Raw genomic sequence first — 440,000 nt, forward strand, 5'->3', positions numbered from 1 at the left:
AACAGATATGCAGCTTTGGGGTACACGGGCCTCTGTTTAGAATTATAAACTCGATAAGCTGCTTTTGAAACTGCTATCAGAGCCAAACAAGCTCAATCCTGTTTGTCAGAGAGCAAAGTCCGGGGTTATAAATTTATCCTAGGAAATTCTCTGCCTCTCCAGATAAACAACCTGCCAACAGATTAAAAAGGAACAGGCCCTAACAAAGGTGATCAATTGTAGCTATTCCACCATTTTTTCAGGAGCAATATCTTGAGATTTCTATGGAGATTCTCAGTCATCTAGGTCATCGTTGTCCCAAAGATGTTTTTTTTTTCTTCAAGAGGCAAGTGGACTTTCTGGTTTTTAGAATAGAATAGAATAGAATAGAATAGAATAGAATAGAATAGAATAGAATAGAATAGAATAGAATAGAACAGAGGAGAGGAGAGGAGAGGAGAGGAGAGGAGAGAAGAGAAGAGAAGAGAAGAGAAGAGAAGAGAAGAGAAGAGAAGAGAAGAGAAGAGAAGAGAAGAGAAGTAACAGAGTTGGAAGGAACCTTGGAGGTCTTCTAGTCCAACCCCCTGCTTAGGCAGGAAACCCTACACCACTTCAGACAAATGGTTGTCCAACATCTTCTTAAAAACCTCCAGTGTTGGATCATCCACAACTTCTGGAGACAAGTCGTTCCACTGATTAATTGTTCTCACTCTCTCCTCAGTTCTAAATTGCTCCTCTCCTTCATTAGTTTCCACGTTTTCTTTGAAGATGTTTCGCTTCTCATCCAAGAAGCTTCTTCAGCTCTGGCTGGACGGTGGGGGAGGCTGAAGAAGCTTCTTGGATGAACCAGAAAGTCCACTTGCCTCTTGACGAAAGAAAGAAAGAAAGAAAGAGAAAGGAAAGAAAGAAAAAGAAAGAAAGGAAAGAAAGAATGAAAGGAAGGAGGGAAGGAAGGAAGAAAGAGAGAGAGAAAGAAAGAAAGAAAGAAAAAGAAAGGAAGGGAGAGAGAGAGAGAGAGAGAGAGGAAGAAAGGAAGGAAGGAAGGAAGGTTTAGTGCACCCTGTTATTAACACAGCTGCCTGCAATTTCTGCTGGTTCGAATCTCTCCAAGGCTCAAGGTTGACTCAGCCTTCCATCCTTTCTAAGGTAGGTGAAATGAGGACCCAGTTTGTGGGGGCAATAAACTTTGTATAAATATACAAAAGGATGAAGGCTATTGCTTAGCGCATTGTAAGCCGCCCTGAGTCTCCGGAGAAGGGCGGCATATAAATCAAATAAAAAAAAAAGAGTGAAAGAAAGAAAGAAAGAAAAAGAAAGGAAAGAATGAAAGAAAGGAAGGAAGGAAGGAGGGAAGGACGGAAGAAGAGAGAGAGAGAGAGAAAGAAAGAATGAAAGAAAGAAAAAGAAAGAAAGGAAGGAGGGAAGAAAGGAAGGGAGAGAGAGAGAGAGAGGAAGAAAGAAAGGAAGGAAGAAAGAAAGAAAGAAAGAAAAGCGCCTTTGGGACACAACCGGGATCATTTTCCCCCTTTGGCCCATCTCAGCCGCCGCAACCCGCATTCTGCTCTTCAGCGCCAGCAGCAGATCCCCCTCGCTCCCCCCCCCCCGTTTGAAAGCCGAGCCTGGGTTGGTTTCTCGGAAATCAGCCCTGCCTTCCCCGCAGCCAGAAATCGAAAGTGGAAGTCGCGGCGGGCAGAAGTGCGCCTGCGCTGGAAAGTCCCGAACTCCTTGAGCAGACCCCTGCGGGAAACCTCGTGCCTAGCGACCAGTGACGACACGACCCTTTCGATTTTTTGATTGGGCCAGAGACGAGTTTTTTTTTCTTCTTTCTCTTAGAGGCGTTGTTCCCCCAGCTCCGCAGAGTCACTTCACTTTCGGGATCCGAGGAGCGTGGAAGGCGGTTTTCGGGGCTGCAAAAAACCCAAAAACCCAAGAACTATGGCAAACTCCAAAGAACTTCTCCTCTGGTGCGTCGTGCTGGTGTGCATCTCCGGCCTGACGGAAGCCACGGAAAGTAAGACCACTTTTCTGCTTCTCGCGATTGCGAATTCGGCGTTCCTGCCCCGAGTTCTTCTTCTGTCCGGCGGGGTTGGCAGCTGTTTCCTTAACCCGGGTTAGAAACGGGTGAATTGAGAAGCTGCTGTGCTTAAGATTTCCTCCCCCCCCTTTTTTATTATTGGTTGCATTTTTTCCCCAAGAATTTTTCTTCAAGAGTGGGGAGGGTCTGGAGGACCCCGAAACTCGCTGGGGACTTTGAAGGTGGGTTGGCAGGTCTCCTGGGTCTGTCCCGGGTTAGCCCAGAGGTTTGCGGGAAGATCGGCGGAGACGTCTTGCCTTCTCTTTCTGCGGCCTTGTATAATCTTTTGTTTCTTTTATATCCTGTTTTTGTTACTTTTACGAATAAGCTAGGAAATTCAATTTGCGTTTCCCGGGTCTGTCCCGGGTTAGCTCAGCAGTTTGCGGGAAGATGGGGGGGGTTGTAATGTTGAGATCAGCAGAGACTGTATCCTTCTATAATTTATTGATAAATCGCCTTCATGATGTTTTATAAATAATCTTGTTTCTTTTATATCCTGCTTTTGTTACTTTTACGAATAAACTAGGAAATTCAATCTGCGTTTCCAGGGTTTGTCCCGGGTTAGCAGGAAGATGGTGGTGGTGGTGGTGGGGTTTGTAAGTGTTGAGATCAGCCGAGACTTCTTCCCTCTCTTTCTGTAGCCTTCTATAATCTTATTTATTGATAAATTGCCTTCATGATGTTTTATAAATAATCTTGTTTCTTTATATCCTGCTTTTGTTATTTTTACGAATAATCTAGGAAATTAAATTTGTGTCTCCTGGGTCTGTCCCCGGTTAGCCCAGAGGTTTGCGGGAAGATCGGCGGAGACATCTTGCCTTCTCTTTCTGCGGCCTTGTATAGTCTTGTTTCTTTTATATCCTGCTTTTGTTACTTTTACGAATAAGCTAGGAAATTCAATTTGCATTTCCTGGGTCTGTCCCGGGTTAGCTCAGCAGTTTGTGGGAAGATGGAGGTTTTAGTCTTAAGGAGGTGAGCGGAGACTTCTCCCCTCCCTTTCTGTGGCCTGGTATAATCTTATTTCTTTATTTCTTGCCTTTATTATTATTTTTTTTTACAAATAATCTAGGAAATTAAAAAGAAAAAAACTGACTCCCTTGTAATACTTATGGGGACGGATGGACAGATCCGGTTGGAAGAAAAATAGGAGAATTGAATTTTCATTTTGCTTATTTTTTTTTTGTATTTCTGTTGATTGGGAAGTACAGGAAGGAAATGGGAGGGTTCCCTTTGTTTATTCTTCTATTTTTATTGCGTTTTAAAGCTGCCTAAACTTCACAGGATGGCTTAAAACTATTCCAAATCAATAAAAATCCATTTTATTCCCTAAAAGGCAGAGGTTGTGTATGATGAGTGAGGAACACGGAGGCCTGCGATGGCTGCCATCTTGTCTTTTGTTATAAACTTCATTTGTTTTTCTTCCCTTGGTCAGGTTTCTGATTTAGTGGTGCGGCTCAGTGCCCCAGATGCAAAAGGGAAGAAGGGGAAGACTTGAGTAGCAAGTATTTTCTTTGATTTGAAAGGGACGATGGTGTGCTGGAAAGAGGTCTTTCTGATACGGTGCATTTTCCGAAAATAAAATAGCCATGAAGTGCTCCTCTAGAGTTTCGCAGTAGTTGCTAGATTTATTTAGGAAAATAGAGAAAAACTTAAGAGTCTGATAAATTAATAGTGAAAAGAAGCTTGGGCCGTTAATTTTCTGACACTCAGCTGGCCTTTTTTTAAAAAATTTTGCTTTAAAAATATTTATTTATATTCTACTTTTATTATTTTTACAAAGAACTCAAGGGGATGAACATACCCCACACACTTTCTTCCTCCCCACCTCAACAACAACCCTGTGAGGGGGGGTTGGGCTGTGAGAGAGAGTGACTGGCCCTGGCCCAAAATCACTCAACTGCCTTTCATGCCTAAGGCGGGACTAGAACTCACTGTCCCTTGGTGATTGGCCCAAAGTCATCCAGCTGGCTTTCATAGCTAAGGCCAGAACTTGAACTCAAGACCCTCTGTTTCTAGCCTAGTAACAGAAAAACCAAAGGAACAAAACACAATTGTGATGGATACGTTGTCAAAGAAAACAACAACGATGCTTTAAAAAGGCGCTTTTCAAAATGTGACAACCAAAAAACAAAACAAAACATTTTGTTTGCTTTAAAAATCATTGGGTTTTTTTTAACTTGGGAACTTTTAATATATGTGGGTTTCAACTTATAGAGTTCCTCAGCCAACATGTTGACTGAGGAATTCTGGGAGTTGAAGTCTACACATCTTAAGAGTTGCCACGGTTGGGGTAAAAAAAATCTGCCCTAAAATGTATGTCATACTTTTATTTATTCTTTGTCTTTTTTTTTTTTTTAAATTTGATTTATATGCCGCCCTTCTCCGGAGACTAAGGGCGGCTTACAATGCGTTAAGCAATAGCCTTCATACTTTTGTATATTTATACAAAGTCAGCTTATTGCCCCCACAAACTGGGTCCTCATTTTACCTACCTTAGAAAGGATGGAAGGCTGAGTCAACCTTGAGCCTGGCGAGATTCGAACCTGCAGTAATTGCAGGCAGCTGTGTTAATAACAGGGTGCTTTAAACCACTGTACTACCAAGGCTCTTCCCAGAATTTGAGGTGGGGATGTGATCGCCATTACAATGATGGCAGCGTTCTGCGGTCACATGATCTCAGGGTGAATTTGATTTAAATCAAGTCGATTTAAATCACGATTTAATCAAGGCCCTGTGGGCATGGTGGAGAAAATATGGGCCAGATGGACCTGGATTTACAACATCTTCTCTTGTGTTTTTTCTCCCCCCCCCATCAACCTTGGTAAAAAATATATATATATTTTTTAAGACAAGCAAACATTTAATACACCAATCCTCCCTTCCCTGTGACACCTCGGTGTTATCTTCTAGGCTTCTTCTCCATCTTCCATAAGTTTCTTCTATCTTCATATTCATCCAAGCCATTCTAACGTTTCATTTCTAAATCAATATTATAGTCATCATTTGTACACTAGTATCAGCCCTTTATATCTCTTTTCCAACCAACTATAAAAATAATTCCATATGTTAAAATATTCTGATTCCTCCTTATCTTTAAACATCAAAGTTAATCTATTCATTTCTGCATTTCCCCCCAACCTTTAGAAGCTCCTTCGGTGCAAGTGTATTCCCGCCATCCTATATCCATTGGCAAGGAGAATGTTCTGCACTGCTTTGTGGAGGGTTTCCACCCTCCAAAAATCAACGTTACCCTTCTGAAGAATAATGTTGAAATACCCGAAGTCAAGCAGTCCGACCTCTCTTTCAAGGAAGACTGGACCTTCCAGCTTCTGACTTACGTTTCGGTGGTTCCCAATGGAAAAGATGAATATTCCTGCAGAGTGAGCCACCAGGCACTCAAGGAACCCAAGATCATGAAATGGGGTAACTACTTTGACTTGGCTTTCTATTCCGTTTCTTCTTCCCCCTCCCCATCCTTCCTCCATTTGAAACAGGAATAGTTAAGACGTCCTAGTCCAGTGATGGCAAACCTATGGCACGCGTGCCCGAAGTGGCACATGGAGCCATGTTGCCTGGCACGTGCGCCGTTGCCCGTTCCTCTTCTGGGTTTCTGGCACGCATGTGAACGGGATGATCAACTGGACTTTGTGCGCGCAGCAGTGCCGGAAACCGGAAGAGCTGGTCTTCTGTTTTCTGGCGTGAGTATGAGCGGCGGCCAGCTGATCGGTGCGTGCGCGTGCATGGCAGTAACCAGAAGTCTTTTCCTCTTTTCAGAAGAACCTCAAGAGAAAATGTACTTCTGGTTTCCAGAATGTGCATGCGTGCCGGCCAGCAAGATTGTTGATTGTTTTTATTATTACGGATTACATTAGTACACTGCCCAATTTCCAACCATTTTGGGCAGTTCACTTCTAAACATCATGGAATCTGTTACAGATCTGCTGTGGATCTATATGCTACTGCCGGATTCTGTTCTAGCCTTCCCTTTCCCATCACTTCCTTTTCTTTAAGACAATTTCTCTTGAGGTTCCTCTGAAAAATACTAACTCATTCTAAAAAAGCCTTGATAGAAAATGCTACCAGAAAGGTTTGCTTTTAACCATTTAAGACAAAAAAAAATAAAATAAAAAAAAAATAGGAGGTGTATTTCGTGTAGAGCATGCAAAGCACTAGCAAAGAATTAACTTAGCATCTGTAGGCCCTGAATGATTTGTTATATATTTGAAGAAATATGTGCTGAAAGTTTATTCTCTTTGTGTTCCACAGAGCAGGATTACTGATCCAGTAATCGCCAGCAAATAAGGTAAGAGATGGCTGTTTCACGAAAAGTATACTTCACAGGAAATACGAAAGTGTGTGTATTATTTTAATGTGTTGTATTAATACTCTGGAAGTAAAAGATCAGCTTGCTGTCACAAAAGACAAAGCAGTAAGCAAAATGAAACCAACGCGGTTCAGCAAATATTTCAAACCAGTATTTCTCAAACTTGGCTACTTTAAGACGTGTGGACTTCAACTCCCAGAATTCCCCTGCCAGCATGCATGTATATTTATTTTATTTATTTATTTATTATATTTCTATACCGCCTTTCTCCCATAGGACTCAAGGCGGTGTACAGTCAAGAAAAATATAGACACACAAACATCATAAAATTGCTAATTAAAATTATTATTTAGTTTGGTCAATTAAATAAAACCCAGAATTAGATAACATTTAAAAAAAAATCATTCACATGTTCATATGTTTAGCCCCGCCTGTTGGAACATCAGGGTCTTGAGGGCACGGCGGAAAGCACGGAGATCGGGGATATTCCGTATCTCAGGGGGCAGTTCATTCCAAAGGGTTGGAGCCCCCACAGTGTGCATGTGTGTGCAGAATCCATATGATATACCAGTGACAGTGAACCTTTTTGGCACTGAGTGCCAAAACTGGAATCCACATGCATGCACATGCGTCAGAGCCCAAAAACCTGAAGCCAGCTGGCTGGTGTGGATGTGCGCTGGCCAGCTGATCTTCGTGTGTGCTGGAAACCGGAAGACCAGCACGCCATAGGTTCACCATCATGGTGATAATACTGTCAAACCTCCCCCCCAGCTAGCCACGCCCATAGGAAAAGGTAGATTTTTTTTTGGAATTTCCACCTATCTATCTCCGCACTCCCTTCGCCAGTTACCCCCATTTCCCTTCCTTTAGCGGCCCCAGCCCTAGCCCCACTTCCTCCCCCCCCACCTCTTTGTTTGGGCTGCTTACCTTCTGCGGTGGCTGGTCCATAGTCTAGAAGGCAAGCTGACCGGTGTTTTCGACAGCCCCCAGCCAGCCGCCACTGCTGGAAAGCGGCTGGCAAAAAGGAGGTGGCTGGCCACAAGCCGCCGAAAAGTACTGGTGGAAAAAACTGCTGCTGTTGCCGCCATGTTCTTCACACATGTGCATCCCATTGGACTTGCAAGGCAATGGGATGCGCGTGTGCGAAGAACATGGAGACAAACATGGCGGCCGGGGTGGACAACAAGGGACCAGTTTGGGGGCGTGGCCAGCTGGCCATCGCTACCGGTTTTGTTTTTAATTATTTTTTTTAAATTTTTTTTTTATTTGATTTATATGCCGCCCTTCTCCGGAGACTCAGGGCGGCTTACAATGCGCTAAGCAATAGCCTTCATACTTTTTGTATATTTATACAAAGTCAGCTTATTGCCCCCACAAACTGGGCCCTCAATTTACCTACCTTAGAAAGGATGGAAGGCTGAGTCAACCTTGAGCCTTGGAAAGATTCGAACCAGCAGAAATTGCAGGCAGCTGGTCTTAATAACCAGCTTAATAACAGGGTGCCTTAGACCACTGTACTACCAAGGTTTGGTGACCTTGGCCAAATTTCTGCCAATGGTTTGCACAAACCGGCTGAATACCACCTCTGGTTCATGTGCCTCGAAAGATTAAAACGTGGCAACTAGATCAACGTCTGTTAATCTGAGATGTTTCGCTTCCCATCCAGGAAGCTTCACCAGTCATGTGTCCTTACCCAAAGAAAGAGGTTGAAGAGGTTGTAGAAAAAATGCTTTTAAAAGTTAAAAAAAAAAAGTTAAAAAAATGCTACCCAGTCACATTACCCCACCACCAAGCCACGGCCACAGAACCGGTAGTAACAAATTTTACATTTCATCACTGCCTTGCACCATCTTTTGCAATCCTTAACAAGAACCCTGAACAACTCTTGCAATACTTTTAAAAGTACTTTCCCTGTATTTGCATGTTTTTATATTTTCAATATAGCCTTGTTAAGAGAGGCTCAAACACAGATGCAAATAAAAACAATTTATTTGGCTTTCCAATCCAGCCTAGAGTGTACTGTACCACATTTCTTGGGGGTTTTTTTAATGTAAAAATAATCTTTTTTTTTCCAGATTTGATGAATGATGCTTTAAACTACTATTTCTGCTGCTGATCTTTCTGAATGCTGTTTCTGCTTATCAATGACTGAAGAGCTCCAAATTCAACTTTTTAAAGCAATGCATTTTCAAGAAAGGATCAAAGATAGACATCACATCTTTATATAAATCAGCATTTGAGGCATCATGATTTTATAAAATGTTTTCTTTATTTAGAGTCATGGTCCATATAGAGTTACCATCATAAATATAATCACTCATAGAGTCTATTCTATTAGGGAGATAGGCAGTTCTTAAATATGACTGACCAATCAGTTAATTAATCTGAGTGTGAAAAAGTCATCACTTTTGCTTTACTGCTATGTTAACTCTTTTAGGAGTTAAGAGTATTTTCTTGTGTTATTGTGGAGATAAGAATGGAAAAAACTGAATTTTCTAAAAATGATAATTAAGAGTTTCCTTTTATAAATTGCTACCTGATAGGCTAGCTCAGTTGATAGTTTTACCTAACGTGTAAGTCCCTTTTGCTTTCCTCCACTAATGTACACATAACCCTCAATAAAAGTTGTCTAACAATGTTTTCTTTGGAAGTTCTTTGTGGCTTTGAATGGTTGAGTGAAGCATCTCAAAAGTAGTTTACAATAAAACATTAGGCTACATACCGGTAGTAATAGCAATAGCACTTAGACTTATATACCGCTTTACAGTGCTTTGCAGCCCTCTCTAAGTGGTTTACAGAGTCAGCCTATTGCCCCCAATAATTTGGGTCCTCATTTTACCCACTTCGGAAAGATGCAAATTTGAGTCAAATTGCTGGTAGCTGGTAGTCAGCAGAATTAGTCTGCAATACTGCATTCTAACCATTACACTATCATGGCTCTTAACCAATACATTAAAACAATATTCAGTTTTTAAAAATCATTGAGATGGGAAAAAGCGGGGCAGGGAAGCCAACATAAGCTACATGAGATCTGGCCAACATTCTCAGCTAAATTTAGCACACAGCACATGTTTAGGCCTTTAACAGCTGATGAAATAGGTTGCACAGACAATAATTTAGCAACGATATTTCTCAGAGTTGCATTGTATGAGGAATTTTTTTTGTCAGTAAATAATCCTAGTGGTATTTAGTTTATAAATAAATGCCTCGAAATCATAACGGTTTCACAAGATTTGAGGAGGGCTTTTTTTCCTGATGTAAAATTATAAAAAAAAGAGGTGTCAAATTTGTGCCTCTCTGGGAATATTGGATTACAATCAGTTTGGAAAGCAGTGCCAAGGAAAGAATAAAATAAGGGCCGTTTGACAGCTGTTACTCAGTTTGTTCTTGCTCTTGAGAGCTTCATGAAGAGGTTTGAGACTAAATCATTTCATAGGAAGCCAATGGAATCTTCTGGAAGAAGAAGACAGTTGGAGAGTGGCAGTTACAAGGCAGGACACTTGAAAGCAGGTTGAAAGCAGGTTAGTGAGGAACGTGGGCAAAGAATCAAAGTTTCCTCTGAACAATAACGCAAAGACTTTATTCTGCAAAATAGGTGAATTCCTTGAAATGCTATAAATGATAGATCATTGTAGAAATGGGTGGAAATTGGAAGCCGGGCTCACCAGGTCTTCTAATGCAACTTTTCCTACCTGGTGTCCACATGTGTGAAGATTGTTGTTGTTGCTACCCTGTTTGCCCCAAAATAAGACATCCCCTGATAATAAGCCCATTCAGACTTTTGAGCGCATGGCAATAAGACCAAGCGCTGATTTCAGGGTTCAAAAAAATATAAGACAGGGTCTTATTTTTGAGGAAACACGGTAAATAGACAAGCAGGGAGATAGACAGACAGACAGATATAGATTAGGTAGATGATAGATAGATAGAGACAGAGATAGATAGATAGATAGATAGAGACATGGATAGATAGATAGATAGATAGATAGATAGATAGATAGATAGATAGATAGATAGATAGATAGATAGATAATAGATAGATAGATGCAGTGGTGGGATTCAGCCAGTTTGCACCACTTTGGGAGAACCAGTTCTTAACTTTCTGAGCAGTTTGGTGAACTGGTTGTTGGAAGAAATCATTAGGGCAGAGAACCGGTTGTTAAATTATTTGAATCCCACCATTGGATAGATGAATAGATAGATAGATAGATAGATAGATAGATAGATAGATAGATAGATAGATAGATAATTAGATGGAAGATAGATGATAGATGATATAGCTACCCTGTTTTCCCCAAAATAAGACATCCCCTGCTAATAAGCCCAATCAGGCTTTTGAGCGCATGGCAATTAGGCCAAGCGCTGATTTCAGGGTTCAAAAAAGTATAAGACGGTCTTATTTTCGGGGAAACACAATATTATTTGTTTATAGTCATACCTTGGTATATGACTACTTCAAAACTTGTTGAATTTGGTATGTGATGCGTTTTGAAGTGAAAATGTTGTCCCGGTACTTGTCATTTCTCCTGATATTATTTCCGGCCGAAATAAAGGATCACGTGATAAGTCACATGGTTTGCTTGGGACTCATCATTTTTAGTACTCATCACACGGAATGAATGATGAGTGCCAAGGTAACCACTGTAACTTATAAGTCACCTGAATCATCCAAGCTCTGTCACTGAAGTTTTAAAATGGCTGAAGATCATGAGAATTAGGCAGCCCAACACATCTAAAGATCTCCCGGTGGGGGAATGCTGGTCCAAAGTAAATTTTAAACCCCACATGAAGGGACTACTTCACTTCCATATCAAGGTCAGCATCTTGCATCCTGGGAACATCCTGTCATTCTTAAATACTGGCATTGGTGTATGTGTGTTTTTTTTTATAACATTGGGACACTGAAGGACTAATAGAGTAACTCTGGCTATATTATTCCCATTTGTAATATGTAGCCAATCAACTGGCCAAATTTACCAGTGAAACCTTTTGATGGTTTACAAAGGTGACTTTGTTTAATTGGGCTGCGGGTTTTTCAATCGTTAAAAAACAAACAAACCAGGCATGAGAATTTAAAAGGAGACAGCAAACATCAGCCTTCCTCAATTGACCACTTTGGTAAGGGTGGGTGGATGTACTATCTCTCAGGATTATCATCAGAAGGACTTAACTGAGTCGCCATGGGCGAATAGGCAGCAATATAAATCTAATAAATAAATAAATACATAACTAACTAACTAAGTAACTAACTAACTAACCAACCAACCAACCAACCCTGGGAATTATACTCCAACATATCTAGAGTTTTAGAATTGGCAAAACTAATTTTACCTATTGTTGAATCTATCTCCCTCCCTCCCCCTCCCTTTCTCTCTGTTTCTCTCTCTCTCTCTCTCAATCATCTATCTTTCTCTCTTTCTCTCTCTATTATCTGTCTGTCTGTCTGTCTGTCAGTCCGTCCGTCCATCCATCCATCCATCCATCCATCCATCCATCCATCTATCCATCCATCCATCCATCCATCCATCCATCCATCCATCCATCATCTATTAAATTGAGTTACCTCTCATCTCATATCCAACAATTCTAGCTGAAATGAATCTAGCGAATTCATCAGATAATCAATTTTATTTTGGTTAAGGATTGTAGATTCCTTCAGTGATGGATTTGGAGGTGACCCCAGGTAGATGATCTACTAATCCAACCGTTGTCATTTAAGACCATCGTTCTCATGCATACTTTCTTCCCTACTTCTGATTGTTGCTTTAGTGTTTGCTCTTTCCAGTACAATGTCCACTTCCACCAGCAAAAATCCGTCCTCTTCCTCGCTCATTTCCCTAAACGATCGAGCAGTGAGCCCGATTCTTGCCAGCTCGTCAAACACCTCGTGGGACCTGAATGCAGATGACTTCACCAAGGAGTTGTCCTGTTCTCTTTGCCTCGAACTGTTTAAAGAGCCGGTCATTCTACCTTGCGGCCATAACTTCTGCAAACCTTGCCTGGAGGCCATCTGGAATAGAAACGGCGTTTTCTGCCCAGAATGTCACGTCAATGTTCCTGACCGTAAGTTCATAATCAACCAAGCCTTGGAAAAGATGGCGGAGAAGATTAAGACTTTTCACGTGGGAGGCCAACAGCAGAAATGCATGGAGCATGGAGAACCACTGACTCTCTACTGGAAACCCCAAGGGAAATTAGCTTGCTTCACCTGCCGAGAAGCTCAGATGCCCAAAGACCAATGTACTCAGTTTCTCCTCATCCCTGATGCAGTGCAGATATATACGGTAAATGACATGCTGAAACCTGATTTCACAAATGGTCCTGTGACCCAGTCAAAGGCCCTTTAGATGTTCCAGCACAGGGGTCTCCAACCTTGGCAACTTGAAGCCTGGAGGACTTCAACTCCCAGAATTCCTCAGCCAGTTTTGCTGGCTGAAGAATTCTGGGAGTTGAAGTCCGCCAGGCTTCAAGTTGCCAAGGTTGGAGACTCCTGTTCCAGCAGATTCCCCTCTTAATGTTTTGCAGTATTTCTCAAGCCCTGTAACTTTAAGCGGTGTGGACTTCAACTCCCAGAATTCCGCAGACAGCATGTTGGCTCTGGAATTGTGGGAATTGAAGTCCACACCACTTAAACTTGTTGAGTTTAAAAAAAAAAAACACTTGCGTTCTGTTCGAAATGACCCACGTTTCAAGGATGATGACCCACTTTTGAAGGCTAAGGATTTGGGGCTGAGAGAAGTTGCTTTTTAATCTAGTTAATCTGGAGCTGTAACTTCCCATTATGTCTACAGGAAAGGCTACTCACGTTGAGACTTCAGCTCAGGTCTATCCTGGTAAAACTGGAGGTGTTGAAGAATGCTCAGGAGGAGAAAATATCTAGTCATAAAGTGAGTATGCATGCGTAAAGTGAGTATGAATGATAGCAGTGTGTCCCAATATTTGAGGGGCTGCCACAAAGAGGGGGTCAACCTATTCTCCAAAGCCAGAGGTCTGCAACCTTAAACACTCAAAGAGCCATTTGGACCTGTTTTCCACAGAAAAGAAAACACCGGGAGCCACAAAACTCTTCCCGTGCCTGACTATTTCTTGAGTGGCCACAAAACTAGCATATGTTGTTGAATTAAACATTCTGTTTTCTTCTGAAGCTTTTCTTTTCTTGCAACATATTTATCCCCTCCCCCCATTTTGAACCCAAATAAATATACTGCAAGCCAGTAAAATCAGAATCATTTTTCTTTCTTGGTAGCCATTATTAAAAAGAGGAAATAAGTCAAAAGCAATGTTGCAAAAGCTCATTTACGGTGTAATTATTGTCCCATGGTAAATAACAGATCAACAATCAGAATCCATATCACTAGCGTCCGTTAATTGCATGGACTTTATTTTCAATCTCTCTCTCTCCCTCCCTCCCTCCCCCTCTCTCTCTCTCTCTCTCTTTAATTTTCAGGAAAACAAATTACAGCTCCAGTACCATATCTCCTTGGAGTTCCTAAAGCTGCACCAGTTTCTTCACACCAAGGAGAAAATGCTAATTCATCAGTTAAAGGAAGAGAGCGAAATCCTTCTGCAGGAAATGGAAGGAAACCTAAACAAACTCCAAGACCGATCACAAACTGCAAAAGACACTTTGGTCTGCATTCAGGCTCGGTTGTACCAGCAAAATTCTGCCGGTTTCCTAAAAGTAAGATTGCCAGATTACATAGTTGCATGTAGTTTGGGATGATGCTTGCTGGAGTGTTAGACGTGTAGGACTCAGGGGCATCTGCTTAGCATGGAGAAGAAGGACATAGTTGAGAATTACGACGTCAAGTAGACAAGGTCAGAGATGAAGCTGGCAGCCCATCTGGCTTTAAACTCATTTCATATAGATTTTAGATAGGTATGAAGTAGGGGTGAAATCCAGCAGGTTCTGACAGGTTCTGGAGAACCGGTAGCGGAAATTTTGAGCAGTTCGGAGAACCGGCAAATACCACCTCTGGCTGGCCCCAGAGTGGGGAGGGAATGGAGATTTTGCAATATCTTTCCCCTGGAGTTGGGTGGGAATGGAGATTTTGCAGTATCCTTCCCCTGCCACGCCCACCAAGCCATGCCCACAGAACCGGTAGTAAAAACATTTGGATTTCAACAACTGGTATGAAGATCCCCAGGTGCCTTCAAAACTGTGAAGGCCACTGAGAATTTTGAAATCTAATCTTTGCTTTGCTGAATTATATTTATACTTATAAATGGGTCGAAAGGGAAGGTAATTTAGAAATGATCCTTCTTCCTTTTCTCTTGTTTTTTTTTTTTTTTTCTGACAGGGAATAAAGCCATTTGTAGAACGGTGAGTACATGTCTATAAGGAAATATTTTGAAATGATCATAGCAGAGTTCAAGAGTAGGAAAAAATATGAAGATAAACCACAAAATCTGGACCATTCCCATTGGTTGACCTGATTTGTATGCGGCTGCATATTCTGCTCTGTGTGAAGGACCCAAACAGGCATAAATACATAAGGTTCTTCTCTTTAGATTGGGAATCCTAACATTCAACCCTTCAGCATCTATGTACTGTTTCTTCTGTCTTGATGCAAACACATGTATCAGTGTTCAAACAATGAATGGGTTTCAATAGAAGAGAATAGTTCTGTCTGTCTGTCTGTCTGTCTGTCTGTCTGTCTGTCTGTCTGTCTATCTATCTATCTATCTATCTATCTATCTATCTATCTATCTATCTATCTCTGTCTATCTATCTCTGTCTATATCTATCTCTGGCTCTATCTATCTCTGTCTATATCTATCTGTCTATCTATATCTATCTATATCTATATCTCTGTCTATCTCTATCTATCTATCTATCTATTTATGTCTATCTATCTATCTCTGTCTATATCTATCTATCTCTATCTGTCTATATCTATCTATCTATCTATCTATCTATCTATCTATCTATCTATCTATCTATCTATCTATCTATCTATCTATCTATCTATCTCTGTCTCTCTCTCTCTATTTATCTATCTATCTATCTATCTATCTATCTATCTATCTATCTATCTATCTATCTATCTATCTATCTATCTATCTATCTATCTACCTATCTCTTTCTGTCTGTCTGTCTGTTTGTCTGTCTGTCTATCTATCTATCATCTATCTATCTACCACATTTCAGTCATCTCTAATTTCTAGATTCTGTCCACATTTTGCATCCTTTTCGGTATTCAATAAAGGAGACAATTTGTAGCTCAGGTTTGAACTAAGGGATCCTTCGTGCTCTCTGAGCTTGGTGTTTTCTTGCAGACGTTTCATTACCCAACTAGGTAATATCATCAGCGCATGGATGCTGTTATCTAGTTGGGTAATGAAAAGACTGCAAGAAAACAACCAAAATCAAAGAACACCAAGGGCCCTATAACAAATAAGTTCATTGGCCTGTGTTGCCACTTCATTTTTTCCTCCTTAGTTCCATGCATTTATATCAGACAGGAGGAAATTCCAGGGATGATGTTGCATCAAACACAGCTCTTTCCCATATAGTAGTTTGAGGACAACGCATACAATTCTTTGAGGCAGGAAGTGTTCCTCAGTGCGTTGCTCTTAGCCGGTATATCCCAAGGGAATAGTCGTTTCTGCAATTACAGCAATAGCATTTATATACCGCTTCATAGTGCTTTTACAGCCCTCTCTAAGCGGTTTACAGAGTCAGCCTCTTGCCCCCAACAACCTGGGTCCTCATTTTACCTGCCTTGGAAGGAGGGAAGACTGAGTCTGAACCTTGAGCCTGGAGAGATTCGATCTGCCAAATTCCAAGCAGCCGGCAGTCAGCAGAAGTAGCCTGCAGTACTGCACTCTAACCACTGCGCTACCACAGCTCATTATGTGCCAGATTGTTAAGGATATTGTTGTGTTAACCAACCAGCAGAGCAAGTGCACAGAGAAACGGTACTGAGAGCAATGAATACAATACATACAAACTGGTTTAACAAAGCTTTTACTTTGTAGTGAAAAACAATTGCATAGTCTTTTAGTCAATCCAAGTCTTTAGCCATTCAAATCAGTCCGAAGTTACAGAGTTACAGTTATCCTTTTACCATACAAACAGCAATTCAACGCTGGTAACAAATCACGATGGTAGCATATCCATCCACGTCTTCACACACGACAGTAACAGTTCCAACCAACAAGCCAAGCAGCAAGTCAAGCAATGATGAGAGCAGGTCCAACAATGACTATAGCTCGGCTTCCTTCTTATATACAGTTTACACTAGTAATTATCCACTTAAGATAAGTGAAGACAGCAGTGCAATGACTCAACAGTACAATTATGATAATTGCAGTCAGCAGTTAGTCAGCAGTCAGTTACAATGACTCAGCAGTACAATTACTCAGCATTACATCTTATAGTTACAGAATACATTTAAAGTTATAGAACACATATATTGCCTGGACAACTTGTTAGACTTACACCATATCCTAACACAGATTATCCCACATCACTGCCACATTTAACTAAGTCTACAAATGTCTTGTGTAGGATGGAGAACAAAACCGAAAGTTCATCTCTGGGACAATTAGTGACCGGGATGCTGAACTCTGGAGAATTCAAGGGCCCCATGCATTATGCGATGTGGAAAGAAATGAGAACCATCCTTAATCCAGGTAAAGAAACAACCAGATCCAGTTTCTTGATCTTAACTGAAATTGATTCCCCACCCCACCCCACACACATTCCTATTATAGAAGAAGGGATGGGGAAGCTAATGCAACTGCTTGAGATGGTGAAAGAAGTTATTCTGATTAAGGAAAATCTAACTTTGCTTCCCCCCGTTGGGCTTCTTGCTAGTCACTGAAAGAAATGCACGTTTAATTTTGGGATTTGACACTTGGAACTGTTTATGATGATATAAATACTATAGCTCTTGATTTTAGAATAAGAGGTTAATGCATTTCATATCTATACCAAAGAAAGTTAGTATATTGTATACAGGGGGTTCGCAGGGGTTCGGGAGAACCTCTAGCTAAGATTCCATGCAGTTTGGAGGACCCCCAAATCCCACTCCTGGCTAGCCCCCCACCCCCACCCCGCCCTGCCCATCCCAGGAGCCCCATGGGGCCCGTTTTGGATGCAGGTAAGTGCAGGGTGCGGGCGGAGGCTCGGGGAGGGCGAAAAACGGGCCTACTGGAAGTTTGGGAAGGGCCCATTTCCGGCCTCCAAAGGCCTCTGGAGCCTGGGGAGGCCGTTTTCACCCTCCGGGAGGCCCGAGAAAAGCCTCCGGAGCCTGGGGAGGACAAAAACAACCCCCCGCCCCCGCCGTGGTGCAGGAGGCGAATTAGGCCATGCCCACCATGGCCACACCCACCCAGCAACCGGGCAGAGAACCCCTTGCTAAAATTTTTGAAGCCCACCCCGATTGTATAGATAGGGCTTGTTTATTGCGTGTCAAGTCTTTGGGAGGCATCTCCCAGGCTTCACCGATCATATTCCTTCCTTCTCCAGACATCACCTTCGTCACCTTGGATCCTAACACAGCCCACCCCAACTTGATCCTCTCCGAAGAGTTGACCTGCGTCTGGCATAACGACATAAAGCAGATTCTTCCAGATACTCCCGAAAGATTTGATTGCAGCGTTTCGGTCTTAGGTTCTGAAGGATTCACCACCGGGAAGTACTATTGGGAAGTGGAAGTGAAGAAGAAGAGCAAGTGGACTTTAGGGGTTGTCCGGGAAAGCATTAACCGGAAAGGGAATTATCCCCTCTCGCCCAAGGAAGGCCACTGGTTGATCAAGCTGAGGAATAAGATCGAGCTAAAGGCCGTAGATGTCCGTCCCAAATGTCTAACCTTGCTTGGCCGTCTGTCCAGAGTGGGGATCTATTTGGATTACGAAGAGGGCCAGGTATCCTTTTATGATGCCGTGTCCATGTCTCACCTCTACACCTTCATGGACACTTTCACCGAGAAGGTGTACCCCTACTTTTGCCCATGTCTCAATGACTCTGGAGAGAACAAGGAACCACTGAGAATCATAGCTTTCAATATGTAGAAGCACGGTGAAGATGGAGATGTCTCCTCAGCTCTGAGCCTGGCTCTGTGGGAGCTTATAGGATTGTGGGTTACAACCCCAGGGCCGGTAGAAGGACCCAGCCAGTTCCCTTGGACTTCTGATGGGGTTTACTCCTCACTCTTTGAAAGAGTAGAGTAGTTCCGTTGTCCCTTTCTGTGGTTCAGCTAGGACAAGCGTCATGTTTTGAAAAGGTAGCCAATGCCTCCTTGACCACTTAAAAGAGCATCTCCAATGGGATCATCCGATTTCTTTCCGGGAGAATTTCCGACTGTAAGGTTGAGCAGAAGGATGTATCCCAAGCTATTAGTGTTCCATTCCATAAAATAATAATAATAATAATAATAATAATAATAATAATAATAATAATAATAATAATAATAAAGGTATCTTGATCAAATCAAAATAAAATGTTAAATTTAAGCATGGATTTTTTTCCCCCCACCGCCGCCTCTCCTCCTGATGTTTGATGGGAAGCTCCCTTCCTTCTTCAAAACTGGTGTGAAAACAGGCAAATGTTCAGAAACTCGAGGAAATAATAACTGGCCAAACATCATTCCCCCAGATTTTTTAAAAAATCGGTTGCACAGGTAGTCCTTGACTTAACGCCGCACCTGGGGCCAGATTTCCCATTGCTAAGCGAGACGGTTGGTAAGTGAGGCACGCACGTTTTTACCTTTTTCCGTTTTACCTTTTTCTTAGCACCTTTCAGCAAATTACCTCACTTGTTAAGCGAATCGTACGGTCATTAAGCAAGTCTGGCTTCTCCCATTGACTTTGTTTGTCGGAGGCTGGCTGGGAAGATGGTGCCCACATGCCAGCTGCCAAATGCTCGAATTGTGTGTGTGTGTGTGGGGGGGGGAATGCTTTGACAGGGGTGTGATAGTCGTAAGTCACTTTATTCTGTACCCTAACTTCAAACAGTCACTAAATGAATAGTTGTAAGTCAAGGACTACCTGTATTGGTGAAAAGTCATCCAGCCTAAAGAAAGGCCCAAATCTATTATTGCAGTGGGTGGATTTGCTGTTTCAAAAAAGAAAAACAAAAAAGGAACACCCATAAATATTTATATATTTGCAATCACTTTTTGTGTTTGAGATCCATGGTTACTGTCAGGAACTCAGCAGTTGTGATGACTTCACAGCTCCTGCACAAATTCAGAAGCCTGACAAGCACCATTCCAGCTAACCAATGTTATTAACAGGCAGACATTTTCATCAGATCTCTTTTTAAATAAAATGTGTTCGTTGGAAAAGGACTCCTCCTGATCTTACCGCCCCAGAACCTGCAACATCTGGAACTACAGGTAGTCCTCAACTTACAACAGTTCATTTAGCGAGATTTTAGTTCAAAGCTACCACGGCACTGAAAAAAGCGACTTACGTTTTTCACGCTTATGGCCTTTCCAGCATCCCCCACGGTCACTAAATTCGTGACTGTGGGGGATGCTGGAAAGGCCTATGAAACTGACTCATAGTTATGACGGTCACAGAGTCCCAGGGTCCCCTTTTGCGACCACCTGACAACCAAATTCAACAGGGAAGCCAGATTCACTTAACAACCGTGTGTGCAAGTAACTCAACAATGCAGCGATTCACTTCACATCCGTGGCAAGAAAGCTCGTAGAACAGAGCCAAACTCAGTGAACGAATGGTTCGCTCAGCCACACAAACGCTGGCCTCCATTAGGGTCGTAAGCCGAGGACCCGCCTGTACTCCAAAGCGAAAACCAGCTGTCGATCTGAGTTACTCTTTGCCTTCTGTTGGTTTGAAAGATCGTTCTTAGCACGGCGGCTGTTCGCATGATTGACATGTTGCAAAAGTCGGTGTTTGGAATCTGCCGAGCTGGTTTCAGGGCCTCTTTTTACGCCTGGATTTAGCTGCCCTTGGAACATCCCGACCGGACAGGAGACCCCCATCTCCCACCCCCCACAATGAAGAAGGAAACACAGTCTGTGATTTGCATGCAACCTCCATGCATATTAATGGGCTCCCGGGTGCAAATGCGTGCAAGAAGACAGGACATGTGTGCAAACCACTTTCTTCCATGGGTGGGCGGAGACATTTTTGGGGCCTTCATTTGGATGGAAAGGAAGTATATGGAGCTTTGGGAGGCCCCCGCTCGGCCTCACGGCGGGATGTTTAGGGGCCGCAGCGCCTGGTTCTCGCAGAGCGTCCCCCCAGGGATTCGCCGCCTTTGGGGTGAGGGAATCCCTGCCGGTGGGGGGGGGGAGAGGGAGGAAAGCAGGGAAAGCCCCCATTGGGAGTGATGGGGCCCAAGGCTTCCCCCAGTTGAAATTAAGGGCTGCTGGTGATATCGGCTAGGGAGAAGTCAAAAAAGTCAAAATGGCGCCCATGCCATTGAAGCCCCCTCCCCCCAAAAAAACTTTTGAATTTTGTTCATGGCGGCTGGGGGCATGGACCTAGAGCCCCCGCAAAGCCAGAGGAAAATTTCTCTGCCTGGAAACGCTGAACCTGGAACAGCTGGTAATCTTTTTAAGAACCATCACAGGTAGTCCTCGAATTATGTCCGCAAAAGAGGACCAGAATTTCCGTCCCTAAGCAAGGCGGTTATTAAGTGAGCCGCACCCAACTTCGTGACTTTTTTTTTTTTTTTTTTTTTTGCAAACCACTGCCGCTGTTCAGTGAATCATGGCGTTGTTAAGCGAATCCAGCTTTCTCCCATTGACTTTGCTTGCCGAAAGCCAAGCAGGTAGGCCGCAAATGGCCACCAGATAACCCTGGGACGCTAAAAGCCTGTGCCCAAATTTTAATCACGTGTCCGTGGAGATGTTGCGACGGCCGTAAGTGCAAGGAGCGGTTGCTGAGTCACTTTTTTTTCGGGGCCACCGGAACTTCAAACAGTCACTAAACGAAAGGTCGCAAGTCAAGGACTATCTATATCAGGGTTTTCCAAAAAATCTAGATTTTTTTTAACTTTTCCGTCTTTTTCCGAGAAAAAACGAACTCTTGGAAGACCATGTCATTTGCAAAGAATATACCCTACAGGTAGTCCTCGACTTACGACTACAACTGAGCCCCAAGTATCTGTTGCTAAGTGAGAGGCTTATTAAGTGAGATTTTGCCCCATTTTACACCTTTTCACCGTTGTTAAGCGAATCCCTGCTGTTGTTAAGTGAGTTAAACAGTGGTTAAGTGAATCTAGCTTCCCTGTGGACTTTGTTTGTCAGAAGGGGGTCGTATGATCCCCGGGACAATGCAACAGTCATAAATATGAATCACTTGCCAAACCGTCTGAATTCTGATCAGGTGACCAAGGAGATGCTGGAACGGTCGTAAGTGTGAAAAACGGTCATGAGTCACTTTTTTTCAGTGACGTAACTTCGGTCACTAAATGAACTGTTGTAAGTCGAGGACCACCTGTATTGTGACTTCACCTTTTGCGTTGCATGATCAAGGACCTTCCTTGTGATCTTTTTCTGCAGTTGGTGAAGGAGGGGTGATTGTGAATTTGGAAGCTGCCGATTATCTCTTCAGCAGCAATGCTTCTCACCCGGATACAAAAAGGTATCGCAACTCCGCTTGGATCAGTATCTTTTTTTAGATTAGATTAACAGAGCTGGAAGGGACCCTGTAGGTCATCTAGTCCAACCCCCCCCCGCCCAAGCAGGAAACCTTTCACCATTTCTGAAAAATGGCAGTCCAATCTTAGAGGATCTTATTTTTCTAATCCAGTTTTTAATCTAGTTTTGGTCACCACAATGTAAAAAAGATGAGGAGACTCTAGAGCACGGGGAGCACGGGGGAGGGGGCGCACACGCATGCATGCCCACACCCATAATTCAATGCATCCCGCCCCCCCATGCATGCACACGTGACCCCACCTGCGCTCCCCTGGTTTTGGCATGGTGGCCCGTTTTTCATCCTCCCCAGGCTCCAGAGGCTTTCTTGGAGCCTGGGGAGGACGAAAACGGCCTTCCCCCCTCCGCCCCCGGAGGCCCTTTGGAGGCTGGAAATGGCATGTTTCCCGATTTCCAGTGGGACCGGAAGGCCGAAAATCAGGTGGCTGGTGCGCTCTTGCGCGCTGGAGCTAAGATAGGGCAACGCTCGCGTGCCCACAGATATGGCTCCGCGTGCCACCTGTGGGACGCGTGCCATAGGTTCGCCATCACGGCTCTAGAAAGAGTGCAGAGAAGATCAACAAAGATGATTAGATGGCTGGTGTTTAGAATTTGGTTATTTAACTAAGAGCTGCGAGTGAGCTGCGTGGTAGCCTAGAGGTGAAGACGCTTGCTTTGCACTCGAAAGGTTGCGAGTACAATTCAAGGCAGCGGCAAATGTTTCTCTAGCAGGGCGCAAAGAGAAAATATCTGCTGTGAACTCCATGCAGGTGTCAGGAAGGGCATCCAGATAGTAAATGCTCAGCTCTATTCAGCTTCACCCGACTGTACCACGAATAAAAGGATTAAGAGGTCGTAAAAAGAAAAAAAAATTAAGAACTGTGAGTCTTCTAGAGTCTTGTGTCGTATAGATAATAACGCATATACATAAATGAACACACACATACCCACTGCACCACAAAAATGGACACCACATTGTAAAAAATGCCTGCTGCAGGTATTTAATAGAGACAAAGAAATTGCTTTATACTACTGACTCACGGACTTACCAGAAATGTTCTGCTTTCTGCAAATCTTCACTTCCTTCCCTTGGGAAGTTGAGATCTAACGCAATGTAAGCAATAAATAAATAAATAAATAAATTGTTTCACAATTTAATAATTTTCCTTCTTCTTTTCCCAGAATACACCAAAGTTTAGACTATCTGGAGGACCGAGTCATGGTTTTTCATTCCTGCTTTCTTACTGCGAATATCAAGGCCAAAACAAAACATACCGTAGCTCTAGGACATTTCGTTCTCCTACCAGCCAGCTTGCAACAAGGTAGTACGCATGGACCAGAATGAGTAATAGGTTTAATAACAACATCAACATCTGCCTGTTCTGGGTCCTTGGGGAGGACTCAAAAAGTGGACAAAAATGCCAGACATCTGTCTAACTGCACATCCTTGTTCTTATATGTGTCCCATGGCATTCCTTAGCCCTAAATTCAACAGATGATGTTTTCTTTCTTTCTTTCTTTCTTTCTTTCTTTCTTTCTTTCTTTCTTTCTTTCTTTCTTTCTTTCTTTCTTTCTTTCTTTCTCTCTCTCTCTCTCTCTCTCTCTCTCTCTCCTTCCTTCCTTCTTGACTTCTTTCTTTCTTTCTTTCTTTCTTTCTTTCTTTCTTTCTTTCTTTCTTTCTTTCTCTTTCTCTCTCTTTCTCCTTCCTTCCTTCCTTTCTGACTTCTTTCTTTCTTTCTTTCTTTCTTTCTTTCTTTCTTTCTTTCTTTCTTTCTTTCTTTCTTTCTTTCTTTCTTTCTCTCTCTCTCTCTCTCTTTCTCCTTCCTTCCTTCCTTCCTTCCTTCCTTCCTTCCTTCCTTCCTTCCTTCCTTCCTTCCTTCCTTCCTTCCTTCCTCTTTCTTTTGCTGTCACCAGAGAGCAAACAGGAGTTCTAGGAAATTCATATCCTTTGTCTCTGTTTATTATTCACCCTGAAATGATTGCAAAAGCTCGTTGTGAGGGGTGGGAGGAATAACTCTCTAGAAATAAGTGTAAAATTGTCAGTGCGATCAAGATGTTCAAAGTACTTCCTTCCGCTTTCTAATGGATGCCTGCATGCTTGCGTGAAATGTACACCTTGCTTTTTGCTCTGGGTGGACTATATTAGAGCACCAGGTCCTGCAGAAAAGAACTATTGCTGAGCACATTGTAAGCCGCCCTGAGTCTTCGGAGAAGGGTGGCATATAAATCAAATTAAAAAAAAAAAAAAACCTGTATAAAAGAACAGCTGATATGTTTAGCAAGAAAACTCCTTCAAACAGTTGCAACTACATATATTATAAACAGAGATATAATGGAGTGTGGATTTGCACATTTATAGCTATGCGTGCAAGTGAGCTCCATTTGTTTTTCTAACTATATCAGGTTTGTGCCATATTGTAAGCATGGGATGAATCTCTTTAGAAATTTCCCAGGTGGGGAGATAAATTTCCAGTTAAGGCTGGGAAATAGATGTTGTTATTCTATTATAAATGATGCATCATATTTAATTACTGTGCATAAATTTGGCAGCCAGTGTAATTGCTAGTACAGAATGACTCTGTTATTACATTAATAATGGAATAACTTTTCCCTTCTTGAGCGGTTTTTCTTTTTCTTTTTCTTTTTTCCTTTTGCCTTCACTGTAGAAATTAGAAAAAAAATTGGCCACTTTATATGGGAACAGATAACCAGTCCAGTCCAGGACTTACACTACAGTCCACTTACACTCCAGGTAAGAAAAATATCTAGAAGGCAACAGTTAACAATATTATTATTATAAAACCCAAACTTTCTACTTTAGAATAATATTATTGCCTGGTATTTTGAATTTTCTTATTTTTCATCAGGCAAAATTGTTCATAGAAGGTGACTACTGCCCCATATAAGAAAATAAGATTAATGGGGCTGATTGAATTTCTTTTATAAATTGGCATAGCCAGATGGAGTAATGAGAAATTAGAAATTAAGGTTGTTTTTCTGTCCACAGTCTGGTCCAACTCCTGAGTCAAAAAACATCAAGAAGCAAGAACAGTTAAGAGACAAGAAAGAACTGGAGAAATGGTATAAATTTGAATGGAATCAATAATAGGAGATTGATATGTATTGAATAGTAATGTATTGACTGAGAATGACTAATTAATCTAATTAATGACTAATTAATCTAATTAATGACTAATTAATCTAATTAATGACTAATTAATCTAATTAATCTGTTGGCTCTTGAAAATGATTAATCGGAGCAAAGCCTATATCCTTGATCCTTAGTTAGCAAGATGATAGATAAGAAAAATAATAAACTGAAATTAAAAGCATCTCTTCTCACTATATTTCTCCATAGAGGGGTTGGACTAGAAGATTCCAGCCCTAGGATTCTAATATTTATGTTTTTTTGCAGCCAAGGTCCAAGGACATCTGAAACAGGAAAGCTAACATACATTCCTCTTCAAGATTATCCATCAAGTAACATGGTGACAGGTAAATAAAATATGTGATGAATGAGTTATTAAGACACATAATTCAGAAGATCAATGACTCGGTGCTGTATTCTAATGTCTCATGATGCTGGACAAATGTTAGAGGATGTTGTGGGAGACATTCATCTCTTCCTCTCTCTCTCTCTCTCTCTCTCTCTCTCTCTCAACTCCCCTTTTATGATCCTGTAATCCCTTAATTCGGGATAGAGTCGGGATGGAGTTGAGCATTTACTGGCCAGATGCCCTTCCTGACACCTATGGGGAGTTCACAGCAGATATATTTTTCTTTGCACCCTGATAGAAAAACATCTGCCGCTAGCTAGGATTGAACTCTCAACTTTCTGAGCGGTGGCGAATGTCTTCACCACTAGGTCTCCATGCTGTTCTATCCCCCACCTTTCTCTTCTCTCTCTCTCTTTCTCTCTCCCCTCTTTTCTCTCTCTTGTTTGTCTATCTATATTATCTATCTCTATCTAGCTGTCTGTTTGTCTATCTATCTATCTATCTATCTATCTATCTATCTATCTATCTATCTCTATCATCTACCTAATCTATATCAATCTATCTGTCTGTCTATCTGCCTGCCTGCCTATTTATCTATATCATCTATCTTCCATCTAATAACTATCTATCTATCTATCTATCTATCTATCTATCTATCTATCTATCTATCTATCTATCATCCATTCATCCACCCACCCACCCACCCATCCATCCATCTATCTACTGGTATCTGTCTGTCTGTCTGTCTTTCTGTCTTTCTGTCTGTCTGTCTGTCTATCTATCTATCTATCTATCTATCTATCTATCTATCTATCTATCTATCTATCATTATCTGTATAATGTATATTTATTAGCATTTCTTTTCTAGGTTATACTTCTGAGAAAGTGTTGAAGAAATTTCTCGGGGAGATACGAGATTTCATTCCTGGTTGTTCTGGTTATTTAGCATACTGGATTCCAAACGAAGCCAATGTTTTCTCTGATGTGAAGATGAAATTAAAGAGGAAGTCATGAATAACTTTGGATCCTTATGAAGAACAAAGTTTGTTTCTCAATTAACTTCCCTGCAGTTTTTATTCCTTCTTCTTTTTTTACAGTAGAGTTTGGAACGTTATTCTTGCAAAAGCTGTTAAGCGCAAATGTTGTGAAGTTTCACACTGCTGTTTGTGTGGATGATTCAATCCGACCAATTTAGGGCGTATCCTGTTCTTAGAATTCCAGTTATTAAAATGTTGCACTGTTTAATGAAATCGATGCGTTTTCGATTCGTTGTGTTTTGACTTTTGCTCTGCCATGAAATATGAATGTTTTTATTTATTTAGATCCCCCCTTTATTATTTTTATAAGTAATGCAAAGTGGATAACACATTTAATACTCCTTTCTCCTCCTGTGTTCCCCACAATAACCCTGTGAGGTGGGCTGGGGTGAGAGAGAGAGCAACTGGCCCAAAGTCTCCCAGTTGACTTTCACGCTTACGGCGATACTAGAACTCACCGACTCCTGGTGATCGGCCCGAAGTCACCCAACGAACCGGTTTTGATTAATGATTGGGAATATCAATTGTTGGTTTCATCCATATTTATTGCTCACAGAGGTCTTTTGGAAAGGCACAAAAGGATCTAAATTGGGAGCAAGTCATTATTTTTAAAATATTAACTTTCTCTGCCAGTGGTGAATTAGTGCCAGTCTTGTCCAGACTATGCCAGAAGGTGGAAGCATTGAGCCAGCCATAACTGATCTCCAAAAAAAAAAAAAAAAGAAGAAAAAGAAAAAGAAAGAATTAAGCAATATAAATACTTGAGTTAGAATAGAATAGAATTCTTTATTGGCCAGGTGGGATTGGACACACAAGGAATTTGTCCTTGGTGCATATGCTCTCAGTGTACATAAAAGGAAAAAAAAATACATTCATCAAAAATCATAATATACAACTGAGTGAAAGTCATAGGTGACTAATAAACAATCAAATCATATTAGGAAACAAATAAAGGTAAAGGTAAAGGTGCCCCCTAAAGGTAGTCGTTCCCAACTCTAGGGGGCGGTTGCTCATCTCTGTTTCTAAATCGAGGAGTCAGCACTGTCCAAAGATGTCTCCGTGGTCATGTGGCCGACATGACTAAACGCTGAGGTCATCTTTTAGGTCATCTAGTCCAAACCCCCCTCGTCCAAGCAGGAGACCCTACACCAGTGGTCCCCAACCCCCGGTCCGCGGACCGGTGCCGGGCCGTGGAGTACCTGGCACCGGGCCGCGCAGCGGCCGGGGGACAGGAACGCTTCAGCGCAAAGGCTCCTGGGCCGTGCGCAATGGGCCTGCGCAAAAGCTCCTGGGCCGTGCGCAATGGGCCTGCGCAAAGGCTCCTGGGCCGTGCGCAATGGGCCTGCGCAAAGGCTCCTGGGCTGTGGCCCCACCCCTGCGCGCGCTTAGCAGGCCGCGGCGATAAAAAGGTTGGGGACCACTGCCCTACACCATTTCTGACAGATGGCAGTCCAGTCTCTTCTGGAAAGCTTCCACTGATGAAGCTCCCACAACCTCTGAAGGCAACTGGTTGATTGTTCTCACTGTCAGAAAATTTCTCCTTATTTCCAGGTCGAATCTCTCCTTGATCAGTTTCCATCCATTGTTCCTTGTCTGGCCTTCGGGTGCTTTGGAGAATAGCTTGACCCCCTTCCTCCTCTCTGTGGCAGCCCCTCAAATATTGGAAGATTGCTATCCTGTGTCCCCTGGTCCTTCTCTTCACTAGACTAGCCAGGCCCAGTTCCTGCAACCGTTCATTGTAAGTTTTAACTTCACGACAATGGCAAAAAAAAAAGAGTCATCAAACAAGGTGCAACTCAACAATCGCCTGGCTTAGGAAATGTTGGGCCCAGCTGTGGTCGTAACTCCAGGACTATCTGTATAATATATTTATGGGACAGCTGGGAGGGGGGGATCTAAAGAGAGAGAGAGAGAAAGTGATAAATCTGTAAGGACACCCGTTCTTACAAATAAGTGGTTTAACGCTACTCAATCCATTGTGATTCTTTTCCTGGAGCGTGAGCCAAGTGATGTGGTCAAATCTGTTTGTCTAGGAAAGAGTTATGGTGAAACCCATTTGTTCTTTTCACCTGTTCTGTACTGTTGGCAAGGGTGTTTCATAACATTTGGCAAGGGAGTTCATTGTAGAACAAGAGCCAAGTCAGAAATACGTTCCCTTCGCAGAGGTGCTTTAATTTCATCTTGATCCCTTTTTAACACTGCAAGCAAATAACCGCAAAAAATGAGACTGCCCTTTTCATGGACCAACCGCATCCCCTGTTTACCCAAAAATAAAACCCAACCGGAAAATAAGCCCTAGCATGGGTTTTCAGGATGCTCGTAATATAAGCCCTACCCCCCAAAATAAGCCCTAGTTAACATTGTCAGCCAGATGGAAAAATTTAGAATGGTGTTTATTTGGTAATGAAAGATTGCATACAAAAAGGAGCTGCGTTTATTTGTGATTTAAGATTTATGGTGATACAATAGAATGCCGAGTGTTTAGAATAAGATGTTAGAATGTATGATAAAAAATTGGTGATTTGATGTCTTTTTTCTTTTTAAAGATGTCAATGGATGAGATTTGGAATCAAATTGGTTAAAGAAGTGTGGGCAATTGTACTTATCTAATACCGGACCAAACCTTTGCTCTTAAAAGATGTATTTTATGTTTAAGATGTTTAAAAACAAATAAAATATTTTTTTTAAAAAGATTGTCAGCCAGATGGGTGCATTTAGTACCGTATAAAGGTTATTATTATTATTATTATTATTATTATTATTATTATTATTATTATTATTATTATTATTATTTCCCCCAAAATAAGACCTAACCAGTAAATAAGCCCTAATGCATCTTTTGGAGCAAAAATGAATATAAGACCCGGTCTTATTTTGGGGGGAACACAGTAATTAGGAAACATGACAGCACCGTTCCAATATTTGAGGGGCTCCTACAAAAACCAGAGGGGTCAAACCATTTTCCAAAGCACCAAAAGGCAAGATGAAAAAAAATGGTTGGAAACTAACCAAGAAGAGAAGCAACTTAGAACTAAGGAGAAATTTCCTAACCGTGAGGACAATTAACCAGTGGGACATGTTGCCTCCAGAAGTTGTGGTGCACTTCATCACTGGAGGTTTTTCAGAAGAGACTGGACAGCCACTTGTCTGAAATGGTATAGGGTCTCTTGCTTGAGTAGGGGGCTGGACTAGAAGACCTCAAAGGTCCCTTCCAACTCTTATTATTCTATGTTCTATGAATTTGGAGTCCCATGGTGAATTTTCTAAACGTTTAGTAAAACCTCCAGGAGGAGCCCTTTGATAAAACTTGAACGTGTGATGGAGAGCGAGGAGGAAGTGGGCGAGACACATGTGGTTTCAATTCAGCAAAATGATAACTAGGTATGATTTCACAAAGGAGATTAATGGTTTTAAATCTCTATGGCACGACAGCCGCTGTTCTAAATTATTAAGCTAATTTACAGACGTAAATTATGCAAAAATGCCACAAATTCCTCTTTCAATTTAAAAGGCATCCGAATCTTCTCTTCTCTCTCTCTCTCTCTCTCTGGAGATTGGGAGGAATTGAACTACTTCTATTAGATTGGATTACAGGATTGTTTCATTAATTAATGGGACAGATCACAAAAGCTTCTGCCATCAGAATTAATTAACGACTACGCTAGGTGCCATAAAACCCTTTGACTGGAATTAGCATTGTGATTTCTTTAATTTATTTTAATAGAAATCTAATAAAATGAAAAAAAATGAAATGAAATGAAATTTCCAATACACAGTGCATAGGAATTGTATTATTATTTTCTTAATTTCCAGCATCAAATGCAGGTTAAAAAAAAGGGGGCAGGTTTTGATTAAGTGGCTATGGATGTTATTTAAATTAAAAATGTCCATGTATTGGTGCATCCCATTGAGATAGCATGCTGGGTAACTCTGATTGCAGCATAGTTCAGTGTGTGAAACATGGGTCTATGGTGCTCTTTGAGCTTTTCTTAGCTGACATTTCATGACCCAAGTGGGGAATAGCATCAGTGCCAGAAGGGAGTGGGGTTTGCAGAGTGGAAGAGGAGGGGGAGGATGATGGGCTCCTGGGTGAATTCTGAACTTGGTGGTTTTCTTACAGACATTTTATTAGCAAACCAGGTAACATCATCAGTGTTCCAATGATGTGTATGATGATCAGTGCACTGACGATGTTACCTGGTTTGCTAATAAAATGTCAAAGACCCATGTTCAACCCTGAGCTACAAATATTCTTTTATTTTTATTTTATTTTTTTATTTTTATTTGATTTATATGGCGCCCTTCTCTGGAGACTCAGGGCGGCTTACAATGCGTTAAGCAATAGCCTTCATCCTTTTGTATATTTATCCAAAGTCAGCTTATTGCCCCCACAAACTGGGTCCTCAATTTACCCACCTTAGAAAGGATGGAAGGCTGAGTCAGCCTTGAGCCTGGTGAGATTCGAACCTGCAGAAATTGCAGGCAGCTGTGTTAATTACAGGGTGCTTTAAACCACTGTACTACCAAGGCTCCTTTTCTATTGATAGTTCAGTGTTCTTCCAAAGAGACATCATGGTGTGATGGCCATGGATGGTGTGAGTAGTTTTTAATGTTTTTAATTTTTATAGTGATTTTTTTAGTGTATTGTGAGCCGCCCTGGGTCTTTCGGAGAGGGGCGGCATATAAATTGAATAAATAAATAAATAAATCAACATCTGGCCAATTTATTCTTCCAACAATCCCTTCTACAGGTATAAGGCTGGTCTGAGGAAGCTCAATGACCTTCAGGATGGAACACAGAAGGAAGCCTGGATTATTACTTGTCTGATTCATTAGTCATATCTTCCGTAATTTGGTTTCTTCTACAAATTCTGGACCACAATTCCACCTTCCCAACCACCACCTCTGATGGGACGATGGAAATTAGTGGCAGAAACTTGTTTCTCGTTCTGTTGGGCATTGGCCCCAGGCACTGGCCCAGGAGGGTGTGATTGTTAAGATGAGATTTCTCCACGGAGCCAATCGGCTCCTGTGTCATCCAATTAGAGAAAACCCTGGCATGGGACATAAGATTCTTGTGGCCTTGGTCTTAATCCCTTTGTCTTCTCTAACTCATCAACCCCAACATCTGTTTGTCACAGGGACAGAAGCTGGCAAGGGCAGCCTTTGAACGTTACGTCCCTGTTCTTTATGAAGTCTACTTTTCTGAATGGTTACTCAATAATTCTGCAAGTTACTCAATAATTCTGCAAGCACCAGGCTGGGAACGATCATGGAAAATTAATAGGCAGGAGAAGGGAATGATGTTACTTTGACTGGAAGTATTTGAGGGCTTCACACTCTGCAAAAAGTCAAGATGCTTTTTTCCCCTCTCTTCCTGCAACAGGGCGATTAAGCTGCCTTCAGATAACGATTTATTTATAAAATCTGCTGTCAACGTCCATATTCGGTGGTTTTGCAGATGTAGTGTAAACAGGTCACCTTGTGATCTTGAGAGCCATCAAGATGTTTGAACATCTTCCGTCTCGTTTCATCAATACTTCATGAATCGCCAGAAGAATGTACACTGTTTTATCCTCAAGTACTTGACCTCTTGACTTTACATTTGTAATATTGAAATCCTGTACTATTTCAGTTACTTCACTGCATGAGCTCACCCTCCCAAGATGTTTCCCCATACTTACCTTTATTAACAATGCCCGTCTCTTTCAAAAAAATAAATTCCTTTATGTTCTTCTAATTTCTCATGAAACTACGGGCTAAAATTGAAACTGAAGGTGATGGATGGATATATGGGTGGAATGCATTGGTGGCTTTCAAATTTTTTTACTACCGTTTCTGTGGTTGTGGCTTGGTGGGCGTGGCATGGCTTGGTGGGCGTGGCAGGGGAAGAATACTGTAAAATCTCCATTCCCACCCCACTCCAGGGGAAGGTTACTGCAAAATCCCCATTTCCTCCCGATCAGCTGGGACTTGGGAGGCAGAGAATAGATGGGGCGGGGCCAGTCAGAATTTTTACTACCGGTTCTCCGAACTACTGTATTTTTCAGAGTATAAAATGCACTTTCCCCCCCAAAAAAAGGTGAAAATCTGGGTGCGTCTTATACTCCGAATGTAGCCCCACCCAGCTTCTCAAATGGAGGTTTCAGAGGCTGAAAAAAGCATCAGAAAAGAAGCTTCAGAAAAGAAGCCCCCAAACAGAGCTTCAGAGGCTTTTTTTCTGAACCTGTTTCGGAGGCTTTCAGAGGCAGGAAAAAGCTTTTTTCTGAAACAGAGTTTCAGAAGTTTCAGAGGCAGAAAAAAAAGCAAAAAAAAAAACAAAAAAAAAACCAAGGCACAGAGCTCACAACCAAGGAACCTGTTGCTAAAATTCACCTCTGGAAACAGCTGATTGGGGATATTCCGGGAGGCCAATCCACCTGCCAATCAGCATTTTTCTTATTTTCCTTCCCAAAAACTAAAGTGCGTCTTATACACCAGTGCGTCTTATACTCCAAAAAATACGGTATTCAAAATTTCCGCTACCGGTTCTACAGAACTGGTCAGAACCTGTTTGAAACCCACCTCTGGTGGAACAAAGGAAGGAAGGAAGGATGGATGGAAGGAATGAAGGATGGACATGTTTTCTTCTTTTCTTGGAGATTTTTGTGATGCTTTCTTGAAAGAAGTGAAGGGGGAGAAAAAAAAGAGGATTTGATTTTCTGAGTTGGCCCTTCCCCCAAACCTTCTCCTATTTGATGGGTAATAGGTGACTAATTGCGAAGTTGTGTTGATCCAGTGGCTTTGTGGTCCATTGGCTACGATTAGTATTAACGGGAGAGTCTCAGCTGTGAGAAATAATAAGCAATGAGTAATAGATAACTAGCTATGTAAATCATCGGAGTTAAGCATGGATGCTGAACTTGGCCTGTCAATTTTAACGGCTCACTTAATATATTTCTCACCTCGTTCTCCCTCCCTCTCTCCTCAAAAATCTTTCTTCGTTTAATGATGCAGAGAACCCAGTTTGAATGGCCCTCCGTGACCCTGGACAGAACATTAACGCAGGTAGTCCTCGACTTATGACAACAATTGAGCCCAACATTTCTGTTACTAAGCGAGACAGGAGTTGAGTTTTGCTCCATTTTACAAGCTTTCTTGCCACAGTTAGCACTAGCACCAACACTTAGATTTATATACCGCTTAATAATGCTTTACAGACCTCCTCTAAGCGGTTTACAGTCAGAGGCGGTATTTACCGGTTCTCTGAACTACTCAAAATTTCCACTACCGGTTTTTCAGAACTGGTCAGAACCTGCTGAAACCCATCTCTGATGCATGCGGCTTAAAAACGTGGCTAAATAGGATGGCATAGCGCTGGGGCAGGTGGGCTGGCCCACCCTCAGTTCGCAACTACAGGTTTCACCCGAACTGGGCTGAGCCCACTACTGGTTATAAGTTGAAGTCTACCCATATGCATTGGTGGGATTCAGCCAGTTTGCACCACTTCGGGAGAACCGGTTGTTAACTTTCTGGGCAGTTTGGCAAATTAGTTATTGGAAGAAATCATTAGGGCAGAGAACCGGTTGTTAAATTACTTGAGTCCCACCACTGCCCGTATGGTCCTAATTTGGTGTCTGTACAAGATCTAACTGGGCCTGTTTACCTGCATCTATGTACACAGAGCCCATAATTATTTTTCTCTCACCTGGGTATCCTTCGCAACTGAGCCATAAAACAAATACTTTGGAACAACCAGTTGTATACCAGGCCATGGGTTAAAAAAATAGAGGCATCCCCAAGAAATTTCGTACCAGCTTTGAACTCATTCTGGAAGGAAAGCCACCATTTATTTTTCATCAAATTTGGTCATATCACATAAACCACCAATTTTTAGCCTTTTCTTTCTTTAGTCCTCTAAGCTTACACAGTTGTCAAATTTATTGGATTCCCCACCTCCAATCCCACGAAGAGTTAACTTCCTTTAAGCCTGTGGGTTAAATCTGCTTAAACAGTGTAAAACCAGGCCTTCCAAAGTTTTTGTAAAGCCCACCCAGTAATCGGGAGGAAAAACTTAATGTATAGTTACATTTTAAGCTGGTTAATCTCCCCAATTAGTCAACTAACGGTTAAAGTCTAAAATTGTTGGTTCCCAAGGCTGATTCATGAGGAAGCGACCAGATCTTTCCCTGCACAGCATCCTGGAAAAATCTTATCCTCAAACAGTTCAGTTTTAGCCTCTTTGGTGTCCATTTTTTAAAAAAATAATTAAGATATGACTTTGCACCCAGATTTTCAGGCACCCCTATTTTTAAAGTTCGTAATGAAATTGTATATCTAGGTAGGTAGGTAGATAGATAGATATAAATATGGATGGATAGATAGATAGATGAATCGGTAGTTACATAGGTAGAGAGTGAGGGATGGATAGATGGATGGATGGATGGATAGATAGATAGAGATGATGATAGATAGATAATAGATGATACATAGATATATAGATATAGATAGATGAATCAGTAGTTACATAGGTAGATAGAGAGTGAGTGATGGATAGATGGATAGAGATAGATAGATGATAGATAGATAGTTAGATAGGGATGGATGGATGGATAGATAGATAGAGATAGATAGATAGATGAATCAGTTACATAGATAGATAGAGAGTGAGGGATGGATAGATGGATAGATGGATAGATGGATGGATGGATGGTAGATAGATAGAGATAGAGATAGAAATAGAGATAGATAGATGATAGATGATGGATGATAGATAGATAGATGATAGATAGATAGATAGATATGGATGGATAGATAGATAGGTAGACAGATATGGGTGGATAGATAGATAGATAGATGAATCAGTAGTTACATAGGTAGTTAGAGAGTGAGGGATGGATAGATGGATGGATAGATAGATAGATAGATGGATACATAGATTTTATTTCATGTGGGAAGAGGAAAGAGAAAAAGAATGCAGCAGATAGTATGCTTATTATGTAATAGAATTGAATATTAGAAATTTTTTCACAGGGCTTAGAATATATTATGTGCTTTATTTATTTATTTTTTTACATTATTTATATGTCCACCCATGTTAAATCTAGAACTCTTGAGTGGCTCCCTATCATAAGATTAAAACATTACCCTACAAAGAATCACAATAAGTAAATAAATAAATAAAAGATATGCTGCCATAACCAAACTCCCTTTGAGGCACTTGTCATCATACGGCACTGAAAACTTTATGTCAATTTTTTTTTTCTTTTGCAACTGTTTTGTTATTCAGGGCCTTCCACCTGGGACTTTGACTTTTTTTTACACCCCCAATCCACCTCCCCCTGCTTCTGTCCAATGGAAACTACCTGGTACTTTCCCTGCTCGATTTGACACCATAAAGTTTTTGCTAATTTTGCTTCAGCTAAATGTAGTAACTTGTATTTCTCCATACTGGTTTACCTAAATTATGAAAGCTTTTTGGGTGTTGCCTAAACCTCTTCTTTAATCTGCTACGAAATTGTGCCTTCTCATCTTTATGGAATGGTAGAATAGCTTGGATTTTTCTCCCCACCCCCTGTATCATTCTAAGATTTGATCTGACATTTAATAATCCTTATTCTTAATGTCCTGCGTTATTTCCTTTCTTGTGGTTTCTTTACAGAAACTGTAAAGAAACTGTAAAGAAAGGTTAAAGCCACCTGTATTTATTTTGGAAAGGTGCCTCTTTATGGGCACAAGCCATACAGTTCGGTGGCTCTTTCCAACATTATGCGAAACAAACCATTGTTTGCTGAGATGAAAAACCCTGGACTTAAATCTTTCCCTGTGTCTAGTGGAATGCCAAATGCCAGTTTTCTCTTCCAATTTTAACTACGACTTATTGTTTGATGATCCTGACAAACTCTAAAGTAATTGCAAATTATGGTTTATTTGAAAACCAAGCCAAGTTCAGATCGTGGTGCTATAGCTTAAGGCAAGCCTTTTCTTAGAAATGCTATTCCCTGTGCGTTCAGTTAATATGTAGGCACCAAGATTTAAACCAGGGGTGAAGAGCCTGAGTGGCGTAGGAGGTTAATGCCTCCTAAGGCAGCATTTAACATCCAGCTGCCTGCAATTACTGCGAGTTCAATTCTCACCAGGCTCAAGGTCGACTCAGCCTTCCATCCTTTCTAAGGTGGGTAAATTGAGGACTCAGTTTGTGGGGGCAATAAGCTGACTTTGTATAAATATACAAAAGTATGAAAGCTATTGCTTAACGCACTGTAAGCCGCCCTGAGTCTCTGGAAAAGGGCGGCATATAAATCGAACCAATAAATAAATAAACAATAAATAAACGGTGTGATTAATTTAATAACTCCGGTGATTCACTTAACAACTTTGTGGCAAGAAAGGTTGTAAAATGGAGCAAAACTCACGTAATATATATCTCACTTAGCAACAGAAATTTTGGGCTCCATTGTGGTTGTACGTCGAGGACTCTCCTTTCAAATTTAAGAAAAGACTCCAACACAACTTCTATAACCTTGTCATCTTTTATTAATCCATCCATTTTCCTGAACAACCTTCTTATTGTTGGGAGAGAGGTTGTCTTGCAGTTTTTGGTATATTTGGGTGATTAGAGAATAAGGTTTATTTTTATTCCAGGAGCTGAAGGTGAACCTACTATGTCCTAATTTGGACGATTCTACAAAGCGTGGTTTATCATAAACTGCTCTAAGATCTTCGATTGAAAGTGGTCAATATATAAATGATTAACATTTTACAGGAAATATTGAAAAGAAAATATCCTCTTCCATAGAAATAAGCATGCAAATTTCTTTGCAAGGGTGACGTCCGGCTCAATAAAAGAGCAAGACAAGAATTCTGAAAAGATGAATAGTAACTTATGATTGCTCCAAATAAGCAATTTATTATCTTGCAACCTGCACAGGCAATAAAAGAATGAAGTAAACAGGCCTTTATAGAAGGTGACTAACTTCTGTATAAATGCTGTACAGTTGTATGCAGAAGAAAAAGAATTAGGTAAAAGTTGACCGATTACTTAATGCTGAAAGTAGGGATTAACCGATGAAGCAACATTAGCCAAATGCAGAGAGAGACCAATTAAGATGATGTTATGAATAATAAAATGTCCAAGCAGGATTGCAAAATGAGTTCCAGAGAAGAAATGACGCTAATAAAACCAAGAGCTGACAACTGTGGTGGAATGAAGAACCTGTGAGTAGACTAGCTCTTCATCACTGGAAGCTTTCAAGAAGAGACTCAACTGCCATCTGTCAGAAATGGTGTAGGGTCTCCTGCTTGGGTAGGGGGTTGGACTAGATCAGGGGTCTGCAACCTGCGGCTCTGGAGCCGCATGTGGCTCTTTCATCCCTCTGCTGCGGCTCCCTGTCACTCAAAATATGCGTCACAACCGCCAATGTGCTTCACCCACCGGCACATGATTTATTGAGCTTTTCGACCCATCTTTTTTTTCAGAGTTCAAAATGTTTTTGTTGCATGCAGAAATAAAAATGTGTTTTCTCTGTAGCAGGTCATTGATTTCATAAATGCAACACACTATAGTTTTTTTTATACATAGCATAAAATCAGGGATGAAATCCAGCAGGTTCTGACAGATTCTGGAGAACTGGTAGCGGAAATTTTGAGTAGTTCAGAGAACCGGCAAACAACCACCTTTGGCTGGTCCCAGGAGTGGGGTGGGAATGGAGATTTTGCTGTATCCTTCCCCTGCCACGCCCACCAAGCCACACCACGCCCACCAAATCACACCCACAGAACCGGTAGGAAAAATAATTGGATTTCACCGCTGCATAAAATGATATATCCAACGTTTATCTTCATTTTAGATATCAAAAGGGTTTTGTGGCTCCCGGTGTTTTCTTTTCTGTGGGAAATGGGTCCAAATGGCTCTTTGAGTGTTTAAGGTTGCCGATCTCTGGACTAGATGACTTATAAGGTCCCTTCCAATTCGATTCTCCAAAATTACTTTCTGGACAAGGAAAGGATTTGGGATTGCCGACACGTACTCCATACAGTTGTTTCTGTTAGGAGATCACAAGACAGCAATCTCTGGCGGTTTTAGAATCTGGGCGATAAGGACCTAGCTGTTTTGCTCAACCCATTTAATTGTAATTGCTTAATAAATCACTATAAAAAAAAAAGGAATGCTGAAGAATAGGTTCCATTTTAAAATGTGAAGCCATGCCTGAAATTCCACAGTGCAAATTGTGTATAAATTGTACCTGTTATGCAACGTATACAGAGAGAGACATACATAGCCACACATTTATCATTACCTTTGACATATGACGGTTACTTAGACAATGATGGAAACCTTTCCAGTTAAGAGAGAGAGATGTAAATCTCTGCCCCAAAATGTGTACAGTACATAGAGAGAGTCACTAATCACAGCATGGCTGAACAATTACACGACGGCAGAAATGAAGAGAAACTGGCAAGTTGCCTTGAAAGATTTATTAGAATTTGGCCAGGATTCACAGAGGATTGTGTGAACATGGAAGATGCTCAGGTCAACCCAGGTTTCCTTTTTTTTTAATGGGGGGGGCAACTGAAGCTTTGAAGCTAACTAAGTTCAACTGGAGCATTGGTGGGTCATTTTCCATCTGCCCAACAATACTTAACAGGTGGATTCAAATTAGAAATGAGGGGGAATTTGATTGACATCAACACCGAGGGTCAGTATTGATGGTTAGCAGTTGCAGCCTGCAGGACAGGCTTGTGAGGAGGGGGAGACGGATGGGGCATGCCCGTTTGGCCTTCTGGAATTAGGAGAAACTGGTGATAGAAAGGCCACTGATGTTCACCATTTGGGGGCCTGTGGCACATCAGTCTGATTTTCACACTGGATTAAACTGGTTTGATTAAGGATACGTTAGATGGGTCCACTCATGTCCCCGTCAGCAAGGTTTAACCAATCCAAACCCAATGACTTCAGTATGTTGTACGAACACTTTGACTCCACATGCACAACTTTAGATGCAAGGCCCTTCCAACCCCCCAGATGTCCTCTGCCTGAACTGAGAAGGGGGGGGAGGGAGAGAGCCATGGAAACAATGGATTGATGAATTCTTCTCAAAGAAAGCTTGGCCCATCTTCTCCTCCGCCTTTTCATCTTCCTCCTCTTCTTCAGCATCTTCTTCCCCCTCTATATCCTCCTCCTCTTCTTTTCCTTCTCAACTTTGTCTTCTCTTGTTCCTCCTCCTCCTTTTCAGCGTCTTCTTCCTCCATCCCTTCTTCTCTTCCTCCTCGTCTTCTTCCCCTTCTCCTCTTCGTCTTCCTCCTCTTCTTCCACTCTGTTTTCTTCTTCTTCCTCTTCTTCAGCATATTCTTCCCCCTCCCCCTCTTCTTCTTCTGCGTCTTCTTCCCCCTCCTGCTCTCCTCCTCCTCCTCCTCATCGTCCTTTCCCTCTTCTTCTTCTTCTCTTCCTCCTCTTCTTCCCCCTTCCTTTTCTTTGTCTTCTTCTCCTCTCTTTTGTCTTCCTCTTCTTCTTCCTCCTCCTCTTTCTTCTCGTCTTCTTCCCCCTCCCCCTCTTCTTTGTCTTCTTCCCCCTCCCCCTCTTTTTCATCTTCTTCTCCTCTTCCTTATCGTCTTCTTTCCCTCTCTTCTTCTTCTCCTTTTCTTCCTCATCTTATTCCTCCTCCCCCCTCTTGTCTTCTTCTCCTTCTCCTCTTTGTCCTCCTCTTCTTCCTTCTCTTCTTCCCCCTCCCCCTTTTCTTTGTCTTCTTCCCCTTCCTCTTCTTCCTCTTCTCCTCCTCCTCTTCTTCATCTTCCTCCTCTTCTTCATAATCTTCTCCCCCCTCCTCCTCTTCTTCCCCCTCCCCCTCTTCTTCATCTTCCTCCTCCTCTTCTTCATAATCTTCTCCCCCTCCTCCTCTTCTTCCCCCTCCCCCTCTTCTTCATCTTCTTCTCCTCCTCCTCTTCCCACCCACCCCTCCCCTTCTTCCCTCTCCTCCCCCACCCCCAGCTTTTATTGACCCCCTCTCCCCCCCCCCAGCGTTGGGAGGGAGGACGATCTTTGCTCTCTCCGGGAGGGCTTAACGCTCCCCCCACCCCCAACCTTGGGACCCTGCCAGGGCAGAGTCCGACCCCCCCCCGCCTCCTCCTCCTCCTCCTCCTCCCCGCTGAACGCAGCCTCGACCGGCCGGATAAAGTTCCCTGCCGAGGCGGAGAGCAGTCGGGGCGATGGCGGCGGCCAACTTGGCCGTGGTGGTGCGGGCAGCCGGCGAGCTGTGCCTGGTAGGGCGGCTCTGTCTCCCCCGGGCCCGGCTGCAGGGAGGGAGGGAGGGAGGGAGGGAGGGGCGGGCAAGCGGCGGGCGCCTGCTTGGAGAAAGAAGCTGCGGTTCCGGAGAGGAGCTGCCCCCCCCTCCCCACTTTTGCAATGACATTGCAAAGGGCTGGCGTGGAAATCGGCCTGGCGCTGGGGAGGGGGGGGAGGGGGGGTGGGTGGGGTGGGGTGGGGGGTTTTGGGGGGGGCGGTCGCTTGGCTGGCTGCCCTGGCACGAGCAGCCCTCCCCCCGACCCAATTCAGCAGGGATCTGGGCGCCGGGAAGCTGGGGTCTTCTTGGGGGGGGGAGGTGGTGGTCTCTGGCCCCTGGGTCAGCCTGGGCTCGGGGCTTTTAGCCAAGGAGTGTCTGGAGTATTTGGGGTTAGGAGACCCTCCTGGTTTCATGCGAGAGACCCAGGAAAAAGGAAAAAGCGGTTGTTACTGAAATTGACTGGCTGTTTGTCAATGTCACTTTCTCTCTCTCTCTCTCTCTCTCTTCCTTTCCTTTCCTTTCCTCTTTCCCCTTTCCCCTTTTCTTTCCCTTCCCTTCCCTTTCCCCTTTTCTCTTTCCTCTCCTCTCCTTTCCCTTTCCTTTCCTCTTTCCTCTTTCCTCTTTCCCCATTCCCCTCTCCTCTCCTCTCCTCTCCTTTCCTTTCCTTTCCTTTCCTCTCCTCTCCTCTCCTCTCCTCTCCCTTTCCTTTCCTTCAATCTAACCTTCCCTTCCCTTCCCTTCCCTTCCCTTCCCTTCCCCTTTCCCCTTTCCCCTTTCCCCTTTTCTCTTTCCTCTCCTCTCCCTTCCTTTCCTTTCCTTTCCTTTCCTTTCCTTTCCTTTCCTTTCCTTTCCTTTCCTTTCCTTTCCTTTCCTTTCCTTTCCTTTCCTTCAATCTAACCTTCCTTTCCCTTCCCTTCCCTTCCCCTTTTCCCCTTTCCCCTTTTCTCTTTCCTCTCCTTCCCTTTCCCTTTCCTTTCATTAAAAGGCAGCTTTAAAATAAATCACCAAGAAGAATATTTCCCCCCCCCCTCCGCAGGTTTTCCCTTTCCCTGTCCACCCCTGTGCAAAAGGCTCTTACTGAACCACTGTGTCCTTCAGCAGATTAGATATTCCTGGGGTTATTATTTTTTTTTACCAGATGAAAAAAATCTGGGGGTGGAGGAGGCCCATTATTAATAATTTTATGGCGGTGATCTGGTTCCTACATATTGCTAAACCACGGTTGGTTTAAACATGGCTTCTCATCTCAGGTTGCCCTACAAAGCCATCACTCCCCCAAGTTTGCTATTTGACATCATATGAAAAGTAGACAATTGACACTCTGGCTTCATTTAAAGAATGCATCCTGTCTGCGTCTGGTTTGCAGAAAGCAAATGTTTGCCAAAACGTCATAAAAAGAAATTGCGTTTGTAAATTTCTGCTTTTAAAACTAGGGAGCAATCAGAGTTGGGGTTTTGCATCCGGATCTTAATGAAAAAGTCGTTTATTGGCAGTTGTGGAACATTGTTTTTTATTTGTTGAAAAGGGAAGGGCTTATCAATAAAAGAGCGAGATATCAAAATTCTTTTTTAAGAAAACCAAACCCATGGAATTACCATTTTTAAGAGGAAGCAAAATAAATAAATAAATGGGAAATTTGTCCCTGTTGTATGATTTGGTGGTTATTGAGATCTTCTCGTTGTGTGACATTTATCTGGTTCCAGAATCAAGACTCACAAGCTAATCATTAAACAGACTTAAGTATTTTATGGCCACAGCCGTTTAAGATATATTATCTCACCTTTCCCCAGTTAGTACAAAGTTATTATCTTTAAATAATGCCCATATCAGGCTTTATTTTCTCAGAGGATTTAAAATATAATTTTAATTTTAAAATATAATTTGTTTCTAAGTGGTGCTTGTGTTTGTGTTGATAGAAATAGTGGGGAATCCGATTTCAGCCTTTGTTGAATTAGGCAAAGGTATTATATATGGCATTGTTTCCGTTGAGCGCTTATTTTCTTTAGAAAGTGATGCACCATCGAAAGTGATGTGAAAAATGGACGAAATCTTTTCCCATTTCTCTTTGGACTTTTCCTACCCTCTCCCTTCACGATTGTAAATTATTTAGAGTTTTTTCCAAGGATTTACTCCTAAAAAGCTAAAAAACCCTAAACCCTAAAAAAAGAAAAGAAAAGAAAAGAAAAAAGAAGAAAAGAAAAGAAACCAATGCAATGCAATGCAAAGCAGTGCACCCCTATCCTTGGTAGAGAATAAATATTGGAATTTTAAGTTGTTGGCAAGCAAGGGAAGAGCAGGACATGAAATAAGACTGCAGGTTTTGTCTTATGAAAAGAAGTGAAAAGAAGGACCAGGGGTGACATGATAGCAGACTTCCAATATTTGTGGGGCTGCCACAAAGAAGAGGGAGTCAAGATATTCTCCAAAGCACCTGAGGGCAGGACAAGAAGCAACAGGTGGAAACTCATCAAGGAGAGAAGCAATTTAGAACTAAGGAGAAATTTCCTGACAGAACAATTAATCTTTGGAATGGCTTCTCTCCAGAGGTTATGGGTGCTCCAACACTGGAGTCTTTTAAGAAGAGATTAGACAACCATTTGTCTGAAATGGTATATAGATCTCTCCTGCTTAAGCAGCGGGTTGGACTCAAAGACCTCCAAGATCCCTTCCAACTCTGTTACTCTATTATTATTAGTCTTATTTGCATTTATCCTAGCCACCCCAATTCAATCGTGTCTAATTCTCAACACTTCCTGGACAAGTCCCTGCAGCTTTCTTGGCAAGGCTTCTCAGAAGTAGTTTGCCATTGACTTTTTCCTAGGGCTCAGAGAAAATGACTGGCCCAAGGCCATCCAGATGGCTTCCTCTAAGGCAGGACTGGAACTCACAATCTCCCTTAACTATGACACCAGTCTCTCTTTCTCTATTTGTAATTGCTCACCCATAAATCCTTTATAGAATTTACCTTTCTGCACACCAGCAATTCTACCAATGCTTTTTAATTTTTTAATATGAAAGAGGAAAAAAATGGGAAAGGAAGCCCTTTCATGTCCAAACAGAACTCCCCTTATCAAATTATTCAATTAAAACATTAACAGAAGTGTACAAATTAGAACAGGAACAGAACAGAACAACAGAATAGAATAGAATAGAATAGAATAGAATAGAATAGAATAGAATAGAATAGAATAGAATAGAATAGAGTAGAATTCTTGATTGGCCAAGTGTGATTGGACACACAAGGAATTTGTCTTCGGTGCATAAGCTCTCAGTGTACATAAAAATACATTCATCAATAATCATAAGATACAACACTTAGTGATAGTCATAGGATACTAAATAAGCAATCAAAATTATACTAGGAAACTAAATATAACAATATAAACTGTAAAGATACAAGCAAGAAGGTTATAGTCATAGGTAGAAGGAGATAGGTAATAGGAAGGATGAGAAGAATAATAGTAATACAGTCTTAATAAATAGTTTGACAATGTTGAGGGACTTAGTTGTTTAGCAGAGTGATGGCGTTCGGGGAAAAACTGTCCTTGTGTCTAGTTGTTCTGGTGTGCAGTGCTCTATAGCGTCGATTTGAGGGTAGGAGTTGAAACAGTTTATGTCCAGGATGTGAGGGGTCTGTAAATATTTTCACAGCCCCCTTTTTGACTAGTGGAGTATACAGGTCCTCAGTGGAAGGCAGGTTGGTAGCCATTGTTTTTTCTGCAATTCTAATTATCCTCTGAAGTCTCTGTCTGTCTTGTTGGGTTGCAGAGCCAAATCAGACAGTTATGGAAGTGCAGATGACAGACTCAATAATTCCTCTGTAGAATTATAGTAAACTAGTAGTATGTACAGTTTATACTTTTTAACTAGTTCCTCCAGGTGCGATCCTGGAAAGGAGCTTGTTTAATTGTAGAACGAGAAGCAAATTCTTCATAACCGTTGATTCTTGAATTGGCAAGGAATTTCCAGGGCAGACTAGCTGATTTAATTTTGGTATGAGCTGCATTAAAGTTTCGTCTGAACCTTCCCTAAAAATTTTTTTTCCTTCTTTCTTTCTTTCTTTCAGGAAAACAGACCTGTTCCTGAACCTGGTCCTAATGGTAAGTTGGGATATTCACTTTTTGGAATATCAGCATTTTATTTTCAACTGGTACGGTCAACGGGCATGTTGAAGGAAGGTGATGAATAGCTTTGGACGGTGAAGGTCGTGTTCCAGGGCACAGTTGTTACTAAACCGGTCTCATTTATTTGCCAGATTTTATCTTCACCCTGGTTTATTTATTAGGCATCCTGCATTATAAATATTGTTCAGTGAAATGTAAAAATCTGAAGCATTTGAGGGCTTCCCCAAGCTTGGTTGGGATTTTTTTTGCAGATGTTTCATTACGCAAATTGGGTAACATTATCAGTGCTAGGAATGAAATGTCTGCAAGAAAATAATGTAGCTCAGAGAGCACCAAGGACCCTTCATTTCAACCCTGAGCTATAAATAGTCTCCTTTAGTGGTAGGAGTGTCTTGGGATTCTATACCATACAAAGCATATAGAAAAAAAGAAGGCCAAAGAACATGAGAGAGGCTTAGAAGAAGACGAAGAGACAATATGAAAGAGATGCCTACAACAGCATCAAATAACCATGGTTGAGGCCACCAGAAATGCTAAGAACAGAACTTTGTATTTCCCTCGACACCCAAGTGGTAAAAGAGGAGGAGGAGGAGGAGGAGGAGATAAATATAAAGTTCATTGTCATTGTATGTATATACACAGTATACCCACATAACACCAACCCCAACACACATGACAATCCCCAAACACACCCCCACCCACCACAAACACACCCCTAAACCACCCAAACATCCACACAACAGATTAAGTAATGCTGTCCAACAGCTCACTGATGGTGGCTCTTTAGTTCATTGTTGAGGGCAATTATAGCTCTGGGATAAAAACTATTCAGAAGACGTCTGGTCCGAGTTTTAATTGTTCTGTATCTTCTGCCAGAAGGCAACAGTCCAAAAAGATTGTAAGCAGGATGGGAAGAGTCTCTGAGAATGTTATGCAACTTCTTCAAACAGTGAGATTCGAAGATGTCGCCCAGGACTGGTAGCTGGAGCCTGATGATATTCTGGACAGTTTTAATGATTCTTTGTGGAGCTTTTTTGTCCCACTACAGAGCCGCTCCCATACCATGCAAGAATACCATATGTCAGGACACTCTCAATGGTGCTACAATAGTAGGACAGAAGTAGATGCTGAGATAGATTTATTTTCCTGAGCATTCTCAGGAAGTACAGCCTCTTCTGTGCCTTCTTCACAAGCATCTCAGCATTCATAATCCAAGAGAGGTCCTCCGAGATATAAATACCCAGAAATTTAAAACTACCAACCCTCTCCACCTCCTCACTATTTATGTACAATGGTAAATGTACATCTCTCTTCCTCCTGAAGTCAATTATAAGTTCTTTAGTTTTTTTGGTGTGAAGAAGAAGGAGAAGGAGAAGGAGTAGGAAAAGGAGAAGAAGGAGGAGGAGGAGGGAATCCTTGGTGTTCTCTAAGCTTCGTTGTTTTCTTACAGATGTTTCATTACTCAACTTAGTGCTAGAAGGGAGTGGGATGTGCAGGGAGGAGGAGGAGGAGGAGGAGGAGGAGGAGAAGAAGAAGAAGAAAGAAGAAGGAGGAGGAGGAGGAAAAGGAGGAGGAGGAGGAGAATGTAGCCTTTCTTTAACAACAAAATATTGCAACTCCTCCCCCTTTTTCTAATCCAGTCCGTTAGGGAGATGTTTGTCTGAGCTGCTTCCAGATGTTACCTGGATGTCCTGAATTTTAAAAAAACGCCCCAGTCCCTTTTGCCTCCAGTCCCTTTTGCCAGCACCTCGATATGTCCATCAGGGTCATCTTATGTCTTCAACTCTACATATTTGTTTCTTTTTATCATTGTGATAAAATTGCCCCAGCTCTGGATGCCAAAGAACTGGATGAAAGGTTCAGCTAGGAAACCACTTGCCTGGAGGAGTCTTAGCAGCTTACATCGGTGTGAACCGACAAAGCATGGCCTGAAGTGATTAGTCTTGGTGCAGGTATTGCAAAACCATGTGACTCTTGTACACGATGGGCTTTCCAATTTCCTTGATTATGTCTCTATGCCCACTCAGTGTCCGGTAAATTGGAGTTGCCCCAGGGTCATCAGTTCTGCAAGAAATAGGACACAGGTGGATTTTAGGGCATGCTTTTATAGGTAACGTGAGCCAAAAAAAATATCTTCTAAACCATGTATTTGCTCGTGACTGATAATTCTATCTCTGCAATGTTCTGTCAATGTCCTGCAAGACTTAAGGACGAGAACAGTCAACAGTTTCTCCATATTTATTTATTTTTTTAAAAAAAGTTTTTTATTTTATTTTATTTTTTTTACAAACATATCAGTGCGTAAACAGTGTGACGCCTGGGTGTCATACATTCTAATACAAATAAAGTTAATAGCATTAGTCATAGTTGTTGCTTTCAATCCATCTAATATATTTCTAATAGCGATATGAAGTTGCATTCTATCCTTATTCAATTATTCCATGTTTTCTCTTATTATTACTACTCTTGTTATATTCTAATGCAAATAAAGCTAATAGCATTAGTCATAGTTATTATTTTCAATCCAATATATATTTCAAATAGCGATACATATTTATATGAAGTTGCAATGTTTCATTATTCAATTATTCTGTTTTCTCTTATTATTACTCTAATCATATAAAAATGTCAACAGGTTCTTAATTTATTAAGATATATTCTGATAGCTTTGTAAATATGTCACCCTTTTGCTATTTTCTTGGAACTGGATTGGATCCGGGCTCATTCTTTCAATAGACTCTTGAGATTTAAGGAAAAGAAGGACTAGGGGAGACATGATAGCAGTGTTTCAATATCTCAGGGGCTGCCCCAAAGAAGAGGGAGTCGAGCTATTCTCCAAAGCACCTGAGGGCAGAACAAGAAGCAATGGGTGGGAACTAACCAAGGAGAGAAGCAACTTAGAACTAAGGAGAAATTTCCTGACAGTTAGAACAAATTAATCAGTGGAACAACTTGCCTCCAGTTCACTACCACAATCTGTAAATGAATGCAAGTTGAGTTTTCTTGGTCTCACACTCTTGTGTTTTTGATATAGGTAGTCCTTAATTTGCAATTGTTTGCAACAGAACAACTGTGGAAAGTTACACTTGACTCTCCTTGGGTCAAATTTATGACCTGGATTTGAAGTTCCGATGGTTGGATCCCCTGGTCATGTGACTGAACTTCAGGTGCTTGGTAGCACAACTAAATTAATGGCTTTTTTGTAGTGTCTCGTGGCCATGTGACCGGATTGTACAATGGTTTTGCTGAAAACTAGCCCTTCTGGTTTTGGGCAAAACTGCACACAGCAAACCACTGGTTTCTTAATGCTCTTTTAAAAAAATCAAGTTGATCATGTGATTGACCAATTTTGCAACCTCACGACTTGCAGGCTCCACTGCAGTCATAAATCGAGGACTACCTGCATTGTTATTTGGGCTTTTAGCTCTTCAGTTTTTAATCTCATTTACATAAATAGGGCATGTCAATCATAGCGATGCATGGATCCATATTTACTTAAAGGGATTTAGATGAACCAATCAGTCACATTTCTGTTGCTTCTAAAGTCTGCACCTCTTTAGAGTGTATGTAACGTTGATTTCTCTCTCTGATTCCACTCTTTCGTAACAGAAGTGCTTTTGAAAATGCACTCCGTGGGAATCTGTGGGTCTGACGTCCACTACTGGCAACATGGGCGAATTGGAAATTTTGTGGTGAAATCTCCAATGGTGCTGGGCCACGAAGCTTCAGGAACCGTTGTTAAAGTAGGGTCTTCAGTAACCGAGTTAAAGAAAGGTGAGCTGAAGCTGTTCTCAAGTCACCTCCATCTTTCCTCTTAGTAGCTGATGAGTAAGGATTGAACAGCATGTACAAACACCTGGAGGTAGGGACTTCCAGCTCCATCTCAATTGCTATGGATTTGGGACAAATATAATCGAATTGTTGGCTTTAGGACCAAAATCAGCTGGAAAAAATAGTGGAATCAAGAAAAACAATAGTTTTATTTTGGGCAGATTTATTTATTTATTTTCTGTGATGGCTGTGCCAGACTCTCTCTTGTCCCTTTCTCTACAATCCCTCCCTCTGTCCCTGAACTTCTAAACCACTCCACAAAGTATTATTTGGCCTTTGACTTAAAAAAAAAGTTGGGCAACCACGATTTGTAGAAATGTTTATATACTGCTTTTAGATCCAGCCTCTCTTTCATTAATGCAGTAGAGCCATCTGTCTTCTATCTGTCTCCTAATATCTTTTGTGTAAAATGTGACAGATCCTCACAGAGCAGAGATTTTCAAAGATCTGCCTTATCGGGTTGGAACTGAGGGGAACTTAATGCTAGAACGACATGATTTTGTGGGGCCTAGCAAATCCAGAAGTTTCTAAATTATATCTCGTCCTCTTCTGAGTAGGTAAATTCTTGTCATTTGATTCTTACCTCAGCTTGAATGTCTGTAATATGACTGGGCTGCTCTAATGATTACAAGAAAAGCTCTAGGGCTTTTAGGTTTCATCAGCTTTCAGGTGATAAATATTTAATATTAATACTTAATAATAAGTATTTCAGAGTATCTGTTTAGAGTTAAATAATGCGAATGGGTCTCCTAGATACGCAAATCTCTTTAGTGGGTAATTTCCCCCCCCTGCTTTCTCTCCTTCTTACATCCTTGTGGTCTCGCAGGTGATCGGGTAGCTATTGAGCCTGGTGTTCCTCGAGAAATCGACGAATTCTGCAAGATTGGACGTTACAACCTCTCTCCGACCCTTTTCTTCTGTGCAACCCCTCCTGACGATGGGAACTTGTGCCGATATTACAAACACAATGCCAACTTTTGCTACAAGTGAGTTTTGGGAGAAACCATATCATGAAGCTAACCAATCCAGAACAATAATGTAGGGTTTTTCCTGGGTTTAATTGACTTTGAGCAGTGTAAGGTAAAGGTAAAGGTTCCCTTTGCACATATGTGCTGGTCGTTCCCGACTCTAGGGGGCAGTGCTCATCTCCGTTTCAAAGCCGAAGAGCCAGCGCTGACCGAAGACGTCTCTGTGGTCATGTGGCCGGCATGACTAAATGCCAAAGGCACATGGAGCGCTGTTACTTTCCCACCAAAGGTGGTCCCTATTTTTCTACTTGCATTTTTTACCTGCTTTCAAACGGCTAGGTTGGCAGAAGCTGGGACAAGTCACGGGAGCTCACCCTGTTATGCGGCGCTAGGGATTCGAACTGCTGAACTGCCGACCTTTCAATCAGCAAGCTCAGTGTCTTAGCCACTGAGCCACCACGTCCCCCTTGAGCAGTGTGAAGTTCTCTAAATGTGCAACTTGGGGTTACGAACAGGCAGACTCTCAACCATATAATTGAAATTGAAACCCTAAATCACCCTAAATCACAACACACAGCCATAGATAAATTGGGAATCTTTAGCATTCAAAACCAAAGAATTAGCCCATGAATCTGAGATCTTTACAAGCAAAGCAAATGTTCTTTTTAAATCACAGCCCTTCCTTTCCCTAATGGATAGACATAGCACTATTCCAATTTTCTGCTCAAATCACTGGTTTTTTTTCCCCCTTGGATCATTTCAGTGGTCTGGAAAGAAAGAAAAAAAAAACCAAATTTAATCATAAGATAGTAAGAGTTTTTATGCATATTTCTAAAGTGTTCAAAACCAGCAGGCTGTAAAATTTAGGGATTAACTAACACGAGAAGTAAAATACTTACTTAGTTTTGCAGGGGATGGAGAATTTAAAAATGATCACAAATATTTATTTATTGAAAATTATTTATTGAAATTTATTGTTTATATGGCTGCTACATCCCACAGCAATGTCCCTGGGAAGTGCACAACGATTAAAGCGAACAATTAAAAAACAACACTCGTTCATTAAGGCGTGTTTTGAGTTCACGGAAATAATTCTGACCACAACCAATCAACCCGTAGAGCTAACTCAGTCTTCTGCTCTGATGCTTGGGATAATAGGTATGGATAAGTTTCAGATATAACTGAGAGATTAGTCATGAAGAAGCAAAGAAACTCCTATAAAGGAGAATATTTGTAGCTCAGTCTTGAAATGAAGGGTTCATAGTGCTCTCTGAGCTTGCCTGTTTCATTACCCTAACTACCGTATTTTTCAGAGTATAAGACGCACCTTTTTCTCCCCTAAAAGGGGGTGAAAATTTAGGTGTGTTTTATACACCGAATGTAGCCCCGCCCACCCACTGTCCCCCACCCTTTGGCCTCTGCCCCCCAGCAGTTTACCTCCTTGCAGCAAGCAGCAAGAAGAAACAGCTCCTTTCAGCTTTAACACAGCCTAATTAACACAAGTCGATTGGATAGGCCTCCCGACTCTCAGCTGTTTTGTTCTCAGCTGTTTTGCGCCAGCCTCTGCTGCTTACTGCATGGAGGTAAATTGCTGGGAGCAGATTTTGTTCCTTGTGCTAATTAAGCTATACTGAAAACGAAAATGAAAGTAAAGCAGGCTGTTTGCTGCAAAGAAGCAAAATTGCTGGGCGGCAGAGGCAGATTTCTTTTTCTTCTTTTCCTCACCAAAAAAGATAGGTGCTTCTTATAGTCCAGTGCATCTTATACTCTGAAAAATACGGTAGGTTAACATCATCAGACTGATGATATTACCTAGTTGGGTAAGGAAACGCCTGCAAGAAAACAAGCAAGCTCAGAGAGCACCAAAGAAACTCCTTCTCAAAAACGCATTTTTATAATTCTGTGAGAGGCAGCAAGAGAATATTATTAAATATCCCCTTTCCACCGTTAACCCTTTTCCTCTGCGGTTCTTAATAATTCTTTGAAAGTTGTAATAATTTTTGAATATTTTTTGAACTTGGAATGATTTTTGAATTCTTTGCATATTTTAATCATTCATTGATTTTTTTCCCCTCCCTCCAATATTGTCTAGAGCAGTGATGGCTAATCTTTTTGCTATCGTGTGCCAAAAGTGGGAGGAGCGCAGGGGGTCATGCACCCATAATTCAGTGCACCCCATCCCCCTGAACTCCCCCCATGTTTGACACATAATGGCCTGGTGGGCCCAGTAGGCCTGCTTTTCGCCCTCCCCGGGCTCCAGAGCCTTTCTAGGCGCCTGGGGAGGGTGAAAACAGCCTTCCCCAAACCCCTGGAAACCCTCTGGATGCCAGAAACAGCCTGTTTCCCAACTTCCGATGGGTCTGGAAAGCCTGAAAATCAGTTGGCCAGTGGCGCCGGACCTGAGCTAGGGCAATGCTTGTGTGCCCACTGATATGGCTCCGCGTGCCACCCGTGGCACGTGTACCATAGGTTCACCATCACGGGTGTAGAGTTTTATTTTCTGGGCTCCAAAGTCCTGTGGCAAGTAAAGGGGACTTTCCCCATCTGTAAGTTAAGAGATTGGGAGTTGCCAGCAAGACAAAAAGATTGGGTACCTGTTTTCTTGTTATGTTTTCCAAGGAACAGTTTTCAGACGCTGGAGTCTGCACTAAAGATTAAGACTCCTCTTAAAATAGCAGAACTCTTGTGCATGCCAACAGCAACGCCCTCAGGCAGTTGGGACTGGCTGATCTAAAAGCACGATAATGCCAGCAAGATTAACTGCAGCTTTGAAATAAAGGAAGTAACAGTCTTACTCCACACCATTTATTGGCAGAACCTCTTGTGGTGGAGAGTTTTGAAGAAGTAATTGTATATGTCAGTTTCAGAAGGCTTAAACGATTGGCCTGAAATTCATCCTTTTTCAGAGGAGGTTAAAAAAACCTCTAATTACTGCTAATCAGTTACAGGATGAAGGACCGTCACTCAATGGCCTTTGACATGCTTACCTAGAAAAAAAAAATACATTACATTACATTATATTAGAATATTAGAATAACAGACTTGGAAGGGACTTCGGACGTCTTCTAGTCCAAGGCAGGACACCCTATTCCACTTCAGACAAATGGTTATCCAACGTCTTCTTAAAAACTTCCAGTGTTGGAGCATTCACAACTTTTGGAGGCAAGTTGTTCCACTGATTAATTGATCTCTCTCTATATAATGTTCTATAGATACATTATTATGAATTATCCTAAAAATGCGAGTTCCAGGTATAGTTATAGAAGAGGCGATAGACATCACGATCTCCGGAACGTTTAAAAGTTTAAAATTTTTTATTTTAAAACTTGTGCTAAGCTTTCGTTCCGGAGATCGTGATGTCTATCGCCTCTTCTATACATTATTATATATTCGCCTCTTCTATACATTATTATATATTCGTTTTCTTTTCGTAGGCCTTTATGTGTATTTCTCTTTAGCCAGGTTCTTCCTATGTAAACCAAGATTTTTATGTAGCCCTAATTCAGTGAAATCACAATCCACTAGTTTCTAGTCTTTTTTTTTTCTGGCAGCCAGCAAGCACTGGGCAGCAGAGTTTCACCCCTGCTTTAGCATCTTGGGTTTGTGCTTAATTTATGTTAAGCCATTGTTCTTAGGTTTTTAATGTTTATGCTTTGGAGATTTGGAGATTGGTTAATCCTGACGGGGGGGAAGGTTTTGGGGATGCTTTCTATGTGTGATTTTCACGCCTATTGCCTCAGATCTTACTTTCCTTTGGTTGCATTCAGATGACACTCTGACACTTTGGTTTCTGCTTTACAGACACTAATGGAAGTTCTTTGGTCTGTTTGGTCTCCTTGCAGACTTCCAGACAACGTCACCTTTGAGGAAGGCGCTCTTGTAGAACCTCTTTCAGTTGCAATTCATGCCTGTAGAAGAGCCGAGGTGACCCTGGGTAGCAAAATCTTCATTTGTGGTGCTGGTATGGAAAACTTCGGCGTCTCTTTGATTTTTCTAAAACTGATGTATTTATATTAGTCCCAATGGATGCTTCTTCCCAGACACCAAAATAGCTTCCATCATCTTCATATCTGAATTGGGGGCCACTTCAGATGTGGCATCCACAGTTCTCTTCCCAAAAGGTTCACCTGTGATTCTGTCATTGCTTTTTTAAAACAAAGCAAAAACCATGTTTATTGTGGCGCTTTTATTGTTTCCCACCGGTGCTCTTTTTATAATGTAGTTTTATCCAGGGGTGAAATGCTACCGTTTGGGCAAACCGGTAGTAATAAAAGCTACCGGTTCGGGCGAACCGGTAGAAAAAATAAGCTACCGAACCCTGTATTTCCGAAGATCAGCTGTGTCGTGCGATTTATATTCGATTTATATTTATATTTCCTGCTTTCTAGTGAATCTAAATCATGCGGCACAGCTGTTCCCCTCCCCTTGCTGTTCTACTTACCTTCAAAAGGCTCCTTTTCCCATGCGCAGAGGGCATCTGGTGTGCACTGCGCACATGTTCGTGCAGCATGTTTTTGGTGTGCACTGTGCGTGCGCACACAGTGTGCATTTGGCCTGCACTGCGCATGCGTGCAGAGCGTGCATTTGGCATGCGTGCACAGCATGTGTTTGGCACACACTGTGTATGCACTCACACACGGTGTGCATTTGGTGCGCACCATACATTCACGGGGAGCGAAGTGGTGGTAACCCGCGGAGGATTTCACCACTGGCTTTATCGTTTAAAAAAGAAAGATGTTCCTTAGAAGAGCCCGTTGGCCATCAAACTCTGTGCAATAAATAACCAGACTTCGTTTTGATGTTCCCCATCTCTCTGTCTTCTTAGGACCCATTGGGCTCGTGAATTTGATTATTGCTAAGGCGATGGGAGCTGCGCAAGTGGTGATTAGCGGTAAGATCAATTTACAAACTGAATGTCTAATTTTTTGTGTCTGTGTTTGCAGTTCAGCTTTCCAAGTTTACATGAGATAAAGGACTAGTGTTGCCTGGGTAAATACAGAGCTGTTAAATTTATTTATTTTATTTATTGGTTCGATTTATATGCCGCCCTTCTCCGGAGACTCAGAGTAATGTGAGCAATAGCCTTCATACTTTTGTATATACCTACTTAGTAGGGCTTTCGGCCCCCCCTAAGTGGTGTTCTTTTTTATACAAAGTCAGCTTATTGCCCCCACAATCCGGGTCCTCGTTTTACCTACCTCGGAAGGATGGAAGGCTGAGTCCACCTTGAGCCTGGTGAGATTTGAACTCGCAGTAATTGCAGGCAGCTGGCAATGGGACAAAGGAAGAAATATTATTCAAGGCATGAGGCAAATCTAGCAAGCTTCAAGTTTTTTCTTCTTCTAAACCTTAATGGTGTCTTTTGCATCGATCATGAAGAACGACTGTTCAATATAAGTCTAATATGACTCTCTGTGAGTCCACAGACACATCTGTAAAGTCGTCTTGTCATCTTCTGGGATGTGTTTTTGGCTTCCCAATCAAAATCGCCACTCGGAGATTTCTTGATGGACTTCTCAAACAAATATAAACCAGGCTGATCTTGCTCTAGGTTTAGAGATCATCAGAGATTGGCTCGGTCCCACTATATAGTTGGGCACTTTGAATATTGTTCCCTTGGAGGCAGTGATGAAATGCAAAATTTTTTGCTACTGGTTCTGTAGGAACCAGTATGGTGGGCGTGGCTTGGTGGTGGTTGGTCATGTGACTGGATGGGCGTGACCAACATTTTTTTTTTTTACTTTTTAAAGCATTTTTTACTACCTATTCACCTGAACCGGTAGTAGTAAAATGCTTTTAAAAAGTAAAAAAAAAAAATGTTCCGAAGATTGCGGTGCACAGCTGATTGACAATCAGCAGTACCGAGCGATCGTCAGAACCTTTTTTTAAACTTTTTTTAAAGCATTTTTTAAACTACCTATTTGCCCGAACCGGTAGTAAAAAAATGCTTTAAAAAAGTTAAAAAAAAGTTTCCAATGATCGCGCGGCACAGCTGTGATCGTCAGAACCTTTTTTAAAAACCCTTTTTAAAAGCATTTTTTAAACTACTTATTTGCCCGAACCGGTAGTTTTTATCACTACCAGTTCGCCCAAACTGGAGTGAACTGGTAGCATTTCACCCCTGATAGAAGGCACTTCATGGATTCTCCATCATATACCCACTTCCAGGTGACTATGGGAAAACAAAATGATGCTACTGTACAAGATACAGCAATGTCTCCAATCTTAGCAAGTTTAGGATGGGTGGACTTCAACGCTCAGAATTCCCCAGCCAACATGGGGAGTTACTTTATTTTGCTTTTCCTGAATTCTGCTAGCCTTCCGAGATCTTCTCCCACCTTCTCAGCATTTCTTGGCCTTCTGAATGTTTTCATGGCAGAGCCGAGAGTTTTAACTACCTTGGGAAAGTGTTTTTGGGTAAACACTTTAAAGACGATCCCTAAAATTCTGTTACAGTACATAACCAACTTATCCTAGCTTATGGACTTCTGCAGAATTGAAGTGTGTTTAAGATATGGGACTTGCTTTTAATTCTTTCTAAATGTAAATGAAACCGAATTTGACCTTTGTTTTACTTCTGCTTGATTCTGGAGCCTGGCCTTCCCTTGTCAATCAACATTTGCTTTGAAAATGTTGCGTAGCCCTGGATAAAAATCTATTTGTCGATGGCTTTGTTCGCTACTCACGTTAGGGGTTGTAGGAAAGTGAGTGTAAATAGAATAGCTTGGAATGCAAGAAAGAGAGTTGCTCTCTGACATCGGTCAAATGTATCCAAGGTAGGAACAATTAATCAGCAGGAAAGAATGCATTCTTTCAAACCGTGAACTTTTTTGAGAATTTGCAGCACCTTAAAGACTAACAGAGGAACTGCTGCTAAAAGTCACGCTAAATGAACTCTGAGATACAAGGGTCCTTCAAAAGTCTTCTCCTTAAGTCATAACGTTGCTTATGCAGATCAAGTTCTGTTGGCTTAAGGCAGTGTTTCTCAACCTTGGAAGCTTGAAGATGGGTGGACTTCAACTCCCAGAATCCCCCAGCCAGCGCTGCTGGCTGGGGGATTCTGGGAGTTGAAGTCCACCCATCTTCAAGCTTCCAAGGTTGAGAAACACTGGCTTAAGGGCTTCATGAGCCACCCAGGGGTAGGTTCTACTTACCCAGAGAGCCTCCTCACCAGCTCCGCGGGCTGCTGGTAGACCACAACTGCCAACAGTTTCCAGGGATCCTGGAGAGACTCTAAAAGCCAAATGTTCTTAAATCTGGAGTGGACAACCTTCTATTGACCAGACTTCCTTCTATGCTTACTAGCAAGGAATGTTGGAAGCTGTTGTCCACAATGTCACGTCAAGCTTAGTTTCTTATCCTGTCCTAGAAGCACTTCAGAGAAGGAAAGCATGGCTGGTAGTGGGCCATCCTCAAAACTCTCGATTTGGTCATACCGAGAGGCGCCACTCCTCTCAGATAATAATTAAATTAACCTCTTGGGATCCTATTTATTTATTTATTTATTATTTATTTATTATTAAATTTCCATACCGCCCTTCTCCCTGAGGACTCAGGGCGGTGTACAGCCAAAATTAAAAAACATGCAGTACAAATATTAAAAAAAAACAATTAAAAGATATATAAATTTGGCCCAATTAAAACTCACTACCAATTAAAACATTTAAAAATTTCTTCTTAAGCCAGCCCGGCTTGCTTGAAAAAATGGGTTTTAAGGGCACGACGGAAGGCACTGAGGTCTTGGATTCTCCTTATCTCTGGGGGCAGCTGATTCCAGAGGGTAGGTGCCCCCACAGAGAAGGCCCTCCCCCTGGGGGTCACCAGCCTGCACTGTTTGGCGGATGGCACCCCGAGGAGGCCCTCTCTGTGGGAGCGCACGGGTCGATGGGAGGCCGTCGGTAGCAGCAGGCGGTCTCGAAGATAGCTAGGCCCTATGCCATGGAGCGCTTTAAAGGTGCTTTCATTTTTTTTTATGATGGCTATGATTTATTTTTTTTTTTGCTTTCTTTGCCTTTAGATTTGTCTGCTCCCCGACTGGAAAAAGCTAAAGAAATCGGGGCTGATTTCACCATCCAGGTTAAAGGGCAGAGCCCTGAGGTGCTGGCCAGTATGGTGGAAAGCTTGTTGGGGTGTATGCCAGACATCACCTTGGAATGCACTGGGGCCGAATCCTGCATCCAGACTGGAATCTACGTGAGTGTTTCATAGCTTAAAGGCATCAAGAATAATTTTTATCATGTACGAGATAACAGGTGTAAGTATAAACATGGACATGAACATAGGAAATGAGAACATAGGAAATAAATGGGGACAGTAGGACAGGGACGGTAGGCACGCTGGTGCACTTATGCACCAGAGGTGGGTTTAAGGAGGTTCTGACCAGTTCTGGAGAACCAGTAGCAGAAATTTTGAGTAGTTTGGAGAACCTAGTAGTAAAAATTCTGACTGGCCCCGCCCCCCATCTATTCCCTGCCTCCCAAGTCCCAGTTGATCGGGAGGAAATGGGGATTTTGCAGTATCCTTCCCCTGGATTGGGGAGGGAATGGAGATTTTACAGTATCCTTCCCCTGGATTGGGGAGGGAATGGAGATTTTACAGTATCCTTCCCCTGCCATGCCCACCAAGCCACACCCACAGAACCGGTAGTAAAAAAATTTGAAACCCACCACTGTTATGCATGCCCCTTTTACAGACCTCTTAGGAATGGGGTGAGGTCCACGGTAGACAGTTTAAGGTTGAAACTGTGGGGGTTTGAGGATGTAACAATGGAGTCCGGTAGAGCATTCCAGGCGTTGACCACTCTGTTGCTGAAGTTGTATTTTCTGCAATCGAGTTTGGAGCGGTTTACCTTGAGTTTGTATTTATTGTTTGCTCGTGTATTATTGAGGTTGAAGCTGAAGTAGTCATTGACAGGTAGGACGTTGTAGCAGATAATTTTATGTACTATGCTTAGGTCAGACCGTAGGCGGCGTAGTTCCAGGTTGTCCAGGCCCAAAATTTCGAGCCTGGTGGCATAAGGTATTCTGTTGCGAGCAGAGGAGTGGAGGAGTCCTCTCATGAAATACCTCTGGACTCGCTCGATTATATTAATGTCCGATATACAGTGCAGATTCCAGACAGACGAGCTGTATTCAAGAATTGGTCTGGCAAAGGTTTTGTATACCCTAGTTAGCAGTACAATGTTACCAGAGAAGAAGCTTCGCAAAATTAGGTTAACAACTCTTAATGCCTTTTTGGCAATTGATATTTTTGGCAATTGATAATTGAGAGACTTGATAGTTGGACTAGAAAACCTCCAAGGTCCCTTCAAACTCTTGTTATTCTATTCTATTCTGTTATTCCGTTATGACAGAGGGAAAGATAGTCCTGGCATGTTGGCTTCTGGAGAAGTTGGAAATGAACTTGGATCACCTTATTTCTTCTCAGGCAACCCGTTCTGGCGGGACTCTAATTTTGGTGGGCCTGGGCCCAGAAATGGTCAACTTGCCCATCGTGAACGCAGCGGTGCGTGAGGTGGACATCCGTGGGATATTTAGATACTGCAACACGTAAGTATTAATCATGGGTCTAGGGGGATTCTGGGAGTTGAAGTCCACCCATCTTCAAGCTACCAAGGTTGAGAAACACTGATCTAGAGGAACAAATAGAGATTTATTTTCCTCATACCTGGCCTGGGGGATGGGATGGGATGATGTTTTATTGATCTTGGACACTGAATCGAGGACTGTGAACTGTTCTAAGACTTTTGTCAACTGTATTTTTTAAAAATTAAAATCGAACAAAACATCAATCTTAGAAAGTTCTTGAAATCTGATCAGTTCGTCACTGTGCCGCACAAGGAAGACAAATAGGCTTTCATTGTGTAGCAGCTATTTTGTTTTGTCGTCAAAAAATGATGTGGCTGAAGAAATTCTATACCTAAATTATAATCGCTTTTATCAAGAGGGTGTGGACGAGTTTGAAACGGATAGAAAATATTGTACAATATAGATAATTTAGGTACAGAATGTTTGGTGCTTCATCTAAAACACAATTGCGCAAATGTCTGATACCTTGAACATAATTAAAAAGAGAGGGAAAAAAAATCTTAAAACGTGATTTAAATACAAATTTAATTCATTTAATTGATGTAATTTAAATACATTCAAATACATCATACTGGGTTTCCAGTTGTGACACTCTGAAATTTCCTGATTATTTTTGTTTTAACAGAACGCAATTGCGCGTAATCCTCGAATTACGACCGCAATTGAGCCCCAAATTTCTGTTGTTAAGTGAGACAGTGAGTTAAGTGTTCAGTGAGTTTTGCCCCATTTTACAACCTTTGTTGCCCGAGTTGTTAAGTGAATCACTGCAGTGTTTAAGATAGCAACCCAGCTGTTAAGTGAAAATTCGTTTGACTTTGACTTTGCTTGTCAAAAGTTTGTAAAAAGAGATCACACCGTCACTAGACACTGCAACCAATATGAGTCAGTTGCCAAGCGTCTGAATGTTGATCTCGTGATCGTGGGGATATGGCAGTGGTCGTAAGTGTGAAAAACGGTCATACCTCACTTTTTTCGGCTCCATTGTAACTCTGAACAGTTAGTAAATGATCTGTTGTACCTATATATTTGTATTTAGAAGGTGAAATCATCTTTGTTCTTTGATGGGTCTTGGAAATCTCTTTCTAAAAGTAATCCTCTGATCTGGTTAAATGAGAGAAACAGTGGTTAGAACTCCTAAAATTACAAGAGAAAGATTAATTTTATTATTAGAGTTGATTACTGTAACTTGAGACGTGGTGGCTCAGTGGCTAAGACGCTGATCTTATTGATCGAAAAGTCGACAGTTCAGCGGTTCGAATCCCTAGTGCCGCGTAACGGGGTGAGCTCCCGTTACTTGTCTCAGCTTCTGCCAACCTAGCAGTTCGAAAGCACGTCAAAAATGCAAGTAGAAAAATAGGGACCACCTTTGGTGGGAAGGTAACAGGATTCCGTGCACCTTTGGCGCAGGGGTGAAATCCAGCAGGTTCTGACAGGTTCTAGAGAACCGGTAGGATAAATTTTGAGCAGTTCGGAGAACCGGTAGCGGAAATTTTGAGTAGTTCGGAGAACCTACAAATACCACCTCTGGCTAGCTCCAGAGTGGGGTGGGAATGGAGATTTTGCAATATCCTTCCCCCAGGAGTGGGGAAGGAATGGAGATTTTGCAGTATCCTTCCCCTGCCATGCCCACCAAGCCACGCCCACAGAACCGGTAGTAAAAAAATTTGGATTTCATCACTGCTTTGACGTTGAGTCATGCCAGCCACGTGACCACGGAGATGTCTTCGCACAGCGCTGGCTCTTCAGCTTTGAAACAGAGATGAGCACCGCCCCCTAGAGTCAGAAACAACTAGCACATATGTGCGAGGGGAAACTTTACCTTTTACTGCAACTTAATTAATTTTGATTAGTATTAACAATTAATATGCATCAATATTCTGGGGGAAAAGCACTGTCATTATGAGATTACTATTAGAGAATACTATTATTATTACTACCATGATGAATATTCCTCAAAAGAATTGCAACTAGACAACACACTTGTCTATATGGATTTTGAACATGTTGCTCTTTCTATTTCTATTAATAAAATAATAATAATATTAATATTGTTTTTTTTTTAAAAAAATAATTCTTGCCACAATCAGCCATTCAAAATCTGGGTATGTGTACAATTCCCTTTTTTTTTTGTTTTTTTGGTCTTTTGCTTTCTTCGCAGGTGGCCCATGGCGATCGCGATGCTCGCATCGAAAAAAATCAACGTGCAGCCACTGGTGACTCACCGTTTCCCTTTGGAAAAGGCCATGGAAGCATTTGAGGCAACCAAGAAAGGGATCGGGATCAAAATTATGCTGAAATGTGACCCAAATGATCAGAATCCCTAAAAAAAAAAAAAACCCAAGTCATTGTATCCCATTCTACTTTCCTGTTAGGGAGAATTAAGTCCACGGAGAAGAAAATACAAACAAAGTGAATCAGAGCCTTAAACTGATGATAATGTCGAGCCCTCGTCAAGGAAACAAATGCTATGCAAATTATTTGGAAACTTGAACCTAAAAGGAAACCTTGAAGTCGGATGAATAAATGACCTCTGTCATGACAAGTGAAATGTGTCATTGGAACCAGTGCAGAACTGTAAAATTAGGTCTCCATGTTTAATGTTCGGCACAGCGCAGCTCTCTGGGTCTCTGAAAGGCATCGGGGGGAGGGAAGGATTTCCTAGGTGAGACGTCAAGGACTGAAGGTTCCAATTTGGCATTCTCAGGGATGTGTGTGGTCCATCAGGAGCCGTTCGGGATTTGAAAGAGCGTGTCCCTCGTGATTGTTCCGATCCACTTCTTGCAGACTTTGAAGCTGCTACACACTTTTTCCATCCGTTCAGAAGTTAGTATGAAGTTCTATCCAGACCAGTTTACATGAAGACATGGGTACCTACAAACTGGGAATTTTGGATTATAATCTTGTAAGATCGTCTAAAGTGTGAATGAATGGCACAGAAAGTAGGGCTATCAATTCTCCATCCCTTCTGAAGGAAACTTCCTTCCTTCCTTCCTTCCTTCCTTCCTTCCTTCCTTCCTTCCTTCCTTCCTTCCTTCCTTCCTTCCTTCCTTCCTTCTTTCCTTCCTTCATTCCTTCTCTCCCTTTCCCCCTAATCCTTCCTTTGCTCCCCCTCTAATCAATCCTTCCTTTCTTCCTTCCCTCCCTCTCCCCCTAATTCTCCCTTCGCTCCCCCTCTAATCCTTCCTTCCTTCCTTCCTTCCTTCCCTCTACCCCTAATTCTTACTTCGCTCCCCCTCTAATCTTTCCTTTCTTCCTTCTTTCCTTCCCTCTCTCCCTCTCCCCATAATCCTTCCTTTGCTCCCCCTCTAATCCTCCCTCCCCTCTCCCTCCCTCCCTCCCCTTCCTTTTCAGATACAAAGGTAAGGGATGCTAGAAACCTGCTGCAGTTCCATCCTCCTACCTCCGTATCTCCTGGAGACTCTTGAGGTCATGGGTTATTAGTTACCACTAGTTCCTTGAACAATGTCATTACTATACCTTTTCTAGCCCTCACTGCTTTATGGATGTTTATTTGTGCATGTATGTGGAAAGAGAATCCTGGTTGCTCCATTGCTCAGTTCCTCTGCAAATACAACTATTGTACCGGAACATCCTGGTTTTGTAACCCACAGGGATGGCTTTACCCCTCGCTGTTAGAACAAGAACCATTTCCTTGTAAAGCCATACCCCCCCCCTTGTGGGATGTAGACATGTGCCACAAAGACACAAAGCCACGCCTCCTTGGGGCATGTAGACAAGTGGTCCAGGTAGAGAACTTTAATTTGGAAGGGCAAGGTTCCTGTTGGACCATTGGCACCAGAGGTGGGATTTACTTACCTTCCCTACCGGTTTGCAAATGTGAGCGTGTGCTTGCTTGCGCTCGCTTTGCTCACATGTGCCACCTCTGCGCATGCGCAGTAGTCACACATTACGTCCGGGCGAGTGGGTGGAACTTCCCACGGTCGCCGCTACTGGTTCGCGCGAATCGTCTGAATCCCACCACTGATTGGCAGCCCTAAAGCCCAGGGTTTTCCCTAGGAGGCGAATATGGTAACCCCAGGGAGAACTTTCACTCACGAGGCCCTGGGGTGTTATGTTTGTTCTTCCTTAGTTCAAAATGACGTTACCTGAGCAAATAAAAGGAGAAAGTAACTTATGTTAAAGTCTGTTGAAATGGCTCAAAGTCTTTCACGGGTCGGTGACTCTGCAAGTTGATTCTGTGGCGTTCGGAAATTCAAGGAAATAAAATGCTTTTTCCCTCCCCCTACCACTTTATTCCTATTCTGGTCTCTTGTCATTTGAGGCGCTGTTTGCCTCTGTGTAAGGGTGGCGCGACAAGTTCAGCAGTATTTGATTGGATTTAATTTGATGTATTAGATTTCTGTACCGCCCTTCTCCCGAAGGACTCAGGGCGGTGTACAGCCATATTAAAACACATATAAATATACAAAATTTAAAACAATTTAAAATTGAATATATAAAAATTTGGCCCATAGATTAAAACACACATACACCCATTCTAAAATTCGTATTAGGCCAGGCCGGCTTGTTGGAACAAGAGGGTCTTCAAAGTGCGGGGAAAAGTACGCAGGTCGGGGATGAGACGAATCTCAAGGGGCAGCTCATTCCAGAGAGCTGCTGCCCCCACAGAGAAGGCTCTCCCCCTGGATGTCGCCAGTCGGCATTGTCTGGCCGACGGCCCCCTGAGGAGCCCCTCTCTGTGGGAGTGTATTGGCCGGTTGGAGGCTGTTGCTGGCAGCAGGCGGTCTCATATATACCCTGTGTCAGCATTCTGATGCTGCCATAAAAAGATGAGGTTTGACTTTTTACCTACTTATTTTCTCTGTAGATAATATCCCCTAGGGGATGGGAGGGGGGACATTCCTGTGGGTTGAGGTCAGAAGCTGGGGAGACTGACTTGGAAGATGGCCAATGAGAAGATGAGAATTGGGGAACGGAAAGGGAAGGTTTGGGGGTCAGAGGGTTAGTATTGGCTACGATAAAGTTGGGGCCAGATCTGTCGTACTCAATAAATGGAATATTTCAGCAAAGATTGTTTGGGAGTGCAATTTATTTGAAATGACATCGAAACCTGACACCCTGGTCCTAAGCCATGGAGCGCTTTAAAGGTGATGACCAACACCTTGAATCGCACTCGGAAGACCACCGGGAGCCAGTGCAGCTCGCGCAGGAGGGATGTTACGTGGGTGCGCCGAGTCGCCCCCATAACCACCCGCGCGGCCGCATTTGCAGACGGAATGGGACTTTTCGCCTCGGTCTCTTCGCCTTGCCTGTTTCACCTTAAGGTTTTTGCCTCTGCGTTATTAGCCACAAATTTTTCTCTTCGGCTGACGCGCCCCCAGTCTTTCGCCCCAGCACATCGGCCACGGCCCCTCCGTCCCAGTCCCTTAGCCGGGCCCATTCGTCGAAGTACAGTTCACATCGGGCTTTTGGCCTCCCAGGACAATTCGCATCCAGTCAATCAGTGCAGGGACTTGGGGGGCTTTGGGAGTGGAAGAGCGGGGGGCTGCGGTTCAGAGGGAGGCTCAGGAGGGCCAACAACCCCTCCCCCTTTGTCCAATGTGCCTGAGACAAGAGCTAGTTTGCATCGCCACGAGCTGCTTGCCTGTCAGTTCAGAGCCTCCCAAGGCTGCCGAGAGCAGCGCATGAGGGATCCATTACCCCAAATGGGAAGAGAAGAGGGAGGGGAGAGAAAGAAAAAGAAGGAAAAGAAAGAAAGAGAAAAAGAAAGAAAGGAAAGAAAGAAAGAAAGAAGAAAGAAGGAAAGAAAGAAAGAAAGAGAAAGAAAGAAAGAAAGAAGGAAAGAAAGAAAGAAAGAAAGAAAAAGAAAGAAAGAAAGAAGGGAGAGACAGTTCAGAAACAGGCAAGACGAAGAGACCGAGGCGAAAAGTCCTACACCATTTGCAGATAGTCAAGAGTTCTAATCTAAACATTGAAAGGCAATGCTTCAGTATTTCCAATTTTTTCTCCCCCTCCTGAAAGCCAGGCTTCTATAAAATACACACTGCTGTGTGTTTATCCGGCCACAACCTTCCTCTTTATTCCAACGAAGGGTGCTTAGAACTATAGAATAAGTCCCTTAATAAGAATAACAGAATGACAGAGTTGGAGGGGATCTTGGAGGTCTTCTAGTCCAGCCTCCTGCTCAGGCAGGAAACCTTATACCAGGGGTCAGCAATCTGCAGCTCTGGAGCCACATGTGGCTCTTTCACCCCTCTGCTGCGTCTCCCTGTCACTCAAAATATGCATCGCAACTGCCAATGTGCAACACCCACCGGCATGCAATTTATTGAGCTTTTCAACCCCCCCGGTAGGCCAACCATGGATAAATTCAACTACATATGCTAGTTTTGTGGCCGCTCAAGAAATAGTTAGCACGGGAAGGGTTTTGTGGCTCCCGGTGTTTTCTTTTCTGTGGGAAACAGAACCAAATGGCTCTTTTGAGTGTTTAAGGTTGCAGACTCCTGGACTAGACATATACAGTTGTGCTCATAAGTTTACATACCCTGGCAGAATTTATGATTTCTTGGCCATTTTTCAGAGAATATGAATGATAACACGAAAACTTTTCTTTCACTCATGGTTAGTGTTTGGCTGAAGCCATTTATTATCAAATCAACTGTGTTTACTCTTTTTCAATCATAATGACAACAGAAACTACCCAAATGACCCTGATCACAAGTTTACATACCCCAGTTCTTAACACGGTGTATTGCCCCCTTCAAAATCAATGACAGCTTGAAGTCTTTTGTGGTATGTGTGGATGAGGCTCTTTATCTTCTCAGATGGTAAAGCTGCCCATTCTTCCTGGCAAAAGGCCTCCAGGTCCTGTAAATTCTTGGGCTGTCTTGCATGAGCTGCACATTTGAGATCTCCCCCAGAGCGGCTCAATGATATTGAGGTCAGGAGACTGAGATGGCCGCTCCAGTACCTTCACTTCATTCTGCTGTAGCCAATGTTTAGGATCATTGTCATGTTGGAATGTCCAAGTATGTCCCATGCGCAGCTTCCGGGCTGATGAATGCAAATTGTCCTCCAGTATCTTTTCATAACATGCTGCATTCATCGTGCTGTCAATTCTGACCAAATTTCCCGTGCCTTTGTAACTCACACATCTCCAAAACATTAACAATCCACCTCCGTGTTTCGCAGTAGGAATGGTGCACTTTTCATCATAGGCTTTGTTGACTCCTCTCCAAATGTAGCATTTATGGTGGTGGCCGAAAAGCTCAATTTTGGTCTCATCGCTCCAAATGACTTTGTGCCAGAAGATTTGAGGCTTGTCTCTGTGCTGTTTGGCATATTGTAAGCGGGATACTTTGTGGCATTTGCGTAGTAATGTCTTTCTTCTGGCGACTCGACCGTGCAGCCCATCTTTCTTCCAGTGCCTCCTTATTGTGCATCTTGCAACAGCCACGCCACATGTTTTCAGAGAGTCCTGTGTTTCACCTGAAGTTATTTGTGGGTTTTTCTTTGCATCCCGAACAATTTTCCTGGCAGTTGTGGCTGAAAGTTTAGTTGGTCTACCTGACTGTGGTTTGGTTTCAACAGAACCCCTCATTTTCCACTTTTTGTTTAGAGTTTGAATACTGCTGATTGGCATTCTCAATTCCTTGGATATCTTTTTATATCCCTTTCCTGTTTTATACAGTTCAACTACCTTTTTCTGCAGATCCTTTGACAATTCTTTTGCTTTCCCCATGATTCAGAATCCAGAAACGTCAGTGCAGCACTGGATGAAGGATGCAAGACCCTTCAGAGTCTTCAGGAGGTCAGAAACTCATTGACCTTTTATGCACACACATTAATTAATTGCATGCAAACAGATCACAGGTGAGGATGATTACCTTTAATAGCCATTCACACCCCTTTGTGTCAACCTGTGTGCATGTTATCAGGCCACAATCACCAATATGATTGTGTATGTAAACTTGTGATCAGGGTCATTTGGGTAGTTTCTGTTGTCCTTAGGATTGAAAAAGATTAAACACAATTGATTTGATAATAAAGGGCTTCAGCCAAATGCTAACCATGAGTGAAAGAAAAGTTTTCTGGTTATCGTTCATATTCTCTGAAAAATGGCCAGGAAATCATAAATTCTGCCAGGGTATTTAAACTTATGAGCACAACTATATAAGATATATTTATATATTTTTGTACCCTGCACATTTATTTAGCAGGGGAGGAAGAAGAGTTTATCGGTGATTTAGGGTTCTAAAACCTCAATTGAGACACAGGATTTCTGCTGGGGGGGGGGGGGGAAGGGGTGTATCTGGATCACTTTATCCTTTTTTGGTGGCATCTCTTTACAGGACTAGAGATCTTGAAAAGCGTTCCGTGACACCGTTGCAGCTGGGAAATGAGCCACCTAATCTGCAGGTTGACAATAGCCCCATTCTGGACCTGCATTGATTAATATTTCACTTCTAGTCTATATTTAAGCTGCTTGGTTTAGTCATTTTTAAAGCCTTAATCTGCAGTCAAAATCATCTTCTAGGTTGGGCCTCTGTCTGGTATTGAGTATCTAAGGCAGTGCTTCCCGTTTGATGATGGGTAAACTTTAAGTGGCCAAGATTGGAAAACACTTCTAAGGAAACGCTAGAATCTTGGCACAAAACCCTACATTCCTTAGTGAAAATATGTGGACTTTAATGCCAGCTGCACACATCTTCAAGAAGTCAAGATCGGGAAACCCTGTTCTAAGGAAACGCTAGAATCTTGGCACAAAACCCCATTAATGAAGATAGCAATAGCAATAGCACTTTTATTTATTTTTTATTGATTTTATTTTACTTCGAATTTATATACCGCCCTTCTTCCTGGAAACTCAGGGCGGTGTACAGCCAGATAAAAACACATAATATAAACATTAAGAACAAATTAAAAGGATACCTTTTATACCTCTTCACAGTGTTTTACAGCCCTCTCTAAGCGTTTTACAGAGTCAGCCTATTGCTCCCAACCAGGGGTGAAATCCAGCAGGTTCTGGAGAACCGGTAGCGGAAATTTTGAGTAGTTCAGAGAACTGGCAAATGCCACCTCTGGCTGGCCCCGGAGTGGGGTGGGAATGGAGATTTTGCAATATCCGTCCCCCAGGAGTTATTGCTACGTGTGCCACCTGTGGCACGCGTGCCATAGGTTTGCCATCACGGCGTTAGAATCTTGGCTACATTTGCGAGGTCAACGTTGGAATTCCTCAGTAGTTCAGAGATGTCCTAGTTTTGTTCTTCATCATTCCGGGCAGAATCCTGGCCCTGAAAAGAACGAAGGGAACTGGGTTCAAGGCAACGCTTCTCTGCAGTTGCAGTTGTTGAAAAAAATTTAGGCCAGCAAGATAACTTGGAGGCCCTGGGGGGGTGGGGACGGGGTGGGGACATCTCATTCGGCTGCTAAGTCTTGAAGGGATCCTCCTCCCCCGCATTTGTCTAGAGTTGCTTCAGCGTTGGACTTTGACAATTTCTTGTAAAGCCACCAATTTCCTTGTTGACTTTCCTTCAAGAATAGAGAGGGCCTTTAAAAATGTAAATGGGAAATTCCACACATGCAGAATTGTGCAATCAGTTTGCAACTTGGCACAGTGTGGTGGGTCTCCCCCAGAGCTTCTAATTTTCAGAGAAAGACTGGCCTGAGGTTAACCAGGAAATTTCCATCGCTAGGGAGAACCTCAACCTAGATTTTTAGGTTATGAATAAACGATTGGACGAATTAATAAATGTTTCCTTTACTACTGTCGCTGTTTGCCTTTGTTGGAAGAAATGCCCATCTGGGTTCAGTTCCAAGTGGGGAAAAAGACACTGGAAACCTGGAGACTGTTTGGAAAGATGATTTAATGGTGGACAGGATCACGTGGCTTGAGATCCCGGGCAAAAAACATATGGTTGAGAGAGAGAGAGAGAGAGATTTATACCCTCTGTTCAGCTTTGAATTTGAGCTTGTATTCTGATTGGTTGTCAGACTCCCATGGGGTCATGCAGGGTAACTTTGTAGGTTGTTTATATCCCAGGCTTGGTTGAGCCTTGCTGGGTGATGATGTAATGAAGGGGCTTTGGGCAATTCCTACTATGGCTCTGCCTGAAGGAGGTAGATCTTTGTTGTGTAGAATAGACTGGCCCAGGCCTTAATGACCCATTGACAAAGCGGGGAGGGCTGAGTTTCTGCCTCCCTTTTAGGGGAAATATTCTGCCCTTTTAATATTTCCTAAAATATCTCATTTTCCTAGGAGAGGGGTGGGTGCTAACTTCCTACACCTTAGAGGGATGTGTCCCTTTCCACAAGGGCTGGAACCCACAAACGATGCTTAGATCTTATCTTTCCAAAACACGGTTATTACTCACGGTGCCTCGCCAGGATGCCTTTTCCGTTTTGCAAAAATGGAAAGCGCAGATTTGAGCACCAGTGTTTTTCTCCCTTGTTATACATAACATTTCCACTTCAGAAAAAAACTTGCTAACAAATCTGCAATACGTCGTTGTGGTTTATATCACACTACTAGGTGGCAGACACTATTAGGAGAGGTTTAAAAAAAAAACTTTGCACACGTATCTCAGATGGTTGGGTAGCTGTGAAGCTCAGAAAATAAGTAGGCAGTTTATATACAAGCGGCTTAGGAATTTAGCAAATCTGTAGACTGCTGGCTCTATTCAGTTCTCTGTTCAGCCTCAAAAAAAACATATCCTCCGGTGGTAATGCTGGTTGGAACCCACCACTGAACATTTTTTTTGAATATTCAGATTTTTCTGCTGGGAGATTGAGGTATGAGGTGTGTAACAGCATACACAGCAATTGATGCAAACACAATTCAACTCTCAATCCAACCTTCTGTGTACATGAAATCCTCAACCATATTGGTTTAGTGACCAAAGTTACAACAGCACTGAAAAAGTGAGTTAGGACAATTAATGTAATCAAAATTCAGTTGTTTGGTAACTGGCATGTAGTTATGACGGTTACAGTGTCCCGGGGTCATGTAATCCCTTTTTGCGACCTTCTGACAAGCAAAGTCAAGGGGGAAACCAGATTCACTTAACAACCAGATTCCTCACTTAACAACTGCGGTGATTCACTTAACAACTGTGGAAAGGTCGTAAAACAGGGCAAAGCTCTCTTCATAACTGCCTTGCTTAGCAAGGAGTCCACTTTTGATATGTTGAGAGCCTCACAAACACTCTTCCCAATGTTGGACAGCGTTGGAATTCAGGGTTTAGTGATCTCCTGATCCACAAGATCTCCTGATGTTTCACCAACAATTGTGGTTTGCATCTTCTAAGGCTGACTGGACACCGGTCTTTCCATATCGTCCTCCCAATATGGAACAGAACAGAATAACAGAGTTGGAAGGGACCTTGGAGGTCTTCTAGTCCAACCTCCTGCCTAGGCTGGAAATCCTAAACCACTTCAGACAAATGGTTGCCCAATCTCTTCTTAAAAACTTTGAGTGTTGGAGCATTCACAACTTCTGGAGGCAGGTTGTTCCACTGGTTAATTGTTCTCACTGTCAGGAAATTTCTTTTTAGTTCTAAGTTGCTTCTCTCCTTGATTGATTTAAATACTTCCAACATTCTAAAAGCAAAACAACCTTTTAAAAGAAGAAACACAATGATTCACTTTTCTTCAGAAACGAAAACACCTAGAAGATAATTTTTCCAGACGAATCACATGGTGAGGTGTGGCAAAAACGTATGCAAATTTATTGGGTCGAGCAGTTGGGTATATTATGTATTCTGAGAAACGTGATTATAAATGTTTGGTTTGAGATAAAAAAAAAATAAACCCAACCCTATTCCCTGTTTTCTCTCTAAGAAGTAAGAATCAATATCATCTCAATGAATGTTACTGAACCCATGACTGATACAGAAATGGCAGTGAGGCGATTAATAATCCTGTATGCAAATAACGGCAGTCTTCCTTGTGGTAGTAAATACTAACATCACAGAAAAGACCAAACTCTTCTCAGTTGGCTTTTTTTTTTTTTTTAATTTGATTTATATGCCGCCCTTCTCCGGAGACTCAGGGCGGCTTACAATGCGCTAAGCAATAGCCTTCATTCTTTTGTATATTTTATACAAAGTCAGCTTATTGCCCCCACAAACTGGGTCCTCATTTCACCTACCTTAGAAAGGATGGAAGGCTGAGTCAACCTTGAGCCTTGGAGAGATTCGAACCAGCAGGAAATTGCAGGCAGCTATGTTAATAACAGGGTGCACTAAACCACTGTACTATCAAGGCTCTGCAGTGCATTGGCCTCACATGCATTCATAACCTGTCAGAAAATTCCCAATTCAGGTGAAGAATGTTGAACACCAGCAACTACTAGTGATAATGGCTCATGCTGATGGGAAAAAGAGAAAAAAATGAGGTGGGGTGGCTGTATGTCCTTGACATGCTGAACAGGCCTTCAAAGGCATGTGGGGTGATGCTATGGAGTAGGACAGCCTGAAGCCCCAAATCATTTATGCTTCACCTACTTGAGGATCTACACCAGGCTTGAGCTGGCGCTGCTTCTCAATGGACCCCTCAGGAGGCAATGGGGTTGGCCTTCTAAGTTGCTTCAATGGGGTTGAATGACAACTTAATCAATTCCTTTTATCTCCTTGCGGTATGTATTTTGTTCTTAGCTGCCTTTGCCAGGGAAAAGGCAAAATATAAATGATCTCTGTTTCTTGTCCATTAATCCATCCATTAATCCATCCATCCAATCATCATTCACCCATCCAACCATTATATCCATCCATCCATCCAACCATTGTATCCATCCATCTATTCATCATCTATCCATCCATCCATCCTATCCATCCATCCATCCTATCCATCCAATCATCATTCACCCATCCAACCATCATATCTATCCATCCAACCATCATATCCATCCATCCACCCACCCACCCATCCATCCATCCAATCCATTCATCCATCCATCCATCCATCATATCCATCCAATCATCATTCACCCATCCAACCATTATATCCATCCATCCAACCATCATATCCATCCATCTATTCATCATCTATCTATCCATCCATCGATTGATCATATCTATCCAATCATCATTCACCCATCCAACCATCATATCCATCCACCCACCCACCCACCCATCCATCCATCCATCAATGCATCCATCCATCCATCCATCCATCCATCCATCAATCATATCCATCCAATCATCATTCACCCATCCAACCATTATATCCATCCATCCAATCATCATATCCATCCATCCACCCATCCAATCCATCCTCCTGGCATCAGATAGTTCAGCCAAACATTAGGTTTTCTTCCTTGTTTGGGAGCGAGATCTTTCCCACCTACCATTACCAACCCCTTATCTATGGCTCAAGTTGACTTAGGCTGTGTTGAACAAGAAAGAGGGAAAACCTCACAGGCTAAAAAGGATTTGCACGATGTTGGTAGGAGTTCATTCATATCGCCACAATGCAAATATAGACCTAAATGTAACGTAAATACAGGAAGGAGATAGTTGGCTTTATGGACAAACAGTGACCAGGGGATGAACTTTAGAAAGTTTCAATCTCCTTCCTGGACATTGTTGAAAGATAGTTCCAAGGTCCCCCAAATTCTCCTAAATTTTCCAAGTCTCGTCTTCACCCAAGACCAGGAGAGAGAGACAGAGAGAGAGAGAGAGAGAGAGAGAGAGAAAGAGGGAGAAGGGAGGGAGGGAGGAAGGGAGAGAGAGAGAGAGAAGGGAGGGAGGGAGGGAGAGAGAGAGAGAGGGGAGGGAGGGAGGGAGAGAGAGAGAGAGGGGAGGGAGGGGGAGAGAGAGAGGAGGGAGGGAGGGGGGAGAGAGAGGAAGGAGGGAGAGAGAGGAGGGAGGGAGGGAGGGGGGAGAGAGAGAGGAGGGAGGGAGGGAGAGAGAGAGAGGAGGGAGGGAGAGAGAGAGAGGAGGGAGGGAGGGAGAGGGAGAGGGAGAGGGAGAGGGAGAGGGAGAGAGAGAGAGAGAGAGAGAGAGAGAGAGAGAGAGAGAGAGAGAGAGAGAGGAGAGAGAGCTGAGTATGAATCCAGATCAAGTCCTATGCAGTGGTGAAATCCAAATTGTTTTACTACCGGTTCTGTGGGTGTGGCTTGGTGGGCGTGGTGTGGCTTGGTGGGCCTGGCTTGGTGGGCATGGCAGGGAAAGGATACTGCAAAATCCCCATTCCCATCCCACTCCTGGGGTAAGGATATTGCAAAATCTCCATTCCGACACCACTCTGGGGCCAGCCTGAGATGGTATTTGCTACTTCTCCGAACTGCTCAAAATTTCCACTACTGGTTCTTCAGAACCTGTCAGAACCTGCTGTATTTCACCCTTGGTCCTATGCCACCAGCTTGTAAGAACTGCCCCTTTCTCCAAAGACAAAAGCAGGATTTCTGGATTTCTTTCAATTGTGACTCCACGCTCCAGTTTCCAATGTGATGCTATGATCACGCATGTTCCTTTTTTGGCTATAAATCGCAGTGGAAGAGATCTTCCTGTTCCATCTTTGGATGACAAGCCAAGACACAAATCTTGTGTGTGAAAGCACCCAACCTCCCCTTCTCACTCCTCTAACCCTCCCCTCCCCTTGTGGATTCGAAAGGATTACTGAGAGCTGATCTGGTGTCTTTCTGCAGAGCTCAGAGTAGAACCAGCTCAACTGCGAGTTGCTGCGAACCAAGGGCTGTATTAGTCTAGACAATAATTATAGCTTTGCCTTCTTGCAAAGAGCCTCCAGGCTTATGAAGTGACTTAGTTCGGAGTCATCAAACTTGGCAATCAGCTGAAGAGGGAGCAGCTGACCTGAGCAAGAGCCCGCAGGAGGGATAGGGCAGATGTCCTTTGCCAGGGAAGAAACCAGTTTAAGGGGGGATTGGCCAAAGCTCCAGAAGTGTCAGATGCCACTTCTCACTTGCCTTTTGCTATTGCCCAGTGCCACACTGCCATGAACTCTAGGCGGACTGGATGGGAGGGGGGAGGATTCAGGGAAAACGAAAACTTAATTGCACCTCTCTGACATGTGGGTTCAAGGTCGACCGGCTGGGAATGGAATACAGCTGCATACCAACCTATTTGAAGCGACTGTTCCTAAAACATCTTCTTTGAACTTGATTGGACATTGGGGAGGGGCAGGGGTGGGTCCTACTAACCTTTACTACTGGTTCTCAACGGGGCCATGCGTGCGCTCTTCTGCACATGCTCAGAAGCTTCTGCACATGCACAGAAGCATTCTGATGATGTTGGGGTCGGTGGGCGGAGCCTCCCACTGGTTTTACCACTGGTTCTATAGAACCGGTGCGAACCAGGGGCAACCCACCACTGGGTGAAACGGGGGGGCAGAATAAGGAGGTACTCAAGGGAAGGGAAGTTAGACTTGGAGATTTTGGCCCACGGATTTCAGTTCTGGCTTTGCACTACTGTATTTCACTCGGCCTCTAGTAAACTATACCTTTCTCAACACACGGAGTTAAGGATCTTCCTTCTTAGAGGCTCAAACTGAGGAGGTTTGACAAGAGATTTCAAAGGAAGAATGTTGGAGAGTGTTTACTATTTCCTTGCTTTTGGGTAGAATGGATGAGTGATAAGATGGCCTAGTTTTTTTCCATCTCGGATGCTTGAGGAGATGCAGGAGAAGAACATTTCTAGCCCAAGCCTTTAACCACTACGGCAGGCTGGTTCTCATAATTGATTTAAACATGTATATCTTTGCATGACATTTGAGGATAGAGTTGAGGGGTTCAGTCCCTATAGCTCTCAATCTTCAGTGTAGTCCAGCATTTCTCAGTCTCTGGATTTCCTAGAGTTCCTTGGCCAGCATACTTGCCAAGGGCTGGACAAACAGCCAGCCAGATCTTCAAGTCTCTTTGGAATACCAGTAGAGTGGGTGACATTGGAGAGAACCTCAATCTGAAATGGTGTAGCAGGGGGTTGGACTAGAAGACCTCCAAGGTCCCTTCCAACTCTGTTATTCTATTCAATTCTATTCCCAACAGATGAAAAAAAAATTGGCTAGTAGATTGTACAAAATAACTGGAGACTCCTGGAATCCATTGTTAAACTAACAAAAAATTGATTCAAGAGAATATCTTTAAATTCTTTAATATAAGCACTGCATACATACATACATACAATTAATGCACTCCATCAGCTAAACCAAAGTGAACGAAACAAATCTTAAAGGAACCAACCAAGCTTTAAAAGACTCCACCAAGAAGAGTTTGCTCCATGAAGAGTTTGCTCCATAAAAAATTCTCTAATGTTTTAATTTCTACCACCTTCGGCGATAACAGCGGTCAAGTTCTAATCTACATTAGTAGCGACATTTTCTGAGTAGATGTTTGCATTCAACTTCAGTGTATAAACCCCTACTACTTCCTCAGCGTTTTATAGTGTGGAGATACAACAATGCATGCAACCTCCCCATTTTTTCTCCCTCCTTTCACAAAAAGAACCATTTGGAAAGGTAGAAGAGGAAAAAAAAAATTAGATCTACCGTAGCTTTTGATCTAAACAAGGTTAAACTTGGTTAGTATGTGAGTGGGAATCTGTAGAGTTGAAAAAACAATCCTCTGGAGTCAAACACTTTTAAGATGTGCCAAAAGTGCTTTTTCGAGAGGCAACTGAGCTTTCTTTGTTTTTCCTTGAAGAAGTTCCACTTCTTATCTAAGAAGTTTCTTGTTCAGGAGAAGTGAAGGAGCTTCTTGGATGAGAAGTGAAATGTCTTCAAAGCAAAACGAAGGAAGTCCAGTTGCCTCTTGAAAAAACACCTTTGGGATAACCATGAACCTGGATGACTAAGAATTTCCATAGACTTTAAGATATGTGGACCTCAAACTCCTAGAATTCCCCAACCAGCATGCTGGATATCCTTTATTTGACCCACCTTCTATATAGAATTTTCCACTCTATGTTTATCGTTATCTATTTATGCTGCCTACTTCTCTGTGGCCAATGTCACCTGTAAAATCAGAGCAACCTTTAACGTAAATCCAACAGGTTCACACATGTTACTGGAACTCAAGATTCAAGACACTGTTTAAGCTTACCCTGATAAACAGTGAGGTTAAATTGGGTTAAGGGAAGAATAACTCATCCCTGTCCAACTTTAGGGACTATAATTGTTGGAGTGAATTAAGGATTGTTGAATAAATAATTGACAGGGAGTGTTACAAAGCTGTAATCTAGGAAGTTTAGTCACCTGTTAATTCTGAGCCAGTCTGCACTTGTAACGAAAGGGCTGCCTTAGTGTCAATGATAGCATATCACTCTGTTTTGTAGTTTTCAGACAATTCTTTCAGGAGATGCAGACTTGAGACCTGCAGGCGCTGATCAAGCATGGGTTCCCGATTATCATTGTCAGCTGTGAGACCTCAATTAAAGTTCTCGACAGGACAAAAAGCATGGCTTTCTGAACATCTAAAAGATATCGTCCGAGACCTTGGTGAAAATAAGGCTGTTTCTCCCTCCTTCCCCGTTGAGAGAAAGAAAGGAACACAGCCAATGGTGACCTCTAATTATATACTCGCAAAGCACAACCGAGTCTTCGAAAGAGAATAACTAAAAATTCTCATAGTGATGTATAAAGTGAGTTTGGTCCCGCTTGTTGATTTTCTGACATGCTTTCTCCACGTTTTTGGTCATGCCAGGTGGGCCACAGCTAAAAACACCAATTTTCCGTACCTGGAAACAAAAAGCAAAAAAAAAAAGGGCTCAGAATCCCAGAGATGCAAAAGAAAATAAATGAGGGAAATAATTAAATTTTCCCCTGCTTCAACATCTAGACCAAACTTGGCACAGCTTTAATATAAGTGGATTTCAGCTCCCAGAATTCCTCAGCCATCATGTTGAAGTTGAAGTCCCAGAATTCCTCAGTCAACATGATGGCTGGGGAATTCTGGAAGATGAAGTCCACTCATATTAAAGTTGCTAAGTTTGAAAAACAGTGATCTAGATTAAGGGTCTCCAACCTTGGCAACTTTAAGACTTGTGGACTTCAACTCCCAGAGTTGAAATCCACAAGTCTTAAAGTTGCCAAGGTGGAGACCCCTGATCTAGAGGAGTAAGATGGAGGAGCAGCCTTGGGCTAAGGCAACAGTTATCCAAAGTTCCCATCACATTTCTCCTCTGTTTTTAGCTGTAAAGAGATGTGAAGATTCCCATGGCCTTCCTCCTCTGTGCAATGTCTTTCAAATAATTTGAGCTGGGTCAAGGAACCTTTGGAGGCTCCTTAAGAAGTTCATCTACATAGCTGAGAGTCCCTCTGATCCATGCATACATGTTCCTGCCTGCAACAGATCGTCACACGGAACCCACAGAAGTTCAGTCTTCACCTCCTTCCCCAACCTGCAAAGGTAGCCACTGACCTCAGGATGAACCTCTTGCAAGGAGCAGAAAAAGGGCACAAATGGCGGTCGTCCAAAGTGGGTGATGGAACGCAGGCCTGTGAACAAGCTCCGGTTGAGGACCTTCTGGAAGTGACGTTCACAGATGTACTGGAAAGAGATCAACCGATCATTAGAACAGATCTGTTGGGGATCTGGAGGACAAGGAACCTCTGTTCCATTGAGGGATCAACCACTAATCTGGTCACCATGAAGTTATCGATTCTCAGTGTGGAACTAGACTCATAGGTACTTTCAGAAACACTGGTCCCAGACTGAAAGTGAGGAGATCCAAAATTACTGGGAATGACTTGTTTAAAGGCACACAATAGTCATAATTAAGATCAAGATGAGTTGGACGCTTCCTCATCTGCCCAACCTTATCCCACCTTCATTTTTTAATTGCACCATTTTTAATGGCGCATACCCAATCCCTTTGGACCCATTGAAGAACTGGCAGACGCTCTTGGACAAAACTCAGTCTCTGTACTTTTTGCTGCTAACACTCCAGATTAATAGATGAGAACTTGACTTCTTGAATTTTATTTCTTGAAGGCGCCTCGATATAGAGCCCCAAGCAGGGGTGAAATCTACCGTATTTTTCGGAGTGTAAGGTGCACCTTTCCCCCCCTAAAAGGGGGTGAAAATTTAGGTGCGTCTTATACAACGAATGTAGCCCCGCCCACCCACTGGCCCCCCACCCTTTGGCCTCTGCCTCCCAGCAGTTACCTCCTTGCAAGCAAACAGCAAGAAAAAACAGTTCCTTTCAGCTTCAGCACAGCTTAATTAGCACAAGTTGATTGGATCGGCCTCCTGACTCTCAGCTGATTTGCTCTCAGCTGTTTTGCGCAGGGTTCTGCTGTTTACTGCAAGGAGGTAAATTGCTGGCGCAGATTTTTTTTCCCTTGTGCTAATCAAGCTATGCTGAAAATGAAACTGAAAGTAAAGCAGGCTGTTTGCTGTTTGCTGCAACGTTGCAAAATTAGGCAGAGGCAGAGGGAGATTTCTTTTTCTTCTTTTCCTCAGCAAAAAAGGTAGGTGCATCTTATACTCCGGTGTGTCTTATACTCCGAAAAATATGGTACTTACCTTCCCTATCAGTTTGGAAGTGCACATGCGGGTGTCAGGTGCTCACTTGGACCCTTTGCGCATGCGCAAACCCTTCTGTGCATGCGCAAAGGGTAAAAAACAGGTTACTTCCTGGTTAAAACCAGGAAGTAATGACAACCGGGCGGATGGGCGGAGCCTCACGCTGGCGCCGCTATCAGTTCTCTGAACCATCTGCCGCCGTTGCTACCAGTTCAGCCAAACCGGTCTGAACCAGTAGCATTTCACCCCTGGCCCCAAGTATATGGAGGGGGGGAGGACAGACTTACTAGCATGGTGGTACGCAGATCGAACTTCTCAGCCAGCTGGGTGATGTAGATGTGGACAGAGACCAAGTCACAATGATCGTTCTCCTCCACTTCCCGGATAATGTCGGCCACCCACTCAAACTGCCGCTGTGTCCGGGTTACCCAAATGAAGTAGATCTGAGAAAAACAAGAAAAAGGCCGAAAGCTCCTTATAATTTTTCAATAGTGGAATTGTCCTTCCCATGTTTTGTATCAAAATTTGAATTCTATGTTTTTAAAAAATCCCATGAAACCGTACACTCATTTCCACGTGCAACATTTCTAATATATCCCCCTATGTATATCCTTTTGCCCAGAGTGTCCATGTTTGTAAACAATTGTCTCTAATATAACTTCTGCAGGTTATTTTGACATTAAACCTTATTTTAGGGTGTGCTCTTTCCTCTAATGCAAATGTTTTTCAACTTTGGCATGCTGACTGGGGAATTCTAGGGCTTAAAGTCCATGCATCTTAAGGTTGCTAAGATTGAGAAACAGCACACCAGTGTTTGCTTTTTTGTATTCCCCCCCCCCAAAATTGAAGAATTGTCGAAAAGTGGAAATACCACATAGGTAAATTTTAGTTCAGATGTATGAGCCCGTCTTTCCCCATCTGTGTCAGGAGGGATGCAGTGGCTCACTGGCTAAGACGCTGAACTTGTCAATTGAAAGGTCGGCAGTTCAGCAGTTCGAATCCCTAGTGCCACATAACGGGGTGAGCCCCCGTTACTTGTCCCAGCTTCTGCCAACCTAGCAGTTCGAAAGCAGGTAAAAAATGCAAGTAGAAAAATAGGAACCACCTTTGGTGGGAAGGTAACAGCGTTCCGTGCGCCTTTGGCATTGAGTCATGCCGGCCGCATGACCACGGAGACATCTTCGGACAGTGCTAGCTCTTCGGCTTTGAAACGGAGATGAGCACCGCCCCCTAGAGTCGGGAACGACTAGCACATATGTGTCAGGAAATGTGGAATGAAGCACATATGGCAAAGTCTACAACTCCACTGTCTGCTTTAAGTAGCGCAATTCATCGTTAAAGAAGTCCTACCACCTGATGTTAACACAAACACTGATGCCATCGCATGTGAGTGGTGTACAGCAGCCCCACCATCTGTTCATCCAGTCTCACCTTCTTGCACAGGATTCTGGAGCCAACTGAAGACTTGAAGACAAGGTCCTTAAGGATGGAGGCAAAGGGGGTCACTCCAATGCCACCGCCCACCAGGACCGACACTTCAAATTTGTTCCATTCCTGGTGTCCCTCTCCAAATGGGCCATCAAGATAGAGCTACAAAGAAACGGGGGTAAAGAATGAAGTTTGTTGGCTTGGACAATGGAGTTCAGATGGTTTCCATTGAGTACAGCAAGGATTGGATTCTATACTTTTACGAACTATTTACAGGGGGGATTGGAAGAAAAGCAATCTTAGTGTTGGAACCAGAAAAGTTGGTTGATGTTGATCAGCCATATTTGTTGGCCGTGTGTCCTCTAGTAACATCTACACCAGGAGAAAAGCAAGGCAAGACAAAATCCAGTTTTACCTTGGGATATTTGCCAATTTCCGCGAGGCTTTCTTGCGAGTAGAGTTCCCGCAGGCGAGTTGTCCAAGGTCCAGCTGCTCGGATGTGCAGAGTTAGCAGGTCTTCATGGGGAGCAGATGTCAGAGTGAAAGGATGGTACTCGTTGGTCCCCAGGGACAAACATGCAATCCGTACCCATTGTCCAGACCTGTAGTCAAAGTCCTGGGGTCTCTGGAACTGCAGGTTGGTGACCCCTGAATCAAGAAAAAAAAATTCCTAAAGATTCACTATGAAAGGTCAAGTCAACAATGCTATCTACAATGATCTGGGTACGAGCAAGTTTCAGAGAAGGCAGACCTACACTGGAGGATTATCTTTGAGAAGCTAGAAACAGTAAAGACTATGTTGGACCAGCAAGATACTTCTCCAGGTCATATGTGGCCTCCAGAACCTAGCGAGTCTCTTTAGATATCAACTTTCTTCAATGGGTATCCTTTAGATCAGGGGTCTCCAACCTTGGCAACTTTAAGACTTGTGGACTTCATTCCCAGAATTCCTTCAGCTGGCAGAATTCCTCAGCCAGCAAAGCTTTGCTGGCTGAGGAATTCTGGGAGTTGAAGTCCACAAGTCTTAAAATTGCCAAGGTTGGAGAGCCCTGCTTTAGATACATTGCCTTCAACTTTCATAATCTCCCAGGCTGAAAGACCATTCATAAGAATTCTGGAGGTCGAAGTCCACACGTTGGAAGGGTTGAGGAGGAAGGAGCATGCAGGACAGCAAAATTACCTGAAGGGAGCAGCTCAGCCTTAATGACGCTGATTTCCACCTTCTTCCTGCTAAGGCTGATGAGTTTATCTGTGACATAGAAGAGCGCTGGGACAATGAAGTAAATATGAAAACGGGGCTGTTGGATCAGAGCGTAGCTGCCATGAATGACCACCTGGGAATATATTACACATCTTTTTAGTCCATGATAATGAATCAAAAGGAGAAAATTCTTCTCTGATGGTGTAGACTCACCAAGAGTGAAAGCATCTAAAGATAGTTTGGAAGTCCTCAGGATCCCATAAACTTGCCTCAACTGAGCTCCTACCAGTAGTTACCCCCCCAATCAATAATAGTAAATCAATAATAGTAAAACACTTTCAATTTTAATTCTTTTTCAACTCTATCAGGAGATTATGCTCTTTTTGTGTAGAAAATCCTATGTCAGCATTCGAAGCCATATTAGGCCGGAAGCTTCCATGCTGCCACCTTCTCCTGTGTGGGAAAGTAGGAAGGGGGACTTAGTAGAGGGACTGCCTGTAGACATCATAGCATTCTTCCTCTCGGTCAAGGTGAGGGCGATCCTGCATCTGGAGAAGGAGTGGTTGGAGTGCTGTCTCGAGATGGGATGGCGGTTGATTGGAGTATGTAATCGACTGAGGAGTGAGGGGATGGTTTTGGGGGTTTTGATTTACTGAGGGAAAACCTGGACCTCTCAGATTCGGGTTTTCCCAGATGGGCCAGTTTACCTATTCTAGTAAATAGAACTTTGAAAAATGCTTGCTTCAGATTCTTTACTTGGAGTTGGGATTTTTCTGGAACGCTGACATCCTACTATTAAACTCTCATCCCTCTTCATATATAGTATGAAGATAGTATCTATCAAGGGTCTCCAAACTTGGCAACTTTAAGACTTGTGGATTTCAACTCCCAGCAAGGCCTGCTGACGAATTCTGGGATTTGAAGTCCACAAGTCTTAAAGTTGCCAGGTTTGGAGGTGCCTGGTATATATGAATGGTATGAATCTTCCTTCATCCATGGATGATTTTTATTTCTGAATCATCGTAGGCTGTAATGGTCGCTTACCAGAATGTAGAGAACCACATAGAGATGATGGGTGATCCAGAATCCTTGAAAACTGATTCGTCGGAAATAATGAGTGGCAAATACATACATGATCGCAAGGATGACCAGTAATAGCACTCCGGTCATGCCTGCAGAAGACCAGGAGAAGACAAGGGAATGTCAACTGAAGAATGGGAACACGTGATGTTGTCTTGCTTCACCATTATCTCCACCTGCTTCAGAGGTGGACAACCTGAAGCTTTCTATTTAGGTCAAGTGATGACACAACATAGCACAAACAGCACAAATATTTCGTTTGCGTCATTTGGGCCACGATGTCCTGCTCCTTATGTCATCATTATGATACAATCACAGCTTTTAATAGATGCCAATGCTTGAAGTTCCAATGTTCTGTTCTACCCAACGTCACTTCTTCAGAACCGAGCTGAGACCGCACTCAAAGGCTAGGGTAAACTCTAAAGTAAGCTTAATGCACTAAACAATTTCCCAGATTGTCATCTACCCAACCCCCCCAAATGTTAACTGCAATCTGATCACCAAAAGCCTTTGATATTTGAACTTTACCTGGTACCGTCTCAAAAAACCACCAGTAGTATTTGGGAGGAAATTGTGATCTGGAAAGAAAAACAAAACAGGGGCAATTCTCAGTAGAACAACTCACAATGCAACCTGGTTCATACATTTGTGCTAAGCCAGGGGTCTAAACACAGCAACTTTAAGACTGATGGACATCCGCTAGCTGGGGAATTCTGGGAGTTGAAGTCCACGTCTTAAAAGTTTCCAAGTTTGGAGACTCCTGTGTTAAGCCATAGTTGATTGAACGCTGGATATTTCTGAATAATATAAATTGGCTGAATTTACCGAACCCACCACTGCCTGTACAACTGCTACGCTACTTCCAAACTACATGGAGTTTCTTCTAAATTAAGAGTTTCCATTCTTTCTCCAGCCACCTGGAGGTTAAGAGTATTTTTGGAGTATAAATTACAGTATGTTTTGGAGTTTAAGATGCACTCCCCCACCTAAAAGTGGGTGAAAATTTTGGTGCATCTTATAGATCAAATATGGGCCAGTTTTTGGCCTCTGGAACCCTTCGCACATCGTGTTTTCGTCCTCCTCGGCCCCCAGAAGCATTCTGCGGTGCTCCACGTGTCCCATTTTGCCAAAAATGGACCGGTTTTTGCCAAAAAATGAGCTTGTTTTTGGCTTGGGGGCCGGGGAGGGCGAAAACGAGATGCGCAGAGGCCAAAAACTATTTTTTCTTGTTTTCCTCCCCCAAATCTAGCATCTTACAGTCTGGTGCCTCTTGTAGTCTGCAAAATATGGTAATTCTTTGCATTCTTACGTTCATAAAGGAACACTCTCTACTCACCCATCATTCGTAAATACGTGTGAGAAAAGACACGACAAAATGCTGAGAGGAGTCACGGAAAAGATGTAGACATTCACAATATGGCCCAGAGTATGCAAAACTGCAAGAAACACAAGACGATGAGGTTAGGTATCCATGTCACCAGGTTTAATTGCAATTTCGCATCTCTTATAACTACAGTATAAACATTTCCTGTCATGGAATGCCGCCGAACAATAAATAGCAGTGTGACTTAGTAGTAGGAACCCAAGCTGTTAAACCCAGCTTTGAACTGGGCAAAGTTCAAGAGTTACAAAAATACAAATATTCTGTGCCCATCTTGGTGTTTGCGTTACGTTTGTAATTTCCTTGATGTGAGTTTTTTAAAAGACTGAGCAATCTTGATTGGCACGAGGAAGTGTTAGGCGGTGCCTTTTGGGATCGGATTGCTAGAAAATCCCCTCAATTGAAACACCAGATTTTTCTGGAGTTGATTTCCGCTACTGTTGCCAATTATTTCCCTTGCACATTTGCTGGGTCACGCATGGCCAAAATTCATGCAAGTTGCAGCAGTGAGAAATTAAGAGAGAATTTGTTTTTTTAAAAAATGTTTCATCTCCATCACGCTGTCCACAGAAAACTAAGCAGTGTTCTCCAGGTAGTCCTTGACTTGCAACGATTTGTTCAGCGACCGTCCAAAGTTACAACCACACTGAAAATAGAGACTTGGGATGAGTCCTTGACTTATGACCGTTGGCGCATGGCCACGGTCTTGTGATCAAAATCTGGATGCTTGGCAACAGGAATGTATTGACCAGAGGTCTTCAAACTTGGCAGCTTTAAGACTTGTGGACTTCAACTTCCAGAATGCTGGGAGTTGAAGTCCACAAGTCTTAAAGCTGCCAAGTTAGGTACCCCTGGTATTGGACCATGGTTACAGCATCCTCGGATCATGTGATTCGCTTAAGAACAACAGTGATTTGCTTCTGCAACCCTGGCAACAAATGTTGTACAGTTGGGTGTGACTCACTTAACTTAGCAATGGAAATTCTGGTTCCCCACTGTAGTTGTAAATTGAGGACTACTTCCAATTCAGAGAGTTTCTAAGGTTTCTGATTTCAGCAATTACTAAACCATTCTATTCCAAGTCAGATCCAATTGTCGGCTTGTACCACAAACTGTTTCAAAGGATCGCAACATTCTAGCTCAGCTAGTCAAAGATTCAATCTGTTTCCGTCTGTTTAGATCTACCTGAGAAGATCAAAGCTCCAGTTGCGATCCATCGGTGGAAATCCACGGCCGAATCAAAAGGGATGTAGCGATTGAAGAACGTTTCTCGCAGGAACGTGATGAGGTTCCGGCACATGGTGAGTAAGATGAAGGAGTACATGAAGGAGATGCTGGCGCCAGCCCCCCGAGAGATCAGGATACCCACAAAAGTGGTGTCAGCAATTCCGGTGGGCGGAGATGCAAATCCATAATCTGCAAAGCAAACGGATTGAGCGAGTCCCAGAGGCTGAGATTGTGACCAAACCCTTCATTAACTGGGTTACTCTACTTTTTTTTCTGGGCTGAGACCTGTTTGTGTCCTTCCGGTGGTGTCCTGCAGACCAAGCCATGCCCCCAAAAGGAGACAGACTCAGAATAAACTCAATGGGAGCAGGTTACAACCCAACTGGATTCAATGCTATGTCTGTTTCAATGGGAGGATTTGGAAATTAAATGGAGGAGGCACCATTCATGAGATTCCTCCATGTTCACCACGTCTATCCAATGAAAATAACCATCCAGAAGACACTTTGGGAGAAGCTCTCGGCAAAGCTTTGGAGGAAGTCCACCCACAGGTCTGCAGCCTCAAGATATATCTGCCTTTCCATAAGTGCATCTCACCTCCAACATGCTCAGATGATAAACACGCTTGCATGCCCCATACGAGGCAATGCAATGCAACATCAAAGGGGTCCAAGGCACTAGGGAACACATAGTAACATGTACAGATTTGGAGCTCCCCTCCAGATCTCTACCTATGTGTCCAATGGAGGGGGGAGGGGTTAGGTTACAGTATAAGATTGCAAGGAAGATACTCAGGTCTTCAATGGTTCAACCACAGCCTTGCCAGTAATGTTACGAACCATCTCCTACAGATCTGAGTCACTAAAGCAGCCACTATAAAAGCCATACCAGGAAGTTTGGCAACAAACTTCCCTTGTTAACCACTAATGCAGCTCTACTTGCAGCGGGAGTGTCTTGCTTTACACCGGCGTTAGTCTGGGCTGCAAGGAGATACGTACGTGGTATGCTTAGTGGTGGCTGCCACTGGTTGCCCTCCCTGGAGACGGGCGCCTCTCCTTCCTCATGGCATGAGGAAGCGGAGTTCTGAATCAAGTTAGCCGCCTCAGCTCTTGAGCTGTGCAGCCGGTTCGGTGGTGCTAAGTAGGCTGGTAACTCACAGTATGCCCTTTCTACAAAGACGCCAGCGGTGATGGCCGAGAATATCACCACGCAGATAATGTGGCGCCGGAAGTTCTCAATGAACCGCTTGAATTGCTGGATCTTCTGGTGGACTTTGTTCCTCTGGTACCGCTCCCTCCGTGCCTCCGTGTAGAGATGAGGTTCTGGGAAGGCCAATCTGGAAAATGGGAAATCATAGCTCAGGAAAATCTTGAATTCTGATCTTCCAACTTCAAACAATACTAGTCTCATTTCATGAGGACCCAGATTGTGGGGGCAATAAGCTGACTTTGTATAAAAAAGAACACCGCTTGGGGGGGGCGAAAGCCCTACTAAGCAGGTATATACAAAAGTATGAAGGCTATTGCTTAAGGCATTGTAAGCCGCCCTGAGTCTCCGGAGAAGGACGGCATATAAATCGAACCAATCAATCAATCAATCAATCAATCAATCAATCAATCAATCAATATTCCTTTTACATTTTTCCCTTAATTCATTTAAGCATAAATAACATTTCTTCTCACCTTGTGTTTATTATCCCTTAGTAAATGTTGCCATTCAATATTTTAAAAATCACTTATGATTCCACCATAACATCAATATTGCAAATGTATAGGATTACTAATAACACCAAATATTAACAATATTCAATCCATCACGGGAGTATATCTCAAAGTGCCCACCATTTCTAATCCTTAATATTTTAAATTCACAATATCTTTTAACACACTGTTAATATTAGTACTTCAGTTAAATTGTCAAGTCTTAAATCACCAGGAACAAAAGCATTTTTGAGCACATGCAAAACTTAAGGATTTACCAACTTGGTTTTGCTTTCCTCCCATAAATGCTCTCCTAGTATTTGAAGAATGATAGCAGGAATTGGGTATGTCTCTTTTAATGAAAAGAAGGACTAGGGGAGACATGATGGCAATGTCCCAATGTCTAAGTGGCTGCCACAAAGAAGAGGGAGTCAAGCTATTCTCCAAAGCACCTGAAGGCAGGACAAGAAACAACGGATGGAAGCTAATCAAGGAGAGAAGCAACCTGGAATTAAGGAGAAACTTCCTAACAGGGAGAACAATTAATCAGTGGAACAACTTGCCTCCAGAAGTGGTGATGCTCCATCACTGGAGGCTTTTAAGGATTTATCTGGAATGCTATAGGTCTCCTGCTGAAGATATACTGAACTATATGACTTCCAAGCCAGGTCTCTTCTAATTCTGTTATACATTGATAATTCCTTCCATCATAGCAACTTGATTTGGTCTGGAAAAGCCAACCCAGTTGCTTCTACCTGAGTGTCCTACACCTCTGGTTCTTAACTTGGGCTGGAATATCCAGAGGTATTTGAGCCTACGGAGGCCATCCTGGAAGCCTGAATTTCCACTGCTCTCATGCCAGTGGCATCGCTCTCATGGACTTTGCTGCTATAAAGACAACAGTGATGCTTGGATTTCTTTGAAAGACCGTTTTTGCTATGTTGCCTGGAAACTAACCACATAGTAAACAAATCAACAACAGAATGGGCTATTTATAATGTGTACAATGGTGATCATGAAGGTTGGGTCAGACAACCTTTGCTGATAGTTGGCCTCATTGATACCCAGAGTCACTTGATAGTAAGAAGGGTGGCGTATAAATTTAACAATCATCAATCAAGCCATAAAACATACAAGAGTAAAGCTGCAGAGATAGCTAGTTGAAGGGTGTTTACACTTCTGCGGAACTGACAGTTGTTTAAGTTCTGAATCTGTACACTGGAGTTGAATTACGGAGATGAACTAGGCAACAGAAAGAAAATTTGAAGTTCTCCAGACTCCTGAATCCCTTGTAGCTTCTAGCTCGGTTTCCTTCTGAAGTGCCTGATTCTGCTATGGTGACAAAATGACTTGCAGCAAGAGAAGAGGGATGGCCACAGATCTTCATAAATACGATGAATTACGAGTCCACAACCTCTTATGAATATGATTCCTCCTATATAACTGCTTGTCTTCTTATACAGATACTGTCAGTGTTCCAAGTAATGCACCCATAGAAAGAAGAACTCTGTAATTTTGTTGCTTATATCCTTACGATTTATATTGATATTGTTTCCTGATTGCTTATTTGTACCCTATGACTATCATTAAGTGTTGTACCTTATGATTCTTGACGAACATATCTTTTCTTTTATGTACACCGAGAGCATATGCACCAAGGCAAATTCCTTGTGTGTCCAATCACACTTGGCCAATAAAGAATTCTATTCTATTCTATTCTATTCTATTCTATTCTATTCTATTCTATTCTATTCTATTCTATTCTATTCTATTCTATTCTGAGGCAGGTAGATTCCTCAAAGAATAATTTATTGGATACATCATATTGGCACAACTGCTGAAAACCGACTCTGAGAGTTCCTGCGGTTTTCAACCAGTTAAAAGTGAAAGTTCCCCCTTTCCCACAAGTCATCCATCACATTGTCCAATAGAGGTGCTGACTGGTTGCTCGGTTACTTTCTCCTCCTCCTCCTCCTCCTCCTCCTTCCAGCCTTCCTTGGTTCTCACAGGAAACTTTTTTGTTTTGGTTACAAACCGCCAGCTATCTATTTTCCTTCCCCTCTCCCATCCAGTGGCAACCCTGAAGCCGTAAAGATGTCCTCAGCCAGGTTGGCTTCAGGGTTGACAGGTAACTTTTACAGGAACAGAGATGAAGGTGCCAAAAAAATGGGATTACCTGTGATCTGCCCTTGAGTTTCCCAGAAACATCTATCGTGCATTAGCCTAAACGCTTGGATCTGATCCAGCATGGCTTCTGCATAAGAAATGGTGCCATTCCTACCTAAACTCTACACAGATATTATTTCAATGCCTCCAACCCTTACCTGATCCCTCGTCAATGTCCCTCTTATGTTCAGAGAAGGTGGTAGGTTGAAGATGGACAGTTCATCGTCCGTGTTTAGAATGAGTGACACATTTCACAGACTTACTTTTTCCCCTGCCTTTTCCGCAAGTCGTGTCCTATTCCTTCGCCAGGTAGCCAGTCTGAACCCAGGATTAGGGGGTTCGCTCGAGTTAGGAGAAAACTGCAAGGGAGCAGATCATCAGCTTTTAAATAGGACACTCGGTCTACGATGCTGGAAGCGAGCAAGGTGCCTTGAGGGTTTGATCGTACTTTTAACTCTAAAATCATCATGAAAAATGCCAGCTGATCCTTTCTTTCAAAAGTTTTGGCATTAAATTTTCTCTGGAGTTGGCTTCCAGTCAGCCCCAATCTCAAGGGTGGAGCGCAAATTTGACGTTACTGTCTACATTTCAGTGGGGAAAAAAACCCTCCTTTTCGTAGGAATGTTTTTCCCACCAAAACTCTACCTGGGTTATTTTAAAGATAGGGTCCAGTCCTAATCAGGGCCGGATTTTCCTATAGGCTAACTAGGCTTCAGCCTAGGGCCTCAAGATCAAGAGGGGCCTACATTCAAATTGTTAGCAAAATTAAAATTACACTTTCACTATAGGTGAAAGGGCCTCATAAGTGGAATAGCCTAGGGCCTCTTTTCATCTAAATCCGGCCCTGGTCCTAATAATTCATTTTACTCTGGTTTAGCATCTTGCATTTGGGACTGTGTGTACCCCATTAAAACCTGAGTTACTGTAAGTCATTTTGAATGATGCCATTTCAAGTTACATCAAGCTATCTAAAGATTATGGCACATATCCACCAAGTAGAATACCCAAGTCCGGGCAAAGTATTTTGGCATCTGAGGCATTTTTTTTCCTCTCTGGCAGGACAAATACAAAATTTCTCAAGCCTGTCTTTGCATGTTACAATCCTCTGCCTGAACCACCTATTTTTCTGAACCCAACGATAGGGCCGGCTGAAAGTAGATTTCACTAAGTTTAGAAGTTATTCTCTAGGAAGAAGAGAAACTCACAGAAGGAAAATTGTGGGTATGAAACCTTCCCTCCTGATGTCTTATTTCTGCAGGTGGAAGTAACAATCATGAGACTTCACAAGTGATTCTTCATGAGGTTTTCAGAATTGGTTGCCTTTCACAATTAAAAGGCGGAAGAACTTGATGGGTTTGTTGAAAAAGTTGAAAAACTTTTAGGAAAAGTTATCGCGTGGGACATTCAGAGCACCCTTAATGTTTAAGCTTCTAGCTGTACTACTATAGTATTTAAACCTTTTTACACTTAGGTAAAGGTAAAGGTTCCCAGTATTGAAAAGGAAATATTTATTTCCTTTTCATTACTGGTTATTTGGTGATCCCAAGGATTGGGCAGAGTATGGGAACCGTAAACATGCCACAAATCTTTGCAAAGAAACTGTGATTTTTGGTTGGGGGCAAAGTGGGACCTGGGTCACATATGAAATCCACCCAGGCTTAGGCAGGCTGCATGAGAAGGTGAGTAACTGGGAGATGGCTTACTTGTTATCTCGATCCTTGTTAATGAAGGACACGCGATTGATTTCATTTTGTTTGAGTTTCTCTGGAACTCCTGGGAGGAAGATAGAAAAGAAAGTTCAATTGGTGACCATCTACAATATACTCTGGGAACTAATAAAGAGGAGCCATCTCCACCCTCTTTTGTTCAAACATGATATCTGGGCTGAGTTGCCTCTTATTTATCTGGAACGCACCGTTCCCTCCTGGAGATCCACTTCCTCGTTCTATTCCATCACACTTAATGACCCATGAGAAAAGGAAGCACAATATAATAAGAATGAGGATCTCTACTTCCTGGAGATCTTGAGCTGTTTGCTGCCAGAAGTATGGCTTCCTTGCTCCTACCCAGCCAGAAGGCTCTGTGTGAATTGTCTGTTTTGGATTCTGCTGACCTTTAACGCAAAGTTGAGTGCGCTGGAGTGCATTGTCGTGATCCCTCAACATGTAGTGAAAATCTTCCCAGGTGAGGTCCTCCTTGTCCTGGAATCCTGCTTCTTTGAACAAGGATTCGATCACCTGCTCGGTCTGATCCCGTGAGAGACAGTTGTTAGAGATCTCAATGAAGGATCTAGAGGAGGTTATAAGAAATCCTGAGATAAGACTACTGATGGGTAACTGCAGAGTCTATGGCAGAGGTGTCAAACTCAAGACTCAGATGAACTTACAAAAACTGTGGGTTGGATGGAGGCATCGGCTGAGGTTGGTCTGCAATAAGACCAGTCTTACTCTGCAAATCTAGGGAATCATTTTCCACCTCCTCCAAAATGCTGGACTGTGCATTATGAGGTTGTGCTTTACTGTTGGTGTCAACGTTCCCCCAGATGTATACAGACTGAATTTCAGATGAGGAACTGACCAGAGGTACAATATAGCATTCTAGCAAATGGAAATTCCAGCATTTCTCCACCAAGAATCAGTTACGACAAACAAAAGCCAGCAAACCAGCAGAAGATACCTCAGCATCCGAAAGAATTCTTCCTTTGAAAGGAAGCCGTTTCCATCGATATCGTACATGGCAAACATCAGTTTGGACTTCTCTTGGGGGGTTCCTGGTTGGGAGAGATAGAGAAGAACATGAAACATGCCTCATCAGCACATCTCAGCCCCCAATATTTGGAAAGATCCTTGAAGCCTCTGACAATCAGAAAGGAAGGAAACACTTAGTTCTGAGATGATCAGTGTGTAGAGTATTCAAGAAATAGGTGGGGGATAAAATAGAGCAGAAGTTGTAGCAACTCAAAAGTTCATGGAGTGTGGTGATAGATACCCATAAAATCTCACTACTCTGAAGTTCATCCTGTTGGCTGAAAGGCTAACACAACCTTCACACCTCCTATGGGTAAAGAGTAAGACTCTGTTACAGGTCTCTGCTATAACAGTGGCACCCACTTCCAATCCTTATGTTAGGTTCTCCAGGAAGAGGGGAAAGGATCCTGCCCCCTTTAACCAACCCCATCTATTTGTTTCTGGAACTGAAGGGAAAGACCTCTATCATCTTCCATCTTCTTTATCATCAATGGATGGATAAATTGATATAATATTCAGTTGGGTATTCATAATTCGGTTGGGTATCAAATGTTAGGGTTGCCCACACACAACATGCTTGACTTGTTGTGTTATTTGACTCAATCAATCTTCTCAGGTTGCCCAAGACTTTGAATCATAAAAAAAATTAAACATGCACTCCAAAATAAAATAAAAATCCTCTGTAACATGCACTAAGCTTAACCGGTTACAAAAAAATGCAGCTTCAAATCAACTGGATTTAGTAAAGTGTCCTCTAACGCAAATAGTTTGGTGTTGAGGTCTTGACTGTGCTTAGCTCTATCCCATCCCCTTGCAGTTGAGAAATTTCAAATTTCACCTTTCATAAAGACCACCAAGATGTCGAGGAATTCCCGAAAGGAGAGATATCCATTTCCATCTTTGTCGGCGAGAGAGAACATGGAGTCCACAAATACGGATTGGGCTTTAAGACCCAAAGCATCAGCAAATTCCGCCCGGCTCAGTTCACACTTTAAGGCTTCCTTGGCTTTTTGAGATGTTTCCAAATTGAGTTCTCCAGCGTCCAATCTGTCAATGTTTAGAACCTAAAAGAGTAAGACCACCGATCACATTCCCGCCAGGAAGGAAGTCCACTTACTTTCCACCAGAAAGACAAGACACTCTAAACAAAACTGGGATAGTTCTTGCACTTGCTGTCCTACCATGCAGCCATGATGTAACATGAAGTTACAAGAGGAGATCTGATCTGGATTTCAGTCATTTTAACTGGCAATAAAATCATTCCGTTAGGCAACATTACCTAGCTGACTTTATTTCTTGTTCAGCAACATACATATGCAATGTTCTAATAGGTCAGAAATCGATAGAAAAGAAATACAATGTTTTCCAACGTAAGAGAAAGAAACAACTGTTTAGTGGTAGAATTTAAATAGGGAAAGGTGAAGGAGATGGAGGAAGAGGTGGAGGAGGAGAAAGAAGAAGAAGAGGAGGAGGAGGAGGAGGAGGAGAAGGGGAAGGGGAAGGGGAAGGGGGAGGAGGAGGAGAAGGAGAAGGAGAAGGAGAAGGAGAAGGAGAAGGAGAAGGAGAAGGAGAAGGAGAAGGAGAAGGAGAAGGAGAAGGAACAGCTTCCCCACTTACCTGAGCAAACGAATGCCGGAAAAAAATTTCCAGGATTTCTTTTCTCTGCTCCTTGGTTACTGCTTTTTTCAGCAGCTGCTGTTCCTTCATCATGGACACTTGGAGAGTCAATTCATTCCTCTCCAAGTAGGTTTTCAGATGTCCGAGGAAGTCCCTGCACTCTGCTTCTACCTTAAACTGCAACACCTAAGAACAACAGTGTGATAAGAGACATTCACAGCGGAGGGAGAGAATCTTCAGACAATTGGGAATGCTCTATTGTTCACAACATAACTCTAGCACCTAAAAGGCCATCTTGTTCTATACTGTTCTTTCATATTTTAATTTTTAAGACACTTAAGATATTCAGAAAACTTTGGATAGTTTGTGATTTCATCAATGACCTAGATCAGGGGTCTGCAACCTTAAACACTCAAAGAGCCATTTGGAACCATTTCCCACAGAAAAGAAAACACCGGGAGCCACAAAACCCTTCCCGTGCTAACTATTTCTTGAAACTAGCATATGTCGTTGAATTAAACATTCTGTTTTCTTCTGAAACTTTTCTTTTCTTGGATTTATCCATAGTTGGCCTACCGGGGGTTGAAAAGCTCAATAAATCACGCGCTGGCGGGGTGTCGCACATTGGCGGTTGTGACCCATATTTTGAGTGACAGGGAGCCGCAGCAGAGGGGTGAAAGAGCCACATGTGGCTCCAGAGCCACAGGTTGCTGACCCCTGACCTAGATACTTATAACAGCGTCTTCTCCACAGTGACATGGACCATGGATAGCTTTTCCAGCCATATACCCATTGTTGTTAAGCAATTGGAATAAAATTATGGGTTTTATGGAAATAATCCTGGATGCTATTTTAGTTTTCCTAAGGTTCCTGGGGGTTGAGAAGAAGAAGAAGACAGAAAGGGCAAGATGGGAATCTTTCCAGCATAGAAACGAGAACATGAATAGTTGATTGTCATCCTCTCTGGTACATACCAGGTCATATTCTTTAGGAATCTTCAGAAGTATAGTCTTGCTGCCTTTGTTGTTGGACATGATGGTCTCCACTTTCTGCTCGCTTCTGAGGGTTATGCTGCGAACCACAGCCAGCTTGCTATCAAGCACTTTGATCACTTTGTCGTCCTTCAGTTGGATGTAGACAAGTGAACTATCTGTCTTGAAGCCATGCCATTCAAGCGCTGGGGGAAAGAAGACTCTGTATTAGCCTTTCATTTTCTAACACCCAAGGTTCCCTTCCCCAGTGAATCTCCTGTCCCCTTTGAAGACATCTAGGTTGTTATCCTAGAGGAGATCAACCCTGACTGCTCTTTAGAAGGCCAGATCCTGAAGATGAAACTCAAATACTTTGGCCACCTAATAAAAACGAAGGACTCCCCTGGAGAAGAGCCTAATGCTGGGAAAGATTGAGGGCAAAAGAAGAAGGGGACGGCAGAGAACGAGGTGGCTGGATGGAATCACTGAAGCAGTCGGCGTGAGCTTAAATGGACTCCAGGGGATGGTAGAGGACAGGAAGGCCTGGAGGAACGTTGTCCATGGGGTTGTGATGGGTTGGACATGACTTTGCAGCTAATAACAACAAGGTTGTTATAGTTCATTCATCTATTTACACCAATATAACTCACGTCCAAGTTTTCATAGCTTTTCTCCATCACTCTCCCATCTCCAAGAATATAAACCCAATAGTATAACCCCCAGTGAATAAAACACAAGAGTGTGCAATTGTTTAGCAATCAGGATAAAAATTCTCCAGGAACTGAACATTTGATTCATACTGTGTCTGAATGGAATCTCTGAGTAGTAGACGCTTGGGTAGAATTGCTCCTCACCTTGGGTTCCTTCAGCAGTTATATCTGGACGAGTGGTGGGATTTTGCCTCTTCTGCAACTTACGGAAAGACCTCCTCCGGAAAAAAGCAACAATCCAGGCAATGAAGAGACTCACTGCAGAAAAACCCACAAGAAAAGCATTGGCTGATGTTGCAACAGCTGGAGTTGTTCACAGATGCCAGTCCTGAGCATTGAGGATTGTTAGAAAATTCTTCCTCTTAGCTCATGACATTGATAACTCCATGCTACCTTTCTCCAAGTTGGTGTCCTTCAAAGCTATTGAGATAATAAATCACAGTTTTCTTCACCACCATGGACAATGGTCCTGCTACCTGCATATTCCATGACAGTCTCAATTGCTACAGCCTTCTCCTGATCGTCTTAAAAGGCAGAGGGCATAATGGAACCCAAAGGGGCTAAAATTAAGGACTGGCCAAAGATTGCAGATCCATACATATTACTTCTCATTCTCTCAGTCTTTACTTTGTTCAGAGACAGCATTTAAGTATTGTTGGAACGATGCATGCTGCATCGCCTAATAAACCATGGATCCAACTTTTGTACCACCAAAGTTGAACGACTGATTTTTTTGGGGGGTGGGGAAGTGAGCAAACACAAACATTGTACAGTACTTATAGAGATGCTCTATTCCAGTTTTCTACACTCCCAGGACATGTCAACAGTTGAATCCTACATTGGAACATAAAGCAAAACTTCAAGTCAAGCTGTTCTCCAAAGCACCCGAGGGCAGGACAAGAAGCAACGGGTGGAAACTCGTCAAGGAGAGAAGCAACCTAGAACTCAGGAGAAATTTCCTGACAGTGAGAACAATTAATCAGTGGAACAACTTGCCTCCAGAAGTTGTAAATGCTCCAACACTGGAAATTTTTCAGAAGAGGTTGGACAGCTGTTTGTCTCAAATGGCATATGGCAGTGATGGCTAAACTTTTTGCCATCGCGTGCCAAAAGCGGGGTGTGTGTGTGTGTCACGTGCATGCATGCCCACACCCATAATTATATGCTCCCGGCGCATGTGCGCGTGACACCCCCCCGTGCTCCCCCGCTTTTGGCACGCAATGGCCCGGTGGGCCTGGTAGGCCCATAGGTCCCACCAAAAGTTGGCAAAGGGTTGTTTCCAGCCTCCAGAGGGCCTCTGGGGAGGTGGGGAAGGCCATTTTCGCCCTCCCCAGGCTCCTAGAGAGGCTCTAGAGCCTGGAAAGAGCAAAAAATGGGCCTTCCCCACACCCCCAGGCTCTCTGGAGGCCGGAAACAGCCTGTTTCCCTACTTCTGGTGGGCCCAGAAGGCCTGAAAATCAGCTGAGCTTGCGTGCCCACCAATATGGCTCTGTGTGCCATAGGTTCACCATCACGGGCATAGGGTTTCCTGCCCGAGCAAGGGGTTGGACTAGAAGACCTCCAAGGTCCCTTCCAACTCTGTTATTTCAAACCTGGATGGAAACAAACCTAATGGAAAGCAACACAAGGCAGCGATGAGGATTCCGAAGCCTGCAGCGCTTCCTTTGAAGTAATCTAGGACGGTCATCATTTTGCAGGAAGGGAGGCCCTGTAAGTCCATCTGCCTGGGCTGCGGGCATGGATCACCTGGGGGTGGAGAATGCAATGAGACAGGGAATTCCATTCCATTCCATTCCTTTTGTTCCTCCGTCTAGCAAAAGTTTCTTAGGACTCTCTACACAGGTACAGTGATCCTTGCTTCATAACTGGTTGCTTAGCGACCGTTCGAAATTACGATGGACCTCCCCGGGGCAATTTACAACCCGTTTACAAAGTTCCAATGGCCACGCCCCTTTGCAGTCACAGTTGTGTGGGTCATGCCCACAGAATCGGTAGTAAAAAAATTTGAAACCCACCACAGGTTCTCCAGAACCTGTCAGAACCTGCTGGATTTCACCCCTGCTCCAGAGATGCTGTGAGCCTTTTGTATACCATTTACTGTATGCAACGCCCTGCGTTCAAAAGTCTAGGAGTTGCCAATATTGAAAAATAAACAAAACAAATTAAGCTTGGAGAAGAAGAGCATACTGTGACGTTCTTTCTAACAAAAAAAAAAACCCCAAAATGTTCTTATTTATGTGTAATCCTAAACGATGGTTTGGTGCCTTGTGCAAAACCTCTCAGGTTCATTCCCTCTACCCCATCCCTCCTTTAGATAATGAATCCAGAATTTTCTGCGTGTACTGGGGGCATTCAACTTTTGAGATACAGCTTGTCTTCTTTCCTCTTTGTTGAAAGACTTCCAATATTCCTAATGTGGGTGAAAAAATAATGGATTTTCTTCGTAGGCACGCACAGTGATGACAGCAACGGGGGAGGGTGAGAATGAAATGTAATTAGGATTCCTACTAGAAGCTCTGCTCCTTGGATACTTGTCAGTGGTGGGTTTCAAAAATTTTTTACTACCAGTTCTGTGAGTGTGGCTTGGTGGGCATGGCATGGCTTGGTGGGCATGGCTTGGTGGGCGTGGCAGGGGAAGGATACTGTAAAATCTCCATTCCCACCCCACTCCGGAAGAAGGATACTGCAAAATCCCCATTTCTTCCCAATCAGTTGGGACTCAGGAGGCAGAGAATAGATGGGGGCGGGGCCAGTCAGAATTTTTACTACCGGTTCTCTGAACTATTCAAAATTTCCGCTACCGGTTCCCCAGAACTGGTCAGAACCTTCTAAAACCCACCTCTGATACTTGTGTGCAACACTGCAATGGACGTATGAAAGGGTAGAACTTCTTCGTGATGCCATTTTCATCAGGGATGGAAATGGGCATCAGGGACTATGGTTGTTTTCCCTTGAAGGCGTCTCGTCCCATGCACCTCCCAAGAACATAAGCCACTACTCACCTTTATTCCAGACAAACACATTTTTTTGGATATTTTCTGTGTACATGACAGTAGCGAGAACATCGTGGAGGGTCGTCTTCTTAATGGCCACAATCTCCTCGGAAGTGAATAGTCTACAAAAGGGATGAACGAGACTCAGCAGGATCTTCAGTGCGTTAAGCATAAGTACAATCGTAAGCTGTGGTTAGAATGCCTGCTTACAACGGGGAGGCTGAAGTTCAAATCCTCATTCATAGTGGCAGTCAAAAGACATGATGAAAAGTCTTTCATTTCACAACATACAGACAGATTTAACCCTACTTTCAATTGGGAAAAATGTGACCATCCTAGAGCAAGCCAAGTCCAAAAATGCCAGTGTTAGGAAATGGCAATTGCCTAACTGGTTGGGTTGGCAATATATATAAACCATCAATGCATGTTTGCAGTCAAAATGTATTGTAACTTTAAGACTGTAATGTTGCATTGCATCATATTGTATTCTGATTGGCTAGGTCTGTAGCCAATGTACTTAAGAGGAAGCTTGAATCATGGCTTATTGTTCTTTTTACATTATTATTGCTACCTCGGCTCCTCTCTGCCTGTTCTCTCTGCATGATCACTGCCTGATCATTGCTACTTGTTGTTTTCTACTGTTTTACTGATTGTTTACTGCTGTACTTGTTTCTGTTTGCAACTCTAAAAAGAACTGTTTTATTGCATATGAGTACAACAACTGGTAAGAAGACTTTGTTCTTGGAATATCCCTGGATTGACATTTTAACTATCTTTATATGTCTGGATTGTTTATTGGACTTTGCTTTGCTTTTTCCTAAAAGTAAAAGAATATCACAACTCAGTGTATTTGTATCGACAGTGCTTATTCTTAATCACTCTCAGCCATTTCTTATGTGCACACCCTTGCTACTCAAGGGGCACTCTGTGCATATTCCTCAACAGCCAGGGAATTTCTAGAAGCCTGGCAGTCTGACAAACCAGCCATCAATTGGCACATGGACATTAACAACATCTACGGACTGTGCAAAAGAGACAATCAAGCAGCCCAAAAGAGAAAAAGACTCCATCACCTCTCCACCAGCAATCAGCACTCGGATCTGCCTAGATTAACTCCAAGGTCAACTTTAGACCAACAACGAAGGAAGCAAAACCCCAACCAAGAAACTGCCAAAGAGCCATCAGTAAACAGCCCAACCAAAGAATCCCTACACCCACACAGACAGGCAAGACACAAGAATATAAAAGGTCAGCAAAGAGCACTCCTTAGTAGCACTGATGATGTTATCTAGTTGGGTAATGAAATGTCTATAAGAAAACAAGCAAGCTCAGAGAGCACCAAAGAATCCAGAATTCAACCTCGAGCTACAAATATTCTCTTCTATCGAAGACCCCGTATTTGGTTTCTTTTTCAACAGATGGGATGAGAACTCTTCCTTTCAGGGCTTCAGGCAAGTTGTTTTCTATTTTTTTAAAGGAGGGGCTGGAGGAGCACCCCAACTTTTGATGGTGAGAGGGATCCAACTGCCACCTTGGATCCAAAGTCTGCCAACCTTCTATGTTCTAGATCAACCTTCTATATGTTCTGGATCTATTGACATTTCCATCACCCCTGTTGAGCTTCCTGTTGGGTGTCCAACATGAAATATTTGGGGTGGCTTTGGGATCAGTCACTCTTTCTCAGCCCCATCTGCCTTTTCAAGTCTTTGTGAGAATAAAAAGAAGGCAAGAAAAGAAACGATAGAAGGATAGAATCAGAAGGATGGAATTAAGGATGGTGTTCTAATGGGATGCCTTACCCGTTCTTGGAGTTTTCAAACCAGAACCGGTCACCATCTCGTAGGCGAACAAACTGGTCCTCAAGGATGGCTCGGAAGAGGGTCTCATCCTCTTCCAGCATCCCTCCAAGAAGCAGCTCCAGGCTTTCAAGTCTGTGCCCATAGAGATCTGCGGTTGATTGAAGGATCTAGGAAGCAAACAGACCATTCGGCTTGAAGGTTGAACGAGCTCAAAGGTGGGCTCAAATAGTTAAAAGAAGTGGGGAGATTTTTGTCCCCTTTTGGGTTTGGTGCCGGGTACAAAATGGGACCATAAGGAAGGTTGAGCTAGGTAATATCATCAGTGCTATGATGTTACCTAGTTGGGTATTCAAATGTCAAGAAAACCACCAAGCTCAGAGAATACCAAGGACCCTACAGTTCAACCTACAAATATTCTCGTCTATGATGATACGTCAATTGTGTAGCCCAGTCTTCCCACAATTGGTTTAATGATCAACATGCAGTACAGTGGTGGGTTGCCCCCGGTTCGGACTGGTTCGCAAGAACCGGTAGTAAAACTGGCGGGTGTTGTGTCCCGTCAGCGGCCTGTGCAGCTAGTAGCTGATTCCGACAGTGAGGAGGCTGGTGTGGTGCTGCGCCAGCAGCCTGTGCAGCTGGCACTCGAGTCAGACAATGAGGAGGCTGGAGACGATGTGGTGACAGAGGCGGGGATTCAGCCAGGGCCTTCAGAACCTCCAAAAGCTCCCTTAAGTGAAGAGGACGAAGAGGAGGAGCCTCTTCTCGATGCACGGGCATGTAGAGTTGCCAAAAGGCAGGAGTGGCTCCTCAGGAGGAGGTCTCCTCGAGAGTAAAGCTTGGGGCTAATTAGCCACTCCCTTAGCCTATTTAAGGAGGAACGCCGACTGAAGCAATTTGCAGGGAACAACTTCGTTCACATACCTTCGTGTCTTGTCTTGCTTATCTTATCAGCTTCCTGCAAATTGCTTCTGGGCATTCTGCCAACCACAGTAAGCTTTCAGTATTATTCTTTGAATTCTTGGCGGCTGTTAATGCAGTTAATTAACAGCCGTTGTTGTAAAAAACTGGTTTATTTAGTAAACTAAGGTTTGAACGGACTTTGTGCGTGCTGTGTTCTTTGGGGTCCTTAGCTGGGGCAGAACAGCGGGAGGCTTCACTCACTGACCAGGACGTCATCATAGGTGATCTGTGCATGCGTAAAAGAGTGCACTCACGTGCGGGCACAATGCAAACCAGTAGTAAAGGTAAGTAGAACCCATCCCTGATGCAGTAGCACAATAGGCATTTTTTTTTCCTATGTGGAGTGGTGGATGCTACACTGAGCTCAGACTAATGTCAGACACGGTTCTCGTATGTAAAGAAAAGCTCCTCCTTTTTAGCTTCTACAGCTGTTTAAGCTTTAAAGGGAAGTTGCGGTAAACCTGCTATCAATGGACAAGATGCTGCTTGTCTTCTATCTGCCTTCCACCCCATCCCATGCTTATATTAGCTCCTGTGACATGGTACCGTTTTGTTCCTCTGGTTAATATCTGCCCATTTCTTAGCAGGCTGAAGTCCAAAGTACTCTCTGACTTTGTTATAGGTAGGTAGTCCAATATCTCTTCCTCGCTGGATCCAACTCGCCACGAAATCCATTCGGGAGTATTTCACTGTCCCATACCAGTAATCTTAAGAAGAACAAGACAGAACAATCCATAGTGCAGGGGTCAGCAACCTGTGGCTCCGGAGCCACATGCGGCTCTTTGGGCTCTCTGCTATGGCTCCCTGACAGGTGATCCCACCACTGGCTGGCCCCACCCCTCGCCCTCCCCTCCCAGTCACTCCTTGCCTGGCCTAAAAAGGTAAGGGTGACGGCGGGGGATGGAGAAGTGGCCAGGGCAGAGACAGAGAGATACAGAGAGAGTGGGGGAGAGAGAGAGACATAGAGAGATACAGAGAGAGAGGAAAAGGGGTGTGGAGAGAGGGAGGGAGGGGAAAGAGAGAGATGTCAAAAGAATTTTGTGGTTCCCGGTATTTTTTAACAACTGGTTCTCTGCCCTAATGATCGACTGGGTAGGCGTGGCTAGGGGCTGTGTGTGTCTTGTGACTGGTGGAAGTGAGTGACATCTAGTTGGCTATGCCCACCCAGGTTTTGTGGCTCCCGGTGTTTTCTTTTCTGTGGGAAACAGGTCCAAATGGCTCTATGAGTATTTAAGGTTGCAGACCCCTGCCGTAGTGGAGCAAAATGGAAGGGTGTCCACAAAAGCAACCAAGGAATCATGACACCGAAGGGCAACCGTTAACTGAAAAGCAGGAAAGCAAAGAAAGTTCACCCCAAATTTTTAAGGCTACAGTACCTTTCCCCTCCCTTAGCTTTGCCAAAGAAATGAAACCTCCTGTTATTCTTCCATCAAAAGAGAGAGCCCAATAAATGGATGGAAAGATCTACCTCGGAGATCTTCAACCACAAAGTTGTCTTCCTTCTTGGTGATTTGAGAACTCATTCCCAGAAGAAGATCATCTACGTCTTTAGCTGTCTGGAGGTTAGGATTCTGACCAAGACACAAAATACTTAGCATGAGCTGCAAGGCAATTGCAAAGTTTACCTGGTCGGTTCCAAGATGCACCAAATCCAATCTTTGGAGCAATTGTAACAGTGATAGGAACTATCGAGGTTTCATTGCTTAAGTGTCCTGAGTTCTTGGGAACGGTGGTCCCTACCTTTGTGACATCACCAACTGAATTAGACATACAACAAGGTACCCATTTTTTTTTAAGATGCTCTGGACTATAAGACACACCTACATTTTTGGGGAGGAAAACAAGAAAAAAATATCTGCCTCTGCCTCCCAGAAATTTGCCTCCTTGCAGCAAACAGTAAACAGCCTGTTTCAGTTTCATTTTCACCACAGCCTGATTAGCACAAGAAAAAAAATCTGCCTCTGCCTCCCAGCAATTTGCCTCCTTGCAGCAAACAGCCCATTTCAGCTTCAGCTTCAGCACAGCCTTATTAGCACAAGCAGCTGATTGTCGGTTGGATCAGCCTCCCGAAGATCAGCTGTTTCCGGCTGCAGGGATTGCCATAGCCTATTGTCGCTTCTGCGCGCCCCATTTTCAGGGGTTGGGGGGCTGGCGGGTGGGTGTGGGGTTACATTCGGTGTATAAGACACACCCAATTTTTTACCCTCTTTGGGGGGGTGGGAAGTTCATTTTATACTCTGAAAAATACAGTGTCTTGCAAAGAAGCAGGATATTTAATAACCTATTCTAGTACTTTCTGTATTGATGAAGGCTATTCAGGACTTTTGACAGGTGACCTATTCGGACCTACCTGGAGATGCCAAAGTGGGACTGTGGGACTGTTGCACGCAACCCAAGTGCTCTACTTGGGTTACGCTTTGAGTTATATTTTTTATTCATACGACATGACTATTTCACCATGAAGCCACACCCTCAAGACATCTTCTTGCAATCTCCATCCTTCAATGAGAAACGTATGTTTAGTTGCTCTTGGATGGCTGTGAAGCTCCTTACCTGCCGACTCCAGTAGTTGTTGCATAGGCGGAGGGCTGGAGAGGACTGTCCATCTACGTCAGTCACGTTTCGGAAAGAACAATTTGAATTCCTAAAAAGATTTTTTAAAAAATGAGATAGAAAATAGAGTAGAGTAGAGTAGAGTAGAGTAGAGTAGAGTAGAGTAGAGTAGAGTAGAGTAGAGTAGAGTAGAGTAGAATAGAATAGAATAGAATAGAATAGAATAGAATAGAATAGAATAGAATAGAGTAACGGAGTTGGAAGGGACCTTGGAGTCCAACCCCCTACTTAGGCAGGAAACCCTACACCACTTCAGACAAATGGTTATCCAACATCTTCTTAAAAACTTCCAGTGTTGGAGCATTCACAACTTCTGGCAAGTTGTTCCACTCATTAATTGATTTAGGATTAGAGAATAACAGAGTTGGAAGGGACCTTGGAGATCTTCTAGTCCAACCCCCTGCTCAGGCAGAAAACCCCATACCACTTCAGACAGATGGTTGTCTGATCTCTTTTTAAAAACCTCCAATGTTGGAGCATTCACAACTTCTGGAGGCAATTTGTTCCACTGATTAATTGTTCTAACTGTGAGGAAATTTCTCCTTAGTTCTAAGTTGCTTCTCTCCTTGATTTGTTTTCACCCATTGCTTCTTGTTCTGCCCTCAGGTGCTTTGGAGAATATCTTGACTCCCTCTTCTTTGGGGCAGCCCCTGAGATATTGGAATGCTGCTATCCTGTCTCCCCTGGTCCTTCTTTTCATCAAACTAGACATACCCAGTTCTTGCAACCATTCTTCTAGCCTCCAGTCCCCTAATCATCTTGGTTGCTCTTCTCTAAATTCTTTCTTAGAGTCTCCACATCTTTTTTACATCGTGGCGACCAAAACTGGATGCAGTATTCCAAGTGTGGCCTTACCAAGGCTTTATAAAGTGGTATTAGGACTTCACGTGATCTTGGGTTCAAGATGTGTAGGGTTCTCTGTGGGGGATCAGTATAATGCCTAGCCCCTAGCTAAAGAGAATTTCCCCTCCCTCCCTCCTCCTCCTCCTTCCTTCCTTCCTTCCTTCCTTCCTTCCTTCCTTCCTTCCTTCCTTCCTAAGCTAAAGAGAATTTCCCCTCCCTCCCTCTCTCCTCCTCCTTCCTTCTTTCCTTCCTTCGCTAAAGAGAATTTCTCCTCCCTCCCTCCTTCTTTCTTAAATATTGCAGTTCTAGGCATATTTCAGTACTGGCTTCACTATTTTTTTTAAAACCCCTTTTTTTCTTACCTCATATAGACTCCAGATGGGACTTGAGTGCCAAGGAAGAGGGCAGAAGCCACAAGGAATTCTGGAGAGATCCGAGAATCCACATGCTGCTTGTAACCTACAACATAGAGAGTGATGCAAGAGAGGTATTTTACTGAAGCTAAGAAGATGTAGAGAAGGGAGGGCCTTGAAACTCCCTGTGATATTTTGAGTTTTAGATGGAAGAACTTAGAATGCAAATGCGCTTTAGCATTCCTCTACAAAAGGAAACCCTAGAGAGCTGCCAATACAGATAGGCTGGGAAATGATCATGGATTCCGGCCTTCTCTACATAAAATTATAAAATCGAGAGAAATATGGCTAAGGCAGTTCTTCAGATCCACAAGAACCCCCTTTAGCTTCCATCTCCATCGTGCAGCTGCTGAAAATCTTTTGTCCTTTTTGACCTTTTCCCTTTGACGTCTGCTCTGTTCTGTTGATGTCCCTCACCTTCATAACGTTTGATGCTCGTCTTCTCCAAAACGTTTGGCAGCCACTCATAAAACACGATATTCTAGGAGAACAATGAGAAGATCATGAAATGCATGGAAATAAGCTGATTATTCAAGAAGCTAAACATGATTTCCTATTTTTTTTTCCTCTGTCTCTCTCTTCCATGCTCTACCTACCTGGTAAATGGCAATGACTCTCTTGCGTGCATGTTGGAATAAATCCTCATCTGACCAGTTTGCGTTCTCCTTGGCTAGTTTCTCTGCCCAGTGGTTGTGATAGCGGAACCATACGATGCTCATGGCTTGAAGGAAGACGTTTTCATTTCCTTTGGCATTTCCAAAGTCTGGGAGGAGGGAAGGAAGAAGAAGAAGGAAAGGAAGAAGGAGGAGGAGGAAGAGAAGGAGAAGGAGAAAGAGAAGGAAAAGGAGAAGGAGAAGGAGAAGAGGAGGAGGAGGAGGAAGAGGAGGAGATGGAGAAGAAGAAGAAGAAGAAGAAGAAGAAGAAGAAGAAGAAGAAGAAGGAGAAGAAGAAGAAGAGGAGGAGGAGGAGGAGGAGGAGGAGAGGAGGAGGAGGAGGACAAGGAAGAGGACAAGGACAAGGACAAGGAGTAGAAGAAGAAGAAGAGGAGGAGGAGGAGAAGGAGAAGGAGAAGAGGAGGAGGAGGAGGAAGAAGAAGAGGAGAAGAAGTAGAAGAAGAAGAAGAAGAAGAAGAAGAAGAAGAAGAAGAAGAAGAAGAAGAAGAAGAAGAAGAGGAGGAGGAGGACAGGAAAACAAGGAAGAGGACAAGGACAAGGACAAGGAGTAGAAGAAGGAGGAGGAGGAGGAGGAGGAGAAGAAGGAGAAGGAGAAGGAGAAGGAGAAGAGGAGGAGAAGGAAGAGGAGGAAGAGGAAGAGGAGGAGGAGAAGAAGAAGAAGCAGAGGAGGAGGAGGAGAAGAAGAGGAGGAGGAGAAAAGAAGAAGAGGAGGAGGAGGAGGATGAAGAGGAGGAGGAGAAGGAAAAGGGATCATTAAAAAGAACCCAAGAGAGCTGTAAAAATCCTAATGGTCAATTATCAGATCACAAGATCACTATGTTTTGTGTTGACCTCCAGATTTCTTCCCTTCATGAAAGGAGGAGGCAGTAAAGTTAGACACTGATGGAAGTATGCGTTCAGAGATCATCCCCTATTAAGGAAGCTCTAGCACAAAGTAGTTGACTTGCTTGTGACCTCCAAACGTTCTAGTATCCTCAAATACACACCCAACTTTCTATTATTTTCTATTATTATTATTATTATTATTATTATTATTATTATTATTATTATTATTATTATTATTATTATTATTATTATTATTATTATTATTATTATAGAAAACTGAACAAAAGCCTGAAAAGAAAAGCTCTTAGGTTCCATCCATCTCTCTCCTTCTTTTAGCCTCTTGAAGAGCAGGCTTGCTTACCAAAGATGCCTTGGGTTCCATCCTTCCCAGTAGCTGGATCGAGAGCTTTCCACATTAAGCTGTTCTCTTCCGTCTGCTTTGGGAAGCCTCTTTTCTTTCCAGAGAGTAGATTTCCTTGGGAGAAACTCCTTAGAGAATCACTCCAGGCGTGCGATGAGCCATAGATGGCGCTTCCATCTAACCAGCCAGTCACCCCATTTACCTGTTGGGGAGCAAAAAGGAAGATGGGATGGAGAGAGTAAGGGAACCGGGTAACTCCTGTTCAGGCTCTGAACTTCTTGGATTGGATGAATTGATAAGATGTCTGTGTCAGGGTTCCCAGTAACACCCCCAACGAAAAAAAAAAAAAAACCCTGAGGCTTGAGTTTCCTCAAAGCTACATTTTATTAGAGATGTTGCATTGGCACATCTGGGAAAACCCGAATCTGAAAGTTTCCAGGTTTTCCCCACCCAAAGAAAAGTTCAAGTCCCTTCCCCCTGCACCCACAAATCCATCACATGGTCCAATCGAACATTGTCCCAACTGGGGATGCCTCCCAGTTCCAGCCAGTTCCAAGTGCATACATGTCAGTTTCCCAGCACCCAAATTTGACCCCGTGATGGTGGGGATGATGCAATGGTTCTTAGTGCATGTACCAGTGTTAAGTCCCTTTTTTCCAGTGCCATTGTAACATCAACCAATCGCTAAACAAATGGTTGTAAGTTGAGGATCACCTGCACACGTGTCCTTACAACGGCTCCTGTTAGGTTGCCGCAGGCTCAGTGGCGGTATTCAGCCTGTTCTATCCGGTTCTGGTGAACCGGTAGCGGCGGCTGTGGGAGGCTTGCATGCTCACATGTGCGAACCGGTAGTGAAGGTAAATCAATACCACCCCTGCACAGGCTTAATATTAATATTAACAGAGCCTTGGTAGTACAGTGGTCTAAGGCACCCTGTTATTAAGCTGGTTATTAAGACCAGCTGCCTGCAATTACTGCAGGTTCGAATCTCACCAGACTCAAGGTTGACTCAGCCTTCCATCCTTTCTAAGGTAGGTAAACTGAGGACCCAGTTGTGGGGGCAATAAGCTGTCTTTGTATAAATATACAAAAGAGTGAAGGCTATTGCTTAGCGCATTATAAGCCGCCCTGAGTCTCCGGAGAAGGGCGGCATATAAATAAATAAATAAATAAATAAATAAATAAATAAATAAATAAATAAATAAATAAATTTATTTTGAGAGTTGAAATCCACACATCTTGAATGTTGCCAAAGTTGAGAAATGCAGATCCAGAAAATAGCAGATTGCAAAAGTTGCTATAGCGACTATTCAACTCATTTCAGGCCACTAACTTCATCTGGCTTTTCTATTGCCTTAAATGTAGGTGTAGTCCTTGAGTCATAGTTTTGAAATATATCTTCCAGAGAAAGCAGCCAAACAAACAAATCCTGAGCATTCCACCCTTGGTGACAGAAGTTGGCTCAATCTCCTAGGAAATGCCATCCTAGGGAATCTTCTGTCGCACCCCTTTCCTGCCCTTTTCACTGGAATTCTACCTGCAGAGGGACGGGTGGAGGTGGCACAGAGAGCAAAGGGCATTTTTACCATCTCTCGGGGGTTGTTGGGGCTTCGTCCTGTTCCTGCAACCCAACTCATTCGCTGGAAGGGCAGGACAACCTTTTGAGAGTTGCTGGGGTCAAAGACGGGGTCTCCTTGAGGGATCACCAGGTTGAGGAATTCAGCTGGGCAGCCCGGATTGTTGGGTTCTGAAATCTCTGCCAGCACGTGGAAACCTGCCAGATATCCAAAACTGGGAAGGTTAGAGAAATGAATTGCAATGGATGATGTATAAGAGAGAGAAAGAAAGAAAGAAAGAAAGGAAGGAAGGAAGGAAGGAAGGAAGGAAGGAAGGAAGGAAGGAAGGAAGGAAGGAAGATAGAAAGACAGACAGACAGACAGACAGGAAGGAAGGAAGGAAGGAAGGAAGGAAGGAAGGAAGGAAGGAAGGAAGACAGAAAGAAAGAAAGAAAGAAAAAAGAAAAGAAAGTACTCCAAGGTCCTTGACAGATTGAGGGTTGTCTACAAGGTCGTATCTGCCCAGCTTCTATTTGGTGTTCTGATTTTTTTTGCCAGTGTTGAAGACAGAGCATTTGTTGGTTGAGATTTGGAGTTGCCAATTGTTTGACCATTCTGACACATAGTCAAGGTCTCTTTGTAGGGCAGCAACATAAGATCTAAAGTCTTCTAAAGTCCAAGATCACAATCTAAGTTTCAGTTGGTGGAAAGACCCTTAGCAAATGCTTTCCCTTCCAGAAAGGATCAAAGACATGAGGGAATGTCTGGATCAAAAGGCTGCCTCTTACCAAAGAAAATACCAAGCACTGTTCGGTTCTTTTGGGAAGGTAGACCTGAATCTCCTTGGGCCACCACGTTGCTAAGCCTGCGGGCATTGGGCACACGAGGTTCCTGCAGGGCCTGGAATACCCCATCTGCATAATTAGCAGGGAGTAGACGTGACAATCGTGAACCTATGGGGGGAAGAAATCAGCATGTCAATATGAGGTGGGAATGGGGCAAAATATGGCAGAAAGTTTATGAAAAGTAGCTTGAGAACACTTTGGACAGACAAGAAAAGAAATGGTTGGATCATTGAACCTTCTTCAAGGCACAAAACACCTGACCCAAAATATCTTACTTTAGGCAATGACCCAGCTGTCTAGAGAAGATAATGCCCACTAAGATCAATAAGACTCAAATTGAGAACTTCAGCCTTAAATAACCAACAATTCATCTAGATTGGACATTTAGAAGATCAGATAAGCCTTGGTGACGCAGTGGTTAGAGTGCAGTACTGCAGGCTACTTCTTCTGCTGACTGCCGGCTGCCTGCAATTTGGCAGTTCGATTCTCACCAGACTCAAGATTGACTCAGTTTTCCATCCTTCCGAGGTGGGTAAAATGAGGACCCAGATTGTTGGGGGCAATAGGCTGACTCTGTAAACCGCTTAGAGAGGGCTGTAAAAGCACTGTGAAGCGGTATATAAGTCTAAGTGCTAAGTTGCATCTTGCTCACCTGCTGAGTTGTGTTTGTGATACATGAGGTTGTTGTACCAGCCATCATAACGTTGAATTTCCCAGTGGATGTTTTCTTGGGCACCTGGAAATAAAGCAGGCAAGGAAGAACGTATTTTGGAAAACAAAGCAGTTGGGAATAAAGTTGAATTCCAGTGAAAATCAGGGCCAGTTCTCACAGTGGAATCAACATTGAAAATCCAATAACGATCCCTTCTGCTTAGAAAGATTTGGCTACTTCAAGTGAGTATTTTCCCAACTGTATTCTCCTCACTGGGGATGCCCAAAAGTCAACCATAATGCCTCTTGAAAGAACCAAGCCTATTTCTAACTAGCTTATATCTCTCTCCCACTTCTCCATGCTAATGGATGGAAACTTCAACACTACTATCTGTGTTTAATCTCAATCTAATTAAATATAACTCAAGCCAAGACACAGACAGACCTCATCCCAAATGTCAAGAGATTACTATTGAGATCAAGTTGGTCATTCGATCTCCAGTTTAGGTCCTCCAAAAAAGGAAATAAAATGTTTATGGGATTGAACTGAGCTTCCTCTTTCTTTAAAAATATAATAAATATTAAATATCCTAAATTTGTTAGCCTTCCTTCCCCCTTCCTGAGGAGGGAAGGCTCACATCCTTAGGACTATTTAATAATCGCATTTTTTTAAAAAAAATGCAACTCATGCAAAGAATATATAAAAAGATACAGAAGATACAGAAGAATCTGGCAATTGAATGGTGGGAATATTAGGAAAGTCAATTATAAACTTCTTCATGTATGTACAAAATGAAACTATGGGCTTTTCAGATTTTGTATGAAATTTGGAGCCTACATTTCAATACATCTCTATGGAGGGTGGCAAGGAACTTGTACAGTTTTCAAACTGGACTGGATGATCTTCACCAGTGACTGGTAGCCATGTCAGTCCCTCTACTGTTGGAGGCTGAGAAAAAAACGGAGGACAGAACAATTATTCCCACATTCTGCGTGGGATTTTTTTCAGAAGAAGGTGGATGACATCCGTGGGAACATTGTGCTAAAAGTGATGGTGCATCGTCTCCCACACATCTCCTCTAAGATTCTCAGCAACGCCTTCAGTGGATGATGGTGCTGGCCCTTCTGGAGATGGTGATGAAATTTGTTCTGATTCTGGGAACTAGTTGGTAGAAAAAAAAATTAACTCACCTGCATTGTGCCATGAATGGGTCAAAGCCAACAAAAGGCCCATAAGAAGACCGGGCATTTTTTCAATTGTCCCCATGTCTTGAGATGGGGAAGAAGCTGGACGTCTTCCTGAAAGTAGAAAGAAAAAAAATTGCAGGTAACCAACTTGATATTAAATAAAATAAGGCATAAAGTCATTGCTTGCACAACTCTTGACCTTCTCACCACCCCAGAGCAGATCACCATTTTCCAAAGAAATGATTTGAAAATACGTTTTTCGATCTGCTTCATGATGCATGCCGGTAGATGTTTCAATATCTTTCCCCTTTGCCCTAAATCTTTCCCCTTTAAAATGTAAATTTTAATTTGTTTTTAAAATTATTGGGTGTTTTAAATTTGTCTCAGCCAAATTCGGTTTTATTCTGTTTTTAAATTTTGTATTTATGTGTTTTATTCTGTGGCTGTTCACCGCCCTGAGTCCTTCGGGAGTAGGGCGGTATATAAATCCAATAAATGAAATGAAATGAAATGAAATAAAATGAAATATGGGTTGCAACTAATTGCCAATTGGCTACCAATTCTTGCAAATCTAGACCTACATCCGAAGGAGAAAAATGGCCAAGAAAGAGACGGTCACGTTTCTCCATGGACTTTTTTTTTTTTTAAATTTGATTTATATGTCGCCCTTCTCCGGAGACTCAGGGCAGCTTACAATGCGTTAAGCAATAGCCTTCATACTTTTGTATATTTATACAAAGCCAGCTTATTGCCCCCACAAACTGGGTCCTCATTTAACCTACCTTAGAAAGGATGGAAGGCTGAGTCAACCTTGAGCCTGGTGAGATTCGAACTTACAGTAATTGCAGACATCTGTTAATCACAATGCTATCAGTCTGCTGAGCCACCAGGCCCGTGATACCCCATCCAAGGACGTTTTCTCACTTTCCCCCAGAGACACCATGAATGTTCAGATAGGGTTTATCTTACAAGTCCTAGCTTGCAAAACATTCACAAAGAAACAATAAAGTTGGTCTTTCCTTCTACAAATCCTTAGGAATTATTATAATGGGAGTTGTGAATGATACCACCGTCCAGTTTTGGCCCACTTCTATACGGTAGACATAAAGCATTTTTTTTTGTGCTCCAGATTTAGGTACACATGTTTGGATCAAGCTTTTTCAGAAGGGGGAATTGAGTAGAAATAACAAGAGGTAGTATGTTGACTCTAAAAAAAAAAAAGGAATAATGATGGGTACTTGAGTGGAGAAGTGGTTGGCTGATTGTTCACCTTGGTCTACTAGGGAGTATGTGGTTCTTTCTAAGCCCTCTTGGGGTGGAGAAAGAGATTGAAGGAGATGCTTTCCTTTGTCCTCTCTGCCAAAAGAGGCCATCCCATCATTAAGAATCTGGAACGTTTCAAATGCTCACGGAGGTAAAGAGACGATTTATTTTGGAGGGAGAAGAGGGATTGGAGTCTGTTCTTGTGAGACGAGTGGTCATATAAGCTTGATAACGAAATAAAAAATATTCTATCATTGTGTAAACCATAAACGTCCCTGTGGAGGTATTTGTGAATTGTGATGCAAATGCAGATAGTCCCCGGTTTAGGATGATTCATTTAGTAACCATTCAAAGTTACAATAGCGCTCGGAGGGGAAAAAAAATGTGATTTTACAACCCATCCTCACACTTATGAATGCCAGTCTCCCTACAGTCACATGATCAAAATTTGGGCGTTTGGCAACCGGCAGGAATTTACAAGGGTTGGAACGTCCCGGGGTGTGTGTGTGTGTCACGTGATCGCCAGTTGTGACCTTCCCAGCCGGCTTCTGACAAGCAAAGTCAATGGGGGAAGGTGGACTTGTTTAACGACCGCATGGTTCATTTAATGACTAATATACACTTAACAACTGTAGCAAGAAACTTCTAAAATCGAGCGCGCTTAATCACTTAACTCCCGCTTTGCTTAGCAACAGAAATTCTGGACCCGATTGTGGTCATATAGAAGGCCAGATCCTGAAGAGGAAACTCAAATACTTTGGCCACCTAATGAGAAGGAAGGACTCCCTGGAGAAGAGCCTAATGCTGGGAAAGATGGAGGGCAAAAGAAGAAGGGGACGACAGAGAAGGAGGTGGCTGGATGGAGTCACTGAAGCAGTCGGCGTGAGCTTAAATGGACTCCAGAGGATGGTAGAGGACAGGAAGGCCTGGAGGAACGTTGTCCATGGGGTTGTGATGGGTCGGACACAACTTCCCAACTAACAACTAACAACAACACTGTACTTTTGCACTAGATGTAATATGTCGAACGCATTCAGAACCATTGCACAGTTCTTGTAAAACCCACGGCCAGGCATGTGTGAGTTTTGCAAGCGGTGGAATGTATGTTTAATCTGCCTTTTCCATAGCTCCACCTTCTTCTGATTCCAGTCCTGCTCATTGGAGACCCTGGCCTCTGACTCATCCCACTTTTCACCCTTCGGTCGAAATGCCAGATCTGGATTTTCCCCAGTAAACAGAATATTTTCTGGACCCTGTCAGCAAAGGACAATGCTTGGCTTGCTGTTCAAGACATTGAACATCACATTTTAAAAGCCCCAAATATTTGCTGCAGGCAATTCCACCTCATCTCACACTCCCCCACCCCTCTGCCCCCCACTGTCCTCTGGCCACCGTTTGGCACCTCACTTATACGAATACACCCCATATGTGGGAAACGGTTGGGTCACATTATTTCACAAGGTTTTGCTCAGACACACTGCCGGGAAGAAGGCAGCGAGGCCCATCATTACCTTTGAAAAGCAATCTCTACCCCACTGAAATCCTGCACCGCAGCTACCGTATCTGGAACGGATCTTCCTTGCATCAACCACGTTCTGGGAAATAGAGATCCATCTGTGGTTTGACGGCGATGGAAGCGGATTACGGAATAGAAGCTGCCCGATTACCCGTAAAGAAAAACAGGTAGGGAGTGCAGAAAAAAAATATATATATCGAGAAACAGGAAGACAAAACCAAGGGGAAAGGAGAAAAACTGGTTTTTTGCCAGAGGAGGAAGAAGGGAGTTCTGGAGGATACACAGGGGTTTCCCCCTTTTGCTAAAGATAGGAACCGGAGTCTAAAGGTATTTGGATGCTGTAATATTTGCAAGCAGGAGAAGAGAAGAAGAAGAAGAAAAAAACGCAACGACATCACAGGATCTGCCCTCTGGTTTGGCAATTGGGGAGTTGTTTCCTCGCCAACTGCAGAGGCCAAACCACCAGGACATGAATACAGAACAACAGAGTGGAAGGGACTTTGGAGATCATCTAGTCCAACCCCCTGCTCAAGCAGAGGGGTGAAAGAGCCACATGCGGCTCCAGAGCCGCAGGTTGCTGACCCCTGCTTTAAGCTAGAAGCAGGACCTTTCAGTGATGGGAACAGAATTTAGAAATATACTAAACAGTGCTTAATAAGTGTTCTTAATGCTTTGGTGCTCCCTGAGCTTGGTTGTTTTCTTGCAGGCCTTTCGTTACACAAACTAAGTAACCTCATCACTGCTAGTGGTTAATAATATTTAAGAAGCGAGCAGCTCTTGCCTTCCAACCATGGAGATTTAAAGAGGAAAGTCAAAACCCCTTGAAGGACCTTTCCCCACTGCTGACTTAAAGAGCTCTCCATCCATCCTTGAGTGGGCCGAAACCTAAACCGAGGTGACGTTGGCTGTTCTTGATGCCAATTTCTCTATTTTCCTCTGTTCTCAATTGCTACCAACCTGCCTTCCATGGAGGACCTGTATACTGCAGGAGTCAAAAAGAGGGCTGTGAAAATATCTACAGACCCCTCGCATCCTGGACATAAATTGTTTTAACTCCTACCCTCAAAACGACGCTATAGAGCACTGCACACCAGAACAACTAGACACAAGGACAGTTTTTTCCCAAACGCCATCATTCTATTAAACAAATAATTCCCTCAACACTGTCAAACTATTCACTAAGTCTATACTACTATTAATCTCATCGTTCCTATCACCCATCTCCTTCCACTAATGACTGTATGACTGTAACTTTGTTTCTTGTATCCTTACAATTTATATTAACTGTTTCCTAATATGATTTGATTGCTTATTTGTACCCTATGACTATCATTAAGTGTTATGATTCTTGACGAATGTATCTTTTCTTTTTATGTACACCGAGAGCACATGCACCGAAGAGAAATTTCTTGTGTGTCCAATCACACTTGGCCAATAAAAAATTCTATTCTATTCTATTCTATTCTATTCTATTCTATTCTATTCTATTCTATTCTATTCTATTCTATTCTATTCTATTCTATTCTATTCTATTCTATTCTATTCTATTGCCAGTAACTTTAGTTCCTTGACTTCCCAAGAGTTTCCCTGTGTTTCTCTTTTGGGAGGGGTAAGTATGGTGCAAGCACATGCCACTTCCCCACCTTGATCTAGATATGAAAAGAAAATTCCCCGGTCTTTAAAAATTGTAAACTTTGCTTGTCGTCAACTCTACTGAAAAGTTACCGGTTTTTCTCTGTCGCCGGTAACTGGATTCTGAGAATTTCCTAAAGTTTGCTTCAAAAGCACTGATTCATCCTATCATTTACAAGATCTAGAGAATTTTTTTTTCTTTCTCAACTCTGGACTTTAAATTCGCCTTGCATCACAGACGGTGAACTGGCCGTTTCTCTTGGGGGATTCATTGCAGAAGTGGAGGGGAATTGGGGGGGGGGTGTAACCAGGAGATTGGGAGTTAAAGATTAATGTCATAAGGTTGAAATTGAATGGCAGGTACAAAGGGGCACATCTGACGTTCCTTTTCTCCCCTCCAAACTGTCAAAGGATCAAAACGGTCCCATTTATTCGTACTCATTTCTTATGTATCTACTGATACCTGTTTATACTTAAATGTTTATAGGTTATGTTCATACTTATACTTGTTTTCTCATACATGCTTGACAAATAACTAAAATAAATAAATAAATAAAAATAAAATCCCAAGATTCTGTTTTGTGGGGATGCCTCGGGCAGATGGAAGTGGCGACAAACTTTTCAGTTTTCAGAATTATGAAAAAAAAGCATTTTTCATTATTATTATTTTTAAAAAAGGATCTAAATCTATGTGCTTCTTCCCAACTCAACTATCTTTTCATTCAGCTCCTATGGCAAAAGTCGTGGTTGCTTTGCTTTATCCACCCAATATTGTCATCGGACTAAGAAAAATGATTTTGCCAAACACACGGACCATAAGCATATGCCCTGGGTACATATTTTTGCTTGCCTCTGCTTACTCTCCCGCCACCCTCTCCCCACCCAACCTCAAGCAAACAATTAGCAACTGAATGTGGAAATAGACTTTTGGATCTTATTTGTGCTCATTTCTCTTTTCTGTGTATTAATGGTTTAACAAAAGAAGCTCATCGTGTTCAAACTTAATGCAAGACCGGCCTCAAATGTTGCAGGGAAATATTGCAGCCTAAACGGTCCTTCCGGAGTTCCAGCCTTTTCCTTTTCCCTCTTCCAAATTACTCCATTCCATCTTAAATAACAGAATAACCAGAATTGGAAGGGGCCTTGGAGGTCTTCTAGTCCACCTCTCTTGCTCAAGCAGGAAACCCTACAGCATATTCGGACAGATCGTTGTCCAATCTCTTCTTAAAAACCTCCGGCGAGGGGGCACCCATGGTCTTTCTTTTTGGCAACGTTGCTGGAGGTGGTTTGGCTTTGCTTTCTTCGAACATAGGAGGACAGAATTGGAAGGGTCCTTGCTCAAAGCAGGAGACCCTACATACCATTTCAGACAAGCGACTGTCCAGTGTCTTCTTGAAAACTTCCACTGATGGAGCACCAACAGTTTCTGGAGGCACGCCATTCCACTGACTGTACTAACGCTTAGGAAGTTTCTCCTTATTTCTAGGTTGCTCCTCTCCTTGGTTAGTTTCCATCCATTGCTCCTTGTCTTGCTTTCTGGCGCTTTGGAAAATAAGTTGACTCCCCCCTCCCCTCTTCTTTGTGGCAGCCCCTCAAATATTGGAACACTGCTATCACGTCTCCCGCAATCCTTTTTCCACCCCCTTCCTACTGGATTGAGCTAGTTATTCATCTGGCTTCATGCTAAATCAGGACTAATTGAAAAGGTAAAGGTAAAGGTTCCCCTCGTACATATGTGCTAGTCGTTCCCGACTCTAGGGGGCGGTGCTCATCTCCGTTTCAAAGCCGAAGAGCCAGCGCTGTCCGAAGATGTCTCCGTGGTCATGTTGCCGGCATGACTCAACGCCAAAGGCGCACGGAACACTGTTACCTTCCCACCAAAGGTGGTCCCTATTTCTCTACTTGCATTTTTTTACATGCTTTCGAACTGCTAGGTTGGCAGAAGCTGGGACAAGTAACAGGAGCTCACCCCGTTACGCAGCACTAGGGATTCGAACCTCTGAACTGCCGACCTTTAGCTCCACAAGCTCAGTGTCTTAGCCACTGAGCCACCGCATCCCTTCTAATCTTCTAATTGCTAAACTTCTAATCCAGCGTTTTCCCCACCTCACCATATCAGCTTTTGGGCCGAGAAGGAGGAACTAGCTAACCTAAAGCCATCCAACTGTCTAGTCCAGGCAGGACTAGAACTCATGACCTCCCGGTTTTTAATCTGATGCCTTTAACGACTAGCCCAAACAGGTTCTCAGCAGTTCTACTTAGGTGGTTTAAATTTCCGTGCACCCACAACGGCTAATCTTTCCCTGGTGTTAATGACATTGGTTTGGCTGTACAAGCACCGACATGCCAGGTTTGCAGAGTCTAAATCCGCAAGATCGAAGAGCAAAATTACTTCCTTTTCCTCTAAGGCAGGGTTTCTCAACCTTGGAAGCTTGAAGATGGGTGGACTTCAACTCCCAGAATCCCCCAGCCAGCGCTGCTGGCTGGGGGATTCTGGGAGTTGAAGTCCACCCATCTTCAAGCTTCCAAGGTTGAGAAACCCTGCTCTAAGGTTACTGCCTAAGTCCTCAGTGAGACACCTGGCCATGCACTTTGGATTTCCTGGTCTGCTTTGTTCAGAAAGTCTCTTCTGCACATTGCATTCGCTTCTCCTAGCTGGGCACACACATGCTCACACCCCGTGAACATACACAAAGCGATCCAGAAGGGTGTATAGGGAAGAAAACACCGGCCGTCTGTTTGTGTTGGATAAACACATTCTAAAAGTAATAATTGTAAAAGAACAAGCAAGGTATGAATCACCCCGAGATAAACGTACATCGGTCATTACAAAGGCAAAAATTCGAAATTTCCCAGCATTGGGAACATTCTTGGATGGGTGTTATCAGATCTCCGATTGTCAATTTGACTTCCTAGGGTCAGAGGTTTAGCCTCGGGGCTCACGTCATTTTGTACCTAACGCAATCTGGATTTTTTATTTTTTTTGTTTTAACCAGGTGAACTCTCCAACAGGGACAGCAAGATCCTCCCAGCTTCTGCGCCAGCGAGACAGGTATGGCGCACCTGTTCGTCACTGTCGCTTTGAAAACACGCTCACTTGTGGTCCTAAGCACATTTCTCGCCCAGGGATGGGTTTCACTTACTTTTGCTACCGGTTCGCTCAGGCACGCGTGCTCGCTTCGCTTGTGTGTGCACCACTTCTGCACATGCGCAGATCGTATTTGATGACATCCGGGTGGGTGGGTGGAGCCTCCTGTCACTGCCGCTACCGGTTCGCCCAAACCAGGGCGAACTGGTAGCAACCCATCAATTTCACTGGGTGAGACACCAATGCTCTCACCCAGTGGTGGGTTTCAAATTTTTTTACTACCGATTCTGTGGGTGTGGCTCGGTGGTTGTGGCACGGCTTGGTGGGTGTGGCTTGGTGGGCATGGCAGGGGAAGGATATTGCAAAATCTCCATTCCCACCCCACTCTAGAGAGAAGGATATTGCAAAATCCACGGAGTCCAGACGGGGGTCTTGCCAGAGACATCTTGGAGCGGGAGGGCATATATTTCTACACAAATCTACATCAACCCAAAGGGATCTTATGCAAAATAATCTACTTCCTGTAAGAAGCCACTTCTCCACTTGGACAATTTGGCAATGTTCCATCAACAGGGATTTTTGCTCCCAATTCTTTTAAAAATGGCCTTGGGGGTCTTGGGATCTCCAGCCTCCCCATCCCCTTTCTTGCCATTTTTATTATCATTTTTCATCGCTGTTACCTGCTGGTGCAGGTTGTTGTGGCCACAGTCCGAAAGCAAAGGCAGGGGTGAGTAATTCTGATTTTTGGTGAGTAGTTCCACCTCCTATGGGGCAAGCCACTCTTCTTCCCCTAACCTCCAGCAAAGGAATTAACAATAAAAATGGAACCCGCAGTTACTTGGCACAGGTTAAGCCAGTCCTGGGTCAGCCGTCAATGACACCGCAGGAGTAAGTTAAACGGATTCAGAATTTAGGCCGATCTACCCAACAACAACCTTCTTCAGCTGCTGGAGAAAGTGTCCAAATGTCTCAAGACTACATTAGCCATCATCCCCAGCTAGGAAACATACAAGTAAGTATCTGGGCTGGAAAAGCTGAATACGTTTTCTTGATTCGGGAGTAAAATCTTTCCCAACCTAAAATGGTCCAGTGCCCAGACTAAATCTAGTTTTTGCAGGAAACTGCAAAACAATTTGGAGTCATAAACTCCCTGCCAGAAGGCAAACCGGTTAATTAAATTGCTCCAATCCAAGGAGCCTGACTAGGTGGCTCAGTGGCTAAGACACTCAACTTGTCGATCAGAAAGGTCGGCGGTTCGAATCCCTAGTATAGTTCTCCTGCGTGAGCAGGGGGTTGGACTAGATGACCTCCAAGGACCCTTCCAACTCTGTTACTGTTAAACCATCCACTTTTGGGTGGGTTTAAACAAGCGCCGGGCACCCATTCCCGCTTTACGCCCCACATCCTCCGCCTGGCACCCTCCAAAATTCCGATCTGCGGAGATCCCACAAGATTAGCGGGGTCCAAACTCTGGCGGGTATCAGAAATGGGAACGTGGGGACTTTTTCTGCCTTTAGGGCAGGGCAAGCGCCAGGGACACGGGTGGGTGCGTTCACACCTCTGCTGGGGAATCCTGACACCGCAGGAGTCCTTCGGGGAACCGGAGGATGAAATGCGGACAGAGAAGATCCCGAATCGGGCTCTTGGCTCCCCACCGTCCGCAGTTCAGCCCGGAATTCAACCCCGAGACGGGAAGAGTTGTGGGGTTTTTTTTCTCCCACGCTGGGAAAGAAGCTGGGAAATCATAGCCCGCTGCCAAATTCCAAGAGGCTGGATTGGGTTTGGGAAGGTGGGGCTGCCTCCAGCAGGCGGACAGGACCGTGTGGAGGGATGCTTCTCTCCAACCGAAGGTGCTCCCGGGGAAGAGACGGAGAGGAGTCGGTCCGCGCAAAACCCCGTCGCGCGCGTGGATTGGCAAGCGGGGCGGTGGGCAGCGTGGAAAAGCAGGGCAGGAAAGCCTCGCGGGACCCCCAGCCGGACTTCTCCCCCGCCGCCCTCCCGCGGCTTGTCTTCTCGAGATCTGGCCCCGGGAAAGCCGCCTGCTCACCTGGTCAGGTGCGATCCCGGCGCCGCTGCTGCTCGCGGTGCTGCTGCTGCCGCTGTCACAGCCGCCCTGAACTGCCACCCGCTCCGGGGCCGCTGTCCGAGGAGCCAGCTGTGGTGTGGGGGGGGGGGTTGAAGGGGGCGTGGCCGAGGACCTCCCTCATTTGCATGCCACCTGCGCGCGACCCCCCGCTCCGGCTGTATAAGGACCGAGCGCAGCTCTGGGCGCCGGTATTGCGCTCCGAACTCCTTAGAAGGCGCAGGTTGAAGCCTTGCGAGGTAAGGCTGCCCAGTGGCTGTTGCCCTCAAGCCTGGAGGCGCTGGCTGGAGTCAGGCTGGAGTCAAAGCCTTTGGGTCTGGCCGGAGACTTTCCTTCTCTCCGGCCACCTGGTCCCAGAGAGAGAAAGAGGGAAAGAGAGAGAAAGAAAGAGAGAGAAAGATAGAAAGGGAAAGAGGGAAAGAGAGAGAAAGAGAAAGAGATGGAAAGAGAGAGAAAGGGAAAGAGAAAGAAGGAAAAGAGCCTTGGTAGTACAGTGGTCTAAGGCACCCTGTTATTAAGCTGGTTATTAAGACCAGCTGCCTGCAATTACTGCAGGGTTCGAATCTCGCCAAGGCTCAAGGTTGACTCAGCCTTCCATCCTTTCTAAGGTAGGTGAAATGAGGACCCAGTTTGTGGGGGCAATAAGCTGACTTTGTATAAATATACAAAGGATGAAGGGAATATTGCTGAGCACATTGTAAGCCGCCCTGAGTCTTCGGAGAAGGGAGGCATATAAATCAAATTAAAAAAAAAAGAGAGAGAGAGAGAGAGAGAGAGAAAGATGGAAAGAAAGAGAAAGAGATGGAAAGAGAAAGAAAGAGATAGAAAGATGGAAAGAGGAAGAAGAAAAGAGAGAGAAAGATAGAAAGAAAGAGCAAGAGATGGAAAGATGGAAAGAGAGAAAGAGCAAGAGAAAAAGATGGAAAGAAAGAGAAAGGGAAAGAGAGAAAGATGGAAAGAAAGAGAAAGAGATGGAAAGAGAGAGAAAGATGGAGAGAAAGAGATAGCGATAGAAAGATGGAAAGAGAGAAAGCAGGAAAGAGAGAGAAAAGGAAAGAGAGAGAGAGAGAAAGGCGGAAAGAGCGAAAGAGAGTCGCATGCCCCTGCGCATGTGAAGAGTGCTTCTATCTTCTCCCAGCCGTCATCTCCGCAGCCTCGAGCTCCGGCCGGATCTCTTCTTTTCAGAAGCCCCGGCTGGGCTGAGGCTGCTGCGGATGGAAAGCCGTAGCGATGCGGCGGTGCCATCCGACGGTCTGGGGAGCGCGTCTGACGATTCCCTCGGAGGCGGCCGGCAGGCGGGGGGGGGGCGGGGGGGCTTCAGGAAGAGAGTCGGTCCTGTGTGGAGCCCTTTTCGCTCCGGATTGCCCTTCTCCCTCGGCTCCCCTCGCTTCGAAAAAAAAAAAAAAAGCTGGCTTGGAAAGGGTTCCCTTGGCTGTAGCAGCGCCTGCGGAACGCCTGGACACCAGGCGGAGGAGAGTTGGGGCAGACTGGAAACCTGGACCCCACCTGGGGGTTTTGGAGACTTCCCCAGCCTCGGAAAGCCTTCAGCTAATCCCCCCCCCAGAAAAAAAAACTTCAAAGAAGTCCTCCTAATCCTTTGCCAGGACCACCGACCCAGGTTCTGCTGATCTTCTTCCTCCTCCCATTCACACGACCACTTTCTCGCCTCTTTTCCAGCATCCGCAGCAAACATGACCTTCTTTGACGGCATCTACCCCTTCTACCCCCAGTCCAAGAAGCCCTTCGTCTTTGATGTGGACCTCATCATTGTCATCATTGTCTTCCTGGTCATCGCCTTCAGCTTCTTGCTTATCCTGCCTGGAATCCGAGGCAGAGCGGTGAGTACCGATCCCCGGGCTGGTTTCAAACCCGGCGTGGGGCGAAGGAAGAGTCCCGGGACAACTTCCCCCCCACCCAGCACGTTTTTAGCCCGCCGGAGCGAAGACTGGCATGGCTCAGGTCTCGAACGTTTGCCTGGATTCAGCTGGCGGGCAGTTTAGTATATAATAAATCGTGCAAATTTGGCCAATTGGTTGTTGGATTGAGGTTCAGTGCAGGGATGAAATCCAGCAGGTTCTGGTGAACCGGTAGCGGAAATTTTGAGCAGTTCGGAGAACCGGCAAATGCCATCTCCGGCTGGCCCCAGAGTGGGGTGGGAATGGAGATTTTGCAGTATCTTTCCCCCTGGAGTGGGATGGGAATGGGAATTTTGCAGGATCCTTCCCCCAAGAGTGGGGTGGGAATGGGGATTTTGCAGTATCCTTCCCCCAGGAGTGGGGAGGGAATAGGGATTTTGCAGTATCCTTCCCCCAGGAGTGGGGAGGGAATAGGGATTTTGCAGTATCCTTCCCCCTAGAGTGGGATGGGAATGGGGATTTTGCAGTATCCTTCTCCCAGGAGTGGGGAGGGAATGGGGATTTTGCAATATCCTTCCCCCAGGAGTGGGATGGGAATGGGGATTTTGCAGTATCCTTCCCCCAGGAGTGGGGAGGGAATGGGGATTTTGCAATATCCTTCCCCTGAAGTGGGATGGGAATGGAGATTTTGCAATATCCTTCCTCCAGGAGTGGGATGGGAATGGAGATTCTGCAGTATCCTTCCCCTGGAGTGGGGTGAACTGAACGGCAGAGAGGAACTTTGAGGAGGATGGGTGATTTCTAAATTTGATAAATAAATTAAATGAAACAAGTGCTAACTCTGTGAAACTTCACTGGCCACCAGTAATTTGCTTTCCTTAGAACAATCTGTGCCATAATTTTTTTTTTAAAAGGGGGGGGGTGGATGGAGGGGGAATGGAAGTGTTTTTCCCAGCAAGAATTTTTATTTTATTTTATTTTAAGAGAAATCGTGTGTCTTTCTTCTTGTGGGGTGGCTTTCCGCTTAAAAAGCCAGTTCATTGCTTGCTTTAACCTAAAAATGTAGAATTGTTCCAATTTTTTTCCTACCCCCCCCCTCCCCGAAGTGGTCTTTAATGCAGCAGATTAAAACCACAAGAATTATATAATTGGAGGGATTGGGGTGAGAAAAATACCCAAGAAACTCTTAGGAAAAGAGAGTGAAATAGGGATTGGGCTCTAGATGGGGAAAGGGAGACCTTTTGCAAACAAAAATGATGTTTTAGCTTAAAGAATCCAAAGTAAGATATTTTTTTTTCTTTTAGAGAATTGGAGGGGGGAGGAGAAAACTATTGTTACATGTTGATAGAGAAACCAGGATCTGTTTGAGTAAATTCCTAAATGGGATCCTGGGAGATCATAGATTGAGACTGGGGTGAAATCCAGCAGGTTCTGACAGGTTCTGGAGAACCGGTAGCAGAAATTTTGAGTAGTTCAGAGAACCGGCAAATGCCACCTCTGACTGGCCCCAGAGTGGGATGGGAATGGAGATTTTTCAATATCCTTCCCCCGGAGTGGGGAGGTAATGTGGATTTTGCAGTATCCTTCCCCCAGGAATGGGGTGGGAATGGAGATTTTGCAGTATCCTTCCACTGCCACGCCCACCAAGCCGCACCATGCCCACCAAGCCACGCACACAGAACGGGTAGTAAAAAAAATTTGAATTTCACCATTGGATTGAAATTGCCTTTGCTGTGCTGGGCATTTCAAAAACTGGATTTATTGCATTTTTATCCCACTTATCCTTTGGAGAGATCAGAAATGTGTATGCTCTCCTCTCACTCTACCCCACCTCCCAAAACGACAGTCTTGTGAGGTAGGCTGGGCTGGGAGAGACTGACTGGCCTCCCATGAGCGAGTGGAGAATGGACGGTGGGTTTTGTGGTTTGCAAAGTCCTTTGTGTGATCCCTGATCTCTTTGTCAACAGAGGCTGTATTGGCTTGTTCGGGTTATCTCAAGCCTCTTTATTGGAGGAGTGATTGTTGGTAAGTTTCCTTCTTCTTTTTTATATCTATCTTAATTTGGTCACCCTCAGGGGTGAAATGCAGCAGGTTCTGACAGGTTCTGGAGAACCAGCAGCGGAAATTTTGAGTAGTTCGGAGAACCGGCAAATGCCACCTCTGGCTGGCCCCGGAGTGGGGTGGGAATGGGGATTTTGTAATATCCTTCCCCCAGGAGTGGAGTGGGAATGGGGATTTTGCAATATCCTTCCCCCAGGAGTGGAGTGGGAATGGGGATTTTGTAATATACTTCCCCCAGGAGTGGGGAGGTAATGGAGATTTTGCAATATCCTTCCCCCAGGAGTGGAGTGGGAATGGAGATTTTGCAATATCCTTCCCCCAGGAGTGGGAAGGGAATGGGGATTTTGCAGTATCCTCCCTTGGAGTGGGGTGGGAATGGAGATTTTGCAATATCCTTCCCCCAGGAGTGGGGAGGGAATGGGGACTTTGCAATATCCTTCCCCTGCCGCACCCACCAAGTCACACCCACCAAGCCACACCACACCCACCAAGCCATGCCTACAGAACCGGTAGTAAAAAAAAAATTGGATTTCACCACTGGTAACCATGCTACAAAATAGATGTGGAGACTCTAGAAAGAGTGCAGAGAAGAGCAACCAAGAGGATTAGGGGACTGGAGGCTAAAATATATGAAAAATGGCTGCAGGAACTGGGTATGTCTAGTTTAATGCAAAGAAGGACTAGGGGAGACATGATAGCAGTGTTCCAATATTTGAGGGGCTGCCACAGAGAAGAGGGAGTCAAGCTATTCTCCAAAGCACCTGAAGGCAGGACAAGAAGCAACGGGTGGAAACTAATCAAGGAGAGAAGCAATTTAAAACTAAGGAGAGATTTCCTGACAGTGAGAACAATTAATCAGTGGAACAACTTGCCTGCAGAAGCTGTGAAGGCTCCAACACTGGAAGTTTTTAAGAAGAGGTTGGACAACCATTTGTCTGAAGTAATGTAGGGTTTCCTGCCTAAGCAGGGGGTTGGACTAGAAGACCTCCAAGGTCCCTTCCAACTCTGTTATTCTGCATTCTGATCTGGATTAGTCTTCTGGATTAGGACATGGAGCCCTTATTTCCTGGTGCTCAGTCCCAAGCATTTGCTTTCTACAGTAGGATTCTCGGGAGGTGAGAAGATGGACTAAGGATGGGCCTAGAAATCCCGTCCTTCTCAGCTAGTCCCTTCCGGAGATTCACAGGGAAGTTTCTGTCTTTTGCAGCTGTTCACTTCTCCTCTGACTGGCAAACCGGGAAAGTGGCAGCCAACACCACCTACAAGTCCTTCAGCTCCGCCATGGTCCATGCTGACATTGGACTGCATGTTGGCTTGTCGGGAGTCAACATCACTCTGGTTGGTGAGTTTGCAGGGCTGCCAAGAGAAGGAGCTCAAGAGCCTGGGTTAGGCCCCTTCTCCCTCCCTCCCTCCCTCCCCCTCCCTTCTTTCCTTCTTTCTTTCCTTCCTTTTTTGTTTCCTCTCTTCCTTTCTTCCCTCCCTCCTCTCTCCTTTCTTTCTTTCCCTCCTTCCTTCTCTCCTCTCTCCCTTGTCTTTCTTTCTTTCCTTCTTTCCTCCCTCCCTCCTCTCTTCCTTTCTTCCCTCCCTCCTCTCTCCTTTCTTTCTTTCCCTCCTTCCTTCTCTCCTCTCTCCCTTGTCTTTCTTTCTTTCTTTCCTCCCTCCTCTCTTCCTTCCTTCCTTCCTTCCTTCTTTCTTTCTTTCTTTCTTTCTTTCTTTCTTTCTTTCTTTCTTTCTTTCTTTCTTTCTTTCTTTTTTTTTCTTTCTTTCTTTCTTTCCCTCCTTCCTTCTCTCCTCTCTCCCTTGTCTTTCTTTCTTTCCTTCTTTCCTCCCTCCCTCCCTCCTGTCTTCCTTCCTTCCTTCTTTCTTTCTTTTTTCTTTCATTCCCTCCTTCCTTCTCTCCTCTCTCCCTTGTCTTTCCTTCCTTCCTTCCTTCCTTCCTTCCTTCCTTCCTTCCTTCCTTCCTTCCTTCCTTCCTTCCCTCCCTCTTTCTCTTCTTTCCAAAGACCTGATTCAATTGCTTAGCAGGGACTTGGGAGATTTTGACCAAGATCTTTTGAAATTGAGTCGAAGGAGACGTAGCGGAAGCTGTCAGTGTCCCATCCTTTTCCTGGTCCCAGGGAGATCAGGATCTGTCAGCTCTCCAATGCTGGAGGATGCAGTCCTTGAGGGGATTAGAGAGACAGCAGCTTCTGCAATTATTTGAGCCTGATCACTATAGCTCCGTGATGGAGATAAGCCACCCTGAAGCTCCAGTGGGAAGAAAACTCACACGTGGGCCTCTGGGATCTTTTTACCCCTTTCCAGTTCTCAATCCTCTTCCTCTTTAGTGGCTCACCACCTTGCCTTTTTGCAGGGAAACCCGTGGAGCAGCTCAACGAAACCATCAATTATAACGAAGAGTTCTCTTGGCGGTTCGGGACCGACTACAACAAACAGTTTGAAGAGGGGCTGCAGCGGGGGTTGCCCAGGCCCATCCTGTACGTGGCCGAGAAGTTCACCGACCACAGCCCCTGCGGCTTGAACAAGGACTACCGCATAGCGGGTCACTACGCATCGGCAACTCTCTGGTAAGGGGGCCTTGTGTTTCTCAAAGGTGGATTCATCCAGGCAGAAGCTAGAAAGATGGAGAAGTTTGGGCCCTGGACATTTCTGACCATCCAACCTCAGCTTAAAGAAGCTTTGGAAGCCATCAAGGGTTTCTCTGTTGAACGGTCCCTAGAGTTAGGAGTTTCTCCTCTTTCCACCCCATGCAATTCTTCCAGGAGGGGGCTGTTGAGGGTTCTCAGGGGTTCAGGAGAACCTCTAGCTAAGATTCTGTGCAATTCAGAGAACCCCCAAATCCCATTCCTGGGATTCATTCCCCATCCACTCCACTCCACCCCTCCCAGGAGTCCCCACGCAGCCTGTTTTGGATGCAGGTAAATGCAGGACACGCATGGAAGCTCAGGGTGGGTGAAAAACAGGTCTACGAAGTTCAGGAAGGTCAGAAATGAGCCTGTTTCTGGCCTCCAGAGGGCCTCTGGAGCACCAGAGGTAAAACAACTGAGAGCAAAACAGCTGAGAGTCGGGAGGCCGATCCAATCAACTTGTGCTAATTAGGCTATGCTGAAGCTGAAACGAGCTGTTTCTTCTTGCTGCTTGCTGCAAGGAGGTAAACTGCTGGGAGGCAGAGGCCAAAGGGTGGGGGCCAGTGGGTGGGCCTGGCTATATTCGATGTATAAGACGCACCTAAATTTTCAACCCCTTTTGGGGGGGGGGGAAGGTGCGTCTTATACTCCAAAAAATACAGTAGTTGGCAGAGAACTGGGTGGGGCAGAGAATTCTACCCAACGCTAACCCTGTTTCCAGCAGAAGCCCCACCTGAATCCCAGACCTCTTCTGCCCCCCTAACCCTCCTTGTGTCTTTCTTCTTTGCAACGGCAGGGTGGCCTTCTGTGCGTGGCTCATCTCCAACATGCTCTTCTCCATGCCGGTCCCGGTTTATGGCGGCTTCATGCTTCTCGTCACGGGAGCCTTCCTCATCTTCGCGCTCCTGTCCTTCTCCACAGGGAGGAACGCCTGGTGTGCCATCCAGTTTGGGTTGGCATCCCTGCAGCTGGCCTACGGGGCATCCTTCTGGCTCACTCTGGCCGCCGGTGAGCTTCCCAAAGGGTTTTTTTTTTCTTGGCAGCGAAGATATTTCAATCGTGGCCATTCCTCTCCATGCAATTATTTCATCCATGGAGCTCCTAGCCACAGCTGTTCCTTGAGGGTCACGTTGACCTTGTGAAGTAGGCTCAGTAGACCATCAGTCTTCTTTGGGACAGTCTCCTCTGGGAGGGCTTATCTACCTGAAGCAGGGGTGCAGTGGTGGGGTTCAAATTTTTTTACTACTGTGGGCGTGGCTTGGTGGGCATGGTGTGGCTTGGTGGGCATGGCTTGGTGGGCGTGGCAGGGGAAGGATGCTGTAAAATCTCCATTTCCACCCCACTCCAGGGGAAGGATACTATAAAATCCCCATTCCCTCCCTACACCACTAACCTGCTTTCCAGCTCCGTTGTCCTGTGCAAGGCAACAAAAGAAGACCCAACTGATCAGCTGGGACTCGATCAGCTAGGACTCAGGAAGCAGCCAATAGATTGGGGGCGGGGCCAGCCAGAGGTGGTATTTGCCGGTTCTCTGAACTACTCAACATTTCCGCTACCGGTTCGCCAAAACCGATCAGAACCAGCTGAATATCACCTCTGCAGGGGTGTCTCTACAGGTTGTGGGGAAGAATATCAAAAGGCCAGCCATGATGGTGTGCATCACAACAAGGCTGGGTGCACACAACTCACTAAACCCCAAAGCAAGCCAGCCTCATAACTCTTTAGCAAGGTTTAATTTAACCATAGTCAGCAAGTGGTGCAAATAGAATGGAATGGAATGGAACAGAACAGAACAGAACAGAACAGAACAGAACAGAACAGAACAGAATAGAATAGAATAGAATTCTTTATTGGCCAAGTGTGATTGGACACACAAGGAATTTGTCTTTGGTGCATATGCTCTTAGTGTACATAAAAAGAAAAGATACATTCGGCAAGAATCATAAGGTACAACACTTAATGATGGTTATAGGGAACAAATAAGCAATCAAATCATACTAGGAAAACAGTATAAATTGTAAGGATACAGCAACAAGTTACAGTCATACAGTCATAAGTGAGAGGAGATGGGTGATGGGAACGATGAGAAGATTAATAGTAGTGCAGCCTTAGTGAATAGTTTGACAATGTTGTGGGAATTATTTGTTTAGCAGAGTGATGGCGTTTGGGAGAAAACTGTTCTTGTATCTAGTTGTTCTGGTGTGCAGTGCTCTATAGCTTCGTTTTGAGGGTAGGAGTTGAAACAATTTATGTCCAGGATGCGAGGGGTCTGTAAATATTTTCACAGCCCTCTTTGACTCGTGCAGTATACACGTTCTCAATGGAAGGCAGACTGGTAGCCATGGTTTCTTCTGCAGTTCTAGTTATACGCTAGTTAACTTTTTTTCCCTGGACTGTATCATGTGTTGGCACAGCCCATGTATTGGAGTGATGTTTTGGGGGCTGCCCCTGTTTCATGCTGCTGGTCTCCCTCTCTTCTAGGTCTCTTCTGCTTCCTTGTTGGCTTTGTGGTGATCGCCCTGCACTTTATCCAGCCCAACCTTCTGAAAGCGTTCTTTGACCTGGCTGAGGATGAAGAGGACGATGAAGGCATCCTGGGCGAGGTGTACGTCAACCCCTACTTCCACCAGACCCAGACGCTTTCTTCTCAGCCCGATTTCAAACTGACCTTCAAGAACAGCTAAAGCCAGACTTGACCCTGGGACTTGCTTGAAAGGGCTCTTTCAAGAAGGACATGGAAGTCGCGATGTCCTGGCCAAGCCGCTGAGAAGTAATGAGGCCCTCTTGCGAACTGACGTCAAACGTGGCCACTTGGTGCCATCGTAGGCTTTTGATAGGACAACCTCATGAATGCATTGTTTGGGTCCAAAGAACACTCAGGAAACGCTTCTCTCGAAGGATCTGGTGCCGATGCCAGCCACCCCAGGAAAGGAGTGGTGCCAGGAAGAGAGATGGTCCTAATGTTAGCAGGAGGGGAGTACTCACAGTAGACCCCATTGGGGTGGTGGCACCCTGTTTGCTAGGGTTCCTCTTGGCTGCCACTCAGGGCCTTTCGTATCATTAGATAGAGAGAGAAGCAAATGCTTTGGCAGATAGCAAAAGGGGAAGGAAGATATGGATGCCATGTACAGTGGGCAACCTGCCCTTGGCTTGGGGCACTCAGAAGCCCTGGAAGATGCTGTCCTGTCCCAACAAAACTCTGATCCAAACTTACCAGGGAGCTTCTGTAGCTTGGTCTCAAGGCTGGTTCTGTTGGATGGAGATCCTTTCTCGTGCCATGGACCCAACTGAATATTTATTTTATTTGACTTAGCTGACTCTGAGAGGCTTTGGAGCATACACAACCAACACATCAATAAGCAATAAAAAAAAAAGTGAGGGAGCAGAAATGTTTAATGGAAGGTAGCTATTTCATCTTTACAAAGTGGTCTCCAGCCAAAGGCCTTTTGTCAATCGGCTTCATGTTATTGGAAGGCACCATAGATGTAGAAAAGAAACCCCCAATCATGCCTGTACATCTGCAGATTACCTTAGCCTACATTTTAGGTTTTTCTCTTCAGTATCTGGCTTAGCAAGGGACACGGTGGCTCAGTGGCTAAGATGCTGAGCTTGTCGATGGAAAGGTCGGCAGTTCAGCGGTTCGAATCCCTAGTGCCGCGTAAGGGGGTGAGCTCCCGTGGCTTGTCCCAGCTTCTGCCAACCTAGCAGTTTGAAAGCACGTAAAAAATGCAAGTAGAAAAATAGGGACCACCTTTGGTGGGAAGGTAACAGCGTTCCGTGCGCCTTTGGCATTGAGTCATGCCGGCCACATGACCACAGAGACGTCTTCAGACAGCGCTGGCTCTTCGGCTTTGAAACGGAGATGAGCACCGCCCCTTAGAGTCTGGAATGACTAGCACATATATGCGAGGGGAACCTTTACCTTTTACCTTATCTGGCTTAGCAGATAGTGTGGAGGCAACATACTGTACATGTTGGAGCTGAATCCTCCTTCTCTTCCTTAGGAGCTAAGCATTCTAGCCACAAACAGAAGATTTGGAGTTGAGGGCTGGGTTAAATATTCATCGCGAAGCATTAGCAACATGTACCTTTGGAGGAATATCATGCTTGATTACGATCCCTGTTTTATTTTGTTAAAAGTCTTTATAGGTGCCTCCAAGCAGAGTGTCCTGGCTCCCAGTCAGGTGGGCTTTTCAAGCTACCTATGGGGTAACTACACACCTCTCTGGCTGTTGTAGCTAATCTTGTGTTCTTCTGGGCTGAGCACAGCTCCCTTAGGAAGCAGCCAAGGTACCTTAGGCAATTTCGTCACTGACCTGGGTGTAGCTTTTGTTGTGTTTTGCCAACAGCATTGTACTGTAGATGTATTATTTATTAATAAAATTCTGGAAACGATTCATGTCTTTGAAGACTTGTGGATTTGGGGACCGCAGGCTGCTATCTTTACTGACTTATCTTTGACTTATCTCTTGGTCAGAGAGTTTGAACGGGGTCTCCAAAGTTGCCCCCTCCCACCCTGAATCACCCTCCCCCCAAGATCATCAAGCTGCACCATAGCTCCGTGGCATGACTTCATCTGGCTTCATCTTTACTTCTCTTGAAGTAAATACCTTTTTTTGCAAGCCAGGTGGGTTGCATTTACCAAAAAAGGAGCAAAGAATCCGGAGTCTCGGCTAACAGAGGAATAAGGATGACTGGTTTTTAGACATCTCTTCTTTTAGGTTCTGCTGCAGCAAATCACAACTCTCGTTTCTTTGACCTCATACCCAAGGCTTGGAAAAGCTAACAAGTACAGCTTGACAATCTTTTGAGTTCTTCAGCATCTCAAGTGAGCATCATCTGAAGTGATGCTGGAGTGTTGATTCTTATTACAGGATGTACCTGCATACTAGGCTTCAAATGAGTAAAGATGGGCCTTTACGGACAATGTCTCTCTCTCTCCCCCCTTCCCTTCCCCTCCCCAGCAACCATAGCACATGGAATCAGTAGGTGTTTTTCTGTATTTTCCACACAGAACCCTTATTTTTTTTTTATTTATTTTTTTTTTTTTACATCTGATTGAGAAAAGTCTCCAGGAACACCTCTAGCTTTCTTCCACAGTCCATCACGTCTTCCTGGGTTCTTTGCCATTAAACGTATTTCGAGAGCAACTTCATTAACGTTGGCATTTCCTGCAATGGGAAACGAGAATAGAAGAGGACATAATTAGCGACATAATAGGTAGCATATTAACCACCTCTGGTGGACTCAAAGAGGTGCCCCTCTCCATCCTGCCGGAGGAACGGAAGTGGGTTTTCCCACTTGGCTGTTTGTGGCCTCCCTGCACATCAGGATCCCTTCAGGTCAAAGAAATCTCAGGAGGGTTTTATACAACACCCAGATCCAGCCTCCACTGTTTATCCTGTAGGACGATAGCAGTAAACAAAGAAAGAAATCCATAGTAGTGGACCAATGTGAGATAAAGCAGTCAGTGATTTACCATTTTAAGAGCATGAAGATACGTGATCTAGGACTAAAATAGAAGAGGAGAACTTGGGTTATATTGTGCTCTGCACCAAGCTCTTGGGTCAACTCCCACCTTTAGAAAGAACGAGTCAAATGGTGGGCTGAAAAAAATGGGGAGGGGTGGTTCTTATCCAAAGAACCAATACCTCGTTCAGTATTTCATTCAGGGACCTGGCGACTAGAAACTCCACCCTATTTTGGGGAATAAGCAACCTTCAACCTCTTCCAAAATTCCTGCAAAGCTCCCCACATGTTCCTTTTCAGCCAGTTCCACTAGGAACAAGCTCTATTATGAAGCTTAAGGAAAACAAAAGATACACTTAAGAGATTTGTATTGGTCTCATAGCTGGGCAATTCTTTGCTTAGGAAGAGTTGAGGGAGGGGAAGGAGAAAGAGGAGAAGGAGAAGGGGTGGGAAGGGTAGGAGGAGAAGGAGAAAGAGAAGGAGAGAGAGGAGGAGGAGGGGGAGAAGGAATAGGAGGAGAAGGAGAAGGAGGAGGAGGAGGAGGAGAAGGAGAAGAAGAAGGAGGAGGAGGAGGAGAAGGAGGAGGAGAGGGAATAGGAGGAGAAGAAGGAGAGGGAGAAAGAGAAGGAGAAAGAGGCCAGCCTACATGTTGCAGCAATAACTGATGATGATGATGATGATGATGATGATGATGATGATGATGATGAAGATGATGATAATAATAATATCAACAACAACAACAACAACTTTATTGTCATTGTACGTATATACACAGTATACCCATACAACGAAATTCACTTAACACCCAAAGACCAGGTTCAACAGACATAACAAATCCCCAAACACAAATGAAGACCTAACTGGAGGTAGCTGGTCAAGTACCTGCCCTCCAGCATTTTGCATGGCAGTCAATCAGCTCCCTGAGAAAGGGCCCGGAGGTGGGGATGGGGAGTTCTAAGAGAAATGTGCAGTGAAGGAAGCTGCACGGAGGCAGAGAAAGTAAAGGTGGGCATCATGACAAGCTCTGTGGAACCTTACCAATTGCACATTCCTTCCAAGAGGAAACTGGAGGAATCTCACCTGCTCTTCAGGATCCTGCTTGCCTTGGTTCTCCTCCAGAAGCTTCTGTTGCAAAAGGATTTCGAGAAGTTCTCTGGTCAATAGGTCCTTCATACTGTCTATGATGCTTGTGATTGATGGACCGAAGGCTCTGGGGCTATGATTGAGCTCTGCTCTTTCCAAGGACGATGAGCGGAGAGAGATGGGGCTCAGGGGACTTTTCTTCCCCATGAAATGCCCTGGAATGACACATACACACACACAGAGAGAGAATTTTAGATTAAATAAATCAAAAGGCTGAACATCCTTTTATTTGTGTTGGCATTTTGGAGTCAACCAATACAGTTGTTCTACAGCTAAAGAGAATTTCTCTTCCTCCTCTCCCTCCCTCCCTCCCTCCCTCCCTCCTTCCTTCCTTCCGAAGCTAAAGAGAATTTCTCCTCCTTACCTCCCTACCACCCTCTTTCCTTCCTTCCTTCCTTCTTTCCTTCCTTCCTTCCTTCCTTCCTTCCTTCCTTCCTTCCTTCCTTCCTTCCTTCTTCCTTCCTTCCTTCTTCCTTCCTTCCTTCCTTCCTTCCTTCCAAAGCTAAAGAGAATTTCCCCTCCCTCCCTCCCTCCCTCCTTCCTTCCTTCCTTCCTTCCTTCCAAAGCTAAAGAGAATTTCTCCTCCTTCCCTCCCTTCTTTGCTCTTTCCTTCTCTTTAATCCTTTGTTTCTCTACCCCCATCCACCAAAACAGGATTGCTGCTTAGGTGGTTATTGATCAGATATCTGAAGAAACAGCATTTCACTACCTAACTGAAGGACTGAAGTATTGCTTTTAGCATTCAACCACTTTTAAATTTGGAGCTACTAAGGAAGAAACCCGCGTCCCATCTATTCACTCACTATTGGCATTGATTTCAAAGGGGGTTGCATATTCAGGAATAAAATTATTAGTGGGTCCATTTTAAAAAGAAACAGAGATACATCCGGCACTCACAGTCACTCCTGAAAAATATGTGCTGCTTTCCTACCCTAAGGAAGCAGGTTGACAAATTCAGGGGACCCTCCTGGGGTCTGTGAAGGGAGGAGCTGTCCTATCGGTCAGGCTGGAGTCGAAGATATTCCACATTTTAGCCGCTCCTCTGCCCAACCCTTACCCCACCGCAAATAATAATCCTGATTTAGGCTCCACCAAGGAGCCTTGGTGGAGCAGTGGACTAAAGTGCTATTAAATAGGACTTAGCTGCCAGCTGCCTGCAATTACTGTGAGTTCAAATCTCACCAGGCTCAAGGTTGACTCAGCCTTCCATCCTTCCGAGGTAGGTAAAATGAGGACCCGGATTGTGAGGGCAATAAGCTGACTTTGTATAAAAAAGAACACTGCTTTGGGGGGGGGGCAAAAAGCCCTACTAAGCAGGTATATACAAAAAAAGTACGAAGGCTATTGCTTAACGCATTGTAAGCCGCCCTGAGTCTCCGGAGAAGGGCGGCATATAAATCGAACCAATAAATAAATAAATAAATAAATAATAATAATCCTAATGTTTCCTCTATTTGTACCTATTTTATGTATTCAATTCATGCTTATACATATATAGATTACCTAATACGTTCTTGACAAACAAAAACAAAGAAAGAAAGAAAGAAAGAAAGGAAGGAAGGAAGAAAGAAAGAAAGAAGAAAGAAAGAAAGAAAGAAAGAAAGAAAGAAAGAAAGAAAGAAAGAAAGAAAGAAAGAAAGAAAGAAAGAAAGAAAGAAAGAAAGAAAGAGAGAGACAATCCATCAATCTTCCCTATCTCAAAGGATCAGGCTTCTTTGCGGAGCTGTCCTGCCATTCGGGTGCTGAATTTCCCCCGCGCTTTTGAACCACGCCGTCCCCATCCCAAAGGTGCAACGAAGCGGGCATTAAACGGAGCGCCGTTTTTCCGGCGCTCTTAAGAAAGGCAAAAAGGATGCCAAAGCCCTGAAATATAAGGGGGAAAAAAAGCATCTTGGCCACACCGGTGAGACGCACCCAGCCCAAGGGAGGCTGCGACGGGGGCTCACCTGTCTTTTTGCCGAGTTTAGGCGGGGATCCTAAAGGATCGCTAGCAAGTTCTTGTCCTCCCCGGTTTCCCCGGGCATGTTCTCCGAGATTTAGGGGTACCTGGCTGATGTCCAAGAGCCCCCCTCGACCTCCCCAACCCGCAGGGCTGAAGGACCCACAAGTGTTCAGAGTGCGTTGGAGGGCAGGGGGCTATTGGGGCTGTTAGCCCCCCCCTCGCATCAAGCAAGGAGCTGCGCTGTTCTTGGAAGGTGCCCAGCAGGGCTGATGGACGGGGAGCCCTACCTGTGGCCCAGAGGTTCTCCCTGAGCCGGATGGGCCCGTTCCTCTTCTCGGCGGGCGAAGGCGAGACGGCGAGGGCGGAGAAGAGGATCAGGAAAGCCACGCCGCCCACCCGCAGGCTGCGGCTCTTGGCTTGTCCGCCTCTGGCCATGGCTCGACGGAGGAGGGACGCCCTGCCGGGTCTCGTCTTGCCACCGGGGGGCGCCTTTTCTGCCCTGCTTTTCCCAGCCCGTCTCGGGGCTTCGCCGTCTCCTCCCTCGAATAACGGCCCCGCTTTTAAGTAGCCCGGCAAGCAGGGGCGGGGACTGGAGCGCAGCACTGGTCGCCCCCCGCCACGTCTTGGAGGGAGACGGGTGAGACCCCTCTGGAAGGACCTGTGGGGCTTCACAAGGAGCCTGGGAGGGAGGGAGGGAGGGAGGAAAGAGGGAGAAAGGAAGGGAAGGAAGGAGAGGGAAAGGAAGGGAAGAAGGAGGGAGGAAGGGAGGAAGGGGAGAGGAAGGAAAGGAAGGAAATAAGGGAAGGAGAGAAAAAGGAAAGGGAAGGAGAAGGGAAGAGAAGGAGGGAAGGAGGGAGGGAGGAAGGAGAAAGGAAGGGAAGAAGGGAGGAAGAAAGTGGAAAGGAAGGGAAGGAGGGAGGAAAGAGAGAAAGGAAGGGAAAAAGGAGGGAGGAAGGGGAGAGAAAGGAAGGGAAGGAAATAAGGGAAGGAGAGAAAAAGGGAAGGAAAGGAGAAAGGAAGGAGAGAGAAAGGAAGGGAAGGGAAGGAGGGAAGGAGAAAGGAAGAGAAGGAGGGAAGAAGGTAGGAAGGAAGGTGAAAGGAAGGGAAGAAGGGAGGGAGGAGAGAAAAAAGAAGGGAAGGGGTGGAGGGAGGGAAGAAAGAGGGAAAGGAAAGAGGAAGGAAGGAGAGAGAAAGGCTGAGAAGAAGGAGGGAAGGGAGGAAGAAAGGAGAGAGAAAGGAAGGGAAGGAGTGTCTAAACAATATTGGATCACCACCAGGGGTGAAATCCAGCAGGTTCTAACAGGTTCTGGAGAACCGATAGCGGAAATGTTGAGTAGTTCGGAGAACCGGCAAATACCACCTCTGACTGGCCCCAGTGGGGTGGGAATGGAGATTTTGCGGTATCCTTCCCCTGGAGTGGGGTGGGAATGGAGATTTTGCAATATCCTTCCCCTGCCATGCCCATCAAGCCACATCCCACAGAACTGGTAGGGGAAAAAAATTAGATTTCACCCCTGATCACCACTCTCCAAAATGTGACTCTCTTGTTAAATGTTGAGGTTCAATCTTGGCATCAACAAAGGAACAGAGCGCCTCTGAGTGTACACAGAGCAACTAGGTAGCTGTAAGAGGGCTAAATAGCCAAGACCTTTTCCAAATTAGTCCCTTGAGTGGAGATGGCCCTCTGAATGACCATCTGGAACTAAAACCCCCAGGGAACCCCTCCTCAAAAGATCTGAGTCTACGCAGGATGCCTGAGAACAGACAGGTCCTTGAAGGCTGATGCTTGGAAGCAGGGCTGAAGTGGGGGAAATGTTAGCCCAGGGAAAATTAGTCCTATCTCTCCTTTTATAGACTGTAGCTGGGCAGAAAATCTTGATGGATCCACCTAGCTGAGCTCAAGTCAAGAGAGATTTAATTCTTTGCCAGGGGCCATCAGTAAACTCCTCGCCGTGAAAACATCATCTTGGAGGGTGCTCCATCATTGGATATTTTCAAAAATAGACTGGACTAGCATTTAACTGGGGTGGTATAAAGCTCCTGCTTTGAGCAGGGGGTGGGACTAGAAGATCTCTAGGGTCCCATCAGGTCCTTTGATTTTCTATGTTGTAATAAATACATTCCCCTTAAAAGTTGCTTGTTTTTGCAATTAATTGACCGTATCAATTAATACTGTACAACCTCCTAAATCATGGATTCTTCTGGTCAGAAACCTCTTCGTCACTCTCTTGACATCCTGGAGATACTTTCTCACCTCCTTTCCCATTTCTGAAACCTCTTCCATTGCAGCAGATAAAGTTAAAAGGTAAAGGTAAAGGTTCCCCTCGCACATATGTGCTGGTCGTTCCCGACTCTAGGGGGCGCTGCTCATCTCCGTTTCAAAGCCGAAGAGCCAGCACTGTCCGAAGACGTCTCCATGGTCATGTGGCCAGCAGGACTCAACAATGAATGTGCACGTAACGCTCTTACCTTCCCACCAAAGGTGGTCCCTATTTTTCTACTTGCATTTCTTTTTACGTGCTTTCAAACTGCTAGGTTGGCAGAAGCTGGGACAAGTCACGGGAGCTCACCCCATGATGCGGCACTAGGGATTCGAACCGCTGAACTGCCGACCTTTCGATTGACAAGCTCAGCATCTTAGCCACTGAGCCACCACATCCCTTTTAGATAAAGTTACAGTACACTTATTCCTACGAGCGCTCTTTCCAGACAATTAAATTCCATGTTAGCAATGTTGAAATCCAATTTTTTTTTTACTACTGGTTCTGTGGACGTGGCATGGCTTGGTGGGCATTTCAGGGGAAGGATACTGCAAAATCCCCATTCCCACCCCACTCCAGGGGAAGGATACTGCAAAATCCCCATTGCCTCCCCACTCCTGGGGGAAGGATATTGCAAAATCTCCATTCCCACCCCCCTCTGGGGCCAGCCAGAGGTGGTATTTGCTGGTTCTCTGAACTGCTCAAAATTTCCGCTACCAGTTCTCCAGAACCTGCTGGATTTCACCTCTGCATGTTAGGCTTCATTCAGAGGCGATGCCTGGGGCAGACTTATTGTCTTAAAGAACGCACTACTCCGCTCTGAATTTTAAAAGCTGCCAAATTGCACAAAGATCAAACGACGCAAGAGGGCATTATCCGTTCTTTAAAACTGTGTTCTGGAAGCCACGGATCCGTTCGAATTCGGGATTAGGCTGTGCGAGGGCTTGCAGGGTGCAGAAGAGGATTAAATTCCTGCAGGGTTTTTTGGGGGGTGGGGGTGTTTTCGGAGAGGTTTAACTGTCGGAAGTGGCTTAGCTAGCATCAAAGAGGGCCAAGACCCCCCCCTGCTCCGAGGATTATAAAGAGGAGGTGGAAGGAATGGAATGAAGGGACCCCAGTTTTGGCAGCTAAAGCAAACCCAGATTTCCAGTCCTGGATTGTGGCACATCATCCATTTAAACATTTGGGAGGCTGAAGGATGCAAAAGCAAGTACAAGTTAAGTCCTTGATTTATAACAGTTCATTTAGTGACCGTTCAAAGTTACAATGGCACTGGAAAAAAATGACTTACAGTATGACCGTTTTTCACACTTACGACCTTTCTAGCAGCCCCATGATCATGTGGATCAAAATTCAGATGCTTGGCAACTGGCGTCGCAGTGTCCTGGGATCCTGTGATCCGCTTTTGCGACCTTTTGACAAGGCAAGACAAAGGGGGAAGCCAGGCTCACTTAACAACCGGGCTCCTAACTTATCAACTGCGGTGATTTCACTTAACAGCTGTGGCGAGAAAGGTCGTATAATGGGGCAAAACTCACTTAACATAACATAAATTTTAGGCTCAATTGTGGTCCAAAGTCCAAAACCACCTGTACATCTCCCCAGGGGTGGGCTTCAAAAATTTTAGCAAGGGGTTCTCTGGCCAGTTGTTGGGTGGGCGTGGCCATGGTGGGCCTGGCCTAGCCAGCCTCCTGCACCCCAGCAGGGTGGGGGAGGGCATTTTTGCCCTCCCCGGGCTCTGGAGGCTTTCCTTGAGCCTCCGGGAGGGCAAAAATGGCCTCCCCAGGCTCCGGAGGCCCTCTGGAGGCCAGAAACAGGGTTTTGCACCCTCCCCGCGCCTCTGTGCATGCCCTGCACTTACCTGCATCCAAAATGGGCCGCGTGGGAACTCCTGGGAGGGGTGGGGCGGGGCCAACCAGAAGCGGGATTTGGGGATTCTCCGAACTGCACAGAATCTTAGCTAGAGGTTCTCCCGAACCCCAGCAGCTCACCCCTGCATCTCCCAGAAGACTCCCTGCGGTGGGCAGAAAATATCCCTTTTCGTCTTTCTGAAATCCTACATCTTAGAAGCGAAATGGGTGTGGAGAGATGTTGGGGGGGTGGGGAAGTTGTTTTTTAATAACATTTTTTTTTAAAAAAAAATCCATTAGCATTCAGCCGTTTTTGAGGGGCAACACCTCTTTTCACAGCAATTAGCTGTGCCTTCTGCAATAAAAAAGGATAGCAGCTTTTCCATTTTTTAATGCCGCAAAGGTGTTGATTAGCAACATTTGCATTCCAACCAAGAAAAAAAAAAAAAGAGACACAAAAGAAAGGTAGCACCTCTGGAATTTAGAAGAGGGAAAGACACGATTAATAAATGTCGTCCTCTAACCAGCTGACTCTGGGGTTAAATTTCTGGGGTTTTAAATTGAGCCGAATTATTTAATAATTTTAAATGATTTTAATTGATGTTTGTTTTGTGCTTTTAATAGGCTGTACACTGCCCTGAGTCCTTCGGGAGAAGGGCGGTATAGAAATAAAATTATTCTTATTCTTCTTATTCTGACTCCACAAGGGTGTTGGAAGAATAAAATCCAGGCGGTCCAGGTAGCACATTCCTCGATTTGTCTTCAGGTCAGCTGTAAGGATTGGGCAGGGTGGAGGGGCAGGTATCTTACAGGTGGATATTTATTCAACCAATCCCTGTTGGTTGGATTATTGCAACGTGCTCTACATGGGGCTACCCTTGAAAAGTGTTTGGAGACTACAGTTGGTCCAGAATGCATCCGCGCGAGCTATCGTGGGTGCACCTAGATACACCTACATTACACCAATTCTCCGCGAGCTGCACTAGCTCCCTATCGGTCTCCGGGCGCAATTCAAGGTGTTGGTTATTACTTTTAAAGCCCTACATGGCTCAGGGCCAGGCTATCTTCGAGACCGCCTTCTACCGCATAGCTCCCAACGACCGGTAAGAACCCACAGAGTTGGTCTCCTCCGGGTCCCGTCAGCTAAACAATATCAGCTGGCGGGCCCACGGGGGAGGGCCTTCTCTGTGGCTGCCCCGGCTGTCTGGAACCAGTTACCTCCTGAGATCCAGACCATCCCCACCCTATTGGCCTTCTGGAAAGCGGTGAAGACCTGGCTCTTCCAGCAGGCCTGGGGCCGTTGATCTCGCTATAGTGATCTTACGAGACCCGGCCACGAATTGGAGTGTATGGGTTTTAATGTTTTCTTTTAAACTTTTGTGTGGGATATTGTTCATATTGTTTTATTCTCTGTTGTAAGCCGCCCAGAGTCCCTTGGGAGTTGGGCGGCATAGAAATGCGACAAATAAATAAATCCTAAATAAGATTATTCCCTGGTTGGGTGGCTGAGTCAATAAAACTGGGTCCCACTAACCACTAATTTCCTGGCCTGACCCAGTTATGCCTCTTGTGCTGGCAAGGCATTTTTTTGAGTCAGTAGCAATTGAAGGAAAAAGTGTTGAAAGCCTCCTCAATGGCAGTCACAATAGGATAAAATTAAGCCACCCACGGGGCTGTGTTTTACCGCGACTTTGCTAAAAGCGGAGGTGGTTGAAGAAAACAAAACAAAACAAAACACGGATATCAGAGGTTGCACAATCACCAGAGCTAAAATGCAGCGAGAACAGCGATGATGCTTGGATCCTGAACTGTCTCTCGTCCCAAAGGGATGGACTCTCTGCCCCATACCCGATGGCAGAAGGGACATGCTGTGCCCCCCCATTGGTTAAGAATTCCAGGAGAAGAGCCTTTCCTGCCATCTAGAACCGTGATGGCAAACCTGCGTGCCAGAGGTAGCACGCAGAGCAGGGGTGAAATGCTCTCGGTTCGGACCGGATCGCCCGATCCGGTAGCGATGGAGGCGGGTGGTTCGGAGAACCGGTAGCAAAAATCCCTGCCCTCCCCTCCCCCATGCCCAGCTGAGCCGCACAATCATCAGAGGCTTTTTTTTTTTAAATTTTTAAAAGCATTTTTTCTACAACCCCTTTGGCCGAAAAAATGCTTTTAAAAGTAAAAAAAAAAAAGCCTCTGATGATCGCGCGGCTCAGCTGGAATCGTCAGAGGCTTTTAAAAGCATTTTTTCTACAACCTCTTCGGCTGAAGAAGTTGCAGAAAAAAAGTGCTTTTAAAAGCCTCTGACGATCCCAGCTGAGTTGCCTGATCGTCAGAGGCTTTTAAAAGCATTTTTTTTTACAACCTCTTTGGCCGAAGAGGTTGTAGAAAAAATGGTTTTAAAAGTTTAAAAAAAAAAAAAAGTTGGCCATGCCCACCCAGTCACATTACCCCACCACCACCAAGCCACGCCCACAGAGCCTTCTCTGTGGGCACATGTGCCGTCGCCAGCTGCTCTTCTGTGCCAAAACTGGAACATGTGCATGTTCACAGAGCCTGGAAGAGAGAGGTGCCACACGCCTAAAACTGGGATTTATAGTTGCGATTCGCTGGTCCTAGGATGACTTAATTCTTATTTGGAAGGAGACAGCTCTTCCCTGGGAGCATCTCCAGCTATTAACTAGAAACAAGATTTTCACACTTTTCAACGGAGTCAGTTGAAAAAAAAAAAAGGACCAGTAAGCTCAGAAAAAAGCAAAAAAAAAGCAAAAAAAAAAAAGAGGTTTTTGGCTTAATTTTTTTTCTTTTTTTTAATATAAAAATTCACCGAGGTACAAAAATGCTAAAGTGTGACAAACTTTTTCAAAATACTGAGATCAACCTGCCCAGGACACAGCAGTCGTAGAAAACAAAAAAACAAAACAAAACAAAAAAAACCACGCCCAAATCCGGATTAAGAAGCAGCGAAATGGACACACTTCACATCCCAGCCTACTCGGAGGGGGTGGTCTTCGCCTCCGCCGGTGATGGGTTACTCTCGATGGACGAGGACGAACAAGCCCAGGAGGAAAAGGACCGTATACTGGTGGGGAGAAAAGAGTAAGACAGAAATATTTGGAGCGTTATAGCACTAGCATTAGCACTTAGATTTATATACCGCTTCATAGTGCTTTTTTTAAAAAAAAATTGATTTATATGCCGCCCTTCTCCGGAGACTCAGGGCGGCTTACAGTGCGTTAAGCAATATAGCCTTCATACTTTTGTATATTTATACAAAGTCAGCTTATTGCCCCCACAAACTGGGTCAGAAATTTACCCACCTTAGAAAGGATGGAAGGCTGAGTCGACCTTGAGCCTGGTGAGATTTGAACTCACAGTAATTGCAAGGCAGCTGGATGTTAAATGCTGCCTTAGGAGGCATTAGCCTCCTACGCCACTCAGGCTCCTTAGAGAGGGCTTTACAGCCCTCTCTAAGCTGTTTACAGAATCAGCCTCTGGCCCCCAACAATCTGGGTCCTCATTTTACCCACCTCGGAAGGATGGAAGGCTGAGTCAACCTTGAGCCGGTCAGGATCGAACTGCTGGCTGTGGGCAGAGTTTGCCTGCAATACTGCATTCTAAGCAGTGAGCCATCATGCTCGCTCCTTCCTTCCCACTTAGCAATAGCACTTAGACTTATATACCGCTTCACAGTGTTTTTACAGCCCTCTCTAAGTGGTTTACAGAGTCAGCCTCTTGGCCCCCAACAATCTGGGTCCTCATTTTACCCACCTCGGAAGGATGGAAGGCTGAGTCAACCTTGAGCCTGGTGAGATTCGATCTGCCAAATTGCTGGCAGCCAGCAGTCAGCAGAAGAAGTAGCCTGCAGTACTGCACTCTAACCACTGCGCCACCGCGGCTCATTAAATGGTTTCAAATGCGATGCAGGAATTTTACAGTGATTCCAATCCCCAATTTAGGCATGAAAGCAAAATCATAAAACACCCCAAACGGCACAATCTTAGGCATATGTTTGCCAGTTCTGGGGGTGGGTTCACATCATCCTTCAGGCGGCTTCCTTTTCATCTTTCAATCAAGATTTCTAGAATAAGCTCACGTCAGCACACCGCTAACGTGTAACTAATTCTGCGAACTTGAATGCATGGTTATGCTAAGATGAAAGGAAAGAAACCCAAAGAGGATCTGTCGGATGGATGGGCTCAGGGAATAGCGAAAGCAAGCTTGGGACAAGGCAAGGCCGGTGGTTCAAACAGGCATCCTTTCTTGAAGAGTTTAAACATTAAAAAAGAAAAAAAGTTACAGGGGTTTGGTGTGCCTTATCTATTCTACTTGAAGCTCAGCGTTTATTTTTTTTTAAATTCAATTCATTTCAAGTCTTTATTGTCAGTGCACAACATTATGTACTATGAGATTGGTTGACCTCCCTCAATGCATCCCCCCCCCCGTCAACACAATACAACTCACAGCGAAGACAGAAAATCCCTAACCCAATAAATCATATTAACAAAACACCCAGTCCTATTGCACCAGTGTAAACACGTTACACGTTGCCCCGGCCCTGCAGTCCCATCATACTACGTAGTTACGATGTTATTTCTCATTCAGGAGTCCTCTGACAGCCCACGGATAAAAACTGTTCTTCAGTCTGTTTGTGCGGCTGTCTATACTTCTATATTTCCTTCCCGATGGTAGGAGGCAGGGGTGGGTTCTAATTTTTTTTACTACCGGTTCTGTGGGCGTGGCTTATTTTGTGGGTGTGGTTTGATGGTCACGTGACAATTCTTTAGGATTTAGCAGAGGTACTGGTCTACCAGGCTTTTAACTGCTTGCAGAGCTGTACCGGTCTACCCATTTGTTCTTGGAGGCACCAGTCTACTCATTTGTTCTTGGAGGCACCGGTCTACCCATTTGTTCTTGGAGGCACCGGTCTACCCATTTGTTCTTGGAGGCACCAGTCTACCCATTTGTTCTTGGAGGCACCGGTCTACCCATTTGTTCTTGGAGGCACCGGTCTACCCATTTGTTCTTGGAGGCACCGGTCTACCCATTTGTTTTTCGAGCGTACTGGTCTACCACCACACTGCCTTTTAACACTGATCAGCTGTAGGGTGGCCCTTTGAAGCTCCGCGGCAAGAGTTTTTTTCCTTCTAGCCGATCAGCTGGGACTCAGGAGGCAGCGAATAGATTGGGGGTGGGGCCAAATAAAAGGTAAGAATAATGCAGGGCCAGGAGGACCCAGCTCCCAAACAAAGAGAACCGGTTCGGTGACGTCATATCGTCACCGCTACCGGATCGGCCGAACCAGGTCGAACCGGGAGGAACCCACCACTGGTAGGAGGGTAAAGAAGTGATGGCCAGGGTGAGAATCGTCCCTGTTCTCTGGCATTTCTGAAACCCCAATCTATGTCTCAAACCAATCTCCTAAGACTTAGAAAAGCCAGAAACAGTAGTTGTTTGCATCAAACCATCATTGCCTGCTTGAATGTGGTTTTGGGACGTTTCAGCAGGAGTTTGATGAGAAGAGAACCCGCCCGCTTCCATGCATTGTCTGAATGGTGGTTTTGCTTTGCCGACGACAATGCGTCGCTTCAAGAGAGCAAACGAACCCAAAGTCTTACCTTGAACTTAGGGTAATCATTCATTAGGATGGTTACTATTCCAATGTACGGCACAAACCTAAAACAGAAACAAAATCATCCAGTTTAGACACTATACTGGCTGAAATAATAAAAGTCTATGGAGATTCTCAGTCATCCAGATCATGGTCGTCCTAAAGATGCTTTTTCAGGAGGCAACTTGACTTTTCTTGTTTTGCCTTTGAAGATGTTTCGCTTCTCATCCAAGAAGCTGAAGAAGCTTCTTGGGCAAGAAGCGAAACGTCTTCAAAAGAAAAAAACGAAGTCCAGTTGCCTCCTGGACTTCGCATGGTTATCCCATGCTTTTCAAAAGGCAATTAGACATCCTTGGTTTTTTTTCCCCTTGAAACCCAATCTTCAGAGTGCTCATGACTACAGAACTCCAAAGAATATACCGTATTTTTCAGAGTATAAGACGCACCTTAGTTTTTGGGGAGGAAAATAATAAAAAAGCTAATTGGCGGGTGGATCAGCCTCCCGAAATACCCCCAATCAGCTGTTCCCAGTGGTGAATTTTAGCAACAGGTTCCTTGGTTCTGAGCTCTGTGCCTTGCTTTTTTTTCTGCCTCTGAAACTTCTGAAAAGTTTCAGAAAAAACTTTTTTTTCTGCCTCTGAAAGCCTCCGAAACAGAGCTTCAGAAAAAAAGCTTTTTTTTCTGAAGCTCTGTTTTGGAGGCTTTTTTTCTGAAGCTCTGTTTTGGAGGCTTTTTTTCTGAAGCTCTGTTTTGGAGGCTTTTTTTCTGAAACTCCGTTTGGAGGCTTTTTTTCTGAAGCTTCATTTCTGAGGCTTTTTTCAGCCTCTGAAACCTCCGTTTGAGTGACTGGGCAGGGCTACATTCGGAGTATAAGACACACCCAGATTTTCACCCACTTTTTCGGGGAGAAAAGCTTTGTCTTATACTCCGAAAAATATGGTAAATCTGTCCATTCCCACCATTCAGTCAGATCTGAAGAAGCTTCTTGGATGAGAAGTGAAATGTTTTTTTAAGGAACTCCTTACTCCCCTCCCCAAGAAAGTCCAGTGGCCTTTTGAAAAAACACCTTTGGGAAAACAGGAAGATAATAACCAACTGCGGGGGACAGGACTGACCTCTGCAAGAGAGAGGTTATGCCAGGAAGGAATGCCCATTTTTACAACGCCCGCCTGCTGGCTGGCGCCTCACTCACCCTCTTGCTCTTCCAACCACATCTTTCTTCTCCAACCAGTGTTGTCCTTGTTTGTATAAGCCTCGATCATCAACTGCATTATTGTCGCCTTTGGTCAAAAACTTGATGTCGCCGTTTTGTCTGGCATGGTGGGGGTTGGGGAGAGAGACCACAATTAACGAGTGGACAAAACAGAATGCAAATCACATCGTGAGGAGGGACGAAGATGCCAAGTGAATATGTTACCTTACACCAGTAGGCAGGCTCAAGCTTTTAAACTGGTTTCTTCCTCCAAGTTTTGTTAGGGGGGTTGCGAGATGTGGATGCCTGTGGTTACCCCCCTTTTTCCTTCCACAAAGTTAAGCCTATTTTAGGATCCTAGGCCCAGAAACTGATCCCACACTAAAATCCAGGATTGTAAACATTTGGCAAAGCTAGTCTAAAGTTAGCACCCCACTCCCTTCCTCAAATAACACCCTTCCTGTCAGTTCTTCCACATCATTTCCAAACCATATTAATATGCATTCAGATGTTAAACCTTCCTTAATCTTCTGCTCTCAGTCTCCAAGTGTGATGGACGGATCCTTGTTTAACTGAACCACGCTTTGTAGCAAACTCTGGCTTGTACTGCCCCTCCTAACAAGATTCCACAAATGGTGCTTTGTTTACAAATCTTGCCTGGAGAGGTTCATTTAAACCAGTGTTTCTCAACCTTGGTAGCTTGAAGATGGGTGGACTTCAACTTCCAGAATCCCCCAGCCAGCGCTTCCAAGGTTGAGAAACACTGATTTAAACCATAGTTTGCTGGTTCAAGTAAAATATAAGTTTCCCCCAACATGCACAAAGGGTGATCAGAATTATGAATAGCAAGAGAGAAGAAATGGACGAGGATAAAACCCGTTTCCAATTCTCCACGCCATCATAAAGACTGGGACAGGGACAGCACTTGTGAAAGGACACAGTGAAAACGGACATAACAAGAGACGCCCGCGACTATCAACATTCCAAAGCCCGTGACGTACTTTTCATGGATTTTCAGGACCCGATGCACGATTGGAATTTCCCTCCCTTCTATCCTAAAGACCACGATTTCCCCCACTCTGATCGGCTCTTCAATGCGGTTGGTCAAGAACAGGAGATCTCCTCTGTGAAAGGCGGGCTCCATGCTGCCACTGGAAGATAAAAAAACATCGGTTAATTTAAAAAAAAATACCCCAAATTCTGCATTTTGCCTTCAGGTGAGTATTGGCTCTCTCAGTTTTCAAGGATTAGAGACACATACAGTAGTGTCTAAAATTGTGGAAACCTTTTGGGAAAAGTGTATTTTTGAGGTTTGATGGCTAATAACACCACTTTTTTTTTTTTTTTTTGGAGTTTCAAGATAATCCTATTCCACTGCTGGAATGGCCTGGGAATAGCCCAGACCTTCACCCAATTGAAAATCTATGGAGCCGACCAAAGAAACTTGTGAGTCAGAAGCGACCCAGCAATAAAACCCACTTAATAAGTTTTATTCAGTCAATCTTGGTTTCACATTAGAACAGCTGCAGAACGAAAAGACTTGGTTCACTCTATGGGAAGATTTCGTAAGGCCGTAATTCATGCTAAAGGTTACCCAACTAAGTATCAACTGACATGGGGATCATTTTTGTATATCTCGTTTTTTCTAGGGTGATAATTTTTGCATATCTCATTTTTTTCTACGTGTTTCACTTTTCTTCTTTATACTGTAACTGCTATTCTAATAGCAAATCCTTCGTAAAAGTGATTGCATTACACTCTTGGTATATAAATCTTACACTCCACGCCTGGTTTTTTGGCATTTTTCAGGCGCTCCAGTGCCCGTGAAGATGCGCAGCGGAAATCAGAAGAGCAGCTGGCGACAGCGCACATGCCCACAGAGGCCTCTGCGTGCCACCTCTGGCACGCATGCAACCTCTGGCACGCCTGCCATAGATTCACCATCACGGTCCTAAACCATGCAAGTGGACTTTAGGAGTTGGAAGAAACACTAGAAAATTACACCCTGGGTACATTTACTAGAGGAATTAGACAAGAAGGCTGCTTTCTGGTTTTCTGGCACAAAGGCGTGCAGCCCACTCTGTACTGTAGGTGCCAAGTGGTTGCACACGGGATTGTATCTTTCTGCCTTCCCCACCAGCTGCCTTCCCCGACAGATGGAAGCGTTTTGCTTGCTCATTTTGTACTCGATAACAGCTCCTCGTTTCAAGCATGCAAAGAAGTGCTTTCTTTTCTATTCTTGCCCATCTGTTTTCTCTCTGATATCACGTCAACTCAGTTGCAAGGTAAGGAGTACCTTACCTTTTCATTTCTATAAAAAAAAAAAAGGTAGGGGGGAGTATGGAGCTTTGTGCTGAATGCACATTAGGTTTCTAGAGGCTATAATCTGGAATGTATTTGTATCACTGTCCCTTACAAGACTAGCAGCTGCTTCAAAGGCAGCTGCCTACAGATACTCTTGCTCAGAATAAACGGGAAACAATCAACTTTGCATTGATTATTCAGTGAATACAGGTAGTCCTTTTGACTTACAATCTTTTGTTTAATGACTGTCCAAAGTTACAGCAGCACCGAAATTTAATGACTGCATTATTCGCTTAATAATCCCAGGGGTTTACTTGGTGGAAAAAAAAAAAAGGCCGTAAAATCAGGTGCAATTCGCTAACAACTGCCTTGCTTAGTAATGGAAGTTCTGGCCTCAATTGGGGTCGTAAGCCGAGGACTATTTATATTTGAAAACAGATTCTCTGACAGAAGGATGGCCGTGTTACTCCAAGTAGGGCCCATAAACCAAGTCACAAGACCAAGCTGTAAAAACCTAAACTTTGCCCTCGTCAAGATCATAATTGTTCAAAGATTATGCTATGTTAGCAGACGCCATGCCCCCCCTTCCAAAAAACTATGATGGCCGCCCCGTCCTTCCTAATCTCACACAATAGAATGGATTGAGCCCGAGATTACCAGAAATATTTTACCTCAGGACAACGACGATGGGACTCTCGCTGCCCGTTGCCACCATCAACCCCTTCCAGATCATCAGCGCTGAGGAAACGATCATCCCAAAGTTCAGAACCTGGTAGTACAGCTGGGAAGAGGTGAGGGGGGGGGGAAGGATTATGATGGGGATTCAAGACAGTCCTTTGCAAAACACAAAGACCCCCCCCCCACACACACAATGCATAACACTTTTCTTTGGGTGTATCTTCAAAGGCAATGCCCCCCCCCCTTTGCAAAGGAGAAGCCACCGCTTAAAAGTCTTGTTACGGTCAATAGTACCCACTCGGGACTGCAAGCAGACATGTCTTTTAGTTGATTTCTTAAGTATAGCTAGAAACCAGGTGAGTTATGGTCCCACTTTAGGCATGAAAGCTGGCTGGGTGACTTAGGGCCAATCACCAGGAGTCTTGGGAGTTCTAGTTCTGCCTTAGGCATGGAAGCTGGCTGGGTGACTTTGAGCCAATACCAGGAGTCTTGGGAGTTCTAGTTCTGCTTTAGGCATGAAAGCCGGATGGATGACCTTGGGCCAATCACCAGGAGTCTTGGGAGTTCTAGTTCTGCCTTAGGCATGGAAGCTGGCTGGGTGACTTTGGGCCAATCACCAGGAGACGGTGAGTTCTAGTCCTGCCTTAGGCATGAAAGCTGGCTGGGTGACTTTGGGCCAGCCCTCTCTCTCTGTCCAACCCACCTCACAGGATTGTTGTTGTGAGGAAAAGAAGATGGCCCAAGCATTAAATAGGTATGTTCACTGCCTTGAATCACACATAATGAAGATGGGGGTTCAAGAAAAATCCTTTTGGTAAAATTTGGATTAGGAAGGCGACAAGCCCCTGGCTTCTGTTATCCGTCTCCTTCCTCCCATCCACGGCCCTCAGCCTGCCTGCTCTTTTTTGCTGTGCCATTCAAGCTCCGTCATAGCACTCACACATCAATCATATTACTATTCCTTTTTATTTATAACTCAAGGCGAGGAACATACTTAACCGTTGTTATTTTACCCCAAAAATGCAAGACTCCGGCAGCCGGACAAGAAGCAACGGACAGAAACGAACGAAGGTGAGAAGCAACCTTGAAATTAAGGAGAAACTTCCTGACAGTGAGGACAATTGACCAGTGGAACGACTTGCCACCAGAAGTTGCGAATGCTCCAACACTGGAGGTTTTCAAGAAGATGTTGGAGAACCCTTTGTCTGAAGTGATGTAGGGGTTTGCCTGCCTGAGCAGGGGGTTGGATAGAAGACCTCCAAGGCCCCTTCCAACTCTCTTATTCTCTAATCCTAAATCAATTAGCCAGTGGAACAACTTGCCACCAGAAGTTGTAAATGCTCCAACACTGGAAGTTTTCAAGAAGATGTTGGACAACCCTTTGTCTGAAGTGGTGTAGAGGTTTCCTGTCTGGGCAGGGGGTTGGACTACAAGACCTCCCAGGTCCCTTCCAACTCTGGTTATTCTGATACACAATACAGAATAAAGGGCAGAATATCAGCCCCTCCCCCTCTCCATTGGTTCCTTTGCAACCCCCACCCCCCACCCCTTTGCGTCCTCCTAAGTATCTTGCACGGGATCTGGGACCTTCCAATGCTCCTCAGCCACGCCTGCTGGGGAGGATGGGATCTGTAGTCCCAGCCCTCCTGTGGAAGGAAGGAGCCTGGGCTGTTCTTGGAGCAGAAAGAGGAGGGGGGGGGAAAGTCCCTCTTGGTCACGTGACGTACCCAGCATGCACATCGGCTTTACAAACTCAACGGGCGGGGGGGGTGGAGGAGAGGGGGGGTCCAGCAGCCCCCCCCACCCCCCCCACCGGAGAGCAAAGCCTTCCTCCGCGACCACCGCCCCTTCCTCCTCCTCCTCCCTTGCGAACCTGCCGCTTATTCATCCGCCGAACATCGTCCAGAAAGTCCAGCGACAGCATCCCGGCGTTCGTGGTGTGGCTGCAGCCGGGAAGACCCCGACCGTCTCACCCTGCTTCCGCTTCCGGCCGCCGACACCAATATCCGGCCAAGCTGGTCTCCGTCTCTGTGTGTGTTGGAATAGAGATCTCGTGGCTCGCCTAGACCGGCCCGAATTGAGCCGTGTTTTGAGGACTGCAGGGGGGGACGACGTCACTTCCGGTTCTGCGCGAGGGGTGGAGCGTGAGCAGGGGTGGGGTGGGGGCAAGAGCGGCATTCTTTGCTAAGGAGAGCTTGATGCGAAGTCCTCCTGGGGAGGTTTTTTTTTCTCCTTTAATTTGAAAATCGGATTTCAGATGAAAGGGGAATTATTATTATTATTATTATCATTATTATTATTATTATCATTATTATCATTATTATCATTATTATTATTATTATTATTATTATTGCAGATTTCCAGGCGAAACTGGCGTGCCTTGTTGCAATGCAATAAAATTTCCCTGCAAAATTCTTAATGACTCCAGTTTCAAGTGTCTTTTAAGTGAAAGGCGAAAATTGTCCATTGAACCAGGGGTCTCCAACCTTGGCAACTTTAAGCCTGGAGGACTTCAATTCCCAGAATTCCCCAGCCAGCTTTCCTAGTATGATTTATTTGCTTATTTGTACCCTCTGACTATCACTAAGTGTTGTACCTTGTGATTCTTGACGAATGTATCTTGTCTTTTTATGTACACTGAGAGCGTATGCACCAAAGACAAATTCCTTCTGTGTCCAATCACACTTGGCCAATAAAGAATTCTATTCTATTCTATTCTATTCTATTCTATTCTATTCTATTCTATTCTATTCTATTCTATTCTATTCTATTCCATTCTATTCCATTCCATTCCATTCCATTCCATTCCATTCTTCTATTCCATTCTTATTCTATTCTATTCTAATTCTATATCCTTACAATTTATATTGTTTTCTAGTATGATTAGATTGCTTATTTGTACCCTATCACTATCACTATCATGAAGTGTTGTACCTTATGATCCTTGACGAATGTATCTTGTCTTTTTATGTACACCGAGAGCGTATGCACCAAGACAAATTCCTTGTGTGTCCAATCACACTTGGCCAATAAAGAATTCTATTCAATTCTGTTGTCTTTGTGGTTGACTGCCATATGAATGCAGTGTGCAGAAAGCACCTACTTCATGGAAGATCCGTCTTCCAGTGGTGTTCTTGTGAAAGGCTACACAGGAAGTTCTCAACTTACGACCAAAAGTGAGCCCAACATTCCTGTGGCTAAGCGCGAGAGTTGAGTTTTGCCCCACGTTATATCCTTTTTTGTCACAGTTCTTAAGTGAATCACCACAGTTAAGTTAGGAACATGTGAATCTGGCATTGACTTTGCTTGTACAAGGAGGTAGCAAAAAGACTCCGGGGACACGACAATCGTCATGAGTCAGTTGCCAAGCATCTGAATGTGGCTCACTGACAGTGAGGAATGCCGCAACATCGTTAAGTGTGGGGAAAAAGGTCGTAAGTCACCTTTTTCAGTGCTGTTGTAACTTTGGTCACTAAATGAACGGTTGTAAACCGAGAACTACCTGTATTCTGCATTACAGCCTCTAAGCCAGGGGTGTCAAACTCTATTTTATTGAGGGCCGCATCAGGGTTGTGTTTGACCTTGGGTGTCTATGTGTGTGTGGCTGGGGGTGGGGGGGCATGGCCAGTTCGTCATCACTTGTGTCAGGGTCTGTTGTGACCCAGGTCCATGTAGTTGATATTAAATGCAAAACAGTTCCAAAAAACAAACAGATTTTATTAAAACAGCTGAGAATTAACTCATTCTCAGCATATTCCAAATTAAATAAAAGCAAAGTCCTCAAAACACTGTTCTTCAGTTTATCTCTGACCTTGGGATAATTAGGCAAACTGCCAAAGGCTTTTCTTGGCAACAGTTCAGGAACAGAAGAAATAACTACAGCCAAACATGAAGCAAATCTCTCAACGGTTGTTTTCCGGCAAAGAGGCCAAGAGCCGTTGCTGGTCTTTTAAGCCTTATGGGAGGGGCCAGTCATCTCTTGGCCTTCCTCCTGAGTCGTCCTCTCTGCTTTAACTGCTCCTGCCTTCTGGCAGCTCTTCTCATGCATGCACTAAGAACAGGCTCCTCCTGTTCCTCTGCCTCTCTGCTGTCAGCCTCTGGAGGCTCCGAAGTCTGCACATCACTCCCAGATGGCCCTGGCCCCATCTCTGCCTCCGACGCAGAGCCCTCATCTGGGATTTCCCCAGACTCCAGGACTGGCCCATGTTCTTCCTCAGCCTTAGCGCTGTCCGACTCCGATGCCAGCTCCGCAGGCTGCTGGCGGACCACAACAGGGTCACCTGTGGTGGCCTAAGTACTCTGCCAAAGAAAACAGGCTCCCGAGCTCCATTTTCAGCTGCGGTGGTCTCCCGCAACCCTCTACAAGCGAAAACAAAGCTGTTTTTGCTGGTAGAGGCACTGCAGGCCGGTCCTTTGCTGTTTCCAGGGCGGCCCTGCTGGCCAGATCTAAGCACCCGGTGGGCCGCATCCGGCCCGCGAGCCTTGAGTTTGACACCCCTGGTCTAAGCACTGAGATCAAGTTAACTATGGTACTTGAGGCTCTGTTATGAATGTCCAGCATGGGGTCTGAAACACGGATGGTTTCAACTTACCTTTGCTACCGGTTCGCAACGGGAGTGTGCGCGCACTCGAGATGCTTCTGCACAGAAGCTTCTGCGCATGCACAGAACATCCGTGATGACATCCGGGCAGGTGGGTGGAACCTCCCGCTGCCGTTACTACCAGTTTGCAAGATCCGGACCGAACCTGTAGCAACCTACCACTGGTCTGAAGGGTCATTGTGGATTTGGGAGAGAGCTGCAAGGTCAGAGAAGGGAGGTTGGAAGCCACTCCATTATTAGATGGTTTTATTTGAAATACTTTGAAGTAAACATTATAGCAAGGCACAGATGCCACTGCAGATTAAATAGATATGTGATGGCTTGGGAGGAATGTCCTCCCTGCCCCCTGCTATTTGTTAACTATAGCTAGGCTAACTTGTAAAACATTCCCCTAGACTAAAATGTACACGGTATCAAAAAATACAAAGGGTTTTATCAAAACACGTCCGGACGAGAAAGTGAGCAAATTCAAATGGCCATATGATAAATAGGGTAAAATATTTTTTTTTTTCCTTTTTAAATTATTTATAGTAAACCATGAGCAGGGTGTCCGACTTGAAACATAACAACCATATTAAAACAAACAAACAAACAAACAAAAAGTAAATATTATACGAAGCGTGAGGAAAAGCACATGAGGCGAGGCGGGAGTGGGGCGGAAGCCACAGATGGGGGGAAATGAATCAAGGTTAAAGGGGAGGAAAGCAATCTCCAATTAATGTGGGGAGGGGGGGGCAACCGAGATTAAAAAAAAAAAACCTGGAAAGGGGTGAGGAGGGAAAAGGTGTGCTTTGGAAGAGCAGGTGTATTTGAGGAAGGATCGGACTGCAATTTCCCCTCCCCTTCCTCATGGAATAAACTTCATCAGCCCCAAATTCTTGTGTTTTCTGAACCGACAAGCAGAGGACGTTCTAAAGGGCAGCAGTGAGCAACTACGGGGACGTTAGGACCTGTGGACTTCAACTCCCAGAATTCCTGAGCCAGCTGGTCCTAACGTCCCCGTAATTGCTCCCCCCTGATCAAGAGAGACTTCTGGCTTCTTTTATCTTCCAATTTTTGCATCCCAACTGATATATATATATATATATATAAAATCTTCTGGGACCATACTAGAAGGAAAATAAGGCAAGCCAATCTGTCCCTCTCCTGGCCCTCAATACTTTTCAACCAGGACTGGAAGCAGCTCTGATCACTGACAGTCAGGGGAGCGATGAACATTGCTCCCCGGATCTGAGGAAGGAGGGTTGCTAACCATGGAAGAGAAGAGACTGCCCAAAGATCCAGAAATGCAAGCCTCACAATTTTTTTTTCCTGTTCTTATTCTTTCTTACAACAGATGTCAATCTTTACTTGGGCAGGTTTTTTTAAAAAATACCTGTGCCTCCAACTTTTAGCAAATCCTCAAGTGGATATGCAACTGATTTTCCCCTACAGCAAAGATTTAGCAGCCCCCCCCCTTTATAATGTTTTCTCAGAAATGAAAAAAGAAAACCTGCTACTGAATAGTGCTGGAAATGTGTCTTCGGGGGGGGGGGGGGAGGATGCAGGTTTCATTCAGAGTATCTGAAAGGTAATTTTTCAGGCTGGGTGGAATTTTTGCTTTGAAAAGAAATCAGCGAGTGATGGTATGGCCAGAAGCTTCCTGGCATCCTGGGGCTAAGGGAGTGGGGAAGGGAGGGGGCTGAAGAGGGTGGGAGAAAGGACTGTATTCTTAATTAAAAAATCTGAGCTAATAGGCAAAAAGTCTTGGGCAGCAGGTGAATGCTTCATTTTTTTTTTGCTGGGGAAAACTTGCCACGATTATCCTATCTGCCAGTCTTTTTCAATCTTGGCCGCTTTAAGAGGTGTGGATTTCATCTTTGAGCAAAGCTTGGCTGGGGAATTCTGGGAGCCGAAGCCCACACCTCTTAAAAGCATCCAAGATTGAGAAAGACTGTTCTAATTTCTCTCTCTCTCTCTCTCTTCCCTCCCCTTCTCTTTAGTGCTAGGGAGATGGTGGCAATTGGGTGCGTTGTTAATTTCCCTCCCCGATCAAAATGAACTGAACCTTATGCCCATCCAATGAACAACCTCCCTCCCTCCCTCCTTCAAGCAAGGTTTCTGGGGCAGCTGAGCGGACTCTTAAATAGAGGGAGACTTTGTGGGTTTGTTCTGAGAACTGCTTTTCTCTTTGCTGCAGGGCGCGGGGTCGCGCTCCGAGTCTTTGTTCTTGGAAGGATCTCCTTTTGCCCTGCTGTGGCTGGTCTCACTGTTGGCTTCACCCAGTCCATTCTCTCTCGTTTCCATTTCCGGAATCTTTTTTGCACTCTCTTGTTCTGGCTCTTCTTCCTCCTCCTCCTCCTCTTCCTGCTCCTCCTCTTCCTCCTCTTCTTCTTCTTCTTCTTCCGGATCTTTGACTTTATGAACGATAAAGAGGTGCCTGTTCAGAGACAGGTGCGACGTGTAACACAAGCCGCAGAGCAGGCACTGGTAAGTGGAACTGTCTGACTTGTGCCGAGGTATGTGTTCCAGAAATTCAGTCTCCGTGGCCGTCGCAAAGCCACACTTTGCACATTTCCAGCGGGTTGCCTTCAGTTTCTTTGCTGGTGGATCGTCTGATCCAGATGCGGCTGCTTCCATCGGACTCGGACCATCGGCGGTTACTCTCTTTGGAGATTTTGTCTGAAAAACAAAGCCGTACGTATGCTTATCGTACCCATCAGCCCACCAGCCAAACGATGCCCGCTAAGAGCAATAAGAACCTTATCTCTTCCTCCTCCTCCTCGCGCCAAGCTGTCTATGGCTTGGTCAGGGGTGTCGAACTCAAGGCCTGGGGCCTGGATCCGGCCCATATGGGTGCTTAGATCTGGTCCGTGGGGCCGCCTGGAAACAGTGAAGGATTAGCCCGCCATGCCTCTGCCAGCGAAAACGGGCTCCCAAGTTCCGTTTTTGGCTGGGACAGCCTCCTGCAGCCTTCTGCTAGCGAAAACAGAGCCCCAGAGCACTTGGGCCACCACAGGCGCCCCCGACACAAGTGAAGGGGGCCACGCACCCCCGGGGTCAACCCTGTCCCATACCTTCCCATTTGGGGTGGGAAGGAATTTAGATATAATTAACTGAATAATTGCCCACAGCGCTTTGCTAGGAAGATAACCAGAATCAAATGCAAATACAATGCCTTAAGGATTAATTTTTTTTCCAGGCTGTATTTCTTCATATCACTGGTTACCACTTGTTAATCTCGGAGGTTTTTCTAGGATTTTCATTTAATTAAAAGAAAGATCTAACACGGGTCCCTTGAAATAAAGCTGCATCTTTTATGCTGGTGGTGTTAAACTACAAGGGGTTTCAGACAGTGAGATGTAATATAGTCTTTAAGTACTCTGGGTCTGCCTGGAACCAAATATCTTGGAATGTAGCAAGGGATTTTTTTTTAAAGGCTAGAGTTAAATTACACCCAAATGATTGCAGGAACGGATAAATTTTCATTACAGTACAAGAAATATCTTTTGATAGGGCTGGCACTGTCTTCAGCACCCACAAGGGAAAGTAGTCTATATTTTATTTAAAGGCCTGTGGTCCTCTTGGAAAGAGAACCAGAGGGCGTCTCTTGGAAGGCAGCTTCCAAACGAGACGGCAACTCAAAAGACAGAATGTGATCTACTCCGCCTCCATATCTTAACTAAAGCACTGCAGATTACTTTTGTCAAGTCTTTGGATATCTGGGAAAGATCTGGATTTTTGATGCCATGCATGAGGCTCATGTGACTCTCCAGCATCGATGGCTGAGGAAATGTCTGGATTTCGTCTGTGCAATACCTGCAAAATACACAACAACAACAAAAAGTGCCATCAATACAACTGGATTGCTCCGTCTCTCTCCCTGCTACCCCATCTCTTATTTTCACTCTGCAGCCCGCCCGCCCCAATTTTCACAGAAGCCCAGAGTTAGAAGGAACCTGGGGACCGTTAAATCCGTTATGCTGATCCAGATAGGAGTGTTGTGGCCCGCAACGGCCAGCAGATTCGGACAGTGAGGAGGTTGGGGAGGAAGATGGGCCAGTCCTGGAGTCTGGGGAAGGCTCTGATGAGGGCTCTGCGTCGGAGGCAGAGTGGGGGCCAGGGACGGATGCCAGTTATCAGCTGCCTTCGGAGTTGGACATCAGTGAGGCAGACAAACAGCTAGAGCCTGTTCCCAGTGTGCGCATGTGCAAAGTTGCCAGACGAAGGGAACAGCTAAAGAACAAGGGTCGACTTGGGTGTAAGGCCACAGGTGGACGTTGAATGGCCCCTCCCAGAGGGAATAAAAGAGGAGCGAAAGGGGAGTCGAGTTTGCAGGAGACAATTAAGTTCGCCTAATTGGTTTGTGACTCTCCAAGACTCCTGGCCAAGTTTTGAAGATATCGACCTGGCAGCTCTCCAAGCCAGATAAGGTCTGTGACTGTAAATTCTCCCTTGAAAAGACTTTGCTGAAGGTGAATGAGAGGAATTCACTTGTTTGTTTAATACAGGGGTCTCCAAACTTGGCAACTTTTAAGACTTGTGGACTTCAATTCCCAGAATTCTTAATTTTGGAAAAGCAGTGTGAAATGCAAGATGACAGGGTTATCGTTTGTTTTTTTTTTTAGAATGTGACATCCTTGTCTCAATCCTAGATAGGGAACGTGCATTTTACGTAACACAAGCTTACTGCAAATAAACAAATCTTAAGACTAAGCCAATATGTGGACCGTGACTTTGCCATCTATTCTGAATCTTCTGAATACGTCCTCGAAGGACATTCGTGTAACTTTCTCGACAGATGAACTGGCGGACTAAGTTTTGTTTGCAAGAAAGTCTTTGAGCACAAATGTTGTGATTTCACAGCAAAAGCTCCCAGGAACAAGATCTGTTTTTTCAAAGACCTACGTACCGAAGCAAAGATTCTACCACTAGTAGCTGGGAAGCTAGCCTTGAATTCCAGGGATATCAAAAGCGACCTTGGATCACAGCTTCAGAGCTGATAAGAACGGCTTCTTTTCCAGAGGGAAATCAAAGGTTTGCCATGGGAAGGTTAATGTTTCGTCTGGGGTCTTGGTGGGAACCACAATTTTACATTTCTTAACAACATGTGGCAGGAATGTAGGAGGCTCCCCCGAGAGGAGGCCTTTAAAACCCCAAGATTAGATATGAACCGAGACATGCTCAGTTCGCATGCACCAGTTAAAGCAACGCTTAGAATTCCCCATCTGTAGTTCAATTAAAATAACAACTTTTTTCTTCTCCTTAAAATGCTTTTCCAGAGGAAGAATAGCAGGGACCAACTCTAACCTGAAACAGCTTCCACAGAAAATAACTTGGCACGGTTTTTCTAGGTTAGTCAGTTGTCAGTGAAGGAGGTTTAAATGATGTCTTGGTATGGGATTTAAACTCCACAAAGAATCCCCATTAGCCAGACTGACTAACATGAATGAAAATCCCTCTAGCAGTTAGAAAAGGAAATGTACAGAAGTACAAAGAAACAGTTGTGGGCAGTGAGCGTTTGATGTGAAACAGCCTTTCTTAAACTGGAATCCTTTGTAGCCAAGGTAGGTTTTCTAAGACTGGCTTCTGATAGTCTTTATTTCTCGTTTGAAAGGGTAAACTAAGGGAATGCTAAAACCACAAAAGGGATCAGTGATGGAAAGCAGCTTTTTTGCTGCAAAGAGAACGACTTGTGGTATATAGGAATAATTGCCAGAAAACACCCTGTTTTCTGTTGAGTAATTAAGATGTACTAAAAATATATAGTTTTAATTAAATATTAAAAACAAACCATTAATCGAAGTGCCACCTGCTTCCTGGAAATATGCTTTCCTGGAGATTAATTTGAATGGAAAGATTCCTTGTGTTCTTATTTTCTTTTTCTTTTTTTTTTTTTTTTTGAAACCGTGAGTGCTTAATTCTAAAACTGCAAATGTTTCACTTGCAATCGGTTCTGAAATTAATAGCAATAGCACTTAAGACTTATATACCGCTTCACAGAGCTTCACAGCCCTAAGTGGTTTACAAAGTCAGCACATTGCCCCCAACAATCTAGGTCTCAATTTTACCAACCTTGGCAGGATGGAAGGCGGAGCCAACCTTGTGCTGGTCAGGATCGAACTGCTGGCAGTGAGCAGAGTTAGCCTGCAATACTGCCGTCAACCCTGAAGCTGACCTGACCGAAGCAATTTTGAAGCTTTAGTGTTGCCACACTGGAGCTGAGGGATAAGGAGGAGGGAATAGAGATAACTGGTTTATAGTGAAAACAAAATACTTTCTCTTGGGAACCAAGGACATTCTTACGGGTGGTCAGAGACAGGAGGAGTGATGTTACCAGGCAACCGGATGACACCTTGATTGGACCATGTAACTGTCTGTTTGGGGAAGGGGAAAAACTTTTACTTGTAATTAGGTGAAAACTGCGGGAACCTTCAGAGTCGGTTTTCATCAGAACTGTGCCAATATGATATATCCAATAAAACTATTATTTGAGGAATCTACCTGCCTCAGAGTTTTGTTTGCTATGGATGCATTACTTGGAACCTGACAACTGCATTCTAACCACTACGTCACCAGGGCTCATTAAGTTAAGCGGAAAGAGCTGCAGCTCCCATTGAAATAGGGCGAGCGCACACGGAACGCATCGTAGTTCCTCCAGAGGTAGTTAGAATGCTTCCATTATTAGGAACACACGGTGATATCATCGCGGGATCTCCTGGAAACGAAAACGATCCACGGTAAATAGCATGTGATCCCTCAGTCGAACAGGCAGGACCAGGCAAGACCCTGTGATGCGTGCAAGGACCGTTTCTTCCCTCTCGGACTCACCAGCAAGGGTACAGTTTCTTTGCTGTGTCGTGATTATTGCGAACGTGTCTGTGCAGACTGTTGGAGGCACCGAATGACCTCTCGCACTGCCGGCAGGGAAACCTCTTCATGTTCTGCAAGGGGATCGGAAGAGTCAGTTTAGAAATAGAAAGACAAGAGTTGGAAGGGGCCTTAGAGGTCTTCTAGTCCAACCCCCTGCCCAGGCAGGAAACTCTACACCACTTCAGACAAATGGTTATCCAATCTCTTCTTAAAAACTTCCAGTGTTGGAGCATTCACAACTTCTGGAGGCAAGTCGTTCCATGGATTAATTGTTCTAACTGTCAGGAAATTTCTCCTTAGTTCTCTCTCTTTGATTAGTTTCCACCCATTGCTTCTTGTCCTGCCTTTTGGTGCTTTGGAGAATAGGTTGACCCCCCTCGTCTTTGTAGGAGCCCCTCAAATATTAGAAGACTGCTATCCTGTCACCCTTAGTCCTTCTTTTCATTAAACTAGACAGACCCAATTCCACCAACCATTCTCTATGTTTTAGCCTCCAGTCCCCTAATCCTCTTACCAAGGCAATATAAAGTGGTATTAATACTTCACGTGATCCTGATTCTATCCCTCTGTTTATGCAGAGGGAAAGAAGCTTCTTCAGTTCTGACTGGATGGTGGGGAATGGAAGGATTTATACTTTCTTGTTTTTCCTTGAAGACATTTCGCTTCTCATCCCAGAAGCTTCTTCAGCTCTGACTGGATGGTGGAGAATGGAAGGATTTATATTCCTTGCAGACAGCTGGTCATTTGCATCCTTTTAGAGAGTCGTTGAGGCCACTTGGAGATTTTTCTGTGTCACCCTGAGGAAATCCTTCCATTCCCCACCATCCGGTCAGAGCTGAAGAAGTTTCTTGGATGAGAAGCGAAACCTTTTTCAAAGAAAAACAAGGAAGTCCAGTTGCTTCTTGAAAAAAAGCAACTTGGGGACTTGAGAATCTCCAAAGGCATTCAGCATAAGTACCGAAAATAAAAATGACCCTTAATGCTGTATTTTGTCATGCCATATGAAATAAATAAAACAACTAGGAGAAAGAGGAAGAAAGAAATAAAAACAACACTTAATACTGTATTCTGTTAAAATATCATAAATATAACATAAAATAACAGCATAAAATAACCAGAAGAAAGGGGAAGAATACAAGCAGGCATCTTCTCCTCATTCCCGTTTCCACGGCATTGCTACGAAGTGAGGAAGACGCAACCGTATTAAAACGACGGGGAGAAAGTCCAAATGCTCCTACGCTTCAGGAAGGCCGGTTTACCTTTCCGTGGCTTTTCCTCATGTGGGACACGTAAGTTTCACGATCGGGGATCCACTGCGAGCACACCCGGCAAGTCCAACTGCCCGTTTTGGACTTCGGCTTGGATTCCGGGCTTACGCCTTTCGTGGGCAAAGAGGTCGGCTGAGAAGTACCGTTGACGATGGACAGTTCCTTGGACGTGGGAAGGACGGGACTGCTCGTAGTGGTCGTCTCAACCTTCTGCCGAGCGCTGGTGAAATTCTCGGGATTTTCCGGGACTCCGTGCATGCTCTAGTACAAAAGTCAAGGAATCGAGCTCAGTTAGCAAGCAGATCCACACGGAAAGGCCGGAGTGTGGAACGACCCAGCCAGCAACGAATTGCTGAGGATGTCAGTAGCCTCTCTATTTCTAGATCTATCATCTTGACCAGCCGCTGGCCCCTCCAGCAGCCGAATGAGAGGAGGAGGAGGGGTGGGAGTCAGGGCCAGCGACAAGGCAACCTGAGAGCTCCGAGGGGGGAAAAGGGAATGGAGCTGGCAGAGAGAGAGAGAGAGAGAGAGACAGAGGCGGAGCCTGGGCTGTCCATCAGCCCTCAGATGGAGAGTCAACAGCCCCCAGGTCTGGAGGTGGCTGATGAGGAAGAGGAAGAACAGCTGGGTCCAGTGCCTGATGTACGGATGCACAGAAGGCAGAGGAGAGGAGAGCAGTGGAAATCTATGGGCCGGTCCTTGGGACGGAAGAGCCACCGCTGCTAGCGAAGCCCCACCCTATCTCTGGGGATAAAAGGCAGGGGGCAGAGATGAATAGATGTGGCAGACAACTATTCATCTCCCCTGCAGGACAGACATGTTAGCCTGCGGTGAGAGAGAAACCTTTTGCCGGGGTTGCCGGTGCTCCTAATAAAGGAATCATTGATTTAACTACAGAGGGTTTGTCGTGTTTGGGGAGCTGGGTCAGAACACTAGAGTTGGGTGTTATGACCGTATTACGCATATATTGTGCCAAGTGTCCTGATTTCTGAACCCAGGTTCAAAGTTCTGGATGATCTTTTAAATCTGAAATCTTCCAAACTTGACAACTTTTAAGACTGGTGGCCTTCAACTCTGCTGGCTGGAAGTTGAAGCGCACAAGTCTTAAAGTTTGGAGACCTCTGATTTAAAAGGTCATCCAGAACTTTGAACTGGGTCCAGAACCGGCCCGGGAATCAGGACAGTTGGCACAATATATGCATCATATGATCGTAACACCCAGCTCTAATTGGTAACTCCCTGTTCAAGATCCATCACAAATGCAGAGAATTGAAGGGCGTTTTGAGGGCAACGAGGGTGAGATTTATAAATTGCAGGCTGCTGACACAGAGATGTTAAATAAATAAATAAATTGCAATAGCACTTAGACTTATATACCGTTTCACAGGGCTTTAAAGCCCTCTCTAAGCGGTTTACAGAGTCAGCCTCTTACCCCCCAACAATCTGGGCCCACATTTTACCCACTTTGGAAGGATGGAAGGCTGAGTCAACCTTGGGCCCGGTGAGGCTTGAACTCCTGACTGTGGGCAGTTAGCTTGCAATACTGCATTTTAACCACTGGGAAGGAAGGAAGGAAGGAAGGAAGGAAGGAAGGAAGGAAGGAAGGAAGGAAGGAAGGAAGGAAGGAAGGAAGGAAGGAAGGAAGGAAGGAAGGAAGGAAGGAAAAGCACTTAGACTTATATACTGCTTCACAGTGTTTTACAGCCCTCTCTAAGCTGTTTACAGAGTCAGCCTATGGCCCCCAACAATCTGGGTCCTCATTTTACCCACTTTGGAAGGATGGAAGGCTGAGTCAACCTTGGGTCTGGTGAGGCTTGAACTCCTGACTGTGGGCAGTCAGCTTGCAATACTGCATTCTAACCACTGGGAAGGAAGGAAGGAAGGAAGGAAGGAAGGAAGGAAGGAAGGAAGGAAGGAAGGAAGGAAGGAAGGAAGGAAGGAATAGCACTTAGACTTATATACTGCTTCACAGTGCTTTTACAGCCCTCTCTAAGCGGTTTAGAGTTAGCCTATTGCCCCCAACAATCTGGCTCCTCCTTTTAGCCACCTTGGAAAGAGGGAAGGCTGAGTCAACCTTGAGCCTGGTGAGATTTGAACTGCCAAACTGCAGGCAGCCAGCAGTCAGCAGAAGTAGCCTGCAGTACTGCATTCTAACCACTGCGCCACCAAGGTTCTTAATAAATAAGTAAGTAAGTAAGTAAGTAAATAGGTAGGTAGGTAGGTAAGTAAGGTGATTTTAGGACACTGTCCTGGTTGTACTAAGTTGTAATGCATCTGGTCTAGACTAGCAGGCTGTGCCAACTCAGCCACTGTGCTCTGCAACTTTAATCCAGTCAATTGTGGTTGACATTTAAATTACAGTTAAGCAACCTAAACCTTCAGAGAGGCAAATAGGAGGAGAGGCTGCCGAGGAGGAAATGTCAGTCAGATGTGGGGAAGTTAAAAGGCAGCCCAAGAGTTTCCAAGGGATGAGCCTGACTACGTACCTTGACATGCTGCATTAACTGCAGCTTCTGCATATACACCAGTGGGCACTGTGGGCACTTAAATACGCCCACCATCAGCCGGTTGGCGTTTTGCTGGAAGTGCTCTTGCAGAAGTCTCTTCTTGTTGAAGACCGTCTCGCAGGAACATTTGTAGATCACCCTGGGACAGTCGGATGTGGAAAAATGAGAAACCTTCGTGAACGAATGAATCAGGGAAAGCAAACAGACCAATACTTGAGAGGCCGCTGGAGTTGGGCAACCGATACATTTAAATCATCATCATCATCATCATCGTAAATTTTTTTTAAAGAAATGTTTAGACTGGATTTGCCACTTTCATCTATCTGCTGCAGGGTGGATTTGATTTAAATCGAGTTGATTTAAATCACAATTTAAATCATGACTTAAATCACTAGTAAAAAGGCTTGATTTAAATCAACTCGATTTAAATCATAATTTTTAAAGAGCAACTGTCATCTCTGCTACTCCTTTGACCCACTGTTGACTCACCGATAGTCCCAGTGTTGCAGAATATACAGCCTCATGCTACATAACTAAGCTCCATTTCATGCTGAATAAACTAAATTATTTATGTATCTTAAACAGAAAACTATTTTACGATAGATTTTTACCCCAAAAGTTTTTTATTAAAATAAATTCGATAAAAATAAAAAAAATCCGATTTAAATAAAAAAAATCCGATTTAAATTAAAAAAATCTCATTTTTTTTTATTTTTTTTAAAAAAATCATTGATTTTTATCCACCCTGATCTGCTGAGTCCTTCCTGGGATAGGCAGATGTGGTTGTGTAGCAAAAGAAAGGAAAGACAGCACCAATACTCATAGGCGCACTCGGTGCAATTCTAAAACCTCTGGTCACCATTGGCATTGACAAATTCACCGTCGGTCAATTGCAAAAGGCAGCTTTACTCAGAACACCTTATACCCTGAGAGGATACCTTTAACACCATCAAACAACATCTGTCTGTCCCAGGTCCTTGGACTCAATAGGTGCCAAACCTAGTATAAACATCTGGTGGACAGTGAGACAAACCATAATAATCATAATTTATGTTAAATCGAGTGCCAATAGGCATATGCACTTTGGATCCAATCACAAAACATTTGGGGTACCCAGATGTTTACATACTGACCCCAACAATCTGGGTCCCCATTTGACCAACCTCGGAAGGAAGGAAGGCTGAGTCAACCTTGAGCCGGTCAGAATTGAACTCCTGGTGGTGGGCAGAATTAGTCTGTAATACTGCATTCTAACCACTGGGGAGGAAGGAAGGAAGGAAGGAAGGAAGGAAGGAAGGAAGGAAGGAAGGAAGGAAGGAAGGAAGGAAGGCTGAGTCAACCTTGAGCCAGTCTGAATCGAACTCCTGGTAGTGGGCAGAATTAGTTTGTAATATTGCATTCTAACCACTTGGAGGGAGGGAGGGAGGAAAGAAGGAAGGCATAGTCAACCTTGAGCCAGTCTGAATTGAACTCCTGGCAGTGGGCAGAGTTAGTCCGTAATACTGCATTCTAATCACTGGGAAGGAAGGAAGGAAGGAAGGAAGGAAGGAAGGAAGGAAGGAAGGAAGGAAGGCAGGCAGGCAGGCAGGCAGGCAGGCAGGCAGGCAGGCTGAATCAACCTTGAGCCAGTCAGAATCGAACTCCTGGCAGCGGGCAGAGTTAATCTGTAATACTGCATTCTAACCATTGCGCCACCATGGCTCAGATGAAGGAGGCAAAGAAACTCCAGAACTGTAGAATGATGGGAAAAAAAACAAGCCCACGGATCCGGGGCAGACCACTTACTGAGATGTCTTGTGAGGCTCTGCAGGGTGCTGGCTGTTAATGTGTGCGGTGGTGCTGTCTGCAGACTTGAAGGCCATGGGGCAAAACGAACACTTGTGGAAGACTTCGCAGTGCTTCTCGTGAATGTGGACTTTCAGCATAGCCTGGGACATGAAAACCACACCGCAGTGGCTGCACCTGGAGAGGAGGAGAGGACGACACTCAGGTGGAGGCACAACATCTGCCAGTATCATTTCTAGACATAAGTCAGGAGATGGGGAACAGGCCCAGATTTACTTTACTGGATCATCCGTGAAGAATCCGTGAATGTTCACCAGTTGGAGGATAGCAACCTAGATAGCTTTCTGCAGATGATGACTCGACATCAGAGGGTGAGATATGGCCAGTTGGAGTAAGAGGGAAGGAAACAATGAGATCCACCCCACCGTATCAATTCTCTGAAGCCGGAAAAGCAGCCAGACCGAAAAGATTAATCTGAGTTAATTAAGCCTTGCTCCTTCTTCTCTGCTGGCCATTCCTGCACCAGGAGAAAAGAACTTTCATTTGCCACAAACGAGTAACTGTGAGACATGGTTCGCTCGCTGCAACATCGGGGGTTTCTGAGAAAGTCAGCTGATGAAAAATGTAAGCAAAAGCCCCTTTTCACAGGTGTTAAGGCTGGCAAAATCACCTGTGACGGAACTACCCTGAAGTTTCTTCTAGTTGTGGTCAGCTAAAAAAATAGATAAATTGAAGATAAGTCAGTATCACTACTGAAAAAATATAGGAATGGATCCTTAAGCGAGGCTCCTGCAATCTGCCCCAAAAAGCTCAGTCATTTGGAGAATTTTTTTTTTTAAAGCCAACTTTCTTGCATCTTGGCTCTAGAGCAGGGGTGGGCAACTGTGGCCCTTTTACGACCTGTGGACTTCAATTCCCAGAATTCCTGAGACAGCCAAGCTGGTTCAGGAATTCTGGGAGTTGAAGTCCACCGGTCATAAAAGGGCCATATTTGCCCACCCCTGCTCTAGAACAGTGATGGCAAACCTTTTCGGCACCGAGTGCCCAAATTGGAATGCGCGGGCATGTGCGTGTGCCAGAGCATGGGAAACCTGAACATCAGCTCGCCGGTGAGCATGCCTGTTTTTTGTCCATTTTTGGGGCCATTTCCAGGCTGTTTTTTGGGCTGTTTTCGGCCTGAAAAAAGGCCCAGAAACAGCCTGTTTCTTTGGCCGTTTTCTGGCGCTCCAGTGCCCACGAAGAGCAGAAGAGCAGCTGGCGATGCCTCTGGCCCCCGTGCCATAGGTTTGCCATCACGGCTCTAGAATGTGTCTCTGCAAAGGGTCCTTAAAAGTTCCAGGGGAGGAGAGAGGAAGAATTGAGGTCCTTCTCTCTGGTTTTTTCCTCTTTTTAAATGCATAAAACAGCATCTTGCTTCCCCACTCCCCCACCCCCCACCCCCGGGTTCCTCCTCCTCGGACTTAGCACTGACCTGTAACCGACTTTGCGGGAGTAATGCAGGCAGTTCTCTTTGACGTGGGTTTGGAAGTAGGCTGACCGGCAAATGGCCCCGCACTCAGGGCAGCAATAGGGAGATTTATGGGTGTGGATTCTTTGATGAGCACAATAACTGCATTTGTTCGGCAGCAGCATCTGACACACTTGGCATGTCTAGGAGAGAGGAAACAGAGAGGCAACCTTGATTGACTGATTTGCACCGCCGGCTTGGGGGGGGGGAGGGAATTCTGGGAGTGGAAGTCCACCTAGCTTAAAGTTGCCAAGATTTGGGGAACTGTCCTAGAGGGAGACTCCAGGTCTTATTCGGCTATCCCTATGGGATGCTAGCTCCAAGAGATGAGAGCATTTCTAGTTCAGGGTTGAAATGAGAGATCCTTGGTGCTCTTTTGAGCTTGGTTGTTTTCTTGCAGACATTTCATTACCGGACTAGGTAACATCATCAGGGCTAGACTGTGGATAATGAAAGGTCTGCAAGCTCAGAGATCACCAAGAGATCACCAGAATGGTAGCTATCCACCAGCAGGCCCTTGCTGGCTGGCGGAGTTGTTACCTTCAGACTTCTACATGAAGGCGGGAGACAGGGTGGATTTGATTTAAATCACATCGATTTAAATCACGATTTAAATCAACTCGATTCAAATCGTAATTTTCAAAGAGCAACTGTCATCTCTGCTGGGTGTGAATGGATCGATGCAGTGCAGGTTATCTCAGCTTGCAGAGCTTGGATTCATTGAATGAGTTTACCAAAAAATGTAAACACTGCAGAATATACAGCTTCATGCTACGTAACTAAGCTCTAATTCACGCTGAATAAACTAAATTATTAATGTATCTTAAATAGAAAACTAGTTGAGATAGATTTTTATTCCAAAAGCATTTATTTAAAATAAATTTGATTTAAATAAAAAAATCTGATTTAAATGAAAAAAAATCTGATTTAAATTTTTAAAAACCCATTTAATTTTTTTAAAAATCCAATTTTTTTTTTAAAAAAAAATCATCCATTTTTATTCACCCTGCCGGGAGATGCTTGAAAAACCACTTCCTTGTTTGACCAAAAAATCCTACCCTGCCTGTTAAATAGTCTGCTGCAAGATAAGACTTGGAAATAAAACTTCTGACTGCCATTTTTTTTGTGTTCCCAAACTGCATGAAAACGTGCCCGGTTCAGAGAGGTAGATGAGAACTCCCAATTTATTAGGGGAAGTTTTCCCTTCTCTGAATAAATGCCAAAGCTGCCTATATATCTGTTTATGCCCCTCGAGAGCAAACACACTTCTTCCCTACCACTCTGTATGTCTGGGATGAGGAAAAAAAAAAAAACCCTATCTGTTTAATCAGATATTTAATGTTAACCTTGACAGGGGAAGGGGAATGCATGACAATGATAACCCAAATACAAAGTGATCCTGCCAGCCCGGAGTTTAAGGGCAGAATAATCAGCCGGAGAATTATCTGCTGAAATTACCCTTTCATTGACATTGTTGTAAATTGGTATTTCGATTGACTGGCTGCCTAAACAATCTTCGGAGTAAGGGTGTAGTTATGTAATATCTATTTAACCTGCGGAACATTAATAACATTTTTTTTTGGGTGGGGGAAGTGAAAAGTCAACATAACCCCCCCCATCCCGAGTTCTGCAATACTCTCCAAAACATATCTAGCTTTCTATTGTTTTTGCTACCGTATCACTGGTGGTTTTTTTTTTTTTAAAAATCCCAGAACACTTAATTCTTTCTTGTACTTTGCTGCAATAATCTTACGATGCATTATTGACGTGTTTCAGTTCCTTTGCCCACCAAAGCCGGCTGATAAACCAAACCCTCCCCAAATAAAGGTTGCATAGAACATTTCCCTAGACAAAATAGCAACAGGCTAAAACTGGCTTGGCTAAAACCTAACAAAAAATACAGCCCAACGCACAAGAAACATTCCTTAAAGCCAGTTCGAAATGTGTGGCTTGTTTTGCTCTAGCTCTGCTGTTTTTCCTTTGCGATGCTTCGAGCAGATTGTTCAAATTTATGGCGTTATTTTGTCCCTTTGTATTTATTTTTTCACTGTAGATTTTATTGCAAGCTCCCCGACGGCTGCTATTAGAAAGTCAACACATACACTGTTGTGTAAAGGTAAAGGTTCCCCTCGCACATATGTGCTAGTCGTTCCCGACTCTAGGGGGCGGTGCTCATCTCTGTTTCAAAGCCGAAGAGCCAGCGCTGTCCGAAGACGTCTCCGTGGTCATGTGACCAGCATGACTCAATGCCAAAGGCGCATGGAACGCTGTTACCTTCCCACCAAAGGTGGTCCCTGTTTTTCTACTTGCATTTTTTACCTGCTTTCGAACTGCTAGGTTGGCAGAAGCTGGGACAAGTCACGGGAGCTCACCCCGTTACGCGGCGCTAGGGATTCGAACCGCTGAACTGCCGACCTTTCGATCGACAAGCTCAGCGTCTTAGCCACTGAGCCACCGTGTCCCTTTTACGTCCTTTAACTGCAAAATGTAAAAACTTCTTACATTTTACGTCCTTTTTTACACTGTTGTGTAGCATGGATTAAATCAAGGGCATTTGCACGCAGCACCATCTCCCCTTCCTACCCCATCGTTTTCTAAATTTCAGAATGAATACAGCTTTCCAAATTGTACAAAGGAGGCTCATAAGCATTTCTACCACAAGTTGTCTTCCCGCCCGAGACCTTCAGATTGACAAGACTTCTTCACTGCATGGTCCTGGGGTAGTAGCTAAGTTCTGGGGTCACTGTATTTTTGCCCAAATGCAAAAGGGCGTAAGTCCCCTTACTCCATACACAGACAACCCACGCTGTCCCACCGAGTGGCAGCTGCCTGCCCATCACAGTACAGGAATTCCTCGACTTATGACCGCAATTGTACCCCGAATTTCTGTTGCCGAGGGAGAGATCTGTTAAGTGCGTTTTGCCCCGTTTTACGAGCTCCCCTACCACGGTTGTTAAGTGAATCGCTGCAGTTTGTTCAGCGAATCTGCTTTCCCCGTCGGCTTTGCTTGCCAACAGGTTGCAAGAGGGGATCACGTAACATGGGACGCTGCAGCCGTCATAATTGGTATCAGTCGGTATCAAGCATCTGGATGTAAGTCACGTGACCATGGGGATGCCGCAACAGTCATAAGTGTGGAAACAATGGTCCCAGGTCATTTTTTTCCCCAGTGCTGTCGTAACTTTGAAACGGCCACTGAACGAACGGTTGTAAATCGAGGACTATGTGTAAAAGCAACAGCGTTTAAAATCTGTCTTTGCGCCAACTGGAAGGGTCGCCGATGAATGCTCCAGCTCCCAATCCTTCACCAGATGAGATATGAAAAGCCCTCTGGACTGAAGCAGAGGAAAAGAGAAAAGGGAAAACAAAACGAAACGAAACGTGGGAGTGAAACAGCCTTCAAGGCTGCAGCTTCTAAGGATCTGGAGCTTCCCAGATGTAGGAGCTTCAAGGGAGGGAAGAAGACAAAAGACAGATGTTCAGCCGTTCCTCAGGATATCACATATAGTCCTATGCCAACACGGCCATCTGCATTTTCCCATAAAGTTGCTATAAATGTCAGGCCTGGGGAACAAACAGTCTATTCCTAATTGTTCTCTTAACCATTTAAATGAAGATCTATGAAAGACCCTTTAAATGTTTTTTTTTTTTTTAAAAATTCATGGACAAACGTACCGATTTAAATCAGTACGCCGGTGTCTCAACCGAATAGGCTGGAAACGTTTTAAGCAGCTTCACTCCATTAGGAGTGCTCCCTTCTCGGTGTCTTACAGGTAGTCCCCGACTTACGACAGTAACCGAGCCTCCAATTTCTGTTGCTGAGTGAGATGTTTGTTAAGTAAGTTTTGCCTTCATTTTACGATTTTTCTTCCCACGGTTGTTAAGCGAAATCGCTGCAGCCGACAAGTTAGGAACCCGGTTGTTAAGTGGATCTGGGCTTCCCCATTGACTTTGCTTGTCTGAAGGTGGCAAAAGGGGGATCACGTGACCCCAAGGCACCGCGACCGTCATAAGTATGAACCAAGATACCAAGCGTCTGAATTTTGATCACGTGACTGTGGGGAATGCTGGAAAGGCCGTAACTATAAGGAACAACCATATGTCATTTTTTTCCAGTGCCATCGTAACTTTGAACGGTCACTAAACGAACGGTTGTAAGCCGAGGACTACCTATACAGCTGCAACGGAAATCTTCAGCCTTGTGATCTCCCCTACTTATTCTATACAGAATTTGGATTGTTCGCCAACACCCATTTGGCTGTAATGCTCATTTTGCCTTAAAGGTAAAGGTTCCCCTCGCAAACATGTGCTAGTCGTTCCCGACTCTAGGGGGCGGTGCTCATCTCCGTTTCAAAGCCGAAGAGCCAGCGCTGTCCGAAGACGTCTCCGTGGTCGACATGACTCAATGCCAAAGGCACACGGAATACTGTTACCTTCCCACCAAAGGTGGTCCCTATTTTTCTACTTGCATTTTTTACCTGCTTTCGAGCTGTTAGGTTGGCAGAAGCTGGGACAAGTCACGGGAGCTCACCCCGTTACGCAGCACTAGGGACTCGAACCGCTGAAGTGCCGACCTTTCGATCGAAAGCCACTGAGTCACGGGGTCTCTTACTGTTTTGCCTCCCTGTCGTTTTTAACCTCATTTGTACAAATTTCTGAAGAATCGCAATACGGGCTCTTGGCTCTTCCTGTAAACGACGGCGTTCTTGAAGCTGATTAGCCTCAGCGAGGCCACAATTATAACATTGAACTGCTACGCAGACGGGGGGGAGGGGGGGACTGGAGGGGGGGGGAAACAGGGCGGGAAAGGAGTTGCACGCGAGCCCCACACATTTGCACAGCTAATTGAAGCCCGCTTTCCACCAAGAGGTTAACTTTCAAGGTGCACACTCAAGCACGAACAGGAAATTGGTCAAAACCATCGGAACCCGTCACCTGAAGGTTTCGCTGAAAAGGAAGCAACAAATGCAAAGGGGCCGACTCACAACCACCCTGCAAACTGACAACTCGAGGGTGGGAGGGGCTGCTGATTTATGTCAGCTGTAGTTCTTGGGGCCTTAGCGAGGAAGGCTGCCTGTTTTTTTCATGAGCATCGGCGCTCCGGACGCTTTCCGTTGTTGGCTAACTCCGTTATCTATGGATTGCGCTAAACGAGTTCGCCCTTTTTTTCTCCCCCTCTCCCAAATATATATTGAGGAGGGTCGGCACAAAAACACGAAATAAAACTCGGAAAGGCTTCCACGCGAAACCCAACGGCACAGGAGGGGCTGCAGGGCAGCTGTTTTCTAGAACAAACGGAATCACGTCATGAACAGCTGCGCTAAATAGCATTAAAGCCAAATTCAGATCCATCCACAATAGGTACACTAGATCACACCTGGAAATTCATCTCCTTTCTTGTAAAAGTGCACATTTTTATTTTTTACCCTTCCGGGCTTAAGGTAGATAGTCCTCGACTTACAACAGTTCGTTTAGCGACTGTTCCAAAGTTACGATGGTGCTGGAAAAGGTGACTTTATGATCCCTGTTCACACTTAAGACCATGACAGCATCCCCATGGTCACGTGATCAAAATTTGGATGGTTAGCAAAGGGTTCAAATTTATGACAATTGCAGGGTCCCGAAGTCATGTGATAATCTTTTGCGACCTTCTGGTGAGCATTACAGACTAATTCTGCCCACTGCCAGGAGTTCGAGTCTGACTGGCTCAAGGTTGACTCAGCTTTCCTTCCTTCCTTCCTTCCTTTTCTCCCTCCCTTCCACCCTTCCTTCCTTCCCAGTGGTTAGAATGCAGTATTAGAGACTAACTCTGCCCACTGCCAAGAGTTCGAGTCTGACTGGCTCAAGGTTGACTCAGCCTTCCTTCCTTCCTTCCTTTTCCTCCCTCCCTTCCACCCTTCCTTCCCAGTGGTTAGAATGCAGTATTAGAGACTAACTCTGCCCACTGCCAAGAGTTCGAGTCTGACTGGCTCAAGGTTGACTCAGCCTTCCTTCCTTCTTTCATTTTCCTCCCTCCCTTCCTTCCTTTCCTCCCTCCCTCCCTTCCTCCCTCCCTTCCCGGTAGTTAGAATGCAGTATTACAGACTAATTCTGCCCACTGCCAGGAGTTTGATTCTGACTGGCTCAAGGTTGACTCAGCCTTCCTCCCTCCCTTCCTTCCTTTCCTCCCTCCCTCCCTTCCTCCCTCCCTTCCCGGTAGTTAGAATGCAGTATTACAGACTAATTCTGCCCACTGCCAGGAGTTTGATTCTGACTGGCTCAAGGTTGACTCTTCCTTCCTCCCTCCCTCCCTCCTTAGCAACAGCACTTAAGACTTCTATACCATTTCATAAGTGCTTTACCATAACCTCTCTGGGCAGTTTACAACGCCAGCCTCTTGCCCCCAACAATCTGGGTCCTCATTTCACTGACCTCGGAAGGATGGAAGTCTGAGTCAACCTCGATCCGGTGAGGCTCGGACTGCCGAACGGCTGGCAGTCCGCAGTCAGCAGCCGAATGCAATACTCCGTTCTACCCACTGCGCCACCAACGGCTGTTGCCAGCAAATGCGGCAAGAAAGATCGTAAAATGAGGCAAACAAATGTCTCACTCAGCAACCGAAATTTCAGGCTCAGTTGCAGTGGTAAATTGAGGACTACCTGTATGTGCTGGTGGTCCTTTCCCAGTGATAAGAAACCGAAAGGGTGGGTGGGTGAGAGGAATTAACTCGGAGCTCCGAACATGACTTACCAGGCCCTCATTATCGTCCGATGTCCTCTGATAGTGTGCTGCTAGGGCGATATAGTCCAAGGCCTGTTTATTACATTCAAAACACTTTAATCCATAACGAATAAGTCTCAAAGGGTCTGTGTACAGAGGCAGGGCCGGCTGGGTAGCGCTCGTGCTGCCCGCCCCACTTCCTGGGGCCGCGCAGGGCTTCTGGGGCAGAGAGGACAGCCGTGCGGTGGGCGGGCTCGACGAGGCCGACGAGCTGGTGGGGGACGGTGAGAACATTTGGTCTACGTTAATGGGTTTCATGAAGAGTTGCGAACACTGCATGATGAAGCCTTTGCTCTTGTGATCCCGGGCGTGTTTGAGCAAGCTGCACTTGTTGAAGAACAGCAGTGTGGCCGAACACTGGGTGCACATGACTTCGATATGCACGCTCCTCCGGCTGTAATGTTGCGTCAGGCTTTTTTCTAAGGCAAACGAATCCCCACATTCCAGGCAGCCATAGCCAGCAGCAGGAACGTGAATACTGCTCTCGAGGGGAGGGCTGAGGTTGGGTGTGTAGATTGGCACTGGGTTGGCACCGTGCAACACTTTGTTGAATGCCTCGACCACGAGGGGGGCGGTCTTCTTGACCTGCTGCATCAGCGGCACGGTCACCTGGGTCGGTTGGGACTGGCCCCGCCGCTGCACGTTGGACCTGGCCGCCACCGATGCGGCCACGCTGTGGGGCACCAGGTTGAGATTGGCCAGGTGCACAGCCTTGGGGAGGAGGCTGGCGGGGTTGCAGAGCTGGGCTGCGGTGCCCGGCTGCTGCTTTTTGCCCAACGGCTGTCCCACAAGGCCTACTTTCGTCATCCCGCTGTTGGCCAAGTGCGACGCACTGGGGATGTCGCTTAAGGGAATGTCTGAAATCAAAGGGTTGATTTGGGGGCTGGCTAAATTTGGTTCCGGGGTGGTTGCTTTTGCAAAATCCTTGCCCGGCTCGGCTTCCAGGGAAGAGGCTGCTTCTGGAGAAGGGAAGGATTCGACCATTGAGCCATCCGCAGGCGAATCGTGAGGAGATTTGCCCAGGTCGTCTGCTTCGGGCAAGATTCTCGTGACCATCCTTTTAATTTCCCCCGAAGAGGTTTTGATGGTCTTGATCCGGACTTTGGGAATGGCCGGAGGGGAGCCAGTGGCCACCGAAGGAGAACCTTTGCCGCTGCTGTCGCTACACACGCTCCGAGGAGAGTCGGGCTGCTTGTTGACCTTTCTCACTATTTCCAGCGGGCTCCTGGGGCTCTTGGGCGATTTGGGCATTTTGGGGCTCCCCTTCATGCCATCCTTAAAGGAGGCGGGAGGCTCTCTGGTCACATTCACCTGATCCTCCTTGGATATACCCGCCACCTTTTTGGCCTGGAGGGCTACCAGGGCAGCGACGCAAGAGGACAGCTTGGAGTGAGTGGGCTTGAGACGCTGGCGAGGTGGGACGGAGGAAGAGAAGGTCATCTCGGGCACAGAACCTTTACCTTCCCCCAGGTTATTGCCATGGAAGTTGCCAAGAGGAAGCCCTTCACCAAAGGAACCGTGGGTGTCCGTGAGATCTTTGTCAGCCCCGTCACATTTCTCTGGGCTTTTGTCACGCTCTCTCTTGGTGGCGACATCGGCCCTGTTCTCCTGAAGGCCGTGTATGTCGATCTTTGGATCTCTTTTACAATATTGATCAAACATACTCAGCTCTGGTTCGGGCAGTTTCTTACTTAAGAGATCTAGCAGCGATGGGCCAGTGGATATAAACCTACTGAATTCCGGCTCCGGCAGGGTCCTACTGAGCAAATCTAACACGGACGATCCCGATGGGATATACATGGGATGGGGTGGGAAATAAGGAGTTTGGGCAAGTTTAGGTTTGTCCACAATACTGTTTTCTTTGAGGACGTCGTCCGGCTCCGGGCTGGAGATGGGACTGAACTGACTAAAAGTCGGTAAAGGCTCCGATTTGGCTGGTTCCAACTTCTCCGGGTAGTTCCTCAAGCCGTCCCCATTGACAAACGTCGAATCGAATTTCCTATAGCCGTGAGTCTCCAGTGGCAGATCCGAGCCGCGGAATCCGTTGTGCAACAGGCCCGGTGCGAGGTGGTTGCCATCCTTTTCTGCCTCGAATGACTCCTGGCGACAAGTGTTTTTCACAATGACGCTCACGACAGGAACGTCGGAAGCCGGAGGGGCGGCATGGGACAAAGCGGCGTTTTCGTCTATGCCGATGCCCGTCTGCTTAAGGTGGTTGTCGTTCTCCTCGCTGGCTGTCTGGATGGCTTCCTTGGCGTCAAGGCTGGTTGGGTCAGGAATGTCGAAAGCAGCCAGCAGGTCATCGAAGTCGGGAGTTTTCATGTCCCCCATGATGAAAACTACAAATCAAAAAAAGTCCGTCAGAAGTGACACTGGGAATGTACATTTCCTACAAATACAGGCAGTCCTTGACTTACAACCATTCCTTAAGTTCGAAGTTACAACGGCACTTTAAAAAAAGTGACTTATGACCGTTTTTCACACTTACAACCACTGTAGCATCCTTGTGGTCGTGTGATCAAAATTTGGACCCCTTGGTAACTGGCTCATATTTATTTATTTATTTATTTATTTTAAATTTATATACTGTCCTTCTCCCTGAGGACTCAGGGCGGTGTACAGCCAGAATTAAAAAACATAAAATACAAATATTAAAAAACAATTAAAATATATATAAATTATAATAAATATAAATATATAAATTATAATGTTTGCAGCGTCCCGGGATTGTGTCATCCCCTTTTGGGATCTTCTGCCAAGCAAAGTCAACAGAGAAGCCAGGTTCACTTAACCGCCATGTTACTAACTTAACTAAGTGCGTTTTGTTTCATAACTATGGCAAGCAAATTCGCAAAATGCGGCAAAACTCATTTAACTCACTGACTTGACAACTATTGCTTAGCAACAGGAATTGGGGGCTCAATTGTGGTCGTATGTTAAGGACTACCTGTATAGCATTTTAGGCTCCACACGCCCATTTGCACTATTCAGGTGACCCTGAGGGCACAGATAAAGTTTGAATGACTCTCTGAGAGGGTGCTAACAACCAGATGGCTGCAAGGAATATAAATCCTTCCATTCTCCACCATTCAGCCAGAACTGAAGAAGCTGCTTGGATGAGAAGCGAAACATCTTCAATGAAAAACCAGAAAGTCCAGTTGCCTCTTGAAAAAGCACCTCTGGGACAACTGAGGATACAGATTAAACCTCCAAGTGGCCTCAAAGACTCTCTAAAAGGCTGCAAATGACCAGCTGTCTGCAAGGAGTATAAATCCTTCCATCCTCCACTATTCAGCCAGAACTGAAGAAGCTTCTTGGATGAGAAGCGAAACGTCTTCAAGGGAAAACAAACTCCGGTTGCCCTTTGACAAAGCACCTTTGGTATAGCGTCTTGGGGTTGAAAGCAACCCGGACAGATGCGAGTTCTAGGGAGTCAAGAGCTGCATTATCAGCTCTCGTATTTTAGCAAAAATGTTCCCTACCCGATACCTTCCAGATACGCCGGCTTTCAATCCCTATAACTGCCAGCTGGTAGGGCTATTAGCATCGAATCCTGGTTTAGGAGAATTGCTCCCACACTTCAAATTGTTTTCAGGGAAACTAACTGCCTCTATCTTGTAACTGGAGAATGAAGATGATAAACTACCAACTGTTGACTACTCCCCCCCGTATCCTGCAGGGCTATAATATAGTTTATTTGTTGTTGGTTTAGCATGCACATTAAAATCTGCTTCATTAGAGGCACCGGATTCCAGCCTACTAAAACTTGAACTCCGCCACAATAAAAAATTGTTTTATTCGGCAGTCTTTTTCAAGCTAAACAGCTTTTAAGACGGGTGGGCTTCAATTCCCCAGCCAGGAGGACACATTAGAAGAAGGGTGTCCAACCATGGCAACTTCGAGACCTGTGGACTTTTAAGACCTGTGAAATTCTGGGAGTTGAAGTACACAAGTCTTAGTTGCCAAGGTAGGACAGCGTTGCATTAGCGCAGTGATGGTTAACCTTTTTGGTGCTAAGTGCCCGAAGTGTGCTTGCACGCACGAATGCAAGCATGCGTGCCCGGACCCCCAAAATGCAATGCGAGCAACCCTGCACATGCGCATCCCCCCGTATGTGCGCACGTCCCCACACATGGATATACGTCTCCATGCATGCGCCCCAGCCCCTCCATACGAGACCACCTTCTGCAACCGATAACCTCCCACCAACTAGTACACTCCCACAGAGTGGGCCTTCTCAGGGTGCCGTCACTAAAGCAATATCGACTGGTGGTTCCCAGGGGGAGAGCCTTCTCTGTGGGGGCACCTACCCTTTGGAACAAGATACCCCCAGGGATATGAATGATCCCAGATCTCCGTACTTTCCGTCGTGCACTTAAGACCTTTCTGTTTCACCAAGCCGGGCTGGCATAAATTTTCAAATTGTCTAAATTTTATGCTGAAGATCTTAACTGATGAGCCAAATTGGTTTAATTATTATTAAACCAATTAATTATTTAATTATTATTTAATAATTAATAATTATTATTATTACTTGGCCAATAAAAAATTCTATTCTATTCTATTCTATTCTATTCTATTCTATTCTATTCTATTCTATTCTATTCTATTCTATTCCCATTCCCATTCCCTTCTACAACTGTCCCATGGCGTGTTGGCCGTGGCAACTTATCCAGCAGCGAGTCGGCCGTGGTGAGTTGGCCCATCTGAGAAGGATGGGAAACAAGGACCATAAGATGACCTCTCTCCACATTGCCAAGCAAGCTCCTGAAGCATCTCTTTTTCAATGAGGACGTAAACATGGCTGGGAGATGTGAGCAGCAGAGACTGACGCTGGAAATTTTCCCGTAGAAGGGTAGATTGCTGCATTATATAGGAGGTCCTCGACTTATAACTCTTTGTTTAGTGACCGTTCGAAGTTACAACGGCATTCAAAAAAAAGGGACTTAACGACCGTTTTTCACAATGACGACCGTTGCGGCATCCCTACGGTCATGTGAGCGAAATTCAGACACGCTTGGCCACGGATTCATATTTATGACGGTTGCAGTGTCCCGGGGTCACGTGATCCCTTTTTGGGACCTTCAGACCAGCAAAGACAATGGGGAAGCCAGATTCACAACAACTGCGTCAAGAAAAGTCATAAAATGGGAGCGAAGCAAAAGTCACTTCCATAACGGAAAAGGGGAACGGAAGTACAAGTAGTTCTCGACTTACGACCACAATGGAATCCAAAATTTCTGTTGCTAAGAGCGACAGAAATTTTCTCTTTCCATTACAACAGACATCTCCCAGTTTAAACACCCCCCCTCCCTCCTTTCCTATCATTAACCCACACGTCCGCAACTTTTTCGTTGCTGGTTTGGGCCAAAGCGAAGGAGTGAAGAAAGCGAAGTGTGAGTTGCGTACACAACTGACTTTTGGCAGTTGGGCGCAAGCCACGAGGGAAGCCCTGCCAAAATCTGCATCAGAGCAAATTCCCTCTCGGCTGCCAGAGGGCTGCGAAACAATGGGGACGCTTGATCTTCCCCGGGGTTGCATGCGCAGGGGGAAAAAACCAAAACAAAACAAGTTAAAAAAAAAAAATCTTCGGCCCTGGATGGTACAGTACAAAGGTCTTGGACAGCCATCCAGCCTCTGCGACCTTCCTTCCGGAACGGTCAACGCTGACCGCGCACAGGAACAAGGAAGTCTTCCATTTTCTTGTTGCGAACTCACCAGGCGCTGGAAGGGCACGCTTAAGGTTTCACTTCATGCCAGGCAATCACTAAACAACCGAGTTGGGATTCTAAAAATTAAAAAGAAAGAAAGAAAACAGGAAGGGAGGGAGGGAGGGAGGGAGGGAGGGAGGAAATGAGCCCTCAGCATTCTGCCTAATGGAGAGAGAGAGAGCTTTAAACTTTCTCTTGTTTTGAAATTTTCATTATCACCACTAACTCAGCGGGATGATATCCCCCGGAGGCCCAAGGAAGACCTTTTCCCCCACTCCTAATGGGTGAGAAGGGAAGACTTAAAACCTGAGCATCCTGCAGGACAGGGTGCCAGCGATTTAAAGCTCCTGTCTTTCTGCGTCTCACATTTCATTTACTGTAAAAAAAAAAAAAGAAAATAAAAAAATCCCTCGATTGCTAATCTTGTCATTAATATCAGAGGTAATGCAGCTTTTATGCGAATATCAGAAAGGCTGAGGAGGGAGTCAGCATCCCGTCTTCCACTTTCCCACCAAACTCTGGTCGATGCAGTTGAAAAAAAAAAAAACATCACCTGAATCTTAACAAATGAACAAAGCCAGCTGGATGAGTTTTGGGTCTGTGTCTCTCTCTCTCTCAGCCCAATCCACTTCTCAAGGTTGTTGTTTTGGGGAAAACCGGAGGAGGGAGGTGTATTGCAGGGGTCCTCAAACTTGGCAGCTTTAAGACTTGTGGACTTCAACTCCCAGAATTCCCAGCTATGCTGGCTGGAGAATTCTGGGAGTTGTAGTCCACAACTCTTAAAGCTGCCAAGTTTGAAGACCTCTGGTGTATCGGATATGTCTGCCACACCTTTGTTATTTGCAAAAATAACAAAGGCAGGATACGAATAAATAAATAAAGATCCCAAGTCCACTCCAAAACTTAAACCAATTTTGATTTCATGGATCCCAATGGTCATTAACTGTATTTCTGAATATGCACATCTGCAGCTGGGCTCTACCCCACTCCTGTAACTGTATATTCTCCCGTGTTTCCTAAATTCTGAAATTGAGGAGGGGAAATAAATCCGTCTAAAAAGTCTCAGGGTGGCTACTCAGGGAGTCTCGCCCTTTCACTAAGCCATAGTTACCATGCAGTCTGTTTGATTTTAGATCAGCATGTTGTGTCAACCCAGATATACAGAATCACAGAGTTGGAAGGGATCTTGGGGGGGGAGGGGTCTTCTAGTCCAACCTCCTGATCAAGCAAGAGACTCTATACCAGGGGTCTCCAACCTTGGCAACTTTAAGACTTGTGGACTTCAACTCCCAGAGTTCAACCATGGAGTTGAAGTCCACAAGTCTTAAAAGTTGCCAAGGTTGGAGACCCCTGCTCTATACCGTTTTAGACAAAACAGCCTCTTCTTACAAACCTCCAGTGATGGGGCACCCTCAACCTCTGGAGTTGTGTGTGCACAACTTTGCACATACAGACTCATTAACATGTAGTGGTTGTTATTTTCAGTGAACGATGTTTAAAACAAACCACAGCTTAATGTGATGCAGGAACTCGAGTCAGAAGGAGTAGTTTTCTGAATATTCAAACGGTTAACGGTTCCCTATCCTGCCTGGAGATGCTTCTGATGAAGCTGGGGCTTTCGAGCACCCTACCAAAGAATCCCAGCTCATTCTTATTATATTTATTTATTAGTTCGATTTATATTCCGCCTTTCTCCGAAGAATCAGGGCGGCTGATGATATTTGTTCTGCCAGGAGAGTTTTCTTATCACTCTGTAGGGACTCTATAGTTTCCCACCTATCAAATAAGACTCATGAAATCCAGTGCAAAATTGAACAGAGTTTATGGATTGCCCAAAACAAACAAACAACGCCTATGGCCCAGCAAGAGGAGACACCAATTCCTTCCCCCACAACTGAGCCCCACAAGAAATGGATGGAACAACTTCATCGATGCATTCATGCCAGATAAGCTGGTTTTAAAAATCTCCATCGGGCTTAGAGTTTCACGTGTGAAATTGTTTGTTTTTATAGAGAATTTTCAGGTGAAGCAGCAACAGAGATTTGATACTGTCAAATGTAAGAGGGAAGGAAAACACCGAATAGCAAATGATGCAGAAACATCACAGCGTTGTTGTTGTTGTTGTTGTTTTTTAAATAAACACTAGCCATCTTCACTTTCTGATTGTGTTCGCATAAAGCTTAAGATTTTATAAGTGCAATTTGATGAACAGGCCATAATGGGCTGCACATTACGCACTAATCCATAATGGGGTAATTTCAACATCAACCTAAAACCACCAAAAACAAACAAACCACATTATAGCTCACAATTTGTGTGAACCCAAGCATTTCTCACCATTTGCCAATTTCCCCTCAACAACAGAAGGGCCGAAAAATACAACAAATCTCATCCAGGAGGAGGCTGGAAACATGAAAAAGTGCTGCCTAGTGAAGGACTGCTTTGTGGTAGATAATATTTTATCAACACAAATCTAAAAGGACCAGTTCAAGGATAAAATCGTAAACAGGAGAAACATTCCTTGTTCAGAAGCGTTTCGGGTTTATTTTTAAAGCTGAATTCACCAGCAGCCAAGAGTAAAGATATTTCCTTACACTTTTTGCCTATTGCTGGATTCAGATCTGTTTTGCTTCACTATGCTGTGTGAGCCAACCATTGTGCTCCTGAACTGTGGTTTACTGCTTGCCATGATATACAATCCAAATCATGATAGCTTGTTCCATAAATCATCGCTTACGGTGATATGTAAATAGGGTCAGCGTATTTTAGACAAAGGTCCTTCTGCTGCATGAGTCTGTCTTCCTGTGACAATCACATGAAAACTGTGATAATGCCACCTTGCTGAAGTTGAACACATCTGGATATGTTCTACCAATGAAGGGGTGATCTGCTTGGAAACTCACAACAAGCACTTCCTCCGACTACCCAGAAAAATAGTGATATAAATATAATATGCCCCTGTGCTTTAATCTACTTACTTGGGAGCAAGGGACAATGAACATTTAGAAGAATTAATCAGTGGAACAACTTGCCTCCAGAAGCTGTGGGCGCTCCAACAATGGAGGTTTTAAGAATAAATTGGACAACCATTTGTCTGAAATGGTTGAGGGTTTTCTGCTTGAGCAGAGGGTTGGATTAATAAGTAACTCAAGGAGGTGAACATACCTAATACTCCTTCCTCCTCCTATTTTCCCCACAATAACAACCCTGTGAGGTAGGTTGGGTTGAGAAACAGGTACTGGCCCAAAGTCATCCTGCCAACTTTTTTTATGCCTAAGGCGGGACTAGAATTCACCGTTTCCTGGTTTCTAGGGCAGCACCTTAACCAGTACAATCAGTTCATGAGTTCCCAAACTGTAGTTCAGATTGCAGACCATCTTAGCCTCATGTACATCCTCACCTACGATTGATATCGCACATACTGGGATAATATAATGCAGCTACCTAACATAGATTAATAATAGTCCTATGCTGTGTGCAAATGCATTGAGCTAAGAAAACAGTGGTTCATTTCAACAGCTGGAAGGCAAATAAAGGAAAACCCAGCACTGTTTACAAGATTTCATATTCCATCAGATCTAACTGATCTTTCTGCAGAAATACAAGAACTCTGAGAAGATTTCAGTTGATGTTGGAAGGGAGGGAGGTTGGCCTCTTCCAAGTTATTTTCTACTAGTTGATGTGAAAAGCTTTGCAGCCTGCGAACTGAAGTCCATTACATAACAAGTTCCCTTTATGGGGGCAGGAAAAAAAACCACTCCACAATTATCGTGGTCTCTTGTTCCTCTGCTAAGCCCACATAAACATTAGAGGCTGCAGCTCTAAAACGCCATGCACTAAATCGGAAGGAGTATTCCAGCATATTTACTATGAGCAGAAAGAGAGAAACATTGAATAAAAGATGACTTGGGTTGAAAAAGAAAACAGGGGGACAAGAACAAGCCGAATATGGACAGCTCCCCTGGGGTTTCCCCTCTACAGAGCTGGAAGTCTGGATGAGGGCATGGCTTTCCTTGGCCAAATCCGCCTTGGCCAGAGCCCGCTGGGAGTTGGGTGGCCTAAACAGGCCATCGGATCAGTGTGGGTAACCATCAGTACACCTCGGTGCGCGCCAAATGGGCCAATGCCGTCTGCAAACTGTTCTTGATCTTCTGCAGATAGCAGGCCGTTAAAGGAGGCGGAAGCAAAGCGATGCCCATCGGAGCCACAGCTGACCGAGGTGGCGCGATACAAGTGTATGGCAGGAGAAGAGGCTGTGATGCACGCACACACGGGGGTTCCTGGTTAGAAATGCATTTCAGCATGGGATGAGGGGGATGGGCTGGGGCATGGGAGGAGGGGTTTGCAAACGGGGGTCCTGGTTAGAAATGCATTTCAGCATGGGATGAGGGGGATGGGCTGGGGCTGCAGTGCACGAACATGGGGGGTTTGCAAACGGGGGTCCTGGTTAGAAATGCATTTCAGCATGGGATGAGGGGGATGGGCTGGGGCATGGGAGGGGGGGGTTGCAAACGGGGGTTCCTGGTTAGAAATGCATTTCAGCATGGGATGAGGGGGATGGGCTGGGGCATGGGAGGGGGGGTTGCAAACGGGGGTCCTGGTTAGAAATGCATTTCAGCATGGGATGAGGGGGATGGGCTGGGGCTGCAGTGCACGAACATGGGGGGTTTGCAAACGGGGGTCCTGGTTAGAAATGCATTTCAGCATGGGATGAGGGGGATGGCCTGGGGCATGGGAGGGGGGGGTTGCAAACGGGGGTTCCTGGTTAGAAATGCATTTCAGCATGGGATGAGGGGGATGGGCTGGGGCATGGGAGGGGGGGTTGCAAACGGGGGTCCTGGTTAGAAATGCATTTCAGCATGGGATGAGGGGGATGGGCTGGGGCATGGGAGGGGGGGTTGCAAACGGGGGTTCCTGGTTAGAAATGCATTTCAGCATGGGATGAGGGGGATGGGCTGGGGCATGGGAGGGGGGGGTTTGCAAATGGGGGTTCCTGGTTAGAAATGCATTTCAGCATGGGATGAGGGGGATGGGCTGGGGCTGCAATGCATGCACATGGGGGGTTTTTGCAAACGCGGGTCCTGGTTAGAAATGCATTTCAGCACTGGTGGGGGTGTGCGTGTTGGGGAGGTGGGTTGGGGACACCCCTCCTGCTAAGGAACGGAGAGGCTCTGCGATGAGGAGGATGGTCAGGAGGATGAGGACAGTAGCAGGAAGAAAGGGGCATCAAGTGAGCCGCCTGGCAGCTGCCACCAAAGTTGGCGCAGGTCTTGCAGCACCAGCCTGGCACAAATGCCAGCCTGGCTGCAGGACGAAGCTGCTCATGGGGGTCCCATATATTGAGCGGGGTGGGGGGGTTTGCAGAGGTTTATAGTGCCCAGGAAGGAGGGACAGGCCTCCCCACAAAGACCCCCCCCCCCACACACACACAGCCGGGGCAGAGGCGACCCAGCCTGGCACCGCGGCCGCCGCTTCCCCGCAGACACGGAGGGAGGGAGGGAGGGAGCGAGGCCGCCTCTGCCAGCCTGGCCCAGCGGGTCGGCCGGAGCCGCCACAAAAAGCCCGGCCGGGGTTCCTGCCAGGCGCCCCCATCCCCACCGCCGTTGCCAGCCTCCCGAGGCCGAGCGCTCCGCCGCGGGCTGGGCTGCCAAAGCGGCCGGGCCCCGTTGCTTGTCCCGCGGAAGGCCCCGAAGAGAGGCCACGCCGAGCCCCAGGAAGGCTGTCCCGCCGCCGCTGCCGACCCTCGGGCCCAGCCGCCCGCCCCGCACTTACCGACCGGGCTGCTCCGCCGCGGGCTCCGCCGCCGCCCGGGCCCGCGCAGGCCTCACCCAGCAGCGCCGGGCAGCGACCGCCTCAACATGGCGGCGGCGGGCGCGGGAGGGGCGGGCGCGGGGGAGGGGCGGGGCCTCCCAGGCCAGGACAGGGCCGCTCGCCTCAGGGACGGCGCCGCGCCGGGCCGCAGCTCGATCGATCGATCGATCACTCGATCGCCCGCTCGATCGATCCATCGATCTCTCTCTCACACACACACGCGGCGCCCCGTCCCCCCAGGGCGGCCCCGGGTTGGGGTGGCCGCCTCCCCCTGAGGTGTTTTGGGGCCCCGGGATTGCCTCAGGATGGAGGAGGTCGGGGGGGAGAGGGAGCGCCGCCGGGTCTGGCAGCCTCGGCTCCGTCCGGCCTTGGGAGGAGGGCATGGCGTGGTGTGGTGGTGGCGTGGCGGCCATGGCCTGGCTTGGTATGTTATAGGGCCGGTATGGCGTGGCCCTGACTGGCATGGCAGGTATGACATAGTATGTTATGGTGGGCATGTCATGGCCCTGACTGGTATGGTATGCCTGGTATGGTATGGTATGATATGGTATGTTATTGCAGGCATGACATGACTATGACTGTCATGGCATGGCATGTTATTGCTGGTATGGCATGGCTCTGACTGGCATGACGTAGCTGACTGGTATGGCAGGTATGATATAGTATGTTATTGTGGGCGTGTCATGGCCCTGACTGGCATGATATGGCTGGTATGGTATGTTATTGCAGGCATGACATGACCATGACTGGCATGGCATGGTATGGTATGTTATTGCTGGTATGGCATGGCCCTGACTGACATGGCATAGCCCTGACTGGCATGGCATAGCCCTGACTGGTATGGCATGGCGGGTATGGTATGGTGTTGCTGGTATGACATGACCATGACTGGCATGGCATGGTATGGTATGTTATTGCTGGTATGGCATGGCCCTGACTGGCATGGCATAGTGGGTATGGCATGTTATTGCGGGCCTGGCCTGGCATTAGAGGCATGGCATGTTATTGCAGGCATGGCATGTTTTTGTAGTCAAGCCATGGCATGCATGGCATAGACCCGGGCCATAAACCCAGCAAAACATGGGTATCCTGCAGAGCAGCTTCGTCCACCTTCTCTGCACCCAGCATGGCTGCTGAAGTTCTGATCCATCCAGGGCTCAAGGCATCCTTTCCTCCTCCCTGAACCCAACTTGGTCCTGAATGGATAACCAAAAAGGTCTTGGGAAAATCTCCCGAGAGACCCATATGCTGCCAGCAAAGACCCTGATGCTGTGGGAAGTGCTAGGTTTTGTAGCCCAGCACCTTTGGTGTTCACTCCAGAAGGTGGAGAGCCACACAAACTGTAGAACGTGCGAAGATGGGTGGTAGTAACGATGCCAGCTTTCCAACAGTCCTAGCAGTCACTGAGTCTTTGTTTGACCTCAGGAACATTGTAAGGTGATGAGTGTCACATTGAACCCGGTTGCACTTTAAAAAATGTGAGGACCACACTACCCTTGGCCCCAGTTCCTGACTCCACCATGGCATGAGTCTGTCTTAGTCATCTTTGGAAGCCGGTGCCTCCCCAGCTGCTCAATTATCTCTGGTTGTGAGATGGGGTATGGTTTACTTTCATCATTACTGGATTTTTATATTGGATTTTATTATTGTGAGTTGGCTTGAGATGTTTGATATGAGCCAGTCTATAAGGAAAGCAGAGGCGAAATTATTCTGAGTAGTTCTAATTCCCCAATTTATTTGCATAAGCTATCGTAGATAATATTTCAATTATCAGCTGCAATTTGTGCCAAGAAGCCTCCTGAAAATTCCAGACAGGTGGAGGCTACGCAGGTAGCATCTTGCAATTAAAATCTTAAGTGCTCTCGTGATTTCTTTTGAGGGATTCTGTTTTAGTAAGATCTTCAATTATTACCAAGAACTCATAATAAACATCTTTTTTTTTGGTCATAATACACCTCTCTTTCTCTTTCTGTCTCTCTTTCTGTCCAGTGCAGAAAGTTTATTGTAGATACTAAGGCTTGATTCACTTATGAACAATACAGTTTGTAGAAAGATTTTTTTGGAAACGGATGTTATTTATTTATTTAAGAATTTTTATATGGCTCACTCGCAGTGACTCCTGGAAGCTTATTAGAATGTATATTGAGAATGCCTATTTATTTTGATTGAAAAGAACAGAGCTGGAAAGCTTATGTTATCTTTTATTACAGGGAGTCTTCGATTTGCAACAGTTCATTTAGTGACCATTCAAAGTTACGACGACACTGAAAAAAAGTGACTTATGACCATTTTTCACACTTACAACTTTTGTACCATGGTCATGTGATCAAAATTCAGACAGCTGCTTCATACTTATGACCATTGCTGTGTCCAAAAGGTCAAGCAGAGTCAACGGGAAAGGCAGATCCACTTAACAACCGTGTTCCTAACTTACCAACTGCAGTGTTTCGCTTAACAACTGTGGCAGGAAAGTTCGTAAAAGGGGACAAAACTCACTTAACAAATGTCTCACTTAAGAACAGAAATGTTGGGCTCAATTGTGGTCGTAAGTCGAGGACTACCTGTAGTTCTAGTATTGGGAGCGTGAATGGTTTTACACACTTCGTGTTGCTGTAAGCATTCTTCTACACCTCCAGTGTGCAGCTTCTGGAAGCTAGGCTTTGCACATCATGTCAAAGAGTGGACTCTCAAGAGTGGTTGGGGATGGGGCCCCGGATCCATTTGGGAGTGGGATACTAAGGGGAGAAATGGATATCTTAATCTTCTTCAGGGTGGGGTCAAATGTTTATCCCTTGGGATCTGTGTTTGAATGAGGTCAATGGCCGCCTCCATGCTACGAACTGCCTGAGCAAGCCAGATTAGGCATGCCAAGGATTAGACGGAACAGAACAGGATATTCCCAAAACGTTTCATAAGAAATCCAGATCCAAGATCCAGAAATATAACCCAAGTCCCAGAGATAACGATCCAAAACAAATAGCAAGGGAAGAACCACATGCTAACAAAGCAGAATTATATTAGAAGAGGATAATTGTAGCTTAGGGTTGAATTGTGGCGTCCTTGGTGCTCTCTGAGCTTGTTGGCTTCCACACATTTCATTACCCAACTAAGTAACACACAAACCAACTATAGTTCTCCAAAACACGGGTCTCCAACCTTGGCAACTTTACGACTTGTGGACTTCAACTCCCAGAATTCCTCAGCCAGCGCATGCATGCACTGGCTGAGGAATTCTGGGAGTTGAAGTCCACAAGTCGTAAAGTTGCCAAGGTTGAAGACCCCTGCTCCAAAACATCTAAGTAAATCAAAAGACCCAGTAGCCCAAGAAGAAGAAAACAACAGGAGACATCTGTAACAAGCGGAAAATGACTTGATGGCTCATAATCAAACAATCATTGTATACTAATGGCAATAGTTACATTAAGTTTATACAAAGTCTTCTCAAACTTTTCCCTTGCTGAGAAAATGCAGCTGGGATGCTTTGCAAAATAACAAAACCAAACCCCAACCTCTTGGTAGGTTGGAGCGGACTCCCTGTTCACCCCAGGCTCTCTCAACGCTGTTGAATATCAATTCTGAGATAGTAAATCAGATAATACTTTTGGCCTTTCTGCCAAGACAAGAAGCAGCATTCTTTTTAACTATCTGCTCAAAATGCCACCATTTCCCCCCCTGAAAATGCTAATGGGATTATGTAAAAGGTTATTCCATTCATTTCAAAAGAGAGGCACATTGACATAATTGTGATGCCCTTTTGTGCCTCGCTAATGACTTCTTTTATCTCCGAAAATGGAGGGTTTCTGGGGGCTAGGAGAGAAGGCTGGCATCATGTCAGCTCCAGCCTCTCGCTTCAAGCCTCTCTCTCTCTCCAACCCATCAAGTGGCTTTCAAGAAGACACAATGGGGGTTTAGAGAGTTCTGGTGTGGCCAATGGTCCCCGCAGCGAAGAAAGTTTCTGATTTCTAAATGATGGGATTCTTAATCACTCCGGTTTTCACAGGTGGCAGGGCCAGTCATCCTAACAATGAAATGTAGCTCGTTATTGGTTTGGAAAACTTGCCTAGGCTTACTAGTCTTGTTGGTAAGGTTTGCCCAACCTCTTGCTTACTAGTCTCGGTTAGGTTTGCTCAACCTCTTGCTTGTTGGCCTATCGGTAAGGTTTGCCCAACATGCTAAACCACAATGGCTTGTTTGTGGTTTAGCGTGCTGTGTGTAAACTCGGCCATTCTGATTTCTCAGCTGTAGCTTTATAGTTTCGTCGGCTACGTGACCTAATCGATCGTGCCTTGGGTAAAACACACACTTAAGCAGACTATGCCAGTGTGTGTTTGTGTAAACATAGCACCCTCAAAAGCTCACGTGCCTCTTCTGATCTCTGTTATCATTGGAGGCAGATCTGGGAGTCAGACCAATGTCTGTCTGTCTGTCTACCTGCCTACGTGGACAATTCATAAGGCCAATGATTGCCCAAAGTGACTCTAGTTACGGTAGTTTATAGAGGTAAAAACCAACAAGAATTTAATAAAAACTAACCATTCGCAGCCATGAACACAACCCTATAAAGAATAACATTAACTACCATTAGGTCCAGGGGTGAAATCCAGCAGGTTCTGACAGGTTCTGAAGAACTGGTAGCGGAAATTTTGAGTAGTTCGGAGAACCGGCAAATGCCACCTCTGGTTGGCCCCAGAGTGGGGTGGGAATGGAGATTTTGCAATATCCTTCCCCCAGGAGTGGGGAGGGAATGGGGATTTTGCAGTATCCTTCCCCTGCCACGCCCACCAAGCCACACCACACCACACCATGCCCACCAAGCCACGCCCACAGAACCGGTACTAAAAAAAAATTGGATTTCACCACTGATTATGTCCTTATCTCATGCTTTGGCAGTGTCGGTTAGAAAGGTTGGCAGTTTGGCGGTTCGAATCCCTAGTATAGGGGGTTGGACTAGATAACCTCCAAGATACCTTCCAACTCTGTTACTGTTAGTACTGTTAATAATCAATCAATCAATCTCCAAGGTACCTTTCAATCCGTGCATTCTGTGATTCTATGATATTAGATTGTCCAGATGACATTTAAAAGCACGTAAGCGTCGTTTATTTATTTATTAAATTTACATGCCCCACCACCACCACCTCTCAGAGATAAGGCAACTCTGGGCGGCTTACAAACAGTAAAAGATAAATATAAAAACAATGAGAATTACAACTACAATACTATCTGGAAACCAGAACCAAGGAGACTCCTATAGGTAGGGAGATGTCGCCACTCAACGTGGGAAGTTCCGGGCCTAGCTGGATGATTTTAACACGGAAATAACTTGTTGCTACCTTTGTTTTCTTCGTTTTTTTAACAATTTAATGCAAGAAAGATTCTGGCAACGCATTGGGCTCGATAAACCTCCCAACCGTACACTCTGCGGTTCATTTTTATCTGTTCAACAAGGGGAGATAAGAAATTCGTGCTTAGCTGTGCACCTCGTGGCGTGGTGATTAGGAATAGAGAGAGATCGAGGTCACAGGAATATGCCTCTCCTGCTTACTGAGTGAACCTGTTTGAGGTGTATTGTTGCACAAGATGTTGAGAAATCAACTAAGTGGGTCTGGCTTTGAACAATGTGCCAAGCCACACAGAATTAACTAAGCTGAACTCTCGGAGCTCATCGTGCTCCTCTCCAGCTCTCGTTAGTTATGCAAACCCAGCCAATAAGTAGACGTACAGTTTAGTATATACAGACACACTCATGGAGTTTCTGCAAATGCCCTAAGGAAATCTCTTTTAACCGGGATGTTTGAATAAGGCATTAAAAGCCTGCCATGCATATTGTGCTGAGCTGTAAGTACAACACTATCATTGTTAACTTCGCATAGTATGATTAAAAACAACAATAACAACTCCTAGTTATGGCTTACTTATTTATTTCAACTCTTACATGCTCTCCAGCCTGGAGAGCATAGCTGGATGGAGAATTCTGGGAGTTAAAGTCCACAAGTTTTAAAACTGCCAAGTTTAAAGACCTCTGGTTCACACAGTAAAATGTAACAACCACATCAAAACCTTCCAAGCAGTCATCTGATTTAAATGCACATCTTCCCCAGATATTAAAACAGACAAGGAAAACAAGTCCAGAAAGATGATGAAAAGACAACACAACAACATCTAATGTTGAAACGAGATTGGCTTTTTTGGACTTTCTAGAACAGTGTAATGCTCATGCTGATGAGGATGAACCAGGGGTGAAATCCAGCAGGTTCTGACAGGTTCTGGAGAACCGGTAGCGGAAATTTTGAGTAGTTCAGAGAACCGACAAATGCCACCTCTGGCTGGCCCCAGAGTGGGGAGGGAATGGGGATTTTGCAGTATCCTTCCCCTGGAGTGGGGTGGGAATGGAGATTTTGCAGTATCCTTCCCCCAGGAGTGGGGTGGAAATGGGGATTTTGCAGTATTCTTCCCCTGCTATGCCCACCAAGCGACACCATGCCCACCAAGCCACGCCCACAGAACCAGTAGTAAAAAAAATGAATACGCTCAGACTTCTAGGAGATTATAGAACAGTGCCCATTGACAGGGATGTGGTAGATTAGTGGTTGTAATTTATCGCTACCCTGTCAATGGGCATTGTTCTATAATTTGGTTCGCCTGCAAAAAATTCCCAGTGTGGCTTATTTCTCCAGGTAAGAATGCAAAGGAAGAGACAACCACGTAAAGAGCTGAAGTGATGGAGAATGAGTTCCAATAAGTATTGCAGTTGTCAGATGAGTTCAGGACCATGGAGAGCAACTCTGCAGCTACTGGATAGACGTTATTCCAGCAGTGTTCCCCAATATTTCATATTTTTAATCTTTCATATCTATGGATTTCAAGTCCCAGAATCCTCAGCAATGGCCCTACTGGCATGGAAATTTTGGGTACTGATCAAGTTTATAACTTGGCCAGGATAGTCCTCTGAGGAATCCCTCTCAAGTGCTGAAGCCAGCTTTAAAAAAACCAGGTACAGGTATTTCTCAACCTAACGATCCCAACTAAGGCCAAAATTTTTGTTCCTAAGTGAGATAGTGGTTAAGTGAGTTTTTCCCCATATTACGACTTTTCTTGCCACAGTTGTTAAGCAAATCACTGCAGCTGTTGTTAGTAATATGGTTGTTAAGTAAATATGGCTTCCCATTGACTTGGCTTGTCAGCACATCGTAAAAGGTGATCAGCTGACCCCAGGACACTTCAACTGTCATAAATATGAGTCAGTTGGAAAGTGTCTGAATTTTGATCATGTGACCAGGCGGAGGCTGCAATGGTTGTGTGAAAAATGGTCATTTGTTTCAGTGCCGTTGTAACTTCAAATGGTCACTAAATGAACTGTTGCAAGTTGAGGACTACGTGTATCCCATTCTTGGTGGTTCTTGATATCTCAGGTGGCAAGGACTGGAAAGGTGAATTGATTTAGTGTCCTTCTTTGGCAAGATTTGGTTAATCAAGAATCCCACCACTGTTAGAACCAATATAATTAATTAAATACATTTTTGAAAAAACTCAAGTGGTGCAGTGGCCCAGAGGTGGAGCTTTCGCCTTGCAATCAGGAGGCTGTGAGTTCAATCCTAGGCAGAGACAGATATTTCTCTATCTGGGCGCAATGAGAATATTATCTGATGAACAAAACTCCTCATTGGCGACAGGAAGGGCATCCGGCCAGTAAACACTCAGTTCCATTCAGTTGCCCAGAACTCCACTTTGCAAGAGATTATGGACTCATTAAAAGATTATGCTGATTTTTGAAGAAACTCACCACCAATAATTTATCTAGATGCTAAAGTAACAGAACAGGGGGAATAGATTTAACATGGTAAACGTAGCAGACAAAACTCTAATTATGAGATTGAAGCAAAGTTCCTTGAAATATTGTCACATCAGTGTTCATTTACCACCACATGCTGTCAAAGTCAGTAACAATTATTTAGAATGCTTTTGCCCTACTAAAAGAAACAGCATGGAAATTAGCAGACACATTACAAAAGGCCACATTTAAAAAGTTGGGTCTGCACCAATTTCGCTTCTTTGACTGTGAATGCTAATGCTCTCACCGCAGAAGGGCATGGTTTTACGATATGTTTTAACGACAAATTCTCCAAGATATTGTATGCACATTCTGCATCTAATAAGACAGCTTTGAATCCAATATAGACATAATATTAATGCGATCCCGTGTGCATTTATTCAGAGGGAGCCATACTGAAAACAGTGGAGTTTATTCTCAAATAAATGTATGCAGGAAGTCTTTGAGCTGTGACTGTATGGAGCCTGATCATCATGGTTGTAATTCGTGAAGCTCATAAACTGAGTCACTCACATACTCCCCATGTCCTTTGAAGAGTCATGACGCCCACATATGATTTATCACTAGACATAAGGGCAACATGCCCTCCTCGTGAGGCATCGAGAAAACTTTCAATGTTAACCAGATTTCACTCAAACACAAGCACAGATGGCAATTTCAGAAATACACACACACACACACACAAATTAAAATCTCTCTGGTTTTCTGCTTGCATTGAGAGTTTTGTGTCTGTGTACACGCACCTCAGTGTCAAGCTGATGAAAGAGGAAAGCGATTAAACCTTACAGAAAATTGAGATTAAATGTGTTGCAAGAGGTCCCTGCTAGGATGTTCTCATTTTGGGCAGAAAAACAGTCTAATGAACTGCAGTTTCGACCTGCAGAAAAAAAAAAGCTCTGGGAGTTGAAGACCACAAGTCTTAAAGTTGCCAAGGTTGGAGACCCCTGGTCTAACTGTTGATTAGACACGCCTCCTTTTTGGAGGAGCTACGTTCCTGCAGCTGCCAGCTGGGGTCAGCACATGCTAATTCTTGGTTTGGAAAAAAAAAATGACTTGGATTGAATCGTTCCAGGCCTCGGTCGCATTGGGACCCCAACTCACTTTAACATCCCTATGACTGTGGGAACAATACAATGAGAGAATCTCTCTAAGATAGAGATACACTTACCTAGTTTTAGGCAGGACACACCTGCCTAACTTCATCCTGATTTTTTTTTTTAAAAAAAACAAATTTATTTTTTGTTGTTGTTAGTTGCAAAGTCGTTCCCAACCCATCACGACCCCATGGACAACGTTCCTCCAGGCCTTCCTGTCCTCTACCATCCTCTGGAGTCCATTGAAGCTCATGCCGACTGCTTCAGTGACTCCATCCAGCCACCAAGATCTCTGCCGTCCCCTTCTTTTGCCCTCAATCTTTCCCAGCATTCGGCTCTCCTCCAGTGAGTCCTTCCTTCTCATTAGGTGGCCAAAGGATTTGAGTTTCCTCTTCAGGATCTGGCCTTCTAAAGAGCAGTCAGAGTTGATCTCCTCTAGGACTGGCCGGTTTGATCGCCTTGCAGTCCAAGGGACTCGCAGGAGTCTTCTCCAGCACCAGAGTTCAAAGGCCTCAATTCTTTGGTACTCAGCCTTCTTTATGGTCCAACTTTCACAGCCATACATTGCAACTGGGAAAACCATCGCCTTGACTGTATGCACTTTTGTTGGCAGGGTGATTGATGTCTCTGCTGTCAGCTTTGGAAGCCATATGAGGCCGGAAGCTTCCATGCTGCCACCTTCTCATGCGTGGGAAAGTAGGAGGGGGGATTTAGTAGAGGGGTTGTCTGTAGACATAATAGCATTCTTCCTGTCGGTCAAGGTCAGGGCGATCCTGCATCTGGAGAAGGAGTGGTCGGAGTGCTGTCTCGAGATAGGACGGCGGTTGATTGGGGTATGTAATCGACTGAGGAGTGAGGGGATGGTTTTTGGGGTTTTGATTTACTGAGGGAAAACCTGGACCTCCCAGATTCGAGTTTTCCCAGATGTGCCAGTTTACCTATTCTAGTAAATAGAACTTTGACAATGCTTGCCTCCGTGTCTTTACTTGGAGAAGGGGGTTTTCCTGGAATGCTGACATCTGCTTTTTAGTATGCTGTCTAGATTTGCCATGGCTTTCCTCCCCAGGAGCAAGCGTCTTTTAATTTCTTGGCTGCAGTCCCCACCTGCGGTGATCTTGGAGCCCAGGAAAATAAAATCTGTCACTACCTCCATTTCTTCTCCATCTATTTGCCAGGAATTGAGAGGGTCAGATGCCATGATCTTAGTTTTCTTAATGTCGAATTTCAAGCCAACTTTTGCAGTTTCCTCCTTCACCCGCATCAAGAGGCTCTTTAGTTCCTCTTTACTTTCTGCCATTAGAGTGGTATCATCTGCATATCTGAGGTTGTTGATATTTTTATGGCTGCCCAACTCACACATAGTTAACGATTTAGTGCATTCGTCCCACTCTCTGGATTCAGACAACACAGCCTGAATGATAAACTCATCACTCAAGCTGGATTCGTAAGTAGCACATTGGGTTAAAATGCAGTTACTGATAAAGGAGAATGTTTTGGAGTTTGGGATTGAAATGAGGGACTCCTTGGTGCTCTTGGAGCTTGGTTGTTTTCTTTGCAGACATTGCATTACCCAACTAGGGAACCTCATCAGTGCTAAAACTTTGTTACCCAGTTGGGTAATGAAAAGTCTGCAACAAAACAACCCAGCTCAGAGAGCACCAAGGACCCGCTAAATTCACCCAGTTTGTGGTTCAAGGCATTGTGTGTTAATAGATTGGGATAGGGAGGGGTTGTAGTATTTGCACTGCGGTGTATATTCTTATATTGTAGCATATACGCATATTGAAGTATGGATCCCCTTCCAATTACCGTATTTTTTGGAGTATAAGACACACCTTTTTCCCCCCTAAAAGGGGGTGAAAATTTAGGTCCGTCTTATACACCGAATGTAGCCCCACCCACCCACTGGCCCCCACTCTTTAGCCTCTGCCTCCCAGCAGTTTACCTCCTTGCAGCAAACAGCAAGAAGAAACAGGTCCTTTCAGCTTCAGCACAGCCTAATTAGCACAAGTTGATTGGATCGGCCTCCCGAGTCTCAGCTGTTTTGCTCTCAGCTGTTTTGCACAGGGCTCTGCTGCTTGCTGCAAAGAGGTAAATTGCTGGAGCAGATTTTTTTTTCCTTGTGCTAATCAAGCTCTGCTGAAAACGAAAATGAAAGCAAAGCAGGCTGTTTGCTGTTTGCTGCAAGGAGGCAAAATTGCTGGGAGGCAGATTTCTTTTTCTTGTTTTCCTCACCAAAAAAAGTAGGTGCATCTTATGCTCCAAAAAATACGATATATTACAGAGCCAGCTGTTATTGATCATGCTTCTCTTACTTGAAGACACCAGAAGCCAGTCCTGTTCCATTTGGGATTCCAAACATCTGCCAAAAAAGATGACACCACTGCCCTTCACAGTGTTATGCGCGTGTTTGTGTATGAGTGCGTGTAGAGGGGGAGGATAGGCTAAGAGTTCCTTCCAAAGGAAGATTCCTAAGAGTGAAGAAACTTTTCCAGAAATTGGCGTTCCCTAACGCAAACCCACGCCAAAAACTGATTTGCTCCAACATGACTCAGCGCGCTTTGCAAAATCTATCTGCTGCAATTGGCAAAGGATGGTTTTTGCTTTGGTAAGGTTGCAGGAAGCCGAGTCGAAATGGCAAGGAGTTTTGTAGGGTAGAACTCAGAGAGGAAAGTTTTGCTTTGATTCTGGAGCCAAGAACAGTTTGAGACTTTTATCACGCCCCGGAGACGAGGGAGATTAAATTTGGACCAGTGTTCCCTTGGAGGAAGGTATCTTTTTTTTAATAAAAAGAAGGATCAAGATCAAAGCACATGTTGTGTGAACTGCGTAATTCCTCCCTGATTTGCGAGAGAAGTTTTATCATACCTGCTGCCTGCACGGACTCTTTTAAATAACCTCCATTTCTCAACCCCACCATGACGGACACGGCTCATAAAAGTGCCACGCACAATTAAGCTGTAGGAAAAGAAACTCTAGTCTTTTTTTTAAAAAGTTTTTTATTTTATACACAAACAAACATTTCATACATCATTCTTCCCTTCCCTATGACCTCTCGGTGTTTTCTCCATGACTTCATCTTTGTTTTCGTTGTTGTTGATTCTTCTGTCTTCATTTTTACCTTTCTCCAAATGTACAATATTTTAATTATACTGAGTTTTTTTACATAACTATTAATTTACTTATCTATATCTCTTTTCTAACCAATGGTAAAATTGATCCCATATCTTAAAGTATTCTGAATGCTCTCTTTCTTTAATCATCAGAGTTAATCTATTCATTTCTGCACAGCCTAATTTTAATTACTTCTCCTTCCAGAGGTATTTTCTCTGCTTTCCAATTTTATGCAAAAACAATCCTTGCAGCTGTTATTATATGTATAAGCAAATAAGTATTTTCTTTGCCAGTTTTCTCTGGAAGGATACCCAGCAGGAACAGCTCTGGTTTTAAATCAATACATTATTGTATAATTTCTTTTAACCAGTGGTGGGATTCAAGTAATTTAACAACTGGTTCTCTGCCCTAATGATTTCTTCCAACAACCAGTTTGCCAAACTGCTCAGAAAGTTAACAACCGGTTCTCCCGAAGTGGTGAGAACTGGACGAATCCCACCACTGCTTCTAACCATCTCTTAATATTATTCCAATAGTTTTTAGCTTCGGAACATGTCCACCACATATGATGATAAAATCCTGGTAACTGGTAACATTTCCAACATTTAACTGATTTATCTTTAAACATTTTTGCCAGTTTCTTGGGGGCATATGCCATCTGTAAAACATTTTATATTGATTCTCTTTATATGCAGTGGACATTGTTGGATTGCAATTCCTTTCCCATAACTGTTGCCATTTATCTAAACCAATTGAGTGTCCAAAATTCTTTGCCCAAGCTATCATTGTTTTCCTTTACTTGTTCTTCCTCTAACTCGATGCTATGTAAAAAATTATAAATTTTTAAAATGAATTTATCCTCTGTTCCTGTGAGTATCCTATCCAAAAGTCTAGTCTTTTTAATCCGCTAGAAAAAGAAGCCGTCCGGCATCCTAACATTTACAAGTGTACCAGCCAAAGGCAGGGAATCCGGAGAGGTAGATCCAGGGAAGGCAGATAGCCAGGCCGGTGACGCAAAAGACATTCTGCTCTGCCCTCTCTCCAGCATACCCCACGGCACATGATGCTGCTTAAAGTGGGACTTGTTGAATCAGATTGTAATGCAAGAATTAAAAACAAACAAACAAACAACAGGAGCTGAAAACACTTCCTTGGGGGCCTCTCGCACCCATGGAGTTAACCTCACAGCCGAACAGGTCATCTGGTCATTTCACTGGCTGGATTGCGTGGCCTACTACTGGATCCCAAAGTAGCCAATCCCAGCCAGAAGTGCGAAGGTGATAGAGAGGCGGTTGGGTTAATGGGAAAGGGGCCAAGTGTGAGGTTATGGAAGCTGGACCCTCAGCCCTTGGCCATGCTGGCTGGGGCTTATAGGTTTAGGGTGCACAACAGGAGGGTCATAGGTTGGCCATGCTAGCTTTAACCCTTTTATCCCCAGGTAGTCCTAGATTCAGAGAACAACTCCAATTATCCCAAAAGAATAGGATCTGGGCAATGCTCTGTTTTGCATTTTGAACACCGAAGGAATACAAAGATACAGGCTCTTCTCCTCCAAATATCTTCAAGGCTACTGTTCCATTACAGCAGGACCTCATCCCATTTTCCTTGCAATTTGTATTCTCTCTCTCTCTCTCTGTGTGTGTGTATGTGTGTGTGTGTGGTGCATGTGTGAAGTTTGTCTCCTAGAGAACTCTATCAGATGTTTATTTATTTATTTATTGGTTCGATTTATATGCCGCCCTTTTCCGGAGACTCAGGGCAGCTTACAATGTATTAAGCAATAGCCTTCATACTTTTGTATATACCTGCTTAGTAGGGCTTTGGGCCCCCCCTAAGCGGTGTTCTTTTTTTAAATACAAAGCCAGTTTATTGCCCCCACAATCCGGGTCCTCGTTTTACCTACCTCGGAAGGATGGAAGACTGAGTCAATCTTGATCCTGGTGAGATTTGAACTCGCAGTAATTGCAGGCAGCTGGCCGTAAGTGCTACTTAACAGCACTTTAGTCTGCTGCGCCACCAAGGCTCCTAATGTTCTCAATCCATTAGGTCATTACAGTTGTGTCAGCCAAGGCCTAGGTGCAAAATCTGGACATTTCTCTCCAGTGAAAAGAACCTGAAGATCAGCTACCCGGAGCTGATCTTGCCTCGATCCAGAGTTCTCTTGGCAGCGAGGATTGGGGTGGGGGTGGGGGTGGGGAGAGAGGTGGAAACAGTGGTGGGTTTCAAATTTCTTTTACTACCGGTTCTGTGGGCGTGGGTTGGTGGGCGTGGCAGGGGAAGGACACTGTAAAATCTCCCTTCCCACCCCACTCCAGGGGGGGGAAGGTTACTGCAAAATCCCCATTTCCTCCCTATCAGCTGGGACTTTGGGAGGCAGAGAATAGATGGGGGCGGGGCCAGTCAGAATTTTTACTACCAGTTCTTCCAACTACTCCAAATTTCTGCTACCGGTTCTCCAGAACTGGTCAGAACCTGCTGAAACCTACCTCTGGTGGGAGACCTGCTTCAGTGGGGACGGTCCGTTTTCTTGCCACGGAACAAGCGCTGGGAAAAGGAGAGTCCAAGACCCCCTTTAGGCGACCGGCGGGGACCTCCCTGCAGCGCAAGGGACCACCCACCCATCCACCCACCCACCCTCGACGGTCTCTGTTGCCTCGCGAGGGTCCCATCCTAGCCCGGCCCTGCCGACTGGCCGAGCCCCCAGCCGGGCAGCCCCCTCGGCTCCGCCTGAGTGACGGCCCCAAGTGGGCTGCCTATAAATAGCCGGGTCGCAGCCCTCCCGGGGTGATTGACGGCTGCGGCGCTGGGGCTGCGCGGAGCGGCCCCCGCAGCCCACTCAGCCCCGACTGGGAGCCGCCCGGGACCCCCCGCCTGTCTATCTGCCTGCCCTGCTCCCCGCTCGCCGGACTAAGCGCCTCGGCCGTTCCTTTGCGCAGCTGGGCTGATCGCGATGGGCTCCCGCCGGAGACCCCTGGGCCGCTCCCACTCGGGCAACGGGTCTTCCGTGGGGTATTGCCCCGGGCCCGGCAGCGATGGCGAGGATAACGGGCCCCTGGTGGAGTACCGGCCGGATAGGCGCAGCTACCTGCTTAGCGTGCGCCCCGAGAACAGGTAGGGCTCCGCTGGGGACGAGGAAGCTCCCGGGCCCCCTTGGAAGCCAAAGGGCGCTGCGCTCCCTTTGCCAGGCGCCGGGGAGGGGGTCTTTTTCAGCAGGAGAGGCGCCTCCCGGAGGGTCCCAAGGTGGCCCTCGCTTGGGAAGCCTCTGTGCCGGGCACCAGATCAGATTGGAAGGCGGTAGGACGGAGCGAGGACTCCTTTGGAAGAGCCGTGGCTTGCGGAATTCGCGGCCACAAGATTCAGGGGTTGAGAGGTGTTGGGGGGGGGTCGCTGGTCTAGTTTCCGAAGGAGGAGGAGGAGGTGGAAGAGGAGGAGGCCGATTCAAGCGGGCGGAAGAGCTCCGGGTAAAAAGCCCAAGTGGCCGAAATGGAGCCCCACCCCCTCCCCAACTTCTTGCAGGGGCAGGTTACCCCCGAGTACACAAGGCGTTGGGAGGGCTGGAACCCTAAAAAAAGAGAGAAAGGGGCTATTTCTGTCGGGCTGGGGCTGCTTGTAGAGTAGAGTAGAGTAGAGTAGAGTAGAGTAGAGTAGAGTAGAGTAGAGTAGAGTAGAGTAGAGTAGAGTAGAATAGAATAGAATAGAATAGAATAGAATAGAATAGAATAGAATAGAATTCTTTATTGGCCAAGTGTGATCGGACTTCCCACCCCCAGAAACACGACCCTGGCCCAGTTCCTGGGTTCCAAGACCCCCTCCCTCCCGCAGTCCCATCAAGGTTTCACCCAACTTTTAAAGAAATGGGGAAGGGGTGAGGATTCTGGAGTTGGAACCATCAGGCCCCCAATTTGAAGGGGAGAGGGAGGAGGGCGAGGCCAAGAAACAGATTGCTGAGGGGTCTACGTCACAGAGCTGGAGGGGGGGGAGGACTGGGGGAGAGGAGGGGAGGGGAGAGAAAGGTGAGGGATGGAGGAGACCAGATACTACTCTGGGCTTCTGAATGAAGCTGTAAACGGGTGTCTGATTTTTTTCCCCAGCCTCTTAGAACCCCAGATAGCTAAAATGCCCCGTGTTTCTATTCATTCTTGGAAGTCTTAAGGGCTCTTCTGAACAGCGTGGAAGAGTTTCTTGAATTAGCTGCTTCCCACGGAAACCGGCTTTTCGTCTGTTTTTCTCCCTTGACAATCTTTTGGGAAGGAGCTCTGAGCTGCACAGCTTGGGGGGGTGGGGAGGATTTCTTTCGTACAGTTTTGAAGGCTGGTGTTTCTCTCCCAGCTGAGCCAGGAGCAATAAATTGGTGGCACTGAATAGACCAGAGGTCTTCAAACTTGGCAGCTTGAAGACTTGTGGACTTCAAACAGAGGTTTGAAGACCTCTGGAGTAGACCAAGAGAGATCTTCCCTTTAAAGTCTCCTTTGTGAAATTGTTAGGGGAATAAATCCCACCAAACTGGATGGGTTATAAACTTAGGAATCCATTTGGCTAGAATTGTGCAAAGTTCTTCATCATTTTTGACCCTTTTGGGGTCAAAAGGCACCAGGCTAGAAACGAGAGCTGGGAATTCTAGTCCTTAGACAGCAAATCAAACTGGGTGACTTATCCTCTTTCCCATATATTGATCCAGGCGCCTTCGGGAAAGTCCACAATTTCCCACAGGATAGGAAAACAATGGGGCTGTCTAGGCCCTTGCGTTCCAAAATAGACCGTGTGATCTTGGTACCGAGAGTCTCTTTAGTGGTTAAAGTCATCAGGAGTCCTCAAGTGCTGGTCCTTCCAAAGAGACAAAGCCAGTCACCCTCTCTCAGCCCTAGGAAACAGGCAAGGGCATCCTGGCTTTGAAAAAGTTGGGAGGAAAAAAAAATCTGCATGGATTTGCCTGTGTGGATACAGACATAAACAAACAGACACCATCCTTGGCAGCTTTGGTGTCAACTGCAAGCGACAAGTCGTATCCAAGAGTCATTTTAATTTAGGCATGGATTAGCATTGGGTTTGCTTGCTTCAGAATTGAATTTCCTTTTTTTAAAAAAAATATATATATGATGATGAGGGTACTTTCTGCTCAGTTACTTTTGGACCGATATTGTCGGATAGGTTGAAGTTTTAAGAATCAGGATAGAGCTGGAAGGGACTTTGGAGGTCTTCTAGTCCAGCCCCTTGCTCAGGCAGGAATCCTTATACCAATTCAGACAAGTGACTGCCCGGTCTCTTCTTAAAAACCTCCAGTGATGGAGCACCCACGATTTCTGGAGGCCAGCTGTTCCACTGGTTAATTGTCCCCATTGTTAGGAAGTTTCTCTTTAATTCCAAGTTGCTTCTCTCAAATAAGAATAGAATAGAGCTGGAAGGGACCTTGGAGGTCTTCTAATCGAGCCCCTTGTTCAAACAGGAGAACCTATACCATTTTAAATGGTATAATAAGGCTTATTTGAATTAAGAACAGGATCTATTTATTTATTTATTTATTGGTTCGATTTATATGCCACCCTCCTCCGGAGACTCAGGGCAGCTTACAATGCATTAAGCAATAGCCTTCATACTTTTGTATATACCTGCTTAGTAGGGCTTTCGGCCCCCCCCAAGCGGTGTTCTTTTTTATACAAAGTCAGCTTATTGCCCCCACAATCCGGGTCCTCATTTTACCTACCTCAGAAGGACGGAAGGCTGAGTCAATCTTGAGATTTGCCTGGTGAGATTTGAACTTGCAGCAATTGCAGGCAGTTAACAGCATTTAACAGCACTTTAGTCTGCTGCACCACCAAGGCTCTTGTTAATCTAGTTCAGCTCTTGGACTCCTGTTGATCCAATAGTGGATCTACTTTGAGCTTGGAAGGGACACTCCTTTATGTTAAAGCAGTCATTAACATGTAAAGGTTCGTGGGTGACAAAGTTCTAATGATCTGGGGGATCATGATATCGTAGGAAGTAGCAAATAAATCTAGTAAACAAGGATTGGAAAATCTGGATTTCTTCCTCTGACCCTCATTTACTGACCTTGGGCCAGTTTTTATATCTCACCCTAGCCTACCTTAAAAGCCTGTTGAGAGGATAAAGCAGGAATAAAACAAACGCAGGTGTATGCTTCCCTCAATTAAGGGGTGGAAAATCAAGATAGAAGTATAAAAATGACTGGATGTTAATCCCGTTATGGCATGATTTACCTACAGTACTTGGAGCCTTGCTGAGTATCTGAGCTCCTTAGAGATGCCGTGTTCACACACAAACACACGGTCACCATGGGGGAGGAAATGCTGCAAAAGCTTCTTGTATTTCCGGATAGGAAAGAAGCCACCATTTTTCCTGCCATCTGTAAAAAAAGATGATAACGAGTGGGAAAGTGCAAAGAATCCTGAGTCGGTTCACTGTGAAAATGAATTAGGAATGTATTGGCTGTAAAGCAGATGGTGGGGTGTTTTTTTTGGGGGGGGGTTGGTTTTGCTGTATTAGCAGAAGGGGAAAACTAAGCAAAAATGTTTAGAGAAGAATCTCTTCCAAATGGTTATTGAAGGTTGCATAATTCCCATGAGTTTTACACAGTCCAGGATGCCTGGTCCTTATAGTCCTTTTCCTACTTTTCCTTCCCTCTTTTTTCATTTTTATTTCTCTCTTTCTCCCCACTTCTCCTCCTCCTCCTCCTCCTCCCCCTCCTCCTCCTTCTTCTTCTCCCCCTCCCCCTCCTCCTCCTCCTCTTCTTCTTCTCCCCTTCCTTCTCCTCTTCTTCTTCCTCCTCCTCTTTTTCTTCTTCTTCTCCCCTTTCCTCTTCCTCCTCCTCTTCTTCTTCTCCCCCTCCTCCCCTCCTCCTCCTCTTCTTCTCCTCCTCTTCCTCCTCCTCTTCTTCTCCACCTCCTCCTCTTCTTCTTTTCCTCCTCCTCCTTTCCCCCTCCTCCTCTTCTTCTTCTTCCTCCTCCTCCTTTCCCCCTCCTCCTCTTCTTCTTCTTCCTCCTCCTCCTCCACTTCTTCTCCACCTCCTCCTCTTCTTCTCCTCCTCCTCCTCCTCTTCTTCTCCCCCTCCTCCTCCTCTTCCTCCTCCTCCTCCTCTCCCTCTCCCCCTCTTCCTCTTCTTTGCCTTCTCCTCCCCCTTCTTCTCCCCCCTCCTTTTCCCCCTCCTCCTCCTCTTCTTCTTCTCCCCCTCCTCCTTCCTCCTCCTCCTCTTCTTCTTTTCCTCCTCCTCCTCCTCCTCCTCCTCCTCCTCCTCCTCCTCTCCCTCTCTCCCTCTTCCTCTTCTTTGCCTTCTTCCTCTTCCTTGCCTCCTCCTCCCCCTTCTGCTTGTTGTTGTTATCATGTTGTATCTTTCAAACCAGGCAGAGACTGTCCCAGGCTCTTGTGATAAAATCCATACTTTTGTGAATTCTATAGTTCCAGTCCACCCTGTGACACCATTCTGTCTCTTCACTCTTCACCCCAGCATCCTGCCTCCACCCTCAAATCTCACGGTTCTAAAAACATTGAGTGACAAGATGGCATCGTCTCTGTCTCCCTTAGGCTGAAGCCAGAGCTATGGCAGTTGCCCCTCTCTAGCCAAGCGGACACGTCCTTCACCCCTTCCAAAGCGTCCTGCTGGTTTAGAAAGCAACCCTTCCTTCTAAGATAGGAAACGCCCAAAGAGATCACATGGGACCTAGACTGAAGATTGTTGTATTCCCCCCTTGCAAAAATATGGGACAATCTTCTCCCACTTCCTAAACCTGGACCTGTTGTGTGTTAGTGTCACCGGATCTCAATCCTATTTTCCATCCCCTTGGCTGTCTAGCGATGGCCCTGAGATCCGGTCAAAGTTTTTGGCTTTTGGAGAAGGACTTTGGGATCCATTCGAAGAAACGAATTAAGAGCAGGGCATTTCTCGCGACGAAGGGGGTCACAGTCTGGCGCGCAAATAGGCCAGTTGGAGGAGAGAAGTTGGAGAGCTGGCTAAGGAAGAACAGACGGGCTATTTATATGCCTGCTTTCCGGAATGCTGCACTCTGACGGGGCCTCCACCAGATAGTGTTCAACTCGCTCTCTGGTTTCCCAAGAGGGTATGTTGACACCTAGGAACCGATTAAGGCCGAACTGTCATGTCACGGCCAACGCTGCATTGTTCCTCATGTCTCAGCACTCCATTCTGCACTAAAGGTGCTTTTTTCAAGAGGCAACTGGACCAGGGTTGAAATCCAGCAGGTTCTGACAGGTTCTGGAGAACCGGTAACAAAAATTTTGAGTAGTTTAGGGAACCGGCAAATACCACCTCTGGCTGGCCCCAGAGTGGGGAGGGAATGGGGATTTTGCAATATCCTTCCCCCAGGAGTGGGGAGGGAATGGGGATTTTGCAGTATCCTTCCCCCAGAAGTGGGGAGGGAATGAGGATTTTGCAATATCCTTCCCCCAGGAGTGGGGAGGGAATGGGGATTTTGCAGTATCCTTCCCCCAGGAGTGGGGAGGGAATGGAGATTTTGCAGTATCCTTCCCCCAGGAGTGGGGAGGAAATGGGGATTTTGCAGTATCATTCCCCTGCCACACCTACCAAGCCACGCCCATAGAACCAGTAGTAAAAAAAAAATTGGATTTTTACCACTGAACTGGACTTTCTGTTTTTTTTCTTGGAAGACGTTTCGCTTCTCATCCAAGAAGTTCTTTTTCTTCCAGGAAAAAAAACCCAGAAAGTTCAATTGTCTCTTGAAAAAGCACCCTTGGGACTGTTGTGATTTTTCAATAGTCTCAGCCAGAGCTTTTGGAGTTCAAGAAAGCTGAAGTCATTACAAGGGTTTCGACTAATCCTCTTGCGAGTGATTGTTTTGCTGCCGCTGCCGCTAAACACTGAGTGGGCTTTGCTGGTGGTTGGGAGGGAAGGAGGGAGGGAGACATTGGGCCTTGTGATAACTGCCTTACGCTCCTCTCCATGAGGTTCTTCATTCACAGCTTCGGTTACCATGGTCAACCTCCTTTGCTTATCCTCACTGGTCGTCAAAAGCAGCTGAATTATATTAATATCCTTGACCTCGGCCAGAAGAGTGGTTTCATCATGTATGCTGTGATTTCATTTCTTTTCTCTGCTTCTCTCTCTCTCTCCCCCCCTCTCTCTCTCCCATTCCCTCTCTCTCTCCCTCTCTCTCCCTCTCTCTCTCTTCCTCTCTCTCCCTCTCTCTCTCTTCCTCTCCCTCTCTCTCCCACTCCCTCTCTCCCTCTCTCTCCCTCTCTCTCTCTCCCTCTCTTTCTCCCTCTCTCTCCCTCTCTCTCCCTCTCCCTCTCTCTTCCTCTCCCCATCTTTCTCTCTCTTCCTCTCTCTCTCCCTCTCTCTCTCTCTCCTTCTCTCTCTCTCCCTCTCTCCCTCTCTCTCCCTCTCTCTCCCTCTCTCTCCCTTTCCCCCTCTCTCTCTCTTCCCATCTCTCTCTCCCTCTCCCTCTCTCCCTGTCTCCCTCTCTCCCCCCTCTCTCTCTTCCTCTCCCTCTCCCACTCCCTCCCTCTCTCTCTCTCCCTCTCTCTCCCTCTCTCTCTCTCTCCTTCTCTCTCTCCCTCTCTCTCCCTCTCTCTCCCTCTCTCTCCCTTTCTCTCCCTTTCCCCCTCTCTCTCTCTTCCCATCTCTCTCTCCCTCTCTCTCCCTCTCTCTCTCCCTCTCTCCCTGTCTCCCTCTCTCCCCCCTCTCTCTCTTCCTCTCCCTCTCCCACTCCCTCCCTCTCTCTCTCTCCCTCTCTCTCCCTCTCTCTCTCTCTCCTTCTCTCTCTCCCTCTCTCTCCCTCTCTCTCCCTCCCTCTCTCTCTTCCTCTCCCTCTCCCTCTCTCTCTAATGCCTAATTCTTTTGTTTGCTGTTTCTGCTTAGCTTGCTCCCCCGCCGGGTGTCCCCCAGCAGCTATGGAAGGTAAATCTTCTCCGACGTCTTGCCCAACTGCGACTCGGCGGCATCCAAACTTTTGGTGTGGCTCACTGTCATCCAGGTGTACTAACAGCTCTGCCTACTTTGCCAGGGAGCTTACACCCACCCCCTCACCCCCCCTCCCCGCGCCTGCTTCTGTTCAGTGGTACCTTCCTTGCTAAGTGTTGGTTAAAGCCATGTGGTGTTTGCTCAAGGACCAAGAGCCCAACCACTTCACAGACACGGAGCTCAGTTTGGAAAGAGGTCCTTGCTCAAATCTAGCAATAAGATTTATAAGCTCGTTTGGGCTGGGAGAAGGGGATCGGTTAAGTTCTCCTGGATTGAGTGGAGATTTGAATCCAGGCCTCCTGTGTCTTAGTCCAAGTAGTGCCAAATAGAAGAGAATATCGGTAGCTTAGACTTGACCTGTCGGGTTCCTGGTGTTCTCTAAGCATGGTGTCAACCCTGAAGTGAGCCTGGCTGAGGCCTCAGGGTTGCCACACAACAGAGGGAGGGGGGAAATAGCCAGATGGGGTCTTGTAGCCAAAACAATAAAAGTTTTCCTGTGGGACCCAAGGACGTTCTCACAGGTGGCTGGGCAGAGGAGGAGCGAAATAACCAAGCAACCGGCCAGCAACTGGATTGGACAGCATGACCAGTGACTTGGGGGGAAAAGGGGAAAACTTTTCCCCTTTAGGTGAAAGCCGTGGGAACTTTCAGAGTCGGCTTTCACCAGTTGTGCCAATAGGATGTATCCGATAAATTGTTCTTTGAGGAATTTGCCTGCCTCAAGAGTTCTGCTTTCTATGGGTGCATTACTTGGAATGCTGACACATGGGTTTTTTTTTAAAAAAAATTTGATTTATATGCCGCCCTTCTCCGGAGACTCAGGGCGGCTTACAATGCGTTAAGCAATAGCCTTCATACTTTTGTACATTTATACAAAGTCATCTTATTGCCCCCACAAACTGGGTCCTCAATTTACCTACCTTAGAAAGGATGGAAGGCTGAGTCAACCTTGAGCCTGGCGAGATTCGAACCTGCAGTAATTGCAGGCAGCTGGTCTTAATAACCAGCTTAATAACAGGGTGCCTTCGACCACTGTACTACCAAGGCTCTTGGTTGTTTCCTTGTAGACGTTTTATTACCCAACTGGGTAACATCTTCTGCTTGTATCGTAGAGAGGGGCTGTTGATAGTTCCAAAGAGACAATCCGAAAGCTAAGAAGCAGACAAAAAGACCAAAACACTCATTTATTTATTTATTTATTTATTTATTTATTTATTTATTTATTTATTTATTTAGTCGCATTTCGATGCCGCCCCACACCCAAGGGACTCTGGGCGGCTTACAACCAAGAATAAAACAATGCAACAATACCCCATACAAAAGTTAAAAGAAGAAAAGAAGACATTAAAACGTTAAAACCCATACACTCCAATTTGTGGCCAGGTCCAATTTGCAAGATTACTATAACGAGATCAATTGCCCCAGGCCTGCCGGAAGAGCCAGGTCTTCACCGCTTTCCGGAAGGCCAATAGGGTGGGGATGGTCCGGACTTCAGGAGGTAACTGGTTCCAGAGAGCCGGGGCAGCCACAGAGAAGGCCCTCCCCCGCGGGCCCGCCAGCCGACATTGTTTAGCTGACGGGACCCGGAGGAGACTGACTCTGTGGGATCTTACCGGTCGCTGGGAGCTATGCGGTAGAAGGCGGTCTCGAAGATAGCCTGGCCCTGAGCCATGTAGGGCTTCAAAGGTAATAACCAACACCTTGAATTGCGCTCGGAGACCGATAGGGAGCGAGTGCAGCTCGCGGAGAATTGGTGTAATGTGGGTGTATCTAGGTGCACCCACTATAACTCGCGCGGCTGCATTCTGGACCAACTGTAGTCTCCGGACACTTTTCAAGGGTAGCCCCATGTAGAGCGCATTGCATTCAGCAATCAACAAGCATGAAGATTGACACTAGACCAACAATCAAACAGTAAACAATGCTCCAATCAAGGAACTACCAAGAACTCTCCTACCAACACTGACAGGGCAAACTACTTATATATAAACAGAGAGTAAAGCTCACTCCCTCCCAGCACTGATGCTGTTCCCTAGTTGGGTAATGAAACGCCTGCAAGAAAACAGCCCACTTCTCAACAACTAGACTACATTGGCCAAGAGCTTCACTTCACGGAGCACAGAACTGTTTCTCTTTTGCAGGACATTCCAGTCCTTTCTCCTTTAGGTGGCCTTCCACCTTTTAACAGGGTGGACAAGGAATGGAAAAGGGAAAGGCTCTCTAATGGATCTATCAGCCAGATCAATGCTTGTCCTTTACAATCACCTTGGATGGGATTATTGGCAAGGGGGCAGAGGTTAGGCGTTGCTGGGATTCCTTGCCAACCTTATCCTTCCCCCCCATCTCACTCCTTGTTACAAAATAAACATGGCATTGCTGGAAATCTAATGGGGACAGGCAAGATGAAACTAGGGTACCATGGAGCAGAGCTGAATTTCTAGAGGGGAGGAGATAAACCTTGGAAACTCCCCTAAATCAGATCTGGCCGACGGGTCTGTTGTTCATCCAAACTGGGTGTCAGTTCTTAAAAGATCCTGGGCAAGCATACTTTTCTGTCACCTGTTGTGCCATCCTTCAAAGCGGAGATGCCAAGAGTTGAGCCCAGGATCTGCGGCAGGCCAAGCATGCGATCTGCGAGTGGGTGACGGAATCTTCTCCAAAGGGAGTAAAGATAGGAAATGAAACCCTAGAAAATGTATTATCCCGAAAGCCGATAATATGTTTTCATTCGATCTAGCCAGGGAGGTCTCGGTGCAATCTGTTTCCCCCTACCCACCCGCAAGCGATCTTCGATAGCCCACCCCGCGACTTGATTTCTGTCCCTGTTTGCGCACGACCTCTCACTGTGTGGAGTGTGTGTAGATTTGCACCAAACCGTAGGCGGGTTTTTGTTTGCACCGTGGATGTAGACTGTAGCCTGATGTGGTTTCTTGGATCATCCAGCATTTCCGTCTGAGATGAATTTGCACCCGTGCACGACCCTTCTTTACGTTAGCATAGCTGCATAAGCAAAGCCTGGGATTCTGTGATCTCATCTCCCCCTCCCCCTCTCTCCCTTTATTCCCCCCCTCCCCACAAACGGAGTGGGCGTGTGCACACAAACGCATGAAAGCAACTGGAACAACGAACTTTGTATTAACGCAAAACCAAACTTTGGGCTGCAAATTCCCAGAGAACATGCTATAAGCGTGGAGGGAAAAAAAAAAAAAAAAACAGGGATTAAAACCAGGAAAAAGAGAGGAACAAGGAGACATAACATGGGAAGCATCTCCTTTTTCCTTTTTTTCCCCCAAGGCTGTGCTATTCATATCTTCCACTTCGGTGCGCATTGCATTGTGTGGAAACCAGATACGGGATGAAGAATTGGGACTTCGGAGAATTTCAATGCGTCTCTTTCCTCCTGAAAACACATGTTTAGTCCTCTAGTTTAAGGTTGAGAAATATTTAAGATTCCTATCTCCTAGCGTCAAATTACTGGGGCCCATTCAGTTTCCCAAGTGCAGTTTTTAAAAGGTTATTACTGTGTTGATTGACAAAACCAAGCCTTGGCCAGAAAGAGTTTCGATATTATTATTATTTTTTAAAAAAGATAATAGCTTGAATATCCTACTTTCTATGGTTTTGCCGCCTTCTATACTGCAAAATATTCTAAATTCTATATTCCTATAGAATATAATATAATACAATTCCTATAGTATAGTATAGTATAGTATAGTATAGTATAGTATAGTATAGTATAGTATAGTATAGTATAGTATAGTATAGTATAGTATTAGTTTGATTTATTTTATTAGTTTGATTTATAGGCCGCCCTTCTCCGGAGACTCAGGGCGGCTTACAATGCTTTTAAGCAATAGCCTTCATACTTTTTGTATATACCTGCTTAGTAGGGCTTTTGCCCCCCCCCCCCCCCCCCCAGCAGTGTTCTATTGTATACAAAGTCAGCTTATTGCCCCCACAAACCGGGTCCTCATTTTACCTACCTCGGAAGGATGGAAGGCTGAGTCAACCTTGAGCCTGGTGAGAATTGAACTCGTAATAATTGCAGGCAGCTGGCAGCTAAATACTACTTTAACAGTAGTTTAGTCCACTGCACCACCAGGCTCCTGGTGTATATACTATACTATACTATACTATACTATACTATACTATACTATACTATACTATACTATACTATACTATATACTATACTATACTATACTATACTATACTATACTATACTATATAGTATAGTATAGTATAGTATAGTATAGTATAGTATAGTATAGTATATATAATAATATAATATTATATTATACTATACTGTACTATACTATACTATAATAATATAATATAATAATATAATAATATAATATAATATAATATAATATAATATAATATAATATAATAATATAATATAATATAATATAATATAATACAATTCCTATAGTATAGTATAGTATAGTATAGTATAGTATAGTATAGTATAATAATATAATACAATACTATACTATACTATACTATACTATACTATAATATAATACTATAATATAATACTATAATATAATACTATACTATACTATACTATACTATACTATACTATACTATACTATACTATACTATAATATAATATAATATAATATAATATAATATAATATAATATAATAATATATATTCCAAAGTGTCATTTCAAGTAAAATATTCCAATGGAGTTTTAAGGCCCTTGTCCTCCATGTGGACATTTAACAGACTAGCAAAGTTGAAAGGGACCTTGGAGGTCTTCTAGTCCAACCCACTGCTCAAACAGCAGACCCTATATGCCATTGTGGGAAAATGGCTGTCCAGTCTCTTCTTAAAAACCTCCAGCGATGGTTTTCTCCCGATCCATTTTGTAGGACCCTCCACATGGCTGTGTCTAATATTTCGCTTACAAGCCCAGCCCCGTTTCTTTTGATTCTCTTGAGACCAACAACGCCAAGTTAGTACCAAACTAACTGCATCAATTTTAAAGACAAGAGACCCTAATCGGCGATGTTGGCCCCCAGTTGCCTCTTTCGATGTGTGTGCTATGTTAGAGCTCCTGGGCCCACTGGCAACATCTGTCCCGTGGAGTGACCAGGATGAGTTTGTGTGTTGCAATGTTTAGGTAGTTGTTCAACTGTCCACGTCTGGAATGAACTTGGAGTTGCTTCATTGCAGTTATTTGCCTCTTAAGTTCTCCGGAACTGGGGTGACCAACCTTGGCTTTGCTGGCTGAGGAATTCTTGGAGTTGAAGTCCACAAGTCTTAAAGTGGTTGGAGACCCCTGCTCCAGAAGGTTTCTAAGAGAGGGGAAAGGCATTTTCCAACCACTAGAAATGTGTGAGTACTCAATGGAAGCATCTGGAGAGAAGATGGCTCTTCACGTTTTCCTTAACCGGATTGCTCATGTTCTAATTGGGGTCCTTTGATTCTTGTAGGGGCACTTTTTGTGCCATCATTGCTCAGCTGACCGAGGAGACCCAGCCCGTCTTTGAAACAACCCTCAAATCGTATGCCGTCTCGAAGGACGCCGATGCCAAATTCACGTGCATTGTGATAGGTGAGTTGACACAACTCAACATTTGCATGGATGTTCTCAAGAGCAAGCGTTGAATTCTTCCTTTGGACTACCACAGGGCTGATACCTATCCTAGCTGGCAGACGTTATGTCCCGATATATACATATATTTAGAATGATATCTACCTACCTTCTCCAACATGCTGCCTCTGAGCCCAGATGTTTGTGGCTTTCCGAACCTCTCCGATGATACGATGGCTGAAAATATGATGATAGGATTTGTGTGTGCATGTGGGTATAGGCATAATGGTTATCTTTTGAGAGCTGAATGCAACGAAATGTTCATTTTAATGTATGCTGATTAGTGTACATTTAAAGTGACAATAAGGTTTTTTTTCTATTCTAAAAATAATAGTACATTTCTTGTCATTTTTAAGGAAAAGGGACTGTTAAAAATTGCCTCCTCCTCCTCCTCCTCCTCCTCCTCCTCCTCCTCCTCCTCCTCCTCCTCCTCCTCCTCTAGTGTATCGTTGCTGTTGTCTCTCCATCTTCTTCTGGATCTGCTTCTTGTTCTTTGAACTTCTTTCTTGTTCTTTGAACTTCTCCTTATATATATATATAATCCCTAATTCAGTTTTACTCCAAAGTGTCTCTGGTCCGTTGCAACTTTCTTCCTTCATGTCCTCAGCAGGGCTCTCTCCTTGCCCTTTTCCTGGTCCTAGAATTCTTCTGAGGACTGGAAACTCTGTCTTCACCCTCGTTGCGTTGATCAGTGGCTGATATTTTAAGCTCTCCGCTCTGCCCATCCTCATGTAAAAATAACACCTTCTGGATTCATGTCTGACCTCTCCCTCGTTTTTCCCAACAAGTTATAGATTTGGTACCCTGTTCATAAACAGGATTCCCTTCTGTTTGGATAGGAGGCGAAGTTCTCCCTTGAAAAATTCAGAATCACAGAGTTGGAAAGGGGCCTTGGTAGCTTTCTAGTCCAACTCAGGCAGGAAATTCTTACTTCCATTTAGTAGACCTAGAATAGAATAGAATAACAGAGTTGGAAGGGACCTTGGAGGTCTTCTAGTCCAACCCCCTGCTTAGGCAGGAAACCCTACACCACTTCAGGCAAATGGTTATCCAACATCTTCTTAAAAACTTCCAGTGTTGGAGCATTTACAACTTCTGGAGGCAAGTTGTTCCACTGATTAATTGTTCTCACTGTCAAGAAATTTCTCCTTAGTTCTAAGTTGCTTCTCTCCTTGATTAGTTTCCACCCATTGCTTCTTGTCCTGCCCTCAGGTGCTTTGGAGAATAGCTTGACTCCCTCTTCTTTGGGGCAGCCCCTGAGATACTGGAACACTGCTATCATGTCTCCCCTGGTCCTTGTTTTTATTAAACTAGACATACCCAGTTCCTGCAACCGTTCTTCATATGTTTTAACCTCCAGTCCCCCAATCATCTTTTGTTGCTTTTCTCTGTACTCTTTCTACCTACCGACGTCCTTCAGTGAAACAATGAGAAACGATGAACAAGGACAGTGATATATTTATGGTGATCACAATCACAATAGCTTGACTCTTCCTTCACTTCTAAATGAAAATGTACAAACAAACTATTTTTTGAGCAGACCTCCATAGATTTGGGATGGATTTCATCCGCACACAAGCTGCTTGCTGATGCCACCTACTCTTCACAGCATCTGTGCTTAGTGGTATTGGGCTTGGGATAGGTAACCGGAGCTCCTGTTGGGAAAGACACTAATCAAGTTCTTGGATAGCTCCTCTTGATAACGAATCTGGAGCAGAGTGAGAGCAAGCCAGATCCTATTTCATTCTCTTGGACCACGTCACTCCTCTGATCTTTGGCCAACATAATCGCTGAAAAGGTACGGATGGCAAACCAGCTGGCACGTCTCCTTCCTCCAGCTTCAGGGCTGCTTTCGGTAGCCTCCTTATTGTGATGGGTCAGCGGCCACTGATGTCTAAGGGACGAGATGGGTGGTGCAGAAAGCAGTGCATCACAAGGACTCATGTCCCAGATCCGTGCCTGGAAGAGCTGGTGAATTTAATTCTGCCCCCATTCTTTGGATTTGGGGATGAGGGCAGAAGTCAGGAATGGAGCTTTGTGTCTTTCATGTAAGACGTTCTGGGTTTGATCTGCCCTAGGTGGAGAACTATTGGTAGGACAGTCTCCATCTCCACTTCTATCTCCATCTCCATCCCCACTTCTATCTCCACCTCCATCTCCACTTCTATTTCCATCTTCACTTCTATCTCCATCTCCACTTCTATCTCCATCTCCACCTCCATCCCCACCTCCATCTCCACTTCTATCTCCATCTCTACCTCCACCTCTACCTCCATCCCCATGTCCACCTTTATCTCCACTTCTATCTCCATCTCCATCCCCACTTCTATCTCCACCTCCATCTCCACTTCTATTTCCATCTTCACTTCTATCTCCATCTCCACTTCTATCTCCATCTCCACCTCCATCCCCACCTCCATCTCCACTTCTATCTCCATCTCTACCTCCACCTCTACCTCCATCCCCATGTCCACCTTTATCTCCACTTCTATCTCCATCTCCATCTCCACTTCTATCTCCATCTTCACTTCTATCTCCACCTCCACTTCTATCTCCATCTCTATCTCCACCTCTACCTCCATCCCCATGTCCACCTTTATCTCCAGTTCTATCTCCATCTCCATCTGCAGAGAGGTTCACCTGAACCGGTATGGACCAGTAGAAACCCACCACTGCTAGCCATGCCCAGTTCCTGCAACTGTTCATTGTATGTTTTAGCCTCCAGTCCCCTAATCATCCTGGTTGCTCTTCTCTGCACTTTTTTTCTAGAGCCTCAACATCTTTTTTTATAGGGTGGTGACCAAAACTGGATGCAGTACTCCAGCTGTGGCCTTACTAAGGCTTTATAGAGTTGGTATTAGTACCTCCCTTGATCCTGATTGCATCCCTCTGTTAATGCAACTCATGTAGGCTCATGCTTTTCAGAGATGGACTTCTCTTCCCACCTGAAGCCTCAGTTGGTGCGAGCTGGACCACAATGGGAGGTGGATCCTTTTTAATTTTGCTTGGAGAAGACAGTCCTTGAGCTAGACAACCCCTCCCTTGAGCTTGGCCCTCTAGGCATAGAGCACACAGGACCCCTTTTGGCTCAGGCACAAGCAGTCAGGCAGATGGTATGATATCATTGTCCTGAAAAGGCATCTGCTGACCAAAGGCACTTAAAGGACACAAGAGGGCTATGATGCAACCCTTGTTGCTTTGGCCCAATGGAAACTTTGGGTTCAGTTTACAGGCTGTGACGTGTGGCTCTCTATGGAGAGACTGGCCTTCCACCAAGTGTTTGTTTTTTAACCTCGGATTTAAATCCACCAAAGCGGTCTCACTTCCTAGAATGGTGGAGATGTTCTCATCTCCTGCCTATGTTGAGGGTGAGAAGGAACGATCACCTGATTCTACTGCTCTACAAGTCCTGTTAGGAAACAGGTGGGTTTTTTTTTTTTTCCTCCAAGGAATGTGAAATTGGCAACTTCTCTTCCTGGTTTGAATGAAGGAGACTAACTTTCATGGGTTATCGTTGCATCAGGCGAAGTCCTTCTGCAGCTGTGTTCACACAGGAGACTTAATCTCAGTGCTGATTGAACGTGCACCGAGAATAAACTAACCCAAGCGCATTAGATGCATTCCCAGTGTTGGCCATCGCTTTGCCAAAAAATTAAAAATGCAAGGGTTCAAACTTTTCCTTGAACTTCTTGTCCTCTTTATTAACAGTCGCCCTATTGTTGATACAGATTAATTGCAATTTTGTGATTTTGCTCCTTTTAAAAGTTAGTTTTCTATTTCACTGAAGTTGTTTGTAAGGTTTGCACAAACCACTTTGACATTTAGTTTTAACGAAAATTGATAGTGCAGTATTCGAAGTACAGGAAAAGTCCATCTTAGTGAAATCCCTCTTAACTTTGGTTGGTAAACCTGGTTTTGGAGACCTTCCTTCCTCCCTCCCTCCCTCCCTCCCTCCCTCCCTCCCTCCCTCCCTCCCTCCCTCCCTTAGAATAGAATAGAATAGAATAACAGAGTTGGAGGGGACCTTGGAGGTCTTCTAGTCCAACCCCCTTCCTTTCTTCTTTCCTTCCTTCCTTCCTTCCTTCCTTCCTTCCTTCCTTCCTTCCTTCCTTCCTTCCTTCTAATCTATATGCAGTTTTAACATTTTTTTCTAACCATGTACAGTATGTATTTTTATCCAATAATTCTTCAGAGCAGCCTGTCTTTGTGTATAAAGGGCAGTAGTATGGTAGCTCAGCAGTTAAGACACTGGGCTTGTTGGCTGGAAAGCTACCTGCCCAGGTTCAAGACCTGAACACCATGTGATGGGGGTGACCTCCCGTCTTCGCTCCGGCTCCTGCCAAACTAGCAGTTCGAAAGCATGCAAATGCGAATAGATAAATAGGTACCACTTCAGTGGAAAGGTGACAGTGTTCCAGTGGTGGGTTGCCCCCGGTTCGGACAGGTTCGCAAGAACCGGTAGTAAAACCGGTGTGATCTGTGCATGCGCAGAAGCTTCTGCACACGCGAAGGGAGCATGCGTGCACGTGTGCGATGCGAAACAGTAGTAAAGGTAAGTAGAACCCACCCCTGCAGTGTTCCCTTACGTCATACTGGCCACACCACCGCAGAAATGTCTTTGGACTGCGCTGGCTCAATGGCCTTGAAACAGAGATGAACCTCAGTTCCCAATAGTCGGCAACAACTAGCGGAGTAAAATCCACAGGGAGTCCTTTACCTTTTTTTAAAAAAATCTTGGTGTATATCTAATGTGTTGAAATTCCAATTCCCAGAATTCTTAGCTAGCAATTCTGGGAAAAGGCTTTGTCAATAGGCATGGACGCCTGCATTCGGGAGGCATCACGTTGGAGAAGGTTATTCAACAGTTTCTCGACATTATTCTCAGCACGCTTATTCGATTCGGATCTCCCTTTCGGTGGCTGGACCGGAAGTATCAGTTTTCAACATTCCTTGTTTTTTTTTCCTCCCCCCCCCCAAACCAAATTGACCTTCCTGTTGTGTCCAAAGTCAATACAGAAAAAAAGGACAACTTGTTTAAGCTGGCCTCGCAGGCAAAAAGACTGTGGTTTCCATGTTTGTTTTGGAACGGGATCATGTTTCTCCAGCACAAATGCTCCTTGATTCTGCTAATGTGTAATGTCCTAATCAGGATACCCAGCGCCAGAGGTGACCTGGTACAAAGATAATGAAGAGATGGATCGATACTGCGGATTGCCGAAATATGAGATTTTGCGACATGGGAACAGACACACCTTGCAGTTATACAAGTAAGGAAGGAGGAGAGCGTCTATGCCTTGGGTGACACCCAGTGGTGGGTTCCTCCCGGTTCGGCCCAGTTCCGCTGAGCCGGTAGCGGTGATGATATATCTTACCTTTTATTTGGCCCCACCCCCAATCTATTGCTGGCTCCTGAGTCCCAGCTGATCGGCTAGAGGGAAAAAAACTGTTTAAACTCTTGCCACCAGGCTTCAAAGGGCCGCCCTACAGCTGATCAGTGTTAAAAGAAAACAAATGGGTAGACCAGTGCCTGCAAAAATACATGAGTAGACCAGTGCCTGCAAAAATAAATGGGTAGACCAGTGCCTGCAAAAATACATGAATAGATCAGTGCCTGCAAAAATAAATGGGTAGACCAGCGCCTGCAAAAATACATGAGTAGATCAGTGTCTGCAAAAATACATGAGTAGATCAGTGCCTGCAAAAATAAATGGGTAGACCAGTGCCTGCAAAAATACATGAGTAGATCAGTGCCTGCAAAAATAAATGGGTAGACCAGTGCCTGCAAAAATACATGAATAGATCAGTGCCTGCAAAAATAAATGGGTAGACCAGCGCCTGCAAAAATACATGAGTAGATCAGTGTCTGCAAAAATACATGAGTAGATCAGTGCCTGCAAAAATAAATGGGTAGATCAGTGCCTGCAAAAATACATGAGTAGATCAGTGCCTGCAAAAATAAATGGGTAGACCAGTGCCTGCAAAAATACATGAGTAGACCAGTGCCTGCAAAAATACATGAGTAGTCAGTGCCTGCAAAAATAAATGGGTAGGCCAGTGCCTGCAAAAATACATGAGTAGACCAGTGCCTGCAAAAATACATGAGTAGTCAGTGCCTGCAAAAATACATGGGTAGACCAGTGCCTGCAAAAATACATGAGTAGACCAGTGCCTGCAAAAATAAATGGGTAGATTGATACAGCTCTGCAAGCAGTTAAAAGCCTGGTAGACCAGTACCTCTGCTAAATCCTAAATAATTGTCACATGACCATCAAGCCACGCCCACAAAATAAGCCACACCCACAGAACCGGTAGTAAAAAAAATTAGAACCCACCCCTGGTGACCCCCATTCACCAGCTGTCTCTGGGGAGAGGAGAGGAAAAGCCTGCAGTATTGTTCAGTTAAGCCCGGAATGATATCATTCGTAGAGCATCTGTCCAAACGTCTACCGTTTCCTAAGCACAAGGTCAAATGCCCTGTTACAAACAAGCAGACGATTCCAGGTATTCTAAGAAAGGTGTTCTTGCAAGCCAGGGGGATTTAGCAGCCTAATTTCTTGTCTCCTGGCCAGGTTGGAGGGGGTGCCCTGGAAAGCCAAAAAGCATCTTTGTACAAAACGAGAAGGTGGCTCATAATCTATTTTCATAATCTATTGCTCTAGAGCCGGGGTCTCCAACCGTGGCAACTTTAAGCCTGGAGGACTTCAACTCCCAGAATTCCCAGCTGGCTGGGTGGGGAATTCTGGGATTGAAGTCTTCCAGGCTTAAAGTTGCCAAGGTTGGAGACCCCTCCTCTAGAGATATGTGGAATATTGCTGTTCCCTTTCAGAGTCCAGACTCCCTCAATTATGGCCATTCTAATTGGGAGGTTCTGGGAACTGAACCCTGATATTTATTTATTTATTTATTTATTATTTATTTATTATATTTCTATACCGCCTTTCTCCCGTAGGACTCAAGGCGGTGTACAGTCAAGAAAAATATAGACACACAAACATCATAAAATTGCTAATATTGCTGGAGAGCATCAAGAAAAAGAAGGTTGTTCATTTGTTGTTGTTGCGAAGTCGTGTCTGACCCATCGCAACCCCATGGACAACGCTCCTCCAGGCCTTCCTGCCCTCCACCATCCTCCGGAGTCCATTTAAGCTCACGCTGACTGCTTTGGTGACTCCATCCAACCACCTTGTTCTCTCATCCCCTTCACTGTTCATTACTCATAGCAAATTCAACTCTCTGTGTCCAGAGTTCTCTCAAGGTTGGTGTTTCTTTTTTACTCACAGGTGTCAAGAGGAAGATGCCGCTATTTACCAGGCTTCGGCAAGAAACAACAAGGGCATTGTGTCGTGTTCTGGGGTTCTGGAGGTTGGAACCATGACGGAGTACAAAATTCACCAACGGTGGTTTGCCAAGCTCAAGAGGAATGCCGAAGCCAAGCTGTATGAGATAGAGCAGAGCAGGAAGCGAGGGAAGGAGAACGTGGAGATGGAACAGCTGAGACGAGTCAGCCCAGACAGATTCCAGAGGAAGAGACGGTTGACGGGGGATGTGGGGATGCGTTCCGGGTCCTCTCTCTGGGACACGGAGGAAGCGGCCAAGGTGCGGATCCCAGATGGGAAGGCCTGTTTTGGTGAAGACGAGAAGGCCAAGAACAGAGAGGCCTCTCTGACCGGCCCCGCCCTGTTCCCCAATGACTTCATAGCAGGACATCTGGAAACGGAAGGAGCCACCACCAACGGGGACTCTTCTCTGGAAAGCGGGGAGGAAAATGGAGAGAGGAACGACAACGGTTTTCTTCAATATATTTACGAGACGGCGGGGATTGTGCCCAAGGAATATTCAGCGAAGAAGAAAAAGAAAGAGGAAGATAAGGCAGCTCCACCAAATGCAAGCCAAGGTGTTTCCCAACTGGAGGATGGCATGCAACCAAGGAGAAAGGTCTCCATGCAAAAGGAGGCTGGGCCTGCTGTGTCATCCCCAAAAGTCGCATCTCCTATAGTCAACGGAAGGCCAGTGGAAACCCAACCTCAAGAAAAATCCCCGCTGCATTCCTCCCCTTCCAAACCCGAGATGCATTTTTCGTTGAAAGAGATGTATTATGACGCCGGAGCAAAGCCTAAAGCGGAGAAGAAGAAGGTGCCGGAAAGTAAGGCGAAGGCTATGGAGAAGACTCTTCCCACCAGAGACCTTTCCAATGTAGACGCTCTTCCGACAACTTTGAAAAGGGCCAAGGCAGAAGAAGAAAGAAATGAAACCCTAGCCAGGCAGAAATCTCAGGGAGTGAAGACAAAGCATGGCAAAACGGAAGCCCCTGGGACGGACAGGGAATCGAATCTCCAGCAATTCCATCATCCCAGGCGGGCAGCGGAGCCCACGACAGAGATCCTGATGGGACCTAAGATGGAATGTCCAAGAAGCAGTGCCCCGGAAAGAGATGTTCTGCAGCCAGGCCAAGCTGGTCCGCCAAGAGTTGCAAGACCACCTCTCTTTGAAAAGAAGAACGAAGAAGGGGAAGTCCTTCTCATCCGTGAAACGGACTTGCTGGACTCTGCTCTCCCTGAAGCTGAGCCGGACTTGCAGCTCCCAGAGGCTGGACCTGTGGATTGGCCCCGGCCTTTGCAGGAAGGGAGTGAAGCCCTTACCCCAGTAGCCTTGGAGGAGGAACAGTTGCCTGATCCAGGGCCTTCTGAGGTACTGTAAGTTCTATTTTTCTTCTTGGGTGAGGCTGACCTCATGCAAAATGCTTGCCAACCAGCTCTACAGCAACTGCCCGAGTCCTGCCCGCTATTTATAGCAGGGACATGCAGGAGCTGGCAGGCCAGGGAAAGATGAGAGTGAGTGGTCTCCTGGAAGGCCAGGACTGATCCCTGGCTTTGAAGCAACCAGAATAGGTAGCTGGCTTCCTCGGTTCTTCCGTAGCCTGGCAACCAGACGGACCAAGTACAGGCATAGAGAGAGGGCAAAGGCCAGTTTTGGTGTGCATGTGGGTTGGTATTAGAAGATTGGATTAGGTTAGAATTTTTTATTGGCCAAGTGTGATTGGACATACAAGGAATTTGTCTTTGGTGCATACGCTCTCAGTGTACATAAAAAGACAAGATACATTCATCAAGAATCATAAGGTACAACACTTAATGATAGTCATAGGGTACAAATAAGAATAGAATAGAATAGAATAGAATAGAATAGAATAGAATAGAATAGAATAGAATAGATATTGTAATGAAGAATAGAATAGAATAGAATAGATATTGTAATGAAGAATAGAATAGAATAGAATAGAATAGAATAGAATAGAATAGAATAGAATAGAATAGAATAGAATAGAATAGAATTCTTTATTGGCCAAGTGTGATTGGACATACAAGGAATTTGTCTTTGGTGCAGAAGCTCTCAGTGTACATAAAAGAAAAGATACGTTCCTCAAGAATCATAAGGTACAACACTTAATGATAGTCATAGGGTACAAATAAGCAATCAGGAAACAATATCAATATAAATAGTAAGGATACAAGCAACAGAGTTACAGTCATACAGTCATAAGTGGAAGGAGATAGATACTAGTAAGGAAGAGAAGAATATTAGTAATACAGACTTAGTGAATAGTTTGACAGTGTTGAGGGAATTATTTGTTTAACAGAGTGATGGCGTTCGGGGAAAAACTGTCCTTGTGTCTAGTTCAGGAGTCAGCAACCTGTGGCTCTGGAGCCGCATGTGGCTCTTTCATCCCTCTGTTGCGGCTCCTTGTTGCTGGTCGGCTCCACAATTGATAAGGCTTTCGGTTAGGACAGGTAGAAGAAAAACGGCACTGTGCTAGGAGCAGACTATGATGGGGGAACCGGACTTCCGGTCAGCAGAGAAAAAAGGATGCCATGCTAGGAGGAGACTATGGTGGAGGAACCGGACTTCCGGTCAGCTCCAGAATTGAACGGGGGCTTCTTGTTAGGACCTTTGTGGCTCTTTGAGTGTTTAACGTTGCTAACTCCTGGTCTAGTTGTTCTGGTGTGCAGCAGAGTCAGCACTCAAAGCTGTACTCTTGACTTCTCCACCAGCATGTTCACCGTGCCTGCCAGCCCAGCCCCAGCTGTCTCTGACACTCACCAGCCTGCTTCACCCAGCATCTATTTCCATCGCTTTGATGCACGTTTTTTCCATGCGATTCTGCCCGTAGGAAAGAAGGGGCGGGTGGGTGGCTGTGCATGCATTAGTCACTCTGGAGTTCCCTGACTCGGGGTCTCACGGGGCAAGGTTCACGCTCCTGTCTGTCTAGGCATCCAAAGAGCTTAACCAAGGCATGGAATGTGTGTGTAGGTGGGCCTTCATGGTATGTCAAGCAACCTGCCGGAGGAGGAGTGGGAGGCGTGTAGGTGGGCTACTTTTGGAAGTGGAAGGCTGAAGCTGCAGAAGGAGGCTTGTCTCGTGTTTCTACAAGATGCAGGATTTCCTTCCTGGGGAACTCCAGATTTCCACGGTGTGTGTGTGTGTGTGGTTGGCAGACCTCTGGAATGTGAACAGATGCTGTTGTTTGTCCTGAGTTAGATAATTGACTCATCTGTTCGAGGCCAATTGAGAAGATGTCTGGCTTTGGAATGTCCTTTGTTTTCAGTTCCAGAATTGGGTCCCAAACTTCTTTAAACCAAGAAAAAGGAGAAGAGGCAAGTAAAAAAACCCCTTCTCCATTGACTACAGGTAGTCCTCAACTTACAGCCACAGCCGAGCCCAACGCTTCGGTTGCTAAGTGAGACATTGGTTCAGTTGAGTTTTGCTCGATTTTACGACTTTTCTGGCCACAGTGGTTGAATGAATCCCTGCATCAACAGAGGGATAGTATCAAGATCAGAAGGGTTAAGACCGTTTTATAAAGCCTTGGTAAGGCCACACTTGGAATCCTGCATTCAGTTTTGGTTGCCACGATGTAAAAAAAAAGATGTGGAGACTCTAGAAAGAGTGCAGAGAAGAGCAACAAAGATGGTTAGGGGACTGGAGGCTAAAACATAGGAAGAACGGTTGCTGGAATTGGGTTTGTCCAGTTTGATGAAAAGAAGGACCTGGGGGGACATGATAGCAGTGTTCTGATATTTGAGGGGCTGCCCCAAAGAAGAGGGAGTCCAGCTGTTCTCCAAAGCACCCGAGGGCAGGACAAGAAGCAACGGGTGGCAACTCATCAAGGAGAGAAGCAACCTAGAACTAAGGAGAAATTTCCCGACAGCGCTTTAATCTACTTACTTGAGAGCAAGGGACAATGAACATTTAGAAGAATTAATCAGTGGAACAACTTGCCTCCAGAAGCTGTGAATGCTCCAACACAGGAAGTTTTTAAGAAGAGATTGGATAACCATTTGTCTGAAGTGGTGTAGGGTTTCTTGCCCGAGCAGGGGGTTGGACTAGAAGACCTCCAAGATCCCATCCAACTCTGTTATTCTGTTCTGTTCTGTTCTGTTCCGTTCCGTTCCGTTCCGTTCCGTTCCGTCCCGTCCCGTCCCGTCCCGTTCCGTCCCGTCCCGTCCCGTCCCATCCCATCCCATCCCATCCCATCCCATTCTTATTCTATTCTATTCCATCCCATCCCTAACCCTAATCCTTCGTTTCCCGTCCCCTCCCTTCCTTTCCCCTCCCCTCCTCTCCCCTCCTTTCCTTTCCATTCCATTCCTTTCCTTCCCTTTCCCCTTCCCCTCCCCTCCCCTCCCCTCCTTTCCTTTCCTTCCCTCCACTCCCCTCTTCCTTCCCTTCCCTTCCATCTTTCCTTCCTTTCCTTTCCTTTCCCTTTCCTCTTCCTTTCTTTTTCTTTCCCTCTTCCCTCTTCCCCCTTCCCTCCTCCCTTTACTTCCCTTCCCTTTCCCCTTCCCTTCCCTTCTTTCTTATTATCCTTTTTCCTTATTTTCCTTTAACTTTTTAACACTTCTATTGTATGGAAAAAACACAAATTAAAATGGATAATTAATCTTATAAGGACGTCACCCTCCCTCTTGCCCAGGAGCAGTTTGCTTGGGTAGAGTGGTATGTGAGCAGGAGCCCCTCACCCTGTGGAGGGACTATTCCGTTGACTTCCTTCTTCTTATCGCTCTCTTCAAGCAGCTTTCAGCACCTGGGTGTGTGCTGGTGATTGGAGTGCAGTCTCTTTGGAATTTGTCTGGCCTGTCACCATTTTAGGAGATGCAGGAGAGCTTCAGCCTTTGATGAAGACCTGAAGCTAAGAATGGGAACAGGCATAACCATGGAAGGGGGAGCTAATTCCAGGCTTCGGACATTTTTGTCCGTTTCCAGCAAAAAGCCCATAAAGGGTTTCCAGTCTTTTTATCGAAGTAGTTGTTCTTCCTTTTCTAACCAAATAAGCCAATTTAGCCTATTTTTTTTTTAACCAGCTAGGCTTAAAACACACAAAACAAAAGTCTCCTATTAAAGGGGTTAGTCCTAGTTACATTATACGTTGTGATACTCATTCCTGAGTCGATGCACAAAGAATTGCGCGAGCAGCCAAAGATGCCCCAAAGCAGTGGTGAAATCCAAATTTTTTTACTACCAGTTCTGTAGGCATGGCTTGGTGGGCGTGGCAGGGGAAGGATACTGCAAAATCTCCATTCCCTCTCCACTCCAGGGGAAGGATACTGCAAAATCCCCATTCCCTCCCCACTTCTGGGGGAAGGATATTGCAAAATCTCCATTCCCACTCCACTCTGGGGCCAGCCAGAGATGGCATTTGCTGGTTCTCCAAGCTACTCAAAATTTCCGCTACCGGTTCTCCAGAACCTGTCAGAACCTGCTGGATTTCACCCCTGCCCCAAAGTCATTGGATGCCTTTCATTGGAAGAGAAAAGGATTTTTTAATAATAAGAGAAACTGTGGAGGAGGTAGAATGCTGCACGGTTTCCAACTGATTCAGTTGCCAAATAATATATTGCTGATTTGTGAGGATGTTCTAACCTAGCACACTAATTCCCAGCAGCTAAAATGCAAAATTGTCAAGATACTTAAATTGCAATGACCTCGTACCTTTAACTGAGATTTGCACCAACCCCAATTAAAAGCTTGGCAGCTTTATTCATGCATTTATTCAATAAAACTTGGCTTAGTTTTAACTCGGGTTAGTTCTTCGAGGGCATAGCGGGTTGTTCAAACCCAGCTGGTCAGTTTACCATTAAAATATATCGTGCAAACCAGAAAAAAAAGGATTGATACAGTGCCTTGTATGTGAGTGTGCTTTGTGTAAGCCATGTGCTCAACGGAGGGCTTGGATGTCATGGCTTGCTAGTTCTTGATCCGTCCATCAGCTTAAGAGTTGTCAGCAAGGTTAATTTGGGTTCTTGGAACCAAATGTTAAAGAGAAAAAGGTTATTAAAGGGCTTTGGGGAAAGCCATCTGATCCCCACTGAACTTGGAGAGGGAAAATATAATTTTCTGTTTCTGGTGCAGAATGGAGTTTACTCTGCTCCCAACACCTGAATGTAAGGTAATGTTGTGGCCAGTCAGCGGCCTGTGTAGTTAGTAGCTGATTCTGACAGCGAGGAGGCTGGTGTGGTGCTGCGTTCTTTGGGGTCCGTAGCTGGGGCAGAACAGGTAAAGGTAAAGGTTCCCTTCGCACATATGTGCTAGTCGTTCCCGACTCTAGGGGGCGGTGCTCATTTCCGTTTCAAAGCCAAAGAGGCAGCACTGTCCGAAGACGTCTCCGTGGTCATGTGGCCGGCATGACTAAACACCAAAGGCACATGGAACGATGTTCCCTTCCCACCAAAGGTGGTCCCTATTTTTCTACTTGCATTTTTTACCTGCTTTCGAACTGCTAGGTTGGCAGAAGCTGGGACAAGTCACGGGAGCTCACCCCGTTATGCAGCACTAGGGATTCAAACCGCTGAACTGCCGACCTTTCGATCGACAAGTTCAGTGTCTTAGCCGCTGAGCTACCACGTCCCTTTCATACATACATACATACATACATACATACATACATACATACATACATATGTATGATACATACATACCTGAATGTACCAAGATCCAAATTATTTCTGAGGTTGCTTTCTCCCAAGTGCAACTGACATCTAAGAATTAAATTAAAAATGCGTAGCATTTCAAAGAACAGTTGAGAAGAAGGAAAAGACAATTTTTGATAATGATACAAGCAAAACAGTTTGCTATGACGCAATCCAGAGGGGTATCAAAAGTGAGGAAGGGATTGGAGAGGAGAAAAGAGGTAGCAAATGCAAAAAAATTTTCAAATGCAGAATTGAAAGAGGGAGGAAGGTTTGCTGGTCTTGATTCCTGGTTTTTGAAATCATGACTATTCTTCTTTGCAGGGTTCCGAAAACTCACAGCCAAGCTTATCCGTGACTTCTGTTTTGCAGTCCCCAAATTCCAGGTTTGGGGAAGAAAGGAAAGATATCCCGGAAGATTTAGGAATAAAGTGGTCAGAGAAGAAATCTTGTTCCAGCCCAATCATCCAGGACTCAAGTATGGGAATGCGACACCTGGAAGATCACCAGCCAGCAATTTTCCAGAATCGTCCGGTGACTTCTCAGAATATCTCAGGCATTTCTTCTGGTGTCCCATTTCCAAATGGGATGGACAATCGGATTCAGAAGGAAGATATGGAGAAATGTTCTCCAGATTGGGGCCAGGATGAAATCCGACGTGGACTACCTCCTAATCGTGAGAGTAAACAGCCAATTACTCCTGCATTAGCAGCCCAAGAAACCCATTTTCAGGGAAGACCCATGGATGAGTTGGACCAAGTTGCTCCTTGGACCGAAGGCACAAGAGGAGAAGAACAACAACAAGGAGAAGCCCCTAAATTATTGAGAGACAATACACCCAGCCCCCAAATGCCTTTCGTTCCTGAGAGGAAGAGATCATCTGAAGCAGTAAAAAAGTCACAACTGATCTCAGAAGTTGCCACCACAACCCCAGGTCTTTCTCAAGTGGTTTCAGAAAGTCCTCCTCCAGCTTCAACCGTGACGATCCCTCACGTGCTTCATGATTCCCAAGAACCAGCTCTGCTTTCTCCAATCAAAGGAGACGTTGTTGAGAGCAACCAATCCGTAGCCCACTTGCTAAAAGATATTAAGAGAGAAACGGAATCTCGGGAACCTGGTAAGATGGTGGCTTCAGAAGAACCAGACCAGCAAGTCACCAAGGAGATCTGTGTGCAGAAAGAATTCCTGGTTCCTCCAAGGAGTAAAAAAGAGAAGCAAGAGTCTAAAACCTACACCAAGAAGATGGAGGTTAGAGATAAGGAAAAGGACACAATGGCTCCTGATATTCTTTCAAGAGAGAATTCTCGTCCTCCTGAGGTTGTAGTGGAGGAGAATCGAACCCCGGAGAAAGACCAGAACAACGACCTTGTGTCTTCTTTGAAAAATTATTTGCTTTTGCTCTTGAAGATCACCTCTGAGTCAGACAAAAGCAAAGCAAGAAGCCCCAAGCAAGAAGCCAAGATGATGGAGGAGAAGACTCCACTGAGCGCTATTCCAAAACATCTGCCAGATGTGGGCATTGCGGGATTAACTCCCAGGACTTCCAGGAAGATCTTTGAACAGGTGGAGACCGATAAACTTTTCCAAAGTGCTGAGAACTTGCAATTGACTCCCAAAACTTCTCGGAAACTCACAGGAATGATCAACCAAGAACTGCTTGCTTGCCAGAAGAACCTAAATGTTGAACTGGAGATACCTCCTTTACCTTGTGTTCCCTCAATTGTGGTAGGGGGCATTGGAGGTGAACCAGCAGGTCTCCCCCATCTCCCTTCTTCCGAGACGGTTAGTGAGACCCCAGCAGCTCTGCCAAGTGCCACACCTGAGGAGCTAGCATCTGGAGCCCGTCGGAAGATCTTTCTCCCCAAAACCAAGACAGCTGATGAAATGGAAGAAGGGGCCCTGGAGGGCCAACCGTGGCCCAAAAGAGACAGTCCCAGTGTGTCTCCACAGCAGGGCCGTAAGAGCCAGGCTCTCTTGCAGACCTCGGCCCCAGGTTCTCCTCCTGTAGAGAAGCGCTCCCCGAACTTGGCCAGGAAGATGGCGACTCTGGAAGTTCCCAAGATGTATCAGGAGACGGCGGAAGAAAGCCAAAAGGAGGATGACAGCTGCTCCCCGTTGGCTCCGGAGAGTGTGGAAGAAAGTGGGCCCAAGGTGGGAGAATCTAGGAAAACCAACGATCCATTTAAAGGTAGGTGTGCATACCTCTTTCTAGGAGAGTCAGACCTTGATGACTATTCTGACCAGTGTTGATTTTCACCTACCTGTCGTGATTTAGGCCCAAGTAGTTATTACTAGACACAATCAGTCCTAAACAAACCTATTTTATTACAACAGCTGAGAATTACTTCATTCTCATCTTAGTCCAAATTAATTCCAAAACAAATCCTTCATAAACAGTCCTTCGGTCTTATCACCAACCTTTGTCTTCTTTGGCACCCTGCCAAAGGCTTTTCTTGGCAAAACCCCACAAAGTTCAGAAACAAGAGACACCGACAAGAAACAAATGTAGCAACGTTGGTTTCCTACAAAGATCCCAAGAGCCGTTGCTGCTCTTTTAAGCCTTCTGGGAGGGGCCAATTATCTCCTGGCCTTATTCCCGAGTCGTCCTTTTTTACTTTAGCTGCTCTTGCCTTCTGGCAGCTCTTTGCATGCGTGCACTAGGAACAAGCTCCTCCTGTTCCTCTGCCTCTCTGCTATCCGCCTCTGGAGACTCTGGAGTCAGTGCATCACTAACAATGTTAGTATGAATTGGATCAACATGAATGATACCTTGCCAAATTTGTTCATATACAGTATAATAGAGAAATGTTCAGATTGAACAAGAAAGACATAGATGAAGATAGAGACAAAGATGAGGAGTTAAGGCATTTCTTGCTTATATATGTTTGAACAATATAATGAGGATTACTTAAATTTGATAAATGTGATAGAGATTACTAGTACTGTTATTGAGAATTGGCTTAATATGAATGATACCCAGAACCAACTCTGTTCACACACAATACGGATGTATATTTTAGAATCCAAAATGTTCTTTTCAAAGCCAAGCGAGTTGAGGACTTGCAACTCATTTAATCCCAACCTCACATTTGGTGGACTTTTGAGAAATGACTGCTCTAATTTGTCATCTTTTCTTAGCACCGCAAGTCGTTCGCAAGATCCGAGCAGAACAGTTCTCGGATGCCTCTGGGAACTTGAAGCTATGGTGTCAGTTCTTCAATATCTTGAGTGACTCCAAGCTTATCTGGTACAAGGATGAGGTGCCCATAGCAGAGGTCAAAAGAAGGTGAGCCTTGCGGAAACGTCTCCAGTGGGCTGCAGTAGAAATGTGATGGACTGAGCAGTGTCTCCCGCATAATTCTTGCCCTGTCTTACGTTTCCCCACCACACCCCTAACTCCTATCTTCAGTCCTTCTCCAACATTCTAAATAGATTAGGGATGGATTTCATCCCCCATAATTCCCAGCCATCAGCAGATCATGCTTGTTAAGAATTCTGGGAGTTAAATCCCACACCTCTGGCAGGTAGCAAATTGGAGAGGGCTATTACTGAATTCAACCAGAAAGTTACCTTGATTCACAATCTATTTTTATTTTGTTAGCCTTTTGCCCTAACAGTAATTTCAGGGAAGAAAGTGTCAACCACAAGCCAATTAGCCTTTTCTGAAAGCCAAATTTTTTTTTCAATGCCTGCAGGAGTTTTGATATAATAAAATATTTATATGCCATACATATATAATGCCCAACTTCAATAGGACGTTGTCGATTGTTTTTTTTTAAAGCTCCTTTTCTTGTTTGTTTCTGAAAGGGCTGGACAATCTTTTGAAGGACCAGGAGCAAATGAGGCCAGTGATGAAATGGAAATAGGGACAGGATCTCCTTTGGGTTTTCTTTTCTTAACAATGTTGAACTTATTTTGGAGTTAGACTGTGTCTTTCGAATGTTTCCTCATCTCAGAATGACAGGAAGCCATGGTTGAAGGTGGTTTTCGCAAGCCAGAGGATGGCTTTGAGGCCCCACGTTGTCCATCATCCCTAGTTTAGGAGGGCAGTAGTTCTCTTCCTCCTGAGAACTTGGAAAGGTCCACTTTGGATTTAGAGAGGTTATGGTAGCTCCATTTTGTCTTCTAGCTTTTTGATCCTCGGAAAGGAGCCCTAAAAACTCTCCTTGCTACTTATCTCCTACTTACCTACCAAATGGTGGAGAAGAGGAAATAGCCATAGCAGCTAGGAGCCCCCCACCAGTGTCACTGCTATTCTCTCTGTCAAGGTGCTTCTACCAATTCCCACCCCTTGCCTCACTCAGCCTGGTGAGAAGCTAGTTGCACCTGGCCAGGGATGGGCTGCTGGGGGTTCGTAAGGGTTCGGGAGAACCTCTAGCTAAGATTCTGTGCAGTTTGGAGAACTCCCAAATCCCACTCCTGATTGGCCTCGCCCACCCCTCCCCTCCCCTCCCAGGAGTCCCCATGTGGCCTTTTTTGGATGCCGGTAAGTGCAGGGTACTCGCAAAGGCTCAAGGAGACCAAACAACGGGCCTACCGGAAGTTCAGGAAGGCCTATTTCCTGCCTCCAGAGGGCCTCTGGAGCCTGGCGAAGCTGTTTTCACCCTCCCGGAGGCTTGAGAAAAGCCTCTGGAGCCTGGGGAGGGCAACCCTCCTCCCCCCGTGGTGCAGGAGGCCAACTAGGCCATGCCCACCATGGCCACGCCCACCCCTGCACCCGTCCCGATGGTTGTGTTCCACAAAATGGTCTCCCACCACGGCCCCCATAAATTGGATTAGGCCCAGCTTCATTTCTTTAATTTTTTTTTCGATGAAAATTTTGAAGCATCTGGTTAGTCACTCCTGCAGTGTGTACTCTAGTTTTCATATCTTTCAGCTCTGGAGATGAAGGACAGGCAGCTCTGGCTATTGTGCAGATGTCCCTGAAGGATTGTGGGGTGTACCAGTGTACCATCCAGAATGAATACGGGGCTGACAATACTGACTTCCTGCTGAGCTCTGAAGGTGAGATTTAGTCGCTCAGTAGATCCCTCGTGGGCATGAAGGGACTCGAGGCTAATGACTTGCTTGACCCCTCCCTCGGCAATCAGCCTACATTCTAAAAGAACAAGTCCAGGAATGCAGTTTGGATCCAACTCTATTAAGATCTCTTTACCCCTTTCCGATTTTCTTCTAAGTAAGAGAATAATCATAATATATCTCTTTCCCTATCTTGCTCTTTTTTCCTAGTGCTGTCCGGATTTATCTCCAAAGAAGAAATAGAAGGTAAAGTACACCAGAAAAAGGTATGGTGAGTCAATGCCCTTGGAGATAACCTGACCCCCATCAAGCTCCTCCCCACGGATTACTTTCCAGTTGAAGGAAAGAGCTTGAGGTGACCCTGTTCCATACTGAGGCCAAAGATCCAAGCAAGGAAGATATTTTTATTCATGGATGTTTGGAGCAAAATTCTGTGCCTTTTTCTTGTTTCATTGGTTTGGTCCAGAGGTGGGTTTCAGCAGGTTCTGACCAGTTCTGGAGAACCGGTAGCGGAAATTTTGAGTAGTCCGGAGAACCGGTAGTAAAACTTCTGACTGGCCCCGCCCCCATCTATTCTCTGCCTCCCAAGTCCCAGCTGATTGGGAGGAAATGGGGATTTTGCAGTAACCTTCCCCTGCCACGCCCACCAAGCCACACCCACAGAACCGGTAGTAAAAATTCTGACTGGCCCCGCCCCATCTATTCTCTGTCTCCCAAGTCCCAGCTGATCAGGAGGAAATGGGGATTTTGCAGTATCCTTCCCCTGCCACACCCACCAAGCCACACCCACAGAACCGATAGTAAAAAATTTTGAAACCCACCACTGGTTTGGTCCATACATGGGCCAACATTGCAGACAATGTTGTTTATGGAATCAGACCAGCAAATCTTGGTGGTATCAACCCACGCCTGATTTCCTACTTCAGCCATTGCTGCAAGCAGTAGACATGGCCCCAGATGACCACCTGGTGGCTTCTTCTCCTTCTTCTCCTCCTCCTCCACTGCTAGGAATCCCAGTCTTAAAATTAAGGCACTTCTTCTATTCTTTTCAGCTGGAGAGGAGATCGAGATGACCCCCATGGTGTTTGCCAAAGGTCTAGCTGACTCTGGCTTCTGGGGGGATAAACTCTTTGGTCGGATCATGGTGGAGGACCTGGAGGTTGGAGAAGGATTTCTACGCAAGGCTTGCCGTGCCCGTGCCATTTACGGCCTTGAGCCAGTCTTCGAGTCTGGGCACACTGGCATTATTAAAGTCCACAACCTCGTTGCATTTGGTGGACGCAGTGAGAACACGTTGGTGGAGAGGAATTACGATATCACCATTCAGGTGGGTAGAAGGGGATCCCTTCCTTGACCCCAGTTCTGTAGTCAAGCAGATCTTCAAGTTCAGTCATCAAGAATTAGACAAAGTACAGGTGGTGCTTGACCCTATGAACCGCAATTGAGCATGGAATTATCGTCATAAGAGCCGTGGTGGCGCAGTGGTTACAATGCAGTACTGCAGCTAATTCTGCTGATTGCCAGCTGCCAGCAGTTTAGCAGTTCGATCCTGACCGGCTCAAGGTTGACTCAGCCTTCCATCCTTCCGAGGTGGGTCAAATGAGGACCCAGATTGTTGGGGGCAAAAGGCTGACTCTATAAACCGCTTAGAGAGGGCTGTATAGTACTGTGAAGCGGTATATAATTCTAAGTGCTATTGCTAAGTGGGAAGGGAAGGAAGGAAGGAAGGGGCATGGTGGCGCAGTGCTTAGAATGCCATATTGCAGGCAAACTCTGCCCACAGCCAGAAGCTCGATCCTAGTTGACTCAGCCTTCCATCCTTCCGAGGTCAGACAAATGAGGACCCAGATTGTTGGGGGCAATATTTATTTATTAAGAGCCGTGGTGGCGCAGTGGTTAGAATGCAGTACTGCAGGCTACTTCTGCTAGCTGCCTGCAGTTCAGCAGTTCGAATCTCACCAGGCTCAAGGTTGACTCAGCCTTCCATCCTTTCGAGGTCGGTAAAAATGAGAACCCAGATTGTTGGGGCTGATAGGCTGACTCTGTAAACCGCTTAGAGAAGGCTGTAAACACTGTGAAGTGGTATAGAAGTCCAAGTGCTATTGCTTCCTTCCTTCCTTCCTTCCTTCCTTCCTTCCTTCCTTCCTTCCTCCCTCCCTCCCTCCCTCCCTCCCTCCCTCCCTCCCTCCCTCCCAGTGGTTAGAATGCAGTATTGCAGGCAAATTCTGCCGACAAGCTTGGGTTCAAGAAGCCGTCTCTTCTTGAAAGCTTCCAGTGATGAAACTCCAATAACTTCTGAAGGCAACTTCTGTTCCATTGAATATAGAATAACAGAGTTGTAAGGGACCTTGTAGGTCATCTAGTCCAACCCCCACCCTCCGCCCTAGCAGGAGACCCTACTACACCATTTCTGACAAATGGCAGTCCAATCTCTTCTTGAAAGCTTCCAGTGATGAAGCTCCCACCACTTCCGAAGGCAACTTCTGTCCCATTACCGTCTGGTTAGATGTCAAGAGCTGTCTGTTACCTTGCAGGAGTGTAAAATCCAGAATTCAAGTCGGGAATACTGCAAGATCTTTGCGGCAGAGACGAGAGCCATTGCTGACTTTGGCTCAGTACCTGAGTAAGTTGTTTCTTTCTAGGGCTGTGAACTGCCTGTTTAAATCTTCATAGGTTTGCAGGTGGTCCTAGACCTCTGACCAAGGGACCACCTTTCGTGGGAAGGGAACAGCGTTCCGTGCGCCTTTGGCGTTGAGTCATGCCGGCCACATGACCACGGAGACGTCTTTGGACAGCGCTGGCTTTTCGGCTTTGAAACGGCGTTGAGTACCGCCCCCTAGTGTTGGGAACGACTAGCATATATGTGCAAGGGGAACCTTTACCCTTACCTTTAATAGGAGCACTCTTTTTCTTTTGACACAGGATAATCCCACTTTACCTAATCTATCGCCCAGCCAATAATATTCCTTATGCAACAATGGAGCAAGACTTGCCCGGCTCATTTCAGTGCTACTGTGGACGAGAAGGAGACGGCAACAGGTTGGCTCCACCCAACCCCTCCGAAATTGGGCAAAAATGCTCTGCTTTCCAGCACTGGCTTTACCAGTGGACAAATGGCAATATCTTGGTGACAGACCTGGAAGGTGAGGTTCTTGTGTGGGCAACTAGATGCACCTTCTAAGAGGGAAGCTTCTCTAGGTCAGATCGCTAGATAGATAGTCTGTTGTCCTCCTGATGTTCTGAGGAATGCTGGGAGTTGGAGACCCTGTTGGAGGTCAGCAACAGTGGGAGGAATCAAGGGTGAAATGTTCCCGGTTCGGACCGGATCGCCTGATCCGGTAGCGATGGCAGCTGGTGGTTCGGAGAACTGGTAGCAAAAATCCCTGCCCCCCCCCCCATGCCCAGCTGAGCCGCGCGATCATCAGAGGCCTTTTTTATTTTATTTTTAAAAGTATTTTTTCTACAACCTCTTCAGCAGAAAAAATGCTTTTAAAAGTAAAAAAAAAAAGCCTCTGATGATCACGCGGCTCAGCTGGGATCTTCAGAGGCTTTTAAAAGCATTTTTTTTACAACCTCTTCAGCCGAAGAGGTTATAGAAAAAATGTTTTTAAAAGGAAAAAAAGCCTCTGACAATCAGGCAACTCAGCTGGGATCTTCAGAGGCTTTTAAAAGCATTTTTTCTACAACCTCTTCAGCCGAAGAGGTTGTAGAAATAAAAATGCCTTTAAAAGCCTCTGACGATCCCAGGTGAGTTGCCTGATCGTCAGAGGCTTTTAAAAGAATTTTTTTTTCCTGCAACCTCTTAAGGTTGTAGAAAAAATGCTTTTAAAAGTAAAAAAAAAAAAAGTTGACCACGCCTACCCAGTCACATTACCCCCTCCCCCCCCAAGCCACGCCCACAGAACCGGTAGTAACGAATTTTACATTTCACCACTGGGAGGAATGTAGATTTTTGCACCTCTGCTGTAGATGAATGGATTGAGGCTGGCTTCAATGTGACTCTTCTAAGAGTCAGCCATGATGTTGTCGCTGAAAGAAAGATGAGGAGTGGTGGACCTACCTTACGATTTCATCAGAGTGTCAGAGTTCCAAGGAACACCTCCAACGAAATAAAGCTCTGAGGCCTGAGGTTCCTCAAAGTTCCAATTTATTAGAGAGGTCATGTGGGCACATCTGGGAAAACCCGAATCTGAAAGCTTCTGGGTTTTCTCCACCCAGCTAACAGTTCACAGCCCCGCCCCACACCCACAAATTCATCACATTGTCCAATCAACTCTTCGCACTCCGCCGGATACAATCTTCAGGCAGTCTCCATCAGATGCAGGCAAAAGTCCTTGAAGACGGAATGTTGTTATGACTAACTTTCTACCGCTCCAACAACAAGCCCCTCCCAACTTCCCCAGCTAAAATAGGTGGCAGTTAAGAAGCCAAAAAGAAAATTGTCTTCCAAAACTGACACAGAGCTTCTCTTGCAGGAGTCGGGTGGAAAGTCACCAACGTGAAGATTGCTACCAAAACCAAGGGGTAAGTAATCACATTGTGTAGCTTGCATTCCAGGCTGGATAAGTGGGTTCAACCAGAGCGAGCCAAGAGCCAAGAGCTTCGGCAAGGGGTTGGACTAGAAGACCTCTAAGATCCCTTCCAGCCCTATAATTCTCTATTTTTGGCACATAAAGGAATCTGCCAATATCGCTCACTAACAGTTTCTATCTTCCCGCCAAATAATAAACAGCTTTGGCACCTTTTTTTACTCAAATCTCAGGGTATCTCAGGGTATCCTTAGCTTCCTTCTAGGTTGAAACCACGATAGTAATCTCTTGCTGTACCAGATTTCCCTGCAGCTCATACTCCTGAACTGGGAATCCATGACATCTTTGTCCATCATGGCTTAGCAAAAGACAAAGATTGGCCAGCTCCATGCTAAACTCTTGTACAATCCAGGCCAGGAGATCTGATGGGATCATGTGGGCATTTAAACCTTGATTAATCACCCACAGGTCTCCTGTGTTGACCTGAAATCTTTCTCCAGATACATCCTTTGCAATTTTCTATGGTGCCTACTAACGCAGGGGCTGTCTCTCAGATGCCAGCTGATCAGCGGTGAAATGTAAAATTTGTTGCTACCGGTTCTGTGGGCGTGGCTTGGTGGGTGTGGACATTTTAATTTTTTTTTTATTTTTTTCAAGCAATTTTTACTACCTATTCGCCCGAACCGGTAGTAAAAAAAATGCTTTAAAAAAGTTTTTAAAAGGTTCTGACGATCACAGCTGGGCTGCGTGATCGTCGGAACCTTTTATTTTTACTTTTTTAAAGCATTTTTTTTTACTACCGGTTCACTTGAACCGGTCGTTTTTATCACTAGCGGAACTGAGCAAACTGGTAGCATTTCACCCCTGCAGCTAATCCATTAATAGATACAAGACCAGGGGGAAGCATCAGTGACTCCCATAATTTACAAGCATGTCAAAGATGGATGGGGAATTTATCTTGGGGAGTAACCTTCTTTCTCTGCCAGGTACCAAGGCCTGAAGGAGAGCTGTTACCCCAACCTCCTCAATCACTTTGTTACCTCCCATCAATGCAACCGTTACTGTGAGCTCCTGGCTCTGAGAAGCCTTGAGGTTCCTCAACCTCCGCCGAGAAGCAAAGGTTCTCGAAGCCCCAACGTGGGCAGAAAATCCTCATCGGCTCAATCCAGCCCTCAGCTCCAGAAAAAAGGCCTCTCTAGTCCCCAGGCTTCCAGAAAAGGGTCTGTGAGCCCCAAGAATGCCCGGAAATGTCCAGAACATGTGGCAGAATCACAATCGACGGCATGGCCCAAAGGAAGAGACAGCGACAAGATAGGACAGCTGCAGTGATGATGGGCAGTGGGGGCACCTTGTGTGTGCCTGAGGAAGGGGACAGGGTCGCCTTGTCCTCCTGTGGCTCCCCCCACCTTTCCTTGTGTGAGGTCTGTGTGTGGTGTTTGAGGGAAAGAGCCATGCTGATCATGGCTCCCTGGGCAGGTTTAGATGCCCTCAGGAATGATGTGTGAATGCAACGTGTGGTCACTACTGCTGACCCTGCAGAGAGTGACGTCTGTCTTCACAGTCCCATCACACGAGGCAGGAGCCTGGCACCCAACTTAAGCGCCCGTGTGATTCTGTTTCTCCTTGGTGCTTTGAATATTGAGCCTGTCCTACAGCTCCCAATAGATTGAAGTCCAAGATGGGGACTGGATGCCAGGTGGCCAGGTGGACCTGTGCTCTGCTGGGCTGTAATTCAGGACTTTGACTGCAATACGTCCCTTACCAAAGACCCAATGCTCTCTGTTTTTTCCCCATGATGGTGTGGGCCACCACAACCCCAGTGAGACTCTTGAGAATTAACTTCGGCCCGATCCTCTCTTCCCGTCCATCCCCAAAACAGCGCCTAGGAGAAGAGAGTTGACTTCTCCCTTCTCCTTCGGAGGGAGATGCTGCTTCCTTGACGGGACTCCATGTGACGTGGCTGTGGTGGTACCTCCTTGCACCTGTGTTCGGGGACAATTAAAGTGTCAAATATGTCACGGAGAGGACATTTGGTCAATCAAGTGAGGCTGCTGAGATTAACGGAAGATTAAACGCTTCTTGCTCAACTACCCTTCCTGTTCCATCCACTCAGGGTGCAGATGGAGCACATATTTTGCACACCGAAAGCTCTGATTTCAGTTGATGTTTTGGTCAACCAGTCAAGAGATCCAAGAGTAAGAGAAACCTTGCTATCCGAGACTCTGGAACTTGCTGCTGAATATTCAAAGCAGTTCTTGTTATATTTCTTACCCGTTAATGACCACAGATAGCTCGCATTCATATAACGGGCTTAACTTGGTTACTGAGCTAACTTTCTTTTTCTGGATTCACATCACACACGGACCCATAAGTTAACCAAAGAAGCTGGATTCGCACTCCAAATTCCCCGCATTAACCGGGTTAACAGGAACCAAGTTCAGACTGTATGAATGCAGTTCCTAAATTTACAGCTGACAAGGATATTGTATGAACCTAGCTATAGTGTGCAGTCTTCCTCAGCCTAATTTCTTCTAGATGTGTTGGGATTAGCCAGGATTCAGAACCCTAGGAATTCTGGAAGTACAGGTCGGTCACCTCTTGAGGATGTAGAATTAGGGAAGGCCTTTTAGATAGAAATATCTCTCTTGAACAACATTCTCTTGATTCACTTTATATATTTTGCTTTTTTCCCAAATTTCTCCTTAGCAGATAAATGTAGGCTGTGTAGCAATTGGCTGCAACCAGCAAGATTTTAAGCACCCCCTACTGTCAAATAATGGCACGCGGTGGCTCAGTGGCTAAAACGCTGAGCTTGTCGATCAGAAGGTCGGCAGTTCAGCGGTTCGAATCCCTAGCGCTGCATAACGGGGTGAGCTCCCGTGACTTGTCCCAGCTTCTGCCAACCTAGCAGTTCGAAAGCACGTAAAAAATGCAAGTAGTAAAATAGGGACCACCTTTGGTGGGAAAGTAACAGTGTTCCGTGCGCTTTTGGCGTTTAGTCATGCCGGCCACATGACCATGGAGACGTCTTCGGACAGCGCTGGCTCTTCGGCTTTGAAACGGAGATGAGCACCGCCCCCTAGAGTCGGGAACGACTAGCATGTATCCTAACCTTTATCTTTACCTTTATCTTTTACTGTCAAATAAAATTGCCCTATAGCTGTGAGCTCAATCGAATTACAGGTAGGATGGAGATGTCACTGAGCAAGAAAACAGCCTATAGAACATAGGTGCCCGATCAGCTGTTCCTTCACCAAAGACTACTGTATAATCCATCACCATCTGGAGACTTGTGAATAAATCTCTATTGTCCTCTATCACAACCTTAGACAGAGAACACCTTAGGAACCCCAAAGGGACCTCCGATACGATGTAAGGAGCAGAGCGGGATGAGTAACATCAAGGAGTATGGGTGGTCCTTCTAAAATGTTACCTTCACGTGCCATTCAATTCTAAAACAAATTCATTCTCAATATGGCTGCTTGATAGTCGTGCTTGAGTTGCCCCAAGCCAAAGAAGGGAGCCGAGTTCCCCTTGTGGACTCTTCCCCCACGGCGGGTCATCCAACAAACCTTGTAGAACCTCATTTGATGTATCGGAACTTCTGTTGAAGCTGTGATGTCGAAGTGGCAGGGCCAAAACCTTGTCTTCGAAGCTCCTTCAGGTGCAGGAATGAAGCTGCACGCCTTCCTAGAGGACAAGGGTTTACGACAGGGGTGTCAAACTCAATTTCATTGAGGGCTGCATCAGGGTTGTGTTTGACCTTGGGGGTCCGGAATGGACGTGGATGTGGTGGCCGTGGCCAGCTCGATGTCACTCATGTCAGGGTCACCTGTGGTGGCCCAAACGCTCTGCCAGCAAAAACAGGCTCCCGAGCTCCGTTTTCAGCTGCGATGGCCTCCTGCAACCCTCTGCCAGCGAAAACAGAGCTCTGTTTTCGCTGGCAGAGGCTTCCATGGCCCAGAACATTGCTGTTTCCAGGTGGCCCCATGGACCAGATCTAAGCACTCCGCGGACTGGATCTGGCCCCCGGGCCTTGAGTTTGATACCCCTGGTTTACAAGAATACCAAGAGAAAAACAGGAGCCTGGTGGCGCAGCAGACTAATAGCCTGTTATTAACATTCAGCTGCCTGCAATTACTGCAAGTTCGAATCTCCCCAGGCTCAAGGTTGACTCAGCCTTCCATCCTTTCTAAGGTAGGTAAATTGAGGACCCAGTTTGTGGGGGCAATAAGATGACTTTGTATAAATATACAAAAGAATGAAGGCTATTGCTTAACGCATTGTAAGCCTCCCTGAGTCTCCGGAGAAGGGCGGCATATAAATCAATTTTTTTAAAAAAAATTGGGACTGATTGGGTTGTGTAATGCTGACTCAATAATAATATTAATATTCATAATCATAATAAACCACCTGGGGTTCAAGAGTTGCTGAATAAAGTGAAACAGGATGTAACTTGTCTGTGGAAGCAGCTGAGATCGTCTCTGAATTTTACGTACTGTATGTGCACATTTCTCTGTTGAAATCTGGCTGGTGGCCAAGACTTTGGTAAGCGTAGACTTGAGAACACGGTTTTTTGGAAAATACGAATGAGGACATTGGTTTATTTCCAAAACAAGTAATTTTGCCATCTGAAAGTTTGAGGGTTTTTTTTTAAAAAAAAATATTATTATTACTTGGGAAGAAACTCCCGTGGTGTGAGTGGGGTTTTCTCTCGAGCACAAATCTCATTGAAATTCAGTGGGGCGTATCCGTGGGTAGACACGCGTGTAGCAGTGGTGGGTTTCAATTTTTTTTTAATTCCGGTTCTGTGGGTGTGGCTTGGTGGGCGTGGCATGGCTTGGTAGGTGTGACTTGGTGGGAGCGGCATGGGAAGGATACTGTAAAATCTCCATTCCCTCCCCATTCCAGGGGAAGGTTACTGCAAAATCCCCATTTCCTCCTGATCAGCTGGGACTCGGGAGGCAGAGAATAGATGGGGGCGGGACCAGTCAGAATTTTTACTACCGGTTCTGTGGGTGTGGCTTGGTGGGCATGGCATGGCTTGATGGGTGTGGCATGGGAAGGATACTGCAAAATCCCCATTCCCACCCCAATCCAGGGGAAGGTTAGTGCAAAATCCCCATTTCCTCCCAATCAGCTGGGACTTGGGAGGCAGAGAATAGATGGGGGTGGGGCCGGTCAGAATTTTTACTACCGGTTCTCCGAACTACTCAAAATTTCCGCTACCGGTTCTCCAGAACTGGTCAGAACCTGCTGAAACCCACCTCTGGCGTGTCGTAGTCACCTCTGCAACTGAAGAGCCAACAGGAAATGAGTGCAAAGAGATCAAAGGAAGGCTGGATGAACTCTTGGGGTTCAATTGCAAAAAAATAAAAAATAAAAAGTTGGCCATCTCTGCCAGGAACAACTTGACTGCTTCAACCCTTTCTCGCACGGCCACAAAACTAAACCGCTGAAAGGAGTGTTATATTTGCATGATGTGTGGCCTGGAGTACTTCCAACCCCCCGAAAACGGAGGATTTCTTATTCATACATCACAGTGCAGCTTTGAGCCCTTTGCATTCTTCATTGGCGTTGATAAAAAGCCTTCCTCTTACAGTCGAAGGTGAAATGTTGCTCCTCGCTCTTTCCCCCCAAACCCCTCTTCTTTCTCTCACAATCCTGTGAACTTTTTCAAAACTGCCACCTCCCTCCTTTATTCATCCTCTACGTATCCATCCAATGTGCTCTCTTGTGCTCCGCCATCTCGTTCTTCATCCGTTAAGGCTTGGGACATACGGGGGAGGTATAATGACCGCAGCATTCCTGGAGGTAGCCCTGCGTTGTGTTGGCGTGTAGGGTTTCCCAGATGCCACCGAAGGAGAGAGATCCATTAAAACTGGGTAAGGCACTGCGGAAAAGAAAAGTTGAGAGTTTAGTTTATTTAGTTTATTTGATTTGTATACCGCCCTACTCCCGAAGGACTCAGGGCGGTGAACAGCCAAACAATAAAATACATAGATACAAAAAATTTAAAAACCAGATAAAATCAATTAAATCATTTTGGCCCAGACAGATTAAAACACCCCAATAATTTAAAAACAGATTAAAATTTACATATTTAAAAAAGGGAAGAGAATAGGCCAAGCCCGCCTGATGGAATAAAAAGGTCTTCACAGCGCGGCGGAAGGTGCGCAGATCCGGGATCCTCCGTATCTCCGGGGGGAGCTCATTCCAGATGGTAGGTGCCCCCACAGAGAAGGCTCTCCCCCTAGGGGCCGCCAGCCGACACTGTTTGGCTGACGGCACCCGGAGGAGCCCCTCTCTATGAGAGCGTACTGGCCGGTGGGAGGCTATTGGTGGTAGTAGGCGGTCCCGTAGATAACCAGGTCCTAAGCCATGGAGCGCTCTAAAGGTGGTGACCAAAACCTTGAAGCGCACCCGGAAGACCACCGGGAGCCAGTGCAGCTCGCGCAGGAGAGGTGTTACATGGGAGCGCCATGTCGCTCCCATTACCACCCGCACGGCCGCACTCTGCGTCAGTTGGAGCCTCCGGGTGCTCCTCAAGGGGAGCCCCATATAGAGAGCGTTGCAATAGTCCAGAGGGTTTAGAGGGTTAAATAGCAACAGCACTTATTTACTGACCCATAGTGCTTTTCTGAAGGGGACTGCAACTCCTGGGCCAGGGACCAGCACCAGAGAGAGGAAAAAAGAGGAACACAGCACATATGTGCAATCAGGGTGCCAGCCAGGAGTGGGCTTCAAAAATTTTAGCAAGGGATTCTCTGCCTGGTTGCTGGGTGGGCGTGGCCTAGTTCGCCTCCTGCACCACGGTGTGTGTGTGTGGGGGGGTGTTTTTGCCCTCCCCAGGCTCCAGAGGCTTTTCTCGAGCCTCCGGGAGGGCGAAAACGGCCTCCCCGGGCTCTGCAGGCTGGAAACAGGCCCGCTTCTGGCCTTCTTGAACTTCCAGTAGGCCTGTTTTTCGCCCTCCCAGAGCCTCCACACGCAGCCTGCACCTACCCGCATCCAAAACGGGCCACGTGGGGACTTCTGGGAGGGGTGGGGTGGGGTGGGCAAGGCCAGCCATGAGTGGGATTTGGGGGTTCTCTGAACTGCACAGAATCTTAGCTAGAGGTTCTCCCGAACCCCTGCGAACCCCCAGCAGCCCACCTCTGACCGCCCCCACAGTCCATGCAAAAATCAAACTGAACTAGTCCTCCAAGTTTGGGGTTGCATGTGATCTGATTCACAGTCCTCTCTGAGTGGTTTCCCCAACAATCTGGGTCCTCATTTTATCCAACTCAGAAGGATGGAAGGCTGAGTCAACCTTGAGCCAATAAGAATCGAACTCCTGGCTGCGGGTGTCAGGGTGCTAATTAATCCCATTCTGCTTTTGGGTAATCGCACCTTGATTTAGAGACGTAGATCGAGACTTTTCCTTGAAGCATACTTTTGCAAGAAAATAAACCCCGAAGATCTTTTTTTCTAAGAAAAACTCATTTATTTGTTCGAAAGAAAATAAAATATCTCACTAGCTAAATAATTACATTTTGGCAACGTTCCTGCCGGCCACCTCTCTGCAGCCGGACCTCTTGGCAGGAGAACAAAGAAAAGATAGAAGGAAAGTGAAGTGAAGGAAAGCGGACATGCGTAGTTAGCTTACTGATAAGAAATTTGGCAAGCTACGGAAAGTCTGAAAGTCCAAAAATATGAGCTCATCTGGTAAATAGAAAAACGCAGTGACAGCGGGCAGAGTTAGGCTGCAAATATTGCATTCTAACGACCGTGTCACCGGGGCTCTCTGCCTTCTCCGAAATGCGGTTCTCCAGCCTCTCATTTTCCACGGATAATGCCGACGTAAAAAAATAGGAGAACCTGGCATGCAGGTCATTTCACTTAAAAAGAAAAAAGGCAACCAATGTGATGTGGAAATCTATTCGGCGCTTGATAGATTTGCAGTATTTCTTTCTGGAAATTAAATGACCGGCCATAGTGATGCCAAACCGTTTAAGCCACTACGAAGTTGAGTATCGATTTGCTGTGAGTTTTTTTTTCCCCCCAAGGCGAAAGGGTGCCATCTCATGGTCATTTAAAAAAAAAAAATAAGGATTTTTAAGGAAATGGAAGACCACGTACACAACAGTCGAGGGATTCCTAGGGCTGCATTGATGGCCAGGATTTCAAAAACACAGTTTTCAAAGATGGGAACCTCCAGGCATCTTGGAAGCTGTGGATCAGGGGTGGGTTGCTACCGATTCTATCCAGATCGGCGAACTGGTAGCGGCGGCGGCGGCAGGAGGCTCCGCCCACCTGCACCGGACGCTTCTGTGTATGTGCAGAAATTTCTGCGCATGCACAGAAGCATTGCACATGCATGCAAGTGCACAGGCCTGCACGAGCGAACCGGTAGCGACAGGTTTTGCAACCCACTGCTGATGCACGTGCCGGAAATCCGAAGAGCAGCTGGCGACAGCGCGGATGCCCACAGAGAGGGCTCTGCGTGGCATAGGTTCGCCATCACAGGGTGGGGGGGGTCACTTCTTTCACCGCGTATTTCACACGCGCCACACCTGGAAGCTCTCACCTGCTGAACAAATCTTTACAGCATTCATGGAGAGAGTAGCTGGTAGAGTTGATGGTGGTACTGCTGAAGAAGTCTAAACAGTCGGGGACTTCTCTGGGCACATAAAGGATTCCTGTGGGTAGGAAATTCAGAGCTTGTGGGAAAAGCCACACCTTTGCTTAAAGAGAACGGAAGTCACTAACTGGGGGGTCCAAACAACGGGTGCGTTCCACTTGCCTTTACTACCGATTCGCAGCGGGAGCTCGCACCTGCGTGCGCTTGCTTCACTCTCTCTCGCGCGCTTCTGTACATGCGCAGATCACCCATGATGACGTCATGGCGGGTGGGTGGAGCCTCCCGCCGGTTTTACTACCGGTTCTATAGAACCGGACTGAACCGGGAGCAACCCACCCCTGGTCCAAACCCACCGGTCTGTCTTGTTGCAAAGAAAACCGCGTGCAGAAAAAAAAACACGAGCTTGTGCTGAGAGAACGTAAGAACCCCATACAGGTAGTTCTCCACTTACGACAGTTTCATTTAGTGACCGTTCGAACTTAACAACGGCACTGAAAACAGTGACTTGTGACCGTTTTTCACACGACCGTTGCAGGATCCCCATGATCAGGTGATCCAAATTCAGACGCTTGGCCAACTGACTCCTATTTATGACGGTTGCAGCGTCCAGGGTGGTCACACGTGATTCCCCTTTGACGACCTTCTGACAAGGAAAGTCAGTGGGGAAGCCAGGGTTCACTTAACAACCGGGTTACTAGCTTGACAACTGCAAGTGATTCGCTTAACAGAAAAGGTTGTAAAATGGGGCAAAACTCACTTAACACATAGCTCATAACACATGTTTCACTTAACACACATTTCACTTAACACATGTTTCACTTAACACACGTTTCACTTAACACACGTTTCACTTAACATGTTTCACTTAACACACGTTTCACTTAACACATGTTTCACTTAACACACCTTTCACTTAACACATGTTTCACTTAGCAATAAAAATGTGGGGCTCAATTGTAGTTGTTTCCCTTTTAACCCTGTCCCCCCCCCCCAACCTCCCCCAGGCAGTACCTGCGATGCAGGCGTTGATTAGAGAGACGCAGGCCCCGGTAAGCAAAGCTCGTACAACGATGCTGGAAAATTCACCCTTGCGTTGTGGTGCCATCGAAGCTTCATGTTAAAAGAAAAGCAGAGGGAAGACGTGAATAGCTATATAACTTTGAAATTGCTCTCCTCAGGACCTGGTAACTGGGAATAACCAAGCCTTTGGTTGGGAGGAGAGGTTGGGATGCTTAAGCCCCAGAGGACGTAGCTATGGGGCAGTCCATGCCTTCCCCGCCCCTGGCAGCAAAGAGAATTGCTCCCACCATTTGTTGACTTACTCAAGCCACCCAGCATGATCCCAATAGAGCTCAGGTTGGCAAATCCGCACAGGGCAAAAGTTACAATGGTTTCGGCTCTGGGCTAAGGAGAGAGAGAGGGAGGGAGGGGGAGATACGGGGTGGGAGGAGAGGGAGGGAGAGAGAGAGGAGGGAGAAAGAGGGAGGGAGGGGGTGGGAGAGAGGGAGGGAGAGAGGAGGAAGAGACAGGAGAAAGGAGGAAGAACGAGAGGAGGGAGGGAGGGGGAGCAAGGAGGGAGAGAGGAGAAGGGAGGGAGGGAGAGGGAAAGAGAGGGAGGGAGGGAGAGAGAGAAATCAGTGTTGTGATAAAGAATAAATCCTCTACCCATTCATTCCTCCTTCAGTCGGCATCTTCCAGTTTTCCTTGCTCGGCACTTGCTATTGGGTACTCAACCAAGGATAGTCAACTTTAGGGGTCTATGACTATTTGCCGTGGCCAACTCACCACAGCCAACTCGCAGCAGGACAAGAGTTACGCTAATCTCAAAGATATTACATGGCGAGTTGGTCGCAGCGAGTTGGTGAGTTGTCCCATTCCGCGACTTTAGGATGTGTGGCAGTGGTGAAATCCAATTTTTTTTTTTTTACTACTGGTTCTGTGGGCGTGGCTTGGTGGGCGTGGCAAGGGAAGGATACTGCAAAACCTCCATTCCCACCCCACTCGGGGGCCTGCCAGAGGTGGTATTCGCTGGTTCTCCAAACTATTCAAAATTTCCGCTACCGGTTCTCCAGAACCTGTCAGAACCTGCTGGATTTCACTCCTAATAGGGTGGACTTTCTGGATGCGTGGAATTCACTCCCAGAATTCTCCAGCCCGCATGGGGAAGTTGAAACCCACTTATCTTAAAGTTGCCAAAAGCATTGGTCTTAAGAAGAAAAGCCCACTGAACCTCCTGTAACCACATGGCAATCGGGATGTCCAGGACTTTTGTTTCTGAGATGGCTCCCACCAAATGAACAAGAGGGCAGGGCAGGTGGGCTAGGAGGAGAAGGGGCAGGGGCTTTCTTTTCCAGACACTATTATGACCCGGGTACTTACCGAAATCCACTGCTTTTGAGAACCATCCCACTCGGGAAGACCCGTCAGACGATTCTTTTTGTAGATGGACAATTGCTGGTAGGCCACAAATTCATTTAAGAAGAACTTGACTCCCAGCATCTCAGCGACCAGGGAGGCCTCTTCCCAGCTGGCCCCTAACAAGAAGGCTAAAGGCATCAGGACGTATGAGCAGATCAGCTGAAAGCCAGAAGACAATTTCTTTTAAGAAATCGATGTTTTCATTATCCTATCATAAACAACTTGGGTGTCTTGTGTGGGAGATACCTGGAAGGAGAGTTGGGGCAAGTTAACCATGCCTCCTAGCCAACTGAGGGCAGCGTCGATGAAGGCCAGCACAGCCAGGAAGGCAATGAGGTTGGCTGCAATGTTGGCCACCAGTCCCACAGAGACAGAGGCACCGTTACCAGCAGCTTCCAGAATATTCTTTTCCTCCCTGCAGGAAGGTACAAAGAGAGAAGGAAATGGAGAGATGGTCCAGAATATTCCCTCCCTCCCTCCCTCCCTCCCTCCCTTCTGTGGTAGCGCAGTGGTTAGAATGCAGCATTGTAGGCTGACTCTGCCCACTGTCAGGAGTTCGATCCTGACCAGCTCAAGGTTGACTCAGCCTTCTGTCCTTCTGAGGTTGGTAAAATGAGGACCCAGATGGTTGGGAGAGGGGGCAATAGGCTGACTCTTCAAACCGCTTAGAGAAGGTTGTAAAGCATTGTGAAGTGGTACATAAATTTAAGTGCGATTGCCCTTCCTTCCTTCCTCCCTCCCTCCCTCCCTCCCTCCTTCCCTCCTCTCCCTCCCTCCCTCCAACTTCCTTCCTTTTTGCCTTCCTCTCTCCCTTCCCTCTTTCTGTTTCCTTCCTTCCTCCCTTCCTTCCTCCCTCCTCCTTAAATTTGTTTGTCGTCCATACCTTTCTAGACAACTGAGATGCATGCTGAAAAAAGCATGCTATACAGAGCCAGGGCCAATCTAATCCCACTCAGAGGCTGTGGAGTTTCCAAAGGCAGGCTCTGTGACAGAGAGATCCTGCTAGGTGGCATTCCTTAATTGATGGGACCTGAGCCATAGCCTTCCTGCCAGCCCAGGTAAAAATAGCTGGGAAGCTGGGACCACACCTTCTTCCCTTTGTAGCTCTCCAACCTTCTCCCCACCCAGTTGTGCTTGACACATTGGTCTTCTCGTCTTTTCTCTCCATCTTCTCCTTGAAACCTGCTTCCTAGATCCCTCTATACAAGCCATGGGAACCTCATGGATTTTAGCTGCTTCTTACCCGCAGGCAATTTTGATGCCTTCTTGGCTTTTGAATTGGGACTGTTCCACTTCTGGATAGACCAGTTTGGCCATAGCTAAAGCGCAAGGTGCTGCCATTACGGAGGCTGCAATCAGAGACGAGGCATCAATCTGCAAAAAGGATCACAAATTGTCACAGAAGAGTCGACAGATACGGTGTTCTTTAATCCAGGAATTGAGAGGGCCGGATGCCGTGATCTTAGTTTTCTTAATGTTGAGTTTCAAGCCAACTTTTGCACTCTCCTTCTTCTCATGCATCAAGAGGCTCTTTAATTCCTCTTTGCTTTCTGCCATTAGAGGGGTATCATCTGCATATCTGAGGTTGTTGATATTTCTCCCGGCAATCCAACTTTTCATTCATCCAGCCCCGCCTTTCTCATGACGTGCTCTGCCTATAGGCTAAATAGGCAGGGTGACAGTATACAGCCTTGTTGGACTCCTTTCCCAATTTTGAACCAATCAGTGGTTCCATGTCCAGTTCTCACTGTTGCTCCTTAACCTGTATACAGGTTTCTCAAGAGACAGATAAGATGGTCTGGTACTCCCAACTCTTTAAGAACTTGCCACAATTTGTTGTGATCCACACAATCAAAGGCTTTAGCATAGTCAATGAAGCAGAAGTAGATGTTTTTCTGGAACTCCCTAGCTTTCTCCATGATCCAGCGTAAGTTGGCATAGAGCCAGAGCATAGGGCAACTCAAAGAAACAGTGCAAGATCAGAAGAAGTGGAGAGACCTGGCCCATAGAATCGCCAAGAGTCAGATACGACTGAATGGATATCATATTTCATCAGACTCACCCCAAATGAAATGTATGCACCCATCACACTACCAGCAATCGTAGCAAAGCCACCGGTCATCACAGCATGGACTTCTGAAAGTGTCATGTCCCCCAGGTAGGGGCGGATGAGCAGGGGTGCTTCGGTCTGGAGGATAAAAGATAAAATCAAATAGAGGTTTTCCAAGACATCTGCAGACCCCTGAAATATATCTCAGAAACAACAAGGAGATAGCATGATTCGATGTTTTGCTTAAACCCACAGCCCAGGAGAATAAAATACTCAATTCTGGAATAAACGATGAGAAAGAGAGTGTCCAGTTTTGTGATTGTTTCACATTACAAAAAAAATGAAAGAGAAATCCGTTTGAATGCAAACCTAACCTCGTTTTGCACTTCAGGACCAAAATGCAATCCAAACATTAGCCACTTCTAAAATCTGCATTTCTTTAAATGTTGCAAAGCAGAATAAAAGGAAGAATGGTTATATCGAAGAAAAAGGCAAAGATGCAGGTATTCGGAGAAAATCCATGTATGTATGTATTTTCAAATCAAAAGTACGTATCCCTTTTCCCAGCAATTTTTTTCCCCCCAAATCGTCAGGGGGGAGAAAAGAGACTATTCTCGAATGCAGAAACAAAATAGCTTCGGAAAATGAAAAACAGAAAGAAATTAGAATGGAAGTCTGTTCCCTCTCTTGTTTGGAGAGGAGAAGGTTGAGAGGACCATTCATGGGCATTCACGGAGGAAGTCAAGATCACTTACCACTTACCATCCCCACAAATACATTCCCCACCACACTCAGAGATTCGGTGGCCGCTGTGCCCATTGTGATTTGCAGGAGCCAGGACAACTGTGGGAAGAAGGTTGGAGAGGGTGACTTGGAGGACACTGGCAGCTTATGGGTCATTGCCCAGAATATCCTAGATTTAATTCTCTGGCTGGTTCATTTGCCAATCTTGCAGCAATGACACATCTTTAGCTAATGGGGCCATAGCTCAGTGGCAAGCATATGCTTTGCATTCCAGAAAGCCTTTGCTCCTATTGATACATCTCAATAGGATTGAAGGATCTGAAATCCTGAAGAGCTTCTTCCAAAAAGTCAGTCTAGAGTGACCTAGATGGAGTAGTGGGGTCTGATTTGGAATGAAGTCCACAGGCAGGAGAGATGTCACAGTCAACAGAATTTACCCCACCGCCTGTGTCGCCCCCCCCTTGGTTGTGTTCATCAACCAAGATTCCCTAATGTTCATTTTGAGGTAGCATCTTCCATGTTTTTCTCTCTTCTTCAATCTCTGATAACCCCCATTGATTTGGCAACTCTTTGTTTTGCACCGTCTACTTCATCATAACCCCTTTCCTTGCAGATTATCCTGTTGTGTCCCTTCTATTAGTACTTTCTAATAGCGGAAGAAGTAATATTACTCTCTTTGGGTACCTTAGAATGGATCTTGGCCTCTCCAAGGTGCCTTATGGCCAGATGTATGGTATATATGGATGATCAATATACTGTTTAGCTCCACTAGGAAAATTATAAGCTTACTCTTGAAAGCTCAGCGTTACCTTCAGGATTATAAACTGCATGACTCCCAAGTAGTAGAGGATGGACATAACACAACTGAAGAAGACGATAATAGGCAGGGCCTGGAGACAAAATAGAATAGTATGCATCTTTAGCACAGGACATCTTCAGCTTTCCAGATGTTGTTGAATGACAGCTCCCATCAACCCTAGCCAATATGATTAATAATGAAGGATAATTGGAGGAAAGTATCACACCCTCGTATACAGAAATCAAATGGTTCTTGCAAAGTTTGAAGCCTAGGGAAAAAAATCCGTCAGACTAAACCTAGGTTCCTACTAAAACAAGGGGAACCCTGAACAGACAAGATGTTCTAAAATACATCTGCACATTGATGGACCTCTTGTGCAGAAAACAATGGTGAGCAACCATCTTCTGATTTGCTCGGACAAATTTGGGAAGAAAGCAAGTTGCTCAGTGGGGCCCACATCCAGTTTGGAGGATTTTTGGGCGTGACGTTATGCTCCCTAGTTCAGTGGTCACCAACTGGTAGTCCATGGACCACTGGTGGTCCGCGAGAAAAATTATTTGCATTTTTTTATATTGCACTAAATCAGGGGTCCTCAAACTACGGCCCCTGGGCCGGATACGTGCAATGAATGTTTGTGTTGCTGCAGAGAGTCTCCCCCTTCGGGGTCTTCTTGTGTGGGTCGGAGGGGGGAAGAAATTCCAACTTGGGGTCTGCTTCAGCCTCCTGGTGTGGGGCTTTGGGCGAAGGCTGGAGGGAAGCGCCGCTGGTGGCAAAGAGCCGGAGGGCCTCATTCCAGTGGGACTGCCTCATGGCCTGGAACTGGCTGACCATCTCAGCCTGCTGAGCCTCCAGACGCCGGTACCTGGCCTTGCACTCCCACAGGTCTTCCCTCTGCTTGGAAAGCCTACGCTCCTAGTCCTCAGTGAGGTGCTTCTGCTGAGCCTCCTTCTCAGTGAGATCCAATTTGAACTGAGCCAGCTGTTTTGCCAACTCTTTCTCGTGGTGGCTGCTTAGCTCCAACAACTGCTTCCTCTTGGGGCCCTAAGGAGCCCAGGTGGGCAGGCGAGGAAGGGCTGGGAGGGGAGGGTCGAGTAGAGGCGAATGGCATCGAGTTGGCCACGCCCACCCAGTCATGACTACCTAGCCACGCCCACCCAGACGGTCATTAGGCAGATCGTCTTAGTGGTCCGCGGGATTTAAAATTATGAATTTAGTGGTCCCTGAGGTCTGAAAGGTTGGGGACCCCTGCCCTAATTGACAGAAGCAGACAGCAGTGGACAGAGGCAAGGACACAGAATGGACCAGCCGAAGTGTCCCACTCCATCTTTCACCCAAGCATAAAGAACTGAAGACCTGAGTGAGGCACCTGTGAAGCCATTTTTAAGACCTTCAAGAGAAAGTGGGAGCCAGAAAGGGGAGGGGAAGGAGAATATGTTTATCTACATTCACCTGAAAGGCAAAACTTTCTTGAATCAGTTTCTCCCCAAAGACGAAGCTGGATCCTGCCGTCGTGTAGTTGAGGAATGTCTGTGAGAGGAACAATATTAGAAGGAATGTTTGGAAATAAGAGTCATGTTCATTTTTTTTTAAATGACATTACGGCACACCTGTGATTCAACGCGAGGGATCCCTGATCATTTTAGCAGCCTTTGGATCTACAGAAGCTCAAGCGCAAATTCAATGATAATCATGATAATCACTCAAAATCGTTGTCCTTGTTGCTCGAGAACCTGTCTAAGTCTTCTCCTTCCCCACTAGATCTTGCCATCATAAGCTGGGCCTTGTCTTGTGTGAAGCCAGACTGTTGATTTGGCTAATGATTCAAAGGGGATCTTTCTGAACTGAAGCTAGTGGACGTGTGACTTGTAAGACATGTGAGATTTTGTCCCTTTGAGGAATGTGGGATATAACTAGTGATGGGATTCAGCTGGTTCTTTCTGGTTCTGTCGAACCGGTAGCGCCAACTGCGGTAGACCCTGCCCACATGCCCGGATGTAATTCTTGTTGTGGTCCACCAGCAGCCTGCGGAGCTGGCAGCGGAGTCGGACAGCAACAAGGCTGAGGAAGAACATGGGCCGGTTCTGGAGGCTGGGGAAGGCCCGGATGAGGGCTCTGCATCGGAAGCAGAGATGGGACCAGGGCCATCAGGGAATGAGATGCAGACTCCGGAGCCTCCAGAGACTGATAGGAGTGTGGCAGAGGAACAGGAGGAGCCTGTTCCTAATGCACACATGAGAAGAGCTGCCAGAAGGCAAGAGCAGCTCAAGCAAAGAGGACAACTCGGGAGTAGGGCCAAGAGATGATTGGCCCCTCCCATAAGGCTTAAAACAGACCAGCATTTGGGCTTTGCCGGAAAACAACGTTGGTAGCTTCGTCTCCTTCTTCGTCTACGTCTTGTATTTATTTCTGTATCTGTGACTTCTGAACGTTTGCCAAGAAAGGCCTTTGGCAGTTTGCCTAATTGGACCAAGGTTTGCGATAGGACTGAGGAATTTGTGTTGGGAGGAATTTGCTTTAATTGAGTTGAACGACGCTGGGAATGAAGTCATTCTCAGCTGTTCGAATAAAGTTTGTTTTTTTCACTTACTCTTTTTCCTACTACTCACTTGGGCCTGGGTCACAACAATTCTGTCCTCTTTAGCCACATTTTGGAGGCTGTGTGCATGCACGGGAGGCGTGCATGCACGGGAGGTGCGTGTGTGAGCAAAGAGCATGCGTAGAAGGCCGAGCATGCGTGGAAAGTGCGCACGCTCACATTTGCGAACCGGTAGGGAAGGTGAGTGACTCCCACGTCTGGATATAACGTCTTCAAACATTATTCTACCATACCTGAATCTGATGGCCCAGCCATTCGAAAGCCTGAAATCCAGGTTCAGTTCGGATGATGAAGAGTCCAAGGGCGAACTGTAGACCAAGGCCCCACAACACAGCTCTCCAGGATACCTGCAATCCAGGACATTTTGTGAACATCTTCTAGACCAGGGGTATCAAACTTGATTTCATTCCAGGCCGCATCAGGGTTGTGTGGGCCTTGGAGGAATGGGGCGGGGGGGCGGGGCGGGGCCAAGGTGGGCATGGCCAACTCGACATCATTCGTGTCGGGGGCGCCTGTGGAGGCCCGAGGGCTCTGCTAGCGAAAATGGGTTCCCGAGCTCCGTTTTCGGCTGGGACGGCCTCCTGCAACCCTCTGCCAGTGAAAACGGAGCTCGGGAGGGCCACACGCAGCCCTCCGGAGCTCCGTTTTCACTGGCAGAGGCACTGCGGGCTGGTCCTTTGCTGTTTCCATGGCAGCCCCATGGGCCAGATCTAAACACCCCGTGTGCCAGATCCAGCCCCCGGATCTTGAGTTTGACGCCCCTGTTCTAGACCCACGAGAGACGGCAGATTTGCACATTGGAGAGATGGAAGCCTTGAGGTTAAGCCACCATTGATCTCTAGAACTCAGTAACCTAAGTCCCAAAGGTGCTTTTCCAAAAGGTAACCGGACTTTGTTTTTCCTTGAAGACGTTTCGCTTCTCATCCAAGAAGCTTCTTGGACTCGTGTCAGAACTGAAGAAGCTTCTTGGATGAGAAGCGAAAGGTCTTCAAGGAAAAAAAAAAAAGTCCGGTTAACTTTTGGAAGAGCACCTTTGGGTCAGCCATGACCTGGATGGCTGAGAATCTCCACAGACATTCAGTAGCCAAAGAGGCAAAGACAGACAAATATATGATTGAAAAATCAGTCAGGGCTCAGCGTCGCCTTAACTCAAACTTTCCTAATGCTGCAAATCAAACCAAGTTCCAGAGGAACAATTGGCTGTCTTCAATGAACAGATGACTTCTACCTAAGCCAACATCATGGAGAATTTATAGACTGCTCTGTGAAGTGGAACTGGAGGCAGGGGTGGGCTTTAAAAATTTTAGCAAGGGGTTCTCTGCCTGGTTGCTGGGTTGGCATAGCCATGGTGGGAGTGGCCTAGTCAGCCTCCTGCACCATGGCAGGGAGGGATTTTGCCCTCCCCGGGCTCCGGAGGTTTTCCTTGAGTCTCCGGGAGGGCGAAAATGGCCTCCCCAGGCTCTGGAGGCCTGTTTCCGGCCTTCCCAAACTTCCGGTAGGCCTCCGCCTGTGCCCTACACTTACCTGCATCCAAAACAGGCTGCATGGGGACTCCTGGGAGGGGCGGGGTGGGTGGGTGGGGCCAGCCAGGAGTGGGATTTGGGGGGTTCTCCGAACTGCTCAGAATCTTAGCTAGAGGTTCTCCCGAACCCCTGCGAACCTCCAGCAGGCCCCACCCCTGACTGGAGCTAGAGTGAAGAAAGAAGCAGTAGCCAAAGCCGAAGCCTGTTATATTGAATCTTGGTTAGGTTTAAGGTACCAAACTAAAAAAAAAAATAATGATGATGATGATGATGGTGCTTACAGCCATGTGATGCTTGGAGAAGAGAAATAACAAGAAGACGAGCACACAGAAGCCACCCAATGAGACCAGCTGCTCTTTCCTCTGGGACATGTCCAGAACCAGCCAGGTGATCAAAGCAATTAGAAGAATGGCACACAAAACCCTAGAAAATTACAGGGGAAGCAGAATAATATATATTAGATTAAACATCCATCCACGATAAGCCATTTATTAAATATACATTCTTTATAAGCCTTGGGTGGGGGGGGGACGACACAAAAGATAATAGGTTGCGATATAAGAAAAGTCCTCATCGCAAGACTTAAATTTATCCCATCTTACTTTCCAGAATATTGATATTTATATTCTGTGCTAGTATATTTATATTTTATTTGCCTGGCTGAGGATCCTAGGGCAGAATCCAATTTTTAAGTCTTTTTTTAATCAACGATATTATGTTTATTTTCCCTCACTTATATTATTTCTTTCATTGTGTTGTGCTGTGTTGTGTTGTGTTGTGTTTGTCAGGGTGGCAATTAATCCCATTCTGCTTTTGGGTAATTGCACCTTGATTTAGAGAACGGATCGTGACTATTTCCTTGAAGTATACTTTAAGAAAATAAACCCGAAGATATATTTTCTAAGAAAAACTCATTTATTTGTTATAAAGAAAATAAAACATCTTACTAATCTAATTAGTTACATCTTGGCAGCGTTCCTGCCGGACCTCTCTTGGCCGGAGAACAAAGAAAGTTAGAAGAATGTGAAAGAATGTGGACATGCGCAGTTAGCTTAGAGATAAGAACTTGGCAAGCTACAGTAAGTCTGAAAGTTCAAAAATAAGAGCTCATCTGGTAAATACAAAAACGCAGTGACAGTGTGGTGCATTGCATTGCATTGCATTGCATTGATTCTATGATCATAGAATCACAGGATGCAAACTCACCTCTAGGGTCACCCAATCAGGGGTTCTGGAGAACCAGTAGCGGAAATTTTGAGTAGTTCGGAGAACCGGTAAATACCACCTCTGATTGTCCCCGCCCCCATCAATTCTCTGCCTCCCAAGTCCCAGCTGATTGGGAGGAAATTGGTTTTTTGCAGTAACTTTCCCCGGAGTGGGGAGGGAATGGAGATTTTGCAGTATCCTGCCCCTGCCACGCCCACCAAGCCATGCCCACCAAGCCATGCCACGCCCACCAAGCCACACCCACAGAACCGGTAGTAAAAAAATTTGAATCCCACCACTGCATTCAATCCAACCATCAGCTCAATGCTTTAAAAATTCTCTAAAATGCTCTAATATCTAAAGGAACAAAGTGAAGATTGGCTCACCATGGCTTCTTGAAAAAAACCTGACTATAAAACTGACCTGTGCAGCTGGTCAGCCCCTTACCATTTCAGCCATGGCCAGGCCTTCTGACAGCATTTCCTGCAGGGGCTCAACATCTGGATAATCTTGGCTCCCAAACATTTTTTGACTATGCTATAAGCCAGGAAAGCAACAGCCAAGCTTGTTAGAATGATCAGCGCCAAGGCGCGATGGTAGTCCAGGTAACAAGCAGCAATGAAGTAGGCCAGGTAGCCTAAAATGAGAATAGCAACAGCACTTAGTGCTTTACAGCACTCTCTGGGTGGTTTACAGAGTCAGCATCTTGCCCCCAACAATCTGGGTCCTCATTTTATCCATCTTGGAAGAAGGCTGAGTCAATCTTGAGCCAGTCAGGATTGAACTGCTGGCGGTGGGCAGAATTAGCCTGCAATACTGCATTTTAATCACAAGGAAGGAAGGAAAGAAGGGAGGGAGGGAGGGAGGGAGGGAGGGAGGGAAGGAAGGAAGGAAGGAAGGAAGGAAGGAAGGAAGGAAGGAAGGAAGGAAGGAAGGAAAGAAGGAAGGGCGGGCAATAGCACTTAGACCTATATACCACTTCACAGTGCTTTACAGGCCCCTCTAAGAGGTTTACAGAGTCAGCCTCTTGCCCTCAACAATCTGGGTCCTCATTTTACTCACCTTGGAAGGATGGAAGGCTGAGTCAACCTTGGGCCAGTCAGGATTGAACTCCTGGCTATGGGCAGAGTTAGCCTGCAATGTTGCATTCTAACCAGAGGGAGGGAGGGAGGGAGGGAGGGAGGGAGGGAGGGAGGGAGGGAGGGAAGGAAGGAAGGAAGGAAGGAAGGAAGGAAGGAAGGAAGGAAGGAAGGAAGGAAGGAATAGCACTTAGACTTATATACAGCTTCACAGTGCTTTACAGAACTCTCTGGGTGGTTTACAGAGTCAGCCTCTTGCCCACAACAATCTGGGTCCTCATTTTACCGACTGTTCTGCCCTAGCTATGGACCCCAAGGAACGCAGCACACACAAAGTCCGTTCAAACCTTGCTTTACTAAATAAATCCTCAAAAGGATGGAAGGCTAAGTCAACCTTGAGCAAGTCAGGATCGAACTCCAGGCTGCAGGCAGAGTTAGCCTGCAATACTGCATTCTAACCAATGCACCACCAAGGCTCAAGGCATTGAACATCAAGACATCAAAGCATCAAACAGCCCAAGGTCTCAAAAGTCATCAGAAACCATTGCAAATTAGGTTCAGCTTGTCCATACACCTCATTTAGACCGGTGCGATTCTCAAAGGTTTGGGGCAGAAGTTCCAGCACCAGCTGGAATGGAGGTAGTCCTCTATTTATGAACATTTATTTAGTGACCCATTCAAAATGACAACGCCACTGGAAAAAAAAGTGACTTACACGCGATCCTTGCACTTACAGCCATCATAGGATCTCCATGGTCATGTCATCAAAATTCAGGTGCTTGGCACCTGACATGTATTTATAACAGTTGCAGCTTCCCGGAGTCATATGATCACCATTTTTGATCTGAGAATGAAAGACCTACCTAGACATAAGATGCCTAAGAAGACCTTGTGGAGTAATTCACGATGAGCCTTGCAAAATCTCTTCGCTTTCGAGAAAGGTTGAGTCACGTTCTTGAACCTGCTGAAAGGCACATCAAGAAAATCAACATTAAAGAACATCTGGAAGGGATATTGTTAAGTAATATGCGCAGAGTAACCCTTGAGTAGCAAGGGTGCGCACATGAGAAATGGCTGAGAGTGATTGTGAATAAGCACTGTTAATACACAGACACACTGAGTTGTGATATTCTTTTGGTTTCAGGAAAAAGTAAAGCAAAGTCCAATAAACAATCCAGGTCATACACAGATAAAGATAGTTAATTTGTCAATCCAGGGATATTCCAAGAACAAAGTCTTCTTACCAGTTGTTGTAGTCATATGCAGTAAAACAGTTCTTTTGGGAGTTGCAAACATTAAAACATGGCTTTCCCCAAAGACCCTCAAGGATGAATAAAATCAGGCTCTTTCCATATGGGACCACATCAGCTTGATTAATCCCATGACTTAATTCTTATTTTTTAAAATCTCACTCCATTAATACAGTAAACAGCTCAGAGTTTATAGAAATGGAGCAGCATACAAACAATAGTAATAATAACAAACAATATCCAGAGAAGCTATCGTATTTCTGCGGCATTTCTGAGAGGTAATTGACGAATGTATCTTGTCTTTTTATATACACTGAGAGCATATGCATCAAAGACAAATTCCTTGTGTGTCCAATCACACTTAGCCAATAAAGAATGCAATTCTATTCTATTCTATTCTATTCTATTCTATTCTATTCTATTCTATTCTATTCTATTCTACTCTACTCTACTCTACTCTACTCTACTCTACTCTACTCTACTCTACTCTACTCTACTCTATTCTATTCTATTCTATTCTTTCTTCCTTGCAAGAGTTGGGATGAAAAGACAAACTGGAAGCTCAGATTAGGGCTGCCAATCTAAAGGGGCTCACACGAAACAGCTGTTCTAAGAAGGGAAACATCTGGGGATCTTATAGTATTAAACAACTGTTAATTGTCCAGCTGAAACAACATCACCAAATTTCCTTGGTCATCCATATTTAGTACCTCCCAAAGCGACGGTCCTGGACAGAATTTTCTTCCCCAAACTCAAGAGATGGTGCTTCCTTTCCATTTGTCTCCGATTCCTGCCAAAAAACATAGACCCCATTCACTATCTCCGAGGAACGTGCGAAGCACAAAGCTAAGGAGAGGAAGAAAAACTTACAACACTATCTCCGTTTTTAGGTGGAATCTTGACTTCCTCCACTCCATTTGTCTTTGATTCCTACCAAAAACACAGACACCATTACCATCTTTGAAGAACATGTGAAGGACAAAGCTAAGGAGAAGAAGAAAAACTTACCGAAAGCTCAAATGTCGGGTTTGCCATGCCCATATCTCCATTTTTAGGTGGAATCTTGACTTCCTCCACTCCATTTGTCTCTGATTCCTACCAAAAACACAGACACCATTACCTTCTTTGAAGAAAGTGTGAAGGACAAAGCAAAGGAGAAGAAGAAAAACTTACCGAAGGCTCAAACGTTGGGTTTGCCACACCCATATCACTGTTTTTAAGTGAAATCTTGACTTCGCCCATCGTCTTGTGGTTCTGAAGCTGTTACCTCCACTTTGGTGTGTTCTGGAAGACAAGACCTACTGTCTGTTTTGCAAGTACCACCCCAGAGCACCTTCCTGCTGTCAAAACAGCCATGGTCACACCCCTATCCTTCCCAACCTCCCTCCCTCCAGCTGTTCAATCCTATAATCCCAGTTCCAGGTAGAGTGCCTCCGTCCATGGGCCACAAAGATCTGTAGGGGCTACAAACCTGACGAGTTAATCAATTACCTGACACTACCTATTTCAGTTCAGTTGAGTGTACCGGATGGTGAATTTGTTGCACCTTTGCTATCACAATGTGCAGCTCTCCCTCTCAAGCAACAAGACGCACCGTGATTCTTTCCACTGTATTTCCTCCCACAACTGCAGGAGATCCCACGCCAGATCCCACAGTTTTTGCTGTGTGGCTCCTTCGTCTAGGGGAACCATTGTTCCTTAATCCCTCTTTAATGGATCTAATTCTCTTCCCAATGTTGACAGCGATCCTACCCATATCCATGGTAAATAACTCCCAACAAAATCAGTCTCTTCCCAGCTTACCCTCAGAACCAAGAAGAAATCCTTTTGTTACTACTTATCCTTAAGTCAGTAATTTAAGGATCATAAATCAGCAATCAATTAACTTCACAGTCCAAAGTCCTTTCAGCCCGTAAAAGTCCTCCTCCTCTCCATTCTCACCCACCTGGGAGTTTTATTATGTCTCAACATCCCATTTATTTCAATCTACCTATTTCCAGGAAGAACTTAATTACGCACACACACACACACACACACACACACACACACACACACACACGGAACTGAGAAGAAAAATCCCCATCCAGCCAAAGTCAAGATCCGTTCTCCAACAACTACAAGGAATGGGGTGGCAAGGACATAGTAGATTGCAGATAGAATCTCCAGGAGGGCTTGCTGAGACTTGTTAGTCCTGCTGAGGTCCTCTTGATGTCCTTCAGATATGAAACCCACCTGGTTTTAGACAGAAAAGGGACCCTACTCCTTAAATACAGAACAGGTTGTAGCAGAAAAGGCTACCTAGGGCTAAATGCCAATGATACATTCAAGTATCACACCACCAAGGGAGCCTTGGTGGAGCAGCGGACTAAAGTGCTGTTAAAGTAGCCCTTCGCTGCCAGCTGCCTGCAATTACTGCGAGTTCAAATCTCACCAGGCTCAAGGTTGACTCAGCCTTCCAATCCTTCCGAGGTAGGTAAAATGAGGACCTGGATTATGAGGGCAATAAGGTGACTTTGTATAAAAAAGAACACCGCTTAGGGGGGGCCCGAAAGCCCTACTAAGCAGGTATATACAAAAATACGAAGGCTATTGCTTAAAAGCATTGTAAGCCGCCCTGAGTCTCCGGAGAAGGGCGGCATATAAATCGAACCAATAAATAAATAAATAAATAAATAAATAAATAAATAAATAAATAAATAAATAAATAAATAAATAAATAAGTAAGTTAGGGTCAAGAGCAGAGAAGAGCTAGAATGGATGCCAACCTTTTCGCTCTCTCTAGCTTCTTCAAGTCATGTTTTAGGCAGAGCCTTCGGTGTAACCCTTGTAGAGAAATGCAAAAATCATCTTGGTTTTCTGTTTCCAAGATCACCTCGGTACGCAGGAGCAATTAAAGGAGAAGAAAAGCCCAGTCAGCATTGGAAAAATGGAAAGCATGAAAAAAGAAAAGGAAAATAACCCTGCCTTGATTTTATTCGGTAAAAAAGAAGGAATAGAAGTAGACTTGGGCAGGTTCCAATAAATTCCAATAAACTGGACTTCCAGTAGTCCTTGCAATGTTAGGATCTCCTTTAAAAAACTGAAAACTCTGCAAACCACCACCAGCCCATAATTTTAGACCATGTGCTCAGCAGGATAGGTGCGTGCCCCCTTGTACTGTAAAACATGCTGATGTTTCAATGACAACCTTGGAGTTGTTCAGGTGATAGTTACACATTAAACAACGCAACTCTCGGATAGCTTGAAAACAATCGGAAGCCACATAAACTTGCCTGGATGTAATAAAGCCCAGGAATGGACAATTCATTCCCAAACTTTGGGTTGAAATGGCCATACCTCAAGACGAAACAGATACGTACAGTAAGCAGGGAGGAGAAAAGGCAGGAATCTACTCTACAAGATCCTTTCAGGAGACAGATAAGAAAGGGAAATAGATAAGAAGAAACCAAGCCATTAAGGAAACAAAGAAAAAATGTCAAACAGAAGAGAACAGAATAACAGAGTTGGAAAGGACCTTGGAGGTCTTCTAGTCCAACCCCATGCTCAAACCGAAGATCCTATATCATTTCAGACCAACGACTGCCCAATCTTTTCTTTAAAACCTCCAGTGTTGAAGCATCTACAATTGGATGATCTTGAAATTTCTCCCAGCTGTATGTCCCGAAGGACGTACAAAAAGGCAACTGGACTTTCTTGTAACCCTTAAAAATGTTTCATTCCTCATCCAAGAAGTTTGTTCAGTTCGTCCTTTAACTGTGCCAATTCTTACTTATATTTATTTATTTATTAAATTTTTTATACCGCCCTTCTCCCGAAGGACTCAGGGCGGTGTACAGCCAAGATAAAAACCAACAATATAAAAGTTAAAAAACAATGTAAAATTATTAAATAATTTGGCCAACAATCTAAAATAAAATAACCCATTAAAATAATATTTTAGGCCAGCCCTGCTTGATGGAATAATAGTGTTTTAAGGGCACGGCGAAAGGTACAAAGGTCGGGAATCCGATGAATCTCCGGGGGCAGCTCGTTCCAGAGGGCAGATGTCCCCACAGAGAAGGCTCTCCCCCTGGGGGTTGCCAGTCGACACTGTCTAACCGACGGCACCCTGAGGAGACCCTCTCTGTGGGAGCGTACTGGTCGATGGGAGGCTATCGGAGGCAGAAGGCGGTCTCGTAAGTATCCAGGTCCTAAGCCATGGAGCGCTTTAAAGGTGGCAACCAACACCTTGAATCTCACCCGGAAGACCACCGGGAGCCAGTGCAGCTCGCGCAGGAATGGTGTTACATGGGAGCATCGAGTCGCCCACATAATCACCTGCGCGGCCGCATTCTGGACCAGCTGGAGCCTCCGGGTGCTCTTTAAGGGGGCCCCCATGTAGAGAGTGTTACATATGATGATGAGTCATAATTTTATTACCGTAGTATTCGTACCTAATATTTATAAGATGTATTCTGGGAGTCTGTGGCATGACAAATGAAGGCCAAATCCGATGAATAAACAAAAATTGCACATCGGCTTGCAAAAATTGCCAGCATCAAAGGGCATTCGATAAAATGATAAGAACGTGTAATCAGAAGCCGAAGAATGACCTTTACGCTTCTCAATAATCGCTTAAGGAGAACGCAATGCAGCCACGCTTCCTTGCAGAATGTTATTTGCATGTTGTAGGTGCCAACTGCGTAACTATCAACTTTGGACAGTGGAGATAACAACCAGATCCCAGAAGTACAACCCAGCAATTCCATTAAAAGGGGTGGTGGGGGGGGGGGGCGACAGCTCCAGAGGACTCACTTAAACACACCCCATATTCAGTGGTGGGATTCAAATAATTTAACAACTGGTTCTCTGCCCTAATGATTTCTTCCAACAACCAGTTCACCAAACTGCTCAGAAAGTTAACCAGTTCTCCTGAAGTGGTGCAAACTGGCTGAATCCCACCACTGCCCATATCAATTTAAGGTGCCATAATGTCTGATAGACTTTACGCTTGGATGCCACCCAGATAAAAAAGGTTTCTTAATCTCACATCAGTACAGGTAGTTCTCAACTTAGGGCCACAATTAAGCCACAACAATCTGCCAACCTAGCAGTTCGAAAGCAGGTAAAAAAAAATGCAAGTAGAAAAATAGGGACCACCTTTGGTGGGAAGGTAACAGCATTCCGTGCGCCTTTGGCATTGAGTCATGCCGGCCACATGACCATGGAGACGTCTTCGGACAGCGCTGGCTCTTCAGCTTTGAAACGGAGATGAGCATCGCCCCCTAGAGTTGGGAATGACTAGCACATATGTGTGAGGGGAACCTTTACCTTTACCTTTACCTATCTTTTGTTAAACAAGACAGTTAAGTGAGCTTTGTCCCATTTGATGATTTTTCTTGCCTTGGTTGTTAAGTGAATCACTGCAATTGTTAAGTTAGTGACACAGTTGTTCAGTGACTCTGCTTCCCCATTGACTTTGCTTGTCAGAAGGTCGCAAAAGGAGATCACACCACCCCGGGACATTGCAACTGTCATAAATATGAATCAGTTGCCAAGCATCTGAATTTTGATCACGTGATCATGGGGATACTGCAACGGTCGTAAGTGTGGAAAATGGTCGTAAGTGTGAAAAACGGTCGTAAGTGTGAAAAATGGTCATAAGTCACTTTTTTCAGTGTAATTTCCAACGGTCACTAAATGAATGGATGTAAATCAAGAACTACCTATATCAGTATTATGCGAACAGAAGCCACTGTGTGTTAGGAAATGGCTATTGTCTAACTAGTTGGTCAGGCAATATATAAACTATCAATACATGTTTGTCAAAAGGTATTATATTGCTTTAAGACTGTATTGTATCATCCTGTATCCTGATTGGCTAAGCTCTGTAGCCAATGTACTTAAGGGGAAGCCTGAATCATGGCTTGTGGACACTACACCATTTTATCTGCTTATTTGCTGTTACCCTCTACCTGTTCTCTCTGTATGATCACTGTTTGATCATTGCTACTTGTTGCTTTCTACTATTTATTGAATGTTTTAATACTGAACTTGTTCCTGTTTGAAACTCAAGAAGAACTGTTTTATTGTGTAATGACAACAACTGGTAAGAAGACTTTGTACTTGGAATATCCCTGAATTGATATTTTAACTATTGCCTTATCTGTGTATGACTTGGATTGTTATTGGACTTTGTGTTACTTTGTTCTAAAAAGTAAAAGACTACCACAACTCAGTGTGTCGGTATATTAACTGTGGTTATTCACTCTCAGCCGCTACTCAAGGGGTAATCTGCTCAATAACCCATAACATCGTTTATGAGCCAAGAATATCCTTACCATTGTGTTTTGTAACCTTGGGTCCAGCAAGTGAGCGAAATCCACCGAGACCTCATTTTGAAAACTTCATAAACTTCCTCTGTGATATATTATCAAAGCCACGCAGATGAGATGGACGTCGTAGAAATGTGATAATAAGTAAAGAAAGTAAAGAACGTAACTCATCTTACATCAGTTGAGAAGCCCTGACCTAGACAGATAAGAGACGCAAAAGCAATTTGCAGCACTACAACCCACTAAGGGGAAAGCTGCAGAAAGTAAACTTTTGTGTGTTTACAGAAGTACAACTAGATTTTTCGCGATGGGACCTAATCTGAGACTGTGGTTTCTTCCAAAGCTGTCACAGATATAATAAGTGACAATGAAGAGAATGTGTACGCAATATAGGGTGGAATGCGTATTTCCATCCTGAGCAAAGTGCCTTGAAATTTAGCAGTGTGCTGGAAATAACAGAATAACAGAGTTGGAAGGGATCTTAAAGATCGTCCCCAAACTTGGCAGCTTTAAGACTTGTGGACTTCAACTCCCAGAATTCTCCAGCCAGCATAGCTTCAACTCCCAGAATTCATATCCTAGCTGGCTGGAGAATTCTGGGAGTTGAAGTCCACAAGTCTTAAAGCTGCCAAGTTGGAAGACCTCTGCCTTATATCATTCTGGATAAGGGGCTGTTCAATCTCTTCTTAAAAGCCTCCAGCGATGATGGAGCACCTACAACTTCTGGAGGCAAGCAGTTCCACTGGTTAATTGTTCCCACAGTCAGGAAATTTCTCCTTCCATTATCTAGGTTGCTTCTCTCCTTGATTCGTTTCCATCCGTTGCTTCTTGTCTTGCCTTCAGGTTCTTTAGAGAATAGGTTGACACCTCCTCTTCTTTGTGGCAGCCAAATGCAAAGCCGAGCATGCAAAATTCTTAAAGATGCAAAGGAAAATAATCATCATAGGGTTGGAAAGATACAAAGCATCCCTAAGTGGTGCTCTGGGATTCTGCAGTACTGTTTAAAAGCCACTGCCAGCCTCTGCAAATTATCTATTGTTCCAAAAATTCAGTTTATTTCCTCCCATCCTGTCCTGCAGCCTAACTCACCAGAGGTGGCGCTGTGCGAGACAGGCGTGAATCCCTATTCGAAGAAGCGATGACGTCAGGGACCGTAGAAATGAAGAAGGTGGTTGCCAAGCTATTTCCCCAGCGCCTGGGTGGCTCGCCGTGATCGTATAGTGGTTAGTACTCTGCGTTGTGGCCGCAGCAACCTCGGTTCGAATCCGAGTCACGGCAGGGGTGCGTACCTTTCTTTTGTTTATTTCTAAATTCGGATTTACAACATTTAATAACAAAGGGACTTTCTCTGTGCTTTTTAAATTATTCGACAGTAAAGGAAAAGAGAAGGGCTCTTGCAAACTTCAATGCACCAATGAAGCCCAGCGTCGGGGCGGAAAAAGAACTTGGGTTCCTGCAGGAAACCGGTTCTAGATTCGGAGAGAATTGCTTCTGAATGTATGTTTTTGCGTGCGTTTGCTGGTGGTGTCGTTGTAAGCTTGCTGGAAAGCAACGGGCAATATCCTCGCCTGCATTTTGCCCTGGAGGTGTGCATTTTGCTGTTTTTAAAATTATTTAACTCATTTAAAGCCAATGAATAGAATAGGAATAGGAATAGGAATAGGAATAGGAATAGGAATGGAATGGAATGGAATGGAATAGTAGAATAGAATAGAATAGAATAGAATAGAATAGAATAGAATAGAATAGAATAGAATAGAATAGAATAGAATAGAATAGAATTCTTTATTGGCCAAGTGTGATTGGACACACAAGGAATTTGTCTTTAGAATAGAATAGAATAGAATAGAATAGAATAGAATAGAATAGAATAGAATAGAATAGAATAGAATAGAAATGGAATGGAATGGAATGGAATGGAATGGAATGGAATGGAATGGAATGGAATAGGAATAGGAATAGGAATGGAATGGAATGGAATAGGGAATGGGAATGGGATGGGATGGAATAGGAATAGAATAGAATAGAATAGAATAGAATAGAATAGAATAGAATAGAATAGAATAGAATAGAATAGAATAGAAATGGAATGGAATGGAATGGAATGGAATGGAATGGAATAGAATAGGGATGGGATGGGATGGGATGGGATGGGATAGGATAGGATAGGATAGGATGGAATAGGAATAGGAATAGGAATAGGAATGGAATGGAATGGAATGGAATGGAATGGAATAGAATAGAATAGAATAGAATAGAATAGAATAGAATAGAATAGAATAGAATAGAATAGAATAGAATAGAATAGAATAGAATAGAAATGGAATGGAATGGAATGGAATGGAATGGAATGGAATAGAATAGGGATGGGATGGGATGGGATGGGATGGGATGGGATGGGATAGGATAGGATGGAATAGGAATAGGAATAGGAATAGGAATGGAATGGAATGGAATGGAATGGAATAGAATAGAATAGAATAGAATAGAATAGAATAGAATAGAATAGAATAGAATAGAATAGAATAGAATAGAATAGAATAGAATAGAATTCTTTATTGGCCAAGTGTGATTGGAGACACAAGGAATTTGTCCTTGGTGCACATGCTCTCAGCGTACATAAAAAGACAAGATACGTTCATCAGGAATCATAAGGTCCATCACTTCATGATAGCCATAGGGAACAAATAAACAATCAGGAAACAATATCAATATAAATGCTAAGAATACAAGCAACAAGTTACAGTCATGCAGTCATAAGTGGGAGGAGATGGGTTGATAGGAACGATCAGAATCATTTGTTTGACTATTTCTTTCTTTCTTTTTTTTTGATGTATTGTTTTAAATAAATAAATTTAATTAAAAAAAAAAAGAATTTATTATCGTATTGCATTTAGGGCTCGCCTCTCCTGGGTCGCTCAGACCGAACCAGTCCAGCATGATGGACCCCTATGGGGGGATCTCCAAACCCCCATCGGCCACTGCCAATGGCCGGGCCCCATGGAACTCCTGCACGCCTGCAACATCTGGCGGGGGCACCGCTTTCTTCTCTGAGCAGAGGCTGAGCGCGGGGCGGGGGTGGATAGGAGGGGGGGGTGGAAGGAAGACTCCCCCGAAGTTGCGAACTACAGCTCCCATCATCCCTCACCAAGGGCCCGCCCGCCCGAGGCTGCCGGGCTTTGTAGTCCCGCAGCATCTGGAAGGTAAAAGGCGGAGGATGCGGGTTTAAAGACGGCGTTGGGCGCCTGGGGGTGGGGGGAGTGGGGGGGGGGAGAGACCATCCGGGCCGGGCAAGAGCGAGCGAGCGGGCGAGCAGGCGGGTGGGTGGGCGAGGGGCTCCGGGCTCCGGCGGGCATCCGCGGGGGGAAGGCGAGCCGGGGGTCTGCAGAGGGTCGGGGATGATGGTGGCGGTGGGGACGGCCGGCTAAGCCCCCGGGCCCGGGCTTGGAGGTCCGCTGGGGTGGAGGGTGGGGGTCTCCGCATCATGGCTCGCTGGCTCCGCGACCGCCTCCTCTTCCGCAGCGCCAAGCCGGAGCCCCCGCAGCCGGATTACGCGGCGGGTCCCGAGCAGCCCGACCTGCTGGCCGCCTACCGCCAGCAACGCGAGCGCGACTTCGAGGATCCTTACGGCGGGGGCTCCGCCACCCCTCCGGCCGCCCCCCGACGCTGCCGATCCCCTCGCCGGAGGCTCATCCGGGTGGAAGCGGAGAGGGGGGCGCCCCCCTCCCTCGGGATGGGGGAATCGCCGGACCAGAAGGAGAACAAGGTCCTGCGGTGGGAAGGAAGGCGGTGGGCCGGGGTGGGGGGGCTTGGATAGGGCTGAGCATCCCCGCCGTGCGCTTCCCCCTGCAAAGGAAGGGAAGGGGCTTTTCTCCCCGCGGAGTGGGTGGGGGACGAGGGAAAGACCCCCCTTCGCCTTCTAGGGCTGGGAGAAGAGGAGTGGGGGTGTGGGGGGGGGGGTTGGTTGCTTTGGCTGGGCTGCGCCCAAGCTGAGCTGTTTGGGATTCCAACGTCCATGGGCCACTGCTAAAGGCGAGGGTCTGCGGAGTTGGTCCTGTGGGAAGCCTCTGGGAGGAGGGCACACTCTGTCTTTGATGCCCCCCCCACCCCCGTGTTGGGGGAGAAAGGAGGGTAGCGGCGGTCAAGGGATCGTGTGCGTAGGCATGTGTTGGTTTGGATGTATATTTATTTATTTATTCATTCATTCATTCATTCATTCATTCATTCATTCATTCATTCATTCATTCATTCATGAATTTATATGCCGCCTCTCTCCGAAGACCCAGGGCGGCTCACAATACACTAAAAAAAATCACTATAAAAACACTTAAAAATTAAAAACATTAAAGACATTAAAAAAAACCATTCACACCATTCATGGCCGGATCTCGTCAGATCACAAGAGCGAGATCAATGGCCCCAGGCCTGCCGGAAAAGCCAGGTCTTCACCGCTTTCCGAAAGGCCAATACGGTGGGGATGGTCCAGACTTCAGGAGGTAACTGGTTCCAGAGAGCCGGGGCAGCCACAGAGAAGGCCCTTCCCCGTGGGCCCGTCAGCCGGCATTGTTTAGCTGATGGGACCCGGAGGAGACCGACTCTGTGGGATCTTACCTGTTGCTGGGAGCTATGCGGCAGAAGGCGGTCTCGAAGATATATTGGAATTCATGCGTGGATGATGGGTTTTAGGGCCGCTCAGGACAGCAAAATAAAGAGGAGGCATGCTAAATTAAACAGATGGGGGTGGGGTGGGGTGAGGAAGCTGGGAAAAAATCCCCAAATTAAATCAGGTATTTTGTTTGCATTTTAGAAAAGCCGAAACACATGGTTGGGCTGCATTTATGTGCATGAATTAATTAACGGCAGCCTTTTATCTAAAAAACAAACATAAACCCCAACACCAATGTTACACCCAGTAGCTTGAAGTGATGGACTTGGCTTGGAGGGTCCTTCTTCCTGGTCCCCAGGCCAAAGATGGTCTTCTCCTGCTACGGCTGAATCCGACGGTCCTTTCCTTTTGTAGATGACCATTCTGCAAGACTATTCAGAGCCCTTCGACACAAGGCCAGAAACTCACAGTCAGATGCAGGACCAGCAAAGGGACAACGATGAAGGCTACATGGAACCCTTCGAAGCTCAGAAGCTCCTGGCTGGTATGTGTGTGTGTGTGGGGGGGGGGTTAATTGATGGAAGAGAATGTTGGTCACTCAGGGTTGAACTGTGGGGTTCTTGTTGCTCTCTGAGCTTGGTTGCTTTCTTGCAGACGTTTCATGACCCTACTAGATAACTTCATCAGTGCTAGAAGGGAGTGGGGTTTGCAAGGTGGTGGTGGAGGAGGAGGAGGACGACTGTGGGGTTCTTGTTGCTCCCTGAGCTTGGTTGCTTTCTTGCAGACGTTTCATGACCCTACTAGGTAACTTCATCAGTGCTAGAAGGGAGTGGGGCTTTTCGGAGTGGACGAGGAGGACTGTGGGGTCCTTCCTGCTTTCTGAGCTTGGTTGTTTTCTTGCAGACGTTTCATGACCCAAGTAGATAATACCATCAGTGCACAGAGGCTGTTATCTAGTTGAGTAATGAAAAGTCTGTAAGAAAACTATCAAGCTCAGAGAGACACAGTCCTCCTTCTCCTCCCCTTCCTCCTTTCTCTCCTTCTCCTTCTCCTCTTGCTTCTCTTCCTCCTCCTCCTCCCCTCTCCTCCTCAACTTCCTTTCTCTCCTTCTCCTTCTCCTCTTCCTCCTCTTCTTCCTCCTCATCCTCTTCCTCCTTTCTCTCCTTCTCCTTCTCCTTCTCCTCTTGCTTCTCTTCCTCCTCTTCCTCCCCTCTCCTCCTCAACTTCCTTTCTCTCCTTCTCCTTCTCTTCTTCCTCCTCCTCCTCTTCCTCCTCTCCTCTCCTCCTCAATCTCCTTTCTCTCCTTTACTTCCTCCTGCTCCTCTTGCTCCTCTTGCTCCTCCTTCTCCTCCTCCTCCTCCACAGCAGAATGTCCTTCCAAGATGCAGGAAGAAGTTCTATTTGGAAGGGAAAGTTGGTGTTGTGATGCATTGCATAACCAGGCGTGGGAAGTCTTCAAGCGGACTCTCTTCCCTCTTTGCAACCTAGAGGTTCAGAAGGATGGAGCCCAGGAAGAACTTGCCACTCAGAAGCCTCTGCACTTGTACGACACTCCCTACGAAGCGCCTGAGAATGAATCCGGCCCAGAGGACCAGGCTTCTTCTCAGCCGGCTCTCTCCTGCCGCTACTCGTGGTTGCCAGAAGATGATGAGAGGCCTCCAGAGGAGTATGACCAACCGTGGGAGTGGAAGAAGGAGCGGATCTCCAGAGTCTTTGCTGGTAAGCCAAGATAAGACGCTCCACCCTTAGTTAGTACCATAGGGACCAGTTGAAGTACAGATGTCAAATCCCTCCTCCTCCTCCTCCTCCTCCTCCTCCTCCTCCTCCTCCTCCTCCTCCTCCTCCTCCTCCTCCTCCTCTTCCTTCCTCCTCCTTCTCTTCCTCCTCCTTCCCCTCCTTCTCCTCCTCTTTCTCCTCCTCCTCCTCCTCCTCCTCCTCCTCTTCTTCTTCCTCCTCCTCCTCTCCTCCTCTTCCTCCTCCCCCTCCTTCCTCCTCCTCCTCCCCCTCCTCCCCGTCCTTCCTCCTCCTCCTCCTCTTTCTCCTCCTCCTCCTCCACCTCCTCCTCCTCTTCTTCTTCCTCCTCCTCCTCTTCCTCCTCTTCCTCCTCCCCCTCCTTCCTCCTCCTCCTCTTCCTCCTCCTTCTCCTCCTCTTTCTCCTCCTCCTCCTCCTCTTCCTCCTCCTCTTCTTCCTCTTCCTCTTCCTCCTCCTTCCCCTCCTCCTTCCTCCTCCTCCTCCTCCTCCTTTCTCACCTTCCTCCCTCCCTCTCATGAAGCATCTCTGGTTAGGTGTAGATCAGAGGAGGAATAAACTGGAGGCTAAAACCCTTCCACCAATTTGTTCATTCTCTCCTTCCCTTCCCTCCCCACCCCATCACCCCATTGCAAGATACATTGCCTGTAGCCTCCAGAATCCACAGCTGTAGGATTCCCTCCACCTTTCTTTCCTTTGGTCTGAGTGGGAGAGGTCCTGAGAATTGGACTCTGATGGTCTTCTCCCACCCGTGGTCACAACAAGGCTACCTACCTCCCGGTGGTCTCCTCCTGCTCTCTGAACATCTTCAGAGCCACCCCTTCCTCCTGAAATTTTTCTCTTGGGATGCTTTACCCAGTGGAGATTGAAGGGATCAAGGACTTGCCGTGGCCTCCTCCGGTTGGACAGCTTGATGGTTCAAATAACCACGTGGAAGCTGAGAAACACCTCCTTCTCCAAAGCACCTGCTCCAGAGATGCTCCCCTGGGCCTCCAGAATGCTAGTACCAGCACTCCGGACTCTTCTGCTTTGTCCTGTCCTCTGGAAATCAATAGTGAGTAAGCTACAGTGGGTGTGGGTGTGTTACAGCCCTTAAAATAGTATAACCAAGCACATAGCTTTTTGCAAAATGGCAACTGCACTGTCAGCTATAGGTAGTCCTCGCTTAATGAATGGCTGCTTAACAACAGAATTGGGGCTTCGTCCTGTGACCAAAGGGGTCTTTTTGTAGGAGACCGAGGGGGGGGGGGGCGGAAGTCAAGCTGGTTGCAACCACTTATTCAAAGCTTCACCCACACCCGATGTCAGCACTTCAAGCTGCATTTACTCTAGTGCTGACATAAGAAGGAGAAGCAGAGGCGTCTGGAAAGGGACGTTTGACTTTTCACCTACTTATTTTCCCTGGAGATAATATCCCCTAGGAGATGGGATGGGAAGGGGGAAATTCCTTTGAGCTGGAGCAGTAGATTAGGGGTAGAGTGACTTGGAAGATGGCCAATGAGTGCAGAGGAGTGGGGAAAGGAAAGGGAGGGTTTTGGGTCAGGAAGTCAGTGTTGGCTACGATGGAGTCGGAGTTAGAATGTCGTGCTTAATAAATGGGAGTTTTTCATCAAAGACTTTGTTTGAAATGCAATTTATTTGAGACGACCTCGAAACCTGACACCCACACACACCCATGGGTGAAATCCAGCAGGTTCTGACAGGTTCTGGAGTGCCGGTAGCAGACATTTTGAGTAGTTCGGAGAACGGGCAAATACCACCTCTGGCTGGCCCCAGAGTGGGGAGGGAATGGGGATATTGCATTATCCTTCCCCTGGAGTGGGATAGGAATGGACATTTTGCAGTATCCTTCCCCTGCCACACCCACCAAGTCACACCCACAGAACCGGTAGTAAAAAAAAATTGGATTTCACCACTGCACACACCCTTTTTTCACATGCGAGTGTCAGGCCCAAAACCAGGAGTGACACACGGTGAATCTTGCAAGCTAAGTGTTTTATTGTTCCAAGCCTATAGACTGAATCTTGCCAGACTGAAGACTCTCCTATCTGCCTCTATAATATAATCTGGCACCTATTGAGAAGGAGCTGTCTTCACCCTCTTTCTCTCACACATGATATCAGGGCTCAGTTGCCTCTTCCTCCTCTGGATTGCACCCTTTCCCTCCTGGGAATCCACTTCCTCACTGCCTTCTATCACGTCATTTGTGGACTTCCACTCCCAGAATTCATCAGCAACTGTGTGTGGACTTCAAGTCCCAGAACACCTCAGTCACCATATCTCGGGCCCAAAACCAGGAATGACACATGACAATTCTTACCCGGCTGAGTTATTTATTGTTCCGCACCTATAGACAGAATCTTCCCAGACTGAAAACTCTCCTGTCTGCATCTACGCTATACTCTGGGAACGATTGAGGAGACGCTGTCTTCACCCTCTTTCTCTCACACAAAATATCTGGGCTGAGTTGCCTCTTGCTCCTTTGAAATGCAACTCCGGGGGAATCTACCTCCTCACCTATCACAATGTATAATGTGTCAACAAGGGGTGGAGCCTCAATTGTAAAGATCCTCTTCAGTGATGGGTTTCAAATTTTTTTACTACCGGTTCTGTGGGTGTGGCTTGGTGGGCGTGGCATGGTATGGCTTGGTGGGCGTGGCTTGGCAGGGGAATGTTACTGCAAAATCTCCATTTCCTCTCGATCAGCTGGGACTCGGGAGGCCGAGAATAGATAGGAGTGGGGCCAGTCAGAATTTTTACTACCGGTTCTCCGAACTACTCAAAATTTCCGCTACCGATTCTCCAGAACTGGTCAGAACCTGCTGAAACCCACCTCTGATCCGCTTGCTCCTACCACAGGTATCCCTGTCTTTGCCAAATCCTCAGCACATTGGCAATATTTTTCATCTCCATCTCATTCACCCCTTCCCATAATCCCCCGGGGCCTGATCCTGCCTTTCACTCTTGTCCTGCAGCCGCGTCCCACAGCTCCCGCTCCACCTTTCACATTCCATTATGTGCTTCTGCTCCAAGGTGCAGCCATGGTGAGAAACCACGTGCCCGTGTGCATAGAGGGAAAGAGCACGCCCTGCTGGTTGAGCCCAGAGGATGGGGCAGCTTTTGGCGAATATGTCAATCCTGCACTGCCACTGGAGAGCCAAGCGTAAGTAGGCTGATTTAGAGACCAGCCCCCTCACTCCCAGGGAGACCCTGACCCTATGTAGAGGATGTCAGCATTCTGATGCTGCCATAAAAAGATGAGGCTTGACTTTTCACCTACTTATTTTCTCTGTAGATAATATCCCCTAGGAGATGGGATGGTGGGGGGAACATTCCTGTGGGGTGAGGTCAGAAGCTGGGGAGACTGACTTGGAAGATGGCCAATGAGAAGATGAGAATTGGGGAACGGAAAGGGAAGGGTTTGGGGGTCAGAGGGTTAGTATCGGCTACGACGAAGTCGGGGCCAGATCTGTCGTACTCAATAAATGGAATATTTCAGCAAAGATTAATTGTTTGGGAGTGCAATTTATTTGAGATGACATCGAAACCTGACAGAGGAATCCCTTCTTTGCATATTTCTTTTCTGTTCTTTTTAAGGGGCATTTTTTAAACGTTTTGTCCATTTTTTTTTTATTTGCTTGTAATTCTTTTATGTTTGGGGATTTGTATGTTAACTCTTAGCCACAAAAATGCAAGATAGTTGACAAGGGTCCAAATCAGTGGTGAAATGTAAAATTTGTTACTACCAGTTCTATGGGCGTGGCTTGGTGGTGGTGGGAAAGTGACTGGGTGGGCGTGGCCAATTTTTTTTTTTTAACTTTTAAAAAGAGGTTGCAGGAAAAAAATGCTTTTAAAAGCCTCTGACGATCAGGCAACTCAGCTGGGATCATCAGAGGCTTTTAAAAGCATTTTTTCTGCAACATCTTCAGCCGAAGAGGTTGCAGAAAAAATGCTTTGAAAAGCCTCTGACGATCCCAGCTGAGCCGCGCGATCATCAGAGGCTTTTTTTTTTTACTTTTAAAAGCATTTTTTCGGCCGAAGAGGTTGTAGAAAAAATGCTTTTAAAAGTAAAAAAAAATATATGATCACGCGGCTCACTGGGCATGTTGGGGGGGGGCCGCAGGGATTTTTGCTACCGGTTCTCCGAACCACCCACCGCCATCGCTACTGGATCGGGCGATCTGGTCCGAACTGAGAGCATTTCACCCCTGGTCCAAATTCATTTGACTGCAGGAGTTGTGTGTGTGTGTGTGTGGGAGTGGGGATTTGAAGCTTTTGGAACTTCAAAAAATGGGTCATAAGTATCTCTGGGGAAGAGCGGTGCAGTGGCCTAGGGGTGGAGTTCTCACCTTGCAATCAGGAGGCTGTGAGTTCGATCCTAGGTAGAGGCTGATATTTCTCTCTCTGGGCACAATGAGAATTTATCTGCTGAACAAAACTCAGCATTGGTGACAGGAAGGGCATCCGGCCACTAATCATTCTGCTCCATTCAGTTGCCCTGACTCCACCCTGCAAGGGATTACGGAGGTCATTAAATGACGGGGGAAAAAAAATGTAGTTTAACTTTTTGTATATTTTTTTTTAAAAAGGAAAAAAAATGGAATCTCTTCTTTGTAGGTGGTATCATGGGACCTTGAGTCGGGTGGATGCTGAGAGCCTTCTCCGACTTTGCCGGGAAGCCAGTTACCTGGTTCGGAACAGTGAAAGTAGCCACGATGCCTTTTCCCTCTCCCTCAAGTGAGTATAATATGAGTTCGCAGGGGTTTGGGAGAACCTCTAGCTAAACCCCCAAATCCCACTCCTGGCTGGCCCCGCCCACCCAGCCCCTCCCCTCCCCGGAGTCCCCACGTGGCCCATTTTGGATGCAGGTAAGTGCAAGGCACGCACGGAGGCTCGGGGAGGGTGAAAAATGGGCCTACCGGAAGTTCGGGAAGGCCAGATATGGGCCCATTTCCAGCCTCAGAGGGCCTCCGGAGCCTGGGGAGGCCGTTTTCTCCCTCCCGGAGGCTTGAGGAAAGCCTCTGGAGCCTGGGGAGGGCAAAAACGCCCCCCCACACACAATGGTGCAGAAGGCCAACTAGGCCATGCCCACCATGGCCACGCCCATCCAGCAACTGGGCAGAGAACCCCTTGCTAAAATTTTTGAAGCCCACTCCTGGCTGGCACCCTGATTGCAGATATGTGTTGTGTTCCTCTCCTTTCTCTCTCCCTAGGAGCAGCCAAGGGTTCCTTCACATGAAACTCCTGCAGACAGAAGACAATAAGTTTGTCCTGGGCCAGCACAGCCCTCCCTTCAACAACATCCCAGAAGTTATCCACCACTACGCCAGCCACAAGCTGCCCATCCAGGGGGCAGAACACATGTCCTTGCTCTACCCGGTCTCTACTCAGCCCTCCAGCTGCCTGGCCGCAGAGCAGTGACTTGCACGGAAGGGCTCAAAAGCCACGGGTTGGAGGTGTGCATGAAAATCCCAGGTTGGGTGGGACCATTTGTGGTCCACAGGCTCTTGTTGCACGGAGCAGGCAGGAAGCACCTGAGGTTGGAAACCGTTCATTGGTGGACCAGAGGTCTGCAGATGCAAGAATGGTTGTATCTCATGCTTCGTAGTTGCCAATACAGCCACACCTTGCATGTTGGACTCCAAAGCATTCTTGAAGGGTGCCAGATCATCCTTCTCCATGTAAGGAGTGGCCAGTTCTGAGATGGACCTTGTGAGCGTCATCAGATCCAGACTTTTGCGCCGATGTCCCTGCATCTACCCCCTCGCCTCCCAAATCCTGAATTCCATCAGTGCTCATCCATTCTTACCTCTTGGGTACCTCTCTTCTACTTCTTCATGGCTGCCTCTGCAATGGAGGCCTTGCAGATCCAATGTTTGTAGGATCTAATATTGTGTCCATCAACATTTTTTGGTGGCAGCTTGAATATTTGATGACATCAAGAGAAGAGCTAATGCCTGAACTGCCCCTTTATTTCATCCCTGACTTTGGAAATGTCATTCCTTCACCGAGTCATTTATACATCTATGCCACTCTTTAGATCACGGTCTATGGTAACTTGATAGCCAGCCAAGAAGCCCTGATCAACATAACTAGGTTTAATGAGCTATGAGATTAATTTTGATGGGTTCCATCCCATGATCGAACGGGGGGGGGGGGGGGGTCTCTATTTTTACAGATAGAGAAGGCTGTTTTAATTTCTCAACTAAGAGAACAGATTTCTCTTAGATGTTTTACCTGATTCTCGGTACTGATGGATTTCTGCTGTTGCTAATTGGAGAGCAGATGCATTGAGAAGATTGCTATCCGGATTGATGGCTAATAGACTGGAAAGCTAGACAAAAACAGAGCCCATATCTCAGTGCCAGACTGGATGTTTGGTGCCCAAAAGTTGCAGATCTAATTCCCAGGAACTTCCACTAAAAAAAAGAACCAAGTTATACTATGATGTGGAAAACTCCTGCCGGAGTGTTGGAGAGTTACTACTGGTTGCATCAACAGTGTGGGCTAGATGGACGAAGAAGCTGGCCTGGAAGCAGATGGCTTGTTATGGAGAGTCTTTGCATGTGGCTAGAAGCAGTTCAGTATTATGAATTTATCCAGGATGCATTGTGAAATCCTTCTTTTGTAAGAGTTGTCTTTTGTTGGTTCCTTCAAGCAAATAATAAAAACGCAAAATAGCATACAATCTAAGTTTGCTGTCTTCTTTGTTGCTGGTAACTTTTACTCATTGGAGAACTGGGTTTACTCATTGTGTTTACATGGTTGTCCCAAAGGTGTTTTTTTTTTCAAGAGGCCACTGGACTTTCTGGTTTTTCCTTGAAGATGTTTCGCTTCTCATCCAAGAAGCTTCTTCAGCTCTAACTGGATTTCTATTCCTTGAGGACACAGTAGCCTCAACGGCTTTCTAAAAGGATGCAAATGACCAGCTGTCTGCAAGGAATATAAATGGCCATTTCGGTTGGCCAAACTTTCAAAATCCTTGTTGTGACCTAGGCTCACTTAGGCATAAAAGACACAGTTAGTCTTAAACAAACCTATTTTATTATAACAGATGGGAATTACTTCATTCCCAGCTTAGTCCAAATTAATTCCAAAACAAGTCCTTCAGAAAAAGTCCTTCGGCCTTATCACAAACCTTTGTCTTCTTTGGCACCCTGCCAAAGGCTTTTCTTGGCAAAGCCCCACAAAGTTCAGAAACAAGAGATGCTGACAAAAAACAAATGTAGCAACGTTGCTCTCCTACAAAGAGCCCAAGAGCCTTTGCTGCTCATTTAAGCCTTATGGGAGGGGCCAATCATCTCCTGGCTTTACTCCCGAGTCGTCCTTTTTGCTGCTCTTGAGGTTCAAATTCTGGAAAGAAGATTTTGAGAATGATTAAAATTGTCCTCTGCTAAGTTGCTGCAAGTTTGGGAGTTTACAAAAAGCTCTTGCCTCCAGCCACAGCAGAAGAAAACATCATAATTTATCTACACCATCCCTGTACGTGAAGTGTATTTGTCTAACTGCACGAGAGAGAGAGAGAGGGAGGGAGGGAGGGAGGGAGGGAGAGGGAGAGAGAGAGAGAGAGAGGGGGGGGGGAGAGAGAGAGAGAGAGAGAGAGAGAGAGAGAGAGAGAGAGAGAGAGAGAAGCTACAATTTCAAGTCATCCATTTATTTTGGAATCATCTTAAGCAAAACTTTCTACTGAAATGGAAATTTTAAAATTATAAAACATTTCAGGCAATGTCCAGTTTTTTTTTTTTTTAATGATTCTGTATCAAGAATAAGTGAGAAGAATCTTGAAATTACCTGACTAACAATGAACAACTGTATAGAACTGGATGTCAACGCTGTTTTCGTCTTCGCTAAAAGTAAAAATACAGCGCTTGGAATATAATAGCAGAAGTGATGGCATATTTTATTTGAGGTGACACCTGCCACAAACATTCAAGCATAGCAATAGAAAAAGATCCGGTTGTTCAGATAACAATGGTGATAGAAAAAACCCTAATGTAAAAATGTTTGTTTCATATCTATAAGACCGCCCAACTCAACGATGAAGGGTTGCAGGAACTGGGCATGGCTAGTCTAGTGAAGAGAAGGACCAGGGGAGACAGGATAGCAGTACTCCAATATTTGAGGGGCTGCCACAGAGAGGAGGAAGGGGTCAAGCTATTTTCCAAGACACCCGAAGGCCAGACAAGGAATAATGGATGGAAACTGAACAGGGAGAGATTCAACCTGGAAATAAGGAGACATTTTCTGACAGTGAGAACAATCAACCAATGGAACAGAAGTTGCCTTCAGAAGTTGTGGGAGCTTCATCACTGGAAGCTTTCCAGAAGAGACTGGACTGCCATCTGTCAGAAATGGTGTAGAGTCTTCTGCTAGGACAGTGGGTTGGATTAACTCTGTTAATCTGCTAAAGTAATGAAGTTTCTGAGCTGCATGTGATGAAAATAAGAGTAAATATATAGCATTAATAAGAGTAAATATATAGCATTTTTAAAAACTAGGGAAATATATACCATGGACTTAGGGGACCAAATGGGGTAATTAAAATCATCAAAGGGGCACTCCATTCCCTGGATTCAAATGTCTTGGTGGGAGAGGAATCAAGTCTTATCAACCAGAAACACAGAATGGATAAAGGTCATTTTATTGGGGAAGCAACAGATGGAAACTCATCAAGGAGAGAAGCAACTTAGAACTAAGGAGAAATTTCCTGACAATGAGAACAATGAATCAGTGGAACCACTTGCCTCCAGAAGTTGTGAATGCTCCAACACTGGAAGTTTTTAAGAAGATGTTGGACAACCATTTGTCTGAAGTGGTGTGGGGTTTCCTGCCTGGGCAGGGGGTTGGACTAGAAGACCTCCAAGGTCCCTTCCAACTCTGTTACTCTATTCTATTCTATTCTATTCTATTCTATTCTATTCTATTCTATTCTATTCTATTCTATTCTATTCTATTCTATTCTATTCCATTCCATTCCATTCCATTCCATTCCATTCCATTCCATTCCATTCCATTCCATTCTATTGATAGAAAATTGGCTTTGTTCAACAGAATATTTTTCTTTCTTTTTCTGCCGTTGGTTTCTCCTCAGGATCTCCTGGCTCTCGGGGGGGGGGGGGGGTTTGCAGGACAAACTTTGAAAAAGCCTCCTTAGACTACCCTCCTTTCCCCCAGGTGGGGATCAGGATCACAAACAATTCAGATGGGTCACTTAAAAACAACAACAACACAGATTTCAGCCTGAGTGGAAATTAGGAATATTTGCAGGCAGAATCATAATTAGGCAAGATGTTAGAAGGAGCATGACATGTATAGCTGGCCTCGCCCCTTTGGGCATCTCCCACCCCCACCTCTGAAGACGGTTCCTGGGGAGAACGCTGTCATGACTGGATCCTGGCTTGTCTGGGCGAAACCCACAGCGGGTTGGAAAGAGAGCTTAATCTGTGGGTCTTGCCATCTGTACTAACCATCTGCCAACCGTTGTTATTTGTTCTTTAGCTGTCGTTCTTGGAGGGACGGGTGGGAGGACTGACAGAAATGGATTTATCGTGATAAGTGTGCGTGTGTGTGTGTGTGGGGGGTGTTCGAGGTGTTCCCCAGTTTGAAACCTATCCCTGGCAGAATCGAAGACTTCGTCAATCAGCTCTCCCAGAGATGGGAGATGCCAACAGCTCCTGGGAGAAGAACTCTAGAAAGCATGACACGATTGGTGAAGCTTGCATGATACAGGTAATTCTCCTGCTAGGACTGTCCTGAGGACTACCCATTACAGTCGTAATGGTCATAAAACAAGTCAATTCCCCCCCCTCCTCCCCCTTATCAGATTTTACAATCTTTTTGCAGCGGTCATAAAGCGAAATGTCAGGGTTCCAAGTAAGACACTCAACGGAATCAAAACTCCAAGGCAGACGTATTCCTCAAAGTATAGATTTATTAGGCATGTCATATTGGCACTTCTAAGAAAACTAAGATCACGGCATCCGGCCCTCTCAATTCCTGGCAAATAGATGGGGAAGAAATGGAGGTAGTGACAGATTTTATTTTCCTGGGCTCCAAGATCACTGCAGATGAAGACTGCAGCCAAGAAATTAAAAGACGCTTGCTCCTGGGGAGGAAAGCTATGGCAAAGCTAGACAGCATTCTAAAAAGCAGAGACATCACCCTGCCAACAAAAATGCGTATAGTCAAGGCGATGGTTTTCCCAGGTGCAATGGAAGGCTGTGAAAGTTGGACCATAAGGAAGGCTGAGCGCCAAAGAATGGAGGCCTTTGAACTCTGGTGCTGGAGAAGACTCCTGCGAGTCCCTTGGACTGCAAGGAGATCCAACTGGTCAGTCCTAGAGGAGATCAACCCTGACTGCTCTTCAGAAGGCCAGATCCTGAAGAGGAAACTCAAATACTTTGGCCACCTCATGAGAAGGAAGGACTCCCTGGAGAAGAGCCTAATGCTAGGAAAGACTGAGGGCAAAAGAAGAAGAAGGGGACGACAGAGAATGAGGTGGCTGGATGGAGTCACTGAAGCAGTTGGCGTGAGCTTAAATGGACTCCAGAGGATGGTAGAGGACAGGAAGGCCTGGAGGAACCTTGTCCATGGGGTCGCAATGGGCCAGACATGACTTCGCAACCAACAACAAATTGGGACATCTGGGGAAACCCAACATTAACCCCCCCCCCGTGTTTCCCCCTAGTTAAAAGTAAAGGTTTCCTCCCACTGCTCATGCAGTCCATCACATGGTCCAATCAGGGCACAGTCCAAGGGTCACTTGGTCCTAGATCCCGCCTCCTTAGCACCTGGTGGGAAAGTCCTTGATTCTCAGAGGAAAGAATTTTATTTTGGCTACAATCCTCCCAACTATCTCTACCTCCCCCTCCCATTCCCACAGCTCGACTCATCTCCGTTGGAGCAACCCTGAAGTTGCCAGGGGGAAAATGGCTCCAGGGCTGACAGCGAACCCATTGTTCACAATGGGCCGGTTGTGCCAAAAATTGGAAGTAAATGCCGGTTTAAGGCAAAACTCTCATAAAATGCAGTCACGTGACGGCAGGAAGCTGCGAATGGCTGTAAATGCGAGCCGTTGCCTAGCATCTGTCCCTTGACTGTGGGAAGAGATCAAACTCGGGTCCTGAGGGGTCTGTCTGAACTTGAAACAGTCACTAAATATCAGTTGTAAATCAAGGACTGCCTGTAATCCGAGTATTGGTCTTCCAGGCGCCGTTTAAGGGCATCACGATTGCCCCCCGTTGCATTGTTTGTTTATTTATTTATTGGTTCAAAGAAAGCCCATCCCTGTGCCAGGCTCAGACCCTCGACACCTGTTCTCCTCCTCGGTGGCACACCTGTGCCAACCACATCGGAGGACTTGCGAGCCAGCAGGTTAAAAAGGCTGCATTTTTGATCAGACTGCGGGCCGGCTGGCGCTGTTTCGGGCAACACCCCCCTGTGCGTGCACCGATCCCGGTGTATGGCTGTTCCTTTGCCAGCAGACCCTCTCCAGAGCACCATTCTGCTGCCAGGGAACCATCACATGACACACACCCCCCCAGCCCAGAGTTGCACCGAGCATGGGCACAACCAGCTGGGCCGCCAGGCAGGTGCTTTCGGAGAACAACAAAGAGAGCAGCAGCTGGCCAAATGCAAGCCTTTTGTTTCCATCAAGACAGACCAGCCAGCTCGGGGATGCTCTCGTGAGCCGCTTCCTCCTGCAGGGAGGCCGATCCTACGGTCTCCGTCTGGCACTCGGCGTCTCCTAGCCGAGTCCCCTTGGCGCATCTCCTCGCAGAGGGTCCCGCCATCAGGGTGGCAATCGCTGTGAGTAAGGCGGAAGGGGAGGATGGTTGAGAGAGAGAGAGAGAGAGGGAGGGAGAGAGAGAGAGAGAGGGAGAGGGAGAGGGAGAGAGAGAGAGAGAGAGAGGGAGGGAGGGAGGGAGGGAGGGAGAGAGAGAGAGAGCGCAGGTTCATGGATCAGACTGGGAGAAGAGTTGCTGTAGGGGGGAGCCAGGATCCTTAACCACTTCCCACCCTCCAACTGCTACATAGCAACTCTTTCCCACAAGCGTTGCCTCTGTTTTGCTTGTAAAGATTTGCCTGGGGAGAGAGGGATACCACAATCTGGTATTGTAAATCTTGCACAAAGGATTGGGGGGTGGGGGGGGGGCGTTGGTTTAGCTCATGCATATTCATGCACATATGGATAGTTTTTTGGGGGGTTTCTTCTGGGAAAAGAGGGGGGGGGCTGTCCTCCGGTCCTTGTGTGTAAATAATAAGAGGATTGGGTCCTGCTGGTTAGTAACACTACAGGGGATTTGTAAGGCTATGTTAGACGCTTCACAGTTCTACTTCACCTCCTAAGGAACAAAGCAGGGATTTTGAAGAATAGAAGGTGACATTTAACCTTTAAAAGTGGCCTTTTAGAGGGCTTTTAAATTCAGATCTTTTCCCTACAACTGGGGTGTGCGAAGGGCTGTGTTGGAAGGAAGGAGTGTCACATCAGGGTTTTAGGCCAGAAAATTAGTCCTTGCTCATTTCTTAATATATGAATTGAAAGTGACTGGCTCCCCCACGTAGGTTAAAAAAGCACATTTGATCTGAAGGTTGCCGAGGCAAGAGAATGAAATGCTTCAGTTGGGCTATTGAATTAACTATTTATGGCCAAGGAAGAAAAAACAGACTATGGCCATTTCCTGCATCGTATTCCAACATGTAAGGCCACGCTTGGAATCCCGCATCCAGTTTTGGTCGCCACGATGTAAAAAAGATGTGGAGACTCTAGAAAGAGTGCAGAGAAGAGCAACAAAGATGATTAGGGGACTGTCTATCTATCTATCTATCATCAATCTATCATCTATTATTACACTCTACCAATTTGTGTCTATCATCTACCTATCTCTCCATCTATATCTTATCTCTATCTCCATTTATATCTTATCATCTCTCTCTCTCTCTTATTTGTCTATTTATCATCTATCTCTGTTTATATCTTATCATCTGTATCTTCCATCTTTATTCATTCTCTCTCTCTCTTGTCTATCTACCTACCTACCTACCTATCCATCCATTGATCTATCTATCTATCTATCATCTATCTTATCATCTCTCTCCATCATCCATCCATCCATCCACCCATCTCTATCCATTATCTCGCTCTTCTGTCTGTCTGTCTATCTGTCTATCTGTCTACTATCTGTCCATTTATATCATGATAAGATATAAATGATCTATCTCTACTATCTGTCCATTTATATCTTATCATCTATCTCTCTATATCTATATCTATCTTATCATCTCTCTCCTTCTCTCTCTCCATTTATATCTTATGTCTGTCTGTCTGTCTATCATTTATCTCTTATCATCTCTCTCTCCCTTTCTAGCTCCATTTATATTATCATCTGTCTGTCTGTCTGCCTACCTGCCTACCTACTTATATCTTATCATCTGTATCTCTCTCTCTCTTATTTGTCTATTTATCATCTATCTCTGTTTATATCTTATCATCTGTATCTTCCATCTTTATTCATTATCTCTCTCTCTTGTCTATCTACCTACCTACCTATCCATCCATTGATCTATCTACCAGTATCTATCTATCTATCTATCTATCTATCTATCTATCATCTCTCTCCATCATCCATCCATCCACCCATCTCTATCCATTATCTTGCTCTTCTGTCTGTCTATCTGTCTACTATCTGTCCATTTATATCATGATAAGATATAAATGATCTATCTCTACTATCTGTCCATTTATATCTTATCATCTATCTCTCTATCTCTCTATCTTATCATCTCTCTCCTTCTCTCTCTCCATTTATATCTTATCATGTCTGTCTGTCTGTCTGTCTATCTATCATTTATCTCTTATCATCTCTCTCTCCTTCTAGCTCCATTTATATTATCATCTGTCTGTCTGCCTACCTACTTATATCTTATCATCTGTCTCTCTCTCTTATTTGTCTATTTATCATCTATCTCTTTTTATATCTTATCATCTGTATCTTCCATCTTTATTCATTATCTCTCTCTCTTGTCTATCTACCTACCTACCTATCCATCCATTGATCTATCTACCAGTATCTATCATCTCTCTCCATCATCCATCCATCCATCTACCCATCTCTATCCATTATCTCGCTCTTCTGTCTGTCTGTCTGTCTATCTGTCTACTATCTGTCCATTTATATCATGATAAGATATAAATGATCTATCTCTACTATCTGTCCATTTATATCTTATCATCTATCTCTCTATATCTATATCTATCTTATCATCTCTCTCCTTCTCTCTCTCCATTTATATCTTATCATGTCTGTCTGTCTGTCTATCTATCATTTATCTCTTATCATCTCTCTCTCCTTCTAGCTCCATTTATATTATCATCTGTCTGTCTGCCTACCTACTTATATCTTATCATCTGTCTCTCTCTCTTATTTGTCTATTTATCATCTATCTCTTTTTATATCTTATCATCTGTATCTTCCATCTTTATTCATTATCTCTCTCTCTTGTCTATCTACCTACCTACCTACCTACCTATCTATCCATTGATCTATCTACCAGTATCTATCTATCATCTCTCTCCATCATCCATCCATCCATCTACCCATCTCCATCCATTATCTCGCTCTTCTGTCTGTCTGTCTGTCTATCTGTCTACTATCTGTCCATTTATATCATGATAAGATATAAATGATCTATCTCTACTATCTGTCCATTTATATCTTATCATCTATCTCTCTATTATATCTATCTTATCATCTCTCTCCCTCTCTCTCTCCATTTATATCTTATCATGTCTGTCTGTCTGTCTGTCTGTCTATCTGTCTATCATTTATCTCTTATCATCTCTCTCTCTCCCTTTCTAGCTCCATTTATATTATCATCTGTCTGCCTGTCTGCCTACCTACTTATATCTTATCCTCTCTCTCTCTCTCTCTCCAATTGTCTAGCAGCTCATCTCCATCCACCTCACCCTCCTTCCCTCCTTTATAACAAGAAAGCCCAAGATTAATCCCGAATGGCCAAGGCAGGGAAAGGAAGGAGAGACTTCAGGGCCAGGCAGCTTATCCCAGCTCCAGATGAGATGGGACTACAACTCCCATGCGCCTCTGCAGCAAGCCAATCAAACGCTCCCGGGCTTCCCCCTTTTTTTTCTCTCTCCTCTCTCTCTCTCTCTCTCTCCCCCTCCCACCTCCAGGAGGCGGAGTTTCTCCGGACCAATGAGGAAGCGCTGACGTCACCACCGCCGCGCCGCCGCCGCTTCCTCGCGGACGGATCCTTTGGTTGCCGGGGCGACGGAGGAATCGGCCGCCCGGCCTGACCCCGAGGCCTCCTCTCCTCTCGCCCCGTCCGGATGCCCGTCTGGCAGCTCGCAGGCCGGCGGAGGGTGGCATGGAGGGGCGAGGCCCGGCCCTGAGCAGAAAGCAGCGCCTCTGAACCCGCCAGGCAAATGGTGAGCGGCGGAAGGCGGCGGGGGGGGGGGGGGAAGGGGCGGCGCCGGGGAGGGGCCCGCTCTGCCCCCCCATCCCCCACCCGGGTTGGGCCCTGGGGAGGGAGGAAAGGGGACCCTCTGGGAGGGCAATTCTGGCCTGCAGAACCCCGAGATTCCGCTAGGGGGCCGTTGCCCGGCTTGTCTTTGCTGCCCTCTAGTGCCCATGGCGAGCATTGCAGCCCAGGTTTGATAGCCCTCTCTGGAGGGATGGGGTGGGGTGGGGTGGGGGGGTTTCAACCTTGTCCTGGTATTATTTTCTCAAGGTGTTTCTTTTTAGGACCCCCTCGCAGGCCCTGTGTGGCAGCCAGAGTCCCAGGAGATCGGTTTCTGCCACCATCCTGGGGTTCAAACCCACCCAAGAGCTGGGGAGTGGGGCGGAGTGGGGGGGGGGGAATCCCTGCAAATAGGAGACCCTTTGTGTCCCTGGAGGGTGGAACTTGAAGGAAGATGGCTTGAAACAGCCCCCATCCCCAGGGATGGCATCTGGATGATGATGATGATGATGATGATGATGATGATGATGATGATGATATTTATTTATTTATTTGTTTGTTTATTTATTTATTTATTTATTTATTTATTTTTTTTATTGGTTCGATTTATATGCCGCCCTTCTCCGGAGACTCAGGGCGGCTTACAATGCGTTAAGCAATAGCCTTCATACTTTTGTATATACCTGCTTAGTAGGGCTTTCGGGCCCCCCCTAAGCGGTGTTCTTTTTTATACAAAGTCAGCTGATTGCCCCCACAATCCGGGTCCTCAATTTACCTACCTCGGAAGGATTGGAAGGCTGAGTCAACCTTGAGCCTGGTGAGATTTGAACTCGCAGTAATTGCAGGCAGCTGGCAGCTAAGGGCTACTTTAACAGCACTTTAGTCCGCTGCGCCACCAAGGCTCAATAATATAATAATAATAATAATAATAATAATAATAATAATAATAATAATAATAATATATAACAAATTATTATTATCTTTTTATTCATTGAACATGAAACTCAGTCAACTGAACATTTGTGACACATTTTTAAATGTTCAGTTGACTTTGAGTTTCATGTTTAATGAATAAAGTATATAATAATAACATCGATAATAATAAATAATCTGGGTAATAAAATAATAACAATACATCTAGGTTAACAACAACAACAACATCATCATTTTAAGAAGATACTTGGTCAATAGCCTCTCACCGCCCAGTACGCTCCCATAGAGAGGGGCTTCTCAGGGTGCCGTCAGCCAAACAATGTCGACTGGCGGCCCCCAGGGGGAGAGCCTTTTCTGTGGGGGCACCCACCATCTGGAACGAGCTCCCCCCCAAAATACAGAAGATTCCGGATCTGCGCACTTTCCGCCGTGCCCTCAAAACATTCCTGTTTCAGCAGGCCGGCCTGGCCTAATTTTTCCCTTTATATTGCTTTTTGATTTTATTTTAAACTGGGATGTCTTATATTATCTAGGACCAGAGTGTTTAGTATATTTTAATTGGTTTTTATTAACGTTTGTATTACATGTATTTCTATCGTTCGTTGTTCACCGCCCTGAGTCCCTTAGGAATAGGGCGGTATATAAATTTAATAAATAAATAAATAAATAAATAAATAAATACCTAGGATGCTGGCTTCAACCTGTATCAACCCTCATCGCCAGTCAATGATATTTGTGATACATTTTTAAGTGTTCAGTTGACTGAATTTCATGTTTAATGAATAAAAGAGATCATAATAATTTGTGGTGCATTTTTGAATGTTCAGTTGACTGAGTTTCATGTTTAATGAATAAAGTAATAACAAATTATAACGATAAATAATCTGGGTAATAAAATAATAACAATACATCTAGGTTAATAACAACAACTTTTTAAGAACTTGGTCGATACCTAGGATGCTGGCTTCAACCCGTGTGTCAACCCTCAGCGCCAGTCAACGATATTTGTGATACATTTTTATCACAAATGTTCAGTTGACTGAGTTGCATGTTTAATGAATAAAGGAGATAATACCAACAATAACAACAGCAGCAACAATAATAATATTTAATATTCAATTCAATTCACAGTCTGGTGCTGGTAAAAACATGACAGTTTAAGTCCTAACTAGGACCTAAGAGCCGTTAAGGTAGCATCTAAGTACATAGGCAGTTCTGAGTAAGGTGGTTTTTTGCAAAATCAGGATATTCAGGTCTGATAAATTCAAAATGTCCATGTCCTTCAGCCCTTTGGGTATTGCTCCAAGGGCTCCTATTACTATTGGTCCAACCATTGATTTCTTCCTCCATTCGGTAGTCGTTCAACTTCAATTTGTAATTATTATTGTTACATAAGATCTCATCTTCAATTCGATTCACAGTCTGGAGCTGGTAAAAACTTAACAGTTTAAGTCCTAACCAAAGCCCTAAGAGCTGTAGGCAGTTCTGTGTAAGGTGGCTTTTGCAAAGTCAGAATATTCAGGTCTCATAAATTCAAACTTTCCAGTTTCTAGGCAGCCCTTTGGGTATTGCTGCAAGGGTTCCTATGGCTATTGGTACCACCATTGATTTCTTCCTCCAAAATTGCTCAACTTCAATTTGCAAATCATGATCTTTTGTTATTTTTTCTAGCCGTTTCTCTTCACCTGGTTTTGCAATATTAATGAACCAGACTTTTTTCTTTTCCACAATAGTGATGTCAGGTGTGTTGTGGGCCAAATGTTTGTCTCTTTGAATCTAAAAGTCCCATGGCATTATATTATTATTATTATTATTGTTTTGTTGTTGTTGTTATTTTCAGCCTTTTTTGTTTATTTAAGTGTGTGTGTAAATCACACTATTTATAAATCAGTTAGTACTTTATTATAAACAATTACGTTATTTATAAATTATATACAAATAAAATTATATTTTTATATGTGTGTGTGTGTGTGTGAGTCAGCTCATGGCATAGTCATAGTAGCTAATGATGGTGATTCCTGGTTAACTGTTTGTAACCAGAAGAAGGCAGTTGGATTCTCGTTGAGGAATATGTAATTTCTGATTCCACAGATGGAAGAACAAACAGGAAGGAAAGTAGAAGAGCAATGGGGGAAAATATGCCAATTTATATTTTGCGTGCAGATTTAAAATAATTTAACATGGGTGTTAACTTCATTGCCGAGGAGTAACAATATTTTTGTTGTTAAAAAACCTTAAAAAACCCCAAAGATGAAGCACTTCTGTGATTCAGGATATGCAATTTTAGCGGGGGCGAACATGTTGATTTTCCATCTCTAAATCTCAGATACCTTTCTTGTCTTTTTAGGACATCAAAGGCCAGTACTGGACCGATGATGATTCTGATGGAGAAAATGAGTCCGAGGAATTTTTATATGGAGTACAGGTCAGGCCCCTGTGACCTCTGAAGGGTCAAGATGATGAGTTGTGGCTTACTTAAGGTGGGAGTGAGTAGGATTTCCTAGAAACATTGGGACAGCATAAAACCGCACTCACTCAAATAAAATAACAATCATTCTGTATATCCTACCTGGATTATTGGATCCCCAATGCAGAGCCCTCTGTTTTTCAAATGCTCTGACTTGGAATAACTTAGATATAATGTTATCGTTTCATACCAAAGTCTAATCACGAATCCTGATTAAATGACTAAGGACTTGGCGCCTCACTGTCTTTGCTCTGGACAGTTTAGGCTAAACCACGATGTGGTTAGATGAGATTTTGGCTTAGCCCGCTGTGCGAACCAAGCATCGCGGCTCGTTCGCCAAACTACGGCTGACGAAACGTGCGAACCTATCAATGTCTCTGGATACAACTCCATGACGGTTTTCTCTGTCGTTCTGCAGGGAACCTGTGCCGCCGATCTATATCGACATCCTCAACTGGATGTGGACATCGAAGCCGTAAAGGAACTCTACAGCGAGAATTCCGTCTCTGTCCGGTAAGTCCTGTCTTGCAGTCTGGCCACTGCCTTTTATTAAACAAGATGAGACAAAACAAGAATTGCTTTGAGGTTGGAGCGTTGAAGAACATGCATGTGCTGGTTTAATGCAAAGTTAAGTTTAAATACGTGCAATGGAGAAGAACTGTATCATTTCCTGTCTAAATATAGTTCCTTGGAGAAGCAATAAAATCTCTCTCAGGTGATTTCCAGGACAATGTTCTCTCTTTCTCTGTATGTGTGTGTCTTGGTGTGTGTGTGTGTGTTTGTGTGTATTTGAGAGCTGCTTGTGCCCTGAGGACAAGTTGCTTCTTTTGTTGCCTTCTGAAGCAGAAGCAGCAATTATTAGATAGCAGCAGCAGAAATGTTAAGGTCAGAGAAATAAACCAGGGAGGATTTTTAGTGAAGCGTATCAAAGGGAGTGGGATGTGGCCAGCAGAGCTGGGAAAGAGCAGAAACAGTCCTGAAAGGAGTAGCTATGTGCTGAAGGCTTGGGTGAGTGGACTGGATTCCCTTCCCTTCCCTTCCCTTCCCTTCCCTTCCTTTCTCTTCCCTTCCCTTCCCTTCCCTTCCCTTCCCTTCCTTTCTCTTCCCTTCCCTTCCCTTCCCTTTATAATAATTTATTATTACAGTCTTAGACCAGAACAAATAAAAGCACTCAGTATATATACCCTTAAAAATTCTAATACATATATATTCTAATATAAAATAATAAATAACAATTAAAATCAATAATAAAATCCAATGTCAATTATACATGGTCTGACTATACGATAGTTGCAATCCCTAAACTGTGTGGCCCATTGTAGGTCCAAAGCTAAAAGGGAAATGACCAAGCAGTGCAAAGGGGTCTGCCACAATTGTTATATAACATCGCTACGGTGGAGAAGACACGTGTTTGCGACAAATCCCCAGTGCTGCTGCGCAGAATCTGGCCACCTGCGCTGTAGTTATGGACTGTTCATCCTTAAGCAGCCACTGAAGATAGGTAGTGTCGGAATGGCTAGGATACCTAGCAGTTATTGGCAGAAAATTTACTGCTTATTCTGTGATTACAACTTAATTCTCTTCTTTTCCATAATCTTTCCTGTCTAATCATCTTAAGCCATAAATCATAACACGGGAGAAACTTCTGTGGGTTAGCCTTCTTCTTCTTCTTCTTCTTCTTCTTCTTCTTCTTCTTCTTCTTCTTCTTCTTCTTCTTCTTCTTCTTCTTCTTCTTCTTCTTCTTCTCCTCCTCCTCCTCCTCCTCCTCCTCCTCCTCCTCCTCCTCCTCCTCCTCCTCCTCCTCCTGCCTCTGCCCCACAGCTTTGGTGTGCCTGGCTTCCTCGTTTCAACAGGCTTTTTCCTAAGCTCCTCTTTTCCCCTGTAGGGAATATGGGACCATTGATGATGTGGACATTGACTTACATATCAACATCGGCTTCCTAGATGTAAGTTGCCGGCCACGCTAGTGCCTCTCTTGTGCTGAAGGGAGGGAGGATGGCAAAGGGCTGCCTGGTTGCCCCTTTGTGGATTTCTTTCCTCCCCTGGTTGGTATTATTTCGTCAGGAACAGAGAACGACATTCTTGTTGTTCCCCATGCAAGCATGAAGCAGAGCTGAGATGGACTAAAATAGTTGCTGAAATCAGAAGTGGGCAGTAGGTAGTAAGTAGTCTGTGGAGCCCTTGGTGCTCTCTGAGCTCATTTTTTTCCCCTTGCAGAAGTTTCATTACCCAATTTTGCAGACCCCACTCCTTTCTAGCCCTAATGAGGTTACCTACCATATTTTTCGGAGTATAAGATACACAGGAGTATAAGACGCACCTTAGTTTTTGGGGAGGAGAATAAGAAAAATGCTGATTGGCAGGTGGATTGGTCTCCCGGAATACCCCCAATCAGCTGTTCCCAGAGGTGAATTTTAGCAACAGGTTCCTTGGTTGTGAGCTCTGTGCCCTGCTTTTTTTTTGCTTTTTTCCCCTGCCTCTGAAATTTCTGAAACTGTGTTTCAGAAAAAAACTTTTTTTCCCTGCCTCTGAAAGCCTTCGAAACAGCTTCAGGAAAAATAGCCACTGGCTTCTTTTCTGAAGCTCTGTTTGGGGGCTTTTTTTCTGAAGCTTCGTTTCTGATGCCCACTCCCTACTAGCTCTGATGAGGTTACCTACTTGGGTAATGAAATGTCTGCAACAAAACAGCCAAGCTCAGGGAGCCCCCAAGGTCTCCACCATTCAACCCTGAGCTGCAAACACTCTCTTCTGTTGGTTCCTCAGAGACCCAGAGCTAGCACTGCTGAAACTTGCCAATTTTTTGCCCAGAAAAGCGCCTAGTGTGCTTGGTCTGGAATTGCTTTGTCTCTCATCAAAACTGGCAAATGAGAAAAATCCCCCTCCCACCTCAAAAGTTTATTGTTTCGCATTGTAGGAAGAAGTTGCCACCGCCTGGAAGGTCCTACGGACCGAACCCATCGTTCTCCGACTGCGGTTCTCCCTTTCCCAGTATCTGGATGGCCCCGGTGAGTAACATGCCTCTTGATGAAGGAGAATTAAAGAGTCTCATTTTTTGCTTGTTGACTTTTTGGTCAAGATTAGGGGCACCGTCAAACCTTAGCTGTTTATTATCTGACGTGTCCTTAATTTGAGGAACGGATATCCAGTCCTTGAGTTGCCATTTCAAGGAGCCCTCAACTTCACAAACTGTCCTTGTGTCTAGTTGTTCTGGTGTGCAGTGCTCTATAGCGTCGTTTTGAGGGTAGGAGTTGAAGCAATTTATGTCCAGGATGCGAGGGGTCTGTAGATATTTTCACAGGCCTCTTTTTGACTCGTGCAGTATACAGGTCCTCCATGGAAGGCAAGTTGGTAGCCATTGTTCTTTCTGCAGTTCTAATTATCCTCTGAAGTCTGTGTCTGTCTTGTTGGGTTGCAGAACCAAAATGCAGAACCAGAATGATTAAATGTGTCATCTGCACCTCCATAACTGCAGACAGTTATGGAGGTGCAGATGACACATTTAATCATTCCTCTGTAGAACTTGAGCTTCCTGAGTTGGTGCAGAAAAAACATTCCCATCAAGGTTACGGAGGGTTTCACCCTAGAATCCTTGTTCAAATGCTCAGCATTAACTCTGGCTTTGTTCTCCAGAACCGTCCATCGAGGTTTTCCAACCATCCAACAAGGAAGGGTTTGGACTGGGCCTGCAGTTGAAGAAGTGAGTCAAGGGTTGGTCCTTTGAATCCTCTGTGATATAGCAACCCCGTTCCTAAGGCCTCTGAGTGCGGAACCGAGGGATGATTTCTTGCCAAGGAAAAATCAAGTCCCTCTCCTGCCTCAAAATGCCTAAGTATGCAAAAGGCAGACAGCCAAGAACATTCCTGTGCTGCCACCTATCCAGGGGTGGGATGCTGGGGGTTCGCAGGGGTTCGGGAGAATCTCTAGCTAAGATTCTGTGCAGTTCGGAGAACCCCCAAATCCCACTCCTGGCTGCCCCGCCCACCCAGTCCCTCCCAGGAGTCCCCACGCGGCCCGTTTTGGATGCAGGTAAATGCAGGGTGCGTGCAGAGACACGGGGAGGGCGAAAAATAGGCCTACCAGAAGTTCAGGAAGGCCTGTTTCCTGCCTCCAGAGGGCCCCTGGAGCCTGGGGAGGCTGTTTTCGCCCTCCTGGAGGCTCGAGGAAAGCCTCCAGAGCCCAGGGAGGGCAAGTGCAGGAGGTGGACTAGGCCACGCCCACCATGACCACGCCCACCCAGCAACCAGGCAGAGAACCCCTTGCTCAAAATTTTTGAAGCTCACCCCTGCACCTATCCCCGAAGTAGTTTGTCACACCCTGTTCAGTCCTCTCTGAACGGGCATCTTTCTGCAAATAAATCCGATGCTTTTTTTCAGGAGGCAACTGGACTTTCTGGTTTTTCTTTGAAGGCATTTCACTTCTCCTCCAAGAAGCTGCTTCTTCTGAGCTGAAGTAGCTTCTTAGATGAGGAGCGAAACGCCTTCAAAGAAAAAAAAACAAAGTCCAGTTGCCTCCTGAAAAAAAGCATCTTTGGGACAACCAGTACCTGGATGACGGAGAATCTCCATAGACGCTTTCATCGCTAGTCCTCTTAAATTTATCTCTCTAGTGATGGAACTGATTTATTTTTGGAACGACACCCATTCAGAGAGGACCAGGGTGTGACAAACTTCAGAGGTAGGTGGCATAGGAATGTTCTTGGTTTTGTGTCTTTTTATGTGCCTGGAGATGTAGTTGTGAAGTTTCCAAAAGATGCCGTAATTAATTCATGAGCCATGAGCCGAACTTCAAAAGAAATACAGTCATTTATTAGGAGCACCATTTCGGCAATATTTGGATGCAGTTTGAACTAATCCCACGTAGATTTACGTTCCCCTTTGATCCTGTCTCCCCCCTCCTCTCTGGCCATGTCATAAATCACATTCTCCAATCAACCACTTTGGCTGGCTGTGAAATCCAACACCCTCCTTCTGATTGCGGTCAGGAAGAATGTATGGAATGCACTTCAGTTAGGGAAATCAATCGGCTCTATCAGTTCTCCCTCCCTCCTGCTCATGGCAACCTGAAAGCTTTGCAAGTTGACAGTAGTGATGGGGAGGACAAAGCCCTGAGGTCTTTTCTCTCTGCCCTTCCTTCCTCTTCTCATTCGCCCATTCCAATCGGGGTGGGTGGGAGGGAAACCCCCAGAGTATGCCTTGTGGGTGTGTTCTCTACCATCTTGTTCTATCTAATCCTTGTCAAATCATCTTCGCAGAATCCTGGGCATGTTCACATCCCAGCAATGGAAACACCTCAGCAACGACTTCCTCAAGACCCAGCAAGAAAAGCGGCACAGCTGGTTCAAAGGCAGTGGCACAATCAAAAAATTCCGTGCCGGTCTCAGCATCTTTTCACCCATTCCCAAGTAGGGCTGCTCTCTTCTCTTCTCTTCTCTTCTCTTCTCTTCTCTTCTCTTCTCTTCTCTTCTCTTCTCTTCTCTTCTCTTCTCTCTTCCTAAGAGGGGTTGTGGAGGTGGTTGGAAGCCTCCATTGGATGTGGAAGGTGGTTGGGTTGCTCTTTTCTGTCCTTCCTTCCTAAGGGAGACTGTTCTGACCCAGGCTTCCCCAAAAAGCACGAAGCAGAATCCTGGTCCCGACAAAACCCCTTTTATTAAACAAACAGTGAATTCCTCTTATTCACATCCAGCAAAGTCTTTTCAAGGGAGAATTTACAGTCACAGACCTTATCTGGCTTGGACAGCTGCCAGGTCGATATCTTCAGAACTTGGCAAAGAGTCTCGGAGAACTAATTGTCTCCTGCAAACTCCACTCCCCTTTCGCTCCTCTTTTATTCCCTCTGGGAGGAGCCATTCATCATCCACCTGTGGCCTTACTCCCAAATCGACTCTTGTTCTTTAGCTGTTCCCTTCGTCTGGCAACTCTGTGCATGCGCACACTGGGAACAGGCCCCAGCTGTTTGTCTGCCTCACTGATGTCTGACTCCGAAGGCAGCTGATAACTGGTATCCGGCCCTGGCCCCCTCTCTGCCTCCGACGCAGAGCCCTCATCAGAGCCTTCCCCAGACTCCAGGATTGGCCCATGTTCCTCCCCAACCTCCTCACTCTCCGAATCTGCTGCCAGATCTGCTGGCCACTGGCTGGCCACAACAGAGACATGGAAGTAGAACATGGACGTGGAAATGGATGGAAGCCAAAATTGTTGACCCCCTAGCTTTGAAACCCAGCCCTACCCAGTAAAGGTTCTCACGATTCTCCTTTTCCAATTGCCATCCCTCAACTGATGCACATCTCTTTGGGCTATACAGGTCTCCCAGTTTCCCCGTCATCCAGGACTCGATGCTCAAGGGCAAACTTGGCGTGCCAGATCTACGGGTCAACCGCCTGATGAACCGCTCTATCTCCTGCACGATGAAGAATTCTAAGGTGGAAGTTTTTGGCTACCCTCCCAGCACCCAGGCAGGTGTCGTCCCATTCAACATCCTGGTGGGTTCCCTCTCTGCCCTTGTCCCTTCGGGCTGGTTGGGTAGAGTTCCTTTTTTGGGGGTTGTGCCTCTCTCCTTGGAGAAATTAGAATCGAAAGAGGTGATCATCAGCAGACTCCTGGACATAGACCTGTGTTAAAGGCTTTGGGTTGCAGGTGGGAAAAGAACAGATTTGAAGGCTTCTCTCTACTAAACTACCCCATTGGGAAACATCCTTCAATTTCAAGGGACGCGGTGGCTCAGTGGCTAAGACGCTGAGCTTGTCGATCGAAAGGTCGGTAGTTCAGTGGTTCGAATCCCTACTGCCACGTAACGGGGTGAACTCCCATTCCTTGTCCCAGCTTCTGCCAACCTAGCAGTTCAAAAGCACGTAAAAAATGCAAGTGGAAAAAATAGGGATCACCTTTGATGGGAAGGGAACAGCGTTCCGTGTGCCTTTGGCGTTGAGTCATGCCAGCCACATGACCACGGAGACGTCTTCGGACAGCGCTGGCTCTTTGGCTTTGAAACGGAGATGAGCACCGCCCCCTAGAGTCGGGAATGACTAGCACATATGTGCGAGGGGAACCTTTATTTATTTATTTATTGGTTCGATTTATATGCCGCCCTTCTTCGGAGACTCAGGGCGGCTTACAGTGCGTTAAGCAATAGCCTTCATACTTTTGTATATACCTTTACCTTTATGCATATACCTTTATATGCGAGGGGAACCGTTACCTGCAATTTCAAAATTAGCACCTTGAGCAGAATGTTGAGGTTCTACTGCCTTGTGAATTCAGTAGCATGTTCATATCCCCCGCATGTAGGAAGCCAGATTTGACTGGCTGTCTGAGGAAAGCAAAGCAAATGCCGTAGTTAATCTATCTACTTAGTCCATCTAATTCAGTGTTTCTCAACCTTGGCCGCGGGACGATGTGTGGACTTCAACTCCCAGAATTCTCCAGCCACACATCTTGGATACATCCTCTTGAAGTGCTCCTTCCTACAAGTTGAAGGAACAATTTTCCTTCTTCACCCCGTGGGGATAAGCAAGCAGTTTTCCTTGGCACATTGGTAGTGATAGGAAGCCTGTTGCCCCTCCCAGATATGACAGTTTCAACCCGAGCTGTTAATGCTTGCAGATTATGGAAATGGTAGACTCCACTTATAGAGGGCCACGGGTTCCCCTCCCTAGAAAGATAGTGAGCCCACCGAGGCTACTGAGTTCTCAGCTGAGATTCCCAGAGTTCCTTCCTGAAGAGATTTCCTGGAATGACAACAAGTCTGAGCTGTGGATGAAGGGGTCCTCCAGATGATGAGTGGGCAGGTGCCAAGTCATGCGGTGGTCTCTTTCCTTGTGTTTTGTCCACAGGTTGGTGGCCACTGCAAAAACATCCCCACCTTGGAGTATGGCTTTCTCGTCCAGGTAAATATCTGTGCATCTTCCTTCGCTTTCATATTCTACTACACTCAGCGTTATATCCTACCCCTGTCCCATAATAGACCAATTTGGTTTTGATTTGATTGAAATCAAAGACCCAACTGATCCAACCCAACCTTCTTTGTCTGGGCAGAATTTAGGAATTCCAGTAAAAGAAAAAAAACCTGTGTCTCAGCAAGCACAAGTGTGAAAGCTGACAGCTACCGTATTTTTCGGAGTATAAGATGCTCCGGACTATTAAGACACACCTACCATTTTTTGGGAGGAAAACAAGAAAAAAAAATCTGCCTCTGCCTCCCAGCAATTTGCCTCCTTGCAGCAAACAGCCTCTTTTAGTTTCATTTTCATTTTCAGCACAGCCTGATTGGCACAAGAAAAAAAAGATTTGCCTCCCAGCAATTTGCCTCTTTGCAGCAAACAGCCTCTTTTAGTTTCATTTTCATTTTCAGCACAGCCTGATTAGCTCAAGAAAAAAAAATCTGCCTCCCAGCAATTTGCCTCCTTGCAGCAAACAGCGGAGGCCCGCGGAGGTGGCAATAGGCTATGGCAATCCCTTGTAGCCTGAAACAGCTGAGGGTCGGGAGGCTGATCGAACCAACAATCAGCTGCTTGTGCTAATCAGGCTGGAGCTGAAACAGACTGTTTGCTGCAAGGAGGTAAATTACTGGGAGGCAGAGGCCAAAGGGTGGGGGCCGGTGGGTGGGCGGGGCTACATTCAGTGTATAAGACGCACCCAAATTTTCATCCTCTTTTAGGTGCGTCTTATGCTCTGAAAAATACGGTAGTTGCCTTCCTTGTGTCTGGGTCCACAAACTGCATAATGTCCACCAAAATTTTGATTTGTCTGAGAATCCTGGGGATTGTTTTTCCAGCATCTGTAGTGAGACTGGAATTCTGGTGAGTTATGACCGGTCAACAGATTGGTGTATATAGTTCGGTGGGATTGAACTGGAGGGGGTGGGCTGTACTTTCTCTTTTCCCTTGAGGGCCACATTCTCATAGGCTGAATGGCTGGAAGCACCTGGTTTTGATGGGTCCAAAAGGGGCAGCGTTAGACATGGTCCTTCTGTACTCCCCTCTTCCTCTGCAGCTGTGTTGTTCTTAGCAGAGCTCTGGCAATAGCCCTTAGACTTATATACCGCTTCACAGTGCTTTCCAGCCCTCTCTAAGCGATTTACAGAGTCAGCATCTTGGCCCCAACAATCTGGGTCCTCATTTGACCACCTTGAAAGGATGGAAGGCTGAGTCAACCTTGAGCCTGCTGAGATTCGATGTGCCAAGTTGCAGGCAGCCGGCAGTGAGCAGAAGAAGTAGCCTGCAGTACTGCACTCTTACCACTGCGCCAGGGTGGCTCTTAAACTGATCCCTTGCTTCTGAGGTGAGGTTGATTTGAGTGGGCTGGCAGTGCTTTCCCAAATCTGCTTTGAGATCCACTAATGGGAAAGGATCGGCTCTGAACCTTCTCTGTGCTGAGGCTCCACTCTTCTGCTCTCTTCCCCAGGCTTGGGGATACTGACTTAGCTGTGGTCTCTCTCTCTCTCTCTCTCTCTCTCTCTCTCTCACTCTCTCTCTCTCTCTCTCAGATTATGAAATATGCAGAGCAGAGGATTCCTACTTTGAATGAGTACTGTGTGGTATGTGACGAGCAACACGTCTTCCAGAATGGGTCCATGCTGAAGGTACTGCACCTTGTTCATAAGCATTGGTTTCTCTGGTTGTTGGCTTGCCGACGTTTCATTACCAGACTAGGTTATATCATCAGTGCTGGTGGGTGTGTCGGGTTTGCTCCAGGGGTGAAATCCAGCAGGTTCTGACAGGTTCTGGAGAACCAGTAGCGGAAATTTTGAATAGTTCCCAGGAGGGGGGAGGGAATGGGGATTTTGCAGTATCCTTCCCCCAGGAGTGGGGAGGGAATGGGGATTTTGCAGTATCCTTCCTCAGGAGTGGGGAGAGAATGGGTATTTTGTAGTATCCTTCCCCAGGAATGGGGATTTTGTAGTATCCTTCCCCAGGAGTGGGGAGGGAATGGGGATTTTGCAGTATCCTTCCCCTGGAGTGGGGTGGGAATGGAGATTTTGTAGTATCCTTCTCCAGGAGTGGGGAGGGAATGGGGATTTTGCAGTATCTTTCCCCAGGAGTGGGGAGAGAATGGGGATTTTGTAGTATCCTTCTCCAGGGGAATGGAGATTCTGCAGTATCCTTCCCCTGGAGTGGGGTGGGAATGGAGATTTTGTAGTATCCTTCTCCAGGAGTGGGGAGGGAATGGGGATTTTGCAGTATCTTTCCCCAGGAGTGGGGAGAGAATGGGGATTTTGTAGTATCCTTCTCCAGGGGAATGGAGATTCTGCAGTATCCTTCCCCTGGAGTGGGGTGAACTGAACGTCAGAGAGGAACTTTGACGGGGATGGGTGATTTCTAAATTTGATAAATAAATTAAATGAAACAAGTGCTAACTCTGTGAAACTTCACTGGCCACCAGTAATTTGCTTTCCTTAGAACAATCTGTGCCATAATTTTTTTTAATAAAAAGGGGGGGGGGTGGATGGAGGGGGAATGGAAGTGTTTTTCCCAGCAAGAATTTTTATTTTATTTTATTTTAAGAGAAATCGTATGTCTTTCTTCTTGTGGGGTGGCTTTCCTCATAAAAAGCCAGTTCATTGCTTGCTTTAACCTAAAAATGTAGAATTGTTCCAATTTTTTTCCTGCCCCCCCCCCCTCCCCGAAGTGGTCTTTAATGCAGCAGATTAGATTTTACAGTATCCTTCTGCCATGCCCGCTAAGCCACGCCCACTAATCCACACCAAGCCACGCCCAGAGAACCGGTAGTAAAAAAAATTGGATTTCACCACTGATTTGCTCCCTATTTATACACAGCAGGTCGCTCTGCCGTTGTTAGCAGGGGCCATGCTTTCTCTTGATTTCATTGACTTTACTTCCTTCTGTCAGCATAAACGACTGAGAAGGGACCACCAGGAGTATTTCCGGCACCCTTACGGAAAAGCCGAGTTGAGGAGTCACTAGGGCTCTTTCCCTTGACCTTTGAGGGAAGGCCTGCTGGTGGCCAGGAGCTCTTGATGGCCCTGTTTAAACAGCGAATGGAAGAACTAGAAATATTCCCATGTTACTGGTGCACGAAATGGTAAAACCACGTTAGTCCTCAATTTACAACCATTGATTTAGTGACTGTTCAGAGTTACAACGGCACAGAAAAATAGTGACTTTACGACCGTTTTTTCACACGGCCTTTGAAGCATCCCCACGGTCAAATTCGGATGCTTGGCCATTGGTTCATATATACGACCGTCTCCATTTTTTTGGCGACCTTCTGACCAGCAACGTCAATGGAGAAGCCAGAGTCACTTGAGAGTCGTGTTCCTAACTTAACCATGGCAGTGATTCACTTAAACAGCTGTGGCAAGAAAAGTCGTAAAAAGGGGCAAGGCTCACTTAACAAACGTCTCACTTAGCCACAGAAATATTGGGCTCCGTTGCGGTCGTAACTCAAGGACTACCTGTATGTAGCAGACAACAGTCCCAAAGGTGCTTTTCTTTCTTTCTTTTTTTCTTTTTTCAAGAGGCAACTTTGGACTTTCTGGTTTTTCGTTGAAGACGTTTCGCTTCTCATCCGAGAAGCTTCTTCGGCTTGGCTTTGGGGGTCCTTTCTCACTAGTGGTGGGTCTTTTGTTTTCAGCCAGCCGTGTGCACACGAGAACTCTGTGTCTTCTCTTTCTACACCTTGGGTGTGATGTCTGGTGCTGCGGAAGAGGTGGCCACAGGAGCAGAGGTACAAGAGTTGGGATGCCAAACCGGAAGGGGTGGGATACAGGGGTGGGATTCTGGCGAACCGGACATTAATTTTAATCTGGTTCGCTGAACCAGTTGTTCCAAGGACTGGCTGACCCCGCTCAATCATCTATCTATCTATCATCCATCTATCATCTGTCTTATCTATTTATCTCTATCTCTCTATCCATCTATATCTATCTATCATTCATCCATTCATCCATCCATCATATCATATCATATCATATCTATCTATCTATCTATCTATCTATCTATCTATCTATCTATCTATCTATCTATCATCCATCCATCCATCTATCTATCTATTCCTATCATCTATCTATCATGATGGAAATGAAATATGAGATTTCTTCCCTTCTTTCCTCTCCCCTCTCTTTCTTTCTCTCTCTCTCTCTCTCTCTCTTTCTTTCTTTCTTTCTTTCTTTCTTTCTTTCTTTCTTTCCCTCCCTCTTTCTTTCTTTCTTTCTTTCTTTCTTTCTTTCTTTCTTTCTTTCTTTCTTTCTTTCTTTCTTTCCCCATCTCAACAAATGACACTGGGCGGCTCACAATTTGGGCTATCAATTGACAATGTCAGAGTAGGAGAGATGCTATAATGGAGACGAGCCCATCCCAGTCTTTCCTCCGTGTCTGCTTTCCTTCAGGTAGTCGATCTGCTGGTGGCCATGTGCCGGGCGGCTTTGGAATCCCCACGCAAGAGCATCATCTTTGAGCCTTACCCATCTGTTGTGGATCCCAGTGACCCCAAGACCCTTGCCTTCAACCCCAAGGTTGGTGCGATTCTTCGGGAGGAAGCTGCCTTATCTGCGATGGGATTTACAATCGCCAATAACATTCACACTACGAATCCAGTGTCTCCGTTATAGAAGCCACTTAACCTGTTGCTTTATTGTTTAGCCGGAACAGCGTCTCCCAACTTTGGCAGTTTTAAGATCAGTGGACCAACTCCTAAAATTGAAATCACAAATGGCTAGATTTCAACTCCCAGAATTCCCCACCCATGCTGGCTGGGGAATTCTAGAAGCTGAAGTCCACATATGAGCCACATTGGTGCGGTGGTTAGAGTGCAGTACTGCTGGCTACTTCTTCTGCTGACTGCCGGCTGCCTACAATTTGGCAGTTCAAATTTCACCAGGCTCAAGGTTGACTCAGCCTTCCATCCCTCTGAGGTGGGTAAAATGAGGACCCAGATTGTTGGGGGCAATAGGCTGACTCTGTAAACCGCTTAGAGAGGGCTGTAAAGCGGTATATAAGTCTAAAGGGGAAGGAAGGAAGGAAGGCAGGAAGGACCGTGGTGATGCAGTGGTTAGAATGCAATATTGCAGGCTAACTCATTGCTCACTGTCAGGAGTTTGACCTGACCGGCTCAAGGTTGACTCGGCCTTCCATCCTTCCGAGGTGGGTAAAATGAGGACCCGGATTGTGGAAGGCAAAGATGCTGACTCTGTAAACCGCTTAGAGAGGGCTGTGAAGCCCTGTAAAGCAGTATATAAGTCTTAAGTGCTATTGCTATCTTTTTTTAAGAAAGTTTTTTTTTTATTTTTTACACAAACACACAAACAAACATACAATGTATTTTTTCTGAACAGAGTATTGGCCTGTTTACAAATTTAAGCAGTTTTTAGTAATCTCAATTAAATTTGTGCTATTGCTGTCTTAAAGCTGTCACGGATGAGAAGCATTGAGCTAGGGGGGCTCAGATCCTTGCCGAGAGGCCATGGTCAGCAACAGGAACATTGTAGCCTATCAGCAATTCTGGTTTAACTGGTTGAATCAGGGTAGCCTTTGGTTCTCGGAGCTTTCTTGCTATGGGCAAATGACGTGTTTTATTTGCATTTTTTGATCCGTAACTCTTTTCATTGACATATAGAAAAAGAATTACGAGAGGCTGCAGAAGGCCCTGGACAGCGTCATGTCAATCCGTGAAATGACTCAAGTAGGCATTTGCACTTTTATGTCTGGGTTAGATTAAGCCCATCTCTGGTCAGGATGGAGCTCCGATGTGGATGGGATTGCGTAGAAGTTGTGCGAACTAGAGTGCACGAACCCCCTGTATGTGTCGATGTAGGTTTGTACATAGCGCGTTCCTGTGTAGAGTTGTGAAATCAGTACATTGGCTCATTCAGAGGGATGGCAGGGAACCATGCCATCCCTCTGAATTGGCTGCCTCCCTTTATTTTTTTATTTTTTCCCCAGGGTTCTTACCTGGAGATCAAAAAGCAAATGGACAAGTTAGATCCTTTGGCCCATCCCCTCCTACAGTGGTAAGCAGTGGTGAAATGTAAAATTTGTTACTACCGGTTCTGTGGGCGTGGCTTGGTGGTGGTGGTGGGGGTAATGTGACTGGGTGGGCGTGGCCAACTTTTTTTTCCTTTTCCTTTTAAAAGCATTTTTTCTACAACCTTAAGAGGTTGCAGAAAAAAATGCTTTTAAAAGCCTCTGACAATCAGGTAACTCAGCTGGTATCGTCAGAGGTTTTTAAAGGCATTTTTTTTTCTACAACCTCTTCGGCCCAAAAAAGAAAAAAAAGCTTTTAAAAGCCTCTGACGATCCCAGCTGAGCCGCGCGATCATCAGAGGTTTTTTTTTTTTTTTTTTTACTTTTAAAAGCATTTTTTCAGCCGAAGAAGTTGTAGAAAAAATGCTTTTAAAAGTAAAAAAAAAAGCCTCTGATGATCGCGCGGCTTGGGTGGGTGGATGGGTAGGGATTTTTGCTACTGGTTCTCCGAACCACCAGCCACCATCGCTACCGGATCAAGCAATCTGATCCGAATCGGGAGCATTTCACCCCTGGTGGTAAGCAACCAGATCGTAACTATGGTGCAGAGGCTGCTGGGAAGTCAAATAAGAGTAAGGCATGAGAATGGGCTTGGGATAGTAAGCGGGATGATCTCTGCGGTGTGTCAGCGTTCCAAGTAACGCACCCATAGAGTGTAGAACTCCGAGGCAGGCAATCTTTCCCCAAAGAACAGTTTTATTGGATACATCCTATTGGCACAACTGGTGAAAGCCGACTCTGAAAGTTCCCGCGGCTTTCACCTAATTAAAAGTTTCCCCCTTTCCCCTTCAAGTCACTGGTCATGCTGTCCAATCCGGTTGCTTGGTTACTTCGCTCCTCCTCTGGCCAGCCACCCGTGAGAATGTCCTTGGGTCCCACAGGAAAACTTTTATTGTTTAGGCCGTAGGTCTTCAAACTTGGCAGCTTTAAGACTTGTGGACTTCAACTCCCAGAATGGAAGCTATGCTGGCAATGCTGGCTGGAGAATTCTGGGAGTTGAAGTCCACAAGTCTTGAAAGCTGCCAAGTTTGAGGACCCCTGGTTTTGGGCCCGTCTAACCATTAACCCTCCCCCCCCCCCCCCTGTTGTGTGGCAACCCTGAAGCCTTCAAGATGGCCTCAGACAGGTTCACTTCAGGGGTTGACTCGGTGGGTGCAGTCCTTAAGCACTTCCATATTGAAACTTCTCCCACTAGACCAAGGCTGGGCAGCTACGGCCCCTTTAAGACCCACGCTGGCTCAGGAATCCTGGGAGTTGAAGTCCACAGGTCCTAAAAGTGGGGCTTAGTTGCCCACTTCTGCGTTAGATCTTGGTTTGATTTCAGGACATTTGAGGTTCGAATGGGTGCGATAGATTTATCTGGTTGGGGCTGGTTGGCCAAATAAACGAGCTGCTCGCAGGGAGATAAATTTTCCACACTCTGGTCAGGTATCTTCTCCTAAATTGGCCTCGGTGGACGAATGCTTTTCCAGTAGCCTAGATTGCCGTTCTCTGGATTGTGTTTGATTAAATGATCTTTAGCCTTTTTTCCCCCCCTATCCTGACTTTTCTCTCTGCCCTTCCTAGGATCATTTCCAGCAACAGATCTCACATTGTCAAGCTACCTCTCAGCAGGGTATGTCACCAGCCTCCATTCTTTCGCTTGTAGTCAGTCCAGCCGCTCAAGGCCGAGCACGAGAGCAGCGAAGCATCCTGTAACCAGGGGTGGGCTTCAGAGATTTTAGCAAGGGGTTCTCTGCCCAGTTGCTGGGTGGGCGTGGCCTAGTTGGCCTCCTGCACCATGGTGAGGTGGGGGGAAGGTGTTTTTGCCCTCCCCGGGTTCCGGAGGCTTTTCTTGAGCCTCCGGGAGGGTGAAAACAGCCTCCCCAGGCTCCAGAGGCTCTCTGGAGGCCGGAAATGGGCCCGTTTCTGCCCTTCTCAAATTTCTGGTAGGCCCGTTTTTCACCCTCCCTGAGCCTCCGTGCACGCCCTGCACTTACCTGCATCCAAAACAGGCCGCGTGAGGACTCCTGGGAGGCGGGGGACGGGAGGGTGGGGGGGCCAGCCAGGAGTGGGATTTGGGTGTTCTCCGAACTGCACAGAATCTTAGCTAGAGGTTCTCCTGAACTCCTGAGAACCCCCAGCAGCCCACCCCTGCCCGTAACTCAGTAGTAAATGGTAGATTTTGCACGCAGCCAGTCCCGCGTTCCTTTCCTATCTCTTCCAGTTAAAAGGATGCGGCAAACCACTCACCTGGTAACCATCTCACCTGGTTCCCTAAACATCCACACCTTTTAAATGCTGGGAAGTTAGGCCCCCTTAAGCTGTCATCCTGTAACCACTTCCCTGGGAGTAACCCCCATTCCCCCCCACCCCTTTGGAGTTCGCATTCTTTACAACGTGCTGTAAGTGTGCTCTTATCGATGGCCTTTGTTAATTGGGTTTCGTTGGGAAGTGTGTGGGATCCTTCCAAATGATTTGTTATTTTATTACTAATTATCGCTAAGTTAAGGGATGCGGTGGCTCAGTGGCTAAGACGCTGAGCTTGTCGATCGAAAAGTCGGCAGTTCAGTGGTTCGAATCCCTAGCTCGGTGTAACGGGGTGAGCTCCCGTTCCTTGTCCCAGCTTCTGCCAATCTAGCAGTTTGAAAGCAGGTAAAAAATGCAAGTAGAAAAATAGGGACCACCTTTGGTGGGAAGGGAACAGCGTTCCGTGCGCCTTTGGTGTTGAGTCATGCCGGCCACATGACCACGGAGACGTCTTCGGACAGCGCTGGCTCTTCGGCTTTGAAACGGAGATGAGCACCACCCCCTAGAGTCAGGAACGACTAGCACTAGCACTTCGCGATACTTATACTTTTCTCCCAGAGCTACTCGGTAGAAAGAACAGCACAGTTGCACTACCGTTTCTAAGTAAGAGTCAACGAACGTATTGGATACCCCCTTGAAGCCCTGTGTTATGAGCCAGAATATTTTACCATTTGTAAAAAGACTTCTAAAATGCTCATTAAAACCTTTTTTTTAAAAAAAAAACAGGATTAGGAAAAAGGAGGCTGTTAAATCAGAATTGGAGGTTGTCGGCAGAAACTACCTTGCATGATGGTCCTTCTTTTTCTCTTTCTCTTTCTCTTTCTCTCTCTCTCTCTTTGCTGTTGTGCCCCTCTTCCCCCCCCCCCTTCTCCTTTTCACGTGGGTCCCTTTCCCTTGGTAGCAGCTGAAATTTATGCACACCTCACACCAATTTCTCCTGCTGAGCAGTCCTCCTGCGAAGGAGGCTCGCTTCCGGACAGCCAAGAAATTGTACGGCAGCACCTTCGCCTTTCAGTAAGTCTCCAGGCTCCGTTTCCCAGTCTCTCCCAGTCCCTCTCCCAGTCTGATCAGGATGAGAAGGGGTGATTCATGGTGCTTTATCAAGAGAATGTTCAGGCTTTCCTTTTCTCTTTTTCCTTTCCTTTCCTTTCCTTTCCTTTCCCTTTCCTTTCCCTTTCCTTTCCTTTCCTTTCCTTTCCTTTCCTTTCCTTTCCTTTCCTTTCCCTTCCCTTCCCTTTCCTTTTCTCTTTTTCCTTTCCTTTCCTTTCCTTTCCTTTCCTTTCCTTTTCTCTTTGTCCTTTCCTTTCCTTTCCTTTCCTTTCCTTTCCTTTCCTTTCCTTTCCTCTCCTCTCCTCTCCTCTCCTCTCCTCTCCTCTCCTCTCCTCTTTTTCCTTTCCTTTCCTTTCCTTTCCTTTCCTTTCCTTTCCTTTCCTTTCCTTTCCTTTCCCTTCCCTTCCCTTCCCTTCCCTTCCCTTCCCTTCCCTTCCCTTCCCTTCCCTTTTCTCTTTTTCCTTTCCTTTCCTTTCCTTTCCTTTCCTTTCCTTTCCTTTCCTTTCCTTTCCTTTCCCTTCCCTTCCCTTCCCTTCCCTTCCCTTCCCTTTTCTCTTTTTCCTTTCCTTTCCTTTCCTTTCCTTTCCTTTCCTTTCCTTTCCTTTCCTTTCCTTTCCTTTCCTTTCCTTTCCTTTCCTTTCCTTTCCTTTCCTCTCCTCTTTTTCCTTTCCTTTCCTTTCCTCTTTTTCCTTTCTTTTCCTTTCCTTTCCTTTCCTTTCCTCTTTTTCCTTTTCTCTTTTTCCTTTCCTTTCCTTTCCTTTCCTTTCCTTTCCTTTCCTTTCCTTTCCTTTCCTTTCCTTTCCTTTCATCTTCCCTTCCCCTCCTCATTTCTCTTTTCTTGTCTTTTTTCTTGCCTTTTTTCTTTTTCTCTTTCCTTTCCTTTTCTCTTGCTTCTTTTCTTCCTTTTTCTCTTCTCTCTCTCTCCCCACCCCTCCCCTCCCCATCTCATTTCTCTTTTCTTGGCTTTTTTCTTTTTCTCTTTCCTTTTCTCTTTTCTGTTTTTTTCTCTTCTCTCTCCCCCCGCCCCCCCCCCCCGCATTCTCTTCTCGTTTTTTTTCCTTTCCTTCAGGAAGCAGTGGTTTTGCAAGCAATTTCTGCAGATACCACTTAGCCTGGGAGGGTTGGTGGTCTGTTCTCTGCCACAAGATCTTAAATTGATGCTCGTGTGATTATCTATGGTGGCAGACAGTGCTGGCGAGTGACAAATTTCTTTCTCTCTCCCCCCACTTCTCCCCCGCTCCCCCCAGTGGCTCTCACATTGAGAATTGGCATTCCATTCTGCGCAATGGGCTGGTCAACGCATCCTACACCAAATTGCAGGTAAGGGACTGTGGTGGGCTCCTGACATTCTCAACAGGACAGCTCGAATCACAGGAGGCTGTGGGCTTCCTGGTCTAACCCCCCTCCCCCCATTCTTCAGTTGATAATCATGGCCAGCCAGCTGACTGGTCCTGCTTCATCTGGGATCCCTTCCTGTCCAATTGGCTACAGGCAGCTCTGGATGTCCTCCCCCAGTCCCGCCCCCGTGATACTCCTGCCCCTCCCCACTCCCAAGATTCTCTCGGAGCGACCTTTTGGACACTGACCTCTCCTTCCCAGCCGCTCTTCAGCCAGCCCTTCAGCAGTCCAAGTCCCCTGGTAAAGCATAAGGGCTCGGTGTGCTGGGCTGCAGCCAGCTTCAATCCCCTCGGTGCCCTTGTAAAATAGCATCGTGTGACTCGATGCAACAGGGCCTTGTGCCAGCCCTCGAGGCTGGCATGACTTAGCAACTCAGCGTGGATGAACTGCATCGCATCCCTAATGGTGTTTCTTGGAGGAAACGCTTTGCACTTCGCACCTTTCAGTTATGTTCATTGAAATAAATACACTCACACACCTGGACACCTACAGACACGCCAAACATTATTCTTCCATACAAGTGTGTTATGGCCTTAAAAATCTGATTTTATTTCTGCTTACCCTTTCTTCTGAGGGATTCAAGAGGACACGTCGTCCTCCTGTCCTTAACAACTACTACTTCTACTTCTACTACTACTACTACTAATAATAAGCCATAGCCATAGCACTTAGACTTATATACCACTTCACAGTGTTTTTACAGCCCTCTCTAAGCGGTTTACAGAATCAGCTTCTGGTCCCCAACAATCCAGGTCCTCATTTTACCCACCTTGGAAGGATGGAAGGCTGAGTCAACCTTGAGCCTGATGAGATTCCATCTGCCAAACGGCTGGCAGCCGGTGATCAGAAGAAGTAGCACTCTAACCACTGCGCCACTGTGGAGTGGTGTTATAATAATAATTATAATAATAATTATAATAATAATTGTAATAATAATAATAATAATAATAATAATAATAATAATAATAATAATAATAATAATAATAATTTGTGATGCATTTTTGAAGGTTCAGTTGACCGCGTTTCATGTTTAATGAATAAAGTAAATAATAATAAATAATAATAATAATAAAAACTTTAAATAGTTCCTTGCAGCAACTAGCCCTCCTCTTTAAACCAAGGAGTCAGCTCTGTGGTTGAGGGGGAATTTCTTCTGAATAGCTGCAGCTGTGGCATTTAGGGGGGAGGTGGGGGGTGGGAGCAGATGATACTGTGTCCCTAAAAGGTGACCTGAAAAGACCAAGTAATTCTGGGGAATCCAAGAACCGATTCTTGACTTGGCTATTTTAAAAAGGGGACAGAGCGAAGAAGGAAATACGAGGGGGGGGGGGGAAGGGAAAGGAGGCTTTTTCAGCCACCCTCCCCTACAGCTTTTTAACTCTTTCTTTCCCACGCCTACTTCCCCCTGCAGAAAACCCCTGTCTTCGTTTGAAGAGCTGAATGCTCTTATCATCAAGCAGATCGAAGCAACAACCTTAACGTGGTTATACGCTGAGAAGTTAGCAGAGAGAGCCTTGCAGGAGAGCCCCTCCCCGCATTTCCCCGTGCTGTCTCCAGGAGGGGTGGGCTGGGATGCACCATCCCATGGCCCCGCATGGAAGGCTGGCTCAGTGGCAGCCAGCTTCTCTAGAATGAGGTAGCCTGGGGGAAGAAACCCCCCCCCCCAACTGATCAGTGATTGGCTACTGTGCAGAATGGAACTTACTAGCCATAGCAGGAGACTCCGCAGCCGGGCTGGAGAAAGGCCAATATGTTTCTAGATAATTCCCGAGAGAGACAACACCGCAGCTTCCCAGGACCCAGACTGTCCCGTGTCCTATCCCCTAGCCCAGGGGTGTCAAACTCAAGGCCCGCGGGCCAGATCCAGCCTGCGATGTGGTCGGATCCGGTCCGCGGGGCTGTCTTGGTTTACCCAGTGCGAAGAGGTAACATGTCAGCAGTTTGGGGAGTGGCGTCAAGATGGCCACGCCCACCCAGCTGGCCACACCCACCCAGTCAGCCATGCCCACCCTGTCCCGCCCCCGCCCCCCCCCACCCTGATTTATTTATTTATTTATTTGTTCAATTTATATGCTGCCCTCCTCCAAAGACTCAGGGTGGCTTACAATGCACTTATAGCAATAGCCTTCATACTTTTGTATATACCTGCTTAGTAGGGCTTTCATAAGCGGTGTTTCTACAAAGTCAGTTTATTGCCCGCACAATCCGGGTCCTCAATTTACCTACCTCGGAAGGATTGGAAGGCTGAGTCAATCTTGAGCCTGGTGAGATTCGAACTTGATGCGGCCCTCAATGAAATTGAGTTTGACACTCCTGCCCTAGCCTGGTTTTGTTTTTGTTTTTGTTTTGTTTTTTGTTTTTGTTTTTTTGTTTTTTCTGGCTCACATTGGTGTTTTTCTGCAAGCTGCATGGAGCAGCCTATGGCAAAGGCATCTATCTGAGCCCCATCTCCAGTATTTCCTTTGGATACTCAGGTAAGCGGCTCTTCCCGTCGTCCCTCCATCTGTCAGTGCACCTCATGTCCTGCACATGCGCTTGCCTTGCATCCAAGAGCCGCTCTCACCCTCCCCTCCCCTCCCCTCCCCCCCTCTGTTCTTCATCCACATGCTCCGAGGGTGGGGAAGGGACCATTCACTCCACGCATCTGGGTTGATTCCTTTGGTGGACATCTCGAGCATCTCAAACCGGGGTCGGCAGCCGGCACTAACCTTGGCCCTGTCTTCTTCTTTTTTTTCTTTTTCTTCCCCTTTTGGGGTGGGGAGCCTGACCTAGGGCCCCTTCTCCTCCTCCTCCTCCTCCTCCTCAGAAGGTTCTCCTGCCCTTAAGGATGATTTCCCTCCGTTGTGTCCTGAGAAGGTTGCGTACGCGCGGAGCAGGTTGCTCGCTTGAGGCCATCGGAATGGGTGGATTCTGCCGTCCCGTCGCAGTGGGCTGTCATGAAGTTTGGGATACGGTCAGGGGTGGGCTTCAGATCCTTTAGCAACGGGTTCGCTGCCCCGTTGCTGGGTGGGCGTGGCCATGGTGGGTGTGGCCTAGTCGGCTGCCTGCACCACGGTGGGGAGGGGGGCATTTTTCGCCCTCCCCAGGCTCCGGAGGCTTTCCTGGAGCCTCTGGGAGGGCGAAAACTGCTTCCCCCGTGGTCCGGAGGCTGGAAACATGCCCGTTTCTGGACTTCCAGAACCTCCGGTATGCCCGTTTTTTGCCCTCGCAGGCCTTCCACGCGGCCCCTGCACTTACCTGGAATGATGAACGGGCCATGTGGAGACTCCTGGGAGGGGAGGGGGCGGGGTGAGAGGGGCCAGCCGGGGGTGGCATTTGGGGGTTCATCGAACTCCAGCAATCCTTGGCTAGAGGATCGCCCGAACCCTGCCGAACCCCCAGGAGCCCACCCCTGGATACGGTGTGCCTTGGCGGAAAGCTTGTTTTAAGACTGTCAGGGAATATCCCAAGTACACCAGGTGCACAATTGGGACAGATGCGATCCCCGTCACCACTGCATGATGCACCTGGGGCCCGCCTTACTTGCACATTTGCCTCCAAGTCACCACAGAGGCTTTATTTTTATTAAGTGAGGCACGGTTGGCCTTTAGCCCTCCCAGACGTCCTGCTTTTTACGGTTTCTATTCTGCTGCCTGCCAGGAGGTTCTCTCCAGCTTCCTGAGGTTGATGTCCTACAGATAGGTTGGGCCCCAACTCTTCCGTCTCTTCCGTCTCCAACTGAGAGGAACACATTTGGAATGCAGCTAAGCAAACAAAACAGGAGTGGGAAAGCTGGGGTTGACTTCATGCTTCTTCGTTTTATCCTCTGATTTTATTTTATTTTGTACTATTAAGAATAGATACTATAACCTCCTCCTTCATCCAAATCAGTTGGCTGGCTCTTTAAGCAGATGGATCAAAATGGAAAAACACTGAATGTGACAGTGTCACAGAGTCCTTTTTTTATTTTTTATTTTATTTTATTTTTTTAAAAAGATGCCCATCCTCCTCCAAAGAATAAAGATCTGCAGATAGATACCTCCCATTTTTTTGTTTCACAGACACGATACCATGTGGTTCTGGAGTGAGAAGGTGAGGGGCAGCCATCCCCGATCAAGGGGTTGCAGGTGGCAACGTGTTAAATTAGTTTTAATCCTTCTTTTTTTTTTTTTTTTGTAGCCGAATATGTTATTGTGAGCTCCGCTTGTTGATTAGTTTAAGGTTCAGTGTATTGTGCAAAGCCTGAACATGGGTTAATTCGGTAACCAGGTTACATATACTTTATGAACGCAGACTTTAAGGTCTATTCCTGTGTAGGAATAAAGAAAGCAGTTGGATACCAACCACACACCAAATGAATGTTTAGACCTTGCCTTACAAATTAGTTGAGAATGTGAGATGAACCCTGTTTCTTCTTGATGACCACTTACAAAGTCTTCGTTTTCTGAAAATGCCTTTGAAGTCTTTGTGGGGTACAGAATTATATCACTGAGGCTGGGGTTTAGCTTTGCGGCGTGTTAGCTTTGTGCTCGTTTTATTTTAATTGAAGGATTAAAAGAAGGGGGGGGAAAGCTTGGCAGGCAGCAAGGAATCTGTTGTGAAGCCACGTGTTAGGTCAAGGTGCTTGACTCACTGGATCTCTTTTGATCATGTTCGCTGTTCGCATTTCTCCACTCGCCACAAAGCTTTGCATCAGTGACTAAGAGCACCGCTCGCATGCAGGCTAGGAAATCAACCCAGTCCCGGTGTCCCCCATGGCGGCTTCTTCTTACCTTCTTTATTGTCCACGCAGGGATGGGGAAAGGGCAGCACCGGATGCCCTCTAAGGATGAGCTGGTGCAGAGGTACAACCGAATGAACACGATTCCCCAGGTAACGGATTGCATGCACAGTGGTTATGCAGATCTTTGGATCTGCTGTGGACCTGCCACATTGGGTGTCATAAGCAGATGTAGGAGGAGACCCAGCTGAGCCTGAAGGAGGGGTCAGCCGCGTCGTCAGTCCCTTCAGGCCCACAAAAGATCTAAGTCCAGCCCACCTTGAATTCCGTCGACTCTATCTACCGCCAATTTGCTTTGACCGTTAGTAGTTCAGATTCTTGTAGAGAACTTTAAGCTTGCAATCAACCCTTGTATTCGTTTGAGCTGCCTGGATTTCCTGATTTCCCACGCTCTCTCTTCGTTGCACTTTTGTTGTGATGCAGGCGGGGGGGAACGCCCATTTTTTTTAGGGGGAGCACCTATGGGGGCTCAGGAACAGAAGCCAAGGAGGGCAGGATGGGGAAATCTGTGGCAAGGGCCAAACGAGAGGGGCGATGAGGCTGATTCTGGATCTCTGCTTTCGTCCCCAGACGCGATCCATCCAGTCCAGATTCCTGCAGAGTCGCAATCTGAACTGCATCGCGCTTTGTGAAGGTGAGTTTGAAAAGCGAGCCTTCCGTTGACTTCTCCGGTTCACTCCTGTGAGATTTTACTCATCCTGTCCGTCCACTTCCTTTGTTTGTGCAAATGCTAATGGATGGATTATTCACAGAAAGAAAAGAGGTGGAAACATCTTATCTATGGAGATTTTCAGTCATTCAGGTCACGGTTGTCCCAAAGAAGCTTTTTTTCAGAAGGCAACTGGACCGTCTTTGTTTTTCCCTGAAGCAGGGCAGGATGGGGAAATTTGTGGCAAGGGATAAGTTTTGCTTCTCATCCAAAGAGCTTCTTCAGTTCTTTTCAAGGGAAAAATCAAGGAAGTCCAGTTGGGAAACTTTTTGGAAAAAGCACCTTTGGGACATCATGCAGGCCTTGCAGAGTTAATCTGAGGACCCGATTACTCCTGCAATTCATTTCAATAGTGGCCAGGCTAGTACCTTTTCTGACCCAGGCTTCCCCAAAAAGCACGAAGCAGAATCCTGGTCCCGACAAAACCCCTTTTATTAAGTAAACAGTGAATTCCTCTCATTCGCCTTCAGCAAAGGGAGAATTTACAGTCACAGACCTTATCTAGCTTGGAGAGCTGCCAGGCCGATATCTTCAAAACTTGGCCAGGAGTCTCAGAGAGTCACAAACCAATTAAGTGAACTAATTGTCTCCTGTAAACTCCACTCCCCTTTCGTTCCTCTTTTATTCCCTCTGGGAGGAGCCATTCATTGTCCACCTGTGGCCTTACTCCCAAGTTGACCCTTGTTCTTTTGCTGTTCCCTTCGTCTGGCAACCCTGTGCATGCACACACCGGGAACAGGCTCCAGCTGTTTGTCTGCCTCACTGATGTCTGATTCCGAAGGCAGCTGATAACTGGCATCCGGCCCTGGCCCCCTCTCTGCCTCCGACGCAGAGCCTTCCCCAGACTCCAGGACTGGCCCATCTTCCTCCCCAACCTCCTCACTGAGCAAATCTGCTGCCAGCTCTGCTGGCAAGCCACAACAGTACTCTGGAACCCTTCAATTTGCCTCTCTGGCATAAAGGGGGCAAATTGGTGCAAGCTATGTCAATTTCTCCCTGTTCTGTTGCTGAGCCCTTCTTCCTTTGCAGTGATCACATCAAAGGATCTCCAGAAGCATGGCAACATCTGGGTTTGTCCTGTGTCTGACCACGTCTGCACCCGCTTTTTCTTTGTGTGAGTAAGCTCAGTCCCCTTAACCACGCGGGAGGAGAGGCTGCTCTCTGGGTGGGACAGCTCAGGAGCCAGATCCGCAACAGTGGGCTTGATGGGAAGGAGGGACCCTCGAAAAAGAGACCCGTTTCATAGTCCTCCCCCCTTCCCCCTCCCTCCTCACAGGTACGAAGACGGCCAAGTCGGGGACGCCAACATCAATACTCAGGACCCTAAAATTCAGAAGGAGATCATGCGTGTAATTGGCACTCAGGTCTATACAAACTGAGGGGGTGGAGGAGCCCCTCCCTTCAGACTGTGCTGGCGCTGCCCCGGGGGAGGGGGGGCAGGAAAAGGGACCGTTGTTGGAGACCGTACATGGACTCTGCCTGGCTGAAGACTTGAGACCCAAACGGAGGGAGCAACCACTGTCAACGTCTGGACCGCGGATGCCAGGGGGGGCAGCCCCGGAGGGGGCGCAGCAGCTCCATCCTTCCCCCATCCGTAGAGTTGAGCGGGTGGACTTGGACCAATTCCTGTGAACGGTTGGAGTGGTTAAGAGTTTGCATGCCCACGTTTTCGGCGACGGCGTTTTTAACCGTGAAAACGAGCAAAAAAACAAAACAAGACAAAAAACCCCACAATGAAACAGCCCCAGAGAGAGAGAAAGAGAGAGAGAGAGAGAGAGAGAGAGCGAACGCGCGCGTGCAAGCAAGCGGTTTTAGCTTATTAAAATTCTCTTTGAAAAAAAAGCAGCTCTCGGTGCCCCCGTGCCGGTCCTTTTTCAAAACCAGCCAACAGACGTTAAGGTTTTTTTTCTCTTGTTTCTGCAGGAGAGCTGTGCGCTTCCCTTTGCGCCCACTTTCTCCATTTGTACGTGTGTGTGTGTGTGTGTGTGTGTGTGTGTGTGTGTGTGTGTGTGTGATGAGGTGGTTGTTTTTGTAATTGTTGCAATTATACTTTCAGACCTTCGAGTCGTTTATGGAACAGTCCGGTTTTTGTTCAGATTAGGATTTAGGAAGTGCCAAGGTTTGGATTCCTGTTATTCCCCTCCTTTTCCCAGACTACGTGAAGAAAGGACACTCTTCACATATATCCCCCCCTATGGAAATATACCTCCCTCTACCCAGGTGGTCTGGGGAATCCATCTCTGGATGTGTACCCACGGCCACATTTAACCATTTTTGTGGCAGGTTGGAGGGAGGGAGGAGCTGATGTATCGGGTGGGATTCAGCCGGTTCGTACTGGTTCTGGTGAACCGGTAGTTATGACCTGCAGGTGGGCCTGCCCACTCCCCCTGGCCCTATGCCATCCTATTTAGCTGTGTTTTTTAAGCCGCGTGCATGCGTGCAAGGGCACGCGAGCAAAGCACACGCTCTCACATTTTCGGTGCTGGGGCGAACCGGTTGTTAAATTATATGAAGCCCACCTCTCGGCTGTATCACACATATTTTGATGGACATATCGATATAGGAGGTGAGGATCTGTTGTTGCTCTTTCTGTTTGGTTTCCGAACTGTGACACCTTGTGTTGAGTTTTCATTGATTCTTCGCTGCCAATGGCAGAAAAACACAATCAGGTTTTAGCCAACATAATTCGCATAATTATGGATTATCAATCCATATTTGTGGATTGTCCACTTCAGAATCAGAATAGAGCTGGAAGGGACCTTGAAGGTCTTCTAGTCCAGCTCCCTGCTCAAGCAGGAGACCCTAGACCATTTAGGACAAGCGACTGTCCAGTCTCTTCTTAAAAACCTCCAGTGAGGTTCAGAAGTTGGTGACCTCCAACTTCTGAAGGGAAGCTGTTCCATTGATTAATTGTCCTCACTGTTAGGAAGTTTCTCCTTAATTCCAGTTTGCTTCTCCTCTTGATTAGTTTTCATCCATTGTTTCTTGTCCTGCCTTTTGGTAAATAAACTGACCCCCTCTTCTTTGTGGCAACCTCACAAATACTAGAAGACTGCTCTCATGTCTCTCCCTAGTCCTTTTCTCTAACCTGAATCCTGCAACTGTTCTTTGTATGTTTTGGACTTCTGGACTAGGAGAAGAGGAGGTTAAGGTCCCTGCCCCCTTGCCTCCTGGATCTTCCCCCTCCCACTTTCTGTTGTCTGCTGTGTTCTATGCTGTCTTAGGAAGGGCCGATAGGAAACAAAATCAAAGATGAAGAGGAGATCAGATAGGACCAGATTTCTTGGGAAAAAGTTGTGGTGTTAGGAATTTGGGGGTCAGAACCTGGAATCCAGTCCTCATACTCTTGACAGATCATGGAGCAAAAAATAAGGGACAAAGCTTGATGACGAGCACAAGAGGTTCTAGACCAGCGTTCCTCAAGCTTTGGCCACTTTTAAGACGAATGGACTTCGACTCCCAGAATGCCAGCTGGGGAATTCTGGGACTGGAAGTCTACCCATCTTAAAGTGGTCACGATTGAGGAACGCTGGTCTAAATACGTCATTTGGGAAACCTACCAGTGTTCCAAAATTTTGTCCAGTATGCTTATCAGATGACAGTATCTATGAATGGGTCCCTCTTCTTTCCCGTGTTCTAAGTAAGTTGTAACTTATGAGGAAGTGCATTTTGGATTCTTTAACACCTGGTCAGATTTAGGCCTCATCTGCTTACCGGTACTTCCTTTGGGGCTAGGGATGTTTCTGTCTTGGACTCAAAACTCTCAGAGGCAAATGATACATCTTCTCAACATTTAGAACCCAAAAGCATATTTATGGTTCTGTGGAGCCAGGAAATTCCTTTGTCCCCTGATTCAAGTTTGGGCTTTTGCTGAGGAATTTCCCAGAGACTGGATATTGAAGCATAAGGTAAGGTAAAGGTAAAGGTTCCCCTCACACATATGTGCTAGTCGTTCCCGACTCTAGGGGACGGTGCTCATCTCCGTTTCAAAGCCGAAGAGCCAGAGCTTTCTGAAGACGTCTCCATGGTCATGTGGCCGGCATGACTCAATGCCAAAGGCGCACGAAACGCTGTTCCCTTCCCACCAAAAGTGGTCCCTATTTTTCTACTTGCATTTTTTACCTGCTTTCAAACTGCTAGGTTGGCAGAAGCTGGGACAAGTCACGGGAGCTCACCCCGTTACGTGGCACTAGGGATTCGAACCGCTGAACTGCCGACCTGATCGACAAGCTCAGCCACTGAGCCACCGCATCCCTTATGAAGCATAAACAGTGAGCCAATTGAAGTTTTTGGTGCTGTTTCGCCCAGTGAGAATACAAGAGTACGGTGAAATTTAAAGTAGGGCTACTTAAAACGGTAGACTGCTTCCAAAGAGCGAAGAAGTTTTGGAGGAAGAAACTTTTTGAGAAGAGACTCACGCAAACAATCCGGTCAAATTCCCACTGGACTGTGCTTTATTTCAGTCTAAGCAGAATATCATTTTAACTACAGAGCTACAGAGATCACAACGCCCATTTGTCTGTCTTTATTATTATACTACAAGGAAATCATAAGAAAGACCAATCAAAAGAATCGTATAATCCACTGGAATGCCAAAAAAATGCTCCCCACCGTTGGGAGGCAGTGTTCCTATGGAGGATGGAGGATGTGTTTGTGTGCGTGGGAATGGGAATGGGAATGGGAATGGGAATGGAGGGGAGGGGAGGGGGAAACAGATGGCCTAAAGAAAGCTCCTGTTTCCAAATTCAGGAGTTGGGGGGTGGGGGTGGGGCAGAGCAGAAAAAGAGACTTAAGATTGGGAGCATTGCCATTGAGACAGCCAAACTAGGCACAAGCTATTGTTGCATGTGGACCTTCAATGAGACCTCAATCTGGCTATCCAGGATAAGAATTCTGTAGCCAAAGATCTTACTAAAATGAATAACCAACTACAGGGAGTGCGGGGTGTGGGAATCTCATCAGTTGGTCCAACAGCAGACTTTGGATGGTGTGGACCTTAATGTGGCTGTTTTTATCAACTCATTTAATTCAGATTTCCCCCATCATGGAGATGTTTTGAATTTCTATCAGCCTCTAAGCAGGTACCACATTGGGGAATGATGACTGACGTTTCCATTTTCCTTAGATGAATTCTTACCTTCCCCAAACCTTCCCGTTTCCTGCATAATTCCTGCACACCTTTACATTTTAGGAAGTGGGGAATAGTTGTTAGCAGTAGCACTTCGGCTTATATACCGCTTCATGGTGCTTTTTACAGCCCTCTCTAAGCGGTTTACAGAGGCAGCCTATGGCCCCCAACAATCTGGGTCCTCATTTTACCCACCTTGGAAGGAGGGAAGGCCGAGTCAACCCTGAGCCTGGTGAGATTTGAACTGCCAAATTGCAGGCAGTCGGCAGAAGTAGCCTGCAGTACTGCACTCTAACCACTGCTCTGTTGACCTCTTCCTGCTGTTGACGTTTTTTAAATTTTTGTGGGGGCTGAAAGAAAACAACAATTATGCAGAAGGGGTGCAGAGGAGCATGGGAGTCAGGAAGTGATTGGAGGGAAGGTAATTTTTATTGAAATCCCGTGTGTCCACTCGAGTTTTTGGCAGCTTTCAAATGACCCTGATGGGGAGGAAAAATGCAGGAGGCACAGATTTTCTTAAAAGGTTTTGACTCCGTAATATAACCATATTCACAACCAATTTTTTTCCCACTCCCCTGTGCTTTGTAATCTGGATGGGAACCCGATGGTTATTCAAGGGCTTGGGGGGAAAAAGAGCAGAAATATCTTGCATACAGAAAGCCAAATCTACAATTCATACCATGATTTTTTTAAAAGAACAACAATTGTGGAAAGTTTTTTTTTGAAACGGGTCATTTCCCCAAACATAATCCTTTACATAAACGTGGCCTTTAAACATCATATTCGAAACAGTGGCCTCTTTGCCACGCCTTCTGTTGGTGGGCTAAATTCTAGAGACACCAATTTGTCACGCTTGTGAATGAAAAGAAGCACTCTTCCCTCTATAGAGGTGCATAGACACATGGGCGAGTTGGTCATCGCTACATCCACCATCAATTTGGTTGTCAAGAAAGGTTACGATTATACTTGGCATAGACTTCATCCCTGGGTCCCCATGACTTCCAAGTGTGGTGCCAAGAGGGTTCCAAACCAAGGATGATGTTTCAAGGGGGCAGGGGGCATCGTAGGCCTTGACCCATTGACCCAAGCAGAAGCTGGAGGAAAGGGAGAAGGTTGGAACAGCAGAAGGAACGCCAACCTGGTGTCAAAAGTAGAAATCCCTTCTACTTGTTTACCGAAAATAATGCAGAGCATTTGCCAAACCGCAAATTCTCATTCCAGGTAGCCTCTCTAACATCTTGCTTAGAGGTTCTACATATTCCAACCGCTGTAAAAGAAACCCAGGTTAGTCAACTCCCATTCATCAGGATAGACATATTAACAGTAGAAGTATTCGTGTTTTGCTCTCCTAGAATGATTTATTGAACAAACACGTGCCTTCCAGATCTGGTTTAGTACCCAATGTAGGGAAAATGGCTCTTTGGAGACCTTTAATCTTTGATCCAAAAGATCTTTTAATTCCAGCTATGTGGAGGTTGTCTGCACTGAAGAAACCAGAAAAGGAGATTTAATTTTATGGCACTATTTCTGATGATGGGTATTGAACAAAATACGTTTTAATAGACCTCCTCTTTAAGTTGCAAGGGCCGGTTCTGCTGGAATTCGTAGGGATCCGTACCAGGAAGTCCTCTCGATCCCATCTGAATTCGCGGCATGGCCTAACCCCTCAAGTTCCCCAAAATATTTCTTTTCATGGATATTCTTTTACAGTATCCCTTATACATTTATTTATTTGTTTATTTTTTAAAAAAATCTTTTAACGTCACCTTCTTCAAAACCTTCATGCTTTCTAGGAAACGATGAGTAACAAAATCTTCAGCAAGGACTCGGCTACACACACACACACAAAAGGAGGATGGTTCTGTATTGGAGGTAGCTTTTGCAGTAAGACCCACTCTGCGTCCCATCTAACGTCTAGACCATAATAACAAAAACATAGCCCTTAAAAAGATGTAAGCGGTTTGTGCTTTATGGCAGTAGCGGGCAACCGTTTTCGGTGGGATGTGTCTGTGTGCCTTGAGTTCTCGCTTCCGGATGGGTTTGGATAATGACCCAGCTGATCCAGTCAGCTGTTAGTCTGGGCAGGGAGAGGAGAGCCCCCATATATTGTCGCAGGGAGAGGAGAACCCCCATATCTTGATGCCATGGGGTGGCCTGACTTTCAGTGGCTGGGAAAACGGCAGGCCAGGCTCTTTCCTTTTTAAAAAAAAAAAAAGTCTTTGAAACGAAGCTGAGAAATGAATACTTACAACAGGATCAACGCCAACGTTTCCTTTCATCACCACCCTCTTCCTCAAGATGATTGTGGGATGATGGGAAGTAAAACTCAAGAGACAGAATCCATAGATAAGCCCAGTCCCCTTGACTCTTTTGGGGGAAGGGCTACTCTATGACTTGGCCTCCTTCCAGAGAGAGTTAAACCCTTCCATGAACCCTTTCTCCTCTTTCCCAGGAGACAGCTAATGCCACCTCCCCCATGTCCAGTAGTACCACAGACCCACATTTGACCAGGTTGTGGTGGCATGCACGGAACAAGGCCATTGGCTCGGTACCCCCTGTTGTGTGCTTTGCAATGCTTTGGAAGGCGTCCAGCCGAAATGAAGCGTTTATATCACAATTTTGCGGTGGCCATTTTTATGGTTTAGCATTAAAAAAAAAATAAGGGGGTGGAAGCCACCTCTGACCCACACACCACTCATCGCTCACTCAGGAGTTACGGACACTGGGGGTTTAGCTTATGAAAACGGTAGCCAACAGAATAGATAGCATTCTTTTACACTCTTCAGATGTGTGGACTTAAATTCCAGAATGCTCAAGAGCGGCATGACCACTGCTGAACGTTCTTGAACTTGAAGTCAACCCATCTAGATTAAGGGTCTCCAACCTTGGCAGCTTTAAGTCGTGTGGACTTCAACTCCTAGAATTTTTGGCTTCCGCGAATTGAAGTCCACACGTCTTGAAGTTGCCAAGGTTGAAGGCCCCCGATCTAGAGGGCACCTATGTTTGAGAAGGTCCTTAAATTAGAAATAACAAGGAGATACCACAATATGTTATCTTTCTTCCATTTTATATACAGAACTGGACACATTCAGGCTTTGGCACCTTAAATTGTCTGCCTTCACCTCATACCCTGCAAGGATGTTCATTTCCACCATCCCTGGACTTCTTTTTTTCTAAAACTAAAAGGAATGTTATTTACATTAAAAAAATGCTTTGCTGTAAGGCAAAACTCGGATCCCTTCATTCTGACAAGCCTAGAGAGTTGACAAAAAAAATCAGAGGTATCAATCTTTTTCCTTGTCCTTGGTCATCATTGTTAAAAGGTATTCAAGCAGTTGTAGAGAATGGATACATAAAAAAGCAACCCACAACATTCGCAACGGCACAATATGTGCATCCAACATATTCCACCGATTATAGTGTTCATAGTTTCCTGATCGAATATCTGGGAAGAAAAAGAAATGGTTGGCAAAGAAGGGATATTATTGAAAGTGGCATGCATCTTTCTGTGCTTTTAATAGAATGAATGGAAGGGGAAAAAAACTGACATATTTCCTTGACAGGTTTTTCTTACAAGAACCCTTCAACATTGTCCCTCCCCAACCCTCTTTGACCTTGGCCAAAAAAAAATCAAGCGTGACAAAGGACAGATTTTCTTGTAACCCACCAGTTACCCTTTGCAGAGGCCTATCCGGCGAGAGTAACCAGGACTGTCCCTAAATCTAATTTATAGATTTGTCTTTGCAGATGTAACATGGTCTTCTTTTTTGTGAATGTAGCTGGAAAACTGTAGAGTGGAACTTGGATGGTTTTTTGACAGCTGGCCTTGAAAGAAGCCTCTCTAGCCTCCCTTGTCTATGATTAGCATGCCTACCAAGATTCCTTACCAGCGTAACAACAGGCTGAGTGGCTATTTAGGTAGTGGATGGCAAGATAGCCAATGATACGGACAAGACTGAAATGCTAAGTTGTGTGGAACAACCTTCCCTTTCCTCGTTCTCTCTTGACTCTCTCTAAAGTTGGGAAAGCATCAGCAGGGATTTCTGAGTATCGCAACCACATTTGCAAAACTGCATCCCATTCTATTCGCCATGATAACAAAAAAGATGTTGAGACTCCAGAAAGAGTGCATAGAAACGTGACAAAGGGGTCTGGAGGCTAAGCCCTACGATGAACAATTGAGGGGCGATAGGATAGCAGTCTTGAGAGGCTGTCACAGAGAAGTGGTCGATCTAGTCTGCAAAGCAAGCAGCGGGCAGGACAAGAAGCAATGGGTGGAGAGATGCAAGGAGACATTTCCGGATATCGAGAACAATTAATCAATGGTAATCAATCTTACCTCTGGAAGTTGTTGATGCTTCATTGTTGGAGGTTTTCAAAAAAAGAGACTGGACAGCCATCTGTCTAGAATAGTACAAGGGTCTCTTGCCTGAGTAGAGGATTGCACTATTAAGACCTCCAAGATCCCTTCCAACTCTAAGATTCTATGTTCTAGACCTCCGTAGAAAATAATCATGAAGAGGGAGCCATGAACAAAAACTCTCTGAAGCCATAAACATGAGCTTAGCAGGGTCTATCATCTTAGGTGAACAGGCTTAGAGAAGAAGGAGCCAGAACGTGTCCTTCAAAAGGCCAGATGGTTGGTTCAAAAGAAGACTGAGAAACACTGGCCTAGACACTGAAGAAAGTGAAAGGCCCCACAGCACTTAAGAACTTCCACGAGTCCCCTGGAATTAATAAAACCTCAGACCTTTGGCCTGAGCCACAAGTTAATTTCCATCCAACATTCCTTCCAGGGAATCATGGGTTCCACCATGTTTCCCTTACAGAAGAGCTTGGAGAAAAAGAACTATCTCAAGGAATATCTTCTCCCAAGTCCTGATCTTGTGATGAAGATAGGCAATGAACTTGCCTCTCATGAGTGAGTTGTCCATTGTCTTTTCCACACTGCCTAGTCTCCTATGTGAATGAAAGATTTTTTGATGATGGTTCAATGACCGAGAGACCTTCAGAACCCGAGGACGGCTTCCTTGCTTGTGAACAATGACCTACTATTTGGGCGACCAAAGAATGGAAATGAAACATGGGGTCCTAGTAGGTGAAGGTTGAAGGAATTCAAATTTCATTGTACACATGTTGTGCATTGACCATAAAGATTTGATTTGATATGAAGAAGCTGAGAGGTGTATTCAGATGATGTGTCCATCCTTTTCCTACAGAACGATTTCCTCCCATATGGAGTTCTTGGTATTCTCTGAATTTGGTTGTTGGCTTGCAGATGTTTCATTTCCCAACTAAGTATCTCCTACCCTTCTGAAATGAGGAATGGTTTAAAACTGCTAGGAAAAGACCAAAATGAACAGTCCCCAAATCCTACATCTACTGCCACCTAGCTATTCTAAGTTTCTGTCGTTACTCCAAGCATCTTTTTCAAGTCACATGTCCAAGGCTTGCCAACAAAAACAGCAAGGAGAGGTGCATCAGTTGAAAGTGTCTTGCAGGTTGATCCTTGCAGGTCTTCTTCAAGGTGGACAGAAGTAGTTGCAAGGGAAACAACACCCCCCAACTTAGCTTTCTCCAGCCTGATGATTGGCTATGGATTCTGGCAAATGTCCCCAGCTTTGGGGAAGCTACCTCAAGAAATGATGAAGAGAGATCAGCGGGATGAAGGACATATGGATAGAATAAACCACCACGTTGGCTTTTGATCTCGATCCAAAGTCCAGCCAGCTGTTAGTTCCAGGCAACTGTGCCAGTCAAGCTATTCTCCAAGGATGAGTTTCTTAGGGAGGTTATATGCCTTTCGGCGGCTCAACCTGGCATCCCATCCCATCCCCCCCTTTTTTAAAAAAAACCCCTACAAATTACCCATGAACCTTAAGCAACCCTCTCCCCAAAATCCTACCTCTTCTCCACTCCCCACCCCGCCAACTCCACCCAATTTTCTTCAGTATCTCTGGAGGAAGGCTACTTATAGAGATCCTGGCCATTCGAAAAGTTTGCTCTGCCCTGGTAGAGAGGATCCCAAGAACTGAGCCGCCATGGCGATCCAGTTGCAAGCAGATCCCGCTTCTTATTTTTTTACATGACCTGCTTTTCAAAGCAGGCTTGAGAAGAAACAGCCCCTTTCACACCCAGGGGCTTCAGCTTATGACGGACCTCTCCCGTTCTTCGTTGCCAGTGGGGGGGGGGGGAAGCCTGCATTTCAACCGTCTACCCTGCTATGAATAAATAGAGCATCAATGCCACTCCCTTCCTTAAAACAGTGGCTGGCGTACGTGTATTTTTGTGAGTGCGTATATGGGGTGCGTCGTGGAGTCTGTTTATGTGTGTGTTATGTATGTGTGTGCCATTTCTTTTTCTTTTACTCTTAGAAAAAAAGTCCTCTTTCCCCAGGTCACTAAAATCGATTGTCTCTCTTTTTTTTTTTTTTCATTTTGATCCTTTTTTTTTTTTGCTTTGTTTTCATTTGTTTCGAATGGGGGTGGGATGGGGTCTCTTCTATGTCCAATGCTAAAATCACGCTACAAAAAAAGCATTCGGTTCTAAACCGCTAGGAAATGTTAACAGTGAAACACGAAAAGTTTTTTTTTAAAAAAAAAGCAGAAAAGGAAAAAGAGAGGAAAAGAAAAAAAAATACAAGAGAAGAATCCGAAGAAGAAGTCCAGTGGCCGAGTGACCGCATTGGGAGACGTGACTCATGAAGGACAGATATAACCTCCAGACCCTTCATGACTCTTATCTGTCTTTCATTCTTATTTGGCACTTTCTTAATTGAATTCCCCTTCCTTCCTTCCTTCCCTCCCTCCCTCCCCTCCCCTGACCTCATCCTCTCCAGCGGATTCTGGAAAGCAATATTAAATTTGGCTACGATCCGTACCAGTGCAACAAGAGACACAGAGATAAGGTCCTTCAAATGCAAATGGATCTGCTGCTTGCCTCTTTCTCCTCCATCTACAATCAACCTAGACCAAGAGAGATGTTCAAATGCAAAATAAATAAATAAAACTGGAAACAAGGACTGCATCTTTTCAATATGTCTGTGGAAGAATCTCCTGGTAAAGGCCAGAACTCCTAAGGTGAAGGGCAGAGAGGAGATACTTTTTCTAAAAGCTTCTTTTGGAGCAAAATTCAGCATGGTAGAACGATGAGCTCTTCTCCATCACTCATCAGGGATTTAGGAGTTATAGTCTCGGGGTGAGGGGAGATAAGTATGGGTGAAATCCTGACTCCTGGAAAGGTGCTTATTCAAGGAATTAAAGAGGTTGCATTCTTACATCCATGCTCAGACGATCCGCTTTCTGGATCATCTGAGCATAGCCATGGGGAGGAGATGTTTAGTGGTCCAAGACAGGTGGTGGTGGAAACTGACAAGAGTTCATTGTCATTCTGGGGTGTTGTCTTTCATGAAAGCCTCTACTGAATTGTCCCTTTACAAGTCTTGGAAGCCATCTTTTTCATTGGATCTTCAGGCCTACCACATTTACTACTGTGGGAAACTGGGAGGGGGGGGATTGTATTGAGCCAGGGTGATATGTAGTCAAAATAACATTCCTTTCTCAGAAAGTCAAGGCCATCATGCCCTGCACCTGATGGGCTGGAACTGGGAGGCATCTCCAGTTGGGAAGGTGCATTGATTGGACTATGTGATGGACATGTAGGTGCTGGGCAGGGACTTGAACTTTCCTTTGGGTGAGGAAAACCTGGAAGCTTTCAGTTTTGGGTTATCCCAGATGTGCCAATAGGACATCTCTAATAAAATGGAACTTTGAGGAAACTCAACGGAGTTTTCTTTCGTTGGGGGTGTTCCTTGGAATCCTGACAGCTGCTTAGCTGCCTTCCAGGTGTCCAGAATTGTCCTTCATGTGAAGGCTAAAAAGGAAATGTATGTATGTATGTATGTATGCATGCATGCATGTTTACACACATACAACATACATACACATTACGAAGGTGTAATTTTAATATAGTTCTTGATTTTGCCTTGTAATGGATGAATACAGCTTCCATTCCTCTTCTAGACATTTTAAACTTTTAAGAACAAGTATACGTAACTCCTTGAGATATGGTTTAGAAAAACTTCTTCCACACCTTTGGTGGCTCTAGAAAATTTAAAAGCTTTGTTCTATGGTTTTTGGGGGTGGGTGGGCTCAGTGAAAAGATTACTGGGAGTAGGCAAGGACAGATTCAATCCCAATCTACCAGCTGCCCCTTCAGTCAAAAAAAAGACCGAAAAATGACTCAAAAATTGACTTGGGTTTAAAGACAGATATGAAATCTAATCGCCATACTTTTGACTTCAGTTGATCAAGAGAAAGTTGGCCCCTACATTACGCTTTTCCATTTATTTTAATTTTTTTCTGGCAAATCATGCAATGAACGCATACATTTTCTAAGAGTACACTAGTTAAAGTGGGAACTTTCTATTTTGGCTAAAACTAGTAAAACGGTGGCTAGATGTTAGGCAGTGGTGGGCTTTTCTTGATTTACCCTGAATCTGGGTTTGATTTTTTTTTTTATATATATAAATAGATCATTTCCAGAGGGGATTGGGGTAGTAATGCATGAAGGCAGTTTCTGCAGCCTAAACTCTTTTTAATTTTTTGAGGGGATACTAAAGTGAACTGAAAAGCAAGATACATTATACATTTAAAATATGTTAGTGTTGGGGGTCGATGATCAAGTCTTTACACCTTTTCCTTCTTGGAATGTGGGGCAACCAGAGGACCTCAAAGAGAGAGTAAGGATGCCATTTTGCACGCTCTTACTTGGGAGTAAATTGCATTAATCTGGGCAGGCAAGAATTCTGACTGAAAAAACAGGTTCTTTTTCCAATGAGACAACACAAAGAACATCCCGGATTTAATTCTAAGCCCAGCTCTTAACTCTGGAGAAGGATAAACCTGTCTCTAAATCAGTGGTTTTTAAATGCTTTGATCCAATAATTCCTTTTTCTAGTCTTGAATAATATAATTATCTCCACACACACAAACCCCCAGACTCTCTCATTTTACACAAGTGTCTTGAGAGCAGCCATCCTAAAATGCAACTCAACTCACAAAGAAGCAATTACAAATTGCTCCATGACCCCAGGATAGGCCCACAGTAACTCTTTGCGGGGGTAAATACCCCCAGTTTAAGAACGACTGCTCTAAATCCTAGACAGCTATTCCTGGTCCATGGACATTGGGGTACCGAGTCCCCAGGATCTTCTGCCACCCCTTAAAGTCTTGGATTCATCCTCCAAAGACCTCCAGAAGTTGCCACCAAAGCTGTGGTGGGTTGTTACCGGTTCATCCCAGTTCGGGCGAACTGGTAGCAGAGGCTCCGCCCACCCGCCCAGATATCATCAAATATGCTCTGTGCATGCGCAGAAGTGGAGTACACGCGAGCAAACCGATAGCAAAGGTTAAGTGAAACCCACCCCTGCACCAAAGGGTGACATTTAATGGCCAAAGAACATACTTAGGTACAAGGGTAATAAACATATCTGAATGCAACTTAAATCAAATTTAGTTTTGCTCTGGATAACCTCTGCCTACTTTTGGGAGCAGGGTTTCCTCTGTGGTACTACAAGGCCCAAGGTGGCCTTCTCGGTCCCAAATAGAGCAGCCTCAGCGTAGAAAGGTTCAAACCCCAAGGTCTAACGGTCTTCAGAAGACCACTAAGGATGTTCACATTAGTTCTGTGTTTCTTCTGGCACTGATCAAATATTCCTTTTCGACAGGGGAGATGCAGATCAGGGGCAGCTGTCCTATTTCTGCTCTCCTCTCCTTCCCCAAACAAAATTTCTTGAAAACTAAGCCTCTATCTGGGGAGGGGGCGTGGAAGAGAGAGCACGAATTGCTACCGGGATAAATAGTTTTCCCCCCCCCCACCCAAAACCCCTCCCCACCCGCCCCCCCAGTTTTGCTCCTTGAAAACCCTACAGCGTTCAATGCAGTCACAAAGCCACCAGCATTATTTAAGCCAGGTTGTTCTCGAAGTGACTTCTGCTTGCTGCTCACTTCTTTCTCTTGGAGACGACTTGTAGCTTGGATTTGAAGCGGGTTTTGTGTGTGTGTTTGTGTGTGTGTGTGTGTGTGTGTGTGTGTGTTTTGTTTTTTCTTGTTTTCTTTTTGATTTGTTTGCTTGCTTGCTTGCGTCTTTTTTTTAAACCTCTTTGAGTTTTTTTCTTTTGTTTTTTAAATTAATTAATTTATATATATATATATATATTTATATTTATATATATATTAAAAAAGCAATAGTCCTTTGGTCCCTAAACTCTAAGGAATGATATGACTTTGAAAGAAGTTAATCCAATCTCCCAGGACTGGGGCAAAAAAATCCTGTGACTCTTACTCACTCAATCCATGGGATAAAAGATATATAGACATATTATATATCTCTCTCTCTACCTCTCTCCGGTTAGATTCAACATCCTCTTAGTTAACTGTTTTTTTTTTTTTCTTTCTTTCTTTTCTTTCCTTTCCCAAACAGACGCGGAGAAAAACAAATTCCCTTTTTGTTTTTTGTTTTTTTTCATTCCCCGTTGAAAACAAAGGCGTTTCCCTGGTCCAAATCCGTCAGCTTTGGTTTTAGGTCTTTCGTTCCCTCCCTCTTCTGAATCGTGAAAAAATCGGACAAGTGTCTTTTGAGAGGAGCTGGTCCCGGCCGCAGGCGTCGTATACCCGCAACCTTTTCTCTCACAAAGTCCCACTCTTCTGCTGTGAGGGACGCTTGTTGTTTTTGTTTTTTCCTCGCCCTTCCTCATTATAATTCTTTCTTTCTTTCTTTCTTTTTTTCCCAAAAGAAAAAAAGTCTTCTACAGCGGCCCCGTTCCCATCCATGGAGTTTCGAGTCGGCAAAGAGCACCACAAGTCTCTTTCCCTCAGGTCCAAGATTTGGCCACAACCACCTCCTTGGTAGTTTGTTTTGTTTTGTTTTTGTTTTTTGTGTGTTTTTTCTCTTGCCTTAAAGAGACCAAAATCATCGTCATCGTCATCGTAAAAAAACCAACAACAACAAAAAACCGAAACAGAACCCAAAACGAAAACGAAAAACCGAGTTCCAGCCGATTTGAAAAAATTTAAAAAGAAAGGGCAGGGAAAAAAAAACAGAGAGAGAGAGAGAAAGAGAGAGAGAGAGAGAGAGAGAGAGAGAGAGAGAGAGAGAGAGAAAGAAAAAAAAATATAGAACGGAACGAGCTCTTTCTTTTCCCGAGCACCTCTGCTTCGCCTCTGCGTTGAACTCTTTTTATCGCTTCCTTTTTTCCGCCGTGATATGTTGCAAAGAAAGTTAACAAGTTCTGGATACGGCACATGGGACAAGGGGAAATACTCTTCGTATGCCGCGTGGCATCCAATCTGCAAGACAGAGGGAGAAGGTGAAGGAGGGCGAAGAGAGGAAGACACGCGTCGTCCTTTCAGGAACTTCTGCTGACTGAAGGCCTCCAAAAGTCTTGATATGGGGGGGGGAAGGGAATCATGTCCTAATTGGGGCTCCTCCAGAGGGCAACAGCGGCTAGGCCTGGAAGCCATCTTTTGCACTGGGCCTTCAGACCTGCCACTTTTACTACTGTGGGAAAGTGGGAGGGGGGATTGTATGGAGCAAGGGTGATATGTAGTCATAATAACATTCCTTTCTCAGAGAGTCAAGGACATCTTGCCCTGCACTTGGAACTGGCTGGAACTGGGAGGCATCTCCAGTTGGAATGATGTTTGATTGGGCCACGTAATGGACTTGTTTGTGGGTGTTGGGCAGGGACTTCAACTTTCCTTTGGGTGGGGAAAACTTGGAAACTTTCAGATTCGGGTTTTCCCAGATGTGCCAATAAAGGTAAAGGTAAAGATTCCCCTTGCACATATGTGCTAGCCATTCCCGATTCTAGAGGGTGGTGGTCATCTCCGTTTCAAAGCCGAAGAGCCAGCGCTGTCCGAAGACATCTCCATGGTCATAACTAAATGCCAAAGACACACGGAATGCTGTTACCTTCCCACCAAAGGTGGTCCCTATTTTTCTACTTGCATTTTTTTTACGTGCTTTCGAACTGCTAGGTTGGCAGAAGCTGGGACAAGTAACGGGAGCTCACCCCGTTACGCGGCACTAGGGATTCGAACCGCTGAACTGCCGGCCTTTCGATCAACAAGCTCAGCGTCTTAGCCACTGAGCCACCGCGTCCCTGAGAGATGTGCCAATATGACATCTCTAATACAATGTAACTTTGAAGAAACTCAAGCTCTGGAGTTTTCTTTCATTGAGGGTGTTACTTGGAACTCTGACAACAGCATTCAACGTCCGCCCCCCCCCAAAAAAGCTGGATTCTGAAGCCTGGCTAGTCTCTAGGACAGCCTTCTTCAACCTTGGCTGCTTTAAGACATGTGGGCCTCAACTCCCAGGGAATTCTCCAGGCAGCCATGCTGAAGTTGGGAGGTGAAGTCCACTGGTCTTAAAATCGCAAAGGTTGAGAAAGACTCTGTGTTCAGAGTCTTGGAAATGTGTGGACTTCAATTCCCAGAATTGAGTATGGCTGGCTGAGGAATTTTGGGAGTTGAAGTCCACACATCTTAAAGGGGTCAAGGTTGAGAAAGACCGCTCTAGGATTTCTCTTAACCTGGAATCTTAACTGGTGTCTCTCCATCTCACAGAAAAAAGAATTGGTTCTAAATGCCCCCCGGTTGACTTTTAAATGTATGACTGGGCCAAGATTCTCCAGTTCCATTTACGTCCAAGGGATTGTCAAGAGATGTGGATGGACTCTTACATGTCCCTTTAGGTCAGGTTTCAGGGTTCCCGTCCCCCTCCTGTCTATTGAATATATTTACATTAAAGTATAAAAGAAAATATCCCTTGAGATGCAATTGACTTGTGGGGATTTAGTGATCTAAAGCAGGGGTCTCCAAGCTTGGCAACTTTAAGCCTGGAGGTCTTCAACTCCCAGAAGGAGTTGAAGTCCTCCAGGCTTAAAGTTGCCAAGGTTGGAGACCCATGATCTAAAGTATCATCTTAATGATCTTGGCAACAACACCGCCTTCTTGTGGATTGGTTTTTGACCTCCTTGTCCAGCTTCTGATCTTAGGGGGTGTCTCGTCCAAATTCTAATCGGAACTGACGCTACTGTTGAAACATCACAGTTCAGAGCTGCTTATATACCACATCGGATCCCTGATCTGTTGATCCAGTACTGTGAGCTTATTGGCAAGTTCCCTCAAGTTTCAGATACTTCTTCCCAGCACCCTTTGGAAATGCAGGGAATGGACTCTGAATCTTATGCAGGCAAAGCATCCGCTTGCTCTTATCTGCTATAAAAGAGCATTGGGTATCAACCAAAGGAAGGTCCTTATGGTTTTTAAGCTTGTGCAATGATAGTCCTTTTTTGAGGGGGTAATGCAGCAACTATAAATATAAACAATTATAATTTTCAAGCCTGGCGATCCTCAGATATGTTGGACTTGAGTTTCCATAAACGTTCGGAATCCTAGGAATTGGAAGAGGCCATTTAATCCAAACCTCCAAAGCAGAAATCCAAATTAAAGTACCTCTGTGAGATAGTTCTCTAGATGCTGCTTGAACACCCCAGAGAAGAGGATTATGAAAGTTCAGATCCAACACATCGGAAGTCGCATGAGGAAAACAGGGTGTTGTGGCTCATTGGCTGCCGGTCCCTCCAGCAGCCGAATCAGAGGAGAAGGAGATGGTGTGGGAGTCAGGGCCAGCGATAAGGCAACCTGAGAGCTCCGAGGGGGAAGAGGGAATGGAGCTGTCAGAGAGAGAGAGAGAAACAGAGGCAGAGCCTGGGCCATCCGTCAACCCTCAGATGGAGAGTCAACAGACCCCAGGTCTGGAGATGGCTGATGAGGAAGAGGTAGAACAGCTGGGTCCAGTGCCTGATGCACGGATGCACAGAAGGCAGAGGAGAGGAGAGCAGTGGAAATCTATGGGCTGGTCCTTGGGATGGAAGAGCCACCACTGCTAGCGAAATCTCACCCTAGTTCTGGGGATAAAAGGCAGGGGGCGGAGATGAATGGATGTGGCAGACAACTATTCATCTCCCGTCTGGACAGACTTGTTAGCCTGCGTTGAGAGAGAAACCTTTTGCCGGGGCTGCCGGCGCTCCTAATAAAGGAATCTTTTGAGTTAACTTCAGAGAGTGTGTCATGTTTGGGGAGCTGGGGAGCTAGGTAGGGAAATGAGTAACGTATCTTGCTATTTCTTCTACAACCTGATTTCTTAGGTCAACCCCAACTGTTTTATCCAGCCATCATGATCATACATAAAGGGCACATACATCATTGTCACGTCACAACAGAGAGGAAAAGAAGAAGATACAAAGGAGGACAAAGTGGAATTTATGGGCTCAAAGAATCCACAACTAGTAAAAAGACTGACCAATCAGCACTCCAAAAACTATCCATCATGGGCATCAATATGGCACTGCACAACCGCCAGAAGAGAAGAGGAAGGGGTGGGTGGGAAGAAGAACTGATAATAATAATAATAAAAAATAAAAAATAAAAAAATAAAGCAGAGATATAGAAAGATCAACGTCAAGTTCATGCAACAAGATTACAACTGGCCACATGGCGTCATCGGAGAGAGGTCGATGACAACATGAGTGAAGTCACTTACAGTTTCAGATAATTTGGAAGGGAGAGTTTTGTGATTGGATCTCCCATAACAGCTAGAGGGTTGCTAGGCAACTGTGGGGTCATCCTTGGAGCTATGATTGGCCTGGTCTGGTTAGAGATACACAGTAGTGGATGGGTCGGAGGAAACAAAAATATAAAGGAAAAAAAATATGAATCGGTTTGATCGAGTTCCCAGGTTTTGTTATCGTTTCTTCTGGTGGTTCCTCTTCCACTTTAGAACTCTCTTCTAAAGTTCCCCCCACCCAACTGTCCATCCCATATCCCTTTCATGGAACTGGCTCAGTCCAAAGCTTAAAAAAAAAAAAAGGGGGGGGGGGAGACCAGATGTTTCCTTTCTATAACAGTCTTCTGGTGAGATGTCTACGGAGCTTTTCAGTCATCCGTGGTTGTCCCAAAGGTGCTTTTTTTCAAGACTTCCTTTGCTGTTCCTTGAAGACGTTTTGCTTCTCATCCAAAAAAGCTTCTTCCCTTCGGAGCTGGAGAAGCTTCTTGGATGAGAAGCAAAGGATCTTCGGGAAAAACAAAATCCAGTTTTGTTTTGAAAAAACACCTTTGGGACACCAGATGTTCCAGTGAACATCTAATCACAATCCTCTCCAGGATGGATGATCCTGTATTTCTGTTTCATGTAGGGCAAATTAAATTTGCATTTTCTACCTATTAATGAGCAAATGCAGAGGGATATCATCTGTATGGAGCACACATACTTGCATTCTTTGTTTTCGTATGCAATGGGTTTCATTTTTTTTTTAGCAACGGGTAGGTAGGCATCCTAGCAGTTCCTATTTTCTAGTTGGAGGCAGAAATGTTATCTTAGGAAAGCAGAAGATAGGATACTTGATTCCAGAAAATGTATCCCAGAAGTTAAAATCATGTGTCAATAAAACAGCATTTCTTCTAATAAGTGGATTTCTTTGCTTTTTTAAAAAAAACTTCCTTTCCATAGAAAGCTGATAGAAGCTTGACAAATCTTTTTTCTTTCTTTCTTTCTTTCTACTTTTCCACTTTGGAATCCCCCCCCCCCACTTCCTCCTCATTCTTCTTCAAATTCCTAACTTGGTTTGGAACCATGGAACTCAAAATGGAATAAATTGTCCAAAAAACAAAATAAAAAACCCTCCTTATGGCATATAACCAAGTGATGCTTTTAGAAGAACCGTGTCCCAGACTGAAATACAAATGGGGTGGTTAAAAGAAAAGCAATTCCCTGAGGAAGGAAAGAAGGAAAGAAGGAAAGAAAGAAGGAAGAAAAGAAAGAGAGAGAGAGAGAAAAGAAAGAAAGAAAGAAAGAAAGAAAGAAAGAAAGAAAGAAAGAAAAAGAGAGATGAAACTGTGTGATTGCTCATCTCAATTAGGTAATATAACTCTAGGGAGGCCATATGCAAATTATCATGAGGAATTCTACATTGAGTTGTAAATGTACTTTTCCAATCATAAATATGACACTTCTAGTAACACCATCTAGCACTGGACTTTTACTAAGCCTCCTTGACTGGGCACCTTCCCTATTTACCCCCATTGTGGTGAGCTTTCCTTGGCTAAAATAAGCAGAGGTTTGTCAATTGAATAGAATATTTCTAGTTCAGCGCCAAGGACTGAACTGTGCAGTCCTTGGCACTCTCTGAGCTTGGAGGGGGGTGGGGTTCTTTCAGACATTTCATTACCCTGCTAGGTAACAGCATCAGTGCAGTGAAGTTACATTACCAAGTTGAGTAATGAACCGTCTGCAAGAAAACCACCAAGCTCAGAGAGCACCAAGGACTCCACAAAATAAGGGGGTTGGTTACACCTCTCCCCTTTTAACATGCTTTACAACTGCTTACTTGCACGTGTTTATTCGCATTCCATGACTCCTCCTATCCAAGGATCACCAAGAACAGGGTTGCCTCTCTACACTTTAAAACAATTGCTTGGGTGATGCTGGCATTCAAAATTTTCCAAACCGGAACAATGGATGCTGAACTGAGAAGACTCCTTCTGTAGTGAAGGTAAAGGTAAAGGTTCCCCTCGCACATACGTGCTAGTCGTTCCAGACTCTAGGGGGCGGTGCTCATCTCCGTTTCAAAGCCGAAGAGTCAGCGCTGTCCAAAGACGTCTCCGTGGTCATGTGGCCGGCATGACTCAACGCCAAAGGCGCACGGAACGCTGTTACCTTCCCACCAAAGGTGGTCCCTATTTTTCTACTTGCATTTTTTACCTGCTTTCGAACTGCTAGGTTGGCAGAAGCTGGGACAAGTCACGGGAGCTCACCCCATTACGTGGCACTCAGGATTCAAACTGCTGAACTGACGACCTTTCGATTGACAAGCTCAGTGTCTTAGCCCCTGAGCCACCGCGTCCCTCCTTCTCTAGTAGCTCTACTCAAATTTATCTGGCTTAAAGTAGGAATGAAACCTGTTTGCAAGTCACTCAAGGGAGAAATGTTCTCTCTGCAGACCTTGCAAGCAAATGCCCAAGCTCAGAGAGCACCAAGGACTTCAGAGTTCAACCCTTGATCTACGTATCTTCTCTTCTACAGATCTTTCTGTTGCTCGACAATTCCAAAGTTGGCTGTCTGAACCCACGTAATTATTTTGAACCCCCATATTCCCTGAGCTGTTAAGTAGTATCTGTTGTGTTACAAGCAAGAGAGAGTTTCCTTTCCTTCCATCATCTCTCCAGATCATAACTTGAGTTGACAAGGAATCATTTTCTACATTTATCCCGTCTCGTCTGAAAGCCTGTTCACTTCATCAAATCAAGTTCTTTCCTATCCGCTTGATATCGTGGAGTAGATTACTATAGAGTAGGATTTGGAGGGGTGGGAAACAAGTCCCTGTCAGTGGTATCTCCACATCACAGAAAGGTTTCCAGTGGCCCTTCAGAAATTTAAGATGTTGTTATAGTGACAAGACAATGAACAGTGTGGTGATCTAGTGGTGAAGATGCTCGCCTCTCAGAAGGCTGAGAGTTCAATCCTAGGTGGAGGCAGATGTTTCTCTCCTAGGGCACAAAGAAAAAAATATCTGCTGTGAACTCCCTGTAGGTGTCAGGAAGGGTATCTGGCCAATAAATGCTCAGCTCTATTCACCCCAAATTAAGGGATTGTAGGGTTGTAAAAAGGGAGCTGTAGTGACAAAACTTTAAAGGCTGGGCTTCTTTCTGACAGATCTACAATCAGTTGCATCCATATCAGATTTCAACCCTCCTCTTTTCATTTGATCTGGTTATCCAATAAAAGTGAGATTCAAGAAAAGGGGCACTTGGGAGAAAAACAGAACAATGGAGTAGTTGAGGGAAGTGAAGCTGTCAATGCACAAACCTGAAAAGGTGTATCTATGTCCCAGTGCCCATATATTATGTGTGCACATGCCTATGTGCACATTAAAAGTAGAACTCAATGTTCCCTCAAGTTGAACTTCTCCTGATGATCTGTATTTCATGATATTCTTGGCAACAGCATGGAAATATTTCTCACCAAACGTCTTTCGAGGATGGTGTCCGTAGCATTCCGATCCAGTTCTGGAATTTCTCACTCAAGGAACCAAGTCTCACCTTGCTAAATTTTGGGGTAAGATCTAGAGTTGCCCCTTAATTGGATATCTATATCAAGCTGATCACCCCATGTGCTCATTAAAATACAGCAATAATTTCCATCAGTAAGTTATTCCAAAACATTTCTCTGTATAAGTGCTAACTTTGTAGCAGTGATAACCTGAGTAATGAAGTTGCCCATACTGAAGTGTTTCTCAACTTTGGCAAGTTTAAGACATGTGGACTTCAACTCCCAGAATTCTATGCTGGCTGGGGAATTCTGAGAGTTGAAGTCCACATGTCTTAAACTTGCCAAAGTTGAGAAGCCACTCCATACTGAGCTAAATGTATTCAGGAGCTACACTAGAGTAAGAATCAATGTTGTCTCCCAATATACATTTGAAGGCCTGGGGCTGTCTCATAAATGAGCTGAACCCAGAGAAGCTGAGTGACACTGAATGGTTGGAGATTTAGGTTAAGACAAAAGGAAGTACTTTGTTACCCAGCAGGTCATCAACAGATGGAATTAAGTCCCATAAAATTGGTGATGGCAACCGACTTGGATGGATTTTCAAAGCATTGAAGAGATTCATGGAGGAGAAGGAGATTGATGACTGTTAATCATGATGGCATTGTATTCCCAACCGTATCGGAGATAGTTATGAGCTTGAATATCAATAGCAGAAGGATATTTTCTTACTGATTTCTTCCTGGAGGGTTTCCCAGTGGCATTTGACTAGGGTCAACCGAAAGTGGAGTAGACAGACCTTTGATCTCACCTAAGAAAGTTCTTTCTGGACTTCTTTCTACAGGCACTTGTACTCATGGGCACAGATCCTCTCTTCCTCTCTTTTACAAACACACACTCACACGTTCCCCCTTAGAAAGCACTCCTCTTTCCATGTAACCCACCGAAGAGGAAATTTAGTGAACCTAACTTATAAAGTACACAGTGAGATATTTTCCTGCCAAGATATCGTTTGGCTCAAACCACCAAACTCCTTGAGATCCTCCACCTTAAACTGGACACCCGTTTCATGGGTTCTTCTCCACTCTTGCTCGTTTCTCTTTGGGGCGAAGTTTCCAATCAGACCTTCACTACCCTCAAAGAATCCTGGGAACCGGGGGCCCTGTAGCAAATTGCAATGAGGGCCCAAATGACTTGCCCTTGGTGACCTCAACGTGCCACCCTTATGTACACGTGTCCTGATGCACCTTGACCCAGGTAGCTAAGTCAAGTCATTGCATGGTGATGGCATGGCTTTCATTATTGCCGGTTTGCTATGGACACCTCATCATTAGAACATGGTCATTCTGCCCCTTTTGCTATCCGGGAAGGAAAGACTGATTTCTGCCATTACCTTCCTGAGCTCGGTTACCTGGCTGAAGCATCGCCTGCCAATGCCTTACCTGTTTTCCGAGCCGGGGTGAACAGGGATCAGTAGGGTCGATTTGCATCTTTTGGCCTCTTTAATTGGACCTTTAGCCTCTTCATGCCGATCTGGAAGCCGTTCATGGCTTGAATGGCTGCCTGGGCACTAGTTGGATTGTCAAAACTGACGAAACCTGGGAAAGGAGCCAAAGCCAGCCAAAGACGTGAGTGATAGGGGTGATGGGGGTTGGGTGAAGTGGATTAGAAGAGAAAAATGAAAGAGGGAACATTCCTTGGGCTCTTGGGACCATAAGTCGCATGATTGTAGGAGAAGGAATGGTAGGACTTGAGGGTGGAGTTAAACGAGGGATCAGGCTAGAACAGGGATGGCTAACCTTTTTGCCATCGCGTGCCAAAAGCGGGGGGAGCTTAGAGGGTCACATGCGCGCGTGCCCACACCCATAATTCTATGCACACCCCGGAGGCCCTCTGGAGGCTGGAAAGTGGGACAGGAAGTCAGTAAATGGGCCATTTCCAGCCTCTGGAGGGCCTCAGGGGGCGGGAGGCCTTCCAGAGGCTCCTTCCCCAGGCTTCTAGAGAGGCTCCTAGAGAGGCTCTGGAGCCTGGGGAAGGAGGCTCCTAGAGAGGCTCTGGAGCCTGGGGAGAGCAAAAAAACGGGCCTTCTGGTCCCACCAGAAGTCAGCAAACGGGCCGTTTCCGGCCTCCGGAGGGCCTTCGGAGGGTGGGGAAAGCCGTTTTCGCCCTCCCCAGGCTCCTAGAGAGGCTCTGGAGCCTGGGGAGAGCAAAAAACAGGCCTTCCCCACCCCCTCCAGGCCCTCCGGAGGCAGGAAACAGCTTGTTTCCCTACTTCCGGTGGGCCCAGAAGGCCTGAAAATCAGCCGGCCGGTGCAAGCATGCATGCCGGAGCTGAGCTCACATGCCCACCGATATGGCTCCACGTGCCACCTGTGGCACGCGTGCCATAGGTTCGCCATCACGGGCCTAGAATCTCTACATAGCCACAAGTGGACAAAGTCCAACTGCCTTTGAATTCCAAGGACTTTTATCTAACTCCAAGCAGTTGGATATTAATCTTCTCAACTGGTGATCGCCTGATTGGATAAAGGTCCACCAGAATCCAACTAGGCCAGTTTAAATTCTGGCTTCAGAAGAGGATAATCTCAGCATTGGTACTGGAAACTTGGGACTGTTTAAAGAAATCAATAAACAAATAAAAATTCTAGCAAACTATTAGCCTGGAAGTTGTGTAACAGCCATAAGAATCACCATCAAACCCCAGATGGCTTCTAGGGAATTCCAACATTAATTACTTTCATACAACTTTGTTGGCTGAAGTTTTTAATGGCTGAAATCTCAGAAGTTGGCCAAATCACACAAGATATTCGTCTTCTTCACATAGGATCTTACAAGATTTCAGGATGCAAATGCCACTACTGTATCTTGCAAGAGATTTTCATACAAGGTTGGATTAAATTATGGTGCTGAGATTGTCAGACTATTTATTTAAGAAATTAATTCAAACAGTAACTTATGTCTGATCTCTGTTCTAGACTCAATGCTTTGGGCTTAGGCCAAGGTCTTAGTTTTTTTTAAAAAAAATCAAAATATCAAATCAAAACAAACAGCGTGGCACCTGTGTCATACATTCTAATACAAATAAAACTAATCAAGTTAATCATAATCCTTACATTCAATCCGCTTATATATTTCTAATAATAATGCATACTTATATTAATTTATAATCTATCATTATTCAATTATTCCATATTTTCTCTTGTTATTACTTTCATTTTATGATGTAAAAAGTATACACTAATATTCCTCCTTTTCTTGTTTCTATCACTTATTCTAGCTTTTGATCATATCACCCTTTATTAAGAAACTTTTCCTTTCTTTCCTGTCTAACTTCTAATCATGTCACCGACTTAAAAAAAAAGAAAAAAAGGAAAAGGAAGAAGACAGTGAGAGAAAAGAAAAAATAACTCAGAACAACAGGGAAAAAATCATCTATCTATCATCTCTTGCCCACTTCAATACTTTATTTGCTATGCTTTACAAGAAAAATAGGAAAGAAGAAGAGTAAATTAAGACAATAATATACAAAGTAAAAAGAAATTATCTATCCATCGTCCCTTGCCTGCTTCAATACTTTAATAGCTATGGGTTGTTTTTGTTTTGTTTTTTTTGCTTGCCTCCCAAATTCCTCTCTTAAATCTTTACCTACTTCTTGGATGTTTAATCTAGGTATTCCTCCTACCTCTATTCTCTTCCACTGCCTAATTTCTAACATTTCTACCCAGGCCCCTATCTTGCTTTCAAACCTATCTTCCCCCTCTAAGGGTCTTAGTCTGTTCATCTGCCTCTTCCCCCCAATTTTTAACTTGGACTGTAATGTCTACTGGACCATTTGCTGGATCTGACTCCTGTGAATAGTCAACTTTAATCAGCATTTTGCCACCTGCATGCCCCTTTGCTGATATTTCATCTTTTGACTTAACTTGTCTAAAAGTTGAAATCAAAACCAACTCATAAGGGAACCTTGAAGGAAGTCGGTTGGGACTTACCAAAGCATTTACTTTGGTTGGTGGCACGATCAACGAAGACTTTGGCAGAGATGACGCTGCCAAAAGGCAGGAACATCTGCATGAGTTCTGCATCGCCAAACTCTTGGGGCAGGTGATAAATGAAGAGGTTACAGCCTTCAGGACCTAGGATGGCAACATAGGCACACCAAAGAGAGGAAAGGACGTTGTGTAAGAAGAGCAAAAGAGACCAAATGTAGACAACTTTTAACTATCTTGAGTCTTCGGAGAAAGGCGGCATGCAAGTTGAACAAATAAATAAATAAATAAATATCGCGTATCGACCAACTTTCTTGTTGCATTTGAGTCCTCGATGTGTTGGGTTTTGTCAATGAACTTAAAAAGTAATTAATCCCCACCATTGATTGGTTAAGTAAATCTCCCCGACTCAGATGCCTTCAAATGAATTGATTTTCAATTCGCCGACTCCTTAGTTAAAATGGCCAACAGTCATATGGCATAATCTACAACGTTTTCAATACTGCCTGTTCTCCTGAGAGGCAGACTAACTTATGTAACATTTACATAATTTTTTTTTACTCTTTTCTTGTACACTTACTATTATTTTACTGAGAAACCTAATCAGCTGGAAGGGACCTTGGAGGTCTTCTAGTCCAGCCCTCTGCTCAAGCAGAAGTTCTTATACCATTTCAGACAAGTTGACTGTCCCAGTCTCTTCTTAAAAACCTCCACGATTTCTGGAGGCAACTTCTGTTCCACTGTTTAATTGTCCTCACTGTTAGGGAGTTTCTCCTTAATTCCAGGTTGCTTCTCTCCTTGAGTATCTTCCATTCATTGTTTCTTGTCCTGCCCTCTGTGCTTTGGACCCCACTTCCTTGCGGCAGCCCCTCAAATTACTAAAATACTGCTATCATGTTCCCCCTAGTCCTTCTTTTCTCTAGACTAGCCATACCCAGTTCCCGCAACTGTTCTTCATATGTTTTAGTCTCCAGGCCTTTAATCAGCTCAGTTGTTCTTCTTTGAACTTTTTCCAAAGTCTCAACGTCTTTTTTTTTTGTAACGTGATGACTTTTAGACAGGTCTGTTCCACGTTTCTACAAAGCCATTTTGATCTTGGTAGAGCCTTGGTGGCACAGCAGACTAAAGCACTGCTAAGTAGCACCAGCTGCCTGCAATTACTGCAAGTTCAAATCTCTCCAAGGCTCAAGGTTGACTCAGCCTTCCATCCTTTCGAGGTAGGTAAAATGAGGACCCGGATTGTGGGGGCAATAAGCTGACTTTGTATAAATATACAAAAGTATGAAGGCTATTGCTTAACGCATTGTAAGCCGCCCTGAGTCTCCAGAGAAGGGCGGCATATAAATCAAATAAAATAAATAAATAATAAATAAATATACAAAAGTATGAAGGCTATTGCTTAACGCATTGTAAGCCACCCTCAGTCTCCGGAAAAGGGTGGCATATAAATCGAACCAATAAATCTTGGCGCCCTCCCCCTCCAAAATAGGAAGTTGCTCACAAGAAGACCTTGTGGGCCTTGTGGAAAATGCCCCCCCCCCATCCTCCAGGAGACCCAACCTTTGCATTCCTCCTCACCTTCTCTCTGTTGTTGGGGGATGATGGGAGTTTGCTGTGGGAAGGCTTGGCTGATTGGTGCATAGGCGGCTGGATATGCTGCTAGAACACAGAAACAGACGGATCAGGCCCAAGCAAGCATAACGCTCTGCTTTCATGGGGGAGAAAGGGGTACACCAAACCAACGAATATGGTCCCATGTGAGTGTGATCATGTCCTGCCATATATGTGACCCCAGGGGTGGGGCTGCTGAGGAGTTGCAGGGGTTCGGGAGAACCTCTAGCTAAGATTCTGTGCAGTTCGGAGAACCCCCAAATCCCACTCCTGGATGGCCCCGCCCACCCCTCCCCTCCCAGAAGTCCCCACACGGCCCGTTTTGGATGCAGGTAAGTGCAGGGTGTGTGCGGAGGCCAGGGAAGGCGAAAAACGGGCTTACCGGAAGTTCGGGAAGGCTGGAAATGGATCCGTTTCCGGCCTCCAGAGGGCTTCTGGTGCCTGTGGGAAGCTATTTTCGCCCTCCTGGATGCTCGAGGAAAGCCTCTGGAGCCTGGGAAGGGCAAAAATGCCCCCCCCCGTGGTGCCACGCCCACCATGGCCACGCCTACCAAGCAACCGGGCAGAGAATCCCTTGCTAAAATTTTGAAGCCCACCCCTGTGTGGCCCTACTTACTCCTCCCCCCTCCCCCATGGCCCCATAAAACATCAAATACGAAGAATTCTAAGATTCCACTGTATAACTTGGTTGATCTGCAGAGAACTTGCACTATGCTGAATTTCATCTAAACTGAGCATATGGAGTAAGATTAGTAAAACCCAAACTGGGGCTCTCCTGGTGTTTTGGAATATGATTTGAACTTCCACTGGTCCTGCTGGCTGGAGATGATGGGTCCAGCCTACTTAGAAAGCTATCTTTAGAGGCAGAGATTTGCCCGTCTCATGGATTTGCTCGGTCTCTTCTCTTCATTCCTGCTTGTCCCTGTGTAAATTTCTTGGAAACCTAACCAGGAAGTTCATTGGTGGCACGATCCACCATCACTTCCCTTTTTAATCCCTACCTGTGGGAGAGCTTTCTTACTCAGGTGTGGTCTAGGCTTGTAAACCAAGGTACTTAGAAATAGAATAACAGAGTTGGAAGGGACCTTGGAGGTCTTCTAGTCCAACCCCCTGCTTAGGCAGGAAACCCTACACCACTTCAGACAATGGTTATCCAACATCTTCTTAAAAACTTCCAGTGTTGGAGCATTCACAACTTCTGGAGACAAGTTCTTCCACTGATTAATTGTTCTAACTATCATGAAATTTCTCCTTAATTCTAAGTTGCTTCTCTCCTTGATGAGTTTCCACCCGTTGCTTCTTGTCCTGCCCTCAGGTGCTTTGGAGAATAGCTTGACTCCCTCTTCTTTGGGGCAGCCCCTGAGATATTGGAAGACTGCTATCATGTCTCCCCTAGTCCTTCCTTTCATGAAACTAGAGATACCCAATTCCAGCAATCGTTCATTTGTTTTAGCCTCCGGTCCTCTAACTTGCCACACCCACGCATCCCTAACCTCATCCTGCTCTCCAAACGTGTGTGCCCCGAATGCCTGGTTGCCTCTCTCACCCCCAGTTTGCATCACAAAAGTTGCCAAGGGACAGAAGCCAAGAGAGGTGCAGGAAAAGAGGAAGAGACCCAGGGAGGAGGGGGGAGGGGGAGGGGAAGAGAGGGCCAAAGCAATGTTGAGACCTGCATAGTGCTGCATGCCTGCGTAGGCTTGTTGCAAGGGATCTGCCACGGTGGGACTTTGAGCTGGGAAGAGAAAAGAAGGAAGAAGGACGAGAATAAGCAGAGTCCATCGGAGAACGGCCCCCGTGGGCGCAGTGCGATCAGTTTTGACTTGCCAAAACCCTGGCAGAGCAACCTGTGGCCACCCAGATGCAGTGGCCATTCCCATCCTCCTTTCCCATCCCTTTCCCAGGCCAGGCAAGTGGGAGATGGCTTTTAGCAACATCTGGAGGAAGACTGGAGCGCCTTTCTAGAAGATCCTTATTTTATCTTGCCTGTGTAGGAAGTTAGCACCCACCCCTTTCCTGGAAGAATGAAATATTTTAGGAAATATTAAACAGGCAGAATATTATGTTTCCCTGGTTGAGAAATGGAGAAACAGGTTTTAAAGACAAAGCAGCTCCCACCTTCCTGACCTCCCCCCCACCCTTTTGTTAATGGGCCAGAGGCAGAAACTCAATCTTTGTCAATGGACCTTCATCTGCAACGCAATGGGACCCATCTAGGACAGAAACTCACCACACAGCACCTGGGAAGATTACATCAGCCAGCAAGGCTAGCTAAGACCCCCACCCCCTGGGAGTCTGACAACCAATCAGGATACTCTTTCAGGGGCCCAGGAAGTTCAAACCCAGAGAAAGCATAAAAATCCAGGGACTCGCTGTATCTCGCCCCTTTTCTGTTCAGGAACTCAAGCCATGTGATCCTGTCCACCATTAAACCATCTTTCCAAGCAGTTTCCATGTTTCCAGTGTCTTTTTTTCCCCACTTGGAGCTGAACCCAGAAGGATATTTCTTCCTACACCTGCATAATTAGAAAAAGCCCAGGGCCCCTATTTACAGTCCACAATACCAGTCGATCAACCGACTTGCAGGGCTGGGCAAGAGGGTATTTCTTCCCTGCTTTAGCACGGATGGGGATACACCCATCACCGTCGCCACTGACGGCCCCTTTCTTTGTCCAAAATCTTACCCGGGTACGGATGGATCCCGTTGGTGTAAATGGTTTCCGATGCTGGCTGTCCGTTAGTCTGTGGTGGGAGAGGGCTAAACCCATTGACGCCAATGGGGGTAGCTATGCTGGGGACTGGAGCTGTGCTGATCCCTGGAGGTGTGCTTGTACCTGAAGCGCCCGAACGAGAGAAGGCAAAGAGAGAGGCAAAGGGATTAGAGCAGAGGAAGCCGTTAAACCAAGACCGAGCGGGAAAGGAAAAGGCGAATATAGAGAATATGGTTTGCTTCCCGATGGAACTGGGGAAATCTTGTGGAATGAATAACAGAATGGGAAGGGACCTTGGAGGTCTTCTAGTCCAACCCCCCGCTCAAGCAGGAAGCCATTTCAGACAAATGGTTACCCAACATCTTCTTAAAAACTTCCAGTGTTGGAGCATTCACAACTTCCGGAGGCAGGTTGTTCCACTGATTAATTGTCCTCACTGTCAGGAAATTTCTCCTTAGTTCTAAGTTGCTTCTCTCCTTGATGAGTTCCCACCCATTGCTTCTTGTCCTGCCCTCAGGTGCTTTGGAGAATAGCTTGACTCCCTCTTCTTTGGGGCAGCCCCTGAGATATTGGAAGACTGCTATCATGTCACCCCCTGGACTTTCTTTTCATTAAACTAGACATACCCAGTTCCTGCAACCGTTCTTTCTATGGTGGAAGTTTGTTTGTTTGTTTGTTTATTACCTTTGGGGTAAAATGAGGATCCGGATTGTTGGGGGCAAGATGCTGACATTGTAAACTGCTCAGAGAGGGCTGTAAAGCACTGTGAAGCGGTATATACCGTATTTTTTGGAGTATAAGATACACCTTTCCCCCCCACCCCCTAAAAGGGGGTGAAAATTTGGGTGCGTCTTATACACTGAATGTAGCCCTGCCCACCCACTGGCTCCCACCCTATGGCCTCTGCCTCCCAGCAATTTACCTCCTTGCAGCAAGAGGAAACAGCCCATTTCAGCTTCAGCACAGCCTAATTAGCACAAGTTGATTGTCCGTTGGCCTCCTGACTCTCAGCTGTTTCAGGCTGCAGGGATTCCCATTGCCTATTGCTGTGAGGGCCTCTGCTGCTTGCTGCAAGGAGGTAAATTGCTGGGAGGAGATTTTTTTTTTCTTGTGCTAATCAAGCTATGCTGAAAATGAAAATGAAAGTAAAGCAGGTTATTTGCTGTTTGCTGCAAGGAGGAAAAATTGCTGGGAGGCAGATTTCTTTTTCTTGTTTTCCTACCCCAAAAAAGGTAGGTGCGTCTTATAGTCCGGAGCGTCTTATACTCTGAAAAATACGGTAAGTCTAAGCGCTATTGCTATTGCTAAAATAAAACAAGAATCTTTCAGTGGAGGCTGAAGGGTCAGATAAGTCCACTTTGAGCAGCCATCTTCCCTGACGGGAAGATGCTGAGCAAGGGATCTACTGTGGAAGAAGCTCTGAGGTTTATTGGACTTCCACCTGGCTCTTCTTCCTTGGTTACCTCACAAGAAGATCACGTAGGAAGGCTCCTACCTGACGAGGGTGTCATAGGAGCCGCCACCAAGCCGCTCACGTTGAAAGCGGCCATCTGCTGCATCTGTGCTGCCGCGATGGCTGCCATGGGGTTGAGACAACTTCCTTGTGCGGCAGCCATGAGCGCTGCCTGCTGCTGCATTATCTTAAGGAAAGAAGGACACACGTGGGGAGAGAGGCGGAAGGAGAACAGCCAGGGAAAGAAAGAAGGCGGAGGACAGGAGAAAAGGAAGAGGGGAAGAAGGGCAACGTTAGTTTGGACTTCACTGGTAAAGACTGGTCTTCTTTTTCTCGTCAGGGGCAACCTCCAAGGAACATCCTCCCACTACCTCCAGATGGAGACTGGCCTTTTGGACTTCTTGAGGAAGTTCTAGTCCTGTGAAGTCTAACATTGAGGGACATTGAAATGACGCTGTCAGCACTTCAAGCTTCATTTACTCTAGTGCTGACATAAGAAGGAGAAGCGGAGGCATCTGGAAAGGGACGTTTGACTTTTCACCGACTTATTTTCCCTGGAGATAATATCCCCTAGGAGATGAGATGGGAGGGGGGAAATTCCTTTGAGCTGGAGCGGTAGATTAGGGGTAGAATGACTTGGAAGATGGCCAATGAGTGCAGGGGAGTGGGGAACGGAAAGGGAGGGTTTTGGGTGTGGAAGTCAGTGTTGGCTACGATGAGCCAGGATTTAGAATGTCGTGCTTAATAAATGGGAGTTTTTATCAAAGACTTTGTTTGAAATGCAATTTATTTGAGACGACCTCGAAACTTGACAGACACCTTCAGATGGACAATTGCCTTGATATAGCTTCTTTCATCAACGTCTATGGCAGTGATGGCTAACCTTTTTGCCATCGTGGGCCAAAAGCAGGGGAAGCGCAGGAGGTCATGTGCGTGCATGCCCATACCCATAATTCAATGAGCCCCGCCCCCCCACGCATGTGCGTGTGACAGCCCCCGGCGCCCCCCGCTTTTGGCACGTGATGGCACGATGGGCCCGGTCAGCCCTTTTTTCGCTCTCCCCACGCTCCAGAGGCATTTTAGGAGCCCGGGGAGGGCAAAAACAGCCTTCCCCACGCCCTGGAGGCCCTCTGGAGGCCAGAAACAGCCTGTTTCCTGATTTTCGGTGGGCACGGAAGGCCCAAAAATCAGCTGGCCGGTGCGTGCATGTGTGCTGCAGCTGAGGTAGGGCAACGCTCGCGTGCCCACCGATATGGCTCCACACGCCACCTGTGGCACGTGTGCCATAAGTTCACCATCACGGGTCTATGGAGATTCTCAATCATTCAGGTTAGTTTTTTTTCCTTGAAGACATGTTGCTTCTCATCCAAGAACCTTCTACACTACTGAAGCAACTGAAGAAGCTTCTTGGATGAGAAGCCAAACGTCTTCAAGGAAAAAGCTAAGGAAGTCTAGCTGCCTTTTGAAAAGCACCCATGGGGTAACTTCTTTCATCAACCCTCCCTGTGAGCCTAACCAGCTAAGGGTGCTAAGGTCAGGGTGGAGAACCAGCGTTCCTCCAGATATTCCAGAACTTCTGGCATCTCTTGTTTTCCAGCCATGCTTGTCTTGGGCTGATGGGGATTGGAGTGAAGAACAGATGCTACCTTCATCTTCCCACCTTGTGTTGTACTTCCTTCTAAAACCATCACAGCTGACATGAGATTTGAACCAACTTCTCTGGCCTTTTCATGTATCAACAAACATATATGCTTGTTCTATCTCCAGGAAAGGACCATCGATGTTTGTCTCCTTCCAGTTGGCAATGCAGAAGCTTGCATTGGCCAGTGGAGGGCAGTGCCCATCACTCTTCTCTCCAGCAAGGATATGTGGCATCTCTGGATGATAAAAGTATCCTTCCAGATGAGCGGGTGGATTTGAGGGCATCTCCCATACGACAACTATCCTGCTTTGCTTTCCCAGACTTAGCCCAAATCATCTAGGTCAGGGGTCAGTAACCTGCGGCTCTGGAGCCGCATGTGGCTCTTTCACCCCTTTGCTGCGGTTCCCTGTCACTCAAAATATGCATCACAACCGCCAATGGGCAGGCACGGGAAGGGTTTTGTGGCTCCCGGTGTTTTCTTTTCTGTGGGAAACGGGTCCAAATGGCTCTTTGAGTGTTTAAGGTGACCCTGGTTTGGGTCAAATGGTGCTTCCCTCTCAGGTAAAGGAGAAAGAACAGAGAACCAGGGAGCCTTGGTTGATTCCTCACCCAACTAGCACCTTCTGGCTTGTCCAAACGTTCCTGCTTCATCTTTATGGGAAATAATGGTGCCCTACTGTTGGGGCGTCCAGCATCTCCTACCGCTTGTGTGTATGCTCCATAGGCTCCAAACTGGATCGTCATGGGATTAAAGATGCCCAGCTGTCCTGCCATCTGATGCATCCGCCGCAAAGTCCGCTCCTTGTCCGTGTCGGCAAACTTCACAACTAAGCTGGAGGACGCACCCTGGCAGAGGGAAGAGAGAAGCAGAGGCAGAAAGAGAGAGAGAGTGGGGCAGATTGTATCCGTCACTGGTGCATTGGTTCGAACGGAGGAGTCTTGCAAATGAATCTTATGGGGAAAGGCAGTTGCAACAGAGAGGCACAATGTTGAAGAGTAGGGTGGCCCCTTTATTTGGGAGCTTCTCTTCCTTTGGTATCCACTAGAGGTGGTTCTTGACTTACAAACGAGGGGTTGTAAGCAGGGGGTGAAATCCAGCAGGTTCTGGAGAACCGGTAGCGGAAATGTTGAGTAGTTTGGAGAACTGGCAAATACCACCTCTGGCTGGCCCCAGAGTGGGGTGGGAATGGAGATTTTGCAAGATCCTTCCTTCCCCCAGGAGTGGGGCGGGAATGGAGATTTTGCAATATCCTTCCCCTGACACGCCCACCAAGCCACGCCCACCAAGCCAGACCACACCCACCAAGCCACGCCAACAGAACCGGTAGTTAAAAAAAAATTGGATTTCACCACTGCTTACAACCCCTCGGACACCACGGCACTGAAAAAAGTGATTGATAGAATAACAGAGTTGGAAGGGACCTTGGAGGTCTTCTAGTCTAGCCCCCTGCTTAGGCAGGAAACCCTACACCACTTCAGACAAATGGTGATCCAACATCTTCTTAAAAACTTCCAATGTTGGAGCATTCACAACATCTGGAGGCAAGTTGTTCCACTGATTAATTGTTCTAACTGTCAGGAAATTCCTCCTTAGTTCTAGGTTGCTTCTCTCCTTGATGAGTTTCCATCCGTTGCTTCTTCTCCTGCCTTCTGGTGCTTTGGAGATTAATTTGACCCCCTCTTCTCTGTGGCAGCCCCTCAAATATTAGAACACTGCTATCATATCACCCTTAGTCCTTCTTTTCACCAGATTTCCCCCCCCCACCCAGATTTTACTGAAAAACGGGCTGCATCTGGTCAAGAGACTTACCATCACTCATCCTGGACATAAATTGTTTTAACTTCTACCCTCAAAACGACGCTATAGAGCACTGCACACCAGAACAACTAGACACAAGGACAGTTTTTCCCCGAACGCCCTCACTCTGCTAAACAAATAATTCCCTCAACACTGTCAAACTATTCACTAAGTCTGCATTACTATTAACCTTCTCATCGTTCCCACCACCCATCTCCTTCCACTGTATGACTGTAATTTTGTTGCTTGTATCCTTGCGATTTATATTGATATTGTTTCCTGATTGCTTATTTGTACCCTATGGCTATCATTAAGTGTTGTACCTTATGATTCTTGATGAACGTATCTTTTCTTTTATGTACACTGAGAGCATATGCACCAAGACAAATTCCTTGTGTGTCCAATCACACTTGCCAATAAAGGATTCTATTCTATTCTATTCTATTCTATTCTATTCTATTCTATTCTATTCTATTCTATTCTATTCTATTCAGACTATCATTAAGTATTATATCTTATGATTCTTGACGAACGTATCTTTTCTTTTATGTACTCCAAGAGCATATGCACCAAAGACAAATTCCTTGTGTGTCCAATCACACTTGGCCAATAAAAAATTCTATTCTATTCTATTCTATTCTATTCTATTCTATTCTATTCTATTCTATTCTATTCTATTCTATTCTATTCTATTCTATTCTACTCTATTCTATTCTATTCTATTCTTCTATTCTAACCTATCAAAAGCAACTCTTGTCTAGCCAGCACTCCTTTCTATTACCCCCAAATGACATAAACCATCCCTGGTCACCCAACTCTCCTGCTCACAATAGATTTTGAAGTCCACCCGCCACGGAGCTGACATTTGCAAAAAACCCCAGGATTCTGAGCTAGTCTGCTTAGCCCGCCGTGTCCATGGAAACAATTGATGGGAGACTTCTGCTATCTCAACCGGAATTGGCTCTCCATGGGTTCCAGCTAACTAGCCTTATTTAAGAAAACAAGCCTTATCTTTATTTACAAGGAACGGGATTGATTTTGTCCCTGTAATGAAACAGCCACAGTCTGTTTGGGGGCCGAGAGAAGCTTGGAGATAAACGTGCTAATCCTTGCAGTGACCATTTCCCGAAATGCATTTTTAATCCCAGGATCCAGGCATGTTATTTTTTTTCCCCAAGGCCAAGATTGATTTAAAAAAAAAAGTTTTTGAGAGGGAGGGGCTCATTTACACTTAGGTTTCACGACAAACAGAGTGATCCTGATTAGGCTCCGGTCGTGTACTTGACAGTTTCCCCTTTCTACCACTTTAGGGTTGGGGGTTATAATCTTCAGGGCAGTTAGTGCACCTCTGCTTTGGGATGGGCTCCTCTAAGAAGCACGGGTGATTTTGTTTGGAAAGGCCTTTTTTGGTGCCTTCTGTTTTTGATGTCAACAGTCAATAGATGAATCCTTCCTTCCTTCCTTCCTTCCTTCCTTCCTTCCTTCCTTCCTTCCTTCCTTCCTTCCTCCCTCCCTCCCTCCCTCCCTCCCTCCCTCCATTTTTTCTTCTTTCTTTCCTACCTTCCTTCCCTCCTTTCCATCTTCCCTCTCTCCCTCCCTTCATGCTCTAGTCCTTCCTTCCTCCCTTCCTCCCTCCTTCTTTCCTCCCTCCCTCCTTCTTTCCTTCCTACCCTCCCTCCTTGCTTTCTTCTTTCCTTCCTTGCTTCCTTCCCTTCCTCCTTCTTCCCTCCCTCCCTCCTTCTTTCCTACCCTCCTTCCTTCCCTCCCTCCTTCTTCCCTCCCTCCTTCCTTCCTTCCTTCCTCCCTCCCTCCTTTCCTTCCTTCCTTCTTCACTTCCTATCCTCCCTCCCTCCTTCCTTCTCTCCCTCCCTCCCTCCCTCCCTCCCTTCCTTCCTTCCTTCCTTCCTCCCTCCCTCCCTCCCTCCTTTCCTTCCTTCCTTCTTCACTTCCTATCCTCCCTCCCTCCTTCCTTCTCTCCCTCCCTCCCTTCCTTCCTTCCTTCCTTCCTTCCTTCCTTCCTTCCTTCCTTCCTTCCTTCCTTCCTCCCTCCTCCTTCTTTCCTTCCTACTCTCCCTCCTTGCTTCCTTCTTTTCTTCCTTCCTTCCTTCCTTCCTTCCTTCCCTCCTTTCTACTCTCCCTCCTTCTTCCCTCCCTCCTTCCTTCCTTCCCTCCTTCCTTCCTGCCTTCCTGCCTTCCTTCCCTCCTTCTTTCCTTTCTACCTCCCTCCCTCCCTCCTCTCTACCTCTATCTGTTCTGTTCCTTTCTTTCTTCTGTCCTTCCACCTCCTTTGCTTCCTACTTCCTTCCTTCACATTTACTTCCCTCCAAACTCTTTGTCCCCTTCCAAACTCATCTGGGGCCATTGGAGTTCATTGTCAGCCCAACCTCCTTGCAACTGCTGATCAGTTCAATCCTCTTCTATAATCACCGCGACTCCTGGGGCCTCTGGCTCCCTCCTTTTCCCTCTCACTCTCATTTAGAACTATGACCTTCATTGTTAATTAAATGGCAGTTTTCTCAAGCCGGTGATTCAATTACCTCCTGACACCTGCTTGGAGAACACAGCTGCTGATCAGAATAAACAGCAGAGAGTTATTTTTTGCAACAAGTGATTTGATCCCCAAGAATCTGATCCAATCACCGAAATGATAAATTAGCAGCCGATGGAACAAAAGGGGGAGAAAATGTGTGTTTGGGTGAGGGAGGGAAGGTGAGGAAAAGAAAAGAAGGAAGTGGGTAACGGTAGAGAGAGAGTGGGAGGGAGAGGGGACACACACAGAGAGAGAGAGGACGGAAGAAAAGAGAAAGGAAGGAAGGAAGAGAAGGAAGGAAGGAAGGCAGGAGAGGTAAAGGAAGGGAGGGGTAAGAAAGACGAAAGGAAGAAAAGAGGTAGGGGTAGAGGTGAAGGGAAGAAGAAAGGAGAGAGAGGAAGAAAGAAAGGAAGAGAAAGGAAGGAAGGAAGAAAAGAGGTAAAGGCAGATATATATATATATGTTTTCTCAGATTTTCGCGGGTGTTTGTATGTAGGTCTTTGGTTATTCGGGTCTTCTCCCACGTAAAATTGGAAGTGTCTTGGCGACGTTTCGACGAAGTCTCATTCGTCATCTTCAGGCTGGTGTTCTCGGCTTCGTGCTTCCAGGAGCTTCTTCCTGGAAGCACGAAGCCGAGAACACCAGCCTGAAGATGACGAATGAGACTTCGTCGAAACGTCGCCAAGACACTTCCAATTTTACGTGGGAGAAGACCCGAATAACCAAAGACCTACATATATATATATATATATATATATATATATATATATATATATATATATACCTTTATCTTCAGTAAACTCGACCTTAAATTCTCCTCCAAGAATGTATATGGACCACAAACTAACACACAGCCACTAGACTCCACAAATGTTTGCAAATTTCCACAAATCTCACCCTCTAAAATTATTATAGCAAAACAAGGGGTATTTATTGCCTTGTGATTCATTTTGAAAGCACCTTTTGAGCATAAATGGTTCATTTGTGATACGAGATCAATATCAATGTTGTTTTATTTTATGTATTTAAATGCATTATTCTGGAGTGGCGCGATGGCCTAGAGGTGGAGCTCTCGCCTCACAATCAGGAGGCTGGGAGTTCCATCCTAGGTAAAGGCAGATATTTCTCTCTCTCTGGGCACAGTGAGAATGTATCTGCTGAAAAAAAAAAACCTCCGCTCTGGGAACAGGAAGGGCATCCGGCCAGTAAATACTCAGCTCCATTCAGTTGCCCTGACTCCACCCTGCAAGGGATTATGGCAGGGGTGAAATCTACTTACCTTCCTTACCGGTTCGGAAGTGCACGCGCCGTCCATGCACCATGCACAAAACCTTCTGCGCATGCACAGAGGGTAAAAAACACATTAATTCCTGGTTAAAACCGGGAAGTAACGGCAACTGGGCGGGTGGGCGGAGCCTCGCGCCGTCATCGCTACCGGTTCTCCGAACCACCCGCCACGATCGCTACCGGGTTTGCTGAACCGGTCTGAACTGGGAGCATTTCACCCCTGGTAATTAAAAGAAGATGATTTAAATGTCTTTTTCTCAGTTGCTTAAAGGGGTCCAGGGTATAAAAAGACTGAAGCGTTCTTGCTTTAGAGAAAAGAATTATTAGGATAGGAAAGTTAAAGGCGAAATATACTGTTAGTTTTCTTTCCGAGAACTTGAATGGGATTTTGACTTGCAGTAAGTCTCAGATGCCTGGCAAATCTTTCATATGCTTAACTTAATATGGTGGGGCTATTATTAAATATGTGGAAAGTAATCGCGTTACGATAACATCATTGCAATTCCGTATAATTTTAATGCAATGCAGATGAATTCAAATGGATTCTAGGCTTTGTTCTGGGCTGCGTTTTGGATTCTGGGCCCTCCTGCACAGATAGCCCACAACTTATGTTTGTTTAATGACAGTTCAAAGTTACGACGACCCTGGAAAAAGTGACTTACGAGCACTCTTCACACTTATGACCCTCTCAGCAACTGGCATCTTATTTATGACAGGTACAGCATCCCAGGGTGATGAGACCGCCATTTATTTATTTTTTTTGCATTAATTTATATGCCACCCTTCTCCGGAGACTCAGGGCGGCTTACAATGCGCTAAGCAATAGCGTTCATACTTTTGTATATTTATACAAAGTCAGCTTATTGCCCCCACAATCTGGGTCCTCATTTCACCTACCTTTGAAAGGATGGAAGGCTGAGTCAACCTTGAGCCTGGTGAGATTCGAACTTGCAGTAATTGCAAGCAGCAGATGTTAATAACAGTGTTCTTTAGTCCATTGTACTACAGGCTCTTGTTTATGGCCTTCGCAGCCAGCTTCCAGCAAGCAAAGTCAATATGGAAAGCCTGATTCGCTTAATGGCTGCATGGTTCCCTTAAGGACTGCTGTGATTCGTTTAACCACTCTAATGATTCGTTAGGCACATGAAAGGTTTGCCAGGTGTCCGCGTCTTATTGCAAGTCGAAATCCCATTTTTGTTCTTGGAAAGATCATAAAATTGGACAGGACTCCTTTAACAACTGCCTTGTTCATCACTTTCTTTTAACGACCTCATAATCCCTTGTGGGGTGGAGTCTGGGCAACTGAACGGAGCTAGGAGAGGGTTTAATGGCCGGATGCCCTTCCTGTCGCCAATGCGGAGTTATATTCACCAGATATATTCTCACTGTGCCCAGAGAGAGAAATATCTGCCTCTACCTAGGATCGAACTCACAGCCTCCTGATTGTGAGGCGAGAGCTCCACCTCTAGGCTATGCACCACTCAATGAAGGGAATCACTCATCATCATCTTTCAATGACTCCATAGTCCCTTGCGGGGTGGAGTTCTGGGCAATTGAATGGAGCTGAGTGTTTACTGGCCAGATGCCCTCCCTGTCGCCAGTGCGGAGTTTTGTTCATCAGATAATATTCTCATTGTGCCCAGAGAGAGAAATATCTGCCTCTACCTAGGATCGAACTCACAGCCTCCTGATTGTGAGGCGAGAGTTCCGCCTCTAGGCTATGCACCACTCAATGAAGGGAATCACTCATCATCATCTTTCAATGACTCCATAGTCCCTTGCGGGGTGGAGTTCTGGGCAATTGAATGGAGCTGAGTGTTTACTGGCCAGATGCCCTCCCTGTCGCCAGTGCGGAGTTTTGTTCATCAGATAATATTCTCATTGTGCCCAGAGAGAGAAATATCTGCCTCTACCTAGGATCGAACTCACAGCCTCCTGATTGTGAGGCGAGAGCTCCACCTCTAGGCTATGCACCACTCAATGAAGGGAATCACTCATCATCATCTTTCAATGACTCCATAGTCCCTTGCGGGGTGGAGTTCTGGGCAATTGAATGGAGCTGAGTGTTTACTGGCCAGATGCCCTCCCTGTCGCCAGTGCGGAGTTTTGTTCATCAGATAATATTCTCATTGTGCCCAGAGAGAGAAATATCTGCCTCTACCTAGGATCGAACTCACAGCCTCCTGATTGTGAGGCGAGAGTTCCGCCTCTAGGCTACCGCACCACTTACCAACTGCCTTGTTGAACTATGGAAATGTCTGGTCCCTTCGAGAACTATCGGAATGGCCCAGTTGCTAACGGTGCCATTGCACTTTTCCCTTTTGAGCGCATGAAGTCGTACCAGTGGTGGGTTGCTCCCGGTTCGGTCCAGTTCTTGCAAACTGGTGGTAAAACTGGCGGGAAGCTCCGCCCACCCACCCGGACATCATTATGGAGGATCTGCGCATGTGCAGAAGCTTCTGCATGCATGTTCGCATTGCGAACCAGTAGTAAAGGTTAGTAGAACCCACCCCTGAGTTGTACACTATGTTGTTCCTCCCTCTGGGAGTAGGTTTTGGCCCACACTTACCGGCATGGTTTGACTTCCGTGGAGAGTGCTAATGGCGGCTTGAGCTTCTGCGTGGCTTCCGTATTTGACAAAGGCACATCCTAGAGGGAGAGATTAAAAACTCAGTTCGATTCAGTTAATTTAATTTAATTTCATTAATTCGATTTATATGCCGCCCCTCTCCGAAGACTCAGGACGGCTCACAATACATTTTTAAAAAGCATTGTAAAAAACATTTCAAAATTAAAAACATTAAAAACTCATTCACGCCATTCATGGCCGGATCTCGCCAGATCACAAGAGCGAGATCAAGGGCCCCAGGCCTGCTGGAAAAGCCAGGTCTTCACCGCTTTTCGGAAGGCCAATAGGTTCAACTCCGTTCAGGTATCAATTCAGTTTGAAGGAAAAGCCGAGGAACCATAATTTTTATTTTTATTTTACTTTATTTTTTTGCCTCCGTAGCAATGTTCAAATTTTTCAAGTCGCTTTCCTTATAGTTATAGTTAGTTTACTTTATTGATTAGCCCCTGGGCCATATCAAAGTGCAGCGTTCCAGACACAAACTATTACTAAAATCTGATAAAAACAATTTAAAATGGAATATTTATAAAATACAATTTAAAATGAAATTGGAATAAAACACGATTTCAAATGATAGCTTTGATCAGCCTATAAGGCCATATCAAAGCACAAGGTGCAAAGACATATCGCCAATAAAATCTTATGCAAACAATTTAAAATAAGAGTAGGGTAAAATAGAGAAGCTACAATATAATTTAATACATAAATATATAAAATAGAATAAAATGACCTCAAATTATCTTTCGGTGTCACCCTTACAATCTACCCCAATCAGTCCCACAGGTAGGCAGATCTCAACCGAACCATTTTGTTTTAAGGACCATGCTGTGTTAAATTTTATTTTCAGGTTCTGGCTGCATATAAAGTAAGTTGTTTTGATATGGGGATCCCAGTGGGTCATTCATTTGGTATATGGAACAAGATACCTGTCTCTCACCCCCAGGGGTGAAATCTACTTACATTCCCTACCGGTTTGGAAATGCCCAAAAATCATGTCCAAATTTTTGACCCTCTGCACATGCTCAAAGCCTTCTGCGCATGTGCAGAGAGTCAAAAACAACGTCCGGGCAGGTGGCTGGAGCCTCACCGCTGCCACCGCTACCAGTTCGCCGAACCACACGCCGCCGTTGCTACCGGTTCGTGCGAGCCGGACAAAACCAAAAGAATTTCACCACTGCTCACCCCCTTATACAAGCAAGAGTCAAATAGGATATGAGCCAGATCTTCTACCTCTGCCTCTCCGTCCTTCGTTATCCTGATGGGAGCAGGAGAAAGGGGCCTCTCTGATCATTGTTTTTACTCCTCAGGAGCACCTGCGATTAATGCTTTTAGGTCCTTTGAAGTTGCAAAGCAAGAGTGAGGATTCTGATAGGAAGATTCTGATCAGAACCAGCTCAGACTGGCCAGAGACAAGAAGTTTACGAGGAGGCTGAACTTTACTACAGGTTGTCCTCAACTAGTTACAACCATTTGTTGATTGACTGTTTGAAGCTATAACAGCACTGAAAAAAGTGATTTATGACTGTTGTTTTTCCACACTTACATCCGTTGCAGGATTCCCATGGTTGCGTAATCATAATTCAGACAGTTGGCAAATGGCTCATACAGTGTCCCCGGTCATATGATCCTGTTCTGCGTCCTTCTAACAAGCCAAATCAATGGCCATGTTACTAACTTACCAACTGCAGTGATTCACTTAACAACTGTGGCAAGAAAGGTCGTAAAGCAGGACCAAATCTCACTTTACAGCTGTTTTATTTAGCAACAGAAATTTGGGGCTCAGTTGGGCTCAGTTGCGGTTGTACCTTGAGGACTGCTTGTTACCTGGAAACTCATTATAATGTGGCAAAGAACACCTCCAGAATATGCAATTCGACCTTAACAAGATGATGTTAGGAATATTATGGGATTCTATGAACTGTTACAGAGCACAAAGTTGGATACCCTTGGTCTTCACAATCCATTACGATAAAGAACTTGTGGACTTCAACTCCCAGAATTTTCCCAGCAAACAACATTGATGGCTGGAAAATTCTGGGAGTTGAAGTCCACAGGTTTTAAAGTGGACACCCCTGGTGTAGATCTTGGCTGTTCAGTGGGGTCTAGTGCATCATGCAAACCCAGAAATGGGGTTAAAATCCATAAACGGATTAAACACAGTAGATCAGATTGGCCCAGGTTGGATACTTCTTTAGACATCTCATCAATATCCATCAACCTTCTAGATTGGTCCTCCTTGCATAGTGCCATGTAGACTCCTAGTTGACAAACATATGGATCGTAATCTCAACTAACATCCCCAAACGAAAGAAGACTCCAAGGCTTGAAGTTCCTCAAAGTTCCATTTTATTAGAGATGTCCTATTGGCCCATCTGGGAAAACCCGAATCTGAAAGCTTCCAGGTTTTCCCCACCCAAAGGAAAGTCCAGGTCCTTTTCCCCTGCACCCACATGTCCATCACATGGTCCAATCAAAGCACCATCCCAATTGGAGATGCCTCCTAGTTCCAGCCCACCAGTGCAGGGCAAGATGACCTTGACTTCTTGAGAAAGGAATGTTATTATGACTATATATCACCCGTGATCCAAACAATCCCACCTCCCAATTTCCCACAGTAGTAAATGCGGCAGGCCTGAAGGCCCAATGCTTCCAGGCCTGACAGGCTGCCACCCCCCCCCATCCTACCTTCTTTCCATTTTTGACCTACCCTCCCGTTTCATCTGCCCCCCTCACCTTTACTGGCTCCATCGGGGCCTCGGAGGATGGTGCATTCTTCAATCTGTCCGAAGGGTTCGAAGAGTCGCCGGACGTCGTCCTCACTTTGTTGCTTCCCCAACATGCCTACAAAAAGCTTCCTGTCTTCTAAAAACAAGCCACCTCTCATTAGTCGGAGTAAGAGAAAAATGCAACGATCAGAGCCACCTGGAAGAAAGCTGGGGGTGGGAGTGGCTTTGATGCCCTAGAAGGGAGGATCCAAGGCATTGTCCAGCCAGAGAACCATGCCTTGGATCCTCCCTTCTCTTGGATCCCCCCCTCAGCTGAAACTGCCTTTGGATCTTCAAAAGCAGCAAAGTCAGTCACATTAGGAAGACACTAGAATTGGTCTCATCCAGGGGTGGGATTGAAAAATTTCATGAGGGTGTGGCCTACTCGGCCTCCTGCAACATGGTGTGTGTGTGGGGGTTTTCGCCCTCCCCAGGCTCCAGAGTCTTTCCTGGAGTCTCCAGGAGGGCGAAAACGGCCTGCCCCGGGCTCTGGAGGCACTCCTGAGGCCAGAAACAGGCCCATTTCCGAACTTCCGGTAGGTCCATTTTTCGCCCTCCGAGAGCCTCTGCTTGCACCCTACAGTTACCTGACATCCAAAATGGGCTGCATGGAGACTCCTGGGAGGGGAAGGGCAGGGTGGGGTGGGCGGGGTCAACCAGTCCTTGGAACAACCGGTTTGGCGAACCAGATTAAAATTAACATCCGGTTCACCAGAACCGGCTGAATCCCATCCCTGGTCTCATCATGTCAAGAGCTCAATGTTTCACAGTAAAAATTGCATCCCCAGTTCTGCATTTGTTTACTTAACTAACCCATGGAGGACATCGCTGTCCTACAGTCTTCCATCAGCTAGCAGAGTCTGAAATGGCAATGACACACTTCTGTCTGCTTTCATGGTCAAGTAGACCACATGGATGTGGTCTAGAGATAATGGTCACCAAGAAGTCCTTAGGGCTTTCTGGGCTCTGTTGTTGGCTTGCTCAGAGAGCATCAAGAACCCCACAGATCAATCCTGAACTACATATATTCTCTTCTATCGTGTAACGCAGTGAGCTCCTGTTCCTTGTCCCAGCTTCTGCCAACCTAGCAGTTCGAAAGCAGGTAAAAAATGCAAGTAGAAAAATAGGACCGCCTTTGGTGGGAAGGTAACAGCGTTCTGTGCGCCTTTGGCGTTGAGTCATGCCAGCCACATGACCACGGAGACGTCTTTGGACAGCGCTGGCTCTTCGGCTTTGAAACGGAGATGAGCACCGCCCCCTAGAGTTGGGAACGACTAGCACGTATGTGCGAGGGGAACCTTTACCTATCGATGGTGGGATTGTTGCAACATGTTCTACATGGGGTTGCCCTTGAAAATCATTCAGAAGCCACAGCTGGCTCAAAATGCAGCGGTGTGAATGATGGTCACTTCTTGTTATGCCCATCTGTCTTTATGCAAGCTACATCGATTCCCAGTCGGCTTCTGGGTACAATTCAAGTTACTACCTGGTAACCTACAAAGCCTTCACGGCATAGGTCCTGGTTATCTGAGGGGCCACCTATCTCCCCTTATTTTTGCCTGCCTGGTTTGCCCTCCAAAACCAATGAGGAGGAAGAAAGCCATTTGGCCATGAAACCTGGAATCTGGGCTTATCCAGAACTAAGGTCTGATTTATGTGGCAGTGGTTTTCTGAATGCACCAACCAGTGCTGGGATTCAGCCGGTTCTCTCCGAATCGCGCAAACCGGTAGCGGCGACTGCGGGAGGCTCCGCCCACCCACCCGGACGTAATGTGTGACTACTGCACATGCGCAGAAGGCCATGAGTATGTGCAGAGGTGGCGCGGGCGAGCGAAGTGAGCATGCACGCACGCTCTCCTTTACAAACCGGTAGGGAAGGTAAGTGAATCCCACCTCTGACACCAACCCTGGCAGAATTCCCACAACCCACTAAAAAAGTTTGGTTTACAAATCACAGTAGCTGCATTTGCATGAAATGTGAAGCAGAACTTCACATAACGCCTCAGCATGAGATGGGGGAGTGTCAGGTTTCGATGTCCTCTCAAATAAATTGCACTCCCAAACAATTAATCTTTGCTGAAATATTCCATTTATTGAGTACAACAGATCTGGCCCCGACTTCGTCGTAGCCGATACTAACCCTCTGACCCCCAAACCCTTCCCTTTCCGTTCCCCAATTCTCATCTTCTCATTGGCCATCTTCCAAATCAGTCTCCCCAGCTTCTGAACTCACCCCACAGGAATGTTCCCCCCACCATCCCATCTCCTAGGGGATATTATCTACAGAGAAAATAAGTAGGTGAAAAGTCAAGCCTCGTCTCCTCCTTTTTATGGCAGCATCAGAATGTTTGAGTCACTCTCTCATGTGGGGAAAGGCAAAGGAGGAAAACGAAGAATATGCTGGATATCTGGACTCCCAACAGTAAGCATGAGATGGCAACATCTTGTGGCAGAGCCCAACACAGAAAGAAGAAGAGTGAATTGGCCTGTTCTCCAAAGTACCGGAAGGCAGGACAAAAAGCAACTGGTGTCAGTTTTGGAAGCCATATTAGGCAGCTTCCATGCTGCCAACTGGTAGAAGATCATTCAAGAGAGATCCGACCTGGAACTAAGGAGGAATTTCTTGTGCAAATAATTTTGGGAAGCTGTTTTGGGAAGCAGCACCAGAATATTGATCTGGATCCAATGCAGTGAATGCTGAAGGACCCTCTTCCTGCACCGGGTTGATTGGGCCCACCTATTTCAAGAGTGATTCCAATCAGTAATGGGTGCTCCATCACTGGAGGTTTTCAAGAAGAGATTGGACAGCCCTTTGCCCAGAACGTTATAGGATCTCCTGGCATGGACTAAGAAGACCTCAAAAGTCCCTTCCAACTCTGTTTGTGATTCCATAATTCTGTAATTCCAAAGCACTTGGGGGGACAAGACAAGAAGCAGTGGGTGGAAGGTCATTCAAGAGAGAAGCAACCTGGAATCAAGAACATTTCTGACAGTGAGAACAATTAATCAGTGGGATGGCTTTGCTTTCAGAAGTTGTGGATGCTCCATCGCTGGAGGTTTTCAAGAAGAGATTGGACAGCCCTTTGCCCAGAACGTTATAGGATCTCCTGGCATGGACTAAGAAGATCTCAAAAGTCCCTTCCAACTCTGTTTGTGATTCCATAATTCTGTAATTCCAAAGCACTTGGGGGGACAAGACAAGAAGCAGTGGGTGGAAGGTCATTCAAGAGAGAAGCAACCTGGAATCAAGAACATTTCTGACAGTGAGAACAATTAATCAGTGGGATGGCTTTGCTTTCAGAAGTTGTGGATGCTCCATCGCTGGAGGTTTTCAAGAAGAGATTGGACAGCCCTTTGCCCAGAACGTTATAGGATCTCCTGGCATGGACTAAGAAGACCTCAAAAGTCCCTTCCAACTCTGTTTGTGATTCCATAATTCTGTAATTCCAAAGCACTTGGGGGGACAAGACAAGAAGGTCATTCAAGAGAGAAGCAACCTAGAATCAAGAACATTTCTGACAGTGAGAACAATTAATCAGTGGGATGGCTTTGCTTTCAGAAGTTGTGGATGCTCCATCGCTGGAGGTTTTCAAGAAGAGATTGGACAGCCCTTTGCCCAGAACGTTATAGGATCTCCTGGCATGGACTAAGAAGACCTCAAAAGTCCCTTCCAACTCTGTTTGTGATTCCATAATTCTGTAATTCCAAAGCACTTGGGGGGACAAGACAAGAAGGTCATTCAAGAGAGAAGCAACCTAGAATCAAGAACATTTCTGACAGTGAGAACAATTAATCAGTGGGATGGCTTTGCTTTCAGAAGTTGTGGATGCTCCATCACTGGAGGTTTTCAAGAAGAGATTGGACAGCCCTTTGCCCAGAACATTATAGGATCTCCTGGCATGGACTAAGAAGACCTCAAAAGTCCCTTCCAACTCTGTTTGTGATTCCATAATTCTGTAATTCCAAAGCACTTGGGGGGACAAGACAAGAAGCAGTGGGTGGAAGGTCATTCAAGAGAGAAGCAACCTGGAATCAAGAACATTTCTGACAGTGAGAACAATTAATCAGTGGGATGGCTTTGCTTTCAGAAGTTGTGGATGCTCCATCGCTGGAGGTTTTCAAGAAGAGATTGGACAGCCCTTTGCCCAGAACATTATAGGATCTCCTGGCATGGACTAAGAAGATCTCAAAAGTCCCTTCCAACTCTGTTTGTGATTCCATAATTCTGTAATTCCAAAGCACTTGGGGGGACAAGACAAGAAGCAGTGGGTGGAAGGTCATTCAAGAGAGAAGCAACCTGGAATCAAGAACATTTCTGACAGTGAGAACAATTAATCAGTGGGATGGCTTTGCTTTCAGAAGTTGTGGATGCTCCATCGCTGGAGGTTTTCAAGAAGAGATTGGACAGCCCTTTGCCCAGAACATTATAGGATCTCCTGGCATGGACTAAGAAGACCTCAAAAGTCCCTTCCAACTCTGTTTGTGATTCCATAATTCTGTAATTCCAAAGCACTTGGGGGGACAAGACAAGAAGCAGTGGGTGGAAGGTCATTCAAGAGAGAAGCAACCTGGAATCAAGAACATTTCTGACAGTGAGAACAATTAATCAGTGGGATGGCTTTGCTTTCAGAAGTTGTGGATGCTCCATCACTGGAGGTTTTCAAGAAGAGATTGGACAGCCCTTTGCCCAGAACGTTATAGGATCTCCTGGCATGGACTAAGAAGACCTCAAAAGTCCCTTCCAACTCTGTTTGTGATTCCATAATTCTGTAATTCCAAAGCACTTGGGGGGACAAGACAAGAAGGTCATTCAAGAGAGAAGCAACCTAGAATCAAGAACATTTCTGACAGTGAGAACAATTAATCAGTGGGATGGCTTTGCTTTCAGAAGTTGTGGATGCTCCATCGCTGGAGGTTTTCAAGAAGAGGCTGGACAGCCAATTGACTGGGATAGTATGAGGTCTCCTAGCTTCAGCAGGGTATGTGTGTGTGTTGGACTACAAGGCTTCTGAAGTCCCTTACAACCCTATGATTCTACATTCTATGGAAGGCAGCAACAGGTAGAGCACCGAGGCCCCGTTCTGAATCGACTCACGGTGGAGCAATAAATAGGGCAGATGGAGAAAGACTGGCAGATCTGAAGGTTACGGGAAGCACGCCTCCCTATGTGCGCGCGCCAGAGGAAGAGACTATTAAACAACGTAACAAGCTCCTACGTGGTTATGATTGACTTCCCCAATAACCTACCCTTCCTGGCTTTCTCAAGGGTCATAAATAACCAAAACCTCATTGCAGCCTCTGTAAATAATGACCCGTTCATGATTATTGCCAGCATCTGTCTCTTCTCGTGCTCTCCGCCAGCGTTAGGCTTTAATGGCATTTGACACAAGAGATAAGGTGGCCTCTCTTTGCAGCCTGGGAAATAAATAAATAACAGCCCGGCACGGCGGATGCTTTGTCCGTGGAGAGGCCGAGGAAATTAGTTAAGGGATCGGGTTTCATCCATCCTCTCCTTAAATATAAAGCCACTCTCTTTTCGAAACCAGAGCAAGCTACAGGAGCAACAATTGTGTTTTCTTGGGATTGGAGGTGTGGGGGTGGGGGGAGCTTCAATTTCCTTTCTTGCATTTCTTGCAGAAATCTGTGGGTTGAAAACAACAAATAGGGCCTGCAACCGTGCAATCTGAGACCAACCCCCTACTTTTAATGCTGAGTCCATGTACAAAGGGGGTGGGGGACGAAGACTGCAATTGCACAGTTGCAAATGCCTTCTAGAATTTTTTACACACCTACGCACTCTCTAGAGATGTCCTGCTTTTTTTGGGGGGGGGAGGCTGGTCTAACTTGCTTACTTAGTCTTAACTTTAGTGTCAGGGTTCCAAGTAATACACCCATAGCAAACAGAACTCCGAGACAAGTAGGTTCCTCAAAGATTTTGAGGCTCCAGGCAGGGGTGAAATCCAGCAGGTTCTAACAGGTTCTGCAGAACTGGTAGCGGAAATTTTGAGTAGTTTGGAGAAACGGCAAATACCACTTCTGGCTGGCCCCAGAGTGGGGTGGGAATGGAGATTTTGTAGTATCCTTCCCCCTGCCATGCCCACCAAGCCATGCCCACAGAACCGGTAAGGGAAAAAAATTGGATTTCACCCCTGGCTCCAGGGATGCAATTAGTTTGTTTTTAGGCGGCTTAATGAATTGTACGAACCCAATCCAATTGCATGAGGTTGAGTGTCTGAAACTCAGAAAATGGGTTGATTTAATCACCGATGAAATGTGTCACATGGGTTCGCATAGAACACATGGCCTTAAAAAAGAATGATACCCATGTTATCATGTAACTGCTGCCTGTGTGGCTTTGCCCCTTGATGCCTGACGCAAGTATGTACATCAAATGCTACGACTATGGTTCACCATCCAGAGTCACTTCTCATGAAATGGGCAGCTATGGCCAGGAAATCCAGGCATATCAAAAGAATACAAGGATGTATCACAAGCTTAAGCACTCTACAAGAATCTGAACTACTGACAGTCAAAACAAGTTGGCAGCAGGATTTCCCAATCTGGGAACCAAGGTTGTCCAAATGAGTACAGGTTTATTCCCTGCTAGCGTTCTACAAGAATCTGAACTACTAACATCCAAGGCAAATTGACGGTAGATAAGAATCAACAGAAGTTAAAGGGGGTCAGACTTAGATCTCTTGTGAGTACGAAAGGATTCAAGGCTGATGACAGATTTGATCTCTCCCTCAACCTGGTCATCTCCTACAGCTATATAGATTTGTTGAATGGAGGAACAAACACAATGCAATGCGTTTACTTGCGTCAGGCAACGAGGCACAAATGCATGAAGGCAACGTTTGCATGACGATGTCATCATGCATGTATTGACACCATTGTGGTTTGTAGACCTGTAGGTTGAGTGTGTAGTGCTTAAGTGTGATCTGACATATTTTAATCTCCCCCTCCTTGTCCCCCAACCCTGTGGAAAATCCTACAGAGGTCCAGATCAAAAGCTAGAAATAATTCAAGTTGTGTGAATGGAGATGCAACCTATTATCTGTTCTCAGTATAGAGACGGTTACTACCAAGAGATGATCTGTTCAATCAGCTACTCTGGGACTCTCTGCTCACAGCAGCTTCACAACCACGCAGCTGTTCTTTTTCAGGAATCTCTATTTTTAAAACACACATAAATTGGGCAATTTTGCAGCCGAGCTACTTTGAAATGGACAGTAATCCTTTGAACAGCTCTTCAAAGAGATCTCGGTCTATTGTTACACTGAATGTACAGTATCCCATGCTCCTCCTTCATTTCGTATGTCGGTTTCTTATTCTGTGCCTGCTCTCCCTTTTTTTAAGTATGAAGAACTGTTGAGTTGGACAAAGCCAATTCTAGAAGATTGTATCAGCTGTAATGGGAAGCTTTTGAGTTTCCGTTGCCCACTCTTGATTTTATTTCGATGGACTGGTTAGTTTGATTTCTCTCCTGCCTTTCTTATTTACATTGTTGCACTGAATTTATATACCATGTGTCCCCCAAAATAAGACCGGGTCTTATATTAAGTTTTGCTCAAAAAAAAAACGCATTAGGGCTTATTTTCTGGTTAGGTCTTATTTTGGGGGAAATATGTTACTAAATGCATCCATCTGGCTGACAATCTTAACTGGGCCTTATTTTGGGGGTAGGTCTTATATTATGAGCATCCTGAAAAATCATGCTAGGACTTATTTTCTGGTTGGGTTGTATTTTCGGGGAAACAGGGTATTATATTAAGAAATCAAGAAACTACATTTCTTCCAAGCAGTTTTCATCATTATTCTCATTTTAGTTTCATGCTTATAACTCTGCAAGAAAAGCCAGTCTCAAAAGTCATAGGATCATAGAGCTGGAAAGGATCTTAGAAATCTTTTAGTCCAATTCCCTGCTTAAGCCAGGAGACCTTATACTATCCTGCTCAAATGGTTGTCCAGTGTATTTTGGAAAACCTCCAGTGATGGAGCACACACAACTCATTGTTCTATGACTTCATAGTACTTAACTGTCAGGAAATTCCTTCTTGTTTCCAGGTTGGGTGTCTCTTTGATTAGCTTCCACCTGTTACTTCTTGGCCTGCCCTCAGGTGCTTTGGAAAATAAGTCAACCCCCTCATCTCTGTGACAGTCCCTCAAGTACTGGAAGACAGTTATCATGTCTCCCTGTAACTGGTTCCCAATGACTGGTTCAAAATCTTCAAATACTCTGAACGGGGATTTCTCCTCTTGATCCAACAGTCTAATAACTGCACCACACTGGCTAAGATTGCTACGAACCTCTTCACAAACACCCACCCACAAGAAATCTCTCCTTGAAAATCTTTAAAGAAGACAAGGATTTGTCTACGGAGGTTCTGGAGCTTTCATTGACGTTCCTCACCTCTACGCCCTCCACTTGATCTTACCACACTTGCAGAACTGGTTATTCCAGACTACCCTTGCGGTTAGCTATCACCCCATGAATTTGACACGCATGAAATGCCTTCCTGCAGGATGGCTCATGTCCAAAACATTGGCAACCATGGGCTGAAAGATGGAGTGGGTTGTCTTCTTAGGAAGGATATTGTTTTTCTCCTCCTTCTCCGAAGAACCTGGCCAAAACTGCTATCTTGTTCTAGCCATTGATTTTTAATCCCTCACCAATTACATTCTGTAAGTGGGTAATTTATTTCCTAGTTCCCTCTGGGATACCTGGAGCTTTTGCTGGCACTAGCTGAGTTGTGTTTAATAACTACATCTCTTTTTGGAAGAGATTGTTATTTACCCTGCCCAGGCATCAGAACCTGGGAATAAAAGACCAATCCTTGTGCACATTCGACTCTAAGCAGAACCCTGGGGAACAAGGTGCAGGGACCGAGGAGGAGAGGAAGGAGAAATTTCAGATGAGAAGTCAACCAAGGTACACCTTGGATACAAGCCATTCAAGTAGCAAGAGTAGCTGGGAAACTGGGACATTCCACTCGTTGATCAAAACTATAACTCCCAGGAGCTCCAACCAGCTCAGCTGCAGTTGAACAATGCTGAGAACTGTATTTAGTAAGACCTAGAGCAGAGGTCTCCAAACTTGAGAACTTTAAGACTTGTGGACTTCAACTCCCAGATTTCTGGGAGTTGAAGTCCACAAGTCTTAAAGTTCCCAAGTTCGGAGAGCCTTGATCTAGAGGCCCAAGAGGTTCCTCATCTCTGCAACTAAGACATTATTTTCTGCAAAAAGAGGTTGAACTCCAGAGATTCAACAAGAGGAGATGGTTGCAAATAGACCTTGAATGTGTAATTGGGAGGTCTTCTACTTCGGGATTCTGTAATCCCCCTCCTCATTGTCAGGCAAACAGAGAGACTTTTTGGAAAAGTGGACAGACTGTGCTAACTCATCTCCAGCTAGCTGCCCCAAATCTTAAATAGCCACACATATAGTGTGCCAATACATTGCAACCTCCTAGTAGATAGAATAGATAGATAGAATTCTTTATTGGCCAAGTGCAGTGGTGGGATTCAGCCAGTTCGGGAGAACCGGTTGTTAACTTTCTAAGCAGTTTGGTGAATTGGTTGTTGGAAGAAATCATTAGGGCAGAGAACCGGTTGTTAACTTATTTGAATCCCACCACTGGCCAAGTGTGATTGGACACCCAAGGAATTTGTCTGGGTGCATAAGCTCTCGGAGTACATAAAAGAAAAGATACATCGTCAAGAATCATAAGGTACAACACTTGTAATACTGTAGTGTGTGAAGGCCAGCACCAGCTAAAGAACTGGCAGCTGTGATTTCACGTTAGTGCATATATAAATGCTACCACTAATAATATCATCAAACAACATCTGTCTCTCCTAGGTCCTTAAGGAAGGACTCGATAGGTGGCTAAAAAGGCCAAATCCAATCCAAACATCAGGCTGATGGTGGGCTCCCCCGTTATCGCAATAATATCAACGGTAATCTTTCAAGAGATCCATGCAAAACCAGGCCAACTTGCATTTCCTTTTGCTCACACTGATTGCTTTGTTCTAATTGAAAATGGAAATGATCTTAGGGAAGGTTTGGAACAGGGGTGGCATTGCACTTACTTTCCCTACCGGTTCACAAATGTGGAGTGCGCGTGGACATGTGATCGCTATGCTCACACGCGCCCCATCCACGTGTGTGCCTGGCCTTCCACACATGTGTTTTGCTGGTGCGTGCGCCAGTGGTGAAATCTAAAATTTGTTACTACTGGATCTGTGAGTGTGGCTTGGTGGTGATGGGGTAATGTGACTGGGTGGGCATGGCCAACATTTTTTTTTTTTTACTTTTAAAACCATTTTTTCTACAACCTCTTCGGCCGAAGAGGTTGTAAAAAAATGCTTGTAAAAGCCACTGACGATCCCAGCTGAGCCCCGTGATCATCAGAGGCTTTTTAAAAAAAAAATTTAAAAGCATTTTTTCGGCCAAAGAGGTTGTAGAAAAAATGCTTTTAAAAATAATTTTAAAAAGCCTCTGATGATCGCGCAGTTCAGCTGGGCATGGGGGGGGGGGGCGCGGGGATTTTTGCTACCGGTTCTTTGAACCACCCGCCTCCATCGCTACTAGATCGGGCGATCCGGTCTGAACTGGGAGCATTTCACCCCTGCCGTGCGCCTTCTGTGCATGCATCTGGCAGTAGTGAGTTTCAATTTCGATTGCTATCGGTTCATTCGCGGGCGCGGATGCGCTCACGCGCGCGATGCTTCTGCACATGTGCAGAGATGTCCGGACAGGTAGGCGGAGCCTCCCACCACCGCCGCTACCGGTTTGTCCAATCCAGGGTGAAATGGTAGCAACCCACCACTGGCCTCCGGCCTCAGATATGTGCCGAAATAGGATGGCCTAAAGCTGAGCCATGTCGGTGGGCCCATCTGTGATTTCTGCTACTGGTTCGGGTGAATTGGTCCGAACCGGCTGAATCCCACCTCTGGTTTGGAAGGCTGTTATTTTTGGCAAGGAGGAGAGAATGTTTTCCTCCAACTGAGGGTAAGGTAGTGGTATTTATTTAAGTTGATAGCTTAGGGAAGGCATTAATAATTCACCCTTCTCATGATTTGCGAAGTTAAGAATTTCCTATCGGTTCTGCTGAAGACCTGAAGCTTCTGGCAAAACTTCAATCTGGTTGTAAACGCTACTAAGGTATTTGGGATGCCAACTTCTTCTTCTTTTTTTAAAAAATTCAAGCACATTCCCCTAGAGGGCGCTAGTCAGCCGCGAAGAAGCAATTCTGAAGCCTTTTAAGATGTTCTCCACAGAGAGGGCGGGTGTCACTGTTCTGCGCTAAGCTTAGATGTTATGCCCAAGAGTATCGTGGCCAAATTACAGCAAACCAAGATGGAATTTGGTTCAGGTGTGGCCAGAATGCCCAGTTATTATTATTATTATTATTATTATTATTATTATTATTATTATTATTATTATTTTTGTTACTGTCAATGCTCCATTCTCATGCAAATGTCTATTTGAATATAATGCGGACTTGCACATATTTCTAGGTATTTAACAACAACAAAAAAAAAATGCAGCCACTGAATGTTCTTAAGTATACGGTAAATCCGTCCCCGTCTTAGATCCAAGGCTAATGTGTAGCTTTGGTGAAACCTTTAAAGCAGTGTTTCTCAACCTTGGCAACTTGAAGATGAGTGGACTTCAACTCCCAGAATTCCCCAGCCAGCTATGCTGGCTGGGGAATTCTGGGAGTTGAAGTCCATTCATCTTCAAGTTGTCAAGGTTGAGAAACACTGCTTTAAAGCTTCCAGACATGGGAGGGGTAAGAGGGAAAAAAAAATTAAATTTAAATCTCGTTTAAATTTAATTAAAATTCTGTGTATCAGTTTGCATGGTGAGCGGACACAACTCTATAATAAGAGTTCAGCTTTTGCATTCCTCAGTGCCTGGAAAGTTATTTATTTATTTGTTTGTTTGTCAACAAGTCCAAAGAAACAAGTATCAGTATAGACATAGACATGGACACATAAAAAGAAATTGGCACAAATAAAAGGCTATAAATAGGCAAAATATAGTCATAAGCACATAAAATTCAGCCAAATTATTTAATTCGTTTTATTTTATTTTAAATTTTGTATTTATATGTTTTATTCTATGGCTGTTCACCGCCCTGAGTCCTTCGGGAGTAGGGCAGTATATAAATTCAATTAAAAAAAAAATGAGTGCATATAAATGGGGACAGTAGGACAGGGACGGTAGGCACGCTGGTGCGCTTATGCACGCCCCCGTAGGGACCTCTTAAGAAACATGAAAGGTCCACGGTACACAGTTTAAGGTAAAAGGGTTAGAGAGACTAACAACAGGATCAGGTAGAGTGTTCCAGACATTCACTACTCTATTGCAGAAGACGTATTTCCTACCATCAAGATTAGAGCGAATTACATTGAGTTTGAATCTATATAGCCCTTGTGTTATTACGGTTGAAGTTAAAGTACTCATTAACAGGTAGGACGTTATAGTAAATTATCTTATGTACTAAGCTTAGGTCGTAGACGACGATGTAGACGGCGTAGTTTGTGGCAATCCAGACCTAAAATTTCAAACCTGGTGGGAGGCTTGAAATTTATTATTTCGAGCAGAAGATTTGAGGACTCTCCTAGTAAAATATCTCTGGACCATTTGAGAGATCTAATGGTCTGCGCTGCAAATCGGCGAGCCCTTTTCGGGTTCCGTTTTTTGCTTTTCATTACAATCACATCAAAAATGGGGAAGGGGAAGGCAAGCAGACATTGTCCAGGGCTCAACCGGATGGGTTTCAGCCTCGCCACTGTGCCTGCTGTCTCCAAACGAGTTTTTTTCCCCCCCTCCTCCTCCTACATGGGTTGGCTTAATTGCTCACATGCTCACTGCTGTGTAAACCGCAAACTGTGTTTTTGCCTCTAAGGTCAACGGCCAAGGATCAAAAGTGCCAATTTAAATGTAGCCAGTGGAGAGATTGCTATTTAAAAAAAAAAAAAATGCCACCGGTCTGAACAGGAGTATGAAAGAGCAGTCCAAACTCCACAAACTCTTGTGTTACAAGAGAGGGGAGGTGTCAGTTGCCAGAGCTGGACTCTCAAAGGATTCTGCATCTCTATTAGCTGAATTATCTCCTCCTCTGGACCCTTCTTACTCAAACTGCAATGATCTGCAACATTGCAAAGATTTGCAACATTCCTATTTTACTCAGAATCCTACAATTGGAGACTTTGAAGGCTCCACTCAAGTCATCGACTCTACTTTCTTACTAGAGCTGGGATCCAAACTGTTCCTCCAAAATATTCCTCGAGCCCTTCTTGAAAATACAAAATAGCAACGAGATCTCCAGCCGTTTCTCTGTGGATTTAAACCCAGAGTAGAATGACCTGCACCATTAGTAGGTTCTTCCTGAAGTTCTAATGGAATTTGCCTTTTGGGAAACGAAGGGCATCATTCCAAGACCTGCCAATTAATTAATTCCAATTTTGTTTCGTTTTGTTTCTTTTAAGGGGAAGAGCAGCTACTTAAAGACAGGATGACTACAGTGGCATAGAACGGAGCACTGAGATCTTAATTTGATTTGAGGGGCTCCGGCACAATGATATTAAGAGAATATGGTTCCTCTCGGTCTGATTCAACATTTCTAATGGAATGGAAACCTTGGGAGAAGAGGGGAAGAAATGCTATGCTGCCTAGGGAAGGATCAAACAAGGGAAGGAAGAGCCCACAGTTGCTTTAATGGACAGAGAAAAAAATTTAGGGTTTGTCCTAATAATATAGGGAGGTGGTGGCTCAGTGGCTAAGATGCTGAGCTTGTCGATCGAAAGGTCGGCAGTTCAGCGGTTCGAATCCCTAGTGCTGCGTAACAGGGTGAGCTCCCGTTCCTTGTCCCAGCTTCTGCCAACCTAGCAGTTCGAAAGCAGGTAAAAAATGCAAGTAGAAAAATAGGGACCACCTTTGGTGGGAAGGGAACAGCGTTCTGTGTGCCTTTGGCATTTAGTCATGTCGGCCATATGACCACGGAGATGTCTTTGGACAGCGCTGGCTCTTCGACTTTGAAATGGAGATGAGCACCGCCCCCTAGAGTCGGGAACGACCAGCATGTATGTGCGAGGGGAACCTTTACCTTTACCTTACCTAATTAGTCAGGTGGTTAAAAGCAATGGCGGGAAGTTTGTACCTTCAAACATGTAAGATTCTGGTGTATCTTGTAGCCTAAAGTAGTTTTAGCTCGTCTAATTGTGTTTCTTGTCTGAGAAGGATGATGTCAGGCCCAACCCAAGAAGGACATAGAACAATCCAGCCAAAATCTAGTTCTTTACTTGCTCACACCAGGAAGACAGAATCTTGCCAGGCCAAACCTAGATTGCTCTATCCCTGGGAGATTCTAAGGAATGGCTCGCTTAGCTCTCTTCCTTCTCCGATCTAGCTCTGTGCTACGTTGGGTCTTGTCTCACCTCTCCCTCCTTGGAATGTGCTCCCTTCTTTCTGGACAACATCCACTTTACTATGGTCCATCACACTCCTCCCTCTCCATAGGGACCGCCCCTCACCAATGATCTCTAAACCACATCAAGTGCACATCAACCACATCATCCTCAAAGATGATCTAAACCAGGGGTGTCAAATTTAAGGCTGGCAGGCCGGATCTGGCCCATGGGGGTGCTTAGATCTGGCCTGGAGGGCCACCCTGCAAATAGCAATAGCAATAGCACTTAGATTTATATACCGCTTCATAGTGCTTGTTGTGATCCCGACTCCCGAGCCTGTCCTAACAGAGGAAGAGGACTCAGAAGGTGATGGGGAGGAACTGACAAGGCCTCCCTCTCCAGGACCCTCCTTTCTGGCAATGCCCCAGGTTCCATCTGAAGGCCAGGAGGAACAGCCTGGGATGTGGCAGGAGGAAGGCATATCGGAGCACCAATTGATAGGGAGCGAGGATGATGAATCCTGGCTTGATCCCAGGCAGCGTCGGAGGGAGAAGCGTGCGCAGCAACGGAAGAGGCGTGGGAGGGCCAGAGATTGAGCTGAGTCATGGAGCCACGCCCCACCAGGAATAAAAGTGGGTGGGATTGCTCTTCAGGCTTTGTGACAGACAAAGTTAAACCCTGAAAGTCACATCATGATCTTTGAAATTCGGCTTGAATATATTTTGGACTGAACATTGACTAAACTCTTGTCTCGTGGATAATTTGTTGCTCCTGGAATGGACTGAAGATAAGTCCTCTTCGGCTTTATGGGAGTGAAAACAGTCTTGGCAGATATTTGGCAGTTTGCTGCCAAAACCTTGGTCTGCCAAGAATTCTAATCTGTTTACCTAATAAAATATTGGCAGGCGTGCTTGATATTATGTTTGCCTGTGTGAGGAAGGGGGGCAGAACAGTGCTCTGCAGCCCTCTCTAAGCGGTTTACAGAGTCAGCCTCTTGCCCCCAACAATCCAGGTCTTCATTTTACCCACCTCGGAAGGATGGAAGGTTGAGTCCACCTTGAGCCTGGTAGGATTCGAACTGCCGAATTGCAGGCAGCCGGCAGGCAGCAGAAGTAGCCTGCAGTACTGCACTCTAACCACTGTGCCACCGAGGCTCAAATAGTGAAGGACCAGCTCGCGGTGCCTCTGTCAGCGAAAATGGATCCTCCGTTTTTGCTGGCAGAGGGCTGCAGGAAGATCCCTCCCAGCTCTGTTCAGGCCACCACGAGTGCCCCTGACACAAAGGATGTCGAGCTGGCCATGCCCACCCCAGCCATGCCCACCAAGCCCCCTCCCCCCCCCGAGATCAAACACAACCCTCAATGAAATTGAATTTGATACCGCTGATCTAAATCAACTTAAAGTGTTGCCTGCACCACCCTTTGGAGAAACTGGCTGAGCATACAAAGAATGTTTTTTTAAAAAATAAATTTAAAAAATAACGCCACCTACCTCCCCGGCCTTCGCTATCTGCTGGTTTCACTTGGATTGGACGGTTCATCTGCCAAAGGAAACACAAGAAGGATTGATGAGATTCTAGATTTGTGTAGAGCCATTCCATGTTCTAATAGGAGTCCATCTTTCTGAACTGGGGAGTACATTTAGATGATATCCAGAGGCATCCATGTCTGTGGCGATTCTCAGTCATCCAGGTCATGATTGTCCCAAAGGTGCTTTTTTTCAGAAGGCAACTAGACTTCCTTGGGTTTTTTTTTCTTTGAAGACCTTTCGCTTCTCATCCAGGAAGCTTCTTCAGTTCAACGTCTTGGATAGGAAGCGAAAGGTCTTCAAGGAAAAACAAAGGAAGCCCAGTTGCATCCTGAAAAAGCAATTTGGGACAGAGGCATCTATGTGTACATGCCCATTTTTTTAAAAAAAATTGATTTATATGCCGCCCTTCTCCGGAGACTCAGGGCGGCTTACAATGCGTTAAGCAATAGCCTTCATACTTTTGTATATTTTATACAAAGTCAGCTTATTGCCCCCACAAACTGGGTCCTCATTTCACCTACCTTAGAAAGGATGGAAGGCTGAGTCAACCTTGAGCCTGGCGAGATTCGAACTTATAGTAATTGCAGACAGCTGGTGTTAATCACAATGCTATCAGTCTGCTGAGCCACCAGCAGACTGATATATTTAATTCTATAAGGACCATTTTCTATATTATTCACGTTGTTTTGTATTTTGTTATGGATTGCACCAGTGGAGGCTAAATCAATTTCGCTGTATACATGTACAATTCAACATCAGTCCCTAGCTACGCCTACTCAGCAGGTCATTAGGGAAGAGAACTGGTTGTTAAAAAATACCAGGAACTACAAAACCCTTTTGACATCTCTCTCTCTCTTCCTCCCTCCCTTCCTCCTCCCTCTCTCTCCCTCTCTCCCCCCCACCCTCTGTATCTCTCTCTGTCTCTGCCCTGGCCACTTCTCCATCCCCCGCCATCACCCGTACCTTCTCAGGCTAGCGAAAAAGGACTTGAAGGGGAGGGCGAGCGGTGGGGTCAGCTAGTGGTGGGCTCACCCAACAGGGAGCCACAGCAGAGGGCCCAAAGAGCCGCTCCTGTGGCTCCGGAGCCGCAGGTTGCTGACACCTGTGCCAGGGGAACCTTTCTTTCTTTCTTTCTTTCTTTCTTTCTTTCTTTCTTTCTTTCTTTCTTTCTTTCTTTCTTTCTTTCTTTCTTTCTTTCTTGCGATTTATATGCCGCCTTTCTCCCTAGGGACTCAAGGCGGCTTACAAAATGACAACTTCAATACAAATCACAATACAATACAAAATTAAAATCAATAACCCAGTTAAAAAACGATTTAAAATTATACCAGTGTACCCCCCCCCAAACGGATCAGTTTAATTGGCGGAAGAGCCACGTCTTCAGCTCGCGGCGGAAGGAAAGAAGGTCGGGGGCTGTCCTGAGGTCAGTGGGCAATCCATTCCAGAGGGTCGGGGCTCCCACAGAGAACGCCCTCCCCCTGGGGTGTCGTCAGCCGACATTGTTTGGCCGACGGCACCCTGAGGAGGCCGACTCTGTGAGAGCGCACAGGACGATGGGAGAACGGCTGGAGATGGTCCTGCAAAGTACCCCGGGCCTAAGCCATGAAGGGCTTTACCTTTACCTTAAGCATACTGAGGCTTATTGTAATGACTGAAGCAAGTCCGGAGGGCGTGTGAAAATACAACCGACTCCCAGGGCAGGTAGATGGGTGGGTTAAAAAAAAAATACTAATGGAAAAGGCTTCCTGAAAAATGACTGGTCTAAAGAGCCAGCCAGAATGTTGAACCAGAAACTGTCCGCATGTCAACACTTCATGCACGCATGACTGCTTCTATCTAAGCCCCTTCCTAAGGAGGAAGGCTTGGAGCGAGCTAAAAAGATAAATGCTACATTTATAGCCTGGAACATCAAGCTAGGAGGGTAACATGAACTGAATACAGAACCCTCCAGGGGTACCACAGTGTTGTTTGCAAAGCCGCCTCTGTTGCCGCGGTGAAGGATGCTTTTCCCAGCATCCTTCGACCAACCGGCTGCGTGCAGCTCCTTCTCTTGCCTCTCCCAGCCACCTGACCACTCTCCTCCTGCCAATCAGACGGGCTAATTGATTTGTGTATTAAGAGACATTGTTGATGGCATTTGATGGCTATTAAAGTCAATTAAAGCTCCTTCGCTTGATTGGGGTGACAGATGAATGGATACTGAATGCATCCAATCCTGTATCCAGGGTTTGCAGACAAACACTTAGACAGCCGTACGTCTACATATATCCTACGCTCCACGTCTGACCGTCTCAAAGTAACTCTCACACACATAAACCCTGCATGGATGGGAACACGGGATCTCTTGCTGCACTCAGTCCTGGAAACAGGTTTGTTTTTTGGGGATCTTGGATTCAGGAACTAGTTAAGAACTCCCTTAGTAGCCTCAGAGGATGAGACAGTACAGAACAGGTACACTACCTTTCAACAACCTGACATTCTATAGATCAGCGTTTCTCAACCTTGGTAGCTTGAAGATGTGAGTGCTTCCGCCCCCAGAATTCCCCAGCCAGCATACGATGGACTTCAACGCCCAGGATGAATGTCAACTCCCCAAATTATGTGGACTTCAACTTCCAAAATTATATAGACTTCAGCTCCCATGCTTGCAAGAGAATTCTGAGGGCTGAAGGCCACACATCTTGAAGCTGACGAAGTTGAGAAACTCTTGCGTAGAGAGTAAGGAAAATAACTTCACGGAGACATGCAGGAACTATTGCCTAGGTCAGGGGTCGGCAACCTTAAACACTCAAAGAGCCGTTTGGGCCTGTTTCCCAAAGAAAAGAAAACACTGGGAGCCACAAAACCCTTCCCGTGCCTGACGATTTCTTGAGCGGCCACAAAACTAGCATATATAGTTGAATTAAACGTTCTGTTTTCTTCTGAAACTTTTCTTTTCTTGGATTTATCCATAGTTGGCCTACCGAGGGTTGAAAAGCTCACTAAATTGCGTGCCAGCGGGTTTCGCACATTGGTGGTTGTGAAACATATATTTTGAGTGACAGGGAGCCGCAGCAGAGGGGTGAAAGAGCCACATGCAGCTCCAGAGCCACAGGTTGCTGTCCTCTGGCCTAGGTAAAAGGGGTTGAAATATTGCTTAAGTCCAGAAGATCCAGATAACATTCAGAAGTGAGTCAGGCAGATGCTTCCCGGATTCATTGCAGTGTATGAGGTCCAGCATAATAACAACTTGCAAGATTCTGTTATTATACCCATCTCTATTAAAAGTAGCTTTAGCCTTGCTGTGATGTTGATTTCCTGGTCCAGTCTACCTAGCAGGGCTGACAGGTATGTCTAAAATCAGACAGTCCACCATAAATGCTCACCTGAGTACATGGAAGCAACTAATCTCTAGTAACCAGAACATATCGAAGTTGCTTTCTACGCTTGTTTAACATTTGTCGATTTTGCAGATTCCTAACTTGCTTCCTAACGTTTCACACAACCAGCTCTGCTCCCTTTCGCCTGAGGCTAACGGACCAGCTGGTGAAGGAACACCAGCGACAAGTTAAGTTGCAAACTTCTAAGCTATTCTTTGGCACCGCAAGTTTTTGATGCATCTTGGCAAGGGAAGCTCCGATTTGGCAGACTAGCTTACATCTCTTGGGAAGAGTCAACGACTCAATAAAGAGTCAATTCCTCTCTTAATGACTGGGCTTTGCCAAGCTTAACAAGAAGTCCAGTTTGGAAAGCAGAATGGTCTGCTGAAGTTGGAACTGTCAGGAGGCTGGGAAATGCGGCCTGCAGAATATCAAGAGTGGGGAGTGGGTGGTGGAACGGGATATGATGTAGAGTTATAACATAATAAGATTGAAATTGGAAGGTGTCTTGGTGTCCAGCTAATCTACCCCCTGCTCAATCCAGATTCCACTTGGAGCATTCAACTACAGCATCCCTGACAGATGGCCATCGAATTGCTTCCTAAGTACCTCTACAAAATTGGCCTCAATTTATTCCCAGCATCTGATCTTCCATAATGTCTGGAAGTTTCTTCTCTCAGAGACTCTGGCCCTCTACCGTTTGCTCATCCTGATTTTGGAATGGAAGGAAATATCCTTCTCCACTGGTAACATTTCTGATAGTTGAAGACAACCATCGTGTCTTGTCTTCATCACACTAAGTGATAACACATTTGGAATCCAGAAAATTCGTTTATTCATTATAAGCTCATTTTCCCTCCTCTGGGAAGTTTAAATTATGGGTATATTTATGACTTGGTTGGTTGCTGTCCTATTTTTTTCCCACACCTCGCACATAACAAACTATGATACCATAGAAAAAAATGTTGGCAAAAATGTTTTGCCTTGGCTGGCTATTTTTCCATTGGTAAGGTCTTAATCCTTGTTTATCTGGGTGTTGGTTGCTGGAGAGGATGTGTTCTGGTGCTATTTTCTTCTTAATTCCTAAGATAATAAGCAGGGATTAACACCAGACAAACAAACAAGCAGAAAACAATACCCTAATCAAGGAACTGCCAAAAAGAAAACCACACCCCCACCAACACTGGAAGAGCAAGCTACTGTATATAAACAAAGAGAAAACCCCACACCCACTAACACTGATGGTGTTACCTAGTTAGGTAACCAAACATCTGCATGTAGACGACCACATACAGAGAGGACCAAAAACTCCACACAGTTCAACTCCCAGCTATGCATATTCTCTTCTAATAAGAGAATTAAGCGGGAACTTCAGATAATAACTTTCATTTGGCTCTGTATCTCCTCCTCTTTGTGTGATGTGAAGGATGAGAGGGAACACAAGACCTTTTTCAAGATGTGGCACAAATGATTCCTTTCGCCAGAAGTCTACCTGGTGTTTGCTTCACGGCCTTTCCTTCTAGAACCATTCTCACACTTTCCTTTTCTGTGATCCAAATTAAAAACGACAACAAAGAATCTAAGAAGAGTTGGTTGGATGATACCAAAGAGCCTCTAGGAGATGACAGCTCCATTTTGGCCAACTTATTGAGATGTCAATGCTTTGGGAGATCCAGAACAGGAGCGCAAGGAGGACATTCTCCCAAGGTTGTCCCTGAACCAATCTTCATTTGGAAACCTATCACTTCTCAACTATCTGGGGCTGATCCTGACAAACAGAAACCCCCTTTGATCCTTCTCCTCCTTCCCGATCAATAGGTATGAAGATGGGGGCAACCCACCCACCCACCACTGCCAGTCGAGAAAGTTTGCCATGAACTTCTTGTCCGCCAGAGACCAATGACAAATATTTCCTTTCAATTACCCCTGGTTCATAAAGCTAATGCTTGTTCCAAGCGGCAGGCCGTATCTATCATCCCTCAGGCGGCCTCCTCACTACATTAGTTTTATGGGCCTGCGCCCTTGATGGGCACGTTGAATCCTGCCAGCGATAAGACTAACAAATTAGTCAAACTGACACCGAGGGGAGTTTTTACGAGACCGGGCTCCAGCCTGACTCCACCAGCTCTGCTCCTTTGTCTAGGGCAGGGGTCTGCAACCTTAAACACTCAAAGAGCCATTTGGACCCCTTTCCCACAGGAAAGAAAACGCCGGGAGCCACAAAACCTAGTGGGCGTAGCCAACTCAACATCATTCACTTCCATCAGTCACATGACAGCCCCCTAGCCACGCCTACTCAGCAGGTCATTAGGACAGAGAACCATTTGTTAAAAAGCACCGGGAACTACAAAACCCTTTTGACCTCTCTCTCTCCCCCCCCCTCTCTCTGTCTCTGCCCTGGTCACTTCTCCATCTGCTGCCGTCTCTCTTACCTTCTCAGGCCAGGTGAGGAGTGACTGGGAGGGGAGGGCGAGGGGCAGGGCCAGCCAGTGGTGGGATCACCTGACAGGGAGCCACAGCAGAGAGCCCAAAGAGCCACATGCGGCTCTGGAGCCACAGGTTGCTGACACCTAGGAAACCACTCGTAGGGCTAAGAAACAGATTTAAATCCAGCTGCAACAGCCTTCCTTCAAAAAAAAAAAAAGGGCACACATCCTTTTCACCTGCACGTCCTTCCCCAGGTGAGAGGACGCTGCTGTTATTTATTAAACAGATTTATTATGGCTGCCCTAGCTCCAACACAGATTGGTGTCTCCAGGCGGCTTTCAAAATTAAAAGAAGGCCACAGCGTATAAAACCTCCCCTGATCTCCCTGTCTAATGGACAAAGGCTGTCTAAGAAAACAGAAGATAACAAGGACTTCCTGACATCTGCCGTATATTATTTCCAGGTGGAAGCATCCAAAATATCAGTTTAGAAACGGTGTTTCTCGACCTCAGCATCACGGATGGACTTCAACGCCCAGAGTTCCCCAGCCAGCATGCTCCTAACTATGTTCAAGTTGCTGAGATAGAAGAATCCTGGTTTAGAAGCAGCCGTGAAAGGATCCAAGACAGAAAAGGAAGAACAAAAGCAATTTCACGGGGACACACAAACACACACACACCCAGAGTCAATGGCTTTCGCTTGTCCTGTGCTCCAGCAACAGTGAAATCAATCAATGGAAATTAGGATTTTTTCAGGAAGAATGCAGAGCGAAATAGATTGTTTGGTTTTGCCAGAACAACACCAGAATCAGTTTAAATATCTCCATGATCTGGAGAATGAGAAATGTGTGTGTTTATGTGCTCGATGTTATATTATAAATGGAGGATATCATTCATGCTATTGTGAATCTGTGTTAGCTGTCGTTATTGTTGTTAGAAATACGTTTATATATATATATTTGATGAATTTGTATCTATTGTAGTGCAGAATAGGCGTTATTTTATGCCGTAAGCCAGAGGTCTTCAAACTTGGCCGCTTTAAGACTTGTGGACTTCAACTCCCAGAATTCTCCAGCGAGCTATGCTGGCTGGAGAATTCTGGGAGTTGACATCCACAAGTCTTAAAGCGGCCAAGTTTGAAGACCTCTGCCGTAAGCTGTAGGGCAGGGTATAGGAGAGGACCAGGCTGAGCCCGAGGGAGGGGTCAAGTGGGCCATCAGTTTGGAGTCACTTCGTGCCCACAAGAGAGATCTAGGCGCAGCCGTCCTTGAATTCCGTAGATTCTTATCTCCCGCTAAATTTCTCTCGGTCGTTAGTAGTTCAGATTCCTGTAGAGAGCTAGCACGGAATAATAAAACTTGTACTCATTCGAACAACCTGGGTTCCTTATTTCTTGCACCTCACCTGACACAGGGTTTCCTAACCTGGGTAACTTTAAGACATGTGGACTCCAACTGGGGAATTCTGGGAGTTGAAGGCCACATGTCTTAAAGTTACCCAGATTGGGAAACCTAGCTTTAGGGAAAAGCTTGCTTCTCTGTTGTGGGAAGGAAGAAATCCTTTTCCTTTTTTTGTTTCAAGGAGAAAGTTTCCCTGAGTGAAGAAAGGTCTTTAGTTGAGATCAAAGTATCTACGGGGAAAATGAAGTTTCTTTCCCCATTGCACATGGGTGCATGTATTATACTGGAAAGGAATAGGATCACGTCCCTCGCGTCAAAAGCTTACCAAACATTATCAGAGGAAGCTTTACTTCTTCCCCAGCTCCTGAGAGGGCTGAGCTGCCTATGTATTTGAAGCTCTCGGCCCAAACACACACAAACACACACAGACACATCCACACAAACATAGAGATTTCTTTCCCTCCGTGAGTCTGTCTGCCCCCCACCCCACCCCTCCCTCTGGAATCTTCCCTGTGTTTCTTCAAGTGGAGATGAAGCTAATGGTTAATCAGGAATAATTATTTCTCTCTGTGTTTGTTTCTCCAGTTCTAGCGTTCCCAAAGGACGTTTCCTAAATCCTGTTGACAGAGATTACATGGGCAGCAGGAGAGAGTCTCCGAGGAGATAAGGCAGCCTGCAGGCAGCCCGTTAACAACGCAAGACAGCACACGAAACCACGGGGAAGATCCAGGTGCAACCGAGTCAGCAGGGAGCATGCATGAAGGCTAGCCCAGTTACTCCGGCGACAAAGCTCAATTGTTCCCGTCGATCGCTCGGTCTTTGCCAGTCATCCTCAATCTGGCAGTTTTGGGCCAGGGAATTCTGGGAGTTGAAGTCCGCATGTCTTAAGGCGGCTGAAGTTGAGAGACGCAGCTCTTAGAAGCCATGCATCTCGGTGGCCATCATCCCCAGTCTGGCCAACATTCCAGGGGCACTAGGTTGGGAAAAGCTGTCCTAGACTCTCCTTTTCATTGAACCTGACAGCATAAGGAGATGATGGTGATGATGATGATGGATGATGAGCCGTGGTGGCGCAGTGGTTAGAGTGCAGTACTGCAGGCTACTTCTGCTGACTGCCGGCTGCCTGCAAGTTTGGCAATTCGATTCTCACCAGGCTCAAGATTGACTCAGTGCTATTGCCCTTCCTTCCTTCCTTCCTTCCTTCCTTCCTTCCTTCCTTCCTTCCTTCCTTCCTTCCTTCCTTCCTTCCTCCTAAAGATTGACTTAGCCTTTCATCCTTCTGAGGTGGGTAAAATGAGGACCCAGATTGTTGGGGGCAAATTTGCTGACATTGTAAACCACTTAGAGAAGGATGTAAAGCACTGTGAAGTGGTATATAAGTCTAAATGCTATTTTCCTTCCTTCCTTCCTCCCTCCCTCCCTCCCTCCCTCCCTCCCTCCCTCCCTCCTAAAGATTGACTTAGCCTTCCATCCTTCTGAGGTGGGGAAAATGAGGACCCAGATTCTTGGGGGCAATAGGTTGACATTGTAAACTACCCAGAGAGTATGGTAAAGCACTATGAAGTGGTATATAAATCTAAGTGCAATTGCTATTGCTATTGGTGATGATGATGTCCATTCAGTTGTGTCCAACCCTTGGCGATTCTATGGGCCAGGTCTCTCCATATCTTCCAATCTTAAATTACTTAATATAAGGACACTTGCTCTATATTAGTTCTTCCTAGATGTCTTGGGATGTATTGTCCCGAACCCTAGCTAGCTTGCCCAATGAGGATGAGGATGATGGGGTTTGTAACCTACTGTGTTTCCCCAAAAATAAGACCGGGTCTTATATTAATTTTTGCTCCAAAAGATGCATTAGGGCTTATTTTCTGGTTAGGTCTTATTTTGGGGGGAAATACGCTACTAAATGCACCCATCTGGCTGACAATCTTCACTAGGGCTTATTTTGGGGGTAGGGCTTATATTACGAGCATCCTGAAGAATCATTCTAGGGCTTATTTTCCGGTTGGGTCCTATTTTCGGGGAAACAAGGTATCACAACTGAGTGGGGAGAAAAGACTCGGTTGGATGAGCTCTGGGTTCGTTCTTGAACTCAAGACAACTAGCTTTAGGCTCTGTAGAGAGTGTTGGATATTTATCCTACTGTTGGGTAGGTAATATATAGAAAAACTATGTTTGTGACTTTAAATGATATAGTAAGAATTATTGGCTGTGCTATTATCAGGCAGCCATAAAAGTAGACAGGAACCCGGGAGCTCCTGCTCCTGCTATTTGATGATTGATCTCCTGAAGAGGGACTGTGTGTGACTGAAGAGAACTGTAAGCAAACTATGTTTTGTGTTGGAGAGTGATTATTCAAAGACGTGTTATCATTGCCAGAGTGACCATTTTTTGTTAGCAGGATTGGAAGCTGGTCTCTGACAGAATTGGGGGAAACGCTTCTGGAGTAGGCTGAGGGGGAGGAGGGGAGAGGCTTGTTTATGGGGTTTGCTCCGAACCATAACAAACAACAAAGCAGAAGCAGATATAAAATAGAAACTCTGGGGAAATGCAAAGTGGAGGATCAGAAGGAGGAGATAATTACTTTCTGCAAACCCCAAGAGTGATTTGGGATGAGCTGCCGTTACGGGTATATTGTTCTTACTGCACTTCAGGAATTCTGACACCAAACTCTCAATCTGCCCACTAGATTGAACACTTCACCCAGATCTCTCTCTGTCGTGTCATTCCTGCTATTGTTTTAATAGTAGTAGCAGAAGTTGTAGAAGCAGTAGTAATCCCAATACTACAGGTCTGTCAACATTGACTAATAATCTGAATTATTAAATTCAGATTAATAACACTGAATTTTTTTTTAAAAAAAAACCTCTTTTTTTACGGCTCTGTAATCTCTTCATTTGGGGTAGAGTCAGGGTGACTGGATGGACCTGCGAGTTTACTGGCTGGATGCCCTTCCTGATGCCTTGTGGAGTTCACAGCAGATTTTCTTTTCTTTGTGCCTTAGGACAGAAATATCTGCCACTATCTAGGATTGTACCAGTGGTGAAATCCAATTTTTTTTTACTACCGGTTCTGGCGTGGCTTGGTGGGCATGGCAGGGGAAGGATACTGCAAAATCCCCATTCCCTCCCCACTCCAGGGGGAAGGATATTACAAAATCCCCATTCCCTCTCCACTCCTGGAGGAAGGATATTGCAAAATCTCCATTCCCACCCCACTCTGGGGCCAGCCAGAGGTGGTGTTTGCCGATTCTCCGAACTACTCAAAATTTCTCCTACCGGTTCTCCAGAACCTGTCAGAACCTGCTGGATCTCACCCCTGGATTGTATTCTCAGCTTTCCGAGCCGGAGGGGAGCATCTTCACCACTGATCTGTCCCCGACAACCACTAGGTCACCACACTGCTCTTATAACACAATGTTATTGTGTTATTAATAACACTGAATTATGTAAAATAAATAAATAAATTGCCTTTTGGCATTTGCTTTGTAGCCAGAGACAATCAAGTGGCTGGGTCTCTTAAAATTTTCTAGAAGTAGCACCTTTTCCTTGCCAGTAAACCCGACGGCCCTCCATCTCCCCAAAGTCATAAAAACAGCAGAGCACTTTGTAATGGTTGGGAGACTGATCGGTCCAATGCAGTAGAAACTTTCCATGGTTTACTGAAGCCCAACTTCCTAAAAAAAAAATAAAAAATCCCCAAAGCAATCCCTATTGGGATACAACTCGGAGGAAAGGAAGAACTTCCTTGCCTTGTGGAAAGTTTATTTCATAAAAAAAAAAAATTGCTCGCCTATAGGAACTTTTTGGGTGAGGGCAATTGTGAAATCCAAATTTTTTTACTACTGGTTCTGTGAGCGTGGCTTGGTGGGCGTGGTGTGGCTTGGTGGGTGTGGCTTGGTGGGTGTGGCAGGGGAAGGATACTGCAAAAACTCCATTCCCACCCCACTCCTGGGGGAAGGATATTGCAAGATCTCCACTCCTACCCAACTCTGGGGCCAGCCAGAGGTGGTATTTAGCATTTCTCCAAACTGCTCAAAATTTCCGCTACCAGTTCTCCAGAACCTGTCAGAACCTCCTGGATTTCACCCCTGAAATCCTTCTCCAATTCTTGTCTCCCTCCTGCTCTTGGGAGCCCAGGAATAGAGACATAGGATGCTTCTCCATCCCCTGCTGTTGCCTTTACCTTCTCAGACCAGGCGAAGAGTGACTGGGAGGGGAGAGCGAAGGGTGGGGCCAGCCAGTGGTGGGATCACCCGACAAGGAGCCACAGCAGAGGGCCCAAAGAGCCACATGCAGCTCCGGAGTTGCAGGTTGCTGACACCCGCTCTAGAGTAAGCAACACTGTTTCCTCTTGGTGTCAGTGTTACATTTAGCATGCAGACGTTTTCCGTCCTTCAGAGATTATGGAGGGATGACGTCCGGGCGGGTGGGTGAGCAGAGTCTCCCGCAGTTGCTGCTACCGGTTCTCCCAAACCGGCTAGAACCAGCTTAATACCACCACTGGTGCAAAGTCCTGTGTGAAATTAGATAAAATTGCCCTCAAATGAGGGAACCCAGTGTGACATATTCTTCAGGGCAGATAGGATGAATCTTTTCTCTCTGGGTGCCTGAGTTGTGGAAATGCAACAGCCGACATGCGGCAAGCTCAGATTTTGAAACAACACACGACAACACCAAAACAGGATGCAATAAATAAGACTGCATTTTTGTACACCTCCTTTCTTGAACACGGGGCACACATCGGTGGAGGGGAGGGAATCCTAAACAAACCAACTGACCCTTTGGGCTGTCTTGCAGTGCCTGTATCTCCTTTCAGAGTCCCTGGAGCTCCCTTTGTCCAAAAATCATTAGAAAAAAAACACACGATATGGCCGAGCCATAATTTCCCATTGATAATCAGGCCAAAAGCTATGGGAGAGGTAGATAATGTTTGGATGACATTAGGCGCAGTTTTAAAAAGCTGCTACGAATGTTCAAATCTTGATATACACCATCCAACCTTGCTTTCTCTCAGTAACATCTTCAAGTCACGAGCTCATGAATGGCCCTTGCGTGGAAGGAAGGAAGGAAGGAAGGAAGGAAGGAAGGAAGGAAGGAAGGAAGGAAGGAAAAAGAAAAAAGGAAGGAAAAAGAAAAAAGGAAGGAAAAAGAAAAAAGGAAAGGAAAGAAGGAAGGAAGGAAAAAGAAAAAAGGAAGGAAGGAGAGAAAAAAGGAAGGAAGGAGAGAAGAAAAAGGAAGGCAGGACGGAAGGAAGGAGGGAGGGAGGGAAGGAAGGAAGGAAGGAAAAAGAAAAAAGGAAGGAGAGAAGAAAAAGGAAGGCAGGACGGAAGGCAGGACGGAGGGAGGGAGGGAAGGAAGGAAGGAGAGAAAAAAAGGAAGGAAGGAAGGAGAGAAGAAAAAGGAAGGCAGGACGGAAGGAAGGACGGAGGGAGGGAGGGAGGGAAGGAAGGAAGAAAGGAAGGAGAGAAGAAAAAGGAAGGCAGGACGGAAGAAGGAGGGAGGGAGGGAGGGAGGGAGGGAGGGAGGGAAGGAAGGAAGGAAGGAAGGAAGGAAGGAAGGAAGGAAGGAAGGAAGGAAGGAAGTGGGTTCTCCAACCATTGGGGAAAAAAATAAGGAAAAAGGACACTCTAAAAAAAATCAAGTTCCTCCATCCCAAAATAATGTCCATCCTCTAAGCACATCCATTTGTTCGCATGAACGGAACCGAGCACTAGAAAGGTTAAAAAGAGCCTTCAGCAAAACCACCAAGTCAGAGAACAAGCACCCACCCACCTCGGTTATCAGGAAACAGTCTTGTGCCAATCACCCCCCCCCCACCCCCGAGACCCCAGGAGCTCGTGACTGCGAGATGAATGGCCCCAATGTATTTCGCAAGAAAGGAAGGGCTGCTGCTATCTGGGTGCCACTGTGCCAAGTGCCTATCACGCCTTGTCAAACTATTCTTCATTTTTCAGCCTTGCTCAAGTTTTTCTCTGTAATGGCTTTGTTTTCTTAGTTCAGTGGTAGAATAGTTTGCTTTTTCCCTCCCCATCTCTTTCTCTCTCCTTCTTTCTCTCTCCTTCTCTCTCTTTCTCTCTCTCTCTCCTTTTCCTTCTCTTTCTCTCTCCTCTCTCTTTCTCTCTCTCTCCTTCTCTCTCTCCTGTTGTTGTTATTGTTGTTGTTGTTGTTGTTGTTATTATTATTATTATTATTATTATTATTATTATTATTATTATTATTAAAAAGCCCATTTAATATGCACCAAGACAAATTCCTTGTGTGTCCAATCACACTTGGCCAATAAAAAATTCTCTTCTCTTCTCTTCTCTTCTCTTCTCTTCTCTTCTCTTCTCTTCTCTTCCCTTCCCCTCTCCTCTCCTCCCTTCCCTTCCCTTCCCTTCCCTTCCCTTCCCTTCTCCTCCCTTCCCTTCCCTTCCCTTCCCTTCCCTTCCCTTCCCTTCCCTTCCCTTCCCTTCCCTTCCCTTCCCTTCCCTTCCCTTCCCTTCCCTTCCCTCCTCTCCTCTCCTCTCCTCTCCTCTCCTCTCCTCTCCTCTCCTCTCCTCCCTTCCCTTCCCTTCCCTTCCCTTCCCTTCCCTTCCCTTCCCCTCCCCTCCCCTCCCCTCCCCTCCCCTCTCCTCTCCTCCCTTCCCTTCCCTTCCCTTCTCTTCTGAGACCTGGAACCATGAAAGGTCTTATTTACAAGTTTGTGTGTATCTGATCCCTGATTACGCCTGTCCAGTTTGTTCAGGTTTATCTTTCGGACTAAGCATAAATGGAGGCCTTTTGCTTTGGCTCAGCAGCTTCTGCAAACCAATATCCTGCTTTGGAAAAACTCTGTTTGTGCTGAGTGGCTTGGATGGGTTATTACCAGCCAATGATGACTTATTCAATAACCACTCTTAAATAATCTTCGGCTTTGCAGGATACAGGAATTCAGAATCACAGAATTGGAAAGGATCTTGGAGATCTTCTAGTGCAACCTCCTAGTTCACGCAGGAAACCTATACCATATCTGAGGGGCTGCCCCAAAGAAGAGGAGGGAGTCAACCTATTCTCCAAAGCATCTTAAGGCAGGACAAGAAGCAACGGATGGACACTAACCAAGGAGAGAAGCAACCTACAACAAAGGAGAAATTTCTTGACAGCTAGAACAATTAATCAGTGGAACGACTTGCCTCCAGAAGTTGTGAATGCTCCAACACTGGAGGTTTTTAAGAAGATGTTGGATAACCATTTGTCTGAAGTGGTGCAGTGGAACGACTTGCCTCCAGAAGTTCTGGGTACTCCATCCATAGAGGTTTTATAAGAAGAGATTGGACAACGGCAATGGTACATCCTGCTTGAGTACAGGATTAGACGAGAACACCTCCAAGGCAGTGGTGAAATCACTGGGTGTGGCTTGGTGGGTGTGGTGTGGCTTGGTGGGCGTGGCAGGGGAAGGATATTGCAAACTTTCCATTCCCACCCCACTCCAGGGGAAGGATACTGCAAAATTCCCATTCCCTCCCCACTCCTGGGGGAAGGATACTGCAAAATCTCCATTCCCACCCCACATTGGGGTGAGCCAGAGGTGGTGGTATTTGCCAGTTCTCCGAACTACTCAAAAATTTCCACTACCGGTTCGCCAGAACCTGTCAGAACCTGCTGGATTTCACCCCTGCTCAAAGGTCCCTTCGAACTGTTATTCTGTTTATTTCAGCTAAATATTGTCCAATTTCTTCTTTTAAAAACCTCCATTATTGGAGCACCGACAACTTCTGGAGGAAAGCCGTTTCGCCAATCCATTGTTCTGTCTGTTCGGAAATTTCTCCTTAGTTCTAGGTTGCTTCTCTCCTCATTTAGTTCCCCCCACCCCCTGTTGCTCTTTGCCCTGCCTTTCATTCATTTCAGATGGGTTTCTCTGTCCTTTTGAGGATGCCAAAGAAGAACGAACTGGGGTTTTCTCGTCCGAGACTTGAGGACTTTGCTCCCGGTGATGTAATGCTTGTGAAAGGCACATCATTGAAGACCCAATAAACAAATTAGCCACGTCCCCATGGAAAGAGATATTTGCTGCATGGCATTATTGCATTATTCACATCCAACGGGGACGTGCCTGTATTCTTGCCCTGCAGAACATGCGCCCGAGGAGAAGTGGCTCCCTCACCTTCTCCTCATGCCCCCTGTCCAATCCTTCGTGCTTTATCACCTTGTTTTCCTTCTCCCTGCCTCCCTCTTCCTCCCTATTGGATCCGCCTTCCCCATCCTACAAACACTACCATTATATCTGTCACTCAGGCAACAGCCAGCGCTTCCCCGAGTGTCGCCGTGGAGATGTGTCATGTGCTTGATAAGAGTCACCATGGCAACTGAGGGAGGCGGACACAGATGAACAATTCACTCTGCCAGCTGATCGTAGTTTGGGGGAGGTTGAGGGGAAAGAGTTGAAGCGAGCAAGGGCGGTCTCCGAAGAGCCTGCTCTGGAAAGGGGTGGAAAGAACGGGGAGGTGTGAAAACACCACCCAACATAGGCCAATCTCCTCTCACTGCATGTGCCAATGAGCAAAGAGATAACATCCCTCCCTTAGTAGCAAATTTGCAAGACCAGAAGCGTGCAAGGGAGCTGCGCTTTGAAGCCTCACCCAACAGCTCCACGATGCCAGAGGTTTCTCTCTCTGTGCGGTTGCCCAGATGCAGAAATCTCTCCCGGGGCTTTCCGTGGCTGACAAAAGAGCCAGGAGAGACTTCCGTGCGAGCATAATGCCATGCGTGGAAGCCTTGGTTGGTGCCTGGTATTGCCGGAGGAACCAGTCGGGAGCCCACGGAGAGAAGCAGTGGGGCGGCTTTGCTTCACGTGGCTTTTAGAAGGGGTGCTTTGCTCAAAGCGGCGTTGATGGAAGGATCCCCATGGAGCCTTGGGAGTGCACACATCAAGGAAGACCACGCACACTTTCCTCCCTGGGTGGAAGAAAGGTGTAGGAGCTGTGGTTCTAAGAAGGCCTGCTTTGCATGCAGGAGAACTCCATGTTTCAGGTCAACATTTCTAGGTGGGGCTGGCAAAACTCCTGACTGAAAGCGTTGAATGTTGCTACTCTCAGAGAAGATAGCAATAGCACTTATATACCGCTTCATAGTGCTTTTACAGCCCTTTCTAAGCGGTTTACAGAGTCGGCCTCTTGCCCCCATCAATCTGGGTCCTCATTTTACCCACCTTGGAAGGATGGAAGGCTGAGTCAACCTTGAGCCTGGTGAGGCTTGAACTCCTGACTGTGGGCAAAATTAGCCTGCAATACTGCATTCTAAGCACAAGGAAGGAAGGAAGGAAGGAAGGAAGGAAGGAAGGAAGGAAGGAAGGAAGGAAGGAAGGAAGGAAGGAAAATAGCAATAGCACTTAGACTTATATACTGCTTCATAGTGCTTTTACTGCCCTTTCTAAGCGATTTACAGAGTCGGCCTCTTGCTCCCAACATTCTGGCTCCTCATTTTACCCACCTTGGAAGGAAGGAAGGCTGAGTCAACCTTGAGCCTGGTGAGATTTGAACTGCTGAACTGCAGGTAGCAGTCAGCTGAAGTAGCCTGCAGTACTGCACTCTAACCACTGCGCCACCTTGGCACTTGATGATTTGACACCAATGGGCTGTCCAGGGGAAAGGTACCATCCTATGCAGGGGTGAAATCTATTTATCTTCCCTACTGGTTCAGAAGTGAGGGTGCCAAGCCCGAGCAGTTGCTCCGCTTGTGTGCACGTGCCATCATCAGGTCCTATTTTTGACCCTCTGCGCATGCGCAAAGCCTTCGCAGAAGGTCAAAAACGGGTTACTTCCTGGTTAAAACCAGGAAATAATGACGTCCGGGTGGGTGGGCGGAGCCTCGTGCTGCCGCCGCTACCAGTTCATCAAACCACACGCTGCCGTTGCTACCAGTTCGTGTGAACCGGACAGAACCGGCAGAATTTCACCACTGATCTTATGTTCTCTGATGGTGCTGTAGTTGGGTTGGTTGGGTTTTGTTTTGTTTTGTTTTGCAGATGTTTCATTACCTAACTAGGTAACATCATCAGTGCTATCATCTAGTCGGGTAATGAAACATCAGCAAGAAAACAGCCAAGCTCAGGGAGTCCCAAGGACCCCACAATCCTCCTCCTCCTCCAAGGACCCCACTCTCTACTAGCCCTGATGAGGTTACCTAGTTGGGTAATGAAACTTCTGCAAGAAAAGAGCCAAGCTCAGGGAGCACCAAGGTCTCCACAACTGGAGTGTTGTCTTTCCAGTGGCTCCTCTAAGAGACCCTAACACTGACGATGTTCCCTAGATGGGTCATAAAACTTCAGCATTAAAACAGCTAAGCTCAGAGAGCACCAATGACCCCCACAGTTCAACCCTCAACTTACAAATATTCTACTGGTATTTTCAGAAGAATCGGATGAACTAGAACAGTGGCCCCCTAATCTTTTGGGCACCAGGGACCGGTTCTGTGGAGAGGGGAAGTGTTTCCATGGACCAGCGAGGGCCTGGTTTCATGTGCTGCCTACATCCTGCGGATGGGGCTTGGCTTGTTTGCGGGGCCCGGTTTGTAGCATGCCGTGGCCCGGTAACAGTCCATAGATTGGGAGTTGGGGACCCCTGAGCTAGAAGCTCTGGAAAAGCTGGATAGGGGAAAGGAGAGAGACAACCTGACTAGATTTAATCCAGAGATCAGAATGCCTTAGAACCGTGATGGCGAACTTATGGCGTGCGTGCCGGAGGTGGCATGCAGAGCCCTCTCTGTGGGCACATGCGCCATTGCCAGCCGCTCTTCTGGTTTCCGGTGTGCACATGCTAAAAATGGCCCAAAAAACAGCCTAAAAAAGCCTGAAAACAGCCTGAAAAATGGCCTGAAACGGCCCATAAAACGGCCTGAAAATGGCCCAAAAAACAGCCTAAAAACAGTCTGAAAAATGGCCTGAAACGGCCCATAAAATGGCCTGAAAATGGCCCAAAAAACAGCCTGAAAACAGCCTGAAAACAGCCTGAAAAATGGGCTGAAATGGCCCATAAAATGGCCTGAAAATGGCCCAAAAACCAGCCTAAAACCAGCCTGAAAACAGCCTGAAAAATGGCCTGAAATGGCCCATAAAACGGCCTGAAAATGGCCCGAAAAACAGCCAACAAACAGGTATGCATGCGCCGTCCGGATGGTCTTTGGCTTTCTGGGGCACACATGCTAAAAATGACCCAAAAACCAGCCTGAAAACACCCCCAAAAAACAGCTCAAAAACGGCCTGAAAAACAGCCAAAAAACAGGCATGCACACGCCAGCCAGCTGGTCTTCAGGTTTCTGGTCTCCAATGCAAGTGAAGACCAGCTGGTTGGCGCACATGCATGTGCTGGAAACTTGAAGAGCAGCTGGCCAGCATACACATCTGCACCGGCAAGCTGGCCTTCAGGTTTCTGGCACTCTGCTGTGTGCACATACATGCAACCGGTTTGGGCACTCGGTGCCGAAAAGGTTCACCATCACTGCCCTAGAATTCTCGCCCACAATATTCAGTTTCTTTCTCCCCCTCTGCGGATTTTCACACCAGCATCACACAACATACACAAACTCCATTTTCCTTTGGCAAGTATTTGCTTTCCAAGGCACCTTTGCAGGGAGAAGATTGTTTTTCTCATTTTCAGCGCAAAATGTCTCCTCCGAAATGGTACAGCAACTGTCACTGAGAGAAGAGGAGGAGCCCCAAGTAAATATTTACTCGCAGCTAATATTGGAACTCAAATGCTGAGTACGTTCGTACAAATCATGCTAACTCAGGTTTATTTTACATCCCAGTTTCCCGGGCTAAGCCACAAATGGGATGATTTCGCACGCGCTACTTGGGTGGAGCCATTGCTGGGGCACTGCGATGCTTGGGTTCCCACCGGAAGCTATGGCACCATCAGGGATGAATAACGGAATAACAGAGTTGGAAGCAAGGGGTGAAATCCAGCAGGTTCTAACAGATTCTGGAGAACCGGTAGCGGAAATTTTGAGCAGTTCGGAGAACCGGCAAATACCACCTTTGGCTGGCCCCAGAGTGGGGTGGGAATGGGGATTTTGCAGTATCCTTCCTCTGCCGTGCCCACCAAGCCACGCCCACAGAACCGGTAGGGAAAAAGTTTGGATTTCACCCCTGGTTGGAAGGGACCTTGGAGGTCTTCTAGTCCAACCCCCTACTTAGGCAGAAACCCTATACCACTTCAGAAAAATGATTATCCAACCTCTTCTTAAAAATGGGCAGTTAACAGATCATAATTCCACATCACCTTTGTGTTGCCTTTTTGGACCATGGATGACAGGCCACAAACAAACAAACAAACGAACAAACAAACAAACTATGGAGATTCTCTCCCCCCTCCCTCTCTCTTTCTCCCCCTCCCTCCCCCCTCTCTCTTTTTGATTGGGAGGGTGTGTGAAACAGGTGGGGCCCCTCCGCCGAGCTGCCAATCACCTTTATGAAGAAAATGGCCTTTGATGGCATCCGTTTTCCCAGCTCCCATGCTATATGCTTAATGTAATAAAACTCCAGCGAGTATGATTTAGAATAACATTTACTGAACAGGCCAATGTCATTTTGATGTGTCTCTCTCTGCTTTGCTCGCCGGTTATTAAACTCTATTGATTCTCTGGGACTGTCTGATGTTTATAAATGTCAAACTGCCTGCCGTATGTTGAACTTCGGGAGTCGGCGAACTTTTTCGGTTACGAGGGAGAAAAAGGGGCTGGGAGAGATGGGGCAGTTGGAGAGACAGAGAGAGAAAGTGTGGGGGGGGGGGTTGAGCTTCTACTCCTCCAGCATCCCAGAATGCTCAGTGTCATTCTGGAGGGTGTGTGTGTGTGTGACACCCCCCCACACACACACTCTAGGACAGTGTTTCTAGCTTGGGAATTCTGGGAGTTGAAGTCCTCCCGTCTTTAAGGGGCTGAGGGTGAGGGAACATAGCTCTAGAATCCTGAAGTAGGTCAACTCGTTTTCTGCCCCTTGGGGATCGCTGAGGAAAAATAAGGAAGGGTTTTAAACAAAATAAATAAATAAGCAAGGTTTTCTTAACAATCCTCTAGGACTTTCCCTAGAATATATATATTTTTTAAATTCCGTCAGCAAAATTTGGCTTTTCCCTCATCGTATACCGTAGCTCTCTTCCCCTTCTGCACAGATGGGGTTTGTCGGAGCTGCGTGAAGGTCACAACGCACAATCTGGACCCTGGATGTGGAGAGACCGAGGGCTATTTCTTCTGCGTATTAGAAAATAGAATCATAGACTTTTGAAGGACTTCCGGTTCAAGGCAGGAGATCCTACACCATTCCATACAAACCAATCTCTTCTTGAAAACCTCAACGATGGACAAGCCATTTAGGGAATTTAAGTCACCTTCTGGCTTCGCCTCAAAGTATCCTTGAAGTCCTACTGGAGGAAGAGGTCTCCTCTTTCACCACCCCTCTCCCCAGCTCTGACTTCGCTAGATCTCCCTTTCAGATCGGTCCTTACGTTGGGCCCGACTCAAACTTCCTTCTGTTTTCCTTCTGCGTTCTTGCAACAGCTTGTAGCAAAAGTAACCAGACACTTCTGTTGTCCAGCTCCATCCTCTGAATACCAATTGACCAGTGGCTTGTTACGGACAGGACAGCCAGCTGCCAACACACACGCACACACAAAAGCATTTCATTGCAGACGTGGCTGCTGCTACAGTGCCCACAAAACCCTTCTCTTCTCCCCCTTCAGATCTTTGAGAGAGGGCAATTGAGACATCTTTCTGGAAAGCCCTTTTGTCATTCAAAGGGTCAGCTCGGGAGTGACAAACTCAAGGCCCGGAGCCAGGATCTGGCCTTCAGGGTGTTTAGATCTGGCCCACGGCGCTGCCCTGGAAAACAGCAAAGGACTGGCTCGCGGTGCCTCTACCAGCAAAAATGGAGCATGGGAGGGCAGCATGGCATTCTGTTTTCACTGGCGGAGGCTGTGGGAGGGGGTTGCAGCCAAAAACGGGACCCAGGGGGACACACGCAACCCACCCAAGCTCTGTTTTCATGGGCAGAGGGCTGCAAGAAGCTGTTGCTGCCAAAAACGGAGATTGGGAGCCAGTTTTCACTGGCAGAGTGCTTGGGCCAGCATAGTGGGCCCAACATGAGTGACGTCAAGCTAGCCACGCCCATCCTGGCCACACATCCCCTGCCCCCCCACCCCCACCCCAAGGTCAAACACAAGGAATTTGTCTTTGGTGCCTACGCTCTCGGTGTACATAAAAGAAAAGATACATTCATCAAGAATCATAAGGTACAACACTTAATGATTACAATTATTATAATCTTCTCTTATTTTGCACCAATTACCAATCTGGGAGGCCGGTTGGTTGATCTAAGAAGGCAAGAATTTGATGGCCAGTTCCATGTTAAAACTCAAGCTCGATGGTCTTCGGCCCCCGTCAGGCACTATTCTGAATATACAGCCACAATGGCTCAACACTACATGTGAATCCAACAAACAGAGAGAGTAGATGCCAATTTGGTTTGTGTTATTAATGCACAAAAGGGATTTTTTACACTACTCATCTCTCACGGCCGCTTACAAACTGTACACCACTACTTATAGGATGGAACATCTAAAAGAATAAAGTCGGCTTCCTAAGCCAACCATCAGTTTACAATAAATAGTCAATATATTTCTTAGGAATGTGAATAGGCATGTGGTGTTGTATCAATGATGTCATGTTGCTGGCAAAAAACTTGAAGGATTTGCAAAAAAAAAAACAAAAACCCCAAAACCCCAAAAACCATTAGACTTCCTGATGCGGTGGTTACAGATCTGAACATTAATCTATCAAAGACTGACAGAGTTGTGTTTGATGAGGATAATGGAATGAGTAATTGCAACTTATCCATAAATGATGAAAAATTAGGAAAATTTTATACCACGAGGGAATGTTTACTAAGATGGGGAAATGGGTGCAAACTCTGGAAGACGGGCCAACGTTGGTCAAAAGTCATGGATAACATGTGGCCAATGTCAACTCGCAAAGCTTTCAAGTTGCCATGAGCAGGAGGGAGGGAGAACTGATGGAGCTGATTGGTTTCCCTAACTGAAACTACATTCCACAGATGCTTTCTTACCGCAATCAGTAGGGAGAGTGTTAGGTTTCACAGCGAGCCAAAGTGGTTAATTGGAGAATGTGATTTATGACATGGCCAGGGAGGAGGGGAAAGGCAGGGTCATAGGGGAACGTAAATCTACGTGGGATTAGTTCTAACTGCATCTGAATATTGCCGAAATGGTGCTCTTAATAAATGACTGTATTTCTTTTGAAGTTTGGCTCGTGGCTCATGAATCGGGCATCTTTTGGAAACTTTCTTGGGGGTTCCCCCCCTTTTTTTTCCCTTTCTCATCCAAGAAGCTTCTTCAGTTCTGATCGAATGGCCATCAGCAGGATTCATTCAGTCAGAACTGAAGGAGCTTCTTGGATGAGAAGCGAAACGTCTTCAAGGAACAAAGGAAGTCCAGTTGCCTCTTGAAAAAAAAGCAGCTTTGAGATGAAAGAGGAAATCAGGGGGAAGGAATCAACTGGGTTGGGTGGAGTTGAAACAATAATTAAAAGTAGAGTTGATGAAATAATTAAGGAACGAAAGGCCATATACGAAGCAACGCATGGATGGGATGGAAGCCAAGATGTTTCGTAAAGAGGAAAAAAAAGAAATGAGAGAGAGAGAGAGAGAGAGAGAGAGAGAGAGACAGACAGACAGACAGACAGACAGACAGACAGAAAGACATACAGAGACAGAGAGACAGAGACAGAGACAGACACACACACACACACACACACAGAGAATGAGAGAGACAGAGAGAAATGCAGAAACAGACAGAGAGACAGACAGACAGAAAGACAGAGACACACAGAGAGAGAGGGAGACAGAGAGAGAAAGAGAGAGTGAGAGACAGAAAGACAGAAACACACACAGAGAAATACAGAGACAGAGAGACAGAAAGAGAGAGAGACAGACAGACAGAAAAACAGACACACACAGAGAGAGAATGAGAGATACAGAGAGACATACAGAGACAGAGAGATGGAGACAGAAAAAGGGAGAGACAGACAGACAGACAGACAGACAGACACACACACACACACACACACACAGAGAATGAGAGAAACAGAGAAATACAGAGACAGAGACAGAAAGAGACACACAGAGAGAGAAATATAGAGACAGAGAGACCAAAAGAGAGAGAGAGACAGACAGACAGAAAAACAGACACAGACACACACACAGAGAATGAGAGATACAGAGAGACATATAGAGACAGAGAGACGGAGAGAGAGAAAGAGAGAGAGAGTAGAATAGAATAGAATAGAATAGAATAGAATAGAATAGAATAGAATAGAATAGAATAGAATAGAATAGAATAGAATAGAATAGAATAGAATAGAATAGAATAGAATAGTCGGCATCCAATTTAATTGTGCATCTCCTTTTCTTTTTCTTCTCTCATTCCTTCGGCTATTTATGTCTTCCCCCCTTTCTGCATTTTGCAGAATGCTCCTCATCCCAGCAGGAACCCTCTGAGGTGGCCTGTGCTCTGAAGCACTGGTCCTAGAGATGGGGTGGCCTGTCTGGCTGCAAGATCGCATGCCCAGGGTGCCACCCCTGGCCGGAATCCTGGGGGTGGAGGAGCCGTTCTTGGAAGGTTTCTGGTCCCAAAGATTGCTTTCTCCACTGCAGAGCTGGACACCGCATCTCTGAGTCATAGCTCTGTGCCATTCTTCCTTCCATCCAAATCCAAACAAGGGTGCCTTTTTTTTTTTCTTTCTTTCTTTCTTTTTCTTTTTCTTTTTTTGGCAAGTCTGGTGCCTGCCGTTTATTTCCCCCCACCCCCCACCCTCAAATCGTTGCTCAGTTAGCAGCAGCCAGATTATTTGTCATGCAGAAATTGCTTGTTTTTCTTTACGGGAGAAAAAAAAAAGAGGGGCCCCCCGTGCGAACCACCTGATCTGCTTCGGCTTTGCTTCGGCTTAAGAAGAGGCGAGTAATGTGGCCGCACAATGTTTTTGAAAGCGACCAGATTCCCGTTCACTTAGCCTCTGAAGCCAAATGATGCAAACCACCTCTTTTTCCTCCTTTCCTTTCCTTTCCTTTCCTCTTTCCTTTCCTTTCCTTTCCTTTCCTTTCCTTTCCTTTCCTTTCCTTTCCTTTCCTTTCCTTTCCTTTCCTTTCCTTTCCTTTCCTTTCCTTCTTTCCTTTCCTTTCCTTCCCTTCCTCCTATCTTCTTTCCTTCCCTTCCCTTCCCTTCCCTTCCCTTCCCTTCCCTTCCCTTCCCTTCCCTTCCCTTCCTTCTAACTTTCCTTTCCTTTCCTTTCCTTTCCTTTCCTTTCCTTTCCTTTCCTTTCCTTTCCTTTCCTTTCCTTTCCTTCCATCTTTCCTCTCCTCTCCTTTCCATCTCTCTTTCTTTTCCTCTCTCTTTTCTCTCTCTCCCTTCCTCCCATTGTGAAGCCGAGATTGCCATGCTTCTCTATTCACGAAGAACAACAACCACCACAACAAGAAACACAGGCCAGCATTGGCTAGCTTCTGGAAGGGAAGAAAAATACCCATAAGGCTAGGTTGCTGTAGAGCAGAAAATGTATTTTTCACTCCAGCGCAAGGAAGAGAATCCTGGAGAAAAAACAACAACCCCAAAACCCCAGGATGAATCCTTGGCCATCTAGCTTAATGCCTGATGATGCCAACGCCCATTCAGAAACAAGCAGTTGTCTAGACATCGTCTTTCCATCCTTCCCTGATGCTCCATTGTTCATCTTTCCCCCTTCTCTGTCGTTTATATTACGGTCCTGCCTTCTGACCAGAAGAAACTGCATCTATGTTTCTCCCCACCCCCTTGCTTAGATCAAAATCTGGAGGCAAACCAGAGGGCATTCCAAAATAAATCAATGAAACTCAGTCTCTCGTGCAACTATCTACTTGACACTGGTTTTTATTTTTGTCTGTTGGAAATAGGGTTTATCACTACGGGGAAGTCCTCGGCTTACGACCACCACGGAGCCCAACATTTCTGCTGATAAGTGAGCCATTTGTGAAGTGAGTTTTGCCCCACTTTACAACCTCTCTTGCCACAGCTGCTAAGTGAATCACTGCTTTCCCCCTTGACTTTTGCTTGTCAGGAGGTCTGTAAAGGGGACCAGGTCACCCTCGGACACCGCAACCATCATAAAATAATACGAGTCAGTTGCCAAGGTCGGTGGTCATGTGACCATGGGGATGCTGCAACAGTCATAAGTGTGAAAAACGATCTTAAGTCACTTTTTTTGGTACTGTTGCAACTTTGAACCAGTGGTAGGTTTCTCTACTGGTTCGACCCGGTTCGGGAAAACTGGTAGCGACGGTGGTGGGAGACTCCGCCCACCTACCCACCCACCCGGATGTCATCATGGACGGTCTGCATATGCACAGAAGTTTCTGCGCATACACAGAAGCACCGTGCACTCACAGTTCCGAACCGCTGGCGAAGGTAAGTGAAACCCACTACTGCGTTGAATGGTCACTAAATGAACTGTTAAGGACTACAAGAGTTCACTGAGCTGACCATTCAAATGTTTTCAGTCTACAAGGCTCTAAATATCTTCCCAAAGTTTCACGAGCTCAGATTTTACGGATCTCCAGCCAACGTGGACAAAGGTTAAGGATGCTGGAAGCTTCAGCTCAGCAGATACAGTTGGGCCAGAGGTTTTCACGTGGTGGTTGGACCCACAGTTTGTGGGGAGCCACATCTGGCTTTGTTGTGAAGCCTACAACAGAACCAGAGCAACTTCTTACTCCCGTTTCCCCAGCAGATGGCATTCAGAGGCATTCTGCAGATAGCACGTTGCCATTAAATCTAAGCGGCAAGGGATTAATTGCATCTCCTCCATCAATTTGTCTAATTCCCTTTTTAAAGCCATTCTGGTTGACGATCATCTCCATATTCCGAAGCAGTAAAAAGCAGAGGCTCGCCTTAACCAGGTCAGATACAAACCCGGTGATGACATTTGCGCCACCTATTAAACCTAGATGGTTTTTAAACAACGGTCAATTCGCATCTTGAGGTGTAGTTAAAATTGAGCCTATTTGTTTCATGCGTGGTACAATTGGGCAAATGTGTTAATCCTGTTGGGCGAAGAACAACTAGAGATTTCTCCTTGTTTATGGTCTTTTCCCGCCTACATCACACATATCAGAATGTAAGAAGCATTGTTGTGTACCCCTCTACTCCAAACTTGTCCATAGGTAAAGGTAAAGGTTGAAATATGTGCTAGTCATTCCTGACTCTAGGGGGCGGTGCTCATCTCCGTTTCAAAGCCGAAGAACCAGTGCTGTCTGAAGATGTCTCCATGGTCATGTGGCCGGCATGACTCAACGCCAAAGGCGCACTGAACACTGTTACCTTCCCACCAAAGGTGGTCCCTATTTTTCTACTTGCATTTTTTTACGTGCTTTTGAACTGCTAGGTTGGCAGAAGCTGGGACAAGTCACGGGAGCTCACCCTGTTACACGGCACTAGGGATTCGAACCGCTGAACTGCCGACCTTTCGATTGACAAGCTCAGCATCTTAGCCACTGAGCCACTATGTCCCTTACACTTATCCATCCCTCTCCCTAAATGAATTGTACCATTTTAGGAGGGATTTCCAAAAACAAATGTACAACAGTGAGTTCTAAGTAGGCTTACAAATTGGGCACCCATTGTTTTCTACCCCAGCTAAAGAAGAGAAGAGAAAGACACATCAAAACGAGGTTAACTTTTCTGAAGACCTGGAGATCAATGGCCGATAAATTAGCCCTCGATGGAGTGGTGTTTATGGTGCCAAAATCCTACTACTTCCTGTGCCAACATTCAAGACACCAAGATGCCAGGATCCCAGGACAGGTTGGGAGGTATTTTCCACCACCAATATGAAGTAGATAGATATCTAACCTACATGGATGATGTTTCTTATTCTGACTTGGTTTGACTTCTAAACAAATGATCCAGCCTGTCACTCATCAGTTGGTCACAGATAAGGAAGACCCACTCCAGAAAGAACCATTCTTGGCTACCATTCTTGGCTATCTACAGACCCCTCACATCCTGGACATAAATTGTTTCAACTTCTACCTTCAAAACAACGCTATAGGGCACTGCACACCAGAACAACTAGACACAAGAACAGTTTTTTCCTGAATGCCATCACTCTGCTTAACAACTAATTCCCACAACACTGTCAAATAATTTACTAAGAATGTATTACTATTATTCTTCTCTTCCTTACTAGTATCTATTGCTTCCCACTTATTACTATAACCATGTTGCTTGTATCTTTCAATTTATATTGGTTTTATTTGTTTCCTAGTACGATTTGATAGCTTATTAGTAACCTTGACTACCATTAAGAGTTACATCTTTTTATTCTTGATGAATGCATTTTATTCTCCTTATGTACACTAAGAGCATATGCACCAAGGACAAATTCCTTGTGTGTCCAATCATACTTGGCCAAAAAAGAATTCCTATTCTATTCTATTCTATTCTATTCTATTCTATTCTATTCTATTCTATTCTATTCTATTCTATTCTATTCTATTCTATTCTATTCCATTCCATTCCATTCCATTCCATTCCATTCTTTGAAAAGCATTCACAGATTACAAGCAATGCAGAATAGATAAGTACAAGAACAGAAGACCCAAAGAGCAACATCAGAAGAACATCTAAAAGAGACCTCTTGTCTTTTGAAGCCTAAATCCTTCCCCAATGTGAAAATGTGAGAAGCCCTATTTTATTTTATTCCGGCCCTCCCTCCCTCCGCCCGTTTTCTCAATAGAAGACCCCATTTCCCTCTTTTTTTAAATTTTAGTGTGGTCTCCGTTCTGATACCATCAGTCATATCAACATCGGCTTTTGGCAACCAGCATTTCAGCCACAAATAGCTGCAAACAAGATGAGACTCAAAGAGCAAGTAGCAAATCTCTGATTAGCACAGCAGAGAGGAGAATCTTGAGTTCCTAAGCGACGGATGTCTTTATGGCACGATTTTAATTGGGACAAGGAACGGGCTGTTCCACGGGCCCGTTTACTAGAGAGATCCTATGTTTTCATTGTGATCTGTATCTCCGGGATATTTTTACAATCCCTTCTCAGGAGGGAGGGAAAGACATCTCCTATTCATAATTCTTCTCGCTGCTGGAGTATTGAATGTCGGGCGAGGGGGAAAGGAGCCCAGCCACGAGAGCATCAGAAAAAGACCAAGCCTTGTTGAATAACCCTGCGTGCCATTCAAAATATACTAGCCAAATTAATTCTCTATGGATAAGCGCTGAAGGGTTGCTACTGGAGATATTATTCAAATCCCTCTCCCCCTTTTTTTTAAAGAGATGACTAAACTTGTTTTCAGCATTTTAAGATACTATTGAATCTTTAGGGAAACTGTGGTTATTGAACAGATCAATAACCGGTTGTTGTTGACCCTGCAAATATTCCAAAGAATCTATAACAGGTTGAAAAGATGACCTACCTGTTCGACAGGTCATCAGTAAAACATCTGGACCGTTTGCATAAAAACCACAGGAATACAGTAATCTGTCAGGAAGGCTGAGGATTGGGTGAAAGTTTGTTGCTGGAATTGGGTAGGTCTAGTTTAATGAAAAGAAGGACTAGGGTTGACATGATAGCAGTGTTCCAATATCTCAGGGGCTGCCATAAAGAAGAGGGAGTCAAGTTGTTCTCCAAAGCACCTGAAGGCCGAACAAGAAGCAATGGATGGAAACTAATCAAGGAGAGAAGCAACTTAGAATTAAGGAGGAATTCCTTGACAGTTAGAACAATTAATCAGTGGAACAACTTGCCTCCAGAGGTTGTGAATGCTCCAACACTGGAAGTTTTTAAGAAGAGGTTGGATAACCATTTGTCTGAAGTGGTGTAGGATTGCAGAGGGTTGGATTAGAAGACTCCCAAGGTCTCTTCCGAATCTGTTATTCTATTTAGCAAAACCAGAAGCAAATGTTTTCCTGAAAAGCCACAAAAAGCCTATTTGAATCAGGAGAAATGATAGCTTATCCTTCGCCATGGATGTCTACGGTAGAGTAGATGGATATCTCCATTCCATCCATCCTGGCTGGCATCCTAACATGTCAAGTTGGGGCTGCCATTGGCAAGCATGACTATTCACACCTAGCCATGGATGATGAAGAATGGTGGTAGTGGTAGCCATCAAAGGGACAAGACTATGCCGCGAGCTGAGAGCTCTAATTAGGCATTGAATAAGGACCAAGGAAGAAGGGAACCCAATTGCCAGACTCTTCCTACCCAACCAAGCAAGCAAAAGCAAAATTCTCGCGGAGCCTTCTTTAACAAGATTTGTTGAAAGGATAAACCCAAAGGTGCTTTTTCAGGAGGCATCTGGACTTTCTTGTTTTTTTTCTTTGAAGACATTTCGCTTCTCATCCAAGAAGCTTCTTCAGCTCTGACAGGATGGTGGGGAATGGAAGGATTTCTATTCCTTGCAGAAAGCTGGTCATTTGCATGGTCCTACTCTTCCTACCCAACTAAGTAAGCAAAAGCAAAATTCTCACGATGCCCTTCTTTAACAAGATTTGTTGAAAGGATAAAGTTACAGAATTTTTCAGCAGCTGCCTTACTTTCGCTTTAGACTCTCACTGGTTTTCAATTTATTTTTCTGTTTTCCCAACAGCCCTTGTAAACAGGTGAGCTGATTGCTCTTTTCCCAGGTAATTGATCAACGTAGAGGTGATGTTTTTTTCCCAACCACCTCTCTACCCGTCCTCAGAGGAACTAAAATAACCCCCCCCCCACCGTCCGTCCATCCATTGAAGATTAAGGTATTAAAAATGAAAGTTGCTTATACTGAAGAAGAAGGAGGAAAAGCAGGGATGAATCCAATCTTAACGGCTCCTATTCTGAGCAGCTCTTTCTCAAAGCAGAGAGAATTTGTACGTGACATTCAACACAATCCAAAATATCTCCTTCCCTTCCTTTCAGCACCAGAATTGCAGAGCTCTAGATATTTGAGTTTGCGAAACAAGCACAGCCACCTCCAACCATATGCTAAAGGAAAAATAGGACATAGCAACTCATCCCCCTTCAGAGTCCATCTCTCTCTCACTCTCCCTCCTATCTATCTCTAGCTATCTAATCCAGCTATCTAGCTATCTGTATCTTCCTATCTGTCTGTCTGTCTGTCTGTCTCTCTCTTTACCTCTCTCTCTATCTCTCCATCCATCCATCCATCCATCCATCCATCCATCCATCCATCATCTTTCTCAATCTATCCATTATCAATCTCTCTCTCTCTTTTTACCCCCCCTCTCTTTATCTCTCCATCCATCCATCCATCCATCCATCCATCCATCCATCCATCATCTTTCTCAATCTATCCATTATCTCTCTCTCTCTCTCTCTATCTTTACCTCTCTCTCTCCATCCATCCATCCATCCATCCATCCATCCATCCATCCATCATCTTTCTCAATCTATCCATTATCTCTCTATCTCTGTCTTTTTACCCCCCCTCTCTTTATCTCTCCATCCATCCATCCATCCATCCATCCATCCATCCATCATCTTTCTCAATCTATCCATTATCTTTCTCTCTCTCTCTATCTTTACCTCTCGCTATCCATCCATCCATCCATCCATCCATCCATCCATCCATGCATCCATCCATCATCTTTCTCAATCTATCCATTATCTCTCTATCTCTCTTTTTACCCCCCTCTCTCTTTATCTCTCCATCCATCCATCCATCCATCCATCCATCCATCCATCCATCCATCATCTTTCTCAATCTATCCATTATCTTTCTCTCTCTCTCTATCTTTACCTCTCTCTCTCCATCCATCCATCCATCCATCCATCCATCCATCCATCCATCATCTTTCTCAATCTATCCATTATCTCTCTATCTCTCTCTTTTTACCTCCCTCTCTCTTTATCTCTCCATCCATCCATCCATCATCTTTCTCAATCTATCCATTATCTTTCTCTCTCTCTCTCTCTATCTTTACCTCTCTCTCTCCATCCATCCATCCATCCATCATCTTTCTCAATCTATCCATTATCTCTCTATCTCTCACTTTTTACCCCCCCCCTCTCTCTTTATCTCTCCATCCATCCATCCATCCATCCATCCATCCATCCATCATTTTTCTCAATCTATCCATTATCTTTCTCTCTCTCTCTCTATCTTTACCTCTCTCTCTCCATCCATCCATCCATCATCTTTCTCAATCTATCCATTATCTCTCTATCTCTCTATCTCTCTATCTCTACCCACCAACTCACTCACCCATCCATCCATCCATCCATCCATCCATCCTATCAATCATCATATCCACTAAAACTCTCCTGTTCCTGTTTGTAACCTTCACTTGGACAAAATGGTGCATCATAGAAAAATCACCTTTGAATCAACTGATTTAAAATGGGCTACCTTAAAGAATCTCCCCAAAATCTGGGACCAGTTGTGGGATTGAAATTTGGCAAAGTTATGGCTGCTTCAGCACTACTGCGCTGCCATGGACAGCCGTGGTTATTTGATTGTCATTTCCAATGCTCCCTCCCAGCTTCCTATAACGAAAGTCAATGGGAAAGCTGGCAGGAAGTCAGAAGTGATTCCCACTCTGGGTTGTTGTTTTTTTTTTGGCCTGGAAATATCTCTGAAAGGATGACCTAACAGATAATAAGCTTTAAAAGGAGCAGTGGTGGCACAGTAGTTAGAATGCAACATTGCAGGGTAACTCTGCCCACAGCCTGGAGTTCGATCCTTCCTTCCTTCCTTCCTTCCTTCCTTCCTTCCTTCCTTCCTTCCTTCCTTCCTTCCTTCCTTCCTTCCTTCCTTCCTTCCCAGTGGTTAGAATGCAGTATTCAATAACAGTCTGGACTTCCTTCCTTCCTTCCTTCCTTCCTTCCTTCCTTCCTTCCTTCCTTCCTTCCCTTCCCTTCCCTTCCCTTCCCTTCCCCTTCCTTCCTTCCTTCCTTCCTTCCTTCCTTCCTTCCTTCCTTCCTTTTCTTCCCAGTGGTTAGAATGCAGTATTCAATAACAGTCTGGAGTTCCTTCCTTCCTTCCTTCCTCCCCTTCCCCTTCCCCTTCCCCTTCCCCTTCCTTCCTTCCTTCCTTCCTTCCTTCCTTCCTTCCTTCCTTCCTTCCCAGTGGTTAGAATGCAGTATTCAATAACAGTCTGGAGTGAGTTCCTTCCTTCCTTCCTTCCTTCCTTCCTTCCTTCCTTCCTTCCTTCCTTCCTTCCTTCCTTCCTTCCTTCCCAGTGGTTAGAATGCAGTATTCAATAACAGTGTGGAGTTCCTTCCTTCCTTCCTTCCTTCCTTCCTCCCTCCCTCCCTCCCTCCCTCCCTCCCTCCCTCCCTTCCCTCCCTCCCTCCCTCCCTCCCAGTGGTTAGAATGCAGCGTTCAACAACAGTCTGGAGTTCAATACTGACCGGCTCAAGGTTGGCTCAGCCTTCTATCCTTCTGAGGTTGGTAAAATGAAGACCCAGATGGTTGGAGGCAAGAGGCTGACTTCGTAAACCGCTTAGAGAGGGCTATAAAGCACTGTGAAGCAGGATATAAGTGCTATTGCTTTTGAAATGTAACGTAAGGTCTTTTTCATCCAAGCTCAACTTTGAGTGACTGCCTCTACGCGTCCATGTTTTCTGAGCAATCCTGCAGAAATTGTTGTGCATTTCAGGCTATTTTTTTTTTTTCAATCTAATTGTGGCATTTCCTGGTGATCTCCCATCTCATTAGAGGCAGCTTCCCCCACCCCCTCCAATCAGCCAAAATTGGTTAGATTGCTTTTTAGAGTTAAGGCAAAGAACACGATGACCTCTTCGCACTTCCTTTCAAACGGCAGATGTAAAATATACAATGGTTGGTAACGAGACTCTCGAAAAGGCCTCTGACATCTTCAGTTATAAGAGTCTTGTGCTGCTTTTTTCTTTCTCCCCCCCCCCCAGCTATATGGATTTTTAAGATGGGCATTAATACTAAGTAAAACAAAGAAAAGCTCTCTTCACTTGCAAACATGCAGAGCAGGGATTTCTTTGCTGTTCTTTCCAGGGCTATTATGATATGTGCTTAACAAGGGCATTACTGTAATGGATAACTAATCTACATTAAATAATTTTCATTGCCAGAGACGCAATCTGCAAGATCTGAAGTTCATGGTATTTTTTTTCCAACCCAGGTATTCATTTGGCCTGGGCAATATTGTCCAGGGGCACTAAAGATCAGATCCATATGTGTAGGTCCAATTAAACGGATTTATTTCTATGGATAGGAATCTTCTCAATTGATGGTTAAGACCTGCTAAACGTTAGACAAGGATCAACAGAATTCAAGGGGAGGTTGGGTTTAATCACTTGTGACTATGTCGAGATTCTAGGCTGATCCCTCTTTTCACTCCGCTCCCCCCAGATTCTGCTACTCCTTCCCCTACAAAGCATCAGGAAACATTTCTATCTCTGTATTGATAAACAGAATGAATTGTATTGTGTATCAAATGAGGTATGAAGATACAAGCTCCCCTTTCCGGGAAGCAGGAGGTCCTTTTCTAATCAGCAGTTCCTTCCAACCAATATTTGAATTCCACCATCTTGTCAATTATAATACATGCATTATGTTGTACTGTGTACATGCATCAGTTTAGTTAAAGACATGGTGGCTATAATAAAGCTACGTTTACCTTGAATGCAAAATCTGGTAAGTTTTAAGCTTGATTAGGGTGGGGTTTGGCGGGTTATGGTGGTGTGTCTTCCATTTGGTGGAAACTAAGCCCGTTTTCTTCATTTATTATTCAATGTACTCTCTCGACCCCATATAATGAGCTAATTTGGTAACTCAGTTAAGCATCTGGTGCATGTACAACAAGTGAAAATGAGAACTCAAGAATTTCTTCCCTGAAACAATAAATGTCCTTAACAACAATGTGGAGGAATAGCAACAGAGAGAGAGAGAGAGAGAGAGAGAGAGAGAGAGAGAGAGAGATTAATTCTGTCTGTTAGTTCTCACCTCTTGAAAGCATGAGCAAGAAATTTACTGCTGCTGTTGTTGTTATTATTATTAGTAGTAGTAGTAGTAGTAGTATTATCTCTTATTCATTAAACATGAAACTCAGTCATTAAACATGAAACTTATTATTATTATTATTATTATTATTATTATTATTATTATTATTATTATTATTATTATTATTGAATATGGACAAGACTCATCCTATAGTTGAAAGCTGTGCCCATCCAACTCCCATCCTCTAGAAGCTGGCAAATTGAGATTTCTGGGAATCATAGTCCTTCTAAGATTGGAGAAGAAGACTCTATTGACTTGACCTGTTGTTCTTTGTCCACATCCATCATCTGAGAGTGACAGATGGTGTTATCTAGTGTATTAAGCCATGGACTGATTCAACCACAACTGACTTGGTTCAACCACAACTGACCTGCGAATTTCAAACCGCGATTGTTCTACATGATGGCTTAATACAGTATGTGTGGTATGAACCAAGCAAAGATTTTGGCCTGACCAATGTTTGTGTTCTGCCTGATACATATATGTACAGTGCACCTTCTGAGATCAGAATGTCAACACTAGGCAAGTTGTCCTCAAGGGTGCATGTCACATACACAGCTTCAACCTGGGCATTGATCAGGTCTTTGCTGCAGGAAATTTCATAGTTTGAATGACTGGAATCTAGATCACTTAGTAGATTACTACTTATATCTATGAAGTTTAACGGACTTTAAAAGCACTGCCTTGAGAGAACTTCAGCATTTATGCAACTCTACTGTTGATATCCACCGCCTCTTCTGGAGACCACTGTCCCATCACAAGATGCTGACTAAACCCAGTTTCCTGCACTCCAACTTAGCTCACCTCCATGCACTCTCTTTCTGCTCATATGCCAGGCTCTACAACCAGTAGTAAAATCCACCTCTTCTTGACACACGTCATCTGTCAATCTTCCTCTTTTGAGTCCAGTGCCCAAATCTGGATACAACAATCTTAGGTGGAATTTGACCAAACTAGAAGAAGCACTACCATTCTCGGTTCTGCTCCCTTTTTCCTCATCTCTGCTTCACACTGCTGACTCATACTTAGCTTGCAGTCGACCAAAGCCCCAAGGTTCTTCTCAGATGCAATGCCAGCAATTTGGAATCCCCCATCTTGAATGTCTGCATCTGAGCTGGCCTGCCGAAATGCAAAACCCACCTGTTCTTTCGTCCTGATGGAATTAGACTAGAAGAGCAATGGCTGCTGGCAGACCAGATATTTCTTCATCCTGTTTTACAGGAAGTCGAGACATCATCGTTACCTTCTATTAGTAACCTCGCCCCTTTCCCCACAACTTATTCTACCGCTATGTTTTTTTTTTTGCTGGAGAATATATCTGTTTGTTGCAGAAATCAAATCCAGAAAGCACACACAGGTAACTGATTCAGTAGGATTCGTTAACTTCTCTTTATATACATAATAACACATACCAACAGCAGATTCTTCCAACGTGGTAGAGAGTTACAGGCAAAAAACACAGGCAGAGGAGAGAAGCGTTTCAGTTTCAATTCAGCAGACAGATTCGACTAGTTTGCAGCTTTTGCACAGACTCAAGAGCTGAGCCACCCCCAGCCTCCAAACTGTTTCAGTTTCCAAACCGTCCCCATTGGCTGACCTGTTACCACGTCTATCCAAACAGTCCCCATTGGCTGATCTATTTCAGTCTATGAATATTCGTACTCTGACAATATCCATGACAAGGACATGATGGACCTGGTCTTTTCATCGTTGGTCCTTCAAATTCTAGCCCTATGTATTGCTTATCTAGAAGATCCAAATGTGATGGACCCAACGTCTCATCTCCAGATGTTCCTCTGCAAACACCTGGCTCATCTAGGCAGTCTCATCTTGGAGACCTCATGAGTTGTGACGGGAGAGACTGAGCAGATGAGGAGACCTTGGCCAAGACCATCCTTTCCCTTTCCGAAGCCATTTTTCTTTGACATCTCCAGAGCCAAGGGAAAGCTTAGGGACACCAATAAAAACTGGATAGGCTAATTCCATATTTTATTCGCTCCAGCCTTCCCTTTGTGAGGAGGCTGTGCAGCCCCATTGTCTCTGGCAATTTAAGTCACATGGTTTGCTATGTACAAAAGGCTGTTATTTCCATACCTCTCAAGGCTAAACGTTTGTGAGGGCCCTGTGTGCTGTATGGGTTTACTTCGCACATAAAAGAGAAAAGAATATCCACACGAACCAAAGAAAGAAAATATACGAACAGCTATCTATAAAGGAGAACATCTGTAGCTCACCGTTGAAATGAGAAGTTCTTGGTTGGTTGAACCAAGCTCAGAGAGCACCAAGGAACCCCCTTAAAAACAGTGATTCCCTACGCATTTATTAAACTAAATGACACCTCAAGTAGCTTCTTTGACCCACCCATTCCTGAATCTTGCACCTCTCTAAAGACCACCCCAAACTCTTCTTTCTTAGCTGACCTACCTGATCAGAACATCTCTCTCTACCTGGGAACGGGATTTCTAATCTTCCAACAATCTTTGGCAGTAATTAGAAGAGAGCAAGTGTCATGTAGGAGCCGCTGTACTCAAAATTGGCTCACGAGAAGAGTGCCCGCGCGCAAGAGAGAGAGCAGTGATGTCTAGGACAGATCGACCTAAAATTTGACGTGAGGATCAGTTAAAAAAAGAAAAAAAAAAGAGAGCTATTGTTTGTGAAACGTGATGCCAATTTTATATCAAAGCTTCACAAGGTTACGGACAAAGTAATGTCATTGTTTATGAGGAATAGCTTATACAGTGCATTGCTTTTCTGGCCAATATTTGGACAAATGAAACACGAGTAGTTTTCAGATCGATAGAGTAGTTATAGGGACCGCCAATACAAATGACGGCTGGAATATCTCGTGTTGTTTTTTATAAGCACATAAATCACGAACCGGATGGACTCCAAGCACATTCATCAAACCAATACGCCCGAACGAAACTTACAGGCAGTCCTTGACTTACAACCGTTCATTTAGTGACGGTTCGAAGTTACTGGAAAAAGTGATCTATGACCCCTTTTTCGCATTACAGTATCCCCAGGGTCATGTGATCACAATTCAGTTGCTTGGCAATGAACTCACGCTTATGACGGTTGCAGTGTCCCGGGGTCAGGACCTTCTGACGAGCAAAACCAAGGGGGAAGCCAGCCTCACTTAACAACCATGTGACTCACTTAACAACGCAGCAAGAAAGGTTCTAAAATGGGGCAAAGCTAATAAATGTCTTGTTTAGCAACAGACATTTTGGCGTCCACTGTGGTCGCAAGTCGAGGACTACCTGTATTTATATTCATAGCCGGGTTCCCACAAGACCCAAATTCCTAAACCTGGTCTCTCTCTTCATAGGACATGAGGTACCCAGATGAATAAATCATATTATAGCCCAGTACAAAGATCCTTTTTCACACCACCCACCAAGATTGGTACCAAAGACTCTGAAGTACCATCTACCCAACCTTATGTTAGCCAAGTTTAGCATTTTGGACAACCTCAACGGACACATACACGAAGGCGTGGACCTCAGGGGCGACTGCGAAAATTAAGGGAGGTTCTAAATCAAATGGGAAGCAAATTTAAATCTTCCCTGTCTTTTCATTATCATTAATTTTGTGGGGATGATGATGGTGGGTATCAGGTTGGATCCAACATGGATGGACGTTAAGATGGTGAGAGAGAAGGAGTGACTTGAGGGTTGAAACAGTAGACACGGAAGGAAGGGAGAATTCCATCGTGGGAAATTAATTCCTCCCCTTACTCTTCCTTGCTATCACTCGGCCCCAAAGTTGTCCCTGCCCCCAAACCTTCTTCTTCTGATCCTACCCTACTGCTATGGATCAGATGCACGGGAGGGATTTCCTGTTCTGGAGCACCCACTTCCTGCCTGGCGTTTCCCTTCCATCCTCAGTCACATCTCCCTCCCAGCTCCCATCTCTTTCCTCCCCCCGTGGAACTGGCTGGCAGGGGGTGGGGCTGGCAGATGCCAGCTGATGAGGAGAAGGAAGGAGGTGTTCAGAGTGGTCCAGGGAAGCTGAGTGGCAGCTCTGGTTCAACCATCTCAACTCCCAGGGCCTCCATTTTAACTTGGGGGGGGATAGACCTGGCCTCAGCCACACCAACCCAGGAGGGGGCTTGTCCTGGCAAGCCAAGCCCAAGGACCCTTCTTGCTCGCTTCACCACATGCCCTCCCCCCCATCCCCGAGCTGCTGCCACCGTCCACACCTGACCGATTTCCACCTCTGTGCAAAAAAATACTCAGCGGCAAATCCAGCACGCATTCAAATCATCTATCTCTTCTCATGCTGGAGACAGACAGACAGACAGACCCAGGGAGACATGTGGCCCACAATACAGCCAGACAACCAACCTCTCCTCCCTCCCTCGCTCCTAGCATCCTCTTTCCCCTGAGTCCGAAGAAAATCTCCTCCCCCCCCCCTCTTAAAAACCAGCCAATTTGCCCGGATGGGTCGGGTCCCAACCTTTCTCCCTTGCATTTCGTGGGATCCTCCCCCCACCTCCCCTCCCCCCATGAGAGGGTGGTTCTCGCCCCAATTGGACAAGGTTCTCTCCAGAGGGGCTGTGCCACCTGGCAACTCTCCTCCTGATGCCAGGCGGAGGGCAGGCGGCTCCAATAGCAAGAGAGGAGAGCGATGGGGAAGGAAGGAAGGAAAGAAGGAAGGAAGGAAAGGAAGGAGGGAGGGAGGGAAAGAAGGAAAGAGGGAAAGGAGGGAGGGAAGGAAGGAAGGAGAGAAGGAAGGAAGGAAGAAAAAGAAGAAAAGGAAGGAAGGTCGGATTGGGTTGGGTTGGGTTGGGTTGGGTTGGGTTGCGTTGGATTGGGTTGGGTTGGGTTGGGTTGGCTGGCTCGCCTTCCGATTCCAGACAAAGGCCACAACAGAGACAGACAAAGGCAGAGAGAAGGAGGAAGGCACAAAAAGCCTCAGCCTACCTCGACACAGAGGAAGTTGGAGCCGGCGGGCATCCAAACAAGGGGGACCCGGCTGGGAGGGGGGACCACGAGCTGGGGCAGCTGCATGGTCCCGAGCTCCTTCGGCTGCCACCGCTGCTTTTCGGAGTCAGCGAGAGGAGACAGAGGCACATAGGCGCCCACACACTCGCTCGCTCACTTTCTCTCGCCCCCTCTCTCTCTCTCTCCCGCACACACGCGCGCACAGACACAGACACACGCGCGCCCGCCCGCTCGCTCGCTCGCTCGCACACGCTTGCACACGCTCGCACACAGACGAGCACACAGCCCGAGACACAGTGGGCTGGCTGTGCTGCTGAATGCATCACAGTGTCAGCTCCTGGCAGGGGTGGGGGGAAGGGGGGGGAGTGGGCGTGGGGAAGAGCGCACCCGGCTTGGCCCAGCCCCGAGCAGCAGCTGGCTCCGTTGGAGGAAAGAAAGCCTCCCCTCTCTCTCTCATTCCCTCTCTCGCATTCCCTCTTTCATTTTCTCTCTCTCTCTTATTCTCTATGTCTTTCTCTCTTATTCGCTGTCATACCCTCTCTTTTTCTCCCTCTCATTCTCTTTCTTGTCACTTTCCCTTTCTCGTTTCCTCTCTTTTCTTTCTCTTTCATTCTCTCTCTCTCATATTCTCTCTCATACCCTCTCCTTTTCTCCCTCTCATTCTTTCTTTCCTTCTTATCACTTCCCCTTTCTCATTTCCTCCCTTTCTTTCTCTTTCATTCTCTCTCTCTCATATTCTCTCTTTCTTTCTCTCTTATTCTCTCTCATACCCTCTCTTTTTCTCCCTCTCATTCTCTTTCTTTCTTGTCACTTTCCCTTTCTCATTTCCTCCCTTTCTTTCTCTTTCATTCTCTCTCTCTCATATTCTCTCTTTCTTTCTCTCTTATTCTCTCTCATACCCTTTCTTTTTCTTCCTCTCATTCTCTTTCTTTCTTGTCACTTCCCCTTTCTCATTTCCTCCCTTTCTTTCTCTTTCATTCTCTCTCTCTCATATTCTCTCTTTCTTTCTCTCTTATTCTCTCTCATACCCTCTCTTTTTCTCCCTCTCATTCTCTTTCTTTCTTGTCACTTTCCCTTTCTCATTTCTTTCCTTTCTTTCTCTTTCATTCTCTCTCTCATATTCTCTCTTTCTTTCTCTCTTATTCTCTCCCATACCCTCTCTTTTTCTTCCTCTCATTCTCTTTCTTTCTTGTCCCTTTCCCTTTCTCATTTCCTCCCTTTCTTTCTCTCTCTCTCATATTCTCTCTCTCTCTTATTCTCTATTTCTTTCTCTCTTATTCACTCTCTCTTTCTCTCTTATTCTCTCTCATACCCTCTCTTTTTCTCCCTCTCATTCTCTTTCTTTCTTCTTACTTTCCCTTTCTCATTTCCTCCCTTTCTTTCTCTTACATTATCTCTCTCTCATGTTCTCTCTTTCTTTCTTATTCTTTCTCTCTCTAATGCTCTCTCTCCCTTTCTCCCTTTCACTCCTATTCTTTTTCTCCCTCTCATTCTCTTTCTTTCTTCTCACTTTCCCTTTCTCGTTTCATCTCTTTCTTTTTCATCCTCTCTCATTCTCGCTCTCACTCATTCTCTCTCTTTTTTCTCTCTCATACACACTCCCACTTTTTCTCCCTCTCATTCTCTTTCTACCTTCCTCTCACTTTCCCCCTCTCTCATTTCCTCTCCCTTTCTTTCTCTCTTGTTTTCTCTCTCTCATACTCACTCTTTCTCCTTTTCTCCCTCTCATTCTCTTTCTTTCTTCCTCTCTTTCTCTCACTCCTTCCCCCTCTCTTTCTCCTCTTTTCTTTCTTTCTCTCATTCTCACTCTCTATTTCTCCAACTTTTTCTCTCTTATTTTCTCTCTCCCTCTCTCCTTCTTCCTTCCTCCCTCCCTCCCTCCTTCCTTCCCTTTCTCTCTCCATCCCTGGTTTCTACATGATCTCCCTGAGTCACAACCAACTTTCTAGCTAGACCTAAACCTACCAGAGATGGCTCAGTCTAGATTAGAAGGACCAAGACCCCACAATTTAGTTCCTATACCTAATCTTAAAATCTATTCCCCTCTCCCAATTCTGGTTCCAGGAAATGCCCATTTGGGAAAGAGGAGATGGGCTGCCTATATTTGAGGCTACCAAATGGAGATGACCATCTGGTCCTCTTTCGGGATTCTGGAGTTGGCCGAAGGGGAGGAAGAGGGTCTGGGGATTGAGACCAGACCAGAAAAATTGGAAAATGAGGGGGCATCCAAAGGGGCAGAAGTTCAGAACACAAGATTCCCGTGGGCCTCAATCTTTTTCCTGATTTTTGTGTTCCTTTGAATCTTATTAAGAGGGCCATGAAAATATCTGCAGACCCCTCACATCCTGGACCTAAATTGTTTCAACTTCTACCCTCAAAACGATGTTATATAGAGCATTGCACACCAGAACAACTAGACACAAGCACAGTTTTTTCCTGAATGCCATCACTCTGCTTAACAACTAATTCCCACAACACTGTCAAATAATTTATTTAGACTGCATTACTATTATTCTTCTCTTCCTTACTAGTATCTATCTCTTCCCACTTATGACTATGACCATGTTGCTTATATCTTTCAATTTATATTGTTTTTGTTTCCTAGTACGATTTGATAGCTTATCACTAAGTGTTGTATCTTTTTATTCTTGATGAATGTATTTTATTCTCTTTATGTACACTGAAGACAAATTCCTTGTGTGTCCAATCACACTTGGCCAATAAAGGATTCTATTCTATTCTATTCTATTCTATTCTATTCTATTCTATTCTATTCTATTCTATTCTATTCTATTCTATTCTATTCTATTCTTCATTACAATATCCTATCCTATCCTATCCTATCCTATCCTATCCTATCCTATTCTTTTGAACTGTGTCCTGGCCAAAGAGACCTCATTTAACCACACACCCTATGCCACCCACATGCACAAAAAATGAGCTCAACAAAACACGTCTCAGGAACGCAACTCTGAAAACTTGAAACCAACGTTGTTGCGTGTCTTAGGCAAAGCTCATCATTCTTTTTCCCAAGAGATCCAGATGTTTCTTCCCCCCTCTTTATATTCCTCACGTTTCCATCACTTCTTTTGCATAATTTTTCTTCCTTCTTAAAAATCCATTAAAGTTGAATCAACACACACACACACACACAGAGTTACTTTTGACAGACAGGAATTCATACCTGAAAACCTTGGTGGCAAATTTAGAATTTCAACTGTTTTATTTTTCTACACTCCAGAACAATTTCCTTTCCTCTAGAGGCCACTTTATCTAAAGAGGGGAGGAAAAAAAAAAGTCTATTTGCTATTTGATTTTAAATGCAGGCATCTGTTCATATTGTCGTTTGCCCAGCCATGAACTGGTGCGAATATAATGCTTTTAACCTTGGCTATAGGTCTCTGGCATTGCTTCATGCAGGAATCGCAGCCTTCATTACAGCTGAGTTTTATCTTAACACTAATCCCAGTCCTTATTTTGATTTGAAACCGAGATGGGAAATCACTTTCAACTCCAAAAGTGTTCCCAGTGAAAATATAGGTAGTCCTCAACTAAGGACCACAACGGAGCCCAAAATTTATGTTGTTAAGTGAGAAACTTGTTCGGTGAGTTTTGCCCCATTTTTAAGAGTTTTCTCGCCGTGCATTGTTGCATGGATCACTGTGGTTCTTATATTAGTAACACGATTGTTCGGTGAATCGGGTTTCCCCGTTCACTTTGCTGTCAGAAGGTTGCAAAAGGGAATCCCATCACTGATGGTATTCAGCAGGTTCAGGCAAACTGGTAGCAGAGGCTGCAAGTGGCTCCTCCCACCCGCCCGGACATAATCACATCCCATTTATCCACGTTTTTGATGCTCTGAGCATGCGTGGAAGGCCTTGCACATGCACAGAGGTGGCACGCACACTCACATTTGTGAACCGGTAGCAAAGGTAAGTGAATCCCACCCCTGGATCACATGATTCCGGGAAAAGTTTTCAGTTTTCAAGTGTCCCAATGCAAATCACGTGACCATGGGGGATGCAACAACAGTCATAAGTGTGAAAAATGGTCATTTCAGTGCCATCCTAACTTTGGATGGTCACTAAATGAACACCTGCAAATCAAGGACTACCTGTAATGGAAAGGATCTTCAGCTGAAGAAGCTCCTTGGATGAGAAGAGAAACATCTTCGAAGAAAAACCAGAAGGTCCAGTTGCCACTTGAAAAAAAGCACCTTTGGGGCAACCATGACCTGGATAATTGAGAATGGACACAGACAACCATCCTAGAGCCATCTTCATCTACCGGAAGGAGTTGGACTTAGGCCATTCTTAGGCCAACATTACCTCTACCTGGCCTCCATCCACAGTTATTGAAATGGGAATCTGCAGTCAAGGGAATTTGTTAGTCACCAAGTTCTCTCTGGAGACAAGTCCTGCAGATGTGCATCTGAGAAATTGTTGTTAGTTGCGAAGTCGTGTCCGACCCATCGCGACCACACGGACAACGTTCCTCCAGGCCTTCCTGTCCTCTACCATCCTCCAGAGTCCATTTAAGCTCATGCCGACTGCTTCAGTGACTCCATCCAGCCACCTCGTTCTCTGTCATCCCTTTCTTCTTTTGCCCTCAATCTTTCCCAGCATTCAGCTCTTCTCCAGGGAGTCCTTCCTTCTCATTAAGTGGCCAAAGGATTTGAGTTTCATCTTCAGGATCTGGCCTTCTAAAGAGCAGTCAGGGTTGATCTCCTCTAGGACTGACCGGTTTGATTGCCTTGCAGTCCAAGGGACTCGCTGGAGTCTTCTCCAGCACCAGAGTTCGAAGGCCTCAATTCTTTGGTGCTCAGCCTTCCTTGTGGTCCAACTTTCACAGCCAGACATTGCAACTGGGAAAACCATAACCAAGGGAATTTTAACGCCCCCCCCAAAAAAAAATCAACGAAGGAACCAAATCAAGATCTTGCTCAAATCAAGATCCTACCGGCCTTCTCAAAGTCATGGAAATCAATTTGGAGTTTAGCACCAAGCCCTATCCCTCAAACAAACTTCTGAAGCTTCTTCTAATGTATGATCTAAGCCATGGGAAAGAGCTCAAGAAACCTTGCCTTTTCTCCTGGTCTATTTGCATTTTCTCCCAAGGCACGAAGGGGAAAAAAATAATCACAAAGTAAATTTCTGTTGTCCCAACATTCCATCAGAAGAAATGGATCATCGGGAAAGCAAATTTAGCATCTCGGCATGAGGCTTCCGCTGCAGGAGAATTGCAGACGGGCAATGTTCCCATTGCAGATGGACCGTGCTGGCTGGGGAAGTCTGGGAGTAAGAAGTCCACCCATCTTAAAGCTGTTGAGGTTGGGAGACGCTGCTCTGATTTGTTCTACTGCAACGTTCACTTCTATAGCTTTAGAAAAACAGATTTAGGGGAAAATAAAAACAATTGAGAGTGCTGCCTATGTGGCAGAGGTGGGTTTCAGCAGGTTCTAATCAGTTCTGGAGAACTGGTAGTGGAAATTTTGAGTAGTTCAGAGAACCGGTAAATACCACCTCTGACTGGCCCTGCCACCATCTATTCTCTGCCTCCCGAGTCCCAGATGATCGGGAGGAAATGGGGATTTTGCAGTATCCTTCCCCTGGATTGGGGTGGGAATGGAGATTTTACAGTATCCTTCCCCTGCCATGCCCACCAAACCACGCCCACCAAGCCCTGCCACGCCCACCAAGCCACGTCGACAGAACCGGTAGTAAAAATTTTTGAAACCCACCACTGCTACGTGGCATAGATAGGCAGAAGGATGCCAGTCAACCCAAAGGATGTAGAGCAGGGTTTCCCAACCTTGGCAATTGGAGTGGACTTCTATTCCCAGAATGACCAGCAATGGCTATGATGGCAGTGGAATTGTGGGAGTTGAAGTCCGTACACCTGGAAATGGTCAAAGTTGGGAAAATCCCAATCAAGAGCCTAAATCAAGAAAGGCAAGTTTTTGTAACATCAAAACAGAACTGTCGATTGGACCGTGGAAATGACAAGTGGAAAGGGGTCTGATCTACCAATTCAGAACCGAAGTTAAGAGAGGCGCACGAATCATGAAATAGATGTCATTTGAATTAATTAATGAATAGAAGCCACCAGGTCTTCTCTGACACCTTGGGAAAATCTTAGCAATACCCTTAATAATATCCAGAATTGCTTTGTTTCCCCCCAGCTCCCTAAATTTGCGGAGGATTAACCCAAAAGCCAGATCTCAAATCCAGGTCCTGTGGTTAGACAAGCAAAAAAGATGAAACTGCAGGAGCTGCAGAGAAAATCCTGAAAGGAAGTGAATGGATCCAGTATGGAAAATTATCTCCGTATACACCCAGCTTTAGCAGGAAGTTCTGCAACAGAAGTCTAAATACACTTCCTGGCATATCTGGCTCGAATCTGGAGTACGTTCTCGTGAGGTGGAGGTAGAAACCGTGTTTCCCATCGCTGTCTCTTCATATGCCCCGACATGCATTGGTAAGGAGAGCTGGACGTAAGAAACACGGGTGATTTTTCAAACCATCGCCAGGCCAAACGGTAGAATCTCCGATCTTGACATGGCAAGAATTTCAATTTGAAACGAATAAGTGACTGAAGCCGCCTCAAGGAACTCCAGCTTCTGGTTTACACATGCGTGGAAGCCATCATGGCACATATCCGGATTTAATCTGTGCTGATGTTCTCTGCCTTTACTATAACGGATGATTCTGTTCATTGGCTCAAAAAACGTAACTCGTAGAACCGTTGCTAGAGCCTGGATAGCTCAGCAGACTAAAGCCTGTTATTAAAATTCAGCTGTCTGCAATTACTGTAAATTCGAATCTCTCCAGGCTCAAGGTTGAGTCAGCCTTCCATCCTTTCTAAGGTAGGTAAAATGAGGACCCAGTTTGTGGGGGCAATAAGCTGACTTTGTATAAAAATATACAAAAGTATGAAGGCTATTGCTTAACGCATTGTAAGCCGCCCTGAGTCTCTGGAGAAGGGTGGCATATAAATCTAATTTTAAAAAAAATAAAAAAAAAAAATCATGGGTTTAGCACGAGGGGCCTAATGCTATACAGTTTGATAATGCCATCGTATCTTCAAATGGTCACTGAATGAACTGCGGAGAGCTTCCTGTATTCTCCAAATGGCAGTGGGGGGGATGGGTCACCAGCCCCAGACAGTTGCTGAAGCAGCTCCAAACCCCCTAAGCTCCACCTGAAAGGCCTCGGATGGAGAGAGAGCCCGTTTTAGAAACGCGGCAAAAAGAACCAACGACAACCAGAGGGAAATTTCATGCCGCCAACCAGGAGGGTTTCTAAAATAAAGATTAAAATGAAATTCCTCCCCAGTATCCTAGGAAACTGAGAACATGCATAATCACTGCCTGCCTCCCTTCCCAAATTAATCACGATGTTAAGCATTTTCGGGGATTGGTTCTCTCTGTCAAAAAAAAAGAAAGAAAGAAAGAAAGAAAGAAAAAGAAAACTGGGATACCGAGTGCCAGCTTCGTTTATTTTTATTCCCTCTTTCCCACCCCCCACCCCCCCTTTATCCTCCATCAGGTCTCAAAAACACAGAGTCTCTATTGGGCAGGACAGAATAGGCATTTTTTTCCTCTTTTTTTTTTTTTTTTTTTGGTGTGTGTGTGTGACTTTAAGCTGCATTGTCATCCAAACGAAAGGCCTGGAATTTTTAACCAGCGGGAGAAGAGTGAGGAGCGCCGCGTTATGAAAAACGGTGCTAAGTCAAACAATCATATTTTCCCCACTATCCTTTCTCATTCAGTCGGAGGCAAGAGAATTCAGAATTCAGGAAAATCAGCCTGCTGGGGAGGGGCACTATTGTGCTTAATAAGGGATGAAGGGGGGGGGGGAATAACCCATCCTTCATCGTCCAATCTTCCCTTTTAGGAAGGTGGGGGGGGGGGTTTCTCTCCAGATGCATAAGGAGGCTTCTGAAGGATGGAAAAAGACCAAGGAAATATTTTTAGCTCAGGATTGAACTTTGGGGTCCTTGGGACTCTCTGAGCTGCATTGTTTTCTTCCAGATGTTTCATGACCCAGCTAGGGAATATCATCCATGCTAGAAGGGAGTGGAGTTTGCGGAGTGGAGGAGGACTGTCGGGTACTTGGTGCTCTCGGAGCTGGGTTGTTTTCTTGAAGATGTTTCATGAGCCAACAAACAATAGCAATAGCTCCTTTTTTATTATTATTTTTATTATTCATATTTCTATGCCGCCCACTCTCCGAGGACTCTGGGCGGCTTACACCAAAGACAGTATACTAAATAGCATATTGCCCCCAACAATCTGGGTCCTCATTTTACCCACCTCGGAAGGATGGAAGGCTGAGTCAACCTTGAGCCGGTGAGATTTGATCCGCTGATCTGCTGAACTAGCAGTCAGCTGAAGTAGCTGCAGTACTGCACTCTAACCACTGCGCCACCTCGGCTCTTAGACTTATATCCCACTTCACGGTGCTTTACGGCCCTCTCTAAGTCATTTATGATGTCACTATATTGCCCCCAACAATCTGGGTCCTTCTTTGACCGACCTCAGATGGATGGAAGGCTGAGTCAACTTCGAGCCGGTTAGAATCGAACTGCTGGCAATCAAAATAATCTGCCTGCAATACTGCATTTTAACCACTGCGGCCTCCACGGCGCAGTGGTTACTAGGGTAACATCGTCAGCTCTGACGACGTTACCTATAATTGGGTAATGAAACAGCTGCAAGAAAACAGCCAAGCCCAGAGAAAGCTAAGGACCCGTTCGAAGCCAAAGCTTAAAACAAACCACATTACAAGCTAGCAGAGTGAAACATTTGGTGGAGTTTTGCCACAGCTGTTAAGTGAAATCATGGCAACTAATAAATTAGTAATCCGGTTGTTCAGTGGATCCGGTTTAACCCCTAACTCCCTTGACTTTGCTTGCCAGGAGGTGGCAAAAGGGGGAATCATGTGACTTTGAGACACAGCCACGCTCAGAAAAATACGAACCCATGGCGAAGCACCACGGAAGGGAGAGGGGGTTGGAAGCAAGACTTCGTATTTCTAAGTCAATTCAGTGGCTAAGATGCTGAGCTTGTCAATCAAAAGGTCGGCAGTTCAGCGGTTCGAATCCCTAGTGCCGCGTAATGGAGTGAGCTCCCGTGACTTGTCCCAGCTTCTGCCAACCTAGCAGTTCGAAAGCACTTAAAAAAAAAATGCAAGTAGAAAAATAGGGACCACCTTTGGTGGGAAAGTAATAGTGTTCCGTGCGCCTTTGGCGTTGAGTCAGGCCGGCCACATGACCACGGAGACATCTTCAGACAGCGCTGGCTCTTCGGCTTTGAAACGGAGATGAGCACCGCCCCCTAGAGTCGGGAACGACTAGCACATATGTGCGAGGGGAATCTTTAATTTTACCTTGTTCTGCCCACCCTGTAGGATTTGGAGGAGATAAAAACTCTGAAGTACATCTGACTTTCCTTGCTGAATTCCAGGGAATCGTTTTGCAATTTATATTGGCGATCAGGAAATAGAGCAACTGCAGGACTGGTTTTATTTTTATTTTATTTTTTTTTGCTTGAGCTGCCCTGTCCTGTCTCCTCTTCGCCCGTCGGGGGAGGGGTGGGGGGGGTGCAGGCAGGGTCTGGTGGCTTCATCTGTAAGAGGAAGATGGATGGGAGAGGAAGTCGTTGGGGGGAAGTAAGGCCATTACATAAACAGAGAGGTCGGGGCAGGGCAAATGCCGGGTTTTTCGGCGTCACCCAGCAACGGAGGCATCCAGCAGGGCCGCGAAAGACAGCTCCTGCTCAAGGCGACTCTCAGCCGTGTGTGCACTTGTATGCAGACAATCACACACATCGGGACAGCCTCTTATATAACTTCTTTCCGCCGATTTTTCAAAGGGATGAAAAGCATGGCTACTCTGACTAGGGATTGCCATGAAGGAAAAAGTAGCCAGGGTTTGACTCTTGGAGAAATAGCCTCAGAATAGCCTCAGGAGGATGGGTCAGCTGCAGCCCTCAGCTTCCCGGGGAAAGGCCTCTACATTCAGGCAGTCAGTTGGAAGATGAAGAGAAAAAGGCATGAGAAATAGAAGAGAGGGAAAGAGAGAGAGGGAGGGAGAGAGAGGGAGGGAGCGGGAGAGGAAGCAGGAGAGAGAGGGAGAGGTGGGAGAGAGAGAGGGAGGGAGAGGGAGAGGGAGAGAGGGAGAGCGGGAGTGGGAGGGAGAGAGAGGGAGAGAGAGGGAGAGAGAGAGGGAGAGAGAGAGGGAGAGAGAGAGGGAGAGGGGGGAGAGAGAGAGGGAGGGAGGGAGGGAGGGAGGGAGGGAGAGGGAGAGAGAGAGGCAGAGAGGGAGAGAGCGGGAGGGAGGGAGGGAGAGAGAGGGAGGGAGAGAGAGGGAGGGAGCGGGAGAGGAAGCAGGAGAGAGAGGGAGAGGTGGGAGAGAGAGAGGGAGGGAGAGGGAGAGGGAGAGAGGGAGAGCGGGAGTGGGAGGGAGAGAGAGGGAGAGAGAGAAAGGGAGAGAGAGGGAGAGAGAGAGGGAGAGAGGGAGAGAGAGAGGGAGAGGGGGGAGAGAGAGAGGGAGGGAGGGAGGGAGAGGGAGAGAGAGAGAGGCAGAGAGGGAGAGAGCGGGAGGGAGGGAGGGAGAGAGAGGGAGGGAGAGAGAGGGAGAGAGAGGAAGCAGGAGAGAGAGAGGGAGAGGGAGGGAGAGAGAGAGGGAGGGAGGGAGGGTGGGAGGACTGGCCTGCCCCACCCACTTTGGGTTTGGTCCTGCCCATCAATAGCTTTAGCTCCTCCCACTGGAGAATCCATGGCAGGCTGGTCTATGGTTTCTTAACCTCAGGACCTTTAAGATGTGTGGACTTCAACTCCCAGAATTCCCCCAGCCAGCCATGAATTCTGGGAATTGGAGTCCACACATGTTAAAGTTGCCAAATTCGAGAATCTATTGGCATCGCACGCAGTTAAAAAGGACCGGTAATCGATTCGTATATGGAGAGGAGATCACCATGAGTTCCTTTTTTTGTTCAACATTTCAAATCACCTACTAGCACTGATAATGTTACCTAGCTGGGTCGTGAAACATCTACAAGAAAACCACCAACCTGGAAGGCAGGTACGACAAAATAATGCATGACTTCAACAGGAGGTTTCTCCCGGAAATAAAACCATGCTTACAGAAATGGCTAAAAGTTCCTATTTGGTGTAAATAAAAAGTTGGCCCTAAAACTTTCTTAGGTACTTTACTGGACTGGGAGAAAAAATGGAAACTATTGTTTTTTTCTTCCTTTTTAACTTCTTTTTCCCCTCTTTCCTCACTTTATCCCTCCTCCTTCCCTTTTTTTTCCTATTGTCTTTATTTCTCTTTCTCTTTTATATTAAAAACAACTTTTAATAAAAACATATTTCACGAAAAAAAAATCCCCAACAACATTACTGCTTTCATACAGTACTAGTAAGTACCAGGGGTGAAATCCAGCAGGTTCTGACAGGTTCTGGAGAACCGGTAGCGGAAATTTTGAGTAGTTCGGAGAAGCGGCAAATACCACCTCTGGCTGGCCTCAGAGTGGGGTGGGAATGGGGATTTTGCAGAATCCTTCCCCCAGGAGTGGGGTGGGAATGGAGGTTTTGCAATATTCTTCCCCCAGGAGTGGGGAGGGAATGGGGATTTTTCAGTATCCTTCTCCCAGGAATGGGGAGGGAATGGAGATTTTGCAGTATCCTTCCTCTGCTATGCCCTCCAAGCCACGCCCACCCAGCCACACCCACAGAACCGGTAGTAAAAAAAATTGGATTTCACCACTGGCAAGTACGTAGATCCGGGCCAGCCAGAATAATGACTTATCAAAAAATTTGAAAACAGAACAAAACTGGTTGAATTCTCCTGAAAAACCGAAGAGGAAATTAAGGTTAGGAAAGCCCAACCACAGGGAAAGAAGCAGATTTTCTTCCTTGTCCAAAGTTAGAATAAAACACCTTGTTTGCCCCCAAACCAAAGCAAGATGAATACAGGCGGTCCTTGACTTACAACAATTCATTTAGTGACTGTCCCAAGTTACGACACTGAAAAAAGTGATTTAGGATTTTTTTTCACACTTATGACTGTTGCAGGATCCCGATGGTGATGTGCTAAAAATTCAGGCGCTTGGCAACTGACTCATATTTACTCACAGACGTTGGCTGTGTCCCAGGGTCATCCTTCTTGGCGTTCCTTCTGACAAGCGAATTCGCTTAATAACCATGCTACTAACTTAACAAGGCAGTGATTCACTTAACAACCGTTACGAGACAGGTCATCCAATGAGGCTAAAGCTCCCTGAATGTGAAACATTTCGCTTAGCAACAGAAAACGTTGGGCTCGGTTGAGGTCGTAAATCGAGGACAACCCGTAATAGCCAACCTCGCCTGGTCTTATAAATCGTGTTAAATATTTTGCATATGTAATCAGCAAATGATTGCGAGAGAGGCAGAATATAACCGCTGCTCTAATTGCCTCTTTGAACTGTCTAGTCAATTAAAGGCCCTTCCTTGCCTTGCAAGAGAGGGAGCAATTGCTCGGTTTGATCTATCTCAAGTGAATTTCCAAACAGGGCTGGATTTGCATTGCTCATAACTGCTTAATGGGGGAAAGCTTTGGGGGTCGTTCCTCCCAGGAGTGAAATCCAGCAGGTTCTGACAGGTTCTGGAGAACCGGTAGCGGAAATTTTGAGTAGTTCGGAGAACCGGCAAATACCACCTCTGGCTGGCCCCAGAGTGGGGTGGGAATGGAGATTTGGCAATGTCCTTCCCCCAGGAGTGGGGAAGGAATGGGGATTTTGCAATGTCCTTCCCCCAGGAGTGGGGAGGGAATGGAGATTTTGCAATATTCTTTCCCCAGGAGTGGGGAGCGAATGGAGATTTTGCAATATCCTTCCCCCAGGAGTGGGGAGGGAATGGAGTTTTTGCGGTACCCTTCCCCTGCCACGCCCACCAAGCCACACCACGCCCACCAAGCCACGCCCACAGAACCGGTAGTAAAAAATTTTAGAACCCACCCCTGCACGCGTGCCATAGTTTCGCCATCAGAGACCAGTGGCTGTCCTGTCTCTTCTTAAAAACCTCCAGTAATAAAGCACCCACAACTCCTGAATTTTAATAAAATGCAAAAGGGGGAGGGGGGAATTTCCTCTGTGCTTATAAGGAAAGTGTGACCATTGCCACCCCTCACAAAGTCATGAATCTCTGCTTTTAAAAAAAAATGAAAAGAAGGACTAGGGGAGGCATGATAGCAGTCTTCCAATATCTGAGCAGTCTTCCAACAAAGAAGAGGGGGTCAAATTATTCTCCAAAGCACCAGAGGGTAGGACAAGAAACGACGGATGGAAACTCATCAAGGAGAGAAGCAACCCGGAATTAAGGAGAAAATTCCCGACAGGTAGAACAATTAATCAGTAGAATGGCTTGTCTCCAGAAGTTGCAAGTCCTCACTGGAAGTTTTTATGAAGACACGGAGCAACCACTTGCCTGAAATGTTATAGGGTCACCTACTTGAGGAGGAGCTGGACTAGAAGATCTCCAAGTCCCTTCCAGAGTTGTCATTTTGTTATTCTAAAAATGCAGGCAATGGATCTCCAATGCATCTGACAACCTATGTATTTATTTTTTTTATTAAGTGTCTATGCTGCCCATCTATTACAGCAACTCTCTTTTCCGCTGAGCAAAGAGTCTTTGTGTTGACTTTATTGTGCAGCCGCGAACGGCCTAGTATTTATTTATTTTATTTTATTTTATTTTATTTTATTAGATTTTTATACCGCCCTTCTCCCAACTGGACTCAGGGCGGTGAACAGCGAAGAATAAAAACATCACATACAAAATTTAAATTTTTTTAAAAAAAAGAATTAAGTAGCTTGAGTTACTCAGACGTGGTCAGAGTGTAGTGGTTAGAGAACAGAAGAGATATGGGTTTAAATCCCCCTTCAGTCCTAAGTCTGACTGGTCCCCTTCACACAATAGATTTAAACCAGGAAGCTGTTAACCCGGGGAAATCCTCTTACAGTTAATTTTAGCAGCCCACGGAAGTCAGACTTCACACCCAGCAAATGACAGTAAATGACAGATTGCCAGATGTTTAAGCCATAGTTCAGTTCTTGGACAGACCTGGGAGAAGACTGCTAGTCATGATTTGGCTGGATTAGAGTCTTTACTGTGGACAAGAATAAAAATCTAACAAAACAATCCTTGATCGCTCACAGCAGTGCATAGGAATCAGGGAGTTGTTTGCCTATTCTCTAGGTATCTTCTTCCCATCCTTTCAAATTAACTGATGGGTAACTTGGTGGCCTTGAGCTGGTTACAGAATGGTCTTCTATAGCCAGAGATCTGCTGGTTTCCATCTCACCTGCCCTTACGTAGGTACTAGGTGGGTCAAAAGAACGTGCCAGTTTCTCATTGGAGATAGTTTTTAGCCTCACCCCTATTTCTGCCCTCCTGATGCTCTTCCCTATAGGCCACTTAGAACTACACCCAATACTGCAAATATAGATTGACAGTTAGAGAAGCCGTACCCAGTAAATGGAAGCTTTGTATCTTTACTAGTGACTCTTAAGGTTGCATTCACCAGTTTGTTCCAGTGGAGAAGGCACTGGGCTAGTAACCAGGAAACTGTGATTTCTAGTCCCACTGAAATGGGGCTAGGATGAAAGTCAGTTGGGTGACATTGGGCCAATCACCGGGAGACAAGGAGTTCTAGTCCTGCCTTAGGGTGAAAGTCAGTTGGGTGACATTGGGCCAATCACTGGGAGAGAAGGAGTTCTAGTCCTGCCTTAGGGTGAAAGTCAGTTGGGTGACATTGGGCAAATCACTGGGAGAAAAGGAGTTCTAGTCCTGCCTTAGGGTGAAAGTCAGTTGGGTGACATTGGGCAAATCACTGGGAGAGAAGGAGTTCTAGTCCTGCCTTAGGGTTAAAGTCAATTGGGTGACATTGGGCCAATCACTGGGAGAGAAGGAGTTCTAGTCCTGCCTTAGGGTGAAAGTCAGTTGGGTGAAACTGGGCCAATCACCGGGAGACAAGGAGTTCTAGTCCTGCCTTAGGGTGAAAGTCAGATGGGTGACATTGGGCCAATCCCCAGGTGACTGAGAGTTCTAGTCCCGCCTTAGGCACAATAGCCAGCTGGGTGACATTGGGCCAATCCCTCTTTCTCACAGCCCAGCCCACCTCAAAGGGTTATTGTCATGGGGAAAATAAGAAGAGGAAGGGGTATTAGGTATGTTCACAGTTTTGAGCTGTTGATAAAAATAATACATGCGGGGTGGGGGGGGGAATTAAGTAAATAAAAAAAATAATTGTCGAATTCTACAAATGGCTCTTCTGAAATAGAACAACTCTAAAGCAGGCGAATAGATTTAAGCCTAAGCCTATCTTGCCACAGCTCTTTCCAAACCTCATGATTGATTATTGATTTTAGGCTATTCTCTCTCTCTTTTATTTTTTTACAGTGGACAGGATTAGAGACTAACGACAGCCAAATCCAAGGAAGTTGGCCTCTAGACGTAACATTCATAAATCCTCTTTCGCTTCCTTTTTGGCAAAGCCCGGGTCTCATCTGATCCGGTTGCCAGGAAGGCCTAAGTTCCTGGCTGGAATTTGGGTACATTTAAAAAAAAAAAAAAAAATTACTGGAAGATGAAGATTCGGATAGCCAGGATTCTGCCATCTATAAGATGTGATGAAGCGCTTGCATTTAAGGTTGTTATATAAACAAATGAACAATAATTCTAATTAGTGGAAGCCTTGGATATGCTACAGTAAAAACAAGCACTTTTGCAAGTCCTAATGAGACAGACAGTTGTCCCCTTTGGCAGCGCTACGAAATCTCCATTGTAGTTAATCATCGGCAGACAAGGTTTACAGTCGCCGTCTTTTCATAATCCCCTACTAACAAGACATGTTTTAATCAGGCGCTAGAAGGACAACCTATTACTGCTTCCAGCTGGGGATGGCCTTTGTCCAGGTTGCATCTGAATAATATTATTATTATTATTATTATTATTATTATTATTATTATTATTAAAAAACCATTGCCTTTTTCTCATTCTGTCTTCTTTTTTTTTAAGGGCCCTTAGAAAGAGAGGAGAATTTTTTTTTTTAACTTACTGCATGTGTATTTAAAAAATAATAATAATAATAATCCTAACCCTCAATGCTTATGCATCGCTCAAATGAGATATCCCCAGGCTGAATTTTTGTTTCCAGAAATGATTGCTTGAATCACTTCATGGTACAGCAAGTCCCGTTTCCAATTCATTAGCATGGCCAGGGTAGAATTGTTCGCCTCTGTAATTAGTGTAAGGGTGACTAGATCCACACAACATTCAGCGGCCTGACATTTCCTTAATCCAGGAACAATCCCGTGGCATCTTAGAGACTAGCCACAAAACAAAACAAGAGTCTTTGTTGTTTCCGATGAAAACAAGGCACAAGATTCTCCTTTGGAAAGCTCGCGTTAAATTAACTCTTAGTTTTCACGGACAAACGGGTGATCAACTCGTGGCTCTTCACACCAACCTGGGGGATTCCTAAAAATCCGTTGCCAAGCTACGCATCCACTACAATACGCACAGCAGCCACTATTGTGCACCAGCTGAAGCCATCCAACAAACCGATCCGTCCACGGTCTGCCTTGAAAGTGGCCATAGTTGGTTTCTGAAAAGGGCTTGGAAACTAGGCTGCTGTCCACGGTGCTGAAAACAAGATTCTGCCTGAGCTCATGGGCAGCCTTTTAGCATTAGAATGACGTTACTAACACAAATATATAGTGAACCAAATCCATGGATGAAGATGGATTATGCTGTACTGCCCAGCATTTTTTTTTTCCCAATTATCTCTTCGTCTTTTAACCCTGGCTACCATTTGAAAGACCGTATGTTTTAAAGCAAAAATCTGAACAGCGTAGAAATGTCAGGCTGGCATTACTGAATCAAATCAAAACTCCATCTTCCTGCTCGTCCTGCGTCCTCACATCAGTTGTCCTGAAGACACGAGAAAAGGCAGGAAATAAAATTCAGTGACACACTGCGAGGAACCTATATATATGTGTGTGTGTGTGTGTGTTGGGGTTTCTTTAGCTTAATATAACATGTGGACCCGTTTTGAATGAGCAGGCTGTGAGAGCTGGTCCATTATGGCTTGCTCAACACAATTCTTTTAAACCTCCCTGGTTTTGTGATGCTTGAACACACAATTACTCTGAATATGGTTTCCAGATAATTGAAAAGAATAGCAGCATCCGTCCATTAAATGCCGTAAATGCATGGAGTGAGAAGTTCTACTTTTGTGTGTGTCTGCAGTGTATCTACAGCCTCAGTTTCATTGAGTCATGCCAAATTCTATTCTGAAAGGATGGAAGAAATATGTTCTCTATCCACTTTAAAATATATATATACAGCTATTATTGGTCCCACTTTCCCCACAACGTTAATGAAAACCAGTTTTTTTTTTGATATGTTCCCTAGGATGGAGGTAGGTGTACAGCTTTTGTTAACTTCAGAGTTAAGTTGGGCTTTGCACCAGTGGTGAAATTCAATTTTTTTTACTACCGGTTCTGTGGGTGTGGCTTGGTGGGCATGGTGTGGCTTGTTGGGCATGGCAGGGGAAGGATACTGCAAAATCTCCATTCCCACCCCACTCTGGGGCCAGCCAGAGGTGGTATTTGCTGGTTCTCCGAACTACTCAAAATTTCCACTACCAGTTCTCCAGAACCTGTCAGAACCTGCTGGATTTCACCCCTGCTTTACACATATGCCCATATTTAGATGAACAGAAGTCTTAAAATGGGTCTGAATGCTAGGCTTAAGACACCATCTTTGCTTTTTAAAAAAAAAAATGGAAAGAAGAGGCATTTTTTCATCTTGTAGATAAGAGAAGTATGCTTGGAAAGTCACCTCAACAATCTCTACCCTGTTTCCCCCCCAAAAAGACATCCCCTGATAATAAGCCCAATCAGGCTTTTGAGCGCATTGCAATAAGGCCAAGCGCTTATTTCAGGGTTCAAAAAAATATAAGACAGGGTCTTATTTTCGGGGAAACATGGTACTTCTCTTCTGCATAGCTTGGGTGACCAACAAAATTTCATATTATTCTTTTCTTCAGTGTCAGACTCTTGGTACCCAAACATCCATCAAAGAAAGTCTCATCACTGGTTCAAAGGAGTTAATTAAACGATTCATAGAACCACCTGAACAAAAAGGTTATTATTATTATTTTTCACTGAATGGATAGAAAGCTCCCTTTTGCAAACAATGCAATTCATTCCGTCCATTTTTATATGGTCTACTCTAACTTGCAACAGGTCTTGGAACCCATTCTCTACTACCTGATCCTTTAATTTAGAGATTAGTAGCATTTCATTTTTCGGCCTCTGCAAAATCCGAGATGCATGGCTCCAGTCATTACTTTAACTTTAAATGCTGGGGATATTTAAAAAAAATAGCAATAGCACTTAGACTTATATACCACTTCACAGTGCTTTAAGGCCCTCTCTAAGCAGTTTATAAACTGCTTATTTGCCCCCAACAATCTGGGTCCTCATTTTACCCACCTTGGAAGGATGGAACGCTGAGTCAATTTCAGCCGGTCAGGATTGAACTATTGGCAGTCAGTAGAATTAGCCTGCAATTCTGTGCCTCCATGGTTCTTTGGCATCTTAATAATAATAACTTTATTGTCATTGTATGTGTACACAGTATACCCATACAATGAAATTCACTTATCACCCAAAGACCAGGTGTAACACACATAACAATCCCCAAACACCCCCACCCACCCACCACAAATTCCCCACCCCTAAACCACCCAAACATCCACACAACAGACCAAGTAATGCTGTCCAACAGCTCACTGATGGTGGCCCTTTGATGGTGGCTCATTGTTGAGTGCAATTATAGCTCTGGGATAAAAACTATTCAGAAGACATGTGTCTTCTTGTGTTCTTCTCAGACAAGGACCCTAATACTGAGTTTGGGGTCTTCCCTCATACATATAGAATATATACAGTACATGTCATGTATAGAGTGATAACTTCTGTTGTCTCAAGTCCAACTACCGTGTTTCCCCAAAAATAAGACCCTGTCTTATATTTTTTTAAACTCCGAAATAAGCGCTTGGCCTTATTTTCGGGGAGGTCTTATTATTTTGGGGCAGATGGAGCAAGATGGGGCTCTTCTTGCCATCTTACCTGATTTCCAGCTCTCTGTTTAAATATTTTTGGGGACGGCTTATTTTTGGGGGAGGCTTATTTTACCACATGTGCTCAAAAGCCCAATTGGGCTTATTATCAGGGGAGGTCTTATTTTCAGGGAAGCAGGGTAATCATTTTCCTTTCACCCAAAGGAAAGGTTGGATATTGCTTGGATATTTGGTTGTGAAACCTGACACGTGGTCAAGTGGCCCACAGGTTTTCCAAATGATACAATAATCCAGCTGTTCACTAAACATCTGTAATCACACACTCGGTTGGGGGTGGATGGGTGAAGCTTTCTAGAACAGTTGATCTTTCTTCGCACTTGGATGGGAGGCATGTGTCAGGAAGCTGTTTTTCTTCCATTTCAGCTCCCTTTCGTTAGCTGAACTCCGGCTAACAAGCAGTAGAAGGCAATGCCAGCAGGGTAGCCTTGAGGTCATAAAATCTTCCACTAACCGCACAGTGGGAGCAGCTGTGTAGGAATGACAGTGAGAATAAAGAGGGTGGCGGAATTTGCAAATAAATTTCCCACGCATTCCCAAGTCTCGGGGAAACTTTGTGGATGCCGCTGCTTGGATCTTAGAGGTGAGCAAACGTTGGAGGTGGTTGTGTCAAGCATAAATCATGTCTGGAAAAAAAATCTTTAAAAAAAAAAGACTAAGGAAATATTTCAGAGTGGGGAATAGCTTTTCAAGGACTTTTATTTTATTAAGAACCAAAATAAGAGTTGGTAGGGCAAGGGAGAGGCAATGTTGCTATTAGGCAGGAAGCCAAGGTTCCATGGAAGAGAATAGCAATAGCACTTATAAACTACTTCACAGGGCTTTGCAGCCCTCTCTAAGCGGTTTACAGAGTCAGCCTCTTGCCCCCAACAATCTGGGTCCTCATTTTACCGACCTCGGAAGGGTGGAAAGTTGAGTCAACCTTGTGTCAACTCGCAAAGCATCCCTGGCCTGCTCTCGAGTTGCCATAGGCAAGGGGGATGGGAAACCGACAAAGAAACATGGCAGCCCAAGACAGAAGCACATTCCGGACATATCTTTTTCAAGGCTGTCTCCCAGGATTACCCACAGCAGCCAGAGGGGAGTGATCTCTACAACTTGGGAAATTGCTCCGTTGGCAAATGTGATTGATGACACACCCTGGGGAGAGGGGGGGGAACAGGGTCATGATTAGGGCTGTAAATTATGTGGGGTCAGAGTTGGGTTAGGGATAGGGTTAGGGATACATCAAAGCAAACTAAAAAATAACCCATCACTTCATGTTAGAGCATTTACAGGGCACAGAAAAGGTAATGGGTCCAATTGCCAGGGACCCAGATGTTAGATATGAATGTTCTCTCCTAACAGCGTAGATTAGTTCAAAAGTGATGGTGCTAGTTGGAAGTTCTCCAAATTCCAACATGAAGAAATCCAGCAAGAAGATGCCAAACCAAGGAAGACTGTAAGTAGAACTAGAGTGCACAACATTTGCTAGGTCAGGGGTTGGACTCAGATCAAGAAGAGTTCTGTTCTATATTTCAAAATATAGTGGGTGGCACCAGAATTAAATTAACTCTGCTTTAATTGACCTTGAAAGTTAATAGAAATCAAATATAGCTAATAGGGAGACACTTCAGTCATGTGCTTAAAAATTGACACTGGGACATGACTTTTGAAGCTCTTGGAGAACTGTGAGGAAGCCTTTTTCAAATCCCAAGAGACCTTGGAGGTCCAGGTTTTAAGTTATGGGCTGGCCGCTAGATGGACAAACCTGGCACTGTACCCTTTTTGCCAACTTAAAGTGGTAGGAAACATTTCTCAGTCTTCATAGCTATGAAACGTAAAATACCCAGATCTAATATAACAGTAATACCTTTGAGATAAAAACTCATAAATCATAAACCCATATAGAATAGGATGGGATGGGATGGGATTGGGTGGGATGGGATGGGTTGGGGTGGGTTGGGGTGGGATGGGATGGGATGGGATGGGATGGGAGTAGAATACAGTAGAGCACAATAAGAATAGAGTAGAGTAGAGTAGAGTAGAGTAGAGTAGAGTAGAGTAGAGTAGAGTAGAGTGGAGTGGAGTGGAGTGGAGTGGAGTGGAGTGGAGTGGAGTGGAGTGGAGTAGAATAGAATAGAGTAGAGTAGAGTAAAGTAGAATAGAGTAGAGTAGAGTAGAGTAGAGTAGAGTAGAGTAGAGTAGAGTAGAGTAGAATCTAGTAGAATAGAATAGAATAGAATAGAATAGAATAGAATAGAATAGAATAGAATAGAATAGAATAGAATAGAATAGAATAGAATAGGAATTCTTTATAGGCCAAGTGTGATTGGACACACAAGGAATTTGTCTCTGGTGCAGAAGCTTCCAGTGTACATATAAACAGCAAGTAAAAGTCATAGATCATAAATCATATCTAAAGGTCCTTGAGGGCATGCCTTGTTCCTTTATTGTTCCCATTCAAGAATGTCCACAACTGTGTTTTTTTTTTAATGGAGGCTGCAACTATGAGACTGCAATGCATATGGAATAACAGAGTTGTAAGGGACCTTAGAGGTCTTCTAGTCCAACCCCCTGCTCAGGCAGGAAACCCTATGCCATTTCAGACAATTGCAGGGGTCTCCTATGGACACCCCTGTTCCTACTGTCACAATCACACAGGTAGAGTTCCGCTGTATGGCTCACCTGTATCAGAGCCAAACGAAAGGCAGGTGTCAGTAGAAATTGAGACGATCACTATTGACTAGGCAAAGCAAGAATAGATTGCCCTGAAATCACAAAATGTGATTAAATAACTTGTCTAAGGTTTACTCCCAATGGGAATCTGGGAAAAATCAACCCTTTATTGACTATTTCTTTGCATATCGATATCATCAGCAGAATTTTGCCCCAGACAGATAAAAAAATAAAATAAATCCATTCTAGATCTTTCTGTCAGAAGGTTAACAAGTGCTCATTTAGCTTTGCCTTTTGTTTCAAACGTTACTTTTTTTTTTTTCTGCATCAAAGCACAAATGTTTATGCCTAACATTATTTTTGCTATTATTATAATGGCGGGCGGGTTTTTTTTGGGTTTTTTTTTTTTTTTAAAAAAAGCATTTTAAGAAATTGTGTTGCTCCATCCAGGTGCATAATGTTATGCAAGGTGCAAGAGAAAGGTTTTCTGGCTCCAGAATTTTTTTTTGTTTTTAATCAATTGTTTTCGCCGTCGTTCTGATAAACAATATTCTCTCTCTTTTGTAAAAAAATCTTCCTGCTGATTTGAAGGTGTCTCTTTTGTGTCCCTGCATCACCTTACCTTGCCAAATAAATTTGCAGCAGTAATTTATTTCCTTAATATGGGGTTTTGAAAGATTTGTCATTTTGGCTCCCTTTCTTGAAAATCAGATGGCTGCTAGCATCAACAGAGCTTTTAAGACAAGGCTGCCCATCACATTAAGTTACCGTTTGTTTGGTCTCACCATGTCACCCAAACTGAGTTTCATGTATTGAATAAAATAGAATAACAGAGTTGGAAGGGACCTTGGAGGTCTTCTAGTCCAACCCCCTGCTTAGGCAGGAAACCCTACACCACTTCAGACAAATGGTTGTCCAATCTCTTCTTAAAAACTTCCAATGTTGGAGCATTCACCACTTCTGGAGGCAAGTTGCTCCATTGATTAATTGATTTAGGATTAGAGAATAACAGAGTTGGAAGGGACTTTAGAGGTGTTCTAGTCCAACCCCCTGCTTAGGCAGGAAACCCTACACCACTTCAGACAGATGGGTTGTCGGATCTCTTCTTAAAAACCTCCAGCGATGGAGAATTCACAGCTTCTGGAGTCAAGTCGTTCCACTGATTAATTGTTCTCACTGTCAGGAAATTTCTTCTAGAGTTCTAGGTTGCTTCTCTCCTTGATCGATATTGCGCAAAGCCATGGTTTCTTTTTAACTACAGTTTCTTGGACTGTAATACTAAACCGTGCATGTGAAAACTCTGCAGCTGAATTCACACCATGCAGAGCCAATTTTAACAGCCCACCGTTTGCGAATAAGTCATTGTTGGCCGGTTTGGCGCATCATCGCATTAAGACCTAATGATGTTTTGCTATAGTTGGGTAGCTGTAACATGCTAAAAACAAAGCACGGTTTATAAGTCAACATAGCTGCCTTCCTATCCCAGCAAACCACTTAGTCGGGCTTAGCACAATTCAAACTTAACTGGGATGCGAAATTCTTAGTCTGTTTTATTTTTCTCTTTTCAATCCATTTGTACCATTTCTCCCATGATACATAATACTCCACGTCCAGGGGTGGGTTCTAATTTTTTTTACTACCAGTTCTGTGGGCGTGGCTTGTTTTGTGGGCGTGGCTTGATGGTCATGTGACAATTATTTAGGATTTAGCAGAGGTACTGGTCTACCAGGCTTTTAACTGCTTGCAGAGCTGTACCTATCTACCCATTTATTTTTGCAGGCACTGATCTACTCATGTATTTTTGCAGGCACTGATCTACTCATGTATTTTTGCAGACACTGATCTACTCATGTATTTTTGCAGGCACTTGATTTACTCATGTATTTTTGCAGACACTGGTTTACCCATTTATTTTTGCAGGCACTGATCTACTCATGTATTTTTGCAGGCACTGATCTACTCATGTATTTTTGCAGGCACTGATCTACTCATGTATTTTTGCAGACACTGATCTACTCATGTATTTTTGCAGGCACTTGATTTACTCATGTATTTTTGCAGACACTGGTTTACCCATTTATTTTTGCAGGCACTGATCTATTCATGTATTTTTGCAGGCACTGATCTACTCATGTATTTTTGCAGACACTGGTCTACCCATTTATTTTTGCAGGCACTGATCTACTCATGT

General features: G+C 45.4%; 14 protein-coding genes and 1 non-coding gene across 39 annotated transcripts in view; 9 read left to right on the forward strand and 6 right to left on the reverse strand.

The window, feature by feature from the left end:
- The window catches only part of B2M (beta-2-microglobulin), an 11,801-nt gene extending 2,786 nt beyond the window's left edge, over positions 1–9,015 (forward strand). Inside the window, exons 2-5 of the mRNA XM_034432610.3 lie at positions 1,813–1,990; positions 5,198–5,476; positions 6,320–6,356; positions 8,453–9,015. Of these exons, the coding sequence (XP_034288501.1) occupies positions 1,915–1,990; positions 5,198–5,476; positions 6,320–6,333 (369 nt within the window). The 5' untranslated portion in view covers positions 1,813–1,914 and the 3' untranslated portion in view covers positions 6,334–6,356; positions 8,453–9,015. The remainder of the gene's footprint in view (positions 1–1,812; positions 1,991–5,197; positions 5,477–6,319; positions 6,357–8,452) is intronic.
- A 790-nt stretch (positions 9,016–9,805) lies between these two features.
- Positions 9,806–18,839, forward strand: TRIM69 (tripartite motif containing 69). Of its 2 annotated transcripts, none has more exons than XM_060689446.2 (7): positions 9,806–9,972; positions 12,147–12,661; positions 13,169–13,264; positions 13,825–14,058; positions 14,678–14,700; positions 16,891–17,015; positions 17,854–18,839. In XM_060689446.2, exons 2-7 carry the CDS (start codon positions 12,167–12,169, stop codon positions 18,396–18,398), a joined length of 1,518 nt encoding a protein of 505 aa, XP_060545429.2. In that variant the 5' UTR covers positions 9,806–9,972; positions 12,147–12,166; the 3' UTR covers positions 18,399–18,839. The 2 variants fall into 2 exon arrangements, with proteins under 2 accessions (XP_060545429.2, XP_060545430.2); XM_060689447.2 differs by having other exon boundaries at positions 9,827–9,898.
- A 1,715-nt stretch (positions 18,840–20,554) lies between these two features.
- Positions 20,555–26,746, forward strand: TERB2 (telomere repeat binding bouquet formation protein 2). Its single transcript, XM_034432601.2, has 7 exons — positions 20,555–20,618; positions 21,863–21,944; positions 23,180–23,319; positions 24,664–24,749; positions 25,005–25,078; positions 25,413–25,492; positions 26,363–26,746. Exons 1-7 carry the CDS (start codon positions 20,555–20,557, stop codon positions 26,506–26,508), a joined length of 672 nt encoding a protein of 223 aa, XP_034288492.2. The 3' UTR covers positions 26,509–26,746.
- Positions 26,747–40,439: 13,693 nt separating this feature from the next.
- SORD (sorbitol dehydrogenase) lies at positions 40,440–63,545 on the forward strand. Its single transcript, XM_087878200.1, has 9 exons — positions 40,440–40,769; positions 44,856–44,889; positions 48,523–48,687; positions 49,571–49,730; positions 53,555–53,673; positions 54,538–54,603; positions 57,730–57,905; positions 59,139–59,260; positions 61,458–63,545. Exons 1-9 carry the CDS (start codon positions 40,716–40,718, stop codon positions 61,621–61,623), a joined length of 1,062 nt encoding a protein of 353 aa, XP_087734326.1. The 5' UTR covers positions 40,440–40,715; the 3' UTR covers positions 61,624–63,545.
- An 11,808-nt stretch (positions 63,546–75,353) lies between these two features.
- DUOX2 (dual oxidase 2) lies at positions 75,354–120,300 on the reverse strand. Of its 2 annotated transcripts, none has more exons than XM_034432595.3 (34): positions 120,236–120,300; positions 110,693–110,800; positions 109,503–109,586; positions 108,794–108,958; positions 108,036–108,223; positions 106,450–106,651; positions 105,186–105,352; positions 105,007–105,070; positions 104,539–104,635; positions 103,274–103,364; positions 102,189–102,291; positions 101,267–101,427; positions 99,761–99,927; positions 97,971–98,083; positions 96,577–96,714; positions 95,113–95,226; positions 94,262–94,464; positions 93,288–93,473; positions 92,509–92,734; positions 91,600–91,693; positions 91,037–91,212; positions 90,627–90,696; positions 89,187–89,282; positions 86,215–86,393; positions 85,016–85,246; positions 83,786–83,885; positions 82,978–83,027; positions 82,414–82,541; positions 81,349–81,502; positions 80,584–80,816; positions 80,172–80,330; positions 79,028–79,183; positions 77,634–77,762; positions 75,354–76,950 (listed from the first exon to the last, which is right to left on the reverse strand). In XM_034432595.3, the coding sequence occupies exons 2-34, from the start codon at positions 110,766–110,768 to the stop codon at positions 76,828–76,830; spliced, it is 4,623 nt and encodes a 1,540-aa protein (XP_034288486.2). In that variant the 5' UTR covers positions 110,769–110,800; positions 120,236–120,300; the 3' UTR covers positions 75,354–76,827. The 2 variants fall into 2 exon arrangements, with proteins under 2 accessions (XP_034288486.2, XP_034288487.2); XM_034432596.3 differs by lacking the exon at positions 120,236–120,300 and adding an exon at positions 113,464–113,637.
- A 173-nt stretch (positions 120,301–120,473) lies between these two features.
- Positions 120,474–129,578, forward strand: DUOXA2 (dual oxidase maturation factor 2). The gene is made up of 7 exons (XM_034432597.3): positions 120,474–120,510; positions 121,949–122,109; positions 124,095–124,152; positions 125,396–125,530; positions 126,542–126,755; positions 127,612–127,823; positions 129,297–129,578. The coding sequence occupies exons 2-7, from the start codon at positions 121,963–121,965 to the stop codon at positions 129,497–129,499; spliced, it is 969 nt and encodes a 322-aa protein (XP_034288488.1). The 5' UTR covers positions 120,474–120,510; positions 121,949–121,962; the 3' UTR covers positions 129,500–129,578.
- Positions 129,579–131,842: 2,264 nt separating this feature from the next.
- NMB (neuromedin B) lies at positions 131,843–136,617 on the reverse strand. The gene is made up of 3 exons (XM_034432558.3): positions 135,657–136,617; positions 133,365–133,582; positions 131,843–131,986 (listed from the first exon to the last, which is right to left on the reverse strand). Exons 1-3 carry the CDS (start codon positions 135,802–135,804, stop codon positions 131,945–131,947), a joined length of 408 nt encoding a protein of 135 aa, XP_034288449.2. The 5' UTR covers positions 135,805–136,617; the 3' UTR covers positions 131,843–131,944.
- A 5,645-nt stretch (positions 136,618–142,262) lies between these two features.
- On the reverse strand, positions 142,263–151,369 carry SEC11A (SEC11 homolog A, signal peptidase complex subunit). Its single transcript, XM_034432594.2, has 6 exons — positions 151,130–151,369; positions 149,250–149,359; positions 147,276–147,425; positions 146,275–146,394; positions 145,090–145,147; positions 142,263–142,553 (listed from the first exon to the last, which is right to left on the reverse strand). The coding sequence occupies exons 1-6, from the start codon at positions 151,178–151,180 to the stop codon at positions 142,503–142,505; spliced, it is 540 nt and encodes a 179-aa protein (XP_034288485.1). The 5' UTR covers positions 151,181–151,369; the 3' UTR covers positions 142,263–142,502.
- A 2,719-nt stretch (positions 151,370–154,088) lies between these two features.
- On the reverse strand, positions 154,089–186,359 carry ZNF592 (zinc finger protein 592). Its single transcript, XM_060689448.2, has 9 exons — positions 186,019–186,359; positions 174,506–176,874; positions 167,741–167,919; positions 166,270–166,446; positions 164,464–164,623; positions 161,969–162,238; positions 160,668–160,780; positions 157,538–157,655; positions 154,089–156,518 (listed from the first exon to the last, which is right to left on the reverse strand). The coding sequence occupies exons 2-9, from the start codon at positions 176,864–176,866 to the stop codon at positions 155,979–155,981; spliced, it is 3,918 nt and encodes a 1,305-aa protein (XP_060545431.2). The 5' UTR covers positions 176,867–176,874; positions 186,019–186,359; the 3' UTR covers positions 154,089–155,978.
- A 14,388-nt stretch (positions 186,360–200,747) lies between these two features.
- On the forward strand, positions 200,748–241,611 carry ALPK3 (alpha kinase 3). Of its 2 annotated transcripts, XM_034432591.3 has the most exons (14): positions 200,852–201,207; positions 207,944–207,982; positions 213,484–213,605; positions 218,794–218,911; positions 220,925–222,332; positions 227,933–229,796; positions 230,747–230,894; positions 232,485–232,612; positions 232,838–232,873; positions 233,680–233,954; positions 235,162–235,250; positions 235,550–235,770; positions 237,103–237,151; positions 238,143–241,611. In XM_034432591.3, the coding sequence occupies exons 1-14, from the start codon at positions 201,047–201,049 to the stop codon at positions 238,483–238,485; spliced, it is 5,001 nt and encodes a 1,666-aa protein (XP_034288482.2). In that variant the 5' UTR covers positions 200,852–201,046; the 3' UTR covers positions 238,486–241,611. The 2 variants fall into 2 exon arrangements, with proteins under 2 accessions (XP_034288483.2, XP_034288482.2); XM_034432592.3 differs by lacking the exon at positions 207,944–207,982 and having other exon boundaries at positions 200,748–201,207.
- A 722-nt stretch (positions 241,612–242,333) lies between these two features.
- Positions 242,334–262,442, reverse strand: LOC117674535 (sodium/nucleoside cotransporter 1-like). The gene is made up of 18 exons (XM_087878306.1): positions 262,207–262,442; positions 260,615–260,725; positions 260,152–260,231; positions 259,055–259,155; positions 257,560–257,749; positions 256,188–256,329; positions 254,617–254,730; positions 253,237–253,314; positions 251,798–251,878; positions 251,007–251,087; positions 250,257–250,382; positions 249,438–249,568; positions 248,441–248,609; positions 248,156–248,353; positions 247,099–247,180; positions 246,788–246,886; positions 245,723–245,834; positions 242,334–243,049 (listed from the first exon to the last, which is right to left on the reverse strand). The coding sequence occupies exons 2-18, from the start codon at positions 260,681–260,683 to the stop codon at positions 242,920–242,922; spliced, it is 1,983 nt and encodes a 660-aa protein (XP_087734432.1). The 5' UTR covers positions 260,684–260,725; positions 262,207–262,442; the 3' UTR covers positions 242,334–242,919.
- Positions 262,443–266,961: 4,519 nt separating this feature from the next.
- Positions 266,962–267,033, forward strand: TRNAH-GUG (transfer RNA histidin (anticodon GUG)). The gene has a single exon. It is a non-coding gene; the product is annotated as a tRNA-His (tRNA).
- A 2,001-nt stretch (positions 267,034–269,034) lies between these two features.
- On the forward strand, positions 269,035–278,799 carry SHF (Src homology 2 domain containing F). 2 transcript variants are annotated; one of them, XR_009621995.2, is made up of 7 exons: positions 269,035–269,521; positions 270,776–270,905; positions 271,850–272,080; positions 272,971–273,165; positions 275,087–275,274; positions 276,729–276,848; positions 277,325–278,799. XR_009621995.2 is itself a non-coding variant. In XM_060689450.2 (7 exons), the coding sequence occupies exons 1-7, from the start codon at positions 269,240–269,242 to the stop codon at positions 277,530–277,532; spliced, it is 1,296 nt and encodes a 431-aa protein (XP_060545433.2). In that variant the 5' UTR covers positions 269,035–269,239; the 3' UTR covers positions 277,533–278,796. The 2 variants fall into 2 exon arrangements, 1 of the variants encoding a protein (XP_060545433.2); XM_060689450.2 differs by having other exon boundaries at positions 275,145–275,274; positions 277,325–278,796.
- Positions 278,800–283,770: 4,971 nt separating this feature from the next.
- Positions 283,771–317,010, forward strand: PARP6 (poly(ADP-ribose) polymerase family member 6). Of its 12 annotated transcripts, none has more exons than XM_087877786.1 (23): positions 283,771–283,919; positions 287,302–287,556; positions 290,869–290,946; positions 291,407–291,501; positions 292,874–292,934; positions 293,903–293,993; positions 294,619–294,685; positions 296,240–296,389; positions 297,289–297,439; positions 298,817–298,870; positions 300,469–300,564; positions 302,577–302,669; positions 303,331–303,456; positions 304,557–304,622; positions 304,883–304,950; positions 306,530–306,578; positions 308,154–308,266; positions 309,550–309,622; positions 312,105–312,174; positions 314,472–314,551; positions 315,030–315,093; positions 316,198–316,282; positions 316,445–317,010. In XM_087877786.1, exons 2-23 carry the CDS (start codon positions 287,554–287,556, stop codon positions 316,545–316,547), a joined length of 1,836 nt encoding a protein of 611 aa, XP_087733912.1. In that variant the 5' UTR covers positions 283,771–283,919; positions 287,302–287,553; the 3' UTR covers positions 316,548–317,010. The 12 variants fall into 12 exon arrangements, 8 of the variants coding, with proteins under 8 accessions (XP_087733912.1, XP_087733913.1, XP_087733910.1 ...); XM_087877787.1 differs by having other exon boundaries at positions 308,157–308,266; XR_015729744.1 differs by lacking the exon at positions 312,105–312,174.
- Positions 317,011–330,329: 13,319 nt separating this feature from the next.
- Positions 330,330–440,000, reverse strand: part of CELF6 (CUGBP Elav-like family member 6) — a 148,465-nt gene continuing 38,794 nt past the window's right edge. Inside the window, exons 3-14 of one of the 10 annotated variants that reach the window (XR_015729797.1) lie at positions 376,732–376,780; positions 360,785–360,913; positions 357,992–358,071; positions 350,510–350,653; positions 348,208–348,352; positions 346,686–346,835; positions 345,674–345,736; positions 343,972–344,052; positions 342,397–342,540; positions 339,850–340,005; positions 334,907–335,013; positions 330,330–331,644 (exon numbers count right to left, since the gene is read on the reverse strand). Coding sequence is in view for 9 of the 10 variants with exons in the window: in XM_087878162.1 (XP_087734288.1) it covers positions 339,878–340,005; positions 342,397–342,540; positions 343,972–344,052; positions 345,674–345,736; positions 346,686–346,835; positions 348,208–348,352; positions 350,510–350,653; positions 357,992–358,071; positions 360,785–360,913; positions 376,732–376,780; positions 415,940–416,026 (1,200 nt within the window). In the remaining variant the exon portion in view is untranslated. Of the gene's footprint in view, positions 331,645–331,967; positions 335,014–339,849; positions 340,006–342,396; positions 342,541–343,971; positions 344,053–345,673; positions 345,737–346,685; positions 346,836–348,207; positions 348,353–350,509; positions 350,654–357,991; positions 358,072–360,784; positions 360,914–376,731; positions 376,781–415,939; positions 416,290–440,000 lie in introns of those variants that run through there. The other 9 variants (XM_087878164.1, XM_087878165.1, XM_087878163.1 and 6 more) reach the window with 9 other exon arrangements.

This window comes from Pantherophis guttatus, chromosome 13, assembly GCF_059756535.1.
Source record: "Pantherophis guttatus breed Tessera chromosome 13, ASM5975653v1, whole genome shotgun sequence".
NCBI classification, from domain to species: Eukaryota; Metazoa; Chordata; class Lepidosauria; order Squamata; family Colubridae; genus Pantherophis; species Pantherophis guttatus.

Coding starts and splice junctions, on each gene's coding strand:
- TRIM69 (XM_060689446.2), top strand. CDS start 12,167: ATGTCCACTTCCACCAGCAAAAATCCGTCCTCTTCCTCGCTCATTTCC. Junction 13,265..13,824: donor AGAAAATATCTAGTCATAAA/GTGAGTATGCAT, acceptor TTTAATTTTCAG/GAAAACAAATTACAGCTCCA. Junction 14,059..14,677: donor ATTCTGCCGGTTTCCTAAAA/GTAAGATTGCCA, acceptor TTTTTCTGACAG/GGAATAAAGCCATTTGTAGA.
- TERB2 (XM_034432601.2), top strand. CDS start 20,555: ATGTTTAGGGGCCGCAGCGCCTGGTTCTCGCAGAGCGTCCCCCCAGGG. Junction 21,945..23,179: donor TCTCACCCGGATACAAAAAG/GTATCGCAACTC, acceptor TTCTTTTCCCAG/AATACACCAAAGTTTAGACT. Junction 24,750..25,004: donor ACAGTCCACTTACACTCCAG/GTAAGAAAAATA, acceptor TTCTGTCCACAG/TCTGGTCCAACTCCTGAGTC.
- SORD (XM_087878200.1), top strand. CDS start 40,716: ATGGCGGCGGCCAACTTGGCCGTGGTGGTGCGGGCAGCCGGCGAGCTG. Junction 48,688..49,570: donor AGTAACCGAGTTAAAGAAAG/GTGAGCTGAAGC, acceptor GTGGTCTCGCAG/GTGATCGGGTAGCTATTGAG. Junction 59,261..61,457: donor ATATTTAGATACTGCAACAC/GTAAGTATTAAT, acceptor CTTTCTTCGCAG/GTGGCCCATGGCGATCGCGA.
- DUOX2 (XM_034432595.3), bottom strand. CDS start 110,768: ATGGGGACAATTGAAAAAATGCCCGGTCTTCTTATGGGCCTTTTGTTG. Junction 91,694..92,508: donor CTTGGTGGTCTTTATGAAAG/GTGAAATTTGAA, acceptor TCTCCCAACCAG/GAACCCCCCAAGAGAAGTCC. Junction 85,247..86,214: donor CTTTGTAGAAAGGGCATACT/GTGAGTTACCAG, acceptor TTTGCTTTGCAG/ATTATGGATTTGCATCTCCG.
- DUOXA2 (XM_034432597.3), top strand. CDS start 121,963: ATGACCTTCTTTGACGGCATCTACCCCTTCTACCCCCAGTCCAAGAAG. Junction 122,110..124,094: donor CTGGAATCCGAGGCAGAGCG/GTGAGTACCGAT, acceptor CTTTGTCAACAG/AGGCTGTATTGGCTTGTTCG. Junction 127,824..129,296: donor CTGGCTCACTCTGGCCGCCG/GTGAGCTTCCCA, acceptor CCTCTCTTCTAG/GTCTCTTCTGCTTCCTTGTT.
- NMB (XM_034432558.3), bottom strand. CDS start 135,804: ATGGCCAGAGGCGGACAAGCCAAGAGCCGCAGCCTGCGGGTGGGCGGC. Junction 133,583..135,656: donor GGAGAACCTCTGGGCCACAG/GTAGGGCTCCCC, acceptor GTGTCATTCCAG/GGCATTTCATGGGGAAGAAA. Junction 131,987..133,364: donor AGCAGGATCCTGAAGAGCAG/GTGAGATTCCTC, acceptor TTCCCATTGCAG/GAAATGCCAACGTTAATGAA.
- SEC11A (XM_034432594.2), bottom strand. CDS start 151,180: ATGCTGTCGCTGGACTTTCTGGACGATGTTCGGCGGATGAATAAGCGG. Junction 149,360..151,129: donor GGCGGATGAATAAGCGGCAG/GTTCGCAAGGGA, acceptor ACCTCTTCCCAG/CTGTACTACCAGGTTCTGAA. Junction 146,395..147,275: donor GTCCTGAAAATCCATGAAAA/GTACGTCACGGG, acceptor CCACCATGCCAG/ACAAAACGGCGACATCAAGT.
- ZNF592 (XM_060689448.2), bottom strand. CDS start 176,866: ATGGGGGACATGAAAACTCCCGACTTCGATGACCTGCTGGCTGCTTTC. Junction 167,920..174,505: donor CGGACGATAATGAGGGCCTG/GTAAGTCATGTT, acceptor CCTCTCTCCTAG/ACATGCCAAGTGTGTCAGAT. Junction 160,781..161,968: donor TGAGGAAAAGCCACGGAAAG/GTAAACCGGCCT, acceptor ATCCCCTTGCAG/AACATGAAGAGGTTTCCCTG.
- ALPK3 (XM_034432591.3), top strand. CDS start 201,047: ATGGGCTCCCGCCGGAGACCCCTGGGCCGCTCCCACTCGGGCAACGGG. Junction 222,333..227,932: donor CTGATCCAGGGCCTTCTGAG/GTACTGTAAGTT, acceptor TCTTCTTTGCAG/GGTTCCGAAAACTCACAGCC. Junction 230,895..232,484: donor ATAGCAGAGGTCAAAAGAAG/GTGAGCCTTGCG, acceptor CATATCTTTCAG/CTCTGGAGATGAAGGACAGG.
- LOC117674535 (XM_087878306.1), bottom strand. CDS start 260,683: ATGGGCGAAGTCAAGATTTCACTTAAAAACAGTGATATGGGTGTGGCA. Junction 257,750..259,054: donor CTTAGGCATCTTATGTCTAG/GTAGGTCTTTCA, acceptor TTCTCATTTTAG/GCTACCTGGCCTACTTCATT. Junction 246,887..247,098: donor GATCATGCTGGGTGGCTTGA/GTAAGTCAACAA, acceptor TTTAACATGAAG/CTTCGATGGCACCACAACGC.
- SHF (XM_060689450.2), top strand. CDS start 269,240: ATGGCTCGCTGGCTCCGCGACCGCCTCCTCTTCCGCAGCGCCAAGCCG. Junction 270,906..271,849: donor AGCTCAGAAGCTCCTGGCTG/GTATGTGTGTGT, acceptor TTTGCAACCTAG/AGGTTCAGAAGGATGGAGCC. Junction 276,849..277,324: donor GCCTTTTCCCTCTCCCTCAA/GTGAGTATAATA, acceptor CTCTCTCCCTAG/GAGCAGCCAAGGGTTCCTTC.
- PARP6 (XM_087877784.1), top strand. Junction 293,994..294,618: donor CCAGTATCTGGATGGCCCCG/GTGAGTAACATG, acceptor TTTGTTCTCCAG/AACCGTCCATCGAGGTTTTC. Junction 315,094..316,197: donor CTGCATCGCGCTTTGTGAAG/GTGAGTTTGAAA, acceptor CTTCCTTTGCAG/TGATCACATCAAAGGATCTC.